Raw genomic sequence first — 576,716 nt, 5'->3', positions numbered from 1 at the left:
TCCTACTCCACTAAAGCTAATTGATAACACTGCCAAAAATGGATTAAGATGTGATGGGCCTCTAAGCAAAGTAGCAGATTTGGGGCCCCCTTGTGGACCTTTTGGTAATCTGAAGTGAAGAGAGGTCAAAGAAGGTGGCAGATGGGCCCCTTGACACCCACTAGGCCCCAAGCACCTGCCTATGTTGCCTGGTGGATGATCCTCCTCTACTGCCAGGTGCTGGACAAATTTTGTATGCAAATATATGCAGCTTGAAAATGGACCAATTGAATACCACCTTGAAGGATTGGATTGATCTCTTTTTAAACTGCATACATTTGCATGCATAATTTGTGTAATCCTGTTTGAGCTCAGTAGAGGCGGCCTTGGGGGGGGGGGGAGTGGGCACAGACCCCACTCTTGAAGGGGGCCCCGCACAGGGGATGGGCAGTCTATTAAAAATTAAACAAATTCTAATCTGCTCATCTTTTCAGGAGTAGTGTCCATATTTTAATGGCACTATTGTGGCACCTACCTCCTACCAATAATCAACTCTAGGGGCTGACAGAGCTGCGCATGCATGGTCCGGGCTGCATGCCTCCTCAGTAGAGCTATTGCAGCTAGAATCATTTGGCGCATGTGCAGTTGAAGGTACGGTATATGGCCTACACTTATGGCTCAAGGCCCCGCATATGGCACTCGCCCCCGGACCCGTGTGCTCTAAGGCCCCCTCTAGAGCTCCGAATAATTTTCATTTCATTGGCCATCCCTTAGTGCTCAACAACACACTCTGATTATTGTGTCAATGGTAAATGCATTTTATCAGTTAGCTTCTGAATGACATGGGAGTTTGAAAACTAACCCTTCCAGTAACTTAAAAAAAAAGTCATATCCTTTTTTTGTCCCATTAGTTTTATTCTGTGTGTTTTGGACCAAAGATGAAATTTACGTTTTTTGTAACACCTTTAATGCATGGATGACTACTTGTGGAGCAATTTTAACTGGAACTGGAAAAACGATCCTAGCCAATGTATACCCTAGTAATGGGCAATAAATAAAGGAATATATTTCCTGGGTAAAAAAAGAAAAAATGCAAACAGAAATCTTAATGATCTGTTTACAAGATAGGCAGGTGTCCGTGCGCTGATGTGTTCCTTGGATTAGTCAGGAGGAAACAAGAAAAAACTGAAATCTAAGCACTAACAAGGAAGCAATGCCTCAATGTTTGGGTAAGATGTCAGGAAGAGAATCCCCTGCTGCTCGCTCTGCCTAAAGCACCGCAGGGAGGTATTCCGACTTACTTTAGGCAAGCACATCTCTTCTGTTATGTAACAATTCTAAATCAGAAGATCTGCAAATCTTTCAGATAATCTATGCCTCTTTCATTTCCATTTGTAGCAATGACTACTGCACCTTCTGCCTGCTTAACAGCCGAACACTACAAGAACATGCGACATGGAGAAGAGTGCTGAACACACAAAATGACAAGCCAGCTGCTCTGTCTCACAGCTTTAAACAATGGAGTCAAGTGCTGATAATGCAGAAATGAGCTTCAGGCTACACCATATAGGAAATGGGAACTGAATTCTCAGGAGGAGAGGGACAGTAGGAAAGATTATAAACGCTTGATTTAAAAGTGAAAACACCACAATCTTCATCATTCAATTGTTAAAAAAAAAGCTTCTTGATGTGACAATCTTACTTTAGTGTCTTCAAAATAGTGATTTGAGGCCTAAGCTGCAGGGGGCAATCAAGTAAAAGAAGGAGAAAGGAGGGGAGGGGTGGTAAGTGATCGTTTAGGCTAGAGGTCTCCACATTTTTAGTTTCAATAATTTTTATTCAGAAAATGTTTCCTTTCAAACATGGGTTGATAAGATTCAGTAACAGTATACCGGTAATCATAGTTGAAACAGTATACATATACGTCATATCAGTCATAACAGAGTGCTTAGTAATGATCAGAAACAAATGGTTTTGTTAAGCTCGGTTGGAGCGGAAAAGTATATTTTACGTAGAGAGATATGACACAACCCTATAGATAGAGGGAAGAAAGAGAGAAAAAAAAAAGAAAAGAAACAAAAAAAACCAAAAACGACAATAATCAGATGTACCCAACAGGGGAAATGTCTTACAGCCAGTGACAGCAGAAGGCAATACTGTCACTGGTACAGATGTATAGAATGGGCAACAATTCAGGTCGGTAACAGATCTGACAGATAAGGTACAAAATCGGCAGGGAAGATCAGAGTAAGTATTCAGGCAGAGGTCGGCAACAGATCAGATAGGCAGAGGTACAGAATTGTTAGACAAAAGAGTAGTAAGAGCAAGGCAGAGGTCAAATAATACAATCACAATAATATATATGTATTCCTGAGCTAGTTTCAAATCCCTGGGGTCCTGCCAGTTCAAAGCACACACGGATCTGACTAAGGTCTGAAGCCTTCACTGCGAAGTGTTAGCTAGAGCAGACAGTAAGCAAGTGTCAGCACAGCTCTTAAATAGCCCGGGTAAGCAGGCAACCACGCCCCTAAGCCTGCTTGGCTAATCAGGAACCGGAGGTGGAGCCATGTGTATCAGCTGACAGGTGATCAGCTGACACGCTTCCTTAGAGCATAAGTAGGGCGTCGTTGACAACGCATGTGTCCACCCTCATTTGCAGTCTGAGAATCATGCGGCCGGATCTCCGCATGAACGCTGCTGACACCATCCCTGACAATGTGGGCAGCCGCACCGGAAGTCCCAGATGTGCTGCCAGCGGAGGAAACCACGATTGAGCTGGTAAGCGCAGAATTATTGTCAAGCACTTCATCTTTGCATGATTGGTTTCCTGAATTGAAGCTCAATGTGCTGCTCTTTACTACACATCTATTAGGATTATGAACTTCTAAGTGTCCTATATGAATATTGGAGATCATTTACACACAAGAAAAGGGAATGACAATGAATATCCTACAGTATCTGGCACTTTTGATGCTGTCATAAGATCAGGACTGTGGTAGAGCACTGGGAAAACAAAGCTGTGTTATCTCATTTGAAAAACAAGAAGTTTTGAGTCAGGATGATACCATTTTTTGGCTAACTTAAAGCGGAATATAACCCTGCATTTCAACTTTGCTCTAAAACATTATTTACAGTATATTATATGCAACCAGCATTTTTTTTTTACTAGACCAGCATTGGAAGGGTTACACAGGGCTTTAAAGTTCCTGGAGATTTCTGCAGACGCATCCGAAGCTGAAATAGATACATTTTGTTTACATAAATGTATCTAAGTGTGGCATGTGACTCATCTCTCTCACTGAGAAGGAGCTTGGAGGACAGCCAAAAAGTGAGTAACATTTATCAATAGATACATTCAACTAAATAGAATGTATCTATTTGAACTTCTGCATATCTCTCCACGGAACTTTAAACCTCTGTGTTTAACCCTTCCAATGCTGGTCTAGTAAAAAAAAATGCTTTTTGCATATAATATGCTGTAAATAATATTTTAGAGCAAAGTTGAAATGCAGGGTTATATTGAATAAGAGTAAGCAAGCTTTCGGCTGTGCAGCCTTCCTCAGACTTAAATTCTGTTTGCTTACAAGCTGTTGCAACAGACAGCTGTAGTCTGATGAAGTCTGCACAGACGAACAAACGGCTAAAGTCTAAAGAAAGCTTCCTTTAAGTTAGCCAATAAACGGAATCATCATGACTCAAAACTTCTTGTTTTTACTGATGGCTATCACGGTACAATACTTTACTGTAATTTTCTTTGGGAAAGGGGCTTTTCACAATTAGGAATATGCACAAATTTGAGCTCAAGCTTTAAAGGGAATCTGAAGTGAAAATAAATGTATGATATGATGAATTGTATGTGTAGTACAGTTAAGAAATAAAACATTACCAGGGTCGCAAAAAAAAAGGGCGCTAGCTGAGGGTGGACGAAAAGGGCGCCACCATAGACTTTAATGCAATTATTGTTAATACGGTGAAAAAAGCAGAAAAAAGAGGGCCGCGATAAATATTGTTAAATACATTAGAACATTTATGTTTTTGAAGTATGTTATCATTTTAGAAGCTTTGCATGTTATAATTTTTGTCATATTGTTTCGTTTGTATGTACAGATTTTATCAAAGATATTATCGTTTCTATGTGGAAAAGGGTTTTTCTGCAGAGGGAATGGTTAGGGTTAGGCAACACCAGGTGGAGTGTTTAGGGTTAGGCAGGCACCACCCAAGCGGTGGTTAGTTTTAGGCACCACCGTGGGGTAGATAGGGTTAAGCGCCACCAGGGGAGTGGTTAGGGCTAGGCTCCACCACGGGAGTGGTTCGTTTTAGGAACCACCAGGGGAGGGTTCTGTGTGAGAGTAGGGTTGGGTTAAGCCAGGCATGGGCAAACTTGGCCCTCCAGCTGTTAAGGAACTACAAATCCCACAATGCATTTGCCTTTATGAGTCATGACTGTGGCTGTCAGACTCCTGCAATGCATTGTGGAACTTGTAGTTCCTCAACAGCTGGAGGGCCAATTTTGCCCATGCCTTGGTTAAGCTGTATTGTTGAATTACATAACGATTTTTAACGTTAAAATCTTTTCGTTATTATTTCCCGTCTGTTTATCATTAACCAAGTTTGACAATTATGTTTATCGTTATCAGATTTCATTATCCACCGGCACCATTTCGTTATCCAACCGGGCCCTTTTTTCACGGCACCCTTTTTTCATACATGCCATTAGCAGCACAGATATGAGTCTGATATTGTTTTCAGTACAGGAAGAGTTAAGAAACTTAAGTTGTTATCTAAGCAAAAGAACCTCACTGAGCTCTGCGACCAAAAAAGTTGTGGACAGCGCACTGTCTTTTGAAGCTCTTATCTTAACTGTCTTTCAGTGTTTTTTGGTTTGTTTATGGTTTTCCTGCAGAGGAAAGTTGAAAATGTCATTAGCTCTGCTCTGTGAAATCATTTAAAATACAGAGTGTAATGTGTAAACTGCATATATTAGAAAATGATGCAATGTTCTAAAATAAGGCTATATAACTGAAAATAAAAATATGAGACTATTTTCTTTGCTACTAATGTTCTATTAATTATCCGTACTACACATAAAATTAATTATATCATACATTTATTTTTTTTTTGCTTAAGTGTCACTTTAATCTGAGCCAAATTGTTTGGTGTGTGGGTGGGACACTAAAATTAGTGTCAATGAAGTGGATTTGCCTTTTGTTTATAATGCAACTTCCAGTTCTAGGGCAAAGATATATCATGCAAACAGTGTGTGTGGGCTGTTTTTAACTAAGAAATGGGATCACAGTTTGCGATCACGCTGTGATGCAATCATGTTTATTGTAATTTCCAGTACTGTAATTGCACTGAAAATCCAACACGATCCGTTGTGTACATTACGATTGCGGTACGTTTGTGATTTCCATCAGGGGAAAAAAAAACAGCCAGAGCTGGCAAGCACTCGGGTAACGCTAACTTCGTTAGGCCGTGCACCTGTTGGCACCCACACCCGATTTCCTGCCACTGTCACCCGGGTACAGCCTCTTGGTCTTGGACACTTTTGTGATGACATGTTATTTTGATGCCAGTCAAGCCTGTCACTCATATGCAATGTCAATTTTCACCTTGCTGTTTTTGTGTCCTTTTGCTGCAAATTAGACTATAGTGCCAAACTTTCTTCCACTCTCTGGATTTTTGCATGGACTTTGCTTTCCTGTCTTGAGCACATAGTTTAACTGGGTGTGCATTATATGCCAGCATTGTACAGCGTTACCCAAGTGCCTGCCAGCTCTCCCATACAATCAACACTAGACTATGACAACTGTGGCGATTGATCATTTTCATCCTTAAAGCACACCTCTTCCATGTAAAGCACACTTTTTCTGAGCAGCCCCTACCCCTATTTAGGCAGCCAGGTTTTTGTTTTCTACTTGCCATATCCTGTTACTGCAATGCTTTAGATATATTCTGATCTTGTATATAAAGTAGAAAAAAAGGCCACCACACAGCAGGAGTATGGCTACAATTGAATCTATCATTAAGTTAACGTTTCAAGGCACAGCATCCCTTTCTCAAGGCATACAGTGAAACAGACAAAAACCTATATCGTGCACAAGATGCCATTAGCTAATGGGCAGTGTAAACATGATTTACTCTGTGAAGTGCTGCTGAGGGACCTGGCAGTCACTGATGTAATAATTCATTTGAGTAACTTAATTTCTTCTTGCTGTTGTCCGAAATTGTTATGTTTTTGCCAGCAGCTGTGTTTTCTGCAAATGTGCTATTTCTCTGCAGCCTCCATTTATAAATCTTACTCCTTTATCTCTGTAATAAATGTCATAAACGACTCAGTTTAAGTTTTTATTTTTAATGATGCTGCAAATCTGATCTCAACATTTTTCCAACCTCATAAACCACAGTGGCACCATCATCACAATATTACTAGGACTTTCACTTTTGCCGTTATTGAAGAAGCGCTCAAAGATTAATGATTGTGAGATTACACAGAAAATTTGCAGTCTATGCCAAAAATTAATTAGCTGCCTATAACGCTGCTCTCACTTTACAAAGCAATAAGGATTATTTCAAACCATAATAGTAATAAGAAGAAGCTTCCTATGCTCTGAAATATACATACCTTTACCTACTTTCAAGTCACACAGACCAGCTGTTGGCATGCCATGCATAGGCAAGTTCAGGGGGATTACAGCTGCCCAGAATCCCCCCTCAGACCAGGGCTGGTGCAGTGTCTGGGAAAATGCATACGTTGAGACACTAGAATATCTGCAGGTATCCTGCTGCTCACCACACCAAGCTGCTGCCTGCACTTCTATCACTATCGCACTATCTCCCTACTGCAGTTGACTATGGATGGAGCAGCAGCATGCATACAGAGCATAGAGCAGCTCTGAGGAACTTAACAGTTCAGGGCCAGGTATGAGCTCAGCCCTGTGCCCCTGCTGTGTGAATGCTTCACTTTCCCCTTTATTACCAATGTCATCTGTCCTCATTATTATCCGTATCCAAACTACTCCTGATCAATCCCATTGTCGATCGGAAGCAGATCGGACATATTGGAAATAATGGTCAGATCCTGTCAGTCGGACGGGAAATCGCATTGTGTACCCAGCATGATGTCCTACCATATTATTATTCTGTATTGTGCATGGCTCAGGGAGCCCTTTTAGGAATCCCTCCCTTGAAAATGCTGAGTTTGCCCCTGCCATGTTATGCTTCAAATTCTGTTGAGTTTTACATACAAGATACAGCGGAAGGTGACAAAGTGGGGCTATTTTCTGAACGGTTCTGGAAGTTGTAACTCACATGTGGTATATTGAATGTTCCAATACTCCTGGAACATCCTTGTCAGAGTTTGTTGACAGCTATAGTTTTCTCATTATGAGCAATGAACAATGATATGGAGCAGTAGCTCTGTGTGGGTGGTTAAAAAGAGAAAGCACAGAAGCTTATACTGCCAACTGTAGAATAACTCATTTTGATGGTGGAAATCAACCTGCATGAAATTCATAAGTAAAAAAATAAAAATAAAACATCTCAGTGTCTGAATTAGAGTTTACTACTTGTGATATTGTAGTATACCACCAATAGGTGGTATGGGGAAGAGATTTAGCCCAGGTACATGATATCCCAGCTAGGGAACTATCTGCATAGAGTTTGTATGTTCTCCCTGTGTCTGTGTGGGTTTCCTCCGGGCACTATGGTTCCCTCATACAGTCCAAAAGCATACAAATAAGTTAATTGGCTTCCCCCTAAATTGACCATAGAATACAATACATAAAGTACAGGATACAAAGACTACACAATACATACATAGACATATGCCTATGGTAGGGATTAGATCTTGAGCCCCTCTGAGGGACAGTTGAGTGACAAGAAAATATATATCCTCTGTACAGCACTGCAGAAGATGTGCTACATAAATTCTAAATAATAATAAGGGGTTTATGGCAAATCTGGGTGGCTTTGCTCAAGGTCAGGGGCATAACATTTGACCTTGCAATGGGTGTGACAGCGGGGAGCTCGTAGGTGGAGAAGCCTAATGGGCCCCAACAGCTCTGGCGCCGACTAGGGCCATTTTTAGGGCCAGAAGGGGAGCGCAGCTCAGGAGGGGGGGGAGCAGCAGCACACACAGCCGTGGGGAAGGGGGCCCAAATTCCCCACCTCACATCAGGCCCTAACTTCAGTGCTTCCACCTCCAAAAATTACAGCAGTGGCCGTGCAGGGAAAGTACCACTTTCGGGCTCCATATGACCATTCCTCTTTACAAAACATCTCTAGTTTATTCAGGTTTGATGGCTTCCAAGCATGGACAGCTCTCTTTAACTCACACCACAGATTTTCAATTATATTCAGGTCTGGGGACTGAGATGGCCATTCCAGAACGTTGTACTCATTCCTTTGCATGAAAGCCTTAGTGGATTTTGAGCAGTGTTTAGGGTCGTTGTCTTGTTGAAAGATCCAGCCCCAGCACAGCTTCAGCTTTGTCACTGATTCCTGGACATTGGTCTCCAGAATCTGCTGATACTGAGTGGAATCCCTTAACTTTGACAAGATTCCCAGTCCCTGCACAGGCCACACAGCCCCACAGCATGATAAACGCACCACCATATTTTACTGTAGGTAGCAGGTGTTTTTCTTGGAATGCTAAAAAAAAATCTAGAAGGTCCGCACACTCAATGAAGCAAGTTCCAGGTTTATTCAAATATCGTGACACAAATCCACTCCATACACCAACAATTCGTTTCGGGGCCCCGTGGGGCCAAATAACGCAATTTTAGTTTCATCAGTCCACAGCACCTTATTCCAAAATGAAGCTGGATTGTCCAAATATGCTTTAGCATACCTAAAGCGGCTCTGTTTGTGTTGTGGGCAGAGAAAAGGCTTTCTCTGCATCACTCTCACATACAGCATTTCCTTGTGTAAAGTGTGCCGAATGGTTGAACGACGCACAGTGACTCCATCTGCAGCAAGATGATATTGTAGGTTTTTGGTGCTGGACTGTGGGTTGACTCTGACTGTTCTCACAATTCGCTTCTGTCTATCCAAGATTTTTCTTGGTATGCCACTTCGAGCCTCAACTTGAACTGAGCATGTGGTCTTTCATCTCCTTTATGTTCCTAACTGTGGAAACAGACAGCTGAAATCTCTAAGACAACTTTCTGTATCCTTCCCCTAAACCATGATGGTGAACAATCTTTGTCTTCAGGTCATTTGAGAATTGTTTTGAGACTCCCATTTTGCTACTCTTCAGAGAAAATTAAAAGAGGAGGTAAACTTACAATTGACCCCCTTACATACTCTTTCTCATAATTGGATTCACCTGTGTATGTAGGTCAGGGGTCACTGAGCTTACCAAGCCAATTTGAGTTCCAATAATTTGTTCTAAAGGTTTTGCAATCAATAAAATGACAACAGAGCCCAAATTTATGCACCTGGCTTATTTTATTTAAACATTTATTGCGCACTTTCTGTAAATCCAATAAACTTAATTTCACTCCTTAAATATCACTGTGTGTGTCTCCTATATGGTATATATATAACTGACATTTTTTATCGTAACAACCTGCGATTTATACAGGAAAATCATGACGATTAACTAACTTTCGCATCCCACTGTATATGCCCTGTTGTCATGAAGTAGCTAGAGGTGCTCCCAAGTATTAGGTAGCTAGAGAAACATCAGCATTAAGTAGCTAGAGGTGCCCCTGAGTGAAGGGAGATCTCGTAAGTGAAATGCCAAGAGCTGGGTGAGTAACCTCTCATTTACATTATCATCAGAACTCTGCATAGGGAAGGAAGGAGGGAGGCGTTCAGGGAGGGGAATTAACCACCTTTTCATCATCAGGTGCCTGTAGGCATGTGCCTTATGGTAAATCAGGCTCTGTCCACACCAGCTGCATGGCTCTACTAGTTTCATTGCCTAAAGCCATAAAAGAATTAAGAAGAAAATTGACCCTGGGCAAGAAAGCAGTTTTTGGCCACTGCTGATGGCCACCTGGCTTTTTTAATAAGATTTGGTGGGGGCTATCATCTACCAGACCCCCCTAGACTCTCTCCAAGCCTTAGGCAATTGCCTGGGTTTACCTTGTGGATCATCCGGCTCTGCCTAAAGCAACTCATCAGGAGCACATTCATTAGAACTGTCATTGAGTACTTTAGCCAAATGGTCAAACATCACCACTCCTTCTATGCATGCAACTCCCACTTTCTTGTCTGCTACTTCCAGCTGTTAATCATGAAGCATCCTTAAGGGGCGGTCATTGTGACGACAGGTTGCATGTGAGTACAGGCTGTCGTCAGACTGATAAGGCTGGTTTTGACAGATCTGTGTAACGATCGGTGTCAGCACACAGAGAGAATCTGATTATTGGTGATCTGCAGTATCACCAAGAATACAGATATATACCTGATTATTGATGATCTGCAGAATCACCAATAATCCAAGTATAACTAACCTCTGGACACCTATATAGTGTGAGTGTTTGGTGCAACAGTAATGACTTTGAGTGGGACTACCCGAGGAGCAGGTGGTCCTTGGCAGTATGGGAAATACCTTCATCTGGGAAGTGCAAAAACCTTCCAGCAGCCTGACACATCCACAGGGGTGGAGCCCCAGGCTGATTAGCAGAAATGACCTGTGGCTGAGTGACACCTGAAAGGTGGGTGTCACAAGCAGGTCTGGAGACTAATCTCTCAATGGAGAAAGATAACTCTCAAGGTCGGGCAAGCCAGGTCGGCAACACACGGGCAGACAAGGTACAGAGACAGAAGGCTGATTCGGTAACCAAGGGCAGGCAGGGTTGGCAACAGGTAATCAGATATGCGTAGGTACCGAATCAGAAAGCAGAGGGATAGTCAGAAATGCAATAGGTCATAACAGATATCAAACAATGCCTAGTCTTGGGTGTGAGGTCCGTGGTCTCAACACCCTGGAACTAGTCTGAAGTACAATATTATGGTACACAGTATCCCTAGTCTTGGGCGTGAGGTCCGTGGTCTCGACACCCTGGAACTAGTCTGAAGTATAACACAATGATAACACAGAATCCCTAGTCTTGGGTGTGAGGTCCGTGATCTCGACACCCTGGAACTAGTCTGAAGTACAACACAATGATAACACAGAATCCCTAGTCTTGGGTGTGAGGTCCGTGGTCTCGACACCCAGGAACTAGTCTGAAGTATAACACAAAGATAACACAGAAGTAATCTTGCTCCGTGTGAATTCCCAGGTCCTCCTGGTTCTAACACACTGTGGGATCTGACTATGGTCTGAGTGCTTTCACGTAAGTGTTCGCAGCGGCAGACAACCTGAGACTGACCAGCAGTGACTATATATAGAGCGGCGCTCTCCGGCGCCACCCATCACCAATCAACCAATAGCCACTTGCTCTGGGGTCAGCTGACCAACCTGGTCAGCTGATCCCTACTGGTTTGTCATAAAGGTTCTGCCTCTCTTCCTCAACCTGTGTGAACTAACAGACCCAGCCATACCAGACGCACGCTGCTGCATGCAAACCGCCGCGCTGGACGCGGAATCACCCGCCTTGCTGGCAGTACACGCGGCGGCTTTTCCGCAATCTATTACAATCTGCTTGGCAGATCAGTCAAAACTAGCCTTATCAGTCTGACAATAGCCTGTACTCACATGCAAACTGTTGTCAAACAGACCACCCTGTGAGCAGGTCTGACGACCTGTAGTTTAAAAAAATCTGGCGTGTGTACGCGCCTTACAGTGATTGTTTGCTAAGCCAACTGTGCCACTTATCTTTTGTGGAGTCTCTTGTAATCAATATAGTAAACCCATTTTATGTCCTTTTCTTTTGTTTTTTTGTTTTTGTTTTTGTGTGTTTGTTTTTTTTTGCTTGGCTTCGGTATACTTAGGTGAAGATTTATCACCCGCTTGGATTCTCTTATCTCCAGGCCACAGAGGTCAGGGGTTGTCTAATGAATCACGGCTTCTTTAGTAAACTACTGTAGAGGTAAAAGACTCAAACATAATGAATAACCATTTTGGAGTGATGAGACTGTAATCCCTGTGATTTATTTGTATGCTTGCTTTGGTGCTACGTTTAGAGCAAATGTGGATCTCTGGAAAAGGCAGAAGCTAAGACAAAAGGTTACAGAAGACGAGAAAACAATTTATTTTATCATATGGCACAGTCACTACAATCTAACATAGCCATTAGCGTTCTCATTTACCCTTGTGTACATCAGTCTATCTTATAAATTAAATGTACCATCACACTGGTAGGATCATTGCAAAGGAGTCTTTCCCTCTTTGATCTGCCACTTCCCTGCTATTTATCAAATCGTTATGTAGCACTAAGTAATGGTAAAGTGCTTTCAGTGACACGGCTTGAAGGAAAATGGTTAAACGCTGTTGGCTTGGGATGCGACTGATCACATGAATCAGGTTACGGTTGCTGAAATTATATTAGTCTAGACTGATATATGTTCAATGTCTACACAAATTAAACGCTTTGCTGTAGCTTAAACACACCACAATCCAGCCATTTGTACAACTATATTTTTTTTAAAAAAATCAGCTCTCATTTTCATAGAAATGAAATAGGCGATCCATTTGCCACTTGCTATTAAGATTTTTTTATTTGTTTGTTTTTTTATAAGGAAACAAATCAGCCCAGATTGGTTGTAAATGTTTAAAGGAAACCTGAGAAGTTTTAAACAGAATCATTGATACTTGTCTGGGACTTCCTCCACCCCATGCCGGCCATGGACTCCCTTGCCATCCTCTCCAGCTGCTCCAATGTCCCATGGTCAGCTCCAGTAAACTGGCCAGTCATGCTGGGAGCATTCTGTGTAGTAGTTTTGCACAAACACAGAATGCCCCTGGCCATAGGAGCACAATATTGGTGGGCGCACAGCCGGGGAGCACATGCGTGATTGACAGCGACTACTCAGTTTACTGGTAAGTATAAATGATTCTGTTTAAAACCTCTCAGGAACACTTTAAACTTTCCTAGTTTGTTTTCAAAACATGTTATTGTGGTAAAGATACAGTGGGTTGCAAAAGTATTCGGCCCCCTTGAAGTTTTCCACATTTTGTCATATTACTGCCACAAACATGAATCAATTTTATTGGAATTCCACATGAAAGACCAACACAAAGTGGTGTACACATGAGAAGTGGAACGAAAATCATACATCATTCCAAACATTTTTCCATTGTTGCCCTGGCTTTATGTTTAGGGTCATTGTCCTGCTGGAAGGTGATCAGGGGGCCGAATACTTTTGCAACCCACTGTACATACAGATGTGAAATCAATCGCCAATGCCTGGTAATGCATTGGTAATACATTTTGCTATATCTTTTGTAATCACATTATTTTAACTATAACTTTTAGCACTATACTTGAGTATGACATATTGAATGATTACCCTGAGAGATCTAAAGTGAACCTGAAGTGAGAGAAAAATGGAGGATGCCATGTGTATTTGCTTTTAAATAATGTCAGTTTCTATGCCTCATCCTGATGTGTTTAGTTCCAGAAGTGTTTGAATCCTACATCTGAAACAAGCATGCAGCAACTGCGGTCAAGATATAATCATTCATAGCCGATCTGCATCCTCATTTTGGGTCAGTGTCTCAAATAATTAAAGGCAGAGGATCAGCAGGACAGCCAATCAACCAACATTGTTTAAAAGGAAATACATATGGCAGCCTCCATACTCTTGTCGCTACTGGGTAATAATAGAGCTCTAGTTTTAAGTAAGGTGTGTATATGAGTTGTATGACTTGTTTGACTTCCTGCATAGAAAATCCATGTATGAGTTGGGCATGGGCCCAATTAGATGGGTTTCTGTTGCACTTCTGTTCTGTGTGATTACCTATCTCCAAAGATAAATCTTTCTAGTTGCAAAAAGTTTTTATTCAAATGGTAGGGGTAATTGCATACAATAAGAATATGCACAGTGCGTGTTAGTATAAAGGCTGTCTCAGATATTCGAGCAGTTCACTCAAATGGGAAATATCATGTTACAAAACCATTCTGACATTATGAAAAAAGGAACATTAAAACAATATATACAGTATACAGAATTGTATGTGCAGGAAGCTGCAGCCAAGAATTGTGTACATCAAATTTTACATTGGAGGCCGGTTTTACACTTGGCCAGTGCATTTGTGGTGCTCAGCCCCCATCGGATTGCACCACAACGCACTAATTGTAATTCATATGACCCTGCGGCAGAGTGCGCCGAAAGGGTCATATGCATAGCGCCCCCCCCCAGCAAGACCTGGGTATTCCTGATTTACTCATCATATTTGAATTGTACCTTACATGCGCACTACACTCCCGTCGCCAGTGGCGTAACTAAGGAGTTGTGGGTCCTAATGCAAGTTTTACAATGGGGCCCCCCCAAGCACTCTATACATAGCAATTGATACGGCGCACCAAAACCTGCCAATGGCAACCACAGTGTAAGAGGTGCAAGAAGGGGACGGGGAACAATTTGTTAATAATAACCACTATTCAAAGTATCTATAGAAGTGATTATTATTATGAGCACAGGACCAATAGAAGGCTAATACTGTAGTTGAGAGAGGGCCCTTCAGGGCCCCTCTGGCCCAAGGGCCCCGAATTCCGATGCGATGGCTACCTCTGCAACCCTTATTGCTACGCCCCTGGCCGCCGCCACCCATTGACTTAAATTACTTCCGTTGCTGATGCATCACCATGGAAGTTCACCAGTAACACACTATTGACTTTGTGACTACTCAGCGGTGAATTGGGCACTTCCGCTGCAACGCAACACGAAGGGGTAAACAGGCCAGGCCCACCAATGACGCCAAGTGAGGCCTCTTCCTTAGGTGGTGGAAGTCTGGGGTGCCGCACAAGGCAGAAAGAGGAAATGTGCCTGGCCTGCCACCACCCAGTTTACCGCTGCCTGCCTGGCCATGGAGGGGGGGTCCCCACGTGGCCGGAGGAAGCCTCAGGAAAGTATAAATGATTCTGAGTGGGTGGCATTGAAGGAGGAGGAGTCCTGAGGGACGCACGCAGAGCTGAGTGCTCCGACACCTGGAATGCAGAAGTCAGGTGAGTGAGTTATACATCTTCTGCCCGCTGCCACTGACAATGCCGTATATCTGGTGGGGAAAGCGCCGTAAGGAGGGACCCAGGTGAGGAAGTGGGTCCGACCCCGCTCCCCACCACTGTGCTTACTGCCCATCCTTCTTGGCTGCGACCCCCCCAGCTCACCTCATGGCGGGGACCCAACCATACTGGGGCAACTATACTAGCTATACTGGGGCAACTATACTACCTATACTGGGGGGAATTGTACTAACTATACTATCTATAATGGGGCAACTATACTACCGATACTCGAGCAATTATACTAGCTACCTACCTATACTGGGGCAACTATACTGCCTATACTGGGGGCAACTATACTACCCATACTGTGGCAACTATACTACCTACACTGGGGCAACATTACTAGCTACCTATACTGGGGCAACTATACTGGGGGCAACTATGCTAGCTACCTATACTGGGGCAACTATACTGGCTATCTATACAGGGGCAACAATATTGGCTATCTTTACTGGGGGCAACTATACTATCTACCTATACTGGGGCACCTATACCTGGCTACCTACCCACCTATACTGAAGGTGAAAATGTTCAGGTGCTGTGCGATCATTCCAAATCGGGGGTCTAGAACCGGCCCTGGGGGTAAGTGGGCTAGTCCCTATAAACTTTCATTGCTGTTGCTTTATCCTGCGTGCAGAAAGGGTAATGCAATGCAATGAAACCAGCGTAGTGTAAAAGGGCCCTCAGGGTGTTGATACGATGCGCAACTGTATGGGTGTGCTCACATCTCTCCACTGCAATGAACCACGTTACCTAAACAAGTTTTCTGCAGTGCTTTTCTCGATAGCATGCATGATAATGAACATGTTGTATAGCTATTCTTACTGCTATGAAAAATAATGTGCTCGTTATTACATGGAAAGTGTTGCCTTATACCCGTGGTGTAGTGCAGGCGTCATGCAACACACATGGTGAGAACTCTGACTAAATTTACCTTTTGTTGACGTATACGGCTAAGTTTATGTTTCATTGACTTGTTCAAATTTACATGAGTTCATGAAATATATATATATATATATATATATATATATATATATATATATATATATATATATATATATATATATATATATATATACAGTATACTCAGAAATGAACGTCAGTGACCCCAGCCATGTGGAAAACTAGCTTCAGTAAATGCCTCCGTTTATATGTTTGAAGTAATGTGTGCCTCTTTCAAGATATATGATAATTTCCACAGGTTGTTATGGTTTCTCCTTACACTGAAATACCAGTTTGCCATTTGTCTGCCTTGTTCTTAGGTGACTGGGGAATGCCTGGAAAGTATGTACCATTGCTGGGGAGATCTGCCAGGTTTCTATCTGAAAAAGCTAAATAATGTAAAGGCAAATCATAACAGGTTTAAGTGATAATAAATTTGGTACTCCATATGTTTCACCTCTCGCCATGCGCTTTCCAAGGAGACAAGCGAATGTATCTATAGTTCCACTCTTGAGCACAGCTGTTTGATGTCAGCACAAACAACCAACAGAGGGTGTTTTTTTATGCTGAACTGAAATCTGTACATCTTATAGCATAATTGGAATTTTTTACAGTTAGATATGTCTTGTGGATTAATGTAAAATAATGCTGCGCTCAGGGCCGGTTCTCTCATGAGGCAAGGTGAAACATTTGCATCAGGCGGCAGAGATTACAGAGGCAGGATTTTTGCACTGTGTTTACACTAAAGGTGGCCAAACACTTATAGATTTGCAGCAGATTCGACCATCAGATAGATTTCCGTCAGATGCCTGTCAAGTCGAATCTGACAGGAATCTACCTGATGTGTGCCACACTAGGAACAGATTTCCAATAGATTTCAGTATGAAATTTATTGAAAATCGATCTAAATGCACTATTGTACCATTAGATTCAATGCAACTCTATGGACCATCGATCTGCTGCCAGCAGCAGATCGACCCAGATTTTCCATCTTGTCAGATCGATCAAATCGATCGAAATCAATCAAAATCGGCTGCAGAATCGATTTTTGATCAATCAATTGATTCTATAGAATCGATCGATCGATGGCTGAAATTGACCAGTGTATGGGCCCCTTAACAGCAAGTAGTCAGAGTAGGAAGAGAACAAAACTCACAGACAGCCAGTGTGCTACTGGGTTAAGCTGCAGCATGTCATGTGAAAACATTAACTGAAGCAGCGTAAATTGTTGGGTGCTGTGCAGTCATTCCAAATCGGGTGGGGCTGCTGGCGCATCCTCACAAGTTTGCCTCAGGCATTAAAAAGTCCAGAACTGGCCCTGACTGCACTTTAAAGTCCCTCTCAAAATAAAAAAATAGTTTTGAATAGTGTGGAAAGGTTCCTTCTTTTGTGTTTATATTGTTTCCATATCTGGTGGTAGAGTTAGGCTGCTTTCACATCAGGATGTTAAAGTCGCACGTTACAGCAGCCCGTAACGCAGAACAACTCACAGCAATGAAAAATCAATGGGCTGTTCACAGTGCCCACGTTGCGTTGAAGTATAACACTGCACGTTAAATGAAAGTGCAGCATGCTGTGCGTTATACTCGTATTTAGCTGCGTTAGAATGTTTGCACATGTTCAGTAATGTTTGCTTTTTTTAAAAAAAAAATTGACACATGCGCCGTTTTCGATCTATCAGTAAAACGACGCACCAAGAGATGCGGCTCTATATAACGTCAAACTTCAACACCACCACGCGTTGCGTTAGTCGCACGTTATGCGACCTTAACGTTGCATCAAACGCAACGTCTTGGTGTGAAAAAAGCCCTTAATCCTTGCACACAGTAGATAATCTACAGTTTAGGTCATCATTCAGCACCACCTCTAGTGAGAATGCAGCGTGTGCAAAGACTTGCACACACACTCAACCAAACTGCCTGATTATCATCTGACTTTATTCTGTTGGACTACAAACAGGCATGTATACACGTGTTTCGTTTCATGAATTTTCATTTTTTTTCATCGAGTAATTTTTGCATCCAAAATGGCATTTTCAATTGAGACATTTTTTATAAAAATACATAGAATTTTTGTAATCTGGCAAAAAAAAAAAAAAAATGTAATGCAAAAAAAATGTATATTTTAGTGTGAAAGCCCGAAATGATTTTTGATGGCATTTTTGCTTGAAAGTCTAATTTACCATTGTTTTGGCAAAAAAGTAAATGCAAAAAGAATATTGGCATTTTCGCTCATTACTGGTTTCTACAACACTGAACTAGGAGTAAACCATTGCTGAAAAGAAAGGGGGAGCCAGTAAAAGTTATCAAGTACCCAGGGCGAGACAAAAAAAGTATGTCCCTCGCTGTGGTTCCAATCCACTCCAGTGTGCCACTGCCCTCCCCCAAAGATCTGCAAGTTACACTTAGTCGTGCATACATGGCCCCACCAGTGCACCTCCTTGATCGCGCTCTTGTAGCCAGGAGTGTTTTGTGGGAATCCGGTTTGTCTTTTTAGGTACTGCACTTGCATAGCATGCACCCAGCCACAGGAGCGAGATGAAGGAGGTACGTGACTGGGGCTACGCATGCACAACTTAGCGCGATTTGCAGATGTTCCAGTGGTAGCGGCACTTTGGAATGAATCAAAACCACAGCAAGGTACCTGATAGATGGTGGGGGCTCGAAGCTTCAGGTAAGCCAAACTGAACCTCTTTCCCTCACCTTGGGTGTAATTCAAGCTACATACAAATGCTGAATAAAACTTGGCAAGAGTGACCAATAAAGACTGCCTTAGGCCTGGAATCCCCTATAAAACACTATCGCTAATTGCTAGCGTTTTTAATGAGCGATTTGTAAGCGATTTCATGAGCAATTGCTGGTGATTTTGGTAGAGTTTTTTAAAAAAAAGTGTCAGCTTTTTGCCAGTGATTGTTTGTTTAGCGATTAGCGGTTTTAATTCTGATTGGTCCTTCCAATTTAAATTTTTTTTTACAGTGTGCAGTAATGTAAAAATGCTAGCAAATCTCTGTGTAGGTTTTGACGAGCGATTACACCAGCGTTTATATACTTTACATTGCAGAAACTCTAACGCTAATCGCTAAAATGCTGCATGTCCTGCGTTTGCGATTATGGCAATTGCTCCAGTGGAATTTGGCCCATCTATTAACATTAGCTGAGCGTTTAGGGAAATCGCTAGTTTGAATTACTCCCTAAATGCTCACAAAATCGCTCTAGTGGGTTTGAGCCCTTAGAATCTAGTGTGTGTATGGGAGCCCCCTGACGTTGCCTAGAGCTTCAGCGTGCTGGATCTTTAGTAGTGATGAGCAAAAATGCCAATATTCTTTTCGTATTAATGTTTGTGAAAATGTTAATTTCGATTTTCGATAGTAAACTCCATGAAGGATTTTTTTTTTTTTTTGAAATTTTGCTGTAAAAATATCTTTTTTTTGTTTGTTTGTTTGTTTTTTGTGCGCTTTCACTGTAATGTTCATGGTAAAAATATTTTCCCGTGATTTTTCACTTTTCACAAATTATTGCTGGAAACATATCTATTTGTTTTTGTAAAAACCACAAAAACGTGTAAATACAAGCTATTTTTACCAACCTTTTCTCATGCAAAAATGACTTTGCAAGAAAATTTGCAAGCAACACTGCACTTTAGTGACATCCAACACCCGCCAATCGCATTGCTCAGCCACTCATGCCATCACTCCTCCCCACTCCATAATAAGACAAAATACAGCCCCAAAGGGTCCCTTGGACCACAAATAAATTAAAACAAAGTTACATAGATAACTATTTCTACCGTTGATAAATAAAAGGTTAACGCCTATTATAATTTTACAAGGGATCTGATTCCAGTATCCTGTCCAGCAGGTGACAGTAATTGGTGTAAGTGTTCTCTTCCTTTTACCCCAGCATCTTTCAACCAGTGCTGGTCGTAATGGAAAAATCTACGCTTACGGATCATTACGCGTAATTTTACGCTATTACGCATTACGCAATTACGGTTACGGCGTAGGAAATTATCTACGGTACATCACTGTAATTACGCGTAAACTTACGCAATTACGCGTAAGGATACCGTAATGAAGGCGCTTACACTACGATGCTACGCGTAGTGCCGTAATACCCATTAATGCGTATTTTTTGACGCATGCGGACGATATGTACGCAATAGCCGTCAATGTGACAGTTATTGCGTACATATCATTCGTATGCGTCAAAACGTACGCTTATACTGAAGGGCGGGAGAAGATACTATTGGTTGCTTAGGATGTTGACTGATTGGCTACTCTTAGAAAATGGGAGATTTTACGTTAGTAATTACGCGTAAAATTACGCGTAAGTGTTCGTAAAATTACGCATGCCTAGCAATTACGGTAGACAGTGTAATTACGATACCACTTACGGTCTTACGCGTAAATAATTACGCGTAAGACCGTAAGTTACGCGTAACGCTTACGCGTAAATTTACATTGAATTACGATGCGTAATTACGCTCATGCGTAATTCCGGCCCAGCACTGCTTTCAACAAACTTACTGCAGTTAAGGCAGTGAGACTAGCTACCCCAGAAGTGTATTTGCCACTAAGGAAGGAGATTGGCGGGAGGAAAGAAAGGGGTGTTGGGCTGCTCTACTTCTCAGCTTTGTAGTTATCCGTATTCTATTTTTCCTGTACAGTGTGCTGTGGCAATGAGCTTCCGAACACATTTTCACTTCACTTGCTTGCCTAGCACAAGGGAGATATTAAGTAATGTTCTGTTAATTGTAGCACATTTAACTGCTAATCAGGTTAAATAAATCATTTAATTGTCAGCACTGCTAAATTAATTACTTGTGGCACACATGGTTTCTCCTTTTTAAAGAATGCAAAGCATTCACATCAGTGACAGCATTAGAAAAGCTTACAGTCTAATTCCAGCACCATAGTCAGACACTATTATTACTATTGCTCCCCAATTACTGCTGCTATCATCCATTTACATAGCTCCTGTAGCATTCTGCAAGCTGTATGGAGCTATTAACATTATTCTCTGCATCACATAAATGAGAAAGCTTGGCGGTAATGATTCCCCATCTGCATTGCTGCCTTGAAGCTCTCTAGCCCTGTCCCCGTGCTTTATTCCCTCCAAATCTGTCAGTTTGCATGCTCTCCCTGTGTTTCTGTAGGTCTCCTGTGATAGAACGCGGAAAAGCCGCCGCGTGTTCTGGCGGCAAGGCGGCTGATTCCGCGTCCAGCGTGGCGGTTTGCACGCAGCAGCGTGCGTCAGGTGTGACTGGGTCTGTTAGTTCACACAGGTTGAGGAATACGCGCGCGCGCTGAGGCAAAACCTTTATGACAAACGAGGAGGGATCAGCTGACCAGGTTGGTCAGCTGACCTCAAAGCAAGTGGCTATTGGTTGATCGCTGATGGGTGAAGCCGGAGAGCGCCGCTCTATATATAGTCACTGCTGGTCAGTCTCAGGTTGTCTGCCGTTGCGAACACTTACGTGGAAGCACTCAGACCTTAGTCAGATCCTACAGTGTGTTAGAACCAGGAGGACCTGGGAATTCACACTGAGCCAGATTACTTCTGTGTATTATTGTCTTATCATTCTGTTATACTTCAGACTAGTTCCAGGGTGTTGAGACCACGGACCTCACACCCAAGATTAGGGACTCTGTGTTATCATTCTGTTATACTCCAGACTAGTTTCAGGGTGTAGAGACCACGGACCTCACACCCAAGACTAGGCATTGTTTTGATATCTGTTATGACCTATTGCATTCCTGACTATCCCTCTGCTTTCTGATTCGGTACCTACGCATATCTGATTATCTGTTGCCAAACCCTGCCTGCCTTTGGATACCGAATCAGCCTTCTGTCTCTGTACCTTGTCTGTCTGTGTGTTGCCGACCTGGCTTGCCAGACCTCGAGAGCTATCTCTCTCCTTAAGAGATAGTCTCCAGACCTGCTAGTGATATCCACCTTTCAGGTGTCACTCACTCACAGGTCCTTCCTACTTTCAGCCTGGGACTCCACCCCTTTGGAGGTCTCAGGCTGCTGGAAGGTTTTTGCACTTCCCAAAAGGCGGTATTGTCCATACTGCTAAAGACCATCTGCTCCTCGGGTGGCCTTACTCAAAGTCATTACTGTTGCAACACTCACACTATAAAGGTGTTGTAACGATCGGTGTCAGCACGCAGAGAGAATCTGATTATTGGTGATCTGCAGTATCACCAAGAATACAGATATATACCTGATTATTGATGATCTGTAGAATCACCGATAATACAGATATATTGCTAACCTCTGGACACCTGAAGCGTGTAAGTGTTTGGTGTAACTGTAAGAATTGAACCACCGGGGTAGCAGGTGGTCCAATAAGTAGAGACAGACTCTACTGCAGTCAAGGGCTCCAGGAGGAGGAGACCCTGACTGGTTTAGCAGCAGTGCCCCCTCTGAGGAGCAGGGGGCCCTGCAGGAAAACTGAGCACCCAAGGGGTGGGTGACAGCCAGAAAGGACGGGCAAGCCGGGTCGGCAACACACAGACAAAGTACAAAGACAGGAAGCTGATTCGGAATCCAAGGCAAGCAGGGTTTGGCAACGGAATATCGGAAGTGCAAGGTACCGAATCAGGAACTAGTCTGATGTATAACAGAATAACACAAGTTCCCTAGTCTGGGTGTGAGGTCCGTGGTCTCTACACCCTGGAACTGGTCTGAGGAATAACACAGATGATACACAGTATTCCTAGTCTGGGGTGTGAGGTCCATAGTCTCTACACCCTGGAACTGGTCTAAGGAATAACACAGATGATACACAGTATTCCTAGTCTGGGGTGTGAGGTCCGTGGTCTCTACACCCTGGAACTGGTCTAAGGAATAACACAGATGATACACAGTATTCCTAGTCTGGGGTGTGAGGTCCGTGGTCTCTACACCCTGGAACTGGTCTAAGGAATAACACAAATGATACACAGTATTCCTAGTCTGGGGTGTGAGGTCCGTGGTCTCTACACCCTGGAACTGGTCTAAGGAATAACACAGATGATACACAGTATTCCTAGTCTGGGGTGTGAGGTCCGTGGTCTCTACACCCTGGAACTGGTCTAAGGAATAACACAGATGATACATAGTAAACTGGCTAAGTGTGGATTCCCAGGTCCACCTGGTTCCACCACACTGAAGGATCTGACTAAGGTCTGAGTGCTAACACATAGGTATTTGCAACGCCAGACAACCAGCAACTGAACAGCAAGAGATATATATAGTGAAGCGCTCCCCAGCGCCGCCCAGCTCCCATCAACCAATCATCTGCTGAGCTGGGATCAGCTGACCGCCTCGATCAGCTGACCCTTCTCCTACTGGCATAAAGAGCCTGTCTTGCGGCGCACACGCGCGTAGCTCTCCATCTGTGTGCACTACTGGGTCCAGACAAAACAGACGCATGTTGCTGCGGAGAAACCACCGCTCTGTGTGCGGACACCGCTGCCTCACTGTCAGAATGCGCGGCGGCTTCTCCGCAATCCGTCACAGGTGTCCAGAGGTTAGTTATACTTGGATTATCGGTGATTCTGCAGATCATCAATAATCAGGTATAATCTGTATTCTTGGTGATACTGCAGATCACCAATAATCAGATTCTCTCTGTGTGCTGACACCGATCGTTACATCTCCTCTTACGTTTTAAAAATATATTAGCAGAAGGATGACTTTCCCCACAATTGGATCTAGACTGTGGTAGGTAAGAAACATGAAAATTCATCTAGTCGCTGTCTAGTCTTAAAAATATAATCTTTTTGCACTTACAATTGCATGTAGTAAAATGCGTATGTCAAGCCACCAGCGGGTCTTTTCTCAGCCCCCGAGTTTGGCCAGAGGTGCAAGAGTGATGGCCATGTGGAGAAAGATGCGGTGCCTGGTTGCCTATGCTCCGTCTGACAACACTACATGTTTCGGCATTAGCCACACCTTCGTTAGGACAATAGCCTGGAATTTCAGTTTCAGAATAATATTTATTTATTTATTGTATTTATAAAGCGCCAACATATTACGCAGCGCTATAATACTATACCTATATTTGGATGGTGCTGGCTTCATCTTTACTTTTTTCAAAATTTTCAATACAAACATTAGAAAAACAGGGAATACAAAAAAGTATTCACATGAAAAGGTCATTGAAAGAATCAGCACAGTATAATCACCAGGTAGCCATCCAGCGCCACCCAAAATCGTAGGGGTTGAAGATAATACCTTTCAACTGCTGTCTTGTATACAGTTTAACCACAATAACCAGTTAACACCTCCAGGGGCCAAAAAAGTCCCCACTCAAAATCCCTTTAATCTTAAAAAAAAACAAAAAAAACATTTTAGTGAGAAATCCTGGGTGTAAAGGGAACACACACACCTATGCACTCCTACCACTATAGTCTGGACAGGACAGTTGGGACCATATAGTTAACAAGGTTTAACCATATGACTAAACCACACAATGCCCATGGAGTGAAAAGGAAAATCAAGAGAAAAAGAAAAGGATAAGAGAGAAGAATAGAGAGAGAAAACAGAAACAATGAGAGGCAACACACACTTAACTCAGGTACCGCACAGAATATTATCTCAATGCCAGGGGGAGATTCCACCATGACTCCTCCAAGAGCAAACACACACCTCCCCATTAAATAACTTGAGCGGATGTGAGAGATGCATACCGAGGAGTTTCCTGGAATTCATACAGGCTGAACCAGTTTTCCGAAACTGCTAGTTTCCCATTTAAGGTGGAAGTAAGAATCTCCATTGTTTTGCCTCCAGTCAATCTCCCAGAGCCATTCCTATATGGTGGGGGGCTCCGTGCATGTCCAGTGCTGCACAATAAGAACCTTGGCAACGTTAATCATGTGCATGGTCAATGTTTTCTTGTATTTCCTGATAGACCATGAGTTATGGTGCAGCAGGAAAAAGGATGGTGAGTTAGGGGCAAGGAAATCTGTAAGTACATGCATCAAATCCCTCACTTCTGCCCAAAACTGGGTGAGCTTTTTTCTTTACCAAAAGACATGAAGCAACATGCCTGTTGTCAGACCACATCTGGATGGGAACATTGTGTGTAGTCTAGAGGGAGTCAGGTACCACCTAGTAAAAATTTTGTAGCCCGCCTCCTGGCTCCTAGAGGAAATTGAGGACTTATGTGAGAAGACAAAAAAGACATGCCCAGATCCCTTTCACATTTGTCCTTAAACTCTACAGTGGAGCCCTCAGTTTCAATTAGGAGGGAATATACCAGAGAAAGTGTGCCTTGAATTGTGCCCTCTGCCATACATGTCTATTCAAATGTGGTGAGAGCCCTACTCAAATTCTCCTGAGGACCCTGAGATAGTAGAGTGTTTTTAAATTGGATCCAACTCCAATCATCCAGGGTTGGGGAGTTAAGAGTGAGTATAAACAAGAAGTGATGGGCCCTAAGCTGTTGGCCCTGTGCACCAACCAGAGTAGCTGTTCGGGTTTAGATCCAATGGGAAGCTTGGGTTATAAAGTATGGGTAGTAGAGGCAAGAGACACAGGAAGATAAGCAGGTTCCCCTGTACCTCACCAGGACCCAAATCATCTGGGAGACCACCTTAGCAGGGGCAGGGGCATTTATCTTAAGGGAGTGAGTGGACCAAGGCACATGCCTAAGACATCCCCCAACCAGTTCATTCTCCATACCCACCAGCGTTTGGCACAAGCAATCTGTCACTCTAATAACAGCTGCCACATAGTAAAGTCATGGATTAGGGATCATCATTCCCTCTGATTCTTTGGGAGCTCTTTGAATGATGTATTTTAGTCTGGGTTTCTGGCCATTCCAAATTTAGAAAAAACTTGGGTCACCTGTTTTAAAGAAGCTAGAGGGGATAAAGATAGGCAGCATCTCCAACAGATATAGTAAATAGGACCGCCTAACACCAATAGGGGTCAAGTCCTGGGGCTGCAGTTTGCAGGAGATCGCGCACAGGTTGCGCGCGCATCTCCTCCTTTGGGGTGGAGCTCCGCCCTGCCTTCAGTCTCCGAGCGGCGATCGCCACTCATGCGACTGTTGGATGGCGAAACCGCCTTCTTACCGTTAGTACAGCGCTGCAATCAGCAAGTAACGCCGTTCGCGCGCAAAACTTTGCGTGTGGCGGCTCGCATGATAACTGCTGTGATAGCAGTTATCACGGCTTAGAGAATTGAGCCCTGTGTGTGCACATGTTACTTGTATTTGACTTACAGCAGAGCTAGACAAAAAAGCAGATAGCTTTGAAACGTTGCAATGATGGCTGCAATGCTTGATTGAAGATTAAAAGAGCATTGGAAAATTGATGGTGCCGGCTTGACTACTAGTTCTTATAAAGTTTAAAATTAGTGAATAAATATAATTTTACTTGACCTTGTAGTCTAGTCTTTTTGGAGCTAGTTCAATACCTACTCTTTCGGATGTATGATTAATATGATATAAATATTATATCCATTTATAATCCTTTGTCACCTCCTGACAAAACCATATCATTTAATGCGTTCCTTTGGTTGAGTCAGTAGCTAAAGAAGGAAATGTTTTTGGCATGTGTTGGAGAACTGTTCCTTAAAGGGAAGGTTCAGGGAGGGTGGAGGAAAAATAAAAATCAGTTTCCACTTACCTGGGGCTTCCTCCAGCCCGTGGCAGGCAGGAGGTGCCCTCGCCGCCGCTCCGCAGGCTCCCGGTGGTCTCCGGTGGCTGACCCGACCTGGCCAGGCCGGCTGCCAGGTCGGGCTCTTCTGCGCTCCAAGTCCTGGTACTTCTGCGTCCCACGCCGGCGCTCTGACGTCATCGGACGTCCGCCGGGCTGTACTGCGCATGCGCAGAACTACTGCGCATGCGCAGTACAGCCCGGCGGACGTCCGATGACGTCAGAGCGCCGGCGTGGGACGCAGAAGTACCAGGACTTGGAGCGCAGAAGAGCCCGACCTGGCAGCCGGCCTGGCCAGGTCGGGTCGGCCACCGGAGACCACCGGGAGCCTGCGGAGCGGCGGCGAGGGCACCTCCTGCCTGCCACGGGCTGGAGGAAGCCCCAGGTAAGTGGAAATTGATTTTTATTTTTCCTCCACCCTCCCTGAACCTTTCCTTTAAAGCAGAAAAAAATGTGTAAGCTGTACTATAAGTTAACTCAGGCTCCATTTTTCTAACAGTTTCCTTTATTTAAAGATCAAAAACTATCCATTGTAAAAATATGCAATAATGTGGGAAATAAGGAAGTCGCTATCACTCTTTCACACTACTGTATGATATCATGTCTAACTCTTTTTCATCCAGACCCTCTTAATTGCTCCATATCTCTAGAACACAGACGTTCTTAAGAGCAAAATTTTGTAGATTTATTTTCTTAAATCTTTGATGTTCGTTTTCCACCATGTTATTACTATTTTTAAGGCTGTTTTGTATGTATGCCCCTGCGTCTCATGGGAAAACGTCAACCTCCCATTTCACTGATCTGGACTGAGATGTATATAATTAGCTATTAACAATGTATAGTGGTCTTACAAACCAAACACAGGAACATGGATGCCCTCTGCTGTCACCACAAGCAAGCTTAGCTATAGATCATGGAAGAATCTGCAGCATGATATACAGTGAAAAAGCCACTCTGTATTTACATGATCTCATTGCTACAGGATGAAGAATGGGCCAAGATAATTTTGTCAAAGAGATAAACTGTGTTAAAACGACTGCTTAACATTTTTTTTGCAAGATAAAATAAATACATTTCACCAGAAATGAATTGTAAAACATGGAATATATCTCTAAAGGTCAAAACTAATTTTTCCCCCTTGGAGTTTCATTTACTTCATAAAGATGGTTCGACTGAACTTTCAAAAGGGATTCACTGTAAAATATATACAATTATACATTGAACAAAAACATATACAAATATGCATTATTACAGTTTGTTAAATACTTGGTTACTCTGTTATAATGGTCCAAGCCCTATCCCATACAGCCATATCAATCCCTGCCATGAACTGATGAGGACCAAAAGTCCAAAACAGGCTGCCTACATGTGGGGTTGGTGTGGCTGTGTAATATTTAAAGCTATAGGCTTGCTATACACCAGTGGTTCTGGATGCTTGCCTGGCTTAAAGGGGCGAAAAGAGAATTTGCATATACAGTAGTGGTGCATTGTGGCTGAATTATAGCAAGTTTCCTTCTGTTTTACGAAGGCAAATTTCACCAAGCATTGTTTATTAGTAAGAGGGCTTTTTGGTCTCTTTTATCCCCCTATACATTCCTAGTGTTTTGGGTCACCCCAAGCTTCATGGTTACTCTCTTAAATAGTTAAAATACGTAATGTATTTTTTCACACTTTTTAATTTCTTTGTTTCTTAAGTGTGTGCTTTAATAATAGTGCTGTTGATGAAAATAATTATGACGAATAATTAATCAAGCAAGTTTTAATGTAATGAACGTTTAATTAACATATTAAACAGGAAACCAATGATCCAGATTTCATTTGGTGTTCTGCAGTGAAGACAAACAGAACTTGGTGTACAAATGCCCCAGGGCACAGGGATGTTCCACATCTGGAAATACATCCACATTGCAGACTTATGGAAAATGTGCCATCTTGCTATCTTTAGGAGTTCATAAAGTCATTGCCTGCTGCCACTGTACAGTCAATCTCACGGTAATGCACTGCATTGAGATGCATCACGCTGTTATAACGCAACACACCTACCACATTGAGAATGTTACATACTGTACTGGCATTGCTAGCCCCTTTTATTTGGGGCCCGTGCCCCGAATCTTTGGGTGCACCTAATTGGCTCAGCCGCCGCCCACAACATGGCGGGCTGCTCTTAATAGTCAGTGGCCGGTCAGTAGTGAGGCTCAGTCTATCCGCCCCATGCCCAATCAGGAGCATCTGGCAGAGGGCGTAGAATTGAACTGGAAAGGCAGGGGACTGGAGAGAACATGACGAGCTCCGCTGCCTGCATGTTGAGGAAATGCCGCAGAAACTTAATTTGAACGAACGCCTGCCCGCCTGCTGAACCCCGCATGGCTCCACACCAGCCTGGCAATTCAGCGGGCAGCGCCAGCGCTCCACTCCCCACACAGCGGCCAGCCACAGAGGAATATGCCAGCAGCAGCAAGTAAGTAATTGCAACTGTGCTGATTTCTGCTGCCTCCAGTATGTCCAGGATAAGCTGTTACTCTGTGCCAGTAGCTGCAGTGTGTGCTGATCTCTGCTTCCTCCAGTATGCCCAGGATAAGCTGTTACTCTGTGCCAGTAGCTGCAGTGTGTGCTGATCTCTGCTGCCTCCAGTATGCACAGGATAAGCTGTTACTCTGTGTCTGTACTGATAGTAACCTAGCAGCAGTGTGTGCTTATATCTGCTCCTCCAGTATGTACAGTATGAGCTGTTACTCTGTGTCTGTACTGATAGTAAACTAGCTGCAGTGTGTGCTGATTGCAGCTACCTCCAGTACATACTGTATAAGATGTTACTCTATGCCTGTACTTATAGTAAACTAGCTGCAGTGTGTGCTGATCTCTGCTACTTTCAGTATGTACAGTATTGGCTGTAAAGCCTGGTACACACATACAGTACAATTTTGATTAGCCAATTTTACTACTTCTAGGTATTATGAGAGCTCAGCTCTGTTCATAGTATTCAACGTCCGTTAGCCCTCAAAATACATTAGGGTGGTAAACTTGGTCAGTGATTGAGCACTCAAAATTGAATGTGTGTATCTGTATGCATCTTAACTATATGCCTATACTGATTGTAAACTATCCAATTAAAGGACAGAGGCTCCGTCCAACATTTTGATGGATAGGCCCATTATCTTTAGCTTACACTGCTGTAATTTGGCCATGCGCACTCCCTGCATGGCCACACCCATTTTTTTTTTATAATACCGCATTATAAAGGAGACATTCCGCCGCACCCCAATGCCCCACTTTGAATGTAGCCTTATGCTCGATAGATAATTTCCGACATGTCCGATCTCCCGCCCGATTGTTTCCACACTTGATTCTGCATGGAGGACAATGGGAAAAGATAAGAAAAACGAGCGGAAGATAAGAAAATCGCCTGCTGAATCGAGAACGGAAAATGATCGTGCGCGGAATCGAGCCGCAAAATCGAGCATTACCCCCTTGCAAAGCATACTTGTCTCAATGTTGTGAAGGGGCTTTTCCCCACCTCCATGTGCTCCATACAGGAAGTGAGGTAATGTAATGTAAGTCTAATGGTGCTGTTTGGTCCCCTTCTATTAAAAGGTTGAATAAATAACCACTCCTAGGTTCCTAAGTAAATAATTTAAGAGGTAATTTATGACCTATCCCTTTTTTACATAAAGTTTTTAGATGCTGGACAAAAACAAACAAATAGTGCAGTGAAATAAAACACATGTATCAGGTTGCAAAAAAAAAAAAAAAAAATTCCAGCATAATCTATATTTTTTCCAATATTCTTCTCTTCCTCTGTGTTCCTTTGTTGCCAGAGAACCGCAGACATCCATGCAACGTGGAGAGTAGAGACCCATATGACTATTTGTATAATAAAGTAAATATTATTGATGTGAATGCACTTTTTTCCTAGGCAACATTAGTGACTTTCTGAGAATTTTCATATCTTACCAATAATTGGGTTTACACATTATAGTGGACAGCTTATCCATGACTTCACGCTGTCCACAGATGTCAACTTGGGATGATACATCTAGCTATGACACAACCCATCAGCATACCTGATCTATTGGCAGGCAGTGCTGTATACAGGAGTGCTAGATAGGGTGTGTGACTTTGTGACTGCGTGTGTGTCAAGTACAGTCACTGCCTGCCCCACACATGTAAAATTAAAAAAATTGAGATGTAAGATTCTTAGGCTAAATTTTTACTACACCCAAATTTCATTTTTTTTTTCACATGAATGCACATAAAAAACATGTTTCCATCTAGATGCAAATGTCATACATGTTTGTGCACAACAATGACTGACGTGGTGTTTTTCTGCAGGAGACCGAGCTCATTCATTCATTGACTTCTACATGGAGGACGTGGGTGCTACAAAGTGATCAAACAGTGCACCCGCTCTGTCCAGGAAATGCACACACCAATATGCATGCAGAAACCTGAGGGCTGATGGAAATCCAGTCACTCCCAGCTCTGCCATACATATTTAATTGTAATAATTTGTAAGCGTATGTATATTCTTACACTGATATGCACGATGGGACATTTGTTCTCTAAATAGATTACATCAGGAGTCCCACAGGAGCAAAAGTAGAAGAAAGCCTTTCATGTGTTTAACTGGAGACAGGCTTACACGCTCTACAAACTTTTATAATATGTTCAGCATTATTAGTGAGTCTGTCTGAGAGTGGGAGGAGAGGCGTGTTTTCTCTCTGATACAGATTACGTATTACTTCTGTTTTTAGGGTTGTAGTTTTTACTAAGAAGATAGTGGAAATGAATACCCTTACAGAATATTGTATTTGGGAAAAGCAGCTAATGGTTTGTATTTGCAAATTGTGAGGATTCATTGAATTCCAGGTTTATTCTTGAACTTTTCTCCTCACAAAACACATTTTTTAAGCTAACCTGTGTCTAGAGGGTTCCTAGGTACTCTTAGGACGGTTCACACTATTTATCTTAGACCCTGTTCACACTGGATTTTTAAGCCACACGGATCCAGTAAAGTTGATCTGGCCTCCGTTTCACCGGATTCGTATGGCTTGGTCCACACTGTCAAATGGATCCGTGAGAACGGATCTGATCCCCAGTTTTTCGGATCTAGTCCGTTGCCACTCCGGTCTCCTGAATGGGCAGGTGAGGGAGAGAGGGAGGGTTTCTTTCCCAGGCTTCCACCTCTTCCCTTTCTTGTCGCATCACGTGACTACCAGGAAGCGTGGTGGTCACATGACGCAACATGAACAGGAAGTGACTGAAGCCTGGGTAAGAAACCCTCCCTCTCTCCCTCACCCACCCACTCAGGTGTCTAGCATCCCCAGTCCCCACATCCTGCCAGACCCTCCCCCAGTGGAGTGGCCCCACCTCCCCCCCCAGATACCCAACCCCAGTGGAGCATCCCCACATCCCCCCCAGACACCCACCTCCAGTGGATTTTGGCCCTAGAACGGTCCGTTTCTTCACTAGTGTGAAGAAACTTTCCATTCTCCCATTGCCCCCAATGCAGGGCTTAATCTTCAGTTTCTGGTCCGCTGGGCTCAGTGGTCCAGAAAAATTGGAGCTGCAGCAAAGTTGTGTTCTGTTTAGCGTAACGTATGCAACAGATCCATACCATACGAACAGACACACGTGAATGATTCTGTAGGTTAACATTGGATTTGTTTGCATCCATTCCGTTTGTACAGTATCCGTTCCGTTCTGTTACGCTTACGGTCTGCTTTTTAATGCTAATGTGAATCGGGCCATAGAGCCCACTATTTCTCCACACGGGATCCTTATCTTCTTCCTGCTGCACTTCTGGCCATGTGCAAGCTCACCTGTACTGGGTAAGAACCCCTACAGTGCTTTCTATAGTAGTCAACATTTTTCCCCAAATGCAGAGCAATGCAACAGAGCATAAAGGCTATTTACCTGCTCATACTTATCTTCACTGCAGTCTAATTGTGTGAGCTGCACTGAGCTTGTGGAATTTTCCTGTATGTCATGTGTTGTGCAGGAACACAAGCCATACCATGTTATGTGGCAGTGAGGAGATGAAATGAGTGCTGAAGCAATGACTCACTCATGGGCCCATGTGCAATTAACTTTTTCTCCTGAGTTTTCTCCTAGGTAATATTTTCAAATTTGTCTATAAAATGCCTTTTAAACCAACAGCAAGCAAGAAAATACTTATAGATAATTTTGACAGTACCTTATCAGCCTTTTTCTATTGTAAAATGAGAATATGAAAATTATCTCCTAGGAGAAAACGCAGGAGAAAAAGTCAATTGCATATGGACCGTATTCAATTCACATTTTCTCCTTAGCTTTCTCCAAGTTTTTACACCTTGTCAGAAAATGCCATTTTAAGGCATCAGGAAACAAGACAATACTCAGAATAATGTTTAGAGTACTTTTTTTCACCTACATGTAGGATTCTTTCTATTGCAAAAGTGCTTAAAAAGTTATTTTAAACAGAAGACTAAAAATTATCTCCTAGGAGAAAATTTAGGAGAAAAAGTGAATTGCATATGGGCCATGGGGCCATATGCAATTTACTTTTTCACCTGAGTTTTCTCCCAGGTGAAATGTTCACAACTTGTACATAAAATGCCTTTTAAACCACCAGCAAGCAAGCAAATACTCAAAATAATTTTGACAGTACTTATCCACCTGCCTTTGGGTACTTTTTCTATTGCAATGTGCTAAAAAGTTATTTTAAATCGAAGCTGAAAAATTATCTCCCAGGAGAAAACATGGGAGAAAAAGTGAATTGCATATGGCCCATGGTCTCTTATTTAGGCCCTATCCAAATTAATAGTGCTTTTGCCAACTGATAATCAAGCAAGTACACCACTCCTGCTGACTAACCATAGTCCACTTGATAAATAAGACAGATGGAGGCACTCCACAGGCTTGAGGTTGTGTTAATAGCACCCCTGCACTGCCGACTGGGGGAGGGAGGGGTAGCCCGTCCTGATGGAGGGAGAAAGAAACAGCCAAGTTGACCACATTTTTATGGGAGGGAGAAATGATGATCATATTTGTTGGTTAGGATATTTCAGTTTTAGAGCAGGTGCAGAGACGAGCAACAAAATTAATACGTGGGATGGAAGGTCTCGCTTACCAAGAAAGGTTAGCTAAACTGGGTTTATTTAGTCTAGAGAAAAGACGCCTTAGAGGGCATCTAATTAACATGTATAAATACATCAGAGGGCAATATAATAGCTTGGCGGATGAGCTTTTTGTCCCTAGGCCTTCTCAGAGGACTAGAGGACATGATCTGTGCATGGAGGAAAAACGTTTTAGCCATTTATTTAGGAAAGGGTTCTTTACAGTAAGAGTGATTAAGATGTGGAATGCATTGCCACAGGAAGTCGTTATGGCAAACTCTATACCTGCATTTAAAGGGGGGTTAAATGCTTTCCTTGCGTTGAAAGACATCCATGGCTACAATTACTAGGTAATGCCCAATGATGTTGATCCAGGGATGTTATCTGTAATAAGTTGTTTTGAGATTTTAATCGAGTGATCTAAATATTTGATGATTTGAGCTCTCTACATAGCTAGGGCCCTGCTGTGATGAGAAGGAGAATTTTCTATATTGGATGTGACGAGATTAAGATATCAAAGCGATAGATCAATTATATATGTGATATTGATAAGCCTGATTGAAAAGAAATCTTTAATTATTTAGGTTAGGGTAATTAGGCTTTAGTGGAGATTTTAACATAAGACTTTGTCCATGATGTTTGTAAATTACCCTCTCACTTGGAATGTATATGCCAGCCTTCCCCCATAAGGTAATTAGAGCATGTGGTTCCCATCATTGGGGGCAGGGAATCAATTCCTCAAGCCATAGTAGTACAATGAGGCTGTTAGAATACTAGTTTCAGCCAGAATGGAACATGTGCTCTCTTTGGGATAAATGAACAGTTAACTGAAGCATCTAGGTTTGGTAGTCAGCGAATAGAAACTAGAGCATTATTTAATTAGACCAATCAGAGATAGTATCGTAAGGCATTTTGGGACCATCCCATTTCGTATGTAAAGAGTTTAAGCCGGGAGTCAGCAGTTAGATTTGCTTCCTTCAGCCTTTCACACATCCACACCCATGCAAACACACAAACCAGAACAATAGGCCTTTCCTTAATATACCTACAGATTACTCAGCAATTCAATTCAATTTGTTTATATATTTTGCAACTATATTTTTGATGTAATTAAGAATTGTACCTTATTGATTTATTTTTGAATATTCATGGAAGATCAATAATGCCTAATTAAACAACAACATCTTTTTAATTGATTTATTCTGGTCTCCAAAAGACTTTGTTTTTAAACAACAAATCCCACTTATTACATTATCTGATTGCCATCTGGAGTCAGGAAGGAATTTTTTTCCCTTTTGGGGTTAATTGGATCATGCCTTGTAAGGGTTTTTTCGCCTTCCTCTGGATCAACAGGGATATGTGAGGGAGTAGGCTGGTATTGTACTTTGTTCTCTGGTTGAACTCGATGGACGTATGTCTTTTTTCAACTAAAATAACTATGTAACTATAGCAGCCTACCACGTGGTAGGCCTGGGTTTGATTCCTGGCCAATGTATGGAGTTGGCTTTTGATGTCTTACAAATCCCTAAGCAAGCTCATTTTTTTCTTGGATATATCATAATGGTACACGCTAGGCTGGCTTCAGCATGTAGCATTGTAGTGTGTTGTGTTGGTGGTATAATGGTTAGGATAGCAGCCTACAGAGCGGTAGGCCTGGGTTCTATTCCTGGCCAGTGGCCAATGTCAGTTGGCTTTTGACATACTACAAATCCTTAAGCAAGCTAATTTTTCTCTTGGATATATCATAATGGTACATGCTAGGCTGGCTTCAGCATGTAGTGTTGGTGGTGGTATAGTGGTGAGGAGAGCTGCCTACCAAGCACTAGACCTGGGTTCGATTCCCGGCCAATGTATGTAAGCTGGCTTTTGAAATCCTAAAATTCCCTGGAAGACAAGACCCTCCTCCTCCCTCCAGGAGGGAGAAGGGAGGAGAGGAGGGAGAAGGAGAGAAGGAGAGGAGGGAGAAGGAGAGGAGGAGGGAAGGAGGGAAGAGGGAAAATTACACTTCCTGATGTTGTAAAGTAGTGTAGGCCTACAATGGAACATTCAATGAGATTTCTGACCTTAAAACACTGCTTTGTGTCAAATCCAGGCATTAGTCCCCTTGAAACATCTTTTCCATCACTTTTGTGGCCAGGATAATTTTTTCTAATTTTCCAAGTTCGCCTCTACATTGAAGTCTATTGGGGTTCGTGAAAGTTCGCGCGAACTGAACTTTCGCGGTAGGTTCGCAAACCAGGTTCGCGAACCTAAAATCGGATGTTCGGGCCATCTCTAGTAGGGAGGTAGGCCTATGAAAGCTTTGCTGGGGAGCACCATAATTTATAGTTACCCTTCTACCCCACCGTGTCATGATATAGCCAACTAGTCTGGAGCTTCTGTATTTGCAAGGCTACTGGTACATTGCTTTTCTGTGCATTGGACTTCATGGTCATCCGTTTCTTATCCAAAGTCATTTTTAAAAGTTTGTTTACTTTTACAAAGAACAAGAGTCCCCAATAACTTACCTGTAGTAGCATTTAACTGTGAAAGCCGTCTTGCATGGGTATCTGCTCTGACAGTGACATGGGAATGATTAATCTCATGATCTATGCATACACATACACAGCATCCTTCCAGATGTGCAGGATCCCTCCCTTTAGATTGTAGCATGTTGGATTATTATGGCTCTGTACAAATTAACAAGCTGACACATCATTGCATTCCAGCGGTTCTGGAGGTGTGTTTAGCTTCTAAGGGTACAATGGTTAATTTGCATATATTCAGCAGTGTTGCTCTGGGAGACATCTCAAGCTCACTCCAACCTGAATTATCGCAAATTCTTTCTGTTTTAGGAAAGCTAACTTTTGTTTTTCTTAACATCTTAGTAAGGGGGCTTTTAGGACCATTGTAGTCCCTTACACACTCCAATGAGTTCTGGGTCACCATGAGCTTGCTGGTTAGTCTGTGCCTCCCTTTAGATTGTAAGCCTTTTTGCAATCCTTTATGTATCCTTCCTGATTGTGCATCCTGTTCACAGAATAACGCGATCTTGAATTACTTTGACTACTTCTCCAGTGTATGATGTGGCATTGTGCGTCTTACTGCATATTACCTGATGTGTTGTCTGTTATCCCTATTATCATTGTCTGTAACCTTATTTGTTATACTGTGCTGTGTAATATGTTGGTGCTATATAAAGCCAATAAATAATAATAATCCCTCCTCCTTCCATAATAAATGTATAACAAGAGAGAGTTGAGGAAGGGGGGGAGAAAGAGGAGAGATTTATTCTTATCTTTAACGTCAAGCTGTATACTTTTGCCATGGTTTCCAGCAAGTTTCTTTAAAAAGGTCATTGCAATTGCAAACCTATTTTTAAAAGTAACATTTAATTGCATTCAGTTACAAAATGGCTTCTATAGTGGTGATATATGTTATGTAGATTCTGGGCTTAAGGGGAATATTCCTTTGGGACTGTCATTATGAGATGCCAACCACTGCTGGAGTTTGTCCCAGCTAACATTTTTTTGTCTCTCTTAATAAAGAGATCAAAGTAGTATAGGCAATTACATCTAATGTGCACTTTAAATGAAGCCTCCATAGAACCGATATTTAAGACTGGACATAATATTTTTTCGTGATTTGTGCAACGCTTACAGCAAATGTTTATGTAACTGGCCTCTAGTTTGAAGTTGCAAATGATAATAAAATGCAAAGCATTTGTCCATGCATAACTTGAACAACTCTGAGCTCGACAGAAGGGCATTTGGCTTCTGCCAGTCACGCTCTATAATAATACATTGGCTTGACAAATTAATAGCAGTGCACTTTCATGTGCTCCATTTACCATTTGCTAGCTTATAATTGTCAGGGACGTTTTCTGTGTCAGTTTCCTGACTCAAAAATTAGCATCCACATAATGAAACATGCAGTGCATATAAGAAATGCCTTACATTTATGATGTTTTATAGTTTGAAGCTTTTAACGTTTTATTACACAAGAAACTTTAATTTCACAATTTCTGCCACCCACATGCAAATAAAAATACATATTTATTTTGGTAAGAGCACTGTGTGGCATATCAGATACTTAATACAGATGTAAACAAGATCAAAAAGTTCTTATAGATAAGTCCAGCCACAGGTAACTGATATTGCAGTGCTAAGTGGAGGCAGATGGATACTGTGTATCTTTTTGGTACATCATTATTGGTGTCACACCACAAGCATTCTTTGCTGAACCCTACCATATCCCTCTGGGGAATTTTTTATTTTTATGCAACCTACATGGACAGCTGATAACAGTTGCCAGCAGGGCCAGTTGTACCAGTCTGCACAGTAGAGGTGTACCTGGAGAAGAATGGTGCTGAAGAGGTGACTAACTATAGCTGGGCCCAACTCCCTGTTCAATCCTAATTAAGCAGGTATGTCCCCCAAACACCATAATGCAACATAATTAGGTAAAATGTTCCCCAAATTAACATAATTAGGCAGTGCACACCCCAAACAACATAATTATTCACAATGTTCACCAATAATATACTTAGAAAGTCTCTCCCCAAATAACATACACAGTTATCCATATTGTTCACCAAAATGACATAATTAGACAGACAGTCCCCTTGCATACATAACTAGGCAGCCTGTACCCTTAATGTAATTAGGCAGAGTTCTCCCCCAAAAAGCAGGATTAGGTAGTCTGACTCCCCTCCCAAAAAAGATATACAGTGGCTTTCAAAAGTATTCTGCCCCCTTGAAGTTTTCTGCATTTTATCGCATTACTGTCACAAACATGAATTCATTTTATTGGAATTCCACGTGAAAGACCAATACAAAGTGGTGTACATGTGAGAAGTGGAACGAAAATCATACATGATTCCAAACATTTAAAAAAAAAATAACTGCAAAGTGGGGTGTGCGTAATTATTCAGCCCCCTGTGTCAATACTTTGTAGAACCACCTTTTGCTGCAATTACAGCTGCCAGTCTTTTAGGGTATGTCTCTACCTGCTTTGCACATCTAGAGACTGAAATCCTTGCCCATTCTTCTTTGCAAAACAGCTCCAGCTTAGTCAGATTAGATGGACAGCGTTTGTGAAGAGCAGTTTTCAGATCTTGCCACAGATTCTCGGTTGGATTTAGATCTGGACTTTGACTGGGCCATTCTAACACATGAATATGTTTTGTTTTAAACCATTCCATTGTTGCCCTGGCTTTATGTTTAGGGTCGTTGTCCTGCTGGAAGGTGAACCTCCGCCCCAGTCTCAAGTCTTTTGCAGACTCCAAGAGGTTATCTTCCAAGATTCCCCTGTATTTGGCTCCATCCATCTTCCCATCAACTCTTACCAGCTACCCTGTCCCTGCTGAAGACATGCACCCCCAGAGCATGATGCTGCCACCACCATATTTGACAGTGGGGATGGTGTGTTTTGAGTGATGTGCAGTGTTAGTTTTCCGCCACACATAGCATTTAGCATTTTGGCCAAAAAGTTCCATTTTGGTCTAATCTGACCAGAGCACCTTCTTCCACATATTTGCTGTGTCCCCCACATGGGTTGTGGCAAACTGCAAACAGGACTTCTTATGCTTTTCTGTTAACAATGGCGTTCTTCTTGCCACTCTTCCATAAAGGCCAACTTTGTGCAGTGCACGGCTAATAGTTGTCCTATGGACAGATGCCCCCACCTGAGCTGTAGATCTCTGCAGCTCGCCCAGAGTCACCATGGGCCTCTTGACTGCATTTCTGATCAGCGCTCTCCTTGTTCGGCCTGTGAGTTTAGGTGGACGGCATTGTCTTGGTAGGTTTACAGTTGTGCCATACTCCTTCCATTTCTGAATAATCGCTTGAACAGTGCTCCGTGTGATGTTCAAGGCTTTGGAAATCTTTTTGTAGCCTAAGCCTGCTTTAAATTTCTTAATAACTTTATCCCTGACCTGTCTGGTGTGTTCTTTGGACTTCATGGTGTTGTTGCTCCCAATATTCTCTTAGACAACCTCTGAGGCCATCACAGAGCAGCTGTATTTTTACTGACATTAGATTACACACAGGTGCACTCTATTTAGTCATTAGCACTCATCAGGCAATGTCTCTGGGCAACTGACTGCACTCAGACCAAAGGAGGCTGAATACTTATGCACACCCCACTTTGCAGTTATTTATTTATAAAAAATGTTTGGAATCATGTATGATTTTCGTATCACTTCTCACGTGTACACCACTTTGTATTGGTCTTTCACGTGGAATTCCAATAAAATGTATTCATGTTTGTATCAGTAATGTGACAAAATGTGGAAAACTTCAAGGGGTCCGAATACTTTTGCAAGCCACTGTATTCAGATATTCATCCATCACATAAACGGTGTGTCTGTAACGAATCACGGGGCAGCTGCGGCGAACAGCACCGCCGCTGCAACTGCCTCCATGCCTCTGCCTATCCTCCTGGCGTCTAGGACGCCCGAGGATGGAACGTTCAAATCCGGAAAGGGTCGCGTCTCGCACGGGCACGCGCACAGACGGGACCTTTATGCTGGGAGGAGGTTCGTCAGCTGACCTGTTGGTCGGCTGACGTCAGAGGAGACCCACGTCTCCCGGGATTGGCTGATGACAGGGGGCGTGCCTGTGAGGTCTCCTCCGCTTCTTAAGCCTCCAGGCTTCAGTGTTGCCTTGTCTGCTGTCATGAATACTTCAGTGTTAGCGCTCAGACTTTAGACTAGACAAGACAAGACAAGACAAATAACATTTATATTGCGCTTTTCTCCTTGCGGACTCAAAGCGCCAACTAGATCCCAGGTGTTGAAACCAAGGACTTCACACCTAGACTAGGATATTGCTATATTGTTATTGATTATCTGTGTATGATTCTGGCTATACTCTGACCTTGCATCTGCTCATTGATTCTGTACTTCTGCCTATCTGACTTGTTGCTGAACCTCTGCCTCTTTACCCGTTATCCTTTGCCTCACGATTCTGTTTCGATACTTCCTCTCTGTTGCTGAACTTAGCCTGTCTGACTACTCTTTCCTCACCAGTGGGTCTAGCCTCTGGTGAGGGATTTCTAGTTTAGAATCACCTGCTCCTCAGGTGATCATTAGTTGCAGTACTGTTTGTAACTCCTGCTCCTCAGGTGTTCACTAGCCTGCAGTACAGTCTTAATCACCTGCTCCATAGGTGATCATTAGTCGCAGTATTGTTTGTATCACCTGTTCCTCAGGTGTCCTTTAGGCCGCAGTACCGTCTTAATCACCTGCTCCTCAGGTGATCACTAGGCTGCAGTACAGTCTGAATCACCGGCTCCTCGGGAGATTCTATCTCTTCAGTATCAGTATCTCCAGCGTGCTGGGGCTTGTACGCTATTGTACAGTCAGTGTACTGATTATACCTCAACAGCCCCTCTGGTGAGGTCTCGCCAAATTATTATATTATGGTTGCACCAAGCACTACACTCTTAGCACCTTTTTGGCTATACTAGTATTATTGGTGATTCTGCAGATCACCACATAATCAGGTATAGCGTCTGCATTATTGGTTATCCTGCAGATCACCATATAATCAGACATCTGAGTTGCTACACCCAACCGTTAGTGTCCCTCCAAAATCTAAAAAGGCAGCATGTACTCCAAATAACCTAATAGACAGTGTGTTTTAACAAACATAAGTTAGCAGTGTATTGCTCCAAACAAGATTAAGTAGTATGTGATTACCAAACCTATTTTGACCAAACGCCTTTAAAACAACACAATTAGGTAGACATTGTCCCCAGAAACGCAAAGCAGCATGTCCCCCAAATCACATAATAGCAGTGTCCATCCAAACATAATTATGTAGTAGCGACCCTAGTTATTGGTAGTGTTAGGTTGCTCCCTGGATTTGCACTCATTTGTTCTATACCAATGAACCACAAACTCTGCAGAAAAGCTTTCTACCTTCCAGCAGTACTTTTTCTGGACTTGATGTTTCTGAACAGACCTCATTTCATTAATGAGTGCCCACAGCTGCTGTGCATCTTAAATAATGATAGCACATTCAGGGGCGTAACTAGGCCCCACCGGGCCCCCCTGCAGATTTTCTGAGCGGGCCCCCCCCCCGGGGCCCGCTTGCGGCCGTTTTGTGGGTGCTGGAGGGGTGGCAGCATGAGGGGAAAGCCTTGCCCACAGTCGGCGGGGAGAGGGGTAGTTCCCCCCTCTCCCTCACCTCGGGGCTCTCCCCTCTGCGCTCCCCTCCAGCTCGTAAGTGTCTGTGGGGCTGTGGTGGGCAGCGAGCGGCGGGCAGATACATACCTGCTTCCGTGCGTTCCATCGGAGACTTCTCCCTCTAGCGGCTGACGTCACTTCCGGAAGTGACGTCAGCCGCTAGAGGGAGAAGTCTCCGATGGAACGCACGGAAGCAGGTATGTATCTGCCCGCCGCTCGCTGCCCACCACAGCCCCACAGACACTTACGAGCTGGAGGGGAGCGCAGAGGGGAGAGCCCCGAGGTGAGGGAGAGGGGGGAACTACCCCTCTCCCCGCCGACTGTGGGCAAGGCTTTCCCCTCATGCTGCCACCCCTCCAGCACCCACAAAACGGCCCCGAGCGGGCCCCAGGGGGGGGGGGGCCGGGCCCCCCCGCGGGCGCAGGGGCTGCAGGGCCTATTCCTACGCCCCTGAGCACATTGAAGCACTTCCTGGTCAGCAGATCACTGCCAGTTCATCAAGGTTATGTCCTGTGTTTCCTGGCTCCCTGTATCCTTGTCCTGGTTATGCTGATTCCTGCTCCATGTCTTGAATTAATTCCTGCTAATTTGTGATGCTCTGCTTGTTTGAATCTCTGTTATGAACTTCACAAGTTATCTGCATATCATGAGCTTGGCTTGTTTTGGAACATCGCTTGATCACTGCCTACTCAACTTTCTGCATTCAATCTGCTGGTGGAATCTCCTGTTCTTTCTGTCACTGGTGGGGCAATCCCAGGGGGCATGACCTGGTGGCTACCAGGCGGCTAATCAGTCTGTTGCACACTAGGGGTTGTGGTCCATCAGGCTACCTGAGAATTCCAGACTCCATTTCAGCTTGCAAATCATCCACTGGGGAGTCGTCATCATTGTCTGCTGTCACTGTAAATGGAGAACTTTGCAGACCGCAGTGCACCTAGCCCACAATTTGAGAAGAATCAGCCTACACCAACATCTTGAATTGTAAGACTTGTATGGTGAGCGTCAAACCATCAATAGTTATAAGAACATACTTCCTACCTAACATATTACCTACACAGTTAGGTATACAAACCTTCACTTTGCTGGAAGGAAGGTTCCAATAGCAAAACAGTGAGCAGAGACACCCCACCCTACCCAGTAAGGCTTTACCAAATGGGTGGTTAGTGCCTCTCCTTTCTCAACATCCCAAATAGCTTTACTGTTCTGGACTAGTATTGTATTCTCAACTGTTACCACTGGCCTTGTGCTCTCCACACTTCACAATTGTTTTTAGACCTGGTTAGAAACGTTCTAAGATGATATGCAGGAGGTCTTTATAGTAGCAACTATGTTGTTCTATTTAACCACGCTATATTATGCACTTTAAACACTATATTATACATGAATTAATCTGCAAGATGTACTATGCAGTATGTTTTTTTTTTATTTTTTTATTTTTGAAAAATTCAATAAATATTAAAAGCAAAAAATGTTTTCACTGTTGGAAAAGTAAAGTTGAAGAAGGAAGATATTTTAAAATGTGTCTATAAAATGCCACCAGAAAGCAAGAAAATGCTCCAAAATAATTTTGATAGTAGTTTTAATTTACTTTTGGTAGTTTTTTTTTGTTGAAAAGTGCTGGAAAGTTATTTTAAATAGATGAAAAATAATTTCCTAGGAGAAACCCTAGGTGAAAAGGTGAATTGCATATGGGCCCAGGGGCCATATGCAATTCACTTTTTCACATGAGTTTTCTCCTAGGATATATTTTTAAATTTGTCAATAAAATGCCTTTTTAAGCGACCAGAAAGCAAGAAAATACTCAAAATACTTTTGATAGTACTTTTTCACTTACTTCTTAGTACTTTTTCAGTTGAAAAGTGCTGGAAAGTTATTCTAAATAGAAGATGAAAAATTATCTCCTTGGAGAAAACATAGGAGAAAAGTGGAATTGCATATGGGCCCAGGTGTGCTCTTACAGAGGAATTTAAAAAAGAGAAGTGTAAATAAATTGATTATTGAAAATATATTAACACTTACAATTCATACCCTTTTTATGTTTTTTGCCCTTCAAAAGTGATTAGTTACATACAGTATGTTTTAAACACTGTCTATATTATTTGCAAGGACAGTAATAATATCTTAAAAACACAAAAGGATGCCTAAGAGAAGCGTAAAGGGTACCTGAACTGACAAGTGAGATAAACATTTACATAGTTTTTAAGTCTACATAGAACTATGCTATGTTTCTTTTTCTTTTTCCTTACTATAAGGGTTAAGAATCCAAGGCTGTATATAACCCTTTCTGTTCTGTTGGGACTGGAGTCAGACTATTGTAACTATTACTGATAACTAATTACAAGCCATAAACTTCGTGCATGGCCTATGAACACTTCTGAGTGCAGGGAAATGGATGTAAAGGGACAATAGTTCAAGATGGGAGCTGTGAAACATTAAACCTGGCATCATATATTTGAGACAAAAAATCCTCAAATGTAAGCTTTAGATTTCAAATACAAAGTAAGACTCTAGAATTCTTGGAAAATACTATTTTGGGATAAGAACTAGGTATGTAATGAAACTATCTCCCCCCACCCCGAAAAAATGCCCCTGGAAAGAATATAGATGCAAATGTTAATCTACCGGTAATCAGTTTATTTTTACTTTGGGTTTGCTTTAGCGTAACAAGGATGTAAAATTAGTAAATGTATCTCGCTCACTGACTTCAGCATTCTTTCAAAGGCAAGAGAAACAGATTACTTAAAGGAAAGGTTCAGGGAAACCTGTAAAAAAATAAAAATCCCTATCCACTTACCTGGGGCTTCCTCCAGCCCGTGGCAGGCAGGAGGTGCCCTCGCCGCCGCTCCAGAGGCTTCCGGTCGTCTTCGGTGGCCGACCCGACCTGGCCAGGCCGGCTGCCAGGTCGGGCTCTTCTGCGCTCCAAGGACGGGCTCTTCTGCGTCCCACGCGGGCGCGCTGACGTCATCGGACGTCCTCCGGGCTGTACTGCGCATGCGCAGAACTACTGCACCTGCGCAGTACAGCCCGGAGGACGTCCGATGACGTCAGCGCGCCCGCGTGGGACGCAGAAGAGCCCGTCCTTGGAGCGCAGAAGAGCCCGACCTGGCAGCCGGCCTGGCCAGGTCGGGTCGGCCACCGAAGACGACCGGAAGCCTCTGGAGCGGCGGCGAGGGCACCTCCTGCCTGCCACGGGCTGGAGGAAGCCCCAGGTAAGTGGATAGGGATTTTTATTTTTTTACAGGTTTCCCTGAACCTTCCCTTTAAAATAACTCCTATAGTCAAAGGCATAGTTTCATTCAAGATCCTTTGGCACTCCATTAGTGCTTTTACATTTTGGCTTTTACATTTTGGTGGATCTTAAAACCTGAATTTTCTTTGCTTTCAGTTTCAAAATATACATTGTCAGGTTAATATATGCTATGCTTCATCAATGTGAGTCTGAGACCCATTATTGATAAATACTGTTATTTCAATGAGGGCACTGAGGTCACAATGAATAATCAGTACCAAGCTGACTAGTCATTGGTAATATAAAAATATGCTGACTACACTTTGACTAAGCTTGTGTCTAACTGTCTATAAAGTAAAATAAATCACACTGTCAAAGAACAAGTTCCAAGTACAAATTGTTGGAATTTAGGCAGCAGATAATTGCACAGAAATGTAGGACCATCTGAGAACATAATTGTTACTTAGCAAACTGTTTCTGTAGTTTTCAGTCAGCTATAATAATAATAATTCAGGCTAGCACCGTTATTCTTATTCAACCATCCTGGCACTTGTCTTTGTATTTACCTACATTTTTTTTTTAATTGTTGAAGGGCACACATTAGTAGCAACAGAAGCTATAGAATCCCTCCTTTGCTGCAGGTTGCAACTGTTAAGTTACTTTGACTAAACTAAGGGCTTGTTCACACTTACATTTTGCTGGTGCTTGGTGGCAATTAGGCCCGGGACTCATCGGCTAAACGTTCCCATTCAAGTGAATGGGAGTGTTTAACATTGCACGGTTACCGCCGATTGCGCAAACGCGGCGTTCTGATCCCGATTTTCCCTGTCATTTCAGCCGGCCCTAGAAGTCGCATGCGGCTTCTAGGGTCGCCTAGCCGCCGTGTCTTCATGTCCCCTTGCCGGGATGAGAAACACTGATCGCAACGGGAAGCTGACGATCGCTGTACCGGCGCCCCCAGAACGAGACGGCACAGGACGATGTGGCAGCGGTCGCCGTCCGTGTGAACCAGCCCTTAGACGTTTGGGGAAAAATCATCTGAAAAGCTTGTGATGGCTTCAATTGGAAAATCTGTGCTTCTGGCAGTTTGCTTAACCCCTTCCCACCAGTTCATATATCCACTAACATCCACCTGCCAGTATTTAAAGCGGTTTAACACCCAGCATTACAACTTTGCTTTAAAAGATTGCTTACAGCTTACAAACTATTATGCCAGATTTTTTTTTAAGCAGAAATTCACTGAATGGGTTAAACATGACATTTTAGTGTTGGATTTAACTAGGAATCCGCATCCGTTCTTATCTGTAGTTAGAAATGTATCTTTATTTGGTATACAAATAGACCTTTGAAAAGTCTGCCGGGGAAGCCCTCTTTGTTCTCTCAGAGAGGTGTTTGTTTGTTACATTGTAGATAGATACATTTGTAACTAAACAAGCAAGCAGGAGGAGCATTTCTAGCTAAATGCAGCACTAAAATGTCATGTTTAATCCATTCAGTGAATTTCTGCTAAAAAAAAAATCTGGCATAATAGTTTATAAGCTGTAAGCAATCTTTTAAAGCAAAGTTGAAATGCTGGGTGTTAGACCACTTTAATGCTAAACTTTTTTTTTCTCTCATCTTTTCAATGCAATGCTTTAGTGGGTCATTATAAATGAAATTGGTGGTATTATGTTTATAAGTCAGCAGACCCCCCTACCAGCTCACACTGAACACCACCACTGATAAGGCAGGCCAGCAGCTGCCTCATATGTTTTGCTTGCTTCAGACATTGATCTTAAACACCTAGCAGGCTATGAAGTCAGGACTTCCAGGATTGTCCAGGAGACAGAGCTCACATACTCATTGACCAGCAGGAACAAGTGGTAACTGTGAGTGTTACCAGGGGTTAAAGGGAACGTAAACTGAGAGGGATATTGATGTTTTCTTTTAAATAATACCAGTTGCCTGACTCTCCTGCTGAACAATTTGCTGCAGTAGTATCTGGATCTCACACACCTGAAACAAGCATGCAGCTAATCCAGTCTGACTTCAGTCAGAGCACCTGATCTGCATGCTTGTTGAGGGGCTGTGGCTAACAGTATTAGAAGCACAGGATTACCAGGATAGTCAGGCAACTTGTATTATTTTAAAAGGAGAAATCCATATCCTTCTCAGTTTAGGTTCCCTTTAAGCTTGATTGCTGTGGCCTCAATATACTTTACAATAGAACTGTTAGATGTCTTCTTTTGGTGGTGGGGCTTATGCTGCTTCTACCTTCTTCCCACCACGGGAAGTGGAGTTGCAACAGATAGTTTACCTTCCACCAGTGGGAAAAGTCTTGCACAACCACATTAGAAGCACCCATCTCCAAGTGATTAATTTTGACCCCTCCCTTATCACACACGCACACACACACACACACACTTCTCCTTTGCTGTCCACTGTTTTACTTGTAATACTCTTCATTCATCTGTTTCCAATGGTTGTAGCTATAATGAAAGTTTTCCCTGAGAGCTCCTCCCTTTTCTTAGCGCAAGTCTTTTTAGAACTGTCTAGCTGATACTGACACTGGAAGAACATCAATCCTTCCTCCCTCTCTTCCATCGTCTTCACTACTTCCTCCTGGACTGATGACACCAACTCCAAAAGGGTAATTCAGGTGAAATCACCAAGCCTTACAGAACATCTGCAATTCACATCTTAAGTAAGGTGGCTCTTTTATGCCTGGATAGCAACTTCAGGGTTACAGTTTTTTAATTTGTGGGACAAGTTAAATTGCCATTGATGACTGAAAATGCATAAAGAACTTTGTGTCCTTATGCAACTTGGATAGTAGCTTATGAAGTATTGGACAACCAAATTCATCGTGTAGAGCAGACAAGCCATGCAAAGTTTGTGATCTTACCCAAGTAAAGAGCTATCATCAAGTTTGGCCTGTTGCTTGCAACACATGACCTTATCCAGTGCAGTTTCTAGGTCAAATTTCTCCCAGGGCGAGTGTCAAAAAATACACCCCCACCCCCTTACCCCCTGCCCCAACCCAAAGAAATTGTGTGAAGGCCACCCTAGCACCCCCGCTGGCCAACAAACCTCCTTTAGCTCGAGAGCCCAGGCCCCCCCAGCCCCCCCCCCCCCCCGGAGGCATGCATGGGACTGGGTGATGCAGGGGACGGTCAGGCGAAGTACATTGAGGATCGGAGTGAGCGTCTAGGTGTGTATCTCTGGGTAAGATCGGAAATGTAGGTTGGACAGGTTTTGTGGACAGATTTGTAGGTCAGACACAATATCTTGAATCTGATTCTGGACTGGATAGGAAGCCAGTGGAGGGATTCAGGATGAATAGGGCATCGGCAGGGTGGCAATGGCACATGTACAGAACGGAGGGCAGGGTGGCATACACATATAGTACTGAATAGGGTGCATGCAGGCAGGGAATGGTACCATTTCACATATGCTTGCTTGGTGCTGAATGTGAAATTTTGCTGCTGGCAGGCTAGTAATGACAGGCTGAAAACAAGTCTCTTTTCCTACTGTTAGCCATGGGGAATAGCTCTAAGGGATAGACTCCTGCAGCACCCGGGGGCTTAATAAGCCATGGTTTGGAAGCATCCTGGTCCCCCCTTGTTTCTGCTAGCAGCCAGTGTCACATTCCATCCCTGACCCCTGAGTTTTCCTACCAAGAGATAGCAGTAGCTGTTCTGACGGGAGATGGAGCCTGCCTGTTCATTCACACCTACGAAGGCACAGGCAATCCCTCATCCCATTCCTGCAGCTGTCTGCTCTGCAAAATGTATGTTACACAGACCTGTTCTATAGCAGCACTCTAGTCTTGTGGTCTGCCTGACCAGTCTCAGCTAGCACAACTGTCCAGTGTCCTCCCAGCAGCTGCTGCTGCTTCCTGAACGGGGTTGTAAGGGGCTGGCTTGCTGGCTGCCTGCTGTTTCTCATTGGCTGGAGAGAGGCACCAGCAAGAGAAGGAAGGTTATTGATTGGAGGGCGGGAGGGAAAGAGGAAGTAGAAGCCTGAGGCTTCTTACAGAGCTGCCGCTCAGGACCAGAGTATCTGTAGCTGCGTGTGCATATGTGCACATCGCGCGGTGTGCTTACATTTTTAACGGACTCCTGTCATGAACCATGTTTGAGGGAGCAAAGCATTGAGCTGGCTCTGGTGTGGGAAGCACAGTGATCGCGCTGTTGTACTTTAATCAGCCTACACCGCGCGTCACTGGTTCAGCTGCTCCCTCTAGCAGTGTCCTCCATCCAGCGCCCCCCTTCTTTCACTTGCGGGCCTGCGCCCAGTGCGGTCGCACGGCCCGCACGGTGGTAGAAACGGCCCTGACCTTATCTAATTTAATGATATGCTAAGACTATAAACCAGGGGTCTCAAACTCAATTTACCCGGGGGCCGCAGGAGGCAAAGTCAGGATGAGGCTTGGCCGCATAAGGGAGTTTACGTGTCCCCGCCGCAAAACGAGGGCTGCAGAGCCCCCAAATCCCCCTGGGGGGCAATCCGCCGGCATTTCCTGGAAGGGGCAGAGCTTTCAGCTTCAGCTCTGCCCCTGCTGACGTCAATCGCCGGATCACCGCCTCTGCCCGCCCCTCTCACTCTTCCTTCACAGAGAGGGGCGGGGGAGAGGCGGCGATCCATTCGGCGATTGACGTCAGGAGGGGCAGAGCTACAGCTGGAAGCTCTGCCCCTCAGCGCAGTCATGGATGTTTGCGCGGGGAATTTGGGGGTCTGCAGCCCTTGTTTAGCGCTACCCTGGCCAAAGCGCTGCGGCTGCGTATGGACCCCCTGGAAACCCTGTCAGGAAATGTATTGCTCTTTCTTTTGATACATGCAAAATTACACTACCGTTAGGCTTGCTACTAAAAGTGACATTTACCGCATTTAAAAGTATACTATTTTCCTTTGAAACTTTAAAATCGATTTTCTCAAAAACTATAAGGTCTTTTTGAAAAATTGTTTTTTCCTCTTATTCCTAATGATCTCCTTAACATATCCTGCAAATTTAAGGTTTCTAGCATTTAAGGTGGATTTGCTATTAACCATTAAAGTCGGCGGGTTTTTAAATGTGTATTTTTTTCCTTTGCAACTTTAAAATCGATTTTCTCAAAAACTATAAGGCCGATTTGAAATTTTTTTTTCCCTCTTGTAGCCACTGGGGGCCCCTACAAGCTCTGGGGCCCTGGGGCCACAAAATATTGTATCGAGGGCCGCAAATGGCCCGCGGGCCGCGAGTTTGAGACCCCTGCTATAAACTGTGTAATGGCAAAAGCCATAAGGAATGCTGCAGGGTTCCTTTATATATTTTTTTCCAAATGGAAATACACTGCATAGCTTTGGCTTTTAAAACAAGCTATTTTCTTCTACTCTTTTCTATGGCAATGGCAATAACAGCAGTCTTTGCAAAATGTCAGTCTAGTCTAATGTTTTGCACAGTTTTCATTGTGATGACTGAGATGATTGAAGCGTTAGCAGGCCATGGGCTTGCTTGCCTGCTCTGTTCTTTCAGCAGTCAGCTCCATTAGATGCTGACTACTGCACATACTCAGCCCCTGCCATGTGCATCCTTAGCCTCACCTTCAGGGCCTGGACCATTCTGTGCGTGTGCACATACAATCTAAGCAAACTACGTATGTGGTCATGGTAACACAATCAGAGGGTGCACTCGACAGGACCCTCGCATGTGCACTGGGGAATTTACTGGAGAAGACTTTAGGAGAACAGAGAGGACCGGGAGGAAAGCGAGGAAGCCCACAGCCTACAGGGGGCTGGAGGAAGCCCCAGGTAAGTATACTTCTATAATCTCAGGTACACTTTAGGACGAGCATATGTTCCATTCCAACTTTTACAGAGAAATCTTTTCATTCTCTGGAAATAAAACAATGATGTGATGCCATATGACTACTGGCATAACAAATTGTCGGAAAAAGTCAATGCAACACTTATTATTCAGCTCAGAGAATGTCAAAATGGAAAACTGAGAGAAAGCACAGCAGGATTGCTAGACTTGTCACTTAACCATATGCTCTTTCAAGTTTTTAAGAATTGAAATTCATTCTATAACTGGCCTGGGCTGCCCTCGTTCTTATCAAGGTGTTCCTAACCAGCATGCATTTCTCTTTGTAACTGCTAGGCCCTGTTAGTTTTTTGTGTGTTGTGGTGCTCTAGAACAGCTAAACAGGCACTGTGTTTGACCTACTAAACTGGCAGGCCTCCTCAATACAGCAAAACTGCCAATCATCCAACCGTCCAATCCTACATCATAAATGTTCTAATCATTCAGCAGCCATTGCTATAGTCTGATATGACCCAGGCAGTTGCTGCACCAGATGGTTAAGCAATTGGTTTTGTGTTTCTGCAGCATCAGCCAATCTGGCCAAACTTCGAGCCATTTCAGACCCATTGGCATGTATAAGAGCTAGATTGTCATGGATCTGTGTCAATCGCCTACTAGATTGTAGGTGATACTTTCTCTGCGCACACAGAAATTGTTCTGAATGCCACCTAATACTTTCATAGGTGGTGCTATTGGTCTGTTGGTAGTGTGATGCCTGTCAGAACTTTTTTCAGACTGATGTAGTTGAAAATCCTCTTCAACAATTGCTGCTTCGTCCTGTTCTGCTGACATATCCTCCACATCTAGTGGTGCTGCCTCCTCACCAACTGCTGCACCATCACCTATAAATAAGTTAAAGGACAGCAGTTAAAGGTCATGTAACAGTTATTAAAGTGTACCTGAGACAACAATAAAGATGTAATACTTACACAGGGCTTCCTCCAGCCCCATAAGCACCGCTGAATGCCTCGCCATCCTCCCGAGTGCCTCCGTTCTCCTGCTATCGGTCCCGGTAATCTGGCTCAATCACATCAGTCAGGGTCTTCTGTGCATGCAAGGTTCCACACATACGCAGAAAAGCCCAACTGACACAGCTGAACAAGATTACTGGGACCAATAGCTGGAGAACAGAGTCACTCAGGAGGACGGCAAGGCACTCAGCAGTGCTTATACTACATGAAAATGTAACACTCAGGTTGCCTAATCAAAGTTGGATATAGAAGATGTGAAGACACCCCTCCACCAGGGAGGACAAAATTAAGTATTATCAAAACAGAGGAATATTAATCACTTTTCTTATCTGATATTTATATATCGAGTCTTCAATTGGGAGGTAAGTCCACCACTGCTTCCCTTTTTAAACTGTTTTTCATATATTTTATCCTATACTGACTCCTTTGTTTCGATACAATACCACAGATGTTAACCCTTCTACCAGGTGAAATGGGTATAAGGGTAATTTGGGATCCGTTGAAAAGGGCGCCTGAGCTGCCTGTATGAAAAGGACGCCTCTATAGACATCAATGTTATTTCTGCAAATATGGGCTACAAGGTGCTGAAAAAGGGCACCCGAGTTTTGATATAGGCTACAAGCGGGCGCCACTTTGTAGCCCATATTTTTTTCGGCTACAAGGTTTACGGCTACAGTAGGCCACCCCATTGTAGCCCATATCTTTTCAGCTACATGGTTTTTGGCTACAGTAGGGCACCCCCTTTGTAGCCCATATTTTTTTCCGGCTACAGTAGGGGGGCCCTTTGTAGCCCATATTTTTTTTCGACTACAGTATTTTTTTCAGCTACAAGTTTTTCGGCTACAGTAGGGCACCCCCTTTGTAGCCCATATTTTTTTGTTTGGCTACAAGGGTTTTGATTCTGCTACAAAAGGGCGCCCGTTTGTAGCCCATATTTTTTTTATTCAGCTACAAGGTTTTCGGCTACAAGGTTTTTGATCCTGCTACAAAAGGACACCCTTTTATAGCCGATATTTTTGATTCGGGGGTGCAGGGGGTTAGGATTAGGAATCAAAAGTGGAGGAGTCTTAGGGTTAGGCACCACCGAGGGGGGGGGTCTTAGGTTTAGGCACCACCAGGGGAGTCTTAGGGTTAGGCACTACTTGGGGGGTCTTAGGGTTAGGCAGCACCAGGGGGGTTAGGGTTAGGGGAGGATTATGTGTGAGAATAGGGAAAAGTTAGGTCATAGTAATCACCAGGGGCTGTCTTAGAGTTAGGCACCACCAGGTAGGGGTTAGGGTTAGGCACTACAAGGGAGGGGTTAGGTTTAGGCACCACCAGGGAGGGGTTAGGGTTAGGCACCATCAGGGGAGGGTTCTGTGCAGGGCTGTGGAGTCGGTACAAAAATCCTCCGACTCCTCAGTTTAGGATTCCTCCAACTCCCACTCCGACTTCTCGACTCCGACTCCGCTAATTTGCATATTACAATCTTGTTGATTGAAAGTATGTAACATAAAATTCATCTCTTAACTGACAACACTTAGGAATTTTAAAAGACAACTGAAGTGAGAAGGATATGCCATATTTATTCCCTTTAGTCATAGACAAAAACTAGTCCTTGGTAAGAGTACTTGTAAAAGGTACAGACCGGAACAAAGAACGTCTATCAGGCCCTAGGCAATGTAACTGTGGGTACATGTAAGAGTGATGTGCAGGTACTCTGCAGGGGAATGAGGTGATTCTTCCTTTATTACATTCTTCATGCACAATCTGAACCAGGTTTATGGGTGATAGACAACACCTCTGTGTTTAATGTGCACAACAGAGTGGATTCCCTGCAGCTCTGTGGGGAGTGCATATGTAGAGTATAGTACTATTGTGTAACAAAGTAAACCTGAGACAGATGAAATTCAAGTTTTATACATACCTAGGGCTTCTTCCAGCCCCCTTCAGGCTAATCAGTCCCTCGCTGTTCTCCTCTGCCACCTGGATCTTCTGCTATGACTCCAGGTACTTGAGCCAGTCTGGCGTAGTGCGCATGCATACACTCCTCCACCAACAACATACTACACCTGCGCAGCACTATTGCACAGGTGCAGAATGTTCCTGGCTGTAGGAGCGGCACGTGGCCATACTGCGCTGACTGGCTGAATTACCGGGACTCGTAGCAGAAGATCCAGGTGGCGGAGAAGGACAGCGGGGGACTTATTGGCCTGAAGGGGGCTGGAGGAAGCCCTAGGTATGTATAAAACTTTTATTTTCATCCATCTCAGGTACCCTTTAATTCGTAGTCACCAAACCAAATTTTTACATATCAAATTATTTGATTTCATGAGCAAAGAGAGTGTACATATGCATAAAACAGCATCAACGCAGAATTATTTCCATCTCATTGACCATCTCTATTAGTGACACAGCTACACAGCAGGCTTTATTCTTACAGCATAGATGTTATTTAGTATATATAAAAGATTCCTGTGTACACATCATATATACTGTACAGTCACAATCAAATATGTATATCTGACTTTAAAAATACGGGGACCGCTTTATTGAAGCAGCACAAGTAACTAATTTTGATTGGTTTATTTCATTTTTGTGGACTAAGCACATCTATTACTGTATATATAAATTATTTATGATGACTATTATCTGAGAAATAGGACAAGTTATCATATTTTCTATTTTAATTACAGTTTAAATTCATTAGGAGTCGGTGCATTTTTTTCCGACTCCAGGCACCCAAAATTGCTCCGACTCTGACTCCACGACTCCGACTCCACAGCCCTGGTTCTGCGTGAGAGTAGGGATAAGTTACTTCATAGTAACCACTTTTCTCAGCTATATCTAAAGCCCTTTTATAGCCCAACAAATTTTGCCTATAACGGCACCCTTTTTATAAACTAAAACTAGCTTTTTCGGCTACACCAGGAGCCCTTTGTAACCGAATTTGGAATATATGGGCTACACCAGGCGCCCTTTGTAGCTGAAGTTTGTATATGGGCTACACCAGGCGCCAATTTTGTAGCCGAAGTTGGCATATATGGGCTACACCAGGCGCCCTTTTTTCCAGGCGCCCTTTTTTCCAGGCGCCCTTTTTTCCAGGCGCCCTTTTCAAATATACGCGGGTAATTTAGTACATGTTATACTGTTATCCACGGCTGCAAAAGTCTGCATGGGTGACAAAGGATTAACACTGTTTGGGAGACCCTATGCTGTCTGCTTTTTTTTCAATTGTTAAAATGTGGACTGTTACTTAAAATTTTAAACATTTCACCAACTGAATTGGAGAAAAAGAATGTTTTTTGTAGATTAAGGCCCCTTTCACACTATCGTGACATGTCACATCACTCTCCCCGCCACTCCCACATCGCACTGGCCATGAGAAGCGATGGAATTACCCTTGCTGCAGATTTTGCGTTGTCGGATGGTACCGCTCAGCATGCAATCGCATTAGAGTTAATGGCAATGCAACAAACTATTTAGGTGGTTGCAAGTAGCAGTGCAGCGTGCATGCATCAATAATTCAAAATTCAGTGATTACCGTTCCTGTCCAGCAGGGATCATGTTACAGGGGGTTTGTGTATAACCCTGTTGGCGCACTCTACCGCAGGGTGATTTAACTACATAACGACCGCGTCATGCCAATGGGTGTGACCGTGGCAGCAGCCCCAGGACTGCCTAACGCCAATTGGCGTCAAGCCCTGGGGCCGGCTTTTGCAGGAGATCACGCGCATCTCTGCTTGGTAGGCAGAGCTCCGCTCCACCTTCAGTCTCCCAGCGGCGATCACCGCTCTGAGACTGTTAACCGGTGAAACCGGCGTCTAATAAGTTAGTACAGCGCTGCGATGTACAGCGATCAGACCCCACCAACAGAAAAGGAAGGGGGGGGATCACTTTTGTGCTGTTGTACGGCCCTGCAGCGAGGCCTTAACCGGTTCAGCACCACAGTGTTGAAAACCTCATGCATCCGAGCAATGTTCATCTCCCAATTAATTCGCCAATAATTTTATTACTCCTTATCGCAATTATTTGATCTGTATCTTGTTTTTTCCACCACTAATTAGACTTTCTTTGGGTAGTACATTTTGCTAAGAATTATTCTTTTCTAAATCCATTTTAACAGGAAGATTAAGAAAGAAATGAAACAAAAAATCATTATTTCTCAGTTTTTGGCCATTATAGTTTGAAATTAGTGTAAGCAACCGTAATTAAAACTCATGTATTTTATTTGTCCATCTGTCCCGGTTATTACACCATTTAAATGATGTCCCTATCACAATTTATGGTGCCGATATTTTATTTAGAAGTAAAGGTGCATTTTTTCAATTTGCATCCATCACTATTTATATGCTTATAATTTTAAATAATATAATAACATACTTTCTTGACATGCATATTTAAAAAGTTCAGACCCTTGGGTAACTATTTATGTTGTTTTTGTTTTGTTTTTTATAAAAAATGTATTTGGGTAATTTTTGGTGTGGGAGGGAAACAGCTAATTTTACGTGTAAAATAACATAATTGTTTAATAAAAAATGTATGTGGGTGCAGTTTACTATTTGGCCACAGTCAAAAAAGTCCTGGATGCGAACGATCTCGCATCCAGGAACTAAAAAGAAGAAGGTGATGTTTCCAGGGGGCAGAAATACCGCGCTCTCTGAAAAGAAAGCATCGGTATTTCTCCTGGGGACTTAGATCGGTGAATGGGAATAATATTCCTATTCACTGATTGGGGGCCTAGCAGCGGGCGGTGGGAGCGCACCCGATTGCGCGCACCACGCGGCAGCAGCAGAGCCTATCTGGACGAGTACGTTTGTCCAGATAGGCCGAACTGGTTAAAGCTGCAGTGGCCAATTGAGCAAAACATGGCCTGGTCTTTAAAGGGGTTTAGCACTGTGGTCCTCAAGTGGTTAAAAATGAAATTATCCTGCGGGGGGTTCCCCTGGAGGATAATTGCGCCACACCATGTGTGAAATTAGCCTAAGGAAAATGAGACCAAAACAACACACTCTAGTGCTGCATGGGATATAAAACACCTTTTTACTCCAAAACGTTTTATAATTAATTTCTCTAAAATCAGTCTTTCCGGGAAAATAAATTCCCATGTAACCACTAGTGACATGATAGCATGTTTGGGACTTTACAATTCACTTAAAAGCATTTGAGTAACCTGAACTTTAAGATCCGTTCTCAAATATTTTTTTTTGAGGGGGGGAGGGCAGATATACGATTTTACAGCACCACACAAGATACTGGTGCTCTACAAATCTATAATAATAATAATAATAATAATACATGCTTTGCAATTAGTCTCAAGTTTGCATCATAGACTTCATTATAAATTCATTTCCTGGCAAAGTATTCACAAAAATAAAGAAAGGGTTTTGCGTACAACTTAAATGTGATTTTGGCAGATTCACTCATTCCTAATGGAAGGAAAACATTTTTTGCCTAGAACGAGAAAACTGGGTACAACAAAGGTTGAAAGTACCCAAATAAGAACCCATAAACAGTTAACAATATTAACCTCCTGATGACCATCGGCTTTACCCCCCCAAAGACCAGGCCATTTTTGTCAAGAGGCCACTGCAGGACTGCACAGCACACAAGTGATTCCCCCCCCCCCCCCCCCATTTTCTCCCCCTCAGCACATGAGTGATCGCCAACCCCCCAGTGTTTGTTTTTTTATGTAAATATTTGTTGTATTTTTTTAAATAAATCTGCCTATTTTCTGTATTTTTTTCCCCTACCTCCCTCCCACCCCACAGCCAGCCAATAACGGCAATCGGCTGTCATAGGCTACATGAGTCCACCTAGCAGTGAAGCTTTATAAGCACATATCAGGAAAGACCAGTATGTAAAATATGATTATTGTTGTCACTACCTCAACTCGGGCCAATGGCAAGTCCTCCACAAATGCAATTACCTAGACAACAGCAGAATGTGTCTGTGAATGCATCTTCAGAGGATACAGTCCTAGCTCCAGTCCAGAAGAGACCCTGCTTTGTCATCAGTAGCATTGAGTGACTATTGTTGTTTCAATATGTAGATGTGGCAGCTTATTTTTGAAGTAATATACTCATATGCTTATGGCTTTATACGTGAAACAATCAAATATAAGCCTCGGATGGTAGACTGTACCACATACATATTTATTCCTTTGTAACTGAACTTTAAAAAGACTTTAACAAAATCTTAAGCCTTATTTCTTTTATCTTATAAGTTTGTATACCTGTTCTAATGTGGTCTGTCTTACTGCAGCCTTTCCTAGTTGCACAGTGGCTGTATTATCTCTGTTATATAATCTAATCTTCTTTCCTTTGTCAGCTTTGTCGGCCCAGGCAGGAATGTGCTGCTCTGCTGTGATAGGTAGAAGTTATACACACCCTCTCCACGCCCCCTCCAGGCTATGTATGAGTCACAGACTGAGCTTCTCTCGGCCTATCACATGCTGGTTAGCAGCCATGTTTTTTGTTTGTAAACACTGCCTAAAACTTGCAATTACAAGCCAGGATTGCAGCAGGGAGTGGCAGAAACAGCAAAGAGGGGCCCAGGAGAACATAATGAATAGAATGGTATGCTTTTTATTGTAAGAAATTTAGAGTACAGATTCTCTTTGAGCCATATGTATTATCATAATATTCTTTATCATTTGCTGAAATTTACAAAAAATATTGTTAAAAAAAGGTATCAAATAAGTGTCTATTAAGTTAACCTACAGGACAGAATTATTCAGAGACCATATGCCTTTGTAAGGGTTTTTCGCCCTCCTCTGGTTCAACAGGGATATATGAGGGAGCAGGCTGGTGTTGTACTTTGTGCTTTGGTTGAACTCGATGGACGTATGTCTTTTTTCAACCCAAGTAACTTTGTAACTATGTAACTTATACAGTATGTATCATACTTGTTATATTTATCTCCGATCAGAAACCCAATAGCCCAAAGTGTTTACACCCCTTTCTATCTTTTATCTGACCCTTACTGGAAATGTCATGATTCTAACAGATAAACACATTGATTTTTTATGCCATGGTGTGCCTTGTCTCCCTAGATCCCAGAGAATGTTGGCTTGGTATCTTTAATGAGACATCTGTGTGACTGTCCCATAATCTACATGAACTCTAATTTATGGTCAGAAAAAACTATAAGAAAAGAAAAAGGATGATATATGCCTCATATTTCCAATCAACAGCGTTACCCACCACCAATAAATGAGCATGCACAGAAAATGCTGGGTATGAAACCCAAGTTTAAAACATACCAGATATATTAAAGTAAACCAGAGACGGCACACTAAGATTTTTTTTACTTACCTGGGGCTTCCTCCAGCCCCATAAGCCTGTCTGAGTCACTCTCTGTCCTCCCGCGAGCCTCCGTTCATCAGCAATCAGCCCTGGTAACTGGCTCAGTTGTGTCAGTCGGCTCATGTCTTCTTGGTGCTAATAAATTGCCAAAGAATATCTGGTGGATCTGGTGAATCGACTATTCTAGTGGATCTACTAAGGCAATTACCGTTCATGTTAGTCCATGTATACATATACCACTAGATCACAAACAGCTGATGGAATTGCCCATGCGTCTCTTGTCCTTGAACACTCCTATGATTGTATGTATGTACGAGTGTGCATGCATCAATTTGCTACCAATACTGAATGCACACTTGTTTCTTATAAATTTGCTGTCCCATTACACACAGCCATTAATGTGTCTAAACAGCTCTCAACAAAAGTGAGTACACCCCTGAAATTAACAAAGACAATACAGTGGTCTAACAGTTTCCACTCAGAACAAACCTTGCCATGGTCGACCAAAGCAGTAAAGTGCATGAGCTCAGCATCATATCCATTCCAGAGGTTTTCTTTTGCAATTAGACAGATGAGTGCTGGCAGCATTGCAGCAGAGAGTGAAGGGATAGGGAGGGGACAGCCTGTCAGTTCTCAGACCATATGCTGCATACTACATTTAAATTGTCCTGCACGGCTGTCGTCCTTGATGGTAGACTATTATAAAGATGTTGTACAAGAAAGCCCACAATCAATTTGGTGAAGACAAGCAGACTAAAGCAATGGATTACTGGAACCATGCTGTGGTCTGATGAGACTAACTTAACTAAAGTTAACTTACTTGGTTCAGACAGTGTGAAGAGTTTGTGGCGGCAACCTGGTGAGGAGTACAAACTAAGACAATTGTGTCTTGCCTACAATCAATCATGGTGGTGGGAGTGTCATGGTTTGGGGCTGCATGAGTGCTGCTGGAACTGGGAAGTTGGGAAGCTACAGTTCATAGAGGGAACTATGAATGCCAACACCCATTGTGACATATGAAAGAAGAACATGATCCCCTCCCTCTGGAAACTGGGCTGCAGGGCAGTATCCCAAGATAATTACGAACCCAAACAAACCTCCAAGATATTTCAAGTCCCACTCTATAGAGCCTCATTAATCCATGCCATGCAATTATGATCAACCAATCCGAAACAGTCTGTATGCTGTGAAGCATACTCAAATGGAAGGTGGTGGAGTGCAAGGTCTCTAGCATCCACCAACTTCAATATGTGGCAACAGGGCAGGTCCTAGGCTAAATTACACCAGGGTGAAGGTGTAATCGGCTATGGGTGCCCCCGGTTTAGGTAGCCAGACATAGGTGTCCCCAGTATATGTAGCAAGCTGTAGGTGCCCACAGTATGGGGTAGCCAGGCATAACTGCCCCTGTATAGGTAGCCAGCTGTAGGTACCTCTAGTATAGATAGCTAGCTATGGTGCTCCCAGTGAAGGTTAGCTAGGTATAGGTGCAGCCAGTATAGGTTAGCTAGATAAAGGTGCCCCCAGTATAGGTTAGCTAGGTATAGGTGCTCCCAGGATAGGTTAGCTAGGAATAGGTGCCCTCAGTATAGGTAGCTAGGTATAGGTGCAGCCAGTATAGATTAGCTATGTATATGTCCCCCCCCCCTGTATAAGTGATGTAGGGGGGAGCCGCGGCCACACTGGCACTTCTCTCTCCCTCTTCCCGGGCCCCCTCCATGCTCCACCCTCTTGGCAGAGTAAGCACAGTGGAAGACCGTAGGAGCAACTCGCCTCCCTTCCTGCTCCAAGTGCCGATCACTTGCTGCTGGTCTTGTCTTGCTAATCAGGAAGTAGAGAGAGTTAGCGGCTATGCAGACTGAGGAGGGAGACCAGCAGCAAGTGATCGTCACTTGGAGCGGGGGGGAAGGTTAGTTGCTCTCAGGTCTTGCACTGCATTTTACTTTGCCAAGAGGGGGGAGCATATTGGGGGGGGGGGAGAAGTCAGGCCCCCCTCCCCGCGGCTGAGACCCAGTGAAGCTGTGGCTTCCCGCTCCATCACTGTGCCCCCTCCCACACATTGCCCTGGGCGGAGCCCACCTGGCCCTTTCCTAGAAATGGGGCTGTGACGCAATCTGTGATACTCTTGTGAACTCCATGTCTAAGAGAGTTAAAGCAATGCTAAAAAATATTGGTGGCCACACAATTACATTAGATCAAAGTGTCATATCTTCAATATTGTCTCAGTAAAAGATATAATTAAATATTAAAAAAAACGTGAGTAGTGTACTCACTTTTGTGAGCTACTGTATGTACACAGTCATTGCTCACAGCAGGTGATCATTATATTTACACAATGTTTTTGTCTAGCATGCGTACTTAGCTTCAGAGTATGACCAATTAGTGTTGCATGCTTGATTTAAACAGAGAATATACATGACAAAACTTTCTTGAACAATGCTACAAAAAAAAGTAAGTTAATAAATAAAAAAACATGTAAACCTTTAAAAATGTTTTTTATTTTCTTTTTCAGGAGAAAGTGGCACAGTCAGGATGAGTATATGTCACAAGGACAAATGCTTTTCATTGAACATTTTCAATTGCTAAACAAGCCACAAGGGGACAGTGTGGTACTGCAGCAGGCTTCACACTTCATTAGTTTTCTCAGTGCTTCATTGCCTTGTACAGATTCTTTAAATAATGGGCCAAAGGAAAGACATTGAGCAAGATTAAAAAAAGAAACACCCTTCTCGAAAATAAATGCATATGTAAATATGGATGTTTTTCACCTGGAGAACTGTACAGAAAGGAATAAATCCCTATGTATTAGTTTCATTTTTACGTCTGTGTACTCAACAGTTGGATCCTCTGGGATGCCGTTTTGTGAAAGTTAGAATATTTCCAATGCATATTTGCTGTTTTTCTATTCTTGACAAGTGCTATTAGAGGAAGGACTCATTATTTGGAATTCTGGCAAGACATTAAAGAGCTGTTCAAGAAACTATCACCATAAATTGTAATTAAATGTAAGATATGAAATGCAACTCTTTATTGGTACTTGTTAAAAGACATTTACAACATATGCGTTATATTGTACCAGTAGAATTTCCTTAACATCAAACTTATTTGGTGAAAATACAAATAAAGAGCATTGCATATAGTATTCACAATGTAACGTTGTTGCTAAATAGCTAAACTTTTACACAAAGCTTTAGCTGATCATATCGTTGATCATTTTAGCTGATCATATCTCTTAGTAATTATTGTTATAAGATAAATACTTTGCAAATGTCTTTGAAACAAATGTACGAGAATAGAAGCAAGACATTAAAATCTATAAAAAAAATAATAATAAAATAAAACCTCTTTCTCTGTCTCTCTCTCCATATGTCTCTAATAGTTTTGGGGATCTTTTAAATGCATCACACTGGGCTATTCCTTTATTGATACACATGTAGTTTGGGTCATGACGTTCCCAATGCACTATATATATATATATATATATATATATATATATATATATATATATATATATATATATATATAGATACTGTATATATATATACTGTAAATATATATTATATATATATATATATATATATATATATATATATATAATGCAACGGAGGGAAATCTTATGTGTGTTCAAGATTTTTGTCTTTTTGAGAAGCAGTCATTCAATCTGACTTTGTAAGTGCAAGGATGTGACAGTCTGCCATTATAATCATCTAGTTCTATTCTATGCTCTGGATCTTCTGTTATTGTAAAGTTTTGATTTGGAATGGCAGCTTCCTGTTTTTATCTGCATAGAGAACCCTATTTTTATCCTCACTGTAATGCTAAAAAACGCTAATGAAGCTATTCTGCATGAACTTTCTCACTGGAAGGGCCTTTTTGGCATTTCTGCATGTTTTTTTTTTTTTTTTTTTTTTGTGATGCTTTACTGCTCTAGCAAGATCTTCTATGGAACAAGCCTGCTAATTCTAATATGTTCATTCCTCACCCTCTTCTCAAAGCTTCTTACTGTCCGACCCCCACCCCCACTACCACCCCATCACCATTCAGTCCTACCTTTTCTTGCTCACTGTCTAATAGAGATGGCCCGAACGGTTCGCCGGTGAACGGTTCCAGGCGAACTTTTCGCCGGCGATGGCGAACTTTCCCAGAAGTTCGATTCGCCCCCATAATGCTCCATTGAGCAGAACTTTGACCCTTTACATCACAGTCAGCAGGCACATTGTCGCCAATCAAACTACACTCATTCCTGGAGCCCCACCCCTCGTATAAAAGGCAACATTCTCCTGTCGTTTTACTCACTCGTCTGCCTACAGTAATTAGTTAAGGGACAGCTGCTGACCGACTCTGCTAGGGAGAGTTTAGTTAGGCTCTTGTAGGCTTGTTCCTAGCTGATTGTTATTCCCTATATTACACACTCCCTCCTCCCGGAGGGAGTAAGTCTGCTCCAAGAAGTTTCAGCATGTAGTGTTGGTGGTATAATGGTTAGGATAGCAGCCTACAGAGGGATTACACTTCCTGATGTTGTAAAGCAGTGTAGGCCTGCAATTGAACATTCAATGAGATTTCTGACCTTAAAACACTGCTTTGTGTTAAATCCAGATTTTTTTCTGGGACTTTTGATGTGTATTTCACTCAACCATGTCTTCCTCCAGGTATTAGACCCCTTAAAACATCTTTTCTACCATTTTTCTAGTCAGCAGCAATTTTTCAAAATTTATAAGCTCGCCTTCCCATTTGTCACGCTTGGGGGTGTAATCTCCACAGTCAGCATACAACACATAAGCTGACGTGAAGGAGGTACACACACCAGCACAAGGGATCAGGATATCCCCAGTTTAGTGGAGGAGAGGACTGACTCCAATAGGAGATTGTGGTGCACAGAGCCGGTGCAGATCCGAACAGCCACAAACACTTTCGTAATAACGTCTCAGCGCAAAGTAGCGCTGAGCGCATAAACCAGGACTGAGGAGATCAGGACAGGTAGACAGAATGAACGCTTGCTAGCTAGCGATTACTTAGCGACAGCAAGCGTCCAAAACCAGACAGACTGGAATGAGGCAGCCAATGCGTTGCGGCGATGGCGTGCCTCACAAAGACAGGACAGGAGAGACAGGAAATAGCAGGATCAAGATAGATGAACGTAACACAGATAAAATACACAATAAGTATGATTTCCTAGCGTATTACAATTACAGCTATCAAAGAAACTATTCGTAACGTCTGACTAACATATGTATATATCGGCAATGAACCGATATATGACATAAGCAGGAACTCTGACTAAGACTGGAGTAATACAGGGAACAGGACTCAGAAGGATTCGCTATCTCTTCGCAGAGATGAACGCAATCCACAAACAGGACCAGGAACAGGATAACTAGCTCAGCGTGCTGGAACGCTGACTAACGGAACACAGGATATAAACAGTTCGTGTACGTATATATCAGCGACAACTGATGTATCAACGTAACACGAATTCAAGAAAAATAACAAATGCGCAAGTATGCGTATATATTGGCGATGAACCAATATATGACACAAGACAAGCAAGTAACAACTTCTAGAACAAGAGCAGAACTAGGAGGACTCGCTGACCCCTTCGCAGGAGTCAGCGCAGTCCACACGGACCAGGAACGAGGTGGGGCACGAGCAGAGTAACAGATAGAGTCTGAGACTATGATAGCCCATGAGGCATTGCAGGAAGCAGTTCTTTATACTGAGGTCATCCAATGGGAGCAGACCTGCAGATTCCCACACAAGTGAATGGTAATTAATCACAGGCTGATAGCAGGAAAAGGCAGACAATGATATGCAGCCTGCAGGAAAGGGACCGCCCCTCCACTGCAGCAGACAATGTTTGTTTACACAAAAGCATATTAAACTGTCATTAACTTCAGAGCGACTGCAGATGGAATCAGCAACTAGTTTAAGTGCAAACCAAACTATGCAAGCAAATGCATGTAATGACATTAGAACTGCTTGGTTTGCAATACCACTGCAGTCAGCAGTAAACGCTGCAGAAGCGATCATAACAGTACCCCCTCCCTTAAACGCGGCCTCTGGACGCCTATGAAAACTGACATATTTCTCCTGAACCACCCAAACCAAAAAATCAGAAGTGGGAAATCCAGCAAACTGATCTGACTGAAAATTCATGAAGGTCGTATCCGTCCGACAAAACCAAATTCCCGAATCAGTCTCACCAAAACTAGACCAATTGGAACCAGAACCTACCGAACCATGCCCGTCAGCACTACAAGCCTCAGTGTGACACCCATCAGAACCACGACTTCCAGAAAACAACCCCAAGAAACTCTCTGCGCGATACCCACCGCCTTCCAAGGACTGTCCAAAAACGCCAAAGCCTTTGCAATGCCCACCGGAACTGTCCTTACCAACACAAAACCCACTGTTGAACCAGTCCAAGGTACCAGGACAAGTTTCCTCAGAGATCTCCCAGAACACTTGGAAGCTCCAAAGAGATCCCCACAGGTCAGAACGCCCCTTAGGCTCACATGGAGAACTATCAAGAACCCCTATGGAACCCAGGGCAACTCCAGAGTCAGGGTCACAAGGACAAACATCAAGATCAGGGCTTTTAGGGACCAGAACCATCTCCGGGCATGCAGGCCAACCGGCAACATCAGAACATGTCTCCACTAGGGAAGCACGTGAGCACGTTAACACAGACACATCTGGGCAGTCTGGCATACGAAGCACATCTGGGCACACCGGCACAAGAGAAACCTCTGGGCATGTCAAGGAACTGCGAACCTCAAAGTCAGTCAAGACAGGACCGAAACCAGAACTGGGCAAAAAAAATTCATCATGACTAGACTTCATAGTTACTGGATTCTCACTAAAAACTGCAGGATCAGACTTAGATGTCGCTGATTCCAGCAGGGTTATTAACAAATCATGTTCAGGGGCATTTACAAGACAGGGCAAATCTTCTGATGTATGCACTGAACTAGACAGGGTTCCCATAGCTTCTTCTGGACTAGACAGAGACTCATCAAATACACTGGACTGGAGCTCATGAAGGGCTGCAAAACAAGTCAATATTGCAGCAATCCCCACTGAACTAGGCAAAACTGAGTAACTCACTGGACAGGAAGGGGGCTCTGGAACTTCTGCCACACCGGCCAGAGAACCAGAATTTTCCAGGATACAGGGCTGGGTTTCAGAAACACTCATTAACCCGGACTGAAATTCTGAGATTTCTATTATTTTTTCCAGCGAGTCAGAATTATCCATGTTACAGGGCAAGACTTTTGAAACATTCAGAGGACAGGGCTGGAGTTCCTCGGCTGTTACAACACCGGAGAGGGACTCAACAACATTGGTTAAATCAGACTGTGTACAGGGCAAGGTATCCAACACACTTGCTGACGAGGACAATATTTCAATGGCTTCTGCTTCGCTGGGCAGAAATTCATCAAGTTTTATTAGAGCAGACTGTAATTCCAAAACAGCTGCTAGACAAGTGAATATTACTGCAACACCAACTGAGGTAAGCAGTGCCTCAGACTGTTCTGCTAGAGGGTTTGAAGTATCCAAAGTACTGGGTGAAGCATAAGACTCTGTGACCACAGCTTCACTGGACAGGATCACCGAACAGTCCACACTGCAGGGCAAAACCATGGAAGCACCTGCTGGACAGCATAATGATTCTGTGACCTGAGTTTCATTGGAGAGATCTACTGCACAATTCATGGTACAGGGCAAGTTCACTGGAACATTTTCTGAACACGGTAATAATTCTGCGACTTCGGACTCACATAGCAGACGCTCTGGGTTATTCCTGAAACTAGAGTGAGGTGTAGAAACAGGAAGATCAAAACACAATGTTTGCGCATCTAAATCACCATTCAATTGTGAAATTGGAAAATTCAGATGCTGGAGTTCTGAGATTTCTGGACAGGATTGCTGGGACTCAGAAACTGATGTAGTGCATTTATTGGCATCTGCTGGATCAGACAGGAGTTGAACTTTATTAACACAGGTAATTTCTGCAGAAGTGTTTGCAGAGACAGGCAAGATTTTTCTGGTGTCTGTTTCACTGAACAAAGACTCATGAGTACTGGCTAGGCTGGACTCAGAAGTCAGCAGGACCTCTGGGTCCTCTGCTGAGAAATTTGTGCAGGGCAAGATTAAGGAAGTATCAGTAATTTCTGTCTTACTGGGAAGTAACACTGAGTTATCCATGGTACAGGGTGGAATTACAGGAACTTCAATTTCACACAAAAGGAGCTCTGAATCACTCGCTGAATCAGCCAAAGGTGCTGAAGCAGGCGAGTCCTCAGGAACTGAGGAAGTGGAACAATCTCCACTTGACAGTGTGTCTTCCCTGGTATCAACTGATTGAATCGCATAAAAATCGTCCAGAATCATTCTCCACACATCGATCAATGGAGCCACAAAGTCATACCCACACACACCAGTTTTTATTAGGTTATAGGCAGACTTAATGCATGCATTCAATACTAATTCACTTTTTGCACTGTAAAACTGACAAAATGAACTTGCATCTTTCTTCCATTCATAGACCAGGGCTTCCATCTCTCCTTTCTCAAATGGAGGATCCCATGCATATTTAACAGCTGAGCATTCCGGCTGATCATAGTTTGCAAATGTGTTAGTGGCAGAAACATACATAGGGTTATTTAGCAGGTGATTGGCCGATTTCTTATTCCTAAGGATCTCCAGTACCTGTAGCAAGTGTTGAACTGTAGTGTATGCAAATTTCCCTTGCTGCACGAATAAATTGATCTGTTCAATACTCTGTAATATATCTTCATAATCATATTCAGATAATTCATTTAAACAAGAACCTTTATTTTCCCTGGCTAGCAATGAAAGTTCATTAGTAGTTTCATAGGTCCATTTGACTCCCCTGAATGGTGACTGAATTTCATTATCTGCTAATGGTGGAGTCTCGTTACAGATCTGATGCGCAGTCGCTAAGGGCAACGACTCCGCTGATTGTAACGCTTTTCTTTTGGAGCGTTTACGTTTGGCTTTAGACCCTGCTGCCTTAGCAGAAGAAAAGTTATCAGTAACACTTTCTGCTTGCTGCTCATTCTTGCAAGCAATTGAAGGAGCAGCTGATTGGCCTGCTGCCAGGAGTTCATTAAGAGGAAAAGGCAATGGATCTATGCGCAACCAATTGTGAATTACAAAAGCTATAAATTGCAAAGGACTTTGTCTAAACTGAGTGTGATCTAAGACATCGATTGCCCAATCAAAAAGTTTGCCCTTAAAAAGAGCACAAACGATCCAATCAGACCAGGTAGAAATTGCAGAAGCCCGAAAGTCGGGATTGGCCAGAACTTTAACCAATTCTGATATAAATTTGTCTGTAACTTCAGGACCAAGCTTTTCAAATTTTTTAAAGGAGCAGGACCCCTGACAAACAGTGTCATAATTTCTGGAAATTCCCCCCACAATAGGGATTGGTAATGGGGCTATCATAATGTCACGCTTGGGGGTGTAATCTCCACAGTCAGCATACAACACATAAGCTGACGTGAAGGAGGTACACACACCAGCACAAGGGATCAGGATATCCCCAGTTTAGTGGAGGAGAGGACTGACTCCAATAGGAGATTGTGGTGCACAGAGCCGGTGCAGATCCGAACAGCCACAAACACTTTCGTAATAACGTCTCAGCGCAAAGTAGCGCTGAGCGCATAAACCAGGACTGAGGAGATCAGGACAGGTAGACAGAATGAACGCTTGCTAGCTAGCGATTACTTAGCGACAGCAAGCGTCCAAAACCAGACAGACTGGAATGAGGCAGCCAATGCGTTGCGGCGATGGCGTGCCTCACAAAGACAGGACAGGAGAGACAGGAAATAGCAGGATCAAGATAGATGAACGTAACACAGATAAAATACACAATAAGTATGATTTCCTAGCGTATTACAATTACAGCTATCAAAGAAACTATTCGTAACGTCTGACTAACATATGTATATATCGGCAATGAACCGATATATGACATAAGCAGGAACTCTGACTAAGACTGGAGTAATACAGGGAACAGGACTCAGAAGGATTCGCTATCTCTTCGCAGAGATGAACGCAATCCACAAACAGGACCAGGAACAGGATAACTAGCTCAGCGTGCTGGAACGCTGACTAACGGAACACAGGATATAAACAGTTCGTGTACGTATATATCAGCGACAACTGATGTATCAACGTAACACGAATTCAAGAAAAATAACAAATGCGCAAGTATGCGTATATATTGGCGATGAACCAATATATGACACAAGACAAGCAAGTAACAACTTCTAGAACAAGAGCAGAACTAGGAGGACTCGCTGACCCCTTCGCAGGAGTCAGCGCAGTCCACACGGACCAGGAACGAGGTGGGGCACGAGCAGAGTAACAGATAGAGTCTGAGACTATGATAGCCCATGAGGCATTGCAGGAAGCAGTTCTTTATACTGAGGTCATCCAATGGGAGCAGACCTGCAGATTCCCACACAAGTGAATGGTAATTAATCACAGGCTGATAGCAGGAAAAGGCAGACAATGATATGCAGCCTGCAGGAAAGGGACCGCCCCTCCACTGCAGCAGACAATGTTTGTTTACACAAAAGCATATTAAACTGTCATTAACTTCAGAGCGACTGCAGATGGAATCAGCAACTAGTTTAAGTGCAAACCAAACTATGCAAGCAAATGCATGTAATGACATTAGAACTGCTTGGTTTGCAATACCACTGCAGTCAGCAGTAAACGCTGCAGAAGCGATCATAACACCATTGAAGTCTATTGCGGTTCGCGAAAGTTCGCGTCAACCAAACCTTCTGCGAAAGTTCGCAAACGAGGTTCGCGACATCTCTACTGGCTAATCACTGCTGGCAGAAGTGCGTGCTCTCGGTGACTTAATGTAATAGTTAAGTCTGAGGAAATAGTAAAGAAGCAAAAAAAAAAGGACAACCCAGCAAGCCCTGTAACTTCCTTTGTGCACCAATGTACCAAATAAGAGCCAGGTAAACTGGAGAATGATCTTTTATCAACAACAAAAGTAAGAGTGATTATCTTTTTAATGGCCTGGTCAGCATCCTAATTACGCTTTAAAGGAAGGTGTAAAGGTTGGTGTGTAAACATTTGGTAGGGTCTATTTAAATTGACCTACTAAATTCAAAAATCAGATATGTTAGGGGAGATCTCAAACTGTGCCACAGGCATAAGTACTGATTTTTGCCAGTGTATCTGCTGGCCTCAGAAGCTACTAGATTCCTCTATATTTTCAAATGTTTTAGATAGGAAGTCTGCTTAAAAATAACAAAACGTCGACAGTGTATGGACCCAATTCACTGGGCTCAGCTGTGTTTTTTTTTGTTTTTTTTGTTTTTGTTTTCGGGGCTGTTGCTAATCTTAATTGCTAGATTTTCAATTGCCATAGCAAATACCCCAGAGGACAACAAACTGCCTTGACAAATGACCCTATGAAGAGGGAAACTTGAAGAGGTTAGTCCATTAACCTTTGCTGAGAGTGATTTGTATAGAATCTCTACCCAGCTTAAGTTAAAGACATCATTGGTGTCCAAGGATGTCACAGTCTTACATAAATGTTATATGCATTGATTAGTACATGCTTAAAAAATGTGAAAAAAAATTAAGATTCTACCAGTCAAAGCATTTTATGTTTGTAATATAAATATTAAAAATGGCTGCAAAATTGACTTGATTTCCAGCTCTTGCCAGCCTGATGCCTCCTTTCACCTCTCCCATTTAGCAGTAATAATTTGGCTCCCCCGCCCCATGTGGTGGTGGCTGCTTTGGTACAGTCCATACCATGGTGGCTGATCTGTCTGATGCCTCTGTGGTATACACTATTACATCTCAGCAAATTAACTTTGAGATTTAATGAACACCAGAATTATATTCAAACTTTAAAACCTTATAACAACAATAGTAAATTTAATTCTCCATGCATTGGGCATGATTGACAAAGCTTTTTCACCTGTTTCCCTCTGTTTTCACCTTATTTATATTACATTTTTAAGCTTCTAAAGAGTAAAAATATAATTAAGATTTAAAAAGTCATATTGAAATGAAGTTAGGAGCAACATACTTTGTGATTATTTTGCGTGTAAATGTGCTGAAAGGTTATTTTTATTAATTCGGTGATAAATAATAGAGCCCAATATTGTCTGCATCAGGCAAAAACACCCTTTATTTTTTTACTCCACAATATATTGGGACATACAAGATAGTGTTTTTTGTTGTTGTTGTATTTGCCTGATTCAGACAATTCGGCCCATATGCAATTTTCATTTTGTCACCTGAGTTTTCTCCTAGGAGCCAATTTTCCACTTTCAATTTAAAATAACTTTTTAGCACTCTGCAGGTTACCAAAAAGTAGGGGGAAAAGTACTATCATATTTATTTTGAGTATTTCTTTGCATGCTGGTGGTTTAAAATGCATTTTATCTTCAAGTTGTGAAAATATCTCCAAGGTGAAAAAACAAAATTGCATATGGCCCCTCGTGTCTTCAGTAGGGAAGGTAAGTCCACCACAACCTCCCATTGTTAGTTTAGTTTTTAGTGTATTTTATTCCTCCTGGCACCCTGTTTTTGATGTACTGAAACAGTATTTTTCATATTTTATGTCCCACCTACATTACAGTGTATTGTCCCCTTTTTAAAAATGACTGGACCATTTTGTGCACAACTTGGTAAGATGTAGTAATGTTAAATGTGGAGACTAAGGTCCATATGCAATGGCTATTCATTACCTGTGCAAAGTGTATTCTTTGTGTAATCATATCTGGGATTTGTAGTTCTATGAAATCAGCTCTGAAGCAGTTAAAACCATAATTTGCTGTTTGCATCTTCTCTCCTACATCTAGGTGGAGAATTCCTCTCACGAATGGGAGAGCAGCTCTTAGGCCTAGTGCACACCAAAAACCGCTAGCAGATCCGCAAAATGCTAGCAGATTTTGAAACGCTTTTTCTTCTTTTTCTGCAGCGTTTCACCTAGCATTTTGCGGTTTTGTGTAGTGGTTTTGGTGTAGTAGATTTCATGTATTGTTACAGTAAAGCTGTTACTGAACAGCTACTGTAACAAAAAACGCCTGGCAAACCGCTCTGAAGTGCCGTTTTTCAGAGCGGTTTGCGGTTTTCCTATACTAAACATTGAGGCAGAAACGCATCCACAATCCAAAATCTGCAGCAGCCCGGGAGTATGCGTTTCTGCAAAACGCCTCCCACTCTGGTGTGCACCAGCCCATTGAAATACATTACCCAAGCGGATCCGCACCCGCAAGCGGATCGCAAACCGCAGCCGAACCGCTCTGGTGTGCACTAGGCCTTAGACAGTGGAGATTTTGTAGCCAATGAGAGAAAGCCTTAGCTCTGAGAAAGGAGAATTTGCTAGAAACTGGGTTGATTGAGCTGAAAGCATAGAAAGAACGGAGAGCGAACCTGAGCTGAGAGATCTGAGGGATTACACAGTGTTCCACACACAGAACTGAACTGTCTGGGGAGAGGGAAAAATAATAATAATAATAATAATAATACAGTTTGTGTCTTCTTCCTGCTGCTGCTCTCCTGAGTGATGCTCCTTGTGGATTACAAATACTGTTTTATATATGAGCTCCAACCGCCGGCCTGCTACTTTGATTAACACTGGCCAGTGTTTGTGGAAATTAGCTTAAATATTTATCTGATTGATTATATATGTGTCATTTTGAAGTGCACTTAATAAACTGGGCAGACCATCCCATACCACCCAGATACCTGCCTTTGATCTAAACAGGAAGTCTGGATAAAGGTGGCCATACACTGGTCGATTTGCCATCAGATTCGACCAACAGATAGATCCCTCTCTGATCGAGTCTGATCAGAGAGGGATTGTATGGCCACCTTTGCTGCAAACAGATTGTGAATCGATTTCAGCCTGAAACCGATCACAATCTGTGGAGCTGCCCCCCCTGCATACATTACCTGCTCCGGCCGGCACGAGTCCCCTGGTCTCTGTGGTCTTCTTCTCGCTCCGGGCTCCGGCTACTGAACTTCCTGTCCAGGGGAAGTTTAAACAGTAGAGGGCGCTCTACTGTTTAAACTTCCTGCCGGGACAGGAAGTTCTGTGTAGCAGGAATGGCCCGGAGTGGAGAAGAAGACCACAGAGACCAGGGGACTCGCGCCGGCCGGAGCAGGTAATGTATACCCGCTGTATTCCGTCGGTCGTTGGGCATTCGAACGCCGCTATCGACGCACTCCCAACCCGCCGGCGACCGAGGAAAATCTTCCGCACGGATGGGGCAATGGGAATCGACGGGAACGATCGATTTTGGACGGAAATTGATCGTTCTGTCAGCGGTGTGCGTGGCAATTTTACAGCCATTTCGATCACTGTGATCGAAACGGCTGTATATCGGCGGGAAAATCGTTAGGTGTATGGGCCCCTTAAGAGGAGGCAGGGGTGCAATGCTAATTGAACTGTGTGAATGCAGCAGGACTGTCAAGGCCGAAGGACTTTATGAGAACCAAGGACTCATATGGCTGAAGAAAGCTATTTCCTTTGTTGATCATGTTGTTTGCTGAAAAGAAGCTGTTTAAGTTATGTGACAAATAAACAAACCTGTTTAATATGGACTGTGTCCTGTATACTGAATGAGATTGCCCCACAATATTATAAAGGATTGAGTCCTGATCCCTTCCCTAGAAACTGCTGTCATTGTGCATAAACAGCTTAAAGTGGTCTGAAACTCCAACATAACATTCAATAAAAATGTGTTTTCCTACTTTTTATTACTCATACAGTTATCATATTTACTTTTGTGCATATGTAATATTGTCTGTTTACAAATTACAAGTTTCCAAAGTGTAGTTTATCTTGCCCTGAAACCTGCCATTGCATTTTATTCAAACTGCTTTTTATTATATATGATCTTCTAATTAGCTGTTCTGGGCTTCGCAGAGAGCCCCTTTTCACCTGTTACACTGTGTATCACCATTGGAATGCAAGCAAAGTTACTGTATCTCCAGTTTGGATTGTGATTTGAAGCTGAATAGCAGGACAAAGGGCTTTGTTTAACCATTTCAGTGATGCTCTGCTAAAAAAAAAAATAGTAGCTTTCAAGCTGTGAGGAATCTTTTGGAGCAAAGTAGACTTTCAGACCACTTTAATGCTGGTCAGATGCAGCTGTAATACTTACTTATCCAGCATAAATATTCCTATGCAGTGATTTTTTTTTTAAACTGACTTATTTGAAGAGAAAGGATCTACAATTTGTTGTATTTCTGCTTTTCAGATAATGAATAAAATGTAAACTAAAAATGTATTTCCCTTTAAATACAGTCACATGCACATACAGTAAAGCCGTGTTGCTTTGAGTGCTTTAAGTGCAAGGTCCATAGCATCCAGATGATTCCTTCATATTGCTAATGACTTTAATGCTTTTAAAATGATGAATGTTGTAGCAGGATCTGGGTCTGCCCCTCTCCCTTACATGACCCTCCCCTGTCCTTCATAGCCTCTGCAGCTTCTGCCAGACATAATAGCTTGGTAGTGTGTTTCTGGTTACCTTACACTGTTTTGAGGAGTCAGCTATTGCTACTTAACCTATTGGCCACATGTGTAGAAAAACCTACGCCGCACTTGTGGCTGCTCTAGCCTGATGCGGTGTAGGATTTATGCCGCCCGCCGTTTATGCTCCTGACACGATTGTGCACACCCAAGAGGGGGGATTCAGCTGTCATATGACAGCTGAAATCTCCCCTCAGTGTTCAGGAGCCATTGCGTATGGCTCCTGATCGCGTGATCACTACGATTGCCAGTGGATCGTAGTGATCACTGTTACAGCTGCGGCAGTAGTGGGGGGAAAGAAGAGGATCCACTCACCTTCCTGACATTCCCCCGGCGATCGGCACTCCCCTCCTTTCTGGCCGGCATCCTCTCTTACTCTGCAGGTTACCAAAAAGTAGGGGGAAAAGTACTATCATATTTATTTTGAGTATTTCTTTGCATGCTGGTGGTTTAAAATGCATTTTATCTTCAAGTTGTGAAAATATCTCCAAGGTGAAAAAACAAAATTGCATATGGCCCCTCGTGTCTTCAGTAGGGAAGGTAAGTCCACCACAACCTCCCATTGTTAGTTTAGTTTTTAGTGTATTTTATTCCTCCTGGCACCCTGTTTTTGATGTACTGAAACAGTATTTTTCATATTTTATGTCCCACCTACATTACAGTGTATTGTCCCCTTTTTAAAAATGACTGGACCATTTTGTGCACAACTTGGTAAGATGTAGTAATGTTAAATGTGGAGACTAAGGTCCATATGCAATGGCTATTCATTACCTGTGCAAAGTGTATTCTTTGTGTAATCATATCTGGGATTTGTAGTTCTATGAAATCAGCTCTGAAGCAGTTAAAACCATAATTTGCTGTTTGCATCTTCTCTCCTACATCTAGGTGGAGAATTCCTCTCACGAATGGGAGAGCAGCTCTTAGGCCTGGTGCACACCAAAAACCGCTAGCAGATCCGCAAAATGCTAGCAGATTTTGAAACGCTTTTTCTTCTTTTTCTGCAGCGTTTCACCTAGCATTTTGCGGTTTTGTGTAGTGGTTTTGGTGTAGTAGATTTCATGTATTGTTACAGTAAAGCTGTTACTGAACAGCTACTGTAACAAAAAACGCCTGGCAAACCGCTCTGAAGTGCCGTTTTTCAGAGCGGTTTGCGGTTTTCCTATACTAAACATTGAGGCAGAAACGCATCCACAATCCAAAATCTGCAGCAGCCCGGGAGTATGCGTTTCTGCAAAACGCCTCCCACTCTGGTGTGCACCAGCCCATTGAAATACATTACCCAAGCGGATCCGCACCCGCAAGCGGATCGCAAACCGCAGCCGAACCGCTCTGGTGTGCACTAGGCCTTAGACAGTGGAGATTTTGTAGCCAATGAGAGAAAGCCTTAGCTCTGAGAAAGGAGAATTTGCTAGAAACTGGGTTGATTGAGCTGAAAGCATAGAAAGAACGGAGAGCGAACCTGAGCTGAGAGATCTGAGGGATTACACAGTGTTCCACACACAGAACTGAACTGTCTGGGGAGAGGGAAAAATAATAATAATAATAATAATAATACAGTTTGTGTCTTCTTCCTGCTGCTGCTCTCCTGAGTGATGCTCCTTGTGGATTACAAATACTGTTTTATATATGAGCTCCAACCGCCGGCCTGCTACTTTGATTAACACTGGCCAGTGTTTGTGGAAATTAGCTTAAATATTTATCTGATTGATTATATATGTGTCATTTTGAAGTGCACTTAATAAACTGGGCAGACCATCCCATACCACCCAGATACCTGCCTTTGATCTAAACAGGAAGTCTGGATAAAGGTGGCCATACACTGGTCGATTTGCCATCAGATTCGACCAACAGATAGATCCCTCTCTGATCGAGTCTGATCAGAGAGGGATTGTATGGCCACCTTTGCTGCAAACAGATTGTGAATCGATTTCAGCCTGAAACCGATCACAATCTGTGGAGCTGCCCCCCCTGCATACATTACCTGCTCCGGCCGGCACGAGTCCCCTGGTCTCTGTGGTCTTCTTCTCGCTCCGGGCTCCGGCTACTGAACTTCCTGTCCAGGGGAAGTTTAAACAGTAGAGGGCGCTCTACTGTTTAAACTTCCTGCCGGGAAAGGAAGTTCTGTGTAGCAGGAATGGCCCGGAGTGGAGAAGAAGACCACAGAGACCAGGGGACTCGCGCCGGCCGGAGCAGGTAATGTATACCCGCTGTATTCCGTCGGTCGTTGGGCATTCGAACGCCGCTATCGACGCACTCCCAACCCGCCGGCGACCGAGGAAAATCTTCCGCACGGATGGGGCAATGGGAATCGACGGGAACGATCGATTTTGGACGGAAATTGATCGTTCTGTCAGCGGTGTGCGTGGCAATTTTACAGCCATTTCGATCACTGTGATCGAAACGGCTGTATATCGGCGGGAAAATCGTTAGGTGTATGGGCCCCTTAAGAGGAGGCAGGGGTGCAATGCTAATTGAACTGTGTGAATGCAGCAGGACTGTCAAGGCCGAAGGACTTTATGAGAACCAAGGACTCATATGGCTGAAGAAAGCTATTTCCTTTGTTGATCATGTTGTTTGCTGAAAAGAAGCTGTTTAAGTTATGTGACAAATAAACAAACCTGTTTAATATGGACTGTGTCCTGTATACTGAATGAGATTGCCCCACAATATTATAAAGGATTGAGTCCTGATCCCTTCCCTAGAAACTGCTGTCATTGTGCATAAACAGCTTAAAGTGGTCTGAAACTCCAACATAACATTCAATAAAAATGTGTTTTCCTACTTTTTATTACTCATACAGTTATCATATTTACTTTTGTGCATATGTAATATTGTCTGTTTACAAATTACAAGTTTCCAAAGTGTAGTTTATCTTGCCCTGAAACCTGCCATTGCATTTTATTCAAACTGCTTTTTATTATATATGATCTTCTAATTAGCTGTTCTGGGCTTCGCAGAGAGCCCCTTTTCACCTGTTACACTGTGTATCACCATTGGAATGCAAGCAAAGTTACTGTATCTCCAGTTTGGATTGTGATTTGAAGCTGAATAGCAGGACAAAGGGCTTTGTTTAACCATTTCAGTGATGCTCTGCTAAAAAAAAAAATAGTAGCTTTCAAGCTGTGAGGAATCTTTTGGAGCAAAGTAGACTTTCAGACCACTTTAATGCTGGTCAGATGCAGCTGTAATACTTACTTATCCAGCATAAATATTCGTATGCAGTGATTTTTTTTTTAAACTGACTTATTTGAAGAGAAAGGATCTACAATTTGTTGTATTTCTGCTTTTCAGATAATGAATAAAATGTAAACTAAAAATGTATTTTCCTTTAAATACAGTCACATGCACATACAGTAAAGCCGTGTTGCTTTGAGTGCTTTAAGTGCAAGGTCCATAGCATCCAGATGATTCCTTCATATTGCTAATGACTTTAATGCTTTTAAAATGATGAATGTTGTAGCAGGATCTGGGTCTGCCCCTCTCCCTTACATGACCCTCCCCTGTCCTTCATAGCCTCTGCAGCTTCTGCCAGACATAATAGCTTGGTAGTGTGTTTCTGGTTACCTTACACTGTTTTGAGGAGTCAGCTATTGCTACTTAACCTATTGGCCACATGTGTAGAAAAACCTACGCCGCACTTGTGGCTGCTCTAGCCTGATGCGGTGTAGGATTTATGCCGCCCGCCGTTTATGCTCCTGACACGATTGTGCACACCCAAGAGGGGGGATTCAGCTGTCATATGACAGCTGAAATCTCCCCTCAGTGTTCAGGAGCCATTGCGTATGGCTCCTGATCGCGTGATCACTACGATTGCCAGTGGATCGTAGTGATCACTGTTACAGCTGCGGCAGTAGTGGGGGGAAAGAAGAGGATCCACTCACCTTCCTGACATTCCCCCGGCGATCGGCACTCCCCTCCTTTCTGGCCGGCATCCTCTCTTACTCTGATGGAAGTGGCGGTTCTTGGCTTGATGACGTCATCAAGCAACGACCCGGAACTTAGCGGCAGTACGAGCGGGAATGCCAGCTGGAGCGGAAGTGTCCACACCTGCTCATTGCTGCAGCCTGAAAGGTGAGTAAAGGCTGCTGGCTACAGGGGGGGCATTTGGCTACAAGGGGGACACCATGCCCAGCAAGCCACACTGGGGATCTGGCTTCCTGAGTCCCCCAAATGTGCCCCCCCCCCCCCCCCGCATGTAAAATAGCCTGAAAATTCAAAAATCACTATTTTAGGGTAGAGGGATCTCACTGGTGCGTACTGGGTTTTGCACAGTGGATCTATACTCCATGACCCCATTGGTCCATTTGAAACCCTGGCAGTCTTCCATCAGGTCCTCCATGGCACGGCCTCATTTGATTGGTCTGTGGGGTGGGAGATGGGTATAAAAGATGGTGTGTTGTGAATATGATTCAGTGTGGGACTGTCCACCCTGAAGAAAGGCTGAGAGGTCTGAAACAGCGGGCTGTCGCTGGAATTCAGCCCCATATGATGTCCATGTATTTTTATGGACTTTAGACTTTTTTTGAATAAAGAGCTATGTTTTAATCTAAATAGTTATTTTTTTTTGAGGTGCTGACCAACTTTTTAGAATGTAAAATAGCCTGGTCTTTAAAGGGGGTTAGGCAGCCGGTCCCGAAAGGGTTAAAGGAATCATCAGAGCTGCAGCGAGGGACATATCGGCTGCCAGGGGCTGGAGGAAGCCCTGGGTAAGCATATTTTTTTTTATTTGCCTGATGGTTCCTTTAAAGGGAACTTGAAGCGAGAGATATATGGACACTGTAACATTTATTTCCTTTTAAAGGGAACCAGAGAGGAATACAATGTAAAAATAGAAAAAGGCTTTTATACCAACCACACTACTGCTGATCTTCGCTAACTGCTCCACTGCTGAACTCCCTATCAGCTGATCCATCGCCAACCTCCAGACAAGCTACGTCATTACTAACCAGACACCCATCTACCAATCACACACAGCTGGATTTTTTTTTTTTTTTTTTGCCATCATTGATGTTCTGCCAACTTCACTGCTGATCTCCTGTGGACTACTCCTTACCAGATTGATTACTGATGCAACTTTGCTGAACCCCTTCAGCCACATCATATGTGACATTTATCTCATCTTGGTCTAACTGCTGTCCCCCTGTCTATGCTTCCACTCTCCACACCCCATCCTACCTTATCCCATCAGTACAAAATGTTCCCTCCTATTCACTCCCTTACCCCTCCACCATTTCCAAGCTATCTCCCTCCCCATCTCGCTCTCCCCCATCACCACATGCTCTACCTCCACCTCCTTCTACACCTTGTCCCCCTTCTGTTTCCCCGCACCCTCTCCCCTTTTGTCCTCAGACTACCTTTTGGCCCTCAACCCCCATGCACCTCCCTTCCCTCCCCCCCAAACTCTACCCACACACCCCCTCGGCATAGCCTTATTCCTATCCATCCTACCCCTAGGCATTTGCTCCGTGTTTCCTGTGGCCTCTGGAATGCCAGGTCCACCCGCAATAAGCTGCTCTCTGGAACTCGCTCCCTCCAGCCACCGGACTCGCCTCCACCTTTAATACCTTCATACAAGCTCTCAAGACTCACCCTTTCATGCTCACATACCCCCCTACACCAGCACCATAATATGTTCTGTTAGACACCCTCTCAACAGATGCACCTATTGTCTCCACCCCCACCCTTTAGATTGTAAACCTCTGGCAGGGCCATCTCCCTTAGTGTTTCCAGCTTGATTATGCAATCTTACTGACAATCAGCCCTCTTGTGGACTAGAACAGTCTCTATTTTGACCTATGACACTGTATTATCAAATCATTTGCATGATCTTCTTTTGTTGTGAGTTTCCTGTATGTCCTACCTTGTATGTTAACCCTTTTATCTATTGTGCAGCGCTGCGTAATATGTTGGCGCTATATAAATACAATAAATAATAATAATACCTGGGGCTTTTTCCAGCCCCATAAACCTGGATCGCTCCCACGCCGCCATCCTCCGCTTCCTGGAACCGCCGGTACCGGGCCCGTCACTTCCGGTGGACACGGCCAATTGTCCGCATCACAGGGGCTCCCTCCATACCCGTACGCATGCGGCTGCGCAGTAGGCAGCCTCATGCGTACTTGTATAGATTGAGCGCCGTGTGATGCGGAGAATCGGCCGACTCATGGCAATGACGGGACCCGGTACCGGCGGATCCAGGCAGCAGAGGACAGCGGCGTGGGAACGATCCGTGCGTATGGGGCTGGAGGAAGCTACAGGTATGTATAAAAGCTTTTTTTTAATCATCTCTGGTTCTCTTTAAGCAATACCAATTGTCTGGCTGCCCTACTGATCCTCTATTACTTTTAGCCATAGCCCCTGAACAAGCATGCAGCAGATCAGTTGTTTCTGAAATGTCTGTCAAATCTGACAAGATTAGCTGCATGCTTGTCTCAGGTGTGATTCAGACACTACTGCAACCAAAAAAAAAACCATCAGGCTGCCAGGCAACTGCATTGTAAAAGGAAATAAACATGGCAGCCTCCATATACTTCTTGCTTCAGGTTCCCTTTGAGGCTAATTCCCTTTAAGGCTAATTCTGCATTAGGGGTAGGCAGTAGAGGGGTTTATCACTTTTATAACTTAATATAACTTAAAGTTAGATACTTACCTAAAACATAGCTCCCAACGGTCCTTTTATTGAAAGGACAGTCCCTCTTTGGGAACCAAATCCTTCTGTCCTCTTTCTCCCTCATTTGTAACTCCTTCTGGACAGATTTATGTAAATGTATGTATTTTCGTTTCAAGGGTGTTTATTGATATAAAAACTCAAGAACAGGAATATTTCACAGCAAATAAAATTCCCCCACGCAGGAGGAGTAACTTACAGAACATCATCGGTAGAAAATATGAAACATTAGAATAAAACACATTTTATTCTAATTTTATTTATGTTTTTTTATTGACTCTAAACGTTATTCCCATCATTTAAATTGATATATTTTGGATTTTAAAATGTCAAATGTTAAAATAAAGGAAAACTAATGATAGGACCAATGTAGTTTGAATGATAAAAGCACATCTTTTGCTTCTGAATTCTTTATGATATGCATGATGAGGGGTGTGGTGGGGGCGTGGTTAGAGGTGTGGCAGGGGTGTGACTTATTTCAAAATGTTTGGGTGGTTTGCCTAAAGAGAGGGAAGCCTCAGGATCCTTTTTGAAGCTTCCCTTAGTATTCTGATGTCCCCCATCGCTGAGCGTGCCCACCCAACACCCCCACCCCCACCAAAGATTGTCGGCAACCATATGAGGGCCTCCTCTTCCATCAGTGCAGCCATTCCCACGCATACACCATAAGCTGGAGGCACTACTGCTCAGGCACGATGGTAACAGAGGAGGAGTGTGGCTCCGATGTGGAGGGAGGTTGTACAGAGTAAGGGGGGACATCGAAGAATGGAGGGGAGTTTCAATAGAATCCTGAGGCTTCTCTCTCTTTAGGTAAATTCTCTTTTTGAACCCAAGGCTCAGGTTCCTTTACAGTTTTTAGAAAATCTCAATGGCTCAAATTTCAAAATAGTGAAGTCAATAGGAATGCAGCTAGCAAGGTTTCTTTACCAGTAATTTAGAGGGAATAAGATATTATATTATACAGTAATATCTCAGTAGATTAAAAATAATGGGATATATTTTAATCTCAGTATTTTAAAAGCCGTAATATACCGTCTTTACCCTAAAATAAGACATCCCCCTAAAATAAGTAAATTGGCCGCAGCAGCGGCTGTGTGGTGGCGGGGGATGGTTATCTGCTACTACTCACTAGGGGATCTGGCTATATACTTAGTTGATCTGTCTATATACGTGGGAGAGGGGATCTGGCAAAGGACTGGGGGTGATCTGGCTATATACATGGGGGAGGGGGGTCTGACTATGTACTGAGGTGATCTGGCTATATATGTATGGGGAAGGGTATCTGTCAATGTACTGGGGGTGATCTGGCTATATACTGGGGGATCAGTCTAAAGGGGATCTGGCTACCTCCCAAAATATAAGACCTCCCCAAAAATAAGCCCTAGAACATATTTTTTATGAAAAATTAGTATAAGACAGTGTGTTATAGTTATATAGTTATTTGGGTTGAAAAAAGACATACGTCCATCAAGTTCAACCAGAGTTTGGGGGAAACACGGTATTATTGGATGTGCTATATTTGAATGCATGGAGTGAGGTTTTATTGCTTTCTGCTGAAACAGGCCCACATAGTTTTCTGTTGAACTACTCTACACTGAACATCAAACCAATGGTGATTAGATTATATTTATAACTGATTATATCATTTTTATAATGGCAGTGGATGGTATTTCCAGATATTTTGCAAACAAATGCAGCTGTAAAACTGTCCTACTCCCTATTGCATTGATTTATATTAAGCAATCAACATCCATTAAACAAACTCAATATACAAATGGCAGCACCATAGATTCCATTATGTCCAAGGCAGTAAATGCTTTAAAATTCATGAACAGAAAGCAAGAGAGACATAAACAAGCTCCTCTCCAGCTCTCTGGTCTGTAGGAGGCAGCGTGATGAGTGCTCTCCTTCATGCATTCAATACCTTGATTAAAATAAGTCTACCAGAGGACCAAGCACTATTTGTCAAGCAGATGAACATGTTAGCGGAGCAGCCTGCACTCCCTGGAAAGCAGCATGAAAAATTAAAACCTTTTATTCTGTGACTGACAGAAAGCCATTCCACAGCCACACTGAAAAGCCCTGGGAAAAGAGGGGAAAGATAACAGTACACTGTAGCGCCCCTAGAGAGAGCTTGCAGTGAATGATAGCAATGTCAGGAGAGGTACTGCTGTTAAGATGTAAGGACTGAAAGCTAGATTGCTGTTCTGTGTCTGTACTGTGCCGTTATGTGTCTGTACTGTCTCAGCATCCAGTAATGGTCCCTGCACACCAAACTAGTGCTTTAACCACTTGCCGACCAGGGGATTTTTCAGTGATCGGTGCTGCGTGGGCTCTGCAGCCCGCAGCACCGATCAGGAGTGCAGCAGGGCGATCAGACTACCCCCCTTTTTTCCCCACTAGGGGGATGTCCTGCTGGGGGGGGTCTGATCGCCGCCGGCTGCATCTGCTTAGCGGGGGGGGCTCTTCAAAGCCCCCCTCCGCAGCGTTCTCCGCCGTCTCGCCCGCTCCCTCCCTCTCCCTCCCCCTGTGAGATGCGCAGGACGGATTTCCGTCCTGTGCATTGAAGGATAGGCTTCAGCCTATCATATGCCGATGATCCCCGGCCAATCAGAGGCCGATCTGCCTTACGGCGCTGCTACGTATGATGTAAACAGCGGGGATTTCTTCCCCGCCTGTTTACATTTTGCCGGCGAGCCGCGATCGGCGGCTCTCCGGCTGTTCACGGAGACACCCTCCGTGAACTGACATGGAAAGGCCGTTTCCATGGTAACCCGCAGACGACCAGCTTACGCCAATCGGCGTTAGCTGGTCGTCAAGAGGTTAAAGAGAACCCGAGGTGGGTTTGAAGAATGTTATCTGCATACAGAGGCTGGATTTGCCTATACAGCCCAGCTTCTGTTGCTATCCCAAACCCCCCTAAGGTCCCCCTGCACTCTGCAATCCCTCATAAATCACAGCCACGCTGCTGACACACAGCTTGTCAGAGCTGGCTGTGTTTATCTCTATAGTGTCAGTCTGCTGCTCTCCCCGCCTCCTGCAGAACTCCAGTCCCCGCCTGCATCCCTTCCCTCCCTGCTGATTGGAGGGAAGGGACGGGGGCAGGGCCCGGAGCTATGCAGGAGGCGGGGGAGCAGCTGAGACTGACACTACAGATGTAAACACAGCCTCACAGCATGGATGTGATTTATGAGGGATTGCAGAGTGCAGGGGGACCTTAGTGGGGTTTGGGATAGCAACAGAGGCTGGGCTGTATAGGCAGATCCAGCCTCTGTATGCAGATAACATTCTTTAAACACACCTCGGGTTCTCTTTAAAGAGGAACTCCAGTGAAAATAATGTAGTATAAAAAGTGCTTCATTTTTTACCATAATTATGTATAAATGATTTAGTCAGTGTTTGCTCATTGTAAAATATTTCCTCTCCCCGAATTACATTCTGACATTTATTACATGGTGACATTTTTACTGTGGGCAGGTTATGTAGCTGCTCCTAGCTGTTTTGGCTGTTGGAGACAGCTGTAAACAGCTAATTCCTGTCTGTGAACATTGTTACATTGTGGCAGTTTGCCCAGAGTACCGCGGTACTCAGAGCTTCTTGTGGGAGGGGTTTCAGCACAAAATCAGTCATACAGCGCCCCCTGATGGTCTGTTTGTGAAAAGCATTATTTTTCTCATGTAAAAGAGGGTATCAGCTACTGATTGGGACAAAGTTCAATTCTAGGTTGGAGTTTCTCTTTAAGTGGAAATCTGAATGTCTGGAGTGAGGCTAATGTAAGCTTGCATATTTGTGCACTGGTTCTCTGCTTCGAGCAGTTTAGTTGGCCTGCCACGTTCCACCCCCATCTTTCTCAGCTGAGATAAGGTACATTTCAGCACTAATTTTATATGCAAGAAGACATGAGGTTACAGGTGTAAAATTAGGGGACCCAAGGTTACATGTTACAACCGCTGTTTTAATGTGCCAGGCTTACTGCACCCATACAATATCCTCACATTTTATTCTGCCACAGCAAGCATCACTAATCCCCAATTCCCCATAAAAATTATAAAAAACATGTGCAGCAATTATGCCACCCTTAATTAGTACAGTGTTATGTACCCCTTAATACAATGCCATCATCTTTCCTGTAACCTGACTGTCACAGGGCCCCTAGTGGCCGGACTGCACAAAGCCTTCCAATAGGTTTCAGCACACAGACCAGGCAATCTGTGCGCAAATACCGCTGGGATTTTGGCAGCAGACCGACTAGAAGGGAGCCTGTGAGTTACTGTAATACAAATTACACACTATTTCAGGGTATAACTGCCACCACCTCTGTTACCATGGGACAGAGGAACCCACTGACTGACTGACTATAGACCTGCAAATAGAAGATGATTAAACACACTCTATTTTATCTAGCTATCAACAATAGTAGCAACTCTTCAGAAACCAGGGTTCAGTTTGTGCGGCTGAATAATAGGGTAGCTGAACAAATAAAGGACGTTAGCGTTGTTTATTAAATATGCAATATAAATAATTAATATATACAGAAAATTGTTAAAATCAACAATTATAGAGACAAATAATAGCACAGTATAAAAGCCTTGTAGTAAAACCACTAGTGAGGTTGAAGATAAAACAAGAAAGAACAAATTCCTGGATAGCCAGAGTAGAAAGGATCTGGAAAGAAAAAAAGAGGGTGCACTATATGAAAAGTTATGGACAGATAGTTGATTACATATAGGGAAGTCATTGACCATTTTGGTTAGCGGACATTTTCAGTGTAGTGATCATGAAGGAAAGCAGATTGTTAGTAATCAAACAGGAAGTAAGCAAAAAGGCAACATGCCACGCTTGAGAAAATGTATTGTAGTTTGTACGAGAAAAGACAAAGAAAGACAGACCAATAGTTGGGTAGAGTTGCAAAATCCAGCATAGGTTTCTTGAATATTGGTGCCATAAAGGTGTGTTTGGGAAGATACATATGAAATGGGAAAGACTGCAGAGAGATTAAAGAGAATCTGTACTCTCAAATTCTTACAATAAAAAGCATACCATTATATCCATTATGTTGTCCTGGGCCCCCTTTGCCATTTCCACAGCTCCCCGCCATGATCCTGCCTTTTAATTGCCAGTTTTAGGCAGTGTTTATAAACAAAAAAAATGGCTGCTAACCCGGAAGTGATGTTTGTATATATCTCATGTTACAGTATACTACAAGTTTTTATTACATAGAGAATTATCTGCATTCCAGTCTGGGATTCTCACAGTTCTCAGCATGAGACAGGCAGCTTCCTTCCCCCTCAGAGAGCTCTGTCTGTGAGGGATAAACCATGCACACAGGGGGCGTGGAGGAGGTGAGCATAACTTCTCCCTATCACAGCAGAGGCAGCACATTCCTCCCTGGCTCGATAAGGCTTGTCAAAGAAAAGAAGATTAGATATATTACAGAGACAATGCAAGGAGAAAAGGCTGCAGTAATTCAGACCACATTAGAACAGGTATAGGAACTTATAGGATAGAAGAAATAAGGCTGAACATTTTGTTACAGAGTCTCTTTAAAGGTGTGATGGTAGCTGAAAAGTGAGGAATGCAGTGGAATGAGAATAACATCAAGGATACAGGTCGTAAGGTGAGACTAGGAGCAGAGAAAGGACTTGATGTGTTCAGTTAATTGACAAATATAACTTTGTAAAATTGTAGTGAAAATAACAATGAATAAAATTGCTTATTGTTTACAATTTTTATTTATAGAATATTTAGTCAGTGTTTGCCAATTGTAAAATCTTTCCTTATTTACATGCTGAAATGTATTACTGGTGGTGACCTCTTTAGTTCTGTCATGTGATCTGTACCGAATGTTCGTTACTGAGAGTTTTGTGCACAGAGAAAGAGACAGAGATTGCTTGCTTGGCAGTTAGAAAAAGATGTTATTTCCCACAATGCAACAAGGTTCACAGACAGCAAACTGTGAAGACATAGGCAATGATTTGACACTGTGAGAGGGGTTTCACCACAATGTCAGCCACAAAGACCCCCCGATGATCTATTTGAGAAAAGGTAAAGATTTCTTGAGGAAAGGGGGTATCACCGTCTGACTGGGATGAAATTCAATCTTGGTTACATTTCCTCTTTAAGAAGGAGAGGATGTCAGTGTGCCAAGATGCAAGGTGGATGTATGTGGGTAAATAATATAAAATCCATAACTATTTTTGCACCAATGAAGAATCCGTTTGCTAGTATGCTCATTCTAAGGCAGGTATGAATGTAATGAATGAATTGTTGAATCGGGTAGCAAAAAAAATAAAAAAATATGTTGATCTATGGAACAGCACAATATCAATGGGGAAATCGACTTATAATTGAAGCTAAAGTTGCTCTTTCATAAATGTTCCATCTCTGGCAGAAGGGTTAAACCGCTGAAGAGGTTTACTGTGCTCTGCTTCAGAGTTTTGTATGGCAATTATAGGCAGGGATTAAAAGGAAGCTGTTGAGGGAGGGAGAGGAGGGAGACGTGCAGAGGCACCAGTGGGCTGATGAAAATCTAATCCTTCTATAATAATGTCTCTTCCACCTGACTGCATTGTGTCACCGGGACTCCACTGCGGGATTACGCCAAACAGGTGACACTGACAGAGAAGGAGCTAACAATGCTTCATTTAAATGTTTCATGAGTATTTAATTCAATTTATTGCATTTGTATTAAGTTGAAACTGGAGGTGATTAGAGGTATCTGGAAGATAAGCCTGTCACCGGGAGTGTATGCTTATTTTCTGCTCTGTGCATCAATATGCCAGCACAGGCAGCCTGATTATACATGGTCTTGCACAATTTAAAGTGGAATATTACCTTTAAAAATGAATTGCTTCACAGTTTTGTTTTTGTTTTTTTTCGTAGCTTTCTGTAGCATAAAGCCTGTTTGATCAGGATTAGTAAGTGTTGTAATAAACTTTAGACAATCTGTTTGACAAAGCTTTTGCTGTTATCTTAAAAGAAATGTCCGAGCTGTTGAAAAAATGACATCAACTTACCGGGGGCTTCCTCCAGCCCCTTGCAGCCGTCCAGTCCCCTCGCCGCAGCTACGCATTGAGCCGGTGGCCTGCCATCCCCTCCGTTCGCCAGGTTGGGATCTTCTGCACCTGTGCGAGAGTCGGTCCACTTCTTGTCCACTTGCTCCGGAGTGTACTGCGCAGGCGCAAAACTACTGAGCCTGCGCAGTACACTCCAGGCTACGTGGACGTGACGTGAAGCGGCTTTCACGCAGGCGCAGAAGATCCTGACCTGGCGAGGTCGCCATCACGAATGGAGGGGACTGCGGGCCACTGGCTCAATGTGGAGCTGCAGTGAGGGCACCAGACGGCTGCAAGGGGCTGAAGGAAGCCCCGGGTAAGTAGATGTAATTTTTTTCAACAGCTCGGGCATTTCCTTTAACATCTGTATTCATATGGGGCGGTAGGATTCGGCAAGCAGAGGGTCCTTACCTGTCTTAGGACTGAGAACAATTGCCACTTTGGTGAGAGAAGGAGGCAACTGGTCCACCTCCTGTACTCTAACCGCCATCTCCAATAACCTAGGGAGTAGTATGTCTGAATAGTGCTTATACGTTTCTGAGGGAAGACCATCTGTGCCTGGAGCTTTATTATTAGCCATAGAGGCACTTGCAATTTCTAGTTCCTCAAGAGTTAAATGATCCTCCAATAGTTGTCTATCAACCTCTGTCAGCCTGGCCATTCAGGTGGGCTGTAAAGAAAGAAGAAAAATAAATTCTGCTCTTGAGCTGTAGGAAAGGACATGAAAAGCACACACTGTAGCAAAAAGCCCCCTTTATTTGAGAATCAAATATCACCTCCATAAATTGTAACCGCTTCATAACTTTTTTGAGACGCACGTGAGCAATAGCCAAATAACATTTGGGGGTCTTTTTTTTTTTATAGTAGCACAACTTATTTTTAGACTGTAATGGTAAAAACTACAAATTTAATTTATTTTGTATTTTTTTCTTATTTCTCCCACCAAAATGCATAGAAAAAATGCTTACACTGACAGCATCTCCGGCATAATTCGGAGAAATCTGTGTGTGTGTGCGTGCGTGTGTGTGTGTATATGTGTGTATGTATATAAAAGTTACTTTATTCGACCAGCAAGTCATTTTTTTACTGGAAATGGCATAGGTGTAGAGATGGCTCGAACTCCCTCTTTTAGGTTCACGAACCTCGAATGCGAACTTCCGCAAAAGTTTGGGTTCACGCAAACTTTCGAACCAGCAATAGGCTTCAATGGGGAGGCAAACTTTAAAAACTACAAACATTTATGCTGCCCACAAAAGTGATGGAAAAGATGTTTCAAGGAGTCTAACACCTGGAGGGGGGCATGGCGGAGTGGGATACACGCCAAAAGTCCAGGGGAAAAAATCAGGATTTCATGCACAGCAGCGTTTTAAGGGCAGAAATCACATTGCATGCTAAATTGGAGGCCTAAAGTGCTTTAAAACATCTTGCATGTGTATACATCAATCAGGTAGTGTAATTACTGAGTCACACTGACAGACCAAACTCACTGTGTAACGCACCGCAAACTGCTGTTTGTGTAGTGCTGGTTGTGCTGGACTGGTGCGCACTACGGCGAGAGTGCAGGCGATATCGGTTTTTAACCCCATATGGTCACCGGGCTGAGGTAGCTCAATGATAGAACAACACTGACTGTCCAGCTGATCGAATTTGGTCTGTCCACAATGAAGCAACAACCTTATTATCTTGGGTATGCCCCCCCCCCCCGACACACTTATATAGCCGGCGGTCATTGCTTGTACCATGAACAGGTATGCAGTGACTGGTATTACAAATGTTCAGCTGTCACACACACAGATACCATGAACAGGTATGCAGTGACTGGAATATAATATAACACTGCATGCTGTCACGCAGGTGCATTGAACAGGTATGCAGTGACTGGTATTACAAATGTGCAGCTGTCACACACACAGGTGCAGTGAACAGTTATGCAGTGACTGGTATTACAAATGTGCAGCTGTCACACACACGGGTACCATGAACAGGTATGCAGTGACTGGTATATAATATAACACTGTGTGCTGTCACGCAGGTACACTGACAGGTATGCAGTAACTGGTATCAATACAATGTGCAGCTATCACACACAAAGGTACAGTGAACAGGTATGCAGTAACTGGTACATAACGCTGCTTGCTGTCACGCAGGTACAGTGAACATGAACAGGTATGCAGTGACTGGTATTACAAATATGCAGCTGTCCCACACAGGTGCAGTGAAAAGGTAAACACTGAATGTGCTGGGCCTTGCACAGTATAGCAATTTCAAGGGCCAGCTGCCTGCGACTGACAGGACTGTATATGCAAGTGTCAGTGGGCCACACACACACACAAAAAACACATCAAAAGAACATTAGCTCTCAAAAGATCTGTTTTAGGGTGCTTTTTAGCAATAAGTATCAGCAAGGAGCAAGCTAACAAGCCTAACAAGAGCCTAACTAAGCTTTCCCTGATCTCTGCAGCAACCTCTCTCCCTTCTCTAATTACTGCAGTCACACCGAGTGAGATAATGGCCGGCGCAGCTGCCTTTTATAAGGGGGGGGGGCTCCAGTAGGGAGTGCAGCCTGATTGGCTACCATGTGTCTGCTGACTGTGATGTAGAGGGTCAAAGTTTAGCTTAATGATGTAGTATAGGGGGGGGGGGTCGAACTTGCATATAGTTCACGGTTCACCACGAACGCGAAACACTGATGTTCGCGCAAATCGGTTCGCCGGCAAACTGTTCGGGCCATCTCTACAAAGGTGTCTCCCAAAAGAAAATAAGATGATGTACAAGAGGCATTATTGTGGGGGGGGGGGGGGGGGGGGCAAAAAATCACATTTTTTATTTATATTTGAGCAAAAGGTGTCAAGTCCAAAACTATTCATACCCTTCTTAATAATCAATAGAAAAGCCTTTATACAGCAATCAAATGCTTCCTATAATTGCAGACCAGCTTTTTGCATCTCTCCACAGGTATTTTTGTCCATTCATCTTTAGCAATGAGCTCTAAATCTTTCAGGTTGGAGGGTCTTCTTGCCATCACCCTGATCTTTAGCTCCCTCCACAGATTCTCAATTGGATTCAAGTCAGGACTCTGGCTGGACCACTGCAAAACCTTAATGTTGGTGTCTTTACCATTTCTTCACCACTTTTGCTGTGTTTTGGGTTATTGTCATGCTGAAATGTCCACTGGTGGCCAAGGCCAGGTTTCTCTGCAGATTGCCTGATGTTGTCATTGAGAATCTTCATGTATTGCTCTTTTTTTCATGGTGCCATTTACTGTTGTTAGGTTCCCTGGTCCATTGCCCAAAAAGACACCCCCAAAGCATTAGGTTCCCACCACCATGTTTGACAGTGGGGATTGTGTACTTTGGGTTGAATATGTGCAATACTGGATACCTGGTGAGCAGCTCCTCAGGTCTCAAGCTACCTGAACACTTTGCCGGTGCCCTGTCTCAGCTATATTGCTCATACAGCTTGTGTAGAATTAAAAATGAAGAAAGAGACAGCACACTAATGGCTGCAATAAACTTTCTGTGTATTAGCGAACAAGACACTACATGTTACGGAGGACTAACCTCCTTCATCAGGTGTAAAAATGAATGTAAAAAATGTTTTTACACCTGATGAAGGAGTTTAGTCCTCCGTAACATGTAGTGTCTTGTTTGCTAATACACAGCAAGTTTATTGCAGCCATTAGTGTGCCGTCTCTTTCTTCATTTTTGGAATGTATACAAAGATACTATCTCCAGTCTGGATGTGGATTTGAAGCTGAATAGCCTTTGCATAGCAGGACAATTTGCTGTGTTCAACCATTTTAATGATTTTCTGCTACCATTTTTTTCTGGGATAGTAGCTTTACACCTGTAAGGAAACTTTTAGAGCAAAGTAGAAATGCTGACTTTCAGACCACTTAAAAGTGAACTAATGATTAACCACTTTACCCCCGCCCGTACGGATTTCTCCGTCCCTTTTTCCATCCTTTCACCCCCAGGGACGGAGAAATCCGTACTTTCCGCACTCCCGCCGCTGCCCGTGCTCCCGCTCGCTCTAGCGCGCACTCCCGCTTGTAAACACGCTGCCGGCCGCTCGCCCGGAGATCAATGAACGGGAAAATCCATTCCCGTTTGTTGATCTAAGCTCCGCAATGATCCACTGCTTCTCCGCTAAGCAGCGCGATCATTGCGAAAAAAACAACGTTCCCAGCCTCCTAGTACTTCCGGACACTTGGAGGTCGCATTAAACAAAAAGTTACTGTTGCCATCTTGTGGCCAAATAGTAAAACTACACCCTAAAGCATTTTTTACATCCAAATATATTACTTATACACAAAAAATTAACTCATTACCTCCCACACTCCCCATTTTTTTTTTTTTTGTAATAAAAAAAAAAAATTAAAAAAATGTACAATTAAAAAAAATACATAAATAGTTACCTTAAGGACTGAACTTTGTAAATATTTATGTCAGGAGGGTACAACACTGTTACTTTATAAACTATGGGCTTGTAATTAGGGGTGGACGCAAAACTGAAAAAAATGCACTTTTATTTTCAAATAAAATATTGGCGCCAAACATTGTGATAGGGACATAATTTAAACGGTTTTATAACTGGGACAAAAGGGCAAATACATTTCATGGGTTTTAATTACAGTAGCATGCATTATTTACAAACTACAATGACCAAAAACTGAAAAACAATGAATTTTTTTCCCACATTTTTCCGATTTTCCCATTAAAACATATTTAGAATAAAATAATTCTTGGCATAATGTCCCACCTAAAGAAAGCCTAATTGGTGGCGGAAAAAACAAGATATGATTCATTTAATTGTGATAAGTAATGATAAAGTTATAGACAAATGAATGGAAGGAGCGCTGAAAGGTGAAAATTGCTCTGGTGCTCAAGGGGTAAAACCCCTCAGTGGTAAATGGTTAAAATAATCTGATGAGATAAACAATTGTATTTATGCTCCTACTCTGACTTTTTAGAGATCCTATGTTTTTAGTTTAAATTTAAACATTTACAAAGTAGGTTGAATGTTTTACGGTCTCTAATCAGTGGCAGTCTATTAAGTGTCCCATAGTTAGAAAAAGGTCAATAGTTCATGTATTGTATATTTCCCTGCTCTCAGAAGTTGCATTCTGCCAGGAAAACTTTTATGGCTGTAATGCATCTTCTCAGGGATGTTTACTATATTCCTGACAAGGTACTGGCAAGACAGAAGCTGTCACTTCCATGTCTAGAAAGTAATTATTTCAGGCAGCAAAATAAAACTACTAAAATAGCCTGGTCATGTTTATGTTTTAACCACTTGCCGACCGCGCACTCATACCGCGCGTCGGCAAAGTGGCAGCTGCAGGACCAGCGACGCAGTATTGCGTCGCCAGCTGCAGGCTGATTAATCAGGAAGCAGCCGCTCGCGTGAGCGGCTGCTTCCTGTCAATTCACGGCGGGGGGCTCCGTGAATAGCCTGCGGGCCGCCGATGGCAGCTCGCAGGCTAAATGTAAACACAAGCGGAAATAATCCGCTTTGTTTACATTGTACGGCGCTGCTGCGCAGCAGCGCCGTAAGGCAGATCGGCGATCCCCGGCCAATCAGCGGCCGGGGATCGCCGCCATGTGACAGGGGACGTCCTGTCACTGGCTGCACAGGACGGATAGCGTCCTGTGCAGCCCTGATCTCCGGGGGGGGAGCAGGTAGGAGAGGGAGGGGGGAATTTCGCCGCGGAGGGGGGCTTTGAGGTGCCCCCCCCCGCCAGCCACATGCAGGCAGGAGAGATCGGACCCCCCCAGCACATCATCCCCCTAGTGGGGAAAAAAGGGGGGGTGATCTGATCTCTCTGCCTGCTACATGATCTGTGCTGGGGGCTGCAGAGCCCACCCAGCACAGATCACTCAACACAGCACTGGTCCTTAAGGGGGGGTAAAGGGTGGGTCCTCAAGTGGTTAAACTGTACATACACATGTTTATCTCTTCATGTCACATATAGCCTCGGGTACAATTGAACAAAGTCAATGGTGCATCTCAGATTTAATTATTTTTCAGTTGGTTTAGGGTTGGCGCTACTAGAGAGTCAAAGGGGGCATCTGCCCCAGGGCCCCAGAGCCTTTAGGGGCCTCCCCTCCATCTATGGTGATCCCATGCATGCCAGCCTGCAAAGATCGAGGAAGAGAGGCGTTGGTGGGGAGAAGAAGTCCAAAGCATGGTGCTGCCTAATGTCCTGCCTGGATTAGGTAATACTCCTTTGTGTATACACTCTGAATTTGTAAGAGAAAGGAGGAGGGGACATATCATGGATACCTAAAGATTTTGTGTGGCTGGGAGGATGGTGGGAAGGGTCCTAGGAGTTGCATGGGGATGTTGCTAGTTGCTAGGGAGGCCCCCAAATTACTTTTGCCATGGGGTCTCATCACAGCTAGAACTGGCCCTGAGCACATATGCAGTCATGACCATGCATAGATGTATTCTTTGGGGTGGGGGTGGGGGGGGGGGGAGGGTGTTAAGCCAGTCAGCCAGTCAGCCCATTGGAAACTCTTGGATCCTGTCTAACTGTCACCATTGAAAAGTGTGATGACAACCACTTCACCCTTAATGATCTTTGATTTTCCATAAAGTACTTTGACTACCATAAACGGCGCTGCTTCATAACATTACTAGGCTTCCATTTTTCCATGTTGACAAGTGCTCTGTTGGGGGATCAGTGACTTTGCTTCCCTCCCCCCACACACACACACACTCACACACACCTACCTAAACACACACACACACACATCTACACACACATCTACACACACACACACACACACACACACACACACACACACACACACACACACACACACACACACACACACACACACACACACACACACACACACACACACACACACACACACACACACACACATCTACACACACACACCTACTAACAGACATAACCAGTAGATAACTACAGCTTAGGGGGAGCTCCACACTCTGCAATTTAATGTATTCATTTGTATTTAGGGCTTAAACCCACCAATGCGGTTTGTGCGCTCCTGTCTGCTTTTCAGAATTTGTAACACTGATGTGTTGCTGAAAAGCGGACACAGTTGCATTAGTGGGCTCAGGCCCTTACTGCTTTTGCTTTCCTTAAAACTGAACCAAGTTTAACACTTGTGCAAACCTCTGCCCTGCAGTAATTGAGTGCAGGCAGCCGCATTAGATATTGAGAATTGCTGACTCTTATTGCACTTCTTTTTGCACACAAGAAAAATCTCACCCTACCATAAGGTGTGATAACTAGTGATAATTTATGTGATGGTTATAAATGTCTGACTGTACTTAAGTGTATCAGGTCTTTGGTCAAGGAAATATCTATTTCTGCACAATGCTTCTGTGGAATCTGGTGACAGAGAGGTCACCACCTTTTCACCACATTATGTGAATACATAGATTTTATTTATATGACCTTGGCAGACCAATCAATAAAGCTGAAGGTCCCATTGTCATCCCTCGTATGACTCCTGATTAACAAAGCTTTCATCAGTAAGTGCGTCCCATTTTAGCAAAGACTGCATGTGTTCCACTATTAGAATTATCCTTCTGCTTCCAGGCAGCGCACGGCATTAAATTGTCACCCCGGTGGTTTGTAAATCAAGTGTACTGTTCCCATGTGAGTATGTACATAATCTGTGATTAGTAACCTAGATATCTGACAACCGGCGTCTGAGAGACTTAGAGGGCCGTTTCAAAGGAACTGCCTGGCTACCATTGAGTCATTCGTCCCTAGAGCTCACAGCACACACTGTTGAAATGAATAATGAAAATTTAAATGGGAAGAAAAACCAAATTTACTTCATAAATAATCAATGCAAAGTTTCTAAACTCTCTTTAAACATTCACCGAGGATAGATGCATATAATTATCCTCTAGGAGGAGTTACAACATTGCATTTATAGGTGAGGTTTTGTAAAATTGCAGACAGTAGAAGTTCAAATAGAGCCAGAAAACTAGAGCTACTGATTATACCATTTTTTTTTTAAATAAAGTTCTTCAGTAAAGAAACATTTACATAACCAGACATTGGTATTTGGGCTTGATACTAAATGAAATATTGAAGGGGAAATGTGAACTGAGCAGACAAGAAGTACCTTGGAGAGAGTGGCATAGCATTTTTGGGGTTGACCGTTGTTTATTTTTTTACATTTCTGTAGGAATGCTCATTTGGATTGAGCGGAAATTACATTTCTGCATTTCCAATTGGAAATCGGATTTCTGGGCAAATACTGCATTACCGCAACTCAGTAAATTTAACCCAATCACAGAACTCTGAAGCATTGGACCAATCAGAGAATGCAAAAAATGACCACATAAAAGACACCTCGGAAATCAGATTTCTGTACAAATTCTGCATTATTATAACTCTATCATTTTAGCTCAGTCACAGACTGACTTTTATGTGTAATGTTTCATTATCACACCTACAGTGCTGCATGGCTCTTTTCATATTTCTATCATCAATAAACATTCAGTAAAGTTCACATTTCTGATGCTCCAGACCTTACACGGGAAGAGGAGCAATTAGCCTACCTTCCCATTTCAAATAGTTTTCAGAGGTTTTATATTTTTGGGAACCTGCAGTTGTCACCTCCAGCTTTTTCTTGATAAAGCTGTAATTTATATATTTTATTTATATATGTGCATTGAACAGTTCCCTTGGCAGCTTAACCTTGGCGGTATTCCCGAGCTCGGGTTAGGGCTGAAAAATGCAGCTCAGAGCGGTAATTCCGACCTCTGCTCGGGGTAGCCACTGGAGGCTGTATGCAGAGCAATGTGCGCAGCAAGAGCTTTTATTTACATACCTCCCAGGGATCCCAACGTCGGCCACCATTCTTCTTCCTCTCCTCCGAGGCTCTGCTTCCTCCTGGTGAGATCGCGGGCTGTCGTCATCAGGGATGCTCGGGTAGTGCTTTTTATTACCCGCCCGGATCCGGATCCGGGTACCCAGATTTTCGGATCCGGATATCCGACCAAATTACCCGCGGGTACCCGACCTATTCGGGTATCCGGATAAAAAACCTGGAAGTGCCCTTTAAATAGCTTTAAAATGGTTTTTAGGATAAATGATGCATGTAGCATCATGCTATTTTTAAAGGGAAATACTAATTAATTATTTGGTGGACATAAAATGAAAGAGAAAAAAAAAAAAAAAACCTGTCAATTAACATCAGGACTAGGTCCTAGTGTTGGGCGAACATCTAGATGTTCGGGTTCGGGCCGAACAGGCCGAACATGGCCGTGATGTTCGGGTGTTCGAGCCGAACTCCGAACATAATGGAAGTCAATGGGGACCCGAACTTTCGTGCTTTGTAAAGCCTCCTTACATGCTACATTCCCCAAATTTACAGGGTATGTGCACCTTGGGAGTGGGTACAAGAGGAAAAAATTTTTAGCAAAAAGAGCTTATAGTTTTTGAGAAAATCGATTTTAAAGTTTCAAAGGGAAAACTGTCTTTTAAATGCGGGAAATGTCTGTTTTCTTTGCACAGGTAACATGCTTTTTGTCGGCATGCAGTCATAAATGTAATACAGATGAGAGGTTCTAGGAAAAGGGACCGGTAATGCTAACCCAGCAGCAGCACACGTGATGGAACAGGAGGAGGGCGGCGCAGGAGGAGAAGGCCACGCTTTGAGACACAACAACCCAGGCCTTGCATGAGGACAAGAAGCGTGCGGATAGCAATTTGCATTTTGTCGCCATGCAGTCATAAATGTAATACAGATGAGAGGTTCAATAAACAATAAACAGTAATTGGTGTTGTCCAGAATGCGCACAATGCGTGGGTCGCGTTCAATGCAGTTCTAGGCCGAAGAGGTCATAGCCTAGGGTCACAAAAACCTGTTTATTTGGGCAATTTCAATGGTGGCGAGTCTGACGTACATAAATCGCAGCAATGGCCGTTAGCAACGTCTGAATCTCACGAAATGTCTCATGCAGGTAGAAGACATATTGTTAGACTTGGGCTCCAAAGATGGGTTCCCTACATCTCTGCAAACCAGAGTTACAGGGCTCCAAATTTGGTAAAATCCCCCATAGGCTTTCATTGGGCCTCCTATTTACAGTTCCAAAATCTCACATCTTTTCAAAGGGCAATTGCTCAGAAGTGGCAAATTTTCTAGCATTGTAGGGACCCTTAGGGGGAACATGACTGGTGAGTTTCGGGCCCCTAGGCCAAAGAGGTCATAGCCTAGGGTCACAAAAACCTGTTTATTTGGGCAATTTCAATGGTAGTTATGCTGACGTACATAAATCTCAGCCATGGCCGTTAGCAACGTCTGAATTTCACGAAATGTCTCATGCAGGTAGAAGACATATTGTTAGACTTGGATTCCAAAGATGGGGTCCCTACATCTCTGCAAACCAGAGTTACAGGGGTGCAAAATTGGTAAAATCCCCCATAGGCTTGCATTGCCTCCCTATTTCACTTTCCAAAATCTCACATCTTTTCAAAGGGCAATTGCTCAGCAGTGGCAAATTTTCTAGCATTGTAGGGACCCTTAGGGGGAACATGACTGGTGAGTTTCGGGCCCCTAGGCCAAAGAGGTCATAGCCTAGGGTCACAAAAACCTGTTTATTTGGGCTATTTCAATGGTGGCGAGTCTGACGTAAATAAATCGCAGCAATGGCCGTTCGCAACGTCTGAATCTCACGAAATGTCTCATGCAGGTAGAAGACATATTGTTAGACTTGGATTCCAAAGATGGGGTCTCTACATCTCTGCAAGCCAGAGTTACAGGGCTCCAAAATTGGTAAAATCCCCCATAGGCTTTCATTGGGCCTACTATTTACCGTTCCAAAATCTCACACCATTTCAAAGGGCAATGGCTCAGCAGTGGCAAAACTCACCAGTCATGATCCCCCTAAGAGTCCCTACAATGCTAGAAAATTTGGTACTGCTGAGCAATTGCCCTTTGAAAAGATGTGAGATTTTGGAAAGTGAAATAGGGAGGCAATGCAAGCCTATGGGGGATTTTACCAATTTTGCACCCCTGTAACTCTGGTTTGCAGAGATGTAGGGACCCCATCTTTGGAATCCAAGTCTAACAATATGTCTTCTACCTGCATAAGACATTTCGTGAGATTCAGACGTTGCTAACGGCCATTGCTGCGATTTATGTACGTCAGACTCGCCACCATTGAAATTGCCCAAATAAACAGGTTTTTGTGACCCTAGGCTATGACCTCTTCGGCCTAGGACTGCATTGAACGCGACCCACGCATTGTGCGCATTCTGGACAACACCAATTACTGTTTATTGTTTATTGAACCTCTCATCTGTATAACATTTATGACTGCATGGCGACAAAATGCAAATTGCTATCCGCACGCTTCTTGGCCTTCTCCTCCTGCGCCGCCCTCCTCCTGTTCCATCACGTGTGCTGCTGCTGGGTTAGCGTTACCGGTCCCTTTTCCTGGAACCTCTTATCTGTATTACATTTATGACTGAATGCCGACAAAAAGCGTGTTACCTGTGCAAAGAAAACCATTTCCTGCATTTAAAAGACAGTTTTCCCTTTGAAAATTTAAAATCGATTTTCTCAAAAACTATAAGCTCTTTTTACTAATTTTTTTTTCCTCTTGTACCCACTCCCAAGGTGCACATACCCTGTAAATTTGGGGTATGTAGCATGTAAGGAGGCTTTACAAAGCACGAAAGTTCGGGTCCCCATTGACTTCCATTATGTTCGGAGTTCGGCTCGAACACCCGAACATCGCGACCATGTTCGGCCCGAACCCGAACATCTAGATGTTCGCCCAACACTACACGTGACCCGTTCGGCCAATCACAGCGCTAGCCGAACGTTCGGGGAACGTTCGGCCATGCGCTCTTAGTTCGGCCATATGGCCGAACAGTTTGGCCGAACACCATCAGATGTTCGGCCGAACTCGAACATCACCCGAACAGGGTGATGTTCTGCAGAACCCGAACAGTGGCGAACACTGTTCGCCCAACACTACTAGGTCCCAGACAGCGGTCGTGCAGCCCACATTGTGTCCAAAGTCCAATTGCACTACTGGGACATGACAGTTTTCAGCCCAGACACCTCCAAAAAAATGACACTGCAATTGTGTTTAGGGTTGAATATAGGTGTCGGTATCAGCAGCAGTGGCCTGTGGCACTGTGGAGGCCAGATTGGGGAGGTGAAGATTCTCCTGCGGCCAGAATGGGATGCTGCGGCTTTTCTCCCTGTGGCAGTTGGGGGTTGAGTGGTGCGGCTGGTGGTAGCGGCAGAAGGATGTGGTGGGTCCCGCATTCCACGGCCACTGTCTGCAATGCTGATCCTCCGTGCCAAACCCACCGACGCATCCTCATCCTCAGAGTCAGAGCTGACATCCCCATCCTGTGGATGGTAGTCATGGTCCTTCATCCCATCATCAACATCATACCCCCCCTCCTCAAAACCCAGAACATCCTCCTCAAACTCCTTGCGGCTAACAGCCCTGAGTTCAATCGCGGCGCCTGGAGCGAAAAGCTCACTGACTGAGGGTAGGCTGCCCGCTGGGGTCGGCACTGACACGACAGACCTTCTGAGGGTGGCTGTAATGTTGCTCCCTGTCCTCTTGCCCTTGCTGCCCCTCCCCCAGCTGCCGGTGCCAGCAGACATAGTACAACTTATACGTGATAATGTCACCAGATGATGTGGGGTACTTTTACTTTAATAAAATCGGGGTTGGACTTTACATCAAATCAGCACGGAGTGACAGACCGCAGAGTAGAGGACAGACAGTGCACACTGTGTTATGGTGGCAGCCTGGCGTTCCTGCACTCGATTTCCTGCTCGATTCCCGTCGACTCGATTATTTCCGAAATGTCCGATTTGCATTTCAATGGATCATTAGGTCAATTTGGCATACTTTACATGTCGGGAATCGAGCGGGAAATCGAGTGTGGGAACGCACCGTGTGTACCCGCCAGGCCGCTGCCATAACAACTAACTGCAGTACTAACTACAATACAATAACACAGTAATCCTCCTATTCCCTATACTGTTCTGCTGGCCTACACAGACACAGACAGGACCTAACTGAGTGAATGAAAGCAAACAATTACAAGCTAGCTAGCTAAAAAAAAACAATAGAACAATAGCGTAGTGAAGATGTTTAGCACTCAAAGCTTTAGGTTTATCACTGTATATAGCACTTGCTAAGCCAGCACTGGACCAAGTCTGTCAGTGACCAGCCAGCCACACAAGCAAGGACGATCTGTCTCATCATGCCAGCCCTCCTTGCTATACAGGGGGGCTGGCCAGGGTTCCCTTCTGTGATTGGGTGCCAGGACTTAGGCTGGTAGGCCTCTGATTGGCTCAATGAGGTCAGGTGGGGCTGGCCAGGGTTCCCCTCTGTGATTGGTTGCTAGGGCTTCTGCTGGGAGCCCTCTGATTGGCTGAATGACATAATCTCCTTACTAGTTACACTATCCGGATCCGGATATCTGGACAGATACCCGCGAGTATCCGGATTATGCAGCTAGCTATCCGGATAGAATCCGGATAGTGCTATCCGGATAGTGGCCCAGGTATCCGGATCCGACGCGGATAGCCGAAAAATGGGTTTACCCGGGTACCCGGATCCGGATGAGCATCCCTGGTCGTCATGACGACAGCCGGCAATCTCACTTTAGAGTTGGAGCGCCACCCGGAGGATGGAGGGAAAACTGCAGTGCTGGAGCCAGGGAGGTGAGCAATTTCTGGAACTACTTCAGAACTCCCTGGCAGCATGATTTTTTTCCAGGTTTTAGGGTCTGAAAAGGTGCAAAAAAATTGCACCGCTTTTAGGCCCTAAAATCCGGAAAGAATCATAATGCAAAGGGGGTTAATGCTATTAAAAATGATCTATAAGTTTTAATCTGTGGCAAGCTAAGAGCTAAAAGCCTTGGCAAGGCTTTGTGCATTATTGTTCATAGCAGTGGAGAAGCCATATGTTCCATGAGCCATGCTGATCCATGTAGGTTTGAAGGGAAGTTTGGTGATAGAAGGCCTTGTCACTCAGGTCCCTATGAGAGATTACCTCTGCATGTTAATGGATGTATGGCCTTTATGTTGTGAAGTGACCCTTGTTGTGAACAGCTACACTGAATAATGACAGGTAAAAGTCCTAGTATAATGAGTAAAAGGTCCTAGTATTGTGATGCAGTTTGGAACCTTGATCTATTAGTATCCTTGTTATTTGAGGAGTGGAGTGATATGACTACACCCTGATTGATGCTATTTAGAGTTATGGTGTCCTATGGCCATGACATTAAGCTAATTAGACATTACATAAAATGTTCCTTGCTGAATAAATAAACCAAGCTTGGTGAGGGTAAATGTGAGGAGTGTGTGCAGTTCAGATGGCTTGGATTGTTCCCTTGATTATCGTAAAGGAACTAAACTTTGTGGTAGGCAACAACCTAGTTCTATATGGTTTCGGAGTTTTCGAAAGGTATTTATGTGAAATGTGGCATCACATGGGGACTCCAGGTGTGGCTATGCTTACATTCCACACAAGCTATCACATTTATCACACATATAGCTTAGGCTGGAACCTCTGCTGCCAATGACCTTACCACTTTCAGAGGTATTTTCACTAGAGAACCTTTCTTATACTAAGGAACCCTCCAAGTGAGGAGGCCTTGGTGGTCATATTTGTGCATGATGATATCAATTTGAGGTGGTTAAGTACGGGGGAGTTGGCATAGTCTACAACAGGAATATATTGCTAAATTGCCAAGCTTGACACAGACCATGTATTGTCTAAAAAAAGGAGGGAACAAGGAACACAGAGAGCCCAATATAGTATAGTATGCGCTGTACAGGATTATATATTTCCAAATTGTAAAGAGCGGTACTCACAAGTGGATTACCTCCAAGGCAACCACTGAAAGGGCAGGTCAAAAAGTAAAATGCACACAATTACACCTCTATACTGTTTTACATAGAAAAATTATGATTAGTTATTTTATTGTATTCTTTTTTAACCCCTTCCAACCCTGCCCCATAGTTACCAAAATGAAAAAATAAAAAAAATACATAATTCATATATTTTTATTTTTTCTACATAATAGTTACCTTAGGGAATTTTTAATATGTATTTCGTGAGGGTATATTACTGTTAATTTTGCAAATAAAGTATTTTAATAAGTGAAATAGTATTAAAAATCCCTAAATGGAAAAAAAATACACCTTTAATTCCAGATAAAACATTATCGTCATGCATTATACTAGGGACACAATTTAAACGTTGTAATAACCGGCGCTCAGTGTGGTTTTGATGCTGTTAAGCTGTATGCTCCTTTTTGATTGGCCTGATGAAGCGGGATTGAGCCCGTGAAACGCGTTGCCTATTTTTACTGTGGAGTATAAATAAAATTGTTGTTTGACTGTTGATGCCACAGTCCTTCCTTTGTTTGCTTTGTCTGCATGGATGGGATAGGCCCACCACTGCCCCATCAGTTTTAAGCTCGTTTAAGTGACTTTTATTCTATTGGCGCCTCTGGAAAGCTTCTACATATTGCTAATTCCACCCTTGGTGGAGGGTTGTACCCATCTTCTTACCATCTACAGAGAGCGACTTTTAATCCTGAGTGGGGTCAGGTTAATCTCCCCACCTGCCTTCACAGTGGTTGCCTAATGGTAACCCTGGTTTGTGAGTATTAAATTGTTATATTACTCATTATTAATTATCATCTATACAATATCACACTATTGGGCTCTTGGTGTCCCCCCTCCCTTTATCTTGTTGTAATAACCGGGACAAATGGGCAAATAAAACGTGTGGGTTTTGTGTATCGAAGCAAATTTTATTTTAAAACTATAATGGCTGAAAACTGAGAAATAATTATTTTTTCTTATTATTCCCTTTACAATGCATATAAAATAAAATAATTCTTAGCAAAAAGTACCACCCAAAGAAAGCCTAATTTTTTGACGAAAAAAAACAATATATAGATCATTGTAGTGTGATAAGAAACAATAAAGTTATTTCTGAAGGAGAAGGAGCACTGAAATGTGAAAATTGTTTTGGTTTTTAAGGGAAAAAAACCTGTGATCCTAAAGTGGTTAAACTGCAACGTACTCATCCTGTTAATGATCAGTTCATTTTTTGTCTTCTCTCCTTTTCTTAAAAGGGGAAAAAATATACACATAAACGCACATTGTATTTGTAGGCGTGTTTGTACCACTAGACAAATGGCTACTAAGCAATTTATTTAATTATCATTAGGCACATTTGCCCTTGTTTCATTTCAGCACATTATCCTAGGGGTCTGGTAATAAATATTTTTCTAGATCTTACACAGATGCTAGAGTGACACTTTGTTTCTCTGCAGCTAAGTCATCTGAACAAACAAGAACATCTGGTGATGTTTACCTTTGTGATAGAAAATGAGAGTGGCTTGAACTGATGCAGTCAAACCACTGAGACGTACAGCTAAAGCTCGTTGTTTATACTGAGACTTTATTGTAAATGAGAACACAATGCACCTGTTACACTATTACATGTATCAGTAAGCTGTGCGTTGAACAGGGATGATGTGGAAATCTAGTAGTTCAGTATATTCAATAGGATTTCAGCTTTATTTAGCATTATAAATGATTGTGTGCAGAAGGGTCTTTCCGTAAAGACTTTCTGAGTAAATTTACATCTATTGCTGAAGTATTTCAAGTTATTTTGCTATTTTACCTATGTACTACATATACACATTTCACACGGCCAAATAGCCACTTCCGTCTAGGTGGACAGCAAAATTAGTGCTGTGAATGGGATTATTTTATAACACCTTACTTACTCAAACAAGGGCTCATATGCAATTAACTTTTCTCCTAGGTGATATTTTCACATCTTCTCAGTAAAAGGTATTTTAAACCACCAGCAAACAAAAAAAAATACTCAAAATAATGTTGACAGTACTTTTTGATACTTTTTCAATTATTAAGTGCTAAAAAGTTATTTTAAAGAGAAGATGAAATATAATCTCTTGGGAGAAAATTAAGGAGAAAAAGTTAACTGCATATGGGCCAAGGGTCTTTATTTAATTTGCTGTTTCTTTTAAGTTTTCTTAAAAATTTCAGGCACACAGCATCATAATCACATGCCACTACCGCTAATCAGGAAGTACAGTGGGTGATGGAGAAGGAGGAGACCAGTGGCACGTGATGATGATGCTGCGTGCCAGCAGTGGTGCTCAGCAGAGCTCGAATATTCGAGTAGCTCGAATATTCGAGCTCTTTTCCAGCTATTCGAGCTCGGTATTCGAGCTCCGAATAGCTGTAGCTATTCGAATGGGCTATTCGCGTACACTCGAATAGCCCATTCACTATTCGAGCTATTCGAGCAAACGGCGCTATTCGAGCTCAGTACCGAGCTCGAATAGCGTCATAGCCCAGATTGATGTCCTTAGAGCCAATCAGAGGGCTCCCAGGCCCTTTGACGGCAGCCAATCACAGAGGGGGACCCTGGCCAGCCCCTACCCTATAAATAGCGGCCGCCATGTTACGTTTCTCCGTCCTTGCCTGAGACTTGCATAGAGAGAGAGTTGCTCCTTTGTGCTTTGGCTTAGCAAGAGCTTTATTGTGGTCATTTACCTAGCGTTTTTGCTCACATACACCTCCTATACACACCTATATTGTTGTTAGTTAGTTAGACATTGTATTTTAGTTAGTAGCTTTTGTGTTACATAGAGACAGGCCAGCTGCTGCAGGCTTACAGCTTTAGGCCTCAGGGCCTGCCTGTGTGGGCAGCTGTCCTCCTGTCCTCTGTTTATTTCTCTCTATTCTATACCAGTATTTCTGCTGTCCTTTACTACTGATTGTATTAGTATTGTAGTTATATACTGTAACTGTACTAGGACACTCACTGTCACTGTTCATAGGCTACTAGCTGCTCCTGCGTGTGTGCACTCACTGTCTGTGTACACACTACACACACTCTATTTCCAAGTTCTGATAACTGATTGATTATTGTAATTGAATATTGTAATTAGTTAGTTGTACTCACTGTTACTACTTACTGTACTAGGAGTCTAGGACACTCAGTCACTGTTCATAGGCTACTAGCTCCTGCGTGTGTGCACTCACTGTCTGTGTACACACTACACACACTCTATTTCCTTCTGATAACTGATTGATTATTGTAATTAGTTAGTTGTACTTACTGTTACTACTTACTGTACTAGGAGTCTAGGACACTCAGTCACTGTTCATAGGCTACTAGCTCCTGCGTGTGTGCACTCACTGTCTGTGTACACACTACACACACTCTATTTCCTTCTGATAACTGATTGATTATTGTAATTAGTTAGTTGTACTCACTGTTACTACTTACTGTACTAGGAGTCTAGGACACTCAGTCACTGTTCATAGGCTACTAGCTCCTGCGTGTGTGCACTCACTGTCTGTGTACACACTACACACACTCTATTTCCTTCTGATAACTGATTGATTATTGTAATTAGTTAGTTGTACTTACTGTTACTACTTACTGTACTAGGAGTCTAGGACACTCAGTCACTGTTCATAGGCTACTAGCTCCTGCGTGTGTGCACTCACTGTCTGTGTACACACTACACACACTCTATTTCCTTCTGATAACTGATTGATTACTGTAATTAGTTAGTTGTACTTACTGACTGTTACTACTTACTGTACTAGGAGTCTAGGACACTCAGCCACTGTTCATAGGCTACTAGCTCCTGCGTGTGTGCACTCACTGTCTGTGTACACACTACACACACTCTATTTCCTTCTGATAACTGATTGATTATTGTAATTAGTTAGTTGTACTTACTGACTGTTACTACTTACTTACTTACTGTACTAGGGACACTCACTCAGTCACTGTTCATAGGCTAGCTCCTGCGCGTGTTTGCGCGTGCGTGCACTCACTGTCTGTAGTGTACACACACTAAATTTACTTGTGATTACTACTGATTATTGTAACTGCTAGTTGTACTTCCTGACTGTTACTACTTACTTACTGTACTAGGGACACTCACTCAGTCACCTCACCCACCAACCCACTCCATTAAAGTACCCCACTTTTCACCCGCCCTTTTAAAAAACTTTTGTCTATACGCCCAAAACATCGAAGATGTCTGGAAGTGGCAGCCAGCGCGGTTTGGGCAAGGGGAAGGGCAGCAAGGGAATCAGGAGGAGAGGGAGCAGCATTGTGGCAAGCCGCGGGCGCGGGCGCGCCACCATGCACAGTTCCGCAGCAGCAGCGTCAGTGGCTAACATTCCTCCCATAGCCACTGGCCGTGGACGCCTTGGGCGCCGCCCAGCAGGAGCATCTGCAACTCACGCTGCAGAGACACAGCAGCAGCAGCGTGTAGCACCTGCTCCGATTTTCCTCCAGCCGGGTCGGAAACGTCCCATTGAGGAAAAGCATGCAGACACTGTGGTGCAACTCATGACGGAGGATGAGCAGCCCGCCATCAGCTCTGCATCTGAGGCCTCCACCCTCACCACCACCACCACCACCCCTGTTCGCAGCAGCCGCCCAGCAGGGTCTGGGGAGGAGGCCAGTTCACAGTCACTCGCCGACCTGTCATTCAGCAGTCTTTTGACCCCAGGCATCATGAGTAAATTGTCTGCTGTTGTTGGCGATCTTGAGGAGGAGATGCTGATGGGCACTTTGGGGGATGAGGGATTGGACAGCAAGACTGTGGCGACAGTCAAGCAGCCCATCCATGCATCAGGAGAGGAGTTTGGGGGGTCCTCATCCCAGCAGGACATGTTTCAGGAGGGGGAGGATGTTGATGACCCGGTGACAGACAGAGACTGGGTGCCACCACCTCCAGGGGATGTCGTCCTCAGCAGCTCTGAGGAGGAGGAGGAGGATGCTCTTGTGGGCCTTGCAAGGAGGCGCATCATTGCAAGCATTGGCAGCAGCAGTAGGCAGGTCCCACAGCCTGCTGGTGTCTCAGGCTCAGCAGCAGCAGCAGCAGCATCTGCCAGTACCACCACCAGCCGCACCCAAGCCCCCCAAGCCCCACCCCCAACCACCACAGGGAGACAGGCAGCAGCGCTTCCATGCCGTAGGGGGATGTTTCTGTCACCAATCTGGCGCTTTTTCACCATGCCCACAGTGTACAGCAAGTACGCCACTTGCAACCACTGTCAGCGGAAGTTGAGCAGAGGTGCAGAACCCTTAAAGTTCTGCACCAGCTCGCTCATCAACCACCTTGCTGCGAAACATTTCCACCAGCATCAGGAGTTCCAGAGGCTGAAGGCATCTGGTGCTGGCAGTGGCACCACACCCATCACTGCACAGCCTTCAGCAGCAGCAGCAACAGCAGCCACCCGCCCTCCTGCTCCTCCAGCAGCACCAGCAGGAGTGCGGAAACGCACTGCTCCTCCCCCCTCTGCAACTCCTGCCGCCGACACTGAGGCCTGTTCTGGCAGCCAGTCCTCAGTGGCCTCCTCCGCTGTGTCTGCTGATTCCCGTGCCAGCAAAAGGCCACGCCAGAGCCTTTTGAGCGAGTCCTTCGAGGGGGTGGTTAGGGCTCTGCCTCCCAGCAGCCATCGCGTGCGGCAGCTGAACGGCTTGCTGGCACGGGCCATGTGCTCCCAACTCCTGCCGTACACGCTCGTGCAGGAGGGGAGCGACATTCGTGCGCTGCTTGCTTGCGCAGCCCCAGACTGGCAGCTCCCCAGCAGACACTTTTTCTCCCGCAAGGCCATTCCTGCACTGCACCGCTTTGTGATGGCCAATGTGGAGCGAGGGCTGGAGCACGCGGTTGGTGAAAGGGTCCACGTCACCATGGACTCCTGGAGCAGCCGCTTCGGGACAGGCCGCTACCTGTCCTTCACTGTCCACTGGGTCAGCTTGGTGGAAGGGGGTGAGGATGGGAGAGCAGCAGCGGGAACAGCAGCAGCAGCAACACAGTGGGTGGTGCCACCCCGCAGGGTCAGGGGAACTGCAGCAGGTTCCTCCGATCCTCTGCCATCCTCCGGCACACCTGGCCAAACCCCCCGCCTCAGCAGCAGCGTGAAGGCCCGCCACTGCCAAGCGCTGCTGCACTTGGTCAGCCTTGGGAAGACCAAGCTGACGGCAACCCATGTGTTGGCCAAACTCCAGGAGCAGGAGAGGATTTGGCTGACCCCCAGAGGCCTCAGAGTCGGAGAGGTGGTGGCCGACAATGGGGCCACTCTGGTTGCCGCAATAGACAGGGGAAACCTGACCCACATCCCTTGTCTTGCCCACGTGCTGAACCTGGTAGTGCAGAAGTTCTTGCGCACCTACCAGGGGATGGGCGAATTGCTGGAAACGGCAAGGAACATTGTGCGTCACTTCCGGCGCTCGGCTGCAGCCTGTGCGAGCCTGGAAGACGTGCAAAAGGAGCTGGATCTGCCACGCCATCGGCTGATCCTTGACGTTCCGACTCGCTGGAACTCCACCCTGGCGATGTTGGAGCGTCTGGTTGAACAGAAGCGCGCTGTCAAACAGTACCTTGCCCTGGCCACTGTTTCCGCCGCTCAGAGAAGGGACAAGACCAGCAACATCCCGTCCATCGTCCCCGATGATGACTGGAGGCACATGCAGCAGGTGTGCTTAGTGCTGGCTCCCTTTCTGCAGGCCACTAACATGGTGAGCAGGGACCATGCTATGGTCTGCGAGTGGGTGCCCCTGGTTTGTCTGCTGAACAGGGCCCTCGATGCTTTGCTGGAACAGGGAGCGGCAGCCTTGGACCAGCAGGAGCGGCAAGCAGCTGCACAGTCCACCTCTGAGGGGGAGGAGGAGGAGGACTTGGTGGAGGTCCCTGACCTTGCTGCTGATGAGGGGGAGCAGCACAGTGCAGCTGAGTTGGTGCGGGGGTGGAGAGAGGATGAGGCTGACGAGGCAGAGGAGGAGGATGAGGTCAGCAGCACTGCCGTCGATGTGCCAGCAGACGTGGCCCGCCTCTTCCCAATGGCAGCGCACATGCTGACGTGCCTGCGCAGAGACCCCAGGGTGATCCAGATGAAGCAGAGGGAGGACATCTGGATCAGCATGATGTTGGACCCACGCCTCAAGGGGAAGTTGAGCCAGTTCCTGCCGCCTGCAGGAGGAGACCCAGCGCAACAAATAAGGAGCTTGCAGCAGGCCCTTGTTGAGCGCTTGGAGGAAGCCTTCCCCCAGCCTTCCACCCCCACTGTCCAGCAGCCAGCACAGAGGCAGCAGCAGGTGCCTGCATCCAGCAGCAAGCGCCCCACAGACCTGCTGTCTCTCAGCCACGAGCTCTACAGGACTGTAGAGGCTCCGGCAGCAGTGACTAGAGAGGAGGTGCATGCAGCAGCATCCTCCACCGGTCACAGCCAGCGCCTGACCCGCATGGTGGCTGACTACATGGGGTCCTACAGCGGGCTTGACAGCGATGCCCCTGTTGATCCCATGGAGTATTGGGTCAAGCGCCTGGAGATCTGGAGCGAGCTGGCGCAGTACGCCCTGGAAGTGCTGTCCTGCCCCCCTTCCAGCGTGCTGTCCGAGCGCTGCTTCAGTGCAGCTGGTGGTGTGGTCACCGAGAAACGCTCACGTCTGTCTCACAAGTCTGTGGACAGACTGACGTTTCTCAAGATGAACCAGGCGTGGGTGGAAGGCGAGTTCCTGGCCCCTGTTGTCGGCGAGAGGGGGACATGAACTGGCTAAGAACCATCGTTAATGTGCCTTACCACCCTTTACCACCTCCTGGCTCCTGCTCACTAAGCCAGCCTGGTTCACTTTGACTATTAAGTCGCCTGCAGCCACACATTTTACACCTACAGTGGGCTGCGTACTGCCCTTCTGCTGTCTGTCTGTGTTTCCCACTGCCAGGGTACACAGATTTACCTTCTGCTGCCACTCTGCCACCAGCTATTACGTCAAAAAATAGCTATATCTGTGTAATTGGTTGTAAAACCAAAACTACAAAACCATAAAAAAAAAAAAAAAAGGTTTAATTTTTCTGAGGTGCCCGGGTTGAAAACTGTGTTGTCCCAGTTGTGTATTGGACACAATGTGGGCTACACGACCGCTGTCTGGGACCTCCTGCCTGCTGTGTTTATTTACAGCCCTGGTATCACCGCTAGGTACCAGGGCTATTATGTCACGCTGCCTGCCTGCTGCCACACTCACACTACTCCTCCATTCCTCCTGCTGATGCTGCTGTCTGTCTGTGTTTCCCAACGCCAGGATACACAGATTTACCTTCTGCTGCCACTCTGCCACCAGCTATTACGTCAAAAAATAGCTATATCTGTGTAATTGGTTGTAAAACCAAAACTACAAAACCATAAAAAAAAAAAAAAAAAAGGTTTAATTTTTCTGAGGTGCCCGGGTTGAAAACTGTGTTGTCCCAGTTGTGTATTGGACACGATGTGGGCTGCACGACCGCTGTCTGGGACCTCCTGTTGTGTTCATTTACGGCCTGGTATCACCGCTAGGTACCAGGGCTATTATGTCACGCTGCCTGCCTGCTGCCACACTCACACTACTCCTCCATTCCTCCTGCTGATGCTGCTGTCTGTCTGTGTTTCCCAACGCCAGGATACACAGATTCACCTTCTGCTGCCACTCTGCCACCAGCTGTTACGTCAAAAAATAGCTATATCTGTGTAATTGGTTGTAAAACCAAAACTACAAAACCATAAAAAAAAAAAAAAAGGTTTAATTTTTCGGAGGTGCCCGGGTTGAAAACTGTGTTGTCCCAGTTGTGTATTGGACACGATGTGGGCTGCACGACCGCTGTCTGGGACCTCCTGTTGTGTTCATTTACGGCCTGGTATCACCGCTAGGTACCAGGGCTATTATGTCACGCTGCCTGCCTGCTGCCACACTCACACTACTCCTCCATTCCTCCTGCTGATGCTGCTGTCTGTCTGTGTTTCCCAACGCCAGGGTACACAGATTTACCTTCTGCTGCCACTCTGCCACCAGCTATTACGTCAAACAATAGCTGCTCACATTACTCCTCCATTCCTCCTGCTGCTGCTGCTGCTGTCTGTCTGTCTGTGTTTCCCAACACCAGGGTACACAGATTTACCTTCTGCTGCCACTCTGCCACCAGCTATTACGTCAAAAAATAGCTATATCTGTCTGTGTAATTGGTTGTAAAACCAAAACTACAAAACCATAAAAAAAAAAAAAAAAAAGGTTTAATTTTTCTGAGGTGCCCGGGTTGAAAACTGTGTTGTCCCAGTTGTGTATTGGACACAATGTGGGCTGCACGACCGCTGTCTGGGACCTCCTGCCTGCTGTGTTTATTTACAGCCCTGGTATCACCGCTAGGTACCAGGGCTATTATGTCACGCTGCCTGCCTCATTGACTGCCTGCTGCCACACACTCATCCTCCTCCTCCTGCTGCTGAATTTACCTCCTGCTGTCTGTGTGTTTCCACTGCCAGGGAGCACATACAATGGCGCTTCCAACATGCGTGCGCCACCAGCTATTTGTTACGCTCAAAAATAGCTGCATTTCTTTAAAAAAAAAAATTTGAAAAGAGAAATAAGTGAAGAAGAAGACGATATAGAAGAAGATGAAGAAGATGAAGAAGAAGAAGATGAAGAAGAAGAAGAAGAAGAAGAAGATGAAGAAGAAGAAGAAGAAGAAGAAGAAGGAGAAGAAGATGAAGATGAAGAAGATGAAGAAGAAGAAGATGAAGATGATGAAGAAGATGAAGATGAAGAAGATGAAGAAGAAGAAGATGAAGAAGAAGAAGATGAAGAAGAAGAAGATGAAGATGATGAAGAAGAAGAAGATGAAGAAGAAGATGAAGATGATGAAGAAGAAGAAGATGAAGAAGATGAAGAAGAAGAAGATGATGAAGAAGAAGAAGATGAAGAAGAAGATGAAGAAGATGAAGAAGAAGAAGAAGAAGATGAAGAAGATGAAGATGATGAAGAAGATGAAGAAGAAGAAGATGAAGATGATGAAGAAGAAGAAGATGAAGAAGAAGATGAAGATGATGAAGAAGAAGAAGATGAAGAAGATGAAGAAGATGAAGAAGAAGAAGATGATGAAGAAGAAGAAGAAGATGAAGAAGATGAAGAAGATGAAGAAGAAGAAGAAGATGAAGAAGTTGAAGATGAAGAAGATGAAGAAGAAGAAGAAGAAGAAGAAGATGAAGAAGATGAAGAAGATGAAGAAGAAGATGAAGAAGTTGAAGATGAAGAAGATGAAGAAGAAGAAGAAGATGAAGAAGATGAAGAAGATGAAGAAGAAGATGAAGAAGATGAAGAAGAAGATGAAGAAGAAGATGAAGAAGATGAAGAAAAAGAAGATGATGAAGAAGAAGATGATGATGAAGAAGATGAAGAAGAAGAAGAAGAAGAAGACAATATAAAAGAAGAAGAAGAAGATATAGAAGAAGATATAGAAGAAGAAGAAGAAGAAGATATAGAAGATAAAGAAGAAGAAGAAGAAGTATATACAGTACTGAACAAATTTCTGGACACAACTTCTCTTTTCAACTTTTTTTTTTAAAGGAACATCCCCACATAATCACTTGCTGTTGTTACTTGGAAAAAAAGAGGTTTCTTGCATCATTCACCCTCAAAACAAGTGTTGGAAGCTATTTAAGGCCATTTCGAATAGTCAGCTCGAATAATGAGCTCGAATACCGACTCGAATAGTGAGCTCGAATTCCGAGGTCGAATCGAATAGTAAAAATTATTCGACTCGAATATTCGACTGATCTCGAATAATTTACTATTCGAATTCGACCTAACTCGAATTTTGAAAAGGGGTATTTGAGCACCACTACCAGGTAGCAGGTGAGTAATTCCTTGCCCGCCACTCCAGTCTGCAGCCGCATATCTGAAGGAGCTAGAGCCAGAAGGAGGTTGACCCAGGTGAGGGAGGTGGGGGTCTGGCCTCCCTCCCTGCCGCTGTCCCCGCTCCCCCTCCTTCCAAGCTTCCCCATATTAGGGCCAACTATACTGGGGGCAACTATACTACTTATACTTGGGCAACTATGTTACTTATACTGAGGGCAACTATACTAGCTATACTGGGGCAATTATACTATCTACACTGGGAGCAGCTATACTACCAACATTGGTGGCAACTATACCACCTACACTGGGGGCAACTATACTAGCTATACTGGGGCAACTATACTAATTTCACTAGGGGCAACTATACTACCTACACTGAGGGCAACTATACTACCTACACTGTGAGAAAACTATATTACCTACACTGGTTCAACTTTACTAGCTATACTGGGGCAACTATACTAGCTACTTATACTAGGGGAAACTTTACTACTTATACTAGGCCAACTTTACGGGGTGCAACTATGCAACTATATCACCTATACTGGGGGCACCGATACCTGACATTACCTGCTGTGGTGCGCTTAGTATGCCACACTTGCTCCTTTCCTATTTTTTTTTTGGGGGGGGGGTCTTTTTTTAATACCAAGCACTGGGTGTCAAATGCCCTAGGTACGCCACTGATAGTAAAATACAATGCATGTGCAAAAGGTTGCAAATAAATGCTATATAAAGTGCCCAACATATGTTATTCTGTAAACAGATACAGTGGGATGCGAAAGTTTGGGCAACCTTGTTAATCGTCATGATTTTCCTGTATAAATCGTTGGTTGTTACGATAAAAAATATCATTTAAATATATTATATAGGAGAGACACACACAGTGATATTTGAGAAGTGAAATTAAGTTTATTGGATTTACAGAACGTGTGCAATAATTGTTTAAACAAAATTAGGCAGGTGAATACATTTGGGCACTGTTGTAATTTTATTGATTCCAAAACCTTTATAACTAATTATTGGAACTCAAATTGGCTTGGTAAGCTCAGTGACCCCTGACCTACATACACAGGTGAATCCAATTATAAGAGAATATTTAAGGAGGTCAATTGTAAGTTTTCTTCCTTTTTTAATTTTCTCTGAAGAGTAGCAACACGGGGGCTCAAAACACCTCTCAAATAACCTGAAGACAAAGATTCTGGAGACCAACGTCCAGGAATCGGTGACAAAGCTGAAGCTGCGCCGGGACTAGATCTTTGAACAAGACAACGACCCTAAACACTGCTCAAAATCCACTACGGCATTCATGCACAGGAACAAGTACAACGTTCTGAAATGGCCATCTCAGTCCCCAGACCTGAATATAATTGAAAATCTGTGGTGTGAGTTAAAGATAGCTGTCCATTCTCGGGAGCCATCAACCCTGGATGAACTAGAGATGTTTTGTAAAGAGGAATGGTCCAAAATACAGTACCTTCAACCAGAATCCAGACTCTTATTGGAACCTACAGAAAGCGTAGAGGCTGTAATTTCTGCAAAAGGAGGATCTACTAAATATTGATTCCATTTATTTTTTGTGGTGCCCAAATGTATGCACCTGCCTAATTTTGTTTAAACAATGATTGCACACTTTCTGTAAATCCAGGAAAATCATGAAGATTAACAAGGTTGTCCAAACTTTCGAATTCCACTGTATATAAGTAAACCATAACAATAGAAAATGACCAAATCAGCTGCATTCTCATTTACTGTAGAGATGGCTCGAACCTCCGATTTTCAGTTTGCGAACCTCGAACGCGAACTTCCACAAAAAGTTCGGTTTGCGCAAACTTTTCGAACCGCAATAGACTTCAATGGGAAGGCGAACTTTGAAAACTAGAAACATTTATGCTGGCCACAAAAGTGATGGAAAAGATGTTTCAAGGGGTCTAACACCTGGAGGGGGGCATGGCGGAGTGGCATACACGCCAGAAGTCCCGGGGAAAAATCCGGATTTGATGCACAGCAGTGTTTTAAGGGCAGAAATCACACTGCATGCTAAATTGGAGGCCTAAAGTGCTTTAAAACATCCTGAATGTGTATACATTAATCAGGTATTTTAATTAGTGTACTAATTCACACTGACAGACCAAACTCACTGTGTAACGCACAGCAAACAGCTGTTTGTGTAGTGAGGGCCGTGCTGGACTGGTGCGCTCCATGACGAGAGTGCAGGTGCTGGCGGCTTTCCGGCCCATATGGTCGCCAGGCTGAGGTAGCTCAATGACAGAACAGTGACTGTCCAGCTGATCAAATTTGGTCTGTCCACAATGAAGCAACAACCTTATTATCTTGGGTGTGCCCCCCCTCCCCCAAGACACTCATATAGCCGTCGGTCATTGCTTCATTGTGATACGCAAGCCCCTTCACCGCGGCAAGGTAACAATCACGAAAGGGAATTGACACATGTACATGTACACGCACCAGAAAAAATATTGTAGCGGCCGTTGCTAGCAGCGGCCTTAAAAATTCAGGAATCCGCCTGGAGTCCTGGACCCTTTCGGTGGTGGCGGAGAAGGCAGTCAAGCGGCCTGCAGGCAGAGATGGTGTGCGGGCAGCGACTTAGTCTTGGGGCAGGCAGTCACACGGCGTGTAGGCAGAGATGCTGTGTGTGGGGACTGACTTAGTCTTCAGGCAGGCAGTAGCCCTCCGGGATCCATGCCTCATTCATTTTGATAAAGGTGAGGTATTGAACACTTTTGTGACTTAGGCGACTTCTCTTCTCAGTGACAATGCCTCCCGCTGCGCTGAAGGTCCTTTCTGACATGACGCTTGAGGCGGGGCAAGACATAAGTTGGATGGCAAATTGGGCCAGCTCTGGCCACAGGTCAAGCCTGCGCACCCAGTAGTCCAGGGGTTCATCGCTGCTCAGTGTCTACATCCACACTTAAGGCCAGGTAGTCGGCTACCTGCCGGTCGAGACATTGGTGGAGGGTGGATCCGGAAGGGCTAAGGCGAGACATTGGACTAAAGAATGACCACATGTCCGACATTACCATGAGATCGCTAGAGCATCCTGTTCTTGCCTGGGTGGACATGGGAGAAGGATTACTGGCAGTGGTACCTTTATTGAATTGTGCTGTGACATCACCCTTAAACGCACTGTAAAGCATAGTTGCCAGCTTGTTCTGCAAGTGCTGCATCTTTTCTGTCTTCTGGTGATTTGGAAACATCTCCGCCACTTTGTGCTTATACCGAGGGTCTAGTAGCGTTGCTACCCAGTACAGCTCATTCCCCTTGAGTTTTTTTTATACGGGGGTCCCTCAACAGGCTGGACAGCATGAAAGCCACCATCTGCACAAATTTGGATGCAGATGTACTATCCATCTCCTCTTGCTCTTCCTCAGTGATGTCAGATAAGTTCTCCTCCTCCCCCCAGCCACGAACAATACCACGGGAAAGTTGAGCAGCACAAGTCCCCTGCGACACCTGCTGCGGATGTACTTCTGCCTCCTTCTACAAAAAAAACACCGTCCTCATCATCTGACTCCACTTCACCACACGACTCTTCCTCCTCCTCCTCCCCCCTCTGTGCTGCCGCAGGTGTTGAGGAATCATCTGCTTCTGCTGAAAATTGATCCCACAACTCTTCCTCCTGTTCCTGTTCCTGTTCACGCTCCTCCACAGCTTGATCCACCACTCTATGCACGGCACACTCCAGGAAGAAAGCATATGGGATCAAGTCGCTGATGGCGCCTTCACTGTGACTCACCAGGTTTGTCACCTCCTCAAATGGCGTATGAGCCTGCAGGCATTTCGCATGAGTGTCCAGTACTTCAGCCAGAACATCCCCATCTCCTCAGAGCATGTCCTTTGACTGTAGTTGTAGAGATACTGTTTGACGGCTTTCTCCTGTTGTAGCAGGCGGTTGAACATCAGGAGCATTGAATTTCAGCGAGTCGGGCTATCGCAAATCAAACATCTCACTGGCAAGTTGTTTCTCCGCTGAATATCGGCAAAGCGTGCCATGGCCGTGTAAGATAGCCTGAAATGCCCACACACCTTCCTGGGTACTTAGACACAAATCTCTGAATTATTAGATTCAGCACATGTGCCATGCAGGGTACATGTGTCAACTTTCCCAATTTCAAAGCCGAAATGAGATTGCTGCTCTGACCGTGCTTGGCAGACCAGGCATCCGTGGTCAGATGGACCCTTGACCCAACGCTGTGTGCCAGAGATGACACCACTTGCCTTTCAACTTCATGGTATAGTTTGGGTATTGCCTTTTTTGAGAAATAATTGCAGCCTGGTATCTTCCACTGCGGTGTCCCAATGGCCACAAATTTTCAGAAGGCCTCAGAGTCCACCAGCTGGTATGATAACAGCTGGTGAGCTAACAGTTCCGCCAAGCCAGCAGTCAGACACCAGGCAAGGGGGTGGCTGGCTGACATTGGCTTCTTCCGCTCAAAGATTTCCTTCACGGACACCTGGCTGCTGTGTGCAGAGGAGCAGGAACCGCTCAAGGTGAGAGGCGGAGTGGAGGAGGGAGGCTGTGATTGTGAAGGTGCAAGGGAGAAAGCGGCGGAAGATGATGCACCTGAAGGAGGAAGAGGAGAAGGAGGGTGGCTTTGCTTTTGTGTGCTGCTTTTCCTCAGGTGGTCCTCCCATTGCAGTTTGTGCCTTTTCTCCATGTGCCTTCGTAAGGCAGTTGTTCCTGCACATATCTATTGGCCTTTCCACAGTTCAATTTTTGGCGGCACAGACAACAGATGGCATTGCTCTGATCTGAGGCAGACACACAAAAAAATTTCCACACCGCTGAGCCCAGGGGTGTGGGGCTGTGGGCACAATGGTGGCATCAGCAGCTGACGTTAAAGGGCATGTTGGCTGGCTGTCCATAGGTGGCGATACATGGCGCCGGACACTGCCACCAGCTGTTTCTGACGACGAGCTCCCCCTGCTTCTTTCAGTAACTCGTCTAATCCTACTCCTCTCTGACTGCCCCTCTGAACTGTCCCCTTGGTCATCTTGTCTATTAGGACCCCACGTGGCATCCATGGCAGTATCATCATCATCATCATCATAATCATCCTGCCCAGCTTCGCTTGCCTCAGACACCTCATAAACGGCACCAACAGCAGGTACTTCATTATCCTCCTCCTCCTCACACCTTACGTCCATAGTGTCGCCTAACTCAGACATATGAGGTGGTGTAACTTGCTTAGCGCCTTCATCTTGTTGTAACAATAATGGCTGTGAATCAGTTAATTACCCACCAAATAACTCCTGCGAAGTGTCAAATGCAGCGGATGTGGTGCTTGCAGTAGTACTGGTGGCTGCGGAAGATGAGGTGTTCTGTGTTAAATAGTCAACCACGTCCTGACAATCTTTGGAGTTGATTGGACGTGCCTTCTTCAGATCACTATACTTTGGGCCAGGGCCGCACAAAATCACGTCAGCACGACCTCGAACAGACCTGCCGGGTGGCCTGCCTCTGGGTCTGCCTCTGGCTCTGCCTTTTTGTTTTGTCCATATCAGGGGAGGGGTGAAGTGAAAGGTGTGCACTGACTTGACTAATACAATGTGCAGTCACACAGGTGCAGTTAAAGGTATGCAGTGACTGGCATTACAATACAATGTGCAGCTGTCACACAGGTGCAGTTAACAGGTATGCATGGACTGGTATATTACACAGCTTGCGGTCACACAGGTACTGTGAACAATTATGCAATGACTAGTATTACAAATGTGCAGCTGTCACACACACAGGTACCGTGAACAGGTTCAGTGACTGATATATAATATAACAGTGCGTGCGCTCATGTAGGTAGGTGCACTGAACAGGTAGGTATGCAGTGATTGGTTTTACAAATGTGCAGCTGTCACACACACAGGTAGTCACTGAATGTGCTGGGCCTGGCAGTGGCACAGTAGGAATTACCAAGGGGCTAAGGTCCAGCAGCTGCGACTGACTGACAGGGCTGTATATGCAACACAAGTGTCTGTGGGACACACAAAAAAAAAAAAATAGATTACAAGAACAAAATTAGCTTTAAAAAGAGCTGTTGAGGATGAGGCGTGCTTTTTAGCAATAAGTATCAGCAAGGAGCAAGCTAACAAGCATAACACAAGAGCCTAACTAAGTTTTCCCTATGTCAGCAGGTTCATTCCCTTCTCTAATTACTGCAGCCACATGAGTGAGTGAAAAGGCTGACACTGCCTGCGTTTTATAAGGGGGGGAGCTCCAGGAGGGAGTGTAGCCTAATTGGCTACCCTGTGTCTGCTGACTGTGATGTAGAGGGTCAACGTTGACCCTAATGATGTAGTATAGGGGGTGGGTCGAACTCGCATATAGTTCGCGGTTCAACTCGAACCACCGAAGTTCACGCGTATAAGTTCACGGGCGAACCGTTTGGGCCATCTCTAATTTACTGTCGCAAGTTGATGTGGTGTTTTTCAAGCAAGAAACAATGCAAGCTTCCTTTTGCTATTTCAGTTTCTGTGCTTATTCACAACAGCTAATAAGGCGCTGACCAGAGATTGAGTGGAATTTTGGTGTTTGTCATGCACGAGTGGAGACAAGGGGATAAATAGACCATTTATTTCTTCCTTTTGGTTAACCATTCATGGAAACAAAAATGGTACTATGGATTCAGTTTTTTTTAAATCTATTCTCATTTCAGGAATTTTTATTTTAAGAATTATACGTTTTTTTTCCCTCAGAATGGATTGTGTTGCATTGCCAGCTAGAATAAAAATGTGACATTAGGACACATTTTGCATTTAACAGATTAAAGTTAGAAGGAAATTACAATGATGATAATGCGTCGGTGTACATAATGAAATGCTTAGGAACAGATTTGTTAAGAAATTATTACTGTATTTCATGTGAAGGCAGGAAAGTCCAATTACAGGTTCTCCGCTGTTTGCATTGTTACATTATTATATTCTAGTTTCAACTTGGATTTTTTTTTAAAGATTTTCTTATCTTGACCTAAAGTAACTCATTTATTTGGGACTATTTGCTGCTCACATCTTTGAGAAGAAAGTAATCTAAGCAATGCATGCATGATTACACTCTATTCCTACTTGATTTAATAGAAAAACGTTCTGAGTAAGGTATAAATGGCTACGTTAAAAATACTTTAAAAGATAAGTAGAAAAATGGACTTTAACCACTTGAGGACCGTGGGCTTTACCCCCCTTAACCTTCCTGGCGGTAAGCCCGAACTGAGTTCGGGCTATGCCGCCGGAAGGCACCGCTCAGGCCCCGCTGGGCCGATTTGCATAATTTTTTTTTTGCTGCACGCAGCTAGCACTTTGCTAGCTGCGTGCAGTGCCCGATCGCCGCCGCTACCCGCCGATCCGCCGCAATTCCTCTCGCCGCGGCCGCCCCCCCCCCCCAGACCCCGTGCGCTGCCTGGCCAATCAGTGCCAGGCAGCGCTATGGGGCAGATCGGAGTCCCCTCTGACGTCACGACGTCGATGACGTCGGTGACGTCATCCCGCCCGTCGCCATGGCGACGGGGGAAGCCCTCCAGGAGATCCCGTTCTTTGAACGGGATCTCCGGATCTCCGATCGCCGGCGGCGATCGGAGGGGCTGGGGGGATGCCGCTGAGCAGCGGCTATCATGTAGCGAGACTTTGTCTCGCTACATGAAAAAAAAAAAAAAAAATTTAAAAAAAAAGATTTGCTGCCCCCTGGCGATTTTTTTGCAAACCGCCAGGAGGGTTAAGGACCAGGCACTTTTTTTCCATTCAGACCACTGCAGCTTTCACGGTTTATTGCTCGCTCATACAACCTACCACCTAAATGAATTTTGGCTCCTTTTCTTGTCACTAATAAAGCTTTCTTTTGGTGCTATTTGATTGCTCCTGCGATTTTTACTTTTTATTATATTCATCAAAAAAGACATGAATTTTGGCAAAAAAATGATTTTTTTAACTTTCTGTGCTGACATTTTTCAAATAAAGTAAAATTTCTGTATACATGCAGCGCGAAAAATGTGGACAAACATGTTTTTGATGAAAAAAAAACCCATTCAGTGTGTATTTATTGGTTTGGGTAAAAGTTATTGCGTTTACAAACTCATACACTTCATACAAAACTGCTGTCTCTCTGTACATACAATTAGGTTTTAATTAGAGTTGGGCCGAACCTCCGATTTTAGGTTCGCGAACCGGGTTCGCGAACTTTCGCGGAAGGTTCGGTTCGCGTTAAAGTTCGCGAACCGCAATAGACTTCAATGGGGATGCGAACTTTGAAAAAAAAAAAAATTATGCTGGCCACAAAAGTGATGGAAAAGATGTTTCAAGGGGTCTAACACCTGGATGGGGGCATGGCAGAGTGGGATACACGCCAAAAGTCCCCGGGAAAAATCTGGATTTGACGCAAAGCAGCGTTTTAAGGGCAGAAATCACATTCAATGCTAAATGACAGGCCTAAAGTGCTTTAAAACATCTTGCATGTGTATACATCAATTAGGTAGTGTAATTAAGGTACTGCTTCACACTGACACACCAAACTGTTCACTGAACAGAACAGGTATGCAGTGGCGGGTTCACTGAACAGGTATGCAGTGGTGGGTTCACAGAACAGGTATACAGTGGTGGGTTCACAGAACAGGTATGCAGTGGTGGGTTCACTGAACAGGTATGCAGTGGCAGGTTCACTGAACAGGTATGCAGTGGTGGGTTCAATGAACAGGTATGCAGTGGTGGGTTCAATGAACAGGTATGCAGTGGTGGGCTCAATGAACAGGTATGCAGTGGCAGGTTCACTGAACAGGTATGCAGTGGTGGGTTCAATGAACAGGTATGCAGTGGTGGGCTCAATAAACAGGTATGCAGTGGCAGGTTCACTGAACAGGTATGCAGTGGTGGGTTCAATGAACAGGTATGCAGTGGTGGGTTCAATGAACAGGTATGCAGTGGTGGGCTCAATGAACAGGTATGCAGTGGCAGGTTCACTGAACAGGTATGCAGTGGTGGGTTCAATGAACAGGTATGCAGTGGTGGGTTCAATGAACAGGTATGCAGTGGTGGGCTCAATGAACAGGTATGCAGTGGCAGGTTCACTGAACAGGTATGCAGTGGTGGGTTCAATTAACAGGTATGCAGTGGTGGGTTCAATAAACAGGTATGCAGTGGTGGGTTCACAGTACAGGTATGCAGTGGTGGCTTCACAGAACAGGTATGCAGCCAGGAACAAGCTAAGCCTAACTAATCTTTCCCTATGAGAGACAGTGCAGCAGCTCGCCCTACTCTCACTAATGCAGGCAGGCACACGAGTGACCGTAATGGCCACCGCTGCCTGCCTTATATAAGGGGGGTGGGGCTCCAGGGGCTAGTGTAGCCTAATTGGCTACACTGGGCCTGCTGACTGTGATGTAGAGGGTCAAAGTTGACCCTCTATGGTGCATTATGGGGCGAACCGAACTTCCGCAAAAGTTCGCCTGCGGGACGCGAACGCGAACCACGAAAGTTCGCGTGGAACCGTTCGCAGGCGAACCGTTCGGCCCAACTCTAGTTTTAATTACAGCCTTGGCTGCATGAAGATCACAAGACACAATTAAAAACCAAGCTTAAAAACAATAGTACCTGGCCAGGATATGCGCGCTTTTATCTATAGAGGGACCAGATCTGGTTAACTGCAAGGTGTAATCGCCCAGCCTCGGCCTATGCTGAAAACACAATGCCACCAAGATCTGTTTGTCCTCATCCACCACCTAGACACCACTCACACTGTGTTAAGATGAACTAGACCGGCTCACTGAGATCACTATGTTTGACAACTGCAGTTCTTATGGCCTTTTGCTTCCACAGACAACTGGAGCTACTATTGCAGGCAACTTGCGGACAGACAGATCAAACCAGGCATTTGGCATACAGTGGCTTGTAGTTTGGAGCAAAACATTTCTCACTGCTTGAACTTCCCGCCGCTTAACGGCATGTTATACTTGCACAGATAGATGGTAAGCTCCTGCCTACACGTCCTTCCGTTACCGCAGTGCACTGGGTTTCAGGAACTTTCCCTGCCGCTTGAGTTGGCTGCAACCTCCATCCGTGTAGGCCTCAGCGCTGTCGGCACTATGTTTCCTGTAGGGGCTCGGTCAGTGTATCCAGCGTGTCATGTGGGGACTCCGTGCGCGCACTCCGGCGGTAGCCACGCCCACCGACGCGTTTCGCCCCGCCCACGGGGCTTTCTCAAGGTGTTTGAGTGGCAGCGGCTTCAGGTCTTCCCCTTTTGTATTACAACATCTTGGCTCGCGCCCACGCCAACTTTTGGCTGGTGCAAAAGTTAAGCCACGGGACAAAAGAGAGTAAACCTCCGGCCCAAATTCATGAGGGGAGAGGTTTGTGACATTGTTTATATCTACCGATTCTGTTTCCTTACTGGCTGCACCCTCTTCTCCACCACCTCCTTCTTCTCTTTCCCCTTCCCTTTCTGTTCCTCTTGTTTCAAAATCCCCTTTGTCTTTTCTTTTATTTCTTCCTCTTCCTCGTCTCCCTCGTTTTCTGTTTCTGAATCTTGTTCTAAAAAAACAATCGTTTTACCAGATGGGTTACTGCCTTGAGGTTCCGCTGCATTTGGACTGCGGTTTCTAGATCTGTGCCTACTCATTGACCGATTCCTCGGTCTCCCTCTATCACACTGAAAAAATTCTCCTTGATTCCAACTAGCTACATCCTCCTGAAACTTCGCTTGTTTATCCTTTTTGATCTTCTTTTGAGTTTTTTCAACATCCGCCTTTAACTGCTGATTTAGTTTCTCAAAATTCTTTTGATTGCTAAATGGTTCCAACTTACTTCTACTGGTTTCAATCTGGGATTTAAGCTCATCATTCTGAATTGTTTCTTCATCTACTATCATTTCCATAATCTGTATACCCCTTCTAATGCAGCTCTCTTTCCACAAAGCCATAAACCTCTCCGTTTTTAAATGGTAAACCTGATGGCCTGGTGTTTAAAGGGATTATAAAACAACATATCCCTTTTCGAGGTGGAGATATAGAAAGGGAATTGTATAAAATCGAACAGACCTGGATCTACCGTTTGGGGTCACTTGTTCCAAAAGGCCTCAACACGGATCTTAATCTGTCATATTTCCTATGATCTACAAATGATGTATGTAGAGACTATGTTTACAATATCCCTGAGACGCATATGCATGCACTAACTGTCCTGGATTTGCACAAAAAGATGTGCCATCTCATAACAAAGAAATGAGGTAAAAGATCTATCCAGATATCTGATAAAACAAGATCCAAATATATTGAAGTGTCTTTTGACAGGCATCTGGCCCCCCACTATCGTATATGTGGATTACACATGAAGTAAATGCAGCCTGAAAGCTGTGTGGGCGTGGGCGCGAGCCAAGATGTTGTAATACAAAAGGGGAAGACCTGAAGCCGCTGCCACTCAAACACCTTGAGAAAGCCCCGTGGGCGGGGCGAAACGCGTCGGTGGGCGTGGCTACCGCCGGAGTGTGCGCACGGAGTCCCCACATGACACGCTGGATACACTGACTGAGCCCCTACAGGAAACATAGTGCCGACAGCGCTGAGGCCTACACGGATGGAGGTTGCAGCCAACTCAAGCGGCAGGGAAAGTTCCTGAAACCCAGTGCACTGCGGTAACGGAAGGACGTGTAGGCAGGAGCTTACCATCTATCTGTGCAAGTATAACATGCCGTTAAGCGGCGGGAAGTTCAAGCAGTGAGAAATGTTTTGCTCCAAACTACAAGCCACTGTATGCCAAATGCCTGGTTTGATCTGTCTGTCCGCAAGTTGCCTGCAATAGTAGCTCCAGTTGTCTGTGGAAGCAAAAGGCCATAAGAACTGCAGTTGTCAAACATAGTGATCTCAGTGAGCCGGTCTAGTTCATCTTAACACAGTGTGTGTGGTGTCTAGGTGGTGGATGAGGACAAACAGATCTTGGTGGCATTGTGTTTTCAGCATAGGCCGAGGCTGGGCGATTACACCTTGCAGTTAACCAGATCTGGTCCCTCTATAGATAAAAGCGCGCATATCCTGGCCAGGTACTATTGTTTTTAAGCTTGGTTTTTAATTGTGTCTTGTGATCTTCATGCAGCCAAGGCTGTAATTAAAACCTAATTGTATGTACAGAGAGACAGCAGTTTTGTATGAAGTGTATGTGGTTGTATAGGAATTGAGCTGCTGGCTCCTTGCTTGTCAAGTGGTATAAGAGGTTCATAGGGGGAGGCTCTCCTTAATCTATTTTGTTAATCCAGTGCGTTTACAAACTATGGTGCCAAAAGTGAATTTTCCTATTTTCAAGCATCTATGACTTTTCTGACCCCCTGTCATGTTTCATGAGGGGCTAGAATTCCAGGATAGTATAAATACCCCCCAAATGACCCCATTTTGGAAAGAAGACATCCCAAAGTATTCACTGAGAGGCATAGTGAGTTCATAGAAGATATTATTTTTTGTCACAAGTAAGCGGAAAATGACACTTTGTGACAAAAAAAAAAAAGTTTCCATTTCTTCTAACTTGCGACAAAAAAAAATGAAATCTGCCACGGACTCACCATGCCCCTCTCCGATTACCTTGAAGTGTCTACTTTCCAAAACGGGGTCATTTGTGGGGTGTGTTTACTGTCCTCGCATTTTGGGGGGTGCTAATTTGTAAGCACCCCTGTAAAGCCTAAAGGTGCTCATTGGACTTTGGGCCCCTTAGCGCAGTTAGGCTGCAAAAAAGTGCCACACATGTAGTATTGCCGTACTCAGTAGAAGTAGTATAATGTGTTTTGGGGTGTATTTTTACACATACCGATGCTGGGTGGGAGAAATATCTCTGTAAATGACATTTTTTTAATTTTTTTTACACACAATTGTCCATTTACAGAGATCTTTCTCCCACTCAGCATGGGTATGTGTAAAATACACCCCAAAACACTTTATACTACTTCTCCTGAGTACGGCGATACCACATGTGTGGCACTTTTTTGCACCCTAACTGCGCTAAGGGGCTAACTGCCTAAGGGGCTAACTGCGCTAAGGGTGACAAAAATTAAAATATTCTATGAACTCACCGTACTACTAACAGAATACCTTGGGGTGTCTTCTTTCTAAAATGGAGTAATTTGTGGGGTTCCTATACTGTCCTGGCATTTTAGGGGCCCTAAACCGTGAGGAGTAGTCTTGAAACAAAATTTCTCAAAATGACCTGTGAAATCCTAAAGGTACTCATTGCACTTTGGGCCCCTTAGCGCAGTTAGGGTGCAAAAAAGTGCCACACATGTGGTATCGCCGTACTCGGGAGAAGTAGTACAATGTGTTTTGGGGTGTATTTTTACACATTCCCATGCTGGGTGGGAGAAATAACTCTGTAAATGGACAATTGTGTGTAAAAAAATCTAAAGATTGTCATTTACAGAGGTATTTCTCCCACCCAGCATGGGTATGTGTAAAAATACACCCCAAAACACATTGTACTACTTCTCCCGAGTACGGCGATACCACATGTGTGGCACTTTTTTGCACCCTAACTGCTCTAAGGGGCCCAAAGTCCAATGAGTACCTTTAGGATTTCACAGGTCATTTTGAGAAATTTTGTTTCATGACTACTCCTCACGGTTTAGGGCCCCTAAAATGCCAGGACAGTATAGGAACCCCACAAATGACTCCATTTTAGAAAGAAGACACCCCAAGGTATTCTGTTAGTAGTATGGTGAGTTCATAGAAGATTTTATTTTTTGTCACAAGTTAGCGGAAATTGATTTTTATTGGGTTTTTTTCACAAAATGTCATTTTCCGCTAACTTGTGACAAAAAATAAAATCTTCTATGAACTCACCATACTCCTAACGGAATACCTTTGGGTGTCTTCTTTCTAGGATGGGGTCATTTGTGGGGTTCCTATACTGCTCTGGCATTTTAGGGGCCCTAAACCGTGAGGAGTAGTCTTGAAACCAAATGTCGCAAAATGACCTGTGAAATCCTAAAGGTACTCATTGCACTTTGGACCCCTTAGCGCAGTTAGGGTACAAAAAAGTGCCACACATGTGGTACCGCCGTACTCAGGAGAAGTAGTATAATGTGTTTTGGGGTGTATTTTTACACATACCCATGCTGGGTGGGAGAAATATCTCTATAAATGACAATTGTTTGATTTTTTTTTTACACACAATTGTCTATTTACAGAGAGATTTCTCCCACCCAGCATGGGTATGTGTAAAAATACACCCCAAAACACATTATACTACTTCTCCTGAGTACGGCGATACCACATGTGTGACACTTTTTTGCAGCCTAGGTGCGCTAAGGGGCCCAACGTCCTATTCACAGGTCATTTTGAGGCATTTGTTTTCTAGACTACTCCTCACGGTTTAGGGCCCCTAAAATGCCAGGGCAGTATAGGAACCCCACAAGTGACCCCATTTTAGAAAGAAGACACCCCAAGGTATTCCGTTAGGTGTATGGCGAGTTCATAGAAGATTTTATTTTTTGTCACAAGTTAGTGAAAAATGACACTTTGTGAAAAAAAAACAATAAAAATCAATTTCCGCTAACTATTGACAAAAAATAAATTCTTCTATGAACTCATCATACACCTAACAGAATACATTGGGGTGACTTTTTTTTCTAAAATGGGGTCACTTGTGGGGTTTCTATACCGCCCTGGCATTTTACGGGCCCAAAACCGTGAGTAGTCTGGAAACAAAATGTCTCAAAATTACTGTTCAGGGGTATAGGCATCTGCAAATTTTGATAACAGGTGGTCTATGAGGGGGCGAATTTTGTGGAACTGGTCATAAGCAGGGTGGCCTTTTAGATGACAGGTTGTATTGGGCCTGATCTGATGGATAGGAGTGCTAGGGGGGTGACAGGAGGTGATTGATGGGTGTCTCAGGGGGTGGTTAGAGGGGAAAATATATGCAATCAATGCACTGGGGAGGTGATCGGAAGGGGGTCTGCGGGGGATCTGAGGGTTTGGCCGAGTGATCAGGAGCCCACAGGGGGCAAATTAGGGCCTGATTTGATGGGTAGGTGTGCCTGGGGGTGACAGGAGGTGATTGATGGGTGTCTCAAGGTGTGATTAGAGGGGGGAATAGATGCAAGCAATGCACTGGCGAGGTGATCAGGGCTGGGGTCTGAGGGCATTCTGAGGGTGTGGGCGGGTGATTGAGCGCCCTAGGGGCAGATAGGGGTCTAATCTGATGGATAGCAGTGACAGGGGGTGATTGATGGGTAATTAGTGGGTGTTTGGAGGAGAGAACAGATGTAAACAATGCACTTGGGAGGTGATCTGACGTCGGATCTGCGGGCGATCTATTGGTGTGGGTGGGTGATCAGATTGCCCGCAAGGGGCAGATTAGGGGCTGATTGATGGGTGGCAGTGCCAGGGGGTGATTGATGGGTGGCAGTGCCAGGGGGTGATTGATGGGTGGCAGTGACAGGGGGTGATTGATGGGTGATTGACAGGTGATTGACAGGTGATCAGTGGGTTATTACAGGGAAGAACAGATGTAACTAATGCACTGACGAATTGATAAGGGGGGGTCTGAGGGCAATCTGAGCGTGTAGGCGGGTGATTGGGTGCCCGCAAGGGGCAGATTAGGGTCTGATCTGATGGGTAACAGTGACAGGTGGTGATAGGGGGTGATTGATTGGTAATTAGTGGGTGTTTAGGGTAGAGAACAGATGTAAACACTGCACTTGGGAGGTGATCTGACGTCGGATCTGCGGGCGATCTATTGCTGTGGGTGGGTGATCAGATTGCCCGCAAGGGGCAGGTTAGGGGCTGATTGATGGGTGGCAGTGCCAGGGGGTGATTGATGGGTGGCAGTGCCAGGGGGTGATTGATGGGTGGCAGTGACAGGGAGTGATTGATGGGTGATTGACAGGTGATTGACAGGTGATCAGTGGGTTATTACAGGGAAGAATAGATGTAAATAATGCACTGGCGAATTGATAAGGGGGGGTCTGAGGGCAATCTGAGCATGTAGGCAGGTGATTGGGTGCCCGCAAGGGGCAGATTAGGGTCTGATCTGATGGGTAACAGTGACAGGTGGTGATAGGGGGTGATTGATGGGTAATTAGTGGGTGTTTAGGGTAGAGAACAGATGTAAACACTGCACTTGGGAGGTGATCTGACGTCGGATCTGCGGGCGATCTATTGCTGTGGGTGGGTGATCAGATTGCCCGCAAGGGGCAGGTTAGGGGCTGATTGATGGGTGGCAGTGCCATGGGGTGATTGATGGGTGGCAGTGACAGGGGGTGATTGATGGGTGATTGACAGGTGATCAGTGGGTTATTACAGGGAAGAACAGATGTAAATATTGCACTGGCGAATTGATAAGGGGGGTCTGAGGGCAATCTGAGCGTGTAGGCGGGTGATTGGGTGCCCGCAAGGGGCAGATTAATGTCTGATCTGATGGGTAACAGTGACAGGTGGTGATAGGGGGTGATTGATGGGTAATTAGTGGGTGTTTAGGGTAGAGAACAGATGTGAACACTGCACTTGGGAGGTGATCTGACATTGGATCTGCGGGCGATCTATTGGTGTGGGTGGGTGATCAGATTGCCCGCAAGAGGCAGGTTAGGGGCTGATTGATGGGTGGCAGTGCCAGGGGGTGATTGATGGGTGGCAGTGCCAGGGGGTGATTGATGGGTGGCAGTGACAGGGAGTGATTGATGGGTGATTGACAGGTGATTGACAGGTGATCAGTGGGTTATTACAGGGAAGAACAGATGTAACTAATGCACTGGCGAATTGATAAGGGGGGGTCTGAGGGCAATCTGAGCGTGTAGGCGGGTGATTGGGTGCCCGCAAGGGGCAGATTAGGGTCTGATCTGATGGGTAACAGTGACAGGTGGTGATAGGGGGTGATTGATGGGTAATTAGTGGGTGTTTAGGGTAGAGAACAGATGTAAACACTGCACTTGGGAGGTGATCTGACGTCGGATCTGCGGGCGATCTATTGCTGTGGGTGGGTGATCAGATTGCCCGCAAGGGGCAGGTTAGGGGCTGATTGATGGGTGGCAGTGCCAGGGGGTGATTGATGGGTGGCAGTGACAGGGGGTGATTGATGGGTGATTGACAGGTGATCAGTGGGTTATTACAGGGAAGAACAGATGTAAATATTGCACTGGCGAATTGATAAGGGGGGTCTGAGGGCAATCTGAGCGTGTAGGCGGGTGATTGGGTGCCCGCAAGGGGCAGATTAGGGTCTGATCTGATGGGTAACAGTGATAGGGGGTGATTGATGGGTGATTGATGGGTAATTAGTGGGTGTTTAGGGTAGAGAACAGATGTAAACACTGCACTTGGGAGGTGATCTGACGTCGGATCTGCGGGCGATCTATTGGTGTGGGTGGGTGATCAGATTGCACGCAAGGGGCAGGTTAGGGGCTGATTGATGGATGGCAGTGCCAGGGGGTGATTGATGGGTGATTGACAGGTGATTGACAGGTGATCAGGGGGATAGAGGTATACAGTACACAGGGGGGGGGGGGTCTGGGGAGAATCTGAGGGGTGGGGGGTGATCAGGAGTCCCCAGGGGGCAGTTTATGGTTAAAAAAAAACAGCGTTGACAGATAGTGACAGGGAGTGATTGATGGGTGATTAGGGGGGTGATTGGGTGTAAACAGAGGTCTGGGGGGTGGGCAGGGGGGGTCTGAGGGGTGCTGTGGGCGATCAGGGGGCAGAGGGGGGGGAGATCAGTGTGCTTGGGTGCAGACTAGGGTGGCTGGGACCACCAGGGCAGGAGGGAGCCTGTATAATACACTTTGTAAACATTACAAAGTGTATTATACACTTTCCGTGCGGCGATCGTGGGGTTAACATCCCGCCGGCGCTTCCATATGGCCGACGGGATGTTGCGGCGGGTGAGCGGAGTCAGGCGCCGGCGGAGGATCACGTCACAGATGACGCGATCGCTCCGCCCATGCCCCTACAAGGACCGCCGCCTTTGGGCATGAGCTGGTCCTTGCGGGGTCCACTTCCCGGCCGCCTCTGTGCGTTAGTGGTTAAGCAAGCCTAAAGAGAAAGACAAACCTTGTGATGTAATAAATTGACTGTGTAGTACAGATAATGAATAGAACTTTAGTAGCAAAGAAAAGTCTTATTTTTTTATTGTCAGTTCTGATAGCTTTTTTTTTTCTTTTATAACATTGCATCATTCTGTCATATTTGCAGTTTACAAACCACCCTCTATATTTTAAACTATAAAATAGAGCAGAACTAATGACCCTTTGAACTTTCGTGAGAGACAGCTTAAGTGCTTCAGAAAACATCACTGTCTTCAACCCATGTTGGGTGGAAGAGTTTAGAGAAACTCTTTTGCATAGATAACTAAAGTTTCTCAATGCTCTTCCTGTACCTGAAACAATATGAGACTGATAGCTTTGCTTCTAATGTTCTATTTCTTAGCTGTACTACACATACAATTCATTACATCATACGTTTATTTTTCGCTTCAGGCATACTTCCAGCGACACTAAAACGATAAACACAACATGATAAACAGCAAGTACCATGAACAACTAGTACATCATCGTAAGGACCACTATTATTTTTTTTTTTATTTTTTTTTTAAGATGTCCATGAGATTTTCATTCTTCCAGGCCACGGTAAATCCAAAGAGCAAGTATACCAGTTTTAACTGAACACCTTTTTGACCTTTTAGACATTTCCTTGCTACCACAATTAACTGCTACACTCAAATGATGTGAAGAAAATGCTTAGAAACGTATATGTAGGGATAATCAAGGAAACCAGTACCAACTGACACTGAATATGCAGATATTTTAGATCTGTCCAAATGCCATTTTCCTATAATTCCCAGAGGACATCAGGTAAACTATATGGTAGAATGCCATGATTTTTTTTACATGGTGTTCACACTAAAGATCCTACTCTATATTTGATGATCCAAGAGTCGTTCTTCAGTCAGAGGCAACCTTTACCCATCGCCACTATATTATATTTACCTTTAGTAAAACATATAATGAATCATCTCCTAAGTTAGTTCTCACTTCAGATTTACTTTAAGTTGACTGTGCATTTTAGTATAGATTTTCATAAGCAAAAGATAATCAAGCAAATACAGCAGCCTAAGTAGGATGTTTGCATATAAAATAGTGTATAGATTATAGTTGTGTGGGCTGCTTGGTTTTGAGGAGTTGGGGAATTGAATTACAGTCTACGCCTTGCTAATTAGTGCTTCCCCCAGACAGATCTACTGCTGTGTAGCATACACATCCTCTCATTGTCTATTGATTTTCTCCCATCGTGCTACAAGATTCTTTTCATAGACTACATCTGTGCTTATTCAGAGATATGTGCAGTACAAAACATACTGAAACACTCGGAATATTCTCCCACTAGCAAGAGTACGCGAAACAGAAGCTCAAACAGAAAACAAACTTTTCTTATACTATGTAAGAAAGTAACTGGAAAACTCAAAATAAATCAATATTTTATTGAGTTGGTCAAAAGATGCTAAAATATCATTCGAAATAGTATATAAAACAACTTAAAGAGGAATGTTACCGAAAATCATGGTAGGGGAAAACAAATTAATCAATACATTGCAAGGTGAGAAGTTAAAAACAAAAGTTTTATACTCTGTGTAATTCATTCACAAAAGAGCTACATCCTTCAGCCAGATCACAATGGCTGTTAAAACATAGATACAAGAAAGGAGGGGCTATGCTCATCCTGCTAAGGGATGTTTTATTGTGGTCTGGCTGAAGACTGTAGCCTGTGGCAGTACAGCCCATTTATAGAATGGTGTAAGTAGTGCAGTTTGTTGCTCCCGGGCAATCTTATGGCCCATACTCACGGGCAACTTTTTTGCATGTCGCAAGCACACGGGAGCGTGCTTGCGACATGCTGGCGACAGCTAGTAGCCAGGTCCCTCTGCATACACACGGCGGAGGGACCTGGCAACTGATGCGACGGAAGCTGTCGCCGTTGTCCCTCCCCCCGCCAGAAGCGCCGTTTATTTACTATCATGTTGCTGTCGCTAGTCCGCGTACTCACGCGGACTAGCGACATTTGCGGCGGAGGTGCGGCGGCGACTGTTGCCATGCGATTGAAACTTTCAATCGCATGGCGACATGAGCGACGGGCGACAGTTCGGGGTGCGCGCGCGTGCAACGGCCCATACTCACGGGCGACCTGTTGCCGCAACACGCGCGCGCCGCGTGTTGAGGCGACAAAAGTCCCTCGTGAGTATGGGCCATTAGACTCATAGGCATAACAATCACCCCTGCGATCCCTGCCATTGCAGGGCGGGCCCAGAGGCTTTGGGGGCCCTTCTTCCTCCCTCTCCTCAACCGCAAGTGCAGCCAATTACCAAAGAAACCTCCCCATTCATCCACAAACACCATGTGCAAGAGCGTGTGTATTTTTTCCTGCTTCCAAAGGCTGCTTCACTGCAGACCACTTTCTGATGCCATTGGTCGGGTTCCAATCATGTAGGGTTCTGGGACTAAGGGTGCCCCATGCTATCATTTTTGCCGGAGGGCCCTATTAAGTCTAGTTACGCCACTGCTTAGGGTGCGTACAGACATGCGACTATAGTCGTTTAAAACGATCGTTACCGACGGCATTGCCCGACGATCGTTCGTAAAAAGTGCACTAACGATCATTAAAACGACCGACCAACGAGATATGTCATTGGTAAAGAACGATCCATTCTGCCAGATCTTTTCCAACGACCATCGTTCAAAAAGTAATGTCTGTACAACGATCGGTCGTTGATCGTTCGTTCTCAAAGCTTTGCACATGCTCAAACAGTTCTTTTTGACACTTGTGTTTGAAATCAGTTTATACATTATGTTGCGCACGCAACGCTCGTTCCAAGATCGTTCGTACACGAACGATGTTCAAAGTAGCCTTTCTTCAAACGATCATCGGCCGATACCTCCTTTAACATCGTTCGTCGTTCAGAACGAACGATCGTTATCGTATGTCTGTACGTACCCTTAGACTGATTTATGTGCATGCAGTGTTCCCTATTGTGGTTGAACCTGACAGGCCACAGCAGGAATCCCAGGTTAAGAGTATAAAATGTTGGCTTGTGTGCTGACTGGTATAGGTAGCGTAGGGACCCTTACCATTAACAGGGAGACCTCATTGCTGGTGTAAGGGTCTAGTGCGCAATATATTGCATGCAATCCATTTTGGAAGCAAACGTCCTCTTTATATTGCATGCAATCCATTTTGGAAGCAAACGACCGACGTCAGGAAGTGAAAAAAATCATCACTGAGCAAAACCGCTTTTCTAAGCACAAATCGCAGGGAAAAGCTCTTGAAAAATCACAGTATAAATCGCTCAGCCCTTGCGATAGCGCTGACGATTTATAATGTGAACAAAGCGTTAGTGACAGCAACATAGGAGAAAAGTAATTTATGGCCTATTTTACTCTACAAGAAAAATACCTCTTATTTGCATATGTTTACACAAATTTTAAAATGTACAGTTTTTCGCGTGGTCCTTTAAATGCTTCAGAAAACTGGACTGACCAAGTCGGTTGAAGAGCTCAGAGAAGCTCTTTTGCATAGATAACAAATGAAGTTTAACTCTTCCAGTACTGGAAAACATGAGACTCATATCTGTGCTACTTATGTTCTATTTTTTAGCTGTACTATACATACAATTCATTATCTCGTAAGTTTATTTTCACTTCAGGTTTGCTTTAAATCTAACCATTTTTTGCAATTGTGCACCTTTAACCTTCTGCCGCCCGCGTCACGCCAGTAGGCGTGGCCGCGGCGGCAGCCCCAGGACCGCCTAACGCCAATTGGCGTAAAGTCCTGTGGCTCTGTTTTGCATGAGATTGCGCGCATCTCATGCTCGGAGGGCAGAGCTCCGCCCCGCCTTCAGTCTCCGAGCGGCTATTGCCGCTCGGGAGACTGTTAGACGGCGATCACGCCGTCTACTAGGTGCAGCGCTGCGATGAGCAGAAGCGCTGCACTGGTGACAGCCGTGTGACACGGCTGTCCCCATGCAGGACAAGAGAGCGATCGGCTCTCATAGGCAGAAGCCTATGACAGCCGATCGCCATAATTGGCTGGCTGTGGGGAGGGAGGGAGCGAGGGAATAAACTTAAAGAAACAGGGGTTTTGAAGAAAAAAAACAAAACAATAATATTTATTTAAAAAAAAATAAACATGGGGGGAGCGATCAGACCCCACCAACAGAGAGCTCTGTTGGTGGGGAGAAAAGGGGGGGGGGGGGTCACTTGTATGCTGAGTTGTGCGGCCCTGCAGCTTGGCCTTAAATCTGCAGTGGCCAATTTAGCTAAAAATTGCCTGGTCACTAGGGGGGTTTAGCCCTGCAGTCCTCAAGTGGTTAAAGGAATCATCAGGCTGTCAATCATGGCCACGTTGTCCGCGTTGCATTGCACAGGCACGGTAGTTCTGCGCCTGCGCAGTGTGCTGCGGACAACGTGGCCATGATTGACAGAGGCGCTTCACACAGGCACTGTAAGGAAGACCTCTGCAATGCGCGGGGAGCCCGGGATGGCTGCGGAGAGCGGAGCGGTCGGCGTGGGACAGTCTGCTGCAAGGGGCTGGAGAAAGCCCCAGGTGAGTAAAGCTGATTTTTTTTTTTTTTTTTTTTTTTTAGCCTGATGGTTCCTTTAAGCAATTATGTGTCTGATTGATTTTAACACAAGAGAAGCAGATGCCTTAGACTGTGTAAAATGCACAAGGTTTAGTGTTTGTACTGAGTTTACTGGGTCCCCCTTCCACAGCTAGTGATTGAAGGGCATCCTGAATCATCCCTCATTACCCCACTGCTCATGTCAGGCAATTATACATCTGCCTGCCGGATGGAAAGCTATCTACAAACCCCCCTCAGAATAGTCTGCTGGGCAAATTGACCCATTTATTATCTGTAATAGCTAATATATCTTCTCTCAGTGTTTCCCATCACAGCAATGAAATGCATACCAAGAGACCCCAGACTAATAAATAACACAGGGAACACTTAACAAGAGATTGAATATGCTGCAAGATGATTTCACTACCTCTTAACGATCTTCACAAACCACCGAGCGGCTTTGGAAATTGGAAGCCTCTCCTGCTACTCATCATGGCAAACATCAGGTGCACACATTGTAAAGGCCTGTCAGCTCTGTGTGAACTCCCCTTTCAAATTTGTTGCATTATGGCCTATAGAACCGAAATACATTTTCTTATCATCTGTATCAGCCTTCCTCTATTCTCTTTTTTCTTCCACTTATGTTGTAGTCTCTTCTAGATATAGATGTCCTTATTTACTGTATGATTGCATTTAGAGCTCTCATTTTCAAGAATGATTTTTCCATTTCACTTCCTCGATAATATGAATTCTATTTTTAGAGCTGTATGTAGTGTACAGATCTGTCACTGGATGAGCTCTTGAGTAAGAAATGGGATAGTTTAATTGAATGTATGGAAAGCCGCGTTGCTCAGCTCTCAGTGTGGGGACCAAATGCTTAACGTTACCTGGAAGACGTCAGTCACACAGAAATGGATTAAGGTGTAATGGGGTCCTAGGCAAGATTTGAGGTTCTTTTGGTAAGCTTAAAGAGAGTCTGAAGCCAAATTAAAAATAGCTTTTAAGCTTATATTCAGAAGGGGCATGTTTGCACCTTCTAAAACGCCACTATCCCACGGCATAAAGAGGGGTCTTTACCCCCCAAATCCCCCCTTCTACCTCCGGGGAGCGCTTCCGTGTGAGGCAGGGCTATGAGCTGCAGGTATGTGATCAAAGATGCCAGACTAAACAAGTGACTTTTCAAGTTTTGATTTAAACGTGTCCAGGGTTGGAGCGGTCTTAAATGAGTTTGGCAAGGCATTCCACAAGGTAGGGGCAGCATGTCAGAAAGCTCTGGCTCCAAAGGGTTTTAGTTGGACTCTGGGGGTGGTCAAGTTATTGGATCCTTTTGATCTGAGGTTGTTGGAGGTGTGACACAGTTGCAACAAATCCTCAGGTATTCGAGGCCTAGATCATGTAGGTATTTGAATGTTTGCATGCTAATTTTGAAAAAGATCAGTAAACCCAAGCTGCGCACAGCATCAATAAATATAATAATAATCATAATAATGGCAAAGGTTTTTTTGTGTTTTTACTTATCTTCATTGCTGGCATAATGTCAAGAAACTGCAATGGCGTTATGACTAAATGGCATGTGTCAGTTTATCACTGTGACCATCCCTCTGTTAGCTCTAGTGTTGAATTTGCTGATCTTGAAAGAACAATGAATAAATAAATGTAAAAATGATATTTACAGAAAGCATTGGATGGTTTTATTCAAGGACTGCGCATTCAGAAAAATAAAATTCATTTCGCTGCAAAGAGTAATCACTGAAAAATAATGACATTTTGTCCTTCTGAAGAGTTTTTGTTATTCTTACATTCACAGTGGATTTCCTCCAGCCCAAAAACACATTTACATCACTTGCCTTAGAAAACAACTGGCTTTTTACATAACATTAAAAATAGATTCATGCTCTGTATGTAAAGTATTTTGTGAATGTTAAATGTCTCTATTTTGTGAGACTCTTTGACCAAACTTGAATGCATTATGCACATTTATAATGATATTTTTCCCTGCAGTACATTTTTTCCTCTGCTGTGTTGATTTGGGCTTCCTGAGGCCATTGTTTATCTGTCGTCTTTGTTTGATGGCTCCTTGGTACACATGTATTAGTGAACAGAAAAACTGTGCCCTACAGTCTTTTTTCAAAGATTACAATTAGAGATGGATAATCCTATTAAAAAATGAGATGCACACAACAAGGTTACTAAGGTAAGAATATTTTATAAAATCTGAAACCTTATTTTTTCGGCTACAAGGTTTTCGGCTACAAGCGGGCTCCCCTTTGTAGCCCATATTTTTTTCGGCTACAGTAAGGTGCCCCTATGTAGCCCATATTATTGACTTTTTTTTGTAGCCGAAGTTTATATATGGGCTACAAGCACTGTAAGCCGAATTATTTCATTCCCCCACTATCCATGGCGGCCTGGAGGGGGAATAGTAATTAACACATCCCGGAGTTTTTTGTAGCCGAAGTTTTTATATGGGCTACACCAGGCGCCTTGGTTTTTTTGTAGCCCAAGTTTTTATATGGGCTACACCAAGTGTCTTTTTTGTAGCCGAAGTTTATATGGGCTACACCAGGCGCCTTTTTTGTAGCCGAAGTTGGTATATATATGGGCTCCACCAGGCGCCCTTTTTTACCGGCGCCCTTTTCATGTAGACCCGTTGCAGGCATTTAAAGGGGAGCTTAAAGATCTTAAAGTGTACCTTAGATGGGGAATTAAAGAGAACCCGAGGTGGGGTTCTTCCATCGCAATCCATATACAGAGGCTGGGTCTGTCTATAGAGCCCAGCCTCTGTTGCTAGTTAGTTTCTTTCAAAGCCCCCCCTGCGCACTGTCAGACCCCATAAAACACAGCCGCGCTGGCGACACACAGCGTGTCGCAGCTGGCTGTGTTTAGCTCACTACTGTCAGTCTTGCCGCTCCCCCGCCTCCTAAATCGCTCCGGTCCCCGCCCACGTCCCTTCCCTCGCCGCTGATTGGAGGGAAGGGACGCGGGCGGGGACCGGAGCGATTCAGCAGGCGGGGGAGCAGCCGAGACTGACAGTAGTGAGGTAAACACAGCCGCGTAGCGCGGCTGTATTTTATGGGGCCTGACAGCGCGCAGGGGGGGGGGGGGGGGGGGGCTTTGGAGGGAACTAACTAGCAACAGAGGCTGGGCTCTATAGACAGACCCAGCCTCTGTATATGGATTGCGATGGAAGAACCCCGCCTCGGGTTCTCATTAATAAAAAATACATACCTGGGGCTTTCTCCAGGCCACTCCAGGCTTCTCACTCCTACGCCTCTGCCTCATCTGCCCCCTCATTTGTTTGCGGCTGGCTCCGGTAAGTTGAAAATCCGGGGCCAGTCTGCGCAGGTGCAGTCCAGCTGAGCGCACTCCCCTGCCTCGCTCCTGTCCCCGGAAGTGTTCTGTGCCTGCACAGTAGTACTGCACAGGTGCACTACACTCCTGGCGATGGGAGTGCAGTTGGCCCTGGACCGGAGGACCTTCCAGGGCCAATTTCAGATGAATGAGGAGGCGTGGGAGCAATAAGCCTAGGGGGGACTGGAGGAGGCCCCAGGTATTCCTCTGAGAGAGGTGCTTGGCCTTTATACTGACTCTATCGTTACTGCTCCGTTATATTGCCTGAGGAAGCAGGATCACACCTAGGAAACACATTACATACTTGGAGTATTGTGAATAAATTGTTGTTTGTTTAAACCAACAATTTTTGGTGTCTACTTGGAGGTAATCCCACCAGTGCCTCCTCCTTTTTAAACAGTTTTAATTATTTTTATACTACTGTGGTGCTTCCTGTTAAACATTTTAAGTTTATAGTCTAGTCCACCCTTGGTGGAGGGGTATTACTCAATCTTTCCGATCTACAGAGAGTGCCTTTCTTAACCTGAGTGGAGTCAGGTCTAATCTCCCCACCTGCCATTACAGTGGTTATCTTGGCAGTAACCCTGGTTTGTGAGTATATTTATTGATATTACTCTTATCTTGGTATCACCACTTATTACACAATATCGGGCTCTTGCTGTTCCCATTTTTCTATTTTCTGTGCTCTGTGAGTCCAGACTCACAGCAGGTAAGCTTTGTGCTCCATGAATTAGGCAGAAGCAGTAAAGCAGAGGGAGAGACTGGAAAAGATGAAGTGAGTGTAGAGCTGATGCTGCCCCTACATCCTGCTGCCATGAATCCAGTGATTGTCTGCTTCATGGCAGGGCCGGCCCTGGGTGAGTGAGAATGATTAGTACATCTAAAACACTAATTCTTACACATGTGTATTCGCTTATCCTGTGTGATGCACATGTTGTCATTGCAGTAAATCTATAGACACTGTAACGCGTGGGGCAGTAATGTGACATTTTACTGATTTGTGGAGGCTTTTGGTAAGCAGCAAATCTATAATGTAAAGAGAAGATAATTCTAGGAAGTTCTCAAAACCAAAGTGTATGCTAATCCCATGATCTCCAATTTTCTATGAATTGTTTAATTGGAAGGTATAACAGCTGAAGACTGTAAATAAATGAGCTTATTTAACAACAAGCAGTTACAAAACACCTTATGCAGAGGGTGATGACATATGTTACATTACTTTTTTCAACCAAACTGGTGTTACAAGCAAAAAAAGAGCCCAAAACTTACAGTGAAAGTGTTTTATCTGAGAGTTCCAGTTAAACGTGCTTACCTGTTTGAGACCATCAAAGGCCCTTAATTAGGCAATGAAAGCTTAGATGTTTACAATAAACCTATACAACTCCCCACCTCCTCCAGACACCTCCACAAAAAGCAATTTTATCATCTCCCTCCTACCCTGAGAGATATCAGCTATTTAGCTTCTATTTACTTTTCAGGAAACCAGACTCAATTTGGCAAGATGTCGACAAGCTCTTTTGCATAGATAACAAGTCAAGTTTTTGAACTGTTTCTATACTGGAAAACAGAAAGAGTCATCAGATAATTTCTTAGTAGGGCTAGCACAATATGTGTATATGTGTATCTATTTATGTCACATGCCACTTCAGGTACACTTTAATAAGATAAAGCAACACAAGGGGAAAGGTTGTCTTTCTTCCTTCTGCATATGGTGGCTGATGTTGACTTTACTGAAGTCCTGTTATAAAGATTTTTTTTCCTCAGGTTATTTGTATTCCTACCTTAGCAAGCACATTAGAAAATGTTGCCTGGGCCATATGGCAGTGTCTGATAGTCTATGATCACATTATTGGATTGATGGGAATGTCAATCTTTTTCATGTATTGTATTTGTCATTCTCAGATAGGAATTTAAGTATGTACTTATTATTTTTTTCTGGATAACACAGCAGATGATCCTTGGACAAGGGTAAAGGGGCATATGCCTTCTGGGGATGTCATGACCTTGACAGCTCCTTCATGTTGATTAGGCATTTTTGTTTTAGACAGATCTCAGGCCAAAAATCTCAGATGATCCACAGCAACGTCAGCTTACCCATTAATGGTTGTTATGCTTGGTTTAATGGAAATAAATGTGGGAGTTCCAGCTTAGTGCTGGCTATTGTTAAATATAATAATACCTTAATTGGTTGCTGATAACAATGCAAAATATAGAGAATTAATATAATTGTATAGAAAGTAAATGATAAAGTCATCAGCATAGCTACAAGCCTATGGGCTCCTGTGCAAATTTAGGACGTGGTCTCCAAGCTTCCATACTTCCTATCTTCCTTTGCTTTTTTAGCTTAATGCATATAAAAAATGGTATTTAAGCATAGTCCAATGAATGTATATAAAGGTCAAAAGCAAACATGTAATACAAAAGAAAATGTGCCATAAAGGTAGGTGCTCTCGTCTCTTACAGGAGTTTATTATTATTATTTGTATTATTATCAAATATAACATTGTTATTGTACCATTAATACTCCATAAGACAGAGGAGAGTTGAATATAGATATATATATATAAATACAAAATAGCACTGTCAAATGTGAGGCTTGAAATTCATATACACAAAGGTCAATAACTACCCGATATTGAATAAACAGCATATAGAAAGATGACTATATGAAGCTTTCTGTAGAAGAAAACATATTAATGCACTTCTGAATGAGATCCAAAAGATATTGCCTTAGAAGGAGAACTTCAAGCCTTATCGAGCAGAGTTCAATGATTGCTGAAGATGACGAAAGGTGAGTATGCACCCATGTTCTCAGTACAACATTCCATTCATAAGAGTTATGGTCTTCCCATTTCCAGGTCTTGAAGGAGATACCGATACCAGATTGCATTCTCATTGACAGTGCATAGTGGTTCTTTTCTGTCTGTTGTGTAGCTATACATTGAAGTCTCACTCAAAGTTACACATTTTGCAAAACTGCCACAGTGCAATCTGTACAGGAAATGTTAGTCAAGTGCCTACATTTAGCAAAACCTAGAATAGATGTGTGTAAAATAGCTCATCATCATGTTTCTGGATGGCTTAGGTGGTAGGAGAATTTGTGGAGGTCCTATAAGCAGCACCTTGGGGCACAGATTGAGTTGCAGCCTAGTTCACATAACATAAGATATAATACATAGAAAGCCTACCATTTTCAATGGTTTTTTTTGTGGTATGGCTTCTTTTTATGGATATTTGGTATACTGCAGTAGGGATGATCGGAAAGGGCGATTTCCGATTCCACGGAAATTCGGAATTCCGTCTGAATGAAATTCCGTAACCATTACATTTCAGCGGTATTTCGCGGAATTCCGCGTTCCGCCGGTACAATTTTAGTAATCTCATTTGAAACCTTGTTTTTGAAACATCGTAGGCCATGGGTCCTAGTGGCTGTTCCACCAGTCATTTTTTTTTTGTGGGGGGGGGGGGGAGGGGAGCAGCAGGAGTTGTCGTAGGGCATGGGACCTAGAGGTGGTTCCGCGGAGGTCATCACAATTTTTTGGGGGGTTTTGGGGGGAGCAGCATGAGTTGTCATAGGCCATGGGACCTAGAGGTGGTTCCACGGCGATCATCACAATTTTTGGGGGGGAGCAGCAGGAGTTGTCATAGGCCATGGGACCTAGAGGTGGTTCCACGGAGGTCATCACAATTTTTTTGGGGGGAGCAGCAGGAGTTGTCATAGGCCATGGGACCTAGAGGTGGTTCCACAGCGGTCATCACAATTTTTTGGGGGGAGCAGCAGGAGTTGTCGTAGGCCATGGGACCTACAGGTGGTTCCACAGCGGTCATTATAATTTTTTTTTTAAAGCAGCAGGAGTAGTCATTGGCCAAAAGCATAGTGTTAGTGATATTACGTCGGATTGCTGTAAAAACAGATTTTTTTATCTTAAAATGCAAAAATATGCAATGGTAGTGATAGGCAGCAGAGATTGAGAGGGAGAGCCTCTGAGGCTTGAAAAACAGCACATTGTAATTTAGTCAGTGAGAGGGGCCTTGTTATTGTCACTGATCCATGACTCATTCATTTTTATGAACGTTAGTATGTCCACATTGTCTGTGGACAGACGGGTCCATTGGTCAGTGACCACCCCACCTGCAGCACTAAATACTCGCTCCAAAAGAACACTGGCGGCAGGGCATGCCAGAACCTCCAGTGCATACTGAGCGAGTTCAGCCAGGTATCCAGTTGTTTTGTCCAACAGTCCATGGGGTCATCATTACTCTCCATAGTGTCTGGAGCACTGGCCGACCCCAAGTAATCATTCACCATACGGGCCAGCCGCTGGCGGTGACCACTTTGTCCGCTGGTGGTGCTGCTGCTAGAAGGAGTATCTGGCATTGGCTGATAAAATTCCTTCAACATACTCAGCAGGTTCACAGATTAGCTATTGGTGCTGCTGCTGGGAGTGGGACCACGAGACCTTTGCTGAGTATGATGAGGATTGGTAGCTTGAACCCGGGATACAGGTGCAGGAAACGCATCTTCTACCCAACGAAGAAGGGCATCCCGAATCTGGCTCATCCTGGCATCTGCTTGGGAGGGAGGTATGAACTGCCGCATTTTCCCCTTGCACCGAGGATCTAAGATAGTGGCCACCCACATGTCAAGCCTTGATTTTTAGAGTTTTAATCCGGCGGTCTTTACGGAGGCACTGAAGCATATGGGCAGCCATTGGGAAGAGATGTCTGCCATTAATCACCTCTTCCTGGTCTTCCTGGCTGTCAGAACTGTCGTCATGCACCAGCTCCACATCATCGGAATCTTCTTCCCAACCCCGGACAATGGGCTATTCCACTTCCACAAGCTCTGCCTCCTCATCCAGGACTTGAGCATACTCACTCTCTCCCCCACTTGACTAGTCATCACCACTGTTCAGTAGGGCTAGGGCTTCCTCCCCCTGTTTGAGCAGTTTGTCAAGAGCCTTGTCCAGCATGAAGGCAAGAGGGAGCACTTCTGATATGCTGCAGTGCTCCTCATTGACCACTTTTGTTGCCTGCTCAAACGGCTCCAACACTTTGCACGCCTGTCCAATCAGCTGCAACTGGTCCCCAGTAATGTAGTCCATTGGCCCTGTTCTGGAGGAAGATGTCTGAGACAGGTATAGCCTGGTGTAACGATTGTGGGATATCTCCGTGGTCAGCGCACAAGATGTGCGCTGACACTGCGGAAATCCTCCACAAGCATGTCAGACTACTAGAACCCAGCTTTTGGTGCAAGCACCAGTAGAGGGGAATTCCCACTGGCAGATGGAGCTGTGGAGTGCAGAGGAATAAACCCTCTGCGCTGCCACAGATGGCAGACGGAAATTGTACGAAAAGAAGCAACACAGGGCAAGATAGCCCCTAAAGGGAGAGAGCACAGAGACAGAATCAATGTGTGTCCACCAAACTAGTCGCCACCCAGCGATGGTGAACACACAACGGCGGAAACAAAGTGGGAACGCAATCGCAAGAATGGCGATTGCCAAATAGTGACACCAGACTAAGCAGGACTGAGCACGAGAGTAGCAAAGGCACAGCAAAACAACAATCAGAGGATAAAGAAAATAACAAACGCTAGCTAAACGCAAACACCGCACTTATTCGCAACAGCGAACGTGTTTTCTGCACGATCACCGCGCGTTAGGCGCCCAGTGATAAGCGTGCCACCCTAACTAGCCACAAGTAACACAAATGAGCACAAACAGACAAGACATACAAATGAGGTAGCCAGTAGCAACCGCTGCTCCAGCTTACACTCCAGGAACTCAGAGGGGAAGGATCCACAGCCGCTACAGCTAGAGGCTAGTGCGATCCAAACAAGACAGACAAATGAGGTAGCCAGTAGCAACCGCTGCTCCAGCTTACACTCCAGGAACTCAGATCAGAAGGATCCACAGCCGCTACCACTAGAGGCTAGTGTGATCCAAACAAGACAGACAGATGAGGTAGCCAGTAGCAACCGCTGCTCCAGCTTACACTCCAGGAACTCAGATCAGAAGGATCCACAGCCACTACCGCTAGAGGCTAGTGCGATCCAAACAAGACAGAAAGATGAGGTAGCCAGTAGCAACCGCTGCTCCAGCTTGCATTCCAGGAACTCAGATCAGAAGGATCCACAGCCGCTACCGCTAGAGGCTAGTGTGATCCAAGCAAGATAGAGCGATTCGCTATCAACCGCCGCTGGCGACAGCGCAATCGCGACAGACAAGACAGGACAGAATAGGCAGTACAAGTTATACACAAACTGACTGCACTAACTAGGAATGCAAGGAGCACTCCCCAAGAATTAACTATACTAAGATAGCAGTGGCTGACACTCCAGGTGAGTCCAGCAGGAGCAAACCTCTATGAGCAGCCAAGGATTCTGGGATCACATGGTATTTATACTGCAAGCCTTCAAAGGAGGCAGCTAGGCCGTTTGCATGACAAGTGTATGCAAATTGCCCAGCAGTAGAGCAGGTCTGGAACTTGCAAAGCACAGGCAGGTCTTTTTTCCAGAGACCTGCAGCCCTCAGACTTAAAGGGGAATATAACCCTGCATTTCAACTTTGCTCTAAAACATTATTTACAGCATATTATATGCAAAAAGCATTTTTTTTTACTAGACCAGCATTGGAAGGGTTAAACACAGAGGTTTTAAGTTCCGTGGAGAGATATGCAGACGTTCAGATAGTTACATTCTATTTAGTTATATGTATATATTTAGAAATGTTAACACTCTTTGGCTGTCCTCAAACTCCTTCTCAGTGAGAGAGATGAGTCACATTCAACACTTAGATGCATTTATGTAAACAAAATGTATCTATCTCAAGTTCGGATGCGTCTGCAGAAATCTCCAGGAACTTTAAAGCCCTGTGTAACCCTTCCAATGCTGGTCTAGTAAAAAAAAAATGCTGGTTGCATATAATATACTGTAAATAATGTTTTAGAGCAAAGTTGAAATGCAGGGTTATATTCCGCTTTAAGGAATGGACAAACAGCCGTCTGCCCGCGCAGACAGCTGAGCAGACCGTTACACCTGGCCGCCATTCGCTGCTCCCACAATCTCTCCAGCATGTGGAGGGTGGAGTTCCACCGCATCGGACAATCGGAAATAAGCCTGTGATGGCAGGCTATGGCGGTGCTGCAGCAGTTTCAAGGCTGCGGTGGTGGTTGCGGAGCGACGGATGTGGGCTGACACTTTTCGTGCTGAGGCCACAGCGTCCTTCAACCCATCAAAAGTGCGTAAAAATTTCTGCACTACAAGGTTGAAGACCTGGGCCAAGCAAGGTAAGTGAGTGTAGTCACCTTGCGAAATGGCGGCCAGCACGTTGGCACCATTATCAGACACCACTACACCTGTCTCCAGTTTTCGGGGGGAGTGCTGCTTGGATACCCCTTCTCAGTATCCGGTGGATTCGGATATCCGGATAGAAAACCGGAAGTGGCCTTTAAATTGCTTCTAAATCGTTTTTTTAGGGTAAATGAGGCATGTAGCATCATTATTTTTTAAAGGGGAACCCTTATTGATGATGTGGGGACTTAAAATCCCCCCCCCCCCAAAAAAAAAAATGGCTGTCAATTAGCATCAGGACTAGGTTCCAGGAAGCGGTCGTACTGCCACAGTTGGGGCCTCCCCACAACTTGGACAGCACAGACACCTCCAAAAAAAATTACATAGCAATTCTGTTCAGATAATAAGTAACCATGGCACCTAGTGTTGGTAGTACCACGGCTGTAAAAAAAATTTGAACCAGGCGTATCAATGAAAATGGAGGGAGCCAGGAGCCGAGGCTGTGGTGGTAAAGGGTGGTGAGGCAGGCATAGTGATTCCCACTCAGCCACTTCATTTCCCCCTCTTGCCAACAACAGGGGCCAGGAGCTCACCAATCGCCCAAGCCTGGTTCATTTTCAAAAAAGCCAGTCTGTCCACAGACTGGGTGAACAGACAAGAGCGCTTTTCGGTGACCACGCACTGAAGCACCTTTCTGACAGCACACTGGAAGGCGGGCAGGACAGCACTTCCAGGGTGTACTGCGCCAGCTCGCTCCAGATATCCAGGTGCTTGAGCCAGTAATACAAGGGGTGTCGGTGTCAAGCCCGCTGTAGGACCCCATGTAGTCGGCCACCATCCGGGTCAGGTGGCTTTGATAGCCGGATGCTGCTGCAGGCACCTCCTCTGTAGGCAGCGGTACTGGCGTGGTGTAGAGCGCCTTTGTCAGAGATAGCAGGTTTGTTGGGTGCCTGCTGCTGCTGGATGCAGGCATCTGCTGCTGTGCTGGCTGGACTGTGACAACAGTGGGGTGGGAGGCTGGGGGAAGGCTTCCTCCAAGCGCCGAACCAGAATGCGCTGCAAGTCCCTCATTCGGCGCACAGGGTCTCCTCCTACAGGCAGGAACTGATGCAGCTTCCCCTTCAGCCGTGGGTCTAGCATCAGCGTGATCCAGTTGTTCTCCTGAGCACGCATTTGCTTCACCCTTGGGTCTTTGCGCAGGCACTGCAGCATGTGCGCTGCCATGGGGAAGACGGCTGCCATCTCTACTGACACATCATCTTCTGCCCCACTGACAGTGCTGTCCTCCTCCTCTGATTCCTGCTCCTCCTCCTGCTCTCTCCACCACTGCAGCTACATTCCGCTGTGCTCCGTCCGCTTCAAGGTCAGGGACCTCCAAGTCCTCCAAGTCCTCAACCTCCTCCTCCTGACGAACAGAGGTGGACTGTGCAGGTGGCTGCTGCTCCTGCTGGATCAATGCTGCCTCTCCCACTTCCAGCAGAGCATCGAGGGCCTTGTCCAGCATGCACACCATGGTCATCCACTCACACAGCGACGCATGGTCGCGGCTGACCATGTTGGTGGCTTCAAGGAAGGGTGCCAGCATCAAGCACACCAGCGGCATTTTTCCCCACTCAGCAGGGCGGATGATGTGCGGGAGGTGGGTGGTGCCAGTCCCGGAAAAGTTGGCCTCCATGGTGGCTTTGGCCAGGTAGAGGTTGACAGCCCGCTTCTGTTCAACCAGACGTTCCAACACTGCAAGGGTGGAATTCCATTGTGTTGGAACGTCTATGATGAGCCGGTGCCGTGGAAGGTTCAGCTCCAGCTGCACGGCTTCCAGGGATGCTGTGGCACCACCCGAGCGGCGAAAATGACCCACAGTTTTCCGTGCCACTCCCAAAAGAGTGTCCATCCCCTGGTAGGTGTGCAGGAATTTCTGCACCACCAGGTTCAGGACGTGGGCCAGACAGGGGATGTGGGTGAGGTTTCCTCTGTGGATGGTGGCAACCAGGTTTGCCCCATTGTCGGACACCACCAGCCAACTCTTCTCCTGCTCTCAGAGTTTGGCCAGGACATGGTCTGCTGTAAGTTTGTTCTTCCCCAGGGTGACCATCTGCAGCAGCGCTTGGCAGTGGCGGGCCTTCACGCTGCTGCTGAGGCAGGGGTGTTTGGCGGCGGGTTTGCCGGAGGATGGAACCGGATCAGAGCTGGAACCTGCTGCACTTCCCCTGACCCTGCTGCGGGGTGGCACCACCCACTGGGGTGATGATGCTGCTGTCCCCTCCTCACCCCCTTCCACCAAACTGACCCAGTGCGCAGTGAAATAGAGGTACTGGCCTGTCCCAAACCAGTTTTACCATGACTCCATGGTCACATGGACGCGCGCACCCACCGCATGATCCAGCCCGCTTTCCATGTTGGCCTTCACAAACTGGTGCAGTGCTGGGATGGCCGTCCGTCCGAAGTAGTGCTGGCTGGGAATTGGCCAATCCGGCGCTATGCACTGCAGGAGCACACGCATCTGGCTCCCCTCCTGCACAAACGAGTACGGGAGGAGCTGGGAGGACATGGCCCATGTAAGCAAGCCATTCAGCTGGCGTATGCAACGGCTGCCGGGAGGCTGAGCCCTGACCACGAAGGACTCGCTCAGCAGGGTCTGGTGGGGTTTTTGGCTTGCCGAGGAGGGAGCAGAGGAGACCACTGAGGAGGACTGGCTGCCTGAAAAGGCCTCAGTGTCGGCAGGAGTGGCAAAGAGGGTTATGGTGCTCTGACCACTGTAAGGGCCAGCGCCAGCTTCCTTCAGCCTCTTGAATTCCTCATGCTCAGGTTTGTGCTTATTGGCCAGATGATTTATGAAGCTGGAGGTGCCATGGGTTTAGACCCTCTGCTCATCTTCACATGGCACACATTACAAGTCACAAACTTGCTTTCAAGTGAGGGCAGAATGGGATGCTGCTGCTGATTTTCCAGTGCTGTTTTTAACTGTTTGAATGCTGTTCTGCTACCTTTTTTTGTTGTAATACATCTTATGCTATAAATAATCCTTTAGAGCAAAGAGGAAATTCTGAGTTTCATACCATACTGTAATATAAATGTTTGTTTTCCTCTTCCTCTGTCTTACCAGGGCTAAGAATCATTGACATAAAACACTATAGTGCAGCCAACAGTAGTGATCCCCAGTGTATTGCCACTCTATGTCCAGAATGTGCAAAGAAATTGACAAGTGGATTTCCCTGAGGAGTTGTTATATTTGCAATGTCTCTACCAAACACTGTTTTCTGTATGCATACATCTTTTACTAAAGCAGCAAGTCTGTAGCAGACTTATAGCTCTGTATAATAATCTAGCCTGCTGCCGCTGTCCCAACAAGCAGTGCTGATTTAACAAACATACTGCAGCCCGAGATATACATTTTATCACAGCTGCAACATACTATATATGGTGATGGAATTTTTGATATGTAACCTCAGATATCACCAAAGAAATAAAAGAAATACCGTACATTTCATGGCTTACCCATTCCCTTTTAAATCAATAAGAAATGGCAAAACTTATTTTAATTAGGAATAGTCTAAAATATGATAATCATTTTGCGGAGTTCATTGTTACTAATACTGAGGATTATATTAGGGATGCGCTCAAATTTTGTCAAAGTACTTTTTGGTTCTGAATTTGTTATCACCTAATTTGAAATTTTAGGGAAAACGTAATGGATTTTTGCAAGATACTGTACACAATGCTGAATACTGATTCTGTAGATTTCCTTTAACCAATTTCCAAGGAGTCTTCTTACCCCGCTTGTCACTATGGCACTTTAGCACTGTTCAGCGCGTTTTATTTCACTCGTTACCTGTGGTTATTTTTACTTTGCCTCTCTCTTTCCTGGGGTCACCTCTCAGGAGCTCACATTTACTTTTTAACCACTTGGCCCCTTTTCACTTCAACTTCTTACTACTTTCTCACTTACGACCTCATTTGTTCAGTGGGGCTTATTCTATCTCTCGATCTTTACTACTTTACAGGAGTTTGTGTTGATGTGTATCCATGCATATATATGTATTTGCATTCATATATTGCTTATTGAGCTTGCGCATTCCATAGTTGTCTCTAAGAGACGTTGTTGATACAAATGTGCTACATATGTTTACCTATTTGACTATACCCTGTGGTGGGTTGTCCAATTATTATATTATATATTTTTTTCAGCATTTGTACTTTTCAGCGAAGCCACCTTCACTTGTTTTTTTTTATTGTACATGGTTTTGAGTAAAGATGTTTTGTTTTTATAATTATGAGTGGTACGGTTGTTTTGGATTTTCTTTTCTTCTTTATTGCTACGAGTCTTCTTTTTTTGTCAATTTTTTGCTTTCTCTGATTGGCCAAATACTTCAGAGTTGACATGGAAGTATTGGACTAATCAGAGAATGTAGAATATTACTGCGGTAATCGGAATACCATGGTAATTTTAGGCCAATCACAAGACTCAGAAATGCTGGGTAAAATCCAAGTCTTGTGATTGGTTTAAAATTGCAGCGGTAATCTGATTTTTGTGGAAAAAAAATCAGCGTTTTCTGCTTGGTCCAATGTTTCCGAGTTCTGTGATTGGACTATAATTACTGAGTTGCAATCTGAAATCCAATTTCTGGTGCCGTTTTCTAATTTTCGATTGGAAATGCCAACTTACAAAAGGAAATGCAGAGATTTCAACTCTGTGGTATTTGAATGAGCATTCCTAACTACAAATCACGAGACCTCGTAGAAAAAACATAGATGGGGCTCCCCAATGTTCTCATCTATTCCATTTCCTACTATTGGTAGCCCTCACAACCTGAGGAACCAGCTTGCAAGAGTCGTAAAACAAGTGTGGCTATCATAATCTCCATATCAGGTGTAACCTCAAAAACACATGATCTAGAGGATGGTCTCTCGTCGTATCAGAGGAAGGGAAGATTCGTAGTTAGACACCGCTCTCTGCCTCTGCACACTCCTTCCCCACAGCTCTGCTCCTCACATGGACTTATAGTTGTGCCCCTAGTGATCACCGTTTCAATCATTGTACTGTCATAACGGTCAGCTGTATAGGAAATGTCAAATGAAAATGTTGCTGCTACAAGTTTTTAGACCTTCAGGTTGCTGCTGATGTTGCACAGTCAGCTGGAAGTTGGAACCTCATTGGAGAACATTGGCAGGCACTGTGGGGAACATGTGCAGGAGATATGATACAGCTATAAATGTGTGTGTATGTGTATATATATATATATATATATATATATATATATATATATATATATATATATATATGTATATATATATATATGTATATATATATATTCATATTCTTGGTGTTACTTTGATTTTACCAAAGCACTCACTTCCATTTATTCCATTTAATTTTCTTCCTCCCCTATTTCATAATGCATAAGCCTGTTTTTTTTACCTCTACAAAATTAGTTTAGATTAGCATGCCATGCTGATGGAAGTGTGGTGCTCACACGCATGAAAATTCAATTGTTCACTTTTGTAGTTGATGCAATCATTTTATGAAATCAAGTGAAAAGGAATTGTTATATGCAAGCACTTGTGGCAAGCCAAATATTTAGTTGTATGATTATTTTTATTCCGTTGTATGCACAGTGAAAGGAAACCCAATGTGAAAATAAACCGATGAGATAAACAATTGTATCTGTCCTACTACTTTTCAATCCTCCAGTTTTATTTTCTTTTTAAAAGCTAAAAAAGTAGGTTTAATGTGTATTGTGTTATATGAATAATACAGTCTTTCACAAAAAATGTGTCCCAGAGCTAAAATATATGAACTTTTTATCTACCCCTTACACTCAGAAGCTGTTCTTTGCCAGGCAGGAGTTTTATGGCTGTAATTTCATATCAGTGAGGCCAACTAGGTCCTGACTAGAGAGAAAGGGCTTGATTCACAAAGCCGTGCTAACTGTTAAGCCCATTATCATGCCTAAACTCAGTTTGGCGTGATAAAATAAACTCGCGCGTAAAGTTTTACGCGTGCAACGATATTAAACCCTATGCAAATTTTCACGCGCACCAGACTTTGTGCGCGTAAAACTTTGCACGCGAGTTTTTCCCTCAAAGCGCTGCTAACCTACTTAGTGCAATGCTTATCACGCCCAGAAGTCTTTAGGCGTGCTAAGTAGGTTAGCACCGCTTTGTGACTCAAGCCCAAATTGTCACTTGCATACCTGAGTGGTTGAAGGACACCTGAAGTGATAGATATACGGTGGTTGCCATATTAATTTCCTTTTAAACAATACCAGTTGCCTGGCATTCCTGCTGATCTCTTTGGCTGCAGGGGTGTCTGAATCACCCACTCGAAACAAGAATGCAGCAAATCCAGTCAGACTTCAGTCAGAAACATCTGCTCTGGAATGGATCGGGACTATGCCACTTCAGGTGCATATCCTCAATATTGATGGGTGTGTGTTCCTTTAAGGAACTTGACAAACTACAGCTCTGCTGCATGTTATCTCTGAACACCTGCTGTGTGCAGGTCTTGTAACAATCCCTAAGCCAGCCATGTGAGACGGGCAGAAAGCTTTCATGAATCACTTGTTCAACTCAAACTGAATTAATTCATGTACAGGATTTGCATATGCATTAATTCATGTGATGCTGATTAGCTCAAAGCAATTTATGTACCATTTTATTGTTAGTAAAAAAAAAATGAAAGCATAAAAATAGATAAAAAATCATGCTAAAAAGTTTTGTGCATAGGAACCTTTAAGGGGTATTACCTGTTTACTGTCTTGCAGCATATTTACCTGCCTTGATTTTGTCCTCGTATTTCTCGTACTTCCTGTGTTATCCTGCCTCCGTCTGGTTGTTTGTGTTAGGAGCACAATTGAAGGTAAAGAGGCGCCCTGGTTGAAATAAAAGCATCTAAAAACAGCTTAAAATCGAGGAAATAATATGAGGTGGCTTACCTCAATAACGAAATCCTTGTATATGACAAAAGATTTGTGTTAGGAGCATTGCTTTATCTGGCTTTCCTCCACCTGCATCTGCCTTTTATCTCATTCTGAGTTTCCCCTTATCTTTTGTTTTTGTCCTGTCAGACTTTTTCTCTGTCCTTTCTCTCTTGTTCATCTGAGATACGCTTGTGGCATCCCCCCCCCCCCCCCCCCACACACACACACACACCTGTTGAAGACTTTTTCCCGGGGCACCACCTGTTAAAATTCCATTAATCTGAGCAGGATGCCTTAGTGATGAATGCCAGTCCCTGAGAATTTGCTTTGCCCTCTTCAGGAAGGTTGTTTTCTCGGCTGCTCACATACCACCTCAGACCCCTATTTGTATTCCATCTAGGATTCCGCAGCTTGCTGCTAGCATAAAACAGCGAATAAGGAAATCACATGAAAGTAGAAACATGATAGTTGTCTTATTATAAAATGTACTAGTCTCTTCTTATCATCTAGCCTGGTAATTTGTTTCCTCTCAAATAAGGTTGGAGCCACAACTTGGTGTAAACCTATTATATATTCAAAGTATTTTAAAGCGGAATATAACCCTGCATTTCAACTTTGCTCTAAAACATTATTTACAGTATATTATATGCAACCAGCATTTTTTTTTTACTAGACCAGCATTGGAAGGGTTACACAGGGCTTTAAAGTCCCTAGAGATTTCTGCAACCGAATCCGAACTTGAGTTAGATACTTTTTGTTTACAAATATGTGTTTATTATGACTCATCTCTCTCACTGAGAAGGAGCTTGGAGGACAGCCAAAGAGATGTATCTATTGATAAACAGTTACACACTAACTAAATTGAATGTAACAATCTGAATGTCTGCACGGAACTTAAAACCTCTGTGTTTAACCCTTCCAATGCTGGTCTAGTAAAAAAAAAATGCTTTTTGCATATAATATGCTGTAAATAATGTTTTAGAGCAAAGTTGAAATGCAGGGTTATATTCCGCTTTAAGTGCTAGTATTAATTATAAATTCTTCTTACGCTAATAGCAACAGCCATTGTCTTGCGATTTATGGATATGAAAGGACCTGTCAAACCTATCACACAAATAATTATTGCTCCAGTTGTCCCCTTTGCAGCAGGGCTGTTCCTAGCCATTTTGGTGCCCCAAGGTAGCCACACACTGTACAATAAAATGATCCAATTTTACAGTAATTTGATAAAATCGATTAGTTGTACAGGAAGATCGAAAGCTCTTTTCTTTTTTTTTTTTCTTCGTTCAATAAATCCGATCAAATTACCCGTTTTTGTTTTTATATAAGTGAATTGTGAGTGGTGGATTTTTCTCATCAATATGAAATTCTCATCAATATGAAAACGGAATGGTGTAAAGTAGATTGTTAATTTCTTAAAGTATAGCCCTAAGCATTTTTTTTCCAGAGTTTTCAATCACTGGGGAAAAATATCAATACTTGGGGAAAAAAATGATCACATGCATGTGGTATATTGGTCAGATTTTACAATCAAACAGAAAAAAGACTGTAAATCTTAAATTTAATTTTTTTTTTAATGGTATGGTGTGTGGCCACCTGAAAGGAGTTATCAGGATAAATTACACTAAATGAGCTTTACTCACCTGGGGCTTTCTCCAGCCCCTTGCAGCCGACTGTCCCACGCCGACCACTCTGCTCCCCGACGCTGCTGTCCCGTCTTCGCCTGCGCAGATCGGCGTGGCCCACGTGGCTATAATTGACAACGGCTCTTTACACAGCCGCAGTAAGGCCGACCCCGTGGTCGGCCTGCATACCGAGAACGGAGACCGGGCCAGCGGCGGGAGCAGTCGGCGTGGGACAGTCGGCTGCAGGGGGCTGGAGAAAGTCCTAGGTGAGTAAAGCTCATTTAGTGTAATTTAGCCCACCCGCGTACCTGCCGGGGATGCGACCCCCTCAGCCGCAGGGGAACCCGGGGCTGCTCTAGGGCCCGCTCACTGTGCGCGGGGGGAGCGCTGCTCTGGACCCCCCAGCAAGGTGCTCAACTGGCCGCAGCGTCTAATAGACGCTGCACCAGTTCATTCCCCGTAGCCCCGCTCCAGCAGCCTGCATAGTCTCTGGCAGGCAGAGCAGGGCTACGGCAAGATGGCCGCCGAAGAAGCCCTGCACTGGAGACTATTTGTGTCTCTAGTACAGGGCTTCGGCAGCCATCTTGCCGTAGCCCTGCACTCTGCCTGTCAGCGCGGGAGATGTGCTGCAGGAGGACTCGGGGAGCTGCGAGCCAGATGCCGGGAGAGGAGAAGACTTCTGTCAGGTAAGTGAATTGTTTTTTTTTCACAGGTGCATTTTTTTCCTAGTGTCTGCTGCCTACATTGTGATTTTCAGGTGTCTGCTGCCTACATTGTGATTTTCAGGTGTCTGCTGCCCACATTACGATTTTCAGGTGTCTGCTGCCCACATTACGATTTTCAGGTGTCTGCTGCCCACATTACGATTTTCAGGTGTCTGCTGCCCACATTACGATTTTCAGGTGTCTGCTGCCCACATTACGATTTTCAGGTGTCTGCTGCCCACATTGCGATTTTCTGGTGTCTGCTGCCCACATTGCGATTTTCTGGTGTCTGCTGCCCACATTGCGATTTTCAGGCGTCTGCTGCCCACATTGCGATTTTCTGGTGTCTGCTGCCCGCATTGCGATTTTCAGGTGTCTGCTGCCCACATTACGATTTTCTGGTCACTGCTGCCCACATTGCGATTTTCTGGTCACTGCTGCCCACATTGCGATATTCTGGTGTCTGCTGCCCACATTACGATTTTCAGGTGTCTGCTGCCCACATTACGATTTTCAGGTGTCTGCTGCCCACATTACGATTTTCAGATGTCTGCTGCCCACATTACGATTTTCTGGTCACTGCTGCCCACATTGCGATTTTCAGGTGTCTGCTGCCCACATTGCGATTTTCAGGTGTCTGCTGCCCACATTGCGATTTTCTGGTGTCTGCTGCCCACATTGCGATATTCTGGTTACTGACTGCTGCCCACATTAGGATTTTCTGGTGACTGCTGCCCACATTGCGATTTTCTGGTGACTGCTGCCCACATTGCGATTTTCTGGTGACTGCTGCCCACATAAGGATTTTCTGGTGACTGCTGCCCACATTAGGATTTTCTGGTGTCTGCTTCCCACATTACGATATTCTGGTTACTGACTGCTGCCCACATTAGGATTTTCTGGTGACTGCTGCCCACATTACGATATTCTGGTGACTGCTGCCCACATTAGGATTTTCTGGTGACTGATGCCCACATTGCGATTTTCTGGTGACTGCTGCCCACATGGCGATTTTCTGGTGACTGCTGCCCACATTGCGATTTTCTGGTGAACTCTGCCCACATTACGATTTTCTGGCCCACATTATGATTTTCTGGTAAACACAGCCCACGTTACGATTGTCTGGTGAATGCTGTCCACGTTACGATTTTCTGGTGAACGTTGCCCACATTACGATTTTCTGGCCCACATTACGATTTTCTGGTGAACACTGCCCACGTTACGATTGTCTGGTGAATGCTGTCCATGTTACAATTTTCTGGTGAACACTGCCCACATTACGATTTTCTGGTGAACTCTGTCCACATTACGATTTTCTATCCCACATTACAATATTCTGGTGAACGCTGCCCACATTACGATTGTCTGGTGAATGCTGTCCACGTTACAATTTTCTGGTGACTGCTGCTCACGTTACGATTTTCTGGTGACTGGTGCCCACATTACGATTTTCTGGTGAACTCTGCCCACATTATGATTTTCTAAACGCCCACATTACGATTTTCTGGTGAACTCTGCCCACATTACGATTTTCTGGCCCACATTACGATTGTCTGGTAAAATGCTGCCCACTTTACAATTAATTTACAGTGAAACGCTGCCCCATTACGATTATTTGGCACCTATGGGGGGGGGGCCCCATCCAAATATTCGCAGGGGGGCCCAGTGATTTCTAGTTACGCCCCTGATTTAGCCTGATAACTCCTTTAAGCAGGACAAATGTCTGTCATAGCGTGCATGAAAAAAGGGTGCAGTGAAATAAGGGCCCGGCTGGATAACGAAATCTGATAACAATAAACATCATTTTCAAACTTGGTTAATGATAAATACTGTTGTGAAAACAGACAGGAAATAATAACAAAAATATATTGATGTTAAAAATTGTTACGTATTTCAACAATACAGCACCTGGTGGTGCCTACGACTAACCACTCCCTTGGTGGTGCCTAACCCTAACCACTCCCCCAGTGGTGTCCCCACCTAGTGGTGCCTAACCCTAACCACCCCCCAGTGTTGCCTAAAACTAACCGTCGCCCGGGTGGTGCCTAACCCTAACCACTCCCCCTGGTGGTGCCTAAACCTAACCACTCCCTCTGCAGAAACACCCATTTACACATAGAAACAATAATATCTTTGATAAGGTAAAATCTGTACATACAAACAAAATAATATGACAAAAACTATAATGTTGCAAGCTTCTAAAACGATAATATAATTTAAAAACTGTAATGTTCTAATGTTCTTAACGCTGCACTCTTTTTTTCTGCTTTTGTCGCTGCATTAACGATAATTGCATTAAAGTCTGTGGCGGCGCCCTTTTCATCCACCCTCAGTCGGCGCCCTTTTTTCATGTTACCCAAAGCTCCCACCCACCCCCCTAAAAAAGTGTCCATTGCCCCACATGTACAGCACTGTGCGGCGCACGTGAACACAGCTACCTGCAGTTTTATTGTATAGGATGTACAAGTTCCCTTATTTCTCAGCAGACCAGAACAGAAATATCCTCAAATACTTTTTTTGTATTTTACAGGGATGTTGGTCATACAAACAAGGATGACTGCAGCTACAATTTCAAGCAGGTACTTAGAAGGGCTACTCTCTTTACATTTCAGCTCTACCTGATAATAGAATCCCACTTAGCATGCCCATGGTGGTTTACAACCCCAAAGCTGGAGCTCTGAGTTAGAAACCTCATGTGCATTCTCAGGGATAAAGGGAGTTGCGTGAAGGTACCTTCAGGTCATGCGTTTAACTTATTTTCAGTCTCAGTCCTTTGAAGATGTGTTTGATTTGAGAAGATGTTTTAAAACTCAGGTGCAGCGTCTGTGCGAGGAATATAAATCGGCATATATTTTCTTGCCTGACTATTTCATTTTAATCCAATGCTTCTATGTTCACAAGAGAAACAGCCGCTAAGCCTAGAGAATAGAGTCAGCACATAACAAGCAGGGTGCTGACTAGGTCAATTCATTCTCCTACTTCTGTACATGATAAAAGATAAAATAAAACATGAGCCTGTAATTATGCACAGAGCAGAGTGTGGAATGAAATATTGATGTTTGTGCTTTTCTTGTCTGTGCCTTGTAATCTACAATTACAGAATATGTCAGATATACGCTTTTCAAACTCTAGCCTCTCGCCAGTAATACTATCATTCTGCACCATACAACTTCCTTTCTCCATACTAGCTGTGTTATTTTCTGGTCACCTTTCTCAGTGTGCCGTTATCATCTGTTTCTATAACAACACACATCTATTCAAAACATTTTATAGAATTCTACAGATTCCTTCAAGGCCTGTACAATGCAGGCAACCCATAGGTGTCATAATGCCTGGATAGCTTGTTAATTTATACGATGATGTGTGAGCCCATATTGCTCAAAAAAATGTATTCTGCAGTGCATTCGGGTAGTGTGAATACGCACCATTCAGAAGATCAGTCAGCAAGAGAGCCAAGGGCAAAGTAACAGATCTGATGTGAATGAGACTAGTGTTGGTTTTTGAATTCACAACATCGCTCTGAATTCACCAGCACACCACAGTTCAGCACTGAACACGTGGACAGGGTCAGTGGGCGTTCACTTACTTGCACTTCACAGCACATTTTATGTGACTCTCATACTTCCTCCCTTTGGCTTTGGAAGGAGGAACTATGGAGTCATGTGAAAATTGCTGTGAAGCAAAAGTAAGTGAACTCCCCCTAACCCTGTTCACAGATTCAGGTGCTGAATTGTAGTGTCTATGAACAAAACTAAGTGAAAACCCCACTGACCCTATCCATAGGTTCAATGCTGAATGATGCTGAAGTGTGCTGCTTGGGTGAATCCGGATTGATGTTCTGAATTTGAACACCAACACTAAATGAGACTAAATGCACATGCACAATTACTGTTGACAATTCAGGTGACAATTTGGGGGTGAGAGCTGTACAGAAGCATGGCTAGCCTATAGACTAGCAATGAGTTCTGTTGCTGTGGAGGGGGAGGATGGATAACAGTGCTGCACACGAGTGCATGGTTTCTAGTTAGCGGGGTAAGGTAGAGAACAAAGCACTTGAACTATGCTCAACCTAGATCATCCAGCATTCCACATCTCAAAGCACACCCTTCATATATTCTTATCTCATCATGTCTTAAAATGTAACAGCAAACTTGACATCTCTGTGCTGAATTCAGCAGTAGTTATATACGGGTGGCAGAAGTCTAGTGCAGCCCAGAGTTGAGACACTGTGGAAATTTAGTGACATTATTATTTAGAACTTTATAAGCCTAAAAAGACTATTACCAATGTCACAGGCAGATTTACAGTCTATATCAGGCATGGGCAAACTTGGCCCTCCAGCTGTTCAGGAACTACAAGTCCCACAATGCATTGCAGGAGTCTGACAGCTACAGTCATGACTCATAAAGGCAAATGCATTGTGGGACTTGTAGTTCCATAACAGCTGGAGGGCCGAGTTTGCCCATGCCTGGTCTATATTAAAATATTTTTTTCTGTTTGAATGTAGACTTTTAATTAGAAGACTAACATTCAAAGAGAGCCTGAGGTGGGCTCAAAAAATGAAAAAAAAAGTAGGCTACCTGATTCAGTGGGCTGAGCAGATCAGGTAGCCATAAAAACAGCCACTCCTGTGGGCCACACTGGCCCACTTCCACTTTTGTGACCTATAGGTCACGAAGCTGTAAGGAGAGACTGTGTGCAGGGAGGCAGGGGAGCAGTAAGGGGTGTGACCAGGGAGAGAGAGCTGCCCAATGGCAGCTCTGAAAACTCTGTAGGAATGCCCCTGGTGGGCGTTTTGAACAGGGAATCCCTCTCCATGTGTTTACCTCCGAGATAGCGACACATATTGTTGCTAATCTCGAGCGGCTATAGCGCAGCAGTGGGGGGGGCAGAGAGCGGCGGTGTGGGGACACAGAGGTATGTCATGAGGTAGAGAACATGCCTCTGTGTCCCATCTGCCCACCTCAGGTTATCTTTAAAATAGACTCATACAGGTTCAAGGAAAACCATAGAAAAAACAAAACACAGGAAAAAAAAAGACAAAACAAACAAAGAAACAAAACAAAAACAAAGCAGACAAAACTATCTTGTGTTTTACACAAATTGTTTCAGTGGAAAACCCCACTAGCAGAGTAGCAATTGTATCTTCCTCTACCTTCTCTTGGCATTGCTCTAGTGCTCAGTGACCTCTCTCCTCTACAGTCTGCAGCAGCACTCAGCATATTTACTTAGAAGAGGGGATACCTGAAGCAAGACAAACAAATATCAGCAGACTGACAGCAGGGGAGAGGAAGCAGAGAGCGATACCTGTCAGCTTTGGAGAAGCTAGCCATCCATCACACTGTATGCTGGAACAGAACGGGAGGGCACAGCAAGAAAAGGCCTGGAGAAATCCCTTCACATTACATCAAGCAAGAGAAGAGACTGATGCAACAGTGACTGAACACTTTTCTTCTCATCCATTTACTGAACATAAGTTTTCTATTTGTCATAAATGAAAAGGGAAATTATCCCAATCAGATCCTTGCATATATGCTCCTTATCCATGATGTCTACATTTTTTATGGGAACTTGCATACACATCTTGGTTTGTGCACATTTAATATAAATTTTAATGTATAATTAAGTAATTTCAATTATTCATTTATGTTATTAATTTTGACTACATGTTGCCATTAATTATACATTAAAGCCAGTGGAGGGCTATAGGATTTCTATTGGTCAGAAGTAAAGCCCTACAGCGCCATGTCTGTCCCATGGGTCTCCAGATGGAAAATGGAAAATCCTTCTGTGTATTATTTTGTTTTTTCGTACTTATTCAGAGGTGTTTTGAGAAAAAGTCATATAAAGAACCTATGCATACTAACAATCTGGTTGTCAGAACAATTATTTGTTTATAAGTCTTTAACCACTTGATGACCCCGGGCTTAACCCCCCCCCCCCCCCCCCCCCTAGTGACCAGGCTATTTTTCACAATAGAGGGCTGTGCAGCTTGTCAGGTTGCTTCACAGCCCTACAGCTCGGCACACATGATTTTTGCCTCCTTTTAGTGTCCTTATTAGGACACTCTGTTGGTGGTCTCTGATCGCTGCTGCAATCTTTGTTTGTTTTTGTTTTTTTTAACTAACAAAGGGGAGACTGTTCCCTCCCTCCTTGCTCTCTCTCCCTCCCCCCGTGCCATCCTAATCGCCATAGGATGGCTATCGGCACTCATCCCCGCCTCTCATAGGCATCAGCCTATGAGAGGCCACACAGATTGAGCCACTCTGAGGGCAGCCCAGTGTCCCTCGTACAGTGCTGCAGGAGATGGCAGTGCTATACAATTGTAAACAAAGGGGAATTCTTTCCCCTGTTGGCTCTCAACAGTCTGCTAGCCGTGATCGCGGCTAGCAGGCTGATCACCGAGCAGGGCAGGCGCGCAAGCGTTCCCTGGTGAACTGCAGCTCCAGGACTTGATGATTGTAAGTGACAAGAGCAGTGTAGGGTGGGGTGGGACGCCAGGCCTGCTTTATTGAGGTTCCAAATCATATTCTTTAAAGTGTACCTGAACTCTTGCACAGGACAGAAGGAAAATACAGAGAAATGCACCCTGTATGTATTTAGAGAGTTTAGCTTGTCAAATTCACCCTCATGTCTGTCTAATCACAAGTTGTAATTTGATTTCTCCCCTGCGTCAACTGACTGCCACGGCAGATAAGCCCATTTCAAAGCACAGGATGTTAACAATATGTCTGCTTCCATGAAAGCAGGAAGTAGAAATAATGCAGATTTATTGCAGGAGTTCTGTATGCTGTAACAAAGAAATGTTTTTCTTTAAAAGTTATTATGAGTTCAGGTCCGCTTTAATGAGTGGATCATTTGTTTATTCTCTTTAACTTTTTGGGGACCAACGCAGTATGAATCTATGTCCAGCAAGTGGTGCTGCCACTCTGACTGGACGTAGACTCTAGGTCGCAGTACACGACGTGTCCCGCTGCAATCGTGCACACCCGAGAGGGGAGATTAAGCTGTCATATGACAACTAACATCTCCCCTCACTGACCAGGAGCCATCGCGTATGGCTCCTGGTCAAATGATCACTACGGTCACCGGCAGATCTTAGTGCGTTGTGTTAGTGCGCGTTTTTTCCTGAAATATAATAGAAAACCTATCCCCACATGCTGGCATCCACAAAAATTAAAAATACTGTACTTTTTTGTGCGGATGCCAGTGTGTGGGAATGGTAACAAATAGGTTTTCTATTACATTTCTGGGGAAAACGCGCAGTAATGCATACTAACGCGTACCAACGCGCACCAACACAAATGCATGCCCAATGCAGCCGATAAAGTGCAAAGGGAGCCTGAGGCTTTGCTGCCCCGCTCTTCCAGAGCCCTCCTCCCTTCCCCCATATCATGGACCATGCAGGCTAGTATAGCTTAGGGTACAGAACCCTCCATGGTCCGGGCCCTGAATTCTGGCTATACCAGCCTGCATGAGTGACAAGGTGTTAAAGAGGCTTGGGAGGAGGGACCCACCACATCACAGCATTGTAATGGCTCAGTATCACATAGTAAGGTCACATTGACTGTCACAGGCATGTGCCCACCCTTGAGCAGGACTGTGGCAGCTTTTGGAAATCAGGCCCAGTATTTTTTCCCTGCTCGCAATAGTAATAGTTGTGAGCTCATTATTCTAAATGGCCATATTTAGCAGCACCTTTTATGCCTGATACACCCCATGCAATTTTTCGTCAGATCAACAATTCAAATCAATAATTTCCGTCCGGTCCGATATGATTTCTTATCATTTCTCTGATCGATTTTATACAAAAGTCACTGGAAAATTGATTAGACTTGTCGGAAATAATCGATTCGACCTGTCTATCTGATGGGAAATTTCATGGTGTTTACCAGGCATTAAACTTTTTGTATATAAATAAAGAAGCTGTTAAATGAATGATCTCCCGCCCGGTTTGTTACCGTCTTGTTTTCTTTCATTATCTCAGTCCAGCGTTGAATGCAATAAAGAGAACAGGGCTTGCAGCAGTGAAGTAATTAAATACAGTAACATGTTTCTGCTAAATCTCTCAGTGTCCGGATTAAAGTTGCGATCTAATACTAAATTCAGTGTGGAATTAACTATGTAGAATAACTGTGTACGGGCACAAAGGATTTTCAAGGACTGCCAAGTCTGTGCAGTTTTCTACTAGAGAGGAATCCCTTATGCCAGAGCAAATTGTTTCAGTGTGGGTCTGCACCTACTGTATATTATCAGCCAAGGGTGCTAGGAATAAATGCTGTGTCATAGTCAGGCACCACTGTTATTGGAACAAGATTTTGGCTGTGGGAGGAAGGATTGGAGGCAGTGATGTAGCAATAGGGAATGCAAGAGTGGCAACCGCACCAGGGCCCAGGACCAGAGGGACCCCCTAGGGTGGATGGTGTAATGGTTAAGGGCTCTGCCTCTGACACAGGAGACCAGGGTTCGAATCTCGGCTCTGCCTGTTCAGTAAGCCAGCACCTATTTAGTAGGAGACCTTAGGCAAGTCTTCCTAACACTGCTACTGCCTATAGAGCGTGCCCTAGTGGCTGCAGCTCTGGCGCTTTGAGTCTGCCAGGAGAAAAGCGAGATGTAAATGTTATTTGTCTTGTCTTGTCTAGGGGCCCTCCTTCAACCACTTTGTTAGCTCTTTATTGGTGTTAAGATGGTAATGATCACCTCTATATGTACCTTGATTAGTTATAACTATTCCTACACCTCTCCAACACTGCAGCTGTCCCTGGCAGCCTTTGGTGCTCCATATCAATTGTTATGTATAGAGTGCTTGATGGGGCCCAATGTAAAACTCACACTGGGGCCCAGAGTTCATAAGCTACGCTACTGATTGAAGGCCAAACCTTTGTATAGGAGCTCAAGCGCAAAGTAAAATGCGGCAGGCATGACTAGTATAATTGGGAAAAATCAGTTAAAGGAACACGATCAAAGCAAGTGTTCTAAAATGACAATTTACAAATAATGTCTAAGTAGCTGTGTAAACATTTTCCTACTTTTCATATTACATATCAGAGGCAAAAGCTGCAATTCATTGTCTGTAGATTTTAGTTCAGTTGGAATGTCTCATTTGCATATGTGAATTAGTGTTGGGCGAACATCCAGATGTTCGGGTTCGAGAACGTTCGGCCGAACGGTGTCCCGATGTTCGGTACGTTCGTGCCGAACACCGAACATAATGGAAGTCAATGGGGACCCGAACTTTCCTGCTTTGCAAAGCCTCCTTACATGTAACATAGACCAAATTTTCAGGGTATGTGGACAGGGGGGGTGGGTATAAGAGGAAACTATTTTTTTCCAAAAGGACCTTATAGTTTTTGAGAAAAACGATTTTTAAGTTTCAAAGGGAAATTGTCTTTTAAATGCGGAAAATGTCAGGTTTTTTTTGGGCACAGGTAGCAACAATCTTGTATTATTTTCAAAGCAAAGCAATGAGTTTTGTCGCCATGCAGTGATTAATAAATAGAAATGGGATATTATGGAAAGTGGCAACGCTAAGCCATCACAGATGTTCATGGTCCTTGGTCGGGGTCGGACTCGGGGAGTGTTGCGTAGTCGTTTCCAATCCACGATTGATTCATTTTAATTTGTGTCAGCCGGTCTGCATTTGCTGTGGAGAGGCGGATACGCCGATCTGTAATGATGCCTCCGGCAGCACTGAAACAGCGTTCGGACATAACGCTGACTGCAGGACAAGCCAGCACCTCTATTGCGTACATTGCCAGTTCGTGCCAGATGTGTAGCTTAGAGACCCAATAATTGAAGGGTGCAGATGGATTGTTCAACACGGCTACGCCATCTGACATGTAGTCCTTGACCATCTTCTGCAGGCGATCAGTGTTGGAGGTGGAACTGGGCGATTGCTGTTCTGTGGGCTGCTGCATGGGTGTCAGAAAATTTTGCCACTCCAAGGACACTGCCGATACCATTCCCTTGTGGGCACTAGCTGCAGCTTGCGTTCTTTGTTCCCCTCCTCATCCTGGGTTTGCGGAAGTCAGTCTGTCGACGTGGAACTGGCTAGAGGAGGAGGAGGATGTCAATCTCCTCTCTAATGTCTCCACAAGGGCCTGCTGGTATTCTTCAATTTTGACCTGTCTGACACTTTCTCCAATGAGTTTTGGAACATTGTCTTTGTACCGAGGATCCAATGCAGTCTAGCATGAATTGAGCCATGTCTGCCACAGTCCTAACAGAATCCTCATCATGTTCTTCTGAGCTTGACGCACCCTCATCATCATCACCAGCATCACGCCGTCGCCCACCTTCTTCCTCATCTTCTTCTGCTGTCCATTCCCGCTGAATCGTGGAAGTCCAACGTGCACCGCTCTGTCCCTCGGCAGTGGGGGCATCCAAGTCCTGCTCCAACTCCAGCTGTCCTCTTCTTCAGCATAGCTGGGAGGACCAGCGTTTCCTGAGGCAGATTGTCTGATGTTGGTATCATCATCACGCTGATCGTTGTCCTCTTGAGATTCCCCCACTTGCATCCTGACTGCGGCTTCCTTGATCTGCAACATTGATCTCTTCAGTAAACACAGCAGTGGTATCGTAATGCTGACTGAAGAGTTGTCACCGCTCACAAGCAACGTGGATTGCTCAAAATTTTGGAGGACTTGGCAGAGGTCCAACATGGTGGCCCAATCAGATCCACAGAAGCTTGGTAGCTGCCCGGATGCGCCTCGGTACTGCGCCGTCATGTACTGGACCACTGCACTCTTCTGCTCGCAAAAGCGTGCTAGCATGTGCAGCGTCGAATTCCAGCGCGTGGGTACGTCACACACCAAGCGATGGTTCGGTAGACTGAACCGCTCCTGCATCTTGGTGAGTCCCTCCGAAGTGGTACTGGACTTTCGGAAATATTTGGCCACTCGTCGCACCTTCAGCAGAAGATCTGCCACGCCTGGGTATGTCCTCAGGAACCGTTGAACAGCTAGGTTCATAACGTGTGCCAGGCAAGGGATGTGTCTCAGCTTAGCCAACTTTAAAGCGCGAATGAGATTGCTCCCATTGTCACACACAACCATGCCTGGTTTCAGGTCCAGCGGTGCCAGCCACAAATCGGTCTGTTCCTTGATTCCCTTCCAAATTTCTTCACCTGTGTGCTGCTTATCTCCAAGGCAGATCAGCTTAAGTAAGGCTTGCTGACGCATGGCAACAGCTGTGCTGCACTGCTTCCACGACGACCCTATTGCTGGGTTACCGATGCCGGATGAGGTACAGCTTTGAGAGGCGTTGGAGGAGAAGGAGTCAGAGTCGAGATTGGTGCCTCTGAGGGACGCCGGTCCAGCAGTTTGCGGCGTGGGCAACACCCGCGCCGTAGCCGGTGAGGAGGAGTCACTGCCAGGCTCCACAAGGTTCACCCAGTGCGCCGTCAGGGAGATGTATCGACCCTGGCCAAAGGCACTCGTCCAGGTGTCTGTGATGAGGTGAACCTTGCAGGCAACGGCATTTTTCAAGCTTCTGGTTATTTTGCTAACCACGTGCTCATGTAACGCTGGCACTGCAGACCGCGCAAAATAGTATCGGCTGGGAACTACGTACCGTGGGATGGCAAGCGCCATCATGCGCTTGAAGCTGTTTGTCTCCACCACGCGATATGGAAGCATTTCGCAGGCCACAAACTTGGCTATGCTGGCTGTTAGTGCCACGGCCCGGGGGTCATTTGCTGGCAATTTTCTCTTGCGCTCAAACATCTCCGGGACAGACAACTGAACCGTAGGATCGCACACTGAAGGACAGTTGGTTGTTGTTGTCGTGGTCGTTGAAGACTGGGAAACGTCAAGAGGACTGTTGCGGAAACTGACATCATCGTCTACTACGGATGTTTGTGCACCACTTAATGGCTGGGCTGCTGCTGAGGAGGGTCTGGTGAAAACGGAGGCAGTGTTGCTGGGGGCTGGAAGCGAGCCGCTACCCTGGCCTTGCGTGTTTGATCACAGAGTGCTATGTTTGGCTACAATGTGGCGGCGCATGCTGGTGGTGGAGAGGTTGTTGACATTTTTCCCCCTGCTCAGTCGGGTCCTGCACACCTTGCAAATCACCATGGTAACATCCACCCTGCAGTCTTCAAAGAAAGCCCAGACTTTTGAGCTCCTGCTTTGCTGGCGAGTTTGCTTCGTGTCTCTTTGGCATCTCACTTCTACGGCTACGCCTGTTGTGTCCGAAATACCCCGCCTACTTTGTGGCACACGGCGAACTCTTGCAGCAGTGGGTTCTGCAGCAGACTCATCTGTACTGCTGCTATCCCGACGGCGAGGTTCTACTCGATAATCCGGGTCTGTGTCCACATCGTCCAAAACCTCCTCTTCCATCTCCTCATCTGTGACTGTGTCTGTGTGCAGTGGACTAGAGCTCCCCAGAACACCCTCTGCGCACCTCACTCCCATGTCTTCAAGATGTTTTTGGTGGACCTCCTGCAATTCCAATTCCTGCGCACATTGCTCAGGGATTTGGGTGTCTTCGTCCTCGCCTTGCATTTCAATGAGTGGTGCAGTTTCCTCGCACAATGGTTGTGAATCCGGGTACAACATTTCTGGCTGTTGTTTGTGGGGGTAGGAGTGGGAATAGCTCCTCCGAAGAGCCCATTGTGTCCGGAAATAATTGTTCGGACTGGTTATTTGGCCATTGTGTGCATGGTGTAGCTGCTGGTTGTGTCACCTTTGTGCCCACTGGCTCCTTGTAACTGGCAGAGGACCTCGTGCGTGACAAGGATGTGCTGGTGCTGCTGCTGCTTAACCCACTGCTGGATGCTTGAGAGGTCAACCAATTCATTATCCGGTCCTGCTCTTGTGGATTAGTGAGGGTTGTTTGTCTGGCACACATGGGTGGTATTGAGTGTGTTTTCTTAGGTGCTCCACTGCGGCCTCTATGTGAACCGTCAGGGGAAACACCTCTTCCCTTGCCCCTCCCTCTTTCACTGGATTTCTTCGTTATGGTTGTACTGATCCCAGCAGTACACGCACAGTGACTGGCAGTACAGTGGCAATAAGACAATGCTATATAGTATGTTATACACTGGTGACGGACGTAACTACTACTGATCCCAGCAGTACACGCTGACTGTAGTGTTGGGCGAACACCTAGATGTTCGGGTTCGCGAACGTTCGCCGAACATCGCCGCGATGTTCGGGTGTTCGCGCCGAACTCCGAACATAATGGAAGTCAATGGGGACCCGAACTTTCGTGCTTTGTAAAGCTTCCTTACATGCTACATACCCCAAATTTGCAGGGTATGTGCACCTTGGGAGTGGGTACAAGAGGAAAAAAAATATTTGAAAAAGAGCTTATAGTTTTTGAGAAAATTGATTGTAAAGTTTCAAAGGAAAAACTGTCTTTTAAATGTGGAAAATGTCATGTTTCTTTGCACAGGTAACATGCTTTTTGTCGCCATGCAGTCATAAATGTAATACAGAGAAGAGGTTCCAGGAAAAGGGAGCGGTAACGCTAACCCAGCACCAGCAGCAGCACACGTGATGGAACAGGAGGAGGAGGAGGCGCAGGAGGAGAAGGCCACGCTTTTTGAGACACAACAACCCAGGCCTTGCATGAGGACAAGAAGCGTGCGGATAGCATGCTTTTTACCGCCATACAGTCATAAATGTAATAAAGATGAGAGGTTCCATAAACAGGGACCGGCAACGCTAACCCAGCAGCAGCAGCAGCACACGTGATGGAACAGGAGGAGGCGCAGGAGGAGAAGGCCACGCTTTGAGACACAACAACGCAGGCCTTGCATGAGGACAAGAAGCGTGCGGATAGCATGCTTTGTACCGCCATGCAGTCATAAATGTAATAAAGATAAGAGGTTCAATAAACAGGGACCGGGCGGCAACGCTAACCCAGCAGCAGCAGACGTGATGGAACAAGAGGAGGCGCAGGAGGAGAAGGCCACACTTTCAGGCGCAACTCAGGCCTTGCATGAGGACAAAAAAATGCGTGCGCAAAGCAATGCAATGAGTAGTTTTCAGGACACAATGGGCTATTCGGAGGAGCTATTCCCACCTCCACAATCTTCTACCTGTGAAAGGTCAATGGAACAGCCACAAATGTTGTGCCCGGATTCACAACCTTTTTCTGTGGAAAATGCACCTCGCACTGAAATGCAAGGCGAGGCAGAGGATGAACATGACGTCAACAACTCAACATGACGCAAAATGGGGGCGGAACAGAAAGCTGCTTTCAATGTTTTGAAGGCCTTAATTGCCTCCGGTGGCCAGTTAGATGCATCATTCATCACACCCAAATCCCAGAGCAATGTGTGCAGGAATTTGAATCGCAGGAGGTGTACCGAGATCATCTGGACAAGTGACCAAGTGACCAAGTGACAAGTGACCAAGTGACAAGTGACAAAGTGAAAAGTGACCAGTGACAAAGTGACAAAGTGACAAAGTGACTGACAAAGTGACAAAATGACAAAGTGACAAAATGACAAAGTGACAAGTGACAAAGCGACAAGTGACAAAGTGACAAAGTGACAAAGTGACCAGTGACAAAGTGACAAGTGAGAGGTTGTTCTGGGGAGCTCTACTCCACTGCACACAGTCACATATGAGGAGAGGTCTCGTCGGGACTGCTGATCCTCCTCAGCTTGCTCAAAGCCTTGAGGGTTCCTGAAGATCCTCTGCTTGGAGTTCGCCGGGGTTCAGCTTGGTGTCGGGGTCGGCGGCGTCCTCCTCACTCCAACGTGACAGATCTTCTGTTGAAGGAAAAAAAAAAAAAACATTTTTAAAAGTCCAGTACCGCTTCTGAAGGACTCACCAAGAGATGCAGGAGCGCTTCAATCTAGCGCACCATCGCTCGCTGGGTGATGTCCCTCCCTACGCGCTGGAATTCTACGCTGCACATGCTAGCACGCTTTTACGCAGTGCCGAGGCGCATTACAGCAGCTAGCTACCAAGCTTCTGTGGATCTGATTGGGCCACCATGTTGGATCTCTGCCAAGTCCTCCAAAATTTTGAGCAATCCACGTTGCTTGTGACTGAACAGTGACAACTCTACAGTCAGCATTACAATACCACTGCTGTGTTTACTGAAGAAATCAATGTTGAAGATGGAAACCGCTGGCATGATGCAAGTGGGGGAATCTGAAGATGAAAACGATCAGCGTGATGATACCAACATCAGGCAACCTGCCTCAGGAAACGCTGGTCCCAGCTATGACAAAGAACAGGACGAGGAACAGCTGGAGTTGGAGCAGGAATTGGATGCCCCCACTGCCGAGGGACAGAGCGGTGCACGTTGGACTTCCACAATTTATCGGGAATGGACAGCAGAAGAGGAAGAAAGTGATGCTGGTGACGAATATGGTGCATCACAACAATCACAACGCTCACAAGAACATGAAGACAGAGGAGTCTGGCAGGATTCTCTGGCACACATGGCTCAATTCATGCTAGACTGCATTGAACGCGGCCCGCGCATTATTCACTATTCATTATTATTCATTATTCTGGACAACACCAATTACTGGGTTTATACCCAGTTTATACAAACACAATGTTAAAAAACTGATTGAAGAAAGTGTCAGACAGGTCAAAAATGGAACAATTCCAGCAGGCCCTTGAGGATGGAGACTTTAGAGAAGAGATTGACATCCTCCTCCTTCTCTAGCCAGTTGTACGCCGACAGACTGACTTCAGCAAACCCAGGAGGACCAGGAGGGCAGCAAAGAACACAAGCTGCAGCTAGTACCCAAAAGGGAATGGTATTGGCAGTGTCCTTGGAGTGGGAACATTTTCTGACACCCATGCAGCAGCCCACAGAACAGCAATCGGGCAGTTCCACGTCCTCCAACACCAATCGCCTGGAGAAGATGGTCAAGGACTACATGTCAGATGGCGTAGCTGTGTTGAACAATCCATCTGCAGACAGACGGTGAGTGTGACAGCACAGAAGGACCATGGCAACTCACTCATAGTACCACAGTTTGATAGTGCTGCCCAAAAAATTATATGGATCCGTGGACCCGGGCAGTACTGGGAAGTGGGAACGCAGATTTTAGTACCTAAACACACGATACAACATGTTTTCCGGGGTCGGACTCTGAGGCACATACAGATGGTCCCGATCATCATCCTCATCATACAACTCTTCTCCTGAGTCTGACCCACCCACCACCTCTGCCACCCCAACATCCCCAGACACAGACCCCTCATCGTCCTCAACATTAACTTGGGATGCTGGCTTGAGCCCGACCTCCTCCTCCACATCAGGCCCCATCATCTCCTCAATGGCAGCCCTCAATAATCGCTCTGGCACCGGACCGATGGACACAACGTTCTCCTCCGGGGAGGGCTGCTGCTGACCACTGGCTGCTGGGGTAGATGTTATAGCTTGCGTGGGGCGTTGGCTGTTGCTGTTGTTGGGAGTGCTGCTCACAGCAGAGGTCTCTGAGGAACTCATGGTGAGCTCATATAGTGGTTGACGTTGAGTGGAGTATTACTGATCCCAGCAATATACACACTGACTGGCAGAGTACGCAATGCTATATAGTGGTTGACGGTGAGTGAAGTACTACAGATCCCAGCAATATACACAGTGACTGGCAGTACAATGGTATGGGTGGGTGAGCAGAGTACTACAGATCCCAGCAATGCTATATAGTAATGGGGTGACTGAGTGAGCGGCAGTGTACTACTGTTCCCAGCAGACACAGAGTGGCAGTAAACACAATGCTATATAGTGTGGCTGAGCGAGGTACACAGAGTGGCAGTAAACAGAATGCTATATAGTGTGGCTGAGCGAGCGGTGTACTACTATTCCCAGCAGACACAGAACAGTAAACAGAATGCTATATAGTGTGGCTGAGCGAGGTACACAGAGTGGCAGTAAACAGAATGCTATATAGTGTGGCTGAGCGAGCGGTGTACTACTATTCCCAGCAGCGACACAATGACTGGGGGGACCCTGGCTAGCGTGGCTGGAGCGCGAACTACCCTGCCTGCCTACCCAAAGCTAAACCCACAGACAAATGGCGTAGATATGACGTGGTTCGGGTATTTATTTACCCGAACCACGTGACAGTTCGGCCAATCAGAGCGCGTTCGGGTCCGAACCACGTGACCCGTTCGGCCAATCACAGCGCTAGCCGAACGTTCGGGGAACGTTCGGCCATGCGCTCTTAGTTCGGCCATGTGGCCAAACGGTTTGGCCGAACACCATCAGGTGTTCGGCCGAACTCGAACATCACCCGAACAGGGTGATGTTCTGCAGAACCCGAACAGTGGCGAACACTGTTCGCCCAACACTAGCTGACTGTGGCAGTACAGTGGCAATAAGACAATGCTATATAGTATATACTGGTGACGGACGGAAGTACTACTGATCCCAGCAGTACACGCTGACTGTGGCAATACAGTGGCAATAAGACAATGCTATATGGTATGCTATATACTGGTGACGGACGGAAGTACTACTGATCCCAGCAGTACACGCTGACTGTGGCAGTACAGTGGCAATAAGACAATGCTATATAGTATGCTATATACTGGTGACGGATGGAAGTACTACTGATCCCAGCAGTACACGCTGACTGTGGCAATACAGTGGCAATAAGACAATGCTATATAGTATGCTATATACTGGTGACGGACGGAAGTACTACTGATCCCAGCAGTACACGCTGACTGTGGCAGTACAGTGGCAATAAGACAATGCTATATAGTATGCTATACACTGGTGACGGACAGAAGTACTACTGATCCCAGCAGTACACGCTGACTGGCAGTACAGTGGCAATAGACAATGCTATATACTGGTGGCGGAAGTACTACTGATCCCAGAAGTACACGCTGACTGGCAGTACAGTGGCAAATAGACAATGCTATATACTGGTGGCGGAAGTACTACTGATCCCAGCAGTACAAGCACGCTGACTGGCACTACAGTAGTATGACTAGGAGGCTGGGGGGGCCCTGGCTAGCCTAGCTGGTGAGAGAGTCTAACTTGCCTGCCTACCCAAAGCTAAACCCAACTTCAAGTGGCGGAGAAATGACGCGGTTCGGGTATTTATTTACCCGAACCACGTGACCCGCTCGGCCAATCACAGCGCGAGCCGAACGTTCGGGGAACGTTCGGCCATGCGCTGTCAGGCCGAACATACGTTCGACCGCATGGCCGAACGCATGGTCGAACACCACGAGGTGTCCGGCGGAGCCCGAACCGAACTCGAATAGCCCAAAAACCGGGCGAACCTGAACAGTGGCGAACACTGTTCGCCCAACACTAATGTGAATCTCTGCAGTCTGACATGCTAAGAACAGTGTAATATTGAATCAGTTATATTAATTTTTTCTGGTGTCAGGTTTCACACACTATTACAAATGTTTATATTGCACCTAAGATACATTTCCCCTGCTTTCTGCAGAGAGCTCTCAGAGACAGGTAGCTGCAGTGAGAGCTTTCTCTCGCATACAGGGTTAACAGATGTAGTGTGAGGGAATCCCCCCTCCCTTCAAGATTTAGTCTATCAGATTTTGGCATCACTGAAGTGTGAAAGGAGGTTGATAGCAGTAAACAAAGATAAGCATTCAAATGTATACACCCGTACTTAACAGCACTTCTGAGACTACTCCTATTTAAATTGAAAAAAACATGCTAATCAATAGTGTTCCTTTAAGAGAGTACTGATATCAATCGACATCGCATCACAAAACCCTGCTAGTGGGAAAAAAGCACTAATATTGTGTTTTTTGGGATTGTTAATGGTGATGCAATAATCTAAAATAGCGACAAAATCTTATTAGTTCTTATTCCTTATAAAACAAAAATAGTTTAATTCTAAACCTTCATAAAATGAAATGTTTTAAATGAAAAAAGCCACCTTGCCAGCTGTCTAACACAAGGCCCATAAATATTTGCACTCATTTTCCCATTAATATGGGCTGTAAGTAGATTTTGCAGCTGCATCAGTCCATATTTAAGTCATCCTATATAATAATCCTCAAGTGTCTCGGCGTCCCCTATTCCTGTGTCCGTCCGTTTGCGCAACTACGCATGTGCAGCACTGACAGCCATTGGGACAGGAGGAGGACAGGGCCAGTCTGCTGGGTGGGCGTGTGTGCGGGTGGCGAGCATGTGCGAGGGCACGAGTGCGGCAGGCGGCGGTCACAGGGGCGGGAGAGGAGGGTCGTTGCGAGACAGACCTAGAACCCATTACATTAACGGGCTTAGGTCTACTAGTCTAATATAAATCAGTTAATGTAATACTTTCACACATTGTACATAAAAAAATCTGCTATGCCAAGCAGCAAATTAAATTACTCCATAGTCATCCTCCAACAGTTTGGACTCATCTATAATTAAAGGGACACTTTGATGACACATAGCCAATCATACTAAATGACTTAGGATATAAATGTGTACCTTAGTTATCCTGGTTTCTGTAGCAGAAATGCTTCTTATACCTATACATACCAGGATGTTGGGTTGTATCCCCAACCCCACAGTGATGTTTTGCCATTGCTATTATTTTATTTGTCCTTCCTCATTAGAGTTCTCTGGGAGATCAACTGATTTTTCTAATCAAACATACAAACAATGCATATAGTAAAGGTAGCTATATTCAACCCCTCCAGCACACTCCACTGCCGTATGCTATACAACAGAAATGGACACTGGGAGGATTCCTTGGTTTAACCAGTAGGGATGGGGAGGGAGTCAGAGGGCTCTTGCTGTGTTCTGCATGCCTCGTTACAGGGGGGAGATCACTCCTCTGTACTTTCTACACTAGTCCTAATGTAAACTATGATTTGAAATAAGAGACCATTTTTGGACCCAAATTTTGGTTTAATCACTTCCTACCAGATCTACCAGAGGATATGAAAGTAAGTCACTGAACTCTCCTCTCTACAAGATCCTAGATAATACTGTTTATCAATCTCTTGGCTGAAAAAATGGTTACAGAGCTGAAAAGGAACAACAGCAAACCCCCTTCTTTCCCCCAGGGAATTCAACACAGGACTAGAGAGTAATCATGAGTAAAATAAACATTGCAGGTGAAGACAGAGGCAACAGTGAGTAAAGTCTGTGCCTGATATATGATGAACACAAAGTAACAGTTTTAATAAACAGGATTGACAAATAAAATGTGTGCATTTAATGTACTATAGAATAGGGATGGCCCTGCCTAGGAGAACTCATGGAGAAGCATGTGATCAGTCTGATCAGCTGACAGATTTTTAAGGCTCTGATTTGCTGGTCATGATCATGTGCTAAAACAGGAAGTCATCACAGCAAATCAGAACCTTAAAAATCTATCAGATGATCAAACTGATCACATGCTTCTCTGTGAGTTCGCCTAGGCAGGGCCATCCCCACTATAGAGCTGTTTACATAAAAACTATAATGGAAGAAAATTAAAAAATAGTGTATATTTTCCCATATTTTTCCATTAAAATCCATAGAAAATAAGGTTATTACTAAAAATAAACCAATATCAACCACAAAAAGTCTAATGTTTTTCCTGCACAAAGTAATCAGAACTGTGCTCGACTGAAAACAACCTTAGTAGCAAAGTGGTTATATTTGCACATATACAGTATATGCCCAAATTATAAGGATAGATGCAGGCAGTGTCTATTGTTCTGGATACAAGTGCCACCTTTTAATGTATTTCCCTTTTCCTGAAGCAAAGTATAAGTTAAATCTATGAATTCCTCCACGTTTATCTTGAATAAAAAAAGTAAATGCAATTCCCCTGTTTACCTTTAAACCATGTCTATCAATTACTTGAACTTCACAACAATAAAGAGAGATTCTGATTTCAAAGAGCCAGTAATACACAGTGACATCTACAGAAAAGCAAGGGAAATTCCACTCCTCCTGCATCATGCAGCATCTTGTCAGCCACTCATCTGATTTAATTTATCCCTTAGGGTTCATCATACATTCAATTGAAGAAGAATTGCTCTGAAGCTGTACCTCTCCTGTCAAGCTATTGTGTTCTGGTGCACATATGGATATCCTATATTAATTCCACTTCTACATTGAAAGCAGCTGTTCTGTACCCCTGAAGAGGAACATTAGTACTGAATACAATTAAGTGTTGACATGGTGGTGTCCATGGCCACCCTTGTTGGTGGTCTGAGTAGAGAATGAGTTATGAGCAGTGATAAGCGAAAATGACAATATTTTTTTCACATTCATTTTCGCGAAAATAATGTTAAATTCGATTTTCTAGTGAAAATGCCATTGAAAATTAAGTTTTGTTGTTTTGGTGCTTTAGCGTATTTTCACTGTAAAAATATAGATTTTTCGCACTAAAAATATGTGCATTAAAAATAAAGCTATCTGTGTTTTTGCACTTTTTGCGGAAAAATAAAGATTTTTCATGTTTTCACAAAGAACACGAAAATTCTAGCTATTTTTATCAAAATCAAAACCAATATTTTCGATGCGAAAATGACTTTGTCGAAAATTTACAGGCAACACTGGATATGAGATCTAGTCAAACTTTATGCAAGAAGTAGCTTTTATCATACAAAGGGGTTGTACAGCAGGAGACATAGGCAGCGCTTTCAGGCAGAGGCTGCACCTGAATTAACTACCTGCATAGATGTGCAGAGCTCGAAAAACGGGCACATTTCAAAACTTGCATTCAAAACAGGTACAGCAAAGGAGGGTGATAGCTTCAGCAAAAATATGTGTAATTTGCCTGTTTTTAAAGCTCTGCACATCTATGCAGGTAGTTTATTCGGGTGCAGCCTCTGGAAGCGCTGCCTATGTCTCCTGCTGTACAAAACAAACGTAAATATACTTATGGCTAGCTGCATCCATGTGCTTCAGTTTGCATTCAAATTTTTAGATTAGGGATTAGTGCATAATTTGCATCTGATTTGTAGTCAAGGTGTGTATTTTAGCTCCTGGGGGGATCTCCACACCTCTGTTGGTTTCATTTTATTTGCAGCCTAGGAGCACTGTCAATTGCTGTTTTTTGGAAAAATACAATGGGGTTGATTTATCAAACTGCACTGCTAAAGCAGAGCAGCTCAATGACAAGTGCACGAGCTCAGCACACGCTATTCTTCGGTAGTGCAGCTGGTGTGCGCTGGTAACTTACGCTTGCTCCTTCTAACTAACGGCCGTGCCACTGAACCCGTCCTGAGCCCCAGTGGGTCCAGTGGCTTTAATGGACATGAGTCCAATGCTTTGATTGGCCAAGTAGGCTGCCTAGCACTTGTATGTGTAGAAAAGCTAAGAAATAGAACATTAGTGCACAGATATGAGTCTCATATTGTTTCCAGTACAGGAAGAATTAAGAAACTTCACTTGTTATCTATGCAAAAGAGCTTCTCTGAGCTCTCCGACTAATTTAGTCAGAGAGCAGTGCTATTTTCTGAAACACTCACACATCAAAGAAACCTCAGATAAGATTTTACTGCAGAGACGATCAAAAGGTCATTAGCTCTGCTTAAAATGCAGAGTTTAGTTTTTAACCGCCTCAGCCTACAGTGTTGAAAATCTTATGCATCCGAGCAACGTTCACCTTCTTATTCATTCACTAATAACTTTATCACTACTTATCACAATTAATTGATCTATATCTTGTTTTTTCCGCCACTGATCAGGCTTTCTTTGGGTGGTACATTTTGCTAAGAATTTTTTTTTTCTAAATCCATTTTAACAGGAAGGTTAAAAAAAAATCATTATTTCTCAGATTTTGGCCATTATAGTTTGAAATTAATACATGCTACCATAATTAAAACTCATGTATTTTATTTGCCCATTTGTCCTGGTTATTACACCATTTAAATTATGTCCCTATTGCAATTCATGGCACCAATATTTTATTTAGAAATAAAGGTGCATTTTTTCAGTTTGCGTCGATCACTATTTACAAGCTTATAATTTAAAAAAAATATAATAATATACTCTCTTGACATGCATATTTAAAAAGTTCAGACCCTTAGGTAACTATTTATGTTGTTGTTTTTTTTGTTTTTTGTTTTTTACTGTAATTTTTTTATTTTTTTTTATTTTTTTATTAAAAAATGTATTTGAGTAATATTTGGTGTGGGAGGGAAACAGCTAATTTTAAATGTAAAATAATGTAATTGTTTAATAAAAATGTATGTGGCTGTAGTTTACTATTTATACAGTTAAAAAAGTCCTGGAAGCGTACGATCACACTTCCAGGAACTAGAAAAAGACTGCGGTCTCTGATAAGAGACCTTTGGTTTTCCTGCGGGGACTTAGATCGGTGAATGGGAACTATATTACCATTCACTGATCAGGGGCTAACATCAGGCGGCGGGAGTGCGCGCGATTGCGCGCACAGCGCAGCAGCAGTAATACAGCCTATCTGGATGAACATATTCATCCAGATAGGCTGAAGTGGTTAACTACTTAAGGACTGGGCTATTTTACGCTGATCTGTGCTGTGTGGGCTCTCCAGCCCACAGCACAGATCAGGATAGAGGCAGGGCGATCAGACTTCCCCCCTTTTTTCCCCACTAGGGGGATGTCCCACTGGGGGGTCTGATCGCCGCCGCTCTGTGTGGCCAAGCAGGGGGAGCTCCTCAAAGACCCCTCCACAGCGATACCCAGCCTCCCTGTCCTTTCCTCCCTCCCCTCCTTCCTATGGGTGGCACAGGATGGCGATCCGTCCTGCGCCGCCTCTGATAGGCTTCAGCCTATCTGATGCCGGCGATCTCCTTTAGGGCGCTGCTGCGAGCCACGATCAGTGGCTCGCAGGCTGTTCACGGAGACACCCTTCTGTGAACTAACATGGAAAGGCTGTTTCCATGTTATTCCACTTATGACCTGCCGCCGCCTATCGGCGTTAGGCGGTTGTTAAGTGGTTCTGCCAATATTAGAGAATGATGCAATGCTATAAAAAAAGCTATGTAACTGAAAATAAAAATATGAGACTCTTTTCTTTGCTACTAATGTTCTATTAATTATCCGTACTATAAATACAATTCATTATATCATTGTTTTGGGGGTTTTTTTTGCTTCAGTGTCCCTTTAAGTGAGAAGTTTTGAATTATGATGATACCACTCATTGGCTTTAAGTGAGCAGAAACAATACCTAGTTAAAGATAGATTACTGTTACCAGTGTTCTTCCACAAGGATGGCAAGATTTGTTAGGTTCTAATTTGCTGGTCATGATCATGTGTTAAACCAGGAAGTCATCACAGCAAATCAGAACCTTACAAAACTGATCACACGCTTTTCCTTGAGTTCTTTTAGGCATTGCCATCCCTGTTCTTCCACCACATAAGAATACTTAATCTTTAGCCATATCTAAAATCAATGTGAGTTTCTGTTTTGTGGTGAATGGCCATTCACCATTCCTAATCTAAGAATCCATTCAAGTGAATTGTCCTTGGATCACCACTTTAGGGTAAACACAGTAGGTTATCCAATGTGCTGATTGTTTGTAAGGATCTGCGCATGCAGATCCTTATCAAGGCAAAACAGGAATAAAGGTGTGTACACACGTCGGATTTGCGCAAACGACCAGTCATTTGGACGTCCAAACGACCGGTCATTTGGACATCAAATCGGGCGTGTGTACAGTCTGTCGTTCAGCTGATAAGACTGGACTTGAGCGATCCGCTTGGCGGATCGCTCAAGCCCAGTCTTATCAGCCGAACGACAGACTGTACACACGCCTGATTTGATGTCCAAACGGCGATTAGCTTGCCCAAATCCGACGTGTGTATGTACCATACAAGATCACTTGCAAGGAAATACTGAGGTCTGCACAAATTGGATTTAAAGGTGAATGAACGTGTTTATTTACAGAAGTGAAAATTAACATATATATATACACATACAAACAATATGCATGCAATCGTACAACACAGTGCCCTAATATCACCATGACTAACTAATATTTACATTTAATAGCAGCACACAGGAACACAGATAACACAATATATACAATATCCGCACTCAGGAACACAGATCACACAATATATACAATAGCAATAATAATACAATATATACAGACACGTATCAGCAGAATCAGCACACAGGAGAATTGTCGTACAGGCCAGGATCAGTAATCAGAATATCAGAAGTATACAGACAGTGGGCAAGAGAGTAGTCAGACAGCTTCTCTTTAGCCTCAGTGAAACCCCCACTTCTCTCCTATCTAGGTAATCCAAATTTTCTGCCAGGTTTGGCTGACTCTGAAGCATTTTGTTGGTGGATTGACAATAACCTACTTATAGCCAGAAAGTTCTGGTTGATAAGCACTTTTTCACTATTTGTTTGTAATAGATCTATCCCTCAGTTTGAAATTGTTAGATATGCACAAATACGACATTTTCTAGTCAGAAGACGACAGCCTGACTCCATTCAGCAAGCGGAACGCGGAGGTTTGTCTACGTCCGCACCATCCACCGCAGGGTCGCATGCAGAATGCGGAGAAACGTCCGCATCGGCAGTGCGATACACCGTTCGGTCACAGGCCTCTCGGCGTACTTTACGTCGAGGCTGTGGTCCGGTTCTTCCCTCACAGGCCTCAGGGCCTGTCACACACCAAAGCTATCCTCAATCCAGTCTGGACCCCGTAGGGGCTGCGCGTGTGTGCAATAGAGCCTTTTATACTCTTAGAAGGAGAGTCAGCTGACCAGCTGGTCAGCTGACCTTGGTAAGGTCCTTGAGCTGTGCTGCAAGGTCCTTGAGCTGTGCTGTGATTGGCTGATTGGCTGGGTGGGCTGTTGGAGCCCAGCACAGTATAAAAGAAGGCATTCTGTCAGTTGCAGGTTGTCTGCAGTAAGCGTTACTTTGTGATAGCCCTCAGACCTTAGCTAGATCCGAGAGAGACAGTCCTAGCTAGAGCAAGGCTCCTGTCTCTCATCAGTCAGTCTTTGTTGTTTTCCTGATTATTGAATATCTGTATGTAACCTGATCTCTGTTATAGTCAGCCAGTCAGTTGATCTAATAGGTTGAACCAGATAGCGATCTGACAGTCAGTACCATCGTGGGTCAAGTGCGTTGTTGCCGTAACTAGGCCACAACAGTCAGATTTGTTACTTTCTTGATCTGCGACATATATTGGTTTTGGCCAATATATTCGCATGCACTATTGTTATCTGTGCCATTTTCTGATCTCCCGTTGCCGAACCTCTGCTTGTCTATTTTCTACGAGTTTGGCTTTCTGACTTTGTACCTCCACCTATCTGATTTCCGTTACTGACCTTGGCTAGATTTCTGACTCTGCCCTTTGTTTCACGATTCGGTACCTCGCAGCCAGTTTGTTACTGAACCGTTTCCGTCTGACTTTGCTCCCTTAAGTGGTTCTCCCACTAAAGGGTTTATTCTGCTGAAACCCTCCTTGCGGAGGTCTCAGTGGTTCCCCAGTATATCCTTGCTGCTGGGGAACGCAATTCTAGCGTTACGTCATCTAGTCGCAGAATCACACACACTGCGTTCTCTTTTAGAGGTGGTCAGTCCTCTTAAAGATATCAGTGTGGTGGGTTTTCCACTGTCGTTATACCCGGTATCCAGAGTTACGTATAAATATCTGCATTATTGGTGATTCCGCAGATCACCACATAATCGGATATATCAGCATTGTTGGTGATACTGCGGGTCACCAATAATCTGAATACTCTGAGTGTGCACCAAACACCACACATTGTTACATTTCTCTCATCTCCTGTTTTAAGCCCCCCTGAACGTATTGGCACATTTTATGAACAAATCTGCCTACACCCACACTCTGAAATTGGAGTGAGCTCAAGAATTTACAGTCATCTGCAAGACTCTTCTTTACAAGAAAAACCTAAGCATATGCAGGATTGGGAGATGGATTAGGGCTCTCCTCACAAATGGTCTAGCATTTTCAATAATATAGCTAAGAGCTCAATCTAATTTTATAAAGGAAACGGCCTATAAACTAGCTACTAGATGGTATTACACTCCCGATGAGTTCAGAAAATATTTCCCCAGTCTTCCTCGTTATGCTTCCGAGGCTGTAACACTACTGGAACTATTAACCTTCCTGGCGGTAAGCCCGAGCTGAGCTCGGGCTATGCCGCGCAGGAAGATATCTCAGCCCCTGGTGGAGCGATTTGCTCCATTTAAAATGCTGTACGCGCAGCTAGCACTTTGCTAGCCGCGCGTACAGCTTGATCGCCGCCGCTCTGCGGCGATCGCCCGTACGCAGCGGCGCAAGAGGGCCCCCCCGCCAGAGCCCTGCGCTGCCCGGACCAATGAGTTCCGGGCAGCGCTATGGGCTGGATCGGAGGTGTCTGACGTCAGGACGTCGGCTGACGTCCATGACGTCATTCCGATCGTCGCCATGGCGACAGGAGAAGCCAAACAGGGGAGCGCGTTATATACGCGTTCCCCTGTTTGCTATTGATGCCGGCGACGATCGCACTAGAGGGACACATGCGCCCTCTAGTGGTGTTTCATGTAGCTACCACTCTGGTAGCTTTACATGAAACACAAAAAAAAAATAAAAAAAAAAAGGATTTTTGCCATTTTGTCAAAAAAAATTAACCGCCAGGAGGGTTAAGCATACTTTTTGGGAATGCCCGGTAGCAACTGACACCTGGCAAAAAACTTCTGCTTTACTTAAAGATGTCCTGAAGATTGAGGTCAAATTTGACATGTTAAATGCCTTGCTGTTCTTACCCTCCAAACAGATACCAAAACCCTTTAGGCCTCTCGTAATTGTGTTTATAGGTGCCACACAATGGCTGATTGCTTTCCATTGGAAGCAACCAGCCATTAACTTCGACCTTTTGTTGTCAAGACTCGATCAAATATTATTTATGGAAAAAATAGCACATACCCTGGACGGTACCCAAGATAAATTTCTCTCTAAATGGGAAGACTGGATCACCTACTGAAGTCCTACAGATCTCCTTGCTCGAGCTCTTTCGTTAGCTTAAGAATCTCTAACCTTAATCTGAATGACAATAAGATCCCTTACCATTTTTATCCCCTTTTATTTTTGCCTTTTTGAGAAGGCGCCTCGGGGCCACGGTGTCGGTTCCCTTGAGACGGCTCTCCACCAGTTAAACCCTTTGTGGAAGGTTATTGTCAGATATGAAACCTTAACTCTTTGTAGGTAATACTTATGTTCATTAACAAAGATATCATCTATCCTTTACATCTGCTGGTTTTATTGATATGATATGCCATATTTGACCGATTGTTCACTGTTTTATTCACATGTGTATAATATTATTATATCTCAAACAGCTTAAATGTTTGTACTTTCTGAGAACATCTTTCAATAAACGTGAGTAAACAGAGAGTAGTCAGACAAAGCAAAAGGTTGATACCGGGAGATCAATGCAAAATACAGGAGGCAAGGAGCTAGGAACAAGGATGGGTGACCAGAACACAAGGCCTACAGCACAAAATGATCTAGCAATGTTTTTCTGCTAGAGGCAGCCTTAAAGGGAACCAGAGGTGGGGACATGAAATTATTTTATACATACCTGGGGCTTCCTCCAGCCCCATACGCTCTGATCAATCCCATGCAGCAGGTCAGGTGTTTCTGACATTATTGTCAGATCTGACAAGATTAGCTGCAAGCTTGTTTTGTGGTGTAATTCAGACACTACTGCAGCCAAATAGATCAGCAGGGCTGCCAGAAAACTGGTATTGTTTAACAGGAAATAAATATGGCTGCCTCCATATTCTTCTCACTACAGCTGTCCTTTAATAATAATCCGAATATTTATATAGCGCTTTTCTCCTGGTGGACTCAAAGCGCTCAAGAGCTGCAGCCACTGGGATGCGCTCAAGAGGCCACCCTGCAGTGTTAGGGAGTCTTGCCTTGAACTCCTTACTGAATAGGTACTGACCCTAGCCAGGATTGGAACCCTGGTCTCCCATGTCAAAGGCAGTGCCCTTAACCAGTACACTATCCAGCCACTACTTTAAAGCTTTTTATTCCACAAATTTAAAAATGTACTGCAATTTCTGCCCTTTAGAGATTAAAACACGACTCTACATCAACTATGTGGGGCTTTTGGTATGGTTCCCCCTCTGGCATGCCACGGTCCAGGTGTTAGCCCTCTTGAAACAACTTTTCCATACTTTTGTTGCCAGAAACAGTCCCTATAGGTTTTAAAATTTGCCTGCCCATTGAAATCTATTGCGGTTTGCCAGATTTGCCTACTCACAAACTTTTGCTGTTATTCACATTCAAAGTTCACAAACTAAAAATTTGATGTTCAGGCCATCACTACTGATGAATTCCTTTTCATCTCTGAACTCATTATCAGCTTGGTTCAGAGCTGTAAACACAGGGAGGAGCAGATCATATCTGCACACTAGTGGAATCATAAGTACGAATGTGCAAAAAAGCTAGCACACATGAGGTAAAAGTGAAGAGCTTACCCTGTGCCAACAGCACTGCACGTGTGGAGGCGAGGTAACTGAGGTGAATAATGATGAGAATATGCATTCAAACACACAAACAAGGGGGTCTGGAGAGGTCTGTGTGAGCGGGGAAGCCTCCCCCCCTCCCTCACCTAGGGCCCCCCCCTTCCGCGCACCCCCCTCCTCCAGAAGTGCAGCCAGCGGAAAATAGCTTACCGAGCTTCAGATGATGCTAGTTCCACGCATGCTGCTGCTGCTGCCCGCTGGTCTCCGTCTCCTGTAGTGATGCTGTCCAATCACGCTCTCGCAGGAAGTACTGCGAGAGCGTGATTGGACAGCGTCGCTACAGGAGACGGAGACCAGCAGCGGCATGTAGAGCTAGCATCATCTGAAGCTCTGTAGCTATTCTCCGCTCGCTGCTGGCTGCACTTCTGGAGGAGGGGGGTGCGCGGAAGGGGGGGCCCTAGGTGAGGGAGGGTAGGAGGCTTCCCCCCCTCCCCGCCGCTCTGTGCCCAATTTCCCTCCTTCCAAGCTGTGCCCCCCTCCCTCTTAGCTCTGGGGTCCCCAGGAGGCGGGGCAGTCGGGGCCCACCGATGGGACCATCGGTGGTTCGGTGGCTCAGTCCGAGCCTGCAGATGGTTGTTCAACAGTGAAAAGTCCTCCCGCCTGCAGTTCTTCTAAACGTATCCATCTACAGTCCTACTATAGAAGTATATATTTTTTTCTACTTTTTATTCAACTTCAGCATAACATTTCATCCTCAACTAAGTCATTTTAAATCTGCTTGTTGCCAGCTTCCGCATAATAAATCTGCAGGGAGTTTAAGTTAATTAATCTGGATGAAAAAGGAATCCAGCTGAAGTAACTAGGTATGAAAATTCATCAACCCTCTGTAGCATTGAAAACAGCACAGAGCTGCAGATTGGGTTGGCCAAATGAAGCATAAATGTCCTAAATAAGCTTCCATGAAACACCATCACGCTGCCTGCAGGCTGCGACTTCATTTCTATCCTGCAGCTACACAGTCACAACAGGGAATACCAGCACAACAAACACTAAAGCTCTGTGTGGCAACCCCGTACATTTTAATAATCATGAGACCAACAATCTGAATGATCCAAGTTTAAACTTCCAGTGTCGCATTTAATAGAAATTAATTGGTGTCAAGGCTGCAGAAATCCCCAGACTGGTTTTGTGATAAAGCTCCAGTGAGAGTCATTTAAAGATGATTCTCCCATCTTCACAGTGATGTGTATGGAATGAAAACAAGGTACTTGCAGAACGAAAGGCAAGGATTCCTGTGGAGCTCTATTACAAATAAATGCCTCAGAGTGGAGCATCAGATCTAGTGGACTCTTTATTGTTCTGGTACTCCGCACAGTCTATTTGAGATGTTGTATAATAAGCTGGGGATGTGCAGAGATGAAATGGCACCAAATCCCACTCCAGGTCATTGCGGTGATGCATTATTGAAAGACAGAAAAGCATAACCTTCACTTGCTCTTGGATTCTCACTCACTATCAAACTCCTGGGGCCTGAGGCGGAGAACTTAAAACAATACTGTCATTCAACTCTCAGATGATATTCATTGCCAATTTGCCATTAAAGGTCACTTCACTCCCAACAATCTTATGAAAAGGACTTGCGGTGGTGCCCAATATATATAAAACCCTTAAAAACACTTTAAGAAGGAGAGGTGGTGTTGGATTCTCCTGAAGAAATAGGCCAGTGCTTACTGGAAAGGGTTTTTTATTCAAGGACTAAAAAATATACAACATATTTCACACGATCTTGCCTGCTTCCTTAGCTCAGTCTGACAACAGTGCCTTTGTAGTCTGGCTAAGGAGCATGATTGAAGCTAACGACCATCACTGTCTCTCTTCCTTAAATTGTTTTTAAGTGTGTAATATAAGTTGGGTGCCTCCACCAGTCCTTTTAATAAAATAAAATACACCTCAGTTGGGAGGTTGTCATTCTTTAGTTCAGAAACCCAAAGGAGCGCGACTAACCAATTTGAACAAACCAACCTGGAGAGGTTTCTCCCCAAATGCAGTAGTTGCAAGTGAATGCAATCCATCATTGTGAGTATAAAAGTCTATCTTTACAAAACTGCCACATTATTCAGGGTTACTGCACCAGTGGGCCTCTGGTCTCCCTTCTGTTATAGAGGCTCTTGAATTTTCTGAAAGAGAACAGGAGCAATCACCTTTTGTACCCCGCGACAGGGCCCATTAAGAAAAACACTTCAAAAAACACTTAAAAAACACTTGAAAAAAAAACACTTCAGTTGTTTGATGGAAACACAGGAGAACCTGCTTAGATTGGTAGCTTATCAGTTGCTAGATAGGCCACATATGTTGCTACTAGAGATGTTGCGAACCCACGTTTTTTTAGTTCGCTGAACGTGAACTTCAGCAAAAGATTGCGAACCAGTGAACATCACGAACCGCAATAGACTTTAATGGGCAGGCGAACTTTCAAAACTACAAACACTAATTCTGGCCACAAAAGTGATGGAAAAGATGTTTCAAGGGGTCTAACACCTGGAGGGGGACATGACAGAGTGGGATACATGCCAAAAGTCCAGGGGAAAATTACGGATTTGATGCAGAGCAGGGTTATAATCCCTAAAAGGCAGAAATCACATTGCATTAATAAATTGGAGGCATAAAGTGCTTAAAAACATCTTGCATGTGTATACATCAATCAGGTACTGTAATTAGTGTAGTGCTTCACATTGACAGACCAAACTGACTGTGTAACGCACCACAAACAGCTGATTGTGTAGTGACGGCCGTGCTGAACTGGTGCGCACCATGGCGAGATTGCTCTTCCTCAGTGATGTCAAGTAATGTCTGACTGCCTTATCAACTTTCAATGGTTCTTTCTCTACCATTGTTAAAGCTTACATCTATTTTTTTTTATTACTTTTTCTGCTGTCTGTTCAGTTCCTTCAACGAGAATCTGTTATGGAGGGCAAGTCTGCCATTCATTCAACTGTGTGATAAACTTTCCATTTTACTTTCTCAGTACCATGGTGACCACGGGTAATGGCCGGGGAATCTGGGTTCGATTCCGGTCCGGAGTGGGAGCCTGAGAAACGGCTACCACCACACATCCAAGGACCCAATGTGCTGTATGTAACGATTGTGGAATCGTCTCCGTGGTCAGTGCACCAGACGTGCGCTGACACGGCGGATTTCCTCCACAAGCGTATAAATTTGCATGAACCTAGCAGTAGGTGCAATGCACCTGCAGACGGAAATTCCTGACGGCAGGTGGAGCTGTGGAGTGCAGAGGAACAGCTCCTCTGCTCTACCACACAAGCCAGACAGGAATTGTATGAAGGGAAGAACTGTAATCGCAAGAGAAGCGATTGAGAGTGAGCACAGAGACAGATTGTGTGTGTGTGTGCATAAAACTAGTCGCCAACCCGCGACTGTGCACACACCACAGCAGATACGAAGCAGGAACGCGATCGCGAGAGGTGCGATCGCCAAGCGTGACACAAGGCTACAGCAAGGCGGAGCACGAGAGTAGCAAAGGCACAGCAAATCATACAATGAGGAAATATGGAAAATAACAAACGCTAGCTAACCGCGAACATCGCACTCATTCGCAACAGTGCACGTGGTTACGCGCGGTCTCCACGTGATAAGCACAATAGAGACAAGCACGCCTAACTAACCATCGACAGACAAACATGAAACAGAGGACGCGAACGCTTGCTTAACGGTTACCTCACCGAGCCTCCAGCAAGCGTCCGTAGCAGACAAGACAGACACACGAAAACAGGGACAAGCGAGAGATAGGATCCACAGCACTAGCGAGAAGCGAGTGCGATCCAGGTACAGAGTAGCAGAACAGAAGGATCCACAGCACTAGCGAAAAGTGGCTAGCGCGATCCCAGAAGACAGAACAGAAGGATCCCCAGCGCTAGCGAAAAGTGGCTAGCGCGATCCCAGGAGACAGAACAGAAGGATCCCCAGCGCTAGCGAAAAGTGGCTAGCGCGATCCCAGAAGACAGAACAGAAGGATCCCCAGCGCTAGCGAAAAGTGGCTAGCGCGATCCCAGGAGACAGAACAGAAGAGATAGCTGGTAGCAACCGCTGCACCAGCTATACTCCAAGAACAGAGATCAGAACCATTTCCTGTCGACCACCGCTGGGACAGGACAACAGCAACAGAACAAACAAACAGATAAACAATCCTCACTGCACTAGGGAAATCTGCCTAGCACAGCTTCCAGGAATTACTCTAAGATAACTTCAACAAGAAGTAGCATGGCTGACACTCTCTAGGAGTGTGTACTACAAACCCTGAAGGAATGACCAGCAAAGGACTGTGAGTAATCCAAACCTTTATACTGCCAGTCATCACAGGAGGCAGGTAGGGGCTTTGCATAACGAATGTATGCAAATTCCTCAGCAGCAAGCTGCAGAACTGACAAAATGTCTCTCTTAAAGAGACCTGCAGAATGCAGACGTGAACAGTGATCAAAACGCTGCCTGTCTGCACAGGCAGCTGAGCAGATTCTCACACTGTAAAAGTAATTTACCTGCCCGGACCGTCATTTGCAGACCAGGCATCTGTCATCAGATGGACCCTTGACCCAAAGCTGTGTGCCAGAGATGACACCACTTGCCTTTCAACATCACAGAACAGTTTGGGTATCGCCTTGTTAGAAAAATAGTTGCGGCCTGGTATCTTCCACTGCGGTGTCCCAATCGCCACACATTTTTGGAAGGCATCAGAGTCCACCAGCTGGTATGGTAACAGCTGGCGAGCTAACAGTTCCGCCAAGCCAGCTGTCATATGTCGGGCAAGGGGGTGACTGGCAGACATTGGCTTTTTCCACTCAAAGATTTCCTTTACGGACACCTGGCTGCTGTGGGCAGAGGAGCAGGAATGGCTACCACTACACATCTAAGGAAGGCACGGCACGCAAGTCCCGACTCAGGGAGGTAGTGACGAAAAATAAAACAATACAGGAGAACTCTTTTGAGGCCCTGCTGTATAATGATGAGACGAATACACTTGAAATCCTTTAACGAGAATCTGTTATGGAGGGCAAGTCTGCCATCCATTCAAGTGAAAGGTATGCACTGACTGCCAGGTATAATACAATGTGCAGTCACAGATGCAGTGAACGGTATTCAGTGACTGCTGGTATAACAATGTGCAGTCACACAGTTGCCATGAAAAGGTTGCAGTGACTGCTGGTATAACAATGTGCAGTCATACAGGTGCAGTGAAAATGGATGCACTGACTGCTGGTATATAAAACAGCATGCGGTCACACAGATGCAGTGAAAGGTATGTAGTGACTGCTATATTAAACAGCGTGTGGCCACACAGATGCAGTGAAAGGTATGCACTAACTGCTGGTATATAAAACAGCGTGCGGTCACACAGATGCAGTGAAAGGTATGCAGTGACTGCTGATACATAAAACAGTGTGCGGTCAAACAGATGCAGTGAAAGGTATGCATTGACTGCTGGCATATAAAACAGCATGCGGTCACACAGGTGCAGTGAAAGGTATGCAGTGACTGCTGGTATATAAAACAGAGTGCGGTCACACAGATGCAGTGAAAGGTATGCACGAACTGGTATATAAAACAGCGTGCAGCAGTCACACTAGGCACTGAATGTGCTGGGGCTGGCACACTATAGCTATATATATATATATATATATATATATATATATATATATATATATATATATATATATATATATATATACATATATATATATATATATATATATATATATAGCAATATAGCAACGGCCAGCTGCGACAGACAGGGCTGTATATGCAGTGTCAGTGGGCCACACAAAAAAAAAAAACACATCACAAGAACATTAGCTCTCAAAATAGCTGTTCTAGTGGTGCTTTTTAGCAACAAATATCAGCAAGGAGCAAGCTAACAGACCTCCTATCGCTTTCCCTATCTCTCCAATGTCTCTCCCTTCTCTCAATAATACTGCTACACACAGAGTGAGAACATGGCCGATGCTGCTGCCTTATATAAGGGGGGGCTCCAGGAGGGAGTGCAGCCTGATTGGCTGCCATGTGTCTGCTGACTGTGATGTAGAGGGTCAAAGTTTAGCCCAATGATGTAGTATAGGGGGCTGGTCGAATCCACATAAAGTTCGCGATACGATGCGAACGCGAACCCGCATTGTTCGCGCGAATAAGTTTGCATGCGAACCGTTCGGGACATCTCTAGTTGCTACAGATGAAGGAAGGAAATCAAGTGTTTTCTGCAGTTAACAGTTCACTGATCACAAGGACACATCCCTAGTGACTGATCAATATGGCTGCCTAATAAGAGTACGAGCATACTGGCTTTATCTGATTTGTCTGTGTGAAGTTGTGTTTGTGGTACACCCACTGTGGCCACAGTACAGAACGCCAATGATAAATGCACCAAAATGTTACATATGCTGTTAAAGTTAATGCACCACAAGCTAATAGATGAAGTGTTTGTTTATCCTAGAGAGATGAACTACTTAAATACCTCTCGGGTAATCTACAGAAAACATGTACAATGGTAGTCTGGCACCTTGGCAAATATCTGATGAAAGCCAGTCTCCATGTACCCAGACCCTGAATTTACATCACAGGAACTTATAGGCACAGATGTACTGGAAAACTATAGTTTGCCCTCCATGAACCTGCCAGCACCCGCTGAACTTCAACGCAAGTATGCTAGCTGGCCCAGCTGTCAATTCTCCCTTAGTTCCTTTGCCCGTTATAGGTAGCTACAGGTGCCCCTTAGTATAAGGTAGTCAGAGCTATTCTCAGTATTAAGTAGTTAGAGGTGCCCCCAACTGAAGGAAGAACTGGTCAGTGGAATGCTGAGACCTAGGTGAGTAACCTCAAGGAGGGGAGTAAGCTGCTGTTCCATCATCAGGTGCCTTCAGGCATGTGCTTACAATGCCTTATGATCATTCTGGCCCTGATGTTACCATAAAATAAAAATATGATTGTCTGTGCAGGATACGAACATAGCTATGGAAGGTCCACTAGAATTATCCATGTTAGGCCTAAAGGAATCTAAAGGCCTGTGATGAAAAGCACTGAAAATAAAGTATGGCTTTCTTGAAACAAAAGGCGTTTGCAGGTTGTGATTTCCATGTACAAGCAAAGGCAAGTGTACCAGAAACACTCATAGCATCCAGAATCAAGAAGAAAGTGTCCCTGTCATGCTATAGACATCTTTAAAATACTCATCTTTATTGGAACCGTCACTTAAAACAGCTGCGTGTTCCAGATCAACAGGAGGCCTTTAATCATAGCTGAGATACAAAAAGATAAAACAGATATAAATACACGGCCTTAGAAAATGCCTGTTCCTGTGATTAATCATATAGGCAGTGAAGAAGACCCGTACTGGCATATCAAGGAGAATTGTAAAAGCAAATACAATGAAATAAAAGGTCACACAGTACATCCAAGAATATCAATTTCCTAAATATCAATGCAACCGCATAAATCAAAATACTGTTAACATCCCAGTGGAAATGAAAACCATCAGGCTCCCTAGTGTCTAAGGTAAAGATCAACATACTTCAAGCCTGAACAGTGTTCTTTGTAGAGCTATTTATTTTATGCTCACTTTCTACCCTGTGAATGCTGAAATCACTCTTATCCAACCCCTTCATCTGCATAGCGAAAAATGTTAGATTCATTTTTAACTTGTTCAATTTTTGTTAGCTAAATTCTCGATAGGCAAATACTGCAGCCCATATAATATGCGTAATATGTTGGCGCTTTATAAATACAATAAATAAATAATATATAGTTTAAATGAACTGTGCAGGTTACAGCATCTGGCGCATCTGGAGTAACAGTTAATACATTGGCTGGTTAGAAATAATTGTTTGGTTTTCCAGGTGATAAGCTTGATTCCTACTTGAGTAGAAAACTTACCTGCTTATTACATTTTCCATACATCCGAACAACGCAGGAACCAGGTCCTATTATTAATAATAGGGTCTGCTTCCACTTGTGAAAAAAAATGGATTGAATGCAAAGTCTTGACTTACTCCAGATGTGTTGCGCATAGCCACCTATGGTTCTAAGACATTTGCCCTATACGCAAAAGTAAAGAGAAAACATAGTGGACACTGAACTGTCCGTTCCGCTCTGTGCGGAATGGACACATTGCCAGTGGAAACCAAGTCTTTACCATGTAAACCAAACTCTGCAGTGACAACAAGTGTTAAAGCCACTCTTACAAAAACCCAGATAGGACATATCTAATGTTAATCTTGTCAAAATGACTAGAGGACAATAAGTTATCCACAGTGGGAACTTTGTGTCTCACATACTGAAACACAGTTTTTGAAAAACCAAATCAAATCATCAGTACACAGAATTGATCGATGCTTCTGTATCATTTTAGCAATACAAGAATATTGAGATAAATACATGTTTTATTGTTCTATAGATTTGGATTAATAAAGATGAATAGGTTATTACAGTAACTAATTGTATGTGATTTGTGCTCAACCGGGTCATACCCACCTTTTTTCATCTCACCCTTTTTTGAGATAAATAAATGGTCACAAAACCATGTTTCACCCAGATTCTCAGCGCGCCCCTTTCTTGTTTTCTGTTTTAACCTAGTGGACTTCTGGGAGCAGCCTGAGTGGTGATTGTGGGTGGCCAGATCGCACCAAAAAGAACCATCCACATCTCCCATTTTGCACACAAAACCATATGTGACTTTCATACCAGTTTTTTAGATTTTGAACTATTACTCAAGAGATTGCTACAATTCCTATTTACAACGTTTTCTTTTGCCATGTTTTCTTTTCATTGTTTTCATCACCATTGATTTCAACACATTTGAAAATGTGTCTTCTCATGCACATTCTTATTCTCACAAAACTGTGATTTATAGGGTGTATTGTGAGAGCTGTGCAGAACGTTATAGATTTGCATAGGCTAGAACAGATAGGATAGTGGTGGGTGGTGCCTAATGCAAACAAACAATCAATTGTATGAATTGTTTCCTTCTAAAAACAATTTTATTGATCATTTTATTGACAATTTTCTTCCAATCACAAAGGTATAAATTGTTTCACCAATTCATTCATTTGCCATACTGTTTTAGTGAAAATTCAAGGAACCACTCAAAGTTCAAAAAAACTCTCGACAGACTGCCAGTCATTCTCATGCAGACCTATTCAAACACACGTGCACACACAGACGCTTTCTCTCTCCATACATTTTCTCAGATATACGTTGTAAAGTTTTTAGCTATTGTGCCCCCGTAACCTTATAAGCTTGCTAAGTACTTGGTCAGTTTTCTGCTACTTCTTATGGTGCTTGTTAGAAGGTGGCAGATAAGAGTATTTATGTAAAGGTAAGTGATGAAAGCACATTCATTTATTTGAAAAGAGGAGCACAGGCAGCCAGGCACACCAAGCTGAATATATTTGCATAGAATTAAATTGTATGACCCAAGAATAATTAGCATTTCACTGACCATCCCTTGTATTTATCAAGTTCGCCATATACTGTACATTTTACGTTTTCCTGTCTGTGTGGAGCTAAGATCTTTTCATATCTAAATTAACATGCATTTATTTTAAAATCAGGTAGCCGTGCCTGAGGCTGGTTTCATTATTCATTAGCTTGTTAATTTGCTCCAGTTTTCACTCCAGAAACCTATCAGCGCATCACATGTAAAATGTGTATCCAACACAAGTGTATCTTAAATCGATAATACACAAGTAAGTAGAGGTACTTGCACCTATCATCAGGGTTTCCAAATCCTCCCTATCAATACTGCCACAGCTAAAGCCTTGTACACAAGCTAAACTAAAATTATTTAAAACATTAGGCAAATGACAGATGTCACCATCTGACATTGTTCAAGATCATGCGCACATATAGTGGGCTGCATTTAAATGACAATGTCGTTTGGAATATCAGTGAGATAGAACAGGGAAAAAAGGTGGAGGAGTTTGTCTCTTTATTAAGAACTCTTTTACAGCTGTCCTGAACGATGAGATGGATGAAGATTGTGATTGAAGATGTGGAGTCCGTTTGGGTAAATATTCATGGTGGAAATAAAGGTTGCCAATTGCTTATTGGGGTATGCTACAGGCCACCACATATTCATGAAGCTGCAGAACTGCAATTACTACAGCAGATTGAAAAAGCTGCAAGTAAAAATGAGGTCATAGTTATGGGTGATTTTAACTTTCCAGACATTGACTAGAATATTAAGGCTACCCATTCTGGTAGCAGCAGATTTCTGGCAACATTACAGGACAGTTACCTGACTCAGATGGTAATGGAACCAACTAGGGGGAATGCGTTACTGGATCTGATCATTTCTAATAGACCAGATAATGTATCAAATGTGCAGGTTCAAGAACATTTGGGAAATAGTGATCACAACATGATAATGTCTGGTGACTAGTGTTGGGCGAACATCTAGATGTTCGGGTTCGGGACGAACAGGCCGAACATGGCCGCGATGTTCGGGTGTTCGACCCGAACTCCGAACATAATGGAAGTCAATGGGGACCCGAACTTTTGTGCTTTGTAAAGCCTCCTTACATGCTACATACCCCAAATTTACAGGGTATGTGCACCTTGGGAGTGGGTACAAGAGGAAAAAAAATTTAGCAAAAAGAGGTTATAGTTTTTGAGAAAATCGATTTTAAAGTTTCAAAGGGAAAACTGTCTTTTAAATGCGGGAAATGTCTGTTTTCTTTGCACAGGTAACATGCTTTTTGTCGGCATGCAGTCATAAATGTAATACATATAAGAGGTTCCAGGAAAAGGGACCGGTAACGCTAACCCAGCAGCAGCACACGTGATGGAACAGGAGGAGGGTGGCGCAGGAGGAGAAGGCCACGCTTTGTGAGACACAACAACCCAGGCCTTGCATAAGGACAAGAAGCGTGCGGATAGCATGCTTTGTACCGCCATGCAGTCATAAATGTAATAAAGATAAGTGGTTCAATAAACAGGGACCACGCGGCAACGCTAACCCAGCAGCAGCAGACGTGATGGAACAGGAGGAGGCGCAGGAGGAGAAGGCCACGCTTTGTGAGACACAACAACCCAGGCCTTGCATGAGGACAAGAAGTGTGCGGATAGCATGCTTTGTACCGCCATGCAGTCATAAATGTAATAAAGATAAGTGGTTCAATAAACAGGGACCACGCGGCAACGCTAACCCAGCAGCAGCAGACGTGATGGAACAGGAGGAGGCGCAGGAGGAGAAGGCCACGCTTTGTGAGACACAACAACCCAGGCCTTGCATGAGGTACCGCCATGCAGTCATAAATGTAATAAAGATAAGTGGTTCAATAAACAGGGACCACGCGGCAACGCTAACCCAGCAGCAGCAGACGTGATGGAACAGGAGGAGGCGCAGGAGGAGAAGGCCACGCTTTGTGAGACACAACAACCCAGGCCTTGCATGAGGACAAGAAGCGTGCGGATAGCATGCTTTGTACCGCCATGCAGTCATAAATGTAATAAAGATAAGTGGTTCAATAAACAGGGACCACGCGGCAACGCTAACCCAGCAGCAGCAGACGTGATGGAACAGGAGGAGGCGCAGGAGGAGAAGGCCACGCTTTGTGAGACACAACAACCCAGGCCTTGCATGAGGACAAGAAGCGTGCGGATAGCATGCTTTGTACTGCCATGCAGTCATAAATGTAGTAAAGATAAGTGGTTCAATAAACAGGGACCACGCGGCAACGCTAACCCAGCAGCAGCAGACGTGATGGAACAGGAGGAGGCGCAGGAGGAGAAGGCCACGCTTTGTGAGACACAACAACCCAGGCCTTGCATGAGGACAAGAAGCGTGCGGATAGCATGCTTTGTACCGCCATGCAGTCATAAATGTAATAAAGATAAGTGGTTCAATAAACAGGGACCACGCGGCAACGCTAACCCAGCAGCAGCAGACGTGATGGAACAGGAGGAGGCGCAGGAGGAGAAGGCCACGCTTTGTGAGACACAACAACCCAGGCCTTGCATGAGGACAAAAAGCGTGCGGATATAGCAGCAATGCTTTTTGCCGCCATGCAGTCATAAATGTAATACAGATGAGAGGTTCAATAAACAGGGACCGGAAACGCTACACCATCCCAGATGTTCATTGGTCATGTTACTTGGTTGGGGTCCTGGAGTGTTGCGTAGTCGTTTCCAATCCAGGATTGATTCATTTTAATTTGAGTCAGACGGTCTGCATTTTCTGTGGAGAGGCGGATACGCCGATCTGTGACGATGCCTCCGGCAGCACTGAAACAGCGTTCCGACATAACGCTGGCTGCCGGGCAAGCCAGCACCTCTATTGCGTACATTGCCAGTTCGTGCCAGGTGTCTAGCTTCGATACCCAATAGTTGAAGGGTGCAGATGGATTGTTCGACACAGCTACGTCATCTGACATGTAGTCCTTGACCATCTTCTCCAGGCGATCGGTGTTGGAGGTGGATCTGCACGCTTCCTGTTCTTGGGCTGCTGCTGCATGGGTGTCAGAAAATGTTCCCACTCCAAGGACACTGCCGATACCATTCCCTTTTGGGCACTAGCTGCGGCTTGCGTTGTTTGCTGCCCTCCTGGTCGTCCTGGGTTTGCGGAAGTCAGTCTGTCGGCGTACAACTGGCTAGAGGAGGGGGAGGATGTCAATCTCCTCTCTAAAGTCTCCACAAGGGCCTGCTGGTATTCTTCCATTTTGACCTGTCTGACTCTTTCTTCAAGCAGTTTTGGAACATTGTGTTTGTACCGTGGATCCAGAAGGGTATAAACCCAGTAATTGGTGTTGTCCAGAATGCGCACAATGCGTGGGTCGCGTTCAATGCAGTCTAGCATGAATTGAGCCATGTGTGCAAGAGTCCTACCAGAATCCTCATCATCCTCTTGTGAGCGTTGTGATAGTTGTTGTGATGCATCATAGTCGTCACCTTCCTCCTGGTCTGCTTCTGCTGACCATTCGCGCTGAATTGTGGAAGTCCAACGTGCACCGCTCTGGCCCTCGTCAGTGGTGGCATGAAATTCCTGCTCCAACTCCAGCTGTTCCTCCTCCTCTTCTTCGTCATAGCTGCTTGGGCCAGCGTTCCCTGAGGCGGATGGCCTGATGTTGGTACCATCACGCTGATCGTTTTCTCCTTCAGATTCCCCCAGTTGCATCATGACAGCTGTTTCCTTGATTTTCAACATTGACCTCTTCAGTAAACACAGCAGTGGTATGGTAATGCTGACTGAAGAGTTGTCACTGCTCACAAGCAACGTGGATTGCTCAAAATTTTGGAGGACTTGGCAGAGGTCCAACATGTTGGCCCAATCGGATCCACAGAAGCTTGGCAGCTGTCCGGATGCGCCTCGGTACTGCGCCGTCATGTACTGGACCACTGCACTCTTCTGCTCACAAAAGCGTGCTAGCATGTGCAGCGTAGAATTCCAGCGCGTAGGGACATCACACAGCAAGCGATGGTGGGGGAGATTGAAGCGCTCCTGCATCTTGGCGAGTGCCCCCGAAGCAGTACTGGAATTTCTACAATGTTTGGCCACTCGACGCACCTTCAACAGAAGATCGGCCACGCCTGGGTATGTCCTCAGGAACCGCTGAACTACTAGGTTCATCACGTGCGCCAGGCAAGGGATGTGTGTCAGCTTAGCCAACCTTAAAGCGCGAATGAGATTACTCCCATTATCACACACAACCATGCCCGGTTTCAAGTCCAGCGGTGCCAGCCACAAATCCGTCTGTTCCTTTATTCCCTTCCAAATTTCCTCCCCTGTGTGCTGCTTATCCCCAAGGCAGATCAGCTTCAGCAACGCTTGCTGACGCATGCCAACAGCTGTGCTGCACTGCTTCCACGATCCTACTGCTGCTGGGTTAGCGTTTCCGGATGAGGTACAGCTTTGAGATGCGTTGGAGGAGAAGGAGTCAGAGAGGTAGGTGCTGCTGTTGTTATCCAGTGGGAGGGACGGCGGTGCAGCTGTTTGCGGCGTGGGCAACACCCGCGCCGTAGCAGGTGAGGAATCGCTGCCAGGCTCCACAAGGTTCACCCAGTGCGCGGTAAGGGAGATGTATCGACCCTGTCCGAACGCACTCGTCCAAGTGTCAGTGGTGAGGTGAACCTTGCAGGCAACGGCATTCTTCAAGCTTCGGGTTATTTTGCTGACCACGTGCTCATGCAACTCAGGCACTGCAGAGCGCGCAAAGTGGTAGCGGCTGGGAACCACGTAACGTGGGATGGCCACTGACATCATGCCCTTGAAGCTGTTTGTCTCCACCACTCGATATGGCAGCATTTCGCAGGCCAGAAGCTTGGCTATGCTGGCTGTTACTGCCACGGCCCGGGGGTCATTTGCTGTCAATTTCCTCTTGCGCTCAAACATCTCCGACACAGACAACTGAACCGTAGCGCTGCACACGGAAGGGCTGTTGGTTGTTGTGTTTGATGAACACTGGGAGACCTCAAGAGCACTACTCCGGAAAGTGACAGTGTCAGCGTCGTCTGATGTTTGTGAATGTTGTGAACCACGCAATGGCTGGGCTACTGCTGCTGCTGAGGCGGGTCTGGTGGTGAGTCTGGTGAACCCAAGGGAGGCAGTGTTGCTGGTACCCTGTCCTGCCGCGTTTGCCCACAGAGTGGGATGTTTGGATAGCATGTGGCGGCTCATGCTGGTGGTGGAGAGGTTGTTAATACTTTTCCCCCTGCTCAGGCGGGTCTTGCACACCTTGCAAATCGCCATGGTAACATCCTCAGTGCAGTCTTCAAAGAAAGCCCAGACTTTGGAGCACCTGCCTCCTTGCTGGCGATTTCTGTTTGCTCCTCTTTTGCCTCTCACTTGAACTTCCACGCTTGTGGTGCCTGAAATTGCGCGCCGCCTACCTTGTGGCACAAGGCGAACTCGTGCAGCAGTGGGTTCTTCAACAGACTCATCTGTGCTGCTGCTACGACGGCGATGTTCTCGTTCACAAACAAAATCTGGGTCTCTGTCCACATTGTCCATACCCTCCTCTTCCATCTCCTCAAACTCGTCATATGTCATTGTGGGGGGCCGCCGCCGTGGAGTAGAGCTCCCCAGAACAACCTCTGCGCAGCTCACTCCAACGTCGTCTTCCAGATCTTGTCGGCCGACCTCCTGCAATTGCAACCCCTCCTGCCCAACTTGCTCTGGGATTTGGGTTTCTGAGTCCTCCTCGGACTCGCCTTGTATTTCAGTGCGCGGTGCATTTCCCACAGTTAATGGTTGTGAATCCGGGCACAACATTTCTGGCTGTTCCTCCATTGACCATTGAAAGGTGGAAGTTTGTTGGGCTGGGAATAGCTCCTGCGAATACCCCATTGTGTCCTGAGGTAATTCATCGGACTGGTTATCTGGCAGTTGTGTGCGTGGTGTCGCTGCCGGTTGTGTCAGCTTTGTGCCCACTGGCTCCTTGTAACTGGCTGAGGACTCGGACCTCGTGCGTGATGTGCTGGTGCTGCTTAACCCACTGCTGGACGCTTGAGAGGCCATCCAAGTAATTATCTGGTCCTGTTCTTTTGGATCTGTGAGGGTTGTTGTCCTGGACAACATGGGCGGTATTGAGTGGGTTTTCTTGGGTGCTCCCCTGTGGCCTGTACGTGAACCGTCAGGGGAAACACCTCTTCCCTTGCCCCTTCCTCTTTCACCAGATTTCTTCCTCATTTCACTTATCCTTACAGTACACGCTGACTGGCAGCAGTACAGTGGCAGTACAGAAATGCTATACAGTACCACTATTCCCAGCAGCGACACAGAGCACAATGCTATACAGTGGCGGGTGAGCGGTGTACCACTATTCCCAGCAGCGACACAGAGCACAATGCTATACAGTGGCAGGTGAGCGGTGTACTACTGTTCCCAGGCCCAGCAGACACAGAGTGGAAGTAAACACAATGCTATATAGTCTGGCTGAGCGGTGTACACAGAGTGGCAGTACACACAATGCTATAAAGTCTGGCTGAGCGGTGTACACAGAGTGGCAGTACACACAATGCTATATAGTCTGGCTGAGCCGTGTACACAGAGTGTCAGTAAACAATGCTATATATAGCGTGGCTGAGCGAGGTACACAGTGGCAGTACACACAATGCTATATAGTCTGGCTAAGCCGTGTACACAGAGTGTCAGAAAACACAATGCTATATATAGCGTGGCTGAGCGAGGTGCACAGTGGCAGTACACACAATGCTATATAGTCAGGCTGAGCCGTGTACACAGAGTGTCAGTAAACAATGGTATATAGTCTGGCTGAGCGGTGTACACAGAGTGGCAGTACACACAATGCTATATAGTCTGGCTGAGCGGTGTACACAGAGTGGCAGTACACACAATGCTATATAGTCTGGCTGAGCGGTGTACACAGAGTGGCAGTACACACAATGCTATATAGTCTGGCTGAGCGGTGTACACAGAGTGGCAGTACACACAATGATATATAGTCTGGCTGAGCCGTGTACACAGAGTGGCAGTACACACAATGCTATATAGTCAGGCTGAGCCGTGTACACAGAGTGTCAGTAAACAATGGTATATAGTCTGGCTGAGCGGTGAACACAGAGTGGCAGTAAACACAATGCTATATATAGCGTGGCTGAGCGAGGTGCACAGTGGCAGTACACACAATGCTATATAGTCAGGCTAAGCCGTGTACACAGAGTGTCAGAAAACACAATGCTATATATAGCGTGGCTGAGCGAGGTGCACAGTGGCAGTACACACAATGCTATATAGTCAGGCTGAGCCGTGTACACAGAGTGTCAGTAAACAATGGTATATAGTCTGGCTGAGCGGTGTACACAGAGTGTCAGTAAACAACGGTATATAGTCTGGCTGAGCGGTGTACACAGAGTGGCAGTAAACACAATGCTATATATAGCGTGGCTGAGCGAGGTGCACAGTGGCAGTACACACAATGCTATATAGTCAGGCTAAGCCGTGTACACAGAGTGTCAGAAAACACAATGCTATATATAGCGTGGCTGAGCGAGGTGCACAGTGGCAGTACACACAATGCTATATAGTCAGGCTGAGCCGTGTACACAGAGTGTCAGTAAACAATGGTATATAGTCTGGCTGAGCGGTGTACACAGAGTGTCAGTAAACAATGGTATATAGTCTGGCTGAGCGGTGTACACAGAGTGGCAGTAAACACAATGCTATATATAGCGTGGCTGAGCGAGGTGCACAGTGGCAGTACACACAATGCTATATAGCCAGGCTAAGCCGTGTACACAGAGTGTCAGAAAACACAATGCTATATATAGCGTGGCTGAGAGAGGTGCACAGTGGCAGTACACACAATGCTATATTAGTCAGGCTAAGCCGTGTACACAGAGTGTCAGAAAACACAATGCTATATATAGCGTGGCTGAGCGAGGTGCACAGTGGCAGTACACACAATGCTATATTAGTCAGGCTAAGCCGTGTACACAGAGTGTCAGAAAACACAATGCTATATATAGCGTGGCTGAGCGAGGTGCACAGTGGCAGTACACACAATGCTATATTAGTCAGGCTAAGCCGTGTACACAGAGTGTCAGAAAACACAATGCTATATATAGCGTGGCTGAGCGAGGTGCACAGTGGCAGTACACACAATGCTATATTAGTCAGGCTAAGCCGTGTACACAGAGTGTCAGAAAACACAATGCTATATATAGCGTGGCTGAGCGAGGTGCACAGTGGCAGTACACACAATGCTATATTAGTCAGGCTAAGCCGTGTACACAGAGTGTCAGAAAACACAATGCTATATATAGCGTGGCTGAGCAAGGTACACAGTGGCAGTAAACAATGCTATATATAGTGTGGCTGAGCGAGCGGTGTACTACTGTTCCCAGCAGCGACACACAATGACTGGGGGGGACCCTGGCTAGCGTGGCTGGAGAGCGAACTACCGTGCCTGCCTACCCAAAGCTAAACCCACAGAGAAATGGCGGAGGTATGACGTGGTTCGGGTATTTATTGACCCGAACCACGTGACCGTTCGGCCAATCAGAGCGCGTTCGGGCCCGAACCACGTGACCCGTTCGGCCAATCACAGCGCTAGCCGAACGTTCGGGGAACGTTCGGCCATGCGCTCTTAGTTCGGCCATGTGGCCGAACGGTTTGGCCGAGCACCGTCAGGTGTTCGGCCGAACTCGAACATCACCCGAACAGGGTGATGTTCTGCAGAACCCGAACAGTGGCGAACACTGTTCGCCCAACACTACTGGTGACTGATAGGCCACGGGGGCAGCGGGACCACTAAAACTACGAATTTTAGAAAAGCAAAATTCAATCAACTCAAGCAGGCACTAAGTTTGGTGAACTGGGATAATGTACTACAAGGAAAGGACAATGAATGGAAATGACAAGCTTTTAAACGTATTCTCAATCAATATTGTAGTATATATATATATATATATATATATATATATATATATATATATATATATATATATATATATATATATATATATATATATATATATATATATATATATATACCATATGGAAACAAAACATCTACAAATAAAAAAAGGCCTCATTGGATGAATAGAAATGAATAGTATAGAAAGGTTAGAGATAAAATGAAGTTGCTGCATTAAGCAATTATAAGGAGTGCAATAAAGTTGTAAAAAAGAAATTAAGCTGGCAAAGATTGAAGCTGAAAATCAAATCGCTGGGGATATCAAATCTAACCCAAAGAAGTTTTACTAGTACATCCACTCTAAAAAAAAAAAAGAAAGGTTGAGTGTATTGGACTCCTAAGGCCGGGTTTCCACTGCTGCGAATCCAGGTCGATTCCCCGCCCACGAATTCGGATGGCTTTCAACAGCCTATAGAAGTCTATGAGAGCCATCCGAATTCGTGGCCAAGGAAAAATCTGAGGCCCTGCAGCATAATTTTGTGCGTAGCTGCCCGAATCCCATAGCCGCGCATAGCACGGCTAGAGGGATTCAGCTGCGAGAGGCAACAGCTGTCTCGAAAGACGCATGCCGCTGCACAAATGAAAACCTAGCCTAAAGGATGAGGGTGGGAACTCAATAGGGGATGTCCAAGATAAGGCAGAGCTATCAAATGCTTTTTTTTGCTTCAGTCTTCACAAGGGAAACGTCACTGTTGTAAATTACAGATGCAGAAGAGTCTCAATCTTCCAATTGTAATATTAAATACTTAACGCAGGAAGAAGTGAAGCCAAGACTAAATAAATTAAAAATAGACAAGGCACCTGGCCCGGATGGCATGCATCCTCGGGTCCTAAGGGAATTAAGTTCAGTCATAGATAAATCCCTTTATCTTATCTTTGTTGACTCTCTTTCAACTAGCAGAGTCCCAGTGGATTGGCGTACAGCCCACGTTTTCCCATTATTTAAGAAGGGCAAAAAATCAGATCCAGGAAATTATAGACCAGTAAGCTTAAAGCGGACCCAAACCAAACATTTTTTTATTCAAAATATTTAGTTGCAACACTCTGACACATACACATATAAATAAACACTCCTTCAAGCCTATGATCATTTCAGTGCATGCTTTTCACCCTCCTCTTTGCAAAACTAGAGTTATACAGGTGGCAGCCATTAGCAATTCTTCCTTTGCTGGACACCATCTACTCTACCACTTTGCCGGATTATTTGCCGGCAATATGAAAGGAAGGGAGGGGTTTCTCCAATAAGTGTAAAATATTTGATATTTGTCATCATGCAGCTGAAAAAAGGCTACTATTTATCATTATAATTTAGAAAATAGATTTTATTTCTGAAATCTTGTATTTTTAGTTTGGGTCCACTTTAACATCAGTTGTATGCAAACTATTTAAGGGGTTACTAAGAGATACTATACACGACTTCATAGTAGAAAATAATCTAATTTCTCAGCATCAGCAAGGGTTTATTAAAGAGAGGTCCTGTTTGACTAACATGCTCAGCTTTTATGAGGTAGTGAAAGCTAATGCGGATATTGAGGAATGCTGTAGATGCGATATACTTGGACTTTGCTAAGGCCTTCGACACTGTTACCCACAAAAGTTTGGTGCAAAAGTTGAGGATACAAGGACTGGGGAAGAGTCTGTGTTCATGGATAGGGAACTGGCTAATGGACAGAAAACAAAGAGTTGTGGTCAATGGATCCTACTAAAAATGGGTGACGGTTAGCAGTGGGGTCCGACAGGGGTCTGTACTGGGTCCAGTGCTCTTCAATTCATTTATTAATGACCTAGTAGATGCAGTAGAAAGCAATGTTGCTATTTTTGCAGATGATACAAAATTGTGCAGAATCATCAACTCTCGGGAAGGTAGTGACATTTTACAACAAGATCTGGATAGGGTGGCTATATGGGCGCATAAATGGCAGATGAAATTCAATGTTGAAAAATGTAAAGTCATGCATTTTGGTCGTTCCAATGGTCTAGCACCATACAAAATAAATTGAATACAGTTGGGGACATGAAACTTGGAGAAGGACTTAGGAGTACTCATCGACAACAAGTTAAATAATCGTACTCAATGCCAAGCCGCTGCAGCTAAAGCTAATAAAATTTTGTGATGCATTTAAAGGGGAATAAAAACTTGAGACGCTAGCATAATATTGCCCCTGTTTAACTCTCTAGTAAGACCACATCTGGAATATGGAATTCAGTTCTGGGCACCACATTACAGGAAAGATATTTCAGTTTTAGAGCAGGTGCAGAGACGAGCAACAAAATTGATACGAGGGATGGAAGGTCTCACTTACCAAGAAAGGTTAGATAAACTGGGTTTATTTAGTCTAGAGAAAAGACGCCTTAGAGCGGATCTAATTAACATGTATAAATGCATCAGAGGGCAATATAAAAGCTTGGCGGATGAGCTTTTTGTCCCTAGGCCTTCTCAAAGGACTAGAGGACATGATCTGGTGCAAGGAGGAAAAACGTCTTAGCCATTTATTTAGGAAAGGGTTCTTTACAGTAAGAGTGATTAACTACTTGCCGACTGCTCCACGCCAATTGGCGTGAGCAGTGTCGCAGCCCCAGGACCGCTTTACATCGATTGGCATGAACAGCCTTCTATGGGGCTAGCAAGAGAGCTGCACTCCGCCTTCAGTCTCCCAGCGGCGATCGACGCTCGGAGACTGTTAGACGGCGAAACTGCTGTGTAATTAGTGTGTACAGCTCTGCGATCTACAGCAGCGATGTACTGGGGACAGCCGTGTGACACGGATGTCCCCTCCAGAGTGTCGGCGGTGATCTTCTGTCATAGACTGAAGCCTAAAGCCTATGACAGCCGATCTGCTTGGCCAGTGGGGGGAGGGAGGGCAAGTTTTGTAAAAAAAAATAAAAATAGAGACATTTATTTAAAAATAAATAGTGCAAATATTTGTAAAAAAAAAAGAAATAAATAAACACTGTGGGGGGATCAGACCCCACTAACAGGAAGCTCAGTTGGTGGGGAGAAAAGGGGGGGGGGATCACTTGTGTGCTATGCTGTGTGGCCCTGCAGCTTGGCTGTAAAGCCAGTGGTCCTGAAGTGGTTAAGATGTGGAGTGCATTGCCACAGGAAGTAGTTATGGCAAATTATATACCTGCATTTAAAGGGGGCTTAGATACTTTCCTTGCGTTGATAGACATCCATGGCTACAATTACTAGATAATGCCCAATGATGTTGATCCAGGGATTTTATCTGATTGCTATCTGGAGTCAGGAAGAAATTTTTATCCTATTGGGGCTAATTGGACCATGCCTTGCAGCAGGGACAGCCATGGTATCCCAGAAAAAAACACACACACATATATAAGTAGATAAATATGTGGTCTACTTTCATAACATTATATTGTACTGTCCACATTTTGATTTCAGTGAATTTTGTATAAAAATTAAAGACAAAACTGTTTTGAGCAATTCCAATTTTTACAGCATCTGACTGAAGCCAATTCTGATGAAATTTCACCCCTTACTGTTTATTCCACAAGAAACTGCACTGTCATATCTAGCATGCTTTGTAAACACGTGAGCACAGCATAGATCGTATTTCAGCAGCCTCTGCAGAAGGGAGAGGTGTATTTCCCTTCTCGGCCTAATGTCACACTAAACTACCCTCAGCCAATCAGTGAGGAGTAGGAATTAGAGATGTCCCTGAGCGGTTCCCGGCAAACTTCCAGGGGTTCGTGATCGCGGAGAATCGCAAACTTTTCCGGAAGTTCGGTTCGCCCCCATAATGCACCATTAGGGTCAACTTTGACCCTCTACATCACAGTCAGCAGGCACATTGTAGCCAATCAGACTACACTCCCTCCTGGAGCCACTCCCCCCCCCCCTTATAAAAGGCAGGCATCGCCGACCATTTTACTCATTTGTGTGCCTGCAGTAAATAGAGAAGGGACAGCTGTTGCTGCTGCAGACTCTCATAGGGAAAGATTAGTTAGGCTCTCGTAGGCTTCTTAGCTTGCTCCTTGCTGATTCTTATTGCTAAAATAGCACCCCACAACAGCTCTTTTGAGAGCTTTTCTTGTTCTTGTTATCTTTTTTTCTTTCTGTGTGTCCCTCTGACACTTGTGTTGCATAGACAGCCTTGATAATTCATACTGTGTGTGTGCCACTGCCAGGTCCATCAGATTCATGGACTACCTGTGTGTGTGACCGGCTCACATTGTAATACCCATTACTGCATATACCTACCTACCTGTTGTTCACAGTGCACCCACCTACCTACGTGAGTTGAGCGCACGCAGTGTCACTGTGCCTTTTTCTCCTAAATTTGCCTCAGGCGGCAAAAAGTCTAGGGCCGGCCCTGCATGCAAGATGTTTTAAAGCACTTTAGGCCTGCAATTTAGCATTCAAAGTGATTTCTGCCCTTAAAGGGAAGGTTCAAGCAAAAAAAAAAAATGAGATTCACTTACCTGGGGCTTCTACCAGCCCCATGTAGCCATCCTGTGCCCTCGTAGTCACTCACTGCTGCTCCAGTTCCCCGCTGGCAGCTTTCTGACCTCGGAGGTCAGGGCCACATTGCATACATTTTTACGCATTCCAGCTAGTGCAGGAACAAAAATGTACGCGTTTCACCACTAACGCGTAAAAATGTATGTGTTAATGTTCCTGCACTAGAGGGAATGTGTAAAAATGTACGCAATTTGGCCCTGACCTCCGAGGTCAGAAAGCTGCCAGCGGGGGACTGGAGCAGCAGTGAGTGACTACGAGGGCACAGGATGGCTGCATGGGGCTGGTAGAAGCCCCAGGTAAGTGAATCTCATTTTTTTTTTTTGCTTGGACCTTCCCTTTAAAACGCTGCTTTGCGTCAAATCCAGATTTTTTCCTGGGACATTTGGCGTCTATCCCACTCCGCCATGCCCCCCTCCAGGTGTTACACCCCTTGAAACATCTTTTCCATCACTTTTGTGGCCAGCATAAATGTTTCTAGTTTTCAAAGTTCACCTCCAGTTCACGGAAGTTTGCGTGAACCGAACTTTCGCGGAGGTTCGCGAACCCGGCCGGTTCGCGAACCAAAAATCGGAGGTTCGGGCCATCTCTAGTAGGAATGTGGGAGGGGAGCTAACACGCTTCCCTCTCCTCTGCAATGTACCAAATAGAGCCAGGCTGACTGAGATAAGATTTATTACAGCAGAAACATTTATGATTATATTGGAATGCTTGCAATTCAGGGTCAGGTTGTACACTGCATAAGAACACAGAAGAGTGGGTAAATTAAATTTGATTTTATAGCTGACAATCCCACTTTAACTGCATCAAACTAGCCACAAGACTTGTATAATTCATAAGTGTTAGTAATTAAAGAGATACAGTGGCTTGCAAAAGTATTCGGCCCCCTTGAAGTTTTCCACATTTTGTCACATTACTGCCACAAACATGAAACAATTTTATTGGAATTCCACATGAAAGACCAATACAAAGTGGTGTACATGTGAGAAGTGGAACGAAAATCATATGATTCCAAACATTTTTTACAAATCAATAACTGCAAAGTGTGGTGTGCGTAATTATTCAGCCCCCTTTGGTCTGAGTGCAGACAGTTGCCCATAGACATTGCCTGATGAGTGCTAATGGCTAAATAGAGTGCACCTGTGTGTAATCTAATGTCAGTACAAATACAGCTGCTCTGTGACGACCTCAGATGTTGTCTAAGATAATATTGGGAGCAACAACACCGTGAAGTCCAAAGAACACACCAGACAGGTCAGGGATAAAGTTATTGAGAACATGTGGGGGACACAGCAAACATGTGGAAGAAGGTGCTCTGGTCAGATGAGACCAAAACTGAACTTTTTGGCCAAAATGCAAAACGCTATGTGTGGTGGAAAACTAACACTGCACATCACTCTGAACACACCATCCCCACTGTCAAATATGGTGGTGGCAGTATCATGATCTGGGGGTACTTCTCTTCAGCAGGGACAGGGAAGCTGGTCAGAGTTGATGGGAAGATGGATGGAGCCAAATACAGGGCAATCTTGGAAGAAAACCTCTTGGAGTCTGCAAAAGATTTGAGACTGGGGCGGAAGTTCACCTTCCAGCAGGACAACGACCCTAAACATAAAGCCAGGGCAACAATGGAATGGTTTAAAACAAAACATATGCATGTATTAGAATGGCCCAGTCAAAGTCCAGATCTAAATCCAATCGAGAATCTGTGGCAAGATCTGAAAACTGCTGTTCACAAACGCTGCCCATCTAATCTGACTGAGCTGGAGCTGTTTTGCAAAGAAGAATGGGCAAGGAATTCAGTCTCTAGATGTGCAAAGCTGGTAGAGACATACCCTAAAATACTGGCAGCTGTAATTGCAGCAAAAGGTGGTTCTACAAAGTATTGACTCAGGGGGCCGAATGATTACGCACACCCCACTTTGCAGTTATTTATTTGTAAAAAATGTTTGGAATCATGTATGATTTTCGTTCCACCACTCACGTGTACACCACTTTGTATTGGTCTGTCGCGTAAAATTCCAATAAAATTGATTCATGTTTGTGGCAGTAATGTGACAAAATGTGGAAAACTTCAAGGGTGCCGAATACTTTTGCAAGCCACTGTATGTTGGCAAAAACTGGCACCTATATGTAAAATGAACCTGCTGCCAATTAGAGATTACATCACTGTTACAGGTAAGGAAGGTAAAGAAGCAGAAGCATAGTGGATAGGACAATTAAAATAGTAAACTCTACAGTCACATAACAGTTATGCCAGCACAATTTCAATATTTGTTTCTCAACATAATCAGTTAAAGTCCACAGCTATTTTGTGCATGATTGCACTGTAGTTTTGGGTTATTAAGTAAGTCACTTTTAAATGGATTTTAAGAAATAAAAGGAAAAAACCTGATTGAATTTAATATGCAAATCTTAAGATAAAAATAGTAGGAGTGCATTTTTTTCATGTCATTATAAAAAAAACATTTTAGTTTGTGTCATTTTAAGATAGTAGCAAGAATGATTTTATGCACACTTATGCAGGAGAACAGAGGCTCCAAAAGGATAAAAGGAAGCTAAAAGAGAACCCGAGGTGGGTTTGAAGAATATTATCTGCATACAGAGGCTGGATCTGCCTATACAGCCCAGCCTCTGTTGCTATCCCAAACCCCCCTAAGGTCCCCCTGCACTCTGCAATCCCTCATAAATCACAGCCACGCTGCTGACAAACAGCTTGTCAGAGCTGGCTGTGTTTATCTCTATAGTGTCAGTCTGCTGCTCTCCCCGCCTCCTGCAGAACTCCAGTCCCCGCCTGCATCCCTTCCCTCCCTGCTGATTGGAGGGAAGGGACGGGGGCAGGGACTGGAGCTATGCAGGAGGCGGGGGAGCAGCTGAGACTGACACTACAGATGTAAACACAGCCTCACAGCATGGCTGTGATTTATGAGGGATTGCAGAGTGCAGGGGGACCTTAGTGGGGTTTGGGATAGCAACAGAGGCTGGGCTGTATAGGCAGATCCAGCCTCTGTATGCAGATAACATTCTTTAAACACACCTCGGGTTCTCTTTAAAACCAAATTATTGGTAAATAGAAGAGGAAGTGGTGGACTTACCTCCTCCAAGTAGACACACAACGACTGTAGTAAAGACAGTCAATATATTTTATTTATGAACTCCAAATATGCAATGCGTTTCGCAGGTTTGATCCCGCTTCATCAGGCAATAACAACAGAGCAATAGCATATGTGGTCAGTAGAAGAGCCAGGCGCCTCCTGCATAATATTGAGTCCACCCTGGGTGGAGGGTTGAACCCCCTTTTTTCTCATGTACAGAGAGTGACTTCTTATTCCTGAGTGGGGAAAATCTCCCCACCTGCTTTTACAGTGGTTGCCTAATGGTAACCCTGGTTTGCGAGTATTAATATTTACTCTATCTAGTAACCATTTACCAGTACATATTACACTATTGCGGCTCTTGGTGTTCCTTGTTTTTATGCAACTTAGTTTAAATATAGCAAACCTGTTCCATTAGTAGATTGGCTCCGCTGGTAAGAATGGAGAACAAAACTGAAATGTAGGAAACTCATTTGAAAAAAAAACATGCTTGTACTGCACAGCAGTATTTCTGAGCACTATCATAGCAGGCGAAGCAGTTAATAAAAGCGTGGCCAAAAATGTGCGTCCGCTAAATTGGGTAATTAGTTGCCCAGGGAGGGAGGAAGATTAGTTGCCCGAGGGGAGGGCAACTAATCGGGAGGAGGGTTATTAGTTGCCCGGGAGGAGGGTTATTAGTTGCCCAGGAGGAGGGTTATTAGTTGCCCAGGAGGAGGGTTATTAGTTGCCTAGGGGGAGGGTTATTAGTTGCCCAGGAGGAGAGTTATTAGTTGCCCAGGAGGAGGGTTATACTGCTCTACAAACATGCTGGTGGCCAAGTAACCTGTGTACTGGGTAGCTTTATCGCAAATACTTTTAATGCATATAGATTTGTACAGAGAATTTCATGGGATGGTATGTGCGAGCCAAGCATAAATAAAGATACAACACACTTACTTGGAATAAAAAAGGCCATGGCTATTTTATTAAGGTTAACTCAATTATAATTGACCAAATCGGTTTTATTTAACCATCGTAAAGACCACTAACATGAAGCTTGCCAAGATAATACCAAACCTCAAGTATGTTTAGTTATTACTGAACCACCATCCCCTTAATAAACAGCCAGGGTGTGGGAGGCGGGGAAGGGGGATCCTGTTGCTACAGAAGGGTGAGTGGAACTAAGCCCCCAGTCACATTGATCTTTAAGCACACAGGGCCAATCAGGAGCTATCATCCAGCAAAGTATTCTTCCAGCCAGCCGTGATAGGCCTGCCTAGTTAACGCAGATGAACCTTCATAGCTGAAACATGAGCAAATAGATTAGCATCACTGGCGTCCAACAACCCATACCATGGAGTCCTTTGTTATACACTTCACTCTTGCTGGAGCCAAGCATAAAGACACAACACACTTAATTGGAATAACAAATGTTGTGGCTAATTTACTAAGAGTAACTCAATGATAATCAACCAAGTCTCAATTTTATTGAACCATCATAAAAACTACAAACATAAAGCTTTCCAAGCCTTGCAGACCATCGTGGCACCCCCCACCAAAGCCTTTCCCACCATGTCCTGTAAATCATTATTGAATATATCAAGGCCTAAAGGGAGTATCCTGAAGCAGGTAGAATTTTAGTGTCCACTGACAGTTGATACGCAGTGAAATGCCTCTCAAACTCTCACCTTTTGCGCAATTTTCAATTTTTTTTAATTTGATTAGCCGCACCCAGGCTATGCATATACATAGGTTAGGATTTAGTTAGTGTTAGGCCCCTCCCATGGAGGATTGACTTCTTCGCAGTGGGAGGGACGAGTACTTAATAGGTTGCATGCAAGCTGTTAATGGAAACCAACATCCTTCTCTAGTGGTAGACAGGTCATGTGTATGCTCGGTGTGTATTCGACCCCACAAGTGGGGCTTGCACTCTTTTGCAGGTAGGCACTAGTCTGTTTTTAAGTAGCGCTGCTCATTTCCTTGCTATGTACTAATGTAATTTGTTTTTGGTCAGCTGCTCCCACTTAACAGCCATGCTTTTGGTGTATATGCAGAGCTTCTGTTTGGGTTCAAGGTGCGTTTGTAGTTCCTGGGGGGGCTCAGCGCATCTCTGATGGAGGCCATTCGGAGGCGGCCTGGTGTTGCGCTGATCCACCTTTTGCACAATTTTCAATTTGATTTGATTTGATTAGCCGCACCCAGGCTATGCATATACATAGGTTAGGATTTAGTTAGTGTTAGGCCCCTCCCATGGAGGATTGACTTCTTCGCAGTGGGAGGGACGAGTACTTAATAGGTTGCATGCAAGCTGTTAATGGAAACCAACATCCTCCTCTAGTGGTAGACAGGTCATGTGTATGCTCGGTGTGTATTCGACCCCACAAGTGGGGCTTGCACTCTTTTGCAGGTAGGCACTAGTCTGTTTTTAAGTAGCGCTGCTCATTTCCTTGCTATCTCACAATTGCTTGTTGCCTGGTAACTGCTCACTGCTGCCTGAAAACTGCACACTGCTGCCTGGTAACTGCTTGCTGCTGCCTGATAACTGCTCACTGCTGCCTGGTAACTGCACACTGCTGCCTGGTAACTGCACACTGATGCCTGGAAACTGCTTGCTGCTGCCTGATAACTGCTCACTGATGCATGTTAACTGTACGCTGTTGCCTGGTAACTGCTTGAGCACACAGTTCAATTGCCTGTGGAAAAGAGGCCTTAGTAGCACGATCACACTTACTGGCTCAATAAGGAGGGCTGCCTCTCCACTGCCCGTGCTGAGCGTAAGCAATGGCTTAGATGGGTATTCATGTAATTAAGGTGCCTGGAAATGTGGGTGCAGGGCAAAGTCAAAAAACGGTTCACCCTGCTACTGAAAAAGTCTTGGCAAGGTTAATTACTATTCCCCCTATCGCTGGCAGCTGAATTATACTGTTTTAATAGTAATTTGGGTGCAATCAAAGGAAATTACTATCTGAGCGGCGCATGGTGTGCCCAGATTTTCTGCACCGTTATTGCCTGTCTCGCAACAAGCGGTGCACAGAAGCAGATGACAGACAGTGAATTCACCACCTTCAGACTCCCATGTGAAAGAGGCCTAACACAGCTGCAAAGAAAATGTTACATTTTTGAATTTGTTTTGCTAAATACAATACTCAATGATTTATCAAAAGTCTTCTTTATCGCTACAAGCAGCTAACATTTATAAAGGAGGTTACTTTTTCAATGCCTGTGCAGGTGAATCACAACTGTAAATGTAGCGATAATATAGCAAACAAATATACAGATCTTACAGCAGACATAGATACAGTATTTACTGAGCCAGCTCTTCACAATATTCATCTGCTCAGAATGCCTCTCACTTGCTAGGTAAATAAATGATGCATTTGGCTGGGATGACAATGATTTTCAATTAATACACACAGTGCCTGAAGAAATAAATCTCCTTTCTTTGTTATTTTCCTTGGAGAATGTGTTTGAGCACATGCGCTGCATAATAGATCAAATATTGCTTTTACGTTGCAGGAAAGTCTGTTCCAGCAGGTAGAGAGTAGTTAAGCATTGGAGTAAAAATACACAAAGTGCTTTCATCTCTGTTTCATAGTTCAAGTGCTTTCATCACCGTCTCCCTGAGCTTTGCAACAATAAGGGCTAAGTCACTGTATGGGGTGATTTTATCCTCTCACTACTGAGCGATTTAACCAGATTAGAAACCTCTTATTTGCAGCACACTAAAATCAGGGGTAGCAATTGAAGTGATTGCCAATGGCTGATTAAACTGTTTAGTAGGACGAGATTAAATCACCCATATTATGTAGCCCGGAAGGACTGGTGTGAGGCACTTGTGACTTGTACCATAACCTTCCTAATCATGTTAAAGCTATCCACACATGTTGTGATCAGTGGAAAGAAGGCAAATGCAGCCAGACCTCGGAAATATTCCAAGGGATGTTTTACTAACTTGGAAGGGCTATATATACCAATTTCAGTAAATCTACCACTATAGAGAGGGAGGTGCACAGGACCACTGCAGAGCGACACTCCAGAGTGCTCAAAGCCAAAAACATACCAGTTCCACGAAGCCAGTCACCATGTAGACAAGAGCGGCTGGGCACATCCAGTTAAAAAAGGTTTTTATTGTAAATATTTAAAAGTTAGCATCAGCAGCACAATAATGCCAGGAGAGAGAGGGATAAGCATGTAAGAATGGTCAACAGCCGTTTCGCACTATACAAACTAGTGCTTCCTCAGGACAACAAAGCCCCTCAACATCACCCCTTAAATACTATACCCACTGAAGCAGCAGCTGAAGAATGGAGGACGCCCTGCGAAAGCACACCCACGAACGCCGCTTCTGAACTTCCTGAACGCCAACTGCGTTCCATTCACCGGAAGTCGCGGACCGGAAGAGGTCATCGGAGCTGTCTGGGCCAATGGAATGTGGGCGCCGCCGGCGCTCCGCTTACAAATAGTGCATGTAACTATCGTAGGCATTCCCCGCCCCTAGGAGGACCTGTATCAGGCATCTGACACGCCCCTCCACACATATTACATACAGAGGGCACGGACTTGGACAAAAGTCCGCCTCCCTGTTACCAGGGAGAGGCGGCGTGCCTAGCAACACACCAGACATATGGCTGACAGCAAAACTGTCTAAAGCACAGGGGGGAACAATAGAGGTAAAGATACCGGAAAACAGTATCAAAAGGTTGAGATCCCACCCCCTACATAAAATTAAATTAAAGGGGCCTGTTCACCCAAATGGCAGTAAAAATCAACCAAAAGGGGCAGGGGCCAATTAAAGAGATACCTGACCCAGACGTCTGATGCCACTAGCAGGTCTGCTCACACACGGCCTCCTCCCCTCCACAGGCAGCCTAGGAACAACACAGAAGGGGGGATAAAAAGAAGGAGTTAGATATAAAATCAAAGTAATACATATGAACAGAGCATGATTAAAATACCAAACAAACACATCGCTTACAAAAATACTGACAAATCATTACGTTCATTTAGCCCCAATGGACCTACCGCCTCAAAAAAGGATATCCAAAAACTTTCTCTACGTTGTAATTTCTTTACCCAGTCTCCACCCCTAGAGTCCCTTTCCACCACTTCCAACCCAAAGAACCATAACTGAGAGGAATCCCCTGCATGAGCAGTGTTCATGTGCTCCATAACCCTCGGACAACCCTTTGCTCGTGGGTTGCCCAGGGATCTACAATGCTCTTGGTATCTATCCTGCATCATACGTGTGGTCAGTCCTACATAAATATATTGACAGGAACAAGTCAATGCATATATTATTCCTTTGGTTTTGCAGTTGATGAACTGTCTAAATTTTACCACTTTTCCAAACCTCAAAAACTGTTTTCCAGTGATCAAAAAGTTGCAGCACGAGCATGAATTACATCTATAATTACCTTTCGGTCTATTACTGCTCAACCAATTCTGTGTGTTTTGACTAATAAACTCACTATGACTCAGTTGATCTTTTAGGTTTGATACCTTTTTATAAGAGATGCAAGGGGCCTGCCGACACTTGTCCGCTAAGAGCTGGTCCTCCTGCAAAATCCACCAATTGTTTTTAATAGATTTTTTAATTTTTTCAAACATGGGTGAGTATGTAAAATGCATAAAAAATCTGTTTTGTTGTTTTTTCACCCTGGGGGTCAATAGAGACCTCTTGTTTCTATTAGCAGCTTTCTGAAAAGCCTCAGCGATAACTGTATCACTATAGCCTCTGGCAAGTAACCGTTCTCTTAAATGCTCAGCTTGATCTACAAAGTCCTCCATAGTTGTAGCATTTCTCCTAAGATGGAGGAACTGACTGAAGGGTAATGATCTAATTGTAGATGGGGGATGATAGCTAGAGGAGTGTAAGATAGAGTTTACTGCTGTGGGTTTTCTGAAGGTTCTAGTTATCAAAGACCCCCTACTGACATCAATGCTAAGATCTAGAAACTCTATCTGCTCCTCACCCCAGGTGGAGGTAAATGCCATGTTCACATCATTATCATTGATCTTAACTACAAAATCTTGAAAGGATGCCTGATCGCAATCCCACACCACCAGGATATCATCTATGAAACGGATCCAGAGTTTAATCCTCCCCAGGAACACGTTCCCCGTAACAAAGACGTGGTTGGCCTCCCAGTGGCCCATGAAGAGGCCGGCATAGGTGGGGGCCACCGGGCTCCCCATTGCCGTGCCGACCTCCTGACTATCCCGGAGCTGTCGCAGGCACTCGGATAGGTCTACTTATACAAAGTTACCTTGTGACCCTACCCCTGCCTACATCTTGGAGTTGAAAGACTTGCTTTTGAAAGCAGTAGCCGATGGAACTCTGGATAGAACTTTTGCTAACAAATTGGTTCCGCAATTCCCTAGGAACCTGGTGTGGTACACAATCCCGAAAATCCACAAGTTCGCAGATCATCCCCCTGGGAGGCCGATTGTTTCGGCAATTGGCTCCCTTACTGAATCATTGTCCCAATTTTTGGACTTTAAATTTAGACCCCTCCTGAGATCTTTGCCAGCCTATGTGGGTGACACGGTTGAAGTACTGAACATCTTGAATGCATTTGAATGGCAACCCTCTTTTCATTTGGCGACAATTGATGTTGTGTCTTTGTACAGTAGAATATGTCATGGAGATGGCCTGCAGGCTGTAGCAGAATTTCTGCCAGCACTGCAGTACCCTGAGGAGGAACAATGGTTTCTGTTGGCGGGTCTGGAGTTTGTCCTCACCAGGAATGCGTTCCTGTTTGACCGCCAGTGGTACCGTCAGGAGGCGGTAACAGGGAGGCGGACTTCTGTCCAAGTCCGTGCCCTCTGTATGTAATATGTGTGGAGGGGCGTGTCAGACGCCTGATACAGGTCCTCCTAGGGGCGGGGAATGCCTACGATAGTTACATGCACTATTTGTAAGCGGAGCGCCGGCGGCGCCCACATTCCATTGGCCCAGACAGCTCCGATGACCTCTTCCGGTCCGCGACTTCCGGTGAATGGAACGCAGTTGGCGTTCAGGAAGTTCAGAAGCGGCGTTCGTGGGTGTGCTTTCGCAGGGCGTCCTCCATTCTTCAGCTGCTGCTTCAGTGGGTATAGTATTTAAGGGGTGATGTTGGGGGGCTTTGTTGTCCTGAGGAAGCACTAGTTTGTATAGTGCGAAACGGCTGTTGACCATTCTTACATGCTTATCCCTCTCTCTCCTGGCATTATTGTGCTGCTGATGCTAACTTTTAAATATTTACAATAAAACCTTTTTTAACTGGATGTGCCCAGCCGCTCTTGTCTACATGGTGACCAATTTCAGTAAATCTAGCCCATTCCAGTATTGACATAAGAAGCGTTGGCTTTAGCTTTTCCTTTCTGCATCTAAATTGTGTTATATTTAAAGTTCAGAATCAGTCACATTATATAAAGTTAATTAAGCACTCAAAAACTGGAGATTACAGTTTAGTGGAACCTTCGAAAGGGCCCAGTGAGACCACCATGGGATGGTGGAGGATGGGGGAAGCCTCGATAGGATCCAGAGGCGTCCCCCTCCCGAGGTAAGTACCCCCAGGGGCACTTTTCTTGTTACAAATTTTCTTTAAATTCTGTCACTTTGTTCTTTTTTTACAAGCTTTTTTTTTTTTGATGCAGGCTGCAGAATATATGAAAATAAAAAATGTATTGCTTTTGATTCAGTTTGTCACAGTTTGTCCCAAAAGGCCTCAACCCTAAATCACCCTAGAATTTATTCTACAACTTATCATGGGTAAAATAATAGCACATATCTCTCAGTTGATACCAAGCAGGCCATTAGCTCTGAAGTGTGCATGTGGCTTTGTACAGGACATTTTTTTCCATCAAATATTTAGCGCCATACATTTTTTTGCATAGCAGTACAAGAATCTGGACAGCAGAGAAGGGCCACAAATGTCACCATTATGGAAAGCTAACAACCAGGGCTATTAAAAAGGGGGTGTTTTGTAAGCTACCACTACCTACTCAAGTAGTTTTGTTGAAAGTTTTTTTCATGATGGATTGAGTTTGTTCCTACTATTTTTTATGTGACAGGGGTCCAAGCTATAAGACACATCGAAATGTACTCTACAACCTATAATGATTTAAATAATATACAGCATTAGATAACAAAATTGATGCACAGCAATCCATTGTTCTTAAGTTGCGCCTATGGCTTTTTTGCAGGCCATTTTTTGCACTAATTGTTACAGCACCATTCTAAGTTTGCATACCTATAAAAGAGTCAGGACATCAGAAAAAGGCCACAAATGTCACCATTATGGAAAGTAACAACTTGGGCTATTGAAAAGTGGGTGTTTTTTTAAAGGGAAGGTTCAGGGACGAGTAAAAAAAAATTAAAATCCGCATCCATTTACCTGGGGCTTCCTCCAGCCTGTGGCAGGCAGGAGGTGCCCTCGGCGCCGCTCTGCAGGCTCCCGGTGGTCTCCAGTGGCCGACCCGACTTGGCCAGAACCAGTAGTTCTGAGCCTGCGCAGTACAGCCCGGAGGACGTCCGATGACGTCAGTGCGCCGCCGTGAGGCGCATTTTGGAGCGCAGAAGAAGCCCGACCTGGCCGCCAGCCTGGCCAGGTTGGGTCAGCCACCGGAGACCACCGGGAGCCTGCGGAGCGCCGCCAAGGGCACCTCCTGCCTGCCACGGGCTGGAGGAAGCCCCAGGTAAGTGGATGCGGATTTTTTTTTTTTACTCGTCCCTGAACCTTCCCTTTAAGCTACCAAACTTTTCCCAAGTTTGATCATCATTTTGAAAATGCCATTTTTTGGAATGATGGATTAAGTTTGTTCCTACCTCCTTTTTATGTGACAAGGGACCAAGCTAAAATAAACTTCAAAATGTATCCTACAACTCATTATGAATCACACATACATCATTTGATAATAAACTGGATGCACAGCAATCCATTATTCTGAAGGTACACCTACAGCTTTTTTTTGTAGTTCATTCAGTTAGGGGTTGGATAGTGTTAGGAGTAGGTGGTGGGTGGTTAGGGTTAGGAGTAATTGAGGGTTGGTTGGGTTAGGCAAAGTTAGCAGCGGGTTCAGGTGAGAGTTAGGCTGATAGTAGAATATCAGTTAAATTATCTTTATTCTACTGTAATGCATAACAGAATATCAGCAAAATTACAGATATTTAATTACCGTTATTTTGTGCCTATTACCATCATTTTTGGGACGCTTTTTTCTTGTGTCGTTATTATATATACACCCTATCTATGCTTAATACTAACTTTCCCCTATCTATGCCTAATCCTACCCACCCCACACAGACTCCAAATCCTAATCCTCCCCAATCTATACCTAACACTAATGGGTGCTGCAGAGGCGCCCGTGTAAATTGTAGCTAATAAAGGCTATAACAGTAAATTGGGCCTCGGAGTTGCTCCATAAAATAACAGGCACTTGAACCTCCCACTATAAAAACTCTGCCTCTGCTCACATACATAAGATTTTATAGTCCTGTCTACCCACCACCACCTTAACTAGGGTAATTAGTAACTTACTGATTCCTATTTTATGTAACAGATCTTTGGATATAACATCATTGCTTACATGAAAAGCCTACATACCATATGTCAGAGCAAGGGGGCAAGATCTGTGAAAGCTTGGATTATAAAATATTTAGCCATTAAACAATTGATTATGGCACTACAGCTGGGTTCTCCGAGAATGAAAACAAATATTTATAATATACTATGTTTACTTAACAGAGCATCAATTCTCTCTAGACAGAGACTCATATTTAAGATGTATAATTCAATTTAAGTACTTCACTGTTTCAAAACTAACATAGCAGTTACCTGTATTGTAGTTATAACTTCTGATTTATTACAAAGCGTCAAGGCGTCATCAGTTTTCTCTTTGCTATAGACATTCATATCCATCTTGTAAATGTTACACTGCCAGACCCGCAGGACATGACCTTTGATTATTAATATTTTACACCAAAAAGCAACAAATTTCACATCCCTACTCATTTCATTTTCTGCAACCGGTATTCTCATCCTCGGGTCTGAAGACAGTGTTTATTATACTAACTAGGAGGAACATGTAATACATATTAATTTCTATAGTGTATTGAATGGCCTCAATTCACTAAGGGCAGCTCAGTAAAATCTTTAAGGTCGGTAAAAAAACGCATTCTGTATTTTACACTTTTTTTTTTCCAAATTCACGAAAAGATTTTCCGCATGAGGCAGAAGTTTGGTAATTTACCAAACAAACATGCTTCCATTCACTAAGCCCTGGTCGGTAAGTGTCACTAACCAGCTGTGGAGCAGGTCGGCGGTGAGGCAGGAAGCTGTGTGCATTGGCATGCAGCGCTGAGGTAGGAAGCTGAGCCTGGGTTTTCTGTCCAGTGCATCCCCGACATCCCTTTACAGTTGTGTTCAAAATTATTCAACCCCCACTGAAATTGAGTGTTTTGGCCAGTTTGACATTGATTTTGAACATTTCAGTCATCTTGTTTACAATTAAATCAAAGAGGCACTTGTAAGTCAGACAAATATAACATAACATTTATAATGATATAACTACAAATGTCTTTTCTGTGCTCACATCATTTTCAGTTTTATTCAACCCCCAAGTGACATTCATTCTTAGTACTTAGTACAACATCCTTTTCCAGTTATAACAGCTTTTAGACGTCAAGCATAGCTTGACACAAGTGTCTTGCAGCGATCTACGGGTATCTTAGCCCATTCTTCATGGGCAAAAGCTTCCAGTTCAGTCACATTCTTAGGCTTGCGCACTGCAAATGCTTTCTTTAAGTCCCACCAGAGGTTCTCAATCGGATTTAAGACTGGTGACTGCGATGGCCACTCCAAAATGTTCCAGCCTTTAATCTGCAACCATGCTCTTGTGGACTTGGAGGTATGCTTGGGATCATTGTCCTGTTGAAAGGTCCAACGTCTCCGAAGCCTCAGGTTTGTGATAGACTGCATCACATTTTCATCCAATATCTCCTGGTACTGAAGAGAATTCATGGTACCTTGCACACGCTGAAGCTTCCCTGTACCTGCAGAAGTAAAACAGCCCCAAAACATGATTGACCCCCCCGTCATGCTTCACAGTAGGCAAGGTGGTCGTTTCTTCATAGGTGTAATGGATAGAGGAGATACCGCCACAGAGGCAGGCGGCATGGCGGCTATCTCCGGGTATCAGCCGGCGGCCTCTGCCACGCAGTTACATGCTGCTGCTCTGCCTGGTCCTTCTATTGCACATAGATTGAGGGCTACGCGCGCATGCGCCAGGCGACAGGACCTTTATGCGAATAGAAGGGGAGTCAGCTGATTTGCCAAGTCAGCTGACTCCAACGGTACTTTGGATTGGCTGAGTGATGGGGGCGGCGCTGCAGGGCATCTCTGTATATATAGTACCAGTCTGTCAGTTGCCCCGTGTCTGCTGTTGCGAATGCTAACGTGTTAGCGCTCAGACCCTAGTCAGATCCCAAAGTGTGCTAGAACCAGCTGGAGCTGGGGATCCACACTTAGCCAGATTCGGTTGATAGCTTAAAGTACTAATTGCATTGTATTATCTGTTATGACCTTCTGCTTCCTTTGACTATTCTCCTGCTTGTCGACTCTGTACCTCTGCCCATCTGATTCCTGTTGCTGACTCTGCCTGAACGTGACATTGAATCAGCCTTCTGTCTGTGTACTTTATCTGTCCGTATGTTGCCTACTCAGCTTGTCTGACCTTCCTGTTCTCACCGGTGGGCCTAGCCACTGGTGAGGGATCTGTAGTAGCTTCACCTATTCGTCAGGTGAAGCTCAGCTGCAGCACTGTCTTTAACACCTGCTCCTCAGGTGTCCTCTAGCTGCAGTATAGTCTTAATCACCTGCTCCTCAGGTGATCAGCCTTTGCAGCACAGTCTGTAACACCTGCTCCTTAGGTGTCCACTAGCTGCAGTATAGTCTTAATCGCCTGCTCCTCAGGTGATCATCCTTTGCAGCACAGTCAGTGGTCCCTGCTCCTCAGGTGTCCACTGGCTGCAGTATAGTCTTAATCGCCTGCTCCTCAGGTGATCATCCTTTGCAGCACAGTCAGTGGTCCCTGCTCCTCAGGTGTCCACTGGTTGCAGTATAGTCTTAATCGCCTGCTCCTCAGGTGATCATCCTTGCAGCACTGTCTGTAACACCTGCTCCTCAGGTGTCCACTGGCTGCAGTACAGTCTGAATCACCTGCTCCTCAGGTGATCATTGGCTGCAGTACTGTCTGAGTCACCCGCTCCTCGGGAGATCTCCTCTTACTCATTTCTGTTGCACCAAACACTATCTCACATTGGTTGTCCTGTGTCTGGCTATACTAGCATTATTGGTGATTCTGCAGATCACCACATAATCAGGTATAGCATCTGTATTATTGGTGATACTGCAGATCACCAATAATCAGAATATCTGTTTTGCTGACACCAATAGTTACAATAGGCCTTGTTCTTCCTCCTCCAAACATAGCAATGATCCATGGGCCCAAACAGTTCTAATTTTGTTTCATCAGTCCACAGAACACTACCACAAAAGTTGTGTGGACTGGCTGTGTGGCTTTCACTATTGGCTTCCTGGCTCTCCCTATAAGCTGTCTGTCAATGTTACCGCATGGAGAGAGTGAGTTATCGGCTAGTCAGAGCTGGAGAAAAATATTGAACACTTTTGCCCAATTTACCAAATGGGTTAATCTTTGCAAATTGCAATTTCTTGACATTACTTGAGGCATTTAATGGACCACTATCGTGAAAGTCATAAAATGTAAAATACATCTAAACAATTATAAATAAGAAGTACATTTTTCCTGGAGTAAAATGAGACATAAATAACTTTTCTCCTATGTTGCTGTCACTTACAGTAGGTAACAAAAATCTGACAGAACCGACAGGTTTTAGACTAGCTCATCTCCTCATGGGGGATTCTCAGTGTTTTCCTAAATTTCAAAAGCACTTAGGGCTCGATTCACAAAGCGGTGCTAACCCAGTTAGAGACTTTAGGCGTGATAACCATTGCACCACGCTGGTGAAAAGCCAGTTTAGGCATGATAAGTTTAGATCGCACGCAAAGTACCACACGCAAAGCAGCGCCATTAAACTCTATGTGAAGTGCACCAGACTTTGCTAGCGCAAAACTTTTGATCAGCTGTGCACTGCGGTGCTAACCCAGTTGGCGCTTAAACTTATCACGTCTAAACTTATCACACCTAAACTTATCACACCTAAACTTATCATGCCTAAACTGAGTTTAGGTGTGATAAAGGGCTTTTCACCAGCGTGCTAACTGTTAGCACCGCTTTGTGAATCAGGCCCTTAGTGTATGGCAGTTGATCCGTCCAACTGCCAAAAAACTGTGCAGCGAGCAGGGAAGCTATCTAGGAGAAAAGTAATTTATGGCTCATTTTACTCTGGAAGAAACATAATTCTTATTTGTATGTGTTTACAGTCAGTAATTTACCTAACTAGATGGTAATTCTAATTTTCTGTGCTGTAATAGGTTTGGCGAATTGGAATTTGGGAAGGTGATCGGTAAAAGCAGCTGTTTTCAGCATTACCAAATGCGATAATGTTTAGTGAATTGAGGCCATTGCATATTATTGTATACGCCGTCTTACTTTTTTTTTCTTGATTTAGAAATGTAAAGTAACCACCCATCTAGAAGAGAAAAACTATCACCTTCAAGTCATTTGTCCACTCTGCAAGAAATCTAATAAATGTTATTTTGGAGTATTACCTGCATTACACAAGACAGGCTGTACTAGTATACTTTATGAAATTATTCTGAATATGTGCAAATTGTGATGGACTTTCTTCATTAGGACTACTGGAACTTCATCCGTGTTGTAAAAGGAAACATCCCTAGTATCTGTGAATGGGCACCAAAGACAAAAATCATCACTGGGTCTAAGGTTCCTCCAAGGCAAGATGCATAAAATGGGTGCCAATGGATATCTGTGGTGCGTCAAGTATATAATGTGAGTGCACATGGCATCAGAGTTTGCCTATATAATAGATGAACTTATGGCTTGCGGCTAGAGTGCCTCAATTGTATAAATTATGTGCTGTTGGCACTGGAGTTAAAGGACAACCGTAACAAAAGGGATATGGAGGCTGCCATATTTTTTCCTTTTAAACAATACCAGTTCCCTGGCTGTCCTGCTTTTCCTCTGCCTCTAATACTTTTATCCATATACCCTGAACAAGCATGCAGCATATCATGTGTTTCTGACATGATTGTCAGATCTGACGAGATTAGCTGCATGCTTGTTTCTAGTGTTATTCACTATTGCAGTCAAATAGATCAGCAGGGCAGCCAGAAAACTGGTATTGTATAAAAGGAAATGAATATGGCAGCCTGCATATTCTTCTCACCACAGTTGTCCTTTAAGCTATTATATAGTAGGACTCCCAGCTATTATGTGGGGGCTGATAATTGGCACCCGAGTCCGGTTATTGTATAGCCAATTTACAGATCATTGTAGCGCACATATAGCCAAGTAACAGGACATCTATAGCCTGCCAACGACCATTATCGGCTGCGATGAGGTGGCATCTGTGCGGTGCTCAGGTATAGTGTTCGGTGTAGGTAGTTAGAGTTAGTGGCATGGGTGAGGGGGTTAGTGTTCAGCATAGGTAGGGGAAGTTAGTGTAAGGCAATAGGACAATGACTTAAATAACAGCATACTTGACATTGTAGTCCATGCATGCAAGTACGCTGAGAACATTGAATTATTTACAAAATCCAGGACAATGTATTTTAAACAGCAGTTGTACAGCCACTATTTTACTAACCTTAATGCAATCCTCCCTATTCTCTAAAATAATCCAAGAAAGGTTTGCAAACTTAAAAGCAGATGATGAATAAATTCAGTCTTGATTCACGGGATCTCTTATGACCTCCATTGTTGCACTGGAGAGCCTTAGCTAAATGAGCACAAGATATTTTGTGAGGATACCATCAGTATAATGTATTCTGTAGAATACATTTTCTGCAGATTCCACTGGAGGTTTAGTAAACTAATACGAGTATGATAACAAATGATAATATAATATAGTAATAATGTGTTAATATAGTGCTGACATCAACTGCATATTGCATAGTACATTACCACAGAGGAGGTCACAAACTAATCACAAAAAAGTCATTGTCTAATGCTGGGAATACACGGCTCGATTTTCGCACTCGATTCCGCGCACAATCGTTTTTCATGCTCGATTCTGCGGGCTATACTCTTATGTTTTGCTCGTTTTTCTTATCTTTTTCCATTGTCTCCCGTTCAGAATCGAGTGCGGAAACAATCGGGCGGGAGATCGTACATGTCGGAAATTATCAATCGAGCCTTCTAAATGGCTCTAAATTGAGCCGTGTATTCCCAGCATAAAGTCCCTAACAAGGTCTCAGATCTTTTGGGAGGATCCAGTCAACACACCAGCATCTTTTTGGATAGTATCTAGATTTGCAAGGGAACCCAAGCAAACATGAGAGCATACAAATTCCAGGCAGACATATCCTGCCAGAGATTCAAATTATTTCAGTTCCTGCCTGAAAATTATTATTAGTGTAATGAAGATTTTTTTTTTCTATTTTGGGGAGTTACAATGAGTCATGCTTCACTTAAGAGTGAAATGGAAGGTAAACTTCAATAATATAACATGTATAATTAAATATATACCTACTTCCTATATTTATTACAAATATGTTCCTTTATCTTTTCTAAAGCAATGTGACTCATCCATCTGCCAAGAAACTGGCAGCCCTGAAACAAAAGTTTAGATTATTTTAGTGGCTGGAGGTGTTGCTTGGTGTATGGATAGACCCTCTGTTGTTCTGAAGGAGAGCCCATCTACTTGTCTGCCAACTGTGATCTCTGGTAGCTTCAGGGCTTAGTTTGGAATCTTTTTCATCAATAAGACAGCCAATACCTTTAGGCCTCAGGTCTTGGAATTCTGGAATGACTTCAGAAAATAGGAGCATTGTAGTTTGTTTCCCTCAAAACACCTTGACTAAAAATTAAGCCAATGCCATAAAAAGTACAACTGTTTGTTATATGAAGTGCCTTATGTATGAAATATGTCACAGAAATATCAAGAACCGATGTGTAATTTCAAATTGATTGCCTAAATCCCAGGACACTTCAGTTCACATTTCTTGAAGTCAGCAGAGCTGTGACAGGTAATCCTCAGTGTACGTAAAATACAGTCTTTTACTTTTCTTTTTGCTACCTGGTTATAAAATAAAAGCAATACTAGAAAAGGTTTGCAAAGTGAATGTCATTTTATCTATATTTCTATTCTTGCATTTCAGTTATGTAATTTATTTCTGTTTTACATTTCGTTTATGAAATGTCTATGCTAGATGCAAACACGAGGCATGCAGTTTATTTAAAGAGACACTGAAGCGAAAAAAAATTATGATATTATGATTTGTATGTGTAGTACAGCTAAGAAATAAAACATTACGATCAGATACATCAGTGTAATTGTTTCCAGTACAGGAAGAGTTGAGAAACTCCAGTTGTTATCTCTATGCAAACAAGCCATTAAGCTCTCCGACTAAGTTAGTCGTGGAGAGGGCTGTTATCTGACTTTTATTATCTCAACTGTAAGTAAACTGTTTACTTTTTCTCTGCTAGAGGAGAGGTCATTACTTCACAGACTGCTCTGAAAGACTCATTTTGAATGCTGAGTGTTGTGTAATGTGCACATATTATAGAATGATGCAATGTTAGAAAAAACACTATATACCTGAAAATAAAAGTATGAGAATATTTTCTTTGCTGCTAATCTTCTAGTAATTATTCATAGTACACAACCAATTCACTATATCATATTTTTTTTTTCGCTTCAGTGTCTCTTTAACTGAACACTGTTAAGGCTCTTACACACGCTGAATTAAAGACGTCTGAGGCGGTCGATAGCGACCGTCTCTGCTGATAATTTGGCGGGTTTACAACAACCCACAACCTCCTCCAACCCCTGCTTGGCCAGCAATCTGCTAGATGGATCAACTTGGCAAAGCGACAGCCAGTACCTTTGTGCACACTGCTCTCCCCACCATGTCGCATCACCTATGAGCCACTCCATTCTGTCTGCCCTCCACACACCCACATAGTAACAGAACATATCGTCAGCCTGCAGGCTGACTATGCATCTGTACAGTCTCCGACCGGCGATGTCACCCAAGCGATCGGGTCCCAGAGCTTGTTGGGCGATATTCATCCTGCGTATGTACGGGCCTTAACACACCTGAGTAGCACACAGGGATATTCCTATATGTAAAGGTCAGACAGTTTGTTGTATGTATTCATTCTAATCACACCAGGGATTATAAGAAATCATGTAAAAAAAAATTCCTTCACCAGCAGGGGCATAGCAATCACCCCTGAGACCCCTACCATCGCAGGGGGGCCAGAGGTTTTGGGGGGGGGGGCATCCTCCATCTCCCCAACAGCAAGTGCAGCCAATTAGCAAAAACAAACTCCCTGTTCACTTACATAAACTGTGTGTGAAGGAGCATGTGTAATGTTTTCCTGCTTACAGATGTTGCTTCACAACAGAACACTCTCTTCTGCCATTCTCCAGCTCCCAATCATGTTCACCAGATATATACACTGCTCAAAACAATAAAGGGAACACAAAAAAGATCTGAATGAATGACATATTCTTATTAAATACTTTCTTCTCAACATACTTGTATATGCTAACAATGAAATCACGCAAACATTATCAATGGAAATCAAATTAAATCAATGGAAATCAATTCAACAAGCCTTTATGACCTCCTTACAATGCCTGGGCATGCTCCTGATGGGGTGGCGGATGGTCTCTTGAGGGATCTCCTCCCAGACCTGGACTAAAGCATACACCAACTCCTGGACAGTCTGTGGTGCAACATGGCGTTGGTGGATGGAGCGGGACATGATGTCCCGGATGTGCTCAATTTAATTCAGGTCTGGTGAATGGCAGGGCCAACCATCAATGCCTTCTTCTTGCAGGTACTGCTGACACACTCCAGCCACATGAGGTCTAGCATTGTCTTGCATTAGGAGGAACCCAGGGCCAACTGCACCAGCACATGGTTTCACAAGGGGTCTGAGGATCTCATCTCAGTACCTAATGACATCAGGCTAACTCTGGCGAACAAACACATGAAGGGTTGTGCGACCGGTGATGCTGGAGGAAGTTGTCCATTGGTACAATGTGTACTTTTAAAACAGTACAAGTATTTGTAATGGTAAAAATTAGGGATAAAAAGGTTAGTAAGGGTTAATTAATCATTTTATTATGTACAAAGTGAGCGTGGTTAAACAGTATTTTTTATAGGCTCTACTGCATCGCCATTATTACGTTTTACCCTATTACATTTCCCCATTTGACCCGTGGTCACCCTCCCTTAAAACAATTTCCCCAGTAGCCTAGTAGCATCCCTGTATGCTCCCCTGGCAGGGTTAACAAAGTTAATCTCTAGCACTAGATTTTAATTTGCACTTCCCGCTACCGAATTGTGCACACCCCAGTATAGGTAGCAGACATGCCCCCAGTATTAGGTAGAATCCCCCCAGTATAAGTAGCCAGATGTGCCCCCAGTATTACCCCTGCTAAAGGTAGCCAGACATGCCACCAGTATTGGCTCCTCTATAGGTAGCTAGATGTGCCCCCAGTATCAGGTGCTCCCTCAGTAAAGGTTGCCAGATGTGAATCTGGCATTAGCCCCCACTATAGGTAGTGAGATGTGCCCCTGATATTAGGTCCCCCCATAATAGATAGCCAGATTTCCCCTGTGTATTAGGTCCCCCCTCCTCAGTATTGCCAGACGTGCCCCTGATATTAGGTCTCCCCCGCAGTATAGATAGCATGATGTGCCCTTGAAATTAGTCCCCCCCCCCCGCATATAGCCAGATGTGCCCCTGGTATTAGGTCCCCTCCCCAGTATAGCCAGATGTGCCCCTGGAATTATCCCCCCTCCCCAAGTATAGCTAGCCAGATGTGCCCTTGGTAAAAGCTCCCTCCCATATAAAAAAATATATCCTTCTTATACTACGGATGGCCAGATGTGCCCCCATTGCTAGAATTCCGTCCCCTCTCCTTTAGATAGCTAGTTGCAAAGCATCCCCCTCCCCTATTAGGCAACCTCCCACTCTGTGCAGAGATTGGGACTTAAATGAAGTTGCAACAAGCCTGGCTGACCTTTCCCTGTTCCAGTTAGGATCCTATAGCGGCATTCTCTGTAATCAGCTTTACAGCCATCCCTGTACTGCCCTGTACACGAGTCCCGGCTTGATGATGTACGATCACTACTACCGCGGTAGCCAGGGCCGCGCCGAGGCAGAGGCAAGAGAGGCTCCAGCCTCAGGGCGCAGTGTAGGAGGGGGCGCACAACTCACTTAGCTATCATTCCCCTATTGTGTTTGAAGCAGAGAGAAATAAGAAAAGGAGATACATGGCAGTGACCAGTGTTGATCGGATACCTCATTATCCTATTCGAGTTTGGTCGAATTCGGATAGTAAACTATCCGAATTCACTCGACGTTCGATATTCGAGTTAATCGAATATCCGATTCGAACTCGGATATCCGACGTCACTATCCGAGTCTGTATTCTAGTAAAATATTCGAGCTGGCCTTAAATCGCTTTTAAAACTTGTATTGGAGGTCAATGATGCATGAAACCACCTTTTTTATGAAGAAAAACATCAAGTGATTATGTGGTGATGTGGTAGTTATAAAAAAGGTATCAAAAATAGTAAATTAACTTCATGAAAAGTGTTTGCATGAGAAGGTGTGTCCAAAATGGTTGTAAGTTGGAAGTCTTCATTTACGTCGTCTTCATCTTCTTCTTCTATATCTTCTTCTTCTTCTTCTTCTATATCTTCTTCTTTTTCTTCTTCTGCTATATCTTCTTCTACTCGAATCTTCTTCGTCTTCTACTTCTTGTATCTTCTTCAATTATCTTTTTCTTCTTCTATATCTTCTTCTTCTATATCTTCTTCTTCTTCTTCTATATCTTCTTCTTCTTCGTCTTCTTCTTCTTCTTCTTCTTCTTCTATATCTTCTTCTTCTTCTTCTTCTTCTTCTATATCTTCTTCTTCTATATCTTCTTCTTCTTCTATATCTTCTTCTTGATGGCATAATAGGTAGTGGCACATTGCAAGCCACAGCGACTTTTTCTGTGTACCCTGGCGGTGGTAAAACACAGACATCAGCAGGAGGAGGAAGTAGTTGACGCTATTGTAGTGTGGTAATAGCTGGTAGGAGAGTGGGTGGCAGCAGAAAATAGTTCTTCTTCTGTTCTCCCTGGCAGTGGTAGCAGCACAAAGACAGCAGAAGCTCAATGCAGCTACAGTAGGAGGAATAGTGTGTGTCAGGCAGTGTGATGTGACTGACATAATAGGCCCTGGGTCCTAGCGGTGGTACCAGGGCCATAAATAAACATCATGAGGTTCCAGACAGCGGTCGTGAAGCCCGCATTGTGTCCAATACACAATTGGGACAGCACAGTTTTCAACCTGGACACCTCTAAAATAAATATTTTTTTTTTAAATAATGCAGCTATTTTTGAGAGTAAATAGCTGGTGGCGCATGGGCAGCAGCACCTTGTAATGTGTTCCCTGGCAGTGGAGACACAGACAGCAGGAGGAAATACAACATCAGGTAGCGTGAGGAGGATGAGTGTGTGGCAGACTGGCAGCAGGCAGCAGGCAGGAGGGCAGGCAGCGAGACATAATAGGCCCTGGTTCCTAGCGATGGTACCAGGGCCGTAAATAAACATCATGAGGTTCCAGACAGTGGTCGTGAAGCCCACATTGTGTCCAATACACAATTGGGACATCACAGTTTTCAACCCGGACACCTCTAAAATAATTTAAAAAAATTCAAAATAATGCAGCTATTTTTGAGCGTAAATAGCTGGTGGCGCATGGGCAGCAGCACCTTGTAATGTGTTCCCTGGCAGTGGAGACACAGACAGCAGGAGAAAATACAACAGCAGGCAGCGTGAGGAGGATGAGTGTGTGGCAGACTGGCAGCAGGCAGCAGGCAGGAGGGCAGGCAGCGAGACATAATAGGCCCTGGTTCCTAGCGGTGGTACCAGGGTTGTAAATAAACATCATGAGGTTCCAGACAGCGGTCGTGAAGCCCAAATTGTGTCCAATACACAATTGGGACAGCACAGTTTTCAACCCGGACACCTCTAAAATAATTTAAAAAAATTCAAAATAATGCAGCTATTTTTGAGCGTAAATAGCTGGTGGCGCATGGGCAGCAGCACCTTGTAATGTGTTCCCTGGCAGTGGAGACACAGACAGCAGGAGGAAATACAACAGCAGGCAGCGTGAGGAGGATGAGTGTGTGGCAGTGGCAGCAGGCAGGCAGGCAGCGAGACATAGCTGGTGGCGCATGGGCAGCAGCACCTTGTAATGTGTTCCCTGGCAGTGGAAACATACAGACAGCAGGAGGAAATACAGCAGCAGGCAGCGTGAGGAGGATGAGTGTGTGGCAGACTGGCAGCAGGAGGGCAGGCAGCGAGACATAATAGACCCTGGGTCCTAGCGGTGGTACCAGAGCCGTTAATAAACATCATGAGGTTCCAGACAGCGGTCGTGAAGCCCACATTGTGTCCAATACACAATTGGGACAGCACAGTTTTCAACCCGGACACCTCTAAAATAATAACACAAAATTATTACTTTTTTTTTCAGAAATGCAGCTATTTTTGAGCATAAATAGCTGGTGGCGTATGGGCAGCAGCACCTTTTAATGTGTTCCCTGGCAGTGGAGACACAGACAGCAGGAAGAAATACAGCAGCAGCAGCAGCAGGGCCAGGAATTCGCCTTCCACCCAAGCCTGGTTCATTTTGAGAAACGTCAGTCTGTCCACAGACTTGTGAGACAGACGAGATTGCTTCTCAGTGACGACTCCACCGGCTGCACTGAAGCAACACTCTGACAGTACGCTGGAAGGGGGGCAGGAGAGCACTTCCAGGGCATACTGCGCAAGCTCGTTCCAGATTGGCAGGTGCTTGACCCAATACTCCATGGGATCAACGGGGCAACGCTGTCAAGCATGCTGAAGGACCCCATGTAGTCAGCCACCATGCGGGTCAAGCGCTGTCTGTGACTGGAGAAGGATGCTGCTGCAGGCACCTCCTTTCTAGTCCCTGGCAGCTCTACACTCATGTAGAGCTCGTTGGTCAGAGACAGCAGGTCTGTGGTGCGCGTGCGCTTGCTGCTGGTGGATGCAGGCACCTGCTGCTGCCTCTGTGCTGGCTGGACAGTGGAGGTGGATGGCTGAGGGAAGGCTTCCTCCAAGCGCTCAACAAGGGACAGCTGCAAATCCCTCATTTGTTGTGCACGGTCTCCTCCTGCAGGCAGGAACTGGCTGAGCTTCCCCTTCAGACGTGGGTCCAGCATCATGCAGATCCAGATGTCCTCCCTCTGCTTCATCTGGATGACCCTTGGGTCCTTGCGCAGGCACCTCAGCATGTGCGCTGCCATTGGGAAGAGTCTGGCCACATCTGCTGGCTCATCATCGGCAGCCCCAGAGCCGACAGTGCTGTCCTCCTCATCCTCTGCCTCCTCCACCTCATCCTCTCTCCACCCCCGCACCACTCCAGCTACGCTCTGCTGCTCCCCGTCATCAGCAGCAAGGTCAGGGACCTCCACCAACTCCAAGCCCTCCTCCTCCTCAGAGGTGGCTTGTGAAGCTGCCTGCAGCTCCTGCTGGTCCAAGGCTGCCGCTCCCTCTTTCAGCAGTGCATACAGGGCCCTGTCCAGCACACACACCATGGGGACCCACTCGCACACCATTGCATGGTCCCTGCTTACCATGTTGGTGGCCTGCAGGAAGGGTGCCAGCACTGAGCACACCTGCTGTATGTGCCCCCAGGCCTCCGTGGAGATGATGTACGGGAGGTTGGTGGCGGTACGCCCAGTTGCAGTGATGGCGGCAACTGTTGCTCGTGCAACGTACTGGCTGACAGCCTGCCTCTGTTCAACCAGACGCTCCAACATCGCTAGGGTGGAGTTCCAGCGAGTTGGAACATCGATCATGAGCCGGTGCTGTGGCAGGTGCAGCTCCTTCTGCACCTCTTCCAGGCTCGCTACGGCTGCAGCCGAGATGACGCACAACATTCCCTGCCGCCTCAAGGAGTCAGTCCATCCCCTGGAAGGTCCACAGGAACTTTTGGACTACTAGGTTCAGGACGTGCGCCAGGCAGAAGATGTGGGTTAGGTCTCCCCTGCTGATTGCAGCAACCAGGTTTGCCCCATTGTCAGACACCACCTCTCCGACTCTGAGGCCTCTGGGGGTCAGCCAATTCCTCTTCTGCTCTCGGAGTTTGGCCAGGACATGGTTCGCCGTCAGTTTGGTCTTCCCCAGGCTGACCAATTCCCGCAGCGCTTGGCAGTGGCAGGGCTTCATGCTGCTGCTGAGGTGGGGGGTTTGGGCTGGTGTGCTGGAGGATGGAAGCGGATCAGAGGAACCTGCTGCAATTCCACTGACCCTGCATGGTGGCACCACACACTGCGTTGTTGCTGCTGCTCTGACAGTGCCCGATGCTGCTCCCCCCTCCTCACCCCCTTCCACCAAGCTGACCCAATGCGCGGTGAAGGACAGATAGCGGCCTGTCCCAAACCGGCTGCTCCACAAGGCCATGGTGACGTGGACCCGTTGACTCACCGCGTGATCCAGCCCTCTCCCGACATTGGCCATCACAGAGCGGTGAAGTGCAGGGATGGCCGTGCGTGCAAACAAATGTCGGCTGGGGATTGGCAAATCGGGGGCTGCACACATCAGCCCCCGCATGTCGCTCCCCTCCTGCACAAGGGAATAAGGCAGGAGTTGGGAGCACATGGCCCGTGCCAGCAAGCCGTTCAGCTGACGCACGTGACGGCTGTTGGGAGGCAGAACCCTGACCACCCCCTGGAAGGCGTCGCTGAGCAGGGTCTGGCAACGCCTTTTGCTGGCACGGGAATCATTGGAGGGAGCAGAGGAGGCCACTGAGGACTGGCTGCCAGAACAGGCCTCAGTGTCGGCGGCAGGAGTTGCAGAGGGAGGAGGAGCAGTGCGTTTCTGACGCACTCCTGCTGGTGCTGCCAGAGGAGGTGGAGGAGGGCGGGTGGCTGCTGCCGACGGCTTCGCAGTGGTGGCGCGTCTGCCACTGCCACTGTCAGCTTCCTTCAACTTCATGAACTCCTCATGCTCATGAAAGTGTTTCCCTGCCAGATGGTTCACCAGAGAGGTGGTGCCATACGCAGAGGGCTCCTTCCCTCTGCTGAGCTGCTGGCGGCACTGGTTGCAGGTGGCATACTTGCAATCCACATATGGCAGGGTGAAAAAATTCCAAATTGGGGAGGTTAAGTTTCCCCTTCAGCTCGAAGGCGCTGCTGCCGCTGGTCTCCCTGTGGTGGTTGAGGGGGGGGGGGGGGAGGGGTGTTTCTTGGTGTGGCTGGTGGCACTGGCAGAACTCTCTCTCTGGATCAGCACGCTGTGTGGCCTGCATACCACACCCACTTCTGATCCTGCCCATGTCTGCGATGCTCATCCTTCTAGAAAGGCCCGCAGCCGCATCCTCCTCCTCCTCAGAGCTGATGACATCCCCAGGATCTGCCACCCAGTCTCTGTCCTTCACCCTGTCATCATCATCATCGTTCCCCTCCATAAACATGCCCTGCTTGGGTGACCCCACAAACTCCCCTTCTGCATGCATGGGCTGATGGACACTCACCACTGTCTGACTGTCCAAAGCATCCCCCAAAGTGCCCATCAGCATTTCTTCCTCCTCAAATTCTGCCGCAACAGCACTCAATACCCTCGCTGTGTTTGGGGTGAAGAAGGTGCTGAGTGACAGGGTGCTGGTGTTGCCTGCTGGGGCTGGAGAACTGCACTGGAGAACTGCACTCCTCCTCCTCCTCCCCAGGCAGTGCTGGGCGGCTGCTGCTGCTCTTGTGAACAGGAGTGGTGGCGGGGGTGGAGGACTCAGTTCCAGAGCTAATGGTGGCCTGCTCATCCACCATCAGTTCCACCACAGAGTCTGCGTCCTTCTCCTCAATAGGACGGCTACGACCTGGCGGTGGGAGGAACAGCGCCACACGCTGCTGCTTTGTCTCTGCAGCGTGACTCCCAGCTGTTGGGTGGCCAAGGCGTCCACGGCCAGTGGCTAATGGCGGAATAGCCACTGGTGCAGACGCAGAACTGCGCATGGTGGTGGTGGCGCGGCTGCCGCGACCTCCTCTCTTGCCAATGCCCTTGCTGCCCCTGCCCAAACCGCGGCTGCCAGTGCCAGACATCATATATTTTTAAGATTATACAAATGAAAAAAAAAGTTATGTATGTAAAGGCGGGTGGGACAAGTGGGGTACTTTAATGGGATGGGACTGGTGGTGGTGGGTGAGTGAGGTGACGGACAGGTGTACTCTACAGCAGAAATTGGTGTAGCGCTGACGAGAGAGTGCGCAGTGCGCACACAAAGACCCTAGCTGACGCTGACTGATGGTGTCCCTATACACAGACTAGAGTACAGTACAATTCAGCGAATACACAATAGAAGAACAATAGGACGGGTGTAGCACTAACGAGAGGGTGCGGACAGCGCAGACATGCACTGCGCACACAAAAACCCTAGGTAACGCGGTGACGGACGGTCCCTATACACAGACTAGAGTACACTACAGTACTAACTGAACAATAGAAGAATCTAGCTAAACAATAGAACAGGTGTGACTAGATTACAGAGAGCAGATACAGGACAGGTATAGCAGTAAAGCTGGGCCTTGCTAACTACAAAATAGTACAATAATCTATCTAACACAGAAGTAGTACAGTAGAGTAGGACAGGTGAGAGCACAGGTAACTAGAGACTAGAGCACAGAGCAGGGCAGGCTGCCTTGCCTAGGCACAGGGCCTAGCTGCTGGCTGCAGCTGCAGCAGCACCAGTGACAGTCTTCCTCCCTAGTCCCTAATCACACAAACTAAACTGCCTAAAATACAATCTATCTACAATACAAAGCAATACAGGTGAATATCAAGTGTTGGAGTGTGAAAAAAGCTTGGTGTTTTGAACAATAAATGCACTTGCACAGACAAAAAGCACTGGAGCAGTCTCTCAGTACAGTAAGTCACAAGCAAGGACGAGTGAGGCAACATGGCGCCCGCTATTTATAGAGGGGGGCTTGCTGGAAGCCCTCTGATTCGCTTGTGAGGACTCGAGGTGATGTCACCTGCTGATGACGCTATCCGAGCTCCGTATTCGAGCTCGGATAGCTCGGATATCTCCGGATAGCTGATTGCTATCCGAGTGCGTTTGGATAGCACAGACCGGATAGCTAATACTATTCGAGCTCGGTATTCAAGCTCGAATAGTGAAAAAAGAGCTAGGATATCCGAGTATTTCGGATATCCGAGCTCGGATGAGCATCACTAGCAGTGACTGCAAGCCAGATAACTAGAGATTAAGGTTTGGGGGGATGCCTCTAAAGATGGCCATACATTTATAGATTTGCAGCAGATTCGACCATCAGATAGATTTCTGTCAGACGCCTGTCAAGTTGAATCTGACAGGAATCTATCTGAGATGTGCCACACACTAGGAACAGATTTCAGAAAGAAATCTATTGGCAATCGATCTAAATGCATTATTGGACCATTAGATCCAATGCAACTCTATGGGCCATGGATCTGCTACCAGCAGCAGATCGGCCTAGATTTTCCATCCTGTCATTCAGATCAAATCGATCGAAATTGATCAAAATTGGCCGCAAATCGATCAATCGATTTGATAGAATCAATTTCCAATCGATCGATTCCATAGAATCAATCGATCGATTGATGGCTGAAATCGACCAGTGTATGGGCCCCTTTAGTCTAATAGCAATCAATGTGTGACAGCTGCCAGTCTTTTAGGGTATGTCTCTACCAGCTTTGCACATCTAGAGACTGAAATCCGTTCCCATTCATCTTTGAAAAACAGCTCCAGCTCAGTCATATTAGATGGACAGCGTTTGTGAACAGCAGTTTTCAGATCTTGCCACAGATTTTCGATTGGATTTAGATCTGGACTTTGACTGGGCCATTCTAGCACATGGATATGTTTCGTTTTAAACCATGCCATTGTTGCCCTGGTTTTGTTTAGGGTCGTTGTCCTGCTGGAAGGTGAACTTCCGCCCCAGTCTCAAGTGTTTTGCAGACTCCAAGAGGTTTTCTTCCAAGATTGCCCTGTATTTGGCTACATCCATCTTTCCATCAACTCTGACCAGCTTCCCTGACCCTGTTGAAGAGAAGCACCCCCAGAGCATGATGCTGCCACCACCATATTTGACAGTGGGGATGGTGTGTTCAGAGTGATGTGCAGTGTTAGTTTTCCGCCACACACAGTGTTTGGCATTTTGGCCAAAAAGTTAAGTTTTGGTCTCATCTGACCAGAGCACCTTCTTCCACATGTTTGCTGTGTCCCCCACATGGCTTGTGGCAAACTGCAAACGGGACTTCTTATGCTTTTCTGTTAACAATGGCTTTCTTCTTGCCACTCTTCCATAAAGGCCAATTTTGTGCAGTGTACGACTAATAGTTGTCCTATGGACAGATTCCCCCACCTGAGCTGTAGATCTCTGCAGCACGCCCAGAGTCGCCATGGGCCTCTTGACTGCATTTCTGATCAGCGCTCTCCTTGTTCGGCCTGTGAGTTAAGGTAGATGGCCTTGTCTTGGTAGGTTTACATTTGTGCCATACTCCTTCCATTTCTGAATGATCGCTTGAACAGTGCTCCGTGTTATGTTCAAGGCTTTGGAAATCTTTTTGTAGCCTAAGCCTACTTTAAATTTCCCAATAACTTTATCCCTGACCTGTCTTGTCTGTTCTTTGGACTTCATGGTGGTGTTGCTCCCAATATTCTCTTAACCACTTGCCGACCGCGCACTCATACTGCGCGTCGGCAAAGTGGCAGCTGCAGGACCAGCGACGCAGTTCTGCGTCGCCGGCTGCAGACTAATTAATCAGGAAGCAGCCGCTCGCGCGAGCGGCTGCTTCCTGTCAATTCACGGCGGGTGGCTCCGTGAATAGCCTGCGGGCCGCCGATCGCGGCTCGCAGGCTAAATGTAAACACAAGCGGAAATAATCCGCTTTGTTTACATTGTACGGCGCTGCTGCGCAGCAGCGCCGTAAGGCAGATCGGCGATCCCCGGCCAATCAGCGGCCGGGGATCGCCGCCATGTGACAAGGGACAGCCTGTCACTGGCTGCACAGGACGGATAGCGTCCTGTGCAGCCCAGATTGCTAGAGGGGAAAGGTATGAGAGGGAGGGGGGGGGATTTCGCCGCGGAGGGGGGCTTTGAGGTGCCCCCCCCCGCAACATCCAGGCAAGGCAGGAGCGATCAGACCCCCCCAGCACATCATCCCCCTAGTGGGGAAAAAAGGGGGGCGATCTGGTCGCTCTGCCTGCACCCTGATCTGTGCTGGGGGCTGCACAGCCCACCCAGCACAGATCAGCTAAAACAGCGCTGGTCCTTAAGGGGGGGTAAAGGGTGGGTCCTGAAGTGGTTAAACAACCTCTGAGGTCGTCACAGAGCAGCTGCATTTATACTGACATTAGATTACACACAGGTGCACTCTATTTAGTCATTAGCACTCATCAGGCTATGTCTATGGGCAATTGACTGCACTCAGACCAAAGGGGGCTGAATAATTATGCACACCCCACTTTGCAGTTATTTATTTGTAAAAAATGTTTGGAATCATGTATGATTTTCGTTCCACTTCTCACGTGTACACTACTTTGTATTGGTCTTTCATGTGGAATTCCAATAAAATGGATTTATGTTTGTGGCAGTAGTGTGACAGAATGTGGAAAACTTCAAGGGGGCCGAATACTTTTGCAACCCACTGTAGTTCAATAAATGTTAAAGCTTAATAAACAATTTGGCCCGCGACTTAGACTAGGTTTTAGACTTTGGCCCCTTACGTGATTGTGTTTGACACCCCTGGACTAGAGTGTGTCCCAGGCCTTTCCCTGGATTTCCTGTGCCCAGACACAGCCCTGACCATGTGTACTGGCATAAACTGAATTTATCCTACTCCCAGCACAATTAGTTTACTTCTGCCTCCTTATTATGCACAACACAAGCAAGCAACAATTTTCCTTGTGCTGCGTGCAATCATCTTTTGTAATTGAAAATCTGGGTGAATGAATATGTGAGCCAAGTGACTTCTCATTGGAGTGGACCACAAAATGATATATACAGGCATTTACTACTATGTTTGTTCTTTCAATTTATCTTACTTTTTATTCTTCCACAGTAACAAACATTATGAGTGATTTATTGACCTTTAGCGAATCTGAGGCACGGAGAGAAAACAAAGAATCCCATAAATATTTACCTTTTGTAAATCAAATGCTTAGCAAGCCAGTGAGTTCTTAATAAAAATGGAAATACTTGCAGATTGATTCTGTAACATCAGGGTGACAATGACCTTTGTGGCTGACCCTGTGTCATAGCAGTGAATGAGTCTTGGAACTAATGGCAAAATAGATTTAAAGAGATGGTTTGCAGCACTTTCTGCTGTTAAAAGCTTTCCCACAGTGCATTTAGTTAAATTTAAATCCCAGATTCCATCACTGTGATTGACTGATTGTGGTGATTATGAGAGTCACATGGTCAGCGACCACACTTATTGATCTCCAACCACTTTCCACGTGCCGATGCATTACGTTGTAGTGTGACTCTGTAGATAGCTGAAGACTTGTGAGTGCACAAGTGCACCAGCTGCAGTACAACAGCTGCTAGACCAACTTATTAAAAGTATGCATTTAAATGATGCTTAAATACTTTCCACCAGGGGCGTAACTAGAGGGGATAGCAGTCCCTGCGACCGCAGGGGGGCCCAGGGCTGTAAGAGGTCCCCAATTACTACTTTACTCCCTCTGATAAATGGGTCCATCCTTCAGATCAGGTGTTTTTGTGGCTACACTCATTATGGGTGTGAAGATTATGATGTCCACACTTGTTTTATGGACCATGCAAGATGGGCCCCAGGCTTTGAGGGCTACCAAGGGACAGGATATGATAGTTGGGGGCTCTATCAAAGGTTTTCAAGAGGAGCCCGCAGATTTGTAGTTACTCCCCTGCTTTTCACACCACCTTACAGAATACATTAAACAATTTAAATTTTTTTTAGGCGGATTAACACTCTAGCAATTTTGGAGGGAAGCCAATTAAACAGTGGGAAGAAATGAGAGCACTCACAGGAAATCAACAAAAGGAACAAACAAAACATGCATACTTCCTGTAGAAAGCGTCCTGATGAGCATTTCTACTTGGGACAGGAATGCAAGAATGTTGCTGACTTGGCCATCATACTCACCTATCTTGTAGCAACCCTCCAAGAACCTGGAACTATTCTCCTAGATGAACATGTCACTCTGAATTCTAGTAGTGGCACTTTTTCGTAATGTTTGGGACAAGAGGATTATATTATAGCTGAGTATGAGACTGGTGTCCATTTCAGATTAGTGAGAGTTATCTGTGCTATGGAGAAAACTCATGTGATTCTGCCTAGTGTGTTCCTAGTACCCTAGGGCTGATTCACACTACAAGAGCTTTTTAAAGAGTAACTGTCAGGCAAAAACAAGTAATTTTGATCTATGTTCCCCTGTGTTAAACAGTGTGGAAGGAAGCCAAATATCAATACTGAAGTTAAAAAACTCTCTTACTTTATTGTGGGCTGAATAGCAGCCTTCCTTATCTCCAGGCTGTTTAGGAGGACGCACCAGACTGAAAAAGCCGCAGTCAGCCTGCAAAGCAGTACAGAGGCGTAGCTAGGGTTTTCAGCGCCCGGGGACAAAGACTATTAATGCGCCCCCCAAAGTCAAGGTTGCGGCGCGCTTAGCGCGCCGCGCCAAAAAGGGGCGTGGTCACATAATAAATGTGGGCGTGGTTATGGGTGGAGCCAAATGTATATGGAGGTTAGCAGGCTCACGCTCACCCACCCTCCCTCAGTATGTACCTTCCAGCATGTTCCAAGACAAATTCAGCAATCATGAGCCCCCCCCATCAAGACAAATTCAGCAATCATGAGACCCCCAACATAACCAACTCAGCAATCATGAGGCCCCCAACAAGACAAATTTAGCAATCATGAGGCCCCCAACAAGACAAATTCAGCAATCATGAGGCCCCCAACAAGACAAATTCAGCGATCTTGAGGCCCCCAACAAATCATGAGGCCCCCAACAAGACAAATTCAGTAACCATGAGGCCCCCAACAAGACAAATTCAGCAGTCATGAGTCACATAAATAGACAGCATTTCACATAAATAGGTAGAATGCCCCCTTAATATGGTAGACACCTCTCACCTGGCAGCAGTTCTCCAAAATACACTCAATCTGACGTGGTTCCCCAAAAATAGGTAGCCCCAGGTCTATAGTTGTCCCCAGAATAGGTGGCCAGCAGTATAGATGTCCCCAGAATAGGTGGCCAGCGGTATAGATGTCCCCAGAATAGGTGGCCAGCGGTATAGATGTCCCCAGAACAGGTAGCCAGGGGTAGAGATGTCCACAGAACAGGTAGCCAGGGGTATATGTGCCCAGTATATGTAGGCAGGGATATGTGTGCCCAGTATATGTAGCCAGAGGTATATGTGCCCAGTATATGTAGCCAGGGGTGTATATGCCCAGTATATGTAGCCAGGAGAATAATATGTGTCCAGTATATATAGTCAGGCGTATATGTGCCCAGTATATGTAGCCAGGGGTATATATGCCCAGTCCATGTAGCCAGGGGGTATATATGCCCAGTATATGTAGCCAGGGGGTATATATGCCCAGTATATGTAGCCAGGGGGTATATATGCCCAGTATATGTAGCCAGGGGGTATATATGCCCAGTATATGTAGCCAGGGGGTATATATGCCCAGTATATGTAGCCAGGGGTATATATGCCCAGAGTAGGTAGCCAGGGGTATATATGCCCAGTATATGTAGCCAGGGGGTATATATGCCCAGTCCATGTAGCCAGGGGGTATATATGCCCAGTATATGTAGCCAGGGGGTATATATGCCCAGTATATGTAGCCAGGGGTATATATGCCCAGTATATGTAGCCAGGGGGTATATATGCCCAGTATATGTAGCCAGGGGGTATATATGCCCAGTATATGTAGCCAGGGGTATATATGCCCAGTATATGTAGCCAGGGGGTATATATGCCCAGTCCATGTAGCCAGGGGGTATATATGCCCAGTATATGTAGCCAGGGGTATATATGCCCAGTATATGTAGCCAGGGGGTATATATGCCCAGTCCATGTAGCCAGGGGGTATATATGCCCAGTATATGTAGCCAGGGGTATATATGCCCAGTAGATGTAGCCAGGGGGTATATATGCCCAGTAGATGTAGCCAGGGGTATATATGCCCAGTAGATGTAGCCAGGGGTATATATGCCCAGTAGATGTAGCCAGGGGTATATATGCCCAGTAGATGTAGCCAGGGGTATATATGCCCAGTAGATGTAGCCAGGGGTATATATGCCCAGTAGATGTAGCCAGGGGTATATATGCCCAGTAGATGTAGCCAGGGGTATATATGCCCAGTAGATGTAGCCAGGGGTATATATGCCCAGTAGATGTAGCCAGGGGTATATATGCCCAGTAGATGTAGCCAGGGGGTATATATGCCCAGTATATGTAGCCAGGGGTATATATGCCCAGTAGATGTAGCCAGGGGTATATATGCCCAGTAGATGTAGCCAGGGGTATATATGCCCAGTAGATGTAGCCAGGGGTATATGTGCCCAGTAGATGTAGCCAGGGGTATATATGCCCAGTAGATGTAGCCAGGGGGTATATATGCCCAGTATATGTAGCCAGGGGTATATATGCCCAGTAGATGTAGCCAGGGGGTATATATGCCCAGTAGATGTAGCCAGGGGTATATATGCCCAGAGTAGGTAGCCAGGTGTCCCCCTCCCTGCCTCCCCAGCAGGAGGGGAGCAGCGCAGAGAAGAGGGAAAGCTGCTCTCTCTCCCTCGCTGTCCCCTCCATTAATGTCCGGGTGCTGGCAGCGGCGGGCGGAACTTACCTCCGTCTCGTCGCAGCGCGGATGGATCTGCCGCTACTCTGGTCTAGTCCAGACCAGAGCAGCGGCTGCGGGATCCGAACTTCCGGCCGGCGCTGGAGCGAGACGGAGGTGAGTCCCGCCCGCTGCGCCAGCACCCGGACAATAACGGAGGGGACAGCGATGGAGGGAGGGAGAGCCCTAAGGTGAGAGAAGGGGGGGAGATGGCCCCCTTCTCCACCGTCCGCATAGCTCTCCCTCTACTCTTCTCTGCGCTGCTCCCCTCCGCAGAAAAAAAAAAAAAATCAGCTCAGCTGGGCGCCCTTAGGGACCCGGCGCCCGGGGGCACTTGACCTACCCCGACCCCCCCTAGCTCCGCGCCTGAAGCAGTATGGGAAGGTCTTACTTCCTCTCTACTGCCCTCCCTGCACCACCACCCCTTCATTTCCCTATCCAGCCCTGCTGCAGCCCCATTGGCTGGTCCCTCTCTCCTTCCCTCCCCATCCAGACACCCCAAGTGTCAGCTGCAGGCTGCCTGCGGCAACCCCCCCAAATCCTACCCCCCCCCCCCCGCGAGTGACACCCGCCCCAGCGATCGGCGGCACCCAACTGCGCCCCCCCCCCGCGAGTGACACCCGCGATCAGCGGCAACACCCCCCCCCCCATGAGTGACACCTGCGATCGGCGGCACCGCCCCCCCCCCCCACCCACGAGTGACACCCGCGATCGGCGGCACAAAACCCATACCCCCCACGCCCAGCGAGTGACACCCGCGATCGGCGGATCCCCCCCCCCCCGCGACTGACAACGCAATCGCTCGCACAGCTCCCCCCACCCCAACTGACAGCGAGATCGCACGCAACCCAGACATGATCGCTCCCCGCTGAGTGCCTAATACACACGATGCGTTTTCCCGCTCGATCCGCGGGTCGATTAGATTATTTCCAACATGCTCGATTCGGATTTCGATCGTTCCTGCCGTCGATTTGGCATAATTAACATGTTGGAAATAATCGAATCGATCCCGATTGACCGGTGGATCGAGCGGGATAACGCATCTTGTGTGCCGAGCATAAGACCAGAGACTGGTAGGAGTGTCTGAGGGCTGGGACTTGGGAGGGCTAATGTATAATTAATCAGGAAGCAGGGTAAGGGAGGATATGACATCACAATTGGCTTCAGACAAGACAGACAAACATGGAACCTGCCATGAGCGTGTCAGGAGCATCATTCTCTGCATATACTATACAAAAATTCTGTGAAATCCAAACGTGGACAGTGAAATGCATATGTAATGTAAGTACAGCCAGTATTTAGCTATTGATATATGTGTTTTTTGTCTCTGAGACCCTATACCTAACAGCTCCTCTTAAAGCACTAGAGATTGTATAAGCTCTTGCTAATGTAATGCTATGGGTGATTTTTACAAAATCACATTGCTCCAGCGTGAACACACACATAGGCCTCAATTCATAAAGCATTACCGCATGCGTTAATGCTGAAAACAGCAGACTTTCCCGAGCACTTAGCAAAGTGTCAATTCATAAAGGCTGCTACCGCATGAGAAGCTGACATCACCAAGCAGGGAGGAAAATTACTGACTTGGCTGTAGTTACCTCCAACACATGTCAGTAAATTGTCAACAAATGTCAATTCATAAAGCCTTCAACAAGTGGTAAGCCAGACGATAATTACCGACACCTCTGGTAAGGTCTTAACAAGTTACCGACACCTCTGGTGAGGTCTTAACAATGCAAAGTGCAGGGAGCCGAAAGTCTGAGCAGGGAGCAGAAGTCTATGTGAGTCATCTGTGCAGGGAGCAGTCTGTGAGTCATCTGTGCAAAGAGCCATCTGTGTGAGTCATCTATGCAAAGAGCCATCTATCTGAGTCAACTGTGCAGGGAGCTGTCTGTGTGAGACATCTGTGCAGGAAGCCGTCTGTGTTAATTACAGCTTGTAACAAAAGAGAGATATCGCCCACACTTCTGCTCTACCACTCAATGAGCTGCGGTAATTTACCGAACTTCAAAGGCAGCTGTGAAAGGTCTAAAATACTGAATGCTGTATTTTCCCTCCCAGATTTTTTTAGCGCACTGCTTTTATGAATGGAGGCCATAATAGGATAACATTAGCAAGAGCTTTTAAAATCACAAAGCGCTGAGAAAAGCTCTTGTAGGCCCAGTGCACACCAAAAACCTCTAGCAAATCCACAAAACTCTAGAGGTTTTTGAAGCAGATTTTCAGAGCGATTCTAGGCATGTTTAGAGAGGTTTTCTAAACATGCCTAGTGTTTTTGAAGCGTTTTTGTGTAGCAGATTTCATATATTGTTATAGTAAAGCTGTTACTGAACAGCTTCTGTAACAAAAAACGCCTGGAAAACAGCTCTGATCTAGCTTTTTTCAGAGCAGTTTTCCAATTTCCTATACTTTACATAGAGGCAGAAATGCCTCAGAAATCTAAAAAATGCTGCAGCCCGGGAGTTTGCGTTTGTGGAAAAAACGAACCGCTCTGGTATGCACCATCCCATTCACTTTCATTAGCCAAGCGGTATCCCCCCTGCAAGCGTTTTAAAAAATGCTCCAGAACCGCTCTGGTGTGCACCAGCCCTCAGTGTGAACAAGCCCTAAACTATTTTTCAATATCCAAAGCTTGGCTCTATGTTAGCTTATTTGATGAAGAGCTAGCAGGAGTATTGCTGCTGTCACCCAGTGGCAGCTCTCAGTATTGCAGAAAGTTTACCTGGTCTTCACTTGGCTAATTATTTGCCAGGTGAGCCTGCTTTGCATGGCAGTTGGCTTGCAGCCAACTTCTCCTAGAGCACACCTGGATAATTAATGTCCTAGTGAGTCTGATTTGTAACTGCTCCCTGACTGGCTGCATGTCACATAAAAGTATCTTCCTGTCTGGGCTCCATGCAGTGCAGTTTCTAGGCTAAGGCTGCATTTCCACTTGTGCGGTGCGGAATCGCCGGGAAATCACCGCAGACGAAATTGCATAGGGTAGTAGGTGGGCGATTTTAACCATGTCACTGCCTGTGTAAATTAACATTACCTCCTATGCAAAATTGCATGCGAAATCGCGGGGAAAAACGCATGCCAAAACCGCATGCGATTTCCCTATTAGATACATTGTATGCGATTCGCTTAGCGGTGTGCGGGGAGCGAATTCTGACGGCTCTGCCGTGCAGATTTTCCCCGCACACAAAATGCTCCGCACAACGCACAAGTGGAAACAGGCCCATCCACTTGTATTGGCTGTGCCTCTCGTCATAGACGCTGCTACACACGCTGCTTCCTGTTTAGCCGGAAGCAGCGTGTGTGGCAGCGTCTATGACGAGAGGAGATCAGCGGCGAGTGGAACGCAGGAAGGTGAGTAGTTATGCACAGCACTTCCTGCTGCGTAATTGCTCTGCGTCAGAGGGGGGAGCACGGAGGGCGGCCTGGGGAGAGGGAGGGAGGGCTGCCCTCCCCGCGGCTCGGGCTCCCCCTCCTTTACAGCGCCACAACAACTCCCAGGGCGGCGGCACGGGCCGCACGGCCCTAAAAACGGGCCTGGCTCCATGTCTATAAGGCCTGGAACCCACTACAAAACGCTATCGCTAGTTGCAATCTCTAGCGCTTTTGTGTGAATGGTTTGTAAGTGATTTCATGAGCGATTTTGGTAGTGTTTTTAAAAAGTGTCAGCTTTTTGCCAACGATTGTGTAGTGTCAATTAGCGGTTTTAATTCTGATTGGCCCTTTCAATTAATTTTAACTTTTTTACAGTGTGCAGTAACTTCAAAACACTAGCAAAATTGCTCTGTGTAGGTTTTGATGAGATATTATGCCAGTGTTTATATACTTTACATTGCAGAAACGCTAACCCTAAGGCTGGTTTCACAGTGGGACGTTACAGGCGCACGTTAGAGCAGCCTGTAATGCACCCCACCGCACAGCAATGAAAAATCAATGGGCTGTTCACAGTGCCCACGTTGCGTTACATAGTAACGCTGCGCCACCAGACAACGTACTGCATGCAGTACTTTCTAAGCGGCAGAGCCGCGTTAGACTGCTTGCACATGCTCAGTAACGTTGGGGAGGAGCGGAGAGCGGCCAGGCACATGGCTAATTAATATTCACTACACTCAGTGACGTGCAGTGTTTACTTCCTGGAGCGGCCGCTCTGTGCAGTGATTGGCCGGCGGGACCACGTGATGCCGCATGCGCACAAGAGTACGCATCACGGCATCACGGACGCCAGAGTGAGCTGCACAACACGGCTCACTCTGACGTCCAAAGCAGGGAGCACCAGGCGTTGCGTTAGGGGCACGTTATGCGACCATAACGTCCCCTAAAACGCAACGTCCTGGTGTGAAACTAGCCTTAAGGCTAAAAATGCTGCCTGTCTTGTGATTTGGTAATCGCAATCTCTCCAGTGGAATTTGGTCCATCCATTAACATTAGCTGAGCGTTTAGGGAAATTGCTAGCAGTTTGAATCGCTCCCTACTCTCTCAGAAAATTGCTCTAGTGGGTTCCAGCCCTGAGGCCCGGAACCCACTACAAAACGCAATCGCTAATTGCAATTGCTAGTGTTTTCTGTGAGCGTTTTGTAAGCGATTTCATGAGCATTTTTGGCAGCGATTATTGTATTGTTTGCCAGCGGTTGTGTAACGATTAGCGTTTTAATTCTGATTGGTCCTTTTAATTAATTTTAATTTTACAGTGTGCAGTAACTTCAAAACGCTAGCAAAATTGCTCTGTGTAGGTTTTGATGAGCGATTATGCCAGCGTTTATATACTTTACATTGCAGACATGCTAACTCTAAACGCAAAAAATGCTGCGTGTCCTGCATTTTGGTAATCGCAATCGCTTCAATGGAGTTTGGCCCATCCATTAACATTAGCTGAGCGTTTAGGGAAATCGCTAGTGGTTTGAATTGCTCACAAAATCGCTCCAGTGGGTTCCAGGCCTGATGCTGTTCAGTTAAGGGGATGCTTTTGGGGTTGTTCTGTTTGTTGATTGACCTCAGCTTGTTTTTTGTATATTCTCTGCTTTGTATTGTCCATACTCCTGTCTGATCCCCTGTTCTTTTCTGCCTGCCTGCTTGATCCTCTGTGTCTGACCTCTGGCTGGTTCACACTGTAAGGCCTAGTGCACACCGGAGCGTTTCCGCTGCGGTTTGCGATCCGCTTGCGGCTGCGGATACGCTTGGGTAATGTATTTCAATGGGCTGGTGCACACCAGAGCGGGAGGCGTTTTGCAGAAACGCATACTCCCGGGCTGCTGCAGATTTTGGATTGCGGAGGCGTTTCTGCCTCAATTTTAAGTATAGGAAAAACGCAAACCGCTCTGAAAAACGGCACTTCAGAGCGGTTTGCCAGGCGGTTTTGTTACAGTAGCTGTTCAGTAACAGCTTTACTGTAACAATATATGAAATCTACTACACCAAAAACGCTTCACAAAACCGCAAAACGCTAGCTGAAACGCTACAGAAAAATAAGAAAAAGCGTTTCAAAATCTGCTAGCATTTTGTGGATCTGCTAGCGGTTTTTGGTGTGCACCAGGCCCAAGAGCTTTTTTGGGTGCTAGTGATTTGAAAAGCTTTTGCTAATGCAGTGCTATGGGTGGTGGGTTTGTTTTTGTTTTTGTTTTTTTTTTAAATCCAATCAAGTGTTTTCCGGAGATTTTCTGCACATTCGCTCGTTTTTGTGGGCATTTTTGTAAGTGCTTTTTGCCAAGCGCTTCCGTCTCAAACATGGCTCAAGCACCACTTTTCAAAGTGGATCGCAAACAAACCGCTCTGATATGAACTCTCTCATAGAGAGTCATTGCACAAGCGCTTTCAGGGCAATTTTGACAATTCTCCCACGCTTAAAATTTAACAAAAACGCCTGTGATGTGAACAAGGCATAAGTGCCCATTTACACTTAGAAGCGCAAAACGCCGGCGATTTTTGCTGGCGTTTTGCAGGAATGATTTTTTTCCGCGATTTCAGTGCAGTAACATTTCTCTGCGATCGCGTTTAGTGCTTCTATAGCACTAAAATGCGATTGCCAGGAAATCGCCTGAAAATGGTGCAGGCTATGCGTTTGCAATTTTGGGTGATTTGTGGCGATTAGCGCAAATTGCCCAAGTAAGAATGGCCCCATAGGGTTTGATTACACTAGCGCTTTCAAAAATGCTAGCGTTTGAGCGTTTTGCCAAAATCGCCGGCAAAACGTTCAAGTGTGAATGGGCCCGGAGGGCTGGAACCCACTAGAGTGTTTTTGGAGCATTTAGAGATTGCTTAAAATTGCTAACAGTTTCCCTAAACGCTTTGGCAATGTAAGTGGATGGAGCGAACTCAGTGGAGCGATAGCGATTAGGGAATTGTAATCACAGGACATGCAGCAATTTGGGAATAATGAATTGCTACACATAGTGATTTGTGTGTGATTTTGAATTACTGCAAACTATAAAAAAAAAAATTGAAATCGCTAATTACAATCACTGGTAAAAAGTTACACTTTTTAAAATCGCTACCGAAATTACTGGAAAATGCTCATGAAATTGCTTACAAAAAAAGAATTCATAATGATATTGATTGCGTTTGCAAATTGCAACATGTAGTGGTGGGTTCCAGGCCAAAGAGTTTGCTTCTCATGAGTCTACAATATTTAACCTTTTCTTATTTATTCTAATTCTGAGATGCTGAATTGTGGGTTTTCCAACCATAATCCATAAAATAAAAATGATGTGCTTAAAATAGATAACTCGGTAATGAACCTATAACAAGGTGATTCACTTTTTTGAATTGAGTTGCTAAATACAATTTAAATGATTTTCAAATTCATGGAGCTGCATCTGCCCTGTACTCTGTGCCAGTGATGCCTTTTATATATTGCAGTAAGGGCTGAAACCCACTAGAGCGTTTGTTTTTTTTTGGGGGGGGGGGTTTGAGCATTTAGGGAGGTTTTCAAACCTCTAGCGATTTTCCTAAACACTCAGCTTAGGTTAATGAATGGGTCAAATTCCACTGGAGCACTTGCGATTACTAAAATCGCAAACGTAGGACATGTAGCATTTTGGGCTTTTAGCATTTCTGCTATGTAAAGCATATAAACGCTGGTATAATCGCTCATCAAAACCTACACAGAGCGATTTGCTAGCGGTTTTAAATGACTGCACACCTTATAAAAATGAAAATTAATTGAAAGGACCAATCCGAATTAAAATCGCAAATCGCTGGCAAAAAGCTTACACTTTTTAAAATCGCTAGTCGCTACCAATATTGTCAGAAAATGCTCATGAAATCAATTAGGGCCCTTTTCCACTAGCGGCGTTTGCGATGCTGAATCGCAAAATCCCAAACTGCTGGTGATTTTGAAATCGCTACGGTTTGCTTTTTAACATAGGAATCGCGGCAGGTAATTTCCACTACCGCGATTCATTTTTGACTTAAACGCGATCGCACCGCGGAGCAATCTTTGCCGCGATTTTGCTATGCAGTGCATTGCATAGCAAAATCGTGAACGCAATCGCCGGGAAGTTTCCTGCACTTGCGATTCAGCAATCGCTAGCGTTTAGCGCGAACGCTAGCGATTACAAAACACTAATTGAAACCACTAGCGATTTGCGATTTGTAGTGGATTCCAGGCTTAATCTTAAACCCAATCTACACGATACGATTCTTTATACGATTTGATTACGATTCTATTTACGATCCGATTAAATCCGTCATGTCCGATCATTATTCGATTCAATTCGATTTGCCATTGTTTTGCAATGGCAAATCGAATCGAATCCTGATCGGACATGTTGGATTTAATCGGATAGTAAATAGAATCGTAATCAAATCGTATAAAGAATAGTATCGTGTAGAGTGGGCTTTATTCTGTTCCACTGGCACCATGTTTATTGCAGGTGTGTTAATGGTTGGTGAGCATTAACTGCATAAAATGTGTAGTTTGTGTTTATATGCATTTCCTGCCAGTCCCACATCCCAGAAACCTACACATACATGAATTGGAGTTTCCCCCAAATTTGGCCTTATTGAATGCACATATGACAGTGTAAAAAATGGTAGGGAATAAGGAATAGACTGTGAGATCCTCTGAAGACTGTTATTGACATGACTATACATACTCTGTACAGCACTGATGAAAATGTGAGCCCTGTATAAACACGTAGTAAGCATGAGATATTGATCTACACATCTAGAGATCAGTCTGCCCATTCCACAGTCAGCACAGTGCTACCAATGTTATTTTACAAATCCCAAGTTTGCATAAAAGGAATTATTTAACACTTGTGCCTGGTACACACTGTGCATTTTCCCGTCAGATAGATGAGTCAAATCGTGTTTTTTTTGTTTTTTTTTTTGGTTTTTTTTTATATCTTCAAATCAGTTTTTATTGTAAATCGATTTGATGGGACTAATCTGATTTCCTACTGTTTTTGTAAACGATTTTCTGATCACTTCTACACAAAATCAGAATAATGTTTGCCAATCAGATTGGACCTGTCGAAAATAATAGATTTGACCAGGAATTAGACTGCCGCTGTCTATAGGCGCTTCTGTGTTTTCACATCCACATGCTTAAGATATCTAAGCTTTTTAATAAAAAAAACTACTTCCGCTTGCAGCAGACGTCTATAAAATGTCCCCATATTCCTTTGCCACAGATGTCTAAAAGGCATTTTGGAACAGCGTTTTGGCTCAGTGCCAACTTTTATGCGACCTGCAAACGTGTTAAAAGGCACGCAGGATGCAAAAACGCATGTGTGGAAACAAACACGAAAATGCATGGAAAATGCAATACAAATGCACAAACGCATATGCATAAAAATGCAGCGTTTCCCGCGTCCATGCAAAAAGGGTGTCGGGGGAAAAAAGGGTGCATGGTGTAAATAAGGGGTATTAGCGTTTATAAAAATATTGTGTTGTATTTCGTTTACGTTTACGTATTACGTTTAACAAATGGAAAACGTTTAATAAAGTCTATGAAAACGCAAATTGTGAATACGATAATTTTTCCTGTTTTGAAAGTAAAACTTTTAATTACGTTTGTTAAAAAACGATAATATATGTATAATCGTTATAATTGTATAATATTGTGTATAACCTTCAATTATTGTTTCTTCATATTATAAAATCTGAAAATATTGTTTATAACAATAAAAAAAGGTAAGTACATTCGTAATAACTGTGGTAAAACATCAGTAAATACTACTAACATTTTACTACAACTACACCTAAGCCTACTCTCACACAGAACCCTCCCTCTACCTATCCCTAACCCCTAGACCCCCTGGTGGTGCATAACCCTAAATCCCCCCTGGTGGTGCCTAACCCTTAATCTCCCCTGGTGGTGCCTAACCCTAAATCTCCCCTGGTGATGCCTAACCCTAAATCTCCCCTGGTGGTGCCCAACTCTAAGACCCCTCTTAGTGATCGCGTTATTGTGTGGATAATAATGTTTTACAAATAGTGACTGTAAAAAATATATTACAATTTACTTACTGATCACTTTATTATGTGGATAATAATGTTTTGCAAAGAGTAAGTGATTTTAAATAATGGTTTAGTTAAATACGATAAATATGTTTAGTATTTTTGTAAACGTGATTCGTCATGGGAGCATTTTGTAAACTTAAATCATCACAAGCGCAGTTAGAAAACGTTAATAATCTCTGGACACGTTTGAAAACGTTAATTACCGGGTGCCCTTTTTTCCTGTTCGGCGCCCGTCAAACGATATTTATTATGGGAGTGAATGGCGGCGCCATTTTTGTCCACTTGCCGCGTGCCCAAATGTCCTGCTGCCACATTTCCCACGCTAAGTGTGCACCCAGCCTAAGGGTTAAAGGGGAACTGAAGAAAGAGGTATATGGAGGCTGCCATGTTTATTTCCTTTTAAGCAATACCAGTTGCCTGGCAGCCCTGCTGATCCTCTGCCTCTAATACTATTAGCCATAGCCCCTGAACAAGCATGCAGCAGATCAGGTGTTTCAGACTTTAAAGTCAGATCTGACAAGACTAGCTGCATGCTTGCTTCTGGTGTTATTCAGATACTACTGCAGAGAAATAGACCAGCAGGGCTACCAGGCAACTGGTATTGATTACAAGGAAATAAATATGGCAGCCTCCGTATACCTCTTACTTCATTTACCCTTTAAAATTAAATCATTATGACAGCCTCTATATTCTGCTCAGTTCAGGTGTCCTTTAAAGGGGAACTGAAGTAAGAGGTATACGGAGGCTGCCATATTTCCTTTTAATCAATGCCAGTTACCTGGCAGCCCTGCTGGTCTATTTCTCTGCAGTAGTATTACAGGTCGCTTACAGGTTGCATGAACAAAGACTCACTGTAAAACTACACCCTAAAGCATTTTACATATACAAATACATTAGTTTTACACAATAAAATTAACTCATTACCTCCCACACTCCCCAAATGTATTTATTTTTGTAATTAAAAAAAATATAATAAAAAAAAAAACATAAATAGTTACCTTAGGGACTGAACTTTTTAAATATTTATGTCAAGAGGGTATAACACTGTTACTTTATAAACTATAGGCTTGTAATTAGGGATGGATGCAAAACTGAAAAAATGCACCTTTATTTCCAAATAAAATATTGGCGCCAAACATTGTGATAGGGACATAATTTAAATGGTTTTATAACCGGGACAAATGGGCAAATACATTTCATGGGTTTTAATTACAGTAGCATGCATTATTTAAAAACTATAATGGCTGAAAACTGAAAAATTCTTTTTTTACACATTTTTTCTTATTTTCCCATTAAAACACATTTAGAATAAAATAATTCTTGGCATAATGTCCCACCTAAAGAAAGCCTAATTGGTGGTGAAAAAACAAGATATAGTTCATTTCATTGCGATAAGTAATAATAAAGTTATAGACGAATGAATGGAAGGAGCGCTGAAAGGTGAAACTTGCTCTGGTGTTTCAGGAGTAAATCCCCTTGGTGGGGAAGTGGTTAAACACATTAGCATAATTATAATTTTTCTCTTTTTTGGTCCCTCCTGGTCTCTGCTAATAGCAGCCTTTATATAATGCCTAAATTTCAGCAAACCTTTCCAAACTAATGGTGTATAATGTTTATAAAGGACTATGACCAACACAATCAATCCGACAAGCTAAATACTGATTACTGATACTGAACCTAAATACACAACTCCCTGAATTACCTCCTGTTCAAACCAACTAAAAATAGACCATCTGCACAGAGATTAGACAAACCCCTGTCAATGGCATACAACGGTCTATAGATGAACTAGGTGGGCAGAGCTGGTTGAGATGACAAAGAAGATTGGGAATCGGTAATCTGAGCTTTGTACAGTGTGCTGTTGTTTGCAATGGATCAATTTTAGTATATTTAAAGACTTTGCATAGGGTTTTCTTCACATCAGTAGGACTCAACAAGATAAACCCATTAATATCTTCAGACTGTACTAGATAACGCCCTCGTCATCGTGTTCTGGACATGCAATTGCTTCCAGTTTTTCTAGCTGGAGGAAATCATATATTGAGGAAATGACTTGGATCCCAACTCTAGGGCTGTATTTCTGGCCTTCTTGAGCTGACAATCATAGTGTGTGTGTGTGTACTGTATACATGCTTTAAGGCTACATTTACAGTGGAGCTTTGAAGTGTGGCATACAGACTGCTCTGTAACGTGGCTTGCAATCCACCACTTATGGTACATTTATAGTCCAGCAGGTGCACTGCGGTACAACAGTGTGGCATGGTAATGCACTGGATGCAGTGCATTACCGCAAACCACGCGTGTTAACAGTAAAGCATTCTCTTCATTGACTGTATGCAGTGCAACAGGTGGATAACGTGCGGTGCTGCTTTCCTGATCCATTACACTCCTGTTGCCCGATCCATGATGAGTCTCATGACGAAGCGTGTTGGGAGTGGCTTAATGGGCAGGAAGTGTTCAGTGCACATGGAGCAGAGCAGTGGCGTAACTACAATTCATGCGACCCCCTGCAAAACTGTATTGGGGCCCCCCAGTGTTCACACCCTTCCCTTGCCTACCCTTGGTGTCCTCCACAGCCTTGGGTGACATCTCATAAAACAAGTGTGGCCACCATGATCTTCACACACATAACAAACGTAGCTACAAAAACACCTGACCTGAAATATCTCCTGTATCGGAGGAAGGTTAGTAGTTGGGGTCCCCACAGCTCTAGGACCCTTGCAGTCGCAGGTGCGGCTCCCCTCTAGTTATGACCCTGGAGCAGAGGAGATGTCCTCATATCTTATAAGTATGAATTTTAATGAATTTTGTGAGTAGTGCTACCTTTTTTACTTGAGATATTGGTTTTACACTGACCATATATTTTAGTCGATAGGAGTACTGCTTTGTTTGCCAGCTGGAAGGAACTTGAGTAAGGTGGAAAGTGGGACCTGGATGTGGAGGAGGAAGGAACTTGAGTAAGGTGGAAAGGGGGACCTGGATCTGGAGAAGAAAGGAACTTGTGTAGGGTGGAAAGGGGGAACAGAATCTAGAGGAGAGCTATCTGTTGCCAGGTCTGTGCTTGCAAGCAGTGATTGCTGTCTGTGAGTCGGGGTAGCTATGGGAGAAGGGGAGCATGACTCCTGATGGCGTCGCGCACAGGGGGACCCATATGATACAAGGTGGCATATTATATGATCAAGTGGTGGTGGAGGTCTCCATGTGAGCAGCCTGTGCAATGAATGTTTCATTTCTATTGTCTGCATATGAGGGATAAAACCAGGAGCATCCAAGGAAGTGACTGTGAACTGTGTGCCAGTGGGATTCAGGACATATCTGTGGTGCTGTCTGTGGGTCACAGACACCCACAGACACTTTTAGAACCATACTTCATTTATAGTGGTGCAGGAGTACCAAGACCCCTGAATATCCTCCAAAATGACTCCATCTAGAAAACAAGACACCCCGCCTCATTTTTTTTTTGTAAGTGTTTTTGAAGCAACCAAATGAATTCTGAGATGCTCTGAGACATACTGACTCCTCAAATCTAGCTAAATGCAGTCAAATTGATTGAATGGCATTTTACGATACAATGGCCCAAAACATACAGCCAAAGCAACCCAGGAGCTTATTAAAGCAAGGAAGTGGAAAATTCTTGAATTGCCAAGGCAGTCACATGATCTTAACCCAACTGAACATGCATTTCACTTGACGACTAAACTTTGGACAGAAAGGCCCTCAAATAGCAACTAAAAGCCGCTGCAGTAAAGGCCTGGCAGAGCATTAAAAAGGAGGAAACTCAGCATCTAGTGATGTCCATGAGTTTAAAGAGAAACTCCAACCTAAAATTGAACTTTATCCCAATCAGTAGCTGATACCCCCTTTTACATGAAAAATATAATGCTTTTCACAAACAGACCATCAGGGGGTGCTGTATGACTGATTTTGTGCTGAAACCCCTCCCACAAGAAGCTCTGAGTACCGTGGTACTCTGGGCAAACTGCCACAATGTAACAAGGTTCACAGACAGGAATTAGCTGTTTACAGCTGTCTCTAACAGCCAAAACAGCTAACAGCAGCTACATAACCTGCCCACAGTAAAAATGTCACCATGTAATAAATGTCAGAATGTAAATTAGGGAGAGAAAAGATTTTACAATGAGCAAACACTGACTAAATCATTTATACATAATTATGGTAAAAAATGAAGCACTTTTTTTACTACATTATTTTCACTGGAGTTCCTCTTTAAGGACATCAGGCTGTCATTGCCAGCAAAAGGGTTTTCAACCAAGACAAGCTGGCTTCTTTATGATCATAGTGATCACATGACCACTGTGATCATGTGACCTGCAGAGCGCTGATTTGTCGCTCAGCAAGGTACTAGTAGGACCCTGCTACAATTTACTGCTGGGTCTTTGTGGGATACATTCAGCTGGGGGACTGGAGGATGCGGAAACCAGCCACCATTTAAAAAAATGGAGCTGTGGCTGACAACTTTATAAGCAGCAGCTTGTAGTAAAGTGGTTAATAATTAATGGTTCTATGTCCATTTGCAATGCTAGTTTACTGGGAAGATGGAACCATAGCACTGTATTAATTTTTTTCTTCACCTGTCATCCACCAATTGTAGTAAAGCTGTTAAAGAGCTTTGTATGAAAGGTTTTTAATTTTACACTCTTGGTCATCTTTAACATTGTCTTGTTAAAAGATCCAGCCCGGCGCAGCTTCAGCTTTGTGACTGATTCCTGGACATTGGTCTCCAGAATCTGCTGAAACTGAGTGGAATCCATGAGCCCCTCAACTTTGACAAGATTCCCAGTCCCTGCACTGGCCACACACCCCAACAACATAATGGAACCACCACCATGTTTGACTGTAGGTAGCGGGTGTTTTTCTTGAAATGCTGTTGTGTTTTTCCTCCATGCATAATGCCCCTTGTTATGCCTACATTTTAGTTTCAGCAGTCCACAGCACCTTATTCCAAAATGAAGCTGGCTTGTCCAAATGTGCTTTAGCATTCCTCAAGTGGCTCTGTTTGTGCTGTGGGCGGAGAAAAGGCTTCCTCTGCATACAGCAGTGTAAAGTGCGCCAAATGGTTGAACGATGCACAGTGACTGTATCTGCAGCAAGATGATATTGTAGGTCTTTGGTGCTGGTCTGTGGTTTGACTCTGACTGTTCTCATCATTCGTCGCATCTGTTTATCTGAGATTTTTCTTGGTCTGCCACTTCAAGCTTTAACTTGAACTGAGCCTGTGGTCTTCTATTTCCTCAATATGTTCCTAACTGTAGAAACAGACAGCTGGAATCTCTGACACAGCTTTCTGTATCCTTCCCCTAAACCATGATGGTGAACAATCTTTGTCTTCAGGTCATTTGACAGTTGTTTTGAGACTCCCATGTTGCTACTCTTCAGAGAAATTTAAAAGAGGGAAACTTACAATCGACCCCCTTAAATACTCTTTCTTATCATTGGATTCCCCTGTGTATATAGGTCAGGGGTCACTAAGCTTGCCAAGCCAATTTGAGTTCTAATAATTAGTTCTAAAGATTTTGGAATCAATAAAATAACAACAGTGCCAAAATGTATGCAACTGCCTAATTTTATTTAAACAATTATTACACACTTTCTGTAAATCCAATAAACTTCATTTCAATTCTCAAATATCACTGTGTGTGTCTCCTATATGATATATGTAACTGAGATTTTTTTACCGTAACAACCAGCGATTTATACAGGAAAATCACGATGATTAACAACTTTGCCCAAACTTTCGCATGCCACTGTAAGACCAATAGAAACAAGCAATGTAACCAGTTGTAGACTTGTTTGCACCAATCACCCCAGGAACAGGTGCAGCAACCAATGCTGGTTATCACTGAAAGGAATGGTTATTGTAAAGTGAGAGAATGCATAATATTGTACAGCCAGAGGCGTATCTGGGTTATAAGGCGCCCATGGCAAACACTAAAATTGCGCGCCCCCCCCCCCCACGTGTGCAATAACAGCCAGTTTCAGGGTGGCGACTGAGTGCTGGCTGAGGGCAGGGTGCAAGGTGCTGCTTGCTGGGGCAGAGGGTGCTGCTTGCTGGGGGCAGAGGGTGCTGCTGGCTGGGGGCAGAGGGTGCTTCTGGCTGGGGGCAGAGGGTGCTGCTGGCTGGGGGCAGAAGGAGCTGCTGGCTGGGGGCAGAGGGTGCTACTGCTGCTTGCTGGGGGCAGAGGGTGCTGCTGGCTGGGGGCAGAGGGTGCTGCTTTCTGGGGGCAGAGGGTGCTGCTGGCTGGGGGCACAGGGTGCTGCTTACCGAGGTCCGAGGCAGAGGGTTCTGTTGGCTGCAGCAGGGGATGCTTCTTGCTGGGCAGAGGGTGCTTCTGGTGGGCTTAGGGTGCTGCTTAGCTGCTGCCTCACAGTCAATGATGTGCGCACTCTGTGCCACCTGACCGTCTGCAGCTACAGCCACCCACTGTTTCCTGGTAGTCTCGTCTCATCCCACCTCCATCAGTATGCGGCCAATCAGGATGAGGATCGGGGATACAAGGCAGCGAATGGAGCGGCGCCGACCTGGCTATGGTGACCAGAGACGCTGCTGGGACGGAGGTCCCCGCAGCATCTCTGGTCACCATAGCAACGTCGGCGCCGCTCCGTTCGCTGCCTTGTATCCCCGATCCTCCTCCTGATTGGCTGACTAGTTGAAGGTGGGACTGGGAGGGGAGACTAGCAGGAAACAGTTGGTGACTGTAGCTGCAGGCCTTCGCCAGGAAGCAGGGTGAAGTACAGGGGTGGGGGCGCGCTGCAGAGCAAGTGTCACAGTGAGCGTCGCTCACATTCTCCTGCTTCTCCTCTCATTCTGCGGGCGCAGGTCCGGCAGCACAGACAATTTCGCTGGCGGTAAGCCGGCTACTACAGAGGGGGTGATTAATTGCTTACTGGGGATGCGCCCCCCCCCAGGTGAGTGACAAGGGGCGCCCATGGCAGGTGCCCTATGTGCACCCCTGTAGATACGCCTCTGTGTACAGCATTACTGCAACCAACAAACAATTGTTAGCTTAGAGAGAGGAAAGAGAAGTAAGCATTCATTGTGATTGCACAGCTGATTCTAGAAGACTTGTGGGGTCTCAGCGGCTTCCAGCTTCTAGGAGGACAAGGTGATGTATTATTACCACCTGTTGTCCTGCCTTTCTATGGCGTACCCAGAGGATGTGACATCATGATCCCTTACAATCAGTTACTGTGTTTCATGTGATTAGACTTAAAACTATAAAATGCCAATAAAATATGTTATCAGGGAGTATAAACCGCTTTGTACTAACAGGTTTAAATAGCAGCTTATGACTGTAAACCTCTCAGTGCTGTTTGCTTTGCCTGCTCTAGCTAGATTAATAGATTCTAATCCTTTGGCTGGTGAAGCTGATCAAAGTAATAGCCATTCGCTCCAACTATCATGATCTGGATTAGGTGTAGGAAAGTCAGCGATCACAAGAGAAACAGATAGGGTAACTAAATAAGAGTGGCTGATTCAAGGAAGAATGGAGATACGGTATTTTATTTTCCATGCATACAGCACACCGAAAGATAGAATCTTATAAAAAGATCACAATCTATCCCCGAAGGTTTCAAGTGATGTGATATGAACAGCAGCAGAACACTTCAAATGAAATTCCAAATGGTCAGATTGTTAAACAATGCAGGATCTAGGCGAGGTGCCATAGACTTCGTAGACACATCGTTTGAAAATTGTTCATAGCTCTGTACACACTGCTGATTATGAATGTTTTTCTGCCAAAGTGTTGTCGGCCATCTAAAATGCCCAAGAATCATTGTGGATTATTCATTTAAGGCCATAAGCCATCTTCTGTATAGAGATGTCGCGAACCTCCGATTTCGTGGAAGGTTCGGTTCGCGGTAAAGTTTGCGAACCGCAATAGACTTCAATGAGGATGCGAACTTTGAAAAATAGAAAAAATTATGCTGGCCACAAAAGTGATGGAAAAGATGTTTCAAGGGGTCTAACACCTGGAGGGGGGCATGGCGGAGTGGGATACATGCCCAAAGTCCCGGGGAAAAATCTGGATTTGACGCAAAGCAGCGTTTTAAGGGCAGAAATCACATTGAATGCTAAATTGCAGGCCTAAAGTGCTTTCAAACATCTTGCATGGGTATACATCAATCAGGGGGCACAATTAGAGTTCTGCTTCACACTGACACATCAAACTCACTGTGTAACGCACCGCAAACAGCTGTTTGCGTAGTGACGGCCATGCTGGACTGGTGCGCACCGTGGCCAGAGTGTAAGCCGTGGCGTTTTTCAAGCCCATATGGTCGCCGGGCTGTGGTAGCTCAATGATAGAACAACAGTGACTGTCCAGCTGATCAAATTTGGTCTGACCACAATGAAGCAACGAGCTTATTATCTTTTGTGTCCCACCCCCACCCGAGACACTCAAATAGCCGGCGGTCATTGCTTCATTGTGATACGCAAGCCCCTTCACCGCGGCAAGGTAATGATCACGAAGGGGGATGGGCACATGTACATGCCTTTTGTTTATTTGTTGTAGCCGCCCACAGTGCAGCCAGAAAAATTAGGCAGGCATGTACACGCACCAGAAAAATTAGTGTAGCGGCCGCTGCTAGCAGCGGCCTTAAAAATTCAGGAATCCGCCTAGAATCCTGGACCCTGTTGGTGGTGGCGGAGAAGGCAAGCGGCCTGCAGGCAGAGATGCTGTGTGTGGGGACTGACTTAGTCTTCGGTCGTGCAGTAGCCCTCCGTGATCCATTCCTCATTCATTTTGATAAAGGTCAGGTACTGAACAGTAAAGGTACTTAGATGCAGTGAGGTGGGTTCACTCAACACAACAGGTAGTAGGATGCAGTGAGCTGGGTTCACTGAACAGTAAAGGTACTTAGATGCAGTGAGGTGGGTTCACTCAACACAACAGGTAGTAGGATGCAGTGAGGTGGGTTCACTCAACACAACACGTAGTGAGATGCAGTGAGCTGGGTTCACTGAACAGTAAAGGTACTTAGATGCAGTGAGGTGGGTTCACTCAACACAACAGGTAGTAGGATGCAGTGAGTTGGGTTCACTGAACAGTAAAGGTACTTAGATGCAGTGAGGTGGGTTCACTCAACACAACAGGTAGTAAGATGCAGTGATGAGGTGGGTTAAGTAAACACAACAGGTACTGCAGTATATGCAGTACTGGGTAGAACAATGTGCAGCTCCCTGTCACACACACAGGTAGTCACTGAATGTGCTGGGCTGCTGGCAGTGGCACACACACTATCAATTGCAAGGCTGTGCATGCAACAAAAGTGTCAGTTTGACACACACAGAAAAAAAAAGTTCAGGATGAGCTCTGAAAAGAGCTATTGAGGGGTGCTATAAAAGCAATAACAATCAGCCAGGAGCAAGATAAGCAGCAAAGAGCCTAACTAATCTGTCCCTAGAAGAACAAGTCTGCAGCAGCTGTCCCTTGTCTGTCTCTAGCAGGCACACGAGTGAGGCTAATGGCTGCCGGAGCCTGCCTTATATAAGGGGGGGGGGGGGCTCCAGGACTTACTGTAGCCTGAATGGCTACAATGTGCCTGCTGACTGTGATGCAGAGGGTCAAAGTTGACCCTCATAGTGCATTATTGGGCGAATCGAACTTCCGCAAAAGTTCGCCTGGTGCAGGCGAATGCGAACCACGGAAGTTCGCCTGGAACCGTTCGCAGGCGAACCGTTCGCTACACCTCTACTTCTGTACCATTTCAAACATCTAAATGAGAAGTCGTTCTTCTGTTGTTTCAAAGAATTTTTCCTCCCCGTGCATAGAAAGCTGAAGCCAAACAAACCCAGTTAGATACTAATCAGTTAGATTGAAGCTGGTTAATTAGCCATCAGTTACTGGAATTAATAAGCTAATTTTAATTGAAATCTGCATGCTTTCCTGAATTTTGTGCTCACCTCTGTGATAAATAGTATATACATTAGATGCATTCATTCCTGCAATATATTAGATAAAAACATGTTCTCTATGTGAGGAGTTGAACTCCTGGCTAACAGAATGCAGTTGTTAAGCACATTAAGGCTACTTGCACACCAAGACGTTGCGTTAGGTGCTACGTTAAGGTCGCATAATGTGCACCTAACGCAAGGCCTGGTGCTCTTCGGTGTGGACGTCAGAGTGAGCCGCGTTGTGCAGCTCACTCTGGCGTCCGTCATGCCGTGATGCGTACTCTTGGACGCATCCGGCATCACGTGGTCCCGCCGGCCAATCGCCGCACAGAGCGGTCGCACCTGGAAGTAAACACTGCACGTCACAACGTGCAGTGAATATTAATTAGCCATGTGCCTGGCCGCTCTCCGCTCCTCCTCAACATGGCTGCACCTGTGCAAACAGTCTAACGCGGCTTAAGCCGCTCTGACGCCGTAGCATGCTGCACTTTCCCGACAACGTGCAGCGTTACATGTAACGCAACGTGGGCAGTGTGAACAGCCCACTTGTGTTACATTGCTGTGCGTTGGGGGAGCGTTACAGGCTGCACTAACGTGCGCCTGTAACGTCCCTGTGTGGAAGCAGCCTTAAGGTGTATCTTTATTCATCCTGTTTGTTTTTTTCCTTTCTTTGTTGATAGAATGGGTCTATAACAAGCAGAGACCAAGGCAGGCAGGTTTGGTTGGTTAACAGCATGAGGTTTAAGATGGTGGCTGGAAAGGTTGGTCGGTGAACAAGCTGAAGTCAGGGCAGGTGGGAAACAAGGTCAGCAGTGATGATAGGGTAGCAAAAGGTAGGTAGCTATACAAAGTCTCAATGAGAAGTATCAGCAAGATAGTTCCCATTTCCATTTCCATTTCCACCTTCAAAAATTTGGACACATCCATTATGAGGAGATGGACCTCATTGTGTGCCCACAATCCAATTTTTATACCTGCATATTTATACACATATATACATATGTACAATATATGGAAAGCTTTATACAATACTTTTGGCATAACCTAAATTCTGCATGAGATTTGCTGAAATTTCATTGCACCAAATCAAAATAGTATTTAGTAGTTTGTATGGCTCCTATGGTCACAAAAGATGAGGGGAAATTTCCAGTAGCCTCCACCTGGTAAACCATTCATGTTTTGGGGGTCATCTTATTGTTGCCCTTTTAGTGCACTGATTGTTAGATAAAACCATGTGACAACTTCCTCTGCTACTCAACTGACCAGATAAATATACCAGAAGTTTCACAGGTTTGATACCATACTCTGATTAATTCCCCCATCAATAGTGCAGATATGCTGCATTGAAGACATTGCCCCTAAAAAACTGTTAGAGTTGCGCTTGATTACTGCATCTAATGAAGCACTGCAGTCCAGACAAGAAGTAGTAACAGGAACTTGGTTTTACTTATACTTGAATTCAGCAACATACAGCAAGATCACCTAACATGGTGACAGGCTAAAACACACTCAGTGTACACACACAGGAAGCACTGGACACACCTAAAAGAAACATAGAGAGATGACCATAGACATCACTGTAGAGGCATCATCAGCAGCGACATCTAGTGTCCAGAATATAAATTGCAGTCAGTTCTTATTTAGACTAAGCTGCAGTTCTGTTGAATTTCTCCAACACCCCTTCTCAACAGCTAAGGCTTAGTCTGTTAAATGCATCTTCTTTGTAAGCCTTGAGTGTCTTTCAGCTGTCAGAGGCTTTGTAAGGATATCCGCTATCATATCCTCGGTTGGGCAATAAAGTAACTCAAGGAATCCCTGTTCCTGAAGATCCCTGAGAAAGTGGAACTTCACATCGATGTGTTTGGTTCTTGAGTTAACTCTTTCCATTTGTGCAAGTGCAATGCATCCTTGGTTGTCCTCATAGATTTGTGTTGGTCCCGGTTGAGGTTGACCCAAGTCTGTTAGTAATTGTCTCAGCCATATAACTTCTTGACTTGCCTGGGCTGCTGCAACGTACTCTGCTTCAGTGGAGGACAGAGTAACAGAAAGCTGTTTTCTACTAGTCCAGCTGAGGACACCTCCCGACAAAAAAAATAAGTAACCACTGGTAGACTTTCTGTCATTGGTGTCTCCTGCCCAGTCGGCGTCCACAAATCCAGTTAAGGTGCACTCATCACTTGCTGGTAACTTTAGTTTGTAACATAGAGTTCCTTTAAGATAGCGAATGATTCGCTTCACAGCATTCCAGTCCATCTGGCTTGGCTTTGAAACCTTTCTACATAAGATTCCAACAGTTGCTGCGATATCAGGCCTTGTAGCAGTGGTAAGGTACAACAATTTCCCTACTGTTTGCCTGTATTGAGTGTTAGTTGGTAAAAGGTTATCTTGGCTGTTCATCTCCTTTAGGTAGTTGGTTTCCATAGGAGACCTTACTGGTTTGGCATCTTCCATTCCACATGTTTGAATTATGTCTTGTATTTTGTGTTTTTGGTTCAGAAGGAAGCTCCCATCTTCCTCTCTCTCAATCTGAATGCCGAGGTAATTGTTTATGTCACCAAGATCTTTTGTCTCAAAGTGCCTATTCAGATTCTTCAGTACCTCTGATTTATCCCCTTCTTGATCAAAACAAATCAGGATATCATCAACATAAATTAGCAGGTAGATCCATCTGTTTGCCAATTTCTTTGTGTATAGGCAGGGGTCTGCTTTGCTCCTTTGAAAGTCCTGATGTGTAAGCACTTCGTTTATTTTTATGTTCCATGCTCTGGCTGCTTGTTTCAGGCCATATATGCTTCTATGAAGTTTGCACACTAGGTCTGGTCTTTGTTCATCTTTGAAACCTGGTGGTTGGTCCATATATATTTCTTCTGCTAACTCACCGTGTAGAAAGGCGGTCTTCACATCAAAATGTCTCACTTCCATTTTCTTTTTCGCCGCCACTGCTAGCAAAGTTCTTATTGTGGTATATTTGACTACTGGAGCAAATGTCATATCATAGTCATCTCCGTGTTTTTGAGAGTATCCCTTGGCTACCAGTCTCACTTTGTATCGTTCAATCGTTCCATCTGCATTGTACTTCAACTTAAAAGTCCATTTACAACCAATGACTTTCCTTTCAGGTGGAAGTTCTGTAAGTGTCCATGTTTTAGTGTCATTCATGGATCTTATCTCTTCCTCAGCAGCTTTCATCCATTTACTGGCTTCCCTTTCTGGAAGTTGAGATATTTCTTCCCAGGTTGCAGGTTCGCTGACTGTGGCAGTGCTTGCCTTGTAAGACAGACGTACGGGTGCCTTACCTTTGTTTTCTCTTGTTGATCGCCTCAGTCCTGTGTCTGAATCTGCTGGTAACTGCTGTTCAGTATTGTTGTAGTTTGCATTCACTTCAACTGTTTGTTCAGTACTCATGGTGATGGGATGGTCAGTGTCAATCTTCTCTTCTGCTCTTGCATTCTCTATTGTCATTACATCATCTCTTGCATCTTCAAGAAAAGTTACACTGTTGCTAATGGTAATCTTGTCTGTTTTGGGATTTAGGATTCTGTAGCCCTTGACGTTGTCACTATATCCAACAAAAACACCTTCAAATGCTCTGTTTTGTAGTTTGGTACGTTTCTCTTCAGGAATGTAGATGAATGCTTTGCATCCAAAAACTTTTAAGTGGTTTACACATGGTTTCGCATTGTGCCACATCTTATATGGAGTTTTCTCCACTGTTCTGGAAAAAAGTCTGTTCTGTAAATATGTGGCTGTCATTGCTGCCTCACCCCAGTATTTTTGTGGTAGTCCAGAGTCTGTCAGCATACATCTGATCATTTCAGTTAGAGTTCTGTTCTTTCTTTCAGCTACCCCATTCTGCTCTGGAGTGTATGGGACTGTCTTTTGATGTTCTATTCCATTCAGCTTCAAATACTCTTGTATTTTAAGTCTTGTAAATTCACCTCCATTATCAGTCCGAAGTATGAGGGGCTTTCTTTGAAACTTGTTACTGGCCTTTGTTATGTAGTCTTGTAATTTTTCAAAAACTTCACTTTTGTGTTGCATTAGGTAAGTGACTGTGTATCTTGAATAGTTACATAGTTACATAGTTACTTTGGTTGAAAAAAGACATACGTCCATCGAGTTCAACCAGTACAAAGTACAACTCCACCCTGCTCCCTCACATATCCCTGTTGATCCAGAGGAAGGCGAAAAAACCCTTACAAGGTAAAAATTCCTTCCCGACTCCAGATGGCAATCAGATAAAATCCCTGGATCAACATCATTGGCATTACCTAGTAATTGTAGCCATGGATGTCATTCAACGCAAGGAAAGCATCTAAGCCCCCTTTAAATGCAGGTATAGAGTTTGCCATAACGACTTCCTGTGGCAATGCATTCCACATCTTAATCACTCTTACTGTAAAGAACCCTTTCCTAAATAAATGGCTAAAACGTTTTTCCTCCATGCGCAGATCATGTCCTCTAGTCCTTTGAGAAGGCCTAGGGACAAAAAGCTCATCCGCCAAGCTATTATATTGCCCTCTGATGTATTTATACATGTTAATTAGATCTCCTCTAAGGCGTCTTTTCTCTAGACTAAATAAACCCAGTTTATCTAACCTTTCTTGGTAAGTGAGACCTTCCATCCCACGTATCAATTTTGTTGCTCGTCTCTGCACCTGCTCTAAAACTGCAATATCTTTTTTGTAATGTGGTGCCCAGAACTGAATTCCATATTCCAGATGTGGCCTTACTAGAGAGTTAAACAGGGGCAATATTATGCTAGCATCTCGAGTTTTTATTTCCCTTTTAATGCATCCCAAAATTTTGTTAGCTTTAGCTGCAGCGGCTTGGCATTGAGTACGATTATTTAACTTGTTGTCGATGAGTACTCCTAAGTCCTTCTCCAAGTTTGATGTCCCCAACTGTATCCCATTTATTTTGTATGGTGTTAGACCATTGGTACGACCAAAATGCATGACTTTACATTTGTCAACATTGAATTTCATCTGCCATGTATGTGCCCATATAGCCATCCTATCCAGATCCTGTTGCAATATAACACTATCTTCCTTAGAGTTGATGATTCTGCACAATTTTGTATCATCTGCAAAAATAGCAACATTGCTCACTACTGTATCCACTAGGTCATTAATAAATAAATTGAAGAGCACTGGACCCAGTACAGACCCCTGTGGGACCCCACTGCTAACAGTCTCCCATTTTGAGTATGATCCATTGACCACAACTCTTTGTTTTCTGTCCATTAGCCAGTTCCCTATCCAAGCACACAGACTCTTCCCCAGTCCTTGCATCCTCATCTTTTGCACCAGACTTTTGTGGGGAACAGTGTCGAATGCCTTAGCAAAGTCTAAGTATATCACATCTACAGCATTCCCAATATCCATATTAGCATTCACTACCTCATAAAAGCTGAGCATGTTAGTCAAACAGGACCTGTCTTTAGTAAACCCATGTTGATGCTGAGAAATAAGATTATTTTCTACTATGAAGTCATGTATAGTATCTCTTAGTAACCCCTCAAATAGTTTGCATACAACTGATGTTAAGCTTACAGGTCTATAATTTCCTGGATCTGATTTTTTGCCCTTCTTAAATAATGGGAAAACGTGGGCTGTACGCCAATCCACTGGGACTCTGCCAGTTGCAAGAGAGTCACAAAAGATAAGATAAAGGGGTTTATCTATAACTGAACTTAATTCCCTTAGGACCCGAGGATGCATGCCATCCGGGCCAGGTGCCTTGTCTATTTTTAATTTATTTAGTCTTGCCTTTACTTCTTCCTGCGTTAAGTATTTAATATTACAGTTAGAAGATTGAGACTCATCCGCCTCTGTAATTTGCAACAGTGCTGTTTCCTTTGTAAAGACAGAAGCAAAGAAAGCATTTAATAACTCTGCCTTACCTTGGTCATCCACCATTAAGTTTCCACCTTCATCCTTTAGGAGTCCTATACAGTCAACCTTTCTTTTTTTAGAGTTGATGTACTTGTAAAACTTTTTTGGGTTAGATTTGATATCCCTAGCGATTTGATTTTCAGCTTCGATCTTTGCTAGCCTAATTTCTTTTTTACAATTTTTATTGCACTCCTTGTAATTGCTGAGTGCAGCCTCGGACCCCTCCTGTTTTAGGACCTTATAGGCATTCTTTTTCCTCTTCATTTTATCTATAACCTTTCTATTCATCCATAGAGGCCTTTTTTTATTCCTAGACATTTTGTTTCCATATGGGATATACATACTACAATATTGATTGAGAATACGTTTAAAAGCTTGCCATTTCCCTTCAGTGTCCTCCCCTTGTAGTACATTATCCCAGTTCACCAAACTTAGTGCCTGCCTAATTTGATTGAACTTTGCTTTTCTAAAATTCATAGTTTTAGTGGTCCCGCTGCCCCGTGGCCTATCAGTCACCAGATCAAACGTTATCATGTTGTGATCACTATTTCCCAAATGTTCTTGAACCTGCACATTTGATACATTATCTGGTCTATTCGAAATGATCAGATCCAGTAACGCATTCCCCCTAGTTGGTTCCGTTACCATTTGAGTCAAGTAATTGTCCTGTAGTGCTGCCAGAAATCTGCTGCTTTTACCAGAATGGGTAGCCTCAATACCCCAGTCAATGTCTGGAAAGTTGAAGTCGCCCATAACTATGACCTCATTTTTACTTGCCGCTTTTTCAATTTGCTGTAGTAATTGCAGTTCTGCAGCTTCATTAATATGGGGTGGTCTGTAGCATACCCCAATAAGCAATTGGCAACTTTTATTTCCACCATGAATATTTACCCAAACGGACTCCACATCTTCGCAATCTTCCTCCATCTCATCGTTGAGGACAGCTGTAAAAGAATTCTTAACAAAGAGACAAACCCCTCCACCTTTTTTCCCTGTTCTATCCCTCCTGAACACATTGTATCCTTTTAAATTGGCTATCCAGTCATGACTTTCATCCATCCATGTCTCGGTTATTCCCACAATGTCATAGCCTTTGTCATTCAGAATGAACTCTAGTTCATCTATTTTATTTGCAAGGCTCCGAGCATTGGTTATCATGCACTTTATATTTTTACCACCACATTTACCAATTTTGTTTACCTGAAATGGGCTACTTGAAGTTTTACCAACCTAGTCATCTATAAAAGTCACTATGTATCTGTTGCCTCCAGATGTAGGTGGGTTAAGGGGACCACATACATCACTGTGTACTAGATCAAGTGGTCTTGAAGCTCTGTTCTGACTAGCTTGGGGAAGTGTTGCTCTTGTAGCTTTGGATTTTATGCAACATTCACACTTAACGGTAACTGAGCATGGGGATACTGTTAAGTCCTTTGTCAGATTCCTCTTTTGTAGTTCTTGTATGCTTTCTGGGTGTCTGTGACCTAGTCGCCTGTGCCATATGTGTATACAGTCATTGTGCTTGTGTGTACATTGTCTCACCTGTTGCTTCACTGTGTTGAGGTGATACAGATGGTTGTCCAGCTTGGCACATGCTATTGTCTGCTTGCCGTTCAGGATAAAACATTTGTCTTCTTGGAACTTAACAGTGAGTCCTCTGGCTGTTAAACGCTTCACAGATAAAGCCCCATACTCACGGGGGACGGCCGTCGCCGCAACCGCGTGGCACGCGCATGTTGCGGCGACAGTTCGCCCGTGTGTATGACGCGCGCGCCCCGAACCGTCGCCCGTCGGAGCTGTCGCCAGGCGATTGACATGTTCAATCGCCGGCTACAGCCGTCGCCGCAACCTCGCCGGAACTGTCGCTAGCCCCGCATGTGTATGCGGGCTAGCGACAGCTACCCACAGACAGTACACGGAGCATCCGGCGGGGGGGAGGAACCTCGGCGACAGCTTCCGCCGCATCGTTAATCCCTCTGCTGCCGTGTGTATGCAGAGGGACTTGGCGACGAGCTGTCGCCGAACTGTCTCCGAACTGTCGCGCACACGCTCCCGTGTGCAGCGACAGCTACAATTGTCCCCCCGTGAGTACTTAGCTTAAGAGTCCTCCTTCTAGATTAGGTACATAAAGCACATCTTTCACAGGTATGGTTAAATTGTGTCCTTCATCATCATCACATACGAGGGTCCCATGACCATATCCTTCTGCATGTATTTTGCTTCCATCTGCGAGAGAAATAATTCCTTTGTTATTCATATCAAGTTCGGTGAAGAAACTTCTATCACTCATCATGTGGGTGGTTGCCCCTGAGTCGATGCACCAGCCTTCACATTTATTGTTATCTGTCGCTTTAAATGTAGCGTTCCAATGTCCCTCCTTTGAATCAGAGACTGTGGTTTTGACTTTTTGTTTAGTATAATGGGGGCGTTGTCTGATTTGCTCTGCTTTCCATATTGTACAGTCCTTCTTTAAGTGTCCCTTTTTGTTACAACGAAAACAGATTCTGGTCTCCTTCCTGTGTAACTGTGTATCTGTAGCTTTAAGAGCGGTTCCGGGGTCTCTCTGTACGGAGTCATGAATTAATTCCTTTCTTCTTTCATACTCATCTATAAGCCTAGTTTTCACAAACGCTAGTGTAATGTCTGCTTCAGGCCGTGTCTCCATTGCATTGATCAGTGCAGTGTATGTGTCAGGTAAACTGCACAAGAACATGGCTGCAGCATGACTGTCTGTAATATTCTCCCCGATTGATTTGAGTTGTGTGATTATTTCCAGCATTGCATTCATGTGTTCCTGCATGTTCTGCTCTTCACTAAGCCGCATTTTATACAGTTTTCTTAACAAAAACAACTTGCTATTTAAACTGGATCGCTCATGCAGTCCTTTTAGCACACTCCACATGCCTTTTGCTGTATCTTCGTGGCGTATGTGGATAAGCTGGTCATCCTCCACTAGCAAACTGATTGTAGCCCGTGCCTGTCTGTTTTTCTTATCCCAGTCCTGATTGTTATCCTGTGGTCTATCTGTGGTGGTAACCTCCCATAAATCGTCTCTGGATAAAAGCATTTCCACTTTAAACTTCCATAGCTGATAATTGTCATTGTTCAGCTTGGCCACTGAGAGTTTAATATCAGAGTTTCCGGCCATTGTCTTTCTCCCCTTATATATAACAGTCTTACTTGTTTGCAGAAGATGTCTCTGGAAAGCTTTCTTGCGCTGATCTCTGCTCCTGGTTGCTGCTGTCCTGGGCTTCTTCTGATTGCTGCTCTGGGCCCATAACCTGTTAGAGTTGCGCTTGATTACTGCATCTAATGAAGCACTGCAGTCCAGACAAGAAGTAGTAACAGGAACTTGCTTTTACTTATACTTGAATTCAGCAACATACAGCAAGATCACCTAACATGGTGACAGGCTAAAACACACTCAGTGTACACACACAGGAAGCACTGGACACACCTAAAAGAAACATAGAGAGATAACCATAGACATCACTGTAGAGGCATCATCAGCAGCGACATCTAGTGTCCAGAATATAAATTGCAGTCAGTTCTTATTTAGACTAAGCTGCAGTTCTGTTGAATTTCTCCAACAAAAACAACTAAAAAAACATTGGTCCAGGATCACACTTAGCTCACAGAGTCCCATGTGCAAAAAAAGGGCTCTCCCCACCCCCACTCAGTTTATACCAACCAAAGTGGAAGCATGGGTGATTGCTACTCTTCAAAGCTAAACTCCCCAAATCCACTCTCACTTGTACCTGCTGCTTTTCTTCACCTGAAAATCTTGCAATTCTCCTTACCCCGTCTTGAGTATCTGTTCCTACTCTTACCCCTAAATACTCTGCATCTGCTGCAGCTGAGCATTACTTAGGGTTAAATATTGTTTGAGGGTCAGTGGTAGCGTATTTGGCAGGAAAAGGGTAGTTTTTTGATAGGGTTAGGCAATCATTGGAGGAGAAGAGACAAACATTGTGTTGCATACCCAAAGTCTCCATGTAGCCACAAGTATTTTTCAGATACTCTGTGTTCTGCGCTAAAACCACTGAAGCCAAATCAAAATGTATCCATTCCTGGCACACATGCTGCTTTTATTTTGGTGTGCTCATTTGTGATCTATTCTCTCATTCATGGGCATAGCAAGGAGTTTGGGGACCAAGGGGGCACCATGCTATCATTTTTGCAGTGGTGCCCTATTAAGTCTAGTTACGCCCCTGCTCTCATTGCTTCTGAATTAGATCAGGTAGACAATCTAGGCAAAACAGAAAAAGTGGAAAACGGAGGAGTGCTCCATAGTGTGAAACCAGTTTTATTGGATTAAAACGCGCATAAAACAATTGCACTTACTAGAAGGTAGATGCATACAAGCATATCAGATAAGGGCAAAGCCCTGTCCTGGAAACCTGGGGAGTCGCCTTCTATGGCCTCCGTGGCCTGCGGAGGTCATGGTCCAGGTGGAAGGGACGGGGGTGGCTGGCCCTGGGGACTTGAGTGTGCTGGCAGCGTCACAACGCGTTTCGGTGAATCCTCGCCTTCATCAGGATCGATAGGGCGTCCTCATGGAAGATATCAAAGCTAAGTTACGAGTTATCAGTGACACTGTATCTTCAGAACCTAACTCTGCACCTAATGCTGTGGTTCTAGGTAACGATTCTGCTAGTACTCACTATGAAAACTATGCCTTAAGACCGAACTCGATGATCGGCTTATTCCGAGAACTCGAAGAAGCTAGAAAACATGAATTCACTCAGTGGATTGACGCTTCCTTTCTATCAGAGTATATATGGCACCACATAGCCCCAAGAGGCATGAAAAATAGGAAGGAATGTGATTTCCTATACACTGACTTGAGTGAGGACTGGCAAAAAGCTTCCAATGTGTGCACCACCACCTGGATGACCATTGCCAGATCCCAAAGAGAAAGGAATCTCGAACGTGTAAGGTCCGTGATTCCTGACATAGAAAAAGAGCTTGAAGGCTACAAAGACTTGAGGGAATTTTCCTTTTGGGACAATAAAATTAATGACTCTTTACAGCAATTTGAAAAAGGGATTTTAGACAAAAAAGTCAAAAAATTCCAGAGAGATAAGACCGACTACGCGCTAGGGCACATCTACAATTGGGCCAATAGGGAGAAGCAGGTCCCCCTGGGTGACCCTAACGGAGTCACATACTGCCCAGAGAGAGTGCCCATTAGCCACAACGAGAAAAAAACACTCCCCCCTTCTCCCATCCCAGATTCCACAACCAGACAATCTAGGCAAGCTTGCCAGTAAGACTGTGGTGGATCTCTACTTCTTCTGACTGATAGCAGCAATAGGTAATTAGCAACAGAGACAGAGGCACAGCACACATGCTACCATATGGAAAAGAGAAGAATGTGAGTACCATATACTGCAACAGTTGCTTTACTTGAGACTCTTCAATATACCCCTGCCCCTGGCAACTGAACTCTTTTACTATTGTAGTCTACGGAAGTGTACCAAGCAATTCTTTGGTCAATGCCAGGAAAAGATTACAAACAGAACAGAGAAGACTAGTGCACAGACATGTTATCTAGACCATATATAGGGTATGCAAGTACTATCACACCCAATCATGGATAGTCTTTGGGTAATGAGGAATATAAGAAAAGTGTGAGACATTTCCAACAGACAGCCACCACAAGCCATCCTGGTGAATGTATAAATATAATTGGCAAAGGAAAGAATTTACAATGCTTGTTGTGCTCCCATCGGGGTTGCCAACCATTCATAAATTTACAGATAGTCCATGTCCCTTAAAACTCTGCACTCCTTATGCATTTCTGGATGGACAGCAGCATATAATAGAGAGTAGTAAGGACAGTATGGTATTGCAGTATTGAGTCACCTGTTCTGGTGAGTAGCAGCATGCTCCTGGACGATCATGTAGTGTCTGGGCCACCCTGGCTTCTCCTTCTGGTTTCCTGCAGTCATGTCTGTGGCAAGTGCAATAACGGAAACCACTAACAGAGGGCAGTAATGAAGGGCCAAATAATATGAAATAAATAATGGCAGGCATTAAAATTAACAGGTGGCAGTTACAGTATGGAGAGCCATTACAATAAAAACACACATACTTTCTGACTTTTAGCAACTTAGAATCACTTCCACATTTACTAACCTCAGTTTGTCCAATGTATTCCCTAAGCACTGTCTGACCTGATCTTGGTTTGTTCACTGTAGTGCCGGAATACTGCCTGACATTCCCTCAAAGCAGTCCACAATCAAAAAAAAAAAATCAAAGGTGAATTGGGTGCCTGGTTTGACAACCATCTAATTGTCAGCAATGTTAAACTGCAGCTATACAGCACCAAGATGATTAGTTGGGCACCTGATACTAGTCAATTGGCTATCACTAACCAAATGGCTAGTACTTACTTTGGGTGCATTGGAGGGCGTTACTGTTAAGCAAGGTTTACAATGATTGTTGTGTCCCCCGTAACAGCAGAAGTGCAATGCAATGGATAGGAAAATCGGTGTGTTAGCCACGCATTGTCACCTACAGGAAAGTAAAGGGAAGCAAAATCATGCTTCACTGTCACTGTGCACATTGTGCAGTAATGCCTTTATACTGCAATGCACTCTGAAAGCTGCATAGGTGGTTCATTGCAGTGCAGTAAGCCTTGTTACAAAGTGGCCATGATGATGCTGTGCATCACTATGAACCAGGTGCGTTGCTAGGATCCTAAGAGATCTGAGGCACTTTTGGGCACTCCAGCGAGAATCGGGTGTGGCCATGTACAGGAATGTGGGTGTGGTCATGGGTGGAGCCAAATTTACATGACCGTAACAGCAGTCTAAGTAGGCCTGCACAGCAAAATGTTGGATAAAGCTCATCTCTCCATTAATAAAAGAAAAAAATGCAGTATATCACATAAATAGGCAGTGTCACTTAAACATAATTAAGCAGAGTTGCCTGGCTTCTGTGTTGGCTGGTCTGGATTGCTGCTGGGCATGCTGACCTGATGCCAGGCTGTCTGGCAGTCCCCCCATAACATTCCCTGACCTTCTAGCGGACCCCCTTCCATGCTCCCACCCCACCACAACTCCCAGCATGTCCCCATACAAGAACCACAGGTCCCTGCATGCCACCATAAAGGGATCACAACACCTAGCATGGCATCACAGCACCCAATATGTCCACATAGAGGAACCATAGCACCCAGCATACCCCCATTGCTGTGCTGTGATGCCATGCTGGGTGCTATGGTGCTATGAACGTAGACTTGGACATTACGAGGGATGGTTAATGTGAAAATAGGGGGTCAAGTAAGTCTATAGTAAATATTGGAAATACTATATTACCGATATTTAACTAACAGCATGAAACTGGTCCCCAATTCATCAGGTGTGGCTGCTATATTTACACTTCCACAATGGCCTAACTTGTTTCTGAGGGCTGTCATTCAGGTGTACCCAGGGCATCCTGACCTAGCAGCCAGACAGGGCCGGTCCTGGACTTTCTGCTGCCTGAGGCAAAGATCGTGAAGGCGCCCCCCGGTCGACAACCAACCCCCCTACCCCATCCCCCCCCCCCCCCCCCGCCCGCCTGCAGAGGCGTAGCTAGGGTTTTCATCGCCCGGGGACAAAGACTATTAATGCACCCCCTAAGGTGAAGGGGCGTGGCCAAATGTGGGCATGGTTATGGGTGGAGCTAAATGTACATGGAGGTTAGCAGGCTCACGCTCACCCACCCTCCCTCAGTATGTACCTTCCAGCATGTTCCAAGACAAATTCAGCAATCATGAGCCCCCCCCCCATCAAGACAAATTCCGCAATCATGAGCAAACATGAGGCCCCCAACATGACTTACTCAGCAATCATGAGGCCCCCAACAAGACAAATTCAGCAATCATGAGGCCCCTAACAAGACAAATTCAGCAATCTTGAGGCCCCCAACAAATCATGAGGCCCCCAACAAGACAAATTCAGTAACCATGAGGCTCCCAACAAGACAAATTCAGCAGTCATGAGGCACATAAATAGCATTTCACATAAATAGGCAGAATGCCCCCTTAATATGGTAGACACCTCTCACCTGGCAGCAGTTCCCCAAAATGCACTCAATCTGACAGCAGTGGTTCCCCAAAAATAGGTAGCCCCAGGTCTATAGGTGTGCCCAGAATAGGTGGCCAGCAGTATAGATGTCCCCAGAACAGGTAGCCAGGGGTATATGTGCCCAGTATATGTAGGCAGGGGTATATGTCCCCAGTATATGTAGCCAGGGGTATATGTGCCCAGTATATGTAGCCAGGGGTATATATGCCCAGTATATGTAGGCAAGGGTATATGTTCTTAGTATATATAGCCAGGGGTATATGTCCCCAGTATATATAGCCAGAGGTATATGTCCCCAGTATATATAGCCAGGGGTATATGTCCCCAGTATATGTAGTCAGGGGTATATGTCCCCAGTATATGTAGTCAGGGGTATATGTCCCCAGTATATATAGTCAGGGGTATATGTGCCCAGTGTATGTAGTGGGGGTATATGTAGTCGGGGGTATATGTAGCCAGGGGTATATGTGCCCAGTATATGTTGCCAGGTGTATATGTGCCCAGGGTATGTAGTCTGGGTTATATGTGCCCAGTATATGTAGCCAGGGGTATATGTAGCCAGGGGTATATATGCCCAGTATATCTAGCCAGGGGTAGAATATGTGTCCAGTATATATAGTCAGGGGTATATGTGCCCAGTATATGTAGCCAGGGGTATATGTGCCCAGTATATGTAGCCAGGGGTATAATATGTGCCCAGTATATATAGTCAGGGGTATATGTGCCCAGTTTATATAGTCAGGGGTATATGTGCCCAGTATATGTAGCCAGGGATATATGTTCCCAGTATATGTAGCCAGGGGTATATGTGGCAAGTATATGTAACCAGGGGGGATAATATGTGCCCAGTATATATAGTCAGGGGATATATGTGCCCAGTAAATGTAGCCAGGGGTATATGTGCCCAGTATATGTAGGCAGGGGTATATGTGCCCAGTATATGTAGCCAGGGGTATATGTAGCCAGGGGTATATGTGCCCAGTATATGTAGCCAGGGGTATATGTGCCCAGTATATATAGTCAGGGGTATATGTGCCCAGTATATGTAGGCAGGGGTATATGTGCCCAGTATATATAGTCGGGTATATGTGCCCAGTATATATAGTCGGGTATATGTGCCCAGTATATATAGTCAGGGTTATATGTGCCCAGTATATGTAGTCAGGGGTATAATATGTGCCCAGTATATATAGTCAGGGGTATATGTGCCCAGTATATATACCCAGTATATGTAGGCAGGGGTATATATGCCCAGTATATGTAGCCAGGTGTATATGTGTCCCCAGTATATGTAGGCAGGGGTATATGTCCCCAGAGTAGGTAGCCAGGTGTGCCCCTCCCCAGCAGGAGGGGAACAGCGCAGAGATGAGGGAGAGCTGTGTGGACGGCGGGGAAGGGGGTCAATCTCCCCCCTCCTTCCCTCACCTTAGGTGCTCTCCCTCCCTCGCTTTCCGGGTGGCTGGCAGCGGCGGGAGGAACTTACCTCCGTCTCGTCGCAGCGCCGGATGGATCTGCCGCTACTCCGGTCTGGTCCAGACCAGAGCAGCGGCTGCGCACCCGAACTTCCGGCGCTGGAGCGAGACGGAGGTACGTCCCGCCTGCCGCTGCCAGCCACCCGGACAGTAATGGACGGGACAGCGAGGGAGGGAGAGCACCTAAGGTGAGGGAAGGAGGGGGGAGATTGCCCCCCCTTCCCCGCCGTCCGCACAGCTCTCCCTCATCTCCGCGCAGTTCCCCTCCTGCTGGGACCGTGTCCGTGACAATCAGGCAGGGCCAGGGCAGCAGAGCGGGCGGCAGCCGCCGCCATCAGCAGACTTAGGCAGCACTGCGTCACAGCTTTGGAGTAGACAGGATAGGCCGCAGAGCTCGGAGTCGTCGGACTCGGAGGCCGGGCCCGGCGGCATCATGGGTGGCACGTGGCAGCAGAACTGGCGGGCGGTGCACACAGCCTAATGGGGGGCGGCCGCGGGTCCCAGAACACAGTCCGGGCAGACTCGGTCTCAGCGGAGGGCCACTCACCGTGTGTGCAGTGCAGGCACGGGGTCGGAGGCGGGGTCGGGCACCACAGGAGCAGCCGGACTTCACTGCAGAGTCTGCACTGCAGCCTGCACTGTCTCTCCTCTCCGTCACACTTCCTCTTTATGCCTGGTGCCGCCCCTCCACTTCCTGCTGCCTGAGGAACCCGCCTCACCCCGCCTCATGGGCGGGCCGGCTCTGAGTAAGTGTGATCGTGCTACTAAGGCCTCTTTTCCACAGGCAAATGAACTGTGTGCTCAAGCAGTTACCAGGCAACAGCGTACAGTTAACATGCATCAGTGAGCAGTTATCAGGCAGCAGCAAGCAGTTTCCAGGCATCAGTGTGCAGTTACCAGGCAGCAGTGTGCAGTTATCAGGCCGCAGCAAGCAGTTTCCAGGCATCAGTGTGCAGTTACCAGGCAGCAGTGTTCAGTTATCAGGCAGCAGCAAGCAGTTTTGAAAATTTTAAGGGAAATAGCGCTCGCTCCAAAATAGCACTTCATACAATATAGTGGATAGTCTACTATTTGCGTATATAGTCAGCTTAAGGACCACAGATAATGTCCACAAAATGAATCACTCATAAGTTGTTCAGCAAGTCCTAGAAGAAATCAAGTGCTGCAGCTCAGTCTCTGGGTTATAGCCAGTAGTTCAATCAGAATAAAATTTCAAAGTTGCGCTCTTGACATAAAATATATAGGCATATACCATGCCCCCCTTCAGGAATCCACTCACCAGATGTTGGGGTCTGCCACCAGACCACTAAGCGCATTCGGGGTGTATGGCCCCCCGTCGCCCTCTAGGCAGTCAGCTGGTCCTCTGCTGTCCACTCCGAATCTGGCTAGGAGTTGTCTTCCTTTTAGGGCTGCAGTGGTAAAGAACACACGGGAAGACCAGCTTCCAATAGTGTGATTCCGTATTTATTTAGTAAAAAAATGTTAAAAACAATGTTACACGGGTAGCACTAAACAAATAGAAGGATTCTGCTCCCGTAGGCAGCCAGAGGAAACCCCCAATGTTAGTCTACCATGCGTCTAAGAAAGAAACGCCGCTGAGACGCCAAGCCGGTGCACCGGTATCCCAGCCTGCGTCCAAGCGTGATGACGTCACTCCGTGGCTCCGCCCTACGCGTTTCGTTGCTTAGCAACTCATCAGGGGCTACACGGAGTGACGTGTGCGCCCAAATTTAATGCTGTAGAGGCCGCCTACTGGGAGGTGACTCCTCCTTTACATCCTTAAAGGTCTAGAGAGAGTTTATTAATACAATTCTGCGCTAAACCACATCTAGCGTGGCACAAGATTCTAAAGTAATTAGTATTCTTCCAATGCTCAAGACACTAGAGAGGTATTCTTATATGCACACATAAAAAGAATCTTTATATAGTTATCAAGCCAGCGTTCAAAACAGTTTCAGCTCGGTTTTGCTGTGTGCTTTGTTGGACAATACCCGAACAGCAATATAATTGGCAAAAACATTTTATCCACCTAAGGTAAAAGAAATATGGTCACTCATAGATAGTGATGGGCGAACACCTGGATGTTCGGGTTCGGGAAAGTTCGCCGAACATGGCCGAGATGTTCGGCATGTTCGGGCCGAACCCCGAACTTTCCGAACATCCAGCTTTTGGGGGCCATATGGGGTCGCAGGCATAAGGGGGGAGCATGCCCCGATCGCGGGGGGGGTCGGAAATTCCCCCCACCCCCTCCGCTAGCGCTCCCCCCTCTGCCCGCTTCCCCATTCAAAAGTTTAAGCAAAGTACCTGTAGTGGATGGCCTGGCAGTGGGCGGCACTGTGGAGTGAGGAGGAGGAGTCCGGAGAGTGACGAGTTGAGGGAGGCCGGGCAGCGGGCGGTTCAGCGGAAGTACCCTTGTGGTACTTCCGCCCTTTCTCTGACCTCACGCCCGCTGCCCGGCCTCCCTCAACTTGTCACTCTCCGGACTCCTCCTCCTCACTCCACAGTGCCGCCCACTGCCAGGCCATCCACTACAGGTACTTTGCTTAAACTTTTGAATGGGGAAGCGGGCAGAGGGGGGAGCGCTAGCGGAGGGGGTGGGGGGAATTTCCGACCCCCCCCGCGATCGGGGCATGCTCCCCCCTTATGCCTGCGACCCCATAGGGGGGCAGTATTCGGCCGAACAGGGCCCTGTTCGGCCGAACAGGGGCCCTGTTCGGCCCTGTTCGGCGGCCATTAGAAGTTCGGGGCGAACCCGAACTTAAAAGGCCGAACACCATCAGGTGTTCGGCCGAACGCGAACATCACCCGAACAGGGTGATGTTCTGCAGAACCCCGAACAGTGGCGAACACTGTTCGCCCAACACTACTCATAGAGTAAGGAACTATATTTATTGGCAGGACCAAAAACCCCCCTCTCCCTCTCTAGAGTGTCACTGCTCAAAGAGCCCGTCCACAGCACACCGATCAAATTCGTATGCCTGCAAAAGCAAGTAGAGGGGCTGTCCAAGCAGCGACACTCTTCCCATTAATATCAAATATGCTAGAATGTAAAACTGCCTCATGAGTTATTTAAAAAACAATTAAGATCTATGTCAATATTAAGACCTGCGGGTTCAAGAGTGTCCATTTCATAAATGTTTTTCGTTTCAAGTTTAGACAGTTCACGGATCTTATTAGATCCTCTTCATGAAGGTTGCAATTTTTCCATTTATGAAATGGACACTCTTGAACCCGCAGGTCTTAATATTGACATAGATTTTAATTGTTTTTTAAATAACTCATGAGGCAGTTTTACATTCTAGCATATTTGATATTAATGGGAAGAGTGTCGCTGCTTGGACAGCCCCTCTACTTGCTTTTGCAGGCATACGAATTTGATCGGTGTGCTGTGGACGGGCTCTTTGAGCAGTGACACTCTAGAGAGGGAGAGGGGGGTTTTTGGTCCTGCCAATAAATATAGTTCCTCACTCTATGAGTGACCATATTTCTTTTACCTTAGGTGGATAAAATGTTTTGCCAATTATATTGCTGTTCGGGTATTGTCCAACAAAGCACACAGCAAAAGCGAGCTGAAACTGTTTTGAACGCTGGCTTGATAACTATATAAAGATTCTTTTTATGTGTGCATATAAGAATACCTCTCTAGTGTCTTGAGCATTGGAAGAATACTAATTACTTTAGAATATTGTGCCACGCTAGATGTGGTTTAGCGCAGAATTGTATTAATAAACTCTCTCTAGACCTTTAAGGATGTAAAGGAGGAGTCACCTCCCAGTAGGCGGCCTCTACAGCATTAAATTTGGGCGCACACGTCACTCTGTGTAACCCCTGATGAGTTGCTAAGCAACGAAACGCGTAGGGCGGAGCCACGGAGTGACGTCATAACGCTTGGACGCAGGCTGGGATACCGGTGCACCGGCTTGGCGTCTCAGCGGCGTTTCTTTCTTAGACGCATGGTAGACTAACATTGGGGGTTTCCTCTGGCTGCCTACGGGAGCAGAATCCTTCTATTTGTTTAGTGCTACCCGTGTAACATTGTTTTTAACATTTTTTTACTAAATAAATACGGAATCACACTATTGGAAGCTGGTCTTCCCGTGTGTTCTTTACCACTGCAGCCCTAAAAGGAAGACAACTCCTAGCCAGATTCGGAGTGGACAGCAGAGGACCAGCTGACTGCCTAGAGGGCGACGGGGGGCCATACACCCCGAATGCGCTTAGTGGTCTGGTGGCAGACCCCAACATCTGGTGAGTGGATTCCTGAAGGGGGGCATGGTATATGCCTATATATTTTATGTCAAGAGCGCAACTTTGAAATTTTATTTAGCAGCAAGCAGTTACCGGGCAGCAGTGTGCAGTTTTCAGGCATCAGTGAGCAGTTACCAGGCAACAAGCAATTGTGAGAGTTTGAGAGGCATTTCACTGCCTATCAACTGTCAGTGGACACTAAAATTCTACCTGCTTCAGGATACTCCCTTTAGGCCTTGATATATTCAATAATAATTTACAGGACATAGTGGGAAAGGCTTTGGTGGGGGGTGCCACGATGGTCTGCAAGGCTTGGAAACTTTTATGTTTGTAGTTTTTATGATAGTTCAATAAAATTGAGACTTGGTTGATTATCATTGAGTTACTCTTAGTAAATTAGCCACAACATTTGTTATTCCAATTAAGTGTGTTGTGTCTTTATTTATGCTTGGCTCCAGCATACTATCCCATGAGCAAGAGTGAAGTGTATAACAAAGGACTCCATGGTATGGGTTGTTGGGCGCCAGTGATGCTAATCTATTTGCTCATGTTTCAGCTATGAAGGTTCATCTGCGTTAACTAGGCAGGCCTATCACGGCTGGCTGGAAGAATACTTTGCTGGATGATAGCTCCTGATTGGCCCTGTGTGCTTAAAGATCAATGTGACTGGGGGCTTAGTTCCACTCACCCTTCTGGAGCAACAGGATCCCCCTTCCCCGCCTCCCCCACCCTGGCTGTTTATTAAGGGGATGGTGGTTCAGTAATAACTAAACATACTTGAGGTTTGGTATTATCTTGGCAAGCTTCATGTTAGTGGTCGTTACGATGGTTAAATAAAACTGATTTGGTCAATTATAATTGAGTTAACCTTAATAAAATAGCCATGACCTTTTTTATTCCAAGTAAGTGTGTTGTATCTTTATTTATGCTTGGCTCGCACATACCATCCCATGAAATTCTCTGTACAAATCTATATGCATTAAAAGTATTTGCGATAAAGCTACCCACTACACAGGTTACTTGGCCACCAGCATGTTTGTAGAGCAGTATAACCCTCCTGGGCAACAAATAACCCTCCCCCTGGGCAACGAATAGCCCTCCCCCTGGGCAACTAATAACCCTCCTCCTGGGCAACTAATAACCCTCCTCCTGGGCAACTAATAACCCTCCTCCCGGGCAACTAATAACCCTCCTCCCGGGCAACTAATAACCCTCCTCCCGATTAGTTGCCCTCCCCTCGGGCAAATAATCTTCCTCCCTCCCTGGGCAACTAATTACCCAATTTAGCGGGCACACATTTTTGTCCGCGCTTTTATTAACTGCTTTGCCTGCTATGATAGTGCTCAGAAATACTGCTGTGCAGTACAAGCATGTTTTTTTTTTAAATGAGTTTCCTACATTTCAGTTTTGTTCTCCATTCTTACCAGCGGAGCCAATCTACTAATGGAACAGGTTTGCTATATTTAAACTAAGTTGCATAAAAACAAGGAACACCAAGAGCCGCAATAGTGTAATATGTACTGGTAAATGGTTACTAGATAGAGTAAATATTAATACTCACAAACCAGGGTTACCATTAGGCAACCACTGTAAAGGAAGGTGGGGAGATTTTCCTGACCCCACTCAGGAATAAGAAGTCGCTCTCTGTAGATGAGAAAAAAGGGGGTTCAACCCTCCACCCAGGGTGGACTCAATATTATGCAGGAGGCGCCTGGCTCTTCTACTGACCACATATGCTATTGCTCTGTTATTGCCTGATGAAGCGGGATCAAACCTGCGAAACGCATTGCATATTTGGAGTTCATAAATAAAATATATTGACTGTCTTTACTACAGTCATTGTGTGTCTACTTGGAGGAGGTAAGTCCACCACTTCCTCTTCTATTTACCAATAATTTGTTTTTTAAGCTCATTTAGCTTCCTTTTATCCTTTTGGAGCCTCTGTTCTCCTGCATAAGTGTGCATAAAATCATTCTTACTACTATCTTTAAATGACAAAAACTAAAATGTTTTCTTTATAATGACGTGAAAAAAATGCACTCCTACTATTTTTATCTTAAGATTTGCATATTAAATTCAATAAGGTTTTTTCCTTTTATTTCTTAAAATTCATTTAAAAGTGACTTGCTTAATAACCCAAAACTACAGTGCAATCATGCACTGATTATGTTGAGAAACAAATATTGAAATTGTGCTGGCATAACTGTTATGTGACTGTAGAGTTTACTATTTTAATTGTCCTATCCACTATGCTTCTGCTTCTTTACCTTCCTTACCTGTGACAGTGATGTAATCTCTAATTGGCAGCAGGTTCATTTTACATATAGGTGCCATTTTTTGCCAACATACAGTGGCTTGCAAAAGTATTCGGCACCCTTGAAGTTTTCCACATTTTGTCACATTACTGCCACAAACATGAATCAATTTTATTGGAATTTCACGCGACAGACCAATACAAAGTGGTGTACATGTGAGAGGTGGAACGAAAATCACACATGATTCCAAACATTTTTTACAAATAAATAACTGCAAAGTGGGGTGTGCGTAATTATTCAGCCCCCTTAGTCAATACTTTGTAGAACCACCTTTTGCTGCAATTACAGATGCTAGTCTTTTAGGGTATGTGTCTACCAGCTTTGCACATCTAGAGACTGAAATCCTTGCCCATTCTTCTTTGCAAAACAGCTCCAGCTCAGTCAGATTAGATGGGCAGCGTTTGTGAACAGCAGTTTTCAGATCTTGCCACAGATTCTCGATTGGATTTAGATCTGGACTTTGACTGGGCCATTCTAATACATGGATATGTTTTGTTTTAAACCATTCCATTGTTGCCCTGGCTTTATGTTTAGGGTCGTTGTCCTGCTGGAAGGTGAACCTCCGCCCCAGTCTCAAATCTTTTGCAGACACCAAGAGGTCTTCTTCAAAGATTGCCCTGTATTTGGCTCCATCCATCTTCCCATCAACTCTGACCAGCTTCCCTGTCCCTGCTGAAGAGAAGCACCCCCAGAACATGATGCTGCCACCACCATATTTGACAGTGGGGATGGTGTGTTCAGAGTGATGTGCAGTGTTAGTTTTCCACCACACATAGCGTTTTGCATTTTGGCCAAAAAGTTCAGTTTTGGTCTCATCTGACCAGAGCACCTTCTTCCACATGTTTCCTGTGTCCCCCACATGTTCTCAATAACTTTATCCCTGACCTGTCTGGTGTGTTCTTTGGACTTCACGGTGTTGTTGCTCCCAATATTATCTTAGACAACATCTGAGGTCGTCACAGAGCAGCTGTATTTGTACTGACATTAGATTACACACAGGTGCACTCTGTTTAGCCATTAGCACTCATCAGGCAATGTCTATGGGCAACTGACTGCACTCAGACCAAAGGGGGCTGAATAATTACGCACACCCCACTTTGCAGTTATTGATTTGTAAAAAATGTTTGGAGTCATATGATTTTCGTTCCACTTCTCACATGTACACCACTTTGTATTGGTCTTTCATGTGGAATTCCAATAAAATTGATTCATGTTTGTGGCAGTAATGTGACAAAATGTGGAAAACTTCAAGTGGGCCGAATACTTTTGCAAGCCACTGTATCTCTTTAATTACTAACACTTATGAATTATACAAGTCTTGTGGCTAGTTTAATGCAGTTAAAGTGGGATTGTCAGCTATAAAATCAAATTTCATTTACCCACTGTTCTGTGTTCTTATGCAGTGTACAACCTGACCCTGAATTGCAAGCATTCCAATATAATCATAAATGTTTCTGCTGTAATAAATCTTATCTCAGTCAGCCTGGCTCTATTTGGTACATAGCAGAGGAGAGGGAAGCGTGTTAGCTCCCCTCCCATATTCCTACTAGAGATGGCCCGAACCTCCAATTTTCGGTTCGCGGACCGGCCGGGTTCGCAAACTTCCGCGAAAGTTCGGTTCGCGCAAACTACCGTGAACCGAGGTGAACTTTGAAAACTAGAAACATTTATGCTGGCCACAAAAGTGATGTAAAAGATGTTTCAAGGGGTCTAACACCTGGAGGGGGGCATGGCGGAGTGGGATAGACGCCAAATGTCCCAGGGAAAAATCTGGATTTGACGCAAAGCAGCGTTTTAAGGGCAGAAATCACATTGAATGCTAAATTGCAGGCCTAAAGTGCTTTAAAACATCTTGCATGCAGGGCCGGCCCTAGACTTTTTTTGCCGCCTGAGGCAAATTTAGGAGAAAAGGTGAGTCCTCCCCGCCTGTGCCTCTTACTATGGGGCAGCGGCTGCTTCGTAATTACAGCTGGAGGGGAGCGCAGATCGGGGGACCCAGGCGAGGGAGGGGGGGATCCAACCCCCCTCCCCACCACTAGGCCCAATACCCCCGACCTGCTCGCTACACCTCCGGCTCGGCGGCCGGCCCCCCCGCACCCACGGACGGGCGGGTGCTGCCCCTAGAAGTTTGCCGCCTGAGGCAAATGTTTCACCCCGCCTCATGAGCAGGCCGGCCCTGCAGCCAGAGTTTTTTTGTGTCCACTTAGTGTCCAAGCCCATCCATTGGTGTCCTTCTAAAGACTGGGTGCGTCTGAGTGAGCCAAATCACTTACTGCTGGTCCACCTGTGGCAAGATGGAAACAACCAGACATAAGACTTCTTTGAGTGGAAACAACTTGTTGTCTAATTATAAATGCATAATTGATCAGGGAGCAATTTGGTGCTGATAATGTGCATTTATGCGTAAGTGTGAAGTAAAAAATTGAGTGTCAGTTTAACAAATTTGGTTTATAATACAAACATAAACACAGCCTTTGGGATTATAGGTATAATGAGCTTGGTATCCAGATGAAAAAAAAAGCTTGAAACTGAAAATCACGGTAATTGCAAATTCAGTGAGATAAAAAATTAAATAGACTCTTACAGTAAATTATGAACCAAAGTGTCTATGTTAACCATGCATGACATCATGGAAAATTAACAACAGGAATGTATGAATGCACAAGAAAATTGAAAATTCACCTTTTTTATTTCTATAATGTCACAGCGAGCTAAAAAGTCTGGTTTTCCAGGAGGCTGTTTAGAACATACACTGACATGTGTCTATCCAATAAAGGTGCCTGGAAATGTTGCCGCCTAGTAATGCTAATAGTAAAATATCGGTATTAAAGTGGTCTGAAACTCCGACATAACATTCAATAAAAATGTGTTTTCCTACTCTTTATTTCTCATACAGTTATCATATTGGCTTTTGTGCATAAGTAATATTGTTTGTTTACACATTGCAAGTTTCCAAAGTTGAATTTATCGTGCCCTAAAAGCTGTCATTGCATTTTATTCAAACTGCTTTTTATTATATACTAACATCTTCTAATGAGCTATTCTGAAGTGTGTGTGTGTGTGTGTGTGTGTGTGTGTGTGTGTGTGTGTGTGTGTGTGTGTGCGCGTGTCACAGAGAGATTCACAGAGAGCTCCTTTTCCACTGTTACACTGTGTTTACACACATTGTTACAACATTGGAATGTAAACAAAGATATTGTTATCTACAGTTTGGATGCGGATTTGAAGCTGAACAGCAGCACAAAGTGCTTTGTTTAACCATTTCAGTGATGTTCTGCTAAAAAAAAATTGGGATAGTAGCTTTCAAGCTGTGAGGAATCTTTAAGAGCAAAGTAGAAATGCTGGCTTTCAGACCACTTTAAATACCAATATTTTACTATGGCCAAACCTTACTCTACTCTCGCACACCGAACCCTCCCATCGACGCCGAACCTTTACCCCCCTACACACACTACCTGCCTAATGCCTAAACATATACCCCCCCCCCCTTCCTGCACAAACTACTTGCCTAACTTACCTGCCTACCTACGTAATGCCTAACCTTTAATCGCGTGGTTTAAGGGTTAGGCATTAAGTAGGTAACCTCCCCCCCCGCACAAACTACCTATCTTATGCCTAACCCTTAACCCCCCCTACAAACTACCTACCTAACACTTAACCTTTAAACTCCCCCACACACACACACACAAACACAAATTACCTACCTAAGGCCTAAACCTGAAATTAAGTTAATTGGATTTACAGAAAGTTAATAATAACAATAATTGTTTAAATAAAATTAGACATAATTTGGGCACTGTTGGCATTTTACAGTGGGTTGCAAAAGTATTTGGCCCCCTTGAAGTTTTCCACATTTTGCCACATTACTGCCACAAACATGCATCAATTTTATTGGAATTCCACGTGAAAGACAAATACAAAGTGGTGTACATGTGAGAAGTGGATCAAAAATCATACATCATTCCAAACATTTTTTACAAATAAATAACTGCAAAGTGGGGTGTGCGTAATTATTCGGCCCCCTGAGTCAATAATTTGTAGAACCACCTTTTGCTGCAATTACAGCTGCCAGTCTTTTAGGGTATGTCTCTACAAGCTTTACACATCTAGAGACTGAAATCCTTGCCCATTCTTCTTTGTAAAACAGCTCCAGCTCAGTCAGATTAGATGGACAGCGTTTGTGAACAGCAGTTTTCAGATCTTGCCACAGATTCTCGATTGGATTTAGATCTGAGCTTTGACTGGGACATTCTAACACATAGATATGTTTTGTTTTAAACCATTCAATTGTTGCCCTGGCTTTATGTTTAGAGTCATTGTCCTGCTGGAAGGTGAACCTCCGCCCCAGTCTCAAGTCTTTTGCAGTCTCCAAGAGGTTTTTTTTCCAAGTTTGCCCTGTATTTGGCTCCATACATCTTCCCATCAACTCTGACCAGCTTCCCTGTCCCTGCTGAAGAGATGCACCCCCCGAGCATGATGCTGCCACCACCATATTTGACAGTGGGGATGGTGTGTTCTGAGTGATGTGCAGTGTTAGTTTTCTGCCACACATAGCGTTTTGCATTTTGGCCAAAAAGTTCAATTTTGGTCTCATCTGACCAGAGCACCTTCTTCCACATGGTTGCTGTGTCCCCCACATGGCTTGTGGTAAACTGCAAACAGGACTTCTTACGCTTTCTGTTAACAATGCCTTTCTTGCCACTCTTCCATAAAGGCCAACTTTGTACAGTGCATGACTAATAGTTGTCCTATGGACAGAGTCTCCCACCTGAGCTGTAGATATCTGCAGCTCGTCCAGAGTCACCATGGACCTCTTGACTGCATTTCTGATCAGCGCTCTCCTTGTTCGGCCTGTGAGTTTAGGTGGACGGCCTTGTCTTAGTAGGTTTACAGTTGTGCCATACTCCTTCCATTTCTGAATGATGGCTTGAACAGTGCTCCGTGGGATGTTCAAGGCTTTGGAAATCTTTTTGTAGCCTAAGCCTGCTTTAAATTTCTCAATAACTGGATCACTGACCTGTCTTGGACCTGTCTTGTGTGTTCTTTGGACTGTTGTTGCTCCCAATATTCTCTTAGACAACCTTTGAGGCCCTCACAGAGCAGCTGTATTTGTACTGACATTAGATTACACACAGTTGCACTCTATTTAGTCATTAGCACTCATCAGGCAATGTCTATAGGCAACTGACTGCACTCAGATCAAAGGGGGCCGAATAATTATGCACACACCACTTTGCAGTTATTTATTTGTAAAAAATGTTTGGAATCATGTATGATTTTCGTTCCACTTCTCACGTGTACACCACTTTGTGTTGGTCTTTCATGTGGAATTCCAATAAAATTGATTCATGTTTGTGGCAGTAATGTGACAAAATGTGGAAAACTTCAAGGGGGCCGAATACTTTTGATCCCAAAACCTTTAGAACTAATTATTGGAACTCAAATAGGCTTGGTGGTAAGCTCAGTGACCCCTGACCTACATTCACAGGTGAATCAAATTATGAGAGAGTATTTAAGAGGGTCAATTGTAAGTTTCCCTCCTTTTTTAATTTTCTCTTAAGAGTAACAACATGGAAATCTCAAAACAACTCTCAAATGACCTGAAGACAAAGATTGTTCACCATCATGGTTTAGGGGAAGGATACAGAAAGCTGTCTCAGAGATTTCAGCTGTCTGTTTCCACAGTTAGGAACATATTGAGGAAATTGAAGACCACAGGCTCAGTTCAAGTTAAAGGGGAACTGAAGAGAGAGGTATATGGAGGCTGTCATGCTTATTTCCTTTTAATCAATACCAGTTGCCTGGCAGCCCTGCTGGTCTATTTCTCTGCAGTAGTATCTGATTCAAACCAGAAACAAGCATGCAGCTAGTCTTGTCAGATCAGACTTATAAGTCTGAACCACTGAAACACCTAATCTGCTGCATGCTTGTTCAGGGGCTATGGCTAATAGTATTAGAGGCAGAGGATCAGCAGGGCTGCCAGGCAACTGGTATTGTCAGAAATAAACATGACAGCCTCCATATACCTCTCTCTTCAGTTCCCCTTTAAGGCTCGAGGTGGCAGACCAAGGAAAATCTTGGATAAACAGAAGCGATGAATGGTGAGAACAGTCAGAGCTAACCCACAGACCAGCACCAAAGACCTACAACATCCTCATGCTGCAGATGGAGTCACTGTGCATAGTTCAACCATTCAGTGCACTTTACACAAGAAGATGCTGTATGCGAGAGTGATGCAGAGGAAGCCTTTTCTCCGCCCACAGCACAAACAGAGACGCTTGAGGTATGCTAAAGCACATTTGGACAAGCCAGCTTCATTTTGTAATAATGTGCTGTGGACTGATGAAACTAAAATGTAGTTATTAGGGCTTAACAAGGGGCATTATGCATGGAGGAAAAAACACAACATTCCAAGAAAAACACCTGTTACCTACAGTAACATATGGTGGTGATTTCCTCATGCTGTGTGGCTATGTGTCCAGTGCAGGGACTCTTGTCAAAATTGAGGGATGCATGGATTCTACTCATTATCAGCAGATTCTGGAGACCAATGTCCAGGAATCAGTGACAAAGCTGAAGCTGTGCCAGGGCTGTATCTTTCAAGAAGACAATACAATAACCCTAAACCCTGCTCAAAATCCACTAAGGCCTTCATGCAGAGGAACAAGTACAATGTTCTGGAATGGCCAACTCAGTTCTCAGACCTGAATATCACTGAAAATCTGTGGTGTGAGTTAAAGAGAGCTGTCCATGCTCGGAAGCCATCAAACCTGAATGAACTAGAGATGTTTTGTAAAAAGGAATGGTCCAAAATACCTTCAACCAGAATCCAGACTCTCATTGGACCCTACAGGAAGCGTTTAGAGGCTGTAATTTCTGCAAAAGGAAGAGCTACTAAATATTGATTTCATTTCTTTTTGTGGTGCCCAAATATATGCACCTGCCTAATTTTGTTTAAACAATTATTGCACACTTTCTGTAAATCCAATAAACTTCATTTCACTTCTCAAATATCACTGTGCGTGTCTCCTATATGATATATTTAACTGACATTTTTTTAGCATAACAGCCAACGACTTATACAGGAGAATCATGCCGATTAACAAGGTTGCCCAAACTTTTGCATCCCACTGTGTATATATATATATATATATATATATATATATATATATATATATATATATATATATATATATATATATATACATATATATATATATATATATATATATACATATATATATATATATACATATATATATATATATATATATATATATATATATATATATATATATATATATATATTTATATATATATATTTAGATAGATAGATAGATAGATGGATACAGTATATTTATACTTCAGTTTTATGTTGTAGTCAACCAGGATGCCATATTACCTTCCTTCTAAATGATACTAATTGCCTGGCAGCCCTGCTGATCCTCTGCCTCTAATACTTTTAGCCATAGTCCCTGAACTAGCATGCAGATCAGATGTTTTTGACTGAAGTCTGACTGGATTAGCCACATGCTTGTTTTGGGTGTGTGATTCAGACATCACTGCAGCCAAAGATCAGCAGGATGCTAGGCAACAGGTATTGTTTAAAAGGAAATAAATATGGCAGCCTCCATATCTCTCTCACTTCAGGTGACCTTTAACTGTGGGATTTTAAAATATGTGGATTAGAGGTAAATAAAGGTGAATATTATTTCCATTGTCACTAGTCCCCCCCATGAGTTAGTTTGTCCTTTAACCTTTTCAAGGGAAGATAAGGATTGGGGCCGAGAAATGCCAGGATGTTAGTCTGGAAAGGATATGGAAAGAGACAGCACCAGACTGAGTTCTGGCTGAGAGAGTGGATGATACAGAGTCAAGCAATGTATAGGATGTGCTAGTTCCACTGCCAGGCGTGAGCAAGCTATTTTTAGAAACCTTTTCTTGCAAAGCAGGAGTGGGAGAGCTGTGAAGTGGTAGAGATACTGAAATATAGTGACATAAAAAAGAGAAAGCAAGAAGGAAGACTGGAAAATACAAAGCAACGGGTTTGCCTCCACCTCAGGAAAACAGCAATATTCCCTATCAGCATCTCTATTCGTCTTCTATGAGGTAGGTAGATATATTTTATTCATGATGATTCTCATCCCTCTGACTCGGCCTAGCTATGTGTTTCCTAAGGCACTGTTTCATTATGAAATCGCGTACAATGCTCGCCTTCTGTTGTCAGGTTTGTTTGTTATAATGTATGCGGTAGAGGGGAAGATGCAGGCTGTGTGTAGCTCAAGCTGCAATGGATTTCTGTGTGTTTCAGCACCATGACTGTGAGGAAAGCTCCTCCCGGGTGAGAAGCTCTGCAGAAAGCAGACTGCACGTTCAGAAGGGCAATGAGGCTGCAGGACTACAATGCACTAGCCTGCCTTTCCTCCTGCTGTGTATGTAATGTCCACAGGGGTAACCACTATTGCCTAATGTAAATGTGTGTCAACAAACAGGCCTTTGGTAATTCGGATGTGTCAGGTCTCTGTATTGATCTAGCATTGCACTAATGGCCTGAATGGTATAACTTACAAGTAAAACACTGTTGCGCTCCCTATAATAATTACTAAAGGTAACCTCTGCTCCCCCAAAGGTAGAAAGCAGCACTTGTTTTGTACAGAAGGCCTCTGTATAATTATAAAATGTCTGACTACTCAAGGTATGGAAAAATGTACACCTGGATCAGCAAAAATATTAAAACCGCTGACATAAAGAGCTAATACTGGTTATCCCATTGCAGTGGCAGCTGTCAGAGGGTGGAATTTATTTAGACAGCAAATAGTTTCTGAGAGGGTTGTTTTGGAAGCAGGAAAATGGACAAGTATAAGAATATGAGCAACTCTAATAAGATTAAAGTATTTACAAAGCAGCAGGTCCTGTGGGAAAAAATGCTTTGCAAATGCGGTTGTTGTCATGTGGGGTTTCACAGTATGCTGTGGCAAGTACTTACTAAAAATGGTTCTTGAAAAGACAATCAGAGAACTGGACTAGAGGGGCCCAATAAAAAGTATTGGCTCTTTATTAGTCCTGTGCTGGTAATAATCACTTCTATAGATGCTTTTGAATATTAGTAATCATTAACTGATGCAATCCCTTTCTTGCACCTCTGACACTGCAGCTGTTCTTGGCAGATTTTGGTGTATCATATGACTAGGTATGTATAGAGTGCTTCGGGGGCCCAATGCAAAACTTGCATTCGGGCCAATAGCTCCTTAGCTAAGCCACTGTGGAAGAGGGTGGCCTGGTGAATCATGTTATCTTTGGCTTCCTAATTCATGGAATCCCTATTTTGCAATTAATGACTTAAGGGTTTCGTATTGCCAGTTGCCACAGGGCATTTTGTGAGGCAATGGGTTATGAGTAAGTGCTGTCTTGGTGGCACAGTGCAGACCTACACAGGTGTGTGTGTGTGTGTGTGTGTGTGTGTGTTTGTGTGTGTGTGTGTGTGTGTGTGGTGTGTGTGTGTGTGTTGGCTCCTGCCCTGCTTTGCCGAGATGATGGGCACACTCCTGCACTATATTTTCCACTCTCATGGGTGGTACCCACCCCACCTCTCTCATCCCCAATCCTCTGGATATCTACTGTACTAGAGGCTTGAGTGCTTGAGGGCTCTGTGCTGTACCTTTGGCATTTCCTAGCATTGAGCTTTTCTGTGCAGACAGCCGTGATTCTATTCCTTATATGACAATGTGTTTTGCCTTTGTATGAGTACCTGGTTTGACCCTTCATCTGATCTGCTAATACTCCATATGATCATCGTCATCACTGCTGTCAAATGGTCTGGTCATTGCAGCTGCTTGGCGGTCCCCTGCTGCTCACTCCCATTATATGAATGTCTATAGCACAAAAATGATAAAGAGAAAAATAAATGACTAATTTCTACAATGTGAAACTTGTTACATACACAGCAGTATATTTATGGTATGACTATTTTACACAACATAACCATTATTTGTGATGCTATGGCTTGGATTATTAACTGAATTTTGAAAAATATAACATATCCTGGTTGCATATTCAAGATAGTGGTTAGTATCTGGGATCAATACTGATATTTAACTATGCTATATTTGGTATGCTATATTTTAGTTTAGCAAGTATTTCTGGTTTTGAAGCGTACACAAGCTTTATTACTTGCAGGTTGACCAACCATCAAAGTACCTCATTTGATTTACTTTGTCCCACCAGACTTTTTAGCTAATGGTTCTTAACCACTTGAGGACCGTGGTGTTAAACCCCCCTTAAAGACCAGACCATTTTTCTTCAATTGGGCCACTGCATCTTTAAGGCTTGCTGCAGGGCCGCACAATTCAGCACACAAGTGATCCCCCCCTTTTTCTCCCCACCAACAGACCTCTCTGTTGGTGGGGTCTGATTGCTCCCCAGCTGATTATTTTTTTTATATAAATATTTTTCTTTGTTCATAGATGGATTGGGCCGGCGCTCAACATATAGTTCACTATTATAGTGATATATCTCTTCACTTTCCAAATCAAAATCAAAAACAGTTCTCACAAAATACTCTCACCAGATGCGATGGCTGATTTTGTTATAGATCAGCATAAGAAGCATATTAGTATATCCACATCTTCATCTGTGTCTACCCGCATCTAAAACTTAAAAGGAGTAAAAGCACATAACGTAATCCGCCTTAAAAACTTTGCCACAATGTCACAGCAATCCCACTCGTGTGTTGGTGTTCAAATTCAATCAGCCCACCACCAGCATGTCTAAGAAACTGCTAGCCACTCACTAGGAGTACATTTGAAATCAGTGCCGGTAGAATTGGGCGCAGGATACAGCCGGTATACGGCTGATCTTGTTTCTGTACAAGTCCGGGCCATTTTAATTACTATTCCCCCTCCACGCCGCCATGGATAGTGGGGGAATGAAATAATTCGGCTTCCAGCGATTGCTGGAGGCCAAATTATTGTGTTTTTTAAGCAACCTCGGCTCCGTCTTCTGACGGAGCCGACGTTACTCACTGAGCGCTGCAATAGGAATGATTCCTATTGCAGTCTATGAAAGCGCCGGCTGCGCCCAAATCTAGCAGCGCTGAAAAGCACTGCTCCGCTCACCAGATGCCAATGCTAATCACAGATGCACGATCAGCTAACAGCGCTTATCGGATCCAAGATCCTTCAAACTTGACTTGCATGCGTGGCTCCTTAAAACTTAAAACAGACACTCCATAGCGTAATACTGTATTTATTAAGCGTATTAAAACATATCAGTGCACTCACATATTAAGAAGAAAAATGCGCATTGTATAAAATCCTCCATGTTCCTGACAGGGCTTGTGAACTCGTGTCTCCCAACTGCATCCACGCCAGAGGCTCCGCCTTACTAGTTTCATCAGAATGACGAAACTAGTAGGGCTTGATTCACAAAAGAGTGCTAACTGTTAGCATGGCCGTTTTCGCGTGAAATAGTTATCGTTTTTTGCGTGCAAACGGTAACGATATTGCGTGAAAATGATAACGATTTTGCGCAAAAACGTTTAATTGCGCGTGAACGCGAAAATTAGCGCAAAAAACGGCCGTGCTAACAGTTAGCACTCTTTTGTGAATCAAGCCCAAAGGCGGAGCCTCTGGCGTGGATGCAGTTGGGAGACACGAGTTCACAAGCCCTGTCAGGAACGCGGAGGATTTTATACAATGCGCATTTTTCTTCTTAATATGTGAGTGCACTGATTTGTTTTAATACGCTTAATAAATACAGCATTACGCTATGGAGTGTCTGTTTTAAGTTTTAAGGAGCCACGCATGCAAGTCAAGTTTGAAGGATCTTGGATCCGATAAGCGCTGTTAGCTGATCCTGCATCTGTAATCAGCATTGGCATCTGGTGAGCGGCTAGCAGTTTCTTAGACATGCTGGTGGTGGGCTGTTTGAATTTGAACACCAACACACGAGTGGGATTGCTGTGACATTGTGGCAACGTTTTTAAGGCGGATTACGCTATGTGCTTTTACTCCTTTTAAGTTTTAGATGCGGGTAGACCTAGATGAAGATGTGGATATACTAATATGCTTCTTATGCTGATCTATAACAAAATCAGCCATCGCATCTGGTGAGAGTATTTTGTGAGAACTGTTTTTGATTTTGATTTGGAAAGTGAAGAGATATATCACTATAATAGTGAACTATATGTTGAGCGCCGGCACAATCCATCTATGAACATTGACTGTAGGGTGGTATACCCCTCCCATTGTGTGGTGATCCATATTACTGTATAATTGTATATTTGTGGTGTCTTTTCTTCTCCTCTTTTAATTGTGTATCAACATTAGCAAACATTCTTATGGTGTGTTTAAGGGCATAGAACATATTGCATTTATTCCTAGGTCATTTCAAGGTCTAACACTGCTTGGAAGCATATAGAGGAGCGCTCATAGCTACTAATAAATCTTAAATATTTTTCTTATTTATATTTAAATAAATTTACTTCTGCCTTCCAAGTGGAGATGCGCGTGCAACGATGCGCACACTCTCCTGCTAGCCCTATAGGAAGCCGTTCACGCTGATTAGTGTGGAGCAGTCCTGGGGCTGCTGCCGCCTTCACGACAATTAGCATGGAGCAGTCGGCAGGTAGTTAACCAGATATGCAAAGCTGTTTTTATTTGCTATGTTGTCATATATTGTGCATTGTTCAACTACCATAATCCTACCCAAATCCCTGCTAAACATCTAAACTCCTCTTCATAAGGAAAATCGTTTTCATGGTGCCTAACTTTAACCTCCTCCCATGGTCCTAACTCTAACCTTTATCACATCATAAACTCCCAACCTGACATCTAACCCTACCCTCCTGAACTTTACCATAAAATAAACCTTGTCTGACCTTATCCACCAACCATAACTCTCCTCATGTATGTTGTTTATATGAAACTATGCATATTTACATATCTGGTCACATTGCTCTTTCCTCTAGACATCTTCTCATTACCACAGCCCCAAGCATGTCTGTGCATCCATGATTCCACGGGCCCAACAATGTACTTTCCTGCCCTCTGACTTGCCAGGATATTCTTACACTTGCTGCACTCAATGACATTGATTGGTGTGTGCATGCATTGGACTGGAGACACACAGTAGACAGATGGGGTCACAGAGTAGCCCCCCTTATACTCGGAGTGATTTAGGGACAGTAAGACTGCTCAGAAGCAGCATTACTGTCCTCGCAAAATCATTTCTGGGGCTGACGTAAAACCACCTTCCTCTTACATTATGTGTTATGTCTCAGTACTTTAGTCCCAGTGACTCCTCTTGTGGTAGTGCCTGAGTGTTAATGGGAAAATCTCTGCATTTAAAATGCTCACATCAATGAAACCCTGACAGACAAACATGAGGCCCTTTTTAGGCACAGGCAAACCAGGCATGTGGCTAGAGGGACACCTGCAGGAGAGGTCACCATAGAGCTATTTGTAGCATGCAGTGCTTTGCAGAATTCTTATACACAACTGCTAGCCCTATTAAAAAGGGGATTAAGCTGTGTCTGTTAGCGCTGCTCCCCCGCCTCCTCTGTATCGGTGCTACCCGCCCGCGTCCTTTCCCTCCCGCTGATTGGAGGGAAGGGACACAGGCGGGTAGCGCAGATACTGAGGAGGCGGGGGAGCGGCGCTGACTGACACCGCATAGGTAAACATTGTGCTGGAGACACGCTGTGTGTCGCTAGCACTGCGGAGTGTATAGCAGCGCGCAGGGGGGTCCTGGAGGCACACCATGGGGCAACAGAGACTGGTGTTAGTGTGCACAGCCAGCCTCTGTGCCCCACTAACATAATTAAATCCCACCTCGGGTTCTCTTTAAAGATGCACTGCTAACCCCTGCCACTCACTGCCACTGCACTAGAAAAGCATTTTAAAGGGAACCTAAACTGAGAGGGATATAGATTTTTCCTTTTAAACAATGCCAGTTGCCTGGCAGCCCTGCTGATCTCTTTAGCTGCAATAGTGGCTGAATCGCACACCTGAAACAAGCATGCAGCTAATCCAGTCTGACTTCAGTCAGAGCACCTGATCTGCATACTTGTTGAGGGGCTGTGGCTAAAAGTATTAGAAACACAGGATTAATATGAGAGTCAGGCAACTGGTATTTAAAAGGAAAAATCCATATCCTTCTCAGTTTAGGTTCCCTTTAAATTTGCTGCCAGGGTTTCCCACTAGTAAAAAATCCCAGACTAAATTTGGAATTCTGCCAGATTCAGAATTCAGCATTTCTGACTGTCCCTATTGCTCAGACCTTCTAATACCCAATAGCATTTAAAACTAAGAAAAACGCTTTAACCACTTGAGGACCGCAGTGTTAAACCCCCCTAAAGACCAGGCCATTTCACATTAAATTGGCTACTGCAGCTTTAAGGCCTCACTGCAGGGCCGTCTAACTCAGCACACAAGTGATTCCCTTCTCCCCTTTTCTCCCCACCAACAGAGCTTTCTGTTGGTGGGGTCTGATCGCCCCCCAGATGTTTATTTATTTGTTTTTTTATATATAAATATTTATGACAATATTTTTAAAATAAATTTGCCTATTTTTTTCTTATGCTCCCCCCTCCCTCCCCCTGCCAGCCAATCAGTGTGATCAGCTGTCATAGGCTTCAGCCTATGACAGCCGATCACTTCCTGCACAAGAGAGGGGACAGCCGTGTCACTCGGCAGTCCCCAGTACAACGCTGCCTTACATCGTAGCGCTGTACAGCAATAAAGGATGACGGTTTCGCCGTCTAACAGTCTCCCATCAGTGATCGCCGATGGGAGACTGAAGGCGGAGCCCCAAGGTCGCCGATTGGCGGTCCTGGGGCTGTGGCCGCGTCCACCCCCATCGGCATGACGCGGTTGGCAAGAAGTTAAATGACTAGGATATGGGTGCACATCTGCAGAATCTCCTATTCCTATTTTTAAAATAAAGATAAAATGTGTTTGACACACACACAATATGTTTCCTGCAGACCTGAGCAGTTTCTTACAGTTCTAGTAATGAGCTGCAGTCTACATAGCTAAAGTGAAATCTTCAAATGGAGTCAGCCGAAGTAAAGATAATATTTTTTTCTTTCACCGGTGTGTTTTTGTTTTGTTATTTCGTTTTACCTTTTTCTCCATTTTTTAAAAAACTTTCCCTGTTAACACTCTGAAGTATCCAAGACCATAGTGTAAATTGGATCTCGAGGCCAGGCTATGGTTCCATGTGTGCTGCATACGCAGGAAAAGAATAGCGTATTACAGGAAACATCAAGGTAAAATGTCGGCTCTCAGGAAGTCACAAACAAACTTTTATGTATATATTAGCACTTCTAGGCCAAACGTTTGCTGCTGTACCATTATAAAGGATGATTATTTTCCAAGTTTTACCCAGAAGAAATTGTTTGTTTTCCTACGTAGACTTTTATTACTAAAGGGGCCCATACACTGGTCAATTTCAGCCATCGATCGATTGGAAATCGATTCTATCAAATCAGCCGATTGATCGATTTGCGGCCGATTTCGATCAATTTGATCTATCTGACTCTTTGGAAAATCTAGGTCGATCTGCTGCTGCCAGCAGATCGATGGCCCATAGATTTGCATTGGATCTAATGGTCCAATTATGTATTTGATTTCCAATAAATTTACATTAGATTTCATTCTGAAATGTATTGGAAATCTGTTCCTAGTGTGTGGTACACATCAGATTGATTCCTGTCAGATTCAACTTGATTGGCATCTGACAGAAATCTGGTCGAATCTATAATTGTAGGGCCACCTTTTGGGCTGGTTCAGACGGACGCTTGCGGAGCGTTTACCGCAAGCGTTCGGAACGTCGCGGTAAACGCTAGTATTCACGTGGATGGGAGCGTTTACACTGAGCTTTTGCACGCGTTTACACGATTGCGGCGTTCGGGTCCCGATTTTTGCTAGTGTTAGAGCTGCCCCTGGAAGCGACATGTAGCTTCCAGGGGGCGGCCAACCGCGATGGCTAATTTCCCCCAAGGGGGAGAAAAAACGCGACCGCATCGGAACGCGACGCAAAGGCTACTGAAAGCCTGACCGCGCAGCCGCCGCAACGCCCCCAAACGCGACGCCACACAGACGTCTGTCTGAACCAGCCCTTACTCTATTGGCATTTCATTTACAGCATCATACATATCAACTTCCTGAATCTAGAATTGGTGTTTATTAGGGCTGGTTCAGACGGACGTTTTTGCGGCGTTAAACGCGGGCTTTCAAACGCGACGTTTTTTTGGATCTACCGCCGTCTCATTCAAGTGAATGGGAGCGTTTATGGCTGGCTTTTGCAAGCTTTCATAAACGCCTGGCGGTTGATCCCGGCGTCGCGTCTAGTCCTGAAAGCAACATGCAGCTTCTGGAAGGCGGTTGCGTCTGGCCGCGTAGCGTTCGAACGTGCTCGAACGCCAGTGAAAGCTAGTGAAAGTCTGCAAAGGCGTCTGGAGGAGGGGACAGAACAGGAAGGAGAACCATAATTCCATGCGAAAGGAAGTGATGATGTGAAAGGAAGTGATGAGACAGGCTAGAGCGATGGCGACAGCAGCAGAGCGCAATGTGGAGCTGGGAGAGCTGGTTGAGCAGGTACATGGCCGCCCTGCCATTTGGGACAGTACCTGCAGGGAATACAGCAACAATGTACGGAAGGCACGCGCTTGGGAGGAAGTTTGCAAACATTTTTTTGAGCTGTATCCGGAGTATAGTGCATCTACTAGAGACAACATTTGTAAGTACATGATGCGGCTCACTGTATGATCTTATAATACATTGTACCTCCCACTGAATGCATTGTACCTCCCCACGGGCCCACTGAATGCATTGTACCTCCCCACGGGCCCACTAAATGCATTGTACCTCCCCACGGGCACAGTGAATGCATTGTACCTCCCCACTGGCACAGTGAATGCATTGTACCTCCCCACGGGCACAGTGAATGCATTGTACCTCCCCACGGGCCCACCCAATGCATTGTACCTCCCCACCTTACAATCAGGATAAGTAATTGAAAGCATTTTTTTTTTTTTGTACGGAACCGATGTGAAAGTTACACATATTTGATCAAGTTTCTCTGCCTTTGTTTTCCAGTAAAAATGCTTAAAAAAAAATGGAAGTCCATAAGGGACCGCTACGCGAAAGACCTCCGCCACAGCAGGGAAAGCAGGAGTGGGCAAGCTCCTAGTCGATACCGCTACCACCCACTTTTCGATCAGCTAGGTTTTCTCCGCAACACACAGGAGAGGAGAAGGTAATAAAATAACCATTCTTGTTTGGAAAACTATACTATCCAAAGTTAGTAGTTTTCTGCTTTTTCAGCTAATACTGCAAAATAATATATATATTTTTTGTATATCTTTTCTTATAATTCCAGAACAACGACAAATGCAGCTAGAAGTGAGGCACAGGAGGAACCTGAGGAGGAAGATGACGGCAGTATTGCATCTCTCAGTCAATCCTTGAGGTCATCATCTGAGAACAGAGAGACAGAGGAGGAGGACGACAATGCAAATGTGAGCACACAGTCAACATCCACACCGACTAGTGCGCAACGACCCACATCACCTGTGGTAACTGTCTCTAGACGGAATAGGCCCAGAACCGTCCCGGAAGCTGCTAATGCGGATGTCGTTTCTTTAATTAAAGATGTGGAGAAGAATGTTGCCAAAATAATGGAGCCACAGGATAGTTTGGGGACATTTTTTAGGGCTCTGGAAAAGGAGGCACGGGAGGTTCCAAAAAGCAAATGGGACGACATGAAACAGAAACTGTTTACTATGGTTATGCAAATGAAAACCACTAGTGCACCAAAAAGGGTAGACTATACAACTGGATAAGACTGAGGTCACAGGCGTAACAATAGGGGAGCGCAGAGGGGAGAGCCTGAGGTGAGGGAGGGGGGGGACCATCCCCCCTCCCCACCGACGTGCCACTAAGCTCTCCCCTCATGCTGCGACCCCTCCAGCCCCCCCAAAAAGGCCCTGAGCGGGCCCCAGGGGGGAGGAGGGGCCTGCTCAGAATTTCTGCAGGGGGGCCCGGCGATTCCTTGTTACGCCCCTGACTGATGTGCAGACCTTTTAAGCTCAATTCAAGAAATACATTTTCACTAACCCCTCCTGCCTTCCTTCTCCCTATCTTACCAAACCATATACTCCACACCCTGTAAACTTCTCTGACTTACTGCAGTTTTTATTTTTAGGGGTCATGACTGATTGGTACTGTCTCAACCATGGACTACCCATAGGCCACAAACCCACATTCAGCATCTCATGAACCCCTAGATATCCCAACATCAAACAAACGAAAATTGATTCAGGTTATACCTTTAATGGCTGACTGACCATAGTTTATTGAAAGCTTTCAAAACTTTAAATTTTTGTAACATGCCTGAAGAACAAACTTAGGGCTTGATTCACAAAGCGGTGCAAAGTGTTTGCACGCCAGTGAAAAGCCCCTTATCACGCCTAAACTCACTTTAGGCATGATAAGAAGCAACTCGCGCAAATTTTCCGCGCGCAAAGTGTTGCGCGCGCAACCGCGCACGCGCGCGCGCAGCGTCCCCGCTTCGCGCGAAGCTCCCATTAAGCCCTATGGGACTTTGCGCGCGCACGTACGCGCGTACGCGCGGAAACTTCGAGCGAGTTAGAGCAAAAATCGGTGATAACTCAGTGGTGCAAAGGTTATCACGCCTAAAGTCTTTTAGGCGTGATAACTGAGTTATCACCGCTTTGTGAATCGAGCCCTAAGTCTCAAAAGCTTGTAATAAACTATGTACAGTTAAACATTAAAGGCATTATCGCATAGATCCCAACTGTCCCTATTTCGGAGGGACAGTCCCTTTTTGGGAGCCCTGTCCCTCTGTCCCTCTTTCACCCTCATTTGTCCCTCTTTCAGGACTTTGACCCTCTTTCTATATAAATATATATATTTCTATACTAAAAATGTGTTTGATTGACTCTAAACTTTATTCCCATCCTTGAAATTAATATGTTACTAATTTTAAAATGTTACTATGAAGGAAAATTAACCAGAATAGAAAGGACCAGTGTGGTTTGAATTATAAAACAACATATTTTTCTTATGAAATCTTTAAGGTATGGGTGACTAGGGTTGTAGTGGGGCGTGACCAGGGGTGTGGCCTGGGCATGGTTTAAGTGTCCCTTTTTCTCGCCTCAAAAAGTTGGGAGGTATGTTATCGGAACCAACATTTGTTGGTTTGAGGTCAGCCTGTCTACTCCAAAACTAAAGCTACATACACACATTAGATAAATATCAGTCTGAACCCTATTAAAAGACTGAATAACAAGCTTTCGACCAATTTTTGATAAGCAACTGCACATGACTGACTGACACTGACCACAACTAACAACCGTTAGGTGGCTGCCTCCTCTATGAGAGTCCGTGTGACCCGCTGCGCTGCTTTGAAGACGAAGCAGGAGAGCTGCACATATACAGGTAGTTCTTACTTCCAGTATATCGTCGTTACCAGGGGAACCGCTCTCCTGCTTCCACTTGAAAGCAGTGCTGCGGGTCATGCTGATCTAAGGTCTATTAGCCAGGAGAGGACAGGGGACCCTCAAAAAGGAGGAGGCCACCGACTCATTCACAAGGTAACGAGCGGTGGCCACATGGAAGGAAGAGGCAAGTGAGATAGATGAGCAAAAAAGGGATCCGCAAACCAGACCAGATTGAAGTAGAAAAAGGCTGATATATTTATTAGAAAAATCCACATACAGTGTAATAAAATCACAGGATCAACTCACGCGTATCGGGCTCACCATCTGCCCTTAACCGTAGTTGAACTACGGTTAAGGGCAGATGGTGAGCCCGATACGCGTGAGTTGCTACTGTGATTTTATTGCACTGTATGTGGATTTTTCTAATAAATATATCAGCCTTTTTCTACTTCAATCTGGTCTGGTTTGCGGATCCCTTTTTTGCTCATCTATCTTGTATGGCCTGGCTGACTTGATCCTGCACCGACTGATATGATGCTTGGGGGTTTAGAGCGTTTATGAACTTCCTTTGTTGCCGAGGCAAGTGAGATGACGTTGTCTCACCTCTAACGCCTGGTGCACGCCATTCACCTGGCATCATGAGCAGCCTGTCCCTGGCTATAATGAAGAAAGTACATAATGAGTACTGTACATTTCTATAGAACTGACATCTTCCTCAGTGCTTCACAAACTAAACAAACATGTCACAAACTAAACAAGCATGTTCCTACAGGCTATTAAAGTCAATAGTCTCGCTCAGGAATCGCGCATCGTGACCGTTCGTTAGTGTTTTGCATTTGCGATTTTTGACGTGTTTTTAAATCGCACAGCTTTCCCCTTTTCCCACACAATGTGTGCATTTGCAATGACAGTATATGCCATGGCAAATGAAACATCACAAAACGATTGTAGCAAAACATTTGAAGAAAATGCGATGGCAAAAGCCGATGGAGACCCGGGAATCGCAGGGGAAAATGGCCTTGCACATGTGTCCTCTCCCTTACAGTCTGAAAAGATAGGAAGGGAACAAGAGGAACGTCATGAATACATTGTACATCTGTTACTTCATATGTCCTATTCTGCAAGAAGCTGAGCTTGGTCAGTGGCTGAAGGGAATGTCCTAGATTTGCCTTCTGAGGTGACCTGTAACAGTCAACGTAAAGGTTTATAGACTTGGAGAGTAAGAGATGTATTAGAAAGAAATTCATACATAGATGCCAGCAATCAAGACTATGACTCAGTGCTAGCCCAAGTTTAATTACTTTTGCCACTCAGAGTTTGAGCCCCACAGAGGAAAACCTTGACAGGTTTGGCATAATAAAACGAATGGTAATAATGTAGGCTGTCACTGTGTGTCTTGCAATTTTGCAGAAGCAAAGTGTTGACTTGCGGCTAAAGTCAAATTTTCAGATAGGAAGTGGCAGGCTTGTTGCAATATTCCCACATATCACCATCGCATTCCCTCCTCTTCCTTGCATCAGTCAAGCATAATTAGCTGGCAAACGGACACCTGGAAATATCGGTATAAACTTCGATAGTTGCAGTCATGTGACTGATTAAAAATCCAGTGTAGGCTGCGTCTCCTATACAAGAATAGCCACAGCAATGTGTCACTGTGCTTTTTTGGTGGGAAACATTTGGGTATGTACAAGTCTCATGTTCCTAGAGTACACTGTGTTATGGGTGGGTGCAAACTGGATAATGCTTATTTTGAAGGCATTATGTTGAAGTAAGGCCAAATTAGGTGTCAATAGTGTTTTTGCGTAGGCATGTATTACCACTGTCTTTTTTTTAACCCTTAGCCAACTGCTTTTCTATGTGCACCGCCACCAACACCTCTCCCATTTCATGTTTAGCCCCCTCTTCCTTGTGTAACATCCTTATACAGCCTAAGCTCTTACTGCCTTGCACAGCTTCCTTGAGCAGCAACTCTTTTATTTCATGCGTTCCCCACATTTGTAGCCTTCAATTTAATTTGCATTCCACTCTTCCATATGCAGCAACCCCACTTCCATGCCTAGCCGCTGCCTTGGGCAACATCCGCCCAAGGCCAAGGTCTTTGTGGCCTTTCCAGAAATGTGTTCCATTTGTGTGTTAAGTTCATTTTTGTTAATAATTTGCATGACATCAAAGAACCCTATCTTTAGGAGATACAAATTAAGCACAGAGCAAACAAATTTTCAATTATTTTCATTTCAAAATTATAACAGTTAATGAAGAATGAGAAAACTTGTTTCCCTTGACTTGTAGACCAGGGAAAGACTCTGGAACCAGACCAGGTAGTGGCTGGTGAAGACATCAGTAGATGTCTGACTTCCTCCACAGTGAAAGGATTGAAGGAGGTAAAGGGGGTGGAATAGGGGGCAGGAGCAGAATGGGAGGGAGGGGTGGTGTTAAGTAGGGCATGGAAGGGGGTAAACAGGCGATATGGGTTGGAGGCTTGGGCACTGATCAGACCAGCAACAAATTTCTGTTTGCCATCAGCAGGGGCAGTCTGGAATAGTAGCTCTGTCTTGTAGTCCATAAAGTCACGGTTGTGAAAGAATTTCCTCCATTTGCATTCTGCAGCTCATGTCTCTTTTTGTAGGTTTTTTGTGAGCAAAGTGTGCCAAGGTTGAGGCGGTGGTTGGTTCGAAGTTGATGGCTGTAGCTTTTTCTAGGGCATCTGAGAGGACAAGATAGTATTGCGCTGGAGCTTGGTTGGGGCAAGTTAGTTTGGGGAGGGAGGATAAGAGAGAAAGGAGGGGGTTGGCTAGTATGGTGGGGTTGAGGTGGCAGAGATCTTTCTGCCACCATCCTGGCAGGAAAAGGGGCATTGGGGGCAGAGGAATGGGTGAGGGTGAAGGTGAAGAGGTGGAGGTCAGAGATAGGGAATGGTGCGATGTCCAAGTGCACAATCTGAAAACATGGACATTACTTTGAAAATCTGTTGTCCTTTCAGTTATAACTGAGAGCAACTGATTAAGTGAAAACAGGAGCTTAATCTGTCTATAGATTATGAAATTCCAGAAAAAAAAACAAGAAGCAGATTCTCTGCGTAGGGTGTGTGGGAGAAAGGGTGTAGTATTATTCACTACCGAACAACATATTTTTTTCTATTTAATGGTTTATCACTAATACACGACTTCTGCCCACTCTAAGCAAACTTAGGAAAACAATCCTATCTGTCACATCCCCATGACTGCATGACAAAGTCATTTTAGCAATGTTGCCTAGAATCCTTTTTAGATATTGCACTTGTACTGTACGAAATTAATTACATTTTACTAACAACCTATTTTCTCTATTGTTTGGTATATAGGGATGATTTTCTCTGGCAAAAAAGAAATCATTATAGTGCATACATGTCAGCTGAGTTAAATGTGTCTTCTTGCAGATATATACAACAGGTCAGTCATTGAATACCTAGTAATCTGCTTTCACAAGCTCTCAATACTCTCAATAACTTTATAGCAGCTCACCCAGTCTTCCATTTTTCCATTATGTGTTGCCAGCCATGTGGTCTGGAGTGTTTCTTTCTCTTCAGGTTTACATTCAGGCAAACTTTTCTACACAGTACAAACTAAGTCTGTTATACCTACAACAAAATCCTGCTGAATGATAAAAACTATAGAATGCTAGTTGTATTTGGTTATACTAATAGAGGGTATTCGCTCCCAAAATGGATTGCATAGAAGAGCATTCAATACTAAAGCTGGTAGGTTGAGGTTCTCTCTGAAAGGGTCTCTACTCTACCCACACCAGTGAGCAAGCGAGCCAACATTCCATGCTATATTCTGGCACAGCCTGGTGCAGACTTGATGCCCTTAGAATGTGGGATTTTAAACCCCACTTTCTGAAGAGGAAGCAAGCTAATGCATGGTCTCATGTATCTGTATGGATCTGCAGCTAAGCACAGCTATAAAACAGAATTAAACTATCAGTGTGTGAGTTTTCAGAACTTAAAGTGGTCTGAAACTCCGACATAACATTCAATAAAAATGTGTTTTCCTACTTTTTATTACTCATACAGTTATCATATTTACTTTTGCGCATATATAATATTGTCTGTACAAATTACAAGTTTCCAATGTGTAGTTTATCATGCCCTAATAGCTGTCATTGCATTTTATTCATACTTATTTTTATTATATATTAACATCTTCTAATGAGCTATTCTGAACTCTGTGTGTGTCTGAAGCACAAAGAGTTCCTTTTAACTTGTTACACTGTGGTTACACACATTGTAACAACATTGTAATGTAAACAAAGATACTGTTATCACTAGTTTGGATGCAGATTTGAAGCTGAATAGCAGGACAAACTGCTTAGTTTAACCATTTCAGTGATGTATGTTCTGCTAAAAAAAAATCTGGGATAGTAGTTTTCAAGCTGTGAGGAATCTTTTACAGCAAAGTAGAAATGTTGGCTTTCAAACCACTTTAACAACTTTAATTTTGGGTTTAGTTGGACTTTCAACTAGACAAGCGCTCTCTGGCCTATTAGCCCCTTTGCAATCCTAGCCATTGCCAACCTCTAGTTTTGTTTACCTTTACTGCTCCACACATACTATATAAAAATGATTAAAACAATACTGACAGGCCCAGATTTACCGAACAGGACCCTATAGGCACAGATGTCTTGGCACTTTAGTCTTCGCACTCCATGAACCTACAAACCCCCACCAAACTCCTTGGTACACCTGGGTCGCGGCTTGGCTTCCTATTGGAGAAAGCTAACAGAGGCGGAGAGCGGCGGGGGGAGCATCTTATCCAGGGGGCGATGCGAAGGAGGCTGATTGACAGCCTCCCATAAACAGTGGTGCTCGGATACCCCTTTTTATTATTCGAGTTTGGTCGAATTCGAATAGTAAATTATTCGCGTTCGGTCGAATATTCGAGTCGAATATTTTTTACTATTCGATTCGACCTCGGACTTCGAGCTCACTATTCGAGTCGGTATTCGAGCTGACTATTCGAATTGGCCTTAAATAGCTTCCAACACTTGTTTTGAGGGTGAATGATGCAAGAAACATCTTTTTTTCCAAGTAACAACAGCAAGTGATTATGTGGGGATGTTCCTTTAAAAAAAAAAAGGTGGAAAGAGAAGTTGTGTCCAAAATTCTGTTCAGTACAGTGTATATACTTCTTCTTCTTCTTCTTCTTCTTCTTCTTCTTCTTCTATATCTTCTTCTTCTTCTTCTTCTATATCTTCTTCTTCTTCTTCTTCTATATCTTCTTCTTCTTCTTCTTCTTCTTCTTCTTCTTCTTCTTCTTCTTCTTCTTCTTCTTCTTCTTCTTCTTCTTCTTCTTCTTCTTCTTCTTCATCTTCTTCTTCTTCTTCTTCTTCTTCTTCATCTTCTTCTTCTTCTTCTTCTTCTTCTTCATCTTCTTCTTCTTCTTCTTCTTCATCTTCTTCTTCTATATCTTTTTCTTCTTCATCTTCTTCTTCTATATCTTTTTCTATATCTTCTTATTATTATTATTTTTCTATTTCGTCTTCTTCTTTTTTTATATCTTCTTCTTCTTCTCCTCTTCTTCTTCTCCTTCTTCTTCTTCTTTTTCTATATCTTCTTCTTCTTCTATATCGTCTTCTTCTTCTTCACTTATTTCTCTTTTATTTTTATTTTTTTTAAAGAAATGCAGCTATTTTTGAGCGTAATAAATAGCTGGTGGCGCACGCATGTTGGAAGCGCCATTGTATGTGGTCCCTGGCAGTGGAAACACACAGACAGCAGGAGGTAAATTCAGCAGCAGCAGCAGGAGGAGGAGGATGATTGTGTGGCAGCAGGCAGTCAATGAGGCAGGCAGCGAGACATAATAGGCTGTGGCTAGCAGTGGTACCAGGCCGTAAATACACAGCATGAGGTTCCAGACAGCGGTCGTGAAGCCCACATCATGTCCAATACACAACTGGGACAACACAACACAACTGGGACAACACAGTTTTCAACCCGGACACCTCTAAAAATAATATCACAAAGTATTAATAAAAAGTATATATATTTTTATCGTTTTTTTAAAGAAATGCAGCTATTTATGAGCGTAACAAATAGCTGGTGGCGCATGGTGGAAGCGCCATTGTATGTGCTCCCTGGCAGTGGAAACACACAGACAGCAGGAGGTAAATTCAGCAGCAGGAGGAGGAGGATGAGTGTGTGGCAGCAGGCAGTCAATGAGGCAGGCAGCGTGACATAATAGCCCTGGTACCTAGCGGTGATACCAGGACGTAAATAAACACAGCAGGAGGTCCCAGACAGCGGTCGTGAAGCCCACATCGTGTCTAATACACAACTGGGACAACACAGTTTTCAACCCGGGCACCTCAGAAAAATTAAACCTTTTTTTTTTAATGGTTTTTTTGTTTACTTTTTACAGCAAATTACACAGATATAGCTATTGTTTGACGTAATAGCTGGTGGCAGAGTGGCAGCAGAAGGTAAATCTGTGCACCCTGGCAGTGGGAAAAACAGACAGACAGCAGCAGCAGCAGGAGGAATGAAGGAGTAGTGTGAGTGTGGCAGCAGGCAGGCAGCGTGACATAATAGCCCTGGTACCTAGCGGTGATACCAGGGCTGTAAATAAACACAGCAGGAGGTCCCAGACAGCGGTCGTGAAGCCCACATCGCGTCCAATACACAACTGGGACATCACAGTTTTCAACCCGGGCACCTCAGAAAAATTAAACTTTTTTTTTTTTTTAAAGGTAAATACAGGCAGCAGGGGCAGCTATTGTTTGACGTAATAGCTGGTGGCAGAGCGGCAGCAGAAGGTAAATCTGTGTACCCTGGCAGTGGGAAACACAGACAGACAGCAGAGGGGCAGTACACAGCAGCCCACTGTAGGTGTAAAATGTGTGGTTGCAGGCGACGTAATAGTCAAAGTGAACCAGGCTGGCTTAGTGAGCAGGAGCCAGGAGGTGGTAAAGGGTGGTAAGGCACATTAACGATGGTTCTTCCGGCAGCCAGTTCATGTCCCCCTCTCGCCGACAACAGGGGCCAGGAACTCGCCTTCCACCCACGCCTGGTTCATCTTGAGAAACGTCAGTCTGTCCACAGACTTGTGAGACAGACGTGAGCGTTTCTCGGTGACCACGCCACCAGCTGCACTGAAGCAGCGCTCGGACAGCACGCTGGAAGGGGGACAGGACAGCACTTCCAGGGCGTACTGCGCCAGCTCGCTCCAGATCTCCAGGCGCTTGACCCAATACTCCATGGGATCAACAGGGGCATTGCTGTCAAGCCCGCTGTAGGACCCCATTTAGTCAGCCACCATGCGGGTCAGGCGCTGGCTGTGACCGGAGGAGGATGCTGCTGCATGCACCTCCTCTCTAGTCACTGCTGCCGGAGCCTCTACAGTCCTGTAGAGCTCGTTGCTGAGAGACAGCAGGTCTGTGGGGCGCTTGCTGCTGGATGCAGGCACCTGCTGCTGCCTCTGTGCTGGCTGGACAGTGGGGGTGGAAGGCTGGGGGAAGGCTTCCTCCAAGCTTCAACAAGGGCCTGCTGCAAGCTCCTTATTTGTTGCGCTGGGTCTCCTCCTGCAGGCGGCAGGAACTGGCCCAACTTCCCCTTGAGGCGTGGGTCCAACATCATGCTGTTCCAGATGTCCTCCCTCTGCTTCATCTGGATCACCCTGGGGTCCTTGCGCAGGCACGTCAGCATGTGCGCTGCCATTGGGAAGAGGCGGGCCACGTGTGATGGCACATCGACGGCAGTGCTGTCCTCATCCTCCTCCTCTGCCTCCTCATCCTCTCTCCACCCCCGCACCAACTCAGCTGCGCTGTGCTGATCACCCTCATCAGCAGCAAGGTCAGGGACCTCCACCTCCTCCCCCTCAGAGGTGGACTGTGCAGCTGCATGCCGCTCCTGCTGGGCCAAGGCTGCCACTCCCTGTTCAAGCAAAGCATCGAGGGCCCTGTTCAGCAGACAAACCAGGGGCACCCACTCGCAGACCATAGCATGGTCCCTGCTCACCATGTTAGTGGCCTGCAGAAAGGGAGCCAGCACTAAGCACACCTGCTGCATGTGCCTCCAGTCGTCATCGGGGATGATGGACGGGATGTTGCTGGTCTTGTCCCTTTTCTGAGCGGCGGAAACAGTGGCCAGGGCAAGGTACTGGTTGACAGCGTGCTTCTGTTCAACCAGACGCTCCAACATCGCCAAGGTGGAGTTCCAGCGAGTTGGAACGTCAAGGATCAGCCGATTGCGTGGCAGCTCCAGCTCCTTTTGCACGTCTTCCAGGCTCGCAGAGGCTGCAGCTGAGCGCCGGAAGTGACGCACAACATTCCTTGCCGTTTCCAGCAGTTCACCCATCCCCTGGTAGGTGCGCAAGAACTTCTGCACCACCAGGTTCAGCACGTGGGCAAGACAGGGGATGTGGGTCAGGTTTCCCCTGTGAATTGCGGCACCTAGATTGGCCCCATTGTCGGCCACCACCTCTCCGACTCTGAAGCCTCTGGGGGTCAGCCAAATCCTCTCCTGCTCCTGGAGTTTGGCCAACACATGGGTTGCCATCAGTTTGGTCTTCCCAAGGCTGACCAACTGCAGCAGCGCTTGGCAGTGGCGGGCCTTCACGCTGCTGCTGAGGCCGGGGGTTTGGCCAGGTGTGCCGGAGGATGGCAGAGGATCGGAGGAACCTGCTGCAGTTCCCCTGACCCTGCGGGGTGGCACCACCCACTGTGTTGCTGCTGCTGCTGTGCCCGCTGCTGCTCTCCCATCCTCACCCCCTTCCACCAAGCTGACCCAGTGGACAGTGAAGGACAGGTAGCGGCCTGTCCCAAAGCGGCTGCTCCAGGAGTCCATGGTGACGTGGACCCTTTCACCAACCGCGTGCTCCAGCCCTCGCTCCACATTGGCCATCACAAAGCGGTGCAGTGCAGGAATGGCCTTGCGGGCAAAGTAGTGTCTGCTGGGCAGCTGCCAGTCTGGGGCTGCACAAGCTGCTTGCGCACGCATGTCACTCCCCTCCTGCACGAGCGTGTACGGCAGGAGTTGGGAGCATATGGCCCGTGCCAGCAAGCCGTTCAGCTGACGCACGCGACGGCTGCTGGGAGGCAGAGCCCTAACCACCCCCTAGAAGGACTCGCTCAAAAGGCTCTGGCGTGGCCTTTTGCTAGCACGGGAATCAGCGGACACAGCAGAGGAGGCCACTGAGGACTGGCTGCCAGAACAGGCCTCAGTGTCGGCGGCAGGAGTTGCAGAGGGGGGAGGAGCAGTGCGTTTCCGCACTCCTGCTGGTGGTGCTGGAGGAGCAGGAGGGCGGGTGGCTGCTGTTGCTGCTGGTGCTGCTGAAGGCTGTGCAGTGATGGGTGTGGTGCCACTGCCAGCACCAGATGCCTTCAGCCTCTGGAACTCCTCATGCTGGTGGAAATGTTTAGCAGCAAGGTGGCTGATGAGCGAACTGGTGCTGAACTTTAAGGGGTCTGCACCTCTGCTCAACTTCCGCTGACAGTGGTTGCAAGTGGTGTACTTGCTGAAAACTGTGGGCATTGTGAAAAATCGCCAGATTGGTGACAAGAACAACCCCTTACGGCCTGGAGCCGCTGCTGCCTGTCTCCCTGTGGTGGTTGGGGGGGGGGGGGGGGCTTGGGTGCGGCTGGTGGTGGTACTGGCAGCTGCTGCTGCTGCTGCTGCTGCTGCTGAGCCTGAGACACCAGCAGGCTGTGGGACCTGCCTACTGCTGCCAATGCTTGCAATGATGCGCCTCTTTGCAAGGCCCACAAGCGCATCCTCCTCCTCCTCCTCAGAGCTGCTGCTGATGACATCCCCAGGTGCTGGTGGTGGCGGCACCCAGTCTTTATCTGTCACCACGTCATCATCATCATCATCCTCCCCCTCCTGAAACATGTCCTGCTGGGATGATGACCCCCCAAACTCCTCTCCTGATGCATGGATGGGCTGCTTGACTGTCGCCACAGTCTTGTTGTCCAATCCCTCATCCCCCAAAGTGCCCATCAGCATCTCCTCCTCCAAATCGCCAACAACAGCAGACAATTGACTCATGATGCCTGGGGTCAAAAGACTGCTGAATGATAGATCGCCAACTGACGGTGAACTGGCCTCCTCCCCAGGCCCTGCTGGGCGGCTGCTGCGAACAGGGGTGGTGGGGGTGAGGGTGGAGGCCTCGGATGCAAAGCTGATGGGGGGCTGCTCATCCTCCGTCATCAGTTGCACCACAGTGGCTGCATCCTTTTCCTCAATGGGACGTTTCTGACCCGGCTGGAGGAAAATAGGAGCAGGTACTACACGCTGCTGCTGCTGCTGTGTCTCTGCAGCGTGAGTTGCTCCTGCTGGGCGGCGCCCAAGGCGTCCACGGCCAGTGGCTATAGGCGGAATGTTAGCCACTGACGCAGCTGCTGCGGAACTGTGCATGGTGGCGCGGTCGCGGCTTGCCACAATGCTGCTCCCTCTCCTCCTGATTCCCTTGCTGCCCTTCCCCTTGCCCAAACTGCGCTGGCTGCCACTTCCAGACATCTTAGATGTTTTGGGCGTAAACAAAAAAGTTTTTTAAAAGGGCGGGTGAAAAAGTGGGGTACTTTAATGGAGTGGGTTGGTGGGTGAGGTGACACTAATCACTAAGTGATTAGATCGCTAAGTGATTACTAGTACAGTACTAATACAAAATACAATAATTCAGTAATCAGTAAGTGTGAACAGTGAACAGTGAGTGTGTCCCCTAGTACACTAACTAGAAAATACAATAATCAGTAGTAATCAGATTCAGTAGAAGGAAATAGAGTGTGTGTACTGTACAGACAGTGCACGCACACACACACACACAGGAGCTAGCCTATGAACAGTGACTGAGTGTCCCTAGTACAGTAAGTAGTAACAGTAAGTAGTACAACTAGAAATTACAATAAGTAATCAGAAGGAAATAGAGTGTGTGTACTGTACAGACAGTGCACGCACACACACACACACGCAGGAGCTAGCCTATGAACAGTGACTGAGTGTCCCTCCCTAGTAGTAAGTAGTAACAGTAAGTACAACTAGGAATTACAATAATCAGTAGTAATCAGAAGGAAATAGTGTGTGTACTGCACGCACACACGCAGGAGCTATGAACAAACAGTGACAGTGAGTGTCCTAGTACAGTTACAGACTACTACAAAATACAATCACTCAGTAGTAAAGGACAGCAGAAACACTGGTATAGATGACGAGAAATAAACTAACAGAGGACAGGAGGACAGCTGCCCACACAGGCAAGGCCCTGAGGCCTAAAGCTGTGTAAGCTTGCCTGCAGCAGCTGCCTGTCTCTATGTAACACACAAGCTACTAACTAAAATACAATGTCTATCTAGCTAACAACAATATAGGTGTGTATAGGAGGTGTATGTGAGCAAAAACGCTAGGTAATTGACCACTATAGAGCTCTTGCTAAGCCAAAGCACAAAGGAGCAGATCTCTCTCTGTACAAAGTCAGGCAAGGACGGAAAAACCGAACATGGCAGCCGCTATTTATAGGGTAGGGGCTGGCCAGGGTCCCCCTCTGTGATTGGCTGCCGTCAGAGGGCCTGGGAGCCCTCTGATTGGCTCTAAGTACATCAATCTGGGCTATGACGCTATTCGAGTTTGGTATTCGAGCTCGAATAGCGCTGTTTGCTCGAATAGCTCGAATAGTGAGTGGGCTATTCGAGTTCACTCGAATAGCCCATTCGAATAGCTGCAGCTATTCGAGCTCGGTATTCGAGCTCGAATAGCTGAAAAAGAGCTTGAATATTCGAGCTACTCGAATATTCGAGCTCTGCTGAGCACCTCTGCCCATAAACAAAGCAGGCTAGCGACAAGCAGACTGCCACTAGCCTGCCGATCTTTTAAGGGGGGACAGCAGAGCGGGGGGGGGGGGGGGGGGGGGTTCAGCGAAGATAGAATGACCCAGAGGGATGTCATTGTGCACATGATATGCCTCTGGATCCTATTAGGATTTCAATATGCCACCTTGGGCAGCCCCGTTTCTATGGGCGTGCGATACCTGCAATCACCCAGTGCACCGGATTGTGTGGCTGGAGGGGGTGCAGCAGCGGGAGGAGCGGACATAATAGTTATAACTCACCTTATTCAGCCGATCCCCCGCAGCTTCAATGTCCTTCCTCTCCCGGCGTCCATCGCATGGTAACACTGCCCCCTGTGATGACGTACTGCATGGAAGCGCTGTTACTAATGAGACAGATGCCAGGAAAGGAAGGACACTGAAGCTGTGCGGGATCAGCGGTGGAAGGAGATTATAATTGCTATGTCCAATCTCCCCCCCCCACATATCTATCTAACCTATACTGCAGGAACCTACCTATCTAACCTATACTGGGGGAACCTACCTATCTAACCTATACTGCAGGCACCTACCTATCTTACCCATACTGGCACTTATCTATCTAACCTATACTGCAGGCACATACCTATCTAGCCTATACTGCATGCACATACCTATCTAACCTATACTGCAGGCACATACCTATCTAACCTATACTGCAGGCACATACCTATCTAACCTATACTGCAGGCACATACCTATCTAACCTATACTGCGGGAACCTACCAATTTAACCTATACTGCAGGCACCTACCTATCTAACCCATACTGCAGACACCTAGCTATCTAACCTATACTGGCACCTCCCTATGTAACCTATACTGCAGGAACCTACCTATGTAACCTATACTGCAGGCACCTACCTATGTAACCTATACTGCATTCACCTACCCATCTAACCTATACTGAACTAACCTACCTATCTAACCTATTTGGCAGGCACCTACCTATTTAACCTATACTGCAGGCACCTACCTATCTAACCTATACTGCAGGCACCTACCTATCTAACCTATACTGGAGGCACCTACCTATCTAACCCATACTGGTGGCAACTATACGGGCTACCCTATACTGAAGGCACCTACATAGCTAACCTATACTGTAGGCACCTACCTATCTAACCTATACTGGGGGCACCTACCTATCCAACCCATACTGGTGGCAACTATGCGGGCTACCCTATCCTGGAGGCACCTACGTAGCTAACCTATACTGCAGGCACCTACCTATCTAACCTATACTGGGGGCACCTACCTATCTAACCCATACTGGTGGCAATTTATATGGGCTACCCTATACTGGAGGAACCTACATAGCTAACCTATACTGTAGGCACATACCTATCTAACGCATACTGGTGGAAACTATGCGGGCTACCCTGTACTGGAGGCACCTACGTAGCTAACCTATACTGTGGGCACCTATGCCTGGCTCCATGGGGGGCGGGGGGGTTGTTACACCTTTGCCCTGTGTAAAATTTAGCCTAGAAACTGCCCTGACCTTCGGTTCTCTTTAACTTTAAAAAGCAACAGTCCTTGACCCATATGCAATTAACTTTGCTGCATCACACCGCATCTAATGGAAATGGGCCCTTACCCTTTCACTTTGTCCACTGAAAACTTACTTCAATAAATTAGCAAATGTGTTTTAAGTACATCGTATGATATAACAAACCAGTGGAAGGAATAGGGTTAAACTATTTTGCAAACTGCTTTTGTTTGGCTTTAGGGGATAAAAAAAAAAATCTTGCCAGTCATTAATTAGAGAACCGAAGTGAGATCACAGCTTCCTGTCGGGCTTTGTGTAATTCTCGGTTCTGTATCATGTAATTACATCACCTTTAGCCTCATTTAGTTCTCCGACAGTTTCACATTGCTGCAAATAATGCATTCCAATTTCTTTTAAAAAGTGGCTACATCTCCACAAAACTAAATTAGCAGTGGTCTCTGTTTTATAATAATGACACTTTTGGGATTCACCTTTTATTAGAGACAATGAACATTCACAGCCATCTCGTTGAAATTAGAAACAATGCTAACAAAACTAGGAGACTGGAAACATGCTGGTTTCCTGGGGGTCCGTTAAAAATGGCGCCAGTTATCGTAGTTAAAAAATGGCGCCCCATAGAGAACCATTATCACTAGTTATTTTTCGTTTTTGACAGCTAAAAAATGGCGCCGGCTTTAAAAACGATATTTATCGTTTATATTTATATTTGTATTGCTCCCAAACGATATTTATCGTTTTAACCCCTGCTTTGCTGCCGTTTTGAAAATATCTGCCCGCCGGCTTTAATGTTTAATAGCAAAGCCCCCTTAAAAGCTAAAAACACCAAATTTGCAGGGAACGTTGAGAAGAAAATTGTGAACAAGAGGAAAAAAAAAATCTTTCAAAAAGACCTTATAGTTTTTGAGAAAATCGATTTTGAATATTCTTCTTCTGACCGTGGGAAAATTAAACGCCCGCCGACTTTAGCGGTTAATAGCAAAGCCCCTTTAAATGCCAGAAACACCAAAATGTGTAGGGAATGTTAAGAAAAATAGTGGGAACACGAAGAAAAAAAAATTGTTCAAAAAGACCTTATAGTTTTTGAGAAAATCGATTTTAAATCTTCAAAGGAAATGTAACTATTTAAATCGCGTACTGACATTCCCGTGGAAACTTTTTCCGCCGACTTTAGCAGTTAATAGCAAAGTCCCCTTAAATCCTAGCAACACCAAATTTGCAGGATATGTTAAAAAGATACTGGGAAACAATATTTAAAAAAAAAATTTGAAAAATTTTATTTATTTTTTTTTTAAATTAAAATTTTTGGGTTATGTTCAGAGTGTGGGAAAAGTTTTGAAAAAAATGACGTGGGGTCCCCCCTCCCGAGCCTCTGTAACCCCTTGTCTCCCATGCAGGCTGGGATAGCCAGAATGCGGAGCCCCGGCCGACTGGGGCTTCGCACCCTGAGCTATACCAGCCCGCATGGTCCATGGTATGGGGGGGCTTCGGGGGGGAGGGGCGGCCAAGCCTTCCCCTCCCCCCCGGAGCCCTTGTCCAATCCATGGACAAGGGGCTCTTCCCCACCTCCGGTGCCCCAGGAGGAGGTGGGGGCGACGACTCCCTGGGGGGGGGTTCATGGTGGCATCTGGGAGTCCCCTTTAAGAAGGGGAACCCAGATGCCTGCCCCCCTCCCAGGAGAAATGAGTATAGGGCTACTTTGTACCCCTTACCCATTTCCACAAAGGGTTAAATGAAATAAAAACACAACAACGAGAAAAGTCCTTTAATGTTCTAAATTAACCAGAAATACTTACCTGTACCTTTAAGAAAAAAATCCCACGCCAATCAGGTCCCACGACAGTATCCTCTATCTTGCGATCTTCTGATACATGTTGATTGAAGATCTCCGCTGCCCCGACGCCACACACGCCGCCTCCGCCGCACTCACTGCTCTTAGCTATACTTAGTATAGCTAAGAGCAAAAAGCATCTTTAAATTTTAGCTCCAATGGTCCCCATTGGTTCCTTAACAGACCAATGGGGATCAGGAGGATCCCCATTGGTCGATAAGGAACCAATGGGGAGCCTTGGAGCCAAAATTTAAAGATGCTTTTTGTTCTCAGCTATACTTAGTATAGCTGAGAGTTGCGTCTATGCATCTATATAGATGCATTAGCGCTAGCTGCCGCTGCCCTCCCTGCCTCCCCCCACCTGTCACCCTCACCCATGCTGGCACCCATGGGTGACAGGTGGGGGGAGGCAGGGAGGTCAGCGGCAGCTAGCGCTAATGCGTCTATATAGACGCATAGACGCAACTCTCAGCTATACTTAGTATAGCTGAGAGCAGTGCGGCGGAGGCGGCGTGTGTGGCGTCGGGGCGGCGGAGATCTTCAATCAACATGTATCAGAAGATCGCAAGATAGAGGATACTGTCGTGGGACCTGATTGGCGTGGGATTTTTTTTTTAAAGGTACAGGTAAGTATTTCTGGTTAATTTAGAACATTAAAGGACTTTTCTCGTGGTTGTGTTTTTATTTCATTTAACCCTTTATGGAAATGGGTAAGGGGTACTCCTGCACCCCTATACTCATTTCTCCTGGGAGGGGGGTGGGCATCTGGGGGTCCCCTTCTTAAAGGGGACTCCCAGATGCCACCATGAACCCCCCCCCAGGGAGTCGTCGCCCCCGCCTCCACCTGGGGCAAGGGAGGCGGGGAAGAGCCCCTTGTCCATGGATTGGACAAGGGGCTCCGGGGGGGGAGGGGGAGGCTTGGCCGCCCCTCCCCCCCGGAGCCCCCCCCATACCATGGACCATGCGGGCTGGTATAGCTCAGGGTGCGAAGCCCCAGTCGGCCGGGGCTCCGCATTCTGGCTATCCCAGCCTGCATGGGAGACAAGGGGTTACAGAGGCTCGGGAGGGGGGACCCCACGTCATTTTTTTTTTAAAATTTGCTATCAAATTTTTTTTTTAATCTTCTGAGTGTGGGAAATAAATTTAAAAAAAAATGACGTGGGGTCCCCCCCTCCCGAGCCTCTGTAACCCCTTGTCTCCCATGCAGGCTGGGATAGCCAGAATGCGGAGCCCCAGCCAACTGGGGCTTCGCACCCTGAGCTATACCAGCCCGCATGGTCCATGGTATGGGGGGGCTCTGTGGGGGAGGGGCGGCCAAGCCTCCCCCTCCCCCCCGGAGCCCTTGTCCAATCCATGGACAAGGGGCTCTTCCCCACCTCCGGTGCCCCAGGAGGAGGTGGGGGCGACGACTCCCTGGGGGGGGGGGGTTCATGGTGGCATCTGGGAGTCCCCTTTAAGAAGGGGACCCCCAGATGCCCACCCCCCTCCCAGGAGAAATGAGTATAGGGCTACTTTGTACCCCTTACCCATTTCCACAAAGGGTTAAATGAAATAAAAACACAACCACGAGAAAAGTATTTTAATAATCTTAATTAACCACAAATACTTACCTGCACCTTTAAAAAAATGTTCCCACGCCAATATATCCTCGGAAATGATCCAACGAATAACAATATCCTCTTATCTTGCGATCTTCAATTAACTTGATTGAAGATCTCCCACGCCAATTAAAATACTATACCTTACAATGCGTCCTGCGTAGGGACGCATAGCACGGCTCCCGCTGTCCTCCCCGCCTCCTCACCTGTCACCCTCACCTAGCCTGGCACCTGGTGCACCCATGGGTGCCACCCTAGGTGAGGGTGACAGGTGCAGGCAGACGGGGAGAGACAGCGGAGCTGGCAGCTATACGTCCTGCACAGGACGCATCCTAAGGTATAGTAACCGGCTCATAAATGAGCCGGTTCTTTTTGTATTGAATCAAATGAATCGATTCATTTGATTCTATACAAAAAGAACCGGCTCATTTTCAGGTTCTTTTTGTATAGAATCAAATGAATCGATTCATTTGATTCAATACAAAAAGAACCGGATCATTTATGAGCCGGTTACTATACCTTAGGATGCGTCCTGTGCAGGACGTATAGCTGCCAGCTCCGCTGTCTCTCCCCGTCTGCCTGCACCTGTCACCCTCACCTAGGGTGGCACCCATGGGTGCACCAGGTGCCAGGCTAGGTGAGGGTGACAGGTGAGGAGGCGGGGAGGACAGCGGGAGCCGTGCTATGCGTCCCTACGCAGGACGCATTGTAAGGTATAGTATTTTAATTGGCGTGGGAGATCTTCAATCAAGTTAATTGAAGATCGCAAGATAAGAGGATATTGTTATTCGTTGGATCATTTCCGAGGATATATTGGCGTGGGAACATTTTTTTAAAGGTGCAGGTAAGTATTTGTGGTTAATTAAGATTATTAAAATACTTTTCTCGTGGTTGTGTTTTTATTTCATTTAACCCTTTGTGGAAATGGGTAAGGGGTACAAAGTAGCCCTATACTCATTTCTCCTGGGAGGGGGGTGGGCATCTGGGGGTCCCCTTCTTAAAGGGGACTCCCAGATGCCACCATGAACCCCCCCCCCAGGGAGTCGTCGCCCCCACCTCCTCCTGGGGCACCGGAGGTGGGGAAGAGCCCCTTGTCCGTGGATTGGACAAGGGCTCCGGGGGGGAGGCTTGGCCGCCCCTCCCCCCCAGAGCCCCCCCATACCATGGACCATGCGGGCTGGTATAGCTCAGGGTGCGAAGCCCCAGTCGGCCGGGGCTCCGCATTCTGGCTATCCCAGCCTGCATGGGAGACAAGGGGTTACAGAGGCTCGGGAGGGGGGGACCCCACGTCATTTTTTTTTAAAATTTATTTCCCACACTCAGAAGATTAAAAAAAAAAATTGATAGCAAATTTAAAAAAAAAAAATGACGTGGGGTCCCCCCTCCCGAGCCTCTGTAACCCCTTGTCTCCCATGCAGGCTAGGATAGCCAGAATGCGGAGCCCCGGCCGACTGGGGCTTCGCACCCTGAGCTATACCAGCCCGCATGGTCCATGGTATGGGGGGGCTCCGGGGGGGAGGGGCGGCCAAGCCTCCCCCTCCCCCCCGGAGCCCCTTGTCCAATCCATGGACAAGGGGCTCTTCCCCGCCTCCCTTGCCCCAGGTGGAGGCGGGGGCGACGACTCCCTGGGGGGGGGTTCATGGTGGCATCTGGGAGTCCCCTTTAAGAAGGGGACCCCCAGATGCCCACCCCCCTCCCAGGAGAAATGAGTATAGGGGTGCAGGAGTACCCCTTACCCATTTCCATAAAGGGTTAAATGAAATAAAAACACAACCACGAGAAAAGTCCTTTAATGTTCTAAATTAACCAGAAATACTTACCTGTACCTTTAAAAAAAAATCCCACGCCAATCAGGTCCCACGACAGTATCCTCTATCTTGCGATCTTCTGATACATGTTGATTGAAGATCTCCACCGCCCCGACGCCACACACGCCGCCTCCGCCGCACTGCTCTCAGCTATACTAAGTATAGCTGAGAGTTGCGTCTATGCGTCTATATAGACGCATTAGCGCTAGCTGCCGCTGACCTCCCTGCCTCCCCCCACCTGTCACCCATGGGTGCCAGCATGGGTGAGGGTGACAGGTGGGGGGAGGCAGGGAGGGCAGCGGCAGCTAGCGCTAATGCATCTATATAGATGCATAGACGCAACTCTCAGCTATACTAAGTATAGCTGAGAACAAAAAGCATCTTTAAATTTTGGCTCCAAGGCTCCCCATTGGTTCCTTATCGACCAATGGGGATCCTCCTGATCCCCATTGGTCTGTTAAGGAACCAATGGGGACCATTGGAGCTAAAATTTAAAGATGCTTTTTGCTCTTAGCTATACTAAGTATAGCTAAGAGCAGTGAGTGCGGCGGAGGCGGCGTGTGTGGCGTCGGGGCAGCGGAGATCTTCAATCAACATGTATCAGAAGATCGCAAGATAGAGGATACTGTCGTGGGACCTGATTGGCGTGGGATTTTTTTCTTAAAGGTACAGGTAAGTATTTCTGGTTAATTTAGAACATTAAAGGACTTTTCTCGTTGTTGTGTTTTTATTTCATTTAACCCTTTGTGGAAATGGGTAAGGGGTACAAAGTAGCCCTATACTCATTTCTCCTGGGAGGGGGGCAGGCATCTGGGTTCCCCTTCTTAAAGGGGACTCCCAGATGCCACCATGAACCCCCCCCCAGGGAGTCGTCGCCCCCACCTCCTCCTGGGGCACCGGAGGTGGGGAAGAGCCCCTTGTCCATGGATTGGACAAGGGCTCCGGGGGGGGAGGGGAAGGCTTGGCCGCCCCTCCCCCCCGAAGCCCCCCCATACCATGGACCATGCGGGCTGGTATAGCTCAGGGTGCGAAGCCCCAGTCGGCCGGGGCTCCGCATTCTGGCTATCCCAGCCTGCATGGGAGACAAGGGGTTACAGAGGCTCGGGAGGGGGGACCCCACGTCATTTTTTTCAAAACTTTTCCCACACTCTGAACATAACCCAAAAATTTTAATTTAAAAAAAAAATAAATAAAATTTTTCAATTTTTTTTTTAAAATATTGTTTCCCAGTATCTTTTTAACATATCCTGCAAATTTGGTGTTGCTAGGATTTAAGGGGACTTTGCTATTAACTGCTAAAGTCGGCGGAAAAAGTTTCCACGGGAATGTCAGTACGCGATTTAAATAGTTACATTTCCTTTGAAGATTTAAAATCGATTTTCTCAAAAACTATAAGGTCTTTTTGAACAATTTTTTTTTTCTTCGTGTTCCCACTATTTTTCTTAACATTTCCTACACATTTTGGTGTTTCTGGCATTTAAAGGGGCTTTGCTATTAACCGCTAAAGTCGGCGGGCGTTTAATTTTCCCACGGTCAGAAGAAGAATATTCAAAATCGATTTTCTCAAAAACTATAAGGTCTTTTTGAAAGATTTTTTTTTCCTCTTGTTCACAATTTTCTTCTTAACGTTCCCTGCAAATTTGGTGTTTTTAGCTTTTAAGGGGGCTTTGCTATTAAACATTAAAGCCGGCGGGCAGATATTTTCAAAACGGCAGCAAAGCAGGGGTTAAAACGATAAATATCGTTCAGGCAGGACCAAAAAAAAAAAAAACAACAGTTTTAAAACGATAAATTTCGTTCTGCACTATTTTAACCTTTAAAACGATAAATATCGTTTTAAACATATATCGGGCAGAAGGGGGCGCCATTTTTTTGCCGGCGCCATTTTTCACTAGACGCGGTTTCCTGGGGTGTTATGGTTCAAAAATACTCTTTAACGGTATACGGTTCAACGGTTATAGAATTCAGCACCAGCTCATCTGTATTCGCTTTACAGGAAGTCCTCACAACCAGCACAAACACCAAACACCACTTGCTTCGCGTACGTTAAAAAAGGGCGCCGGGAAAAAAGGGCGCACGGTTTTAAACGATAAGCATGAATAACGTTTAAAAAATAAATTGTGCTATATTTCATTTAAAAATAATGTTTTATAAAGTTATAAATCATTAAATAATGTGTATGAATTTGACAATTATAAAAACGTTAATCTTCCGTTTAAAAAGTGAAACGTATAACGTTTAAAAAAAAAATACTAAGTAACCCTCCCTGTACCTACCCCTAACCCCTAGACCCCCCTGTTGGTGCCTAAACCTAAGACCCCCCTGTTGGTGCCTAAACCTAAGACCCCCCTGTTGGTGCCTAAACCTAAGACCCCCTGTGATAAGCATTAATAACGTTTTTAAAAATATTGTGCGGTTTTTCGTTTAAAAATAATGATTTAAAAAAGAAAAAAATTTACAATTTTTCGTTTATAAATAATGTTTTAAAAAATATTGTACTGTTTTTTTGTTTAAAAATAATGTTTAGAAAATTATAAATCATTAAATAACGTGTAATCATGAGAAGCAGTTATAAAACATTAAAAGTCTCCGGGCGCCGCTTTTAAAACGTTATTTTTCTCCGGCGCCCTTTTTTCCTGTTGGGCGCCGATTAAACGATATTTATTATGGGAGTGAATGGCGGCGCCCTTTTTGTCCACCTGCCATTGGGCAGCTCTCTCTCTCCCTGGCCAAGCCCCCTCCACTCCCCCATCTCCCCCACCTCCCTGCACGCTGTGAATGAGAGAATGAAGTGAAAGTGGGCCAGTGTGGCCCACAGGAGCGGCGAAGAGTGGCGGTTTTGGAGGCTACCTGATCTGCTCAGCCCCCTTGGATCAGGTAGCCTAGTTTTTTTTTTTATTTATTTCATTAGCCCACCTCTGGCTCTCTTTAAAGGGAACCTTAACTGTAAAAACAAAAAAAATGAGTTTTACTTACCTGGGGCATGTACCAGCCCCCTGCAGCCATCCTGTGCCCTCGCAGTCACTCATGGCTCCTCTGGTCCCCCGTTGCCAGCTAGTTTCGTTTTTGCCGACTGGGAGTCGGCTGGCCACCATGCGTACGTTTTTCCGCATCCCTGCTGGTGCAGGAAGCTATTGCAGACATCAACAAGTACATTTTTACGCGTTACGGGTGCAATGCGTACCTGGGGCGGGTGCAATGCGTACCTGGGGCTCATACATGCCCCAGGTAAGTAAAACTTTTTTTTTTTTTTTTTTTTTTTTTACAGTTAAAGAGAACCCAAGGTGTGTTTAAAGAATGTTATCTGCATACAGAGGCTGGATCTGCCTATACAGCCCAGCCTCTGTTGCTATCCCAAACCCCACTAAGGTCCCCCTGCACTCTGCAATCCCTCATAAATCACAGCCATGCTGTGAGGCTCTGTTTACATCTGTAGTGTCAGTCTCAGCTGCTCCCCCGCCTCCTGCATAGCTCTGGTCCCTGCCCCCGTCCCTTCCCTCCAATCAGCAGGGAGGGAAGGGATGCAGGCGGGGACTGGAGTTCTGCAGGAGGCGGAGAGAGCAGCAGACTGACACTATAGAAATAAACACAGCCAGCTCTGACAAGCTGTTTGTCAGCAGCATGGCTGTGATTTATGAGGGATTGCAGAGTGCAGGGGGACCTTAGGGGGGTTTGAGATAGCAACAGAGGCTGGGCTGTATAGGCAGATCCAGCCTCTGTATGCAGATAATATTCTTCAAACCCACCTCAGGTTCTCTTTAAGGTTCCTTTTAAAGGGGAACTGAAGAGAGAGGTATATGGAGGCTGTCATGTTTATTTCCTTTTAATCAATACCAGTTGCCTGGCAGCCCTGCTGGTCTATTTCTCTCCAGTAGTATCTGATTAAAACCAGAAGCAAGAATGCAGCTAGTCTTGTCAGATCAGACTTATAAGTCTGAACCACTGAAACACCTGATCTGCTGCATGCGTGTTCAGGGGCTATGGCTAATAGTATTAGAGGCAGAGGATCAGCAGGGCTGCCAGGCAACTGGTATTGTCTAAAAGGAAATAAACATGACAGCCTCCATATACCTCTCTCTTCAGTTCCCCTTTAAGGTGGCCACACAATATATCATTTTTTACATTTCTTTTCAATTCAAGATTTACCGTTAATTGATTGTAACATTTGAAAAATCTGACCAATGTACCACACTTGTCCCCAATTATGAAAAAAAAATATGAAAACTCATAGAAATTGCTTTTGTCCCTACATTATAAAATTGTCAATATACCACACACCATACAATCTTGCAACAGATTGATAAAAAAAAATTCTGCTACTCCTGATCAAGAAAAATCCAATTAGAATTTTCACCCCCCCCCCCCCCCCCCCCAAAAAAAAAAAAAAACTTTACATTTTTCAGTAAAAACGACAGTGGTTTTTTTTTTTAATCGAATTGCTGTAAAATCTGATCATTTGTGTGGCCACCTTTAGTACTTTGAAACAGCAAAAAGCAGCTGCGCTAGAGACCAGCACCACCACAATTGTTATTTCAGTGAATAAATAGCATTTGTACCTTTTACATTAAATGTGTTGAAAAGAATTTAAGAAAAATGATAATCCAGGAAACTGGCACCTATTGGCTTTGCTACAGCTGGGGTTGGTGCAAGGGAAATCGTTACTGACACAAGCGAAGTACAGATCTAAAGCCTGGAACACACCTTCAATTGTACCAACTCTACTATATGTAGTATGAGGGGCAGCACATTTTTAATACTATGAACAGGTTATGATTGTAGAAAAACTCTCTTACTACATGGAAGTGGTAAAATTGGTCAGTGATCGGCCAATCAAAATTGAAGGTGTATAACCAGGCTTTAGATAAATGTCACTCAAAAGTATCTTATCATTATACAAATGAACTGCTTAGCTCTTTACAGAGAAGCCCATTCTATTCTGTGTGCCTCTGACACAGGAGACCAAGGTTCGAATCTCGGCTCTGCCTGTTCAGTAAGCCAGCACCTATTCAGTAGGAGACCTAAGGCAAGTCTCCCTAACACTGCTACTGCCTATAGAGCGCGCCCTAGTGGCTGCAGCTCTGGCGCTTTGAGTCCGCCATTAGAAAAGCGCAATATAAATGTTATTTGTCTTGTCTTCTTTAGATAGGGAGGTAAAGCAGGAGGAGTCCACATGGTCCTACCAGCCCACATGGTCCATGGTATGGGGGGCTCAGGGGAGAGGGCCAACCAAGCCTCCCCATCTCCCCAGAGCCCTTATCCAATCCATGGACAAGGGACTCTTCCCGACCTCCAGTGCCCCAGGAGGAGGTGGGGGCTGATGACATCCTGGAGGGGTTCATGGTAGCATATGGGAGTCCCCTTGAAGAAGAGGACCCCCAGATATCTGCCCCCTCCCCAGGAGAAATGATTTTAGGGGTACTTAGTACCCCTTACCAATTTCCACAAAGGGTTAAATAAAATAAAAACACAACCATGAAAAAAAAGTCCTTTAATAGTCTAAATTAACCATGAATTCTTACCTTTAAAAAAAGTTCCCAAACCAATATCCTCGGAAATATCTTCTGACTTGTAAGCTTGATTGAAGATCTCTGCCAGCCGCCCCCAAACACTGCTACTCTCGTTGCAGCTCTAGCTATATTAAGTATAGCTAGAGCTAAAGCATCGTAAGACCTCTTTCACGGGCAGTTGACGGGCAGTTAAATGCTACTCAAACTTTCATAGATGGGAAGCCAAACGCTCTGAAACCCTAATGAAAACCTACCCATTGGTGCAGGATCAGGTTAGCCGAACCATGGATAGCAGCAGGAAAAGGAGAATCCGCACAACTTAGTGTCGTGCTCAGAGTTTGCCTTTAGTCATAGTTATGACTAGTTAACTATGACTAAGGGCAAACTCTGAGCCCGACACGCGTCAGTTGTTCCTGTGGCTTTTTCATGACGTATGTGTTTTTTTCAATAAAGTATACCAGCTTTTACCTATCCCACTGAGTTTTGCGGATTCTCCTTTTGCTGCCACTCAAACTTTCACAACTGCTCACTGCTGCCTGGTAACTGCTCGTTGCTGCCTGGTAACTGCTCACTGCTGCCTGGTAACTGCTTGCTGAGCGCACAGTTCAACTGTCCGTGGAAAAGAGGCCTAAAGCATCTTTAAATTTGCCTCTAAGACTCCCCATTGCTCTACTAAGGCCTCTTTTCCATGGGCAGTTGATAGGCAGTGGAATGCCTCTCAAACTCTCACAACTGCTTGCTGCTGCCTTGTAACTGCTCACTGCTGCCTGGCAACTGCTTGCTGAGCACACAGTTCAACTGTCCATTGAAAAGAGGCCTGACAGATCAATGGGAATCTGGAGGATTCCCATTGGTCTGTTAATAGACCAATGGGAAGCCTTGGAGCCAAATTTTAAAAATACCAATCAATGTATGGTGGTCATAAGTTCTTACTTGCCGCCTTAGGCTTTGCATGATCTTAGTGAATGTGGCCTTTACCTTGTAATAACAGGAAAAGTTTTTTTCCATTTTTGGTTTTTATCAAGCTTAGGTTTGCTGGACCATTAACTGGTCTCCACAATTCTTCAGCTCCCAAGAAACTTAGTAAATCAATGTCATAGTGTTCATTGCTGTAACATGCCACCCAAGAACAATTATTCAAGATGCACCATTGCACGTAAACTTCACCCGCTGAATGAGAAGAATGCTAAAAGATATTATACAGTCATATCAAAAATCTTTGCACCCACAGCTTGTTTTGCTTCTTCTAATCTTACTGGTGCAGCTGACCTTTTGTATTCACACTTGTTTGTGTTCCATAAAGCAACCTTTTTACTGCCCACAGCTCAGCTTGTACATTTGGCTGCAGATGGTGGCAGCCGGCTGAGTGGGTAATGAAGCATCAATCCATAAATTGTAGCCAAGCTGCTAACCTGAAGTGCTCCCAGCGTCTTCCTTCTCGGAGATACCAGGTGTGAGGGGCGGTCCATTTAGGGAATTTGTTTCCTGTGGTCAACAGTGCTCTAATGGCAGTAGGCACAACTTGGCACATGAGCCAACTCGGCAGTCGGCAACTGGTAAGGAGAAATTGATTATTAATCCCTGCAGAAAGATGAAATGCTCAGAGCATTACTGGGATGAATTCCTCTTGTATGAAAAGTACACTGATGCCAAGGAAACTAAAAGGAGCTAAGGAAGAGTAATATTGTATGCAAGGCTGTAATGCACATACGTTCAGTCTGTTATCCAAAAAATCCTTGTTTCCCCAAAGGATTTCAATTTCTCCTTAGAGCCTGGTTATAATATTTATGTCAGGACTGTGGAATAAAACACAAATTATGCACCATTAAGTTGGCTATACCCTTATAGATTTCTACCCAATGTTCCACAATGATCAATTCCTTACTGGAAATAATCGATTAACCCCCTTGCCGGTCCAATTCCCGCAGCAAGGGGGCAGCACAGCACTTCTTTTTTTCTTTTTTTTTTTTAAATCATGTAGCGAGCCCAGGGCTCGCTACATGATAGCCGCTGAGCAGCGGCATCCCCCCACCCACTCCGATCGCCTTCGGCGATCAGAGTAAGCAGGAAATCCCGTTCAGAACGGGATTTCCTGCTGGGCTTCCCCGGTCGCCATGGCGACGGGGCGGGACGACGTCACCGACGTCATGGACGTCGGGACGACAGAGGGAATCCCGATCCACCCCTCAGCGCTGCCTGCCACTGATTGGCCAGGCTGCGCAAGGGGTCTGGAGGGGGGGCGGCGCGGCAGGTAGCGGCGAATTGGCGGCGAGCGGCAGCGATCGAAATATGCACGCAGCTAGCAAAGTGCTAGCTGCGTGCAATAAAAAAAAATTATGCAATTCGGCCTAGCGGGGCCTGAGAAATCATCCTGCGCAGGTTACCCCGAGATGAGCTCGGGATAACCGGCAAGTAGGTTAAGAAGCAATCAATTCCTACCATACACTGCACATCAATTTCCAATAGAGACCAGCAGAGAATCTATAGAAAATCGATCGAACTGCAGAGTTGCACTGTTCGATGCAGTGCAAAGCTACAGGCCATCGATTATTTTACATTTTACATCCTGTGCAATCGGCACTTTAAATTGATCAAAAAATGATCGATTTTGGGGAATTGCCTCCCAGCAGATGAATGCAATCTGCAAGGAATCTAATAAAAAATAAAGGGATGAGTGTATAGTGTGGTGAGCTGCTTGCATCAATTACTAGGATAAAGGTTGCCATTTGCTTAATATATATATATAGATAGATAGATAGATAGATAGATAGATAGATAGATAGATAGATAGATAGATAGATAGATAGATAGATAATATTATTAGTACAATAAAATAAACCGCGCTGATATATAATAAATATGGGTGACAATAGTGGTGCGCTGCCCTTTTAAATAAATAAATCACAATGCAAACTCAATGGCTGCGCACAAATGTTCACTGCAAACAAGTCTCTATTGTTTGTAACAGGTACAATCCTTTGGGCAAACAATCCAACACGGTTACTCCTGTATACAGACAGTCCAACACTTCTTCCTAAGTTGCAAGCTGCTTTGCCTCTGATCACCTTCGGCGAGGTATCACCACCACCACACCCCTTACAGTGGGCACTCACCGCTATTATATGACCCTCTACTAGATGGGTCTTCAGCGCTTATGGGGTCATCAGGCCGTCCCCTGCCACTCTGGAACCTCGTCCGTTTAGTAGAACTTGTGCAGGATCATATACACTTCTAAAACATGAACAGAGCTCTCATAGCGTAACACTGTAAAATCAATTTTATTTTTAAAAGAAATGCACACTTACAAACATGAGGCTTGGTGTTGGGCACAGAGTTTTAATGGGCTCTACCCCAATCGTAGGCCGCCGGGTCGGCTTGCAGCGCTGACTTGGTCTGCCTCCCGTGGCTTTTCCAGAGGGGCAAGGTGGAGAAGCCACGGGAGGCAGACCAAGTCAGCGCGGCAAGCCGCCCCGGCGGCCTACGATTGGGGTAGAGCCCATTAAAACTCTGTGCCCAACACCAAGCCTCATGTTTGTAAGTGTGCATTTCTTTTAAAAATAAAATTGATTTTACAGTGTTACGCTATGAGAGCTCTGTTCATGTTTTAGAAGTGTATATGATCCTGCACAAGTTCTACTAAACGGACGAGGTTCCAGAGTGGCAGGGGACGGCCTGATGACCCCATAAGCGCTGAAGACCCATCTAGTAGAGGGTCATATAATAGCGGTGAGTGCCCACTGTGAGGGGTGTGGTGGTGGTGATAATACCTCGCCTAAGGTGATCAGAGGCAAAGCAGCCTGCAACTTAAGTTAGGAAGAAGTGTTGGACTGTACTCTGTATACAGGAGTAACCGTGTTGGATTGTTTGCCCATAGGATTGTACCTGTTACAGACAATAGAGACTTGTTTCCAGTGAACATTTGTGCGGAGCCATTGAGTCTTATATTATGGGTGTGTGTGTGTGTGTGCGTGCGTGCGTGCGTGTGTTTAGATTGTAAGCTCGCAAGGGCAGGGCTCTCTCCCCCTTTTGTGTCTTGGAAATCATTATAAATGTTATTTATCATGTTACTTTTATCACTGTCATTACCAATTTTGTATTCTGTATTTTGTATCATTTATGTATTTTGCCACTAATTATGTATCTTGTATATTGGTGTACACTATTGTCTGTATTATTATGTACACCATGTAAGTTTCTTACTTTGTACAGCGCTACAGAATATGTTGACACTTTATAAATCAATAATTATATATACCGTAATTAGAATCTCATTATAGTAGTAAACTCTAATATAGTAAACATCGGAATATAGTAATCTCAGTCCCCAGGTCCCAGCAAATGCATCTGTATAAATATACAGTGCATGACCAATTCTGATATAGTAGTCTTCTGGTATGGTAAACTACTATTCCTGGCCCCTTGAAGTTTGCTATAAAGCAGGGGTCAGGAACCTTTTTGGCTGAGAGAGCCATAAACGCCTTATATTTTAAAATGTAATTCCGTGAGAGCGGATCAGTTAATTGAAGCGCAAGTTGAAATGGGCGCGGCTATTCTGCTAATGTATTTATCGGCTATATCTCTCAGTCCCGGCGCAGACTGTGTAAAATGGGCGCATTAAACGGCTAAGTGTATGCCGCTGTAACTCGCATCTGTGCCTGCGGCTATGGCTCTCTTAAGAGTATAAGAGGCTTTGATGTTTTGCGGCTACACTTATTTAACTCCTTTTAACACTCTATCTTTATCGCGCCCACCTTAAACACAGATCTTTCTTCACACTCAATATTTAATCCCTGTTAAAAACGTATCTACACACTTTCTTGTCATATCTTACTATGCTCCTGATATTTCTTGGGACAGGTGCCGGTGAGAACATCAGCTGTAGCCGTTCTTCTGTTGCCTTTCCCCACAGGCAGGTGCCGGGGAGAACATCAGCTGTAGCCGTTCTTCTGTTGCCTTTCCCCATAGACAAACAGATAAACTCTATTAGCTGTAGCAGCTTTTCTATTGCCGCTACCCACAAGCAGAAACTAGTGACACAATTAGCGGTTTTTCTATTTCTGTTCCCCACAGGCAGAAGCAGATGCCAAAAAAAGGGTGCCTGGAAATTTGGGCAACTAGAAATTTCCATCATAGGATATCTATGAATGTAAATTTAAAGATATTTTACTATCAAAGTGTAAAAAAAAATAGTAAAATATCGGTATTAAATGCCAATATTTTACTATAGCTAAACCTTACCCCAGCCTACCCCCACATTTAACCTGACTAGTGGTTAATAAAATGCTGGTGTTGAAGGGTTAATATCCCCGTAGCTGAATTGCCATGCTGAAGATTAACTTGTCAATAGAAAACGCAGAGCAGAGGATCCGTGACCTCCCGCAGCTGGAATGCTATGTTGAAGGTAAAGTGGCTGTTAACTTAGTAGAAAACACCAGTTGTAAATAGTTCTTAATCGCTGCATGGAGGATCGGTAACCTCCTCAGCTTGCAGAGGATCAGAGAGTCAGGCTAGATTATACACTCTTGGGTCAGCAGTACACCATCTTGCAGGATACATAAATCTTGCTGGCCCGGCCAGTAGCCACAGTGAGAGAAACATCGGCTTGTAGCTCCATCCTCAAGGTATATGCCCGATATTTACAATATTCCTGCCTTTCACCATAAACAGGGGGTTGCAGCTGATTTATTGTTAAGGTATTTGTATTGAGCAGGCTAACGTTATTTCTTCCATTCTGTGCTGTAGCAGTTCTTCTATTGCCTTTCCTTACAGGCAAACATCAGTGACACTATTAGTTTTAGCGGATTTTTCATTTTTTTCTGCTCCCAACCGGCTGACACTTATATATAAATAAGTTATAGTTATAATTAATCATATAAGTTGCATGTTAATTGATAGTGCCAATGGCATCTGCCTGTGGGTAGCAGCAATAGAAAAGCTAGTACTACAGCTAATAGAGTCCACGGCGTCTGCCTATGGGGAGAGGCAATAGAATACTGGCTACAGCGCTGATGGTATCGCTGGCATCTGCTTGTAGGGAACAGCAATACAAAAGCTGCTACATATAATAGTGCCCTGGTGTTTGACTGTGGGGTGCAGCAATAGAAAAGCCACTACAGCTATTTGTGTTCCCTGAGTCCGTCTATGGCAATAGAAAAAACAGCTATACAGCTTATGTTATAGGGAATCTGCCTGTGTGGAGCGGCAATAGAAGAGTCGCTGCAGCTGATGCTGTCCCTGGTGTCAGCCTGTGTGGGCATACATGTAAAAGCACTGGTCGTTAAATAAACACTTATTTCAGCTAACTTAATTCTTAGATCTGATTGTGGGTACCAACACATTGTACCCAGCTACAGCATAGGGCTTACAGATGGCACAAATAACGATTGTAGATTTTGTAGCATAATGCTGCCTGCTATAATTCTCCAGAGAATCGTCACACTGACAATGGGCAGAGCTATTGGCACCTGCTGGCACCTAATTTCGCATTCCGGAGACTGTATCCACTGCCGCCAAGCAGAACTTGTAACTTGTCAGTCATTTAATAGTCGTAATCTGCACCTCATATAACAATTAATACTGTTCATACTAGGTACTTAGGTTGAAACAGTATACATTACAAGCAAAATAGAGCATAATGTACTTGAAAAACCCAAAAGAACAAATAGACTTTATTGTATTAAAGATAAGCTGTGCCTCAGACAAGCGCGAGTACAGTACTATTGCTAAAATTCACAACTGCAAATTAGCCGGTTGGTTCTTGTATGCGCTCACTGTGCCAAAATGATCCCTGCCTGCACTAAGGTGAAGCCACAATAATAGCCAAGGAATAGCCGCAGACTGCACCCAAATTACCCTGCCTGCGCAACATTAATCACTATGGCACTTGCATTAATAACCACCCAGCTATAAGCAATTACCGGCAGAATAGCCGCTATATTTATTTCAAATTACCAGAGGAAAAGCTGCTATAAGGGGCAGGTATAGGTATACCAGAAGGTATAGCCACAGTAAATAATAGCGGCACACTGCCCCAAATTACCCTTGCCGCAAAATGTAATTATTGTATCTTCTACCGATAATTAACTAACACGATAACTGCGCCCATTTCAATTGGCGGCGCTTTTAAATGTACGCCCGTGAGAGCCATACAATATGCTTCACACTGGGACAGTAGGGCTCACGTACCTGTTGCTATGGTGATGTGTATACAGTTGATCTGCCGGGCAGCAGCAGTGTCAGACATGTCTTCAGCTTCTCTTGGGTTTCAGCAACATCAGCAATTTCCCAGAGAGCCAGAGAGGATAAGTACCGACTAACAGCTTGTACAATTAGCTAGCTGACTTGGGGGTTGATTCATTTCGTAGGACAAGATCCCCGCACTTTGGCCCAATATGCAGCCTGTCAAGGGACAGGCAGCTATTGGCCCAATCAAAGTTCGGGGACCTCGTCCTACAAAGTCACTGGACCTGACAGGCTCCAGGGCGGGACAATAGAAGCAGTCGTTGTTCATTTTGGGGGGAGTGCAAGTAACTTAGTAGTGCATGCTACAGCAGTAGCGTGCCTAATTTGAAAATGTTACTTGCGCTGCCACACTAAGCTGCGTTGCTTGAGCAGTATAGCTTAGTGAATCAACTCCTACTGATTTGTATGTGAGCCAGATGTAGCCATCAAAAGAGCCACATCTGGCTCCCGAGCCATAGGTTCCCTACCCCTGCTATAAAGGGATCCTAATATACAGTATATGATATTGCTGCAGAGGCTGCATCTTTTATATTTTTCAGAAGTTGCAGCTGCCCTTGAGCTAATTTTAAGACCCAAAATACCAGATCTTTAAACAGCAACCCGCAACTGCATTGTTCTCCTTAGCCCTTCAAGGCATCTGTACAATGCTCAGACCCCTAGAAGGATCGAATCCTAATCCATTCAGATGAGTTTTATTGCACCTTTGTCTGTTAATGCAGGTAGTCAGTTTTATGGGAGAATATGCAATAGAGGCCGTCTTCTTAAATATATTACTGTACTCAATGATAGGCAAGGCATCCATAAATAATTTACTATTTGCAGCTAGTTTTAGGAAACTAAATAGATTAGATGTATAGAGCAGATGCTTGAGGTCCAAAACAGAGTGACAAAGCAAGGGTGTTAAAGCTGACTTTGTTTGTTGTCATAGCCTCAATACTGCGCGTGTGTGTGTTTGTGCGTGCGTGCATGCGTGCGTGTGTGTGTGTGTGTGTGTCCGAAGGTCACTGTCAGGGGATTTGGACAGAGGACAGAGTAATATTTAACAATTAGGGTTGTAGGGTCAGCAATGAATGTACATTTGGGGAAGATTGGGATTAGGCATTAGGAAGAGGTTTGACAGGGTAAGGCCTCGTTCACATCAGGGCCGTTTCTGTGCGCTTTTCACAGCGCACTGCCCTGTGCGTTCAGCAAGGTATTGATTTTTCCATGTAAGTAAATGTAGCTGGTTCACATCTATGCGCTGCGCTGAGCAGCGTTACAGAAACGTAGTGTTGCAGGCATTTCTGTGCGTTGAGCTGGAAAGCGCACAGCAATGCAAGTGAATGGGTCCGCTTTTTTAGCGCATAGAAGCGCGTACAAGCGCATAGAAGCGCATGCGTTTTTTACCCCTAATTGGAGAAAAAAATACATTTACATACAAAAACAAAGTTTTATTGACAACTGCTGCTGGTACAACAAGCAAAACGTGCTTTAAAGAAGCGCAGCGCAACGCACAGAAACGCGGACGAAAGCGCGCACAAGCGCATGCGTTTTTTACCCTGCGCTTTAACACGTTTTTCAGCGCAGCAGATGTGAACGAGGCCTAAGGTTAATGTTAGAAATTAGGAAAAAGTTTACATTAGGCATGAGGAAGATTTTATCTTTGGGAGGGAGATTAGGGTTAAGCATTAGGAAGGGGGTTTATGCTGGAATGTGAGGTTAGGCATTAAAAAGTAAAACGGATTGCTAAGGGATAGCAGAACAGTGAAAGACACTGAAAACCCCACCTATTAATACGCCAATACAATATCTATAACAAGCTCCCAGCCAATCGATCTGACATTAGCCACATGCAATCTAGAAACAGAGCTAGCAATATGTTTTTACATGGGCTGCCTCCTGATTAGATTTCTGTCACACTGACTATAAAAAACCAACAAGTGTAGAGAGCAACTTTGATCAGTAGTGATGCAACTAAAGTATCACAATCTAATTTGTTCTGATGAAGCTTTCAAAGTTATAATATAATCCTGATTATAAGATATAGCAGAGCTAGAGCAACAGTACTTGTTTTCTATTACTTTCCAACTAGTCCTCATAGTTCTACACAGGAACTAACTTGTGATACGGTAGTTAATTATTTAGCTAGAGCCATGAAACTTGTGAGTTGAAGAAATGCATCGCTATTATTTGTCATATTATTTTTCTCTTTTAATTCCCTAACAAAATATAGGACGGTTATGTTGGCAGCAAGTTGTTCTTTAACACTCAGAATGTTGAAGGGTTTCTCGCTATGATTTTCCTCACTAGCATCAATGTGTATATTATTTTGAATGTTCTAGCTTTTGATTGACGCAGACAGAATGACTGCATATGAATTGTGTGCTTCAGTGTGTGACAATCCCTTTTGCCAAGTTTGTTATATATTGTTGATGCTTGACCTTCCAATTCCAATAGAGATTGCTGAAAAGCAAAAGTGTACCAGATCAGTCACAGTTGTTCCTACGACTGGGTTCTACTGTTTGCTTTTAATTGGAGACACTTAAAAGTGAAAACAAATCAGTGAAAATAATGTAAACCAGATTTACTTACCTGGGGCTTCTGCTAGCCACTGTAAGCTTCTGTGTCCCTCACCGCAGCATTGCTCTCAGCGGGTCACCCGGGGTCCCCTCCGTAGCAGCTGCCGACCCAGCGAGGTCGGCGGGTACTGTGTATACACGAGCACGCAGCCGCCCTGCTCATGGTCACACTCCTGTCGATCGTAGCTTTCTGCGCAGGTGCAGAAGTACTGCTCCCGCTGACTTCGACATGCCAGAAGCTGCTACGGAGGGGACCCCGGGCAACCGCTGAGAGCAGAGCTGTGGCGAGGGACACATAAGCTTCCAGGGGCTGGAGGAAGCCCCAGGTAAGTAAAAATGGTTTACATTATTTTTCCTGATGTTTCCTTTAAAGGCAACCTTAAGAGAGGTATGAGAAACCTGAGAGGGGCATGGATGTTTCCTTTTAACCAAGACTAGTTGCTTGTTAGTCTTGCTGATCTCTTTGGCTGCAGTAGTGGCTGAATCACACACCTGAAACAAGCATGCAGCTATTCCAGCCTGAGCACCTGATCTGCATGCTTGTTGAGGGGCTGTGGGTAAAAGTAAGAGAGACACAGGATCAGCAGGAGAGTCCGTCAACTGGTATTATTTTAAAAGGAAAAATCCTTATCCTTCTCAGTTTAGGTTCCTCATCCAGATAGGTGCTGCTAAAGGCGAACTGGACGAGTTTTAAGCATCCCTGTGCACCCCGGCGGTTCTCCGTTCGACGGTTAGGGAAGGGAAGCAAGGCTTCTCCAAACCAATCGCAGTGTCTGTAATGAATGGACATGACCCCGATTCATAACACAGAATGTAAATTAATGTAGAAAAAAAAGAGGAAACACCTCCTGGTAAACCAGGTAGTGTTTCTATCACTATCTAGTGGTGAAAAGTTAAATTACACACCACAGATTTATTTTTTTTAATTAAAAAAATTATTATAATTGAATCACTTTCAAAGCCCCCACCCCAGTTACCAAGTAAATAGATTAAAAAAAAAAAAAACGTAAACAAAAATTCCAGAAATAGTTGCCTTGTGTGTGTGATGGGACACTCACTCAAAAAATACACCTTTATTTCCACATAATATATTAACGCCATACATTGTACTAGGAACATTCTAAACCAGCTGAGCGGTCTGGACGAGCTCAGCTCGTCCATCACCGCCGGAGGCTGCCGCTCAGGCCCTGCTGGGCCGATTTTCATCAAATAAAAAGCAGCACACGCAGCCGGCACTTTGCCAGCCGCGTGTGCTGCCTGATCGCCACCGCAGCGCGGCGATCCGCCGTGTGCAGCGGCGAAAGAGGGTCCCCCCAGCCGCCTGAGCCCAGCGTAGCCGGAACAAAAAGTTCCGGCCAGCGCTAAGGGCTGGATCGGAGGCGGCTGACGTCAGGACGTCGGCTGACGTCCATTACGTCACTCCGCTCGTCGCCATGGCGACGAGGTAAGCTAAACACGGAAGGCTGCTCATTGTGGCCTTCCGTGTTACTTCTGGCCGCCGGAGGCGATCAGAAGAACGCATCCGGAGTGCCCTCTAGTGGGCTTTCATGCTTTCAGTTGGCTGCATGAAATAGTTTTTTTTTTATTGAAAAAAAACCCTCCCGCAGCCGCCCTGGCGATCTTAATAGAACGCCAGGGTGGTTAAATGTTGTGATAGCTGGGACTAACGGGCAAATAAAATGGGTGGGTTTTATATGTAGTAGCATTGCTTATTTTAAAACTATAGGGGATGGAATTGGAGAAATAGTCTATTTTTTATTTTTTTGTGTATTTGCCTATAACATGCATAGAAAATAAAGTAATAACTGAAAACAAGTATCGCTCACAAAAAGCTTAATTTGTGGCAAAAAAAAAAAAAAAAAAGATATAGATCATTTAGGTGTGATGAGTAGTGATAAAGTTATTGGCGAATGAATGGGAGGAGCACTGACAGGGCAAAATTGCTTCAACAACTTAATATGTTGCTCAGGTGTTGGGTCTGTGAGACCAAAGCAGTATCAACCAGTACAACCTTCCCAGTGCCTGTTTTTTTTTAGTGCTGAGACATGGACTTCTACTTTTCATGCTAATAGAATATAGGTATTAAGATGAGCAGGCCTGGACCACACTTATTGCTCATAAGTTTCATGCTCTGGCTCTGATATTTAAAGTAAAAGTGAAAAGTAGAAGAAATGCTTACACAGCTACTTAGACATGTTTTGTACATTGTAATTTTAGAACACTTGGTTATTAAAAGTTATAGTTATTCGTAGTTTGAAAAAAAATAGCGCTAGAGAGTCCCCCATGAGGAGATGGACTAGTCCAAAACCTGTTCGGATTTTTACTACCCACTGTAAGTGACAGGCTTCAGAAAAAAATAAGTCTGTGGTACATTATGTTCTTTAAAAAAAATGTAAATTTTATGTGTAGTCAAGAGTAGAGTATGTGTAGTCAAGAATTTTCAAATTTTGGATTTTAGCAATACTGGTCCTTTAAGCATTTTTTTACCATTCAGACAGACGTGGACAAATGTATCCAATTTTCTAAAGGAATGATTTAGGATGATTTTTTTGCAGAGTTTCTGTTCTGATCAAACACGTACAATATGTGTGCTTTGTTTTTTCTACCCGCTATTGCCAGGGAATATGCATCGTGTTTGATCTAAGAAATGTCACTGGAGCATTGATAGCCAGGAAACCTTTAGCTAGCCCACAGACTTATTTGTCAGAGCAAATAGCAGCAGTACTTCTACATGGAATGATGAAGCCAAGGCAACAGGCAGAGAAATCCCACTGGTGTCAAACTCATGTTTGAACACTGGAATAGTTTGACAAAATGTAAACGGACTCCATATGTGTTAAAAAAAAATAAGCATTGCCTTTTTCTGTAAACTAATGTTTTTATGTATTTATAGTGAGATATTTTCATGTTGTGTCCTACCCAGCATTACAAATAGTCTATTGGTGATGGAACACCAACACTGCAAGGTTACAATCTCCAACATGGAAGCCAGCACTTATGCTGATGTGAGTAGGCATCCGAATCCATCTAGCCATACAATGCATGGATGTGGTATATAAATAAATGCAGCAGGTGCTACACTTTTTCTCTCAGCATGTGAATTCGGAAGCAGCCTATAAACTTCAATAAAATGGGGACAGCCGGGAGCTCACTCTGGTGTAGTATGTAAATCTTCAAAAGGTTATTTGAAGGTGCAAAGAATAGAATTATACTCACAAGTGTGGGTCACCTCAAAGGCAAGCACTGTATGAACAGGTGGGGAGAACAAACCCAACACCAATCAAGTTAACCTCCTTAGCGGTAATCCCGAGTCAGGGCCGGAAATCTGCTGCTCAGAGTGGTATACCCGAGTTGGATCCATGGGAGGGGAGTAATTTGCACCACTTTCACAACGTAAAATCTGGAAATAATAACGCCAGGGAGTGGCTGGATGGTGTCATGGTTAAGGGCTCTGCCTCTGACACAGGAGACCAGGGTTTGAATCTTGGCTCTGTCTGTTCAGTAAGCCAGCACCTATTCAGTAGGAGACCTTAGGCAAGTCTTCCTAATGCTGCTACTGCCTATAGGGCGCATCCTAGTGGCTGCAGCTCTGGCGCTTTGAGTCCGCCAGGAGAAAAGCGCGATATAAATGTTATTTGTCTTGTCTTGTAAGTCGCCCTCTGTAGTGCTGGAAACACGGGCAACAGACTTCCACCAAGGGACAATAAATAAATGTTATGATTGATAAAACAGAAAGGTGCCAGGAAGTATAAAGTACACTAAGGTCTGTTTAAAAAGGGAGGTAGGAATGGACTTACCTCCCCAGGAAGAACACAAATGGTCTTTTTTTCCTGAGGAAAACACGTTGCAAAGCAAAATAGAGTCTTACCCAAATAATAAAGTTGTTTATGAACAAGACATTTGTGTCCTTCCTAGAGAGGTAAGTCTACAACTACCTCCCTTTTTAAACTGATCTTAGTGTATGTTATACTTGTTGGCACCTCTGTTTTGTTTTATCGATCACAACAGTATAGTTTTCCATAGGCTGTAATTCACTGTTCAAATTTCCGCTTGGGGAAATGCTGCAAACTCTAAGACAGTGATGAACATATGACAGTGACAAGTGCTGTGGAAGATGTCAGCATTATATAAATGCAAAATAAAAATGGCTTATGGGTCAATGGCACATCTGGGAATTAACTGTTAATGCTGAATAATATATTTATATAATAATATATGTATATAATAATACAGATTTTTCAAGCAATGGATGCTGCGTTAAAATACCGCATTCAGGGCCGGATTTGTACTTTCCAGTGCCCTAGGCCTGCTGTCACCAAGCCCCCCCCCCCCCCCCCCCAAAAAAAAATTTGTCCAACACTCTGACTAGCGATCATTGGTTTGAATGGGCTCATCTCAGTTGTGCTGCTCTGCCTCCCATTCAACAAATAATTCCTGTAATTTGCGCTCCTGCCCGAATGTGCACAGCAGCCGATAGTGTTCAGGACATGCATACTTGAGAAATGACGCTGATGTATGACCGGTACTTGTCAAGAATGCATAACACTGTACCGGCCTCAGTTGCTGTGCACATCTGGGCAGGAGCGAGATATTACAGGGAGCGCGAGTGGCCAGAGCATGCGCTGCTTCTTTGTCCTCTGTGCGACTGGCTGCAGTCAGAGCCACATACAGGTGACAGGGAGCGCGAGTGGCCAGAGCATGCGCTGCTTCTTTGTCCTCTGTGCGACTGGCTGCAGTCAGAGCCACCAACAGGTGGCAGGGCAGTGCAATGGAGAGAAGCCCATCCAAAACAGAGAACAGGTAAGTATAAAACATCCTGTCAAGACCCACTTAGGATGTTCTGTTGTAATTACAGTGGACCTGAACTCAGAACTTCCTCTCTGCTCTAAAAGATACGCAACAACATAACCTTTCAATAAAAACATTTTTGTTACAGCTGATACAAATCCTGCAATAAATCTGCAGTGTGTCTACTTCCTGCTTTTATGGAAGCAGACATTTTTAACATCCTGTGCTTTCAAATGAGCTTAGCTGTTGTAGCAGTCAGGTGACACAGTGTAGAGAGCAAATTACAACTTGTGACACAGAGGAGGGGGAATTAGACAGGCTCTCTAAATACATACAGGGTACATTTCTCTGTTTTCCCTCTGTCCTGTGCAAGAGTTCAGCTCCACTTTAAAGCATCTAAATGACATTTATTTATATTTGCTGAAAAATCTATGCATCTCTTTTGAATGCTGAATGTACATATGGTGGTGTGCTCTAACATATTGACAGTATACAGGAACAAAGTCTGAAGAAGGCTTATTTAAATTGCCTTTAAAACGTTTTTTTAGGGTAAATGAGGCATGTAGCATCATGTTTTTTTAATGATGTGGGGACTTAAAATCCCTCTCTCAGATGGGAAATCCGAGTTTGCTCGGATAGTGCTATTCAGATTTTAAAAAATATCCGAATTGCTATTCAAAGTTCAGATAGTGGAAAAAGTTCAGATTATCTGGGTAGTTCGGATACCCAAATATTGGATGAGCACCACTGCTCAGGTGTATTTAAAATGACAGTTTAGCAATGAAAGGGGAAAAAACAGCATTTTTTATCCTGCAGTCTCATAGATGGTAGGAGCTGGAAGACAGAAAATGAGTCAGGAAAGAGTTAACTAAGGAAGAGAAGCGACCACTGCTAAAACAGTCATAAATTAGGACTAGCTAAATTAACAACTGCTGGGGTCAGTGTCAAAGTTGTAAAAGTGGTGAAGAAACTGCAGAGCTCTCTGATGTTTGGGAATGCCTGCATTAAAACTTAGCGGAACTTAGTTCTATCTGCTTTGTAATGTAAATCCCTGGTATTTCTCACATCGATCTGTAAGTCTATCATACAAAGAAAGGAATGGATTATCAGGTGACCGTTATGATTGATCCTGATTGTTTTAACACATCAGGAAGTGAGAGAAAGATGCAGGGATTGGGGAACTGTGGAATTCAGCTATTAGTGCAGAGCAGGGCGCTGGCTGGCTGCGCTGCGGGACCAGAAGAGATGATTTACTTTGACATATGACCTCTTCTCTCTCCAAGTCATGCCGCCCTTCTTATCTTATCTAATTTTATCGCCCTAGGCCGTGGCCTTTTTGGCCTTTCCAGAAATCCGACCCTGACCGCATTCGGTATTTTAGACTTGTGTGTGCTAATGCATCAGTATTTTCACAGGTGCGGTAATTTACTGAAGCCCATTGACAAAATCCTTGCTCGGTGACTGCTCTCCGTGCAGTGAGGGCATTACAATAGAAAAGAGGCATTCCCAACATCCCTTTAGATGTGCATATTATACTGCCTCTGCTCTGCTCACTCTGAATCTGCTCTGACTCTTTCCCATTAGTCTTAACATTGTATTCAATTGCCACAGCTTACATGAACTGCCAAGAAACTTACAAATGCCCTGCTTACGTAATTTTTCCCACTAGCTCTACTGCAATTCAAGCAGGAACTGAAGGGGTTACACTGCTAAAAGGTGTCAGGAAAACATCTTTTGTCCTTTTCTCTCTGCTCACTGCCTGGGGGGTAGGAAAACTAGACCCTCCCACAGAGACTGCGCTTCCTATCACAGAGGAGACTGGGGCTTGCAGAGGAGAGAGAACTGTGCCTATTGGCTCTCTGAGGCTATCAGTCAGAGGGATATCCACAGGGAAGGCATTCAAAGCTGGGCACCGACAGAGGAGAGCTGGAGGTAATCACCGCACCTGATTCTGTGTGTTACCGAATGCTGTAACATTGATGAATTGACATTTACTGACATGTTGAGGTATTTACCGCACAAGTCGGTAATTTACCTCAATGCTCGGTAATTTGAGCTTTTTCATGCGGTAACAGCCTTGATGAATTGACACTTTCCTATGTACTCGGTAAAGTCAGCTGTTTTCTGCATTACTTCATGCGGTAACGCTTTATGAATTGAAGCCAATGTCTTTTTGAGGGAAGGATATTTCAGCAAGACAATGTGAGATCACATACTGCGTATATTACAACAGCGTGGCTCCACAGTAATATAGCCTGGGTGCTAAACTTGCCTGCCTACAGTTCAGACCTGTCATTTATTAAAAATATTTGACGCATTATGAAACCAAAATTTTTGTCAAAGGAGACCCTAAACTGTTAAGCACCTACAGTTTTATATCAGGCAAGAATGGGAAAACATTTCACTTTTTAAACCTACAACAATTATTGTCTTTATTTCCTAAATGGAAGGCACTTGAGTGTTGTGACTGGGTGTTGTTTAAAGAAGAGGTATTGCAACAAATTAACCCCCCTTGCTGTATGAAAAATTCCGCCAGGGGGCAGCGCAGCAGTTTTTTTTTTTTTTAAATCATGTAGCGAGCCCAGGGCTCGCTACATGATAGCCGCTGCTCAGCGGCATCCCCCCGCCCACTTCGATCAGGAAATCCCATTCAAAGAACGGGATTTCCTGGAGGGCTTCCCCCGTCGCCATGGCGACGGGGCGGGCGACGTCGGGACGTCATTGGGAGTCCCGATCCACCCCTCGGCGCTGCCTGGCACTGATTGGCCAGGCAGCGCATGGGGTCTGGGGGGGGGGCCCGCGCGCCGCAACGGATAGCAGCGATCGGGCGCGGGCCGGCGGCGATCAGTGTGCTGGCGCAGCTAGCAAAGTGCTAGCTGCGTCCAGCAAAAAAAATTATGTATATCGCCCCAGCGGGGCCTGAGCGGCACCCTCCGGCGGCTTACTCCGTGTCACACACGGGGTTACCGCTAAGGAGGTTAAAGAACATGCTCCTGTCATGATTTAAAAGAAAAACCATGTTGCTTACATCGAATCCAAACTGAACATATATATTTCAAAACACATCATTTATCATTTTCCACCATTGCTATGTTGACCTATTATTAATTAAATATAGGGTTTACACAGGGTTGCCACCTCATCCCTTTAAATACCAGCACCTCTAAGCTTTACGGGTTCTGGAGCTACTAACACATAATCAGTGCCTAAACTGCATCTAACTAGCCACAAAGCATGTATAATTCCTATGTGTCCGTATTTAAAGGGCTGAGGTGGCAACCCTGGGTTAACATAATTTGTAAATCATTGCACTCTGTGTGTATGTAGGTTTTTACTGCATCACAATCTTTTTGGAAATCCGGCTGTAGCCGGCTGCCCGTCATTACTAATTTAAGAACAGTAAGGGCCCTTTTACACTTAATCAGTTGCTCTCAGTTAAAACAGAAAGAAAACTGATTTTCAAAGTAATGCCCATGTTTTCTTATGGCACCTTTCACACTTAACGCGTTTTAACTGAAATCTTTGTTACAATGCACTGCTATGGAAAAACGCGTACCAACGCGTACTAACATGTACTAATGCACACCAACTGATTAAGTGTAAAAGGTAGATCTATGAAGCTGGTGACGTCACTTGTCTATTAAGTTAGTCTTGACTCCTGACACTGACATGCCGGTTGGACATGTCTCATAATGTTTCCATGTGTGCCAGGACGTTTTTCATTCTCTATAGCTTGGAAGTGTCATACAGATTCTTTTTAGCATCTACTGATTTCTTACAGTCTATTCAATTTTTCATGTCCCTGTAACCTATGTGGATTCCCCCTGTTTACTGTCTTTAGTAGTACTTGTGCCATGATTCATCTAGAGTCTTGAGGGTTTTTTGCAAATATTCTTCCTGATATGTAGTGGTTTTCTAACTTGCTGCATACAGGCTTGCTGCATACAGTCTATATGCAGTCTCCATTGCAATTCACACTCACCATAATGTGTGCGTTATGCAACTGAGCACTGTGAATCCAGCCTCACAGTCTTAAAGTTTCATACATTATTAGATCAGCTATTCAATCAATGTCTACACAATATTAATTGTGAATCTGCTGTACAACTCAAATCACCCAACATAAGATCAGATTCCATCGAAAATCGAATCTAATATTAGTTGCCACTAACTTTTTGCGGTCTGCTGCAGTACAAATTTGCCCATCAAATAATCGAATGTTGATTGAGATTCCTTTAATACTTAAAATATTTTTGTTAGAATTTAGCATTACTTTTTTTTTAAAATGTTCAAATACAGCATGGATACTGTGTGTGTGGAGGGGGGAGCGGTTTGAAATCAATTAAACATTAGTGGTTCCAAGGAATATTATTGTCATCACTGGATCAAGAAAGGGAACAAGGGAGTGTTTAAAGACTAGATAATTACTAAAGTAAACACAGTGGCCCCTATTTAATTAACTTGTTCTCCTGAGATTTTTCCCAAAATAACTTTTCAGCACTTTGCAATTGAAAAAGTGCCATAAAGCTTGTGAAAATAAATTGAATTAAACATAGTTTAAGTCTCTTCTTACTTGCTGGTGCCTTAAAAATGAATGTATTTTCAAAGAGACTCTGTAACAAAAATGTCATCCTTTTTTCTACCATCCTACAAGTTCCTAAACTTATTCTAATGTGATCTGGCTTACTGCAGCACTTTCTACTATCACCGTCTCTGTAATAAATCAGCTTATTATTTCCCCTGTTGGACTTGTCGCCCTGTGTCTGGAAGGCTGCAAACTCTTCAGTGTGATCTGCTATGCACGCCCCTCTCCAGGCCCCTCTATGCACACTCCTGTGTGTGTGTTATTTACATAAGCCAGCAGCGTCTCTGCTTTCTATCAGTGAGAGAAGAGAGCTGGATAAAAATCCTCCTCTGTTAGGCTGTGAAAGGAGCTGGCTGACACATACTGAGGAATTACAGACACAGGCAGAGCTGTCTGCAGGATGAAACAATCAGCCTCACAGCCTGTCACTATTCAGTGGATGAGAGCTGCAGGGGGACAGAAGGTAAACACACAAATGATCTCTTGAGATTCAAAAGGAAAGCTGTATACAGCCTGCTTGTGTATGGATGTATTTTCTATGTGTGGACATACTGTACATCAACCTACTTCCTGTTTTGGTGGCCATTTTGTTTGTTTATAAACAAACATTTAAAAACTGTTTTTGACTACTTTTAATGCGGCAGGGAGCGGCGAAATTGTGACAGTGGGGAATAGGAGATGTCCCGTAACGCACTGGTATGTTTACTTTTGTGCGATTTTAACAATACAGATTCTCTTTAAAGCAAACCTGAACTGAAAATTAAAAAGTGAAAATAAACATACACACATCATACTTACCTGCCGTGTAGTCTATTCATCAATCTCTCTCTCCTCTGCGTCCAGTTTGTCCACTGTGATTGATTAAATTCTCTGTCCTTCATTTTGAAAATGGCCATTATCCCCTAACAGCTTCCTGGTCAGCACACTGTTAAACTGTAATATAGCCCACATGAGCCACAGGCAAACATGGACATTAGTTTGCTTATCAAGTTGTCCTTTCAGTTATAACTGACAGCAATTGTAATATTTCAGTTCTGACAAAATCTTGTTAAAAATGGAAGAAATTGTTGTAAGAAGAAAATAGTGAACTTCTGAGAGGAACGGACAGCGAGGAAAGTATGTAATATTTATTTGCAGGTGCATCAAGTGTTTGTTTTAAATAATTCTGCTCAGTTCAAATTCACTTTAAAGAGAACCTGAACTGAAAATAAAAAGTCAAAATAAACATACACAGGTCATACTTACCTCCCATGTAGTCTGCTCATCAATGTCTTTCTCCTCTCCTGCGTCCTGTTTGTCCACTGTGATCGATGGAATTCTCGGTCCTCCATTTTGAAAATGGCCATTACCCCATAACAGCTTCCTGGTCAGCACACTGTTAAACTGTTATATCGCCCACTTGAGCCATAGGGAAACATGGACATTACCTTGCACATTCAGTTGTAACTGACAGCTGCTGATATATAACTGACAGCAACCAGTATATTTCAGTTCTGACAAAATATTGTCAGAACTGGAAGGGATCACTTTAAGAAGAAAATGGTGAGCTTCTGAAAGTAACTGAGGGCAATATAAGTATGTAATATTCCTTTGCAGCTACATCATGTTTATTTTAAATAACTTTACTCAGTTCAGGTTCCCTTTAAGATGTGAAAATAAGAGTAAACTCAGGAGAAATAACAGCTTTTCCAACTGCCAAGCAAGCAGTATCTCCCTCTGTGCACGGAACTCTCTGAGCCCACTGGCGCAGTTGTATCCGCTTCTGTCCCCTTTTCAGCATCTCGAACGTTGATGTGTAACTGAAAAGCGGACACAACTGCATCAGTGGGCTCAGGCCCTTAGAAACATTTTGTACTGATTACCTGACTGGACTAAAGATGTAACCACCTGTGATCAATTTCGAAATGTACCGTAAATCAGGGAAAGAGTAGAAAGTAGAAAGATTTTACAATGGGCAAACACTGATGAAATAATGCATAAATTAATATTGTAAAAAAAATAAGCAATTTAATTATATTTTCACTACAGATCCTCTTTAAGGGCAAAGGGTAGTTAGTGAGGAACAGAACAATTCAGCTTTTTTTAGGATTTTTTATTTTTAATGTATGCCTTGCGCAGCTAATAACTCTGCAAGATGGGTAGCTCTATGCAGTCTGCATTCCTCACAGCAACAGGGCTGGTTCTAGGCACAATAAGGCACTGGGCAACAATGACATGTGACCCACCTACCTGTAAGCGGCATTATGTCTCTGTGCTTCCGACACACCATCCCCCCCCCCCCCTCCTTCCTTGGGTATTCCAACAGGGCCTCAGTGTTGGCTAGCAGACCCCCCTACTTACCCCACCTCCACCCAACGGGTATAGGCAGCAGAACAACCTGACTTGTCCTCTATCAGTCTGCATGCTGCTGTCTTCATCCCAACTGGCGCCTTTACTCAGCTCATGTAGCTCATTTAGCATGCTGTTGGGTCACTGAGAGGATGCGGCCAGCATGGATGATGATGAGGAGTGTGTAGATCGCTGGAGGCGTATGCTGACCAGACAGGTGACTTCATTCCACTGCTGAATATTCTGGAGTGGCCCTAGGGACCACTATACATTCATCAGCCGGCTCGGGGGCCCTGGGCAAATGCCCAGCTTGCCCCTATGGAAATGCCAGCCCTGCACAGTGAGTGGACACATTATAAGCTTTCAAAGAAGTGCAATTTTAACTTCAGGCAGTTTTGGAGATTCATAGCTTATTTGAAGTGTTTGTATTCTGAAGGAGCTGCAGCAAGCTTTAGTCCCCTCCATCAGGAATGGGTAAGTCTGTCCGGGGTGTAGTGATTTACAAATGCCATCATGGAACACTCTCAAGCATATATTGCTTTCTTTATTTACTTTGTAAAAATTGGTTTCTAGGGGGAAGAGCTGGACATTTTACCACAGAAAACCCTAAAATAATATAGAAACTGGCAAGAAAATCAGCTCACGTCTACTATGTATTGTGAGATTCATTTTTCGTAGCCTGACCCTCTAATACAAATTAGAGTTGCTACAGTTAAACGTATTTAGGTCAGTATTCTATTACTGGTGGATGCTCTAGAAAGAGTGACCTATATTGACAATGAAGTGTGAACACATCCTATGAAATCCATTATTCGTTTACGTGATAATGCAACAACTGGTTTTAATTTTTAAATTCTTTTACTTTGTTTATATATATTACAAACTGTAAACTTTGCTAATATAATGTATGTAAAGTGAATGACACGCCATAGTGCAGTCAGGGCCGGCTCTAGACTTTTTGCCGCCTGAGGCAAATTTTGAAAAAATTGTTGCTGCCGCCCCCCCCCCCCCCTTACAATACAGTGTTCGGCGTTGCAGGAAGTGACATCAGTGGAGCGCACGCTGGATCGAGAAAGAGGTGAGTCCTCCCCGCCCACTGCCTCTTACGAGTAGCGCTTCTGATCTATTTAAGGCTGGAGGGGAGCGGAGGACGGGGGACCCAGGCGAGGGAGGGGGGGTCCGACCCCCCTCCCCGCCGCTAGGCCCAATACCCCCGTCCTGCCCGCTACCCCTCCAGCTCGGCGGCCGGCTCCCGCACCCACCGATGGGCGGATGCCGCCCCTAGAAATGTGCCGCCTGAGGCAAAAGTTTCACCCCGCCTCATGAGCGGGCCGGCCCTGAGTGTAGTAAGTACTGGTAAATGGATATGACAAGTATGTATTTATACTCACAACAGGTAAACACTATTTCAGCAGGTGAGGAGATTAGACCTGTCCCCATTCAGGATTAAGAAGTCACGCTTTGTAGACAGGAAGTAAGGAGCAACACCCCTCCACCAAGGGTGAACTCAGGAACTATGTAAGCAGACAGAGGCGCCAGAAGAATAAAATATGCTAAAAATGTTAAAATGAGAGGAGGCAGTGGTGGACTTACCTCCTCCAAGCAGACACATGCGAATGTTGTGTAAATTCAAACAACAAAAGATTTATTTGTATACTCCAGAAAGTGCACTCCCGAAAGTGCATAAGTAGTCTTGTCTTGTTGTCTTGCCTTGTTGCCAGGGCACTATAAAGTTAATGCTGGAAAACAGTGACAGTGAGTAGAGAAAACTGGTATTGATCATCCAGAAAACTGGATTTTTAATTATTGCTTGCTATTAGGTGATAAAAGTTGGGCTGTAGTAGCCAAGTATTGTGTGCAGGCCCTTACATGCCCCTGGTGGTGCTAGTGGGCTCTATCTACAGTCCCTTCCCTAGTAGCAATGCCTGATGCAGAGGGAATGATATCTTCCATTACTTGCTTTCCCACCCAACCTTCTCCTCCTCCTTCGACATAGCATCTCTTTAGATGAGGGATTGGGCCTCTACGCCTAGCCGTACCACATTCTCCTCCCTGATGCTGACCAATCATGTGGCAGGGGGAAGTGACTGGCAGCACAGCCTGAGACCCAGCCTGCTGAGCTCCAGCGTCTTAATGGCGCTTGCCACGGGAGATCAGGGCTCAGGACAATGCTAGGTATACACAATGCAATTTTCTAACAGATGTACTGTCAGATTGATTATTTCCAACATGTCCGATCTGATTTCCAATCGATTTTCGTTGTTGCCTTGCAGAGTATTTCTGACTGACTGCCCATACAATTATGTGTGCCTGCTTATATCTCTGCACTGTAACAAATCACTCGCTGCATGCAGGCTTTGGGTTGACATCTGTGTCCATAGCAGTTTACACGCATTATAACGTTTGCATTATGCAACATGCACAGTGTGAATCCAGCTTTAAGCTCTGTGCAAACTATAGGGTTGATACACAAAAGTGTGGTAATATTACCATGAACAGTCAGAAGAACACAGCAATATTACTGTTACAACCGGCAGCATGTACAGTAAGTTAGTAACGCGCGCTACTATACTGCTCGCGGTACTCGAGTACCACAGGTCACGGTAACTCACGGTATGCGCTGCCGGTAGTAACAGTAATATTGCTGTGCACTGTTTGTGTGTTGCAGTCGCAACGCACAATATCATAAATCCCAATGTTTGACCACCTTTAGTGACATGACTAATGTGGTCTGTACAGTGGTGCGGAGGATGTCAGTGCGATATAACATAAGAAGAAAAATAACAATAATTTGTTAAAGTGCTAACACTAAATTTTGTGCATCCAAAACAAACCAATCCCAAAAAAATGATATTTTCTGCTCTGTCTATGGCTTATTGTACACAAAGGATCTCGCTTGCAACCTAAAAGTGTGTCCTCCACACACAGGCCCGGACTTACATCACAGGAGCCTATAGGCACAGATGTCCTGGCACCCTAGACTTTGCCCTTCATAACCTACAAACAACCACCAAACTGCACTGCAAGTGTTCTGACTGGCCCAGATGTCACTTCTCTCTTACTTCTCTTGCTCATCATAGGTAACTAGGTGCCCCTTAGCATTAGGTAGCCAGAGGTTCCCTCAGTATAAAGTAGCTAATGGTGCCTCTAACTGAAGGGAGATCTCGCCAGTGGAATGCATAGAGCAGGGTGAGTAACCTCTCCTTTACACTCTGCTCAAAACTCTGCATAGGGAAGGAGGGAGGGAGAGGCTCGAGGAGGGGAGTGAGCCGCCTTTCCATCATCAGGCACCTGTAGGCACATGCCTACAGTGCCTTATGGTAAATCCGGCCCAGTCCACACATGTGCTAGTATGGCACTGGTGTGACACCTAATACAAAACTATCACTTTATTTCAAGAAAGCATCGCTCAAAAACCCCAAACTCATGAAATGTGAAAAAATCAATCTGAGACCTTTAGTAGTTGACAGCCTAGTTATAGAGCTTTCAGAACCCCCTTCCAGAGATTATTGATAATGTGCTTCATGGATGATCAAGTTATTGTGCCTACACTGCGGAAGTCAGTCTGACTGATGTGGAGGCAATTAGTGTCACATACATAAAGTATACTTATAAAGCAGTAATTCGGACGTACATTTTGCAGAAGAGTAGACAATACATTTGAGCAGCACCTGTTTAATGGGTAGCCCAGGTGCACGTCGTCAGCATACTCTGCATTGTTTACACCATCTGTCAGAACAGAACACTGATGCCTCCATAAAAACATGCATGAACAGAGAAGAGCGCCTAATCCCCGGATCTCCCGAGACATAAACTGATCATATGCCGCAGCATGTTTCATCCACTTGTGAAAACACTGTAAAAGATGAGAGGCAAGACACGGACACATCAATGTAGTGTTCACTTGAGATTTCAATAGATTCCTCCTTAAGGCTTGATTGTACCAGAAGCCTTTCCAGTTTTGTTTCACACATTTATTAACCCTTTTGTTCCACAGTACATTACAGATGATGTTCACTGTCCCTCAAAGGTGAACGTTTGAATGCCCATACCTGATGGAGCAGAGCGGTCTGTACACACAGATAGGCATCCAGCATCACAAGTTAGAACTCTTCACTGAAGATAAACATGCAGAGATAAATCTACACCACTATTGGGAAATGCAGCTTACAAAGAACAGAGAGGAACACAGAGTGAATACAGGAAATCACAATACCATAGAAATATTCACATTATTCTACAAACAGTGACATATTGTGGTTGCTTTACTATACTACAGCTTAAAGTAATAATGTTGTTACTACCAACAGTACAATGCTATACGGTCAACTCTTCTGGGGGCATAGCTCCCAAATGTCCCTTTCAAAGCAACAGCCCCTTTTAGTGAACAAAAGCCCTCTGTCCCTTTTTCTTCATTAGTCCCTTTTTCTTCATTAGTTCCTATTTCTTCATTAGTTCCTCATTTGTCCTCATGTGTCCCTCTCTCAGGACAGATATACACATCTATGTAAGTACATGTAGAGCTAGTGTGGTTTCAGTGACCCAGTCGGAAACCTTATAAGGATCAGGAACAGTTCTCCAATCACAGCACTCTCTACAACATGAAGTCTTCTAATTGGCCAAATAGTCTGGATGTATTATTACTACAACCTATCTGAAGTGTAAAGATTCGGGAGGGTGCTGTCCACTGGAAAACACAGCACAAAACGCTTACACAAAGTTCTAGTGCATTGCAATTCATTGTATGCCCCTGGCCTTACAGTGATAAACTTGAAACAAATATGGCGTGAAGACAGCAGCGAGAAAAAATAACATTTCCTTGAAAATGCATCACCCTGGCAGTAGCTCATAAAAGATGAAACTTCATCTTTCATGCAGTATAATAAACCGAAATGTAATGCCAAGGATGGCAAATTCAGGCCACTCGCAATGTGACCTCAAATTCTGTGCAGACTAATGAAGGGCAAGAGGAAGACTATTTTAGGAGATTCTGTCAACAAACTGAGTACTACTGATATGGTTGAAAGGAAGTGAAATATTAGTATTGCTAACATTTAAAGTGAAATGTCACTTTTAAAGAAAATGCAATGAAAATAGATTGATGCTATAAAACTGTAACGATCGGTGTAACACAGAGAGGATCTGATTACCGGTGATCTGCAGTATCACCGAGAATGCAGATATATACCCGATTATTGATGATCTGCAGTATCACCGATAATCAGATATATCTCTAACCTCTGGACACCTGAGTGATAAGAGTGTTTTGGTGCAACAGTAATACTTTGAGGACCACACCTGGATATCAGGTGCTAGAGCAATAAGGAGTATTGCTCTGCAGCAAGTTCCTTCCGTTGGTCTGAACTCTCCGCAGGGAGGAGTCAGGCCGAGAGTGGGAAGGACAGAACGTGAGTGACACCAATGAGGGAGTGTCACTGACAGATCTGTGAACTATCTCTCAACAGAAGAGATAGTTCTCGAGGTCGGGCAGGCCAGGTCGTTAACACACGGACAGATAAGGTACAGAAACAGGAGACAGATGCAGAATCTTGAGACTAGCTGAGTTCAGCAACAGAGTATCAGAATGACAAAGGTACAACATCAGAGATCAGAGGAATTGTCAGGAAAGCAGAATGTCATAACAAATAATCAACAATTCCTAGACTGGGGTGTGAGTTCCTTAATCATCAACACCTTGGAAACTGGTCTAGATAATAACACAAATGATACAGAATTCCTAGACTAAGGTGTGAGCTCAGGGTCGGAGCTACCATAGGAAAAAATAGGCAGTTGCCCCAGGGCCCCAGAGCCTGTAGGGGCCCCCGAGGTGTCCCTCCCCATCTTAACTGTTGCTCCCCAGGGACTCTGCAGAGTCTGTTAAGTTGGGAGGTGATTGGGGGAGGGTCAGCAGCCAGCTCAGGGGCCCAGGAGGGAGATTTGGCTGCAACAAAGGGCCTCTAATGACGCTTTTTGGTCGGGGTGTCTGTTGGGGGGCCCCCAGGCTAATCTTGCCCTAGGGCCCAATTGTTACTTGAACCGGCCCTGTGTGAGCTCCTTGATCATCAACACCTAGGAAACTGGTCTAAAGTAACACAGATACTGACAGGGTCTGAGTGCTACCACGTAGTGATCGCAACGCCAGACACCAGAGGAATGACCAGCACCCAGTATATATACACCAGCGCTCTCCTGCGCCTCCCCTAAGTGCTGGACCAATGAGAACTGCAAGAATTGTCAGCTGACCGGCCTGGTCAGCTGACACCCCTCTGGCTGTCATAAATGCTCTGCCTCTCTGCGCGCGCACGCGTCCTTCTGAACCAGTGTGGACTATCAGTCCCAGCCACTCCAGACACGTGTTGTAATACCTCTGCTGTTTTGGATGCGGAATCCGCCGCACCGCTATCCGAGCGTGCGGCGTTTTCTCCGCATTCAGCAGTACTGACAGAGGTAGGCCTATGCGTGCAAACCGCCGCGTCGGACGCGGAATCCGCCGCCCTGTTCTCTGGGCATGCGGCGGTTTCTCCGCGTTCCGTCAGGCCAGTGAATGCAGGTCCCTGCGCGCAAGCTGCCATGTTGAACGCGGAATCAGCCGCCTTACTCTGAGTACTTGCGGCGGCTTTTCTGCGTTTTCTCACAAAAACAAGGCTTTGCAGAAATTAAAGAAAAAACACAAGCGCCAGAAGCCCAATCTGGAGTAGTATGGCCAGTGGTAAGTGGAAACAAAGTTCAAAATGGAATACTCATAAGTCTGTGTTGCTGTAACAAGCTAATGTTGATAAATGCTTGGGGGAAGTACTGTCCCCACCAGGCCTTAGAAGTTTTGAATGGTTGCTGGTCCAAAACATAAACACTAGGATGAGCTCATAAAATTCAAAACCCCAAACAGGGAGACTAGAACTAAGATAAACAGTAATCTAACACAATTAAAATCTATTTATAAATGAAAGTAAGTTTGGCCTACCTTTTTGAAGTCATGATGATCGCCACTTCTCTCCTGTGTTGGTACTATATTGACCGGAGGGAGCGACCCAGAGCCAGATATGTTCTCAAATAAATATGTTTGAATTTATTGATGACTTAAAGGAAACATCAGGTAATGAAAAAAAAAAGGCAGATCTACTTACCGGGGCCTCCTCCAGCATCTGGCATCAGCATCCAGTAGCAGTAGTGCGTGTGTACGCGCTGTTGGTGGACTAATAAGGTTGTTTCTGAACAATCCGCTCAGCAGATTGTTCAGAAACAGCATTATCAGTCTGCTGACAGTGCGTACACACGCGCTACTGTCGGCTAAAAGACCACCCAGCAGGAGGGTCCGGCGGACCTGCCGTTGCCTTTTGTAGTGCGTGTGTACGCACTTTTACAGGTTACCCAGGCCATATCAGTATAGATAATCAGCATGATGTGTTTTTAAAGTGTTCCTTTGTTATGAACAGTGTACTTGTTTCCCTGTGTGCTGCTTCTCTACTGTGCGCTACTGTGACCTACTGTTCTGGATACTAATCATCCTCAGTATGTCAGTGTGTTTCAGGAGTATTCATAACGTTTGCTGGGAAGTACACAAGAAAGCCAGTGAAAGTGTATATTATTTTGTTCTTCTGTGATAAGTGTGAACAATCTTTAAGTCCCTGTAAACTGAAGCAGTAAATTAAAAAGCACCTGTATCTAGCAGCAATTAATTCTCATATGTCTATTCATGCGGTGATTAATTTAAATGTGCTACTCGATATGCCATTGTTTTATTAATCTTTTAAACTGCAATAAACTATAATTTTCCCCTCTGGGATACAATGCTTATATCCTTTTCAGGAGATGAATTAGGACACCCTCTTCTGGATGTGTTCAGCTATGTATATTGCAATGGGACAGATGATGTAAAAAAGGAGAATAGGTTTGGTTGGGTTGTACAATGAGTAAAAGGACATATAGGAGATAAGTAGTATAGATAGCTACTCTTTGCTGCATTTGAGCCAGAGACTAATGTATACTTTTTCTCCTCCTAAGCCAAGTATGTTGTGGCTCCCCTTTCATGTGCTCCCCATTCCATGTGCAACTCCACCTTCCTTGTGTTTCATCCATGTACTGCAGCCTCCTCTATGGGCGTAACAATAGCCTCCGCAACTCCCGCCATCACAAGGGGGCCCTTGGTTTTAAGGGGTCTGCTCCTGATTAGGTGCAGAGTACAGCAGCAGAGTGTGATTACCGGCTTCCTGCAGAGTGAAACGTCCTCCTCACTTTTCTCTTGAGAGAGAAATATGCAGGGATAGGAGCCACATGCAGATAGACAGTGGGGCGTGGCTGAAGAGAGAAATGTGGAGAATGTGTCACTCTGCTTGAAGCTGGTAATGTATCATGCTCCATTACGGTACTTTATTAAATTGGGGAAGAGGTGGGAAGTATAGGCATTTGGCTGGAATAGTTTTGATTGGAGGGGGAGGGGGGCAGGGTTTTGCATGGGACCCAGCTGGATAAGATCTGCTGGGTGTCCTGCAGAGTTCTAGGTATGCCCTGGCCTCATTTTTTCTATGTAACAACCCATTTTTTATATCCAGGTGCCTTCTTGAGCTGCAGCCGCCCAAGGCCAGGCCTTTTTCGCCTTTCCAGAAACTTGGGTGTAATCTGAGCATATATCCTTTCAAAGGTGGCCCCTACACACAAGAGTTTTCTATAGTGGTGTGATATGCATGTGCTTACTGCACCTAATGGTAAATTTGGCACTGGTGAATTATTTCTGTGAAGTGTACTAAAGCTTTTTTCCTAATATACCATAATCTCGTATCTTCTCACAATTGCCATATACTATTATGCCTCTGTTGAAAGTGATATTGCCCCAGGCATGACAACCTGCTTCTTCTCTCTCTATAGACACAACATAAATGCACACACTCAATGGAGAGTGGAATGCTTATGAGCTGGAGGTGCCCACTGTAGGAACTAAAATAGCCAAGAATAGTAGTATAGGGGATATTGGAATGCTAGAATACATTACAGGGAAGAGCAGAAAGCTGGAATAAACTATGGAGGGCACTGGAAAACTAAAAATACACTACAGGGAACATTAGAAAGCTGACATTCACTACAGGAGACACTGAATCCCTGGGGAACACAATGGAGGAGGACACTGGAATGCTGAAACACATTATGCGGGATGCATTGGAAGGCTGTAGTCACACTATAAAAGTTCTGGAACTCCTCAAGACACACGTTGCACACACACTACCAAGCAATCATCCCACTGCACACACAGACGTGTTTTGTTCCCATTATACACACACAAACACACCGTATACACACACACATACACACACACACGCACATTGTACATTCGTACCCGTCACACTGTATACTATTTGTACAAGGATGTTGACCTCCAGTCCTCAAGGGCCGATGTCCTCACACATTACACCTCACGTTACAGCTCAAATAAATAGTTCTCAGTCCATCCTAAACACTGACATGGCTATATCCCTCGAGGACTGGAGTCTGACACCTGTGGTCTAGTAACTATCAGTGTAAGCGCTGATGCTGCCTACTCATAATCTGCATCACATATAGCTGTCTCCAGCTGACTACCATTGCTCATCTCATTTTGTGTCCCTTTTGTACATTTTGTGGGCCATCATTCCTTTCTGCTTTGTTATGGTTACCATTTCTCTTTGTGGTGATTTGTTTGAAATTCCATCTCCAGGTACAGGTGCAGTCAGTTAATCCAATTTAAAAGAAATAATCCCATAAAGCTGATAGATTGAGGGAGTTTGCAGCAGTCTGTGTGCAGCTGAATTGCATCATCCTGCTGTTCAGACTGCTGGGGGTAGGTACAGATGAAATTATATAAGAAGATTGCAGGCCATAGAAATCACAGTCTGTGATGCAGAAAGTGGATAGTGTCTGGGATCCTGAACATGTACTTTGGGCTACTTTCACACTTGGTGAGGTGTGATCGCCCTGTGGCAGGAGGGCCAGGGGCAGGATGATCACAACGCACATGTCCCCTTTCACATTATCCTGCGGCAGAGCGACAGGGTAATACGTATTGCACCGCCCCCATTCAGTGGCGCACTCCCTACTGGACAGAAAGTGCATCACTTGATAACATGCATGCCCTGCCACTACCACGATCGTCCGTGCACAATTACCACATCGTCATAGACTTGTATTGCTGCATAATGCGTGTGGTAGGCATGGATCATGCAGCAACACACTGCAGAGTTTGGGGCGGCCTAGCATTGATTTAGCTACTTCAGCCGCATTGCATCGCACTGCAGGTAGTGTGATTAGTCTCACTGAGACTAATGGCCATTGTGAGAGGTGGGGGAAACAGATCGCAATGCAGATCGACGCGGTAAGTGTGAAAGGGGCATAATTGTGATATATATGACATATGTTTACACGGGCATACAGTAAAAAGTGGCGCGGAGGAAATAATGGCGCACCGTTCTGCCGATTATAAAATGCTATTTACCGTTTTAATGTAAATACATTAAAATGGTAAATAGCGTTTTATAAAACAGCAGAACGGTGGGCCATTGAACAATGCAGGGAGCTAGCAGAGGGGGTCGGGCTGGCAGCGGAGGTCGGGCTGGAGAGACAGCGGGTTGGCAGCGGGGTCAGGGTGGAGAGGCAGCGGGCAGTGGGCTGGCAGTGGGGGTCGGGCTGGAGAGGCAGCGGGGTGGAGGGAGTAGGATTAGGTAGCATGGGTATACATTACCTCATCCCGGCCGGCGATCGCTCCTTCACTTCATAGCTTGCACGAGTCCTGCATCCAGCCAATCACCATGCGGAAACTGAAGCCGCATGGTGATTGGCTGGATGCAGGACTCGTGCAAGCTATGAAGTGAAGGAGCGATCGCCGGCCGGGACGAGGTAATGTATACACATGCTGCGTAATCCTCCCTCCACCCCGCTGTCTCTCCAGCCCACTGCCTGCTGCCAGCCCACTGCCCGCTGCCTCTCCACCCTGACCCCGCTGCCAGCCCACTGCTTATATATACAATAATACAATACAATAACATTTCTATAGCGCTTTTCTCCCATAGGACTCAAAGCGCTTAGGCTCTCTCAGATTCAGTAATTAGTAGGATGAAGTATTCACACAACAAAAGTTATATTTCTGCAAATGCCAAACTGAACAGGTGGGTTTTCAGTCTGGATTTAAACACGTCCAGGGATGGAGCTGTCCTGATCTGTTGAGGTAAGGAGTTCCAAAACGTAGGCGCAGCATGACAGAAGGCTCTGGGACCAAAAGTTTCCAAGTGGACTCTGGGTATGACTAGATTATTAGAACCTGTTGATCTGAGAATGCGGGGATTGCTACGCAGCTGCAACATATCTTTCATGTATCCAGGGCCTAAATTATTCAGGGATTTAAATGTCAGTAGGCCGATCTTGAATAGGACCCTCCATTCTATAGGTAGCCAGTGAAGGGAGTGCAGGACTGGCGTTATGTGGCAGTGACGGGGTTGGTTGGTTAGCAGTCTGGCAGCAGTATTCTGTATCAGCTGTAGTCGGTACAAGACCTTTTTTGGAAGGCCAGTGTAGAGAGCATTGCAGTAGTCCAGTCGAGATGTGATGAAGGCGTGGACTAAGGTTGGCAGATCTTCTGGGGGTATGAGGTACTTGATTTTTGCAATGTTCTTCAGGTGAAAATAGGATGATTTCACCACAGCAGAGATTTGAGTTCTAAAGTTTAAATCCCAATCAATTAGAACTCCCAGGCTACGCACATGATCAGAGCTGCGCAGATCCGTGCCTCCTATTCCCAGTGGTGAAGACTGCAAGTTAAGTTGTTTTGTTATCATGCTCTGCCCTCCTATCAGAAGGACTTCAGTTTTGTCTGCATTTAGTTTCAGCCAGTTGTCATTCATCCATTGCTGTAGTTCACGTAAGCAGGCGTTTATAGTTAGAGTTGGGTCTGTCACACCAGGCTTGAAGGAAAGATATAGTTGAGTGTCGTCTGCATAGCAGTGGTATGTCAGGCCATGTTTTTGGATTAGTTTTCCCAGCGGTAACATGTAAATCGTGAAAAGCAGGGGAGAGAGGATTGAGCCCTGGGGCACCCCATACCTAAGTGATACAGGGGTGGACAGGAAGGGCCCCATAGACACTTTGTGGGTTCTGCCACTCAAGAAGGATTGGAACCACTGAAGAACTATGCCATCAATGCCGCAGTATTCCTGTAGCCTGTTTATCAAGATGTCATGGTCAACTGTATCAAAGGCTGCAGAAAGGTCTAGCAGTATGAGGATGGAGCACTCTCCTCTGTCTCTTGCCATGAGCAGGTGGTTGCATATTTGGATGAGGGCCGTTTCAGTGCTGTGGTGTTTCCTGAAGCCAGACTGGAATGGGTCATAACTGTTGTTTTGTAGGATTTTGGCTTCTAGCTGGAGGTAAACAGCTTTTTCAATTAGCTTGCCCAGAAAGGGAAGGTTAGAGACAGGTCTGTAGCTGGTCATTGCATCTGGGTCCAGGGAGGGTTTTTTGAGGAGAGGCCTGATGATTGCTTCCTTCAGTAAAGCAGGAAATATCCCTGATTTTAAGGAACAGTTAACAATTTTTAGGAATACCGGTACGAACAGGTCGGGGCAGTTCAACATGAACTGTGTTGGGCCAGGATCTAGGTCACAGGTAGTTAGGCGGACGTGAAGGAGGATGCTTGATGTGACTTCTTCATCAATTTCTTTGAAGTTTGACCAAGGTGTTACATTGTCTCTGCTAATGGTCTTCGGCGCTATATTAGGCTCAGATGCTGTAAGTTGGATGGCGGACCTTATAGCGGAGACTTTGTCTGTGAAGAAATGGGCAAATTGGTCACAGAGGTCCTTTGAAGACTTGATGTTAAGTTTTTGACATGCCGGGTTGCAGAGTTTTTCCACTGTGCGGAACAGTTGGGCTGGTTTGTTAACTGCATTTGCAATCTCTTGTGATAGAAAGGATGATTTTTTTCCCGTGATTACCTTTTGGTAGCTCTTCAAGTGGAGGATTAAGGCATGTTTGTCTTCTGGGGACTGAGATTTGCGCCACAGCCACATTTGCCTCTCCAGCCCGACCCCCGCTGCCAGCCCGCTGCCTCTCCACCCTGACCCCGCTGCCAGCCCACTGCCTCTCCAGCCCGATCTCTGCAAAAAAAATATTAACATATAAAACGATAAATATCGTTTTACGTGCAGCGCCATTCTGACACTATTGGCGCTGTGCGCCATTTTTGCCTGTCCCCTTACACGGAACTAGGAAAACATTTATGTCTGTAGTGGTATAAATGAGGTTATATAATTTCATGTTGCGTCTTGGAGGTATTGTGTAACTTCTGGAAAGTTTTAGTGCATTATCTATCTTGAAAATGCCTTTTTTATCTGGTGTAAGATTTAACTTTAATATTAGAACAGTAAAAACTTTTTCTGAACAAGTCTTTCACACAAACAAGAGGTACGGAAGTGTCATTTATCTTATTCTTTTCATGCTATCAAAACAAATATTCCAAGAGATTAGCATATCCAACATCAGACGCTGTGGAATGTGACTGTGGAGAGACTGATAGTGGATTGTATTTTTAATATTTGCTTATCTCCAGCTAGAAGTATCATCTAGATAAATAGCATCTGTCCATTAGCTTTTTGCTTTCTCGCTATACATTAAGTTATAATGGTTAGTTTATTTGCTTCACTGGCAGAAGATCTTCTACGGCAAATTCTCTAGGGCTGGCATATAATGGCGCGGAGCAGTATGAGACAAAAATATATCTGAAGATCAGATCGTTGACACAATCACTCAAATCTTCATAAACCTTTTATGAATAATAGGCTTTGCTGAAAGCCATTATCGTATTCCTAAAGGCTTAGTCACTATCACCAAGAAAACATCTTGGGGCTTATAGTACATACTCAATTGGGTAGTACTTTGTATGCCGTGTCTATGGAAGCAAATCATTTTCCTAATCATATTACTATGTTAACTGCAGCTAAAGAGTGGGTACTTTTACATTCACTTGTATCAGTATTTATTGTGGCTTTGGCAATATAAAAAGAAAATTCACCCCAAGAATGTCTTTTTTCCATAAACTGGCTACCATTAGACACTTGTGTTGGGGACTAGGGATTGTCAGTGGTCAATGAGATGCAAATCATTTTGAGTTGCTGTAGCATTATGCAAATGTTGTATGCAAAGTTATGCAGCTTGAAAATAAAATTCTGCTTCGGTAAAATTTGATTGGTTCATTTTCAAGCTGCGTAAATTTGCATACAACATTTGAATAATCATGCCTCAACTTGAAATTATTTAAATCTCATTGACCATCCCTATTTAGGAGGACCAGTATCCTGGGTAGATGACTGGGGAATGGTGGTGAGGTGTATTTTGCTGTGTTGCTGTACTGCGTCACATGAAGCACAAAGCTTAAAGGGAACCTGAACTGAGTAAAATTATTTAAAGTAAACACATGATGTAGCTGCAAATGAATATTACATACTGAACTTACCATCAGTTCCTCTTAGAAGCTCACCATTTTCTTCTTACAGTGACCCCTTCCAGTTCTGACAATGTTTTGAAATATACCAGTTGCTGTCAGTTATATATCAGCTGCTGTCAGTTACAACTGAAAGTGCAAGGTACTGTCCATGTTTCCCTATGGCTCAAGTGAGTGGTATTACAGCTTAAGTGTGCTGACCAGGAAGCTGTTATGGGGTAATGGCCATTTTCACAATAGAAGATGGGGAATTCCATTGATCACAGTGGACAAACAGGACGCAGGAGAGGAGAAAGAGATTGATGAGTAGACTACACAGTTGATAAGTATGACGTGTTTATGTTGTTTTCGACTTTTAATTTTCAGTTCAGGTTCTCTTTAACACTTGCTGTAACATATTTCAATTAGGCCTCTTTTGCTGCCGTCAGCGGTGTATTCCACGTGCCCACACAAGTTTTGACCTCTTATCAGTTATCAGGACTTGGTGAATAGTTATAGTGAAAAAAATGGAAACATGGGAGGATTTTAGTAGGATTGAACCTATATTTGCCTGTTTATCTCCTCATGCTCCATGACACTTTCAGGTACCATTTACATTTACTACTTTATTCCTCCATTGTCACAGTTTTTTTTTTACTTGCAAGTTACTAAAAATGTATTTTAAAGACAAGATAAGGAAACATCTGGTGACAGGAACTGAAACTTTAGGTGTACTCGGAAATCCTGTTTGGACCGAGGACTATGTGATGTAATACATAGTACCATCTCCTTTTTTTTATTATTCTATAGATTGTTGCTACTCTGCTATATTACATGTTGCCATTTTCCAGAGCTTCTACATTGTTTATACCAGAGAAGAGTGGGGTAGTCATGTCTCAGGCCTGCAGGTGTCACTATTACATTATCTATACTGTATACTGCAGTACAGGTAGTCCCCGGATAACGAATGAGATAGGGATTGTAGGTTAGTTCTTCACGAGAATCTGTCCACTAGTCAAAACACCATCATCTCTGTCCCCTGTGCCTACATTGTACCCCTCTGTCACTCTGTGCCTTCAGTGTCCCCCTCTGTCACTCTGTCCCTCCACTGTCTCGCAGCAAAATGTCATTTACGCGTTACAAAACCATTTTTTTCTTTGAATTTTTTTAAATGATTTTCTCAAAAACGGCAAGGTCTTTTTAAAAAACTTTTTCACTTGTTTTTACAGAGCCCAATTTCATATTTGTATCAGTGGGTCATTTGTAAGTCAGGTGTTTGTAAGTCGAGGACTACAGTACCTGTACCTTTTAGACTGCTTGGATTGGTCCTACTCTGCCTGTATTGCGACGGCAGCTTACACCTATTAAATAAAAAAAAAAAAGAAATCAATATTTCCCTACCTACAATACACATGAAGGAGTCCGCACACAGACTTGAAGGAGCAACTAAAGTGAAGTTTTATTGTCCCATCACATACATGTGCAAGAATAGTCAGACCTGCATCGGCCGACGATCGTTTCGGGGCCACCCAGGGTCCCCTTTATCAAGGCAGTTAGCAGAAAAGACACAGGGACACCCAGGGTCCCCTTTATCAAGACAGTTAGCAGAAGAGACGTATGTGTCTTGACGTATAACTGCCTTGATAAAGGGGACCCTGGGTAGCCCCGAACGATCGTCAGCCGATGCAGGTCTGACTATTCTTGCACATGTATGTGATGTGATGGGACAATAAAACTTCACGTTGGTTGCTCCTTCAAGTCTGTGTGCGGACTCCTTCATGTGAATTACTGTTGAATTGCCTAGGAGCCCGGCACCAGCATACCCATAGATGTGAGTGCGGTCCTTTGTTGAATTGAATATTACCTACAATACACAACTATCAAAGCCCCTCTAAAGGCAAACATTAAAAATAGTCAACAAAGCAAGTGCTGCAAGTTCAGCATTGCACTGCCTATGTTAACTCCCAGAACAGAGAGTAGGGAGATATACTTGTGCTATATCAAGGGGACCTCATCTCTCTAATGTGTCTGGATAGCATGAATAGCATGAATAGCGAAATATGGTCCCGTTCCAATGTGTAACGGAGAAGCTGTCTACAGAGCTTGTCTGGCAACTTCATGTCATTGGTTTACAATTCTCATATTTTCTTGCATAATATGAACCCAGGTAATTCCATCATGTCCTACTCCTGCTGCTATAGGTTTACTACAAACAGCATTTACTAAGTTCTCCTCTTCCACCTCCTCTCTGGGCTGCACACCTACCCTCCTGTTGTATCTGTGCTGCATAATTCATAAATAGCTGCCTGTGACAACCGCGGTGGCCCAGTCAACAGAACGTCTCCCCTTATAACAATCAGATCCTGGTTTTGAATCCCTCGTGATGCTATTAAGATAAAAACAGCATTTGTATAAGTTATGTTAACAAAAAAATCTGAACGTTCATGCTGAATAATGTATATACATCTTCCTCTGAGCATAATAAAGGAAAAAAGCTGCTAAGCCATAACAACTTCAAAAGGGCTTGAAAGGATGTAAAAGCTGCAAGGCAGAAGCTCTAGTGACTGTCACCGCAGCCACATGGGTGAGGGGGAAGAGCAGAATGATGTGCATTAGATTATTTACTGTCAAAGCAGAAATGTAATCTTTTCAAGGAAACCTGTAGTATGAGCAATAAAGAAGCATCCATTTTATTACCTTAAAGGACGAGGTGATAATTGACATGATGAGATAGACATGTGTATATACAGTGCCAAGCACACAAATAACTATTCTGTGTTCTTTTTTTTCTTTCTCTGCCTGAAAGAGTTAAACATCAGGTATGCAAGTGACAGTTTCTGCCCAGTTCAGGACCAGGTTGGACTGGGTCAGACTAAAGCATAACCCTCACTAATAAGTAATTACAGACATAAAACACTTTACTGTCAGTAAATGGCTTCTTCTTCTTTTTTTTTTATTTTTTTTTTTTACTTTTAACCACTCAGGCCTGTTGCCCACTACAGATCTTCAATCACTGTAGCAAACATTCAGCATTCTTTGCTAGCATTTGCTGCAGCAATTAGCAGTGTGATTTGTTTGGGGATTTGAAGCACTGCACAATCTACTGCCAGCGATTGTACAGACTAGTTTCTGGTTTGCATGTTTTTCTTTATTATTATTTTGAGTCCTGTGAAAATAAAGTTTAAAATTTGTGCTGGGCCGCCCAATGTTCATTTTCATCCACTCTGGAACGTAAGCTTGTCCCTTAGCAAAAGAGGTCACCATAGGTGCTTTCCTATCTCCAAATAGTGAAGCGCTAATGACCTCTTGTGCTATAGGGTGGGGTTTCATGCTGGAAGCCGGACAAAGGGAGATTCGGCAAGCAGTTTAAACTTTATTTAAACGTAAGAATTACGGAAAAAGTTGTAAAATCACTTTTGGAAGGGGATTCTTATGTCATTTTGCAGTGCTCCTATCTTCTGCATCGGAATGTAATCGCTCATAAATGCTGCAGGACCTGTGATTGGAGTTTGGCCAAATCACAATCACAGGTGTTGGTTTATCTCCATGCTCTTGCATCAGCATAGCAAGTTTTGGGATCACCAGCGATTTGCGACATTCCCAAAGCACCGCTGAAAGGGCTCCAGAAGGTCCAGGCCTCATACTTTTGGAAGCACAGACCAAAATACAAATGGCTATTGGGTGTTTTCATTTCAGTCTGACTTCCTTGCTGCATGCTTGTTGCATATGCAATTCTCAGTGACACTACTGAAGCTATAGGGATAAGCTTGAATTGTCGCCGAAATAATTTTTGATATTGGAATTTGCACTTTTGCCTGCATCAAATGGATTTTGATGAGCAAGATATACAAGCAATATCTCCATCCGTGCATGAACTCTCATTAATAAACATTTTGTACAGATCACCTGGCAGAACTAAAAATGTCAGCACCAGTGATACATGTTAGAATATGAATCAGGAAGAGGAAAGATTTTACAATGGGCAAAGATTGACTAAATAATCTATAAACTGAATATTGTGAAAAATAAGCAATTTTATTCATTGTTATTACCACTACAATTCCTCTTTAACCTTCATTCAGAGGTAGGGAACCTTGGCTCTCCAGCTGTTAAGGAACTACAAGTCCCACAATGCATTGCAGGAGTCTGACAGCCACAGTCATGATTAATAAAGGCAAATGCTTGCTGGGATTTGTAGTTTTATCACAGCTGGAGAGCCAAGGTTCCCTACTGCTGCAGGTGTTTATTACATTAGATGAAGTGAAGAAGTCACGTGGCCATTTGAAATAGGACAATCACCACTCAGATCTCAGTTTGCTTTAAAGTGGACCTGAACTTTTGCACAGGACACAAGAAAACACAACAAAAATGCATTCTGTATGTATTTAATGAGTTTAGTCTGTGTAATTCCTCCTCATTTGTGTCTAATCACTAGTTGTAATTTGATCTACACTCTGTCATATGACTGCCTATGGCAGATAAGCAGATAAGCCCATTTCAAAGCACAGGCTGTAAACAATGGCCTCGATTCATAAAAGTGCTGTCGGGAAGGTAACGTCGAGCGGGGAAACACCGCTGTCGGTATTTCCGCATTCAGGGTGGTAATTCATAAAAATTTTGCTAGTTGTGACAGGCGTGCGGAGATATTCCGCTGTAGGCAGGCGTTAGGCTGTCGGGAGACATGCGGAAACAGGAGAAGCAGGCGGAATCCCTCCGTGCGGTGTTCTCTCTGCAGCTGCTTGGGAGGTCTGTCCCATTCACTGCAATGTATTCCGCACGCTTCTCGCCACATCAGAGGTAGCGGTAATACCCGTCCGCATACCGCTACCTCTAATCTTTATGAATTGACTACTTGTTACTTTTGCTATTATAATCACCGCGCAAGGCGGTGATTGATCACTCTGCTCGCGAATGTCAGCTTTTCATGCGGAAAAAGCCTTTATGAATACAGATTTTGCTGTGTGGTCGGTAAAGTGAGCAGTTTTCAGCATTTCCGAATGCGGGAATGCTTTATGAATCGAGGCCAATATGTCTGCTTCCATGAATCAGACAGTAGAAACTGTGCGGATTTATTTTAGGATTTGTGTCATTCAGATTTGGGTACATTATGTCAGTCATCATAACGATTTGTATCTTGCTATGGCAAATAAGGGAAGTTTTTTTTTTGTTTTTTTCTTTCAACTCACCATATCCAAAATAACAATGCACAGTTCAAGGAATGGGCGCCTGCAATGTCCACAGATATGAAGGATGAATCTCTTCAACATTAATTAGCATACAGCACTGTGAAGGTGAAGACCTCTTTAGGACTAGGGCTCACTCTTCATTGAACCTTTCAGTAATGTTACCTACACTGCCTCCTCCTTCCTGACCTGCTCCTTCGGTATCCTAGCAACCACAAAATAAACATTCTTCCCTTTCTTTTCATAGGAGTACAAAGGTTAGCAATGAGCCTCTCATTCAGATTTCAAAAGCATCTCATCTCATACAATCACATGCTAATGAGTTGGCATTTGCTGGCAGCCGCTATGCTTGGATATCAAACTGCAGTTAGCAACATATTTGCTTTCTTTGACATTTTAATTATGCCAGGTAGCATTATGCTTACAAATATGTTAAGGGGCCCATACACTGGTCGATTTCATCCATCGATCGATTCTATGTAATCAAACGATCAGAAATCGATTCTATCAAATCTATTGATTGATTTGCGGCTGATTTTTGATCAATTTCGATCGATTTGATCTATCTGACAGGATGGAAAATCTAGGTCGAGGGGCACCTGTACCTGGGGGCTGTTCACGACAGCAGGGGGGGTGGGGGTGGGGGTAGGAGTCTGCAATATTTGAAATGTTGGTAAATCTCCTGGACTCGGCAAGCTTTAAAGTAGCTCGCGAGCCGAAAAAGTGTGGGCACCCCTGTTCTAGGAGAAAAAATGTATAAGGGACTATTGCCCATATGCAATTAACTTTTTCGCCTGAGTTATCTTCTAGGAGATAATTTTCATCTTCTCTTTAAACTAACTTTTCAGCATTAGTACTATCAAGTTTATTTTGAGTATTTTCTTGCTCACTGGTGGCTTAAAAGGCATTTTATTACAAGTTGAGAAGCTGTCACCTAGGAGAAAACTGAAGAGAAAAGGTAAATTGCATATGGGCCCATTTTATTATACCTGTTATTTTATTGTTATTTTACTGCACTGGTATGTCCTGTATAGCAATTTAGCACTAGCACTATTATTAGGTGATGCCCCGATGAAGCCCCTGCAGGGGGTCAAACAGGTAGGGAATGTAGTTTCCTTCATCCCAGAAGCCCGAACGCGCCACCATTGCCCAGGACAAAGCACATGAGCAGGCGCTATACCAAGCACGAAACGGCTGTTGTGTTGTCCTCCACCCCCTGGTCACCCGATCCCCAACCATCTAGACACGGTCGTCCACCTCAGGGTTGAATTTATGTACATGCTGAACATGTGTTTGTAAAAACTGTGGCGATACTTTGGAATAAAGCAGTTAAAGGAGACAGTGCCCGGGCTACCTTTTTGTACAGACGTCTGAGAGTGTTTTTCAACATTTTACACCGGATGCGTCACCTTACTTGAACCTGAAGCCACCCGTGCTCTTATAAAAGAATGAAATACATTTGAACGTTTTGCTATCCAGGTGCTTTTAAAGCTTTCAGCCCTAATGCCAAGTGCCGAGAACTTACCTCTCCGTGTACATAAGTAGTTTCATTTTTGTGCAAGTCCTTGATTGCCCCTCTAGTCATGGGGCTCGATTCATAAAGCGGTGCTAACCCAGTTAGAGACTTTAGGCATGATAACCATTGCACCACGCTGGTGAAAAGCCAGTTTAGGGGCTCGATTCACAAAGCGGTGCTAACCCAGTTAGAGACTTTAGGCATGATAACCATTGCACCACGCTGGTGAAAAGCCAGTTTAGGCGTGATAAGTTTAGGTGTGATAAGTTTAGGTGTGATAAGTTTAGGCATGCTAAGTTTAGATAAGTGTAGATAGCGTGCAAAGTCCCGCATGCAAAGCAGCGCCATTAAACTCTATGCGAAGTGCATCAGACTTTGCTAGCGCAAAACTTTTGATCAGCTGTGCACTGTGGTGCTAACGCAGTTGGTGCTTAAACTTATCATGCCTAAACTTATCACACCTAAACTTATCATGCCTAAACTTATCACACAAAACTTACCAGAGCCTAAACTTATCATGCCTAAACTGAGTTTAGGCGTGATAAAGGGCTTTTCACCAGCATGCTAACTGTTAGCACCACTTTGTGAATCAGGTCCTAGGTGTGATAAGTTTAGGCGTGATAAGTTTAGGTGTGATAAGTTTAGGCATGCTAAGTTTAGATAAGTTTAGATCGCGCGCAAAGTCCCGCACGCAAAGCAGCGTCATTAAACTCTAGGGGCCTGATTCACAAAGCGGTGCTAACAGTTAGCACCGTGGTGAAAAGCTCTTTATCACGCCTAAACTCTGTTTAGGCATGATAAGTTTAGGTGTGATAAGTTTAGGCATGATAAGTTTAGGTGTGATAAGTTTTTAGGCGTGATAAGTTTAAGCACCAACTGGGTTAGCACCGCAGTGCACAGCTGATCAAAAGTTTTGCGCTAGCAAAGTCTGGTGCACTTTGCATAGAGTTTAATGGCGCTGCTTTGCGTGCGGGACTTTGCGCGCATAATAACCTTATCTAAACTTAGCATGCCTAAACTTATCACACCTAAACTTATCATGCCTAAACTTAGCATGCCTAAACTTATCATGCCTAAACTGAGTTTAGGCATGATAAAAATGGTTATCACGCCTTGGGCCTGATTCACAAAGCGGTGCTAACAGTTAGCACGCTGGTGAAAAGCCCTTTATCACGCCTAAACTCAGTTTAGGCATGATAAGTTTAGGTGTGATAAGTTTAGGCATGATAAGTTTAGGTGTGATAAGTTTAGGCATGATAAGTTTAAGCACCAACTGCGTTAGCACCGCAGTGCACAGCTGATCAAAAGTTTTACGCTAGCAAAGTCTGGTGCACTTCGCATAGAGTTTAATGGCGCTGCTTTGCGTGCGGGACTTTGCACGCTATCTACACTTCTCTAAACTTAGCATGCCTAAACTTATCACACCTAAACTTATCACACCTAAACTTATCACGCCTAAATTGGCTTTTCACCAGCGTGGTGCAATGGTTATCATGCCTAAAGTCTCTAACTGGGTTAGCACCGCTTTGTGAATCGAGCCCCTAAAGTCTTTAACTGGGTTATCACTTTGTGAATCGAGCCCTATGTGAAGTGCACCAGACTTTGCTAGCACAAAACTTTTGATCAGCGGTGCACTGCGCTGCTAACCCAGTTGGTGCTTAAACTTATCATGCCTAAACTTATCACGCCTAAACTTATCACGCCTAAACCTATCACACCTAAACTTATCATGCCTAAACTGAGTTTAGGCATGATAAAGGCTTTTCACCAGCGTGCTAACTGTTAGCACCGCTTTGTGAATCAGGCCCATGGGGCTCGATTCACAAAGCGGTGCTAACCCAGTTAGCATGCCTAAAAGACTTTAGGCATGATAACCATTGCACCATGCTGGTGAAAAGCCAGTTTAGGCATGATAAGTTTAGGTGTGATAAGTTTAGGTGTGATAAGTTTAGGCATGATAAGTTTAGATAAGTTTAGATCGCTTGCAAAGTCCAGCACGCAAAGCAGCGCCATTAAACTTTATACAAAGTGCGCCAGACTTTGCTAGCGTAAAACTTTTGATCAGCTGTGCACTGCGGTGCTAACGTAGTTGGCGCTTAAACTTATCACGCCTAAACTTATCACACCTAAACTTATCATGCCTAAACTTATCACACCTAAACTTATCACACCTAAACTTATCATGCCTAAACTGAGTTTAGGCATGATAAAGGGCTTTTCACCAGCGTGCTAACTGTTAGCACCGCTTTGTGAATCAGGCCCATGGTGTTTGTGGTCCATTGACGAAACTGACACTCCAGCCAACACTTACTGACACATAGGGCCTGATTCACAAAGCGGTGCTAACCGTTAGCACCCTGGTGAAAAGCCCTTTATCATGCCTAAACTCAGTTTAGGCATGATAAGTTTAGGTGTGATAAGTTTAGGTGTGATAAGTTTAGGCATGATAAGTTTAGGTGTGATAAGTTTAGGCATGATAAGTTTAAGCACCAACTGCGTTAGCACCGCAGTGCACAGCTGATCAAAAGTTTTATGCTAGCAAAGACTGGTGCACTTCGTATAAAGTTTAATGGCGCTGCTTTGCGTGCGGGACTTTGCAAGCGATCTAAACTTATCTAAACTTAGCATGCCTAAACTTATCACACCTAAACTTATCATGCCTAAACTTATCACACCTAAACTTGCTTTTCACCAGAGTGGTGCAATGGTTATCATGCCTAAAGTCTCTAACTGGGTTAGCACCGCTTTGTGAATCGAGCCCATAGGAACATCCTGGACTACTTTTGATTTGTTTTCAATTCATATAGCCCTGCACCACCATCTGTTTCACAGACTTTTAATGCATATTTATTAAAAGTTATATTTTTTAGGGCCACCTAATTTATGCGTATTGACTTGAGGCAGTTTACTGCTCCTTTTTTCTGTGGTTTGAGTCTCCTTTAATAATAAGGGAAACTCCAGATGCTATCTCTTCTCTACGGTAAATCAGGTCAATTTTGACCCCTACCTATTTATAATAAAGACTTACCGTTAAACCTTAAATTTAAATCTTTCTCGGCAGGAAGGAGTCCCATCCATCAGTGTATACAGGCCTCCCCAGTGGCAGATTCAAGCGAGCATTTGCTGGGGCTCCCTGAATTTTCATTATAGCAGCAGAGAGAAGGGAGCCTAGTCATAAAAAATAATCTGCTATTGGTGCTCCTTGTTTGTCCTTTTGTCTAGCCCACAGGAATCCTCCTCAGGATTAAAGAAAACCTGTAGATCGCGAAAAAAAGTTAGATACTTACCAATGTAGAAAAGGCTCTGGGCAGGGCCGGATTTACCATAAGGCACAGTAGGCACATGCCTACAGGCGCCTGATGATGGAAAGGCAGCTCACTCTTCTCCCTGGGCTCCTCCCTTCCTCCTACCCTATGCAGAGTCCTGATGAAAGTGTAAATGAGAGGTTACTCATGCTCTCAGCATTCCACTGACGAGATCTCCCTTCAGTCAGGGGCACCTCTAGCTTCTTAATACTGAGGTTGCTCTAGCTACCTAATACTTGGGAGCACCTTCTGGCTTCCTAATACTAAAGGGCACCTGCAGCTACCTATGACAGGTGAGAGAAGTAAAGGAGAATTGACAGCTGGGATGGCCAACACACTTGCGGTACAGTCTGCTAGGGTTTTGTAGGTTTATGGCGGTGACGTTTAGGATGTCTAGATATCTGTGCCTATAGGCTCCCTTGAGGTAAATCCGGGCCTGGCTCTGGGTGCTCTAAGTCTACCCCGATCCCCCATGAACCCTCTGCTGCGGGCCCAGGACACTCAATCATCTTCACAGCTGTGCTCTCCTTCGAGTACAGGCATGGGCACACTGCGTGCATGCTAGTGGGTTAGCACCTGTGCAATAGCACGGTGCCGCTCAAGCAAGAAAAAAAGTAGTGCAAAAGCATCTTGGCAATACTGCGCGGGCCGTACTTTGCACCTGCGCTGTTTGCCAATGCTTGTACATACAGGGAAGCACGGCCTCAGGGAATATTCAACAATAATACCAAATATTGTATAGAAGGTCAGAGCAAAGGAGCATCGGAAGATTGGGAAGCCTCTGGACTATACAAAGGCTTCCTCCTAAGGAGGTAATTATCTTGCTTTTTTGTCTGATTGCAGGTAGCCTCTAAACATGCTTTATGCCAGGCAGGGCAGGACCGAGGTAGAGGCAAGCGAGGCTCCAGTCACAGGCACACAACTCACTCTCAGCTATCATTCCCCTATTGTGTTTGAAGGAGAGAGAAATAAGAAAAGGGGATACATGGCAGTGACTGCAAGCCAGATAACTAGAGATTAAGGTGTTGAGGAAGTTGGGGACCCTGGGGCGCCTCTTAGTCTAATAGAAATCAGTGTGTGATGGCTGGTGTGGGCGGAGTGGAGGGACGCACTTTGGTGTCTCAGCGTTGGGTGCTGGAGGACCTTGTCCCAGCTCTGGTGCCACTGCCAGGGTTGTAGAGCAATGAAGTTCACAGGATGTTGAAACTGCTGCTGGGATTTCCTATTGACAAATGAGAATGCTCCATATGCTAACAGAACATGAATGTAAGTGCAGTTATAGTGATGCAAATTTTAAATGAGCATTTGTTTTTTTATTAAACAATACACATTCAGTTACCACACTTGCTGTTGTCTGTGTACTATTTTCCTTTAATCATAGGGTTTACTCGATCCACAAACCCTTGCATTCTTCATTTACATTTTACTCAGGATTACAAATGTTTTCAAAATGGAGTTATACTCGTGTGTAACCTGATATGACCCGCTGTTGTGTTCTATAGGCATGGGACTCATTTGCCTTGATTTGTGTTTGAGAACTTTTAATTTTGTGGTATAATGCTATTGAGGCTATAACACATCTGTCTATACTAGTCAAGCATTTTAAGGTAAAAGCGGACCTGGACTCTGAACTTCCTCTCTGCTTTAAAAGATAAGCAACAACATAATAACGTTTAAAGAAAAACATTTCTTTGTTACAGCCGATACAAATCCTGCAATAAATCTGCAGTGTATCTACTTCCCGCTCTCATAGAAACAGACATATTGTTAACATCCTGTGTTTACCAATTAGCTGATCTGCTGTGTCAGAGGAGATTTCTGAGCTGACACAGCTGAGAGATAAAATTACAGTGGTGATTATTCACAGATGAGGGGGAATTAGTCAGGCTAAACTCTCTAAATACTTACAGGGTGCATTTCTCTCTTTTCCTTCTGCCCAGTGCAAAAATTCAGGTTCACTTTAAAAGAATGTGTATCAATAAAAAAAATCATACTTCCACTTCCTCATCTAGTAAAATGCACCTCCTGTGGTACAATGCCCCTGGTGGGAAAAACGTTTTATCAGTGAGGAGAGGTGATAGTCCCTGATCCACCATACACTGGTAATATTGCTGTGGACAGACAGTGCATGGCAATTTTATTTATGCAAGTATGTGTCGCGCATTGCACACACAGCACATCCCGCACTATATATGGAGCTTTGGCTCCCCCTTGTGGTCCTTTTGGTTATATGAGGAAAGGGGTCAGAGAAGCTGGCAGGTGGGCCTCTTTATGCTCACTAGGCCCCAGGCATCTGTCTAGGTTGCCTAGTTTCTGATCCTGCCTTGGTGTTGTTTCTATGACACACATTATGCAAATAGTGTAATGAAAATTATACTAACAATACGGGTTTTACCTACATAACATGGGCTGTGCTATGTGTGTAATGCAAGCTTTGAAATAGAGGTGTGCATTCTAGGTGTGGCTATTTTACCAGTGTATAGTGAATTAAGGCCATAGTGGCTGCTCAGCTCCACAGCCATACAGAGAGCTTAGTGTTGAGTTCCCAGTGTCAGTGTACCCTAGTTTCCTGCAACTGACTTGTCAGCAATGAATGATTACTATTCTACTCCTGCAAACATAAACTAATTTCCCTAGTTATCTAACAATCTCCACTGTAACTGTTTAACCACTTAAGGACCAGGGCATTTTCAGCTGATCTGTGCTGCGTGGGCTCTCCAGCCCCCAGCACAGATCAGCAGGCACGCAGGGCGATCAGACTTCCCCCCTTTTTTCCCCACTAGGGGGATGACCTGCTGGGGGGGGGCGTCTGATCGCCACCGCTCTGTGTGGCCGAGGGGGGGGGGCTCCTCAAAGCCCCCCTCCGCAGCGATTTCCTCCCTCCCTCTGTTTTCCTCCCTCTCCCTCTTGCTATGGGCGGCACTAGGCTTCAGCCTATCAGATGCCGGCGATCTCCGGCCAATCAGAGGCCGGGGATCGCCGATCTGCTTTACGGCGCTGCTGTGCAGCAGAGCCGAATGATGTAAACACAAGGGATTTCTTCCCTGCGTGTTTACATTTCGCCTGCGAGACATGATCGGAGGCTCGCAGGCTGTTCACGGAGACACCCTCTGGAAACTGACATGGAGCGGCCGTTTCCATGCAAAACCACTTACGACCTGCCGCCGCCTATTGGCGTTAGGCGGTCGTTAAGTTGTTTTAATACTATCCCTTCCCACAACCAAGCATAACCACTCCTGCCACTCTTACCATTCACTACTTAACCTAGCATACTATGCTACCCTTAGGCCCCATTTACACTTAATCAGTTGATACGCGTCTATTTTTCTTCTCCATAGCAGTGCATTGTGAATAAGATTTCAGTTAAAACGTGTTAAAGAGGAACTCGAGTGAAAATATTGTAATAAAAGAGTGCTTCATTTTTACAATGATTATGTATAAATGATTTAGTCAGTGTTTGCTCATTGTAAAATCTTTTAAATCCCTGATTTACATTCTGACATTTATCACATGGTGACATTTTTACTGCTTGTAGGTGATGTAGCTGCTGCTTACTTTTTGGGCAGTTGGAAACAGCTGTAAACAGCTATTTCCCACAATGCAACGATGTTCACAGACAGGAAACTGCCACGACCATGGTTCTCAGAGTTTCTTGTGAGAGGGGTTTCACCACAATATCAGCCATACAGAGCCCCCTGATGATCCGCTTGAGAAAATAAATAGATTTCTCATGTAAAAGGGGGTATTAGCTACTGATTGGGATGAAGTTCAATTCTTGGTCACGGTTTCTCTTTAAAGCGATTTAAAGAGAATGAGGTCACATTCCTTACTTGATACATTTAAGTAAACTGCTTTTATTCATTCATTTATTCAGGCAGTCATACCTTGACTCTTTGTCTGTCTCCAGGAGCTGCTGCACAGTCAGAGAATGTGTCACATTTTACATTATGACATTTATTACATGGTGACATTTTTACTGTTGGCAGGTGATGTAGCTGCTGCATGCTTTTTTGGCAGTTGGAAACAGCTGTGAACAGCTATTTCCCACAATGCAGCAAGGTTCACAGACAGGAAACTGCCAGGAGTACCACGGTCCTCAGAGTTTCTTGTGGGAGGGGTTTCACCACAATATCAGTCATACAGCGCCCCCTGATGGTCTATTTGTGAAAAGGAATAGATTTCTCATGTAAAAGGGGGTATCAGCTACTGATTGGGATAAAGTTCAATTCTTGGTCGGAGTTTCTCTTTAAGTCTGAAAGGTGCCATAGGAACACATTGGACCTACTTTGAAAATCAGTTAACCTTTCAGTTATAACTGAGAGCAACTGATTAAGTGTAAATGGGGCCTAAGGGTCCTTTTATACTTAATTAGGTGCTCTCAGTAATAACTGAAAGACAACTGATTTTCAAAGTAATGCCCATGTTTTCCTATGGCACAGTTCACACTATATGCATTTTTAACTGAAAGCTTTTTCACAATACACATAAAAAAAGAAAACGCATATCAATGCATACCAACATGTTAAGTTTAAATGGGCTTTAACCTTACTGTAGTCCACATGTTAAAATTCTATTCTGAATCTTATCATCATATAACCTTCCTGCTACCTGACACTATACCTCTCTCAGATCTAAAAGAACTGCCAAAGTGCAATAACAAATACAAAAAACTTAAATATTTACCAACATAACACTGCAGGTAGAAGAGAACTGTGCCAAAACTATCCTGACATTAGCAGCACCAATTGCAAACAGCTGAACGATGTATGTGGTCCAAACCTGTACATCTAGACACCCGTGTGTCCTCAGCACAGTATCCTATATGGTTGAACTTGAAGCTCTAATTAAAAAAATGTATTGGAAAGCTTTGACTGTGGGACAGTACTCTGTAGTCGGAAACTTCATTATTATCACTAGTTAAAAGGCCTGCACGTTGAAAAACAGATGCTAGGCCTCGCCCGTGACCCCTCCTCAAGGTGCACACTGTCACGCTCCCACGGGCGCATACCCTCACCACCTAGGCACACACCCACCACAAGTGTGCACACGCCCGCCTGTCCCTCTGCACCCATCCTTCTCGCTGTCTGAATTCCAACCGTGTGCTGCGCATGCACGCCTGGCACAACGCACAGACACAGGAGGACGCAGCAACAGGACTATTATTATATAGGATTATTATTTATAGAGCACCAACATATTCCATAGCACTGTACAATGTGCAAAGCATACAACAATGGGGAGCATAGATACATGAGCAGTTCCATCATCTTTTTCTTTTGTAAAATTAAAAAAAAAAAAAAAAAAAGATCACAGGAGAAGATTAGACAGTTTTACCCTTGTATGGTGACCTCATTTTCATTAACACAGATTTGTCAGAAAAAGCCTCTTCTTCCAACAGAAATGTGGATAATTCTGCATTGTCTACTGTTAGAAAAGCTTGCCTTGTATTTTCAGTCTGTACAGTACAATGTGCTTTTAACTATGGATTACCGGTATACCTCAAGTTCAACATGGAGCTTTACTTAGTAAATTGTAAAGGGGAAAAAGTGACATTATAGACTTATATATTGCACGGATCAGTCAGCATGTGTTTAAGTATGGATGTATTAGGTTACTTAAGGTTTCCTCATTTGTAAGCTCTGTTCACTTGCTATTTCTGTGTTACTATGGCAATGCAAAGAGGTTTGGCTTTCCTTGAACTGGGTATAAGAAAGAGAAAGCATAAAAGAGGATTAAAGCCCTAAGTCAGCCTCTCATTTTAATGCATATAATGGTAAATTAATATTATTTAGCGATGCACAATGTTTTGTGCATTCCATATCTCTACTTTTTGCAATAAACATGTTGAAAGTTCCTGCCTGGCAGCATCCAATAGCTCCTTATAGTAAATAGAGTGGGTGTTCCCTCTGCAGCACACAGTAGATCACCTGACCCAGCCCACCTCCTCCCACAGCAGCATACAGCTCTGCAGTTCTTTCCAAATCAATTTGTAATACAGTAGAATACCCTTATAGTAAACTCCAAGGGACCGGGCAAAGGGGTTTTACTATATCAGAAGTTTACTATAATATATTAGAAATAGTTATACTTAAAGAGAATCTGTATTGTTAAAATCGCACAAAAGTAAACATACCAGTGTGTTAGGGGACATCTCCTATTACCCTCTGTCACAATTTCGCCGCTCCTCGCCGCATTAAAAGTGGTTAAAAACAGTTTTAAAAAGTTTGTTTATAAACAAACAAAATGGCCACCAAAACAGGAAGTAGGTTGATGTACAGTATGTCCACACATAGAAAATACATTCATACACAAGCAGGCTGTATACACCTTTCCTTTTGAATCTCAAGAGATCATTTGTGTGTTTCTTTCCCCCTGCAGCTATCTTCCACTGAAGTGTCAGGCTGTTTCTTCCTGCAGAGTGTAGACAGCTCGGCCTGTATGTAATTCCTCAGTATGTGAAAGCCCAGCCAGCTCAGAGGAGGATTTATCCAGCTTGTAAAAGATAAGAGAGAAGAGAGAAGCTGCCCTAATCTAAATTATACACAGGCAGTGTGCAGAGAGGGGCCTGGAGGGGGGAGATGCATCACAGAACCACAACACTGAAGAACTTGGCAGCCTTCCAGACACAGGCTGACAAGTCTGACAAGAGAGAAATAAGTTGATTTATTACAGAGATGGTGATAGTAGAACGTGCTGCAGTAAGCCAGAACACATTAGAATAGCTTTTGGAACTTGTAGGATGATAAAAAACAGGATGCAATTTTTGTTACGGAGTCACATAAAGTATTCTATAGCCCTGTATCTTAATACAGTTAACATTTTCAATGCTTTAGCAAGCCAGCACCGACAATGTTGAAGCTAGATCAAAATGCACAGCGCTCAATATGTAGGGATTTGCATGCAATAATCACACAACAGCTTGCACAGGAAGTGTAAAGCTCACCAGTTAATGCAGATACAGTACTTATAGTGTGCTCCTTTGTCCACATTTCAGTACAGCCTGGATGATACTGTAGCACTGAAGCTATGCACAAGCAAGTCAAAGATGACAGGCAATTCTCTCAGTAATCAGGCAGCAGCTGAGTTTACACAGAAAGCAAAGCTCTCAGCAGTTAATGCAGATACGGTACTGATAGTGTGTGCCTCTGTCCACATTTCTGTGCAGCCAGGATGATACTCTAGCATTGAAGCCATGCACAAGCAAGTCACAGATGACAGGCATTTCCCTCAGTAATCAGGCAGCAGCTTACACAGAAACCATAGGTCTCACCAGTCAAAGCAGATACAGTTCTGATAGTGTGTGCCTCTGCCCACATTTCTGTGCAGACTGGATGATATTGTAGCATTGGAGCCATGCACAAGCAAGTCACAGATGAGACAATTCCCTCAGTAATAAGACAGCACTGGCTGGTGCTTTTGAGGTAAATCACACAGGCACAGAGTAGTGTGCAGATAGCGAGCAGGCTACAATTTTCTGCCAGCCTCACCACCGACCATGGCTCATGGGTCTCCAAATGACGTATGACGCATTCACTACTGAATTTCCAGTATAGCTGGATACAGAATACCACAGGGACCAGAAAACAGGTTTACTATCACATACATTCTATTATATCAGGGTTTACTATAGCAGGAGTTACTCCGTTATACTTATAGTGGTGCTTGTCCCCAGCATAGGTAGCCAGGAATAGGTGGCCCAGTATAGGTAGCCAGGAATAGGTGTCCCCACTCCCTAGTATAGGTAGCCAGGAATAGGTGCTCAATATAGGTAGCCAGGATTATGTGCTCCAGTATAGGTAGCCAAAAATAGGTGCTCAGTATAGGTAGCTAGTAATAGGTGCCAGCAAGATGTGCTCAGTATAGGTAGCCAGGAATAGGTGCCTGCCAGGAATTGGTGCTCCAGTATAGGTAGCCAGGAATAGGTGCACAGTATAGGTAGCCAGGAATAGGCGCTCAGTATAGTTAGCCAGGAACAGGTGACTGCAAGCCAGATAACTAGAGATTAAGGGGTTGGGGGCCCTGGAGCGCCTCTTAGTCTAATAGCAATCAGTGTGTGATGGGGTGGGGGGACATTGGAAGCTCTCAAGGGCCACATAAAATGGAAAGGAGGGCCTTGTTTGACTCCTATGCCTTAAAGGGAACCTGAGATGAAAATAAAAATTCATACATACCTGGGGCTTCATCCAGCTCCCTTCGACCTGATCGCTCCCTCAGCGCCATCCTCTGTCTCCTGGATCTTCCGTAAGGGCTCCTGTTATCTACTGACAGTCAGGGCTTAGTGCGCATGCGTGGCCCAGCTGCACATGCCAGCCCCGCTCCCATTGCCTGAGCTGTACTATTTCCCAGGCACAGAACTCTCCTGGCCCCAAGAACGAGACGGGGGAAAGCATGCAGCCACACTGCGTATGCGCCGACTGGCCCCGGCTGGCTCTAGGTACCGGGAGCCCTTACGGAAAGATCCAGGAGACAGAGGACGGTGCTGAGAGACTGATCAGGCTGAAGGGGGCTGGAGGAAGCTCCAGATATGCATGATTTTTTTTTCTTTTCATCTCAGGTACACTTTAACACATAAACTTAGAGTGGACCTGAACTCTTTTCCAGGACAGAAAGGAAACATAGAGAAATGCACCGTGTATGTATTTAGAGAGTATAGCCTGTTTAATACCCCCTTATTTGTGTCTAATCACAAATTGTAATCTAATCCTCCCCTGTGTCACATGACTGCCTAGGGTAGATAAGTAGATAAGCTCATTTGAAAGCACAGGCTGTAAACAATATGTCTGCTTCCATGAATCAGGAAGTAGAAACTGTGCACATTTATTTTAGGATTTGTATCAGCTGTAACAAATACATGTTTTTTGTTTAAACGTTATTATGCTGTTGTGTATTTTTAGAGCAGAGATGATGTTCTGAGTTCAGATCCACTTTAACAATACATAGCCTGCCTGAGCGTGTACGAGAGATAACGGCGCTGGAGACTTGGGCGCAGGATTCAGCCGGTATATGGCTAATCCTGCTTCTGCACAAGTCCCGGCCGTATTAAATACTATTTCCCCTCCAGGCCGCTGGAAGCCGAATTATTATGTTTTAAGAGTAACTTCAGCGCCGTCTTCTGACGGCGCTGAAGTTACTCCCTGTGCACTGCTATAGCCGTAATTCCTATTACGGCCTATGGTGGTGCCGGTTTCGCCCAAATCTCCTGCGCTGGTTTCAGCATGTTCGGCCTAAGCTGCCTCTAAATTCCAAGTTAGAGCCATCTAGTGGTAGAAGAAAGCACCAACTGCGGACATAAAAACTGTGGCGTCCCTTTTTTCTGCTATCAGGTTTTGACTTTTTTTAAAATATATTACGCCTACATTTTCACTTTTATTTAGCACAATGGCAGTGAAATAGTCTTTGGCACATATAAACTTTGTAAACATTATTTATGAATGCCCTGTTGATTACACAGATACATACATGAGAAGTAAAAGGCAGAAGCAGGAATATGATGATAGCATGAAGCCACTTGGAGACATCATTGAGAAGGTTAAACAGGAGGGGGAGAAACAAATCTGTGAAATTACTAACATTTATTAAAAGCCAAAAGTCACACTGTATTGATCTGTGACCTTATGACCTTGAGACTGTGTTTTCCACCACCAAAGTCACTTCACATCACTCAGCAATGAGAGGATTTTATGTGTGGATCGTTAACTTATGCACTGGGAAAAAAAGATATCAGGAAAAAAATACTTTGCTCAAGCTTTCCCTTCCCATGCTTTATTGCCAGGGGATATGAAATTACTGACATAAAAAAACCTACCTATCCGTTGCAATCAGTTCTTTGCACTTGCATTGGCAAACTAATATGTAAACATATTATTGTGACTGAGATTTAAAGAGGAACTTAGTGAAAATAACATAAATAATAAATAAAATTGCTTATTTTTTTTTACAATATTAATTTATAGATTTAGTCATTGTTTGCCCATTGTAAAATCTTTCCTCTCCCTGATTTACATGCTGAAATGTATCACTGGTGGTGACATCGTTAGTTCTGAGACTGACAAGTGATCTGTACGGAATGTTCGTTACTGAGGCTGGGTTCACATATGACATAGTGTGAAAGGTAGTTTTTTTGGCATGTGCGTTGCCCTTTTTTTGTGCGTTTGTGTTTTTGATGCGTTTTGCGTGCGCTTTTATGTAGAGTGACCAGATTTTTGAAGGCTCAACCTGGGATGGGGGGAATTGGGGGGGGGGGGCGGCGAAAAATAGGCCGCGGCAAAAAATGTGGTGTATGCAGCGCGCGCAAAAAATGGGCGTGGTCATGACATTCTATGGGCGGAGCTAACGTAATGATGCAACAGCGAGGCGTAAGAAAGCAGTGTTTACACCGTGATGTGGTCAAACGTGGATTCACATCATAGGTGTGCAGAAACTGTGTGATGCTATTTAATAGTATGCCATAACCCCAAAGCAGCAAACACAGCCAACTATGACCATTAAATAATAAATGCAGCAACAGTTACCCCAGACACTACAAAATAAACGCAATGGGCAACATTTCAGCACAAAATAAACGCATTGCGGGCAACATTTCAGCACAAAATAAATGCATTGCGGGCAACATGTCAGCATAAAATAAACACAATGGGGGCAAACATGTCAGTACAAAATAAACGCAATGGGGGCAAACATGTCAGTACAAAATAAACGCACTGCGGGCAACATGTTAATACAAAATGAACGCACGGCGGGCAAGCATGTCAGTACAAGATAAACGCACTGCGGGCAAACATGTCAGTACAAGATAAACGCACTGCGGGCAAACATGTCAGTACAAGATAAACGCACTGCGGGCAAACATGTCAGTACAAGATAAACGCACTGCGGGCAAACATATCAGTACAAGATAAACGCACTGCGGGCAAACATGTCAGTACAAGATAAACGCACTGCGGGCAAACATGTCAGTACAAGATAAACGCACTGCGGGCAAACATGTCAGTACAAGATAAACGCACTGCGGGCAAACATGTCAGTACAAGATAAACGCACTGCGGGCATACATGTCAGTACAAGATAAACGCACTGCGGGCAAACATGTCAGTACAAGATAAACGCACTGCGGGCAAACATGTCAGTACAAGATAAACGCACTGCGGGCAAACATGTCAGTACAAGATAAACGCACTGCGGGCAAACATGTCAGTACAAGATAAACGCAATGCGGGCAAACATGTCAGTACAAAATGAACACAATTTGGGCAAATATGTCAGTACAAAATGTGGGCAAACACTTCACCTGCAAGAAAAAGCATTTACTCACCTGGCAGAAGACGTCCCCTCACGCAGCCGGCCTCTGGTGTGTGCAGCTCCCCCTGGCCTGGACGATCTTCTTCAATCTCCCGCTCAGCCTCTCACAGGCAGAGCAGGGCTACGGCAAGATGGCGTCCGGAGGCGGAGCCCTGTACTGGAGACAAATAGTCTCCAATACAGGGCTCCGCCTCCGGATGCCATCTTCCCGTAGCCCTGCTCTGCCTGTGCCTGCCGGAGGAGAACATTGCAGGCTGGAGCGGGGCTGTGGGGAATGAACTAGCGCAGCGTCTAGTAGACGCTGCGGCTAGTTCACTGTACGGTGGCCAGAGTCCCGAGGCCGGGACGTCCCGCTGCTAAAAGCGGGACGTTTCCCGGGACCTCATGCAGCCTGGGACAGCGCCCCCCGAAGGCGGGACGCGTCCCGGGTAAAGCGGGACGTATGGTCACCGTATTTTATGCCTTTGCAGTACGCATATGCGTTTTTTATGCGTTTTTCTATTGTGTTTAATGCAAATCAGTAGGAAGACAACAGGAAGAGAAAATGCATCACTAAACAATTCACAAACACGTGTAAAAAAACACATGAAAAATGCATACCATTGCTTTCCCATTGACTTTCATTATGTGTGTTTTGGCAACTATCCTGCATATTATGCAACAGAACAAGCGTTTTGCAAAATGCATACTGTAAAAGGCATATAAAAAGCATATGCGTTTTTACATGCAGTTTTTCCTGTGACCCATAGACTTCCATTAGCGGCAAAAACGCAGCGTTTCTGCCATGTGTGCACCCAGCCTGAGAGTTTTATGCACAGAGGGAGATTGCTTTCTTGGCAGGTGGAGGAGCAGTTATTAACACACAATGCAAGGTTATCTGACAGAGAAATGTCATGACCATGGTAGTTAAATCACACATTAGGAGGGGTTTCACCACAATATCAGCCATACAGACCCCCTGATGATCTGAGAAAAGGTAAAGATTTCTCATGTGAAAGGGGGTATTGGCTACTGATTGGAGTGAAGGTAAATCCTTGGTTAAAGTTCCTCTTTAAGGTAAACCTGAGAGGAAAGGGTGTAAAAGTTTTATACAGACCTGGGGCTTCCTCCAGCCACCTTCACGCAGATGGCTCCCACGCAGAGCTGGGACAAGCTCCTCCAGCACCCAAGGCTGAGACACCAAAGTGTGCCCCTCCATCCCTGCCACCCGAGCCATCAAACACTGATTGCTATTAGACTAAGAGGCGCCACAGGGCCCACAACCTCCCCAACACCTTAATATCTAGTTATCTGGCTTGCAGTCACTGCCATGTATCCCCTTTTCTTATTTCTTTCTGCTTCAAACACAATTAGGAATGAGAGCTGAATGAATTCTGCGCCCCCTCCTACACTGCGCCCTGAGGCTGGAGCCTCTCCAGCCTATGCCTCGGCCCGGCCCTGCCCCCACGTCCGCCATCCTCCGCCTCCTGGATGCTCTGGTAGATGTCCCGTTAGCTTCGTCAGTCATGACGCACTGCACGTGTGTCCCGGCCAAGTGCACATGCCCCGTCACACTCCCGTTTCCGAGAGCATTCTGCGCTGTACTACTGTGCAGGAGCAGAACTCTCCCAGCTGCGAGAGTGCGAAGTCGGAGCGCATGTTCCGAATGGACGAAGATAACGGGGTGTCTCCAGGAGCATCCAGGAGGTGGAGGACGGCGGCATGGAAGCCATCTGCGTGGAGGGGGCTGGAGGAAGCCCCAGGTATGTATAAAAGTTTACACCCTTTCGTCTCAGGTACACTTTAAATCCAATGTTTATGTAGAAACAGTATATTTAACATAGGATTCAAATATTCACATCTGTGCTCACAAAAAGTCACAGGCTTACAGTCAGAGTCGGGACAAGGTCCTCCAGCACCCAAGGCTGAGACACCAAAGTGTGCCCCTCCCACCCCAACCATCACACACTGATTGCTATTAGATTAAGAGGAGCCCCAGGGCCCCCAACCCCCCAACACCTTAATCTCTAGTTACTTGACTTGCAGTCACTGCCATGTATCCCCTCTTCTCATTTCTCTCTGCTTCAAACACAATAGGAGAATGATACTACTCTACGCTATGAGGCTGGAGTGTCTCTCACCTCTGACTCGGCCCTGCTTACAGTTTAATATTTCAATTGTGGTCATGTAGGGTTGGTTTGGAGTGATGCTAATTAACTTTATTAAACTAGTATGATTTTTGGCTGTTAAAGAAAAGCAGAGCAGTCAGGGAGAAAAAAAATTGAGAGAGCATCCATACCTAATACAGACTTAGCCAATGGGGTGAAGGGATCCCAATACTGGTATACTAAAGGTGTAAGGCAAGAGTGCAAGCAAATTAAAAAAAAAACAGCTAAACTTGCTTCTACTGATCCATCCCTGCCATAATATATATTCTATAACTAAGGTAAGAATATTTCTTTAAAAATGCTTTAAGCTTGCTGCTAATATTGTGTATCAACAAATGCCTTCTTTTTTTTTTCTTTTTCTTTTTTTATGTTAAATGCTGACATATAGAGCAAAGTCTATAATGCCAGCATCTGAAGTCACTCTTAGGAGTCCAAGGAATTACCATACATGATTCCTGTAACAGCAAGGGACTCCACAAACCTGTAAACTTAAAGTGTAACTGTCGGGCATAAAATCAAAAATCAATTCTTTATTTTTATCTGTTAAACAAGTAATACGGATGCTAACTAGGCAATCCAATAGTTAAAATCACTATTACTTTTCTTGTTGATAAATGATCATTCCCCAGACGCTTATTTGGTACACACAAAAAGGACATTGGAGGGCATGCTGGGTTGTCCTTTTTTGCTTCTCTACTTCCCCTCAGACTTAACTAATGCAGCTTGATTGGCTGATGCCTCTTTCCCTCCTGTTTTCCCCTCCCACACCTCTGTTCCTCTCTGATTGGCCAATATTTCTCATGCTGAGACAATGCACTTTCTATAGTGTAAGGTGGGCAAATCAGGCAGAGGAGAGTAAGGGAGGAAATGTATTTTCTCTTTTTTTTTAACTGTAGAATCACTAATATCAAAACGTGGACAGTGTAATACATATGTTATGTAAGTAGAGCAAGTATTTATCTACTTATATATGTGTGGGGGGGGGGGGGGGTTCTGAGATAGTATGGCTGACAGCTCCTCTTTGATGATTCCCATCTTTCCCTTGTGGCTGGCAAACCCACATAAAATGCTGTATACAAGTTTCATCTTTTGCCTTCAATGGTTCTTGCATTCAATGCCATTCACATCTTGAACGTTTTGGTAAACTGGTCAGTGAAACTTGAACAGAGGCATATTACAGCAACATTATACTCAGCTCTGTTTCCAGTGGCAGAGCTCATGCAGTCAGACTCAGGAGGGGTCCAACTCAGAAGTTGGACGGAGCCTTGCATGGCCTGTATATACTGTAAGCCTTTAACTATTTGAGGACCACAGTGCTAACCCCCCCCCCCCCTTAAAGACCAGGTCATTTTTAACTAAAAGGGCCACTGCAGCTTTAAGAGCTTGCAGCAGGGCCGCACAACACAGTACACAAGTGATTCCCCCCCCCCCCCCCCCTTTTCTCCCTACCAACAGAGCTTTCTGTTGGTGGGGTCTGATCGCCCCCAGATGTTTATTTTTTGACAAATGTTCATTTTCTCTTTTTTTTAATAAAAAAAGTCTATTTTTCTTTAGCCTATTAGCCTTTAGCCTATTACTGCCGATCGCTCCTGTAACCCACAGGGGGAAAGCCGTCTCCCACGGCTGTCCCCAGTACGGCGATGCTGCAGATCTTAGCGCTGTACAAGGTTTATAGATGGCCGTCTAACAGTCTCCGAGCGGCGATCGCCTTTGGGAGACTAAGGGGGAGGGGAGCTCCGCCTACCAAGCAGGAGATGCACGCGCAGCCTGCGTGTGATCTCCTGCAGTAGCCAGCCCCAGGACTTGATGCCAATTGGGGTTAGGTGGTCCTGGGGCTGACGTTCGTTAGGTAGATAATCACCATCATCCAAAAACTCTTTCATTTCAGATGAAAGTCTACTAAATAAGTCCTGATTGACATGGCGGCTCATCTTGGCTGAGAAAGCCTAGTCCGTCTTGTGTAAAGAGGGAGAGGAAAAGGAGATATGCTGTGTCTGAACATAAATCTATGACAGAAGAAATTCAATCCTTCCAAAGGCTTTGAATACATGCTAGATGATTCTCGACTTAGACAAAGAATTTGGTCTGGAAGGCCCCAATGCTCTTGGCGAGAGATGCAGTCTGATAGATAATCTCCTCCAAGCACACGGTGAGGCTATTGTTCTCCTCTTTACCCCTCTTGTTCTGTCATGCACTACGCCATCATCCTCCCCTTCATAGCAACAGAATACATCACTACTAGCCTGCAAGCTACCGACACTCCTGCACTGCACTTGGCCCCGTATTGTCACCAGAGGGATGATCCATGTGGGTAACAGACCTCGTGTGTGCGTACAAGGCTTTATTGCTCTATGCCCAAAATATGTCCGGGGAAAAGGTTGTGGATTGCCTTCCTGTCCAGACATCAGACTATCTACCAAAATAACCATAAAATGATTGTTTTAAAGTGGGCCTGAACGCTTGCACAGGACAGGACAACATAGCGAAATGCACCCTGTATGTATCTAGAGAATTTAGCCTGTCTAAATCCCCCTTATCTGGGAAGTGTAATTTTATCTCTCAGCTGTGCCAGCTGGCTGCCTCAACAGAGCAGCTAATTTGTAAACACCGGATGTTAACCCTATGTCTGCTTCCATGAAAGTAGGAAGTAGACACACTGTTATTGCAGGATTTGCGTCAGCTGTAACAGACATGTTTTTTCATTACAGGTTATTAAACTGGTGCTTATCTTTTAGAGTAGAGAGGAAGTTTTGAGTTCAGGTCCGCTTTAAGTGACAAAACTCTACAATTAGTAGAAATCTAATGACAATCTCTGAGCTCATAAATAAGAGGGCCTGGGATCCTCCACAGAATATGGTTTGCTTGCACAAGTGCCAAGTATGTTGTCAGAAGTCTCTGTCTGTGCTGACATTTAGCTTGTGTTGGGGATTGTGTGTGGGAAACGTTTGTAACGAACACATGAATTTGTCAGTACATTGATCTTTATTCACCACTTTGGCCCATCTAATTAAGCTACATTATTTATTATTTTTTTTAAATAATCTCTGAAATATATTTTACAATATTGTGGAATATGTGGCCTGACAGCTGGTAAAGCATGTACAGTTGGCAAGGTTACAATTCAAATAAATTAGTAGGACATTCTCTGAAACGACTCACCTCACCTGTCCACCCAGGCTATAATGTCACAGCAGCTGGAAATGTGCCTGAATCCAGCCTTTCTAGCAGTTCATCAGTGACCTTTGCTACTGAACAAGTCTGGGGTATCCGTGCCAAACATCTTCCTTCTGTGGAGGGGAAAGTTATTTGTGCCCCATTATTCTATAATCAGCTTTAGCTTTGCAAAAATCCCTTTGTTGTTCTCAGTGTTTATAGCACCTCTGCTCATTACTCATCTATTGTCATGTTGCTCTTCTTCCTAATGCCAAACCCAAACCATCTCCAACCCAAACTCCTCACATAAACTTCTTCCTAATTGCAACCACCCTTCTCAAAATTAATACCAAACAATAACTAGCTACCCTTAATGGTTATGGTATTTATTTTCTTCTCCTACACTAATCACTAGGCCAGTACACCCGCTTGAATTATGTCGCTTAACAGAGATCCCTTGGACAGTATTTCTGGGCTGAGGCTGTACAGATGTGGAGTCAGCTGTACAGCAATATTATGGACACAGTGTACTTCACAATAATGGTGGCCTCCCATCATAAACATTTTATATTTGTTTTTTCAATTTGAGAATTACACACACACACACATACACACACACACACTCACACACACACACACACACACACACACACTATACACACACACACACACACACTCACACACACACACACACACACACACACACACACACACTCACACACACACACACACACACACACACACACACACACACACACACACACACACACACACACACACACACACACACACACACACACACACACACACTATACACACACACACACACACACACACACACACACACATACACACACACACACACACACACACACACACACACACACACACACACACACACACACACACACCAGTGCAACAGATCATTTTTTCTCTCGAATTGCCAAATAATCAGATTTTTTTTTAATATATTATGCGTGGCCACCTCCACTTAAGGACTGCGGGGGTACCCACCTCGGGTGGGGGAAGCCTCCGGAGCCTATTAAGGCTTCCCCCATCTTCCTCGGCCCCACAGCGGAGGAGAAAATCCTCCTAGAGCGGCGGCGATGTAAATATTTACCCTTTGGCTCCAACGCAGGCGCAGTATCCGCTCTTCCCACGGATATAGGCAAAAATAGCTGATCTCCATCGGGCCGCTCTACTGCACAGTAGAGCGGACCCGACGGAGATCGGCTATTTTCGCCTATCTCCGTCAGAAGAGCCGCAACAGCGCCCCCACTGGGGCCCGCAAAGGTAAATATTGCACAGGCTGTCGGATTTGTCGCCTGTGTGTTCCGGGAGCTGCAGCGAGACCGCTGTGGGACACAGGAGGACGGGGGAAGCCTTGATAGAGTCCAAAGGCTTCCCCCTACTGAGGTGAGTACCCCCCCAGGGGAACTTTTTTTCAGTACAGGTTTTCTTTAAAGAGAGTCTGAAGCGAGAATAAATCTCGCTTCAGACCTCATAGATAGCAGGGGCATGTGTGCCCCTGCTAAACCGCCGCTATCGCGCCACTAAATGGGGGTCCCTTCACCCCCAAATCCCCTCGTTTCAGCGGGGGAGCGCTTCCTGGTTGGGGCAGGGCTAACCGCCGCAGCCTTGCCCCACGCGCGTCTGTCAGCGCGTATCTCCGCCTCTCCCCGCCCCTCTCAGTCTTCCTTCACTGAGAGGGGCGGGGAGAGGCGGCGATGCGCCGCTGATAGACGCGACTGGAGGCAGGGCTGCAGCCGTTAGCCCTGCCTCCAGGAGCGACCAAGTCTGCGACCAAGTGTCGCAGTGGGGGGTTTGGGGGTGAAGGGACCCCCGTTTAGCGGCGCTATAGCGGTGGTTTAGCAGGGGCACACATGCCCCTGCTAACTATGAGCTCTGAAGCGAGATTTATTCTCGCTTCAGAGTCTCTGTAAGGACCAGAGCCTTTTTTTCCATTCAGACCACTGCAGCTTTAACAGTTTATTGCTCGGTCATACAACCTACTATCTAAATGAATTTTACCTCCTTTTCTTGTCACTAATACAGCTTTCTTTTGGTGCTATTTGATTGCTGCTGTGATTTTTAGTTTTTATTATATTCATCAAAAAAGACATGAATTTTGTCAAAAAAATGATTTTTTTTTAGCTTTCTGTGCTGACATTTTTCAAATAAAGTAAAATTTCTATATACATTTTTGTCTAAATTTATTGTGCTACATGTCTTTGATCAATAAATAGACACTTATTGGATTTTTTTTGTTTGGGTAAAAGTTATAGCGTTTACAAACTATGGTGCAAAAAGTGAATTTCCCCAGTTTGAAGCATCTCTGACTTTTCTGAGCACCTGTCATGTTTCATGAGGTGCTAGAATTCCAGGATAGTATAAATACCCCCCAAATGACCCCATTTTGGAAAGAAGACATCCCAAAGTATTCACTAAGAGGCATGGTGAGTTCATAGAAGATTTTATTTTTTGGCACAAGTTAGCGGAAAATTACATTTTATGACCCAAAAACATTTTTTTTAAAGTTTCCATTTCTGCTAACTTGTGACAAAAAAAATGAAATCTGCCATGGACTCACCATGCCCCTCTCTGAATACTTTAGGGTGTCTACTTTCCAAAATGGGGTTGTTTGTGCGGTGTGTTTACTGTCCTGGCCTTTTGGGGGGTGCTAAATTGTAAGCACCCCTGTAAAGCCTAAAGGTGCTCATAGGACGTTGGGCCCCTTAGCGCACCTAGGCTGCAAAAAAGTGTCACACATGTGGTATCGCCGTACTCAGGAGAAATAGTATAATGTGTTTTGGGGTGTATTTTAACACATACCCAGGCTGGGTGGGAGAAATATCTCTGTATATGAGATTTTTATGATTTTTTTTACACACAATTGTCCATTTACAGAGATATTTCTCCCACCCAGCATGGGTATGTGTAAAAATACACCCCAAAACACATTATACTACTTCTCCTGAGTACGGCGATAGCACATGTGTGACACTTTTTTGCAGCCTAGGTGCGCTTAGGTTGCCCAAAGTCCTATGAGTACCTTTAGGATTTCACAGGTAATTTTGAGGCATTTCATTTCCAGACTACTCCTCACGGTGTAGGGCCCCTAAAATGCCAGGGCAGTATAGGAACCCCACAAGTGACCCCATTTTGTAAAGACGACACCTCAAGGTGATCCGTTAGGAGTATGGTGAGTTCATAGAAGATTTTATTTTTTGTCACAAGTTAGCGGAAATTGATTTTTATTGTTTTTTTTCCACAAAGTTTTTCCACTAACTTGAAAAAAAAAAAAAATCTTATTAAAATCGGTCATAAGCAGGGTGGCCTCTTAGATGACAGGTTGTATTGGCACTGAAGTGCAGGAAGCGCAGGATGTTCTCAAATCGTGACCTGGACATGGCAGCAGAGAACATGGGCATGTGATGTATTGGGTGCGTAGACCAATAAGACCGCAATACATACTTTTTGACTAGACCCATATTAAGGAGAAGGCCCCCAAAAATGTTATGTTCAGAAACTTGGAGTGGTTTCCACTGAAAAGGCTGGGCATGGTAGCTTCTTGGTTTGGCGGTTGCGTATTGTGTGGCATAACGGTTGGTCTCAGCCACAATTAAGTCGTAGAGATCAGCAGTGATCAGAAAAAAAAATTCTGTCACCGCGGTGGGGTGGGTGAGGGTTTGGCTGGGTGATCAGAAGCCCGCAGGGTGCAGATTAGGGCCTGATCTAATGGATAGGAGTGCTAGGGGGTGACAGGTGGTGACAGGAGGTGATTGATGGGTGTCTCAGGGGGTGATTAGAGGAGAGAATAGATGCAATCAATGCACTGGGGGGGGGGGGGGGGTGATTAGGTGGGTCTGAGGGTGTGGGCGGGTGATTGGGTGCCCGCAAAGGGGCAGATGAGGGTCTGATCTGATGGGTATGATGGGTAGCAGTGACAGGTGGTGACAGGAGGTGATTGATGGGTGATCAGTGGGTAAATTAGAGGGGAGAACAGATGTAAATAATGCACTGGGGAGGTGATCAGGGGGGTCTGAGGGCGATCTGAGGATGTGGGCGGGTGTTTGGGTGCCAGCAAGGATCAGATTAGGGTCTGATCTGATGGATAGCAGTGACAGGTGGTGATAGGGGGTGACGGGGTGATTGAGAGGTGCTCAGGGTGTGATTAGAGGGGAGAATAGATGCAAGCAATGCACTGGCGAAGTGATCAGGGGGGGTCTGAGGGTGATCTGAGGGTGTGGGTGGGTGATTGGGTTCTCACAAGGGGCAGATTAGAGTCTGATCTGATGGGTAGCAGTGACAGGTGGTGACATGGGGTGATTGATGGATGATCAGTGGGGGATTAGAGGGGAGAATAGATGTAAACAATGCACTTGGGAGGTGATCTGAGGGCGGGTCTGCAAGCGATCTGAGGGTGTGGGCGGGTGATCAGGTGCCCGCAAGGGGCAGGTTAGGGTCTGATCTGATGGGTGGCAGTGACAGGTGGTGATAGCGGGTCATTGATGGGTGATTGACAGGTGATTGACAGATGATCAGTGGGTGATTACAGGGGAGAATAGATGTATACAGTACACAGGGGGGGTCGGGGGGGGGGGGGGGTCTGGGGAGGATCTGAGGGTGTGTGTGCATGTGGGGGGGGGGGGGGTGATCAGGAGTAGTGATGGCCCAAACGGTTCGCCAGCGAACGGTTCCCGGCTAACTTCCGGTAGTTCGCGATCGCGGAGAACCGCAAACTTTACCGGAAGTTCGGTTTGCCCCCATAATGCACCATTAGGGTCAACTTTGACCCTCTACATCACAGTCAGCAGGCACATTGTAGCCAATCAGGCTACACTCCCTCCTAGAGCCACTCCCCCCTTTATAAAAGGCCGGCATCGCTGGCCATTTTACTCACTCGTGTGCGTGCAGTAAATAGAGAAGGGACAGCTGCTGCTGCTGCTGCTGCAGACTCTCATAGGGAAAGATTAGTTAGGCTCTTGTAGGCTTCTTAGCTTGCTCCTTGCTGATTCCTATTGCTAAAATAGCACCCCACAACAGCTCTTTTGAGAGCTAATGTTGTTCTTGTGATCTATTTTTTTTCTGTGTTTCCCACTGACTCTTGTGTTGCATAGACAGCCTTGATAATTAATACTGTGTGTGTGCCACTGCCAAGCCCAGCACATTCAGTGACTACCTGTGTGTGTGACAGGTGCACATTGTAATACCCAGTACTGCATATACCTACCTATCTGTTGTTCACAGTGCACCGACCTACCTATATGAGCTGAGAGCACGCAGTGTCACTGTGCCTGTCCGCTACCTGTCTGTGTGTGACAAGTGCACATTGTAATACCCATCACTGCATATACCTACCTACCTACCTGTTGTTCACAGTGCAACCACCTACCTGCGTGAGTTGATCACACACAGTGTCACTGTGCCTGTCTGCTACCTGTCTGTGTGTGACAGCTGCACATTGTAATACCCATTACTGCATATACCTACCTACCTGTTGTTCACAGTGCACCCACCCACCTACCTACGTGAGTTGAGCGCACGCAGTGTCACTGTGCCTGTCCGCTACCTGTCTGTGTGTGACAGGTGCACATTGTGATACCCATTACTGCAAATACCTACCTTCCTGTTGTTCACAGTGCACCCACCTTCCTACGTGAGTTGAGTGCACACAGTGTCACTGTGCCTGTCTGCTACCTGTCTGTGTGTGACAGGTGCACATTGTAATACCCATCACTGCATATACCTACCTACCTGTTGTTCACAGTGCACCCACCTCATCACTGCATATACCTACCTGTTGTGTTCAGTGCACTCACCTACCTACGTGAGTGCACGCAGTGTGATATACCACTCCATGCATACCTGATAACTGCACATTGTATTAGTCAAGTCAGTGCATACCTTTCACTTCTTCCCCCCCCGATATGGACACCATGGACAAAACAGGTAGGGGCAGAGGTAGAGGCAAACCCAGAGGAAGGCCACCCGGCAGGACTGTGTGAGGTCATGTTGATGTGATTTTGTGTGGCCCTGGCCCAAAGTACAGTGATCAGAAGAAGGCACGTCCCATCAACTCCCAAGATTGTCAGGACGTGGTTGACTATTTAACACAGAATACCTCATCTTCCGCAGCCACCAGCGCTACTACAAGCACTACATCCGCTGCATTTGACACTTCGTAGGAGTTACCGTATATACTCGCAAGCAAGCCGAATTTTTGACCCCCCAAAAGTGGGCCAAAAGTTGGGGGGTCGGCTTGCTTGCGAGTCATGTGTGGGTGGGTGGGTGGATAGGTGCTGTCCCTCCCCGCTCCCCCCGCGGCCACCGCTGCTATTACCTTAGGCGGCGCCGCTGCCTCTATCCCCGTCCTCCTCCGGTAACTCATTCACAGCAGCGCGCCCCCCGCTGCTGTGATGACGCAGGAAACCATAGAGAGCGGTTCCCATAGTAACGGCATCACGCTACAGGAAGCCGCTCTCTATGGTTTCCTCGTCATCACAGCAGCGAGAGGCGCGCTGCTGTGAATGAGTTACTACCGGAGGAGGACGGGGATAGAGGAAGCGGCGCCGCCTGAGGTAATAGCAGCAGCGGCGGCCGCAGGGGGAGCGGGGAGGGACAGCACCTACCCACCCATACTGGGGCATTATGCTAGCTATATGGGGCACTATACTAGCTATAATGGGGCACTATACTAGCTATACTGGGGGCACTATACTAGCTATACTGGGGGCACTATACTAGCTATACTGGGGGCACTATACTAGCTATACTGGGGGCACTATACTAGCTATAATGGGGCACTATACTAGCTATAATGGGGCACTATACTAGCTATAATGGGGCACTATACTAGCTATACTGGGGGCACTATACTAGCTATACTGGGGGCACTATACTAGCTATACTGGGGGCACTATACTAGCTATACTGGGGGCACTATACTAGCTATACTGGGGGCACTATACTAGCTATACTGGGGGCACTATACTAACTATACTGAGCACTATACTAGCTAAACTGGGGCACTTCACTAGCTATACTGAGCACTATACTAGCTATACTGAGCACTATACTAGCTATACTGAGCACTATACTAGCTATACTGGGGCATTTTACTAGCTATACTGAGTACTACCTACCTATACTGAGCACTATACTAGCTAAACTGGGGCACTTCACTAGCTATAATGAGCACTATACTAGCTATACTGAGCACTATACTAGCTATAATGAGCACTATACTAGCTATACTGGGGCATTTTACTTGCTATACTGAGCACTACCTACCTATACTGGGCACTATACTAGCTATACTGGGACATACTGGGGGGATCACGCGGCCAGCGTTTCCTACCCCCGGCTTACATGAGGGTCAATCATTTTTTCCTGTTTTTTGGGGTAAAAGTGGGGGGGTCGGCTTACATGCGGGTCGGCTTGCTTGCGAGTATATACGGTAATTGGTGGGGAATTAACTGATTCACAGCCATTATTGTTACAACCAGATGAAGGCACTAAGCAAGTTACACCACCTTATATGTCTGAGTTAGGCAACGGCACTATGGACGTAACGTGTGAGGAGGAGGATGAAGTACCTGCTGTTGGTGCATTTTTGGAGGTGTCTGAGGCAAGCGAAGCTGGACAGGATGATCATGATGATTATGATGATACGGATCCCACATGGGTTCCTAAGAGACAAGATGACCAAGGGGACAGTTCAGAGGGGGAGTCAGAGAGGAGTAGGAGGAGATGAGTTCCTGAAAGAAGCAGGGGGAGCTCATCAGAAACAGCTGGTGGCAGAGTATCGCCACCTATGTACAACCAGCCAACATGCTCTTCAACGTCAGCTGCTGATGCCACCATAGTACCATCACCCCAGGGGGGCTCAGCGATTTAGAAATGTTTTAATGTGTCTTCCTCAGATCGGAGCAATGCGGTCTGTTCTCTCTGCCTCCAAAAATTAAGCCATGGAAAGGCCAACACTCACGTAGGGACAAGTGCCTTATGAAGGCACATGGAGAAAAGGCACAAACTGCAATGGGAAGAGCACCTGAGGAAAAGCAGCACACAAAAGAAATGCCACCCTCTTTCTTCTCTTCCTCCTTCAGGTGCAGCATCTTCAGCTGCTTTCTCCCTTGCACCTTCACAGCCACCTTCCTCCACTCCGCCTCTGCCCTTGAGCGGTTCCTGCTCCTCTGCCCACAGCAGCCAGGTGTCCGTGAAGGAAATCTTTGAGCGGAAGAAACCAATTTCTGCCAGTCACCCCCTTGCCTGGCGTCTGACAGCTGGCGTGGCGGAACTTTTAGCTTGCCAGCTGTTACCATACCAGCTGGTGGACTCTGAGGCCTTCTGTAAATGTGTGGCCATTGGGACACCGCAGCGGAAGATACCAGGCTGCAATTATTTCTCTAAAAAGGCGATACCCAAACCGTACCATGAAGTGGAGAGGCAAGTGGTGTCATCTCTGGCACACAGCGTTGGGTCAAGGGTCCACCTGACCCCGGATGCCTGGTCTGCCAAGCACGGTCAGGGCGGCTACATTATTTACACAGCCCATTGGGTCAACCTGGTGACCGATGGCAAGCAGGGAGTACGTCCCTGTGCAGCAGACCAACTTGTGACACCTCCACGGATTCCAGGCAGGCCTCCTGCCACCTCCTCTCCTCCTGCTACATCGTCTTCGCTGTCGTCGTCCTTCTCCTCCTTGGCTGAGTGGCAGTTCAACTCTACTGGTGCTGCGATCTCCTCTCCAGCTACACAGCCCCAGATCCCCAGGACCTATTGCTGCATGCCAGGTACGACGTTGTCACGCCATCTTAGACATGTCTTGCCTCAAAGCGGAGAGTCACACTGGACCAGCTCTCTTGGCTGCTCTTAACAAACAGGTGGATAAGTGGCTGACCCCGCACCAGCTGGAGATCGGCAACGTGGTGTGACAACGGCAGCAATCTCCTTTCTGCATTGAATTTGGGAAAGCTGACACATGTGCCCTACATGGCACATGTGCCCAATCTAGTCATTCAAAGCTTTGTGTCAAAGTACCCAGGCTTAGAGGACGTCCTGAAGCAGGCCAGGAAGTTGTGTGGGCATTTCAGGCGGTCTTACACGGCCATGGCACGCTTAGCGGACGTTCAGCGGAGAAACAACTTGCTGGTGAGACGCATGATATGTGATAGCCTGACTCGCTGGAATTCGAGCCTGGTCATGTTATCTCGCCTGATAGAACAGGAGAAAGCCGTCACCCAGTACCTGTACAATTACAGTAAAAGGACACAATCTGGGGAGATAGGGATGTTCTGGCCCAACAACTGGACACTGATGCAAAATGCATGCAGGCTCATGCGGCCGTTTGAGGAGGTGACCAACCTGGTGAGTTGCAGCGATGGCACCATCAGCGACTTGATCTCGTACGCTTACTTCCTGGAGCGTGCCGTGGAGTGGTGGATCAAGCTGTGGAGGAGCGTGAAGAGGAACAGTTATGGCAGAAACAGTTGTGGGAGCAATTTTCATCAGAATCAGATGTTTCCTCAACACCTGCGGCAGCACAGAGGGGAGAGGAGGAGGAAGAGTTGTGTGGGGAAGAGGAGTCAGACTCGGATGATGAGGAAGGTGTTTCTTTGGAGGAGGAGGAGGCAGCGGCAGAAGAACAACCGCAGCAGGCGTCGCAGGGGGCTTGTGCTGCTCGACATTCCCGTGGTATTGTTCGTGGCTGGGGGAGGAGGAGGACTTACCTGACGTCACTGAGGAAGAGCAAGAGGAGATGGATAGTATGTCTGGATTCAACTTTGTGCAGATGGCGTCTTTCATGCTGTCCAGCCGGTTGAGGGACCCCCGTATATAAAAAACTCAAGGGGAATGAGCTGTACTGGGTGGCCACGCTACTAGATCCTCGGTATAGGCACAAAGTAGTGGAGATGTTACCAACTCACCAGAAGGCAGAAAAGATGCAGCACATGCAAAACAAGCTGGCAACTATGCTTTACAATGCGTTTAAGGGTGATGTCACAGCACAACGCAATAAAGGTACCACTGCCAGTAATCCTTCTCCCATGTCTACGCAGGCAAGGACAGGACGCTCCAGCAATCTTATGGTGATGTCGGACATGCGGACATTCTTTAGTCCAACGCCTTGCCTTAGCGCTTCCGGATTCAGCCTCCACCAACGCCTGGACCGGCAGGTAGCCGACTATCTCGCCTTAAGTGTGGATGTAGACACTGTGAGCAGCGATGAACCCTTGGACTACTGGGTGCACAGGCTTGACCTGTGACCAGAGCTGTCCCAATTTGCCATCCAACTTCTGTCTTGCCCTGCCTAAAGCGTTCTGTCAGAAAGGACCTTCATCGCAGCTGGAGGCATTGTCACTGAGAAGAGAAGTCGCCTAGGCCACAAAAGTGTTCAGTACCTCACCTTTATCAAATTGAATGAGGCATGGATCCCGGAGGGCCACTGCCCGCCCGAAGACTAAGTCAGTCCCCACACACAGCATCTCTGCCTGAACGCCGTGTGACTGGCTGCCTGCCCCAAGACTAAGTCGCACCGCACACAGCATCTGCCCGCAGGCCGCTTGACTGCCTTCTCCGCCACCACCAACAGGGTCCAGGACTCCAGGCAGATTCCTGAATTTTTAAGGCCACTGCTAGCAGCGGGCGCTATAATAATTTTTCTGGTGCGTGTACATGCCTGCCTAATTTTTTCTGGCTGCAGTGCAGCTGCAACAACAAAACAAAAGGCATGTACATGTGCCCATTCCCCTTCGTGATCATTACCTTGCCGCGGTGAAGGGGCTTGCGTATCACAATGAAGCAATGACCGCTGGCTATATGAGTGTCCTGGGGGGGCACACCAAAGATAATAAGGTCGTTGTTTCATTGTGGACAGACCAAATTGGATCAGCTGGACAGTCACTGTTGTTCTATCATTGAGCTATCACAGCCCGGCGACCATATAGGCTTGAAAACTGCCACGGCCTGCACTCTGGCCATGGTGCGCACCAGTCCAGCATGGCCGTCACTACACAAACAGCTGTTTGAAGTCCGTTACACAGTGAGTTTGGTGTATCAGTGTGAAGCAGTACTCTAATTACACTCCCTGATTGATGTATACACATGCAAGATGTTTTAAAGAGACACTGTAACGAGAAAAACGTCCCCTGGGGGGTACTCACCTTGGGAGGGGGAAGCCTCAGGATCCTAATGAGGCTTCCCCCGTCCTCCTCTGTGCCACGGGGGTCTCGCTGCAGCCCTTCAAAGCCGGTGCGATAAATCTGACAGCCTGTTCAATGTTTACCTTTCCAGGCTCCAGCGGGGCCGCTGTTTCGGCTCTTCTGACGGAGATAGGCGGAAATAGCCGATCTCCTTCGGGTCCGCTCTACTGGGAGACTTGCGCCTGCGCAGTAGAGCGGCCCGACAGAGATCGGCTATTTCCGCCTATCTCTGTGGGAAGAGCGTATACTGCGCCTGCGCTGGAGCCACGGAGGTAAATATTTACATCGCCGCCCCTCCGGGAGGATTTTCGCCGCCACCGTGGGACCGAGGTGAGTACCCCCCAGGGGACGTTTTTTCGTTACAGATTTTCTTTAAAGCACTTTAGGCCTGCAATTTAGCATTCAATGTGATTTCTGCCATTAAAACGCTGCTTTGCGTCAAATCCAGATTTTTCCCCGAAACTTTTGGCATCTATCCCTATCCGCCATGCCCCCATCCAGGTGTTAGACCCCTTGAAACATCTTTTCCATCACTTTTCTGGCTAGCATAAATTTTTCTAGTTTTCAAAGTTCGACTCCCCATTGAAGTCTATTGTGGTTCGCGGAAGTTCGTGAACCCGGTTCGCGAACCGAAAATCGGAGGTTCGAGCCATTTCTAATCAGGAGCCCCCAGGGGGCAGTTTAGGACCTAATCTAAAATCTAGCGTTGACAGATAGTGACTGGGGGTGATCGATGGGTGATTAGGGGGGTGCAAACAGTGGTCTAAAGGGGGTGATCAGGGGGGGTCTGAGGGGTGCTGTGGGCGATCAGGGGGCAGGGGGGGCAGGATCAGTGTGTATGTGTGATTAGAACTAGGGCTGCCTCCTCCCCTGGTGGTCCCTCGATCACTAGGACCACCAGGGGAGGAGGCAGCCTGTATAATACACTTTGTATACATTACAAAGTGTATTATACTCTTTTACAGGTCAAGATCGCGCTGTTAACAACCCGCTGGCACTGCTAAATGGCCGGCGGGTTGACGTCACGGGTGGGCGGAGCCTAATGCCGGCGGATCCCCAGCTAGTCCACCAGGTGCCGCCGCCGATCGGCGTTAGGCGGTCCTCGGGGTGCCACTTTGCCGGCACCTATTGGTAGTGGGTGGTCGGCAAGTTGTTAAGAGGAAATGCTAAGTATGTCAGTCAGCTACCATACCCTTTTTTTCTTGAACTTTGGCCAAAAATATTTAAGAACATCTGGAGTATCCCGGACTCTCATTTTCAGCTTTCCCACTACAAGCTGGTTTCTAGATGGTATATATCACCAAAACGAAAGGCTAAGTATGGTCTGGCGACAAGCGACACCTGCTGAAAATGTAACTAGTACCCGGGCTCTTTTGTACACATGCTTTGGGAGTGCCCGGTAGTGAAGAGTTTTTGGAATGCAATAGAGGATTTCTTTTTACAGCGCTTGAGCTTAGGGATCGGTTTAGATCCCTGTTGGCAATATTTGGTATTCGAGCTGTAGAAAACACTGGCCGGTGTAGGCAGCAATGGTCATTAGTGGATATGGGTGTAGATGTATCCAGAAGAGTTATTATTCGGAGATGGAAAGATGTTGAACCCTGTTCTAGACGAGAGTGGGGAGGGGAATGCACCTCATTTTTAAATGACCGAATATGGGAAAGGATGAGAAATTTTTGCGCAAAACTGATATAGTTTGCATGCAAAAATACGTTATCATTTCGCGCGAAAATTTGCAATCGCGCGAAATGCGGCCGTGCTATCAGTTAGCACTCTTTTGTGAATCAAGCCCAAGGTGTTTTTGCCTAGCTGTCTGGATAAGCTGCCATACAATTAATGACAAGCTATGAAATATAATGAGACCCTGGCTAAATCCAGACAGAGGTGTAAGGGTAGTACAGGCCACCTAAATGCCTGTGTAAAGCTAAAGAACACTGGCAGTCAGTGTGGTGCACTCACTGAAACAGTACCAGCCTGCTATGCATGACTAATAATTCATGAACTCCTCTCTGCCTGATACCAGAATGAGTTTAGGAAGGGAAGATGTTCTTTGTAGTCAGGCATGATTAATATTACACTGCCCAGCCAAGCAACGATGACAGAAATAATGAAGTAGCTCATTAGGATCTTTACAGGAAGGTCAAATGTGGGTTGGGTTCTGAGGGACCCAGCCTTTATAGCTTGTTGTCAAAATGCAAGGTCATCCCTCCCCCATCTCAGCACCTTCCACTACCCCCATCTCACGTCTTCTCAGCTGAGATGCCTCTTCTGCTATACACTGAGAGAGGATGCTGAAAAGATCTGAACGTAGCAGAGACCCAGCTGATCGCTATCAATCAATGTGGAGGAAAGACTAGTAGTTAGAATTTCCACCGGTAGGAGAGGGAGTGGGAAGAGACAGGAGGAGGGGAGAGTCACGTCAGTGAGTGAAGGGAGTGACTGCAGAGAGTTATCATCATCCAGGGGAGCGTAGGCACATTACACTTTACACTCCGCAGAGCTGACAACATTCAGCACTCTGGACACGGCTGTGTGTCTCGGGAAACCGGACTACAGAGCTCCCTCCACGGCCTCCCAGGTTAGTCATCTGTGTGTATCAATAGATGCAGGGAAAGAGCTGCGATTCCCCCTCTGTTCTGTCGGCACTACAACATGAATGGAGCATCGTAGTGCTGAACGGACAGCTCCTAATTCAGATCAGTGAGTGGAATCTGCGGAACTTCCCCAGGGCAGCGCTGTCAACTACTTCAATAACGACTCGTTTGATGTATTGAACTCTGGCTCAGCTTCCGCTTTAGCTGTGATTTTGGCTGTTTTACATTTTAGCGTTTTAGAAATCTTGGTGAAGTATGTGCTTTCTGTGTTGGTGAATCTGTGCATTAGGATCTAGCTGGCTGGCATATATGTAACTTTATTCGGTTACCTATACTGATATCTCTTGCTCAAACTAAAAAATTAAGGCAGGGTTTAGACTTGTTTTTGGCAGGAAACACACTTGCAGACTTGCAGAATTGCGCGTGCACTGCCACACTTGCAGTTTTAGTCAATGACCCGCTCCGGAATCGCACGTCCATTGGCGCTTGTTTACGTTTTTCCTTGCAATTTGCTATCGGACAACATTCTGCTTTTTTCTGCATGGCGCACAGGTTCATAATTCCAATGTATACCACCTCTTCGTGAAAATTCACGAAGGAACAAGGAAAATCATATGCAGGGAAAACACGATCGCAAACAGCAGAAACGCAGGAATCATGGGGGAAAATGCAAGTGTTTCCAACCTTTTCTGTGTGCGCTTTTTCTGCATGCGTTTTCTTTACACCACGTGTGTTTGCATGCAGAAAAAATGCACGCGTTTAAAGCACCTAATGTCCTTCTAGAGAAAATGCAGGATCTGGTGGGTGCGTTTTTCTGCAAGTGTGAAGTAGCCCATTGATTACATGGCTTCTTAGTTTAAATGCATTTTCCTATGCAGAAAACATGCAAAAAAAAATACAGACAAGTGTGAGCCATGCCTAAGGATGTCTGTAAATGGCAATTATGTATACGGTTACAGAATAACCCAGGCAGCTTGTGTTAGAAATATTTCCTTTCATGCTACCTGTAAATCTGGTATATTTATACTGAAAAGTTCTTGGAACGTCAATAACCATGCTATAATGACATTATATGTTCTGTTATGTATGTGATTCCTACATGTCTGTCATTTCTGCTTGATTTCTACTTCATGGCTACTGATCCTAAGGGACTGCTTAATACACATGATTTCTACCAGTTAATAGATAGCAGAACTCAAAATACATAGTAGATGCATTGTGCTAGTTTATTAAAGGGTTCTAGACACTGCACCTTATTTGTTGTTGCCTTCTGGAAACTTTTAGCTGCTGAAGAAATACTATCCTCTGTGTGTGTGTAATGAATACAGAAATGACTGGGGGAAGAAATGACAAATGAATGTGATAATGAGATAGGTAACACATGAACTGCCCCTGTCAAGCAGAATAGCTAGTACTGATTGTGCTTGGTTTCACTGGCTGCATAGAAACTAGCATGCCAAATGGCAGGTGATAAATGATTTTCATCAATGCAAGTTCACTGTATATTCAAATAAGGAATGAATTGATTGTGCTGAACTAATGCTAAGTCACCAGTCCACCACACTCTTACTAGGAGAGCGCACTATTAAACCTCATGCACATTTTACACGTGAATTAACATTAATATGGGCATCATATCAAAGAAGGGAGGGTACTTCCTACCTTCTGTATTTAGTACATAAAACCTTCTTTTTGCAATGTGATGATGATCCAGGATCTTGAAAACACTTTATTACCCAGTGGGGGTGAGCTATATTCCCTTATGCTCTTTTGTTGGTTGTACTGGGCAAACTGAGTTTGTGAGTGTAGTATTAAGCCTAGTACACACATCCAATTTTGATTGCTCAATCATTGACTAATTGTACCACCCCCGTGTAGTATGAAGGCCAACTGACTTTGTATACTATGAACAGATTGGGCTTGATTTACTAAGCGGTTCTAACCTACTTAGCATGTCTAAAGTCTTTAGGCATGCAAACCAGGGTGCTAAGTAGGTTAGCACCGGTTTTCTCAATCAGTTTGCGCGCTAAGCACCGCACGCAAAGTCCTATGCGCGCACTAAGTCCCATAGGCTTGAGTGGATATTTCGCACGGAGCGCCCTGCGCTCTGTGCAGTGTGCGCTCAGAACTTTGCGCGCGGTACTTTGCGCACGATCACTACTTCTCACATTTCAACTGAGTTTAGACATGCTAAGGGCCAGTGCTAAAGTTAGCACCCTTTTGTGAATCGAGCCCATTGTGTAGGTTACTTCTCATACTGTATGGAGGTGGTAAAATTAGCCCATGATGGCCAATGAAAATTGGATGTGTGTACCAGGCTTACTATCTGTACCCACCCAGGAACCTGTTCTGACTGGCTACATGTCAATTTGGCTCATTTCATACCAGCCCCCCCCCCCCCCCCCCCCCCCCTCCAGTTTTTATGTGTACCACACAAAATATAATTCGCTTCAAAGAAAAAAATGTATAACTTAACTAACTTTCCATTAGTAGAGGGATCATAAGTGTGATCAGTATATGTATTTTGCCATAGTTGTATGTGACTTTTGAAAGATATACCATTTGCCATCACCTGCATCTAACACAGCAGCAGATATTTTTACATTCTCAGAAATTCATCCTTTTCCTCGCACACAATCAGCACATAATCACATAGGTTGATCACATTTTTCTTTTTCTCAGACTGTTGATTGCAAAGAATGATTTTCCAACCAGTTGAAAGGTTTGAGCAGGCATACGCTAATACGCTATACCCATTAGTCACAAATTAAATTTTCATTTTATGGAAGGCTTTGATTATTATCCATGTTCATCAAAAGCCTGGTGATCTCACAATGTAGATTGGCTATCTATACTGCTCTGTATTTAAACCTCTATCTTATGTGCAATATTGTGTTCTTGTTTTTCTTTCCTGATTTGAGTGTACGATTTGAAATGATTGAGTTAATGATTTCAGACATTATTTTCAAATATTGAAATGTTTACAGTTTTTCAAGTAATGGCTATAGATTATTTATATGGATTATTCCATAAACTTATAAGATAACTATACATTTTACCTTTTCTGTCATTGGTTTTTAAAATAGCCCTTAGTCAGTGACAGTGATGCAAGTGTAATGCATTATTGAATTTCTCGTACAAGGAAATATGAGAAGACGCGAGATCCCCTTTTGTTTATGTGAAGCTGCAGCATAAAGTCTTGTCTGATGACTTTCAGGCAGCATCTTTTCTGCACCTCCAGCCTCATGTTCTGCTAAACAATATTTAAATGTATGGACAGTTTGAGGTTCTTCTACTTCTGCTTTTCTCCTCTACTGCAAACAGCAAATATGATAAAGCTTAGTCAATATTTACAAGGCTTGTTGGCTGGGTGACAGTGCAAGGTCGAGGCTCTACGGACAACCCGGAAGTTAGCGACCTGTTCTGTTGCTTTGGGGGAGTGCCAACGGAGTGCCACATAATGAGGCAACACAGAGGGGGGCGGGTTAAGTAAGAAAAACCATGCCCTCAGGCTAGTTGTTGGCCTAGTTGTTACGCCAGATGGATCACTTGATGACGTGCCAAAGGGGATTAGGTGCTGATATGCACATGTTAGATTCTTGCACAAGACAGTCTTTATCAGCATAGATTAGCCCTTTGGTCAGTAGTTTTCATCCACCCATGCCACACTGCTCGCACCTTTGTTATATTCCTTCTCACTCGTGCCACACCCAACCCACACTTGTCATGTTACTTCCCACCTATGTCATGCATCTCTAACTCAACCCATACTCAGTGGCGTAGCAATAGGGGATGCAGAGGTTGCGACCCCACTGGGTCCCTTGGGACAGATGAGCCCCACTAGGCACCCTTCCCCCAACCACAGTATTAGCTCTTCAATGGTACTATGCTGGTAATGACCAATTGTATGTATGCTTTGAATAGTGGAAATCATTTACCAACTGTTTCTCTCCTCTGCTTTCACCTCTCACACTGTGGTTGTCATTGGCAGGGTTTATTGCGCCATATGAGTTGTTATGTATACAATGCTTGGGGGGCCCAATGTAAAACTTCTACTAGGGCCCACAGCTCCTTAGCTATGCCGCTGCCCATATTCCCTCCCACCCATACCCTACTTCCTCCCACCCATACCCTACTTCCTCCCACCCATACCCTACTTCCTCCCACCCATACCCTACTTCCTCCCACCCATACCCTACTTCCTCCCACTTATACCCTACTTCCTCCAACTAATACCATACTCCCTTCCACCCACATCACATCCTTTCCACCCATGCCATCCTCCCTCCTATCCATGTCACACTCCTCCATGCAATACTCCTTCTACCAATGCCACACCTATCCCACCCATGCTTCACTTCTCTCACCCATGCCACACACTTCCAGCCATGCCACACTGCGCTCTTCCCAATGACAATTTTTACTGCCCCCTTAGCTGCACTATAGAGTGACATGTGTGCCAATGCTGAAACCAAGCAGCTGTCCAATGGGGTGGGGGAAGGACCTTGGTAGCCAAATCTATAGCCAGTACTTCCTGAAGACCTGTCAGGGTTAAACAGATCTATGTTGGTGACAGCAGGCAGCACCGATGATGTGGTTAAGCTGCATATTGTGGGTTTTTACTGTTTGTTAGGTATGCAGTAATCCAGTACATGGTTGCTTTCTTGCCGAGTGCTGCTGTTTTATGTAAACAAAGGGCTTTCTTGCTGCCTTGTATGACATGGGGTCTGAATACTGGAGCTACCTTTTAAGTTTTGAAAGTAGAGTTTTAGAACTTTTATTTTAGCATCATCTTATTACCCAGTTGATATCCAGTAGTTTAATATATATAGCCATTCTGATATTTTTATATCCAGAGCCATTACAAGAAAGCACTCTGAGGACTCTCTCTGCAATCATTTGTGTCATAGAAGAAGAGATAAAGTAAACACACTTTGGCTGTATTTCTAAGCGCTATCAGGCTGAAATGTGTCCCAGGTTACATATGTGTACGCACAGCCAGAGCTGGAAATAGAATACTGGCCTAGCGGTGCATGTTCTGTGGCAAACACATCTCTATAAATTCCATCTTTCAGAAGCCTTTCTGTATTTTCCACATTCTACTCACTGCTGAATGGACAGGTCTTTTCAATTAGATTGGTTTGTGACTAGCAGCTGCCAGAATTCAACACAATATGAAAGACTCAGTATAAAAGCAAGTGAATAGATTGCACAAATCACATGAAGTCTATTATTTTCTAACCCATCCTGTCACAAATATTGACACAATGAACAAACCGCTTGCAGATGGTGTACTGACAACTATAAGGGCCATGTCTTTTTGTGTCACTGTTTATTTTTGTACCGAGCTATAATTCATATACAGACCAAGCCAGCGAGGAGTTGTGATAGGCGATGATGATGTTTAAAGTGGGGCAGATGGGACCACCAATCACATTTCAGCATACCGTTGTCAGACCTACAAAAGGCAACAGTTGATGGATTGCTTTGGGCTACTGAACTTCTCACGTCATTGTGGTTCTTTGCTTTATTCAATAAGCCTGTTAATATTTATAGTTTTATGTCAAATAGTCTGCAAGGGAATTTAACGATTTTTAAAGGGTAAAATTTAAAATATGTGCAAACATAGACAAATAAGAAGTAAATGACTTTTCTCCCATGTTGCTGTCACTTACAGTAGGTAGTAGAAATCTGACAAAAGCGACAGGTTTTGAACTAATCCATCTCTTCATAGGGTATTCTCAGCAAGGTTTTTATTCTTTATAAAGATATTCCCTAAAAGGGATTTAAACAGGGATGCTGGTCAGCTTTCCTGCTTGCTACACAGTTTTTTGGCAGATGGACAGAGCAACTGCCATTCAATAAGTGCCTTTAAAAATAAATAAATCCCTGAGAATCCCCTATGAAAAGATGGACTAGTCCAATACCTGTCACTTCTGTCAGATTTCCACAACCTACTGTAAGTGACAGCAACATAGGAGAAAAGTCATTTATGGCTCATTTTACTCTGGAAAAAAACATACTTCTTATTTGTATATGTTTGCACATATTTTAAATGTTATTTTTTTTTGCCATAGTGCCCCTTTAATAATTAAAGTGTGCACAGGCAGAGAATAAGGTTTTATCTCTCTGTTCTATTTATTGCCTGAGGGATATATACATAAAGTCACTTTCCTGTTCTCAAAGAAGTCTTTAGCTGTAGAACCTGACAGGATTCACTCTGCTTCAATAATTGATGGCCCCTTCATTTGTTGCATGTTATTGAATATATTATAGCCATGTATCTTTGCCATCCCTCTAGATTGCTCAGGTTTTGTGAGCAGAATGTTGTAGGTTAACATCATTATCTGTTTCCACCCCTATTAACTGGCCCTGTGATACAGTAAATGCTGCCCACTCCCTATGCTGCTCGATGCAGATATTAAAGTCTGGTGCTGAAGACTGTCTTTCAGCTGCAGGAAATGAGTTTCTGCTGTGAGTGACTGGGGGATTTCATCTGCACCAAAGTGAAATGTGAAATAGACTTGCTTATCATTAAATGGAGAATGCAATGAGTTTACTCATGTAGGAGATATGTTTATAGTAGGCTGGTGCGTTAGGAAATTTGATATGCAAAAAGGCTGACAAGCAATGTGACAGGTAGTGGGTTAAGTGTTTGCTGAGTGACTTCGCTCTGCACAAAACTTAAGCATAGGCGCAGGTTTGGATTTTTTTGTTTTCTGTCTGGTATTATGTATTGATATAGAGCTAATATATTTGTATGGAACAATGAACAATATACATTGAACACTCATGTCGCTCACTGTACCTCAGTGGGGCTCAATATCCAAGGTCCATACCACAGATGTAGGTCATTTTCTGGGAAAGCCAGGTACTTCACCAGTTAGGCTATAGGAGGAAATCACACAGGAAACCTACATAATCACGTAGAGAGCATACAAACTGTTGGTCTGTCTGCCTCGCTTGTATCACTGTCTGTCTTTCTTTTTCACTGATTGTGTATCTGTCTATGTCTGTTATATTGTTTTCTGTCTGTTTATAACCAGCTTTTTGCCATCTGCCATAAACTTGTTAAACTAAGAATCTTCTCTGAAATAATGAACATTGTGTACAAATTGTTTAAAGGACACATCCAAGCTGTAGGAAAATTAAAAAATCCACTTACCTGGGGTTTCCCCCAGCCCCTGCCAGTCGTCCTGTGCCCTTGCTGCAGCTCTGCTCACTGCAGGTTGTCCGGGGTCCCCTCCGGTGCAGAATGTCCACTGCGCCTACGCGAGCGGCTCTCAGAGTCGCACTAGCATCTTCCAGACTGTACTGCGCCTGCGCTGTACAGTCCAGATGACGTCAGCACGACCAGTGATCCTGCGCGCTGGTGCACAGGAGAAGCCAACCCAGAAGCCGACCTGGCGAGGTCGGCATCTCCACCAGAGTGGACTGGGAGCCACCAGAGCTGCAGTGAGGGCATAGGACGGATGCTGGGGGCTGTAGGAAGCCCCAGGTAAGTGGATTTTTTCTTTTTAAAGTGCTCGGACCTTCCTTTTAAATATTTGAAATACCTGGCATACTTGTATAATTACTATCTATCTATCTATCTATCTATCTATCTATCTATCTATCTATCTGTTTCTGTAACTACTGAGACACAGACTTTTTACAATAACATGAATTCGATATAGCCAAAGGTTTTCTTACAACATAATTATATTTGTGTTTATAGGCAGAAAGGTGGATAGGCAATTGGATTCCTGTTGATTGGATTGATACTGTACACATTATTGTAAAAGTACAACTTGGATACAAAATAATTACCTGACCTATATAAAAACGTTGATCTCCAGCGGGCAACTGATGGTGAGTGACGGTGACCACAGTTGGCAATGGCAAAGTAAAAACACTTTCTTAATTACTGATGTCTTCCATGGAGATGTGTGCACCAGAAATTTTTATTACACACTCTCATTATTTACCCTTTTTACAGCCTTCTGATAGTCTGATCCTGTCATTAGGACTCACTTCCTTCTGCTAATTGTGGTGTCCCTAAAGGTGCATAAGCATGCATTAGGCTTATTACCTGCAGGAACTGAGACTCAATTCTCTCGAGTGACTGTTGAGGGTTGAGTGCCATAAAGATGCATCACAAAGCTACAACCTCTCACTGCTTTATGTTGCTATGGAGGAGGAGGAGAAACAGTGCAGCGCAGTGTACAATGGAGAAACTTCTAGCAGGAGGTTGAATGAGGGGAACAATGGGCTCGAGCCTCATTGTCACTAAAGATCCATTGTACTGGATCCTTATGAGATCAGTGGACCTGTCCACATGGTCCTGAACTGCTACCTTGACCGAGTGCCATCTTGCATTTGTGCCTAGCTTAGACTAGTAAAGTCTCATTGAAGTCCAACTCTAAGCACACATTTAACTCCTGTGTATGTATTTAGTGACAGAGCTTTTTATTTTAGTGTGTTCCTTGATTAACTATAGTCAGCTCAATAACTTTCTAAATGACTGACCAGAAGCCCTTTCCCATCCACTTTCTGCAGCACAGACATCCTTTATTATAGCCTGCAATGTTCTAAGGGAGATTTGTCTGTGCTACACCCTCCTGGAAATCTGAATCTCACCATGGGCTTGATTCACAAAGCGGTGATAACCCAGTTAAAGACTTTGGGCCTGATTCACAAAGCGGTGCTAACAGTTAGCACGCTGTTGAAAAGCCCTTTATCACGCCTAAACTCAGTTTAGGCATGATAAGTTTAGGTGTGATAAGTTTAGGTGTGATAAGTTTAGGCATGATAAGTTTAGGTGTGATAAGTTTAGGCATGATAAGTTTAAGCACCAACTGCGTTAGCACCGTAGTGCACAACTGATCAAACGGTTTGCGCTAGCAAAGTCTGGTGCACTTCGCATAGAGTGTAATGGCGCTGCTTTGCGTGCGGGATTTGCACGCTATCTACACTTATCTAAACTTAGCATGCCTAAACTTATCACACCTAAACTTATCACACCTAAACTTATCATGCCTAAACTGGCTTTTCACCAGCGTGGTGCAATGGTTATCATGCCTAAAGTCTCTAACTGGGTTAGCACCGCTTTGTGAATCGAGCCCTTTAAGCGTGATAACCAATTTTATCATGCCTAAACTCAGTTTAGGCATGATAAGTTTAGGCATGATAAGTTTAGGCATGATAAGTTTAGGTGTGATAAGTTTAGGCATGCTAAGTTTAGATAAGTTTATTACGCGCGCAAAGTCCCGCACGCAAAGCAGCGCCATTAAACTCTATGCAAAGTGCACCAGACTTTGCTAGCGCAAAACTTTTGATCAGCTGTGCACTGCGGTGCTAACCCAGTTGGTGCTTAAACTTATCACGCCTAAAAACTTATCACACCTAAACTTATCATGCCTAAACTTATCACACCTAAACTTATCACACCTAAACTTAACATGCCTAAACAGAGTTTAAGGGCTCGATTCACAAAGCGGTGCTAACCCAGTTAGAGACTTTAGGCATGATAACCATTGCACCACTCTGGTGAAAAGCCAGTTTAGGTGTGATAAGTTTAGGCATGATAAGTTTAGGTGTGATAAGTTTAGGCATGATAAGTTTAGATAAGTTTAGATCGCTTGCAAAGTCCCGCACGCAAAGCAGCGCCATTAATCTTTATACGAAGTGCAGCAGACTTTGCTAGCGTAAAACTTTTGATCAGCTGGGCACTGCGGTGCTAACCCAGTTGGCGCTTAAACTTATCATGCCTAAACTTATCACACCTAAACTTATCATGCCTAAACTTATCACACCTAAACTTATCACACCTAAACTTATCATGCCTAAACTGAGTTTAGGCATGATAAAGGGCTTTTCACCACGGTGCTAACTGTTAGCACCGCTTTGTGAATCAGGCCCCATGTGGTGATGATGAGCCAAGCAGCCAACTCACCCACAAAGCTTGTTTGTAACTCTTTGGGCTCGATTCACAAAGCGGTGATAACCCAGTTATCACGCCTAAAAGACTTTAGGCGTGATGACCTTTTCACCACTGAGTTATCACCGATTTTTCCTGCTCTTCGCGCGAAGTTACCGCGCGTACGCGCGTTCGCGCGTTCGCGCGTGAGAGCGCGCGCAAAGTCCCATAGGGCTTAATGGGAGCTTCGCGCGAAGCGGGGACGCTGCGCGCTTTGCGCGCGGCAACTTCGCGCGAGTTTCTTCTTATCATGCCTAAAGTGACTTTAGGCGTGATAAGGGCCTTTTCACCACGGTGCTAACACTTTGCACCGCTTTGTGAATCGAGCCCTTTGAATGTAGTCACATCAGTTTACAACAGCTGCAGAAACAGAAATAAAGATACTCTTTAAGGCGATGTACAAACACTTGACTATTTTTGCGCAACATAATAATTTAGGACAGTTTGAAAGTTCGGTGAGGGGTAGGAGTTGTTTCACTATGGGAACTTAATTAGAACTACAATAGCAATTGGACCAGCAGCAGAGAGGCCAACGTTGTCAGTGGGTAAGTGTACTCATGCTAGACTGTCAACTGAGCTGATCATGAACACAGATGAGAACAATCTAGTATGTGTACATAGCTTATGTCCTCATTTAGTATTTTTAGATTTGTGGACATTAATCATGTCTGTGGGCTATCCTCATTATTCCATCTCTGGGAGATATTCATGGAGCCGAAATATATCATGTGTTAAGGTGCCCATCCATGATATAATCTTGACTGAACAATCTTACCAAATATATGTAGTAAAAGGGAAAGCTGTATATAGTAGCAAAAGGAAGGTGTTTCTGGCATACGAGCGCCTGCCACGTATCAGCTACCCTATGGACCGCAATATGTTTGAGGCTATGGGGTGCCATGGACATGAAGTTTGGCACATGATCAGGGCACTCTGACAGCGTCCTCTCGAGCAGTGGCGGGGACAACGCTAAAAGCAACATTAAAGCAAGCCTGAAGGGGAAAAACACAATGATACTGTATACTAATGCCCTGCAGATTCAAACCAGCGTCTTCCTTCTCCCCTTTGCTGTCCCATTTGGCCACTGTACAATCCTAAATCTCGGAACCTCCATTTTGAAAATGGTGCCAGCGTTCCGTGGACTGTGTGCTTGGGATGAGAGTGCATGAAGAGTGCAGGGAATGGGTGGTGAGATCACAGATGTGGGCGGGGAAGTGGGAGAGACACATGGAGGGGGTCAGCCTGTTTCTCTTTCTACATATTCAACTATATTTGTGAATATTTCCCATACAAATGTAGCATAGTCACTGGCTTCATTGCATAACATTAGCCAGTGGGATAGCTAAGGAGCTTGGGGCCACATTGCAAGTTTTACATGGGGCCCCAGGAACTATTGATATGGAGCCCCAAAGCCTGTCAATGACAACTGCAGGGCCAGAGAGGTGTAATCAGAGTAAGGAAACAGTTTAAGGATTAATACTATTCAATGCACATATAGAGGTGTGCAATATGAGCGTAGCACCAATACAAAGCTAATAGAAGGATGAAGGAGGATGTCATAGTGGGCCCCTCTGGTCCAGGGGCCCCAGTGTGGTCACAACCTCTGCATCCCCTTTTGCCACTGACATTAGCCACAAGTTGTAGCCTTAAGGTGGCCACACACCATACAATTTTTTAAATATCTGTTCAATTTAAAGAATTGCAATCAATTTTTCTGACTGATTGTAACATTTCAAAAATATGACCAATGTACCACACACATATGTACAATTTTTTCCTCAATTATGATAAAAAATGATTGGAAACTCAGAGAAAATTGCTAGGGTATGTATATTAATACATTAACAATCCAACACACACCATACAATCTTTAGTAGAAATTGAAGAGAAATATCTGGCATTCCGGATCGATTTAAATCGAAAAAAACGGGAAATCCGATCAGATTTTTCAGTCGAATGAAAAAAAAGCTTTAGATTTTTTCGAGAGATACGATCGTTTTTATCGAATTACTGTAAAATCGGATCATTTTATTGTATCGTGTGTGGCCACCTTAAGACTTTTTAAGGTGCCCATTAATGGTACAATTTTTCACTAAATGCGATCTTTCGATGCGATTTGAATGTTCGTCATTATTTGGAAGGCAATTATCGATTGTTCGCATTTACTGAATGATTCTTTCTTCAAATTCATAAAATCCAACTTTTAGATCGATTTTATCCTATTTAGCAATTGACCAAAGAATCGTTCCTTATCGATTGCCTTCATAAACAGTGATTTTTCTATACAATGTTTGTAAAAATCACGTCAAAAGATCGCATTTGGTGAAAAAAATTGTACCATTAAGGGGCACCCTTATTGTGATAAACCCCTAAAGAAGCTTCAGGCTGTCAGTACAAGGAGCACTTCAGCTTAAAGAGAACCTGTTACAAAAAAAAGTTCCCCTGGGGGGTACTCACCTCGGGAGGGGGAAGCCTCAGGGTCCCAATGAGGCTTCCCCCTCCCCTGTAGCTGCAGGCAGTCCAGCGTTGGCTCCCCTGAAGTGGCCCGAAATCCTCCTCGATAAGCCTGACAAGCGCTGATAAGCGCTGATCTATTCTCCTTTCCTGGCTCCAGTGCAGGCGCAGTATCGGCTCTCCGCACAGAGATAGGCGAAAATAACCGATCTCTGTCGGGTCCACTCCAGGGCGCAGGAGACTTGCTTCTGCGCAGTAGAGTGGGCTGACAGTGATCGGCTATTTCCGCCTATCTCAGAGCGGAGAGCCGATACTGCGCCTGCGCTGGAGCCGGGAAGGTAAATATTTACATCCCCACTGTTCGGGCGCCGCCGCCGTGGAACCCAGGAGGACGGGGTAAGCCTCAATAGGATCCGGAGGATTCCCCCACCCGAGGTGAGTACCCCCCAGGGGAGGTTTTTTTTGTTACAGGCAAGAGGAACTGTAGTGAAAATATTGTAATGAATAAAACTGCTTTTTTTTTTTTTTACAGTATTTATAAATTTAGCACATGTTTGCCCATTGTAAAGTCTTTTCTTACTCTGATTTACACTCTGAAACTGATCACAGCAGCATCTTTAGTCCTGGCAAGTGCAGCTCTGCAGAATGTTTGTTTATGAGAATTCCAAAGCCAGTAAAAATAATGCCTTGTTTCTCAAAATGCTCTGGGAGGAGAATTCTGCATATCTGCATTCAGGAATATCTAGATATAAGAAGTGTTTCTAATAATGAAACCAGGAAAATGACTGTAAAAGTGGGTATCCTAAATAATTTACTGCATTCTAGTTTTTCACTTTAGTGCTTCTGTAAAACAACCAAGCTTTGTCCTTTCAACTTTATTAAATAGAAGAATGGTGATTTTAGATTCATTTTGAGTTGATTTTAGTGAGGAATCCACAATCACTATTGAGTTCTGCCACAGACTCGTATCAGAACTGCTACCTGCCAGACACTCATTATTATTTGGAATTGGCGTTAAAACTCCAGTCTTGTACATGTTACATCTCTGAATGTGTCTCACCACCTGCTTAGTGCATTTGCTGTACACTAGGGGATAATGAGCTAATAGACATATTGCATTACATTCTATTTATCCGTGCCAGGCATACCCACAGGAAGGAAGGACAATTACATTATTATTGATTCTTGGCATTATATTACATATAACACTATCTGGATATCTCTGATTTCTAAAGGTCTCATTCCCACTCTTCGATTTAATACAACACAATACAGTTCATACACATAATAGAGATCAGTATTTTCTGTATCTGTATGTATGAGGCTAGGTTCTAGTAGTCAGTTGCATAACTCACACGCAATAATGACTGTGAACTGCAATGAAGACTGGACATAGACTTTAATACAAAGTTTGTATGCAGTGAGTTAGAATAACATGATCTGTTACAACGCAGTACTGTGAACAGGCCCATAGAATTGTATGGGCAGTGAGCTGATATGCTGAATTATTCTACAATGCAACTGAGCTCTATGAACTACCCCTGAGGCCCTCTTAACATCCCCAGAATGTTGGGTATGCACAGTATGGAAGTATAGATGTTGCCTTCTCTGGGCCAACATACTATAGGTGCATTAACTGAATTACCACTTGAGAGACATATATGTTTAATTATGGACTACCTGTATAGAGGCTGCCTAAATTAAAATTGTCAGCAAAGTTACAGTTTGCATACTGAGCATGGCTGGGTAGATTTGGGGAATAAAGAAAAGATATTTTAATATGGAAATTGTATATGCTAGCAGCTGATTTTCAGTTGTATACTCTGTGTTAGGCTGAAGGTGCCCATTAACTATACTATTTAATGAATGATCAACTTTCCAATAGATCACACCGGATAGTGCTAATGTTGCCAATAGACAGCAAGCGACCGATTTATTGGTTATTGCACTGATCCTTTTTTTTCTTTTTTTATTGATTTCTTTTGAAATGATCGGAATAGTTAAATTTTATATCCTGTTTATGGGCTCAATCGATTGTTTCTTTGCTATCACATTTATCAGATCGTAAAGTTGATCATTCGCTAAAATTGTATTGCTAATGGGCACCTTTACCATTTGATTCCCTTCAGCTTCGATCACACTAATCCAATCAGATTTGAATACATTCCTTTAAAATGTGAGATTGATCAAATTTTGGTTACATTCGATAAAACCACTATCACAAAAAAATCAGAATTGCTTTATTCGCCAAGTGCAACAACTACTGCACCAAGAATTAATAGTGGTGAAGAGGGCAATGGTAATGGTGCAAATAATAAGGCACAGTGCAAATTAACAGGTTGAGCAATTAACAATGATCATAAACTTTAAGGCAAAATATATATGCCATGAGGCAAAGGTTCAGTGAGGGGATGTTGCTGGGCAGGGGGCTAGTGTTCAGGAGAAGGACAGCTTGGGGAAGAAGGTGTTCCTGTGCCTGGAGGTTATGGTGGGAATGGCTTTGGCATAGGGACCTGATGGGAGGAAGTTGAGGTCGCAGTTGCCAAAGTGGGAAGGGTCGTTCGATATTTCGATGGCCCTGGTCCTCAATCTAGAGGTGTGAAGGAGGTCCATTGGTGGCAGCTGTGACTCAACGACCTTCTTTGCAGCGTTGATGACTCTTTGAAGTCTGTACCTGTTGCTTGCTGATGCGCCTTTGTGCTGCAGCCGATAGTTATTGATTTAGCTTTCCCATTACCAAGTGTACTGTATTCGCTATTAATTGGTATAGTTGCTATAGTAGCTAATTTTTCTGTGCGTCCAAATTTCTGATTTGGCGACCAGCTGCAGTTAATTATACTCAATAAGTGACCTTAGCCCATTTAAAAACGGGCTAGGTCTGCCACCATTCCGCCGTGCGCGCCACCCGCCGCAGCAGCCTGCCCAGCAGCAACTTTCCCAGCCCTGCGCACTGCGTCCCTGTTACCCTAGCAACAACAAGGGCGCGTGCAGAGCTCTAACAAATCTGCACATGCGCACTGCCACTTTGGGACGCACATATGGACAAAACAACACGGACGCAGAGACACAGGCATTTTATTATAGAGGATAGCAGTGACCAAATTATCTGCTGCCGACTCTCAGGATTGTTTATTTTCAAGAGCAGTCACCGAACGATAGTTGCTCAGTCCACCTGCCAGAATAGTGTGCAAAAAAGGAGGGAGGCCAGCGGACACCTTTGTGTAGATCCTTTCCGGGAGTGATTTTGTAAAGAATAAAGGAAATACTGAGGATCTTTCATGAGGAGATGAACCAGTCTGAAACCTGTCAGATCCATCACTTTCACTTAGTGTAAGTGAAGGTTAAAAAAATACTTTATAATGCATTTTACTCTGGAAGAAATTTATGTTGTATATGTACATGTTTACATGTATTTCTAAATTGAAAAATTATTCATGACGATGTTCCTTTAAACTGAGATTATCCCAAGGGTTAATCTACGTGAGATCGCAATCTCTCTCATTACCAATAGAATTAAAAAAGTGTGAAAACAGATGAGCAGCTACCTCAGTATGCTGCTCTTTGGATGAGATCAAACTGATCTATGAAAACAAAAGGCAACAGAAAATTGTAATTGAAATAAACTGAATGAAAAGTCACCAGTGAGGAGGCATTCATATTTCCATTTAGATTACCATCTGTGAAGGAACATCACATCAAGTGCAATACCTATCTGAGAAAACGTGCTTTTAGCTTTGAAAATATTGTCATATGCAAATCTTAGCAAAGCTGTCTTTATAATACACAAGGAAATATCATTTGCCCTGTACCAGAAACATAAAATATTTGCTATTTATACTGCTGTCTTTGTCCAAATTGAGGAGGTTTTCCATTACTGGGACCTCCATGGCCCTCTTATGACACATTCAGGGTCCTGGGGACAGAAAATGAGATACGTGTAACAATACAACCTGCGCTTCGTGCCTGCGACGAGCCGGGCTCTTCCGGCTTGCGTTCCACGCCGTCTCAGTCTGCGGCTGCAGGCAGAGGCGTGCGTTCCAGAGGACGCGCAGGACGTACGCGTCCGACCTATGGGAGTAAGCGGCAGATGTTCCGGAAATGACGCGACGGAACGTACGCGTTGGACGCGGCGGAAATGACGCTTGCGGAGGCCTTATAAGGATTTCCGGAACGCGGCTGCACGCCTGTTATAGCGTGTATTTTGCCGCTTGTAGGTTAGTGGTAGCTTGCTCCAGTATTACTTGTGTACCCTGATAGCGTCTGGTTCCTGAGTCTCAGTGTGGCTCTTGGCTAGTTCGGCCTTGGCTCTTGCTGCTGTGACTCAGCTATGATTAGTCCTGATCCTCATATCTGATACCAGTGTTTGACCCGGCTTGTATAAAGACCACTCTCTGTCTAGTCCCTTGTACTGCAGCCATCTGATACCAGTGTTTGACCCGGCTTGTATAAAGACCACTCTCTGTCTTATCCCTTGTACCGCAGCCATCTGATACCAGTGTTTGACCCGGCTTGTATAAAGACCACTCTCTGTCTTATCCCTTGTACCGCAGCCATCTGATACCAGTGTTTGACCCGGCTTGTATAAAGACCACTCTCTGTCTTGTCCCTTGTACCGCAGCCACCTGATACCAGTGTTTGACCCGGCTTGTTTCACTGCCCTTCCGCAGCTTGGCAGGGCAGGAGTTGGTGCCGTCTGTGACGTACGATCGGCTGACCGTTACAATACGGCAATAGAAGATTGACAACAGTTGTAGGTCCCCCTTAAGGGTGTATTTGTTGCTGTTTGTGTTTCTATTATGGTGGCCATACACCATACATTGTTGATTGTACAATTCTGGCAAATCTATGAAGTATAAAGGACAACACAATGAAAATACTTTGTTTCGACAAGTTCTTATACTACATGAAAGTGGTGTGATCGAACAACCAAGACTGTAAGGTGTATGGCCAGAAAATGAATTGCTTCCTCTTAGAACGGGACTGATGACATTTCTGCAACACAGGAATACAAACCAAATGACAATACAGTAGAGTACTAAAAAAAAGTATGTACTGTCTCCAAAATGCCTAGGCAATCATGTGAACACTGCATCAGGTGCTGATGACAAATCTTGTTGGAGGGCCCTCCCCTGTTTAGGGAATGGCTGTTCAAGTTTTGTCTTGCTGAACTAATGCCTGAAAACCATTCATTTTTAATCAAGCTTGAATGGTTTTCAGCTAGTGTCGGGCGAACACCTGGATGTTCGGGTTCGGGCCGAACAGGCCGAGCATGGGCCAGATGTTCGGCATGTTCGGCCCGAACACCGAACTCAATGGAAGTCAATGGGACCCCCGAACATGCCCATTTTGGGGGCCCTATGGGGTCGCAGGCGTGAGGCCGGGCAGCGGGCGGTTCAGCGGTAGTACCCTTGTGGTACTTCCGCCCTTTCTCTGACCTCACGTCCTCTGCATACGAGGGTACGCGTCACGCGTACCCTCGTATGTGTCATCACGTAGAGGACGTGAGGTCAGAGAAAGGGCGGAAGTACCACAAGGGTACTACCGCTGAACCGCCCGCTGCCCGGCCTCAACGCGTCACTCTGCTACTCGGACTCCTCCTCCTCCTCACTCCACTGCCAGTGCCAGGCCAGCCACCAAGTACTATTTAACTTGCCTTAAACTTTTTTTATGGGGAAGCGGGCAGAGGGGGGAGCGCTAGCGGAGGGGGTGGGGGGAATTTCCAACTCCCCGCGATCGGGGCATGCTCCCCCCTTCTGCCTGCGACCCCATAGGGGGGCCGTATTGCGGCATGTTCGGGCGAACAGGGCCCTGTTCGGGCGAACAGGGGCCCTGTTCGGCCCTGTTCGGCGGCCATTCAGTAGTTCGGGGCGAACCCGAACTTAAAAGGCCGAACACCATCAGGTGTTCGGCCGAACTCGAACATCACCCGAACAGGGTGATGTTCTGCAGAACCCGATCAGTGACGAACACTGTTCGCCCAACACTATTTTCAGCTTAGCTGTGAAGAATATAAATCATAAACAATTAGGACAAGCTTTAAATAATTGTCGCTTCCCAGACTGGGCCTTTGTAAAAAAATAACAGCAAGGTTTAAAGAAAGCACCAGACCAAGATAAAGCATTAGAAATAACAGAGCAACAGTGATGCCATACTCATACATAGCTACGGTATTGGAGAAACTCAAGAAGATCTTTAACAAACCTCTCATCCCTTCTAACCCAGCAACAACCTTAGATGGGAAAGTTTACAACCTAGGATTCAACACCTAAACACAATGAAAGCTACTAGAGATATGCAGTCCAGTGTACTGAGAACTGCACACATTTGTGTATTTGGGAGACCAAGCAGCCTGAGTAAGTTTATGGCCCTACATGGAGGGATAACTCTGCACGGCAGGACAAGATTCTGCCATCCTACCTAATCTTAAAGTAAACCTGAGACAAGCATATCTCGAGAATCTATACTTACCTGGGGCTTCTTCCAACCCCTGTAGTCTTTTAACTCCCTCCATATTGGTCCATTCCCATTCCTTGCACCAAAGTGGAGTCCGCTATCCAGGTTATGGGCCACTACCTGCGTGGTTCTGGCTGTGGGAACTCCCCTATCACTTGCATTTGGCTGGGAGCATTTTACACACATTCACTTACAGTCTTAGCAAACTGCCCTTGCGCAGATGGAGAACAGAGGTGCCAAAAGGATAAAATCAACTATTAAAAAGTTTAAAAATGCTTAGGAGGCAGTGGTGGACTTACCTCCTACAAGCAGACACAAGAAGCTGTGCATTCAATGCACATGGAGTGTACCAATAAAATTAACTTATTTTAAATGCACAGCTTCTTGTGTCTGCTTATAGCACCTCTGTTCTCCATTTCGTTATATTTGATATCCACCCCTGGTGGAGGAGGGGGATACCTTTTTCTTTTTCCTGTCGACAGAGAGCGACTTCTTAATCCTGAGTGAGGACAGACAGGATAATCTCCTCACCTGCCTATACAGTGGTTGCCTGGAGGTAACCCTGGTTTGTGAGTATATAAATTTGTACTCTTCATTTAAACCCACTTTATCAGTACTTACTACACTATATTGGGCTCTCGGTTCTCTCTTTTACATATGCCGTTGTGCAGAGCACACTCTGCCCAAGGAGCCTAATTTGGCTACATAATACCGTCAGTTAGGAAGACTACTAGCCGAAACTCCTGTTTTAAAGCGGAACTCAATGAAAATCATTCATTTAGTTAACTGCCTTTCCGGGCAGAAGATAAATAATTCTCATCAGACAATCTTATTGTTCAGACACACTTCGGTGCTAATTTTGGAGCCAAATCTCCTGACCATCCTTCTTTTCTTTTGTGCCTCTTTTATTGACATAAACATTATTATTATAGATTTATAAAACGCCAACATATTCTGTGTCAAAAAATGTATCTGTCTGCTAAAATGTGTTAATGTGACTCTAAACTTCATTCCCATCCTCTAAATGAATGCCCTTCTTATTTTTAGATGATAATATGTAGAAAAAGTAGTGATGGAATGGACCAGTGAGGTGTAAATAATGAAAATGTGCCTTTTGCTGATATATTCTTTGTGGTATACATGAATGGGGGTGTGGCTAGAGGTGTGGCAGGGTGTGTCTTAACGCATACCGCCTTTCTTATTTGAAAACATTGTGAGGCATCGGTGTCACTTGCCTCATCACTGTAACATGAATAAATATAGTGTCCATGTTGATTCATTGTTACGTTGAGCAAGCGACATAAGAAGCTGCAAAGCAGAATGTGGGAATGATTGAAAAAAAAGTTGAAAACATCTAAGTGAACACACGACCCAGGCTGGACAGATTTTCAAATCCAATGCCAGATTAAGCGGTTCACATACCACCTATGCATATCAGCTTTATATTCTGCTATTCTCAAGAGTTTTGTTTTAAGGGTGTCATCAGGGAAGACAAACTGGAAATTACTGTTGTAGTAAACAGAAGTAAGTGGTTTAAAACAGAGAGGTTCCAAGGGGAATTACATTCTCCCTCTGGATTCTGGCCTATTGTATCTGTATCTCCATTTGTCAAGTTTTATGTCCTGTGGAATGAAAACAGTTGCTATTAATTTGTGGCATGCTGTAGCATTTCCCCATCATCAGCCAGAGTGATTTTGTTTACGGAGACAGATTTATGTTACAATACATTAGTTGTGCCATGTGGCAGGATCTCTGCCACAGGAATGCAATCAATATTCTGGCCTTTGAGCCTTCCTTATGTCTAGGATAGTGGTGCACACATCTGTCTTCACGGTTTACTAAAGCTAACCATAGATGTGATATGTTGGCTGGCTGAAGTAGCTGTTTCCGGCTCTTTCAGCCAATCATCTGCTGTGAGAAAAATGCCACACTCCCTAATTACTCGACAGTCTGTTCTCCCTTTCTTAATTCTTTTACAGTTGCTGCTTTTTAGGTCAAAGGTACACAACTATATACATAAATGTGTTAAATAAAATAGAATTTATATTATGCCAGACTTCATGACTACCCTCAAAATTGCTACTGGTGCCTTGCTTATTTTCAAATGCTGATATTAAGGAGTAGTTACAATCAAATGAACTAGTGGGACTGATGTATTTTTTGCGTGAATTGTTCATGGTATGGGTGAATAGAGCTATGCTGGGGATGGGGCAGGGGAGTAGTTTTTCATAGCTTGAAAGATAAGTCTCGTAGTTCCAACTCAAGTACAAGTCGACCCCATACTTTTATTAAGTGAGTCAGACTTACATTTCTAGACTTATAGTCGAGTATATATGGTAATTTAACAAAATAATGAACATTTGTTTGGTGTGGCAGCACTCATACTTTCAGCAGATGTTTGACCGTAGTTGACCAAAGTATGATGTCTATGGATGTGAGGAAAATTCTCCCAGGTAGGACATGGACAGCAAGAAGCGCCAATATGTGGTTCCAACACCCTTCCACCCTGTGCAAAACTAAAATACTCTGTTTCTTCCACCTGGAATTATGCTATTTCTAATGTCTTTTACTTCAGATAAGTGCCTGTGTATTAAAGCCAAAGGCTGATCATACAATCTAGATTCTTATCTGATGCTTATGCGGAGCTGCAAGGTGTACTGTGTTAGGGAGGGTTGGGGGGTTACCTTGACATTGGAGACTAAGTTTGAATCCTTCCCAGCCCAGTACCTAATCTGAAAGTTGTCCTTGAACAAGACTCCCTAATGCTCCAAAATGGCCTACTGGGCGCGCAACTCGCAATTCTCAACAGCAGAAATGAGCTATGCAAATGGCAGCATTTATTTTTTTTCGTGTGTGGTTTTATTCTATGTTTTTGATTGACATTTTTATTTAGATTTATGTGTATTCTTGATACTACATCTAGGAATGAGAGAAACTCGCAATTTGAAAACATTAAATTTTTTTCATAGGGCACTTAAGAGTAATACCAAGCATACTAATGAGCATAATGAATGTTTTACCATGCTGGATCATGGCACGTGATGTGAGCATCCGATATAGGAAAAAATGGAATTTTACTGATCTTGTGTATTTATTTTCTTATTGTAGGAAAATGTCTGAGTATTCCCTAAGAGTGACTCTGAAGTAAACAAGAACAATATAAATGGCTATATGACCATAAAGTGTATAGCGTTAAAGGTCACTATGAGTGAAAACGTTGTGATAAAATGATTTTATGTTCCAGAGACATACCCTGGAGAAATATATGTAATATTTCCTAGAGTGCTCGGAAGAAGTCTCCCGAGTCAGGAGAAATGTCCTCCCCTTTGACCTTTTGAAGCAAGTCTATTGATTTTTCATGTGATTGATGGCTTTAGTGGCCAATAGAGAAGTCAATTTTACTCAACTAACTTCCACTTTATCTTATTACACTTGCTTCAGTTTTTGGAGCTACCAGAAATTCAGTCATGCGGGTTTCACTGTAGGTAACTGCTAATGATGCATCATTTGATCACTGTGTTGTTTGGGTTTACTAAAGGTAAATACACAAATCCGCATGGAATTGCACACCACTGTCGAGGTGCTGGATCGGGGTAACTTACAGAAAAATCCAAATGATCCGCACACTCTAGATCAGTGTTTCTCAACATTTTACTGGTTTGTACCCCTTTTAAAACCCTGTAGTCACCAAGTACCCCCTAGCATAGTAAACATTATCATAAGTACCCCTTGACAAATATATATTTAATCGTAGTACATGATAATTGGTTCTAAACAATTTCCAAGTATTTACTATTGTTTTTAATTAGCTAAAACACTAATTTTCTGTTGTTTAAATAAGGTTTATCATTTTCTAAAACTCTAAATTTGTTATATTTTGCTATGTATATCAAGCCTGAGTACCCCCTGGAACCATCAGAAGTACCCCCTGGGGTACGCGTACCACACGTTGAGAACCTAGGCTCTAGATGAACCAAGTTCAATGTTTTAATTCAAATAAAGTGACACATGCCATTCCATAGACCAACGATTCGTTTCAGGGCCCCGTGGGGTCCCCTTTGTCAAGGTAACAAGCACAGAATGGTGACAATGTGAATAACAACCAGACACCTTATAAGCAGTACTTTTGTACTGCTTATTGGTCTATGGAATGGCATGTGTCACTTTATTTGAATTAAAACATTGAACTTGGTTCATCTAGATCATTTGGATTTTTCTGGGTTTACTAAAGGGTCACTTAAAGGAAACCTGAGACCAGTTTAATTTTGTGGTTTATACTTGCCTGTTGCTTCCTTCAGCCCCATGAGGACCGTGGGCTCCAACACTGTCCTCCCTTGCTGCTCCATTCTCCTGTTCTGAGCCCTTTTAGATTACTAAGTTACACTGTTCTGAGCATGCGCGTCCTAACCATGCACGCACCCTCTTTTTGCTCACACAGCCGGGAGCGTTCTGGGCCTGCATAGTACTACTGCCACGGCAGCACACGGGCACACACACGGCCAGGCTGTGCATGCTCAGAAGAGTGCGACTGGCCAAGCTAACAGAGCTCAGAATGAAAGATTAAAGCGGCCAGGGAGAAACAGACTGCTCAGTGGATGTCTGTTTTCCAAGCATAACCATGTTGCATTGTCTCCCGGCAGGAAAGACATGGCAGAGCTGCAACTTACCCTTCTTCCAATTGGAAATGCCACTAAACAATTCATCTTTTCTGGTTGGACTTGGTGGACAGATGTTTTTTTTCAACCAAACTAACTATGTAACTAACTATCTGTTGGAGTCTATAGAGGAGTCTAGTGCAGACAGGCAAGGAAGGGGAGGGTGTTTACATGGTGCTGCTCTTATTGTAAGTAAACAGAGCTATGTCATAAAAGGGGACAACAAGGATTAAAATATTTATAAACCTGTTTTATTATTAATTCATAAGTAACTAGATGGAGGGAGTGGAGGAGCCTAGTGTAAAAATACAGTATGAAGCTGGTTAGAGGGCTTTAAAGTAAACCCGAGGTGAAAATAAACTGATGAGCAAAACAATTATATTTATCCTCCTACTCCTAAAAATGACTTTTTTAAGTATCCCAGGGTTTTCTTTTCTATTTAAAATATTACAAAGTAGGTTGAATATTTTAATGTCTCTAATCAGTGACAATCTATTAAATGCCCCAGACATAAAATACATGGACTATTGACCTTTTTATCCCTTTCCTCTTAGCTCAGAAGTTGTATTCTGCCAGAAAAAAACTTTTATGACTGTAATTAGCATATCAGTGATGTTTACTACATACTACTGTATATTGTTGACAAGCTACTGACAAGACAGAAGCTTTCACTGTCACATGTCTAAAAATTAGCTTTTTCAGGCAGAAAGATAAAGCAAGTAAAACAGCCTCGTTATTAATATGCTTTGTACTGCACATACACATGTTTATCTCATATGTCATATGTCACCTTGGGTACACTTTAAGGCAGGTAATCCCCAGCAATGAAAATCATACAACGTTATTAATTATATTAGAAAACCATTCTAACTTGATTTTAGCAAGTCTGCTCACACTCAGTGCTTAGGAACTCTCTCGGATTCACACCACATCAACACAGTTCTATGGTTCCAAAACACTTCTGGTAAAAGCATTATTTACAATGGAGGAAGTAACATAAATATCACACTGTGATAATTCATGTTAAACCTACCCTTTAAACTTCTTTCACATAGATCATGTCCAGGTGGATGATGGTAAACGTATAATGCAGAACAGTAATCTGCTTTGGCCCAGTTCTTCGGGCAACCTTTAAAGGGCAGATCTGAACTGAACTATCTCTGAAGTAGATGGATTAAAAAGATCTAGTTCAGCGCCTTGTGCCTGGGGGTGTGACACAGTTTGTAGAAAGTGCTTATCTAGCACTACTTATAGAGGTATTTACTTATTCTGCGGCCCATGGGACCTCTGCCTGCATCACATAAACTGAACAGTGGATCTTAGCCTCAATGCATCCTCCAAGTTTCAGCTTCACCACTTCCTCTGTTACAAAAACAACCAAAACAAAAAGAAAGATAAATTCACATCAGTTTGTGGTAACTTTTCTGACGTGGCTTTATTTTGTTATTCTATACCAAATGGCCTCATGTACAAATGTGGAAACAGGACATTTTAATGCAATAAATGACAGTATTTTGGATGGACATACTGGACAACTGAAGTGAGAAGAATATGGAGGTTGCCTTATTTATTTCCTCTTAAAGAGACACTGAAGCGAAAAAAAAATTATGATGTTATGATTTGTATGTGTAGTACAGCTAAGAAATAAAACATTAAGATCAGATACATCAGTCTAATTGTTTCGAGTACAGGAAGAGTTAAGAAACTCCAGTTGTTATCTCTATGGAAAAAAGCCATTAATCTCTGCGACTTTCAAAGTCGTGGAGAGGGCTGTTATCTGACTTTTATTACATCAACTGTTACTAAACAAATTTCTTTTTCTCTGCCAGAGGAGAGGTCATTAGTTCACAGACTGCTCTGAAATAATCATTTTGAATGGTGAGTGTTGTGTAATCTGCACATATTATAGAATGATGCAATGTTAGAAAAAACACTATATACCTGAAAATAAAAATATGAGAATATTTTCTTTGCTGCTAATCTTCTAGTAATTATTCATAGTACACAACCAATTCATTATATCATATATTTTTTTTCGCTTCAGTGTCTCTTTAAACAATACCAGTTGCCTGGTAGCCCTGCTGGTCTGTTTGGCTACAGTAGTGGATGAATAACCCCAGAAATAAGCATGCAGCTAATCTTGTCAATAATGTCAGAAACACCTGATATGCTGCATGCTTGTTCAGGGTCTATGGCTAAAAGTATTAGAGGCTGAGGATCAACAAGATTGCCAGGCAACTGGTATTGCTTCTGTCTTTTAAACAATGCACATTGCCTAGCTTCCTTTTGATCCTCTGCCTCTAATACTTTTAGCTATAGACCCTGAACAAGCATGCAGATCAGATGTTTGTAACTGAAATCTGACTGGATTCGCTGAATGCTTGATTCAGGTCTGTGATTCAGACGCTACTACTGCAGCCAAAAAGATCAGCAGGATGCCAGGCAACAGGTATTGGTTAAAAGAAATGAAATATGGCAGCCTCCATATCCCTTTCACTTTTGGAGTCCTTTAAGTATGGTTTGGCATTGATGTCTTTGGCACCTCACCATAGACTTCATAGTACAGTACCTGGGAGCATTTTCTCTGGCCCCTCTTTATTGTTCAGTGTTGCATACTGTAAAGAACTCAAGAGTGGGTTCTACTTTACACAGTACAATCTTTGGTCATTCATGAATGACCTGCAGATTGCCCAGGGAACTGCCCGCAGCTGCTAGCTATGGAAATGTTGTGCACTGCAGGAAAAAGGGGAAAAAAAGCCAAGGCTCTTAGTAAATTACTGATTTGGCTGCCGGAAGTTTGTATGCTGTAGCCCATATTGTTACTTCATAGCAGCAAGTACATAACATGTGATTAGCAAAGAAAATGCAGTGATGCTGTATCTAAGGAAAGGCACCACCCCCCATGTGGGTAAACTAACTGATGTAGTAGGACCCTGGATTATAGGGGTCCTGGAGCACCTTGGACTCTCCACCACTCGCTGACCCCTTTTCTGGCTGGTTCACTGATACCCATATCAGCTTGTGTCCACCTCACTAGTATTCCCCATATGCAATCCACTTCCTAGTACTGTACAGAGGTCTTGTCCAACATGTTTTATCACCAACGTGACTCATCAGGGCCCCTACATGCCTGTACTCACTGTTACTTACCAAGGAGTGTAGAGCCAATTTGCAAACACAGAGGGGAGAAGCAGAACTTACATATCAGTAAGAATATTTTAGTAGCAAAAATGCCAAACAGGGATCAGCTGTTAGGAACTGTGTACTGCTTGCTCCTACCTGCTGGTGGCAGCATTGACATGGACTGTCCAGAACTTTTGTTGCGCCACCAGCAGAGGGCTTGATGAACTTTTGAGCAGCTCTGCATTTCTGCTATCCACCAGCAGGTGGCCTGTTGCTACCATTACAAGGACTTGCAGTTTCCTTTTTGGCCTCTGGATGGCATCATGGGAACACTCTTTGAGACTGCTCTCCACCAGCTGCATCCTGTGTGTTTTAATCACATGGCTTATATAAGAACTGCCTCTTCCTCTTGCTGGTTGCCAGAGCTTAGTAGTTGTTTGCAGACATGAGGTTCTGGACAATTCTGTTACCTGACCTGTTCCTTGCCCTGTGAACTGTATTTGCCTTCCTGTTGCCGAACCCTGTATATTCTGTCTGACCTTGATCCTTGCCTGTTCCTTTGTACTACGAATGGTTTGTTGCCTTAATTTGCATTCTGTTCTAATTTTGATTTCTGCCTGCTCCCTCTTGTACTGTGATCAGTTGTATATTATTCCTGTGTGTATTATCCTGTATATATTAGTTAGATTAGATAGATAGGGTCCTTGGGGTTTTGCACACTGATTTTTCTTGTATGGTGAATGCTCTTTACATAGTGTGTTGTGCTTGTGGTTTGTATCATATTTGCATGTATCTCTTTGTTTGCACGAACCAGTCACAATAAACCATTGTTGCACACTTTTCCCCATTTCAGTGTCTGTATTGCTGCACACTGTGGTCATTACCTGTTCCTCTGTTCAGGTTTATAACATCAGCACACACTAGAACAATAAAAATACATCCCAACTTTTGGAGCCAGCAAAAAGGAACCCTAAGACCCTCCCAAGCCTGTGCCACATCTTTAGCTATGTTCCAATTTTGCATACCCCGATACAGTTCTCTGGTGTCTAGTGGTCCCCTTCTCAGCATAGCTTTATCCTCCTTCCGTGGTGTCTAGTGCTTCCCCTCTGCCTCCCCAGTATAGCTTCTCCTTTGATTTTTATTGCCGCCATCCCTTTCCCTAATATAGCTTCACAGGGGGCTCATGGAGAATCTGGGAAACCTTTGGTTCATCTAAGCAAGTATCCTTTCTGCACCCCTCCCCCACCCGTTTCATTGAACTTATACATTTTTGAAAACTTGCATATTTTCGGGAAAGTTATGCTGTTTTACAGAACTCAAATAATTTCCCATTTCAAAGTTTTCAGTGCCCTGGTACAGTCATACAAGACCTACATCACAACGACAAGGGATGTAGAAATCTATCTTTCTTGTTAACTGCTGTCTGAACATCTAGCTTGTTAGGCTTAAAAAGAAATGTACTCTTTTAATGAAAAAGTTGCTATCTTACCATCTGAACAGGATAGTCAAAGTAGATTTGTACTACATAAAAGAAACACCTTTCTGATTTTACCAGTATTGCTTGCTGCTTTTAGTTATTCTTTTTGATTACCAGCAATCATACGTGAGTCTTGCATTGTGCAGTAAAATCAGAAGCAATTTAGGTATATTCAGAAACAACTGTCTCATGCAGGAACTCTTGGCAGGCACAGCAGTGGTTTATATCCTCTCTTCACATATAAAGTGGATGTGCACTTTTGTTTTAAGATGTAAGAGTACTTGAGATGTGCTCAGAGGTAATGTCTAAAAGCCTCTTGCAGAAATGTAATGCGGTTTTAGGCCCAGCTGCTGTACTCAGGACCAGATATTTACCTTGTGACAAGTAGCTGAAAAAGTGATCGGACATCATACAGAAAGACATATTTGTTTTATTGACCCGGAAAAGGGAGTTGTGACAGACCTTGGGGAGACAGATATACTGAAAGGAGCTTGGTAGAAGCCATGAAAAGATTTTACACAAGCTAAAAATTATGTCCGAGACCAGCAATCATAAGTCTGACAGAACAGTGAGAGATGTCTGTCACAGATACATCCTCAACCGGCAGTTACAGTATTTATAGTCTGATAATGACTGATGCCATTGTGAAGGCCGTCAAACCCAAAGTAAGCAAGATGATTTTGGGACACCGTAGAAGGCAACCAGTGCATACATCTGAGTTAGTATCAGAAAGCCAATAAAACACAACATAAGGCTACAGCATACATTGAGCTAGCAAATGGGTACATTTAAATATCTAGGAGCTCGAATAAATGTATGAAGGGGAATTAAACAAGGGAATAGACATCCCTTTAATGCCCATCTAAGCTAACTTTCTAAGGAGAAGAGAGGAGTCAAAGAAAAAACTCGTCGTATATAACTACACTTATACATCAACATGTATTATACATGAACAGAAGACAATAATAAAGATTTCACACATAGGTATGCGATTCTTGAAGAAAATCAAGTAAAAGACAAGAAGGGACAGGATGAGGGACTGAAAAAATGTAGTTGGAGAAAAATGTAGTTGGAGAAGGTGGAATTTATGCAGGGGTTGCCCTTTGGGATTTTCTCTGGCACACCCCATGGTTTTGTAATTATGCCCTGCATGAATACCTAAGCTAAGTTTGCGAAGACTCCTTAAAATGTTTTCTAACACACAGCAAACATTTGAAAACGCCTGGACACGTGCATGCAAAACATATGAACGCTATATACGCCTTTCATGCATATTAAAAAATGCCTATGTAGACTGTACAGGACCGCAGGGACAGATCCTGGATGGATACAGGTATATTCCTCCCACCTGTATTGTTTGTGTGGTCCCTCTAAATCCGGAATCCGGAAATGAGTCCAGGAATTTTCATAAGCAACCATTTTGTTATTTTATTTGCAGGGCCTGGACTCAGGGGAGGGAATGAAGGGTGGGATGGGAGGGTCTATCACCCAAACCAGGCACAGATTAGTTCTGGCTTCCTAGTGTGTGTGTGTGTGTGTGTGTGTGTGTGTGTGCGTGCGTGCGTGCGTGCGTGCGAGTGTGTGCGCGCGGGCAGCAGTCGAGTGGCGGAAAGACTACTGCTACATGTACCTGGCGCTGTATCCCCCAGCTGATAGTGGGGAATCTGGCTTGGACTGTGCAGGATTTGTGGACTACTTGCTGAAAACATGGAAGCTCTCATATGGCAATAGTAAGCCTTCTTTCCATCCCCATGTTGTGCTGATGATTGAAGCATGTTTTTATGTGGCACTAAATAACTGTGTTTTTATCTGGCTTTCTTCACTCTCCAGCATATAGGCTGCGAGTCCCAGAGACCCTGAATATCACAATACAAAACATGTTGTTTACTGTGTGATATATTTTTACAGTAAACTAAAGTATACATCAGCAACATGGCCTTCAGAGTCTGAATGTTGGTTTGTCAATAGTGCAGGGTTAAATATAATACAGCGAAAGAGACGAGCATGGCTGTACTTCAGAACCTTGGACAGAAGCAGATGCTGTAATTATGATTCTTAGAAAAGACACAATACATCTGTTATATGGAGCCAGACAAACAAATGTTGTTGTGACTTGGCTGTCACATTAGTAAAGACATGGTAGACTGTGTCTCAGCTGTGAATGGTGTGTTAGTCAGAATGTTGCTTACAAAACAACAGAGTCACATAGATGTATGAATAAACACATTGATAATCATAAAGAAGACTTTCCCCTGTGGCCACTCCCATTCACAGGCCATGTCCTAGTCTGGCCTTGGTACCAATGCAGAGGTCAGGCAGTGGTCACATGGGAAGAGAGAAAGAAATTCATGATTAAAATACATAGACAGATTTTTATCCAATTTCGGGACTAAGCTGAAACAGTGCTGCTGCAGAGGTGGTAAGTCTGGTAAGTAATGTATGCAGCCTTTTCCACGGATTCACCACACTGGGACCCACTAGAGGGTTTAGATTAAACATAGTCATACGTTTTGTCAGTGGTGATTGTAACAGCATGGTTCTTTAAGCATTCAGTGATGGTTATAGTAACAAATTAATGTTAAAGTGTACCTGTTACAATTAAAATTGGAAAATTCAATTTTAATCTCTGGTCTCTGGATGCTGGTGCCAGTATCCAGCAGGTTGACCACTACTACCTAGGATGCAGTTATCAAGTTCAGTAAAATAAAATGGAGCAGACATTGGATCAGATTTGCATCTGTTAAGTTGTGTTAGAGTAGACTTCATTCACATTTACTTTAGGGCAGTGGTCCTCAAACTAAGGCCTGCAGGCCAAATGTGGCCCCCTGAGGCTGTTTTACCGCCCCCCCCCCCACACACACACACACAAAACATATTACTTATAGAGGCGGTCAGCTACATCTTTAAATATTGGTGGTCCGCATATGGAATGGCAGTGCTGGCACCACCCATCCACATTGAAGCCAGAAAGCAGTAATTTGCTGGTTTCCAATCAAATTCCACATCAGGTGACACTGCTGTCTAGTTGGACTGCAGGTTGTCACCTGGGTATGCTTCACTGTCTGGCCCGCAAGGACTTCTACATCATTTTATGTATACTCCGGCCCCCTAGCAGTCTGAAGTATGTTGACCCGGCCCTCGACACAAAACGTTTGGGGACCCCTGCTTTAGGGCATCTCAAAGTATATCTCTGGACAAAAACTAAAGACTTGCAGCAGATAGTATTTATGATTTTAATGTAAAGTATACATGTGCTAATCTTCACAATCCAGCAGCAAAAGAGTTGAGGTGTGTGCATATCTAGGATAGCTGTCTCCCAAAACAATCCTGATCATTTTTATTGAAAGTTTAGAAACGATTATTGTGCAGAAAATCACCTGATCTTATGTAACTTTCACATGTTTTGGGCAGAATCTTTAATGTTTAATAAATGAGAAGTGTGTGTTTTCTTCTCCAGGGCTGTTGAGGCTTATTAGGAAACCATATCCAACATTTCAGGAGCCTTTGTGCCTCATCCTAAAATTAAGGCCTGGGCTAACCTTCACACTACAGTATATGCTATCACCATACAAATGATTACAGATAGACAGTGCCAGGTGACATAGAAACAGTCCTGCTTTCCTTATGGGAACTGCAATGACCATATATATACGATTTGGATATTATTTAAAAACTTTAAGCAGAGGGGCATGAGTTGGGAAAGGCCTTCCACCCATAGCTCTGCCCAAAATAAGCAGAGGTGCATGAGTTGGGAAAGACCTTCCACCCATAGCTTTGCCCAAAATAAGCAGAGGTGCATGAGTTGGAAAAGACCTTCCACCCATAGCTCTGCCCAAAATAAGCAGAGGGGCATGAGTTGGGAAAGACCTTCCACCCATAGCTCTGCCCAAAATAAGCAGAGGGGCATGATTGGGAAAGGACTTACAGCCATAGCTCTGCCCAAAATATCAGTCACAGCAGAACCCTTTGTGTGCTGACTCTTTAATGGAAAAATTAGGACATTAATTTATTATTTTAACTTTTTATTACAATTTTATGTTATGAGTATTTAAAATGCAGGTTTGCTTTAAAGTATACTTATAACAAAATAATTTTTTCATTATTGTTAATTTAGATAGCGCTATCATCTTTTGTCATGTGGTGGCAGGGCGAGTGCTTCCATAGAGGCAAAGGGGACAATTGCCCCAGAGCCTGTAGGGGCCTCCAAGGTGTAACGCCCTTCCTCTCCATTTATGGTGACCCTACACATGCCTGCAGGGAATGAGGAAGAGAGGCACAGGTGAGGAAAAGAAGTCCAGAGCATAGAGCATACGGTGCTGCCTCCTGTGTCCTGCCTGGATAATGTAAGACTCTGCTGTGTGTACATTCTGCATTTGTAAGGTAAAGAAGGAGGGGACTTATGAGGACCCCAACAATGCTTTTGAGCACATATGATGTGCACCTAATGATAATGACTGGGGGGGTGGGGCCTGGCAGCCAGCTTGGGGGCCCTTGGTGGTGAATTTGCTGCAGGAGTGGGGCAGTGCTAGGGGTCCCCCAAGTTACCTTTGCCGTGGGCCCTATTGTAGCAAGAACCGGCCCTGTGTGGTGGTATACAGAGTAAGAAACAAACATAAGTACATAAATACACAAAGTGGTACATAGTACGGAGATGGTAAAGAGCATAAATGTCAGTAACTAATACAGTGCACAAAATCGGTAATGGATTATAATTACATTATTAATCAGGGAGCAATTTGCTACTTAATTAAATATGTTACAATTTTTCTTTCTGGGGGAAAAAAAAAAGGTCTGGATAATGTTTAAAGGAATTCAAGACTTTTTTTTTATGGGGGGGGGGGGGGGGGGTATTGCTAGCAGGAAGTTATACACAAAGGTACATGTTTTATTTGTTGCTGCCTTCTTCCTTATTGGAGAGATTTATTTGCTTCCTATTGGGATATGAAGTGACAGAAATCAACAAAGATGAAGCCACAGGTAGTAAAGGTAATACAATCTCAGTAGATGTTTTAACGTCTTTTGACATTATACAAACCAAAATACATTTGGTTTGAAAGAGACACACATAAAGGGAAAAGTGATAGCCCACTATGGAGGAGTAAGTAAGAGTAATACTGACAAATCTGGGAGACCTTAAAGGTAACCACTGTGTAGGCAGGTGGGGAGAAACCATCCAACCCCACTCTTATTAAGAAGTTGCTCTCTGTAGTAGCTGAAAGAGGTAACACCCCCTCCACTAAGAGTGGACAAGCAATAAGGCAGAAATTGGATAAAACAAAAGGATTAAATACACTAAAAACAGTTCAAAATGAATGGTAGAAGTGGACTTGCCCCCAACAGAAGACACAAATGTTCTGGTCGAGAATAACAATACAATCTTTATTGCAGTGCACTCTGCATTTTGCTTTTCTCAAATCAGATCATTTGCATGCTCTGTTGGGAACAGGTCTGGATGTACATTACAGGAGCCTATAAGCACTAATATTCTGGCATCCTACACTTCACCCTCTACATACCTCTACATACCTACAAACCCCACTGAACTGCACCAAAAATGTGCTGGCTGTCCCAGCTGTCACTTCTCTCTTACTTTCCCTGCCCGGTGTAGGTAGCCACATGTTTCCTCTATTACTGAGTGTACCTCTGGCTACCTAATACTAAGTAGCTAAAGGTGCCCCTGGTATAAGGTAGCTAGAGGTACACTGACTGAAGGGAGATCTTGTCTGTGGAATGCAGAGAGCTATGTGAGTAACCTCTTATATATGCTCCACTTGGGATGGGAAGGAGGGAGGCGCTCAAGGAGGGGAGTGAGCCGCCTTTCAATCATCAGGCGCCTGTAGACATGAGCCTACAGTGCCTTATGGTAAAACCCAGAAGTAAGTCAGCCACTACCTCACATTTTAAACTGTTTTTAATGTATTTTATCCTTTTTTTTTTGTCTCTGTTTTTATCCAATTTCTGCAAAATAAATTTTTTATTTGAATTGGATTGTAAAATATTTAAGAACTAGACAAAAGTGGACAACAGCTGAGATTCTGTAATTGAATCCTTAGTTCAGAAGTGTTGTTTTTATACATATACAGTATATATATATAACTGGATTTTCTTTGCAAAGCAGCTTACAATCCTGATGCTATGTCTTTCCCTGAGCTTGCCAGAGAACATATTGGCTGGATTCTTGATGTTTATCTGTTGCCGGATTTTGAGTGCTATCTGTGACACATATGCCTACACAGCAATCTGTTTGGTAAATGAAGAGAAAATCATCTCTTTTCCTTGGATGAAAGTGTCATGTTTCACGTTGGTAGCTAAATGCCATTTCTCATTTACATTGATCTAGCATTGAGATACACATAATTCCCGTAACGTGAAGTAATTATGGTAATTGAGATTACTTTGAAGGCCAGAACCTGACAGATACCACTCCAAGACTATTGCAGCGTGTTATTGTTATCATGGCTTACCAGTCGTTCCTCACAGTTCTATAGGTTTATCACAGCTGTTGACATCAAATAAGTGCATGCTTGTGATGCTTTTGGAAAGCGGAAAGCTCTGTGATCTGCTAGCAACCTTCATTAGCCTGCTAGCTTGTCCAGCTGCGCTTTTACTAAATCATTACAGCTCTGTTAAACTCCATGAAGGCTCACATACGTTATCTAGCTACAAGTGTCTGAAGATAAGTATCAGTGGGGCATAATATTAATGGGAACGCATACCAATAAAAGCATGTGGTTAATATAGTAATCTAAAGCTCCTTCTAAATTCAATAGCTGGATTTTTTTTTCCTAAAAGGAGGAGCTGTTGTAAATAACTTTATTAGCTTTAGAAGAAGACTAACGTGTACTTTTAGATACACTTAAATGAATTAGTCTGAGTTTGAGAATTAACCCCTTCAGGACCACAGGCTTTATCCCCCCCCCCCCCTGCAGCTTTAAGGCTTTGCTGCAGGGCCGCACAACTCAGCACACAAGTAACCCCCCCTCCTTTTCTCCCCACCAACAGAGCTCTCTGTTGGTGGGGTCTGATCGCACCCCTGGTGTTTGTTTTTTTTAAATAAATATTTATGTCTTTATTTTATTAGTATTTTTTATTCTATTTTACACTTTCCCCTCCCTCCCTCCCCCCACCAACCAATCAGCGTGATCGGCTGTCATAGGCTTCAGCCTATGACAGCGGATCACTTCCGCAGCAACAGAGAGGACAGCCGTGTCACACAGCTGTCCCCAGTACAGCGCTGCCTTAGATCGCAACACTGTACATGGTAATTAGACGGTGGTTTCGCAGTCTAACAGTCTCCGAGCGCTGATCGCCGCTGGGAGACTGAAGGTGGAGCAGAGCTCCGCCTACCAAGTAGGAGATGCGCGCGCGATCTCCTGCAAAGCAAAGCCCCAGGACTTTACGCCTATCAGTGTTAGGCGGTCCTGGGGCTACCGCCATGGCCACGCCCATCGGCAACAAGTTAAGGTGGCCATATATAACTCGATCTGTCACCGGATCCACCATTAGATAGATCCCTCTCTGATCTCGAATCTGAGATCTATTGCTCTAGTGCCAGTTCGACTGAGCTCTTTTTCAGGGTATAAGATCCCCCATGGTGCAAGGCCTTTTTTTTATCACAACAGCCAAGGGCTCCCATTCATTCTAATGGAGTAACCTTTTGTATTGAGAAGAACTGCAACAGATCCAAAACACCAAAATTGGAGAAAAGCATACCAGGCAACTTTTATGAAATTCCCTGACATGGAGAACAGAAGTATCTACCTAAATAGTCATTTCTATATGCAGCAACAGCATTTGACAAATCAGCTTGAAAAACTATCAAAAGCTATGACTATGGACCTGCGAGTCTAAAATGGATCAGTTACCCTTTCTGCATGTTATTTGTGCTCAATAGAAGGTCCTGAATACACTACACCTTGGTGTGCTGTGGTCTTTCTTGCTGAATCTATGTGTCTGGCGGCTGGCCCTGTGGAGGTTATGCCTAGCACCTCCAGTAAGCCTGGGGGTCGTAGCCGTCTAGTCTACGTTTTTATTCAAAACTGTGAAAGCTGCAAAATGACATACTGTACTGCAGTGTTAAGAATTTTAAGTCTTACTATAAAGATTGTATTCTTCATAGAATTCTCCTATTATGGAGGCTAGAGATGTAGCCCCAGTTATTAATTTGCATGGGTGTCCCATAAAACCAAGCTAGAGCTGTAATAACCTTGCACGCTTTGTTTACATATTTATGAAGTGCACAGGAAATCTTCTGCCCCTGGGAGAGGAAGCATCATGCCTGGATGACAAACTGCCCTCTAATATCAATAGGGACCTCATCCTTTGAGGGCTCCAGCAGAATATACTTTAAATAAGAAGCCCTGCACAAGGTGATAGAAGCCAGCTAGATTCTACCTATAATGGAAATATTGCTTAATAAAGCACTATAGAATGCCTTTAAGACTCACATTCATGCTTTTTGTGAATGTGCTTATTTGTGTTGGCTTTATACAACCTATAATAGCTGATGGCAAAAATAAACCAGGATTCTATTTTTTGCCAGAAAAATGTCATGTCCCTCTTTCTTCAATTGCATGTAATTAGGAAGTTTCTTTTCCAGCGAGATAGCATAGAATGCTAGTTTAAAAATACATAAGAACTCCCTAGTGAAAGTAAAAGGAAATGCCAGCAGCAGACTTCTGTATTGTTTTCTGGGTACCTAATACAATGCTGCAGAAATCCAGCTTTTACAGCACAGATATACTGATGTCAGCAATAAGACTGGGGGAATTCACAGCACACACATCCTGCAGATAATAAGTAGGAGCCTGCAGTGTAACAGAACGGGTTTATCTTACTTCTATACAGCCATGTGTCCTGTGCCAATAGGGATGAACCAATATGAGATGCACTGGTGGTTACAGCCATGGACTCATAGTATGTACATTATTATTATTATTATTATTTATAAAGCGCCAACATATTCCGTGGCGCTGTACAATGTAAGAAAACAAACAAGGGATACATAATGATACAGACAATTATATACATCAAATATGAACACTAATACAAGATACAGCACTGCTGATTACAATTTGATTTAACATGATGACTAAAATGTATAAATGTCTAACAGTGTGCAAGCAATTAAATTAATAACATTCCATGACACAAAAGGGTGAGAGCCCTGCCCTTGCGAGCTTACAATCTAAAGGAATGGGGTGGAAACAAGAGGTGGGGATGTATACAGTATATGTACAGGCAGTGCGTAATTAGGTTATTTAGTGGGTGCATGGCCTAAGCTAGAGAATATGCTTGTCGGAAAAGGTGGGTTTTGAGGGAGCGTTTAAAGATTTCAAAGGTGGGAGAGTGGCAGATGTGTTGATGAAGGGCATTCCAGAGGAGGGGTGAGGCACGTGAGAAGTCTTGTACACGAGAATGTGAGGAGGTAATAGTAGAAGAGGATAAAAGAAGCTTGTGTGCAGATCTGAGATTGCGGTTGGGTTGGTATCTGGAGACTAGTGAGGAGATGTACAGGGGAGAGAGATTGTGGAGAGCTTTGTAGGTTAGGGTTAAGCGCTTGAACTGAATCCTCTCGTTAATTGGTAGCCAGTGAAGAGCTTGACAGAGAGGAGCAGCAGAGGAAGAGCGAGAGGAGAGATGAATAAGTCGAGCAGCAGAGTTCAGTACAGAATTGAGCGGTGCTAGTCTGTTAGTTGGAAGTCCACCAAGTAATATATTGCAATAGTCCAATCGAGATATAATAAGAGCATGTACTAACATTTTGGTTGTGTCATGGGAGAGAAAAGGTCGGATGCGTGCTATGTTTTTGAGTTGGAGATGGCAGGAGCTGGTTAGGGAGTTAATGTGAGGAGTAAATGAGAGAGAAGAATCAAATATTACCCTCCAAGCACCGTGCTTTGGGAACTGAAGTTATAGACGTGTTGTTAACATTTATTGTAATATCAGGCAAGGAGGTGGAGAGAGATGGTGGAAAGACTATTAGTTCAGTTTTATTCTTATTAAGTTTTAAGAAGCGAGAGGACATGAAAGAGGAAATAGCGGACAGGCAGTCCGGAACCCGTGAGTGGAGGGAGTTAAGGTCTGGGGCCGAGAGGTGCATTTGTGTATCATCTGCATATAAGTGGTATTGAAAACCAAATTAGTTGATTAAGTTACCAAGACTGTGCATGTAGATGGAGAAGAGGAGGGGGCCGAGGACAGAGCCTTGAGGTACCCCTACAGACAGAGGATGTGAAGAGGAGGCCTGATCTGAATAAGAAACAGTGAAAGACCTTCCAGAGAGGTAGGAAGATATCCAGAAGAGAGCGAGGTCCTTTATTCCTATAGACATTATAATCCATTTTATACTGCTTTCCCAACATTACCCATACAGCTGATACAAACCCAGAGGGGTATATTGAGTATTGCACAGCATTGCTTGTACCATGGGTGCCAGATTATTGGAGGCTCAGATTTACAGAGGTCTGTCATGGTGGACAGTCATGCCTCATTCCAGTTTATACATGCCCACTGTGGTCTTGTCAAGCCTCCTTCAATGCCCCCCCCCTTTGCAAAGCATGATTTGGGTGCTTGCCAAAGGCGCTATTCTCTCTAGCTACTACACCATCATACAAAAAAACTACCCCTGAGACCCAGCAAGCTGCTAACTCTGTATATACGTCAACCTGGTAAAGCAGGAGAGTGCAGGCACTTGGGTGTTTAAAGGAACAATCCCAGAGTCTCAGCTTTTCATCCCATTTCACTCACTTCACACACTTCTTTTCTTTTTTTCGTTTTGTAAGTGTTCCAGGACAGGCATTAAATAATAAAATGAAAGCTATGACTGCCTTCTGACAGTGTTATTTATCAGTGCTGGTTTATAAAAATAGAATCCCTTTGTTAAACCCCAGTGGTTCCCCAAATAGCAATCAGTATACGGGTCTCTGTAGCTCCCCTCAACCTTTGACAATATTCCAGCCTGTTTATTCATGCAGAAGCCAAAGTGTGGTATTAGCAGAGAGTGTGTCTGCACCCCCAGTATATGGAAATGGAGGCAGTTCCAAAGAGTACATTGAAAGAGGGCACAAGCAATATTGGGTGTTGGGTGAAGCTAAAATATGGCTTGCCCTGCTGCCAGCAAACTCCTGCCTATGCAAAATACCATTCCCTCTCCGGGCTATAGCAACTCGGGGGGAACAGGTAATTCAGCACAGGCAGCCAAAATACCTTCTCTTTTTGCTAATTTGAGGTCTGGCTATTGCCGGTGCCCAAATTAGTCACTGAACGCTGCTATAGCCGTAATTCTCATTAAGGCCCATGGCACCGCCCAAATCATCGGCACAGCACCGCACTGAAATGAGCTGTTTTGGGGACCTTCAGGGAATGGGGAGAGGTTTTCTTTCTTACAAAGCAGTAGTGCAGCTTGGAAAGCAAGGCCACTTTAGCTTTATTTTCTTAAGCTTAGTTCAGGGTTGCTTTACAGAAACACAACAGGGAAGATTTTGTGATGCTAAAAAAAGAGAGTAACAGAAAAGTGTGGGCAAATTCTCCAAGAACAGCTCTTACGAAAGTATGAAAAATAAGTTATGCAATGCACATTGAAGTCAATTATTTCAGATGATCTGTTAACCAAAAACAGCAGGCCTAACGTTACATCATCCTCTGAAGTGTTGTGTTGTTGTGAGCCAATCGTTATTTTCCGGGGGTGTGAATGCCATCTGCTTAGAAAAAAAATACAACACGCAGATCACAACAGTGTAAGAATATGAGTAGAAGGGTAATAAACAAGATGAGGTTCAAAGGGATACTTAAGTCAAAAATAAAAAAATGATTCCTTTAAATGGGAGAGGGAAGGGCTTTAGGGAGGGATACAGAGCTGGGTATATGGAAGGATATGCACTGTAGTGCATCTCATATAAGAACCCATGGTACCACAAAGTTGATAATGCACATCAGTTAAGAAGTCTATCTTATGTCACTTTCCAAAAATATGAGTCTATGTACCGTATCCAATCTGCTATAGATTGAGTTTAAAATTTTCCAAAGGTTCCCTCTCTAATGGAAGCTCAGTATCTCAGTACAATTGCTCTGACTTGGCTCAGAAAAGTGTAGGCAGGACGTTCTTGCCAGAGGTAATAGGGTCAGAAAGAACGGATAAGAGAGGAATACTGATGATAGCTATACCAAAAACAGAATTAAATATGCAGGGTCATGGGTTTGCTTTGACTACTAGATAGGATGGGGTATCAGCCAGGTTGGCTAAAAACTCCCCCTATATTTCTTGCATTTCTCCTAAGCATGGTGATATGAAGAGTCCATCAGCATTGGGCACCTGTGATTTGTGAAGGGAGGAAGTATTTTTCCTCATTACCATTCACAAGGTTCTCCTCCAAGGGAAAAGACCTGTAGGCTGGTTGAACAACGGGTGAAGTGAATGCTCTCCAGCTCTTTCCATACTTAAAACCAGCTTATAGCTCTACACATACTCATCCATTTGCACTCCAAAACAGGCACGTGCAGAGGGGGGTGCTCTGGGTGCCCAGGCACCCCCCCTTTTAAAATATTCAAAAAAAAGGCCCCTCTCGGCGCGCAAAATAAGCCCCGCCCCCGACCTCGATAAGCCCCGCCCACCCGCGGGAAGCTCCGCCCCCGCCTGGGGCACTTTGCAGTGAAGAGGCCCAAACAGGAATCTAAGTGTGGCATACTGACCTCTCCCTCCACCTAGGACCCATACTGACCTCTACCTCCCCCAGCACCCATAGTGACCTCTCCCTCCACCTAGTACCCACAATGACCACTCCCTCCCCTAGCACCCACAGTGACCTCTCCATCCACCTAGCACCCACAGTGACTTCTCCCTCCACCTATGACCCATACTGACTTCTCCCTCCCCAGTACCCACAGGGATATCTCCCATCACCTAGCATCCACAGTGACCTCTCCCTTACTCAGCACCCACAGTGACCTTTCCCTCCATCTAGGACCCACAGTGACCTCTCCCTCCACCAAGCACCCACAGTAACCTCTCCCTCCCCCAGCACCCACAGTGACCTCTCCATCCACCTAGCACCGGCCACAGTGACTTCTCCCTCCCCCTAGGACCCATACTGACCTCTCCCTCCCCAGTACCCACAGTGATATCTCCCATCACCTAGCACCCACAGTGACCTCTCCCTCCACCTAGCACCCACAGAGATCTCTCCCTCCACCTAGCACCCACAGTGACCTGTCCCTCCACCTAGCACCCACAGTGACCTCTCCCTCCACCTAGCATCCACAGTGACCTCTCCCTCCCTCAGCACCCACAGTGACCTTTCCCTCCACCTAGCACCTACAGTGACCTCTCCCTCCACCTAGCACCCACAGTTACCTCTCCCTCCACCTAGCACTCACAGTGACCTCTCCCTCCCCAGCTCTAGCAGTGATCCTGCCTACCCCTCTCCCTCCACCTAGCACTCACAGTGACCTCTCCCTCCCCAGCTCTAGCAGTGATCCTGCCTACCCCAGCACCCACACTGACCTATCCCTCCCCCAGCACCCACAGTGATCTTTCCCTCCCCCAGTGGCTAGTCTCCTGTCCCCTGCAGCACCCACAGGGACCTCCCAACCCCAAAACAGCACCTGCAGTGATCTCTCCCATTGCCAGCGCCCACGACGACCTCTCCCAACACCCAGCATCCACTCCCTCCTCCAGTAACTACACTGACTATCCCAGCACCCACAGTCCACCTCCCCTTCCTCCAGCACCCATACTGATCTCTTCCTTCCACAGCACCCACAGTGAATTACCCTTCCCCCCAGCACCCATACTGACCTCTACCTCCCTTAGCAGCAACTATGTCATTCACAGCAGTACCCATAGTGACCTCCCCTTCCTCCAGCACCCACAATGACCTCTACCTCCCCCAAGACACACAGTGACCTCCCCCAAAGGACCCACAGTGACCTCCCTTTCCTCCAGCACTCATATTGACCTCTACCTTCCACAGCACCCACAGTTACTCCCCCCCCCCAGCACCCACAGTGACCTACCCTTCCCCCAGCACCCACACTGAGCTCTACCTCCCCCAGCAACCACACTAACCTCTACCTCCCCTAGCAGCAACTATGCCATTCATAGCAGTACCCACAGTGATCTCCCACCCCCTGCACCCACAACAATCCCACCAATATTCAGCACCCACATTACACTCAACCAGTAACCCCCACTATAGCAAGCACCCAGTACTTGCACCCTGCACCCAATACTCACATCCGGCCTGAATATGGCACTTAGTACTTGCATCAAATAGCCACATGACACCCAGTACCTGCACCCCTTCACCCTATAGCGGACACCCAGTACTCACACCCACACCACATGGCACAGTACTTGCACCCAGTCCCGACATGGCACTCACTACTCACACCTGCACACCGCCTTCACATGGCACCCACTATCTGCACTCGCATAACTAGTACTAGCACCCAAAGTACCTGCACACAGAACCCACATAACACACAATGCCCACCCATAGCTAGCACCCAGTGCAGGCATGGCACCAAGTATTCACACCTATGTGATACACAGTACCTGCACCCAACACCCACATGCTTCATCTGCAGTAGTTCCAGTTGCACTAAGCCTCCACTTAGTACCCAGTACAAACACCAAGCACTCACATATGACATCCAGTACTTGCACCCAGAACTCACAAGGGACTGAGTACCTGCAATCAACACCTTAATGATAGTTGATACACACCCATACAGCCAGAATCCACATGACACCCTGTGTCAGCACCCAGAATCCACATGGCACCCAGCATCTGCCTTTAGCACCCACATAACAACAAATATCCCACTATCCAGCATCCATCACCCATTTGTCACCATGTACTCACTCCCAGTACCCACTTGGCACTCAGTATTTGTATCTAAGACCCAAATACCCCCATAATCAACACCCACATGGCACAGTACTCGCACGTCACCAAGTTCCAAAGCCGTTATATGCACCCAGTACCCGTCCATGGCCAGGACCCAAATAGCACCCAGTACCCATCCTTGGTCTGAACCCATGTGGGAGAGTACTCTACCATGGCACACATCCAGACCACACATGACACTACCTACTCACCGATGTCCAACACTCACATGTCTCCCTGTACCAATTAACACTCACATGGCACCCACTATTGTTTATCACCATCTGCTACTCATTCAGCACCCAAAACAGCATAGCATCCACTGCAAATAAACACCCAATACAAACTGGACCTTGGTACCCACAGCAGCTTGACACAGACTGTACTTTGGCATCTCATCACCCACTGCAACTTAGCACAAAGTGAACCTTTGCATCTTACCACCCACTGTATCTGGGCACCCGCTGCACCTTGGCACTTACTGCAGTTTTGCATCTACTAATGCTTAGCAACCACTGCATATTGGTAACCACTTCTTCTTTGCCTAAAAAAGAAGCTTGGGTGCTGATCAAGAGGAACAGAGGTCCCAGTAATGAAAGGTGAGTCTGCGCCTCCACTGTGGGCTCCACTGTGCCCACTCTAACCCACTAACAGTGGGCACCTATCACTGCTGATTTGAGGGTGGTGGCGCCAAAAGAGTTGGTTGGAAGGAGACACAAAGTCTGCTTGATACTGCTATAAAGGTATAAGCTGCACCCATGCCTAAAATTGCACCCAGTGCTCACACCTGCACACAGCCTCCACATGGCTCCCACTATCTGCACCAAGCACCCACTTAACCCGTACCCGCACATAAAGTACCAGCACCCAGTACAGGCATGGTGCCAAGTATTCGCACCCATGTCACATTCAGTACCTGCACCCATAGCCAGAACCCACATGAGACTCTGTACTCACACCCAGAACCCACATGGCACCCAGCATCTGCATTCAGCACTGTTGACAACCAATACCCCCTAGCCAGAAACTAGGAGGGGGGCATGCGGGGGAAGATGTTGCCAGGCCCCTTTTTTAAATTTGAGCACCCCCCACTTAAGGACCCTCTGCACGGCCCTGCTCCAAAATGTATCTCCACACTAGCTATTGTTTTTGCCAACAGCAATAAAAGTATCACTGATGTTAAAAACTGATAATTTACAGAAAGCTTTTTGCATTGGCCACTTAACCAAGGTACACAGCACCTAACTGGTACATACACTAACCAGTGGCGTAACTAAGGAGCTTGGGGCACTGGTGCAGGTTTTACATGTTGCCCCAAGACCTATCAAGGACAGCTGCAGTGTCAGGGAGGTGTAATCAGAGTAAGGAAATGGCTTGTAAAGGATTACAACTATGCAATGTACAAAGAGAGGTGTTCATAATCAGCAACCTCTGCATCCCCTATTGCTATGCCACTGACACTAACTCTGCACCATACAAGCAAGCAGACTTCTCGTGTATCATGTTTCATTAGTAACATTGTCAGGGGGCCCTTAACCTTCTGTTGGTGAGGCTTAAAACGCACATCTAAACCAATTTTCAGGGAGCAATCAATACTCCCTCTCATCATAACTCACACTGTGGTGGCGGAGGGAGTTATAATCTAGAACCAGGTCACATTACTTTACATGGATACTCATAATTTAGACTATACTGTTTCCTCAAGTACTTAATTTGGTTGGATTGGGGAGTCATGTCCACATCAAACAGCACATACTTATATTAACCAATCCATTAAAAAAATCGTAAACTCTTTCTGCTGCTGGTCACAGCCGAGTGTTTGAAGAACATCTGCCTCATCTAGTAGCTAAGCTATTTACATTCAGACTGTCAGATCAGATACAACAGAATGCTCCTATGTGTTCTCATCTGTTCGGAAGTAAGAAAACCCACGCATGCAGATAGGGAATCGTGCAAGAACCAAGGAATTGTATTAAATGATAACTCGGCTGATATAGCATCCTTTTTCAAATGCTTATGCAAACATATACTTCCACCCCCTTTGTTGGAAATTACTTGTTTGTGTACTGGTACCCATATTTTGAATGTGCAGATTTTGCTTCTGAAAGTTGTGCATTACTTCTCATACTTCTCATCTTATCTTAAGTAGGCAGGAGGCGGACTGAAAACAGCACACTCTTTCTTCTCCGTGACTGGCTAGATAGTGTAATGGTTAAGGGCTCTGCCTTTGACACAGGTGACCTGGGTTTGAATCTCGGCTCTTCCTGTTCAGTAAACCAGCACCTATTCAGTAAGGAGCCCATGGGCAAGACTCCTTAACACTACTGCTGCCTACTGAGCGTGCCCTAGTGGCTGCAGTTCAAGTTGTTTGAGTCTGCCAGGGGAAAAGTGCAATATAAATCGTCTTGTCTTCTGTTTGCAATACCTATTGGTAGGAAAAGGAGCTTCTGAGTTTCCTCATGCAGATGGATGAACTGCGCTTACAATAAGAAGTACCCAGTAAGCAGAAGTACCCAATAAGCATTATTTTTAAGATGGTACAGTGCTTGACTGCAGCAATATGAAATACTCCTTACTATAATCTAGCAAACATACTCTCTACATTGATATACGATGAGCACTGCGAAGTTTTTATTTCTTATATGAAACTGTGCATATGAAGTGTGTATTTCTTGCATGTTTTGATTATTATTTTCTCTCTTTTATATTCTTAGTGCCTCCCAACAGCTGCGCTGGATGAGAATACTTCTTTGACTAGTAAAGAAAGCTTACAAACCGAACATGGATTTTGTTATGAAGCAAGCTTTAGGGGGTAAGATTGATCTCCTTTTGTAGACACTTTTATGCTTCTACTCAAATGACTTTCTGTTGTTTTACAGTGATTCCTATCGTCTTTTACTAATTGCAGTTTAAGATCTGTATTGACCCCAACGCCTTTCTATCACTGCAATTTCATTACTGGCAACTAAGCAGGGCTACATCTGATATGCCAGAACCAATGGTGCTAGAAAATCGAAAATAAAAGCCAGTGTTGGTGAGGATTAACTCCGCTTTTAGCATACCATAAATAGTATTCATCCAGTAAAACTGTTCAAATCGCAGTCATTTAAAGGGCACAGATAACATTTATCTGTATTTTGTTACCTAATTTCAATTTAAGCCACAGTTAATGTGGAGCTTTATATGCAACGCATGAAAATGTATTTTACGCTACTAATGAACTAGGTTTTGTTTTTTGTACCTGGCTTTTACAGTAGAATTTCATTATAGTAAACTCTGATATAATAAACCTCTGCAGGGCCATAACAAGGGGGGAGCAGCCACTGCGACTGCAGGGGGGTCCAGAGGTGTGGATGGGCCCCAACTACTAACCTAGTAACCTTCCTTTCTCTGATATTCCAGATCAGGTGTTTTTGTGGCTACACGTGTTATGGGTGTGAAGATCATGATGGCCACCCTAGATTTATAACCCTTGCAAGATAAACCCCCATGTTGTGAGGGTCACCAAGGGAGGCAAGGGAATGGTTGTGAAAAGTAAGGGAGCACCATAAAAAAATTTGTTGGGGGCCACATAATTTGTAGTTACGCCTCTAAACCTCTGGCTGTAGTAAACTTAGGCCCCAGGTCCAGTCTGTGTGCCTTTATAGATATACAATGTATGACAATCCCTGATATAGTAAACTTCTGATATTGTAAACTACCACTTGACCTGGTCCCTTGGAGATTACTATAATGGGATTCTATTGTATTTAGTTTTTTAAACAGGTTTGTAGAATTTAAAAGTACATTATCTGCTACACAAGTTCAAGTATCCACAGTGACTTACTACCGTTTGCTCATTCCCAGTCTGTCTGAAACATTCCCTAATTTAGTCACATGGTACAAGAAAAATAGTGGTGCCCCGTTTGATTAAAAAAAAGATTTTTAAAGAGAACCCGAGGTGGATCTTTGCAAATGACATGCCTCTGTGTCCCCCATCCACTGCTCTCTGCCCCCCTCAGCGCCGTGCTATAGCCCCCCGAGTTTAGCGACAAGAGTTGAGGGGAGGGGAGAGGAATTCCCTGTTTAAAACGCCCGCCAGGGGCATTCTTACAGGGTTTCCTGAGCTGCCATCGGGCAGCTCTGTTCCCTGGCCGTGCCTCCTGCCGCTCCCCCGCCTCCCTGCACGCTATGAGAGACACACAGTCTCTCAGTGCAGCGTCGTGACCCAGGGGTCACGCGAGTGAAAGTGGGCCATTGCAGCCCACAAGAGCGGCGGTTTTTGCGGCTACCTGATCTGCTCAGCCCTGCGGATCAGGTAGCCTACTTTTTTTTTATATATATTTTGAGCCCACCTCAGGTTCTCTTTAAAAAGGAGAGGTAGTGTTGGTCTAACCTCTCCTGTAGAAATAGCCCAGCAAAAACTGTAAGTATAAGCTTTATTAAAGGGAGTCTGAAGCATATTTAAAAAAAAAAAACAGATACTAACGTAAGGAGAGGAAAGGCTCAGGGTTATAATGAGCCTTCCCATTCCTCCTATGGTCCCCTCGTTCCAGCATTGGCTCCCCCGTTAGCAGTCTCCGACCAATAGGTCATGACATGCTCTCTGCCACTGCCCGAAGCTTCAGAAGTCTTCAGGAGCCCAAGTGCTCCCGAAGCCACCCATGACGGGAGATTTGAACCGGGTAGCCAGTGCTGGAATTTGGGGACCGCTAATTAGGACCCAGAGCCTTCCCTTTCCTTAGGTAAGTATCTGTTTTGTTTTGATTTTAAATACACTTCAGATTTACTTTAAAGCAGTAGGATTAGCCATACTATGCCAGGGGAAAAAAACACATATATAAGTAGATAAATACTTGATCTACTCTAACACATGTATTGTACTGTCCACGTTTTGAGTTCAGCGGATTTTATATAGTAAATGAAGAGAATTCTTTTCCTGGTGGGAACCATATCTTTTGCCCACAGTTTAGACTAAATCCTGATGTCATTTCTGCCCTTTACTTTTGTTTCTTTTCTCCTCCAATCGCTGAGTCACCTCAGCCTTGCTTGTAAACACAAGTGAGCAGGGGATCGTGTTCCATATAAGCAGCTAGGCAGGGAAATAAATGGAAGATGAGGAATATAATATAGATAAAAAGAACCCCCAGCATGCAACTGTTTGGCGCTGACTACTAAAGAGCCATTGCTCCTCAAGTATGTGATAACTCAAAATCATAACAGCAGAAAAAGTTCTGAAAGTTTTGAATGCAGGATTAGCATCTTCATTACTTAATACACTCAGACCAGTTGCTGTTGAAATTTAATTTTTATGGTGACACTCCCGCTTTAAGCCGTAAAAATTGGACAATGTGTTTCTTGTAGGCTCGTCCACTGTTCAGGTCTATACAATAGAAGGGAGCATGTGATAACACTAGAAGTGGTCAGACCACAGCTTTTTATACAATAGAAAATAAAATACAGGTCTCATCTAGCTTTTCCTGTCTAAGGCAAAAATACATTGCTATATACAGTAAACCTGTTGCAAATTAAAGCAAACCTTGAGCAAAAATAAACAAATGAAATAATTAACCACTTTACCCCCTCGCGTACGCATTTCTCCGTCCCTTTTTCCATCCTTTCACCACCATGAACGGAGAAATGCGTACTTTCCGCGCTCCCGCCACTGCCCGCGCTCCCGCTCACTTTAGCGCGCACTCCCGCTCGTAAACACGCCGCCGGCCGCTCGCCCGGAGGTCAATGAACGGGAAAATCCATTCCCGTTCGTTGATCTAAGCCCCGCAATGATCCGCTGCTTCTCCGATAAGCAGCACGATCATTGTGAAAAAAAAAAACGTTCCCAACCTCCTAGTACTTCCTGCAAGCGTCCGGAAGGACACTTGCAGGTCGCATTAAACAAAAAGTTACTGTTGCCGTCTTGTGGCCAAATAGTAAAACTACACCCTAAAGCATTTTTCACATACAAATAAATGAGTTTTACACTAAAAATTAACTCCTTACCTCCCACACTCCCCAATTTTTTTTTTTTTTTGTAATAAAAAAAAATTTCAATTAAAAAAACATACTTAAATAGTTACCTTAGGGACTAAACTTTTAAAATATTTATGTCAAGAGGGTATAACACTGTTACTTTATAAACTATGGGCTTGTAATTAGGGATGGACGCAAAACTGAAAAAAAATGCACCTTTATTTCCAATTAAAATATTGGCGCCAAACATTGTGATAGGGACATAATTTAAACGGTTTTATAACCGTGACAAAAGGGCAAATACATTTCATGGATTTTAATTACAGTAGCATGCATTATTTAAAAACTATACAGGCCAAAAACTGAAAAATAATACATTTTTTGCCACATTTTTTCCTATTTTCCCATTAAAACACATTTAGAATAAAATAATTCTTGGCATAATGTCCCACCTAAAAAAAGCCTAATTGGTGGCAAAAAAACAAGATATAGCTCATTTCATTGTGATAAGTAATGATAAAGTTATAGACGAATGAATGGAAGGAGCGCTGAAAGGTGAAAATTGCTCTGGTGGTCAAGGGATAAAACCCCTCAGTTGTGAACTGGTTAATTGTATGTGTAGTAGTGATGGTAAATATTCCTGCCGCCTCAGGTTCTTATTTTCAAGTTAAAGGCTAAAATTGTAAGCCTGCAGTGTAAGCAGCAGCTATGTCAGTGTGCAGTAGAATCAGGTTCTTTCAGATCAACACAGAGATACAGTATAAAGACCTTTTGAACGTTTCATCACTATCCAGGTATCAGTAGTGGTGTGCAGTAGCAGTGTATACCTTTTAGTTTTTCCAATTGCACATCTGAGCACAGATCCTATCACTGCAGTGACATTGATGTTGGTCACCCTATCTTCACAAAATATAGGATTTCAAGCAGTGCTAGCAGGTTTATGAGGTCTATTTGTTAGCAGTTATATAACAAATCAAATATAAATATAATAGAATATGGGTCTTCAGTTATTTTTAAGCATTAGAAATCATTATGACAACATAATTATATAGAGTTGTAATTATAACTGTACATGTGTCAGGTAGTAGTAACTAGTGTATGCCGCATCCCAGAGACCGGTGGAGGCAGCGGTGGGGGTGTGTAAGCAGCACACAGGGATTCAGCTACTATGTAGCTGAACCAGCTGCAGGCTGGTGTTGTACTTTGTTCTCTGGTTGAACTTGAACTCGATGGACGTATGTCTTTTTTCAACCCAAATAACTATGTAACTATGTAACTATGTAGCTGATCAGCAAACAAGGTCAGTGGGGCTGGAGGATCGGAAATGGCACTTGGCTCCTTTAGTATTAGGCTTAGGTAGGGAGTTGTAGGTGTAGGTAGGGAGTAGGTTAGTGCTGGCCTGGGTGTAGGAAGGTATAGGCTAGTGTTGGGCATAGAGGGGGGGAGGTTAGTGTTAGGCATAGGTAGAGGGTAGGTTAATGTTGTGTGTACGATAGTGTTGGGTAAGGGTAGGGGGGAGGTTAGTGTTAGGTAGTGTTGCTCGAATACCTCATTATCCTATTCGAGTTTGGTCAAATTCGGATAGTAAACTATCCGAATTCACTCGAAGTTCAATATTCGAGTTAATCGAATATCCGATTCGACCTCGGATATCCGACGTCACTATCCGAGTCTGTATTCGAGTAAAATATTCGAGCTGGCCTTAAATAGCTTTTAAAACTTGTATTGGAGGTCAATGATGCATGAAACCACCTTTTTTATGAAGTAAAACATCAAGTGATTATGTGGTGATGTAGTAGTTATAAAAAAGGTATCAAAAATAGTAAATTAACTTCATGAAAAGTGTTTGCATGACAAGGTGTGTCCAAAATGGTTGTAAGTTGGAAGTCTTCATTTACGTCGTCTTAATCTTCTTCTTCTTCTATATCTTCTTCTTCTTCTTCTTCTTCTTCTTCTTCTATATCTTCTTCTTTTTCTTCTTCTATATCTTCTTCTACTCAAATCTTCTTCATCTTCTACTTCTTGTATCTTCTTCAATTATCTTTTTCTTCTTCTATATCTTCTTCTTCCTCTTCTTCTATATCTTCTTCTTCTTCTTCTTCTATATCTTCTTCTTCTTCTTCTTCTTCTTTTTCTATACCTTCTTCTTCTTCTATATCTTCTTCTATATCTTCTTCTTCTTCTTCTCCTTCTCCTTCTTCTTTTCCTTCTTCTTCTCCTTCTCCTTCTTCTTCTTCTATATCTTCTTCTTCTTCTTCTTCTTCTTCTATATCTTTTTCTTCTTGTTATATATCTTCTTCTTCTTCTTATATATCTTCTTATATATCTTCTTCTTCTTCTTCTTCTTCTTCTATAACTTCTTCATCTTCGTCTTCTATTTCTATATCTTCGTCTTCTATTTCTATATCTTCTTCATCTTCTTCTTCTATATCTTCTTCGTCTTCTTCTTCTATATCTTCTTCTTCTTCTTCTTCTATATCTTCTTCTTCTTCTATATCTTCTTCTTCTATATTTTCTTATTCTATATATTCTTCTTCTTTCTCTTCTTCTCTATCATTGTATTATGTGTCTTGGTTTTCCTTCCTTTAGTAATATTTTTTTTTACTTCATTTGTGGAAATATTTTATTTTAATAACAACACCATAGTTATATTTGTGTTGATGGCATAATAGGTAGTGGCACATTGCAAGCCACAGCGCCTTTTTCTGTGTACCCTGGCGGTGGTAAAACACAGACATCAGCAGGAGGAGGAAGTAGTTGCAGGCTTGCAGCTATTGTAGTGTGGTAATAGCTGCCGGTAGGAGAGTGGGTGGGCAGGTGGTAGCAGAAAATAGTGCTTCTTCTGTTCTCCCTGGCAGTGGTAGCAGCACACAGACAGCAGAAGCTCAATGCAGCTACAGGAGGAGGAATAGTGTGTGTCAGGCAGTGTGATGTGACTGACAAAATAGGCCCTGGTTCCTAGCGGTGGTACCAGGGCCGTAAATAAACAGCATGAGGTTCCAGACAGTGGTCGTGAAGCCCACATTGTGTCCAATACACAATTGGGACAGCACAGTTTTCAACCCGGACACCTCTAAATTAATTACAATTTTTATTTTTTTTTTCAAATGGATGCAGCTATTTTTGAGCGTAATAGCTGTTGGTGCATGGGCAGCAGCACCTTGTAATGTGTTCCCTGGCAGTGGAGACACAGACAGCAGGAGGAAATACAACAGCATACAACAGCAGGCAGCGTGAGGAGGTTGAGTGTGTGGCAGCCTGGCAGCAGGCAGGAGGGCAGGCAGCGAGACATAATAGGCCCTGGTTCCTAGCGGTGGTTCCAGGGCTGAAAATACACAGCATGAGGTTCCAGACAGCGGTCGTGAAGCCCACATTGTGTCCAATACACAATTGGGACAGCACAGTTTTCAACCCGGACACCTCTAAAATAATTACAATTTTTTTTCCAAAATAAATAATGCAGGGCAGGCAGCTATTTTTAAGCGTAATAGCTGTTGGCGCATGGGCAGCAGCACCTTGTAATGTGTTCCCTGGCAGTGGAGACACAGACAGCAGGAGGAAATACAACAGCAGGCAGCGTGAGGAAGATGAGTGTGTGTGGCAGACTAGCATTTGGCAGCAGGCAGCAGGAGGGCAGGCAGCGAGACATAATAGGCCCTGGTTCCTAGCGGTGGTTCCAGGGCCGTAAATAAACAGCATGAGGTTCCAGACAGCGGTCGTGAAGCCCACATTGTGTCCAATGCACAATTGGGACAGCACAGTTTTCAACCCGGACACCTCTAAAATAATTACAATTTTTTTTTTTTTCCAAAATAAATAATGCAGGGCAGGCAGCTATTTTTGAGCGTAATAGCTGGTGGCGCATGGGCAGCAGCATCTTGTAATGTGTTCCCTGGCAGTGGAGACACAGACAGCAGGAAGAAATACAGCAGCAGCAGATGCAGGTGTAATGTGTGTGCGCCACTTTATGTCCCCCTCTCGCCGACAACAGGGGCCATGAATTCGCCTTCCACCCAAGCCTGGTTCATTTTGAGAAACGTCAGTCTGTCCACAGACTTGTGAGACAGACGAGATTGCTTCTCAGTGACGACTCCACCGGCTGCACTGAAGCAACGCTCTGACAGTACGCTGGAAGGGGGGAAGGAGAGCACTTCCAGGGCGTACTGCGCAAGCTCGCTCCAGATCGGCAGGTGCTTGACCCAATACTCCATGGGATCAACAGGGGCCACGCTGTCAAGCCCGCTGAAGGACCCCATGTAGTCAGCCACCATGCGGGTCAAGCGCTGCCTGTGACTGGAGAAGGATGCTGTTGCAGGCACCTCCTCTCTAGTCCTTGGCAGCTCTACACTCATGTAGAGCTCTTGGGTCAGAGACAGCAGGTCTGTGGTGCGCGTGCGCTTGCTGCTGGTGGATGCAGGCACCTGCTGCTGCCTCTGTGCTGGCTGGACAGTGGGGGTGGATGTCTGAGGGAAGGCTTCCTCCAAGCTCTCAACAAGGGACAGCTGTAAATCCCTCATTTGTTGCGCACGGTCTCCTCCTGCAGGCAGGAACTGGCTGAGCTTCCCCTTCAGACGTGGGTCCAGCATCATGCAGATCCAGATGTCCTCCCTCTGCTTCATCTGGATCACCCTTGGGTCCTTGCGCAGGCACCACAGCATGTGTGCTGCCATTGGGAAGAGTCTGGCCACGTCTGCTGGCACATCATCGGCAGCCCCAGAGCCGACAGTGCTGTCCTCCTCTTCCTCTGCCTCCTCCACCTCATCCTCTCTCCACCCCCGCACCAGTCCAGCTGCGCTCTGCTGCTCCCCCTCATCAGCAGCAAGGTCAGGGACCTCCACCAACTCCAAGCCCTCCTCCTCAGAGGTGGCCTGTGAAGCTGCCTGCAGCTCCTGCTGGTCCAAGGCTGCCGCCCCTCTTCCACCAGTGCATACAGGGCCCTGTCCAGCACACACACCAAGGGGACCCACTCGCACACCATTGCATGGTCCCTGCTTACCATGTTGGTGGCCTGCAGGAAGGGTGCCAGGACTGAGCACACCTGCTGCATGTGCCCCCAGTCCTCCGTGGAGATGATGGACGGGAGGTTGGTGGCAGCACGCCTAGTTGCAGTGATGGAGGCAACTGTTGCTTGTGCAAGTTACTGGCTATCAGCCTGCCTCTGTTCAACCAGACGCTCCAACATCGCCAGGGTGGAGTTCCAGCGAGTTGGAACATCGATCGTGAGCCGGTGCTGTGGCAAGTGCAGCTCCTTCTGCACCTCTTCCAGGCTCGCTACGGCTGCAGGCGAGAGCCAGAAATGACGCACAACCTTCCTTGCCGCCTCAAGGAGTCGGTCCATCCCCTGGTAGGTCCGCAGGAACTTTTGGACTACCAGGTTCAGGACGTGCTCCAGGCAGGGGATGTGGGTCAGGTCTCCCCTGCTGATTGCAGCAACCAGGTTTGCCCCATTGTCGGACACCACCTCTCCGACTCTGAGGCCTCTGGGGGTCAGCCAATTCCTCTCCTGCTCTCGGAGTTTGGCCAGGACATGGTTCGCCGTCAGTTTGGTCTTCCCCAGCCTGACCAATTCCAGCTGCGCTTGGCAGTGGCGGGGCTTCACGCTGCTGCTGAGGCGGGGGGTTTGGGCTGGTGTGCCGGAGGATGGAAGCGGGTCAGAGGAACCTGCTGCAATTCCGCTGACCCTGCATGGTGGCACCACCCACTGTGTTGTTGGTGCTGCTGCTGCTCTGACAGTGCCCGATGCTGCTCCCCCCTCCTCACCCCCTTCCACCAAGCTGACCCAATGTGCGGTGAAGGACAGATAGCGTCCTGTCCCAAACCGGCTGCTCCATGAATCCATGGTGACGTGGACCCGTTGACCCACCGCGTGCTCCAGCCCTCTCCCGACATTGGCCATCACAGAGCGGTGAAGTGCAGGGATGGCCGTGCGTGCAAAATAATGTCGGCTGGGGATTGGCCAATCAGGGGCTGCACACATCAGGAGCGCACGCATGTCGCTCCCCTCTTGCACAAGGGAATAAGGCAGGAGTTGGTAGCACATGGCCCGTGCCAGCAAGCCGTTCAGCTGACGCATGCGACGGCTGCTGGGAGGCAGAACCCTGACCACCCCCTGGAAGGTGTCGCTGAGCAGGGTCTGGCGACGCCTTTTGCTGGCACGGGAATCAGTGGAGGGAGCAGAGGAGGCCACTGAGGACTGGCTGCCAGAACAGGCCTCAGTGTCGTCAGCAGGAGTGGCAGAGGGAGGAGGAGCAGTGCGTTGCTGACGCACTCCTACTGGTGCTGCAGGAGGAGGTGGAGAAGGGCGGGTGGCTGCTGCTGACGGCTTCGCAGTGGTGGCGGGTCTGCCACTGCCAGCTTCCTTCAACTTCACGAACTCCTCATGCTCATGAAAGTGTTTCCCTGCAAGATGGTTGACCAGAGAGGTGGTGCCAAACGCAGAGGGCTCCTTCCCTCTGCTGAGCTGCTTGCGGCACTGGTTGCAGGTGGCATACTTGCACTCCACATATGGCAGGGTGAAAAAATTCCATATTGGGGAGGTGAAGTTGCCCCTTCTCCCTGTGGTGGTTGGGAGGGGGGGGGGGGTTCTTGGTGCGGCTGGTGGTGGCACTGGCAGAACTCGTCTCCGGATCAGCACGCTGTGTGGCCTGCATACCACGCCCACTTGTGATCCTGCCCATGCCTGCGATGCTGATCCTTCTAGCAAGGCCCACAGACGCATCCTCCTCCTCCTCCTCAGAGCTGATGACATCCCCACTCCCAGGACCTGGCACCCAGTCTCTGTCCTTCACCCTGTCATCATCATCATCCCCCTCCGCAAACATGTCCTGCTGGGATCCCACAAACTCCCCTTCTGCTTGCATGGGCGGATGGACAGGCACCACTGTCTGACTGTCCAAAACATCATCCCCCAAAGTGCCCATGAGCATTCCTTCCTCCTCCAATTCTGCCGCAACAGCACTCCATAGCCCCGCTGTGCTTGGGGATAAGAAGGTGCTGAGTGACAGGGTGCTGGTGTCGCCCGCTGGGGCTGGAGGACTGCACTCCTCCTCCTCCCCAGGCAGTGCTGGTCGGCTGCTGCTGCTCATGCGAACAGGAGTGGTGGCGGGGGTGGAGGACTCGGTTCCAGAGCTAATGGTGGCCTGCTCATCCACCATCAGTTCCACCACAGAGTCTGCGTCCTTCTCCTCAATAGGACGGCTACGACCTGGCGGTGGGAGGAACATCTGCGCCACACGCTGCTGCTGCTGCTGCTTTGTCTCTGCAGCGTGACTCCCAGCTGTTGGGCGGCCAAGGCGTCCACGGCCAGTGGCTAATGGCGGAATAGCCACTGGTGCAGACGCAGAACTGCGCATGGTGGTGGTGGTGGCGCGGCTGCCATGCCCACAACCTCCTCTCTTGGCAATGCCCTTGCTGCCCCTGCCCAAACCGTGGCTGCCCGTGCCAGACTTCGTATATTTTTAATATTATACAAATGAAAAAAAAACGTATGTATGTAAAGGCGGGTGGGACAAGTGGGGTACTTTAATGGGGTGGGACTGGTGGTGGGGGTGTGTGAGGTGACGGACAGGTGCACTCTACAGCAGAGATTGGTGTAGCGCTAACGAGAGAGTGCGCAGTGCGCGCACAAAGACCCTAGCCGACGCTGACTGACGGTGTCCCTATACACAGACTACAGTACAATTCAGCGAATACACAATACAAGTAACATAAACAATAGGACGGGTGTAGCACTAACGAGAGGGTGCGGACAGCGCAGGTGTGCACTGCGCACACAAAGACCCTAGCTGACGCTGCCTGACGGTGTCCCTATACACAGACTACAGTACAATTCAGTGAATACACATTACAAGTAATATAAACAATAGGACAGGTGTAGCACTAACGAGAGGGTGCGGACAGCGCAGGTGTGCACTGCGCACACAAAGACCCTAGCTGACGCTGACTGACGGTGTCTCTATACACAGACTACAGTACAATTCAGCAAATACACAATACAAGTAATATAAACAATATGACGGGTGTAGCACTAACGAGAGGGTGCGGACAGCGCAGGTGTGCACTGCGCACACAAAGACCCTAGCTGACGCTGCCTGATGGTGTCCCTATACACAGACTACAGTACAATTCAGCGAATACACAATACAAGTAATATAAACAATAGGACAGGTGTAGCAATAATGAGAGGGTGCGGACAGCGCAGACGTGCACTGCGCACACAAAGACCCTAGCTGACGCTGACTGACGATGTCCCTATACACAGACTACAGTACAGTATAGTCAGCGAATACACAATACAAGTAATATAAACAATAGGATGGGTGTAGCACTAACGAGAGGGTGCGGACAGCGCAGATATGCACTGCACACACAAAGACCCTAGCTGACGCTGACTGACGGTGTCCCTATACACAGACTACAGTACAATTCAGCGAATACACAATACAAGTAATATAAACAATAGGATGGGTGTAGCACTAAAGAGAGGGTGCGGACAGCGCAGACGTGCATTGCGCACACAAAGACCCTAGCTAACGCGGTGACGGACGGTCCCTATACACAGACTACAGTACACTACAGTACTAACTAAACAATAGAAAAATCTAGCTAAATAATAGAACAGGGGTGACTAGATTACAGAGAGCAGAAACAGGACAGGTATAGCAGTAAAGCTGGGCCTTGCTAATTGCTAACTACAAAATAGTACAAATCTATCTAACACAGAAGTAGTAGTACAGTAGAGTAGGACAGGTGAGAGCACAGGTAACTAGAGACTAGAGCACAGAGCAGGGCAGGCTGCCTTGCCTAGGCACAGTGCCTAGCTGCTGGCTGCAGCTGCAGCAGTGACAGTCTCCCTCCCTAGTCCCTAATCACACAAACTAAACTGCCTAAAATACAATCTATCTGCAATACAAAGCAATACAGTTGAATATCAAGTGTTGGCGTGTAAAAACGCTTGGTTTAGAACAATATAAATGCACTTGCACACAGACAAAAATCACTGGAGCAATCTCTCAGTACAGTTAGTCAGTAAGTCGCAAGCAGGACGAGTGAGGCAAGATGGCGTCCGCTATTTATAGAGGGGGGCTTGGCCAGGCTCCCCCTCTGTGATTGGCTGCTGTCAGAGGGCTGGGAGCCCTCTGATTCGCTTGTGAGGACTCGGTGACGTCAGACGTGATGCTATCCGAGCTGGTGACGCTATCCGAGCTCGGATAGCTAGGATATCTCCGGATATCTGCTTGCTATCCGAGTGCGCTCGGATAGCACAGCCCGGATAGCTAATACTATTCGAGCTCGGTATTCGAGCTCGAATAGTGAAAAAAGAGCTAGAATATCCGAGTATCTCGGATATCCTAGCTCTGATGAGCACCACTGGTGTTAGGCATAGGTAGAGGTTAGGTTAGTGTTGGGGGCAGGTAGGTGTAGGGTAGTGTTAGGCATAGGTAGGAGGGAGGATAGTATGAGAATAGGATAACAGATGGCTATAGTAGAATATTGTTACCATTACCAATATTCTACTATTGGCAGTATTTTGCACCCATTTTAACATACAGGGTTTATTTTACACAGATTTATATATAGCAAAGACCCATCTGTGACTGGAATTCCTGTTTTGCTGTCTTATCAGACATTTACTTGGACAAAATGTAATAACAAAGTTTTAATCACCATCTCCAGAATCAGTCTTGCGAACACCATCATCAATCTTCTTTCATTGTCCTGACTCCTGACAGTTCTAAACTGATGAAGTCTCATTGGATAATATTGGTAACAGGGCATCACTGTGGTTTTTTTGTTTTGTTTTTATTACTGCTGTCCTAAATGCCCTTATGGAAAGGAAAGCTAATATGTTTGATGCTGGTATTATAGTCACAATAAAATGTGTCTGCCCAAATACCAAGGTTTTCATTCAGCCACCAAAATACATTTAAAGCGATATAAAACCCTGACATAATATTCAATAAAAACATGTTTTCCTACTTTTGATATGCCATACGGGTATTCTATTTCCATTTGTGCATAAGTATTATTATTCATTTAGAAATTATACGTTCCCAAAAGTACATTTTTTTTTTGCTTTGTGAGCTGACTTTCCATTTTATTAATAACTGGTTTTATTAATTATGTATTGAAGGCAGAAATGCTTTGAGTCTCTGTCTGTGTCCAGAAGCTTCTCCACAGTCAGAGAATGTGTCACATTCCTCACTTGACAGTAAACACAAGATAACATAATCTACACTTCAGATACGTCCAGATTTCTCTGCACTGAACTGAAATGCTGGTTGTATAATATATGCTGTAAATAATTTTTTAGAGCGAAGAAGAAATGCTGGGTTTTATTCTGCTTTAACAGTGTACTGGGGGGGGAGGGGAGGGGGGTGTAAACATCCTGAAAGGCATGTTGCTGGTATCTATTTTTATTATATAATTATATATTTCTCAAAACTTATCAGCATGCCAAATGCAGATTTACAAGGTTTTTCTGTATAAAAGATTGTAAATTATATTTTATCAACATTAGCACCATCTTTCGATTCTAGCTCTTAATATGGATCGAAAGATACAGGTCAAACTGGAGAAATTAGAATATCATGCAGAAGTCCATTTATTTTAGTAATTCATCTTAAAAGGTAAAACTAATATATGAAATAGGAACCCTTTGCAGGCGGGGCAGAAACAAATGGCGCACAGCGCCGAAGATATAAAAATGGCGCCGCATTGAATTTTAGTGTATAACCATATTTAGTGGCATGAATGTTAAAAAATGGCTCATAGCCCACATCAACACGCATGTGTAAAAAATGGCGCAGTAAAATAACTAAACGATATAGATATATATATATATATATCCTTTCCTGGCATTTCATTTTACAATGTTAATTTTCGTATTACAACCCGTGGTTAATGAAAAACAATTTTTCCTCCGCTCTGTCCTCTTTTACTCCCCTTATACTCCTATACTCCACCCTTATTTAACAATATTTTCCTCTCCTTTAAAACTGCCTCTGCATTGTTGCGTGGAAGGGGGGGGGGGGGCAAGCGGAGCAGTGGGAGGGGGTTAATTCCTGGGTTTGGCAGCGGGCCCGGGGCCATCACGTCTTCTCCACTTCCTACTTAGCTTGAATGAGTCCCGGCAGCCAGCCAATCACCATGTGGTTTCAGTCCCTGCATAGTGACTGGCTGGCTGTAGGACTCTATCAAACTAATTAAGAAGTGGAGAGGAGACGGGATCGCTGGGACCAGGTAATATATCACAGATGCTACTAATGACATCTTCTTACTAAGGTTATTTAACGTTTTAGGACATTTCCAAAACGTTACATAACTTTAGTAGCAAGATGCCATTATCGGCATCACCATGAGCCATTTTTAAGCATTGCCATTTTTTAATGTACCCCTTTGCAGGCAGGGCCGGATTTGTACTTTCCAGCGCCCTAGGCCGGCTGTCACTAACCGGCTCCCCCCCCCCCTATTCTGTCCAACTCTGACTAGTTTGAACGGGCCCCCCTCTGTTTTGCTGCTTTGCCCCGTTCAACAAAGAAGCAGTGCATGCTCTGTCCACTCCATGTAATTTTGCGATCCTGTCTGCATGCACAGCAGGCGATAATGTTCTGGGCTTACATACTTCAGAAATGATGCTCATGTATGAGCACTCAGCAGCACTTGTCAAGTACACATACCCATAACACTCCCCCGGCTCCTGTGCACATGCATACAGGAGTGCAAAATTACAAGAAGCCCCAGTGGACAGCGCTGCTTTTTTGTCCTCTGTGCTACTTGCTGCCGTCAGAGCCACAAATAGGGGACAGTGCAGCGCAATGGAGAGAAGCCCATCCAAACCAGAGAACAGGTAAGTAGGATCCAACACTACACACGCTGGCATAGATGTAGTGTAATGCTAGGTACACATGATGCAATTTTCTGACAGATTTACTGTCAGGTTGATTATTTCCATCATGTCTGATCTAATTTCAATTTTTCGATCAATTTGCTGTTCACTTCTATGAAAAATCATTCAGAAAATTGATTGGAAAGCAGATCGGACATGTTGGAAATAGTCGATCTGACAGTAAAGCTGTCAGAAAATTGCATTGTGTGTACCTAGCATAAGCTCAGGTGTACTTTACACAGTGACAATTTAGCACTTCAGACAGATTTTAAAATCAGTCAGCAGGAAGTTTTGTAACAGAATAACACTTTTTATTGGCTAACCAAAAGAAAAACAGTGAGCCTTTGGTTAATGAGCAGTCTTCAGACTTTGTTACTGTATACAAGATGTTAGGCACACAGCTATATATACAGTCAGCAGGAGATCCATTGATTGTTTTGTAAATGTAAATAAATGTAACACAGTTGTCATTCTGTTTCAAAACATCCTGCTTTCACTGATGGTCAACACAGTACTTTGCTGACAAAAAAAAGCCAGGAAAGAGTTAAACTGTAGCACGAAGAATGTTGTTGTCATTCTCTAAGAGGGAAAAAAAAAGCCATAAATTCAACAGATCTGAGGTCTTTAACAGCATTGACCTACTAGTAATAAACTAACATCAGTCAGGGAGGGGGAGAGCTGCTAATTTCTGCCCATGAATGCGTGCTGCATGAGAAAAACAAATCGGAACTCAAGAGTTCTGCTACTTGAGCCCATATATTTTTCTTCTCACAGCAGATTGTTTGTCCCCTCTCATCATACAGGTGACAGCAGATGCTGACTGCCATAACACACACTTTGCACAAGTAAGATAGATGCAGGGATCTCTGGAATTCAGGCAGACCAGAGCAAAGCAGGAGTGGTGATTTACTTTGACATGTGACCTCTTATCTCTCCAAGTCCTGCGCCCTGCTAATTTTTATCGCCCTAGGCCATGGCCTCTATGACCTTCCCAGAAATCCGGGCCTGTTTGCAGGTGCTTTGGATTAATTAGCTAATTAGAGTCTGACACTTTGAGGCTAGAATATTGAACATTTTCACAATATTCTAATGGTCTGAGATTTTGATTTTGGGGTTTTCATAAACTGTCTGTAAGCCATAATCATTATTATTATTTAGTATTTATATAGCGCCAACATCTTCCGCAGCGCTGAGCAGGGAATATATTGCCTTGTCACTAACTGTCCCTCAGAGGAGATCACAATCTAATCCCTATAGTCGTTTGTCTATGTATGTATTGTGTAGTAGATTTATTGTAGTCTTGGGCAGGGTCGGACTGGGCCACAGTAGTACAGTTTTTTCCCTTGGTGGGCCCCCCCCTCCAGGTCTCTGGTGCCCCCCCCCCCCCCCTCTCCTTGTCTGACAGAGCTCCAATTGCTGCCTGCAGCACAAAAATTCTCTTCTCAGTGCTGTAATCACTCATGCTGAGAGCAGTGGCGTAGCTAAGGAGCTGTAGGCCTCGATGCAAATTTTACAATGGGACCCCCCAGGCACTCTATACATAACAATTTATATGATGCACCAAAACAGCAGTGTCTCTGAATTACAATGCTGCTAAGATCATGTACATTTGGCCCTGTCCATAATACTTCATGACCACGCCCACCTTCCGGTGCATGGTCACGCCCTTTTTTCACCGCAATCATGGGATGTGTGGGCCCCAGGTTGAAATTTCTTTGGTGGGCCCCCAGTGTACCAGTCCGACCCTGGTCTTGGGTCAATTTAGGGGGAAGCCAATTAACTTATCTGTATGTTTTTGGGATGTGGGAGAAAACCGTAGTGCCCCAAGGAAACTCACACAGACATGGGGAGAACATACAAACTCCTTGCAGATGTTGACCTGGCTGGGATTCGAACCGGGGACCCAGCGCTGCAAGGAGAGAGCGCTAACCACTACAAACAAAGGCTTGAAATATCTCGCTTTGCATGTAATGAGTCTATTTCATATATTGAAGAGGCAGAGCGCTTAAGACACTATTGGTAGAAAAGCAATGTCTTCATACTACATTATTGTGTTCTTTAAAGATCTATCTTATCTTTACCATCAAGTGGTAAAACAAGGCCTATCTTAAAGGACAGGGCTGAGGAATGAAAAAAAAAGGATCTACTTACCCGGGGCTTCATCCAGCCCCTGGCAGCCGATATGTCCTTCACCGCAGCTCGGAGGCCACGGGATCCACCCCGTTGGCCGGGAGTGTTCTGTGCTGGCACAGTAGTTCTGCACCTGCGCAGAACGCTCTCGGCCACATAATCGCGAGTAGCCTGGCAAGGTCATCATTTCTAATGGATGGGATCCCAGGACCCGGAGCTGCAGTGAGGGACATATCGACTGACAGGGGCTGGATGAAGACCAGGGTAGGTTTTTTTTTTAAGTATTCCTCAGATGTGTCCTTTAACCTCCTGGGCGATAATCCCGAGCTGAGCTCGGGGTATATCGCACAGGAGGATTTCTCAGGCCCTGGTGGGCCGATTTGCATAATTTTTTTTGTTACACGCAGCTAGCTCCCCGCCGATCCGCCACTACCTGCCGTGCAGCCCCCCCCCGGACCCCCTGCGCTGCCTGGCCAATCAGTGCCAGGCAGCGCTGAGGGGTGGATCGGGACTCCCTCTGACGTCCATGACGTCGGTGACATCATCCCACCCTGTCGCCATGGCGACCGGGGAAGCCCAGCAGGAAATCCCGTTCTGAACGGGATTTCCTGCTTACTCTGATCGCCGCTGTGCAGCAGCTATCATGTAGCGAGCTCAGGGCTCGCTACATGATTTAAAAAAATAAAAAATTTAAAAAAAAGTGCTGTGCCCCCTCCTGGGCGATGCAATTGTATCGCCCAGAGGGTTAAGCAAGTATGCATGCTGGGTAAATGTTATTGCCCAACAAATGATTGCCATCTGCAAATGATGTGGTACACAGTAAGATCAATATATTTAGGTGCCAGTTACCATAGACGGCAATGTAAATGTGTGGCCGTGGAGTGCTGGGTGCTTCATTTGGATGCCAGGGATTGGCTACACCACGTGCCTCCATAAATCACCATATACATTTGCGGCTAGGGATCGCCGGTTGCTTAACTTGGGAACTGGTAAATGTAAGGCTAATAGTGGTGTAGTCTGGCTAATATTTGTTGTGAACACTCTGCAATGATGTAGTCATTCACGAAGGTAGTGGAAGTCACGCTTGCGCAACCATGAATGGTGTAAGGGGGTGCTCATCCAAAGATCAGGCATATCAACCATACTTGCATACTTGTGCCAGTGGTCATTTATGAACAAACGATATTTGTATGCATATTCTCACCTTAATGATTATTACCATAACCATTCCACCTAGATAGATCATACATTGGTCATTAACATTTCACATCTTTGGGCTGTTTTTCAAAAATTAGTGGAGCGCTCTTTTTCATTTACCATACTTTTATCTCTAAGGCTTTAGGCTTACAGTCAGAAAAGTGATCTTTGCACATACACCTGAATTTCACCTTATAAAATTTTCTTTAGGGCTCTTTCACATTAGGGCAGATTTTCTGCGTTTCAACGCAAAGGATAAAGTTTGCGTTACCCAAGGTGAAATGAAAGTCCATAGACTTTCATTTTAGCTTTCACATATAACGCAGCCTTTTTGTGCGTTGCGTTCCACTGCACCCAGGCGCAGTTTTTTGGCCAACGCTAGCTTTATGCGTTACAATGTTAGTCAATGTAAAACGCACACTATGCGCGTTTTTAATCCGTTAACGCAGGCAATCAGTCCCAGAATGCAACAGAGGAACAATGTAGAAAGTTGACAACTAAAAGAAAAAAAAATTACCTGCGTTTTTCTATGTGCAGTAACGGATTGAAAACGGATTAAAAACGCACACTCACTGCAGTGCAACGCATATCAAAACGCAGTAAAAGGCATACAACAAAACGTATGCTTTGAGCGTTCTCCAACGCAAGCTCTGATGTGAAAGAGCCCTTAGTGACATATATAATATATATATATAATGGTTTTTAAGCGAATTCTCCAAATTGATGGCTTCTAATTGGTGGAATTAAATTCACTTGATGTATTGTGATTGGATTTTAGAGGGTATTGAGGGATTTAAAGAGAAACTGTGACCAAGAATTGAATTTCATCCCAATCAGCAGCTGATACTCCCTTTTACATGAGAAATCTATTCCTTTTCTCAAACGGATCATCGGGGGGCTCTGTATGGCTGATATTGTGGTGAAACCCCTCCCACAGGAAACTGTGGGGACCATGGTCCTGGCAGTTTCCTGTCTGTGAACCTCATTGCATTGTGGGAAATAGCCATTTACAGCTGTTTCCAACAGCCAAAAAAGCAAGCAGAAGCTACTTCCAGCGACATCGCCTGCCAGCAGTAAAAATTTCACCATGTGATAAATGTCAGAATGTAAACCGGGGAGAGGAAAGATTTTACAATGGGCAAACACTGACTAAATCATTCATACATAATTAATGTAATATTGAAGCACCTTTTTTATTACATTATTTTCACTGGAGTTCCTCTTTAAAACCAGTTCAGCCTATCTGGACGAACTTACTCGTCCAGATAGGCTCTGCTACTGCCGCCGCATGGTGCGCGCGATCGGGCACGCTCCCACGCGCACGCGCCGCTAGCCCCCCGATCAGTGAATGGGAATATAATTCCCATTCACCGATCTAACTTCCCCACAGAAAAAACGACGCTTTCTATTGAGAGAGCGCGGTATTTCTGCCCCCAGGAAACTTCTCCGTCTTCTTTTAGTTCCTAGATGCGAGATCGTTCGCATCCAGGACTTTTTTGACTGTGGCCATCCTGTGGCCAAATAGTAAACTGCACCCACATACATTTTTCATTAAACAATTATATTACTCCCACACCAAAAATTACCCACATACATTTTTTATTAAGGAAAAAAAAAAAAAAAACAATTAAAAAAAAAAAAAAAACAACGACATAAATAGTTACCCAAGGGTCTGAACTTGTTAAATATGCATGTCAAGAGAGTATGTTATTATATTATTTTAAATTATAAGCTTATAAGTAGTGATGGCCGCAAATTGAAAAAATGCACCTTTATTTCTAAATAAAATATTGGCACCATAAATTGTGTTAGGGACATCATTTAAACGGTGTAATAACTGGGACAGATGGGCAAATAAAATACATGAGTTTTAATTATGGTAGCATATATTAATTTCAAACTATAATGGCCAAAAACTGAGAAATAATGATTTTTTTTTCTTTCTTTATCTTCCTGTTAAAATGGATTTAGAAAAAAATAAGTCTTAGCAAAATGTACTACCCAAAGAAAGCCTAATTAGTGGTGGAAAAAACAAGATATAGATCAATTAATTTTGATAAGTAGCAATAAAGTTATTGGCGAATGAATGAGAGGTGAACGTTGCTCGGATGCATGAGGTTTTCGACACTGCGGTGCTGAACCGGTTAAGGCCTGTATTGCTTCATACGATATACCTCATGGCTTGAGAGTTGATCTGTTCTTCAAAACAGCAGCTTGTGCAGCAGGCTGTTGCTCCTACTACTAGCTTTAATATTAAAGCTACAATTTCCTGTCTTCCTCATCTATGGAGACACATTTTCCTTGCCTGTTGTGCATTAAAGATTAAAATAAATTTTTTGAACTACTTGTTCTGGTTGCATCTACTTTGATGGCATGTGAAGCATCCTCAGCAGAGTCTTGGGGATAGCAGCCTTTGCACAGGAGCTTTCTCCTCCAGAGTAGTGCCTCAGATCTACATGCTTTGAGTACCTTAGGCAGTTTTATACATTGCCTTAAGAATAATACAATATTTATGCATTGAGGTGCTGCCAGTATACAACCAGACCTAGTATGATGCCCGTTCCGTATCCAAGACAGTTTCCATCAACCACAGGACTTGTCTGCAGTGGTGCTCAAATACCCCTTTTTAAAATTCGAGTTTGGTCGAATTCGAATAGTAAATTATTCGAGGTCAGTCGAATATTCGAGTCGAATAAATTTTACTATTCGATTCGACCTCGGACTTCGAGCTCACTATTCGAGTCGGTATTCGAGCTCATTATTCGAGCTGACTATTCGAATTGGCCTTAAATAGCTTCCCAACACTTGTTTTGAGGGTGAATGATGCAAGAAACATATTTTTTTCCAAGTAACAACAGCAAGTGATTATGTGGGGATGTTCCTTTAAAAAAAAAAAGGTGAAAAGAGAAGTTGTGTCCAGAATTTTGTTCAGTACCGTATATACTTCTTCTTCTTCTTCTTCTTCTTCTTTATCTTCTATATCTTCTTCTTCTTCTTCTATATCTTCTTCTTCTTCTTCTATATTGTCTTCTTCTTCTTCTTCTTCATCTTCTTCTTCTTCATCTTCTTCATCTTCATCTTCTTCATCTTCTTCTTCATCTTCTTCATCTTCATCTTCTTCATCTTCTTCTTCATCTTCTTCATCTTCATCTTCTTCATCTTCTTCTTCTTCATCTTCTTCATCTTCTTCATCTTCTTCTTCATCTTCATCTTCTTCTTCTTCTTCTTCTTCTTCTTCTTCTTCTTCTTCTTCTTCTTCTTCTTCTTCTTCTTCATCTTCTTCTTCTTCATCATCTTCTTCTTCTTCTTCTTCTTCTTCATCTTCTTCATCTTCATCTTCTTCTTCTTCATCTTCTTCATCTTCTTCATCTTCTTCATCTTCTTCTTCTTCATCTTCTTCATCTTCTTCATCTTCTTCTTCATCTTCTTCATCTTCTTCATCTTCATCTTCTTCATCTTCTTCTTCTTCTTCTTCTTCTTCTTCTTCTTCTTCTTCTTCTTCATCTTCTTCTTCTTCTTCTTCATCTTCTTCTTCTTCATCTTCTTCTTCTTCATCTTCTCCTATATCGTCTTCTTCTTCTTCACTTATTTCTCTTTTCATTTTTTTTTTAAAGAAATGCAGCTATTTTTGAGCGTAACAACAAATAGCTGGTGGCGCACGCATGTTGGAAGCGCCATTGTATGTGCTCCCTGGCAGTGGAAACACACAGACAGCAGGAGGTAAATTCAGCAGCAGGAGGAGGAGGATGAGTGTGTGGCAGCATGCAGTCAATGAGGCAGGCAGCGTGACATAATAGCCCTGGTACCTAGCGGTGATACCAGGGCTGTAAATAAACACAACAGGAGGTCCCAGACAGCGGTCGTGCAGCCCACATTGTGTCCAATACACAACTGGGACAACACAGTTTTCAACCCGGGCACCTCAGAAAAATTAAACCTTTTTTTGTAATGGTTTTGTAGTTTTGGTTTTACAACCAATTACACAGATATATAGCTATTTTTTGACGTAATAGCTGGTGGCAGAGTGGCAGCAGAAGGTAAATCTGTGTACCCTGGCGGTGGGAAACACAGACAGACAGCAGCAGCAGGAGTAATGGAGGAGTAGTGTGAGTGTGGCAGCAGGTAGACAGCGTGACATAATAGCCCTGGTACCTAGCGGTGATACCAGGCCGTAAATAAACACAACAGGAGGTCCCAGACAGCGGTCGTGCAGCCCACATTGTGTCCAATACACAACTGGGACAACACAGTTTTCAACCCGGGCACCTCAGAAAAATTAAACCTTTTTTTGTAATGGTTTTGTAGTTTTGGTTTTACAACCAATTACACAGATATATAGCTATTTTTTGACGTAATAGCTGGTGGCAGAGTGGCAGCAGAAGGTAAATCTGTGTACCCTGGCGGTGGGAAACACAGACAGACAGCAGCAGCAGCAGGAGGAGGAATGGAGGAGTAATTATGTGAGCAGCTATTGTTTGACGTAATAGCTGGTGGCAGTGTGGCAGCAGAAGGTAATTCTGTGTACCCTGGCAGTGGGAAACACAGACAGACAGCAGCAGCAGGAGTAATGGAGGAGTAGTGTGAGTGTGGCAGCAGGTAGACAGCGTGACATAATAGCCCTGGTACCTAGCGGTGATACCAGGCCGTAAATAAACACAACAGGAGGTCCCAGACAGCGGTCGTGCAGCCCACATTGTGTCCAATACACAACTGGGACAACACAGTTTTCAACCCGGGCACCTCAGAAAAATTAAACCTTTTTTTGTAATGGTTTTGTAGTTTTGGTTTTACAACCAATTACACAGATATATAGCTATTTTTTGACGTAATAGCTGGTGGCAGAGTGGCAGCAGAAGGTAAATCTGTGTACCCTGGCGGTGGGAAACACAGACAGACAGCAGCAGCAGCAGGAGGAGGAATGGAGGAGTAATTATGTGAGCAGCTATTGTTTGACGTAATAGCTGGTGGCAGTGTGGCAGCAGAAGGTAATTCTGTGTACCCTGGCAGTGGGAAACACAGACAGACAGCAGCAGCAGGAGTAATGGAGGAGTAGTGTGAGTGTGGCAGCAGGTAGACAGCGTGACATAATAGCCCTGGTACCTAGCGGTGATACCAGGCCGTAAATAAACACAACAGGAGGTCCCAGACAGCGGTCGTGCAGCCCACATTGTGTCCAATACACAACTGGGACAACACAGTTTTCAACCCGGGCACCTCAGAAAAATTAAACCTTTTTTTGTAATGGTTTTGTAGTTTTGGTTTTACAACCAATTACACAGATATATAGCTATTTTTTGACGTAATAGCTGGTGGCAGAGTGGCAGCAGAAGGTAAATCTGTGTACCCTGGCGGTGGGAAACACAGACAGACAGCAGCAGCAGCACACAGCAGCCCACTGTAGGTGTAAAATGTGTGGCTGCAGGCGACGTAATAGTCAAAGTGAACCAGGCTGGCTTAGTGAGCAGGAGCCAGGAGGTGGTAAAGGGTGGTAAGGCACATTAACGATGGTTCTTAGCCAGTTCATGTCCCCCTCTCGCCGACAACAGGGGCCAGGAACTCGCCTTCCATCCACGCCTGGTTCATCTTGAGAAACGTCAGTCTGTCCACAGACTTGTGAGACAGACGTGAGCGTTTCTCGGTGACCACGCCACCAGCTGCACTGAAGCAGCGCTCGGACAGCACGCTGGAAGGGGGGCAGGACAGCACTTCCAGGGCGTACTGCGCCAGCTCGCTCCAGATCTCCCGGCGCTTGACCCAATACTCCATGGGATCAACAGGGGCATCGCTGTCAAGCCCGCTGTAGGACCCCATGTAGTCAGCCACCATGCGGGTCAGGCGCTGGCTGTGACCGGTGGAGGATGCTGCTGCATGCACCTCCTCTCTAGTCACTGCTGCCGGAGCCTCTACAGTCCTGTAGAGCTCGTGGCTGAGAGACAGCAGGTCTGTGGGGCGCTTGCTGCTGGATGCAGGCACCTGCTGCTGCCTCTGTGCTGGCTGCTGGACAGTGGGGGTGGAAGGCTGGGGGAAGGCTTCCTCCAAGCGCTCAACAAGGGCCTGCTGCAAGCTCCTTATTTGTTGCGCTGGGTCTCCTCCTGCAGGCGGCAGGAACTGGCTCAACTTCCCCTTGAGGCGTGGGTCCAACATCATGCTGATCCAGATGTCCTCCCTCTGCTTCATCTGGATCACCCTGGGGTCTCTGCGCAGGCACGTCAGCATGTGCGCTGCCATTGGGAAGAGGCGGGCCACGTCTGCTGGCACATCGACGGCAGTGCTGCTGTCCTCATCCTCCTCCTCTGCCTCGTCAGCCTCATCCTCTCTCCACCCCCGCACCAACTCAGCTGCACTGTGCTGCTCCCCCTCATCAGCAGCAAGGTCAGGGACCTCCACCAAGTCCTCCTCCTCCTCCCCCTCAGAGGTGGACTGTGCAGCTGCTTGCCGCTCCTGCTGGTCCAAGGCTGCCGCTCCCTGTTCCAGCAAAGCATCGAGGGCCCTGTTCAGCTGACAAACCAGGGGCACCCACTCGCAGACCATAGCATGGTCCCTGCTCACCATGTTAGTGGCCTGCAGAAAGGGAGCCAGCACTAAGCACACCTGCTGCATGTGCCTCCAGTCATCATCGGGGACGATGGACGGGATGTTGCTGGTCTTGTCCCTTCTCTGAGCGGCGGAAACAGTGGCCAGGGCAAGGTACTGTTTGACAGCGCGCTTCTGTTCAACCAGACGCTCCAACATCGCCAGGGTGGAGTTCCAGCGAGTCGGAACGTCAAGGATCAGCCGATGGCGTGGCAGATCCAGCTCCTTTTGCACGTCTTCCAGGCTCGCAGAGGCTGCAGGCGAGCGCCGGAAGTGACGCACAACGTTCCTTGCCGTTTCCAGCAGTTCGCCCATCCCCTGGTAGGTGCGCAAGAACTTCTGCACTACCAGGTTCAGCACGTGGGCAAGACAAGGGATGTGGGTCAGGTTTCCCCTGTCTATTGCGGCAACCAGATTGGCCCCATTGTCGGCCACCACCTCTCCGACTCTGAGGCCTCTGGGGGTCAGCCAAATCCTCTCCTGCTCCTGGAGTTTGGCCAACACATGGGTTGCCGTCAGCTTGGTCTTCCCAAGGCTGACCAAGTGCAGCAGCGCTTGGCAGTGGCGGGCCTTCAGGCTGCTGCAGAGGCGGGGGGTTTGGCCAGGTGTGCCGGAGGATGGCAGAGGATCGGAGGAACCTGCTGCAGTTCCCCTGACCCTGCGGGGTGGCACCACCCACTGTGTTGCTGCTGCTGCTGTGCCCACTGCTGCTCTCCCATCCTCACCCCCTTCCACCAAGCTGACCCAGTGGACAGTGAAGGACAGGTAGCGGCCTGTCCCGAAGCGGCTGCTCCAGGAGTCCATGGTGACGTGGACCCTTTCACCAACCGCGTGCTCCAGCCCTCGCTCTACATTGGCCATCACAAAGCGGTGCAGTGCAGGAATGGCCTTGCGGGAGAAAAAGTGTCTGCTGGGGAGCTGCCAGTCTGGGGCTGCGCAAGCAAGCAGCGCACGAATGTCGCTCCCCTCCTGCACGAGCGTGTACGGCAGGAGTTGGGAGCACATGGCCCGTGCCAGCAAGCCGTTCAGCTGCCGCACGCGACGGCTGCTGGGAGGCAGAGCCCTAACCACCCCCTGGAAGGACTCGCTCAAAAGGCTCTGGCGTGGCCTTTTGCTGGCACGGGAATCAGCAGACACAGCGGAGGAGGCCACTGAGGACTGGCTGCCAGAACAGGCCTCAGTGTCGGCGGCAGGAGTTGCAGAGGGGGGAGGAGCAGTGCGTTTCCGCACTCCTGCTGGTGCTGCTGGAGGAGCAGGAGGGCGGGTGGCTGCTGTTGCTGCTGCTGCTGAAGGCTGTGCAGTGATGGGTGTGGTGCCACTGCCAGCACCAGATGCCTTCAGCCTCTGGAACTCCTGATGCTGGTGGAAATGTTTCGCAGCAAGGTGGTTGATGAGCGAGCTGGTGCAGAACTTTAAGGGGTCTGCACCTCTGCTCAACTTCCGCTGACAGTGGTTGCAAGTGGCGTACTTGCTGTACACTGTGGGCATGGTGAAAAAGCGCCAGATTGGTGACAGAAACATCCCCCTACGGCATGGAAGCGCTGCTGCCTGTCTCCCTGTGGTGGTTGGGGGTGGGGCTTGGGGGGCTTGGGTGCGGCTGGTGGTGGTACTGGCAGATGCTGCTGCTGCTGCTGCTGAGCCTGAGACACCAGCAGGCTGTGGGACCTGCCTACTGCTGCTGCCAATGCTTGCAATGATGCGCCTCCTTGCAAGGCCCACAAGAGCATCCTCCTCCTCCTCCTCAGAGCTGCTGAGGACGACATCCCCTGGAGGTGGTGGCACCCAGTCTCTGTCTGTCACCGGGTCATCAACATCCTCCCCCTCCTGAAACATGTCCTGCTGGGATGAGGACCCCCCAAACTCCTCTCCTGATGCATGGATGGGCTGCTTGACTGTCGCCACAGTCTTGCTGTCCAATCCCTCATCCCCCAAAGTGCCCATCAGCATCTCCTCCTCAAGATCGCCAACAACAGCAGACAATTTACTCATGATGCCTGGGGTCAAAAGACTGCTGAATGACAGGTCGGCGAGTGACGGTGAACTGGCCTCCTCCCCAGACCCTGCTGGGCGGCTGCTGCGAACAGGGGTGGTGGTGGTGGTGGTGAGGGTGGAGGCCTCAGATGCAGAGCTGATGGCGGGCTGCTCATCCTCCGTCATGAGTTGCACCACAGTGTCTGCATGCTTTTCCTCAATGGGACGTTTCCGACCCGGCTGGAGGAAAATCGGAGCAGGTGCTACACGCTGCTGCTGCTGTGTCTCTGCAGCGTGAGTTGCAGATGCTCCTGCTGGGCGGCGCCCAAGGCGTCCACGGCCAGTGGCTATGGGAGGAATGTTAGCCACTGACGATGCTGCTGCTGCTGCGGAACTGTGCATGGTGGCGCGCCCGCGCCCGCGGCCTGCCACAATGCTGCTCCCTCTCCTCCTGATTCCCTTGCTGCCCTTCCCCTTGCCCAAACCGCGCTGGCTGCCACTTCCAGACATCTTCGATGTTTTGGGCGTATAGACAAAAGTTTTTTAAAAGGGCGGGTGAAAAGTGGGGTACTTTAATGGAGTGGGTTGGTGGGTGAGGTGACTGAGTGAGTGTCCCTAGTACAGTAAGTAAGTAGTAACAGTCAGGAAGTACAACTAGCAGTTACAATAATCAGTAATCACAAGTAAATTTAGTGTGTGTACACTACAGACAGTGAGTGCACGCACGCGCAAACACGCGCAGGAGCTACCCTATGAACAGTGACTGAGTGAGTGTCCCTAGTACAGTAAGTAAGTAAGTAGTAACAGTCAGTAAGTACAACTAACTAATTACAATAATCAATCAGTTATCAGAAGGAAATAGAGTGTGTGTAGTGTGTACACAGACAGTGAGTGCACACACGCAGGAGCTAGTAGCCTATGAACAGTGACTGAGTGTCCTAGACTCCTAGTACAGTAAGTAGTAACAGTAAGTACAACTAACTAATTACAATAATCAATCAGTTATCAGAAGGAAATAGAGTGTGTGTAGTGTGTACACAGACAGTGAGTGCACACACGCAGGAGCTAGTAGCCTATGAACAGTGACTGAGTGTCCTAGACTCCTAGTACAGTAAGTAGTAACAGTGAGTACAACTAACTAATTACAATATTCAATTACAATAATCAATCAGTTATCAGAACTTGGAAATAGAGTGTGTGTAGTGTGTACACAGACAGTGAGTGCACACACGCAGGAGCAGCTAGTAGCCTATGAACAGTGACAGTGAGTGTCCTAGTACAGTTACAGTATATAACTACAATACTAATACAATCAGTAGTAAAGGACAGCAGAAATACTGGTATAGAATAGAGAGAAATAAACAGAGGACAGGAGGACAGCTGCCCACACAGGCAGGCCCTGAGGCCTAAAGCTGTAAGCCTGCAGCAGCTGGCCTGTCTCTATGTAACACAAAAGCCTACTAACTAAAATACAATGTCTAACTAACTAACAACAATATAGGTGTGTATAGGAGGTGTATGTGAGCAAAAACGCTAGGTAAATGACCACAATAAAGCTCTTGCTAAGCCAAAGCACAAAGGAGCAACTCTCTCTCTATGCAAGTCTCAGGCAAGGACGGAGAAACGTAACATGGCGGCTGCTATTTATAGGGTAGGGGCTGGCCAGGGTCCCCCTCTGTGATTGGCTGCCGTCAGAGGGCCTGGGAGCCCTCTGATTGGCTCTAAGGACATCAATCTGGGCTATGACGCTATTCGAGCTCGGTACCGAGCTCGAATAGCGCTGTTTGCTCGAATAGCTCGAATAGTGAATGGGCTATTCGAGTGTACGCGAATAGCCCATTCGAATAGCTACAGCTATTCGGAGCTCGAATACCGAGCTCGAATAGCTGGAAAAGAGCTCGAATATTCGAGCTACTCGAATATTCGAGCTCTGCTGAGCACCACTACTTGTCTGTACTGCATATGAATCCCTTTTTTTGTATGTATCTATACACATATTTTTTAATCTGCCAAACCAAAAATCAGGGTGGCCAGCACCATAATCAACGGTTTCCATTAAAGATGTTCTTGATAAGTATATAAAAAGACATGGCTGTTTTAAATTGCCGGTAGCAATGTCCAGGCAAATAGCGTGCCTTACACATATAAAATTGCATTGGACTTAACTTCGTTTAGAAATACTACTATGCGGATAAATATTAGCTTTCTGAAATGTTTTTTAATTAATAGATAGTTAAATGTAATGTGTTTTTTTATGTATCTGCTTGCAGTTAGACTGTAATTGACTTTATAGTGCATTTATATAATATGGTTTGTTTAACCCTTTCAAGACTGGATGGCTTTTGCCCCTTAAAGAGGAACTATATCTGGCTCTTGACCCGACTTTGCTCCCTCCAAAAATTGTTTGCCTGAAGAAGCGGGACTGTTACCCGTGAAACGCGTTGCACTTTTGGAGCTCATAATAAATGTTACTTTAAACTTGAAGTAACCTGCCCGTTGTCTGGCCATTTTTTCAGAAGGGAGGTGAGTCCACCCACTTCCCCCTTTTTAAAAATTTTAACTAATTTTACTCTACTTGGCGCCTCTGTTGTTATACCACATAACTGTAGCCAAGGATTGAACTTCATCCCAATCAGTAGTGATATCACCTTTCCCATGAGAAATCTTTACCTTTTCTCAGACAGATTATCAGGGGACTCTGTGTGGCTGATATTGTGGTGAAATCCCTCCCACAGTGTGATGTCAGCACCTAGGTACTGACATCACACTGTGAATGCAGAGGGAGCAGGTGCAGCTATGAAACAGCGGCGAGGACGTCATGAGTGCGCGGCGGTGAATCGTTGGAATATACGTCCTGTCAGAGCCACACAGCCACCAGCAGGACATAGATTCCAACTATGTTAAAGAGGAACTTAACTAAATATAAATTGACTAAAATTGCTTATTTTTTTACAAATTCATTTGTTACTTATTTAGTCAGAGCTTGCTCTCATTTAAATCTTTCCTCACCCTGATTTCATAAATTTAGCATCGGCGGCGACATCTTTGCTGTGAACAGGTGCATCACTGTGGAATGTATGTTTGTTGTGTGTTTTCCAGATGGGATTAGAAACATCTGGTCTCCCAGAGTGCACTGGGTGGAGAAGGTTTGATTACATCACAGCATAGGTCAGACATCACTGAGAAGTTGAGGTTCCATACCAATATACAGCAATATTTAGATAAAGGAAGCATTTCTGGTGCTGAAACTAGGATAATTAACATAAAAGTGTTTATCCAGAATAATTTGCTACATTCTGCTTTATGTCATTACTGTGCCCCTTTAAGGTCTAGTCATACAGCTTTAGTGTTTTTTAGATCATCCCAAAATTATAATAGCAGATTACCGGTATATATTTTTTTTGTCTTCATTTACTGTCACTGCAGTGAGGAAGCATCTATATTGCGTGCCGATGCCTTTCCCTGTTGAACTACACAGAGACAAATGAAGACGCATGAGAAGAAAACTCTATGCAAGAGTCTTTTAGTCATTCCCCTATACGTGATGAATGGATCCTCACACTGACCTATTTCATGTCTGCAATTGTAGCCTGGCTAGGAGCTATCATAATGCTTTCTATCACATGCCAAGAGCTGGGAAATGTTCTAACAAAGCTTCTGTTCCATTTATATTTTCGATATCTGTTCATTTTCTGTAGACTGATAAGAAAACCATTGCAAAGATTTGATCACAGTGGAACAATACCATCTCTTTCCAGCGATCACATAGTATAATTAGCCCCCTCCCTGAAGGGAAACCTGTTCAGATCAGTTGTGTCTGGTGCACGGCTGTTAGGAACGTTCTTTCCTATAAATGAACGGAGCAGAGGATAAGGTGAGATCAGGATACAATTTCTGCAATCCGGAAGGGGAACAGAGTGGAAGTGCCTGAGGAGGCAGACTGACTGATATGTATTTATTACTGAAATCTGCACATACTACAGCTCTCCAGAGGTCTGAGCCAAGTACATCTCATTCTGGGCAGATATTCAGCAGAACTAGAGGCTGAACTTTTGTCTTGATCCGGATGGAAATAAATTACCAATGGTGATTTTTTATTTCCGTTAGGCTGGGTTTACAGTGGGCATTGCATTGCATTCCCTGTGACAGCAGGTATGAGGTATGCAACGGAAAAGCTGTGCGTCACGTACAGTGAAGCACACAATCAATGAAAGGCATGCTTCACTGTACTGTTAACACCAGCGTTGTGCGGTAAATGCCCTGCATGCAGTGCATTGGGATACCGCATTCTGTCAGACCGCAATGGCTGTACTGTAAATGTCACATTGCAATGTGGCCATTAAGTCTCCACTGTGAACATGGCCTAAGACTAGAAACGTAATGTTGTTGTCACTTCACTTATAAGATTTATATGAAATATATTCCTGATAGTGTATTTGTGGTTGAAAATCAATATTATGCAGGTGCATTTGGGCTTGTTACTATGACAGTTGCCAGATCTATTCCATGATGGGGTCAGGCTATGCAGATCAAAGTGTCAGGCACACTGCGCTGCCTAATATCATTATGCTGAGACACGTGCAATGGGGGCAGAGCTACATCGTGTGAGCTGACACTTGCCACAGCCCCCTGCCTCCTTACTTCAATGCAAAGAGGTAGAGAACCTACCAGATCCACACAATCCTGTGATCACCCACGTCCCCTACACATCAGAAAGGAGGACCTGTATATACCCGAGTATAAACCTACCCCCAACTTTAACCTTACAAAAACTGGAAAAATATTTGACCCAAGTATAAGCTGGGGGTGGCAAAATCCACAATCATAACACCACTCACAGCCATACCTTCAGCAGATTGCAATAATAAGCTAGAACATAGGCCTACAATTCAGATAGACATGCAAAGAACTCCTGCTGCAAAGTTTAAGCTGGCATAAAGATACAGCAAGGAATGCAGAGACTCTCACCACACAATAGACACTGTTCCTGTATGCCTTCCAAGGCTGCAATTTAGCTGGGACCACCCATGGAAATGTCAAGTGTGTGGTCTCAGGTGATGCACCACTGTGCATATAGTGGGGGCACTGTGGGAATTACTCAAAGAGCAGTGACTCGAGTATAAGCCTAGACCCCCACTTTTGGGCCACTTTTTTGGCACAAAAATTATGCTTATACTCGAGTTTATATAGTAAGTGCTGGGTGGTACATGTGTGATTTAATGGATTGGAAAAGTTTAATTTATGTGCCAGTGTAACAGTAATGCAGTCACTTGAGCATGTTTCTTCTGGTTGTGGAAGTGGGACATTACATCATATGAAGGACAGTAACAAAACAGACCTGTTTTTATGAGCTGGAAAAATGGGGCAGGGGCAGAAGCGCGCACATCCAGAGTAAGTGTGCAATGAAAGGTGTTAACTCACCTGTACATCGACACTTCACTTTACTCAGCTCCAGCAAGGCAGCGAATAATCTTCCTCCTCGGCATCCCTGTCTCCATGGCTCCAGCGACGTTTGTCACCATGTAACCTATCGGCACGTACTGGTGACTTACAGGGTGAGAGATACTATTGTGACCACAGAGTTCGGGAGAGCTGTCTGGCTACCTAATACTGGGGTCCTCTCTGGCTACCAACTACTTGTGGCTACTAATAGATACCGATACTGTGGACTACCCAATACTAGAGGTCAGCTTTGGCTACCTATACTAGGGTTCTCATCTGGCTACTTATTGTCAGGATTCCCTGCCTCTGCAGCGATCAGCAAGCACTGGAGCTGATCCAATTTGCATATGCATGTGTCAGGACTTTCTGTTACTGCAGGGATGAGCTGGCAGTGAATTTGATCCAATTTGCATATGCACGGGAGTGTTCCATCACCTGCAAGGTAATTGCTCCATTAGTGGAAGCATTTAGCATCCTGAGTTCCCAGCAAGTTTTGCTGTTGCATTGTATTGTCTAGCCTAGCTTTAGTGCAGCTGGACCTCATCTTCCCTGATCGCTGACTCTAGTGTATCTAGTGTTCATGTCCTGAGTTCTTGTATCCTAGTTCCTATTCTAAGTATGTGGATTCCATGCCTGTGTTCCTGTTGATGTCCTGAGCTCTTGGAGTTCATGCCTGTATGCCTGTTCCTGCTCTGAGTATCTGGACTTCATGCCTGAATACCTGTTCATGTTCTGAGTATCTGGATTCCTTGCCTGTATGCATGTTCCTGGTTAAACCTGTATACCTGTTCCTGGATAACCTGCATGTCTGTTCCTGATTAAACCTGTATATCTGTTCTTGGACTTGTATCCATTCGCCGGTCACTGGGTAATATTCCTGCATATTGACACCTATACTGGCCAGAGTCATCAAGTAGCTGTCGAGTAAAAGTGGCCATACACTGGTCGATTTGCCATCAGATTTGACCAACAGATAGATCCCTCTCTGATCGAATCTGATCAGAGAGGGATCGTATGGCCACCTGTACTGCAAACAGATTGTGAATCGATTTCAGCCTGAAACCGATCACAGTCTGTGGAGCTGGCACTGCTGCCGCTGCCCCTCCCCCCCCACCCCCGCCCCACCCGCGTACATTACCTGTTTTCCGGCCGGCGTGAGTCCCCTGGTCCCCGCTGTCTTCTTCTCAGTTCCGGGCTCCAGACCGTTCCTGCAGCTACTGAACTTCCTGTCCAGGGGAAGTTTAAACAGTAGAGGGCGCTCTACTGTTTAAACTTCCTGCCGGGACAGGAAGTTCTGGACTGCAGCCAGTCCGGACTGCAGCCAGTCCGGAACCCAGCACGGAAAGAAGACAGCGGGGACCAGGGGACTCGCGCCGGCCGGAACAGGTAATGTATACCCGCTGTATTGCGTCGGGCAATCGAACGCCGCTATCGACGCACTCCCGACCCACCGGCGACCAAGAAAAATCTTTGATGGGAATCGACGGGAACGATCGATTTCGGATGGAAATCAATTGTTCTGTCAGCGATGTGTGCGGCGATTTCACAGCCGATTCGATCACTGTGATCGAATCGGCTGTATATCGGCGGGAAAATCGTTAGGTGTATGGGCCCCTTAACTATCAGATTTAGGATCTACCATGGTCAGATCTGTGACTACCAGTGCTGCTTGGATACCCCTTTTGAAAATCCGGATCTGATTCAGATCCGGATACCCAGATATCCGATCCGGGTCGGATATCCGAGTTCAAAATTTTCTGATCCGAATCAAATATCCGACCCCAGTATTTGGGATATCCGGGCAAATTCTTACTACAAATGAAAGAGGAGGGTGAAAATGGGCCACAAAAAGGTGAACTGAAATTCAAAAAAGAATTAGTAGAGCTAATATATATATATATATATATATATATATATATATATATATATATATATATATATACATATATCCAGTGTTAAATAAAAAAATACACCTGAAAACTTGCCCCCCCTTGGAGAAAAAAATAGCAGAGAGGCAAAAGAATAGATATATATATAGATATAAGATATTACTCTAAACCAGAAACCCAAACACTGGTGTAGCTGCCCCCCAAAGGCTCTCAGGATTATGGGGTACATCTTCTCATCCTCAGGAGGGTACAACCCCTCCACCACCACTCGAGGAGCAGGTGTGGCTTTGGCCATGCTCAGGTACAATATTCTATTGTTTTTTGCTGCTGAGTAACCGCACCACGTATCCAGAGCGGATAGACGTGCGGTGGGGTTAGAAACACTGCTATCCAGCTTGGGACACAGCATACACTGTAATCATTACTGATGGTCAGTGAGATGCAGATAATGCTGAATTGATGCAAATTGATTCAGTTTCAAAATGAACCTTGTCAAAGTAAATTAAATTTTTAAGCTGCATAAAATTGAATGCAAAATGTACATATTTTGCATCAGCTCAGAATTATTTGCATCTCATTGACCACCCCTGCAATCTATAGCTAAGCATAAACAGCATTCTGTATTTGGTTAAATTACTTTACCTGTCTGTCTATAACATGAACACGCACATAAGCAGGGATTAACTTAAAATACACTTCCGCACATGTGGGCTGCAATGCCACTGCGTACGTTTTTTAAAATCCCTGCATCGCTATAGACTTACATGACTTCCGGTGTGCCGCAGGTCACCGCAGAACTGTGTGCTAACATAGATCTGTCCTTGCGTTGGGGATGTGGTGAAAACTTCACTCCTGTCGTATCGCGTTGCACTGCGTCGGTATGAACAGACCCATAGACTTTCAATGGTGTGCGATAAAATTACCGCACCGGCCCAGTGTGAAACCACCCTGAATTGTTACTTAGCTGGTACTTTTCAGAATGTCTCCTGTTTATAAAAGATGCAGAGAAGTGTCTCAGGCACTAGCTAAACACTTTTTTTCCTAGTCTAGTGTGTGCAACTGGGAGGGGTTATCAGGACACAGGACAGTTGGAACTGTGTTTCATGCTCCCTGTCACCTCCTTTCAACCAAAAAGATGGCTGCCCCCATGACAAAGATGGCAGCCTCCATGAATCACAAACATTTGCCTGTTCTTTTAAAACAGGGTGGGTAAAAGATTATATTACCTATCTATTCTAACTAACATAACTGATGTAACTTAAAAAGATCCTGTACTGAGTAAAATTATTTAAAATAAACACATGAGGTAACTTCAAATAACCATTACATAATTACCTTGCCATCAGTTCCTCTCAGAAGCTCACCATTTTCTTCTGACAATGATCCCTTCTAGTTCTGACAACATTTTGTCAGAACTGAAATATATCAGTTGCTGTCAGTTATATATCGGTTGCTGTCAGTTACAGCTGAGAGGAGAACTGATGTGTCCATTTTTCCCTATGGCTCAAGTGGGAGATATTACAGTTTAACTGTGTGCTGACCAGGAAGCTGTTATGGGGTAATGGCCATTTTCAAAATGGAGGACAGAGAATTACATTGATCACAGTGGACAAACAGGACACAGGAGAGGAAAAAGAGATTGAGGAGTAGACTACGTGGGAGGTAAGTATGACTTGTGTATGCTTATTTTGACTTTTAATTTTCAGTACAGGTTTTCTTTAATAACAGTATGTTTGTTTAGGCTGAAGTTCCCCTTTAAGCAAGTCAAAAAGTTAAAAAAAAACTTTAACAGCCTTCAGTTGCTGGGTAGCACGAGGTGAAAGTCTGTTGCTAGCAACTTGTTACAGCAGTTAGATATTCGTCACTGCTGCCAGTTACAGCATCCAGGGACAATTCACAGTTACTAGTCTCTGTTTAACATAACACTTACAGTTAAAACTCCCATAACATTTTCTTGGCATGTTGCCATGGTTACAAGCAAACAGCAAGGCAGGAAGATTAAAGTTAGTTTTACTGTAAATAGGACATTGCGACAACACACTAGAACCTTCACTACTAGCAAGCCAAGCATAATGTCTTCATCACTTAACCTTCTCCTTCACCTCTTTTTTTGTTTTGTTTTACAATTCAACGGGCTCAGCTAAAATAATTGGTTTCACCTATTCCCAATTGAGCATTATTATTTTTTTCATTTATAAAGAGTCAAAATCTTTCATAGTGCTGCACAATGTACAAAAACGTACAATAATGGCGAGCATAGATACATGATCAGTCCAACATACTGTACAATCAGGACAAAAAGTGATACAAATAAAGATACATACAATTGATGTGTAATTTGAAAAATATTGCCAATACCAATAAATATTCATTTAATAAAATGCACAGAAACAGGAAACACAAAGGAGAAGTCCCTGCCCTTGCGCACTTACAACCTAGAGGGTAGTGGGGTGGAGACACTGGGGAGTAGACAAAGGTGTTTTCAGAAACTGCAGTGAGCTCTAAATTGTAGCTATAGCAAATTATAAGCTTGTTTTAACAGGTGTGTCTTGAGGGCACATTTGGAAATTTCCAAGCTTTGAGCAAGATACACAGATTGTAGTAGAGAGTCCCAAAGGAGAGGTGACATAGTTACATAGTTACATAGTTATTTTGGTTGAAAAAAGACATGCGTCCATCGAGTTCAACCAGTACAAAGTACAATTCCAGCCCGTCACCCACATACCCCTGTTGATCCAGAGGAAGGCGAAAAAAACCCCACAAGGCATGGTCCAATTAGCCCCAAAAGGGAAAAATTCCTTCCTGACTCCAGATGGCAATCAGATAAAATCCCTGGATCAACATCATTAGGCATAACCTAGTAATTGTAGCCATGGATGTCTTTCAACGAAAGGAAAGCATCTAAGCCCCCTTTAAATGCAGGTATAGAGTTTGCCATAACGACTTCCTGTGGCAATGCATTCCACATCTTAATCACTCTTACCGTAAAGAACCCTTTCCTAAATAAATGGCTAAAACGTTTTTCCTCCATGCGCAGCTCATGTCCTCTAGTCCTTTGAGAAGGCCTAGGGACAAAAAGCTCATCCGCCAAGCTATTATATTGCCCTCTGATGTATTTATACATTTTAATTAGATCTCCTCTAAGGCGTCTTTTCTCTAGACTAAATAAACCCAGTTTATCTAACCTTTCTTGGTAAGCGAGACCTTCCATCCCACGTATCAATTTTGTAGCTCGTCTCTGCACCTGCTCTAAAACTGCAATATCTTTTTTGTAATGTGGTGCCCAGAACTGAATTCCATATTCCAGATGTGGCCTTACTAGAGAGTTAAACAGGGGCAATATTATGCTAGCATCTCGAGTTTCTATTTCCCTTTTAATGCATCCCAAAATTTTGTTCGCTTTAGCTGCAGCGGCTTGGCATTGAGTATGATTATTTAACTTGTTGTCGATGAGTACTCCTGAGTCCTTCTCCAAGTTTGATGTTCCCAACTGTATCCCATTTATTTTGTATGGTGCTAGACCATTGGTACGACCAAAATGCATGACTTTACATTGAATTTCATCTGCCATGAATTTCATCTGTCGTGAAAAGTTCTGGATGCGAAAGTGAAAGGAGGTGACCAAAAGGGTCTCTTGGGAGGAGCAAAGGTTCCGGGAGGGATGATATCTGGAGATTAATGAGGAAATTTATGTGATAGTGTTATGAGTTTAAACTGGATCCTTCTGGTGATTGGAAGCCAATGGAGGGATTGTTAAAGAGGGGCGGCATCAGAGGAGTGGGTGGAGAGGTGGATGAAATGAGCAACAGAGTTCAGTTGGGACTGGAGAGGTGCCAGTCTGTTTTTTGGTAGGCCACAGAGTAGGGTGTTACAGCATTGAATACAGGAAATGATTAGAGCACGAACAAGCATTTTAGTAGCTTCTTGTTTAAAGAAGGGATTCATTCTGGAGATATTTTTGAGGGTGGAAGAAGCACAAGTTTGAGGAAACAGGATGACATGAATGCAGAAATAGCAGACAAACAGTCATTGACTAAAGATAATAGTGTAGAGAGGTTAAGAGCTGAGAGATAGATTTGAGTGTCATTAGCGCAGAGGTGATACTGGAAACCAATAGAGTGTATTCATTGCCCCAGGCTAGCAGTGTAGATGGAGAAGAGCAGAGGTCCCAGAACAGAGCCTTGTGGTACACCAACAGATAGCAGGTGTGGAGAGAAGTTAGTGTTAGAATAGGAGACAGTGAAAGAGCATCCAGTAAGGTAGGAGCTAATCCAAGAATGTGCTAGCCCCTTGACACCAAATGATGAGTGTCTGGAGAAGCAGAGAGTGCTCAACAGTGTCAAAGGCAAATGGAAGATCAAGCAGTATTAGTACAGAAAATTGGCCTTTGGACTTTTGCAATAAGAAGGTCGTTCGCAACTAGAGATGGCCCGAACCTCCGATTTTCGGTGCAGGAACCGCGTTCGTGAACCTCCGCAAACATTCGCAAACATGCGAACTTTTGAGAACCACAATAGACTTCAATGGGGAGGCGAACTTTGAAAACTAGAAACATTTATGCTGGCCACAAAAGTGATGGAAAAGATGTTTCAAGGGGTCTAACATCTGAGTTTTTGCATGGATGAGTGGGATAGGCGCCAAAAGTCCCGGGGAAAAATAAGAATTTGACACAAAGCAGCGCTTTAAGGAAGCAAAAATCACATTGCATGCTAAATTGGAGGCCTAAAGTGCTTTAAAACATCTTGCATGTGTATACATCAATCAGGGAGTGTAATTAGAGTACTACTTCACACTGACAGAACAAACTCACTGTGTAACGCACCGCAGACAGCTGTTTGTGTTGTGACGCCATGGCCTGCACACCATGGCCAGAGTGCAGGTCATGGCGGTTTTCAAGCCCATATGGTTGCCAGGCTGAGGTAGCTCAATGACTGCACAGTGACTGTCCAGCTTATCGAATTTGGTCTGTGCACAATGAAACAACGACCTTATTATCTTGTCACAATATGTGAGCTCACGTAGGTATAGGTAGGTAGGTGCACTGAATAGTGAACAGGTGCTGTAATTGGGATTACAAATGTGCAGCTGCCTTTCACACACACACACACAGGTACCCTGAACAGGTGCAATGATTTGTGGTATTAACAATGCGTGCGCTCACGTAGGTATAAGTAGGTAGGTGCACTGAACAGTGAACAGTTGCAGTGATTGGGATTACAAATGTGCAGCTGCCTGTCACACACACAGGTAATCACTGAATGTGCTGGGCCTGGCAGTGGCACAGTAGAAATTACCAAGGCTGTCTATGCAACACAAGTGTCTGTGGGACACACACACACACAAAAAAAATAGATCACAAGAACAAGATTAGCTCTCAAAAGAGCTGTTGAGAGGTGCTTTTTTAGCAATAAGAATTAGCAAGGAGCAAGCTAACAAGCCTACAAGAGCCTAACTAAGCTTTCCCTATAGCTCTCTCTACAGCAGCAGCAGCAGCAGCTCTCCCTTCTCTAATTATTGCAGGCACACGAGTTAGTCCAATGCCTGACGCTGCCTGCCTTTTATAAGGGGTGGTGGGGCTCCAGGAGGGAGTGTAGCCTGATTGGCTACAATGTGCCTGCTGACTGTGATGTAGAGGGTCAAAGTTGACCCTAATGATGCACTATGGGGGCAAATCGAACTTCTGGAAAAGTTTGTGGTTCTCCGCGATCGTGAACCCCGCCAGCGAACAGTTCGGGCCATCTCTATTTGCAACTTTGGTGAGGACTGTTTCTCTGGAATGGTGAGATCGGGAGCCGGACTGTAGGGGGTCTAACAAGATTATGAATTTAAATTAAAGTAATATCTTGCCCTACCTGTATTTAATTCTTGAATATGTGATCACATGACCACTGTTTGATATCTTAATTGTGACCATGCCACATCCACTCACCTGTCCCCATCAGCGATTTCTTTCTAAATCAGACCTGCACTATTGACACACAGGCAATTTATATGCTGTCTATCACTAAGGAGGCATGGTATCAGTAGGGACTGCAGTTAGCCCTGGGCATGTAGTAAAGGAAAATGCAGCTTTTTACCCAGATTTCTTAAAAAACACTAAAACTAGACACACTATTACACTTGGTCAGGGCAGAATATCTAGCACTTATACAGGTGTCCCTTAATGGCACATAAGGATCCACAAATTTATACAGTCTGTGTATCAAAACTGTGATCTAATATGGCAGTGATTTTAATCATTTAGGCAGGAGTAGCAATGCGGGATCAACGGCCACATAGCTTTGGACAGCAGCACTTTTGTACAAGATGCAATTGATTCTTTATCACAATTATCCTGGAATCTAATTGTAATTGAGTGATGCAAGGTGACAAAATGTCCTCTAGTCCCTGGCTGATTTGTGGCGTAATCATTCACCCTGAATCAGGCTGCCTTTGGATAGTTAGCTTTAAGCTCAACACACACCATACACTCTTGGTTGTTCAATCTTACCACTTTTATGTAGTATAATAGCTTATCCAATTAATCATTGAAGGTATTTTCAATCTGTTGGCCCTTATACTACATAGATTTGGTAAATCTGTACAACCAAAATTGTATGGTGTGTGTTGAGCCTTACACAGATCACATTTCATAGAACAAAATCGGCTGTATCTTAATGTTGTCTGTACAATTAAATTGTGATCTCTTGTTTTACTCAGGGGCAACAAAGGATATGGGGAAGATGCTGGGAGGTGAAGAAGAAAAAGATCCAGATGCAGCGAAGAAGGAGGAAGAGAGGCAAGAAGCTCTACGCCAGCAAGAAGATGAGAGAAAGGCCAAACATGCCAGAATGGAAGCAGAGAGGGAAAAAGTCCGGCAACAAATACGAGACAAGGTGCTATATGTCTTTCTGTGTTTATAGCATTTGTATTAGTAAATTGCATATGCTCAGCATCTGTGATACTGCTGCTCAGTCAGCAACTTTGTAATCATAGCAGTGGCTAGTCCAATGTTTGTTTACCTAGGATGGTTCATCCCTTTCCCTTCTATATATGAAGGAATCTATAGAGGCACTGATCACTATAATCATCATTGCCCTGAGGGCAGAAACGGTAGAACTGATGCAATCGTTCTGTGATTGTTCTGTAAATTGCCTACATACTGTAGATATAACGAGAGGAATCAAGGACCCTTACAAATGTACTATTAACATAGATTTAAAATGTAAAACTTTTTGCCACATAGGATACTAATGGGGCAGGACTATTAAAATCTTTCTCATTTTAGTGGACCCATGCATCACACCACAATATACCACTATTGAGTTTCATACATCGTTATTGAAGCATGTAGTTTAACACTACCACAGAATGCTGCTTGATCAATGGCCAATGTGGTTTGTTTACCCTGCTTGACAACCCCTTTTATATACAGTAAAGTCTAATTTATTCGGCACAGGTGGGGATTGCCTGATGCAGGGTATGTGTGCTTGCCGTTTGCTTGAGAAGTCAAGCAATCAGTGTTAAAAATAATACTAACCTCCCCCCAACAGCACAGTGTTGTACTGCAGAAAGTATTTACACATCCACCGGGTGCCGTCCTTTTCTTTTCTAACAGCTCCCAGCTGATGTGTGGCATTTTCCGTGGAAGACCCCGATGTATCATGTGACCCAATGTGGGTCAGGTGACAACCAGGGAGCCGTAAGAGGGCATCCCACAACAGCCGGGAGCTGCAACAAGTAAAAAGGATGGCGCCCGGAGGATGCATAAGTAGTTTCTTCTGCACACCGCTGCTCAAAGTTAGTTAGGAATGCCGCCATTCCTAACCGGCAAAGCCGGTTAATTGAGACTGCCTGGTGCCTGAGATCCAGTTAACCGGGACTTTACTGTATAAAGGTTTAGTATAATGCTTATCACCATCAAACAAAGGGTGATTAGGAAGGTAAGGAATTATTTTGTTAGAAGAGTCATTTAAAGCGGAATATAACCCTGCATTTCAACTTTGCTCTAAAACATTATTTACAGTATATTATATGCAACCAGCATTTTTTTTTTACTAGACCAGCATTTGAAGGGTTAAACACAGAGGTTTAAAGTTCCGTGGAGAGATATGTAGAAGTTCAGATAGATACATTTAACTAAATAGAATGTAACAAGTGATAAATGTTACACACTCTTTGGCTGTCCTCCAGCTCCTTCTCAGTCAGAGAGAGTGAGTCACATTCAACACTTAGATACATTTATGTAAACAAAATGTATCTATGTAAGCTTCGGATGCGTCTGCAGTTCTCTCCAGGAACTTTAAAGCTCTGTGTAACCCTTCCAATGCTGGTCTAGTAAAAAAAAAATGCTGGTTGCATATAATATACTGTAAATAATGTTTTAGAGCAAAGTTGAAATGCAGGGTTATATTCCGCTTTAAGTGTAGAGGACAAGGCTACAATCAGGGTTATTGTTAGCTGGGGCTGTTTGATGTTAAATGTTAAAATGAGGGTCTAAATCTTCAGAGATTCTTGCTCTGGGGGGAGTAATTTAAGCATTGCTATGGAGTCCCAAGACTTTAGCCATGGTTCCATTTTACTTTTTCCATTAAGATTTATTTATTGATTTCTTGCAAAAAAATCCCCATTATGTGTTATGTGAAAAACAGTTCTACTTTGACTTCAACAGAATAACAAAAGTGACCTCTGCAGAACATTTTTAGAGTTTGTACATTTCACACAAAATGGAGTGAAGTATTGGGTTGCTATGGAAACTAGGTTGAAAAAGTGTAAATATGTTGAATCTACAGACGGCAATGCACCCGGCATACAGCATGTCATTTGTATCCTGTACTAACACAAATAATTTGTTTTGTTATATTTCAAGATCTACCCTTTGTATCAATAGGAAGAAACTTTGTATCAATAGGAATTTACAGTAGCTATACTGCAGAACCAGGTCACATTTCTTCTCTCACATCCCCTCCCTGCACACAGGACAGTGAATTAGCATACACCATTCAGTCTTTGTACAATGGACTGTTGAGACAGGAAGCCGCAATGCTTGAACAGGAAGTAGTGGCTTCACCTGCACGGCTGGTAACGAACATATAACCAAACTTCATATGACGCTGGCTACTTCATATTGAATTGGCCACATTCGGTTTACGCTTAGATGACTATTAAAGCTAGTGTCACATATTGAGCGTTGCGATTGTCCTGTGGCAGGAGAGACTGGGGCAGGAAGATTGCACCACACCATTCTTCCCTATGCAGAGTGTGTCACCATGGTGATGTGCATAGAGACCCACCCCCTTACTGACTTACTCCCTGCTGAACAGGTAGTACGTCACTGAAGTTTAGTCACTCTGCACCTGTATGCCTCTACCACGATCAGACATTTACACCTACTGTGCACATTGCCATAGACTAACATTGCTGCATAAGCCAAGCAGCATTGATCATGTAACAATGCACTGCAGAGTTTGCAGCAGCCTTGCAGCGATTATGCTGTTTCTGTCTTCACTTTAGCGTCAGTATTATGAACGCTATAGAAAAACGTTGTTTATTTTTTTAAATAAAGTTACCTGGGGACTTAAAGGACTTTCAACTGATGCCCAAAACGTAAGACATAAAACAAGAGACTTTCTGGCGCTGCACATACAATTGCACTGCGTATCCAGGAGTTATATAAGCATATAAAGTAGCTTGAAGGCCGTCCACCCGGGAACTCAATAGGTATATATTGTGGCGTCCCACTGTTATTACCACTCCCGGGATGACTGCACACCCTTAAAGTTTCACTATGGTCTTTTATGTCTGTTTATTGTCTTTTATGTCTGTCATTGCCTAAAAGGGACACCATTACCATATGCTAGATCCACCTGATCTGAGGTGGCAGTTATCTGGTGAGCCCCTGCACGGCAGGAGATAGGTGTGTGACGGCGCGTGAGTTGTGTTTTCACTGGCGAGTCGACTGACAACAATCACTTGGTGGAGTTTTGGGTGGAATATTGATGCAGTATCTTTCTATGTAAGTCCTGCTCTTTACAAGAACTTTAACCATTGAGAGCACAGCAAGGTCACTATCTTTGTGATGCTGTCAGGCTTGCACATTAAAAGCTCAAGAGACCCACTACTTTAATTGCATGAGGATCCCTATTTCTTTTAAAAGCTGCAAGCACAAAGGTGGAACATCATACCGTTTGTATGATCTTTAGTTGTAGTCCAACCAGTGGTGGCTCCAGCCTCCAGCTTTAGATTTGTGGGAGGCACCATGGCTAGCTTGTAGTGCCCACTGCAACAAATGACAAGAAAAGCATATATCCAGCAATAATCTATTACAGTATGTAAAGTATATTCATAAGATATTACAGTGGCCACAACTGACTGACCAACACAGCAACGGAACACATCAAAAGCCCAATGCATGGCAGCAATTAAAAGGCTCTGAGTAGCAGCAGCACAGTAGCATTATTTATCTTCCTCTTGGTCGCAGTCACAGCCAAACGGGGCCCCAGGAAGAGCAATGAATTGCCAGCCTCCCAGCTATCCGCTGCAAGAGTGCTCAAGCAAGTTGGGAGCCAACTGGCAATGGAAGACTGCAATTCATTATACTGCCACAGAGGCAGACTGTCATTTATAAATGTCATACAGATGACAATAGATAAAAGGGATACAGTTGCCGCAGATAGTGGTTTGCTAAAACTCACAACATTGTATTTGTCGCCGAAATAATAAAAACTGTAAGGGCCCGTTTGCACTATCGCAAATCTGCATGCGTTTTCTGCACACAGATTCGCACAACCAATACAACTTAACCCATTCGCGTTCCGTCGTTTTCACTTGAGAAATGTTCACCTCCCATTCATTAGCCTATAACTTTATCACTACTTATCACAATGAACTGATCTATATCTTATTTTTTCCGCCACCAATTAGGCTTTCTTTGGGGGGTACATTTTGCTAAGAGCCACTTTACTGTAAATGCATTTTAACAGGAAGAATAAGAAAAAAACGGAAAAAAACATTATTTCTCAGTTTTCAGCCATTATAATTTTAAAATAATACATGCCTCCATAATTAAAACTCACGTATTGTATTTACCCATATGTCCCGGTTATTACACCATTAAAATTATGTCCCTATCACAATGTATGGCGACAATATTTTATTTGCATTTTTTCTGTTTTGCATCTATCACTATTTACAAGTTTAACATAAAAAAAAAATATAGAAATATTTCATCTTTACATCGATATTTAAAAAGTTTAGACCCTTAGGTAAATATTTACATGTTTTTTTTTTTATTGTAATGGTTTTTTTTTTATATTAAACATTTTATTTGGCTATTTTTAGGAGGGTGGGATGTAAACTATAGTTTTATAATGTAATTGTTTTCTGTTTTAAAAAATTTTTACTTTTAGTTATTATTATTATTATTTAGTATTTATATAGCGCCGACATATTACGCAGCGCTGTACAGTGTATATATATATCCCTTGTCACTAACTGTCCCTCAAAGGAGCTCACAATCTAATCCCTACCATTGCCATATGTCTATATTATGTAGTGTAAGTACTGTAGTCTAGGGCCAATTTTTAGGGGGAGCCAATTAACTTATCCGTATGTTTTTGGAATGTGGGAGGAAACTGGAGTGCCCGGAGGAAACCCACGCAGACACGGAGAGAACATACAAACTCTTTGCAGATAGTGCCCTGGCTGGGATTCGAACCAGGGACCCAGCGCTGCAAGGCGAGAGCGCTAACCACTACGCCACCGTGCCGTGTAGTTGTAGTTTTACTTTTTGGCCACAAGATGGCGGCCATGAGTTTGTTTACATGACGTCACTCTAAGCGTAACACACGCTTAGAGTGACGCGGATGGGAGGAAATGGCCAGAAAAAGCATAGCTTCCGAGAGAAGCAGTCGCTTTTTAGGCGGGCGAGAGGAATCAGTGATCGGGCCCCATAGCCCGATACATTGATTCCGTGGCTACCAAATCCGCAGCCGGGAGTGCGCGTGCACGCGCGCGATCGGCCGCGGGAGCGCGCGGGAGTGCACGGTAGCGCGCACGTTTCCTGGACGTAGTTTCTACGTTCAGGAACCAAAATAGGTTAATTAGCTTGTTTCCACTTGCCAGGAATACAGAGCATTTTTCTGTGCAGGGAAAATCTGCACAGCAGGGTCATCAGAATTTGCACACCGCCATGCGGTGTGCGATTTACATACAATGTAATTAATAGAAAATTCGCATGCTTTTTCGCTATGTGAATTTTCCATGCGAATTTGTGTATGTTTTCGCCTAAAATCAATGTAAAAGCACACAGGCACTGAAATGGTTACATTTGCATACTTACAAAAACCGCAAAAACGTACACGAATTTGCATGCAAATTTGTTTTCGCGTTTTCGCAAAGAATTCGCACTGCACAAGTGGAAACGGGCTTTAGACTTTCAATAGAGGACTAAGGAGTAATTTGCAATGAGCAGCAATGTAGTAAAGTGCAAATAATTACTGCTTTTGCCAAATAGGCAACTGGTATTGTTTTAAATAAAATAAATATGGCAGCCTCCATATCACTCTCACCTTGAGTTCACTTTAGAGAACCACTACCGCAAAAATGTAAAAATTTAAAATACATGTAAACAAATACAAATAAGAAGTACAGTATGTTTCTTGCAGAGTAAAATGTGCCATAAATTACTTTTTTTTTCCTATTTTGCTGTCACTTACAATAGGTAGTAGAAATCTGACAAAACCGACAGGTTCTGAACTAGCCCATCTCATCAAGGGGGATTCTCCGCAAAGCTTTTATTCTTTATAAAGACATTCCCCAAAAAGGATTTATACAAAGATGCTGGCCAGCCTCCCTGCACAGTTTTTTGGCAGTTGTACAGAGCAACTGCCATTCACTAAATGCTTTTGAAACTAAACAAAACCCTAAGAACCCCCTATGAGGAGATGGGCTAGTCCAAAACCTGTCGGTTCTGTCAGATTTCTACTGTAAGTCATAGCAACATAGGAGAGAAGTAATTTATGGCTCATTTTACTCTGGAAGAAACAAACTTCTTATCTGTGTATGTTTATATGTATTTTAAAGAGGAACTCCAGTGAAAATAATGTAGTAAAAAAAAGTGCTTCATTTTTTTTACCATAATTATGTATAAATGATTTAGTCAGTGTTTGCTCATTGTAAAATCTTTCCTCTTCCCGATTTACATTCTGACATTTATTACATGGTGACATTTTTACTGTGGGCAGGTTATGTAGCTGCTCCTAGCTGTTTTGGCTGTTAGAGACAGCTGTAAACAGCTAATTCCTGTCTGTGAACATTGTTACATTGTGGCAGTTTGTCCAGAGTACCGCGGTACTCAGAGCTTGTTGTGGGAGGGGTTTCAGCACAAAATCAGTCATACAGCGCCCCCTGATGGTCTGTTTGTGAAAATCATTATATTTCTCATGTAAAAGGGGGTATCAGCTACTGATTGGGATAAAGTTCAATTCTAGGTTGGAGTTTCTCTTTAAATTTTACAATTTTTTCACGATAGTGGTCCTTTGACAGAACAACAGTGTATAGGCATGTAGAACAGGGCAAGTGTTACCACCTGTATGTTTTTAGACATCAGAGTTTCCAGGGGAACCCCAAGCAGAGATGAGGAAGAAATACTTACTCTTTGTAGACATAATCCTTTATGGAAATGGCAGGTAGGAGCACACACTGCAAGGGGAGAAAGCTAAGCATTTAGCTACTATGTGACCCCGTTTAAATAAAACCTTCAGTGAGAAAGGCAACGCGTATCTTACAAATGGCATGACTGTTCAGGAGAGATGAAATCACTTACATTATTTAACCTCTTGATCCTCAAAATATTGCTGGCATGGCTGGGACACAATAAAAGTAATTATAGTAACAGCTGGTGGATGAAACACGCCAGTGCCAGCCCAGATCCTCTCCCACCCATCAATTTATGTGAGATCGGGGGGAAAGCACGAAGGAAAAGTGGGTTTTCAGAGAGCGGTAATGTAATAAACATAGTTAGGATTCATCAGGCATGGATGGGATGTGCTGCACCCAGTGAATGCGGAACAACAGCTGCTGCACAATGCCTGGCCAAAGACAGGAAATGTGTTTCAGATGAATGACTGAAAGATGAATGCGCATCATTCACTTTGATTAGCAAGACCTTCTGCTGGATGTTTTCAAGACATAACTGGATTGTGAAATCTTACAAGCCACATATTGAATCCGTGCCTCTCAGCCTTGAAATGTTTACATCTCTTTAAAGGCTAATTCCGCCGCTCTGACAAATATCACACTGGGCGCTCAAGCAATAAACATCACAGTAGTAAGTGTTGCCTTTCTTGTTTAGCTTAGAGTCTAATGCAAGTCCTATAGGAATACCCAAGGCCGGATTTATACTTATAGACCAAGCATGTTGTAGCTCTACTTTCATGTGCAGCATTCCATGTGCAGATGCCTTTTACCACCTTGTACAGTACTATAGTTCCCCTCTTTCATGAACAGCTCCCTTTGGCATCGGTTTCCCATGTTTAAATATTGCATTTGCAGCCCCCTCTATCATGTTCAGGTACCCCCTTGGGCTGGCCCAGGTCTTTCTGGCCTATCCAGAAATCTGGCCCGAGAAATAGCTGAAAGATTTGAATCAAGATGATACCATTTATTAGCTGACTTAAAATACAAAGAGTTAGGCCCCTTTTACACTTACCACGTTGCATCGGGGTACTCTTTCCTACCGCACCTCGTCGCAATGGCGATTACAGGCATTGGAGCATGACACACTGCCTGCGCTGCAACGCAACTGCTCCGGGTAACACAGAAGCTGCAGTGCATTACTGTGCAACTTCTGCAGTAATCCTGGAAGTGCACCAAAAGTTACATGTTTTTTGTTTTTCTTGGGTTCCAAATGTTAGAGATTTAACAACATAGTTGCCTTGAACTGCAGTGTAGTAAAACAGCCACACGATTAGAGATGGCCCGAACCGTTCGCCGGGCGAATCTCTCTGTGCCCTGTACTGCTTCCGGGTTGCTATGACCCGGAGTAGTACGCCCGCGCTGGCCTGGCAGTGCGCGTTCTATATCGCGCTCCTGTTGCCGGGCACTCTCTGCGCATAAGCGTGACGTCACTCATGACTTTTTTGATTTTATGCCCGACAGTTACACTTTAAAGCACACCTGAAGTGATCATATAGTATATACAGTAAACTGCATATATAGGCACTTTAGGTGAGTGTTCCCATCTATCTGCATGGAGTGCCCGCCCAGAAGCTATTCCAGGGAATGTGCCAGCTTAAACATGGAGGAGGAGATGTTTATTGAAGAAGAAAATATAGAATGGGTAATATTTTACAGAGGGGCAGGTATAAAATGTATTTCAAATCCAGGTTTATTTGAAGGGTTCAGATGCAGGTTGTTTTAAAAAGTACTATATCTTATATGCATTCTGACTTTATTAATTTCAGAGCTTTTGGATAAGCAGATCAGAGGAACTCCCCTTGAATAATCTTTCTGCCCTAATTGCAGAGATGGAAGTGTAAAGGTGCATACACACATCTAGTTTGTGTAACGATTGGTGTCAGCAAGCACAGATATTCTGATTATTGGTGATCTGCAGTATCACCAATAATACAAATGCTATACCTGATTATATGGTGATCTGCAGAATCGCCAATAATGCAAGTATAGCATGACACGATACAATCGTATGCAAGAGGGTGCTTGGTACAATAGAGTATCTCTATAGGGCACAGAGATACAACCTCCAGCAAGCTGGAACAGCAGACAACAATAATAATATACAGCGTAAATTCAAGTCTGTGGAAATATCCACCACACCATAATTCCTCAGAGGTGTGGTTACCTCTGAATGGGAACCCCGTGTGTGAGATCCTCCAAAGGACGGAGTGGAGGAGTCTTGGCCTCTAGCAGCAAGGGTTTGCTAGTGGCGGTCGTCTCAAAGAGGCAAGCCTCTGATAGAACCCTACAGTGGGAGACGTTCCACTGAAGGGAGAAAGGTCAGACAAAATGAAGTTCGGTAACAGATCAGGCGGCAGCAGTACAGAAACGTGAGAGAAGAGAATAGTCGGAAACCAAGCAAATAGTCGATAACGGTACGTGCTGGCGAAGTACAGAATCAGGAAGCAGAAGAGTAGTCAAGACAGGCCCAGAATCATACACGATAAATCAAACAGTATAATATGTGTATATATTGGCGATAAACCAATATATAACACAATACCAGAGACAAGGCTGACTAGGTCTGAGTGCTGACACAGGGTATCGCAAACACAGACGAAGTGTGACTGAAAAGCACTTCCTTATATACTGCCTGGGAGAGAAGTCTCCACCCCAGGCAGCAACCAATCAGAGCAGGCTAAAATGTCAGCTGACCTCCAGGTCAGCTGACACGCTTTTTAAGAGTATAAAGGCGTGTCTGGCAGGCGCGCGCACCCCCTAGAGGCAAGATGGCAGAGCCCTGGTGAGCAGCATGCTGGTGAGTTTGGAGCAGAGTGCTCGGACGGGTTTGCGCAGCGTATGCGGATGGATGCGACCATATTTCCGCAATCCATCTGGCGTTGCGGATTTTTCGTTACAGTACCCCTCCCTTTAGGCGTGGACTCCGGACACGTCCCACCTGGCCTGTCAGGATGGAGCTCATGAAACCGTCTCCTAAGATTATCAGCATGTAAATCACCTGCTTTGACCCAGGATCTTTCCTCTAGACCGTACCCTCTCCAATGCACCAAATACTGCACTGAACCCTGAACTCGTCTGGAGTCCAAGATTTTCTCAACCTCCCATTCAGGCTCACCATCAACCATGACAGGGTGAGGCGGGAGGGAATCCACCTGAACAGCCGGCTTCAAGAGCGACACCTGAAAGGCTTTCCCCACCTTTAGAGAATGCAGTAAACTGACTCTGTAAGTAACACGATTAACACTTTAGGAAATTGGATATGGACCAATATACCTGGGCCCCAGTTTCACGGACGGCTGTCTCAGAGCTATATGACGAGTTGATACCCAAACTTTGTCCCCTGGTTTAAACTCCCACTCCCACTCCGCAGATCGTCTCTTATCTGCCTGCCTCTTCTGTATGCCAAAAGCCTTTTTCAAATTTTCTCCGACATTAGCCCAGATCTTCTTAAAGGATTCCTGCCACTTCTCCAGAACAGGGAATGGAGAGGCCGTCACTGGTATACAGTAAGGCTGATCAACCAGGGGCTAGGTGATAGCCAGAAAGGTCAGACAAGCCAGGTCGGCTACAAACGGACAGACAAAGTACAGAAGCGGAAGACTGATTCGGTATCCAGGTACAGGCAATGTCGACAACAGGTAATCAGATGGGCGGTGTAACGATTCTTAATCGTGATCTTATTTAGACCCCTGTAGTCAATACAGGGACGCAAGCCTCCATCTTTTTTCTGAAAGAAAAAGAATCCGGCCCCCGCAGGAGATCTTGAAGGGCGGATAAACCCCGTCTGTAACTTTTCCTGAATGTAATCATCCATGGCCAATTTTTCTGGGGGAGAAATATTATATAAGTGGCCCCTAGGAGGCATGGTTCCTGGTTTCAAATCTATTGGACAGTCAAAGGGTCTATGAGGGGGTAACTGATCAGCTGCACAAGGAGAAAACACATCCGAATATTCTTGATATTGTAGAGGAACTCCTTCCACATGAACCTTAGTAAAACATAAAATTATATTCTGTAGACAATATTGCGAACAGTAAGGAGACCAGGTAGTCAACTGCCCATCCCTCCAATCAAACTGAGGAGAATGTAAACGTAACCAAGGTAATCCTAATATCACCGTAGAGGTAGACATTTTTAGCACATAGCACTGTATGACCTCCTTGTGCAGAGCTCCTACTTGAAGCGAGAGAGGAGGTGTCTGGCACAGTGGGGACTTTCCTTGCAGAGGAGAATCATCTATTGCTGTAACGTATAAATGTCTTTCTACAGGAAGTATGGGAATATTTAGACTTAAAGCAAAATTCAGATCTAAAAAGTTGGCAGTTGACCCAGAATCCACAAATGCTGTGGTAGAAAAGTTTCGCCCTTCCCAATTAATGAAGCAGGGCAATAAAATTTTCTCTTGTTTGGGGGGTGAAACTAGTCCGCTTAGGGTGGTACCCCCAACCACACCTAAGCCGAAGAGTTTCCCGACTTCCTACCACAGTATTGTGCAATGTGACCCTTTTCTCCGCAATACATGCAGAGACCCTCTCTGCGTCTTCTGATTCTCTCAGCCTCAGTGAGGCGCCCGTGGCCTAGCTACATAGGCTCCTCAGTCTCAACTGCTGCCGAGCTACTAGTACCTGAAACCCTAGGATACAAAGGATACCTGCCCTTCTTATTGTACCTAAGGCGTCTAACTATTCGGATAGATAGCGTTATGGCTTCATCAAGATCTTTAGGCTCTGGATGGCCAACTATCACGTCGGTTACTGCTTCCAACAACCCATCTAGGTATCGATCAAGAAGTGCATATCGCTCCCACTTAGATGATACAGCCCATTTTTTTAAACTCTGACGCATAGTCCTCCGCTGTACTGCGTTCCTGTCTAAGGTTTTTAAGTTTACGTTCAGCCATTGCGGCACTATCCGGATCATCGTAGATGACCGCCATGGCTTTAAAAAACTCTTGGACGGACGAAAGGGCAGGATGATCATCCGGTAAACCGTAAGCCCAAGTTTGTGAATCTGCATGCAACAGAGTTTTGACAAGAGTGACCTTCTGGGCCTCTGTTCCCTGAGGACACAGGTTTCATGTCAAAATAGGACTGAACTCTGTGGCAGAAGTTCTGAAAATCTGACCTAGAGCCTGGAAATTTCTCGGGAATGTTCATTTTAGGCTCACTAGGAGCCGGGGGAGGTAGGACATTAAGTGGTGGTTGCAGCCTCCGGACAGTCTCAGTCAGTTGAGTAATCTGAGCCTGCTGTGCAGTCACAGTAATCTTCAGCTGTTCTAGCTCTGCCCTTACGGTCTGAAGCTGATTGACCACCCCCTCCATTTTACTTCTTTATGGTCTGTGTTTATGTAACGATTGGTGTCAGCAAGCACAGATATTCTGATTATTGGTGATCTGCAGTATCACCAATAATACAGATGCTATACCTGATTATATGGTGATCTGCAGAATCGCCAATAATGAAAGTTTAGCGTGACACGATACAATCGTATGCAAGAGGGTGCTTGGTACAATAGAGTATCTCTATAGGGCACAGAGAGACAACCTCCAGCAAGCTGGAACAGCAGACAACAATAATAATATACAGCGTAAATTCAAGTCTGTGGAAATATCCAGCACACCGTAATTCCTCAGAGGTGTGGTTACCTCTGAATGGGAACCCCGTGTGTGAGATCCTCCAACGGACGGAGTGTAGGAGTCTCGGCCTCTAGCAGCAAGGGTTTGCTAGTGGCGGTCGTCTCAAAGAGGCAAGCCTCTGATAGAACCCTACAGTGGGAGACGTTCCACTGAAGGGAGAAAGGTCAGAAAAAAATGAGGTTCGGCAACAAATCAGGCGGCAGCAGTACAGAAACGTGAGAGAAGAGAATAGTCGGAAACCAAGCCAATAGTCGATAACGGTACCTGCTGGCGAAGTACAGAATCAGGAAGCAGAAGAGTAGTCAAGACAGGCCCAGAATCATACACGATAAATCAAACAGTATAATATGTGTATATATTGGCAATAAACCAATAAATAACACAATACCAGAGACAAGGCTGACTAGGTGCTGACACAGGGTATCGCAAACACAGACGAAGTGTGACTGAAAAGCACTTCCTTATATACTGCCTGGGAGAGAAGTCTCCACCCCGGGCAGCAACCAATCAGAGCAGGCTAAAATGTCAACTGACCTCCAGGTCAGCTGACACGCTTTCTAAGAGTATAAAGGCGTGTCTGGCATGCGCACGCACCCCCTAGAAGCAAGATGGCAGAGCCCTGGTGAGCAGCATGCTGGTGAGTTTGGAGCAGAGTGCTCGGACGGGTTTGCGCAGTGGATGCGGACGAATTTCCACATCCCGCGTTGGAAGGTCCGCTTGCCGGACTGGATGCGACCATATTTCCGCAATCCATCCGAATGCGGATTTTTCGTTACAGTTTGCATTGGACAATCACTGGCCAACTTTACTACCCTCATATAGTATGATGGCCAACAGACTTTGAATGCTATGAACAGATTGTGTAGAGCAGTTCTTATACTACGTGGAAGTAGTAAAATTGACCATTGATTGGCCAAACTAAATTGGATGTGTCTACAAAGCTTTAGGCTCGGTTCACATCAAGCCAGATCGCCAATGGTCAACCTGAGTGGACAGTACAGTATCTGCTCCATTGGTGTGTGTGTTGTGGTCTGGTTTTCTCCTTGAGCAGATGCGTTTCTAACACAGCCTTCTGTGGGAGATGTATCCTTTGTCTGGGAAAATCACGTAGGTCGAATTTTTGCTTTTCAGCCTGACAAATCGGAACAGATCCTATTAATACATAGGATCCATTAGACTGTCAACGTTTGAGATCTGTTGCAATCAGGTAAAATGGACAAAAAAAATGTCCGTCTTGCGTTGTGATGTGGACTAAATCTCATAACTATAAGGCAGGAGAAAGGATGGAAATACCCATTGTAAAGGTGGTGGGGAGGAGAAGCACTGTCTGCAGTAGGGAATTGAATGACCCCTAATTAGGATAAAGAAGATGCTGTAAATAACACACAAATAGGGCAGCACAAAGCACCAATAGATTCCCAGGTTTGAGTCGCAGGCTCAATCAATGTGGTGTATGACTGTTGTCCATGTGACTAGTAAGTTAATTGGCATTTTCCCAAACCGGCATAAAGCTGGACATAAATGCTCACTATTTTTAAAAGATTAGACATTAGACTCAATTTAAACATTCCATCCATATCAGCAAAGTGATCAGGCATTGGCTGGTAATGTCTAGTCTTTGTACAAACAATTGCAGGCAGGAGAGAAGAAGACTGTGGCACTGGTGGTACGTGAGTGATGTGCTCACAGCTTTATTCAGCATTGAGCAGTACAAAGCTAGCAAGGTGTGATCAATATCATTTCTGCTGAAAACTGGAGGAAACAGGAGTGCCCAGAGCAAACCCCCATAAACACAGGGATAACATACACACTCCATCCAGATAGTATCTTAGCCAGGAAATGAGCCTAGGAATCTAATAGGGCTGTAAGGCAAGACTGCTGGTCACTAAGGCACCATGTACATTTCAAGCTATAGCACTAGTGGTGCGCGTAATGGGTCAGTTATCATTCCGCTAAATTTTTCATAATTTTTCACAATTAAGCATTGTGTAATTGCGATTACGTTACATACAGCATACTACGTTCGTAAATCAGAAATATGCCTGTAATTCATGTTAAATGCGTGAAAATATTCGCATCCATGCGCCAGTGTTCTGCACATGCGCGGCTATTAGTTAAATATTCAATGCGAAAAATGAGTTTGTATGCAAAAACAATTCACATTCATCAACCAGTATACTGCACATGCACGGCTATTTAAATATTCAATGCTAAAAATCAGTTTGTATGCATAAAACTGTTCATGAACACAATCGGTTAGTGATTACGTTTACATGTGACATTTTTTACGTGTACTCCGAAAATGTCACATTACAGTTACGATGCTGAATTGAGAATTATGTTACGTAATTACACATAGGCGTAATTTCTGCCCACTACTATATAACACAACCTTGTAACATAACCAGAGAGTTCCCTGCCTCCTCTGTCAGTAATGGTCTTCTTTTTAAAATGACCTCATGCTATAAAATGTTGCCTTGGTGCTATCCTTGAATGTTGACTATTTGTACATCTACAGGAAACATATTACATGCCAACTGGCAACGATCCAACTGGCATTGGCCCAGCTGCTGATCAGCTTGGCGGAGGTCCTTTAGGACTTGTTTGTCTCCCAAGTCAAAAAGTTTTCAGCTATTTGAAACAAACTACATTCTGGCAGTTATATTCATTTGTTTGTCAGCACATAAGGTGTGATTCTAAAATGCATTGTACAAGCAGTAATACTGCAACATCTGCAGGCAAAGTCATCTTATTGTTTTAGAGCCTTAAGGTATTAATGTAGTTTTAAATCTTTCTTCATGTGAAGATGTTAAAACTAGCGCCTGATATATACTGAAAACAGAATACAAACAAAATAGCCCTCCCAGCCTTATTGCAAAATTCAAAAACTCTAAAACTGTGAACACATGCCTGATGAGCGTCGCTCTTAGGAATCGGGGCTTGACCTCTCAGGTGGCAGTTTGGGACTGAGTGCTGTACAGATGTGTGGCGAACAAAGTAGAGCTTTCCTCTGGGAGGAGTAAGTAAGGGGACAATGCGCTTGTCTGAGATAATTTGCCACTCCAAGTCATTATCATCATATTAACGGATTGGAAAAATCTTGCTGATTTTGCATATGGTTATTTACAATTCCAGCATACAGCCTTATCTCTTCTCCAAACCAATGATGTAACTATAGCTTGTAAAAGGAGGGAAAGCCTCTGCACACTATTTGCAGTATCCTGCCTGGCAGATCAAACAAAGAGGTTAGGGTTCTAGTGTATCACCTGTTTTGAATACAAGGTGTGTATGTTGCTTCTAGGGGGCTCTGTACACCTCTATCAGGTAGTCATTCAGATGCAGCCTAGTCTTAGGATGCAATGCCATTGTTCCCCTGTTGTCTATAAAAAAAAATGTGTAAATTATTTTTTGCCCAGTTGCTCCCAGGTTATACATATGCTTGTTTGTTAATTAGTTAGAGGCTAGGGTCCGTTCCAAAAGGATGGCCTCATCGAGGTGGAAGGGTCCAGTACGGAATACTTTGCATACAAACTGTTTGGAAGCTAACATCCTCCATTTATGTTAATTTGCAAGATGTGTACCCTAACGATAATTAGGCTCTGCATACCTTTTGCAGGAATGTTTGCCTCCAGTTATCACTTTTACAGAGCTAGCCTGTAACTTAACCTCTTGCCGACCACGTCACGCTAACCGGCGTGGCAGCGGCGGCAGCCCCAGGACCGCCTAACGCCGATTGGCGTAAAGTCCTGGGGGCAGCTAATGCAAGAGATCGCGCGCAGGCTGCACGTGCATCTCCTGCTTGGGGGGGAGCTCCGCCCCGCCTTCAGTCTCCGATCGGTTATTGCCGCTCGGGAGACTGTTAGACGGCGTGATCGCCGTCTATTTGCATGTACAGCGCTGTGATCGGCAGCAGCGCTGTACTGGGGACAGCCGTGTCTTAGGGCTCGTTTCTACTAAGGGAGATCTGTAGAGATTCATGCACCCTAATTCAGATGGGGAATTGCAGCCTATTGAAATCAATAACTGCTGCTTCTGAATTCATAGGCGAGTAAAAACACTGAACGATTGCAGCAGATTTTGAGACAATGTATGCTTAAAGCGGTATAAAACCCTGACATAATATTCAATAAAAAAGTTTTCCTACTTTTTATATGCCATACGGTTATCATATTTGCATTTCTGCATAAGTATTATTATTTAGAAATTACAAGTTCCTAAAAGTACAGTTTTTTGCTTTGAGAGCTGACTTTGCATTTTATTCATAACTGGTTTTATTCATTATGTATTGAAGGTAGAAATGCTTTGAGTGTCTGTCTGGGTCCCGGAGCTTCTGCACAGTCAGAGAATGTGTCACATTCCTCACTTGATACAATTAAGTAAACACACGATAACATTATCTAGAGGATGCGTCCAAATTTCTCTGCACTGAACCTTCAAGTCCTGTGTGTAACCCTTTGAATGCCGTTCTAGAAAAAAAACAATGCTGGTTGTATATAATATGCTGTAAATAATTTTTTTAGAGCAAAGAAGAAATTCTGGGTTTCATTCTGCTTTAAAGTGGTCTGAAAGCCAGCATTTCTACTTTGCTCTAAAAGATTCCTCACAGCTTTAAAGCTACTACCTCAGAATTTTTTTTTTAGCAGAACATCACTGAAATGGTTAAACAAAGCACTTTGTCCTGCTATTCAGCTTCAAATCTGCATCCAAACTGGAGATAACAGTATCTTTGTTTACATTCGAATGTTGATACATTTGTCTGTAACAAGTAAAAAACACTTTCTGAGAAGCTATCTGTGCTTCAGACACATGCACAGTTCAGAACAACTCATTAGAAGATTTTAATATATAATAAAAAGCAGTTGGAATAAAATGCAACGGAAGCTTTCAGGGCAAGATAAACTACACTTTGGAAACTTTTAATTTGTAGACAGACAATATTACTAGTGCACAAAAGCAAATATGATAACTGTATGAATAATAAAAAGTAGAAAAACACAATTTTTCTCAAATGTTATGTCAGAGTTTCAGACCACTTTAATCACAGAGCACAAGTGCCGGTATCCGTCTCAGAGATGGATGCTAGGCTTAAGTGGTAACCCACCCTGAGGTTTTGTTCACATCTAAAATCAAAATCGCCAATCGAAATCGTTTTTTTTGCGCATTTTTTCCCCTTCCGGTGCTCCACTGCGCGCTACGATTTCGGACAAAACGCAAGTCAGGAAGTGAACTCTTTGACCCGGAAATAAAAAATACAATGTATTTATTCATAACAGCCCGAACACAATCACCAGATAAAGTGATTTGTGAGCGTTTTTGGCATTTCCTATACCCTCCATTGTAGCAAAATTGCCTCCAAAATGGTACATGCAGCGCTTTGCTGAACGGAAAGCGGATGCAACGCGATGATATGAACTATCCCATAAGGAATCATTGCACACACAATTTCAGGGTGTTTTTAAAAATCGCCCACACTAAAAAAAAAGTGCAAAATGCCCTAGTTATGAACAAGCCCTTACTCCATATACCTAAGAAAAAGGCAATTTCAGAGTAAAGAAAAACTACATTGAAGCCAGAAATGGAGTAATCATAAGACAGCTTAGAGAAGTGTATTGTTTTTCTCACAGCTTCAGTTTATTTCATGGGATTTGGACACAGATTTATAAGTATATGTGACTGTTTTAAAAAATCAGTTGAACAGATGAGCTCAATCCTTCTTGTTCAGAAGCTCTCCACTATCGGGTTATACATTTGAAGGCTCTATTTTGTTAGTCACAGTTGTGTAGCCTTACAAATCCATCACAAATGATAAAATCCTTAAAGTGTACCTGAAGCAAATTTGAATAGTTAAATTGGAACACAGAGGCATGTTCTCTTCTAAATTACATGCCTCTGTGTCCCCTTGTCCTGTTCTCTGACTCAACCCCCCACCCCCCACCCCGCTGTTCTCCGAATCTGCCAGCAAGCAACTTGTCCATGTAGCCTTATGGAGAAGGGGCAAACCTGGCAGGATAGGTACTCTTTCCAAACGTCCCCTCTGAAATTAAAATTCCCCCTACCCGCCTCTCTGTGCCCTTGCACGGCTTCTCCCCAGACCTTCACCGCTTCCCTGTCTGCAGCATTGTGACCCCGGGATCGCAGCCAGTTTTTTTTTTTTGGGGGGGGGGGGGTTAAAACAAAACTAAAGTATTACATGAAACATGAGTGGTGGAGAGCAGCGGTGACGGCCCTACCTGATCCAGCTGGCCCCTAAGGGTTTTTTTTCCATAAAATTATGCCAGCTCAGGTTTTCAATAAGTTCTTCTACACATACACAACTCTAGTTACTTACTGTGACTTACTGTGAGTCCTGCTCTAGTCCACAGTTGAGGAATATTAACTGGCATATGTGGTGTGGCTATAAGAGAATAGAGGTGTAAATGTAAAAATGTCCACACTAGATTGTGGGGAGGGCTCTGTGTCAGTAGAATATTAGCTTGACATCAGAAAATACTCAGACAACAGCATCATGGATAGTTTTCTCAAAACGTGTTGGGAAAATGAAAGCAGATCTTTCAGTAATTCATAAAGTTTAACATTTGGAATTGCAGCCTTATAGCTGCTCAAACTTATGTTTGTCAAAAAGAATCACATTGCATTTACTGGAAATAATACTCAGCAAAAGTTCACAGTCTGGGAAGCACCATGTCAGACTTAGCTGTGACTTGCGTGACATCCAGCTATTCTACTATGCATAAAATAGCTGGATGTCCTGTGAGCCAAGGAACAGCTGGCATCTGCTTGCATATCACTTCTGGCATTGTGTCACACTAGTCTACTGATCATACCAAAGCTGGGGACCAGAGGCATTGCTAGCCCCAAAAATCAGTGGCACGAGCACCGGCTCTATTCTGAGGTGCCCCGTATGTCCCCCAGGCAGTCAGCTGTGGTGCTTCAATTGCGGGCATGCTGGGAGCTGTGGTGCATAAATCAGGGTTATGCTGGGTGCTGTGGAGCCTCTATGAGGGCATACTGGGTGCTGTGGTGCCATGCTGGGTGCTGTGATGCCTTTACGAGGGCATGCAGGGAGTTGTGGTTCTTCTATGGGGGCATGCAGGGAGTTGTGATGCCTCAATGGGTGTCCCGTGGGAGCATGAGAGGAGATCCACTAGAAGGTCAGGGAATGCTATGAGGGAACTGCCAGATAACCTGGAGGCCGGCCAGCCCACCCAGCAAAATTCCAGACCAGCCAGCGCAGAAGCCAGGTAACACTGCCTAGTTATATGACATGCTTCATTTTTTATTTATTTTTTTCTTTTTTGTATTAAAGCAGAATATAACCCTGCATTTCAACTTTGCTCTAAAACATTATTTACAGTATATTATATGCAACCAGCATTTTTTTTTTACTAGACCAGCATTGGAAGGGTTACACAGGGCTTTAAAGTTCCTTTAGATTTCTGCAGACGCATCCGAAGCTGAAAAGAGATACATTTTGTTTACAGAAATGTATCTAAGTGTTGAATGACTCATCTCTCTGACTGAGAAGGAGCTTGGAGGACTGCCAAAGAGTGTGTAACTGTTTATCAATAAATACATAGAATGTAACAATCTGAACTTCTGCATCTCTCTCCACGGAACTTGAAACGTCTGTGTTTAACCCTTCCAATGCTGGTCTAGTAAAAAAAAAAAATGCTTTTTGCATACAATATGCTGTAAATAATATTTTAGAGCAAAGTTGAAATGCAGGGTTATATTCCGCTTTAATGGATTGGGGGCTTCATCCAACATTTTTCTGGACAGGTCTACTTAGACTGCTGTTAAGTTTATGTAAATATGGCTCCACCCATGATCACATCCACATTCTGCTGCGTGGCCACACCCATTTACCGTTTGGAGTGCCCAAAAGTGCCCCGGATCTCTTAGGATCCTAGCAACACTTCTGCTGGGGACAACCTTGGTGGTTGCCCAGGGACACCAGGTTATTATGGGCTCCATTCTTTCCAGATTTTCCTGCTTGGCACCATATATAACTGCATGGTTGAAACATACCTGAGCTTCCTCTCTTCTGCACAGCTTAAAAGGACCCAGAGCTCTACATAAAACTGCAATTTGGACTTACCTGTGGCTTCCTCTAGCCACCCGTAGCCTGTGAGGTCCCCTGGGGTCCTCCTGGCTCCTCTCCAAGTTTTGCTGACGGCTCCGTTAATCTTCGACACGCGCGTGCCGTGCAGGCTATGGGTCATCACGCCGGCCGGAAGGACATAAGGAGGGTGGAGCTGGAAAATATGCTTATTGGAGTTCAACTCCCTCTGACTTAATCAGTGATGCCCAGAGGACTTATAGTAAGCAGGATGAATTAGCCATTATTCAGAAATCAGTTACTTTGGGTTTTTGAGACTCAAGTGGAGCAACTTTATTTCCGATGTGTTGGCCAAACTATTTCGATTTTTGAGGGACAGACATATTTTCCAGGCTCGGCACAACATTCTGTGAACATGCTTTCATATTAATAGATGGCATAAAACCACCTTAAGAAATCAAGGCACAGCATTGTGAACAATGTATAGTGCTGTAAAGAATGGGGGCTAAAATGGAAAAATCTGGAAGATATTGGTGGCAGCAGGTAGGAATAGGAAAAGTCTTTTAGTAATCACTTTATTAGCGCAGGCTTTAAAAAAAAGAGTAACGGGGCATCTATTCCTATTGAACTTAGTCAGCTTTGAGAAAATGAAAACTGATTACTAACTGAAATATAATAATACTTTTCAGTAGCATTAAATTACAAAAAAATACATTCATACCATTTCTTAATAAAATAGAATTTGGTATAAAAATTATCAGGAAGCAGCATGTTTAAAAAAAGGCAAGAATTGGTACAAATGGAATCTCATTTTGTATTAATTAGACATGAATGAGAAATGATGGTGCTAGAAACCTCTTATAAATCTTGCTGAATAGGAGCAACATCCTCATTGTAAACAATAACAAAGGCAAACATCTACAGAAATCTTCAGCATCCCTTTTCCCCTGCTGTTCCAAGAGGGTGGGCTGGAGTCAATGAGCCATGACTTCCTCTATCTGTTACTTTGTCACCCAAGAATGGCAGGCACAGAATCAATGGTCCATGGGTCCCTTCTTATACTTGCCTCATTCGTTTAATACAAGGTCACCTTCAAACAAAAACACATCAGTCTCCTTTTTTTCCATTTTAAGCCAATATGTTGTGTTAATAAATTGAAATTAGAACTAAACAGATAACGTTAAAGGCGCCTGAAATCTTAAGTGCAATTATAAGCACGTTTCTCTTGAATGAGTGGCCAATGCGCAGATATAAATAAGTAATTTGCTGTAATTATGATTTTCCTGAAAAAATAAAATTATTTAGTGAGAAGTAGTTTACTCACTGGGTCATTTTTTAGTCCAATTAACCCTTAAATTGCCCCTGACATCTACAGGTGTTTATATATATCACTGATGTCTTAAGACATTTTAGTACAAAACTACTTCCACAGCAAGACTTGATTAGTCCACTTTACAATAGATTTTTTTTAATTAGAACAAGTCTCAATCATCTCAGATTTATTTGCACCTTATTGACCTCCCTGTTGACTAATGTGGACTTTGGTACATGTAGATTTGGGCAAGACATTTAATAAACACAATACAAACATAGCTGGACTGGCGTGTAGCTTTAAAAAAAAAAAATGAGCTGGCCATCTAAGGGTTAAAAATACTTTTCTGGTGTAATTCAGCATAGAAAATCCTCGGCACATCAAGGGAGTTACCATAAATAATCATTTAGCTTCAGCATTCTTAGAATGTAGACACTTGAGGTTTAATTAACCTTTTTTCGTTTAGCATCCTGCTCTAAGTCATCACGAGTTAACTGAAAAATCCCATTGCTATATTCCTGCGTACCACTGGACTAGTCCATGCAGATACCAAAGCCAAACAAATGTCCAGAGACGGTTATGTTGGCGCCGTGCCTAAGTGCTAACATGGAAAACGCTTTGGGATCATGGCAGCATCATGGAATTCAAGTTATGCCTGATGAGCGCAGCTGACTCTCTGCTTACCTTGTTACTTTGGAAATGTGTTCTCAGTCATGTTCATCTGCCTGATGCTCAATTTTCTGCTTGTACTTGCCAGTATGAAGCTTGGCCCTGTCATCTGAAAGTACAACCTTCTGAACTTTTCACCCCTCAGACTAGAACAGCGGTTTGATGTAGTTGTGCTCCCTGTGGCTCATGCACTATTGTTCAAGCTGAGAATGTAAGCAGAGCAGGTCAACATTACTATGCTACTATCTTATAATATTGGATTGCTATTACAATGTACACTGACCTAAAGGATTATTAGGAATACCTGTTCAATTTCTCATGAATGCAATTATCTAATCAACCAATCACATGGCAGTTGCTTCAATGCATTTAGGGGTGTGGTCCTGGTCAAGACAATCTCCTGAACCCCAAACTGAATGTCAGAATAGGAAAGAAAGGTGATTTAAGCAATTTTGAGCGTGGCATGCTTGTTGGTGCCAGACGGGCCGGTCTGAGTATTTCACAATCTGCTCCGTTACTGGGATTTTCACGCAAAATCATTTCTAGGGTTTACAAAGAATGTTGTGAAAAGGGAAAACATCCAGTATGCGGCAGTCCTGTGGGCGAAAATGCCTTGTTGATGCTACAGGTCAGAGGAGAATGGGCCGACTGATTCAAGCTGATAGAAAAGCAATGTTGACTGAAATAACCACTCGTTACAAATGAGGTATGCAGCAAAGCATTTGTGAAGCCACAACAAAGGTTTGAGGCAGATGGGCTACAACAGCAGAAGACCCCACTGGGTACCACTCATCTCCACTACAAATAGGAAAAAGAGGCTACAATTTGCACAACCTCACCAAAATTGGACAATTGAAGACTGAAAAATGTTGCCTGGTCTGATGAGTCTCGATAGAATTTAGCGTAAACAGAATGAGAACATGGATCAATCATGCCTTGTTACCATTGTGCAGGCTGGTGATGGGGGTGTAATGGTGTGGGGGGTGTTTTCTTGGCACATTTTAGGCCACCTGTGCCAATTGGGCATCTTTTAAATGCCACGGGCTACCTGAGCATTGTTTCTGACCATGTCCATCCCTTCATGACCACCATGTACCCATCCTCTGATGGCTACTTCCAGCAGGATAATGCACCATGTCACAAAGCTCGAATCATTTCAAATTGGTTTCTTGAACATGACAATGAGTTCACTGTACTAAAATTGCCCCCACAGTCACCAGATCTCAACCCAATTGAGCATCTTTGGGATGTGATGGAATGAGAGCTTCGTGCCCTGGATGTGCATCCCACAAATCTCCATCAACTGCAAAATGCTATCCTATCAATATGGGCCAACATATCTAAAGAATGCTTTCAGCACCTTGTTGAATTAATGCCACATAGAATTAAGGCAGTTCTGAAAGCGAAATAGGGTCAAACACCGTATTAGTATGGTGTTTCTAATAATCCTTTAGGTGAGTGTATATCCTCATACCACTTCACTAAATATGATCAATGAGATAGTAAATATTATTTTAGGGGAGCCATGTGATACAAATATACAAAATTTTATTGATCCACATTAGCCAACAAACACCAATTGGTCATAAAAAAAAACCCTGATAAAAACAAAAATCAAAGCATAGAGGCCTCTAGCAATAAGACAGTCCTTAACGGGAGTGCACTCCTATTCCTAGACTGTATAACTCTTCAGGCCCAAATTGGTTATTGCATGCTTTTTGACAAACGTCCATATATGAAGGCGGCTCTCTATTGCCTGGCTCAGCCCGTGTGCTGTATAACAATGCACACCTTTGGGGGGAATTGGCCCCCCTTACGCGATCATTACTGACACTGATATTGTGTCGAACCTGTCAGCAAGGTGTCAGGCAGCGATATTTTGCAGATATAACATGCAACTATTGGATAGCTTTCTTGTGATAGTGTGGCAGCTCAGATACCTTGCAACTTGAATCTTACCTCCCCCGACTGGGGTCTTCCGCGGTGTGCTGGGGATCTAGGAGCCGGTTGTTGTCGTTGCTGCGGACAACCTGTTTGCCCAAAGCCTGCCTGTTACCATAGGTCCACCGCAGCACATGCGGGGACGGACGCCAAGCTGGCCAGGAAGATCGCGGAGGCACGAGGGAGCCAGGAACCGCCCACCATAGGACGTCACGGGACACGGGACGCGTTTCATCCAATCACGGACTTCCTTTAGACTTTCTTACGTCTGAGGAAGTCTGTGTTGTCCGCAGCAACGACAACAACCGACTCCTGGATCCCCAGCACACCGCGGAAGACCCCAGTCGGGGGAGGTAAGATTCAAGTTGCGAGGTATCTGAACTGCCACACTATCACAAGAAAGCTATCCAATAGTTGCATGTTATATCTGCAAAATATCACTGCCTGACGCCTTGCTGACAGGTTTGACACAATGTCACGCTTGGAGGTGTATTCTCCACGGTCAGCACGTGATGCATAAGCTGACGTGAAGGAGATACACACACCAGCACAAGGAATCAGGATATCCCCAGTTTAGTGGAGGAGAGGACTGACTCCAATAAGAGATTGTGGTGCACAGAGCCGGTGCAGATCCGAACAGCCACAAACACTTTCGTAATAACGTCTCAGCGCAAAGTAGCGCTGAGCGCATAAACCAGGACTGAGGAGATCAGGACAGGTAGACAGAATGAACGCTTGCCTAACTAGCCACTACTCAGTGAAAGCAAGCGTCCACAATAAAACAGACTGGAATGAGGTAGCCAATGCGTTTGCAGCAATGGCGTGCCTCACAAAGACAGGACAGGATAGTCAGGAAATAGCAGGATCAAGATAGATGAACGTAACACAGATAAATATACAATAAGTATGATTTCCTAGCGTATTACAATTACAGCTATCAATGAAACTATTTGTAACGTCTGACTAACATATGTATATATATCGGCAATGAACCGATATATGACATAAGCAGGAACTCTGACTAAGACTGGAGTAATACAGGGAACAGGACTCAGAAGGATTCGCTATCTCTTCGCAGAGATGAACGCAATCCACAAACAGGACCAGGAACAGGATAACTAGCTCAGCGTGCTGGAACGCTGACTAACGGAATACAGGATATAAACAGTTCGTGTACGTATATATCAGCGACACTGATGTATCAACGTAACACGAATACAAGGAAAATAATAAACGTGCAAGTATGCGTATATATTGGCGATGAACCAATATATGACACAAGACAAGCAAAGTAACAACTTCTAGAAACAAGAGCAGAACTAGGAGGACTCGCTGACCCCTTCGCAGGAGTCAGCGCAGTCCACACGGACTAGGAACGAGGTGGGGCACGGGCAGAGTAACAGACAGGATCTGAGACTATGGTAGCCCATCAAGCATTGCAGGAAGCAGTTCTTTATACTGAGGTCATCCAATGGGAGCAGACCTGCAGATTCCCACACAAGTGAATGGTAATTAATCACAGGCTGACAGCAGGAAAAGGCAGACAATGATATGCAGCCTGCAGGAAAGGGATTGCCCCTCCATTGCAGCAGACAATGTTCGTCTACACAAGAGCATGTCAAACCGCCATTAATTTCAGAGTGACTGCAGATGGAATCAGCAACTAGTTTAAGTGCAAACCAAACTATGCAAGAAAATGCATGTAATGACATCAGAACTGCTTGGGTTACAATACCACTGCAGCCAGCAGTAAACGCTGCAGACATTATCATAACATAACCCCCCCCCCCCCCTTAAAAGCGGATACCAGACGCTTTTCAAAACTGAAATTCCCGACAAAACAATCTGACTGATAATTCATGATGACCGGGACAGCCCGGCAAGACCAAATTCCAGAATCAGGCCCCACAAGACTGGACCCATCAGAACCAGAACCTACAGAACCATGCCCATCAGCACTACAAGCCCCAGTGTGACACCCATCAGAACCATGATTTCCAGAATAAAGCCCTCCGAAACTCCCTGAGCGATACCCACCGCCTTCCAGGAACCGTTCAAAAACGCCAAAGCCTTTGCAATGCCCACCGGGACTGTCTCTACCAACACAAAACCCACTATCGAACCAGTCCAAGGCACCAGGACAAGTTTTCTCAGAGACCTCCCAGAACACCTTGAAGCTCCAAAGAGATCCCCATAGGTCAGAACGCCCCTCAGGCTCACATGGAGAACCATCAAGAACCCCTATGGAACCTAGGGCAATTCCCGAGTCAGGGCCACAAGGACAAACATCAAGATCAGGGCTTTCAGGGACCAGAACCATCTCTGGGCATGCAGGCAGACTGGCAACATCAGAACATGTTCCTACTAAGGAAGCATCAGAGCACGCTAACACCTTAGACACACTTGGGCATTCTGGCACACAAAGAACATCTGGGCACACTGGCACAAGAGAAACCTCTGGGCATGTCAAGGAACCGTGAGCCTCAGGGTCAGCCAAGACAGGACCAAAACCAGGACTGGCCAAAAAAAAATCATCATGACTAGACTTCGCAACTACTGGGCTTTTACACGAGAATGCAGGATCAGACTTAGATGTCGCTGATTCCAGCAAAGTTAGTAACAAATCAGATTCAGGGGCACTAACAAGACAGGACAAATCTTCTGATGTATGCACTGAACCAGATAGGAACTCCACAACTACCTCTGGACTGGACAGAGACTCATCTAATACACTGGATTGGAGCTCATGAGGTGCTGCAGAACAAGTCAGTATTGCAGCAGCCCCCACTGGACTAGGCAAAACTGAGGAATTCCCTGGACAGGAAGGGGACTCTGGAACCTCTGCCACAGCGGCCAGAGAACCAGAATCTTTCAGGATACAGGGCTGGGTTTCAGGAACACTCATTAGACCGGACTGAAATTCTGAGATTTCTATTATTTTGACCAGAGAATCAGAATTATCCATGTTACAGGGCAAGACTTTTGAAACATTCAAAGGACAGGGCTGGAGTTCCTCGGTTGTTACAACACTGGAGAGGGACTCAACAACATTGGATAAATCAGACTGTGTACAGGGCAAGGTATCTAACACACTTGCTGACGAGGACAATATTTCAATGGCTTCTGCTTCGCTGGGCAGAAATTCATCAAGTTTTATTAGAGCAGACTGTAATTCCAAAACAGCTGCTAGACAAGTGAATATTACTGCAACACCAACTGAGGTAAGCAGTGCCTCAGACTCCTCTGCTAGAGGGTTTGAAGTATCCAAAGTACTGGGTGAAGCATAAGACTCTGCGACCACAGCTTCACTGGACAGGATCACTGAACAGTCCATATTGCAGGGCAAAACCATGGAAGCACCTGCTGGACAGCAAAATGATTCTGTGACCTGAGTTTCATTGGAGAGATCTACTGCACAATTCATGGTACAGGGCAAATTTACTGGAATATTTTCTGAACACGGTAATAATTCTGCGATTTCGGATTCACATAGCAGACGCTCTGAATTATTCACGAAACTAGAGTGAGGTGTAGAAACAGGAAGATCAAAACACAATGTTTGCGCATCTGAATCACCATTCAATTGTGAAATTGGAAAATTCAGATGCTGGGGTTCTGAGGTTTCTGGACAGGATTGCTGGGACTCGGAAACTGATGTAGTGCATCTATTGGCATTTGCTGGATCAGACAGGAGTTGAACTTTATTAACACAGGTAATTTCTGCAGAAGTGTTTGCAGAGACAGGCAAGATTTTTCTGGTGTCTGTTTCACTGAACAAAGACTCATGAGTACTGGCTAGGCTGGACTCAGAAGTCAGCAGGACCTCTGGATTCTCTGCTGAGAAATTTGTGCAGGGCAAAGTTAAGAAAGTATCAGTGGCTTCTGTTTTACTGGGAAGTAACACTGAGTTATCCATGGTACAGGGTGGAGTCACAGGAACATTCACAAAACATGGCAGGGACTCAGTAACTGGAGCAGTGGGACAGTCTCCATAAAAATCGTTCAAAATCATCTTCCACACATCGATCAATGGAGCCACAAAGTCATACCCACACACACCAGTTTTTATTAGGTTATAGGCAGACTTAATGCATGCATTCAATACTAATTCACTTTTTGCACTGTAAAATTGACAAAATGAACTTGAATCATTCTTCCATTCATTAACCAGAGCTTCCATCTCTCCTTTCTCAAATGGAGGATTCCAAGCATACTTAACCACTTCCCGACCGCCTAACGCACAGAGGCGGCCGGGAAGTGGAGCCCTTAAGGACCGGCTCACCCACAGAGGCGGCGGTCCATTTAAGGGCATGGGCGGAGCGATCGCGTCATCCGTGACGCGATCCTCCGCCGGCGCCTGTCACCGCTCGCTCGCCGCAACATCCCGCCGGCTATACGGAAGCGCCGGCGGGATGTTAACCCCGCGATCGCCGCATACAAAGTGTATAATACACTTTGTAATGTTTACAAAGTGTATTATACAGGCTGCCTCCTGCCCTGGTGGTCCCAGTGTCCGAGGGACCACCAGGGCAGGCTGCAGCCACCCTAGTCTGCACCCAAGCACACTGATTTCTCCCCCCCCTGCCCCAGATCGCCCACAGCACCCATCAGAACCCCCCCTGCCCACCCCCCAGACCCCTGTTTGCACCCAATCACCCCCCTAATCACCCATCAATCACTCCCTGTCACTATCTGTCAACGCTATTTTTTTTTTATCCCCCCCCCTGCTCCCTGCCCCCTCCTGATCACCCCCCACCCCTCAGATTCTCCCCAGACCCCCCCCAGACCACCCCCCCCCTGTTTACTGTATGCATCTATCCCCCTGATCACCTGTCAATCACCTGTCAATCACCTGTCAATCACCCGTCAATCACCCATCAATCACCCGTCAATCACCCCCTGTCACTGCCACCCATCAATCAGCCCCTAACCTGCCCCTTGCGGGCAATCTGATCACCCCCCCACACCAATAGATCGCCCACAGATCCGACATCAGATCACCTCCCAAATCCATTGTTTACATCTATTCTCTCCTCTAAACACCCACTAATTACCCATCAATCACCCATCAATCACCCCCTATCACCACCTGTCACTTTTACCTATCAGATCAGACCCTAATCTGCCCCTTGCGGGCACCCAATCACCCGCCCACACGCTCAGATTGCCCTCTGACCCCCCCTTATCAATTCACCAGTGCATTAATTACATCTGTTCTTCCGAGTAATAACCCACTGATCACCTGTCAATCACCTGCCAATCACCTATCACCCATCAATCACCCCCTGTCACCCCCTGTCACTGCCACCCATCAATCAGCCCCTAACCTGCCCCTTGCGGGCAATCTGATCACCCACCCACACCATTAGATCGCCCGCAAATCCGCCGTCAGATTACCTCCCAAATGTATCGTTTACATCTGTTATCTTCTCTAAACACCCACTAATTACCCATCAATCACCCATCAATCACCCCCTATCACCACCTGTCACTGTTACCTATCAGATCAGACCCTAATCTGCCCCTTGCGGGCACCCAATCACCCGCCCACACGCTCAGATTGCCCTCAGACCCCCCCCCCCCCTTATCAATTCGCCAGTGCATTAATTACATCTGTCCTTCCCTGTAATAACCCACTGATCACCTGTCAATCACCTGCCAATCACCTATCACCCATCAATCACCCCCTGTCACTGCCACCCAACAATCAGCCCCTAACCTGCCCCTTGCGGGCAATCTGATCACCCACCCACACCAATAGATCGCCCGCAGATCCGACATCAGATCACCACCCAAGCGCAGTGTTTCAATCTATTCTCTCCTCTAAACACCCACTAATTACCCATCAATCACCCATCAATCACTCCCTATCACCACCTGTCACTGTTACCTATCAGATCAGACCCTAATCTGCCCCTTGCGGGCACCCAATCGCCCGCCTACACGCTCAGATTGCCCTCAGACCCCCCCTTATCAATTCGCCAGTGCAATATTTACATCTGTTCTCCCCTGTAATAACCCACTGATTACCTGTCAATCACCTATCAATCACCCATCAATCACCCCCTGTCACTGCCACCCATCAATCACCCCCTGTCACTGCCACCCATCAATCACCCGCTGTCACTGCCACCCATCAATCAGCCCCTAACCTGCCCCTTGCGGGCAAACTGATCACCCACCCACACCAATAGATCGCCCGCAGATCCGACATCAGATCACCACCCAAGCGCAGTGTTTCCATCTATTCTCTACCCTAAACACCCACTAATTACCCATCAATCACCCCCTGTCACTGCTACCTATCAGATTAGACCCCTATCTGCCCCTAGGACACTCAATCACCCGCCCACACCCTCAGAATGCCCTCAGACCCCAGCCCTGATCACCTCGCCAGTGCATTGCTTGCATCTATTCCCCCCTCTAATCACACCTTGAGACACCCATCAATCACCTCCTGTCACCCCCTAGCACACCTACCCATCAGATCAGGCCCCAATTTGCCCCGTGTGGGCTCCTGATCACTCGGCCAAACCCTCAGACCCCCTTCCGATCACCTCCCCAGTGCATGGATTGCATCTATTTTCCCCTCTAACCACCCCCTGAGACACCCATCAATCACCTCCTGTCACCCCCCTAGCACTCCTATCCATCAGATCAGGCCCAATACAACCTGTCATCTAAAAGGCCACCCTGCTTATGACCGGTTCCACAAAATTCGCCCCCTCATAGACCACCTGTCATCAAAATTTGCAGATGCTTATACCCCTGAACAGTCATTTTGAGACATTTGGTTTCCAGACTACTCACGGTTTTGGGCCTGTAAAATGCCAGGGCGGTATAGGAACCCCACAAGTGACCCCATTTTAGAAAAAAAAGACACCCCAAGGTATTATGTTAGGTGTATGACGAGTTCATAGAAGATTTTATTTTTTGTCAAAAGTTAGCGGAAATTAATTTTTATTGGTTTTTTTTCACAAAGTGTCATTTTTCACTAACTTGTGACAAAAAATAAAATCTTCTATGAACTCGCCATACACCTAACGGAATACCTTGGGGTGTCTTCTTTCTAAAATGGGGTCACTTGTGGGGTTCCTATACTGCCCTGGCATTTTAGGGGCCCTAAACCGCGAGGAGTAGTCTAGAAAACAAATGCTTCAAAATGACCTGTGAATAGGACGTTGGGCCCCTTAGCGCACCTAGGCTGCAAAAAAGTGTCACACATGTGGTACCGCCGTACTCAGGAAAAGTAGTATAATGTGTTTTGGGGTGTATTTTTACACATACCCATGCTGGGTGGGAGAAATTTCTATGTAAATGGACAATTGTGTGTAAAAAAATCAAACAATTGTCATTTACAGAGATATTTCTCCCACTTAGCATGGGTATGTGTAAAAATACACCCCAAAACGCATTATACTACTTCTCCTGAGTACAGCGGTACCACATGTGTGGCACTTTTTTACACCCTAAGTACGCTAAGGGGCCCAAAGTCCAATGAGTACCTTTAGGATTTCACAGGTCATTTTGCGACATTTGGTTTCAAGACTACTCCTCACGGTTTAGGGCCCCTAAAATGCCAGGGCAGTATAGGAACCCCACAAATGACCCCATTCTAGAAAGAAGACACCCAAAGGTATTCCGTACGGAGTATGGTGAGTTCATAGAAGATTTTATTTTTTGTCACAAGTTAGCGGAAAATGACACTTTGTGAAAAAAAACTATTAAAATCAATTTCCGCTAACTTGTGACAAAAAAATAAAAACTTCTATGAACTCACCATACTCCTAACGGAATACCTTGGGGTGTCTTCTTTCTAAAATGGGGTCATTAGTGGGGTTCCTATACTGCCCTGGCATTTTAGGGGCCCTAAACCGTGAGGAGTAGTCTTGAAACAAAAATGACCTGTGAAATCCTAAAGGTACTCATTGGACTTTGGGCCCCTTAGTGCAGTTAGGGTGCAAAAAAGTGCCACACATGTGGTATCGCCGTACTCGGGAGAAGTAGTACAATGTGTTTTGGGGTGTATTTTTACACATACCCATGCTGGGTGGGAGAAATACCTCTGTAAATGACAATCTTTTGATTTTTTTACACACAATTGTCCATTTACAGAGGTATTTCTCCCACCCAGCATGGGTATGTGTAAAAATACACCCCAAAACACATTGTACTACTTCTCCCGAGTATGGCGATACTACATGTGTGGCACTTTTTTGCACCCTAACTGCGCTAAAGGGCCCAAAGTCCAATGAGTACCTTTAGGATTTCACAGGTCATTTTGAGAAATTTCGTTTCAAGACTACTCCTCACGGTTTAGGGCCCCTAAAATGCCAGGGCAGTATAGGAACCCCACAAATGACCCCATTTTAGAAAGAAGACACCCCAAGGTATTCCGTTAGGAGTATGGTGAGTTCATAGAAGATTTTATTTTTTGTCAAAAGTTAGCGGAAATTGATTTTAATTGTGTTTTTTTCACAAAGTGTCATTTTCCGCTAACTTGTGACAAAAAATAAAATCTTCTATGAACTCGCCATACTACTAACGGAATACCTTGGGGTGTCTTCTTTCTAAAATGGGGTCATTTGTGGGGTTCCTATACTGCCCTGGCATTTTAGGGGCCCTAAACCGTGAGGAGTAGTCTTGAAACGAAATTTCTCAAAATGACCTGTGAAATCCTAAAGGTACTCATTGGACTTTGGGCCCTTTAGCGCAGTTAGGGTGCAAAAAAGTGCCACACATGTGGTATCGCCGTACTCAGGAGAAGTAGTATAATGTGTTTTGTGGTGTATTTTTACACATACCCATGCTGAGTGGGAGAAATATCTCTGTAAATGGACAATTGTGTGTAAAAAAAATTAACAAATTGTCATTTACAGAGATATTTCTCCCACCCAGCATGGGTATGTGTAAAAATACACCCCAAAACACATTATACTACTTCTCCTGAGTACGGCAATACCACATGTGTGGCACTTTTTTGCAGCCTAACTGCGCTAAGGGGTCCAAAGTCCAATGAGCACCTTTAGGCTTTACAGGGGTGCTTACAATTTAGCACCCCCCAAAATGTCAGGACAGTAAACACACCCCACAAATGATCCCATTTTGGAAAGTAGACCCTTCAAGGTATTCAGAGAGGGGCATGGTGAGTCCGTGGCAGATTTCATTTTTTTTTGTCGCAAGTTAGAAGAAATGGAAACTTTTTTTTTTCTCACAAAGTGTCATTTTCCGCTTACTTGTGACAAAAAATAATATCTTCTATGAACTCACTATGCCTCTCAGTGAATACTTTGGGATGTCTTCTTTCCAAAATGGGGTCATTTGGGGGGTATTTATACTATCCTGGAATTCTAGCCCCTCATGAAACATGACAGGGGGTCAGAAAAGTCAGAGATGCTTGAAAATGGGAAAATTCACTTTTTGCACCATAGTTTGTAAACGCTATAACTTTTACCCAAACCAATAAATATACACTGAATGGTTTTTTTTTTATCAAAAACATGTTTGTCCACATTTTTCGCGCTGCATGTATACAGAAATTTTACTTTATTTGAAAAATGTCAGCACAGAAAGTTAAAAAAATCATTTTTTTGCCAAAATTCATGTCTTTTTTGATGAATATAATAAAAAGTAAAAATCGCAGGAGCAATCAAATAGCACCAAAAGAAAGCTTTATTAGTGACAAGAAAAGGAGCCAAAATTCATTTAGGTGGTAGGTTGTATGAGCGAGCAATAAACCGTGAAAGCTGCAGTGGTCTGAATGGAAAAAAAGTGGCCGGTCCTTAAGGGGTAGAAAGCCCTAGGTCCTCAAGTGGTTAACAGGCAGATCACAGTTTGCAAATGTGGTTATGGCAGAAACATACATTGGATTATTTAGCAGGCGATTGGCAGATTTCTTATTCCTAAGGATCTCCAATACCTGTAGCAAGTGTTGGACTGTAGTGTATGCAAATTTTTCTTGCTGCACGAATAGATTGATTTGTTCAATACTCTGTAATATATCCTCATAATCATACTCAGATAATTCTTTTAAACAAAAATCTTTATTTTCCCTAGCCAGTGATGAAAGTTCATTAGTAGTTTCATAAGTCCATTTAATTCCCCTGAAAGACAATTGCATTTCATTATCTGTTAATGGCAGAATCTCATTGCAGGTCTGATGCGCAGTCGCTAAAGATAACGATTCTGCAGATTGGACACGTTTCTTAGAACGTTTGCCTTTGACCTTGCTGTTTTTGGTGATTTATTCAAAGCTGCAGGAAAATTATCAGTAACACTTTCTGCTTGCTGGTCATTTTTGCAAGCAATTGAAGGAGCAGCTGATTGGCCTGCTGCCAGGAGTTCATTAAGAGGAAAAGGCAATGGATCTATGCGCAACCAATTGTGAATTACAAAAGCTATAAATTGCAAAGGACTTTGTCTAAACTGAGTGTGATCTAAGACATCGATTGCCCAATCAAAAAGTTTGCCCTTAAAAAGAGCACAAACGATCCAATCAGACCAGGTAGAAATTGCAGAAGCCCGAAAGTCGGGATTGGCCAGAACTTTAACCAATTCTGATATAAATTTGTCTGTAACTTCAGGACCAAGCTTTTCAAATTTTTTAAAGGAGCAGGACCCCTGACAAACAGTGTCATAATTTCTGGAAATCCCCCCCACAATAGGGATTGGTAATGGGGCTACCATAATGTCACGCTTGGAGGTGTATTCTCCACGGTCAGCACGTGATGCATAAGCTGACGTGAAGGAGATACACACACCAGCACAAGGAATCAGGATATCCCCAGTTTAGTGGAGGAGAGGACTGACTCCAATAAGAGATTGTGGTGCACAGAGCCGGTGCAGATCCGAACAGCCACAAACACTTTCGTAATAACGTCTCAGCGCAAAGTAGCGCTGAGCGCATAAACCAGGACTGAGGAGATCAGGACAGGTAGACAGAATGAACGCTTGCCTAACTAGCCACTACTCAGTGACAGCAAGCGTCCACAATAAAACAGACTGGAATGAGGTAGCCAATGCGTTTGCAGCAATGGCGTGCCTCACAAAGACAGGACAGGATAGTCAGGAAATAGCAGGATCAAGATAGATGAACGTAACACAGATAAATATACAATAAGTATGATTTCCTAGCGTATTACAATTACAGCTATCCATTCAATGAAACTATTCGTAACGTCTGACTAACATATGTATATATATCGGCAATGAACCGATATATGACATAAGCAGGAACTCTGACTAAGACTGGAGTAATACAGGGAACAGGACTCAGAAGGATTCGCTATCTCTTCGCAGAGATGAACGCAATCCACAAACAGGACCAGGAACAGGATAACTAGCTCAGCGTGCTGGAACGCTGACTAACGGAATACAGGATATAAACAGTTCGTGTACGTATATATCAGCGACACTGATGTATCAACGTAACACGAATACAAGGAAAATAAACTAAACGTGCAAGTATGCGTATATATTGGCGATGAACCAATATATGACACAAGACAAGCAAAGTAACAACTTCTAGAAACAAGAGCAGAACTAGGAGGACTCGCTGACCCCTTCGCAGGAGTCAGCGCAGTCCACACAGACTAGGAACGAGGTGGGGCACGGGCAGAGTAACAGACAGGATCTGAGACTATGGTAGCCCATCAAGCATTGCAGGAAGCAGTTCTTTATACTGAGGTCATCCAATGGGAGCAGACCTGCAGATTCCCACACAAGTGAATGGTAATTAATCACAGGCTGACAGCAGGAAAAGGCAGACAATGATATGCAGCCTGCAGGAAAGGGATTGCCCCTCCATTGCAGCAGACAATGTTCGTCTACACAAGAGCATGTCAAACCGCCATTAATTTCAGAGTGACTGCAGATGGAATCAGCAACTAGTTTAAGTGCAAACCAAACTATGCAAGAAAATGCATGTAATGACATCAGAACTGCTTGGGTTACAATACCACTGCAGCCAGCAGTAAACGCTGCAGACATGATCATAACACACAATATCAGTGTCAGTAATGATCACGTAAGGGGGCCAATTCCCCCCTGAAGAGGCGTGCATTGTTATACAGCACACGGGGCTGAACCAGGCAATAGAGAGCCGCCTTCATATATGGACGTCTGTCACAAAGCATTCAATAACTAATTTGGGCCTGAAGAGTTATACAGTCTAGGAATAGGAGTGCACTCCCGTTAAGGACTGTCTTATTGCTAGAGGCCTCTATGCTTTGATTTTTGTTTTTATCAAGGATGGGGGGGGGGGGGGGGGGTTATGACCAATTAGTGTCTGTTGGCTAATGTGAATCAATAAAATGTTGTATATTTGCATCACATGGCTCCCCTACAATAATATTTACTATTGTGTATACCTTTAGGGTGAGACGTAGCAAGTGGCATATTGGTTGATATCCTGTTTATGGGTTGTTAAATCAAGCCAATCAAATGCTGTTTATCAACTTCAAGCTTCAGTAGATTTCATGCAAAGTACCACAGTAACGTCTGTAGACTGTAATATTGCATTATTGCAGATTTTTGTGTGTGTGTGCGATAGTTTGCATAGTGTAAATTTTTTTTGTCCATTTTGGTACCCAAGACAAATGGCCCAAAAAGTACTGTTTCTGAGGATTGTTGGCCCATTCCGACATAATGGCAGCTCTAAGATGGGTTAGATTGGATGGTGGCATTTCCAAGTTTGAAGTGATCTTTCAACTTTGTCCCAGAAATGCTTAATAGGATTGAGGTCAGGGGACTAAGCTGGCCATGGAAGCAGGTTAAACTCTGATTGATGTTCCTCAAACCAATTTGAGACTGATCGAGCACGGTGGCAAGGTGCATTGTCGTCATTCCTGGGCCCACTATAGGTGTCCATTCCTATTTTTCTGTTTGTCTCTTGATGGTCTCCTGCTGCTAAAGCCCATCCTTTGCAAAACACGTCTTGTTGTGCGTTGGGATATGCTTTGTGATACACTGCATTGAATTGAACTGCAATTTGTTGTGTTGTTGCCCTTCTATTGCTGCAAACTATGGGTGCTACTCACCTTTCACCTATCTCGTTCACTTGCCTTTTTTGACCAAAATAGTCCTTATCACCTGAAGATTACTTTCTCAACTGCCACTCTCCAAACACCCTAGATACTGTTGGGAGAGAAAATCCTAAAAGAGTGGTCCTTTCAGAGATGCTAGCACCAGCTCTTTTTGCAATGATCATCCCTTATTCAAAGTCACTTAAATGTTTCGTCTTACCCATTTTGACATTATCTTCTGTGATAACTACATCGTCCGAAGCTGAGGAAGTGCTGTTTAGACTCTAAAATGTATTCCATAGACTAAAACTTCCCTGATTCTTTGACACTATGTATATTACTGCTGAAATGATATTTTTAAAACATATATATATATATATATATATATATATATATATATATATATATATATATATATATATATATATATATTAAGTTTTGGGTTTGACTTTTACTTTGCTAGCTAGAGGTTAGGGTTTTGTCAGGTGAGGTCATTCCTACCTGGAAATGGTTGAGATGGTTGAGTATAAAGAAGCTGCCGTAAAAAAATAAAAACTCCAGGTTCCTTAAATTATTGATCTAGCAACCTCAATACAAGTTATTTTGTTAATTAATATTCTTAAATTAACTTTAACATTGACATTTCTGTTGTGCCACCCAGGGCTTATTATAGGCAGACGCTCCTTCTGTTTCACTCACTGAACTCACTTGTGTCAACAGATACAGATAAATGTCATAAAGGGTTCAATTTACGACGAATTGGAGTTCTTTGAAATTATAGCAGTGTTTCTCTTTTTGTTCTGTATGAAAATTGCTTTATAGTCCAACATAAAGCTTCTTACTGCAGCTGTTTTATTTTCAACCAGGGAAAATGAAATAGCAGTCATTTTTTAGGTGACTGGGAAGCAATTAGCAGTATTTCAGATTTCCCTTGACTACACGCTTTCCTTACACAACACTGCTGCAGACACAGACAAATGCATAAAGTGTCATATGGTACGCCATACATGGCAACAGTTGTGTACACCTTTCATCCAGTAAATGATTCTGAGTAAATGGAACCTATCATTATGGTACATAAATATGTTACTGTTAAGGTACCAACAGCAATAGATTGTCAAATACCCTTCAAAGAGACTCTGTAACACAATTTTCAGCCTTATTTCTTCTATTCTATAAGTTCCTACACCTGTTCTAATTTGGTCTGGATTACTGCAGCATTTCCTAATTGCACTGTCTCTGTAATAGATCTAATCTATTCTTCTCAAGCCTTGTCGAGACAAAGAGGCATGCACTCTCTCTGCTGTGATAGGGAGAAGTTATGCACACCCCCTGCATGCCCCCTGCAGGCTCTCCTGTGTGTGTATGAGTCACAGGCATGTCTGCTCACAGCCAGCATCTCTGCAAGGCTCATGGAGCTGAGACATTTCAAACAGCTGTGAGCGCAGAGAGATCAGTGTAGAGCTCAGACAAGCAGCTAAGGCAACACATGGGGGTAACATTCCAGCAATCAAGTCACATTTGAGAGGAGCTTCTGAAAATGGTCACCTGCTCTGATGATGTATTTCCTGTTTGGCGCCCATCTTCATTGTTTACAAAAACAATGAATAAAGCAGTGATTTTACCACCAGGAAAGCAGCGGGAGCGGCGAAAATGTCACAGAGAGGGCTAGGAGAAGACAACAAACAGGCTGGTACGTCTATTTATGTAAGATTTTCACAGTACAGATTCTCTTTAAGAATTTCGCTCAAGAGGAGTATTTATGGAGACATTTTCAGCTGAACTGGTGATTGATTTGCACATCTCTGAATGGCTGGTCACAATCTTGTGAACCATTTTCACTTTGGCTTGCTGTGCAGGGTCACAGTGACCAGCCGATAGGAGAAATACAAAGCATTTAGCTCATACAATGATCATGTGAATTGGTCATCTTAGTACCGAAGGACAGACAGCCTCCATGGAGTTACATCTGAGCGTGGCCAAAGCCGTGCTCACATGCAACATATCGCGGTTCTCTGCAACTGGGTAATGCCACCATTTGTCAGGCACTGACGCACATGGTGTTACAAATGCTGCCATTTGACTGCACCCAAATGGTGCTTGTGGGCAGCAGACAGGACTCCGAACTGCCCAGCAAGCACACAGTTCAGCCTCCCATCTGAAAGAGTCTCTTCCTCTGCTGGATCAAACCCTTGTGTGCCCCTGTGTTCTCCTTGTTCCTTTAGTGTCCTCCTGGTGTCCCCCTCTGTACCTGTTTCATCCTCTATCACCTGTCCTCCTGTGTCCTTCGCTTTCCCCCATGTTCTCTTGGTGTCCTCCAATATCCCCCTGCATCCTCTTCTCTCCCCCAGCTCCATGCTGCTGTGTCCCCTAGCTTCAGCCTATGGGAAAGAAGTACAGCAACTTGTGTTTCTGGGTTCCAGTAATAACACAAGTTTCCATACTTTTTCCCCTTACTGCCACTAAGGCTTACCTTTGGGGTAGGGCTTACATTTTGAGCATGCTCGAAATTTTTGCAAGGGCTTACTTTCAGGGGATGTCTTAATTTCGGGAAAAGAGGGTAGTGCTTGAATTCGTATAAGTAAAATAATCCTCACTTAAAACACAGCACTCCACCAGGATGTGCCACCACAAGGAAGGATCAAGTATAATCTCCAACCCCCCACCGTCATGATCACACTCACCGGATGGCTGCTTGTATCGGGCACATCAAAATCAACCTGGATCTCCAACTGTGTGTATAGCTGTTAAGCGTTCCGCAACGGAACCGTGATTCTTAAAGTTTATGTGCCCAATACAAGTAGCCATCCAGTGAGTGTGATCACAAGCGGGGGGGGGGGGGGGGGAGATTATACTAGATCCTTCCCAGTGGAGTGCTGTGTTTTAGATTCCTATTCCTGTGATTACTGTCCACTGGAGAAAAAAATGATGTAGCAAATTTCAACCCTTGTCCATAACAAGCTTTTAGGTAAAGTCAATTGTAGTAAAATTTTACAATGGGGAGCGCTTGACCAATCTGCACTGTGAGTATCCCATTATATGGGAGAGCCACCCCGTGAAAAATCACCAGGCGTCTTCAGTCTCACATCAAAAATATGTTTTATTATGCAGTCCTAATAAATACAGCCTAGAAAAAAACTCTCCTATCCTCCTCTAAAAAGGTGACTATTACGGCCATCTATTGACATCAGCTGATGTAACACACACACTTCATGCACAACCAAACCGCGGGTGGCCACTTTGCAAGTTTTTCCAAAAGAAAAAGTCCTGACTTCATAGGTCTTGTGGTTGTATCAACCCTATGATCTCACTGTGCACAAAGTCCACATCCATCAGGTTAGGTTATTCTGATCACTTGTATCGGTGCTAGTTAGCAATGCATGTTATGTCTGCCCAACTGTATCAGCAGTCTCTAATGTTGGAATCACAGTTAAACCAGTGAGTGTACAGCACAACAAGGTCTCCAGCTTATAAACACACTCTAGGATGCACCACTGGGGGTCTCACCACCATTCAGCTTGCATCTGTTCGAGTGTTCACCACCGGCTGGGGTTCCGCATTAGGCTCTCCTCTATGCGCATTGGGCTGTGTGATAAGATTCCGTCCTGGCATCTGGTGCTACTCGCTGCTGTGATCCGCGCATACAGCGCATATGGGCTTGCCACGTGATAGCGTGCTGCGGTGTTCACTATCCATCCACTGACGTCACAGGCCAGGGTCACGTGACATGTTTCGCTCCACCCCTGGAGCTTTCTCAAACGAAAACTTCTTTTGGAAAAACCGCCAGTGGGGCATCCTAGAGTGTGTTTATAAGCTGGAGACCTTGTTGTGCTGTACACTCGCTGGTTTAACTGTGATTCCAACATTAGAGACTACTCATACAGTTGGGCAGACATAACATGTATTGCTAACTAGCACCTATACAAGTGATCAGAATAACCTAACCTGATGGATGTGGACTTTGTGCACAGTGAGATCATAGGGTTGATACAAGACCTATGAAGTCAGGACTTTTTCTTTTGGAAAAACTTGCAAGGTGGCCACCCGCTGTTTGGTTGTGCATGAAGTGTGTGTGTTACATCAGCTGATGTCAATAGACGGCCGTAATAGTCACCTTTTTAGGGGGGGGGGGGGGTAGGAGAGGGGTTTTCTAGGCTGTATTTATTAGGACTACATAATAAAACATATTTTTTAGGTAAAGTCAGTTCAGGTTTGGGTACATTAATAATCTCTGGTGGTAGTTACTGTGGCAAGCACTGGTTTAAATGGGAAGACATCTGTCTATAACAGGGATGTCAAACCGGTCCTGCGAGGGCCGAGGTCCTCACACATTTTTGACACAGCTCAAACTAATTGATGTCTGAATCAGGAAAGGTGTGGCCCATCAGGTAGAACACAGTCCTCTCTTTCTGAGTCCATCCAAAACACTGGCATGGATCTGGCCCTCCAGGCCTGGAGTTCGACACCTGTGGTCTATAACTACTCAACTTTTGGAATGCACTGCAGTTGTGGATCAGGTAAGCAATTAGGTTTATTGAATACTGATTGGTCCACTGCAGCCTTTACTCTGTCCTAGACATTGCTCATCCCTATTTGATCGCTGCATCTAATGAGACTATGTTTATACCAAAATGGACTCTATAACAAGGGGTGTAACTAGGCTGAATGGGGCCCCCTGAGAAAAAGTAGTAAGGCCCTAACTTAGTAAGACCCCTCAGTGTGGCCTGCCTGTGACCCCCAGTCCTCTCTTATTGAGAGCAGCAGCACAGTGTGCAAATAGTTACATTGCCATAGCTTCACTTTCTCCTCTTCACTGTGCAGCAACGGCACTGAGCACCGACGTTCAAGTGACATGCATGCAAATTAAGACGCATGGGCATGCTCCGCTGCTGCTCTGCATAAAGAGGGGAGGGAGAGCTCCCTGCAGTTATGGCAGCTATTGTTACTCCCATGACTATAACCATGCCCATTTCAGGCTGTGCTCACCAATGCTGTTATGAGGCCATGCTGAACTTTCCAGATGACACTCCTACTCTGCATACTCTGCCAATACACAGTTTTTACCAACACAGTGGGAAGCAGCTAATGAAGACATTGGGCCCAATCCAATTCACTTTTTCTCCTGGGTGATATTTTCACATCATAAATAAAAGGCCTTTAAGCCACCAGCAAGCAAGAAATACTCAATTGTACTTGTACTGTACTATTTTTTTGGGTAGAGTGCTGAAAGGTTATTTTAAACAGAAGATGAATATTGATCTTTTAGGAGAAGAAGTGAATTGGATCGGGCCCATTGTCTTTTCCAGATGCTTACTGTTGCGCTGGAGAAAATTGATGAGCCACAGGAAGCATTGAAGGAGGGTCACTGAACACCACAGCCGGATCATCCACAAGACAATCCTAGGGCCTGGAGAGAGTCCAGGGGCCCGGTGGATGCTTGCCACACCAAATCCCACTTAAAAAGCCAGGGGACCATCAGCAGTGGGCAAAAAGTGTCATCTTGCCTAGAACCCCATTTCATCTTAATCCTTTTCTGCTGAACAGCAAGGTGTAGGGTGTCCCAAGCACAACCCAAATCAGAAAAGCTCGGTGTCATATGTCAACACCTAAGTATTAAGGAATGCATCACCATAAACCTTTTCTGTATTCCACAATAGTGGGCAGCATATTTTCTCTACAGCAAAAGCTGCCATATGTCTGTTGGTGTCAATGCACTATAGGATCTCAAGTTTTCACCCAGTCACTGTACATATGAGACAGAATGAAAGGGGGGTGGGGGTTGCTTTACATAGGTAAATGGGAAATCCATTCCGCATTTTATGTGCTAGTTATCCTGTAAAATTATTCCCGTCACGGAGGATGCACACTGCTGATTTGAGATTAGACTGGTGCTGTTGTGTGGTATAAGGCCACAGACTGCGCACAATGCGTCAGACTTTATCTTTCCAAATCATCAGTGTGCGAAATAAAGGGGTCTGAACTCCGAGACAGAGATCAGAATCAGGTCGCTGAAGCGGAACATCAAATAGATTGTGTCTGGACATCAGAAATAATGGGCTCACATCGCCATAGTCTATGCTTATTAGTTGTTTTGCTTTTGTTTCCTCTCTTATGCATAGCTTTTCACTGCATTTATGTGCTTTTGTACTGTTTCTGCACATTAAATACAGACTGGGGAATGTATTGAGAAAGCCCTCCCCATCTCTCTTTCCTTTTCTCCTTTCACCTTTCATCCCTTCCTGCGTTTGTTTATTTCTGCTGATGCATCCATTTTATCATAATGCTCAGTGTGGTGTAAGGAGTTTGCAAACCACGCATTGGGCTTGTCCACTTAATAATTTATTAGCTTCAGAGTATCTTCCTGTCTGACCGTACATCGGATGATGGTAACTCTTTCATCTCCCACATGGAATTAAGAGGTTTGTTGGACATTTAAAGAATTCCACTGTAGGGACCCACCTACAGGAAGACTTTCACTGGCCCTGAGTGGTCTTCTTTTTTTATATGAGTGTTATACTCACCAAAGATGGGCTGCCAATTAGGCAACCACTTTTGGTGACTTGCGGAAATACCATTCCCACTCAGCCTTGAAGTTCAGTGCAGCTCCTAGGAAAAAGGAAAAAGAATCTTATGTGTAAATAACATAACATTCAGGGGTTGAGCTATTAAACTTAAAAGAGGAAGGGGAGGCTCCCAAGATGAGCATAAAAATATTTAAAAACAGTTTAAATGGAAGGTAAGTGTGGGTCTTACCTTTTAATAAGATGTTAGACGAAAAGTTCAGACTTTTATTCACAATTGCACAATAATAATGTGCCTCATGGTTCACAACCGCCTCCCCTGGTCAATAAAAAGTGCTAAATCCGCAGCGTATACGAGATCTGAGCGCTTATTCATCTTGGGCACCTCCCTATTCCTTTATCTTTTTTAGATTGTTTCTTCCCCCTGCTAACTATGGATGCTATTGTATCCTACATAAACAATGAGTTTATCCAAAGTGAAGATCTGAATGGACTAAAAACTTTAGAGTGTTCCTACATGTGTTCACCCAATAGGCCAAAGGTCCTAAACCTCGCAGTACACCTCATCTGAATGCTTGTTGTGGGTCAGAGATACAGAAGTTATTCAGAAGGTCCTATAACAGGAGGGGACCGAGGCTGCATTAAGCAATGGAGTGCAATAAAAGTTGTAAAAAAGAAATTAGGCTGGCAAAGATTGAAGCTGAAAATCAAATCACTAGGGATAGCAAATCTAACCCAAAAAAGTTTTACAAGTACATCAACTCTAAAAAAAAGAAATGTTGACTGTATTGGACTCCTAAAGGATGAGGGTGGGAACTCAATGTTGGATGACCAAGGTAAGGCAGATTTATTAAATGCTTTCTTTGGTTCTGTCTTCACAAGGGAAACATCACTGTTCCATATTACAGATGAGTCTCAGTCTTCCACTTGTAATATGAAAGACTTAACACAGGAAGAAATGAAGGCAACACTAGATAAATTAAAAATAGACAAGACACCTGGCCTGGATGGGATACATCGTTGGGTCCTAAGGGAATTAAGTTCAGTTATCGATAAACTACCTTATCCTATCTTTTGTGACTCTCTTTCAATTAGCAGAGTTCCAGTAGATTGGCGTACAGCACACATTCTCCCATTATTTAATAAGGGCAAAAAATCAGATCCAGGAAATTATAGACCTGTAAGCTTAACGTCAGTTGTGTGCAAACTATTTGAGGGGGTACTAAGAGATACTATACAAGACTTCACAGTAGAAAATAATCTTATTTCTCAGCATCAGCATGGGTTTACTAAAGACCTGTTTGACTAAAAGACTAAAGACTAAAGTCCTGTTTGACTAACATGCTCAGCTTTTATGAGGTAGTGAACGCTAATGTGGATATTGGGAATGCTGTAGCTGTGATATACTTGGAGTTTGCAAAGGCCTTCAACACTGTTCCCCACAAAAGTCTGGTACAAAAGTTGAGGATGCAAGGACTGGGGAAGAGTCTGTGTGCATGGATAGGGAACTGGCTGGTGGACAGAAAACAAAGAGTTGTGATCAATGGATAATATTAAAATGGGTGACTGTTAGCAGTGGGGTCCCACAGGGGTCTGTACTAGGTCCAGTACTCTTCAATTTATTTATTAATGATCTAGTAGATGCAGTAGAAAGAATTGTTGCTATTTTTGCAGATAATACAAAATTGTGCAGAATGATCAACTCACAGGAAGATAGTGACATATTGCAACAGGATCTGGATAGGATGGCTATATGGGCACATAAATGGCAGATGAAATTCAATGTTGAAAAATGTAAAAGAAAAAAAAAAAGTCATGCATTTTGGTCGTACCAATGGTCTAGCACCATACAAAATAAACGGGATGCAGATCGGGACATCAAATTTGGAGAGGGACTTAGGAGTACTCATCGACAACAAGTTAAATAATCGTATCCAGTGCCAAGCTGCTGCAGCTAAAGCTAATAAAATTTTGGGATGCAAAGGGAAATAAAAACTTGAGCTGCTAGCATTATATTGCCCCTGTTTAACTCTCTAGTAAGACCACATCTGGAATATGGAATTCAGTCACATCCTCAGGTCCTAAGGGGATTGAGTTCAGACAGTTATCAATAAACCCATTTATCTTATCTTTTGAGCCTAAAGGGGCCCAAACACCTAACGATTTTCCCACCGATATACAGCAGATTCGATCACTGTGATCGAATCTGCTGTGAAATCATTGCGCAAACGTTGACTGAACGATCGATTTCCGACCGAAATCGATCGTTCCCGTCCATTCCCGTCGTTCCTGTCAGTGCGGAAGATTTTGCTCGATCGCCTGTGGGTCGGGAGTGCGCCGATAGCGGCATTCGAATGACTGACGACCGACGCAATACAGCGGCAATACATTACCTGTGCCGCCGCCGCGTGTCCCCACTGTCACCGCTGCTCCTTCTACGCTGCGCTCCGAGTCCAGCAGGCTTCACTTCTTCCTGTCCGGGCAGGAAGTTTAAACAGTAGAGCGCCCTCTACTGTCTAAACTTCCCCAGACAGGAGGTGAGGCTGGAGCTCTGGAGCAGGGCGCGGAGAAGAAGACAGCGGAGACCGGGGGACTCGCGCTGGCTGGATCAGGTAATGTATGCGGGGGGGGGGGGGGGGGGGGGCAGCAGCAGCTTCACAGATGGTGAATCGATTTCATGCTGAAATCGATTCACAATCTGTTTGCAGTAAAGGCAGCCATACGATCCCTCTCTGGTCGATCTGATGATGGCAAATTGACCAGTGTATGGCCACCTTTAGATGGAATCTAATTAACATGTATAAATACATCAGAGGTCAATATAAAAGCTTGGCAGATGAGCTTTTTGTCCCTAGGCCTTCACAAAGAACTAGAGGACATGATCTGCACCTGGAGGGAAAAAAACGTTTTAGACATTTATTTAGTAAAGGGTTCTTTACAGTCAGAGTGATTAAGATATGGAATGCATTGCCACAGAAAGTAGTTATGGCAAATTCAAATCTGTATTTAATACATGGCTATAATTACTAGGTAATGCCCAGTGGTGTTGATCCAGGGATTTTATCTGATTGCCATCTGGAGTCGGGAAGGAATGTTTTTTATCCTTTTTGGGGCTAATTGGACAATGCCTTGTAAGGGTTTTTTCGCCTTCCTCTGGATCAACAGGGATATGTGAGGGAGCAGGCTGGTGTTGTACTTTGTTCTCTGGTTGTACTTGATGGACGTATGTCTTTTTCAACCCAAATAACTATGTAACTATGGTGTTAAATGATGTGAATAGCACTCTCAACTTGTAGCATGACTTCAGACTCTGTGAAGCATTCTGTATGTTGCCCATTTCACATTCTGCTCTCAAACACATTTTGTGAATCAGTATTTTCTGTGTTGAAGGGTGCTGTTATTTTAACAGTGGGAGCATGATGATAACTCAGCTTTGTTATAAATCTCATTGGAAATATATTCTCAGTTATGTGCTTTGGTGTACTGTGTTGTACTAGGTAAGACAAGACAACATTTATATCACGCTTTTTCTCCTGGCGGACTCAAAGTGCCAGAACTGCAGCCACAAGGACGCGCTCTATTCTAGCCCAAGGTCTCCTTACTGAATACTAGGTGCTGGCTTACTGAACAGGAAAAGCCTAGACTTAAACCTTAGTTTCCTGTGGCAAAGGCAGAGCCCTTAACCAGTACACCAGTACTGTACAGTACCTTGTCCATCCATGATCCAGCCACTAATGCAGGTTGCACTCACTTCTGCCCACACCTGTGTGATACCCCACAAAGTGTTTGTGAACGCACTCAGTGTCACAATTGACAGCACTACCGCTTGCTGTGGGCTATGGAATAATGCACAGCCACCACCCAGCCCTAAATTATAGACACATTTTATCATTTTGTTCTCAGCATGTATGCATTGTTTTCAAATTGAAAAGGGAGATTTTCTTTATTTTAGCTAATTTAACAAAGTATTGTTCCCTTACCTAGCCTATATTGCATTATGGCTACCTCCTGCATAAGTATATTCCTACAGCAGATCATTTCTTTCTTCTGTATTGCAGTGGTTGTCTTTTGTGTCTGGTAATATTAAAACAGTTTGAAATGTTATTTTGATGCCTGGTAAAGATTCCTTTTAGGTTTATACTGATATTGTTTGTGGTAGCAGAAAGTGGATGACAGAATTATGTTTCTAGCTTATCCTGCGATGCTGATCTGAACTTCCAGTCTGAAATCTTTCATTGTGTATTGGATTTATAATGTGCCTGTGAACACTGTCAGCAAAATAAAGGCAAATCAGATAAGACACACTGCAATAACAAACCACCTACACCAGAAAGAAAGGGAGAAAATGTTATTATAACCTACTAATAAATGCCACCATTGCCTCTTTGTTGTATATCGCGGTGACGTTAATAACTTGATGGACAGCAGGTAAAATAAGCTTGAACGGAATCAGCACACTTTGAGTTTTCATCTGTGACCTTGTGAGATCCGCTGTATGTTGTCAATGAAAGTTCAGTGTTATCAAGAGATCTGTTAATATTATGCTATCTCTGTCATCTGTGGCAGGCAGCTCATTCCCCCTGCAGATGTTCCATCTCATCATAAGGTGGGCAGAAGGACACAGCTCTTTAATATCCTGTGAGGGAGGAAGATGTGGGAGATAGTTAGAAAAAGTATTTCAAAGGCAGCTATTGCACCAAAATTAGTTTCTTTTTTCCCTGAATAGATAACAAAAAATCCCCCCTCGCTTTGGGGACTGTGTAGGTAGAAATTATATTCCTCAGCTTTTTGATGCGTGCTTCTGTGCTTCGCAACTTGAAGTTCTCCGTGCCAATGAATTTCAGGAGGAAAGGTGTTTTTTATCCTTTTTCTCCAGAAATTGATGATATTTATCGCACAGTAAAGAAATGCTACTGAAATAGGACCTTGGCTTTTTACAGTTACAGCTCGCACTTGTTATGGATGGGAGGTAGGAGATCTGTGGAGCTACACTTGCCGTGCGTGTGTGTCTGCATGTGTGTGAGGATGGAGAGAAGTAACAGTATAAGGCAAGATAGGAAGGCGTAACAATATAGGGCTGGATGAAGAGGAGTAACTATAGGGCAGGATTGAGAGTAACAGTATAAGACATGATGAAGAAAAGTAACAATGACAGGCAAGACAGAGGTGGGTAGTAATGATAGGTAGCATTAATAAATCAAGGTTGTCCACGATCTAGTAAAGACAAGCTCTTGCCATGAGTATGCACATACTCTAATATACTAACATTTTGATATTCATTATTTTTTATGACCCAAGTGAGGTTCTCACACTTTTTGTTGTCATGTGTCACCCACACAACTCTTCAGCATTAATGTATGTCATAACTGACAATTTTGTTTTTCTCCTTTGCAGTATGGGTTAAAAAAGAAGGAAGAGAAGGAAGCTGAAGAGAAAGCAGCCATGGAGCAACCTTGCGAGGGCAGCTTGACTCGTCCAAAAAAAGCCATCCCAGCAGGCTGTGGGGATGAAGATGAGGAAGAAGAAGAGAGCATTTTGGACACCGTACTCAAGTACCTCCCAGGTCCTCTTCAGGACATGTTCAAAAAGTAACCATAGCCAGCCAAGAGGACTTCTTCTTTAGCCAAACTTGTTTTCAGCTACAAATAAAGGGACCAGCAATGGAATCATTGATGACGAGGGATACATATAAGCACACAAATGGAAAACACAAGCATAAACAAGCATTAGTCTAGCCACATGATCTTCTCAAACCAATAAATATAAAAAATCAACATGCAATCTTGCAACAACAGTGCACACAAAATTACATATCTGTGAACGCAAGGACACACACAACACAAGTTCTTCTTCTTATTTCCTTTTGGACATTGGTATTTATGCCATACATCATATGAGATGGACCAAGCCTGTTGGTGCTGCTCAGAAAGCTATTTACAGCAGTGATACTTAACCATTCCTTCCAGTTTGGAGCAGCAATTGAAAGGCGCTCAATCTTGGGCAGATTCTTGTAGAAGGATGACTCTGCAAGATTGAACAGTGTGTCCTGTAGGTGTCTGCAGGAAAAATAAAAGCAGGAAAACTTCCAACTCTCCGTTGCTCATCCATCATTTAGCACTCGTAATAAACCTGAGAGTGTTAATAGTATGTGTAAATAATTAGCTCCTTTCCCGTAAGGTGTCGGGAGATGCAAAGTGACAGAGTTCATATGCAGATTTACAGTCCATTTTGTGAATATTGTCACACTCGGTGTGACATCTGGGAGCTTGGAATATGTCATGAGATGCATGTGGAGAAACCCTGCTGTGTTTCCATCTGTTCTGTACACAGTTTATTGTTATTTTTTGTCTGCTTTTTCTACTTGGCTTCCCTAATTTCCACATTGCTAATGAGACCTGCAGTGCAAAGCTTCCTATCTTCAGAAGTTCTGAAATATCAATATCTTTCTACACAAAAAAACAAGATCTATATACATCATCACACACAACTAAACATCGTATGCTGCCGACCAGGTCTGATGACAAACTGCAGGACTGTTAGCAATGTTCTTCAAGTGGAAGTAAGACAAAGGAGTCCAAGGTCGAGAAAGGACCTTCCTACGGGCTCTGACATGGACCAAGAGACTTCTCTTCTAGATTTCTATGACTGTAATAATGCTGACTGCATGCATAGGAAAATACAAGTGTTTGATGCCTTTTTTAAATTGGAAGCACTGTTTGTCTTAGTCCTGTGCCTATCACAATAGTTACTGTTTACATTCATAACACAAGGACCAGATCAGAACTGTGTACCTGTGTGTGTGTGTGGGTATATATATATATATATATATATATATATATATATATATATATATATATATATATATGTTGTACACACACATTAATGTGCGTGTGTGTATTTGTTTTTTGCAGTTTTTTTCACTTTTGAACTTTTAGTTCATTTTTTGTGATCAGACCAAAGTGATTTATCTCTTTGTATGTTTTGTACGTCTTTGTCTGTCTACTGCCTTGGACTTTTTTTTAATGGAGAAGGGTAAATTTTGAAGGACCAGATTGCAGCAGACTATCTCAAAGAATAGTGTGGTCCAGGATGAAACACTGCCTTGACTTTCTTATAGTGACCACAATGTCTGCATGATTGTGACTGTGCATTTTGTAGTACAATTGAAATCCTAGTTTCAAACCACTGAATTAGAACTCAAACCTTGATACTACTGTTAAAGAGACACTGAAGCGAAAAAAAAAATATATGATATAATGAATTGGTTGTGTACTATGAATAATTACTAGAAGATTAGCAGCAAAGAAAATATTCACATATTTTTATTTTCAGGTATAAAGTGTTTTTTCTAACATTGCATCATTCTCTAATATGTGCAGATTACACAACACTCAGCATTCAAAATTATTCTTTCAGAGCAGTCTGTGAACTAATGACCCTTCCTCTGGCAGAGAAAAAGTAAAACAGTTGAGATAATAAAAGTCAGAAAACAGCCCTCTCCACGACTTTAAAAGTCGTAGAGATAATGGCTTTTTTGTATAGAGATAACAACTGGAGTTTCTTAACTCTTCCTGTACTGGAAACAATTAGACTGATGTATCTGATCTTAATGTTTTATTTCTTAGCTGTACTACACATACAAATCATAATATCATAGTTTTTTTTTTCGCTTCAGTGTCTCTTTAAAGCTAAAAGGTAATTTAGAGATTCACAGACACAACAGACACATGCATTTTGCAATAGGCCGTCTCAGTGACTGCTTACCTGTGAAAATGCTTGCTTGGATCTTGCATTCTTGGCCAGTTTGGTAGGCTTAGGACTTGAACACTAAAGCGCTTCTGTTTGCTTTTCAGCAACACCTCAATGTTACAGGTGCTGAAAAGTGGACAAAAGCATATTAGTGTGCCCAGGCCCTTAGGCAGAGGTCACACTTGTCTGGTTTCGTGTACATTTTTCTGCACAGAAAAACACATTTAAACTAAGAACTCATATTAATCAATGGACTAGCTGACACTTAAATGTGTTGTTTGTTTTTTTTGTGCAGAAAAAAAATCTGACATCCTGCAGCACAATTCTTCACATCCAATTGTAGCTGCTGTGAAAAAAAGCATGCATCTTCGACATACAAACACACATGCTGTGCAGAAAAGTCCAGAAAACTGACAAACAATTGTGACCCTGCCTTATAGTGTGGACAAGCAAGGACATCACCCAGTGAATATACAGCAATGTCTCACTTCCCAGTTATGCGTTGCATTACAGTATATACCAAGCATGCACTGTTGTACGCAATACAGTCCCCAGTGCTGTCCCAGTGTGATTGAATGTGCAGATGCTGTTGTGTTGCAGTGTAAATCACAGTCTTCATGCAGATGTAAGGATTTTTTATTTTTACTTAGAGTACTTTTTGTATTTTTAAAAAGGAAACTTTAAAATAGACATTTGAAGCACGAAACTGCCATTAACTTTCCTACGACTGTGTTCTAGACCAGTGGGTAAACTTTTCATTTTAAACCCCAAGTAATAGATTTGTATTGCTTTAGGAGCTCAAGTGTAAATTTGGTGGTGTTTTACAGTACTAAAATATATACAGTGTATGGGAATAATTCAGTAAGGTTATCCTGGGCTGCAGATCACTGAGGAACAAAAGGGAACCTGTCTACCTGGCCTGGTTAAAAAGAAAAATGTTAAGTAATCGGTGTCAAGCATGTACAAGCATTGCATTGGCCATCTCTCTGCATACCGAAGACTGATAAAAGATTACAGAATGAATGATGGTGTCACACCTTTTGTTAATACATTCCTGTTTGGAGTTATTAAAGTGAGTGTAGAGCCCAAAAAAAAAGTCAGATACTTACCTATGGAGAGGGAAAGCTCTGGTTCCTATAGAGACTTCCCTGTCCTCTCTTGTACCCGTCATTCCAGCAGCGTCACCCCCAATTTAATTTGCCGCCTTGGGTGACATTAGAAGCACTCATACCCCGAGTGTTTTCGAATACAACAGCTCTGTACTGCGCATGCGCAAGTGCGCACGTAAGCGCTCAAGCATGCGCAGTATGGAGCCACCAGTCTTCAGAAGCACTTGGGGACATGAATGATTCTGAAACCTCCCGAGGGCTCACAGATATGCATTTGACCAATTGGTCGGGTACACACAGTGGGGGTGACAACACTGGAACGAGGGGAGTGAGAAAAGACAGAAAGCTCTATAGGACCCAGAGCCTTCCCTCTCCATAGGTTTTTTTTTCTGCCTTTACATTCACTATAAAGTACACCTTGCTTTACACACACAAAAAAATTAACAAAGACAAAAAACTGCATACAAACAAGTTCAGATTAAAATTAACCAAGGTGCTTTACAGATGTGAATAGCTAATTACTGTTATACCCACTTTCGATTTGGACTAAATCCATCAAGACCCTTATACAAGCAAAGAGCTCACAAGCAAAATACTGTGTGTATAACAGTTAAATGTTTAGCTACAGGCTAAGGTGGTATAGCAGATCAACTCTGTAAATGATCCTTGTTATATGTACAGTACTGACATCACCAGCATATGATGTCAGCTCCTATGCAGGCAAAAAAGAGAGAGAAACCAACAGTAGGAATCAAAGCAAGAGAATACAACAACTGTGGTAAGAATGTCTGTAACATCCAGATGCAGATAATGACACATTTATTTGAAGTATGCCTGAAAGTGGAATTACAGACCCCCTTCTGGTTTAATAGATTTTGTTACACTATTAAAAATATTGAGAAAATAATCATGTTAGAAATGTTCAGGCACATTTCTAACATGATTATTTTCTCAATATTTTTAATAATGTAACAAAATCTATTAAACCAGAAGAATGGTTAATAAGGTTACTTTTATTTTCTTAGACGTCTTATCACATTACACCAAGGCTAAATGCAGATCACTGAGTTCTCTCTAAAATCATCCTTTGCTGTATAAAGAGGAAAGTCAAGCCTCTGTTTTATAAGCAAATAGAACACTAAGCTACTTTGCAACAGCTACACTGACCCGAGCCGCAGACTGTTGTGTGGTTTTTTTTTCCTTACTCTTGCAGCTGCATCAGAGCTGAATATGGCATAACCACCCAATGTGACTGTATCCAATGCTAACTCTAATGTGCTCTAAAATAGGGCTATATTGTGCTTTTTACTCAGATGACATTAGTTTTGGATGAAGGCAGGTAAGATAACTTATTATCAATCAGAAGATGGGTTTTCTTTGTATTAGTCATTTTAGGTTAAGTAAAGGATTGAATAAGGAAAATTATCTCCCTAATTCACTACCCTTTCAGCAACCACCATTATTAAACATTATGATCCAAATTTTGCAAATTATGTCCGCAATCCATTCTTAATAAAACCAGGCCTGTTTTGGGGCATGACTTCTGTTCCTCAATGATCTTCAGCCCATAGACACCTTAGTAAATTGGGCCCATTATCTCTACAGTACATTGCACATCTTTCATACTTGAGGGTAGGACCAAAAGGTAGGTTCAGGGACCACACTTGACCCACATGTTTTTTTTATTCCAGTTCTAGATCATACACTGTGGTAAATGACTCAACAGGTTTACAGGTTTACAAAAACATTCCCTTTAGGCAATTTTACAAGAAACTTACGAGCTGCTACTAGTTACTACTTCCAAGGTGTCATGCAGTTACTAACAATGCCATCCAGTAAATAGGCTAAAGCTTTGAACACACCCTAGATTGTTTTTAGCTGAGATGGCTATTAGGGGCTACCCCAGCTGAGAATGGTGACAGCTGATCTGATGGGTCCCTACTTTATCCCATCTGCCAGAAGCAACTACATTGTGTGCTGCACCACTGCCTTTCCTCCATTCCTGATGCAACTGTATGCACTTATTTACGGAATGTTGTCCTAGAGATGGATCTCGATCCCTTCTGGACAGTTAATTAAATTATGCATGTAATTTTAGGCATTATTCACATGGGCAGATCCATTTAGGCCCATGATCATTCCAATTCCTTTCCCCACGCAAGTTCCAGTGGTCTTAAACTCCAAAAAAACACTCTATGCTCAATGGTCCTTCCAACCAGGCTTTTGTTCCACTCGAATTTCTGTGGTTCCCTAGAAATATTGATCGGTTACTAACACATGTACAGCATGCACACATCTAAAGCGCTGCTGATCTTGCATGGCCTGCAAAGTGATCACACATCATTAGTGATCGAATAGTTCATCAGTTGTAAATTAATAATAGTTCTTGTGTGCGAGCCCCAACAACTCTGGTACAATAGAGCAGCAACAACTACCGTAGTAGCTGTAGTGTGCATAGCTGTAAGCAACTGTATTTGATAACAATAGTAGCAAGCAGGGACAAATTTCTAGAAAGGCCACAATGGCCTGGGTCTTGGGCAGTTGCTGCCCAAGGGAGTGGCTGAACATGGAAACTGGACTACTGTACATAGAAAAGGAGGCTGCAAATGGAATACCGCGGCTGAAACTGTGGAGTGACACATGGAAGAAAGGTGCTAATGTCCAATAGAGCTGAACATGAAAGAGAGAGTCTCCTGTACATGGATGTACCACATGGAATGGGGAGGTCCCCTGCACATAGGAAGGGGAGTAACAAAAAAAAGTTAGGCCTAGGAACGAAAGAAGTATAAGTACAAGTATGCCTTGGCAACAACTGCATAGCAACTTAGTAGCTGTGACTAGTAGCAGCTCTTAAGCTTTTCATGTGAAATTGCCTTTAGTGTAAGAAAGTAGCTTTGCCACTATATATATATATATATATATATATATATATATATATATATAGCTACTGAGGATCCTTATCACCCCTGTACATTATTACGGTTTGATTTCTTTACTAATAGGTATGTACAAAAATGAGGGAATATACTTTAGCATAACTACATCATTAAAATATTAGAAACTTAATGAAAGAGTAAATTTAAGGTAAGGGCTGTTGACCAGGCTAAAGCGTTGAATGGTCTTTGCATATGTTTATGTACAGTTGTTCTGTGTGTTTATATATATATAAATGTGTATGTCCTGTATGTATGTACTTACACTGAGACGTTCTTTGTTGCCGCTTCTATTTCCTGTGTGTGTTGATTGTCACTTCCTATGACTTACGGTTATAAGGTATATGTTTCATACATGCATGCTTCTGTTTCACAGTGATGCCAAGCTGCCCATGTCACGTGGCTGGGAACAACCAGCGGTGACCAGTCACTGAAGCCTGGAGGCTTCTGTAGGAGATAAAGCCATAAAGCCATTACTTGCTGTCTCGTAAAGTTTGTGTTGTACTCTGTTCATTCTGTTATGCACACAAGTATATAAGATTCAGCAACAGTTCTGCGCTAGAGCTTCTGTTGAGGACAAATCTGAAAGCAATCAAAACTGCCTGAGATCTTTGAGTTGTGAATGCGATATTACTATTTTATGTCACAAGAGATATATGACATTCATTTTTTTACTATGCATAAACATAGTAATGAAAACAAATGAGCTATTTCATGTGTTATTGTGTCTTATTGATATTTATTATTTATAAGCTGTTACCTACAGTAAACAGTAAAGGAAAACAGAATTTTACACTTAAACCTGTTTAGGACCAGCAGGCTCTGGCGCTTTAAAGAGAAACTCCGACCAAGAATTGAACTTCATCCCAATCAGTAGCTGATACCCCCTTTTACATGAGAAATGTATTTCTTTTCACAAACAGACCATCAGGGGGCGCTGTATGGCTGATATTGTGGTGAAACCCCTCCTACAAGAGACTCTGAGGACCATGGTCCTGGCAGTTTCTTGTCTGTGAACCTTGTTGCATTGTGGGAAATAGCTGTTTACAGCTGTTTTCAACTGCCGAAAAAGCAAGCAGCATCTACTTCCACTGACATCACCTGCCAGCAGTAAAATGTCACCATGTGATAAATGTCAGAATGTAATCAGGGATATAAAAGATTTTACAATGGGCAAACACTGACTAAATCATTTATACATAATTGTAAAAATGAAGCACTTTTTTTTATTACATTAAGAGTTCCTCTTTAAGGACCAGAGCATTTTTTTTAATTATTTCATTTGTGATTGGCTCACAGTGATCACCTGGTAAAGAGCCAATGAAACTGGCTTCTTACTGATAGAAAGGAAGCTCAGCTGTCACAGACAGCTTGCAGGAAACCGGCAGCATAGATTCTATACATCTTCAGAGTTGTGGAGCTGCAACTGTGGCATAGCATCTGCCATAAGCTGTCCCTGAGACATAAAAAAAAAAAAAGAAAAAGTCACATACTTACCTCGGTAGAGGAAAGCGTCTGGGTCTTCCAGATGCTTCCCCGGCGCCCTTCAGTTGTTCCAGCCCTGGGAGCCACCAATGTTCGCTGCAACCCTCCTGTATGTGAATTAAGCAGCTAGAGGATAGCTTGTGCTTTTGCAATAGCATTGAGCCACCACTAGGGCTAAGCGGAAAGCTGAGCATGTTTGGCTTTGTGCTAATGTTTGTGCAAGCACAAGCTGTCTTTGCCTGTCCAGTGCGGCCATGCTACATTGACAAGGGGCTCCAGAGGCTTCCCTCTACTTCAAATTGGGTACTTTTTTCCTTCAGGTACACTTTAAACTTAATTAAAAACTAATCAAAGTTCTTGTTCAGCTTTATTGAAACAGCAAAGGAAGTAGGTGGGCAGGGTCAGATGATCTGCTCTGTGCCAGAGAAGCAACTCCCACTCTCCTGGCAGCTGCAGCTTCTGTGAACTCATCTTTGGGTCATGTTGAGAGATTTGATTTCAGGCAGTGTGGGGAGCATTGTTCCTGCTGCATGGGTTGCATCATCCTGCCATTCCATCTGGAAGAGGAAGGTGCAGACTGAATCACTCTGAGAAGCAGGGCCGGGCCGAGGCATAGGCTGGAGAGGCTCCAGCCTCAGGGCGCAGTGTAGGAGGGGGCGCAGAATTCATTCAGCTGTCATTCCTAATTGTGTTTGAAGCAGAAAGAAATAAGAAAAGGGGATATATGGCAGTGACTGCAAGCCAGATAACTAGATATTAAGGTGTTGGGGAGGTTGTGGGCCCTGTGGCTCCTCTTAGTCTAATAGCAATCAGTGTTTGATGGCTCGGGTGGCAGGGATGGAGGGGCGCACTTTGGTGTCTCAGCCTTGGGTGCTGGAGGACCTTGTCCCTGCTCTGCTGAGAAGATTACAGCCTGTAGAATTGGAAGTCTGTGGCTGATGACAGGTACTTTACAAGTAAATTGATTTGACATTATTCAAGGGGTGTTCCTACGCAGATTAAAACAAGGAGTGCTACTAAGTGGCTGCACAAGACTAAGGCTGGGTCCATACTACCATGATGCATGGATGTGGGCAGAGCATACCCTGCAAGCTGTTAATAGTGTCATTGCTGTTCAGGAGTTTGAGGGGTGGGGGAAAGGAGGACAGAGCATCAGGAGGTACCTTATATTGATGGTGACCATTTGAGGCCGTGTGAGCCACTGCAAGCTATGCATTTCTAATTTAATGTTGCAAAAACGATGCATTTTGCAGCATAATTTTAAATGCATACTTTCTGTATCATTTGTATATACAGTACAACCTCGTTATAGTAAACTCTGATATGATAAACATTTCAGGTATAGTAAACTAAATGTCCAGGTCCTGCCAAGCACTATTATAAGTATATGGGCGTAATGCCTGGTATAGTAAATCATGATATAATAAAACTTCTGTTATAGTATACTGGTTTTTTGCCCCAGCGATGTACTATATACAGCTATAGAGGAAAGTGGGCGGGTGCACGTGTCACATGTGGTCGGTGGGCAGGCTGACAGCCACTTGTAGCCTGCTCGCGATCTGCACACTGCTCTGGGCCCACCTGGATTACCTCAAAATCACCAGCCGGTGAGACCTATGCATCCTGTGTAAGCAGCTGCCTGATTCCTGAGGTAATTGTCTGTTATCTGTGACTTGCTTGTGCTTGGCTGCAACTCTACAGAATCATCCAGGCTGGACAGAAATGTGGACATAGGAGCACCCTATAAGTACTGTATCTGCATGAACTGGTCAGCCATATGCTTCCTGTGCAAGCTGTTGCATGATTATTGCATGCCATATTTGCTTGCTTGATGAAGCATTGAAAAGAAAAACATGACTCCCAATTATCAATTATGACTGAATTAGGGTTCAGTACTTTAGAACAGTGTTTCTCAACTCGGTCCACAAGTACCCCCAACAGTGCTTGCTTTGCATAAAACCACAAACCGATTCACAGGTGAGGTAATTAGTGTCTCAGCAGAAATCATTAACTACCTCTGTGGTTTTCTGGAAACTATGTACGGTTGGGGGTACTTGAGGACTGAGCTGAGAAACACTGCTATGGAATACTTAATTTGCTGGAGTATGACAATTTCTGATATACAGTATCATCCTACGTTACCTGGTCCCTTGGAGTTTACTATAAGGGGATTCTACTGTATATCAACTCTTTCAGACACAAATAGCAGACGATATATATATATATATATATATATATATATATATATATATATACACACACACACACACACACACACACACACACACACAAGCATGTTTCAGAACTGGATCAGAAGCATACCTTGGTTCTGATCCAGTTCTGAAACATGCCTGAAGAAGAAACTTAAAGTTTCGAAAGCTTGCAAATGAATCCTGTACAGTTAGTCATTAAAGGTATCACCTAAACAACTTTTGTTGTTATGTCTTCGGATAAAAAAAGATGAAAACATTGACAATGCCCATTCTTCCAAGCTCAGTTTGGACTGAGATTAGATCAAATTAATGTCCCCAAAAGTATAATTACAGCCTAAGTAAACCCACAACTGAACAAAGTAAATTACCTTTGGATTTAAACTTTTCAATTTAAAGAAAAAATAATGTGAGTAGCTGTGCTCATTGAAGCTCTGCACCTATCCATGCAGGCTTCAAGTGATCTTGTAGTGAGAGAGATGTGGGGACTGCTTTATTTATTTTCTATTACACAATGCCAGTTTTCTGACTGTCCTACTGATCTCTTTTGACATCAGTGGCATGGGACTCACTTACCTGAAACTTCCAGGTGACCAGTTTAATCAGATTTTTATTCAGAGCACCAAATCTGTATACTCATTCTGGTTCAGTGGTTCGGTGTATTTGTTCAGCAGAATCACCAGGTTTTGTTTAAAAGCAAATAAATATGGCACCTTCCATCCCTTTCATTACAGGATCACTTTAAAGGAAACCTGAGACAATAGATATAAAAGTTTTATACATACCTGGGGCTCCTTCAAGCCCCCTCCGCACTAATCGTTGCCACGCCGTCTTCCTCCGCCTCCTCTTTCTCCCGGTAGAAGCCCCATTAGCTTGGCCAGTCGGGGTGCACTGCCCATGTGCTGCCCGACCGCGTGCACGGCCCCCACCCCCCACCTTGCTCCCATACTACTGCGTAGGCACAGAATGCTCCCAGCCACGAAAGCTAGATGGAGGGCGTGCACAGCCGCTCTGCACATGCGCCAACTGGCCCAGGCCAAACTAGAAGGTGGAGGAAGACAACATGGGAGCGATCGGTGCAGAGGGGGCTGGAGGAAGCCCCAGGTTTATGTACATTTTTATATCTATTCGTCTCAGTTACACTTTAAAGAGGAACTGTAGTGAAAATCTTAAAATTTAAAACACATACAAATAAGAAGCACGTCTCCCTGAAAAAAATGAGCCGTAAATTACTTTTCTCCCATGTTGATGTCACTTACATTAAGTAGTAGAAATCTGACATCTGACATTACCGAAAGATTTTGGGCTAGTCCATCTTCTCATAGGGGGGTTCTCAGGGTTTTCTTTATTTTTAAAAGCACTTAGTGAATGGCAGCTGCTCCGTCCAACTGCCAAAATAGTGTACAGCGAGCAGGGAGGCTGGCCAGCATCTTTGTATTAATCATTTTCATGGAATGTCTTTATAAAGAATAAAAGCTATGCTGAGAATCCCCCATGAAGAGATGGACTAGCCCAAAATCTGTCAGTAATATCAGGTTTCTACTACTTACTGTAAGTGACAGCAACATAGGAGAAAAGTCATTTATGGCTCATTTTACTCTGGGAGAAACGTACTTCTTATTTGTATGTGTTTTAAATTTTAAGATTTTCACAACAGTTCCTCTTTAACCACTTGAGGACCACAGTGTTAACTCCCCCCCCCCAGGGCCATAAAACTCAGCACACAAGTTATTCCTCCCCCTTTTCTCCCCACCAACATAGCTCTCTGTTAGTGGGGTCTGATCGCTCCCCCAATGTTTTTTTTTTTTATAAATATTTATTTATATTATTTTTAAATACAATGTTCCTTTTTTTTTTTTTTTTTAGTTTCACTACCCTCCCTCCTTCTTTCCCTCCCCTGGCCAGCCTATCAGCGGGATCGGCTGTGATAGGATTCAGCCTATCACAGCGGATCGCTTCCCTGTGTCCCAGGGGGACAGCCGTGTTACACGGCTGTCCCCAGTACAGCGCTGCTGCAGATCACAGTGCTGTACAAAGTAATTAGACGGCGGTTTTGCCGTCTAACAGTCTCCCGAGTGGCAATCGCCGATCATAGACTAAAGGCGGAGCGGAGCTCCGTCTTCCAAGCAGGAGATGCGTGCGCAGCCTGTGCGCAATCTCCTGCTAGCCCCATAGACAGCCGTTCACGCTAATCGGCGTGGAGCGGTCCTGGGGCTGCCGCACTGCTCACGCCAATTGGCGTGGAGCAGTCAGCAAGTAGTTAAGCCCTCTAGAGCCTTTCTTTTTCTTATTAGACATGATGTCAGAAACCCATTTCCTTAGAACTACAAAATGCCACCTTATCCTGTAAACGCATGAGGACAGTTTAATCAAGATCAATGAAAGGAAAACTGGTGTTAAAATGAAGCAGATGTACAGACTAAAACCTGGTGCATACATCCAATTTGGATTGGCCAATCCATGTATTTTGAGATCTTAACTTTACAATTTGTTTATAAAAATAAATCTGTTGGCCCTCCTGCTACATGGATGTGATAAAATTAGTCAGTGATTGGCACATTAAAATTGAAGGTGTGTACCAGGCTTTAAAGGACACCCGAGGTGAAAATAAACGAATGAAATAAACAATATCTATCCTCCTTCTCCTAAAAACAGTATCCTAACGACTTTTTAAGATATTCCACAGTTTTATTTTATATTTAAAGTGACCCAGAGATGAATAAAGCTGCCTTTTTTTTTACTTACCCAGGGCTTCCTCTAGCCCCATAAGCATGGCTGTGTCCCTCGCCGTCCTCCTACGATGTCTTGTTCAGCCACGGTGAGCCCCGATATGCGGCTCAGTGACATCAGCGGTGAACCGCCTGTGCAAGCGTAGAAGGCCCTGGCTGACGTCACTTAGTCAGACTGAATCCGACTGAGCCGCGTACCAGGGTTTGATTGCAGCTGCACGGAGGATTCCGGGAGGACTGCGGAAGGACTTCGGGAGGACGGCGAGGGATGCATCCGTGCTTATGGGGCTGGAGGAAGCCCTGGGTAAGTAAAAAACTGCAGCTTTATTGATCTCTGGGTCACTTTAAATGTCCTTTTTAAATTGTTATTGTTTTATTGTTTTTGCTCAATGACACATCCATTGAGGTATGCCAGAGCTAAAATCTATGAACTATTAAACCTTTGTATCCCTTTCCTGCTCTCAGAAGCCATTTTCTGCTAGGCACGTGTTTCATAGTTGTTATTTCTTATCAGTCAGGGTCACACTGTAGTCTGACCCAGTCCAGATCCAGACAAGAACTGCCACTTACATACCTGATGTTTAACTTCTTCAGACAGAGAAAGAAAAAATGGAACACTGCATAGTTATATATGTGCTAGGCACTATGCATACACAAGTCTATCTCATCATGTCACATGTCACCTCGGGTATCCTTTAAGGATTCTGAGTGCTTGTTCTGAATGATCCACTGCTTCACTTCTCCATCAGTATTCACCAGATTTTCTCCAATTTTTCTTACACTGTTTTTAATAAATCTACCCCATGATTTCTACTGTAGCCCAAGGATTATGGGAAATGTAGTGTGGCATCCACTGTTCTTCTTAATTTTAGTGTCATATAATCAGACTTGAGTAACTTTGAGTAACAGAAGCAAGATGTATGGCTGTTTCATGTCCATCACATCTAATGAGTCTATGTGTATATAATTTGTGCTAAGATGATTGGAAATAGTCAATGCAAATATCGTATTGATGAGAATCTCACCATTAAAGAATGAAAAAACAATGTAACTCTACAATCACTGACATAAATTGGGGGCTAGGGGATTTAAGAAATAATTCCTGGACAGTGATATGCTGCCAGCAATGGCTGCATTCACAGTGCTTGCTAGCTAATTGCTTGTGATGTTGCTGCGGCGTCATAACACATGCAGCGATATTCTATAAATATTTATTTTACCTGACTATTATTAGAATGTAAACAATTATTCAAATAGAGAGAACTGTTATCCTTTAAAGAGAATCTGTACTCTAAAATTCTTACAATAAAAAGCATACCATTCTATTCATTATGTTCTCCTGGGCCCCCCTGTGCTGTTTCTGCCACTCCCTGCTGCAATCCTGGCTTGTAATTGCCAGTTTTAGGAAGTGTTTACAAATAAAAGACATGGCATGTGATAGGCTGAGAGGAGCTCAGTCTGTGAATCATACAGAGCCTGCAGGGGGCGTGGAGAGGGTGTGTATAGCTTGTGCCTATAACAAGCAGAGCTGCACATTCTTGCCTGAGTGCCTGAGCCCGACAAAGCCATCAGAGGAAAGAAGATTAGATTAGATAACAGAGATAATACAGCCACTGTGCAACTAGGAAAGGCTGCAGTAAGGCAGACCACATTAGAACAGGTATAGGAACTTATAGGATAGAAAGAAATAAGGCTGAACATTTTTTACAGAGTCTCTTGGACACAATCTTGCAGTACAAAATCGTAATTGAAAACTTTATTGGCACAATACAAAATATTAAAAAGGTTTTTCCTTTGTGTATATGGTCCTCATAAGTGTTTAGACAGAAAAAGAAGCTTTCATGAAACCAAAAGTTGGCATGGTCTGAATTGGGTATATAGCGCAATCAATACAATGGGCTTAACATTGAGTTTAGGTGCAGGCAACGGCACACGTTTGTTTCGGGCTTTCTTTGAAACCCTTCATCATATATATATATATATATATATATATATATATATATATATATATATATATATATATATATATATATATATATATATATATATATGGGTAATTCTAAAAAATTTAACAAAAGACACATTCAAATCCAGGTTTCTACATAAATATTCTTAAGGAAAACTTCCAATAGAATAGAGAAGCCACCACAAAGGAGCGAACAATAAAACGCCACCCTGAGGGAAAATAGAATAAAAAAAAGAGAAAGGGAGGAAAAAGAAGGTAAAATTTGTTACCCAAAAAGTAGAACGAACACCTTATGGGTCCACATATTTACCACCATAAAGTACCAAAAAAGAGGGACCAAAGGAACCCCATAGGAATATACACAAAGGGTTTTTAATCTCTAACCCTTATATTCTAAAAGCAAAAAGTAAAGGGCAAAAGATGGATAGATATCACCACCCCAAGTAGAATTAAAAGAGCACTAAAAAGAGCACTAAACATATTATAAAGTACAGTAAGGCTCAATTACAGTGGTCTACATTTAAAGAAATATAGCAGCACAGTAGAATAATCTAGTAAAGGAAAATGTACAGCTACTAAGACCAGAAACCGATGGTAAGGCCAGGTGTCAGTAAACAGAAATGGAGTAGACACAGAGGGCAAATTGTCCTCAGGGGATAACAAAATTATACTCCCCAAACTCCATATAAGTAAAGTTAAACAGAAAGGATGTATCTAAGACCAGTACATATCGGTCCACAGCCAGAAAAAGATCTTACAAAGAAAAGAATATTAGAGCATAGATAAGGTTCACAATATTGAGAGGACAATGGTAGAATAATAACAAATTTAGCGGTATAGAGTCACCATATACCGTACACACCTAATGGGCCCAGCTTATATCAAGAGCCAAAACTACACAAACAGAAAAAGGTTCATCTGAACCGACCAGACGCACAGACCACCTAATGAAAAAGAAGGGGGGGGGCAGTGCCACTAAAACATCATACTCTGGTTGACACATTGTTTAGCAAAGGAACATATTGTAAACAAATCTATCTCTCGGTCAGCTGTCCCTGTTAAGACACATACACAAAGTAATAAGCCTCTATTCAAATGATTGCACAGAGTAAAAAAGTAACAACTAAAAAACCAATGCACAGCAAATGCCTTAAGGATAAATATATGGATTACAATACTCACAATCCCTTTGGCAGGTGAAGTAACCCGAGCAGCTACACAGGAAGTGTAATCTAGAATGGCGCCTCAGCTTTTTTTAAATACTATAGCTGGGCGTCCTTCTCAGAGGAGTGCACAGGCCTGCGCTCACTTGTTTACGATGGCCAATGGGGAAAGAGACCTCCAATTGTGTATCAATACGTGCGCCCAGCCGGTGTAATGTCTGATTGGCTGCCTAAAGACGGAACCACGCTGGAGAGCATAGGGCGGAAGCGGCGGTACCCGGAAATGACGTCAGCCCCTCTCTATCCGACCAGGCAAAGCCTCGCCAGCACCTAGACCATGCTGGAATGCGGAAGGTAAATAAAGAAAGGAGATAGTACCCCACATATCTCCAAGACCACGCTGGAACGCGGAAGGTAAATAAAGAAAGGCGATAGTACCCCACATATCTCCAAGACCACGCTGGAACGTGGAAGGTAAATAAAGAAAGGCCATAGTACCCCACATATCTCCAAGACCACGCTGGAACGCGGAAGGTAAATAAAGAAAGGCGATAGTACCCCACATATCTCCAAGACCACGCTGGAACGCGGAAGGTAAATAAAGAAAGGCTATAGTACCCCACATATCTCCAAGACCACGCTGGAACGCGGAAGGTAAATAAAGAAAGGAGATAGTACCCCACATATCTCCAAGACCACGCTGGAACGCGCAAGGTAAATAAAGAAAGGCGATAGTACCCCACATATCTCCAAGACCACGCTGGAACGCGGAAGGTAAATAAAGAAAGGCGATAGTACCCCACATATCTCCAAGACCACGCTGGAACGCGGAAGGTAAATAAAGAAAGGCGATAGTACCCCACATATCTCCAAGACACGCTGGAACGCGGAAGGTAAATAAAGAAAGACGATAGTACCCCACATATCTACAAGACCACGCTGGAACGCGGAAGGTAAATAAAGAAAGGCGATAGTACCCCACATATCTCCAAGACCACGCTGGAACGCGGAAGGTAAATAAAGAAAGGCGATAGTACCCCACATATCTCCAAGACCATGCTGGAACGCAGAAGGTAAATAAACGGGCCGCACTTAGATGCAAAATGCATCAAGCAATAATAAAGTGACATGCCTATCACCTAAAAAATAACTAGAACCAAGTTAAGTTCACTCTAAGGGGAACCACAACTCCCTGGCAGCATGATTTTTTTCCAAGTTTTAGGGTCTGAAAGGGTGCAAGAAAATTGCATCGCTTTTAGACCCTTAAATCTGGAAAGAATCATAATGCCAAGGGGGTTAAATGTTCACTTTAAGGAGAGCAGATTTGCATGGTCCTCAGATTAATAAAGGGTCTTTTCCAGCTGATTCTTTTGAATGATTACACATTGTCTTTTTGACAAGTAAATTACCGTACAACGTGATGATGCAGGCTTTTGTTTAATTGGTTGCGTAACGCTATCAGGCTGGACCAGTTCTGCTGTTAATATGTATACTAACAGATATTAAACATGGGTATACACGCAGAATCATTAGACACAATACAAACAGCTGTTGCTAATTCCATGAATTCCTGTGTTGTCCTTGATGCACGGTGCAGGATTAAACAGGTTCTGTCTCTGATGAACTACGGGGACATCTAGTAATGTACCTATTAACGAGTGTTGAGAAAACAAATGTGGATTGTGCATAGAGGCCATTTATTAAATCGTATTCAAGGTGAAAGCACATGAATGCTAATGCATGCACTGAGTTACATTAAAATGTCAGTGGCGGTCAGGAGGCGTGAATGCATGCGTGTGTTTGTGTATGCATGGGAGTGACAGCGGGAAGATTTCATCCACATTATGCAGTTGGCAGTGTATAATGGGAATGTTACTGTCTTGTGTACATGGGTCACAGATTTCAGACAAGGGAAAGCCTTTCTTTTCACAACAACATTCAACCATGCAGGGTATTTTTGTGCTTTTTGAATACCTAATGAACAAAAAATGACAGCTCTATCTATTATTTTATTGTATGGTGTCAGAGATAGAAATCAGATTAAATAGACCACTATCACAAGTACTCTTACATTCTTAGTAAATGCAGGTTAAAAAAAATACCATAATAAGAAGTGGATAAAGTGTGGTAAGACATACGTGCCCATACCTCCCAACATTTTGAGATAAGAAAGAGGGACACTTAGGCTACACCCCTGCCACACCCCTAACCACGCCCCCAACACACCCATGATCACGCAAACCATGAGGATTACATAGGAAAAATATGTTGTTTTATAATTCAAATGACACTGGTTCTTTCTATCCTGGTTCATTTTTCTTCATATTAACATTTGATGAAACTGGTGATCTAACAAAGGGGTAATCAACATAATGGCCATGTTAGAAATATGGTGAAGGGGAGATTTTTGGCAGTCTTTTGACCCAGATGAAAAATGACAATATTTTAAGCTGCAGACTGACATTTTTACACACATGGAGATCTTAAGCTGCCATTATTGCTACGATTGCTACAGAAAGAATTTCATTTTTGTGGCAATCATTTCCCTGCAATAAATACATTAGTGCACTGTAATATCTCACCTAAACCCAGCAATGTCCTCCTCCTCCATCCTCCCCATTAGTTCCAGCTGGCCGCACACTGCCTGTTCTGCAGGTCCCGTAATCTCACTTACACCCATCGATGTCCCCTCCGTGCATCCTCATCAGTTCCAGCTGGTCGCACACTGCTTTCTCTCTGCATGTCCCATCTGTGTAATCACGTGACATGCAGAGGACAGGAAGTAGTGTGAAGCCGGCTGGAACCAACGAGGATGGACAGAGGGGATATCGCTGCGTGCAGGTGAAATACACTGAAGCTGCACCTCCGATCAGCAACAGGAGAGGAGACCCAGAAGGGGGAACCCATGAAGAGGGAAAAATGAATTCGGCCACCCTCTGCCACATTCCTGACTAAAGGGCAGCACTGGCTGATGCAGACAGCCCGGGACAGCAGGGGGGGTTAAGCGGGAGGCGGGACCACGCTCCCCAACCCGTGACTGTCCCTCTGAATTCGGGACAGTTGTGAGGTGTGCATGCCAACTAATATAATATAGACCATTGTTACCCTAGACCAGGAGTCCCCAAACTTTTTCAGTCATGGGCCGGGCCAACATACTTCAGACTGTTGGGGGGCCAGAACATACATAAAATTATGTTGAAAACATTACATTGAGTGTAGGTATTGATTACCCCCAATCATGACCGGAGAACGTCTTTGTTCACCCGACAGAAGCATACCCAGCTGACAACCTGATGTCCAGTTGGACAGCAGTGCCACCTGATGCAGAATTGGTTTGAAAGCCAGAGAATTACTGCTCACTGGCTTCTACAGTATGTATATGGGTGGTGCCAGCACTGCTATTCTATATGCAGGCCGCTGATATATAAAGGTGCAGCGGGCCGCATCTATGTTATACATTTTGTGTTTGGGGGCCAGTGAAAATGCCTTGGGGGGCCTTAGTTTGAAGACCACTGCTGTAGACTGACTATACTCAAAATATCAAACTTATTAAATAGACATTACAATAATAGCATGAATGCAGAAGCTAAAAACACATGGGATGGCCAACTCAGCACCAACTCCACTGCAAACAATGCCCATACTCCATACAATGCTCCCACAGTTCGAAGTTCTATAATTGCTTTCAATAAGTTGTGTGGTACTTTGTATGATCTAGAGCAAATCACCAAAAAACAGAGTTCAAAAACCAGCAACAACCGACCCATTGGACAATAGCCACCCAAGACCCAGACCTTTGTGTCTTTTTCAGCAATTCGGCCCTAATTGCATCCGTTGGCAATGGTCCGCAGAGTTTTGCTATTCACAGTAACATAGATTGCTCTTCCTAACAGAGCTCTAGTCATAGCTATAACAGTATATACATCTTTCCTTAATTGGCTATCATGCAAAACAAGATGTTTGTTTTGTGGCGTTATATACTTAAAGTTTCTGTATTGTGCCAGATCTTTAAATGCCAATGTTCCTTTCAGTATAAGAATTATTTTGACACTTTGAATCCCTTCATTAGGAAACTGCCTCTGTAAACAGCCTCTGTACTGAATAAACGCTCCTTCTGGCAATTCACATTTCATCACAACTCTCTAAGTGATATGGTCCATCTGAAATGACAAATGTATTGAAATGAGTTTTCCTTACATGTGTACATCTTTGCTATCTGTTGAATCCTTGACATTTTCCCTAAATCGGTAACTGCAGAAAAGAGAGGACATAACAATAAATGACTGGGACCTGTAACAAGATGTGTGTGATGTTTGGTGGTCTTCAAGATACTCGTATGGGCTGCAGTAGTTAGGTTTAAGGGCTTCCGTCATGGGTTAAAAAATCATTTACTTACTATCTAATGCTGGTTTCAGCATTAGAAATACTTCTATTTCTTTTTTTGCTGTATATTGGTATGTAAACCCGCCCACCCAGGCTGCATATATATATGGCTCCATATAAATAATAGGAAATATATAGTATATCACATTGTTTTCCTCTGAAACAGTTGTGCTTAAATTCTGTGAATACTTTATTATTACTGAAAATGATTAGCCAACGCTGTTATAAATGACTATATTGCTGGGTCCCAGAGCTGCTGCATGGAGTGGCTGGCTTATTATAAAAGGTATGAATAGAGGCAACCACAAAAGATAAAAACAATTAAAACAAAAAAAGGCATGTTTTACATGGGTAGCGGATGAAGCTGTGTATATCTACCACCTGAAGATGTGGGTTAATTAGACCATGAAATGCATGGAATGCAAGTATATATATATATATATATATATATATATATATATATATATATATATATATATATATATATATATATATATATATATATATACATACACATATATATATATATATATATATATATATATATATATATATATATATATATATATATATATATACATACACATATATATATATATATATATATATATATATATATATATATATATATATATATATATATATACACGATATATATGCTGTGTGTATATATATATATATATATATATATATATACATATAAGCTTTATGGAGATGAAGATTTCATTTTTCAGCACGACCTGGCACCTGCTCACAGTGCCAAAACCACTGGTAAATGGTTTACTGACCATGGTATTACTGTGCTCAATTGGCCTGCCAACTCTCCTGACCTGAACCCCATAGAGAATCTGTGGGATATTGTGAAGAGAAAGTTGAGAGACGCAAAACCCAACACTCTGGATGAGCTTAAGGCCACTATCGAAGCATCCTGGGCCTCCATAACACCTGAGCAGTGCCACAGGCTGATTGCCTCCATGCCACGCTGCATTGAAGCAGTCATTTCTGCAAAAGAATTCCCGACCAAGTATTGAGTGCATAACTGAACATAATTATTTGAAGGTTGACTTTTTTTGTTTTAAAAACACTTTTCTTTTATTGGTCGGAAGAAATATGCTAATTTTTTGAGATAGGAAATTTGGGTTTTCATGAGCTGTATGCCAAAATCATCAATATTAAAACAATAAAAGACTTGAACTACTTCAGTTGTGTGTATTTGAATCTAAAATATATGAAAGTCTAATGTTTATCACTACATTACAGAAAATAATGAACTTTATCACAATATGCAAATTTTTTGAGAAGATCCTGTATATATATATATATATATATATATATATATATATATATATATGCATATATATGGATAGATAGATAGATAGATAGATAGATAGATAGATAGATATACACATATATATGAAATTTGGGCACTTACACCTGTGTTAAAGGGAATGTCCGAGCGAAAAAAAAACCTGAACAGATCTACTTACATGTTGCTTCCTCCAGCCCCTGGCAGCCGATCTGTCCCTCGCTGCAGCTCCAGGGTCCACTCGCACTCATGTGGCCTGGAGCATTCAGTAGGCGCATAACTACTGCACCTGCACAGAACACTCCTGGCCATGGGTGAGCGACTGCGAGCAAAGCGGCCGATGCAGAACATGCCGACCTGGTGAGGTGTCAGCATCTGCAACGGAGGGGACCCTGGAGCTGCAACAAGGGACAGATCGGCCGCTAGGGGCTGGAGAAAGCCCCAGGTAAGTAGATCTTTCTTTTCCCCTCTGGTGTTTTCTTGCATAGACCACAATACTAATTGTGGCTATAGCTACCCCAGTGGATAATTTGGGTACCTGAGTCGATGAATATAGCTAAAGTACTGGAGGCTTGAAGGAGACAAAAGGAAACCGAGAGCCCAATATAGTGTAGTATCTCGGTGACAATTAGTCAGGTGTACAACAAAGTAATGGTTATACTCACAAATGTGGGTCGCCACAAAGGCAACCACTGGATAAGCGGGCGGGGAGAATTATAACCTGACCCCGCTCAGGTTTAACCACTTGCCGACCGCCCACAGCCCATGGGCGGCGGCAAAGTGGACGCCTAAAGGACCGCAATACGCCTTCAGGCGGCGCGTCCTTTAGGCATGCCGGGGGAGCGATCGCGTCATTGATGACGCGCGCTTCCCCCGGAAAACTGGCTCCGCCCACCCGCCGTAACATCCCGCCGGCCGTACGGAAGCGCCGGCGGGATGTTAACCCCGCGATCGCCGCATACAAAGTGTATAATACACTTTGTAATGTATACAAAGTGTATTATACAGGCTGCCTCCTGCCCTGGTGGTCCCAGTGTCCGAGGGACCACCAGGGCAGGCTGCAGCCACCCTAGTCTGCACCCAAACACACTGATCTGCCCCCCCCCGCCCACTGATCGCCCACAGCACCCCTCAGACCCCCCCCTGCCCACCCCCCAGACCCCTGTTTGCACCCAATCACCCCCCTAATAACCCATCAATCACTCCCTGTCACTATCTGTCAACGCTATTTTTTTTTATATCCCCCCCTGCCCCCTGCCCCCTCCTGATCACCCCCCCACCCCTCAGATTCTCCCCAGACCCCCCCCCCCCCCCTGTGTACTGTATGCATCTATCTTCCCTGATAACCTGTCAATCACCCGTCAATCACCCATCAATCACCCATCAATCACCCATCAATCACCCCCTGTCACTGCCACCCAACAATCAGCCCCTAACCTGCCCCTTGCGGGCAATCTGATCACCCACCCACACCAATAGATCGCCCGCAGATCCGACATCAGATCACCTCCCAAATCTATTGTTTACATCTATTCTCTCCTCTAAACACCCACTAATTACCCATCAATCACCCATCAATCACCCCCTATCACCACCTGTCACTTTTACCTATCAGATCAGACCCTAATCTGCCCCTTGCGGGCACCCAATCACCCGCCAACACGCTCAGATTGCCCTCTGACCCCCCCTTATCAATTCGCCAGTGCATTAATTACATCTGTTCTTCCCTGTAATAACCCACTGATCACCTGTCAATCACCTGCCAATCACCTATCACCCATCAATCACCCCCTGTCACTGCCACCCATCAATCAGCCCCTAACCTGCCCCTTGCGGGCAATCTGATCTCCCACCCACACCATTAGATCGCCCGCAAACCCGCCGTCAGATTACCTCCCAAATGTATTGTTTACATCTGTTATCTTCTCTAAACACCCACTAATTACCCATCAATCACCCATCAATCACCCCCTATCACCACCTGTCACTGTTACCTATCAGATCAGACCCTAAGCTGCCCCTTGCGGGCACCCAATCACCCGCCCACACGCTCAGATTGCCCTCAGACCCCCCCCCCCCTTATCAATTCACCAGTGCATTAATTACATCTGTCCTTCCATGTAATAACCCACTGATCACCTGTCAATCACCTGCCAATCACCTATCACCCATCAATCACCCCCTGTCACTGCCACCCAACAATCAGCCCCTAACCTGCCCCTTGCGGGCAAACTGATCACCCACCCACACCAATAGATCGCCCGCAGATCCGACATCAGATCACCACCCAAGCGCAGTGTTTCCATCTATTCTCTCCTCTAAACACTCACTAATTACCCATCAATCACCCATCAATCACCCCCTATCACCACCTGTCACTGTTACCCATCAGATCAGACCCTAATCTGCCCCTTGCGGGCACCCAATCACCCGCCTACACGCTCAGATTGCCCTCAGACCCCCCCTTATCAATTCGCCAGGGCATTATTTACATCTGTCCTTCCCTGTAATAACCCACTGATCACCTGTCAATCACCTGTCAATCACCCATCAATCACCCCCTGTCACTGCCACCCATCAATCACCCCCTGTCACTGCCACCCATCAATCAGCCCCTAACCTGCCCCTTGCGGGCAAACTGAACACCCACCCACACCAATAGATCGCCCGCAAATCCGACGTCCGATCACCTCCCAAGTGCAGTGTTCACATCTGTTCTCTACCCTAAACACCCACTAATTACCCATCAATCACCCCCTGTCACTGCTACCTATCAGATTAGACCCCTATCTGCCCCTAGGGCACTCAATCACCCGCCCACACCCTCAGAATGCCCTCAGACCCCAGCCCTGATCACCTCGCCAGTGCATTGCTTGCATCTATTCCCCCCTCTAATCACACCTTGAGACACCCATCAATCACCTCCTGTCACCCCCTAGCACACCTACCCATCAGATCAGGCCCTAATTTGCCCCGTGTGGGCTCCTGATCACTCGGCCAAACCCTCAGATCCCCCTCAGACCCCCTTCCGATCACCTCCCCAGTGCATTGATTGCATCTATTTTCCCCTCTAACCACCCCCTGAGACACCCATCAATCACCTCCTGTCACCCCCCTAGCACTCCTATCCATCAGATCAGGCCCAATACAACCTGTCATCTAAAAGGCCACCCTGCTTATGACCGGTTCCACAAAATTCGCCCCCTCATAGACCACCTGTCATCAAAATTTGCAGATGCTTATACCCCTGAACAGTCATTTTGAGACATTTGGTTTCCAGACTACTCACGGTTTTGGGCCTGTAAAATGCCAGGGCAGTATAGGAACCCCACAAGTGACCCCATTTTAGAAAAAAAGACACCCCAAGGTATTCTGTTAGGTGTATGACGAGTTCATAGAAGATTTTATTTTTTGTCAAAAGTTAGCGGAAATTGATTTTTTATTGGTTTTTTTTCACAAAGTGTCATTTTTCACTAACTTGTGACAAAAAATAAAATCTTCTATGAACTCGCCATACACCTAATGGAATACCTTGGGGTGTCTTCTTTCTAAAATGGGGTCACTTGTGGGGTTCCTATACTGCCCTGGCATTTTAGGGGCCCTAAACCGCGAGGAGTAGTCTAGAAAACAAATGCCTCAAAATGACCCGTGAATAGGACGTTGGGCCCCTTAGCGCACCTAGGCTGCAAAAAAGTGTCACACATGTGGTACCGCCGTACTCAGGAAAAGTAGTATAATGTGTTTTGGGGTGTATTTTTACACATACCCATGCTGGGTGGGAGAAATTTCTATGTAAATGGTCAATTGTGTGTAAAACAAATCAAACAATTGTCATTTACAGAGATATTTCTCCCACTTAGCATGGGTATGTGTAAAAATACACCCCAAAACACATTATACTACTTCTCCTGAGTACGGCGGTACCACATGTGTGGCACTTTTTTACACCCTAAGTACGCTAAGGGGCCCAAAGTCCAATGAGTACCTTTAGGATTTCACAGGTCATTTTGCGACATTTGGTTTCAAGACTACTCCTCACGGTTTAGGGCCCCTAAAATGCCAGGGCAGTATAGTAACCCCACAAATGACCCCATTCTAGAAAGAAGACACCCAAAGGTATTCCGTTAGGAGTATGGTGAGTTCATAGAAGATTTTATTTTTTGTCAAAAGTTAGCGGAAAATTGATTTTTATTGTTTTTTTCACAAAGTGTCATTTTCCACTAACTTGTGACAAAAAATAAAATCTTCTATGAACTCACCATACTCCTAACGGAATACCTTGGGGTGTCTTCTTTCTAAAATGGGGTCATTTGTGGGGTTCCTATACTGAACTGGCATTTTAGGGGCCCTAAACCGTGAGGAGTAGTCTGGAAATCAAATTTCGCAAAATGACCTGTGAAATCCTAAAGGTACTCATTGGACTTTGGGCCCTTTAGCGCAGTTAGGGTGCAAAAAAGTGCCACACATGTGGTATCGCCGTACTCAGGAGAAGTAGTACAATGTGTTTTGGGGTGTATTTTTACACATACCCATGCTGGGTGGTAGAAATACCTCTGTAAATGACAATCTTTTGATTTTTTTACACACAATTGTCCATTTACAGAGGTATTTCTCCCACCCAGCATGGGTATGTGTAAAAATACACCCCAAAACACATTGTACTACTTCTCCCGAGTACGGCGATACCACATGTGTGGCACTTTTTTGCACCCTAACTGCGCTAAAGGGCCCAAAGTCCAATGAGTACCTTTAGGATTTCACAGGTCATTTTGCGGAATTTGATTTCCAGACTACTCCTCACGGTTTAGGGCCCCTAAAATGCCAGGGCAGTATAGGAACCCCACAAATGACCCCATTTTAGAAAGAAGACACCTCAAGGTATTCCGTTAGGAGTATGGTGAGTTCATAGAAGATTTTATTTTTTGTCACAAGTTAGTGGAAAATGACACTTTGTGAAAAAAACAATAAAAATCAATTTTCCGCTAACTTTTGACAAAAAATAAAATCTTCTATGAACTCACCATACTCCTAACGTAATACCTTGGGGTGTCTTCTTTCTAAAATGGGGTCATTTGTGGGGTTCCTATACTGCCCTGGCATTTTAGGGGCCCTAAACCGTGAGGAGTAGTCTGGAAATCAAATTCCGCAAAATGACTTGTGAAATCCTAAAGGTACTCATTGGACTTTGGGCCCTTTAGCGCAGTTAGGGTGCAAAAAAGTGCCACACATGTGGTATCGCCGTACTCGGGAGAAGTAGTACAATGTGTTTTGGGGTGTATTTTTACACATACCCATGCTGGGTGGGAGAAATAACTCTGTAAATGGACAATTGTGTGTAAAAAAAATGAAAAAATTGTCATTTACAGAGATATTTCTCCCACCCAGCATGGGTATGTGTAAAAATACACCCCAAAACACATTCTACTACTTCTCTTGAGTACGGCAATACCACATGTGTGGCACTTTTTTGCAGCCTAACTGCGCTAAGGGGCCCAAAGTCCAATGAGCACTTTTAGGCTTTACAGGGGTGCTTACAAATTAGCACCCCCCAAAATGCGAGGACAGTAAACACACCCCACAAATGACCCCATTTTGGAAAGTAGACACTTCAAGGTATTCAGAGAGGGGCATGGTGAGTCCGTGGCAGATTTCATTTTTTTTTGTCGCAAGTTAGAAGAAATGGATTCTTTTTTTTTTTCTTTTTTTTGTCACAAAGTGTCATTTTCCGCTTACTTGTGACAAAAAATAATATCTTCTATGAACTCACTATGCCTCTCAGTGAATACTTTGGGATGTCTTCTTTCCAAAATGGGGTCATTTGGGGGGTATTTATACTATCCTGGAATTCTAGCCCCTCATGAAACATGACAGGGGGTCAGAAAAGTCAGAGATGCTTGAAAATGGGAAAATTCACTTTTTGCACCATAGTTTGTAAACGCTATAACTTTTACCCAAACCAATAAATATACACTGAATGGGTTTTTTTTATCAAAAACATGTTTGTCCACATTTTTCGCGCTGCATGTATACAGAAATTTTACTTTATTTGAAAATTGTCAGCACAGAAAGTTAAAAAAATCATTTTTTTGCCAAAATTCATGTCTTTTTTGATGAATATAATAAAAAGTAAAAATCGCAGGAGCAATCAAATAGCACCAAAAGAAAGCTTTATTAGTGACAAGAAAAGGAGCCAAAATTCATTTAGGTGGTAGGTTGTATGAGCGAGCAATAAACCGTGAAAGCTGCAGTGGTCTGAGTGGAAAAAAAGTGCCTGGTCCTTAAGGGTTAGAAAGACTGTAGTCCTCAAGTGGTTAAGAAGTCGCTCTCTGTAGACAGGAAGGAATGGGGATTCACCCCTCCACCAAGAGTGGACTAGACAATTTGTAAAGCAGTAACACAGAGGCGCCAAGTAGAGTAAAATTGATTAAAAACTGTTTAAAAGGGGAAGTTGGTGGACTCACCTCCCTCGTAGAAAGAAAGACCGGACAATGGAATGTTACTCACAGTATAAAGTAACTTTTTATTAAAAGCTCCAAAGTTGCAACGCATTTCACGGGTCACAATCCCGCTTCATCAGGCAAAAATTTTTGGAGGGTACAAAATCGGGTCAATAGCCGATTTTGTACCATCCAAAAATGTTTGCCTGATATTATATTCTACAACAACAACAACATTTGTTAAGTGCTTTACTCCCGTAGGACTCAAAGCGCATAAGCATGGCTCAGACCAGTAAGTGGTTGATTGGTAAATTGTAGTACAGGGGAAAAAGTTTACAACTTTGCAAATGCCAGGCTGAACAGGTGGCTTTTCAGTCTGGATTTGAATATCTCCTGGGATGGGGCTGTCTTTACTGGGTGTGGTAGGGAGTTCCAAATGGTAGAAACAGCATGACAAAAGCTCTGGCTCCAAAGGTTTTAAGGTGCACTCTGAGAGTGACCAAGTTCATGGATCCTGCTGATCTGAGGTTATAGGAGGTGTGGTGCAGTTTTAGCAAGTCCTTCATGTGTCCTGGGCCCAAATTGTGTAGGGATTTGAATGTCAGCAGTCCAATCTTGATGAGTTTTGTCCATATTACTGGTAGCCAGTGCAGTGAGCAAAGAATTGTATAATGTGACAGTGGCAAGGTTGGTTTGTTGGCAACCTAGCAGCAGCATTCTGTATTAGTTGCAGATGGTACAGATCACACCAATGCCCTAATTTCCCCAGCGCCCTTTTTTATATGTGCGGTAGTAGTGCCTTTGGGCATGTCCTTATGGTAGCATTTTCCTCTTAGTACATTCTGCTCCCTCTGTTATATGAAATACAACACTATAATGGCACCCTTTAAGTCTTTAATCCTCTTTTCTAGGGGGTTTGCCCAGGAGCGCCACTCCCTCAATTGCTTAGTTACCCTTGTCAACAAGGTTTGCAATCCTATCTGATGAATAGGAACTCCATAATCTACACACAACAGATGAATGGAGTCCCCCACACATACCATGAATTTGGGATAATAACCTGAGAATTAGTGATGATCGTAATCAGCTAATTATGATTACGCACATTTTAACGTAAATTTCGCCTATACGCAATTACGATTTGTACATTTAATTGATTTCGTATAGTCCTTCGTAATTTTGCATACAATTTCACATCATTTTCACTTAATTTCGTGCCGACTTTGGCGCTGAATAGCAAAGCCCCCATACATGCTACTGACACCAATATTGCTACATATGTTAACCAGTTGGCGACTTCTCAGCAGCGCGGCAGCCCCAGGACCACTCCACGCCAATTGGCATGAATGGCTAGAGGCGGTGATGTGCGGGGATCACGCGTGCCGATGTGCGTGCATCCCCACTTGAATGACGGAGCCTCCCAGCGGTGATCGCTGCTAAGAAACTGTTAGACAGCGAATTCGCCGTCTAATAACACTGTACAGCGCTGCGATCTAAGGCAGCGCTGTACTGGGGACAGCTGTGTGACATGGCTGTCCCCCTGGGGGAGACAGGAGCGATCCGCTGTCATAGGCAGGCAGAGGGAGGGAGGGAGGGACCATAGTAAAAATAACCAAAAAAATTGTAATATTTAATGAAGAAAAGTGGAAGGAATCACTTGTGCTGAGTTGTACGGCCCTGCAGCGAGCCCTTAAAGCTGCAGTGGCCTATTTTGAAAAAAATGGCCTGGTCACTAGGGTGGTTTAAAACCGTGGTCCTTGAGAAATTAAAGAGAATAGTGGGTACAATTCAAAAAAAGAATTTTCCAAGAAAATCGATTCTTAAAATTCAAAGAAAAAATGGTTTTTAAGGCCTCTTTCACAGTGGGAAGTTGCGTTTGATGCGACGTTAAAGTCGCACAACGCACCCCTAACGCAGCGCATGTAGGTTATGAAATTGGACGTTATTTTGCATTACTGAGCATGTGCAACACACATAACGCAGCAAATCTATTGCTAAACGCACAGCATGCAACACTGTCTAAATATTGCTGCACGTTACACATAACGCAACGTGTGCACTGTGAATGTCGCACAGACTTTGTATTGCTGTGTGTTCGTCTGCGTTATAAATTTTTATAAAGTAAAATGACAGTTTAAAAACCATTTTTCTTTGCATTTTTAAAATTGATTTTCTCAAAAAGTACAAGGTCTTTTTGAAAAATTATTTTTTGACTTGTACCCACTATTTTCCTTAACATATATAGCAATTTTGGTAGCAATTTTGGTAGCAATAGCTTGTATGGGGGCTTTGGTATTAACCCACTCAAGTCGACACAAAATTATGCAAAATTTCATGAAAATTACATGCAAAATTCTGCAAAATTATAAAATATTACTATTACACATGAAATTAATTATGATTTTCCCTGAAATGTTGCATTACGATTAGATGCGTAATTGCGAATTTCGATGCAAAATTTTGCATATGCAAAATTTCGCATATGCAAAATTTCGCCCCACCACTGCTGAGAATATCTAAATCAGGAAATAGTCATCTCCTGTCTATGGCCAATTGAGAGGTAAGCTCGTTTTGTGACTTGAGCATCTCACTTTATTTTCTGTGTCACCTGTATCGCTCTGTTTCTTCTCTTATTTTTTTTATTAGTTCTGGTTTCCATCCCAACGCCCATAACTGTCTGCACATTCGTTCCTTTTTATCTATTTTCCTTGCATCTACTTATCTTTTCTTTAGTCCTCAGAGTATCATTTTAAAAGCAATTAGTGGATCTCCATCTTCTCCTTAGAATCAATTAACTAATTAAGAGGATGTCCTCTGGCAGGAATTGAACTTAAAAAACATATGCAAGCTATTTTTTAAAGCAAAATCTTCCCTGGAGCAACTCACAAAGCCTTATCCAAATGGAAAATCGGTGGGTGGAATTCATTAAAGATTTACACTCTCTTTCTAAATACAATTACTGAGTCCTCCTTTGTGGCTGGTCTGTAAGTAACAAGTTTCCAGTAAACACGTCACATATAATAGCCCAGGCAATGGCTAATAAAGAACATACATTCAGCTTTATTGGGCATAGCCTGCATAATGGCGATCAAAATCATATGACTTATATAAACAAAGTCACCATCTTGAGTGAAAAAGACTAAGGCTATGTTCACAGTGGTGACATAACGGCCTCTCTGTAACATGGCTCACTGCACTGCAATGCGCGTACGTACAAAAAGGGCGCCCGGACAAAAAGGGCGCGGGGTGTAAACGCTAATTAATAATTAATCATTAATAGCGTTTATAAAAATAGTATGCTATATTTCGTTTACAAATAATGTTTTACAAAATTATAAATCATTAAATAATGTTTATGAAATCGGCAATTGTGAAAACGTTAATCTTCCCTGTTTCAAAAGTTAAACGTATAATTACGTTTATTTAAAAAATAATAATATATGTTTAATTGTTATAATTGTATATTATTGTGAATAACCTTCATTTATGGTTTGTTCTTATAATAAAATCTGAAAATATTCTTTATAACGATGATATAAATATAACTACGTTCGTAATAAGTGTTGTAAAACATTAGTAGGTATTACTAAAATTGTACTAAAACTATACCTAAGCCTACTCTCACACAGAACCCTCCCTGTACCTATCCCTAACCCCTAGACCCCCCTGGTGGTGCCTAAACCTAAGACCCCCCTGGTGGTGCCTAAACCTAAGACCCCCCTGGTGATGCCTAAACCTAAGACCCCCCTGGTGGTGCCTAAACCTAAGACCCCCCTGGTGGTGCCTAAACCTAAGACCCCCCTGGTGGTGCCTAAACCTAAGACCCCCCTGGTGGTGCCTAAGCCTAAGACCCCCCTGGTGGTGCCTAAACCTAAGACCCCCCTTTATTATGTGGATAATGTTTTACTAATTGTGCCTGCAAAAAATATATTGCAATTTACGTTACGTACTGATCGCTTTATTTTGTGAATAATAATGTTTTACAAACAGTAAGGGATAAAACTTTAAATAATGTTTTAATTAGTTAAATAAGATAAATATGTTTAGTATTTTTATAAACGTTATTCGGCACGGGTGCATTTTATAAACGTAAATCACCACAAGCACAGTTATAAATCATTAAAAATCTCCGGCCGCTGTTTGTAAACCTTATTTATCTCCGACGCCCTTTTTTCCTGCTCGGCGCCCATTAAACGTTATTTATTATGAGAGTGAATGACGGCGCCCTTTTTGTCCACTAGCTGCCTGCGCCCTTTTTTCCCGCTTCCCTGCAATGCACCACAAATAAGTTAAAAACATTAAAGGATACCCGAGGTGACATGTGACATGATGAGATAGACATAGTTATGTACAGTGCCTAGCACACAAATAACTATGCTGTGTTCCTTTTTTTTCTTGCTCTGCCTGAAAGAGTTAAATATCAGGTATGTAAGTGGCTGACTCAGTCCTGACTTAAACAGGAAGTGACTACAGTGTGACCCTCACTGATAAGAAATTCCCCTTTTTATCTCTTTCTTGATCTCAGAAGTCATTTTCTCCTAGGAAAGTGTTTTATAGTTGGAATTTCTTATCAGTGACTGTATATGTCAAATTATTTTGAACCTTATGAGAACCTTAGCTTAAAAAAGCTTTAAAAAGACTAAGTCACTGGAACAATGTGAACGCCATACCCAGAATTTGTCAGTCTTCGTTAGTGCTTTAGAAAAATAGAAATTAGATAAAACAGGTACAATATGTACCTTCTGTGAAAAGTGGTAAAAACGGGATCATAGACATTGACTTAAAACTAGTTTCACACATGATGCATGCAGATTTGTCCCTGTGTCAAATAGCACAGACAAGGAAATCTGCATTCCCCCTCCCCCATAAGTGTACGCAAGTGATGTCAGATTATTGCGGTGCCGTTGACTCCAATGCATCACCACAAGAACTTCCATCACTTCACGTTGCACGAGTACTGTGGCCTGTACATTAATGGCCAATGCAACAGGGGAGTGGGGAGGGGAGCAGCAGGGGTGAGTACCGCAACGCTACGCCCTAGTAGCCTAAGGTCCCCAGAGCAACAAAAAAAGCTGTTACCGTATACAACAAATTTACAGAACACTTAGGTACATGTAGCTCGGTTGAAGCCTTTGTAATTCTGTATAGAAAATTAACTGGCTTACAGTATTATAGGTATGATATAATATAGGAGGCAATGATGTTGACTGTTGTAACCTTCAAAAATAATGTACAGATGTACTGGTTTTTTGAAGTTCCTGGGGATGTGAGTAGTTCCAACGGCTGACCGAAGAGCACCATAGAGCTATTTAACCGAGCAGGTCGAATAACTTCAACTGGTGGCGGTGCAAGAACACCAGGACGGACAGAGGACAAGGAAGGCTCTGTAGTATGCAAAGCTTCTACATAGGTACTGTATGTATCAAGCCTGAAGTTTCCTCCCTTCAGGTTCCATTTTTTTTAATATATATAATTTTACCTTCAGGTTCCATTTAATGCTGTTTCCCACTGACTTGTATGATGCAGATATCTTGGGCTGCAGTGGTGTGTTCTATTCAGCACTGCTATTAGTGTGAACGACTCCCATGCCTCTGATATACAAGTCCATTTTTAAGCATATACTTACTGCTCTTTGCTCTGCCTTGATGGATACTATATGCTCTCTATTTCCAATGCTGAACCACAACTTCCATCTTCTCAGCAGTGCAGCAAACCCTTCACCAGTCAGAAAATAAAACGATAAAAGATCTGTGCTCCAGGTCACTGCAGGCCAACAATCTTTTCCAAGGCAAATATTACATTCTGAAGCAATATCATCTGCTTTGATGCCTCAATGTCAGATGACATTTTTAAACAGCTAATGATATCTTTAGAGGACAATTAGCAGATTATGAACATGCTCTTTCAACAGAGAAGTTGGAATGAGATTCTCGCTGGGCGTGTTATAGATGTGTGGTGAATGCAGTGTGGCTCATCTGA

The 576,716-nt window shown here is 44.4% G+C and overlaps 1 protein-coding gene across 2 annotated transcripts; it reads left to right on the top strand.

Moving 5' to 3' along the window:
* Nucleotides 1-294,317: 294,317 nt before the first annotated feature.
* CPLX2 (complexin 2) lies at nt 294,318-547,041 on the top strand. Of its 2 annotated transcripts, none has more exons than XM_068277115.1 (4): nt 294,318-294,606; nt 452,107-452,204; nt 493,130-493,305; nt 542,662-547,041. In XM_068277115.1, the coding sequence occupies exons 2-4, from the start codon at nt 452,174-452,176 to the stop codon at nt 542,857-542,859; spliced, it is 405 nt and encodes a 134-aa protein (XP_068133216.1). In that variant the 5' UTR covers nt 294,318-294,606; nt 452,107-452,173; the 3' UTR covers nt 542,860-547,041. The 2 variants fall into 2 exon arrangements, with proteins under 2 accessions (XP_068133216.1, XP_068133215.1); XM_068277114.1 differs by lacking the exon at nt 294,318-294,606 and adding an exon at nt 406,187-406,368.
* Nucleotides 547,042-576,716: the final 29,675 nt, after the last annotated feature.

This window comes from Hyperolius riggenbachi, chromosome 3 (assembly GCF_040937935.1).
Source record: "Hyperolius riggenbachi isolate aHypRig1 chromosome 3, aHypRig1.pri, whole genome shotgun sequence".
Taxonomy (NCBI): domain Eukaryota; kingdom Metazoa; phylum Chordata; class Amphibia; order Anura; family Hyperoliidae; genus Hyperolius; species Hyperolius riggenbachi.
Note: the sequence above shows the minus strand (reverse complement) of the source record. Positions and strands in the feature narration are given on the sequence as shown.

What these genes read in the sequence shown, in the direction of transcription:
- CPLX2 (XM_068277115.1), top strand. Translation starts at nt 452,174, where the DNA reads ATGGATTTTGTTATGAAGCAAGCTTTAGGGG. An exon ending in TATGAAGCAAGCTTTAGGGG is followed by an intron (nt 452,205 to 493,129) that starts GTAAGATTGATC and finishes TGTTTTACTCAG; the next exon opens with GGGCAACAAAGGATATGGGG. An exon ending in GGCAACAAATACGAGACAAG is followed by an intron (nt 493,306 to 542,661) that starts GTGCTATATGTC and finishes TCTCCTTTGCAG; the next exon opens with TATGGGTTAAAAAAGAAGGA.